At 42.3% G+C, this 513720-nt stretch overlaps 5 protein-coding genes, 2 long non-coding RNA genes, 2 other non-coding genes and 2 pseudogenes across 32 annotated transcripts; 5 read left to right on the top strand and 6 right to left on the bottom strand.

Annotated features, from left to right (window-relative positions):
* The first annotated feature begins 45005 nt into the window (after positions 1-45005).
* LOC118659124 (small ubiquitin-related modifier 2-like) lies at positions 45006-45388 on the top strand. Of its 2 annotated transcripts, XM_036315204.1 has the most exons (2): positions 45006-45159; positions 45217-45388. In XM_036315204.1, exons 1-2 carry the CDS (start codon positions 45006-45008, stop codon positions 45291-45293), a joined length of 231 nt encoding a protein of 76 aa, XP_036171097.1. In that variant the 3' UTR covers positions 45294-45388. The 2 variants fall into 2 exon arrangements, with proteins under 2 accessions (XP_036171097.1, XP_036171096.1); XM_036315203.1 differs by having other exon boundaries at positions 45006-45388.
* A 3771-nt stretch (positions 45389-49159) lies between these two features.
* Positions 49160-144779, top strand: ELF2 (E74 like ETS transcription factor 2). Of its 14 annotated transcripts, XR_004968379.1 has the most exons (12): positions 55310-55362; positions 63569-63628; positions 70744-70828; positions 72938-73176; positions 86586-86751; positions 125316-125429; positions 127368-127541; positions 132234-132320; positions 137195-137387; positions 138215-138562; positions 138963-139901; positions 143293-144779. XR_004968379.1 is itself a non-coding variant. In XM_036314618.1 (11 exons), exons 6-11 carry the CDS (start codon positions 125390-125392, stop codon positions 139588-139590), a joined length of 1470 nt encoding a protein of 489 aa, XP_036170511.1. In that variant the 5' UTR covers positions 55310-55362; positions 63569-63628; positions 70744-70828; positions 72938-73176; positions 95356-95458; positions 125316-125389; the 3' UTR covers positions 139591-141156. The 14 variants fall into 14 exon arrangements, 13 of the variants coding, with proteins under 13 accessions (XP_036170504.1, XP_036170505.1, XP_036170501.1 ...); XM_036314618.1 differs by lacking the exons at positions 86586-86751; positions 143293-144779 and adding an exon at positions 95356-95458 and having other exon boundaries at positions 138963-141156; XM_036314615.1 differs by lacking the exon at positions 143293-144779 and having other exon boundaries at positions 127404-127541; positions 138963-141156.
* LOC118658855 lies at positions 130368-136764 on the bottom strand (annotated as a pseudogene).
* NOCT (nocturnin) lies at positions 144221-164016 on the bottom strand. 9 transcript variants are annotated; one of them, XM_036314622.1, is made up of 4 exons: positions 163657-163777; positions 150417-150518; positions 147108-147377; positions 144221-146187 (listed from the first exon to the last, which is right to left on the bottom strand). In XM_036314622.1, exons 2-4 carry the CDS (start codon positions 150481-150483, stop codon positions 145352-145354), a joined length of 1173 nt encoding a protein of 390 aa, XP_036170515.1. In that variant the 5' UTR covers positions 150484-150518; positions 163657-163777; the 3' UTR covers positions 144221-145351. The 9 variants fall into 9 exon arrangements, with proteins under 9 accessions (XP_036170515.1, XP_036170519.1, XP_036170520.1 ...); XM_036314626.1 differs by lacking the exon at positions 150417-150518 and adding an exon at positions 149936-149973 and having other exon boundaries at positions 163657-163748; XM_036314627.1 differs by lacking the exons at positions 150417-150518; positions 163657-163777 and adding exons at positions 149936-149973; positions 155011-156143.
* LOC118659527 lies at positions 161314-161481 on the bottom strand. The gene has a single exon (XR_004968627.1). It is a non-coding gene; the product is annotated as a U1 spliceosomal RNA (small nuclear RNA).
* On the top strand, positions 163991-393261 carry LOC118658858. The gene is made up of 4 exons (XR_004968381.1): positions 163991-164059; positions 310642-310845; positions 388412-388726; positions 391860-393261. It is a non-coding gene; the product is annotated as an uncharacterized LOC118658858 (long non-coding RNA).
* Positions 190158-190711, bottom strand: LOC118658856 (40S ribosomal protein S24-like). The gene is made up of 2 exons (XM_036314630.1): positions 190277-190711; positions 190158-190236 (listed from the first exon to the last, which is right to left on the bottom strand). The coding sequence occupies exons 1-2, from the start codon at positions 190666-190668 to the stop codon at positions 190230-190232; spliced, it is 399 nt and encodes a 132-aa protein (XP_036170523.1). The 5' UTR covers positions 190669-190711; the 3' UTR covers positions 190158-190229.
* On the bottom strand, positions 261790-261914 carry LOC118659518. The gene has a single exon (XR_004968619.1). It is a non-coding gene; the product is annotated as a U6atac minor spliceosomal RNA (small nuclear RNA).
* LOC118658857 (28S ribosomal protein S33, mitochondrial-like) lies at positions 373885-374580 on the top strand. The gene has a single exon (XM_036314631.1). It carries the CDS (start codon positions 373939-373941, stop codon positions 374257-374259), a length of 321 nt encoding a protein of 106 aa, XP_036170524.1. The 5' UTR covers positions 373885-373938; the 3' UTR covers positions 374260-374580.
* Positions 393262-448721: 55460 nt separating the features above from the next.
* LOC118657813 lies at positions 448722-457268 on the top strand. 2 transcript variants are annotated; one of them, XR_004968130.1, is made up of 3 exons: positions 448722-448843; positions 455116-455295; positions 457142-457268. It is a non-coding gene; the product is annotated as an uncharacterized LOC118657813 (long non-coding RNA). The 2 variants fall into 2 exon arrangements; XR_004968129.1 differs by having other exon boundaries at positions 448751-448796.
* Positions 457269-509482: 52214 nt separating this feature from the next.
* LOC118659213 lies at positions 509483-510178 on the bottom strand (annotated as a pseudogene).
* Between the last annotated feature and the right edge of the window lie 3542 nt (positions 510179-513720).

The raw sequence follows: 513720 nt of genomic DNA, 5'->3' as shown, positions 1-513720 counted from the left end.
TTCTAGAGTACGATCAAACAATAAACAAAATAAGTAAGAAAACTACATAGTACATTAAATACTGCTAAGTGTTTAAAAAGAAAAGTAATGCAAGTGAAGGGGTTATATGTGTTTGTTAGGGGTGGAAGTTGTCATCATTTTAGATAGGGCAGCCAGAGACAGCCTTACTAAGAAGCTGTCTTGTGAGTAAAACCTGAAGAATATATAAGGGACCAAGTCATGAGGACATGAGTGGTGGGCAGGGGAGAATCATTCCAGATGAGAACTGCAAAGGATTTGAAGCAGAGAGAATTGCAAGGTGCCCAGTTGTGGCTAAAGTGGAGTGAAAAAGAGGGACAATAGTTGGAGATGATTCAGAGAGAAAGAGACTGATTCTGCAGGGATGGGCTAGATCACACAGGGTCTGGTAAGATTTGGGCTATACTTGGAGGAGGTTGGCGAGTTGTGGTGGTTGTGGATGCTCTGCCTAGATCCCCTTAACTGGGCCAGCACATTTACTCTCAGCCGCTGGTACACACACCTCTCCTCAGAGGCAGCTCCCAAGGACTAACTGCCAGAGTGGTACAACAGGTGAGGCCAACTCATGCTCCAGAGCCTCCTGGGGCTCAGGCTGGAGCTGGTTTCCAGCCAACATTAGATCCTTGCTTAGCTTTTCTCCAGTCCTATCCAGTTGTCCTCCTCTTATTCTCCTGAGAGTACCCCTTCAGTAAATCTCTTGCAAATAACAAAAGCCAACTCGAAATGGACCAAACAACGGGAAGATAGTTATGACTATGTAACTAGCTATCCAGAGGTCGGGCAGCCCCAGGGTTGGCTTATTCTGTGGTTCACTCTTTAAGAACTAAGCTGTTTCTATTATTCTGTTCTGCTATCAAGAATGTTTGGTCTTGAGAACCAAGATGGGGGCATAGGTAACCTCCTGTATTTGCTGCCTCCCACAACCACATCAAAATTACAACTAAAATACAGAACAACTATCATCCAGAACTGCGGGAAAGCTGGCTGAGTGGAAGTACTACAAGTAGAGAGGTAAAGAAGAGAGCACATTGAGACTGGTAGGAGGTGTGGAGGCGCGGAATGGGCTGGTCCGGCACCCAGTGTGCCACTTTTTTAATTGGAAGGGAGATTGCCTCTGCAGAGGCCACCTGGAGGAGTGAGCGGTCCCAGCCCCACACCAGACCCCCAGCCCAGGGTTCCAGAGCTGGGGGAAAAAGTCCCTATGGGCAGTAAGAACTACGGACTGTGAAGCTCTTTACCTGACCTTCAATTCTAAATGATAGCTTTGCTGGGTAGAGTAATCTTGGTTGTAGGTTCTTGCTATTCATCACTTTGAATATATTTTTTAAAATATATTTTATTGATTTTTTACAGAGAGGAAGGGAGAGAGATAGAGAGTTAGAAACATCGATGAGAGAGAAACATCGATCAGCTGCCTCCTGCACATCTCCCACTGGGGATGTGCCCACAAGCCAGGTACATGCCCTTGACCGGAATCGAACCTGGAACCCTTCAGTCCGCAAGCCGACGCTCTATCCACTGAGCCAAACCGGTTTCGGCAACTTTGAATATTTTTTGACACTCCCTTCTGGCCTGCATAGTTTCTGTTGAGAAATAGCAATGTATGCAGTGCCTGCTTTCTGTCAGAGTGTATTGTCAAGCATTTAGATTTTTGCTCATGTGATAGGTGAGAAATTATATCTTAGTGTAGTTTTAATTTGCATTTCCTTTATTAAGAATGAGGTTGAACATTTTTCCCTTTGGTTAAGATCCATGTACATTTATATTTTTCTGCAAATTACCTGTTCATTTCTCCAGTGAATTTTTTGGTGTTGTCAGTACTTTCCTATTCTTTTTTTTTTTTTTTTTTAGAAACTATTTATGTACTAGAGATGGTAAGCTTTTGTCTATGATATCAATTATAAATATTTTTCCAATGTGTCATTCACCTTCTTAATTATGGTATTTTTTTAGTACAAGAGATTTTTAAATTCTAGGTAATCAAATTGCTGTGTTGCTTCTGAATTTTGAGCTATTGTTAGTGTAGTGAATTTGGATAAAAAATAGCCACAAATTTTTCCCTTGTATACACAATCTTGTGAAGTGTGACTTTCTATATCTTCCCATCAAAAAATGCAGACTGGCCCAGCCAGCGTGGCTCAGTGATTGAGTGTTGACCTATGAACCAGGAGGACACGGTTTGATTCTGGGCCAGGGCACATTTCTGATTGCAGGCTTGATCCCCAGTGTAAAGTGTGAGGCAGCCAATCAATGATTCTCCCTCATCATCGATGTTTCTATCTCTCTCTTCCTCTTTCTTCCCCTCTGAGATCAATTAAGAAATATATATATGTGTATATATGCCTATATATACACATATATACACATATATACATATATACACATATATACATATACATATATATATATATATATATATATATATATTTTTTTTTTTTTTTTAAGAGAAATGCAGACTGTTTTTCCACCCCCTTGAATTTGGTTTGCCTTGTACTCTGATTTGATAGTATGCTGTGAAAGTGACTGTGGAAGCACTCATACGCTTGGAACCCTGAGATCACCATGTGAAGAAACCTGGGCTATCCTCCATGAGAATGAGACCATATGGAGAGAGAGGCCCCACCTACAACTAGCGCTAACCCCAGCTATGAGTGAGGCCATCCTAGACCATCCAGCTCCCGCGTTGATGCCGGAGGACTGCAGTTGTCTGAGTGAGCCCAGGCAAGATCAGATAAGGACCACCCAGCTGAACACAGACCAAACTGCTGAGCCACATAATTGTGAGCAAATAAGATAGCTGTGTATTAAGCCATGAAAATGAGGTAGTTTAAGCAGTGATATGTACTTAAAATAGTTAGGACATGAAACTTAACTTGGAATTTGATACAGACTTGCTTTGTATTACTGCATTTCACATTCCTCACCAGGGACGAAGAAAGAACTAGCTGTGCCCAGCAGATCCCAAATTTGTTTGGCTGAACCGAGTCTAGGCCAATTGTTGCCTTTTCTGAAAACTTTTTTAGAACAACTAAATGCGACTGCATACTGAGGGATTTTTTCCCTTTTAAAAGTCAATATTTATTTAATGCTGTGCAAGTGACTGAGAGTTCTCTTGAAGCGGCAGCTATCAAGTCCAAAAGCAACCTATAGTTTATGAACCTTTTTCAAATTTAACAAGCAATGTAATGCAAGTTTAACAACAGTAGTCCATAGAAAGCCCTTTCATTATCAGACCATTAACTGATTTTGGCTCAGTGGATAGAGCACTGGCCCACAGACTGAAAGGTCCAGGTTTGATTCGGGTCAAGGGCACATACCGTGGTTGCAGCTCGATTCCCAGGCCTGGTCGGGGTGCCTAAGGGAGGCAACCAATCGATCTCTCTGCCTCTCCCTCTCCCTTCCACTCTCTAAAAATCAATGAAAAAATATCCTCGGGTGAAGATTAAAAACAACAACAACCTCCCCCCGCACACACACACACACAAACATGTTAAAAAAAATCAAAGTGGGCCTGGCCAGCATGGCTCAGTGGTTGAGCATTGACCTGTGAACCAGGAGGTCAGGGTTTGATTCCCAGTAGGGTACATGCGTGGGTTGCAAGCTCCATCCCCAGTGGGGGGCATGCAGGAGGCAGCAGATCAATGATTCTCTCTTATCATTGATGTTTCTCTCTCTCTCTCCCTCTCCCTTCCTCTCTGAAATCAATAAAATATATATTTTAAAAAGTCAAAGTGGGATAGAGTGTGGGGCTCAGAATGTGAAGTCTATAGTAAAAGCTAAAAACTGGCAGCAGAATCAGATAACCATGTTACTTCACTTAGATGAAGACAGATATAAAGGAAGACTTAAGTTTAGAAAAATGAAACACCCATTATAATGAGACACTGACATTTAAATATTAATTTAAATTTAAAAGTAAATACAAATATTACTACAAATATCCGTTATTTTAATTCTTGAAAGAAATGTATGACACAGTCATGAACAGTACATCTGAGATAACTACCCAGTCTTTTTTAAAAACAGTCTAAATTTTCTATCACAAAGGACAGTGTATTTCAAGCCAGCTTTTGTGAGTTGCAGCTGGATTCAGGAAAGATAGTTTCTGAACATGTTAGTAGTTTCTGTGCCAAGTATTTGTCCTGTCAGATAGCATCTGTTGACCAGAAGCAGCACTGTCCATTATAATCAAGCATATTATATAATGTTTTTCCTAGTTAAATATTCCTCTAAAGTTTTTCCAGAAAGATATTTTTTTTTCATGATATTTTCTTTTATTTATCATTTTGGCTAAGTTTTTAGTGAATAAGTTGAAGGAATTTGGAAAGGTAAATATTAGTATTTGAATTTTTCACATGGATATATACTTTTAAGTAATCATTGACCAAATTAATGATTAAACTAATATAAAAACTTAACTTTTATTTTTCTGAGATTATTTCTTATGGATTTCTGGGGTAGGGGAATAGAATAAAGAGAAAATTTTTTTCTTTTTTCCTTCATCACATGACATGAAGATGAGAAAATTGTGGGCATTATTCCCCGCCCCCTTCCCTACTCCCCCTTTAAGAATGGGAATCTCTCCTCCCACAGCAGAAATGCTCTCACTCAGACTACGGAAAGAATCCCCTTTGGAGGGGACCATTCTATGTAGACTGTGGTTATACCTATTTTGTCTCAACTAGAATCACCAATTAGACTGATTTTTAAAATTTATCTTTAGATTAGATAGTAATTCATTTATCATGCAGTGATTTTATTCGATTAAGATATTTAAAACAACAGGTTTTACAAAGAAACAAATCAGTTATTTTAGTCATATAGAACTTTCAATAAGGAAAATAGTACATTTTTGAAAAGACCTCAAATAGTAGCAAAACATTCTGGAACCAAGCTCTTTTGAATTTGCTACCATCACATCTCTCCCTCCTTCCAGTCCTCTCCATCTCCAAACTCTCTCCAACTGTTACCTTGGTTCAATAGCTCACACCTGTAGCTGCTTAGCAAGTCTTCCTACTATTTGTCAATTCTTCTAAAACTAGAGGCCGGGTGCGCAAATTCGTGCACTGGTGGGGTCCCTGGCCTGTGGGAATTGGGCCCAAACTGGCAGTTAAACATCCCCCAAGGAGTCCTGGATTGTGAGAGGGCACAGGCCAGGCTGAGGGACCCCACTGGCACATGAATTTGTGCACCGGGCCTCTAGTATGCATATAAGATCTTTGGTTAATCTCTTCCTGCCCTCCCTGCTTCCCTCTGAGATTCATCAGTCTGTTCCATGTTTCCATGCCTGTGTGTTGAGCGTTTGCCCCCTGGTGGTAAGTGCGCATCATAGCTACCAGTCGAACAGTCGAATGGTTGGACACTTAGCATATTAGCCTTTTGTATATATAGATGGCAAGTTGGTCCTGTTATCTCCTAGTGTAAAACTTTTCACTAATCCAGCAATACCCAATTGAGGACATTTAAATTTGTTATTACTTTACAGTCAAAATTCTTTCTTTTTTTTTTATTGCTTAAAATATTACAAAGGGTATTACATATGTGTCCTTTTTTTCCCCCCGCCCTTGACTTATGTCCATTGGTTATGCTTATATGCATGCATACAAGTCCTTCGGTTGATCTCTTACCCCCCTCCCTTACAGTCAAAATTCTTATTCTATAGTATGACAGTCAAAACACACCTGTCCAATCTCATCCCAGTCTTATGTTCTGCCCTTATTCCTACTTTCCTGCAGCCTCCAGCCACCCTCCCTTCCCCATGAACCAGACAGTCTAAATGATTTAACAGCATCATTACTTGAACTTGTCACCCTGTTCATATTATGCCTCAAGGATCTTGTACATGCTGTTCACTCTACCTGAAAAGACACTCCTAATCCCTCAGCTGGCTCAACTTCTAATTACTCAGCTCAAACAACATCTGCTTTGCAACACCTTTCCTCACCTAACTGAGCTAAGTCTATCATACCTTCCTGTGTGTTATTCTCTATTATTGCATTTATCATTCTGTTTTTCATTTATTTGTTTATATTTTAGACTTTCTGAATAGAATAGGAATTGTTTGAGAAGAAACACCACAGTAGGGCCCTCAATAAATGCTTGCTGAATAATATTATAAGGCTCATGGAATTATGCTCTGTTTTCTAGAGTTGACCCCTATGAAACTGCTGTTATGCAGCCATTTTTGACCTACAGAGATAGGAATTCCATAGGATTCAACCTAAATATATCCCAAGAGGTAAATCCTGAGAAGAGTTCAGATTGTTAACTTTACTAAAATAATTATAACTTCTTTTTTAAAAAAAATATATTTTATTGATTTTTTACCAGAGAGGAAGGGAGTGGGATAGAGAGTTAGGAACATCAATGAGAGAGAAACATTGATCAGCTGCCTCCTGCATACCCCCTACTGGGGATGTGCCCGCAACCAAGGTACATGCCCCTGACCGGAATCGAACCTGGGACCCTTCAGTCCACAGACCGATGCTCTATCCACTGAGTCAAACCGGTCAGGGCAAAATAATTATAACTTCTAATGCAAACCCAGAATTTTCTCAGATTGTATGGAAACTCAGCTGAAGAAATTCCCAAATATAAAATTTTTTCCCCATAAAGAAATCAGCCTACCCCTGCCAGCATGGCTCAGTGGTTGAGCATCGGCCTATAAACCAGGAGGTCACAGTTTGATTTCTGGTCAGGGCACATGCCCAGGTTGTGGGCTCGATCCCCAGTATGGAGCGTACAGGAGGCAGCTGATCAATGATTCTCTCTCATCATTGATGTTTCTATCTCTCCCTCTCTCTTCCTCTCTGAAGTCAATAAAAACATATTTTAAAAAAATCAGCCTATAGTTTTCTTCTCTTTGTACAAAGCCCACCTGTTATTCTGAATGGAATTTTTATCTGTCACTTGATTGCCTTACAATTAAAAAGAAAGAGCTTCCAGCTCCATTTTGAGGTTGCCGAGGCTACAGGAAAAAGCTCTCCTATGATTACTTTCTGTACTTTTTTTTTTTTTTAACATACATTTACAGATATCTTCCTTTGTTCTCTATCTGGATGCTTTCCTCTCATATCTTTGTTAATAGGACAGTGGTTCTTAACCTTGGCTGCACATTAGAATCACCTAGGAATCTTTTTAAAATCCTGATTTCTGGGCCTCATCCTCTGGAAATTCTGTTTCTTTGTTACTAATGTTTTGGCCCCGACCCATAACAAAGAAACAATTTCCGGAGGATGAGGCCCAGAAATCAGGATTTTATTTATTTATTTAAAATATATTTTTATTGATTTCAGAGAGGAAGGGAGAGAGAAAGATAGAAACATCACTAATGAGAGAGAATCACTGATCGGCCACCTTCCGCACACCCGCTACTGGGGATCGAGCTCACAACCAGGCATGTGCCCTTGATCGGAACCGAACCTGGGACCCTTTAGTCCACAGGCCAACGCTCTACCCACTGAGCCAAACCAGTTAGGGCAGAAATCAGGATTTTAAAAAGATTCCCAGGTGATTCTAATGTGCTGCCAAGGTTGAGAATCACTGGCCTAGACAGTGGTCAGCAAACTCATTAGTCAACAGAGCCAAATATCAACAGTACAACGATTAAAATTTCTTTTGAGAGCCAAATTTTTTAAACTTAAACTGTATAGGTAGGTACATTGTTATTAACTTAATTAGGGTACTCCTAAGGTTTAGGAAGAGCCACCCTCAATGGGCCAAAGAGCTGCATGTGGCTCGCCGCAGTTAGCCGACCACAGGGAGGATAAGCATAGGGTTTTGGTTCAACAATGCTCTGGGAAGCCTTTTCAGCTTTAGCATCACCACGCTAATCAATTTCCATGAGAAGTGTCGCTGCAGGCAGATTCCAGTGCAATTACACTTGCCACCTCCCATTATTGTAGCTTCACTGTTCCCGAAGAGCTTGTTTCCCAAGTATTTACACATGACTTTTCATAACAGTGACTGGCTTTCTCCCAAGCTGAAAGTTGAACAGAAATGTCTTCATATTATTCCTCAACACTCTTTCAAAACTCAAGTCAATATAATAAAGTTGTTATGAGAGCTTATATAAGTTCTTGCAAAGACATTTCTTGTCTGACAATAACTCAGAAAGATTTACCCGTGAAAGCAACGGTAATAAAGCAGGATTTCATCTTAATTCTGTTGGACCTATTGGCTATTTTGGTTATAGCAATATTTTCTGCTTTTCTTTAAAAGTCAATTTCCTGTTTCCTCATAACTCAGTACTAACTGGAAGCAGAATTCTCACATTCTTGTCAGCATACAGAGTTGGCCATCATTTGGACTATGTGGAATATCTTTGTGTGGCTGAGTTTTGTCTAGTCAAGTTCCCATAGTTTGCAGTCTAATATAAACATCTGGCTTAAAAATATATGCTTAAAAATGAAGGAATGTGTGTGTGTGTGTGTGTGTATGTGTGTGTGTGTATGTGTGTGTGTATGTGTGTGTGTATGTGTATGTGTGTGTATGTGTGTATGTGTGTATGTGTGTGTGTATGTGTGTATGTATGTGTGTATGTGTGAGTATGTGTGTATATGTGTGGGTATGTGTGTGTATGTATGTGTGTGTGTATGTGTGTGTATGTATGTGTGTATATGTGTATGTATGTGTATGTGTGTGTATGTGTGTGTGTATGTGTGTGTATGTGTGTGTGTATGTGTGTGTGTGTATGTGTGTATGTGTGTGTGTGTGTGTGTGTGTGTGTGTGTGTGTAGGGAGGGAACTTACCCTGCTAGATAGAAAGACTTATAAAGCTATAGAGATTAAGCCCAGCCAGTTGAGCATCAACCCAGGAACCAAGAGGTCACCAGTTCAACTCCCCGTCAGGGCACATTCTTAGGTTGCAGGCTTGATCCCCAATAGGTGGCACATAGGAGGCAGCCAATGGATGATTCTCTCTCATCATTGATGTCTCTGTCGCTCTCTCTCCCTCTCCCTTCCTCTCTGAAATCAATAAAAAAAATTTTTAAAAAAAGGTAGTTGGTATAAGTGGATAGATAAATAGCCAATGGAAAAGAATAAGGGGCCCTAACTGGTTTAGCTCAATGGATAGAGCAGTGGCCTGTGTACTGAAGGGTCCCAGGTTCGATTCCTGTCAAGGGCATGTACCTTGGTTGCGGGCACATCCCCACTAGGGGGCGGGCGTGCAGGAGGCAGCTGATCAATGTTTCTCTCTTATCGATATTTCTAACTCTCTATCCCTCTCCTTTCCTCTATGTAAAAAGTCAATAAAATATATTCTAAAAAAAGAAAAGAATAGGAGGCTAAAAAAGTCCCCAAGTATATAGAAAGGAACATTATGATTGATTAGAAATCAATGAAGAAATGATGAACTTAGTAAATGGTATAGGGATTATTGGGTATCCACATGGAAAAATAAATGAAATCAGCCCCTTACCTCACAATGTATACATACAAAATTCCAAATGGATTCACAATTTAAAAGTGAGAAGAAAAATTCTGAAGTTTTGGAAGAAAATACTTCTTTGATTTCAGGAAAAGGCAGGACTCCTCCATCTGCGTAAGAATACAAAATGCTCATTAGCCAGGCTCCACAACATACAGACAGTGCCAGGAGAGGCATGTGCTCCAAGTCAGTTAGTGATGATTGAGGAAGTGTAATTTTACATTTGTTATTTACTTATAATATGTACCTTTCTGAATTTCAAATGGTATTTATAATAACTTACAATAAGTCAGAAGTCATACTCTGTGAAAATTAATATAGGCAAATATGAAAACAGGCAGAAAGAAGAGGCAATAATTATAGATTCATGAGTAACTTATGTATATATAAAAGGCTAATATGCAAAGTGTCCCCTCTGGAGTTCTACCGGGAGACTGGGAATTCGATCACTTGCTATGATGTGGGCTGACCACCAGGGGGTGGCCCGGAATGAAGGAAGGCCCTGGCCAGCAGCTGGAAGGCCCTGATCGGCCCTGATCGCTGGCCAGGCCTAGGGACCCTACCGGTGCACGAATTTTGTGCACCAGGCCTCTAGTTAAATATAAGCTCTTCTAACACCTTAAACCTTCCACTCAAAATTAGCCACTCACTACACTGCCTTCAGCTGTAATTTTAGTTTTAAAGGAGCATGAATATTCTATTTCCTTACCATGCAAAAGAAATACAGTTATGAAAATTCGTTCAATTACAATGAGAATGAACCTTACTACATCTCAAAATCTTAGGACCTAGTGAAAGTCATACAGAGAATCCTTTCTCTGCCTCCTTGCATGAGTCCCAGAGAACCCTGTAGGAGACCCAGAAAACACAAATAACTGGCATTTTGGGGAAGGCATTTCTGGTTCCCTATTGCAGCCTCCAAGCTAAGAAAAGATAAAAACAGCTAGGCATTTCTGCAGTCACTGCAGGCTTGGAGGCAGAGCTACAAGTGATTGCCAAAGTGTTTCTGTGGCCAGAAAACACAGATGAGGAGCTCTGCCTCTCCCCCTCCTTTGGCCTGCTGGGACCTGGGAGGACAGAGAGGGTCCTAGTGTATCCCAGATGTGAATGATAAATAACTCAATGAGAGGGGTGTCTGGTTATGTTAGCACAGGTAGAGGGGTAACAGTTGTTGTTGGGGTCTTTTTCCCTCTTTGGAATTTTAAGAATTGAGACCTTACTTGCTTTTTTCCCCTTTGGCAAGTTTTAATTTAAAAAAAATTATTTTTCTCTGAATGGTTTAAAAATATTTAATTTTCTTCCAGGCATTTTCTTGAAGTAATTTCCTGCTTTAGCTTTAAAAATGTTAAATGTGGGATGGGGATAAAGAAAGATCTACCAGACTTTAGGACAAATAATCCTTATATAAGGCCAAATCAAAAGTATCCCAAGAGAAGTACAGTCTTGCCATCTTTTGTAATTGGTTTAAAAAGATGGGACTAAAAACATACAAATCTGTCACTTGATTGCCTTACAATTAGTATGGAAAAAACTTCCATTTTGAGGTTGCTGAGGCTACAGGATAAAAACTCCCCTGTGATTCCTTTCTGTTATCTGTTTCAGGTTCTGTGATTGTCTGAGTGATCAAAGACCTGTGGTTATGCTGGGCTGCATGTGTATTTTTGTGTCAAATGGCTATTTAAGAACAAGTTTTCTCCTTAGCCACAGGTGTTGCAGATTTGAGATTAGATTCTCATAGTTTTGTGCTCAAGAGGGAGCTGGGAACACTGAACTTGGAAGAGAAAGAGCTCAGATCTCCAGAATAGTACCTGGTTATAATTTCCTGCCAGTCATGTCCTCTGCCACACAGCAAAACCCTTGCGGAAAATGGAAAGAAAAGGTGATTATCCTTATTCTTAGACTTTTCTGAGCATGAAAAGAGAGCCAAAGTGATTTCTTAATGTTCTCTTGGAGAGAAGAAACTGAAAGAAAACTGAACCATGCTTCTCCTTCTTTTTTTTATTTTTATGACCCCTGAAAAACTTTGTAGCATCAAGTCTTGTTAACAGAGTTCTCTAAGTAACTTCTTTTATTTGGTCAAATCAATTCACTACTATTCACAGCTCTGAATCACATTTATTCATGGGTATTTATTGAACTGCCTACTATGGTACTGTCATTGTACTAATGTGGATAGACTGAGAAGCGTACATTCTAGTTGGGGAGAAAGAAAATAAACAAAATCTTATAAAATATGTTGGTACACAGAAATGTGAAAGTAGCTATGGAAGCCTCTAGAATTGAGTCATGGTCACAGAGGGTTTCCTGGTGAAGATAATGTCTCACCTGAGTTTTGAAGGATGAGTAGGGATAGCCAGATGAAGAAGTGGGGACTAGGGTCAGTAGGCATCCCAGGTAAAGGGAGGGGTCAGAGTGGCCATTCAGAGTCTAAGATGGTTGGGGTTCACAGTTGATTCCTGTGTAGACGCTGCTACTGTTTTAACTAGAGTGTGTGTCCCCGTGTATGCCGGATGCATCCCAGTGCTACCTGGAGCTCTAATGTGTTGGAATAGAACCCTAATAATCACAGAGTAGGCACATGTTTGGACAGGACCGTTGCCTTTCTGGTCCTTTCACACAGTCCCTGCTGTCTGCATGCCTAACGTACTTCCATGCTTTCATGTGAACTAATTTTTTAGAAAATGTGGATGTTATATAATCAGAACGCCAATACCTAGAGGCAATTCGTTTTGCCATTAGTCAAGAATTTTATTGACTATCTTTGTCTTGGCTAACCCATCTGGATTCCACCGTACTACTTTTCAATCATGAAAAGGTTCCCTTGTTTTTAAGGCAATAAAACATTGTTTATTGTTTATGACATTGTTTGGCATTTTCTTTGTTTGGAAGACAGAAAGATATAATAAGGCATTTTACTAGGCTTTTTAAATTTAAGCCTTCATTTTTCAGGAAGAATAATGCATACATCTACAGCCTAACCATTAAATTCTAAATATGACCCATTTAAAAGAGAATTTTTAAAAATACCATTATTTTAAAGGCTATTTCCTGACATACTTCCTACTTTCCCATCCTGCAAAAAAAAAAAAAAAAAACACCAAAACTATACGCAAGATTACAGCTGCGTTTCTGGACCAACAAAATGATCATTTCTATTCTGAAATTTGGCATATCTCTGTCTAGAACCCCCTCTGTGCTGTATGCCCAAAGGTCGTGATGCCAGTCACAGCTCCAGGAGGTTCAGCTATATCACTCCTGGTCACCAAGCCTATGACAGCACCCTCACTCTCCACTTTCTAGAGGGAACTAGTGATATGTTTGCCTTTTACGTGTGAATTGAGCTTGACTCCTTGATCCCTGGCTCCCAGCCCTCTCTTGCCCTTCCCTGAGGATTCCAGGCCCACGCCTCCCACCCAGCCAACTGTTGTGCTGCTGAAACCCAGATGCGCTAGAGGCCTTCCTTCCTTCCTTCCATGAGTAGTTATGGGGTGCCTACTACATGTCAGACACTGCTCTAAGCAGACACCAAGACAGACAAAAATCCTGGTCTTCAAGAGGCTTATATTCTGTTTTTGTTTTTGTTTTAGGAAATAATTTTTAATGTTTTCTTTTTCTTTACAAATCACCAGAGCATCATGCAATGCTGCCAGCATCGGTGCAAGCCTGGGCCACAAACCGGCTAGGACTCTCCATATGACTTTCGTTGTGGAATTACCACCGCTGATGTGCCTTCCTTCTGAGCTCTGGTTTGCCTTTTATGACTGTGGCCATCCCCATGTCTTACACACCAGCCACAGGAAGTCTGGTCGCCCCTTGATCCCCTTCACGGAGAAGATATCCAGAGTTTTGGCTCCTGTGCAGTCAGCACAGGTGATCGCTACTCCCACCAAAAGGCATAGGAAAATCCAAAATTTCGCACTGGAGGACCCACCACGTGCTCGCTTCAACACCTTCAACACCGACAAGGGACTTATGTTCTAAGGTGCATTTCTGTTGCCTGGTGCCCTGCTCTCCATTTCCATGGTCTCTGCTGGTGTGGCTGGAGCCCAACGTGCCTTCCAGGCACTTTGCTTCAGTGCCACTCTTAGAATATCATTCTCAGTACAACTCTTCCAGTTCATTACATGCAGATGTGTTTATAAGGCATGCCCTAGTACAGTGATGGCGAACTTATGACACGCATGTCAGAGGTGACACGCGAACTCATTTTCTTGGTGCATTTTTCTTTGTTAAATGGCATTTAAATATATAAAATAAATATCAAAAATATAAGTCTTTGTTTTACTATGGTTGCAAATATCAAAAGATTTCTATACGTGACACAGCACCAGAGTTAAGTTAGGGTTTTTCTTTTTTTTTTTTTTTTTTTTATAAATATATTTTATTGATTTTTTACAGAGAGGAAGGGAGAGAGATAGAAAGTCAGAAATATCGATGAGAGAGAAACATCGATCAGCTGCCTCTTGCACATTCCCCACTGGGGATGTGCCTGCAACCCAGGTACATGCCCTTGACCGGAATCGAACCTGGGACCTTTCAGTCCACAGGCGACGCTCTATCCACTGAGCCAAACCGGTTTCGGCAAGTTAGGGTTTTTCAAAATGCTGACACACCGAGCTCAAAAAGTTTGCCATCACTGCCCTAGTACCTAGGCAGGGAGAAATTCCTGCCTCAACTACACACCGGGCCCCAAGTCAACATCTGCCTCCCAGGATTCAGATCCTGCAGAAAGGTCTGGGGTGGGGGGTTGGGAGGTATCAGTGCAGCTTGTTCCTTCCCTATAGTAAATTCCCTCTAAAGGATGTTTCCCTCCCATTGCTATTTTAACCATCTGATTCCTGCCAGGCTCTCCACAGCCAGCTTTGCCATCAGACATGAACTAATAAACGTGAACCTTTGAAAAAGGGATCTATATCCCAATTTCTAATACACAAAGGTTTTTCCCCCATCCCTATATTAATTTGAGGATGCAAATAAAAGTGGGAATAGAGTACCTTTCAGCTTCACTAGATAGCATCCAAGCTCAAATGCCAATGAATGGCTACCTTTTTTAATCTAAATGTCTGAGTCTCAGGTCGCCATTGAGCTAAAAAATATCCTATTATAAATGAAATACAATCAACATTGTGAAAAAAGGTGAGTTTTTATTTTTTAAATGTATTTTTATTGATTTCAGAGAGGAAGGGAGAAGGAGAGAGAGAAAGAAACATCAATGATGAGAGAGAATCATTGATCGGCTGCCTCCTGCATGCCCCCTACTGGGGATTGAACCTGAAACTTGGGCATGTGCCCTTGACCAGAATCGAACCTGGGATCCTTCAGTTCGCAGGCCGACGCTCTATCCACTGAGCCAAACCAGCTAGAGCATAAATGTTAGTTTTTAAAAAGCTACCTGAATATTTTCTGGATTTTTATTTGAAATTAAGCTCTTTCCAGTTTTTATTGTAAAAAGTAATATATAATCATTTTTAAATTAGACAATGAATATAGAAAAACAAAAATATAAGCCAAATCCCAGCAACAACACAGCACTGGTAACTCTTACGCAGCCAGCTCTGGGCAGTGAACTTCCACTGGACAGAGAGGCCCTGTAGCCTCAGAGGCCAACCCCAGAACACTGCCACCCAGAGGCTGACCCACAAACTGACTCTTTGCTAAACACAAAATAAGGCAGTCTGGGAAACAAATGCGGCTTGCTTTAAAATAAGGACTGTGGTTTACAACACAGAGGAACAGTGTATCGCAGGGAAACTCAACACTCTCCTGAATACCTGGCAGGTCTAAGGCGAGCCACACTGAAGAATAGAAGAACCGAAGGACCTTCACTACTGCAATATTTTTTTTTTCTTTTTTCACCTTTTAACTAAGAAACCAATTTTTTTTCTTTTTTTCTTTTCCTCTTCTTCTTTTTTTTTTATTATTTTTTCCATCACCTGATTTTACCCTTTTAATTACTACCTTCTTATTTTTAACCAGTATTATTACTGCTACCATTTTACCATTTTTTTTTAAAGTGCCATTTTATTTTCTCTTTATTTTATTTTGGGATTAGTGTTCTCCATTCTATTTTCATCATTATATTATTGGTTGTTTCTAGTTTGCATTCATCTCCAGGGAGCTGTTGCTGGAATTTGTTGGGATTAATGGCTGTTCTATAGGAGTATTCTCCTCATATAAAAAAGTCTCTTCCCCTCTTCCAATTCATTCTCTCTTTTCGCTCTTTTTTTTTCTTTTCCTTTCTTTTCTCGCTTTTACTTTCCCCCCTCCTTTTTCCCAATTTCATTTTTGCACTCCTTTTTTTGGTCCCTAATTTTCTTTTCTTTTTTCTCTTTTCTCTTTTTCTCTTCCTTCTTCCTTATCCCCTAATTCTCTTAATTCAGGTGGTCACCTTTATTTGGGGTTATTAATATCGTGAATATATTTGTGTATAGTGCCTGGTACGTGGTGCCTTGTTGTGTTGTATTTTGTGCCTTTAAATCAACACAGCAGATCCAAGCAACAGCAACCTCCTGAGCACCACACCCTCTGCTGAGGAACAGCAGCTGTACGTGAAACCTCGCCCCACCAGCCAGAAGAGCCACCACAGCTGTGAACAGCACCCACCAGAGGAGTTGCTGCCAACTGAAGAGCAGCTGCTACCGCAACCGCCCGAAGAGCAACCGCAGACCAAGGAGTCACTGCCACCAAGGGAGCAGCCACTGAACGACTCAACATCTAGATATGTCAGTGAGATCAAACATGGGTAGACAAAGAAACCCCCAAAGGAAAGAGAAGGAGGACTCTCCAGAAAAGCAACTAAGTAATACAGAGGCATGCAACATGACAGAAAAAGAATTCAGAATAAGGGTCCTAGAGTGCATAAACCAGATGGAGGAAAAAATCGACAACCTCAGCAAGAAGCAAGAAGAAACAGATGAAAAAATCGGTAACATATGGAAGAAGCTAGAAGAAACAGATGAAAAAATCAACAACTTAAGTAAGACCCAAGTATAAATGAAGAGTGATATAGCTGCAATGAAAAACTCCATTGAAAGTATCAACAGTAGACTAGGAGAAGCGGAGGGCCGAATTAGTGATTTAGAAGACAAACACACCCAAAACGTACTGCAATTGGAGAAAAAAATGAAAAGACAGGAGGAGAGCCTAAGGGAGCTTTGGGACAACATGAAACGAAACAACATACGAATAATAGGGGTACCAGAACAACAGAAGGATGAACAAGGATTAGAAAACCTATTAGAAGAAATAATATCAGAAAACTTCCCTGAGGTGGGGAAGAAAAAAGTCACACAAGCCCAGAGAGTCCCAAACAAGGTGAACCCAAAAAGACCCACACCAAGACACATCATAATTACCATGGCAAATGTTCAGGACAAAGAGAGAATCTTACAGGCTGCAAGAGAGAGACGGAAAGTTACATACAAGGGATCTCCCATTAGATTGTCAAATGATTTCTCAACAGAAACACATCAGGCCAGAAAAGAATGGACGGAAATTTACAAAGTGATGCAAAGCAAAGGACTGATTCCAAGAATACTCTATCCAGCAAGGCTATCATTCAAACTTGAAGGGGAAATAAGAAGCTTCACAGACAAAAAAAGGCTAAGGGAGTTTATCACCACCAAGCCAGCAATGCAAGGAATGCTAAAGGGACTGGTATAAAAATAAGAAATAAAAAGCTCAGAAAGAAAACAGCCACACAAAAACAGAAATGCCTACAAACAAGTACCTTTCAATAATAACTTTAAACGTAAACGGACTAAATGCTCCAAACAAAAGACATCGAGTGGCTGAATGGATAAAAAAACATGACCCATACATCTGCTTTCTACAAGAAACCCACCTCATTAGAAGGGACTCACACAGACTGAAAGTGAAAGGATGGAAAAATATCTTTCAGGCAAATGGAAAGGAAAAGAAAGCTGGGGTAGCAATACTTATATCGGACAAAATAGACCTCAAAGTGAAGGCCATAACAAGAGATAAGGAAGGCCACTTCATAATACTAAAGGGTTCAATACAACAAGAAGATATAATCCTGGTAAACATATATGCACCCAATGCAGGAGCACCCAAATTCATAAAAAAAACTCCTGGAAGATATCAAAGGAGACATCGACAACAATACAATCATAGTAGGAGACTTTAATACACCACTGACAGCACTGGATAAGTCCTCTAGACAAATAATCAGCAAAGATACAGCAATCCTAAATGACTCACTAGATCAGATGGACTTAATAGACATCTTCAGAACACTTCACCCGAAAGCCAGGGAATATACATTCTACTCAAATGCTCATAGGACATATTCAAAAATAGACCATATATTGGGTCACAAGCAAAGTATCCCCAAATTCAAGAAAATTGAAATCATAAAAAGCGTCTTCGCAGACCACGATGGCATAATATTAGAAATAAACTACAATAAAAACAACCCAAAATACTCAAACACCTGGAAGCTGAATAGCATGCTATTAAATATTGATAGGGTTACCAATGAAATCAAAGAAGAAATTCGAAACATCCTGGAAACTAATGACAATGAAAACACAACAATCCAAAACCTATGGGACACAATGAAAGCAGTCCTGAGAGGGAAGTTTATAGCTCTACAGGCCTATCTCAACAAACAAGAAAAAATGGTAGTAAATCATCTAATTCTACAACTCAAAGAATTAGAAAGAGAGCAACAAGAAAACCCCAGAGTGAGCAGAAGGAAGGAGATAATAAAGATTAGAGCAGAAATAAATGACATAGAGACCAAAAAAACAATACAGAAAATCAATGAAACCAAGAGCTGGTTCTTTGAAAGGATAAACAAGATTGACAAACCTCTAGCCAGACTCACCAAGAAGCAAAGAGAGAGGACCCAAATAAACAAAATCAGAAACGATAGAGGCGAAATAACAACAGACCCCACAGAAATACAAATGATTGTTAAAAAATACTATGGACAGCTCTACTCCAACAAACTAGACAACCTGGAGGAAATGGACAAATTCCTAGAAAAATACAACATTCCAAAACTCAATCAGGAAGAATCTAAAAATCTCAACAGGCCAATAACTATGGAAGAAATTGAAGCAGTCATCAAAAAGCTTCCAGCAAACAAAAGCCCAGGACCAGACGGCTTCACAGGGGAGTTTTACCAAACATTCAAGGAAGAACTAAAACCTATCCTCCTCAGACTACTACAAAAAATTCAAGAGGAAGGAACACTTCCAAGCTCATTCTATGAAGCCAGCATCACCCTAATACCAAAACCAGGTAAAGACAACACAATGAAAGAGAATTATAGGCCAATATCCCTCATGAACATAGATGCCAAAATCCTCAACAAAATCTTAGCAAATCGGATCCAGCAGTACATCAGAAAGATCATACACCATGACCAAGTAGGATTTATCCCAGGGATGCAAGGATGGTACAATATCCGCAAATCAATAAACGTGATACATCACATAAACAAATTGAAAGAAAAAAACCACATGGTCATATCAATTGATGCAGAAAAAGCATTTGACAAAATTCAACACCCATTTTTGATAAAAGCTCTCAGCAAGGTGGGAGTAGAAGGATCATACCTCAACATAGTAAAAGCCATATATGACAGGCCCACAGCCAACATCATACTCAATGGACAAAAACTAACACCATTTCCCCTAAGAACAGGAGCAAGACAGGGATGCCCCCTCTCACCACTCCTGATCAACATAGTACTGGAGGTTTTAGCCATCGCAATTCAGGAAGAAGAAGAAATAAAAGGCATCCAAATTGGAAAAGAGGAAGTAAAACTGTCCTTATTTGCAGACGACATGATATTATACATACAAAACCCTAGAGACTCCATCAAAAAGCTACTGGACTTAATACATGAATTTGGCAATGTAACAGGATACAAAATTAACCCCAAGAAATCCGAGGCATTTCTATACACCAATAGTGAACTTTCAGAAAGAGAGATTATAAAAACAATCCCGTTTACCATCGCACCAAAAAAATTAAGCTACCTAGGAATAAACTTAACTAAAGAGGTAAAAGACCTCTACAGGACGTTGAAAAAAGATATAGAGGAAGACATAAACAGATGGAAGAACATACCGTGTTCATGGATTGGTAGAATCAACATCATTAAAATGTCCATACTACCCAAAGCAATCTATAAATTCAACGCACTTCCCATTAAAATACCAACGGCATACTTCAGAGATCTAGAACGAACTCTCCAAAAATTCATCTGGAATAAAAAAAGACCTTGAATAGCTGCAGCAATCCTGAAAAAGACCAAAGTAGGTGGGATCTCAATACCAGATATCAAGATGTATTACAAAGCCACTGTTCTCAAAACTGCCTGGTACTGGCACAAGAATAGGCATAAAGATCAATGGAATAGAATAGAGAGCCCAGAAATCGGCTCGAACCAATATGCTCAATTAATATTTGACAAAGGAGGCAAGAACATACAATGGAGCCAAGATAGTCTCTTCAATAAATGGTGCTGGGAAAATTGGACAGATATATGCAAGAAAATGAAACTAGACCACCAACTTACACCATACACAAAAATAAACTCAAAATGGATAAAGGACTTAAATGTACGACAGGAAACCATAAAAATTCTAGAAGAATCCAAAGGCAACAAAATCTCAGACATATGCCGAAGCAATTTCTTCACTGATACAGCTCCTAGGGCACTTGAAACGAAAGAGAAAATGAACAAATGGGACTACATCAAAATAAAAAGCTTCTGCACAGCAAAAGAAACCATGAACAAAACAACGAGAAAACCCACTGTGTGGGAAAACATATTTGCCAATGTCATATCTGATAAGGGCCTAATCTCCAAAATTTATAGGGAACTCATACAACTTAACAAAAGGAAGATAAACAATCCAATCAAAAAATGGGCAAAGGACCTAAATAGACACCTCTCAAAAGAGGACATTCAGAAAGCCAAGAGACATATGAAAACATGCTCAAAGTCACTAATCATCCGAGAGATGCAAATCAAAACAACAATGAGGTACCATCTCACACCTGTCAGACTGGCTATCATCAACAAATCAACAAACGACAAGTGCTGGAGAGGATGTGGAGAAAAAGGAACACTTGTGCACTGCTGGTGGGAATGCAGACTGGTGCAGCCACTATGGAAGACAGTATGGAGTTTCCTTAAAAAACTGAAAATGGAACTCCCATTTGACCCTGTGATCCCACTTCTAGGAATATATGCCAAGAAACCAGAAACACCAATCAGAAAGGATATATGCACCCCTATGTTCATAGCAGCACAATTCACCATAGCTAAGATCTGGAAACAGCCTAAGTGCCCATCAGTAGATGAATGGATTAGAAAACTGTGGTACATCTACACGATGGAATACTATGCTGCTCTAAAAAGGAAGGAACTCTTACCATTTGCAACGTCATGGATGGAACTGGAGAGCATTATGCTAAGTGAAATAAGCCAGTCAATGAAGGAAAAATACCACATGATCTCACTCATTCATGGATAATAGAGACCATTATAAACTTTTGAACAATAATAGATACAGAGGCAGAGCTGCCTCAAACAGATTGTCAAACTGCAGCAGGAAGGCCGGGGAGGGTTGCGGGGCAGGAGGTAGGGGGGTAAGAGATCAACTAAAGGACTTGTATGCATGCATAGAAGCATAACCAGTGGACATAAGACATTGGGGGATAGGGGAGGCTAGGGGACTGTCTAGGGCGGGGGGATAAAATGGACACATATGTAATACCCTTTGTAATACTTTAAGCAATAAAAAAAATATATATATATATAAGCCATAGTCCACTATCCAGTGATAATGATACTTGTAATTCCATTGCTTTTTATACATTTTAACTTCCAATCTCTCAAAAACATTTTAATTAAGAATTTAATTATATTGCCCCCCCCCCCAAAATCATACAGAAAGACAGAGTATAAAAAAGTTCCTAGTTTTCCCCTACAATTGCATTTCTGAGAGTTAATCATTGGTATTAACTGTCCTCCTAGACATTTTTTTGCATATATAAACTTATGTTTTCATTCTTTTTTAATCCATAGGCAGGTTTTGGTTTGATTTATAAAATGTTACTTTTTTTTTCAACAACTTCGTTCAGGCATATTTTATGCATCACATAATTCACTCATTTCAAGTATACAATTTAATGATATAATAAATATGTTGTTATTTATTTTAGAGAGAAAGGTAGGGAGAAACATGGATGAGAGAGAACCATTGATCGGCTGCCTCCTGCACGCCCCCAACTGGGGATCAGGCCCGCAACTTGGGCATGTGCCCTGACTGGGAATTGAACCAGTGACCTCTTGGTGCATGGGACAATGCCCAACCAACTAAGCCACACTGGCCAGAACCAATTCAATGATTTCTAGTACAGTTTGTGTATGTGGATGTGGATGTTTACTGTTTTACATGCACAACTATCATCATATATGAGTTTAGAACATTCTCACCATTAAGCAAGATCCCTCTTGTAGCCCGGCCAGTGTGGCTCAGTGGTTCAGTATCAACCTGTGAGCCCGTGGGGGGGCATGCAGGAGGCAGCTGACCAATGATTCTCTTTCGGTATTGATTTTTTTTATCTCTCTCTCCCTCTCTGAATCAATAAAATATATATATATAAAAGATCATGCACATTTACTGTCAAGCCCCATACCCTGAAGCCCTTACACAGGGCAAATACTATCTACTTTTTGTCATTAGAGCTTTGCCTTTTCTGGACACTTCATATAAATGGTATTATATACTATGTGGTCCCTGTGTCTACTTTCATTTAGCATAATACTGGTACATTTATTCTTAGAAAGTGCAGGAAAATGTCTGTGGATGCTTAATGAGTTTTCTTTGAAAATAAGCCCTCACAACTAAGAACTACAAAGAAGTTTTAAGTATTGCTAACGTTAGGGAAAAAACTCACAGTAATTATTAGCCATTGAGAACTGTAGAAGACGTCTAAGTTTTTGACACTCCACTCTTCCCTCTAGTGGCCAGAACGAAAAAAAGGATGTACGTTTGTTAGTCAGAACGCATGCCAGATTCTTCAAAAGCTCCTAACTGGTAGGCGTATTACATTTGGGAATTTCATAGGAGAGATGTTTTCTTTTTGTTTATTGGAGGCCCTTTATAAAACAAATTTCCTGGGAGGCATAATCATCATTTTCTGCGATTCTTCCCATCATCAAATTTACTAGCCTCCTCATGTGGCAGGATTAACATGGTGTTAAACAGGGGTGGGCAAACTTTTTGACTCAAGGGCCACAATGGGTTCTTAAACTGGACCGGAGGGCCGGAACAAAAGCATGGATGGAGTGTTTGTGTGAACTAATATAAATTCAAAGTAAACATCATTACATAAAAGGGTATGGTCTTTTTTTTTTTTTTTTTTTTTTTTAGTTTTATTCATTTCAAACGGGCTGGATCCCGCTCTCGGGCCGTAGTTTGCCCACGGCTGTGTTAAGAGCTCAAGGCGCGTATCCAACTGCCCAAGTTCAAATCTCAACTCTGCCTCTTGCTAGTGGGATGTAAGGCAAGTTACCCACTCAATGTCTGAGTTTCTTCTTCTGTATGATGAGGATGATACTAAGACCTGTCTCATGGGGCTGCTGGGGGGCCGGGGGGGGGGGGGGGCCTGAGTGAATTAAGGTGAGCGGATCTCCTTAGAACAGTCCTGGCACGTAGTAGGAGTTGAATGAGTTATGTATCCTCTGTGTTGCATTCCCTGCCTTCATTCCTACTACAGTGGGGCCTTGACTTACGAGTTTAATTCGTTCCGTGACAGAGCTCGTAACTCAGATTACTCATATGTCAAATCTTAAAGCGAACGGGTGAGACACGTGATGCTGGGCTGATGTTGTGGCGTTCACTGTGACGTTCGCTGCACCAACTAGCGGTGGGGTATCTGAAGCTGGCTCGTAACCCGAATTTTAGCTCGCAACTCAAAGCAAAAAATCAGCCGAGAGACGGCTCGTATCTCGAAAAACTTGTTAGTCGGGCCACTCGTAAGTCAAGGCCCCACTGTTCAATAAATGCCAAAGCTGGCCCTTCCCTGGCTCTGCTGTTATCCCCTCCCCTACTTCTTCCTAAGGATTTGCATTGTTAATTTTCTCCTCTTTCTCCCTTTGTAATTTCCTCTACTTTACTCTACTAGCTCATCCCACTTACTTCCATCTCCAGTATTGCCTCTCTAGTTCAAGACACCATTGTGCGCTGGTCATAATGGAGACTATTGTTACTGTCTTCTGGTCAGTCACCCTGCTTCAACCCTACAGCACACTGTTACTCAGCAACCCAAGTATTTTAAAAACACGAACCAGAATTTTTTTGTTTCTGCTGAAAAGTAATGTTTTGTAGCCCTGGCTGGGTAGTGCGGTTGACTAGAGCATGGTCCTGTTACACCAAGGTTGCAGGTTTGATCCCTGGTCAGGGCACATACAAGAATCAACCAATGAATGCATAAATAAGTGGACCAACAGATCGATGTTCTTCTCTCTTTTTCTCTCTCAAATCAATAAATTTAAAAAAATAAAAACAATAACAAAAATAGCAACAATATAGACCCCAAATTCTGAACACAATATCATGTGAGACCAGGAAGAGGATGAGGGGGGAAATGCTCACATTTCCAGATCCTATGGGAGGGTAGAGATAACTACTTTCTGCCTTAGGATAATAAATGGTGTTAAACCAACGCAAATATCTCCTGGGGGCTATAAATATTAGATGTACCAAAGAAAAGGTGAGTCCTTTCAGCTAAGACTGCTACCATGAATAAAAGCCTTGATTCTTGTGGTACCTTTTACACAATCTCCTGAAGTTTGAGCAGCTGCATGAGGCACTTGTTACCCCAACTTCCCACACATCCTTTAACACGTCTTATCACTGAAGGTGACCTGTGTGTGTTCCTTTCATCGTCAACAAACTAACTGGTTAACATTCATTTTAGCAACCTTAAAGTTTATATTTTGCCAAAAGTCACAGTTTCATGAGGAAGTAAATTAATCTCAACCATAAGAATCATATCGGGAATTATCATTTTTTTAGACCATGAGATATCACCAAGACACCTGGTTCCACCGGTGGTAACCTGATTTCATTGCGGTCAAGGTCAATGACACTTTACAAACTCAAACCTTTGTAAAGTTATAGCTAACTTACCCTCACTTCTCACAGTGCAGAAGGTCAGTTCTGGGAGCCTGGGCTTTGCCCATTTGGTTTTAGGTCATAGAGCACAGGAGTGAAGTCGGAGGTCATGCTCAGGGGAAGGAACCCTGAGTGGCCATTCACAGGGTGACCTTTATGGTACTCCATTCTCTATTCTCTGAGTGTCTCTGTCTTAAATAGTTTTGAACTGACATTTTTTCTTCTCCCCCACCCCCAGTTATAATCAGATTAGAATGGAGAATGCTGTCCTCTGTCCCCCTCCATCTCAGAAGACAATGGGACTGTCATCATGGACATGGTATACATTTAAACAAACATTCTTTTTTTTTTTCAGAACAACTTTAAAAATGTATAACATTCATGCAATGAGATATGAACATATCCTCTTAAAAGAGAACGCAAGCACACTTGGTTTTGTTGACCTATAAAAGAGTGTTGCCCTAACCGGTTTGGCTCAGTGGATAGAGTGTTGGCCTGCGGACTCAAGGGTCCCGGGTTCGATTCCAGCCAAGGGCATGTACCTTGGTTGCGCACACATACCCAGTAGGGAGTGTGCAGGAGGCAGCTGATCCATGTTTCTCTCTCATTGATGTTCCTAACTCTCTATCCCACTCCCTTCCTCTCTGTAAAAAATCAATAAAATATATTAAAAAAAAAAAAAAGAGTGTTGATGTTCACGAAATCAGAAATGTGGAAAACTTATTTATTTATTTATTTATTTGAGAATTTTTATAGTTCATTTGAGCCAAACTGACAACGCATGCCAGGAAGCAAGATCTCAAATGCTCCCAGAAATTTAAAAGGTATTAGGCATAGTTTTGCAAAAGGAAAGTGAGACAAATCTAACTTTCAGATGTCCTGTTGTGGAGATAATGAAACCACGGCCTTTAGAATTCCTTGTTTCCCCCACATTTCTCAGAAACTTGCATTTATATAATTTTTGTCCTGTGTACAAAAGTACTAGCTTTGCTCCCAACAGTTTGAACTCTTTCAGACTGCTTGAGAACAAGGAAATTTGCCTGGATGTGTATTGAAAGTTTTAAACAGAAGAGGGCAGTATGTCAGAGCGTCAAACCCCACTCCTACCAAAGGAGAGTGGAAGAGAGAGAGAGAGAGAGAGAGAGAGAGAGAGAGAGAGGAGAAGGGGGGAGGGGGGGGAGTGAGAGTTAGTTTCTGGGCAAATTATGCCCAGAGACTGAGATTGCCTTTGCCAATAATTTATTTAACACAAGTTCACTGTTGGAATTATTATTTATAATAAATAATATTTCACAAGTCAAAAGCATACAGGAGCCGAAACCGGTTTGGCTCAGTGGATAGAGCGTCGGCCTGCGGACTGAAGGGTCCCAGGTTCGATTCCGGTCAAGGGCATGTACCTGGGTTGCGGGCACATCCCCAGTAGGAGGTGTGCAGGAGGCAGCTGATCGATGTTTCTCTCTCATCGATGTTTCTGACTCTCTATCTCTTTCCCTTCCTCTCTGTAAAAAAATCAATAAAATATATTAAAAAAAAAAAAAAAAAAAAAAAGCATACAGGATATCTCTTAATAAGCCAACAAAGAAATAAGTACTCAAGCCAGGCTGGTGTGGCTCAGTGGTTGAGCATCGACCTATGAACCAGGAAGTCGAGGTTCAATTCTTAGTTGGGGCACATACCGGTTTGCAGGCTCAATCCCCAGTGTGGGGTGTGCAGGAGGCAGCCGATCAATGATTCCCTCTCATCATTGATGTTTCTCTTTCTCTCTCTCCCTCTCCCTTCCTCTCTGAAATCAATAAAAATATATTTAAAAATAAATTATCCAGCCCTGACTTGTTTGGCTCAGTGGATAGAGCGTCGGCCTGAGGATTCAAGGGTCCCGGGTTTGATTCCAGTCAAGGGCATGTACCTTGGTTGCAGGCACATCCCCAGTGGGGGGGTATGCAGGAGGCAGCTGATCAATGTTTCTTTTTTTTTTTTTCAAATATATTCCATTGATTCTCCACAGAGAGGAAGGGAGAGAGACAGTTAGAAACATCGATGAGAGAGAAACATCGATCAGCCGCCTCCTGCACATCTCCCACTGGGGACGTGCCCGCAACCCAGGTACATGCCCCTGACCGGAATTGAACCCGGGACCCCTCAGTCCGCAGGCCGACGCCCCATCCACCGAGCCAAACCGGTTTCGGCCAATGTTTCTCTCTCATCGATGTTTCTAACTCTCTATCCCTCTCCTTTCCTCTGTAAAAAATCAATAAAATATATTAAAATAAATAAATAAATAAATAAATAAATAAATTATCCAAAGCAATGATAGAGTAATCACAGTGTTATTCCAATTAAAGGAGAGATGAATGAAATCAATAAAGTCAAAATTTGGTTGAGGTGGATCTTCTACAAGTTGATTCGGTAGAGACAGTCCTATAAAATGGCTAACAAGCAAACAGTCTAAGGAAGAGACAGCTTTAGCAGCAGAGATAGAGGATCCAGAGTTGAGAAACCTCTAGAAACAAACCCGTTAATTTTACTAATTTACTGCCCTACACCTCCATTCCATGTCAATTCTTTTCTGCCTACACAACCCCAACCCTATGCTACTTTGTCAGTAAAAGATATATAAATGGACTGTTCCACTTCTCTCACAGAGAATTATTCTTTTAATTCTCTTGTGTATATATAACAAAACTTGGGATTTTCTCCTGTTATTATCATGACTTGTGCCAATTTTATTAGTAGCCACAAGAACTCAAGAAGGGTAGTCCCTCTCCCTGACAGCGGCTCATGCAGCAAGCTGACTTAAGAGACTAAACCCAAACTGCCAAGAGAAGCAAAGAAGAAAGATGGAGAGGGAGCATCCTGAAAATGAATGTTTTTGTCACAGTTGTCCTTGCCTGCCCAAAGGTTAGACTATGTGAGCCAGTAATTGATCACAGTATTTGCTGGCTCAAGTCAGTTTTTGTCATGTGCTTCCAAGAGTCCTGATAATTCAGTGGATGAAGTCCAAAGTTCTTTGTTCTTTTACTCTTTTTTTTTTTTCCTAAAGGGACAATGACAATTCTATAACCCTCACCACTAATCTGCTCTCAGCATACGCTATTCACACCAGGGATGCTACTGAGAATGATTTTTGCATTTCAGGGAGTCTAGAGACAAATCTACTTTATCATTTAAAAGGCGTGGATTTACTCTCTCATATCTTAAAACTTCTCCAAAATGGCCATCTGCTACTTTTTTAGGTAAGAAAAAAAGACCAACCTTATTCTAAAAAAATTGAATCTTAGATAGAAAATGATAAAATTCATCTTTCTGTTTGAGGGCCTTAACATAGGCTGTGGGTAGGGGTTACAATACAGTAAAGCAATCTCTGTTTTAAAGTGCTTTCCCACTTTTTTGCTCAAAATTGTTAACATAGCAAGGAAGTTTCCTTCTTATAATTTCTATTTGGATAGTGAAAGTGGTCTGCCTGGTTTTGAAGGCAAAATGTTCTACTGTTTAAAAATGTTTATTTCTTTTTAATATGATTTTTATAACCAGGAATACCCATGTCTATTTTCATACATATTTTTCTAAAATCTTGAAATGAAGTTGGTAGTTCATTAAAAAAAAAAAGTTTATTTTTTATTTTCCCCCATTAATTTAAATGTTCATAATTCTGACAAGCTACTTTCATCCTAATACTACTACTAGTTAAACCAGACAGAACTGGGACCTCCCCACCCTTCAGAGATTTAGGAAAACTTGGTGCCAGCACCTATTTATTTTGGGGACTATGAGAGCCCAGATTCTGCTTGGAGATTTCTGATGATTCCTCGAAGTTAGTTTCCTCAGGACGCCCTGTGTTTCTGCCTTAGGCCAAGATGGACATTAGCAGCACAAGATGTCTGCACTGCTTTCCACTGGAATGCCATGCCTGCCAAGCACTTTGTGAGATTAATATTTTCGCTAAGGATTCGTGGGGTTGCTGGATGGAAGCACCTCACAGGGCACAGCCAGCTTTCTGTCATCCCAGCGGCTGCACCTCCACCCTCTGTCTCTCCAGTGCATTCAACACATTCCTCTCTTTACTCTGGGCTGGGTAGTTCTTCACACGTAGGTCCCAGCTTCCAAGCAGGCGAATCATGGCATTTTCCCAACAAAGTTGGGTCTCATTCCTAAGAGAAATGATAACACCAGTTGCTAGGAGAATAACGTTTCCCCGGTTTGTTAAGAGAAGTACTTGACGCCGAAACCGGTTTGGCTCAGTGGATAGAGCATTGGCCTGGGGACTGAAAGGTCCCAGGTTCGATTCCGGTCAAGGGCATGTACCTGGGTTGCGGGCACATCCCCAGTGGGAGATGTGCTGGAGGCAGCTGATCGATGTTTCTCTCTCATCGATGTTTCTGACTCTCCTATCTCTCTCCCTTCCTCTCTGTAAAAAAATCAATAAAATATATTTAAAAAAAAAAAAAAAAGAGAAGTACTTGACATCTACCTGGGTTAACTGATCATCCCACTGATCAGAAAGGTTTAAGTGGTGCTGAGAGTCTCCCGTTTTCTATCTCTCCGTGTGGTCCATTCGGACAATGGGAGCTGTGGAACAGGAAAACCTTCCTAAATAAGTATATGCATGGGAAAAAATGTCATCTCTGACAATGGAATCTTTTAACTAATAGGCTGTAGTCATATTAACATCCTAAGAATTGTGTCACTACTTGTCACCAGATATTTGAGTTCAGTTGTTGTTATTTATTTAAAAGCTAGAAAAGATACAAAAAGTTTTGTGGTCAGTCACAAATCTAGGATTATATATTTCTGGGTGCCCTGGCATCCTTTCCAAGGTGCCTTCAAATCACAGGTCATGAATTACTAGTTTTAAAGACCAGTTTCTATAATGAAAATGTCCCTAGTAAAAGTCAGGGAAGCCAACCAAAGTCAACATTAATCCCAAATAACTTACAGTCTAACTCTGGTACTTGAATAACTCTTTGTTCAGGAAGTTATTCAGCACCACCTGGGGGAGTTCTTGCAATGAAGAATTTTGCAGTACATGGTAAAGACAGCTTAAGAAGGTAGGAAAGTTATTCAAGTATTCATGAATTTACATTTCTTTTATCAAACTTTATGAACTTGTAAAAATTAAAATCAATGTAATTCAATATTTTGGGGAGACACATTTAAAGAATTAAAAAATTTTTTCAACTGATTTCAGGGAGGAAGGGAGAAGGAGATAAAAACATCAATGATGAGAGAGAATCATTGATTGGCTGCCTCCTGCACACCCACTTCTGTAGATCAAGCCCACAACCCGAACATGTGCCCTTGACTGGAATCAAACCCAGACCCTCCAGTCCTCAGGCCAATACTTTATCCATTGAGCCAAACCAGCTAGGGCTACCATTATATTTTGAGTGACTCATATGTACCAGCACTATTTGAGTCACTGCAAAGATACAAAGTTGTGTATCCCTGCCCCTGTCCCCAAGTACTAGGGTGGACACAATAGTACTCACTCTATTTTATAGGCACCGTTCTAAGTGTCTCTCATTTAGTCTTTTACAAGCATATGAAGAAAGTGAGACTATAGCTAATATTTACTGAGTACTATTACATGTCAGACCTAGTCTAAGTGCTTTATATATATTGGATCATTTAATTTTCATTGAAAGCCTAGAAGCTATGTAATATTATTTTACAGATTAACTATATTAATCCTTACAACAAGCTTATTAATTAGGTCTTATTAGCATTCATTTTTGCAGATGGAAACTGAGATGTAGAGAAAGTAAGTGATTAAATAACTCGGCCATGGTTACACATTTAATAAGTGATGGAGCCAGGAATCAAACACACCTAGTCTAATGCTAGAGTCTGTATCTTAACCACTCTTTTTTTTTTTTTTTTTTTTTTTAAATATATTTTATTGATTTCTTACAGAGAGGAAGGGAGAGGAATAGAGAGTTAGAAACATCGATGAGAGAGAAACATCGATCAGCTGCCTCCTGCACATCTCCTACTGGGGATGTGCCCGCAACCCAGGTACATGCCCTTGACCGGAATCGAACCTGGGACCTTTCAGTCCGCAGGCCGACACTCTATCCACTGAGCCAAACCGGTTTCGGCTCTTAACCACTCTTAAATGTACTTCCTCTACTATAAAATCCCATTCTAGGTACATTTAATTTACATGAATTCAGCCATATGTACTGAGAAACTGAGAGAACTTAAATGGATAAGGCAGGTCCTCTGCTCATGCTACTCAGTTGGCACATGCTTTGGAGGGAACGCGTTATGGAGGGGGGAACGGTCTTGCTCGGTTCCTGTGACTCTCAGAGTGTGGGCATTTCCTCAAGCCGAGGGGGACTGCAGCTTTGTAGTACTTATCGTGTCTGCCATTCACTTCATCTGGGGTCAGCAGTGAGGTCTTTTAATGCTGGAGGACAGTGCAGTTGATCTAGGGAGAGCAGTAAGTTGCTCTCTAATATGGCACCTTCTTAAGAAATTTCCAGGAATTTTTTGGAGCATAACTTTTTTTTATTTGTTCTCTGACTTTGGGGCCTAACCTCTGTGCAAGGTGTATACAACTAATATAACATAAGGCAAAACATAGCGTCACTTTCAAAGTAAGAACCAAAAGCCACGAGCAGTCAAAGGAGAGCAAAAATCACTTAGTGTGGGGGGTGGGGGGTTCTTTGGGAAGTCAGGAGAAACCTCATGGAGGAGAGGCTATCTGAGATAGATGCTGAAGGGTAGGTAGCCCTGAAAGCCAGAGAGAGGACATTATGCGTAGGAGGAGGTGCCTGAGCCGGGAGGGGCACGGGTGGGAAAGCTCGGGGAGGAGCCAGTTGTAGCTAGTGCCAGGACTCTATTGAGAAAAGTGGTGGAAAGTAAGCCTGGAAAGATAGGCACTGGGCCACTTTACACAGGCCTTCGTAAGGGAGGAAAAAGAGGAAACTAGACCACCAACTTACACCATACACAATAATAAACTCAAAGCGGATTAAAGACTTAAATGTAAGCCATGAAACCATAAAAATCCAAGAAGAAAACATAGGCAATAAAATCTCAGACATCTCACGTAGCAGAATTTTTGCTGATACAAGAGAAACAAAGGAAAAAATAAACACATGAGACTACATCAAAATAAAAAGCTTCTGCACAGCAAAAGAAACCACCATCAAACTGAAAAGGGAAGCCAATGTATGGGAGAACATATTTGCCAATGAAACATCTGATAAGGGGTTAATCTTCAAAATATTATATAAAGTACTTTTACAACTCAACAAAAGGAAGACAAACAATCCAATTAAAAATGAGCAGAAGACCTGAATAGACACTTCTCCAAAGAGGACATACAAATGGCCAAAAGACATGAAAAAATGCTCAGAGTCACTAATCATCAGAGAAATGCAAATTAAAACCACAATGAGATATCACCTCACACCTGTCAGATGGCTATCATCAAAAAATCAAGCCCTAGCTGGTTTGGCTCAGTGGGCCCTAGCTGGTTTGGTTCAGTGGATAGAGCGTCGGCCTACGGATTGAAGGGTCCCAGGTTCGATTCTGGCCAAGGGCAACATGCCTGGGTTGCGGGCTCTATCCCCAGTGTGGGGCGTGCAGGAGGCACCCAATCAATGATTCTCTCTCATCATTGATGTTTCTGTCTCTCTCTCCCTCTCCCTTCCTCTCTAAAATCAATAAAATATATTTAAAAAAAAAATCAACAAACGACAAGTGCTGGTGAGGATGTGGAGAAAAGAGAACACTCGTGCACTGCTGATGGGAATGCAGACTGGTGCAGCCACTATGGAAAACAGTATGGAGTTTCCTCAAAAAGTTAAAAATGGAACTGCCATTTGACCCAGGGATCCCACTTCTGGGAATATATCTGGATTTTATCCTTAAAACCCTGAAACACCAGTTAGAAAGATTATATGCACCCTTATGTTCATAGCAGCGTTTTGTTTTTTTTAATCCTCACCCGAGGATATTTTTCCATTGATTTTTTTAGAGAGAGTGAAGAGAGAGGGAAAGACAGAGAAAAATATCTATGTGAGAGAAACACATCAATTGGCTGCCCCCTGCACGGGGAGGAACCTGCAACCGACGTATGTGCCCTTGACTGGAATCAAACTTGGGACCCTTAGGTTCGCAGGTTGACGCTCTATCCATTGAGCCAAACCAGCTAGGGCAGCAATGTTATTAACAATAGCTAAGATTTGGAAACAGCCCAAGTGCCCATCAGTATATCCTATATAATAAAAGCCTAATATGCAAATTGACTGAACAATGGAACGACCAGTTGCTATGACATGCACTGACCACCAGGGGGCAGATGCTCAATGCAGGAGCTGCCCCCAGTCCACAGGCCTCAGACCAGCCAAGGCAGGTGCCAGTGGCACCCCCGCCCCCCAAATTGCCCCACTGGTTGCCCCACAGATCGGCCCTGATCATCGGCCAGGCCTAGGGACACTACCCATGCATGAATTTCATGCATTGGGCCTCTAGTGAATAGATAAAAAAGCTGTGGGACATTTACACAAAGGAATACTGTAGGTTTAAAAAAGAGGGATCTTTTACCCTTTGGGACAGCATGGATAGACCTAGAAACTACTATGCTAAGTGAAATAAGCCAATCTGAGAAAGACAAATATCACATGTTCTCCCTTATTTATGGAATCTAATGAGCAAAATGAATTGACCAACAAAATAAGACCCAAAGCATGTTGCCATGGAAGAGACTGACATACCTTGATGTGGGGGTGGGGAGATGAGAAATAAACCAAAGAACTTATATACTTATACGCATAGCTCATGGACACGGGCAATAGTGTGGTGAAGGCCTGAGGGGTGCAGGGGGTGGAGTGGAGACGGTCAATAGGGACAAAAAGGTGACATCTGTAATACTTTCAACAATAAAGATAAAAAAAGAAATAATGTGATAATATGTAATCAATGAATGTAGGAAAATTATTTTAGAGGTATGTCAGAGAGTTGATTAACAAAAAAGTATAATTTATTTTTCTGGGTTTTATAATATTTGAAGTAATGATCAGCTTTTAAAAATCTGTAATTTTGTGATTTATTTACCATTCTAAATATGCATATTCATACCTAATTTTGTATAAATAATTATCTATTTTTTAAATGGAGGGCCCTCACGCCGTAACCGGTTTGGCTCAGTGGATAGAGCGTCGGCCTGCGGACTGAAAGGTCTCAGGTTCGATTCCGGTCAAGGGCATGTACCTTGGTTGCAGGCATATCCCCAGTGTGGGGTGTGCAGGAGGTAGCTGGTCGATGTGTCTCTCTCATCGATGTTTCTGACTTTCTATCCCTCTCCCTTCCTCTCTGTAAAAAATCAATAAAATATATTAAAAAAAAAAAAAATGGAGGGCCCTCACATTGTATAAGTGTCAGGTCCTATAAAGGTTTGGAATGGATGGGATCCAGAAGCTACCAGGAACCCAGACACTTTTTTCTTGCTCTATTGTTTGCTCCTCCCTGGGGCTGAGCCACAGCTGAAGGGTTTTCCCTGCTCTCAGTTTGCATATGGCTCCCCCACAACTACCAACACACATATGCTAGGCTATAGGCACTTTAAGAGGCTGTAGATAGCCTATTGGTCCCAATTCCAAATTCCTGAGAGATCAACTATGATAGGCCCATTTATACAAGGTGTACCTTGCTGGTTCAATCAGTCAGTGATAGCCAAAGAGAACAAAGTCACATGGCATGAGCATGGCTGCTGGGGCAGAACCAGACAGTGCCTGGTTGTCAGAGAATAGGGTTGGCTCCTATCAGGGTTGAACTAGAGGGGTGCTGAATAGGAATGAAAGTGTACCAGAATAGAAGGAAAAGCTAGAGAGCTCCACAACTGGTGAAATCAGAGAGGGGAGGAAAACAAGAATGTTAAATGGGAGGCGAACCCTTTATCGCTCAATATGGGAATGAAAGTGATAATCAAAGTGAGGGTCATAAGGGAAGACTAAGTTCTCAGAGCTGTAGCATGTAAATCAGTTGCTCCTCCTAATCGGGAAATTCTTTCTTGTGCTAATCCTTGGAGGCTTTGATATATTTGATTAAGGGAGGCCATTTCCCTGATAATATTTCAAAGCTCATTTGTTATCTGTGAGGATATTTATTATTTATTGTTTTTTGTTTGTTTGTCTGAAGGAAACTGGCAGCATTACTATTTAGTTACACTGCTAATTAACCTTAATTAACCTTCAACTATTTGTATAGCACATAAGAAATAACACTGCTCATATATACTGTAAGGATATTTTAATTATTTTTAAATATGTTTTTATTCATTCCAGAGAGAGAAAGGGAGAGGGAAAGAGAGATAGAAACATCAATGATGAGAGAGAATCATCCATCAGCTGCCTCTTGCATGTCTCCCATGCAAGAGAGGGTTGAGTCTGCAACTCAGGCATGTGCCCTGACCAGGAATAGAACCGTGACCTCCTGGTTCATAGGTCAATGCTCAACCTCTGAGCCACACTGGCCGGGCTATAAGGATATTTTTAAAGAAACATTTTGAAAAAAACCAAGATGGCAGCATAGGTAAACACCGGAAATTGTTGCCTCCCACAACAAATTAAAAAATACAACTAAAAGACAAAACGGACATCATCCAGAACCACAGGAAGGTGGGCTGAGTGGAAATTCTACAACTAGAAGGAAAGAGAAAAGCACACTGAGACTCAGAGGAGGTGCGGAAGTGCAGAGGTACGGAGGTGCATGCAGCAAGGGCTGGCAACTGAGGATGCGCTGTCTTTTTGAATCAGGAGGGAGTCACAAGCCCCCAGCTGCTCTGAACTCCAGTTCTGGGTGAGTCTCTGGGGACCTAGACTCATACGGGGAGAAACTGGACTGTCTGGCAGCGGGCAGAACTCGGAACTTGAGGGTGGCTTTCTCTCAAAGGTGCTTGCAGCGATTACCGGACACTGAGACACGGGGTCCCTTGGGCAGGGCTGAGGATCAGCCATAGCTGCATGCTCCGCGCTATAGATTCCCTGAGACCCCGCCCCACCCAAGTTGTGGCAGAGGCTTTTGCATATGAATGCCCTGGCCCTTCACAATCTGAAAATTACCTAACAAACTGCAGCTGGGCCAGATAGACCCAGAACTTCCAAGAGAAGGCCTAAGGCCCCACAGCAGCTTGCATTGCTTCACAGTTGGGCCTCATTTGGGCACCTCCAAACCCCAAACAAGGAGGGGGAATCTGCAGATCTCCTCCTAGCTCCTGCTGGGTAGCCTCAGGCAGAGGCTAAATTAGCATCTCCTTAGATCCAAGAGCCAGTGTACCCAGTGGTCAGAGTGGGACCATCCAATTACAACTCCTCAGATCCATAAGAGACACACTCAGGGGGCAGACTCAGTGAGCACCAAAGCCCCACTGAAGCAAGTCTTGCCCCAGAAGGGTGTCTTCAGCACAGAAGTTCTCCCACTGCAGACACAGCTGATTCTCACAGCCAATAGGCCTGGAGGTCAATTCCTCCCAGTGATACCTACAACAATCAAGGCTTAACTACAACAAGACTGTGCACAAAGCCCACAAAGGGGTGCACCAAGAGTGTCCACCTCAGGTAATTGGGGAGGCTGAGTCACTGGGCCCTATAGGACACCTAGCACACAAAGCCACTCTACCAACACAAAAAAACATAAAAAATGCAGAGACAGCCGGAACCGGTTTGGCTCAGTGGATAGAGCGTCGGCCTGCAGACTGAGGGGTCCCAGGTTCGATTCCGGTCAGGGGCATGTACCTTGGTTGCGGGCACATCCCCAGTGGGGGGTATGCAGGAGGCAGCTGATCGATCTCTCTCATTGATGTTTCTAACTCTCTGTCCCTCTCCCTTCTTCTCTGTGAAAAATCAATAAAATATTAAAAAAAAATGCAGAGACAAAGAAACAGGTCACAAATGACAGAAATGGAGGAAAGCAAACTACTGGATATAGAGTTCAAAACCACACTTTTAAGGTTTTTCAAGAACTTTCTAGAAACCGCCGATAAATTTAGTAAGACCCTCAAAAAGACTGGTGAGACCACCGATAAATGTAGTGAGACCCTCAAGAAATCTAGTGAGACCCTCGAGGTTATGAAAAAGGACCAACTAGAAATTAAACATACTCTGACTGAAATAAAGGATATTATGCAGAATTCCAACAGCAGACCAGAGGAGTGCAAGAATCAAGTCAAAGATTTGAAATACGAAGAAGCAAAAAACACCCAACCAGAAAAGCAAAATGAAAAAAGAATCCAAAAATACGAAGATAGTGTAAGGAGCCTCTGGGACAGTTTCAAGCGTACCAACATCTGAATTATAGGGGTGCCAGAAGAAGAGAGAGAGCAAGATATTGAAAACCTATTTGAAGAAATAATGACAGAAAACTTCTCCTACCTGGTGAAAGAAATAGACTTACAAGTCCAGGAAGCGCAGAGAACCCCAAACAAAAGGAATCCAAAGAGGACCACACCAAGACACATCATAATTAAAATGCCAAGAGCAAAAGACAAAGAGAGAATCTTAAAAGCAGCAAGAGAAAGACAGTCAGTTACCTACAAGGGAGTACCCATACGACTGTCAGCTGATTTCTCAACAGAAACTTTGCAGGCCAGAAGGGAGTGGCAAGAAATATTCAAAGTGATGAATGCCAAGAACCTACAACCAAGATTACTTTACCCAGCAAAGCTATCATTCAGAATTGAAGGTCAGATAAAGAGCTTCACAGATAAGGAAAAGCTAAAGGAGTTCATTACCACCAAACCAGTATTATATGAAATGCTGAAAGGTATCCTTTAAGAAGAGGAAGAGGAAGAAAAAGGTAAAGATACAAATTATGAACAACAAATACACATCTATCAACAAGTGAATCTAAAAATCAAGTGAATAAATAATCTGATGAACAGAATAAACTGGTGATTATAATAGAATCAGAGGCATAGAAAGGGAGTGGACTGACTATTCTGGGGGGGGTAGGGGTGTGGGGGTGAGGGAAGAGATTGGACAAAAATCGTGCACCTATGAGTGAGGACAGTGGCGGGGGGGTGGTTAGGGCAGAGGAGGGGGTGAGAACCGGGTGGAGGGGAGCTATGGGGGGGGAAAAAAGAGGAACAACTGTAATAATCTGAACAATAAAGATTTAATTTTTAAAAAAAGAAACATTTTACTTCTTTATAGCTCATCAAGAATCCTATATAATAAAAGCCTAATATGCAAATTGACCAAATTGGACTGACCAGGAACAACTGGTTGCTATGACACACACTGAGCACTAGGGGGCAGACACTCAACACAGGAGCTGCCCCCTGGTGGTTAGTGTGCTCCCACAGTGGTAGCACCGCTCAGCCAGAAGCCAGGCTCACAGCTGGCGAGCACAGTGGTGGTAGCCTCTCCTGCCTCTGTGGCAGTTGGAATCCCCTGTGGGCTCGTGGACTGTGCAGGCTGGGCTGAGTGATCCCTGCCCCCTGCTGCCCCAAGTGCACAAATTTTGTGCACTGGGCCTCTAGTATTTAAGAATATTTTTCATATGCTAACTTCTTATTACTAGCATTTTAGACTGATGTTCAATTTGTAAGTTCTAAATTTTTTTTAAAATTTTGTTACCTAGAATACTAAATGGCCTTAGGCCCTGGTAAATGTATGAAAATTTACCAAGATTGTCTTCTTTTTTTTTTTCTTAGATCAGATCTTTGAAATATTTTCCCTCTAGAACAGACATAGCTAGCATACTTCCAGTGCACAGAAGACTTGCTTTCTTATCTTATTTTTTCATTCCTTTAACCCATTCACTTATCTCACTCCAAAAACCTGCTACTGGAAAACAGGATCCCACCTAAGACATTTTTGTGGGAAAAGGGTTCCACAAAGCCAGTCATATACGCTACATGAGTTAGTCATTAATCTCCTTTGAAGATATCTAGACCATTTACAGAAAAATCTACAATTGCCATTTGAAACTTTGCACTCAAAAAGACTCAGTGCTACCCAGTTGGTCTGGTAACCAGAAGAGCATCTTTAATACAAATCTGTCCCTTGCTGGTCTCAGCATGCTGTCATTTGGAAGTTTAGTACTTTAGGGCTTGAGAGGCAGGATATAGTGCCTTTGCTCTAGTATCTATTTCCTGCCTAACTGCACAAGTGTTTTCTTAATGATTGAAGGGCTCTTTGGGCTAATGGCAAATGAAAAATATTAAAGACTGAAAACGTCAATAGAATAACATAAAAATAATTAAGTTTTCCATCATATGTGTTGGAAAAATGCCAAAGTTGACTTATATTAAATGTAAACCACCTTATAAAAATATACAGGACATTCACAGGAAAAACTGAAAACCAAAATAATTTTGAACATATGGGTATGGTTAGCTATAGACCAGTGGTTCTCAACCTTCCTAATGCCGCGACCCTTTAATACAGTTCCTCATGTTGTGGTGACCCCCAATTCCACTGTTACAAATTGAACATAATTAAAGCATAGTGATTAATCACAAAAACAATATGTAATTATATATGTGTTTTCTGATGGTCTTAGGCGACCCCTGTGAAAGGGTCGTTCGACCCCCAAAGGGGTCTCGACCCACAGGTTGAGAACCGCTGTCATAAACAGAATTGTCAAGTCTCCATGTGAGTCCACAGTTTGGCTAACTAATTTTAGCTTTTTCTATGATTTGCCTAAGCTCCCTGATTTCTCTACTTGGCCCTGCTCACTAGACCCAAGCCTGTTTCTGTGATTCTATACCTGGTTTTCTGCCCTCCACCATCTCACTCAGCCCCTCCCTCTCTTGCGGGGCGGGTGAGGGGCGGGGAGCTATCTATTCAATTAAAGGGAGCTTGTTGTCTCTGAGCTCCCTCTACTAGGCTCAAGGGCATCAACATTTCCAAAGACCTTCCTCTTCTACAGCTCTTATCTCAGTGACCTCAAAAAGGGAGCTTATAAAAATAAGAAAAATTTGGACTCAAATTCCAACTGTTTAGTTGTATTAACAAAAGCAAGTTTCTTAATTATTTAGGCCTCAGTGTCCTCAACTGTAGGATGACTAGGTTACAGTAAATATAAATATTCCTGACAGTTCTAAGGTACTAAAAGCTGGAGGGTGGGGACTCCAACCTTGCCTCTTCCATCTGCGGAAGCTTACTTCTCTAGTTTGTACGGATCACAAAAGGACCTACTCTGGACTCAGTCATAATTAATATGTTAAGAATTAATCATTGTTAACATATTAATTTCTTCCTCTACCCAGGTAAGCAAATGAAAATACAGACTTCATAAGTATGTTCTGAAATTCTCTACTAGCGGAACCTAAGCCTCTCTCAGGCTTGTTGAGTTGTGACTGGGCTCCTTCACTTACCCTAAATCTCATGTCAAAGGTATTGACCTATTCCTACGGAGAGTACAGGGCAGGGAGGCCTCACTGCACAAGTCTTATCTTGATTGAAGGACTGACTCTTTGGGCTAATGGCAAATTAAAAATATTAAAGCCTGAAAACGTCAACCCTGGAGGCCACAGTGAGAAGGAGCAGGAGGAAGCTGAGCAGCCTGTGAAGAGCACAGTCTGGGCCCTGACCAGTTTGGCTCAGTGGATAGAGCATCGGCCTGCGGACTCAAGGGTCCCGGGTTCGATTCCGGTCAAGGGCATGTACCTTGGCTGCGAGCACATACCCAGTGGGGAGTGTGCGGGAGGCAGCTGATAGATGTTTCTAGCTCTCTATCCCTCTCCCTTCCTCTCTGTAAAAAATCAATAAAATACATTTAAAAAAAAAAAAGAGCACAGTCTGGAGCCAGCAACGACAATACCTTCCTGACTGGGTTTTTCAATGTTGGAAACATTCAAACCTGTGAAGAGTTTGTGTGAGTTTATTTGAGCCCAAACTGTCGATGTAAGTGGGTTACATGAAACCCATTGGTGATAGATTAGGAAGCAAAGCAGGGGAACCTCTGAGATTGGATAAAAAGTAAAATGATAAACATATACTTCTTTTACATAGGTGGGCATAGGACAGTGAACAGTCAACAATGAACTCAGTGAGAATGAGGGGGTTTGTGGTCTCCGCAGACTGGTGCCTGTGCTTTGAGGAGTGCGGAAAAAGAAAAATTACTTTGACATACCAATGATATGTTATCATTGATGCAAAAAGACAGTAGACAGGCTCAGTTAAGGTAAAGACTGACCTTTGTCAGGGAAGATACCAGCCTAGGACATGAGTACCTACCATACTAGTAAACTGCTTTTAGTTAAAAAGTTTTCATTTCAGACCATCCTTTGTGGTTACTTTAGGTCTCTGAGTTTGCAAGGCCGCCCGCCACGCAGGCCTCCCCTGAGCTAGTTAGGTTAGCATGTGGCCCCTTTTTGTTCACAGGTTATTATGAGGATTAAAAGAAAAGGTAAAAAGAAAGTACACATTCAATCAACACTGTTTAAGATGATGCTAAATTTCAAAAGCATGTTGTTGATACTTAGGCCTCTGACGACATGTAACATAAATGCAGGTATACCTGTACTATATTACTATACCTCTTCATGGACTCTTGAATATTAATTTTTTAAAAAAATATATATTTTATTGATTTTTTTACAAAGAGGAAGGGAGAGGGATAGAGAGTTAGAAACATCGGTGAGAGAGAAACATCTATCAGCTGCCTCCTGCACACCCCCTACTGGGGATGTGCCCTCAATCGAGGTACATGCCCTTGACTGGAATAGAATCTGGGACCCTTGAGTCCACAGGCTGACGCTCTAGCCACTGAGCCAAACCGGTTAGGGCCTGAATATTAATTTTAACCATGGAACTTCCTCCCTCCACCCCCTCCCTGTTCTTTACATTTGGGAAGTTAACAGTCTTTCATGTAGCTAGCAATGTAGATTCACAGTATTTTAATACTCTCAGCTCATCCTTTTCTGCCTGGAATTAACATTTTAATTATGGTCTTCCTGTGGCCTTTTTATCCTCCATATTGATTGGCTTTCTTATCCTGGCCTTAAATTTCTCTCTCTTTTTGCTTAGCAGTCTGTCATCAGCAGATATAGAAAGTATACTCAGATATGGTGCGGCAGACAAGAAGAACAGGATGCAGGAGCCACAGGCTGGGGTAGAGGGAATATGTTGATAACCAGGGAAGAAGAGAGGGTCTGGAAAGAGAGAGATAGGGAACATGGCCAGAGACATCAACCATCTGGGTGGTGCCTGCTATGCTAGGCAGAACAGGGATGCCAAACAGAGGTGACTAGGGTTGCAAAGTGGCAGCAGTGACCTATGAATCTGGGGGACCAGGACCTGAGGCTGGTGTCAAGCCTGTTGCAGGAAGCAATACTTTTCATCCCTGATGTTTGGACAAGAACAGTTAAAACAAGGCTGCATTTAGAAAGTGCTAGTGGTTAAAAGCACAGGCTCTGACAAAGGATTCAATCTTAAACTCCACCGTCTACTGTGTAACTTCAAAAAAGTTCCTTGTCGCCGAAACCGGTTTGGCTCAGTGGATAGAGCGTCGGCCTGCGGACTGAAGGGTGCCGGGTTCGATTCCGGTCAAGGGCATGTACCTGGGTTGCGGGCACATCCCCGGTGGGAGATGTGCAGGAGGCAGCTGATCGATGTTTCTAACTCTCTATCTCTCTCCCTTTCTCTCTGTAAAAAATCAATAAAATATATTAAAAAAAAAAAGTTCCTTGTCTTTTACCATCAACATGAACTTCAATATAAAGATGGAGATAATTATATGGAACTTCATAAGATTAATGAACGGAATTAATTAGTATCTAGTAGTGTACTTATAGTGGCCAGTATTATTGTTTTTATGGCTGTTATTATTTAGTTTAATTGAAACAATGCCACCCACTCTGATTAGCTCGCCAATAAGAAAAACCTCCTGAGAAGAAAGCAGATAAATAATGGGGAAAACAAGTCTTTGGTTTGTTTTTTTCTAATCTTTAAGGCAATCTAGGAAATACAATTTAAAATTCTATTAACTCATTTTAACTTGGTAGCATGGAAGAAACAGAGCTAAATGCCCTTGAAAATTAGTTAGCTCACAAATAAGAAAATTTATTTCAGATCTTTCCCCATGAAAGATATTTATCTTTGTGTTTTAATTAACTACTATAGCATTTATCCTGAATTTTATTAAGGAATCAATTTTATTCGGAAACTTTAAAGATTAATACAGTCTTAAATCACTAATAAAATGTCTTCTTGTACATTTCATTTGGACTTTTAACTTTATAATAAAGGAGGCAAATTCTGCTGACAAAAATTAGTTTTAACATTGAAAAAATTATAAATTCTAATTAGAATAAAGAGTAATCCATCTTAAACACTTCAAATATTTTAATAAAGCAATAAAATGTGCTTTAATTTACTTGTGGATAGAATTAATAAAATGCCTCCAACTAAAGTACTATTTTAAAGGGAAGGTTGCTTTAAAAATATATCAAGAACTAAAATTATGCCGAAACCGGTTTGGCTCAGTGGATAAAGCGTCAGCCTGCGGACTGAAGGGTCCCAGGTTTGATTCCGGTCAAGGGCATGTACCTGGGTTGCAGGCAAATCCCCAGTGGGAGGTGTGCAGGAGGCAGCTGATCGATGTTTCTCTCTCATCGATGTTTCTAACTCTCTATCTCTCTCCCTTCCTCTCTGTAAAAAATCAATAAAACATATTAAAAAAACTAAAATTATGAGATGACTTTAAGCATTTACTTTAATAGAAATATTACACTGTAAAATGACACATGCAACTCATGAGGATTCAATTTCCCTTCTATAGTCAAAACATATTTTTTGCTTATTTGACCTGATTGCATTTGATGGCACAAATGCCATTCTTAAGAATTGTTTCATTGTATTCTGGGAACTTAACATGTCCCCCTAAATTATTTTGGTTTTGATCATTCTTTAAGGCTGGCTTGCTTAATATACAATGCTTAAGAGATTCTGATTCATAAAAGGCAATCTGATACATAAAATCAAAAGTGAGTTTGGGGATTAGCTTCCTTTGCTAACCAGAGTATAGGAGAGTTATGAATAATCATCGTTATAGAAGTCCAGAAAGGGGCAGTGGGAGGGATGGATACCGTGGCTCACAAATGAGGTCAGCTAACACCAGAATATAATTGGGCAGTTGCCTGAAACCACAGGTTCTTTAAGGAGAGGCAAAAGAAGAGATTTTTCTGGTTGCTCTTGCGAAGTTACGAGGTTGAAGTTACGTAGTTGTTGGTAACCTGGGGATTTGCCCACCTGTAGTGAAGGAATCTAACAAATTTAAAGATTGTGTCAGTTATTCAAAATTCACTACTTTGGATGCTCCTGTGGCGGTCAGTTGCCAACACGGGTCCTAGTGGTCTTCATCTTCTACTAGTATTTATGTCCTTGTGCAGCGTCACCTCTCACGGAATTGGGACTGATTTGCATGACCAATAGAATGTGGCACAGTGATGGCTGTGACTCCAGAGGCCAGGTCAGAAAGGGTAGCACAGCTTCCCCTTGTTCTCTTGGACTATTCACTTTGAGAACTTCCAAAGATTAGCCCAAGACAGAGCATTTCCAGTTTGGGAGGGGCACATGATTCCCTGGCTACCACACAGGGAAGTTAGTCTTCTTGTTCCTCACGTTGATTATCACTCCCATCCCTAAACTGGGCCCTAAAGGGTCCTCTTCCCATTTTAACATATTCAAATATGATATAAAAGCAGGAAAACCTCTTCCCTTGGTTAGCCTATCTTACTGAAGACAGACTGAAATTTTAAAAAGCTTGTCTTAGATAATTAGAGAAATCAAAGGGGGAAATAAACAATCAAGAAGTACAAAAGTATTCTGCCTAGCCCAGCTGGTGTGGCTCAGCTATTTGCACATCATTCCATGTACCAAGAAGTCACTGGTTCAATTCCCAGTCAGGGCACATGCCTGGGTTGTGGGCTCAATACCCCAAAAGGGATTGTTTCTCTCACAGATGTTTCTATCTCTCCCTCTCCCTTCCCCTCTCTTTAAAATCAACAAAAACCTTTTAAAGAAAGCATTCTGCCTAATACACGTTATATAATCTCATTTATATTTAGTCCCTATAAATGCATGCATAAGTATATAAATGCACAGGAAAAGAATCTGGAAGCTGAAGTGCTCATCTATCATTTAAGGTTAGCTGTGAAAGAGTAGGGTATGGAGTGGCTGGTATGTATGGAGGGTGAGGAGTAGACAGGAGAGTAGAGAAGGGAAGGAGACTTGGTTTATAAAAAATTCTATTTTGTATTATTTGAAAATTGATAAGGGTACATTAATGAACCACTGTATAATTAAAATAAATTGTACAATATAAAAAAACCCAGCTCCTTCTGCCGCTCCTGGGGCTGCGGGTGTGCTCGTTTGGTGTGGACCTGCGACCCCTTTTGTGAAGCGGCAGCTGAGAAGACTCCGGCCCTCGCCATGGCCAACGAAAAGCCCAAGGAAGGAGTCAAGACTGAGAACAATGATCATATTAATTTGAAGGTGGCGGGGCAGGATGGTTCTGGGGTGCAGTTTAAGATTAAGAGGCACACACCACTTAATAAACTAAGGAAAGCCTATTGTGAACGACAGGGTTTGTCAATGAAGCAGATCAAATTCCGACTTGAGGGGCAGCCAATCAATGAAACAGACACACCTGCACAGTTGGAAATGGAGGATGAAGATACAACGGATGTGTTCCAGCAGCAGACAGGAGGTGTCTACTAAAAAGGGAACCTGCTACTTTACTCCAGAACTCTGTTCCTCCAGACCAAGAAGACATTCTCAATTAGAAAACTACAATTTGGTTTCCACACATCTGACTACTACAGTATAGTTTTTCTCTGTTCTTTCATTTCCCCCTTCCCCATTCCTTTATGGTACATAAAGTAACTAATGTATGTGCACAAGCATTTGCATTTTTTTAAACTAAATGGCCAATGGTATGTTTCCATCTACATCAAATGGAGATGGGATGGGGAAAAAATACTGGTTCGGTGAAAACACCCCCTCACTCCATTAGTGGCATGCTCATTCAGCTCTTATCTTTACATTCCAGTAAGTTATTTTGCTCTTACTGTTTAACAAAAAAAAGAACAACATAAAAATTCTTGCATACCTTGTTTGATTGTAGAATTTTGATGTTTTTCATTTATCATTGTAAAACCAAGGACAATTTTGTAACTTTTTTTTATGTAGCTGTTACATGTAGGGCAATCTGTCTTTAAGTAGGGATAAATTAGTCTAAAAAAATGAATCCTAGTTTTCCCTTCAAGTCCAGTGTCTTGTTGTTTAAATAAACTTCTTGTTTAAAAACACACACACACACACACAACAAAACCCAGGAGTAACAGCAATCTAGTTATGTAGATACCTCCTATTATATGAGCATGTTTCCAGGACTGCTGGCCACGTCAGCCCTTTCCTACGGAACCTGACACTTTAGAATGCTATGCTGCAAACTTTCTGGGTTTCTTCCTTGGCCAGCTTCCATAAGAGATGTGTCTTTCTAAGACCTGCTATCAAAGAGCTGCCTTAGAGATATCAAGCTTGGCAACTTCAAGGCCAATACCAAGAGAGCAGATTCCTCTGTCTCCTATTGTATCAGTCAACGACTGCAACACTAATTCTGGGTAGCAAACCACCTCAAAACATACTGCTTAAAACAGCAATTCTTTTCTGTAGGTCACTGGCTCCAAGCTAGAGGATGGTTCTAAACCTGCTCCATGCCTCTCATTTTTCTTGGGCCAGGCATGTTCTTCACATTGTGAAAGGCAGGTGTGGAGAGAGGCAAGTGGAAACATGCAATACCTATTAAATAATGTCAGTCTCAGAACTGTCACATTGTCACTTCTGTGCATATTCTTTTGGCCAAGAGCAGGTGGAATGACCTAACCACACATCAATGAGGTGGAGAAACATTCTATCTCTAATGAGAGGAACTATAAAGCCACATTTCAAAAGTCACACATGCCTGGAGCAGTGAAGAATTGGGAAGGATAATGTTATCTAGCAAGGTTACCCACCTGGGACCTTTCAGCTTACTTCCAATTGGCAGTGGGGAAAATATATTTCTTCTAATGGTGGCTGACAACAGGAATGATTTTTAAAAAAATATTTATTGTTGAAAGTATGCCATAGGTCCTCCTTTTCCTTTCCCCCATTAACCTCTTCCAGCACGCTCCTCCCCCTTCACCACCCATTGTCTGTGTCCACGGGTTATGCATATACGCATACAAGTTCATTGGTTGATCTCTCCCTACCCACCCTCCCCTGCCTTCCCTCTGAGGTTCAACAGTCTGTTCATGCTTCTATGTCTCTGGGTCTATTTTGACAGCAGGAATGATTTGACCTTGCAGGTGAGATCTGTTCCTAACTCTAAGAATTAGGCTTTGTCCTTGCAAGCTCCTTAATATGCCATGTTTTTGTCATGGAGATGCAGTAGTATTAATTCCTTCAAACACCAAAGTGGACAATGGTTGCCACAAGTGATAGGGTATTTCACAGGAAGTAGGGGAATAGAAATACTTCCCTAGAAAGGATGCTGTGCTTGTGGTATCCTGTTTACTGTGTATTAACAATTTGAATGTTAAAAGGCTTTATAAATTCTTTAGTTTAAAGGGGTGCCAAGACTTATCATGTTTTAGAACTCAGGAATCTCCATAAAACTTCATTAGAGTTAAGAGGATCTTTTTTACTAACCCTCTTTGCTACCTGGGTTTCCCCTTTGTTTAAAAGTAAAAGTCCCTTTATTAAGAAAAAAGTCCACAGCTTTGCTTTTTAAGATAGAAAGGAAGGATCATACCCCTCCCTCCAATAAAGAGAGGTATTACTAGCTTTAAAAAAGAAAGAGGAGATAATTGAATTCCTAGCTTCTTCTGGGACTTAAATCGGCGGGGCCTCCTGTGGTTCTCCGATATTTGAGCCCCATTCTAGGGTTATTTCCATGGTTCCCACGTTACTTCCAAGAAGAGCTACCACTTACATTCCTCAGGGTTTCTTCTTCGCTCAAGACTGGTTGTGGAGCAGCAAAAAGAGTAAAGCTGGTGTCCAGAAATGAACCTGGTGGATACCGCGCCAGGTCCATCCGAGTGCAGCTGCAGGAGCCCGAGGGGGATAGAATCAGTCCCCACGCGCACGGGGCAGGCACAGCTCTTTGTTAAAGAAGCAAATACCGAACCAGAAGATGCTGCGGCTGAGAAATGTGGTGGTGGTGGGAATAGATTGAGGCGTTTGCATGCGTAACTGTGCATACGAAAGGTCTTTAATGAGGCGCTTCGAACGCAGGACAACCCAGGGCACCGTGTCATTGGCTTTGTGCACTTGAAGGCGCCTGAGAGTGCCTTGCTCAGAGGGTTCCCCTTTGTGTGAAAGTGGGGAAACCAAAAGCGTGCAGCTAACTGCTGGCCTTTCGTTTTCGAATTGTAGGCGCTTGGACCCAAATACCCCCGCACCAATACACTCCCGCGTGCTCGCACCAACAATACTCGTACTGGAGTTACTTCTCCGTCGCTGACGGAGCGAGGAGCGACAAAGGCTCGGTGCGGGCGCCTGCAGCTCCGGGAGCCGCGCCAAGGGGCTGTCCGCCTCGCTCCGCAGCTGCGCGCTGAGCCCCCGCCGCCCGCCCGTCAGCAAACGCGGGCACCAACCGCCGCGCCGCCCGGCCGTTGGGCGGGTGGTAATTTCTGGGAACGGGGCGGGGTCCGCGGGTGTACGAAGCCGGACAGGGAGGAGGAGCGGGCGGCGCCGAGGGGCGCGCGGCGGGCTGGGCGGTGCGCCGCGGGCGTCAGCGGCCGGGGCGGGGCCGGGGCGGAGAGGGCGGTGCGCCGCTCCCCGCCCGCGCCCCCACCTTCCACTTAGCCTGGCTGAGAAGTGGAGTCGGGAGGGCGCGGGCTAGACTCCCAACCCCGGCCCCCAGTAACTGTCAGACGGCCCTAGCGCGGGGCCGTCCTGGAGCAGAGGGGCGAGAGTCCAGCGCCGGGGATGGGGTGCCCGCCGGGGCCCGCGAGGGCGCTCGGAGTGGAGCGCGTGTGTGCGTGCGGGCCGGCCGGCGGGGGAAGCGGGCGGGCGCTGCAGGTGCACGCGCGGCCTCGCCGCCTCTGCGCCAGTCCGGGAAGGGGATGGGGGAGCTCCGAGCAGGGCGCGGGACACGTGGGGAGAGTCATTACCTGAGAAGGCGGGTTAGGGAGAAGTTGGGGGATCAGGGGCGGGAGAGACCCGAGAGAGCCACGGAGGCAGGTTTGGCCGGCTGATGGGGGCCGCGGGCGGCGGGCCGCGCGGGGTATAAATAGCCGGCCCCGCTTTGACAGGCGCTGCGGTGACTGGCGGTGCCGCCCCCCCCTCGCCGCTCGGGGAGGGGAGGAGCGCTCGGAGCGGGCGGGGTGGGGGAGGCGGACTCAAGTGTCCTGGTGGCGGCGGCAGGAGGCCGAGGGGGAGGAGCCGAGCGGGGGGTGGAGGGAGGGGAACGGGGCGAGGGCGGGGGCCACCATTGCTCCCCGCGCCGGGCTCTGTGTCGCCGTGGTCGCCTCGGCGGTTGGGGGTCGGTGGGGCGGTGCGGGCGGGGGGCGCTGCGCGGGGAGGCGCGCGCTGTTTTGTCTCCTCCTCTCCCAGCGGAGCGGCTCGGGCTGCCGGGGAGGCCCGGCTCCCTCCGGACGCCCGGCCAACGGCGGCGGCGGCGGCGAGTCCGCGGCCCTGCCGGGAGGGAAAGCGACGCCGCCGTCTTGCCGGGCGACGCGGCGAGCAGGTAAGAGCGCGAGCAGCCGAGGCTGCGGGAGGGAGCGCGGAGGGCGCGGCGACGGAGTATCGCTGTCCCGAGTGCCGCCGCCTCCCTCCGCGCCTCCCGCCCCGCGCCTGTGTTGTTTGCTCCGGGGTTTGCGGAGGGGTTTTCCAGAGGCTGTGGCCGTGACACCCGCGGGGAGCGGGGGAAGGGGGCCGGTGCCCTCGGGCAACGGTCGGGGAGCGGGAGTCGGAGAAAGGGGAAGGCGCGCTGCGCGCAGCCCGCGGGGAGTGCGGGGCGCGGGGCCGGGCGGAGGGAGAGGTTACGGACCCCGGCGGGGGGGATGGGCCGCGCGCAGCTGGGCTCGCAGTGTTTACATCTCCGCGCGAGTCACCTCTGCCGAGAAGCGGGCTGGACTGACCCGCCTTCCCCCGCGGGGAGGCCAGGGCGGGGGTCCGGCTCAGGAGGAAGCGCGTCCTGGGAGGGTCCGGTCGGGCGGGAGGCTGCGGCCGGCGCCTGGGCAGGGCGGCCAGCTCGGGGCGGGACCTGGGAGGCTCGGGCGGCTCGGGGTGGCGTGGCGGGCCGGCGGGCAGTGCCCTCCCCAGCCGAGCCGAGCCGGGGCCGGGCCGCCGCCTCTCACCTATCCTTCCCTGGCGGCTGGCGCGCGCGGCAGGTTGTCCTCGGCCATTCTTTTATCCTCGCGCTCCTCGCCGGCCCCCTGCCGCCACTTCCCCTACTCCCCGGGGCGAGGGAGGCTTGTCTCTGTTTGGAATCTGTTTTTAAACAAAACAGGAACGGGCTCTGTACTACGCGCGCCTTCTGGATCCTCTCTCCGCGAAGCTGGCCCTTGGGGACCGGGCTACGGGCCGTTTTGGGGGGGCCGCGGGAGAAGAAGCGCGGGGAGGCTTCTGCAGGGGGCCCCGAGCCCCCTCTCTTGCTCCAGTTGGGCAATTTTATTGCATGTCAGCAAAGGACGGAGAAAATATTCTAACACACCCAGAGGAATCCAGATTGCTCAGTTTCGGCTTGTTTCTCGTGGGCCAGTATCCCAGGCCCTTTTTTTTTTTTCTAGATTCGCTGCAGACTAGCCTTCAAGTTTTTAGTACTTCATTAAAGTAAATGAGGGGACACTTCATTGTAAAACTAGAATTTTCCTCCTCTCCTGTGATCATGAACATGTACTTCAGCTGTGTGGTTTAAATTTTAATCCGGTGATGAGAGAACAGTGCTCGTGTGTTTGGTAATCAGATTTACTTTCCTTTTTATCTATAAGTGAGCCTCTATGGAGAGGTAAATTAAGCACTTTCTCTGGTGCCAGAATCACCGGATAATGTATGTACCCTTTACTAAGATAAGATTGGATGTTTTTGTTTCAGAGTTTCTTCCTTTCAAGACTATATAAAACTGGAAGCTGTTAAGTTACGCTTAAAGGAATTTAGGAATAATTAAAGTTTATAGACAGTGCAACACAGTTTACACAGTGCATTCATATGAGTGTTACTGAGGTGTCACCTAGCAAACACATGAAGTAGAAAGTTGAAATATCTTGGGCATCTGAAATTTGAATATTTAATGTCAACCTGTTTTTAAACGTAGTGACTTAATTAATTGATCAATCATTGCTTCTCATTTCAGACATATAATAGTATACTAAAAAAAAAATCAGAGTTTCATTGGAAAGAATTTGTAACTTTGAGATTTTTCTATCCTAAGTTAATAGATTGGTAACTGTGTTGATGGCCTTTACCCGCTCACAGATTGCACAAGTGTGTGTGTGTGTGTGTGTGTGTGTGTGTGTGTTTTGGTAACAGCTTTATTGAGATACTAGAGGCCTGGTGCTCGAAATACTTGGGGGGGTTGTACTTTGGGGGGGGTCCCTTAGCCCCACCTGCATTCTCTCACAATCCCCCACCGCTGGCTCCTATCTCGCCTGCCTGATCACCCCTAACCACCTCTGCCTTCCTATCTGATTGCCCCTAACGGCCTCTGCCTCCCCGCCACTGTGACTTTGTCCAGAAGGACATCCGGAAGGTTGTTCGGCTGCCTGGTCTAATTAGCATATTACGCTTTTATTATTATAGGTAATTCATATACCATTTAGTTCACCAATTTAAAATGTACAGTTTAGTGGGGGTTTTTCTTTTAAATTCTTATCTGAGGATATGATTGATTTAGAGAGAGGGGAATGAAAGAGAGATAGAGATATAGAGAGGAGAAATATCAATTAGTTGCTTCTCCTTCATGCCCAGACCAGGGATGGAACTGGAAACCTAGGTATGTGCCCTGACAGGGACTTGAACCCACAACCTTTTGGTGTATGGTACAATGCTCCAACCAATAGCCACCTGGCCAGGACAGTTAAGTGTTTTCTAATATATTTATAAAGTTATGCCAGCTGTCACCATAATCAATTTTAGAATGTTTTCATCATCCTAGAAAGGAACCACATACCCATTTAACAGTCACATTCAGGTTTCCCCCAACATCCCCAGGCCTAGGCACCACTGATCTACTTTCTGTGTATTTGCCTGTTCCTGGGCATTTTATATAAATGAATCATGTAATATGTGATCTTCAGTGATTGGTTTCTTTCACTTAACACCATGTTTTCAAAGTGCATCCATGTTGTAGCATGTGTCATTTCATTTTTTCTATTGCCGAGTAATATTCCATTGTATGGATATACCACGTTATTAATTAGTTGGTGAACTTTTGAGTTTCCATTTTTTAGCTATTGTGAATAATGCTGCTATGGACATTTGTGTACAAATTTTTGTTTGAACGTTTTTTCATTTCTGTTGGGTATGTGCATTTTTAAAAAATCAGCTTTTTTGAGTTATTTAATTCCAAAATTAATTTATTTCGAGTGCACATTCAGTGATTTTTAGTAAATGGAAGTGTCAAACCACAAGCCAGTTTTATTTATTTATTTTAAACATATTTTTTATTGATTTCAGAGAGGAAGGGAGAGGGAGAGAGAGATAGAAACATCAATGATGAGAGAGAATCATTGATCGGCTGCCTCCTGCACCAGGAATTGAGCCCAAAATCCAGGCATGTGCCCTGATTAGGAATTTAGCCATGACCTCCTGGTTAATAAGTCGATGCTCAACCACTGAGCCATACCGACTGGGCACCACAAGCCAGTTTTAGAACATTTCTGTCCTCCAAAATTTCTCTCTAGACTGTCTGTAGTTAACCCTTATTTTCACCCCCAGCCCCAGGGAGCCACTGATTTGTGCTTTGTCTCTGTAGATTTACCTTTTCTGAATATCCTCTATAATAAAAGCCTAATATGTAAATTGTCCCCTTGACTGGGGGTTCAACTGCTCGCTATAACGTGCACTGACCATCAGGGGGCGGTGTGGAACATGGTGGGTGTTGGCAACATGGCGCTGGCAGCGGGCGGCAGTGGAGGTGCTGCTGGCCCCCATGGGCCCCAACTAAAGTGGACTGATGGTATGGTGGAGCAGGTGAGCGGGCGGCGCCAGGCTAAGGCAGGTGTGAGTGGGGCCAATCATAGCCCCACCGATTGCCCAGCGGCAGTGGCAGCGGAGGGTGGGGCCACTGCCTGGCTCCCAGGCGCTAAGGGAGAAAGGGCAAATAGCAATATTAAAATATTTCTTCTAATTATTTTCCTTTCAGTGTGCACGAATCCATGCACCAGACCACTAGTTTTATATAAATGGAATCATAACATATACAGTCTTTTACATATGGCTTCTTTCACTTATACTGTTTTTGGAATTAATCTTTATTGTAGCATGTATATGTATTTTTTTCTTTTTATCGCTGAATATTCTATTGTATGAATAGACAACATTTTGTTTATCTGTTGACCAGTTGATGGGCATTTAAATTGTTTCTAGGTCTTTTTATTTTCTTTTTAAAGATTTAAAAAAATGTTTTTATTGATTTCAGAGAGGAAGGGGGAGAGAGAGATAGAAACATTAATGATGAGAATCATTGATCAGCAGCCTCCTGCATGCCCCCCTACTGGGGATCGAGCCCACAACCCGGGCATGTGCCCTTGAGCGGAATCAAAACGGAATCGAACCCGGGACCTTTCAGTCCACAGGCTGATACTCTATCCACTGAGCCAAACCAGTTAGGACCTTTTTATAGATTTTTAAATTGATTTTTAGAGAGAGTGAGAGTGAGAGGGAGAAACAGCACGCTCCCTACAGGAAATTGAGTCAGAAGCCTGGGCTTGTGCCTCTGCAGGGAATTGAATCAGCAATCCCTTAGTGCAGCGGTCGCCAACTGGTGGTCCCTGAAGTCCAAAAGGTTGGCGACCGCTGATTTAAGGAAACCTTTGGAGCAGTGGTTGCCAAACCGTGGTCCGCGGACCACTGGTCGTCCATGAGGTCCGAAAGGTTGGCGACCGCTGCCTCAATGCATGGGACAAGGCCCAACTAACTGAGCCACACCGGCCAGGGCTGTTTCTAGTTTTATGTTTTTTTTTTTTTTTAAATATATTTTTATTGATTTCAGAGAGGAAGGGAGAGGGAGAGGGGGAATAGAAACATCAATGGGAGAGACACATGGATTGGCTGCGTCCTGCATGCCCCCTACTGGGAATGGAGCCCGAAACCTGGACATGTGCCCTGACCAGGAATTGGAACTGTGACCTCCTGGTTCATATGCGCAATGCTCAACCACTGACCAAACAGCTAGGCAGTTTCCAGTTTTTTGACTGTTGCAAATAATGCTGCTTGAACATTTGAGTACAAGTCTTTATGTGGACATATGGTTTCATTCTCTTGGGTAGATAACCTAGGAATAGAAATGCTGGGTCATCTGTTTAACTTTTTTAAAAAATGCCAACCTGTTTTCTAAAGTGGCCGTACATTTTACATTCCTTACAGCAGTGTTTGAGAGTTCCAGCTTCTTCACATTCTTGGCAACATTTGTTATTGCCATTTTTATTATAGCCATTCTAGTGGGTATGAAGTGGTTAACTCATTGTGGTGGTTTTAACTTGCATTTTCCTAAAGACTCAGGGTATTGAGCATTTTTTCATATGATTATTAGCCATTTCTATATATCCTATTTGGTGAAATACTCAAAACTTTTGTGTAGTTTTTGTTTATCTTTTTATTATTGAGTTATAACAATCTGTATATTCTGGTTGCAAGTTCTTTATTGGATACATGATTTGCAAATATTTTATCTCAGTGAGTGGCTTGTCTTTTCAACTTTTTTTATTGGAATCTTTTGAAGCACAAAAGTTTTAATTTCTTTTGTCAAAAGTTTAAATTTTACCGGTTTGGCTCAGTGGATAGAGCGTTGGCCTGTGGACTAAAGGGTCCCAGGTTCGATTCTGGTCAAGGGCATGTACCTTGGTTGCTGGTACATCCCCGGTAGGGGGTGTGCAGGAGGCAGCTGACCGATGTTTCTCTCTCGTCGGTGTTTCTGATTCTCTATTCCTCTCCCTTCCTCTCTGTAAAAAAAAAAAAAAAAGTTTAAATTTTGATGGAATTTAATTTTCCGATTTTTTATTTTATAGATTAATTTTTTGTTGTTATAAGAACTCTCTGCCTAATTCAAGTCTTGAGGATTTTCTCTTTTGTTTTCTTCTAGATGTTTTATAGTTTTTGCTCTGATATTTAGATTTATGATCTATTTTGAGTTCATTTTAAAAAAATATATTTTTATTGATTTTTAGAGAGAGAGGAAGGGAGAGGAATAGAGAGATAGAAACACTGATGAGAGAGGAAGTCATCAATTGGCTGTCATTGCATGGCCCCCACTGGGGATTGATCCCGCAACCAGGGCATGTGCCCTGACTGGGAATGAAACTGGTGACCTCTTGGTTCCTGGGTCTACCCTCAACCGCTGAGCCACACCAGCCAGGCTTGAGTTCATTTTTATGTATGATGTGAAATAAATGGGTCTAAATTCAGTTGCGTATGGGTTGTCTCAGCACCATTTGTTGAAAAGACTGTCATTTCTCCATTGATTGCAAATGTAAAGGTTTATTTCTGCACTCTCAATTATTTTCCATTATCTATATGTTTGTTCTTAGGCCAGTCCTGTTCGGTCTTGGTTCATGTGCTTTATGGTAACTGATGAGACCAGGTATTGTTAGCCCTCCAGTTTTGTTCTTGTTTTTAAAACGTGTGGCTGTCCTGGGTCCCGTATAAAAAGGATTGGCCTGTCAATGTCTGAAAAAAAAGTCTTGGAATTTTGATGGGGAATGCAGTTCGGGGGAAAATTGTCACCTTACAACATTGGGTTTTCTATTACATGGGCATGGAAATTTCTTTTCATTTATTTATTATTATTTATTTAATATATATATTTTATTGATCTCAGAGAGGAAGGGAGAGGGAGAGAGAGATAGAAACATCCATGATGAGAGAAAATAATTGATCGGCTGCCTCTTGCATGTCCCCTCCTGCATGCGGAATTGAGCCTGCAACTTGGGCACGTGCCCTTGACCAGAATCGAAGCTGTGACCCTTCAGTCCGCAGGCTCTATCCACTGAGCCAAACCGGCTAGGGCTCTTTTCACTTACTGATCTTTAATTTTTCTCTGATGTTTTGTAGTTTTGAGTGTACAAACTTTGTACGTAAAATATATTTTATTGGGGTAAGAACACAACATGAGATCTACCCTCTTTTTAAGTGTACACTATAGTATTGTTAAGTATAGGCACAGCATTTTTTATAGCATATCTCTGTGTTTAGCAGAGGGTTGCTTTTTAATCCTGGTTTGTTCAGAGTTTTTTTTTTTTTTAAATATATTTTATTGATTTTTTACAGAGAGGAAGGGAGAGAGAGAGAGAGTTAGAAACATCGATGAGAGAGAAACATCGATCAGCTGCCTCCTGCACATCTCCTACTGAAGATGTGCCCGCAACCCAGGTACATGCCCTTGACCGGAATCGAACCTGGGACCTTTCAGTCCGCAGGCCGACGCTCTATCCACTGAGCCAAACCGGTTTCGGCTGTTCAGAGTTTTTATCACGCACGGGCACTGGACTTTGTCAGATGCTTTATCTGCGTCTGTGACGGTCACAGATTGCCCAGGACTTTCCTGTTTTAAGCACTGAAAGCTCTGTGTCTTGGGAAAACCCTCAGTTCTAGACAAACCAGTATGGTTGGTCACACTAGTATCTGAGATGATTATGTGGTTTCTGCCTTTTATCACATTAATATGGTGTATTATATTAATTGATTTTGAGATAATAAACCAGCCTTATATTCCCGAGATAAATCTCACTTGGTTGTGGTGTATAATCTTAAATGTTGCTTGATTTAGTTTGCTAATGTTTAGTGAAACATTTTTGTGGCTATATTTATGAGACCTACTGGTCTGAAGTTTTCTTGTGATGTCTTTGGTTTCGTAAGAGTAATACTAACCTCATTGAATGAATTGAGAAGTGTTCACTCTACTTTCTCTGTAAAAGTTCCTGAAGGATTGGTATTATGTCCTTGAATATATTTGGTAAAACTCACCAAATATATTGGTGAAAGCATCTGACCTTTTTTTTTCTCTTTGTGAAAATTTAAAAATACTAATTTCTTTACTTGTTATAGGTCTATTCATATTTTCTGCTACTTTTTTAGTTTCAGTAATTGTGTTTCTATGAATTTGTCCATTTCACCTAAGCTATTTAATTTGACATATAGTTCATAATATGTTCCTATATATGTTTTTAATATTGCCAGTATAGGTAGTGATGTCCTTCTTTCATTTGTAAAATTGATAGCATCTATCTTTTCTAATTTTTACTTGGTCATTTTAACTAAAGGTTTGTCAATATTGTTATTCTTTTCAAAGAAACATGTTTTGGTTTAATTGATTTTTTCCAGTTTTTCTGTTTTCTCTTTCAGTGATTTCCATTTTAATCTTTATAATATTATTCCTTCTGCTTGCTTTGGCTTTAGTTTGCATTTTTTTAGTTTCTTAAGGTAGAAGCTTAGGTTATTGATTTGAGATTGTCTTTTCTTACCTAGGCATTTAAATCTATAAATTTTCCTCCAAACACTGTTAGCTGCACCTCATACATTTTTATATGTTCTGCTTTTTAACATTCTCATTAAGTTCTAAATATATTCCTTTGTGATTATTTCTTTGACTCATAGGTTATTTAGAAATGTATGGTTTAATTTCCAATTATTTAGGGATTCCCCAGATTTCATTGTTGTTGATTTTTTTTTTTTTTTAAATATATTTTATTGACCTTTTACAGAGAGGAAAGGAGAGAGACAGAGAGTCAGAAACATCGACCAGCTGCCTCCTGCACATCCCCCACTGGGGATGTGCCCGCAACCCAAGCACATGCCCCTGACCGGAATCGAACCCGGGACCCCTCAGTCCGCAGGCCGACGCTCTATCCACTGAGCCAAACCGGTTTCGGCTGTTGTTGATTTTTAATTCCCCTGTAGTAGGAAAACATGCTCTGTATGATTTTCTTCATTTTTAATTTATTGAGACATTTTTATGTCTTAGTATGTAATCTGTTTTGAGGAGTGTCCCATCTGTGCTGAAAAAGAATATATATTTTGCTGTTGTTGGTCTGAATGTTCTGTAGGTGTTCGGTCAAGTTGGTTGATAGTTTTCAGGCCGCCTATGTGTGTGCTGATTTTCTGTCTGGCGGTTCTATCAATTACTGAGAGTGGGATATTAAAATATTATTGAGGTATCTATTTTTCCTTTTTGTTCTCTCAATTTTTGCTTCCTGCTTTTGGGGTACTAGTAATTAGTATGGTATACATGTATAATTAATCTTATGGATAAATTGGTCTTTTCATCATTATGAAAGATCCCTATTTGTCTATTTTGTCTGTTATAAGTGTAGCCACTGTAGCTCTCTTATGCTTACTGTTTGCATTGCATATCTTTTTCTTTTCTTTTACTTTCAACCTATTTGTGTTTTTGTTTTTGTTTTTAATTTAAAATGTGTCTTGCCTGGCCGGCGTGGCTCAGTGGTTGAGTCTCAACCTATGAACCAGGAGGTCAGGGTTTGATTCCAGGTCAGGGCACATGCCTGGGTTGCAGGCTCGATCCCCAATGTGGGGCTTGCAGGAGGCAGCCAATCAATGATTGTCTCTCATCATCGATTTTTCTCTCTCTCTCTCTCTCCTTTCCTCTTTGAAATCAATAAAAATATATTTTTTAAAAAAACATACTTATAGGCCACATGTAGATAAAATACTTTCTAAAAAAAGTCTGACCATATCTCCCTTTTGATTGGAGGGTTTAGTCTGTTTATATTTACTGTAATCATGTCTTCAGTTTTGCTAGTTATTTTCCATATGTCTCATTTCTATTTTTATTTCTTTGTTCATTTTCTGCTGCTCCTTCTAGAGTTAATAGATATTTTCCAGGGTTTTGCATTTCTTTGTTTTTTAACTAGATTTTTGGAGTTACTATCTTAGGTTGCTCTAGGAATTACAATATGTATCTTTAAAAATGTTTTTTAAATCCTCACCCCAAGGACATGTTTTATTGATATATATATATATATATATATATTTTTTAGAGAAAAAGGAAGGGAAGGGAGGGAGGGAGAAAGAGAGAGAGGAGAAACATCAATGTGAGAGAGAAACATCGATTGGTTGCCTCCCATATGTTCTGGGGACAGAACCTGGAACTGAGATGTGTGGCTTGACCAAGAATTGAACCCACAGTCTTCTGGTGTATGGGAGGACCCTCCAACCAACTGAGCCATCTGGCCAGGGCGCAATATGGATCTTATTTTATCATAACCTAATTGACTAATTTAACTATGGTAAAATATAGAAACTTTGCTTTATTTTCTCCCCTCTCCTGTCTGTTGTTAGTATTGTCATATATGTTAAATTTGTATATATTAAAAGGCCAACAATACAGTTTTATAATTTTTTATAGGTGTATGTCTTTTAAAGCAGTTAAGAGAAGAAAAAATATTTAAACTATTTTATATTTGCAAATATATTTATATTGCCTAAGAGAGCAATATAATCCATTAGAAAATATCAAAATTTTCATATCAGTCTCCACATATAATAGTATAGTATTCATTCATTTTAGGTTCTTGAAAGACTGCAGTAAACAAGATAATGTAGTACCTGTTAAGGAGATAGACATTAAACTGATTTCCGTCAGGGCGCAAGCCCGAGTTTTGGGCTCCATCCCCAATTGGGGGAAGTGTGGAGGCAGCTGATCGATGTTCACTTTCATATTGATATTGTTCTCTCTCTCTCTCTCTCTTGCTTCCTTTCTCTCTAAAAATTAATAAAAATTATTTTTTAAAAAAACAACATATAAACAAATAAGGTAATTTTAGTCTGAAAATATAATGAAGAAATGAAATAGGGTAATGTGATATCAAGTAGAGAATGATAGGGCAGCTACATGAAAATGGAGTATCAGTTTGGGAAGGGGAGCCAAGAGGGAAATGTCTCCTGCAGGAGTGGTATTTGAAGTGATATCTGCATGATGGGTAAGGAGGGTTCTGTCTGTTGATGATCTGGAAGAGCCTTGTATCTTAGAGAACAGGAGGTTTAGAATAAACTTCGTGTGTTGCAGGAATAGAGCCAGTGTGGCTGGAGCTCAGGGAGCCAGTGAAGGAGCGATGAGGGATGGATGAGGTCAGAGACATTGGGTGGGCTAGCTCTGATTGATCTTTATATAAAAGAATTTAGATTTTTTTTCTAAGTGTGGTGGGAATCCACTGGAAAAACATAGCAGTGACCTTGATTCTTGACTAAAAGTTTATTTACAGCTCAGTATTCATTTTTTTTTCTTTAACAGTTTCTGAGTGTGAGTAAATAGATGTAGGGTTTTAAAAATAAATAATTTTAGCTTCATAAAGAATATCAGGGAAAATAACTTCTTCCTTGAAATTTAACTCTCTGAGAATAAAATAAAATACCAATATGTATAAAACTTTAAATTTGTAATACAATTATAGCAGTGGTAAATGTTCTTGTGTTAACTTCAACCAATTTATATTAGTATTATAAAACTATACTTTAACTATAATTACGCCTAAAATACACAGAAAACTTCATGTAGTTGTATCATGACTGACTTTCTAAATAACTTGGTATATAAACATCTTTTATTATTTCACTAGTACAAACTGTCACGGTTATTTTTATTTGGCTAACTCATTAACATAAAATTATAACTTTAAATTACTTCAGATTAGACAGTGTGGAATAGAGTCTTTTTGGGGGGGGGGGTTGGAGAGAGAGAGAGAAACATTGATGTGAGAGAGGTTGATCAGCTGCCTCCCGCACACCCCACACTTGGGATCGAGCCTGCAACCCGGGCATGTGCCCTGACTGGGAATTGAACCAGGGACCAGTGATACTCAATCCACTGAGCCACACTGGCAAGGCCAGGCATACTTCGTTTTATTGCACTCCAGAGTGCTGTGCTTTTTACAAATCGGTGGCAAGACCCAGCATCAGCAAAAAGATTAGAACTGGCTTTATTGTGTTATCTGACTTGTTGCTGTTGTCTGGAACCAAGCCCACAATATCTCTGAGGTATGCCTATATATATTAGAGATGATAAAATAGAAGAAGAAACCAGGAACAAGAAGAAGTTGAGCTAGGGGTTAACATTGTTGTCTAGTATGTGCCAGACACTGTTTGAGAGGTCTATCTATATACAATGGTGATTAAAATAGCTATGAGGCAGCTCTAGTGGAGCTTATATTCTACTTTGTGTTGGTGGGATGGAAAGATTAGAAAGATTTGCAATGAGCATGTCCAATAATCTCCCCCTTATCTAAGGTTTTGTTTTCTATGGTTTCAGCTACCCAAGGTTCACTGTGGTTCAAAAATATTATATGGGCCTCAGTGTTAGAGCATCAGCACATGGACCCAAGGGTCTCGGGTTTGATTCCCAGCCCAGGGCACGTATCTCGGTTGCAGGTCCAATCCCCATCCCCCATCAGGGTGCTTGGGGGAGGCAACCAGTCAGTGATTCTCTCATCATTGATGTTTCTCTCTCTCCCTCTCCCTTCCTCCCTCTGAAATCAATAAAAACATATTTTTTAAAACATAAAGTAGTGTAAAGCTGCCCTGGCTGGGTTAGCTCAGTTGGTTAGAGTCTTGTCCCGATATGCCAAGGTTGCGGGTTAAATTCCCAGTTGGAACACATAGACCAATGAATGCATATATAAGATGTTTATATCTCTCTCCCACTTCCCCCTCCCTCCCTTTCTTCCCTCCCTCCCTTTCTCTGTCTTAAAAAAAATCATGAAAAAAGATTCCTAACCAAAAGCGAATCTATTTTGGGTTCTAAATTAGCATATGTTAATTTGCTTTATTGGACTATAAATGTGTCCAAAGAACAAAACCAAAAAACTTCTCTAATCTGGTAATTTATAGTTCTATAGGCTTCTTTCTACTCAGCCATAATCGATGAAAATGAGGAAACTTAGAGGAGCATTTCAGTAGGTTGATTGTAGGGCTAAGCTTTATAAATGATTTAAGAAAAAGGTCACATTCATGTATTGGGAGTATAACAAGCAAATAGTATAGTGATTGTAGAATTAGTATTAAAACTCAGAATCTTCTGGGTTCTTACCTATACTTGAAGGCCAAAGTTCTAGTATTTTCATGAGTAAACTGATCATATTTTGAGTAATTATATTTATAACCTTACAGTGATGCAGTTTAGATCCATGAATAAAAAAAGTAGGTTTTTCTGCTCAGCGGGCATGGCTTAGTGGTTGAGTGTCGATCTATGAACCAGGAGGTCATGGGTCAATTCCTGGTCAGGGCATATGCCCGGGTTGCAGGCTCAATCCCCAGTAGAGGGTGTGCAGGAGGCAGCTGATCAATGATTCTCGCTCACCACTGATGTTTTTTATCTCTCCCTCTCCCCCTCTGAAATCAATAAAAAAAAAATATTTTTAAAAGTTTTTCTTATAAAACTCAATTCTAGGGTGAGGGCATGACGGGGGAGAGGGCGGTCAATGGGGAGATAAGGATACATATGTAATACCTTAATAAAGAAAGAAAACAACTCAAATCTATGTTAAACATATAATACTTTAAACGCTAAATTTCGTGATTATTTAAATTTAATTTTAGATTATAATTAGTAAGACCTAGAAAGTGTATTCATTTTAGAACAGATTAGTGAAAAATTTTTTAAAAATATATATTATTGATTTCAGAGAGGAACTGAGAAGGGGAGAGAGATAGAAACATCCATGATGAGAGAGAATCATTTATCGGCTGCTTCCTGCATGCCTCCTACTAGGGATCGAGCTGCAAACCCGGCATGTGCCTTTGACCAAAATCAAACTCGTGACCCTTCAGTCCACAGGCCGATGCTCTATCTACTGAGCCAAACCAGCCAGGGCTGAATGTTTTCATCTTACATTTTTATTCTCTAGTGGTGTGCTTAAGTAAACTTTCAGAGCCAGTTCATTTTTTATATTTTATTTCATAATCTGGATGAGTTGAGAATGTTCCAGGAAGTCTGCCTTTATGAATCTTTACATAATATTTGGATATTGAGATGATGTTCTTACTATGTCATATCTACTAGTAAGCACTTAAACTCAATCATGATATCACTCTATAATGATAAAGCATTTTAAGCCTCCCATATATTATATGTGGGAAAGATGGTGTCCATGTCCTCTTCATTTCAGACCATTATGTTTCTGAGATCTCAAGAAGTTAAATAACTTGCCCTTTAGAAAATAGTTAACATAGCAAGTTTGAAACTGCTGTCCTCAGAAAGGCCTGTTTGCAAGGTTGGCCCTTGGCTGGCATCTGGGAACTTGGCTTTCAGGGTGTTCCCAGTAACTGTGCCTAGACTGTTTGTGCACACAATACGGTTTATGTTGAACACCTGCTTTTCTTCTGGGGGTCTGTAGTATTGGTGCACACAAGGCAGAGGGTGCCCCTGTGACCTGCCTGCAGTGAAGGCTTGGGCGCTGAGTCTCTGATGGGCATGCCTGGGCAGAAACATTGCGTGCACATTGGTGCATTTTTGTTGCTGGGGGAGAGGAGTAAGCTCTGCCTGACCTCTCTGGGGGAGGAGAGAGCATAGGAAGCTTGCAGATTGAGTCCTCCAGACTCCACCTATGTCTTTTTCCTTTATGACCTGCTGTGTATCCTTATTCTAGCCATGAGTACAATGACCTCTGACATACCTCTTCAAGACAAAAGATCCGGCCCTGCTGAGGCTGAAGATTTGTGTTTTTAACGTCTGTGCAAGAACTTTAGTTCCCTTTGCCTGGTGATTAGAGTTCCAGGTACAGGGACTCTAATCCTTCAAATAAAAATAAGCATGCATTTGTTTATTACATGTTCTACAGGCCCATTCATGCCCATGTTCTAGTCCTATGGAAGAAGCTGTAAACCTTGGACTTAATTAGGTAAAAGGAGATGATCTTGTGTAAATAGTTTAATGGGAGTCTAAGTGCACTTTTCCTCCTAGCTGCTTTTACAGGGGGCCTTTTTATTTAGCACTATAAAAAGTTTATATTTTGGTTCTAGGTAGTTCTTTTACATGGGTAAATTTGAATAAGGCCTATGCCTAAGAATAATTTCTTTCTTTTTTTTTTTTTTAATAATTTCTTGCTAATGCAGAATTTCAGGCCAACATTTTTTTCTGAAAAACAATAAAAAGAAAATACTAATGCGTATTACACATAGATGAATATTGAAAACATTAAGTGAAAGAAGCCAGTCAGCAAAGATCACATATTATATAATATATATATATTTTTTTATATGGACATAAGTTGTTTTTCTTTATTGCTTAAAGTATTACAAAGGGTATTACATATGTGTCCTTTTTTTCCCCCCCGCCCTTGACAATCCCACATATTATTCTATTTATATGAAATAGACAAGCAAGTCTCTAGATATAGAAAGTAGTTTAGTGGTTGCCAGGGATTGGGGATTGGGGAATGATAGGGAGTGACTGCTAATGGACATGGGATTGGGGAGGAGTGCTGAAAATGTTCTAAAATTAGAACAAATTGTGGGGATATCATACAACTTTGTGAATATACTAAAGACCATTGAGCCCTGGCCGGTATGGCTCAATTGGTTGGAGCAGGGGTCCTCAAACTTTTTAAACGGGGCCAGTTCACTGTCCCTCAGACCGTTGGAGGGCCGGACTATAGTTTAAAAAAAAAGCTATGAACAAATTCCTATGTACACTGCACATATCTTATTTTGAAGTAAATAAACAAAACGGGAACAAATACAATATTTGTATTTGCATGTGGCCTGCGGGCCGTAGTTTGAGGAACCCTGGGTTGGAGCATTGTCCCGCACACTAAAAGGTGGTGGGTTTGATTCTCAGTCGGACACATACTCAGGTTTCAGGTTTAATACCTTGTAAGGGCACGTGTGGAAGGCAGCCAATCAATGTTTCTGTCTCACATCAATGTTTTGCTCTCTCCCTTCCTCTCTCTCAAATCAATTAAAAAATAAAAAGTAAATAAAAACCATTGATGCCGAAACCGGTTTGGCTCGGTGGATAGAGCATCGGCCTGCGGACTGAAAGGTCCCGGGTTCGATCCTGGTCAGGGGCATGTACCTGGGTTGCGGGCACTTCCCCAGTGGGGGATGTGCAGGAGGCAGCTGATCGATGTTTCTCTCTCATCGATGTTTCTGACTATCTCTCTCTCTTCCTCTCTGTAAAAAATCAATAAAATATATTAAAAAAAACCCCCAAAACCATTGAATTATATACTTTAAGTGGGTAAATATGTTAATTATATCTCAATAAAGCTGTTTTAAAAATGGTAAATGCATATGCAGTTTTGTTAGACATTGCCAAATTTCACTTTCAAAGTGTTGTATTAACTTGTCTTCCCAGCACCAATGTATAAAATTGCACAACTTTGCCAACAGAATATGGTGTCATACATTTTAATTTTCACCAGTCTGATAGATGAGAGAAATGATATATCTTTTTTGAAAATTTGTATTTTCTATGAGTGAATTTGAATTTTTCATATGTTAAGGGCCCGTTTTATATGTTTTTTGTGACCTGTATATTTTCCTTGACGTTTTTGGTTCTTTATTCCTCTCTTCCACGCGTTCTTTATATATTAGTAATATTAGTCCTTTGTGATGTAGCATCCTATTTCTAATATCATAGATTGAGTGTTCCTTGTTTTTGCACTTTATGTACACACAAACTTTTTGATGAGAATGTGGTCTGTACTCTAGGGCAACTAAATTATAGTACAAGCAGAATTTACTTCTGGGTGCTACTTAGATTTGCTATCTTTTCACACAGAGTTTTTCTTCCGTCCTGATTAATTCACTTAGTATTCATTATTCAAAGTTGTTTCTCTTATTATTGCCATGCCAGTCTTCACCCCTTCTTCTAAGTTCTAGACCTAATGGTGGCTCCTTTCTGAAGTCTCTCTAGAACCCTCCAAAGCCAACTTGGGTGTTCCTTTTTTATGTCCCCACTGTACTTTGTAGTTTCCTTTATGGCATTGACACTGTAATTCTGTGTTTCTCCTTATTAGACTCTAAACCAGTGATGGCGAACCTTTTGAGCTCGGCGTGTCAGCATTTTGAAAAACCCTAACTTAACTCTGGTGCCGTGTCACATATAGAAATTTTTTGATATTTGCAACCATAGTAAAACAAAGATGTATATTTTTGATATTTATTTTATATATTTAAATGCCATTTAACAAAAATCAACCAAAAAAATGAGTTCGTATGTCACCTCTGACACACGTGTCATAGGTTCGCCATCACTGCTCTACACTGTTTAAAGGCTGAGTTTTTACTTCATTTTTGTGTTTCTGACATAGTGCTGCTTAGCATATGGTAAGTATTCAATAAATATTATTGGAAGAACTGGTATAGTAAGAGATAGGAAAGAGGTGATGTCATTGTAGGAGAAAAAACTGTCTTTGGAGGACAAGTGGAATTTGAATAAATGAAGAGGACATTCCTGGTGGCAGGAGAGGGATGGAGATGTGAATGAGCATGGTGGTGTGTACAATGAACAGTGGAGGTACTTGTCTGATTGGAGCATGTTTGCCTATTCTTATTTTCATCACATCTTGACTGTGTACCTTCTCTATGAAAGATACTAATTTAGGTAGTAAAACCACAGATCTAACAAACCTGGATACACTGATTTATAAAACTTGGTGCTTTGGGAATTTAGTAGGGAGTAGATTAAGGAGTTAAAAAGGAGCAGGGTTTTAAAGAACACTGAAGGGAAGACATAGATGTTTGGCCTGGTATGGTTGATAGGACTGGGCAAGTGAGTGATCTGCTGGAGGCTATTATTTTCCAGATGTTTTGAGTCAGGGAGGTATATACAGCAGGTCCTCGGTTACGTCAGAGATCTCTTCTTACGGCGCGAAGTAACGTGATTTTCGCCGTAAGTCAGAACCCCCCTACATAAGCACCTACGTCACTCACATGGAGCACATACACAGAAGAAATGAAGTGAACATTAAAAAATTTAAAAGAAAGATAACAATTCCTGACCTTTACTTGTGGTAAATAAATTATAAAAAACATAAAGCACATATGTACATACATCGAAATGACGGAACTTTTTTTTTGGTAAATAAATGGGAGATGGAGATGTAACCACAAAACGACGTATGTTGAGTCCGATGTAACCCGAGGACTGCCTGTAATGTGATGGGGGGAAGAGAATTGTAGAAAATTATAATTGAGCTCTGAGGGGATGAAGTTGCATTAGAACTGAGACCTGTAAGACAGGAATTGGTCCAGTGGTTAGCAGGGGAGGGATGTTCAAGACAGGAGAGAAGAATATAGGAAACTACAAACAACTGTGGTATGAAGTTAGATGAAGTAAAGGAAGGTGAGACTGGACAAGTGAGCGTGGATTGGATGCATGATTTACATACCTGAACATATCAGAATGAACATTTCATAACTTCTGAAAATAGACCTAGACTTCTTGCTTTTCAAGATTTGCGAAGGGTTTGGGACTTCATCGTGCAGGTGTTGAGGAACTACTGAAGACTTGAGAGGGGCCTGACATTATTCTATCTCAGACTATCCTGATATTGCAGTAGATGGGCTGGAAGGGGGCAAGATTAGGGGCTAAGAGACAAATTCTGAGGCTCTTACAGCAATATAGAGAAGTGATAAAGAGGGCCTCAACAAGGGTAGAGGATATGAGATGATAGAGAAGGGGTCAAGAGTAAGAGTATGATGGTATTGATGGAGAAAGGAGTCATGGATCTGTTTTGTAGGCAACTTGTGTGAGTGTTGGGGTAACTTACTGAGCTGAGCACAATAGGAGAGGTAATATTTTTGGGAAGGTAGCCAAGAAAAAAAAAAGAGTTTAGTTTGGGACATATTCTCCTCCCACACTTTTCTCCAATACCATTTAATGGTGCTGTGATGCATCTTTGGATTCATTCTTCACTCTTTCACAACCCACATCCCATTTGCTAGCAAATCTTTCCATTTTACTTTCAAAATATATCTAAAAGTTGACCACTTTTTAGTCTCTCCAAACCCTACCACTTGTCCTAGCCACTCATTTCTTACCCAATTATTACAGTAGCTTTCTAACTGATCTCCCTGCTTCTGCCCTTGCCCCCTGTCTGTTCTTAGCCCGGCATCTGAATGATCCTTTTAATAATCAGGTCATCCTTCTCCTGGAGTCCTTACAGAAGGCCTTTATGGCCCTTACTTTCTGTTGTCATCTTCTGTTCTTTCTCCCTTTTGCTCACTTCACTGTAGCCATATTTGCCTCCTTGCTGATCCTTGAACTAGTCAGGTGTACTCCCTGTTGCAGATCTTGAAGTTCATCTTTCCTTTGAAGAAGGCTCTTTCCCCAGTCATAGCTTACTCCTTTTGGGTCTTTAGTCATACGTCAGTTCTTTAGTGAATCTTTCTCTGACCATTCAATTTGAAATTGCAATCCTCTTCCCTGTCAAATATTTTCTCCCTTTGGTTCATTTGTCTCCTTAGCTTTCATCACGCATCTACATATGTGCTATTCATATTTTGTTTATTTTTATTTTATATATATGTATATTATTGCTTTCAGAGAGGAAGGGGGAGGGAGAGAGAGATAGAAGCATCAATGATGAGAGAGAATCATTGATCTGCTGCCTCCTGCACACCCCCTACTGGGGATTTAGCCTGCAACTGGGACCTGTGCCCTCACTCAGAATTGAACTTCAACCTCCTGGTTCATGGGTCGACACTCAACCACTGAGCTACACTGACTGGGTTATTTTGTTTATTTTCATCTTCCCCCACCGGAATTTAAGATTCATAAGGACAAGGACTTTTGCTTTATTCATTGCTGTATCTCTAGCATCCAACACTGTGCTAGCATATAATAGACTAGAAGCCCGGTGCATGAAATTCGTGCATGATTAGGGTCCCTAGGCCTGGCTGGCAATCAGGGCCTATCGGAGCCATCTTGCCCAGTCCTGATTGGGGCTGGGCTGGCCGGGGCCTGCTGGCTGTTAGCCAGGGCCTGCCAGACGGGGGGAGGGATCACAGGAGGTTTGCCAGCCAGGGGGGTAGGACGGGGGGAGGTTGGCAGTCTGCCCCCTGGTGGTCAGTGTGTGTTATAGCCACTGGTCAACTGGTTGTTCTGGTCGTTCGGTTGAAATGGTTGCTTTGGTCGTAATGGTACACACACACACTCAGTTAATATTTGTTGATTTACTGGATTAATTAACGGTATGCCTCATATCTTGGAATAGATGTGTACAGCTTATTACATACCCTATTTCATTTCATAAAGAAGTGAAGGTAAGAAAGTATCTAGTAGATAACTGGAGCCCATGAAATGGTTTAGACTGGAAGAGAGATTGTCATGAAGCCATGCCAATACATGAGGGAGCTTGGGAGTGTAGAGTCAGAAGAGGACTAGGCATGGGATCCTGGAAATACCTCCATGTTAGTGTTGATCAGAGAGTAGCACTGTCTTTAAACTTAGCAAAGTGGGAGCCCTGCTCTGGGCCTACGCCCCTCCTGATAAGATTAGGATTTGGGGAAGAACTGAACTAGTCCATCTGTACCTTTTTTAGGTCAAGTTCTGAGTATTTGAACCCCTGCCCATGTCGCCCTTCACAGGCCTCTTTTCTGATCCTCTCCTCTCTTGACTGTAGCCTAAGGAATGGCCAAAGGGTAGCAGTTTGCAGGCATGTGGCCAGAGGTTGGGATGCTACATGTATGTATATGTGGCTTCTTGTAGTATGGAGTGGAGCCAAAGTTGGGAAGAGAAAAAGAGACAGGCTGCAGGCCAGGTGTGTGTGTGTGTGTGGGGGGGAGGGTATGGTTCTCCCATGCCCCCATAGAACTTGAGGGAGTCTCAGAAGTTCAAATCAGAACTTAGCCTTTTAGATTCTTATAAAAATATGTATGGGAAGATAGAATAATAATTAATAGCTTGTTAGCTTGATTTATAACTTTTAAAATAGTTACATATACGATATATGGATTTCCATTGTAGCCTTCCTCCAAGTTCCTTGAAAATTAGGGGTGAGTCTGTAAGAGGAAATTGAAAAGGAGGAGCTAGAGAGGGAGAAATAAATTCTGGATAGAGTGTCAAGGAGGGTATGAGCAACAGTGTCAATGCTTCAGAGCCCTTAAGTCCTATGAAGACAGAAATGTGTGCATTGGATTGGACAACCAGAATTTCGTAAAACTTTCAGTTGGTGGTAATTGATGACAAACTTCCATTGAAGGTGGAGTACCTGAGAAATTAGAAGTGGAGACAGAGTATAGAAGACTTTTCTTCTAGAACAATATCCAAGAAAGGGCCCAAAGCAGTAGCTGGAGGAGTGTGCAGGATCAAGCTTCCTCAGGGAATATACAATGACATCAGCTGTGGTTGACAGTGGAGGAGGTTCTGTTTTGGAGCTTTCCAGCAGAGAAGGACTGCTCCATGTTTAAGATGAGAGAGTCTTGTAAATGTTTAGACATTGAGGGAGCGGACCCAGTGTTAAAACAGATAAGGTTAGGGAAGAAGAGGAAATAATTGACGGAGCAAGGGCTGAGCTCCACGGCATGGGTCAGTGGATTAGCCTGTGAAAGGAGGAGGGCTTTTGAGGAGGGTTGGGATGTTTGGATATGTCTGGAATGTAAATTTGGAGGGTGAAAGAGCAGGAGGAAGGTGACTTAATAGGCAATAATATATCATCAACATTGCTTTATAGTAGCTTTTTGGGTTAGTTTTTCAAAACCTCATTTTATATTCCTGGGGATCAGGGGTTATATCCTGTAGCCACTTGAAATATAAGCCTTAATATGGGGCATAGAATCTGTCCATACTTAGTAATTGTTATTGAGTGGTGACTTGCAATTTTAAGTTTGATAAAAACCTGATTTCTCAATACCCTAGAAAGAATTTATTATTATGTGTATTATATAATGTGTATTATTAGACTTTGGAGATGGTTTGTAATAAGTACATACTGTCTGAATTACACTTATTTTGGGTAACTATTTTCAATAAAGTTATATTAATACTGTCTTTTTCCCCCGCTACTAGTTCCAGAGAACTGCTGGTTTATGTTTTAGCTCTTGCCAAGTTGTGAAAATAGTGAAGGATGCTTAGACTACTTAACATTCAAATTGTAAGTAAAATTTATTTATGTTATTATTATCTATACTAGTGGCCAGGTGCACAAAATTCGTGCACGGGGGTGGGGGTTTCCCTCAACCCAGCCTGCACCCTCTCCAATTGGGGACCCCTTGGGGGATGTCCGACTGTGGGATCGGACCTAAACCGGCAGTCAGACATCCCTCTCGCAATCTGGGACTGCTGGCTCCTAACTGCTCACCTGCCTGCCTGCCTGCCTGATTGATTGCCCTTAACCCCTCTGCCTGCCTACCTCATTGCCCCTAACTGCCTCTGCCTGCTTGCCTGATCGCCCCTAACTGCTCTCCCCTGCTGGCCTGATCTTGCCCCCAACTGCCTCTGCCTGTCTGATCACCCCTAGCTGCTTCTGACTGCTGGCCTAATCTTGCCCCAACTGTTTTCTCCTGCCGGCCTGATCTCTCCCCCAACTGCCTCTGCCTGTCTGATCACCCCTAACTGCCCTCCCCTGCCAGCCTGATCTCGCCCAGTCTCTGTCTCTCTTTGTTTTTCTTAGCAGTCCCCCAGGCCTCCCTGCCTCCCTGTCTTCCTCTTCCTCTTTCCCAGCTGGGAGGGGGCTGGGCCAGTGGGGGCCGCTCCACCCTCTGCCCACCCTCCCTTCCATCCAGACCTCTTCAGGCCAGTCTGTTTTGTTTCCTCATTCTGAGAGAGGCTCTGAGCACGAGCTGGGAGGAAGGGAAAGAAAGGGAGAAAAGGCTGTGAGCTGGTGGTCGCTGTGTGTGTCTGTGCGTGAGTGTGAGTGCCGGCCCCGCCTCCCCCGACCCCATCTCTGCTGCCACAAGTCCCCACCCACCAGAGCCTGCTGGGTGCACAGCCTGGGTGTTAGGTTGAGCCTCTGGTCATTGTGGATGTGATGGACCCTGGGTTTTTATATATTAGGATGTTTAGAAAACTGAAACTGAAAATAGTCATTTCCTTATACAATAATGGTGAGCTTCAGTGTGTGGGGCTGTGGATTTTTCTTATTTTTTTATTAAGATACAAATACTTCCTCCATTTCTGTTGATAAGATAAAAAAGGAGACTAATAGTACTGAATGGTCTTAGGTAATGAGGTGAAATTTCTGCCCCCCTCCCCAGATATTTATTTTGCTTGTAGGAGTTTATGGAAATAGTTTATACCACATTTCCATGGTACCAGTAGTTAAACTTAATAGAGGATATAATATTAATGGAATGATTTATTAGAAATGTATTTTTTCTTTATACTTAGTTTTTCTGCATTCTTTAATTTTTATATGAAAAATCCTATTAGAAATAAATCTCTGTAATTTCTCTATGAAAAATTTTACATTTACAAAATCAAATAAAGTGTAACTTTTTAGGGATAATCTAATGCATAAATCTAGATGGTGTACATATTGAAATTCATCCCTACTGAGGAAAACTGAATTATGTTTACTTGAAACCATTTGCTATATTGCATATTGAACCAGTAGCAAAAAAATTATTGAGGAAAGAATAATAAAGTAATGTTCAAGGCATTCCAAGTGATTTCACTACTTTATTTTCAAACTACTCTATTTGAAAGTATAAGCTATTCAAAATAATCTGTTTTATAGCTCTTGTAGAGTATTCAAAATGTGACCACAACATTAGATTGCTGCCATAGCAAAAGACATTTCTAATTATTCAGATAAATAAACTAAGTGAGCCAAAGAAGAACAGTGAAATATTTACAGACCAATAAATCTTTTGATTTGTCATATAGGCAAATAATTTTAGAAGTTGTCTCGGTCCAGCACGTTTCATGTTTTTAATGCGTAAAAGATTTTTTAAATATCTATGAAAATATTTCAGGAATAAAAGAACATCTTCATAAAGATAGAAAGTTATAGCATTTCATCTCTTAGGATATAAATATCATAATGTCATGAACGTGCCGTAGCTTGGTAAGAACTTAATTTCAGTGAACTTGGCAATGCTAAAAAGTAGAATGCTCATTACTGCCCTCTTTTGACACAGGGCTGTATAAGCATATCTCCTTTTAGTTTATACAAATGTTAAAAATTAGATTGCAAAATAGGTTGTGCTTTACATCTTTCCTATACATTTTTAATAACTTTTCAAATTCTTCCTCTTTTTAGGCTCTCTGGTTAATCATCTTTAGAAGATTGGATTGCTGGACATCTACTCCACTCCTCTATTGACTTTTAAGCTATGATAATGCAAACCTATAACACTGGCAATCATCCATGAACCTTTAATTGCACTGATTAATAGCGTTTCAAGCTTCCTCAGGGAATACACAATGACATCAGCTGTGGTTGACAGTGGAGGAGGTTCTGTTTTGGAGCTTTCCAGCAGTGGAGTAGAGAATCAAGAGGTTAGGCACCAATGTATTATGTTACTGTTTTGCTCATAGACTTCAGTGCGTGAACTAGTTTTGAAATTAATGAGAAACAGGTATTTGAGAGTAGAAATGTATGATTGAAATTGTACATGTACATATCATGTGTCTTTATATAATTTAGGTAATAGAAGGTTGAGGGAATGTACTGCTGGACTCACCTGAGTTGTTGGAACATGCATATGTTGGAATGAACTGGGAGGAAAAAATTGAAAGCGAGAATACTGTAGTATTAGTTGACAGAGAGATTTTAAAATTTATTGTTTTGTATTATAGAGTCTATAGGTATATACTGTACCTAAATTAAATTCATCTTAAATTAGAATTTTGTATCTCCTTTAGTTGACATCTTTGTTTTTTGTTTTTTTAATATCTAATTCAGTGTGAGGATCCATCATATTTTAATATATATGTATATATACATAACCTATACATATATACGTGTGTGTATTTAAGACTTTAGATAATTTGTAAATCAGAAAAATATAGGTTTTGAAATTTTAGGCATGTAGAATGTTTTACATTATTAGCATTTTGGGTTATTTTCATGTTATTGATGACATTAAAGAATCAGAGATGGGAATAGGAAAATAATAGTACCAGAAATATATGAACTTCCAGGGCCTGGCTTCTGTTACCACCAATGGGAAGGAGCTAAATTAAAATACAATAATGCTGTCACACTGATGGACAAATATTTGGTCAGACATGAGGTGGGAAAATGGAGAGTTTACTGTATTTAGAAAATCTGTTTTCTCTATAGTCTGTGAAAGATCCTGCTGTTATTGGTACCCGGTACCAGCATAGTGGTATAGTGACATGACTGAGAAACGAGGTAGGGCATCAGGCTGTGTGTTCTGCAATCTGGGTTCTTTTTCTTGCTTGCCTGGTGTCTTGCTTGGTGTTTGTCAGTCTTCCAAGATAGCAATGTGCAAATTCAGTGGGAAGGAGATAAAGCGAAGCTTACTACTTTTCCTTGGTTCTCAATGGACTTGGTAACTCAGATGCTCCTGTCGTATAGGAATCTAAAAGTGGTTCAAAGTCCATTAAGAGAAGCCACAGCTACAGAACATACTTTATTCTTGTGATCAATGTCTACTTCTTCCTTGAAGATTTACTTTCTGTAGGATCACTTTCAGGTGTGATTCACCAGAGATCAGGGACCTGGGGGACTTCTATCCATATCACCCAAACCATTTATTGCTGCTTTTTCAAGAGCTTTCTCTTTGTATTACAGTTTTTCTCTGTTGGTATTGAACCCTATGAAGGGAGATGCCGACAACAATAGGCAGAATATATTTACCTTGTGCTGATTGGGTACCGTCACTATGGAAAAGAATACAATAGTTTATTTCCATATAAATATAAGGAAGACTCATATTTTTCTTCCTTTACATGGAATCCCAGGTGTTCTTGGTTTAGAGAACTAATATGAAAGAGAAAATCTGATAAATGTAGTCATTTTACCAAGGTATTTCTTTAAAAATATATTTTATTGATTTTTTTACAGAGAGGAAGGGAGAGGGATAGAGAGTTAGAAACATCGATGAGAGAGAAACATCGATCAGCTGCCTTCTGCACGCTCCCTACTGGGTATGTGCCCATAACTAAGGTACATGCCCTTGACCGGAATCGAACCTGGGACCCTTGAGTCCGCAGGCCGACACTCTATCCACTGAGCCAAACCGGTTAGTGCCCAAGGTATTTTTGACTAATGATTTATGTGGTAGCCTTACAGGGTGGTCACAAGCATATTAAGTAGTATTACACCAGAGTGGGGTAAACTATTCTTGGGGAACGTTTTCTTCAACAAATATTAACTGACCACTTACCTGTGTCAAGTAATTTTTTAGGCATTAGGGATAAAATACTTCAGAATGGCTGTGGAAATAAATCAGGACTAGAGATGGAGAGGTGGTAGAGGATATTTTAATTAGGGTGGTGAGGGAAGGCTTCTCTGAAGAGGTGGTATTTTAGTTAGACTTAACTAAAGTAAGGGATTGGGCAATAGAAACATCTGGGGAAAGAGAATACCAGGAAGAATGAAAAGCCATTAATACCTGGAAAATATTCTCATTTTACAAAGGGAGTTTTGGAGATAGTGACATTTGAAAGATAAAATTTTTTTAGAAATATATTTTTTATTGATTTCAGACAGGAAGGGAGAGGGAGAGAGAGAGAGAGGGACGGAGCCCATAACCTGGGCATGTGCCCTCAACTGGAATCGAACCCTTGACAGGACCCTTCAGACTGATGCTCTATCCACTGAGCCAAGCTGGCTAGGGCTGAAAGATACATTTTTATCTTACAAGCAATTTTTCAGGAATATATCTATAATATATAGTAGTATATAATATCCATACTGTAAAATATAGGGTGGGTGGAAAAAATGACCTTCAAGATTTTATAATTGTAACTCTAAAATCTGAAGAAAAAATAAATGTATAAAAAGTGGTGGGTACTGTATTGTATACCTGAAACTAATATAATATTGTATGTCAACTATAATTGAAAAATAAAATTTAAAAAATAGTCAGTAGTTGGCCAAACAAAAGTGGTAGGCATTTGGAGAGTTATTAATACATGTTTAGGCTTTATTTTTATAACTTTATTTCTTATTTTAGAAGTAGTACATTTTATAAAGTGAGGATAATTCTGTTCTGACAAAGATACCACAAAAGTAAATTACAATTAAACTTATAAGTGTAGATGTAAAAACCATAAAAAATAGTAATAAATATACAAAATGCAATTATATATTAAAAATCCAGTTACCAAATAGGATTTAGATATACAAGGATAATTCAATATTGAGAAAACCATTACTGTATCTCTCTACTAATATGACATATGATATATTAGTAGGAATAAAATACTTGATGAAATGGGATTTTATGAAATTCTATATCCACTCCTGATAAAAACTCTTAACCCTTTGCGGTCCAATTTTATTTTTGGAATTCAAACAGTCTGGTCCAAATTAATTGACAGGATTGAATATTGAACCGGTTTGTGGTGTCTCAGCCTCGACGTTGGACCTGCTCCTAGCGCCTGGTCTGTCGAGTCAGCCTCCACGTTGGAACGAAAAGGGTTAATACAATAAGTATAGGTGTATACTTTCTTAACATTATAAAAAATAACTGTTACAAATCAACAGCCAGAATCCTGTTTAATGGTGAAGTACTAAATTATTTTCCTTAAAGTTGGTAGTACCATTATTATTATTTAATATTTTTCTGCAAGCAGACAAAAAAGATACAAATATTATAAAGGAGACCAAATTATTATTTGTAGGTAATATGAATAGCTACCTGGGAAAACCAGAGGGAATCCATGGAAACTCATTAGAGCCAATAAAAGTTTGGCAGCTACAAAATTAACACAAAAATATTTAGCTTACTTTTGTAAGGACTATAATTAGTTATAAAAGATCATGGATAATAAGATCCCTTTTAGAAAATTAACCAAAAATATAAAATGTTGAGGAATAAGTATAAAAGATATATGGTACTTGTTTGAGGAAAATCATTGATACTGAAGTACATGAAAGAAGAATAATAAACAAAGAGCTATACTTTATACTGGGATAGGAGAGATGGGAAGGTCACTGTTGTGGAGGACATCAATTTCCTTCAATTAATTTATATATTTAATCCCATCTTCATCAAATGTTAGGGCAACTTTAGGGAAAATTGATTATTTAAATCTAATGATTGCATGGGAGAGTGAGCATGCAGAAATAGGTTTCACAGAAATAGAGGATTAACGCGGGGGGAGAAAAAGATTTAAATATAATTCTAAAACACAGTGAATACAAGGTCTAGTGGGCATCTGGTTCCAAACAAACAGGATTGGACTTTTTTTTTTTTTTTTTTTAATCCTCACTCAAGAGGTGAGGATATTTTTTCCATTGATTTCTAGAGAGAATGAAAGGCGGGAGTGGGGTTAGGGGGTGTCTGGGGAAGAGGGGCGGAGAGAGGGAGAGAGAGACCTCAATGTGAGACACATCAATTAGTTGCCTCCCACATGCGCCTTGACACCCAGGTCAGGGCTGGAACCTTCAGTCCAGGTATGTGCCCTTGACTGGGAATTGAACCTGTGACTCTTGGGTGCGTGGGTTGATGCTTCAACCATTGAACCATACCAGCCAGGGTGGGATTGGGCATTTTTTCACTTCATATTGTGATGGAATAAGAGGCCAGATTGTACTTCTACCAATGAACAAAATGAACAAAACATGTGAAATCACTGTTTTTGAAACATTGGTGCTATGGTCTGAATGTTTATGTCCTTCCGAAATTCCTATGTTGAATCCTAACCCTGAATGGTGATAGTATTAGGAGGTAGGGCCTTTAGGCAGTGATTAGGTCATGAGGGAGGAATCCTTATGAATGGGATTAGTGCTCTTAATAAAAGGCTCCAAAGAGATCTCTGCTGCTTCTGCCATGTGGGGCTATAATAGTAAGTCTGTGACCCAGAAGTGTCGTGCTGGCACCCTGAACTTGGACTTCCAGCCTCCACATCTGTGAGCAATAAAGTTCTGCTGTTTAAAAGACACCCAGTGTATGGTGTTTTGTAATAGCAGTCTGCAAGAACTGAGACACTTAGATCTCAGACAGCGCAGGACTGTGCTTTCTGAGAGAAGAGAAGGTCTGATTGTGCTGCCTTATTGCTTGGAGCACTTTCTGGACCAGTGTGGGAGGAAGGAGCTGAGCAAAGTGTGACAGTCTCACTGAATTGAGAAAACAAAATTTGGAATTTGGAGAGGCTAACACAACTAATTTCAGGGGCAGGGCATCAGAGAAAGAAGATCAGAACTCTGCCCTGGCCTTTAGCTGAGTGAGCTGCCCAGGTGTAGTATGAAGTTCTGTGAAGCCAGGCAAAAAATGATCAGAATATGTGTAAACTCAGTGAAATACTGAAAAATCTATAGAGTTCACTCAATGGTGGGAGAAACTAGAGTTTCAATCAGAGTAGAGTAGACCCAGGACATTGATGAGAGACTCTAGAAGTCATGCCTTATGGTCAGGTTAAAACAGCTCTACAACAAAGGATACTCCAAACTTGCCTTAAAAGTTAAAAACAGGCCTTGAAAGTTTATCCATAAGTATCTGTCCTAGTAAACATTATTAAAATATTAAAATAAGACAACAAAAGTAGAACCCAGCTTTGTAAAATCTACATATTCATCACCCAGCCATGTTAAACGCAAAGGAGCTGGCATAAAATCTATAACTTGGAGAGAAAAAACTGTTAATGACAACAAACAAGATAAGGTTGATGAAATTAACAGGTAAGACTTCAGGACAGCTGTTGTAAATATGCTCAGGAAATTAAAAGAAGTTTTTCAGGTAGATACCTAGAAGAGGGATTGTTGGGTCATATGGTAACTTTATTATAATTTTTTTGAGGAACTGCCATGCAGTTTTCCATTGTGGCCAAATATATGGTGACAGAAGATGATTTAACTTTGGGTGGTGGGCACACAATGCAATATACAGATTATCATAGAAATCTGCAATTGAAACCTATGTAATCTTACTAACCAATATTACCCCAATAAATTTAATAAAAGAATTAAAATAAGAATAACTTTAGTAAGAATTTAAAAGAAGTTAAAACATGAATCTCAGAGGAGAGGTATAAAAGACATAACAGAACCAAATAAAACTTCCAGAAATGAAATATTACCTGAAAAGAAAAATTCACTGAATAGGATTAAAAATAGATTAGGTACTTCAAACAAAAGGACCAGTGAATTTGAAGAGAGCGATAGAAACTACATTATGGTGCTAGCCGGTTTGGCTCAGTGGATACAGTGTCAGCCTGCGCACTGAAGGGTCCCAGGTTCGATTCCGGTCAAGGGCACATGCCCTCTCAATTGGAAGAATACTATTGAAAGCTTGTTATGTTATACATAAAGTAATGTTATTTGTAGATAAACTTGGTAAGTTAAGCATATTATAAAATTCAGAGAATCACTAAACAAACAAACAAAAAACAGACTTGGTTATCTGTAGGACAATATCAAGTTTATGTAATCTGAGTTCCAGAATGAAATGAGAGGACAACAAAAAAATATGAAGAAATAATGGCCATAAAATTTTCCAAATTTGATGAAAAGCATAAACTTAAAGATCTGAGAATATTGCCCTAGCTGGTTTGGCTCAGTGGATAGAGCGTCCACCTGGGGACCAAAGGGCCCCGGGTTCGATTCCAGTCAAGGGCAGATACCTGGGTTGTGGGCTCGATCCCCAGTAGGGGGTGTGCAGGAGGCATCCAATCTGATTCTCTCTCATCATTGATGTTTCTATCTCTCCCTCTCCCTTCCTCTCTGAAATCAATAAATATAAAAAAAAATCTGAGAATTTTAAATCCCAACAGGAGCAAATAGGCACTGAGGCACATTATCATAAACTTGCTGAGAGCCAATTTCAGAAAGAAAATCTTAAAAGTACCCAGAGAAAGATTCCTCACACACAGAAGAACAAAGATGATGACCATAGATATCTTGACTGAAACGATGCAAGTCAGAAGATGGTGATTTCTTTAAAATGCTGAAAGACTAAAACTTGTCAACCTACCATTATATAGTCAGTGAAAATGTCCTTCCGGTGAAGCTTTTTTTCAGACCAACAAGCTGAGAGAATTTATCACCAGGGAGCTTGTGTTACAAGAAAAATAAAAAAAGTTCTTTAGGAGAAGGTAAATAAACCTTAAGTATACCAAATGGAAGCTGAGATACACATAAAGGAATGAAAAGCACTGGAGAAATACCTACCGTATGGGTAAATACAAAATATTTTAAAAATCAGTTTTTAATTTTTAAAACATTGTTTACAACAAAAATATGAACAGTATATGCTAGGGTTTACAATGTGAAGAAAATGTTTGACAATAGCAGAACAAAGGGTGGGAGGAGGGAATTGGAAGAATACTACTGAAAGCTTGTTATACATAAAGTAATATTTGTAGATAAACTTGGTAAGTTAAACATATTATAAAATCTAGAGAATCACTAAAAATCAAATATACACAATAAGCTAATATTTGAATTAAAATGGTTACTAAAATATTCAGTTCAAAAGAAGACAGAATAAAAGGAACAAAGAATAAATCACACACTGAACAAGATCAGGATGGTAGATTTCAATCCTGTTTTATCGATAATTGTAAATATTCTAAACAGTCCAAATTAAATGTAGATATTGTCAGACTGGGTTTAAAAAGAAGTCAAGCCAATTTATGTTTCATACAAGAAATTCATTTTGAGTATTAACACAGCTTAAAAATAAAACTTTAGAAATAGATGTACTATGTAAATTTAATCATAAAAAGGCTAAAGTGGTTTCAGGATAAGATTATTACCAGGGATAAACATAGACACTTCATAAGTGATAAAAGGACCATTTTGTCAAGAAGACTTAGCAACCCTAAATGTATATGCACTCAGTGTTAGAGCTTCAAAATACATCAAGCATAAACTGACAAAACTGAAAGAAGAAATAAAGTAGATAAATCCACAGTATTAATTGGAGATTGCTGCATTTCTCTCTTGGTAATTGATAGGACAATTAGAAAATCAATGAGGTAGAAACATCAATGATGAGAATCATTGATTGGCTGCCTCCTGCACGCCCCACTCTGGGGATTGAGTTGCAATGCGGCCATGTGCCCTGACTGGGAATCATACTGTGACATCCTGCTTCATAGGTCAACGCTCAACCACTGCTAGCTGGGCCAAAGACCTTATTTTCAAATTAGCTCAGATTCACAAGTACTGATGGTTAGGGCTTCACCATCTTTTGGGGTACACGATTCAACCTTTAATAGGTGAATTGAGGGTTATATTTCAAAGAACGTTAAAAACCATTGTTTAGTAGTTAAACTTACCTTTTAAACAAATGGGGAATCATGAAAACTTTTTGCACAAAGAATTCTGATTGTAATGTGAAAAGATGCCCTCCAATGTCAGGGCAAGTATAGTATGTTTGAATGCTATTGTTACAATGTAAAAATAGCTGTCACTAATTTGTGCATATTTAATTTTCACGGGACTTTAAGAATAGTATTATAACCTCTTTTTTAAATATGAAGAAAGGGAGGTTTAGAGGAAAAACACAGGGTGGGGGAATAGGGAGAGATTTGTTCCCAGTTAGACATGTTAAGCTTGAAGTATCGGCTGAATATTCCTGTAGTGATGTTAAGTTGGTAGTTTAAAAGTTGGGTCTGGAGTTTAGGAAATGGGTCAGAGTCTAAAGCAAATATTTAGTAATCATCAGCATAGAGGTGCTATCCGAAACCAGAAGAATGGGTAGGCTTGCCTGGGATGGTAGTGTAGAGTAAAAAGAATGGAGATGCTGAAGACTGAACCTTAGCAAGTTGGCTAGGTCTGAATCACTGGAGATGGAAGAAGAGTCAGAGGAGATGCTTAAAGGTAAAGTGGTTTCTAGAAAGAGAAGTGGTTCCTGAAACCACTTCATTTAAAAAGAAATGAGGTAATGGCCAGTGTGTAGTCGGCAGAATGGCGGAGAAGAGTGAAAACTGAAATAGAATTTGATACCTAGTGACATTTTGAGTGAATAGTTTCAATGAGGTGGTGGAATCCAGATTACAGATATATGTACAAAATGAGTCAGAGAATTAGATTGTCTTTTTTAGAGGTATATACAGGAGGGATAAGGAACAAAGATCTGGAGTTCAGGGATGAAAGGAGGGAGAGAGGGAGAGAGAAACATTGATTGGTTGCCTCCTGTATGTGCCCTGACCAGAAATGGAAATTGATGTACAGAAAAAGGTTCCAACCAACTGAACTACCCTGCCAGGCTGAATTTAAAAAATTTTTGTGTGTGCTTTTTATGCCTAAATGGAAAGAACCATTGAAACATTAAAACAAAACAAAGAGGAGAGCAGAGTCGGTGCAGAATCCTAATTGGTGGGGAAGAAAGTATTGGCCTTCTACAGAATTCTAGTCCTCAAGTATTTCATGGTTCAGAAAATTTGACTTATTTTCTACCGGTAGGGTGGGGATGAGTAGTTTACTTATAAATTAATGTCAAATTAACCTTACTATTAAATATGCTGTTCGATTTCAGAGGAATGAAAGAAGTTATAAATCCCTTGGATTATATTTAAATAAAATATTCACTGCTTGGGTTAATACTAGTTCAGCTGCTACTTATGATGCTGTTTTCTGAGTTTCCAATGAGTGGAGACCTCATGTCATCTTCCTTCCAGTATTACCTATCCCATGCTCCTTATTAACTGCTGTCTTCCAGCTGGGTGGTGCTGCCTGTAGGCTGTGGTTATAAAGCTGAGCAAGAGGCATGGTGATTCAACTGTTACTATATTCAATTTGTGGGAAAGAATATTTTTTAATGGTAAAACATTGGACTCGTATTTTTCACCTTATACAGAGTAGGAAATGTAATGTTACTATTCTGCATGTACTTTCAAAAAAATATGTTTTTATTGATTTCAGGGAGAGGAAGAGAGAGGAAGAGAGGGATAGAAACTTCAGTGATGAGAGATAATCATTGGCCAGCCACCCCCTACACGGCCCCTACTGGGGATCGAGCCCACAACCCAGACATGTGCCTTGACCAGGAATTGAAACATGACCTCTTGGTTCATGGGTCAACACTCAGCCACTTAGCCCCACCAACCGGGCCAGCATGTACTTTCTCTTTTTAATTTGCTGTAACCTTGTTTTGTAATTTACTTAGAAACTAGAGGCCTGCTGCATGAATTCGTGCACAGATTTGTGCACCAGTGGGATCCCTTGGCCTGGCCTGCAGGATTGGGCTGAAACTTGCTCTCCGACATCCCTCAAGGGGTCCTGGATTGTGAGAGGGCGCAGGCCAGGCCGAGCGACCCCACCAGTGTACAATCGGGGCTGGAGAGGGACGCGGGAGGTTGGCCTGCCGGGGAGGGACTGTGGGAGGGCTCCAGGGCATGTCTGGCCTGTCTTGCTCAGCCCCGATCATCCGGACCCCAGCAGCAAGCTAACCTACAAGTTGGAGCATCTGCCCCCTGGTGGTCAGTGCACATCATAGTGACTGGTTGACTGGTCGACTCTCTGCCCCCTGGTGGTTAGTGCATGTCACTGCGAGCTGTTGAGTAGCCTTAACCTATTCCTATATAATAAAGAGGTAATATGCAAATTGACCATCATACCCTCACACAAGATGGCCACCCCCATGTGGTCAAAAGATGGCTGCCACAAGATGGCCTGCAGGGGAGGGCAGTTGGGCGACCAGGCCTGCAGGGGAGGGCAGTTGGGGGCAACTGGGCCGGTAGGAGAGGGCAGTTGGGGCGACCGGGCCAGCAGGGGAGGGCAGTTGGGGGTGACCGGGCCGGCAGGGGAGCATTAGGCATTGATCAGGCAGGCAGGGGAGTGGTTAGGGGGTGATCAGGCTGGCAGGCAGAAGCGGTTAGGGGCAATCAGGCAGGCAGGCAGGCAGGTGAGTGGTTGGAAGCCAGCAGTCCCAGATTGTGAGAGGGTGCAGGCTGGGCTGAGGGACACCCCCCCCGCCCCGTCCCCAGTGCATGAATTTTGTGCACTGGGCCTCTAGTCATTAGCATATTATGCTTTGATTGGTTGAATGGACGACTGGACACTTAGCATGTTAGGCTTTTATTATATAGGATTTTTGTGTGAAATGTTTGATACAAAGTGAAGAGTGTATAAAATATATATGCTTCAGCCTAAGAATAACAGAAAGAATACATATTACCTATCACTCAGGTGAAAAAATAGAAATCACTAGTATTTTAGAATACTAAGAGTGTCCCTTTCTCATATTCTACCCTGTCTGTCCCCAGAGGTGCCATTATCTTGACTTATGTGTTATTTTCTTTATAGTATTATTGTCGGTGTATATGTTCCTAAATTTACTTTGGAAAATGAATAGTGTGTACCCGGCTAACTGCAATAGGAAAGGACAGCATTTCCACAGTTAGATGAAGGCTTCCAGGAAGAGGGCTGACTAGTTGGCATCAGGTTCACTGACTTTCAAGAGCTTCTACTTAGGCAATCAGTAAGTGGTGTCACGAGTTAGTTCTTGGACACATAGGGCCAGCTTGGTCGGGAATCAGTCTGGGCTACAGTAGGGACCCTGTGTTACATGTTTATTCAGCAGGCATATGTTCCCATGGAAAGAGTGCTGCTCTTTAGTTTTTATTTCTACGCTCTTTGTGGTCTTCTTTCAGCACTTAGGAGAGTATCAAAGCAGAACACTGGGAGGTGAAAAGAGTGTTCGCAGCTGATGCAGGTGGCAAGGCAAGGTGGAGTGAGTGGGTCCATCAAGGCAAGCTCGCTATGAATGAAAATCTGGAATAGGCTTATCTGGACGTCCTGTGCTTAGAAACGTCAGTGTTTATCTTGGAGATGGCAGTTTGACGTGCCGTCTCGGGAGTCCTATTGCTGCAGTCCGGACTGGTTGCCCTTTAAGTCCAGTGCACAGCTGCATGCTGGAACGTCTTTTCCCAGGCCTCTTTGAAGATCACTGGCATCCCTCTCCCAGCTTTGATTTCCTGCATGTTCTGTATCCTAAGTCATCTCTTTTTTTGGTTAAATTACAAATTTACTCTTTTTAAAAAAAATATATATATATTTTATTGATTTTTTTTTTTACAGAGAGGAAGGGTAAGGGATAGAGAGTTAGAAACATTGATGAGAGAGAAACATCGATCAGCTGCCTCCTGCACACCCCCTACTAGGGATGTGCCTGCAACCAAGGTACATGCCCTTGACTGGAATCGAACCTGGGACCCTTGAGTCCGCAGGCCGATGCTCTATCCACTGAGCCAAACCAGTTAGGGCCAAATGCACTCTTTTTTAAAATACAGAAAATACTTTCCAATTGCTTCTTGAGAAAGAATGCAGGGAAGGTAAATGTGAGCTCTTTCCTGTCTGAGAAAATGCTTTCATAGACGGTTTGGCTGGGTGAAGAATTTAGGTTGGAAATAATTTTCCTTTATAACTTTGAAGAAATGGTTCCATTGTCATCTTCCTTCCAGTATTAGGGTTGAGAAGACTGAACTGAGTCTCAAGTCTGTGTGTGTGAGACGTGTATTTTCTTTCCAGAAGCTCGTAGAATCTTCTTTTTGCCCCCGGTATTACAATACTTCACAATGGTGTGCCTCAGTATAGGTCTTTCTTAATTTTTTATACTAATTACTTGGTAGGTCCTTTCAAATGGGCAGCTTTAAGTTTTTCAGCTCTAGAAAAATCTCTATTAATTCTTTGATTTCTTTCCAACCACCCCTTCTCCCTCTCCATATTTTTTCTGTAATTCCTGTTATTCATATATCGGCCTCCTGGACTGTCCTCTAATATTGTTCTCTTTTCTGTCCTGTTTTCTAGTGCTTTATCTTTTTTCTCTGGTTCTTGGAAGACTGCCTCAGTTTTATCTCCCAAGCCTCTGCCTTTTCATTTTGGCTATTGTGTTTTTAATTCTAAGAACTCTTTATTTTTAAATGTTATTTATTTATTGTATTCTGTTCTTGTTTTATGGATATAATATCTCTGAAGAATATTAATATATATGTGTGTGCATGTATGTGTATATTCTGTCTTAGACAACTAGTAATACTTGATTAACAGTTGAGGACTAAAATGCTGACTGGAAACGGGTTTTGGTACAGTACTGATACTAGCAAATGTGCCTAATCGACCTCAAAAGTACTCTTGTTTCTCCCTCTCCAATCTTCTGCTCCGGTGGGGAGGGCTGGTTACTAAGCATTGTGGAGACGGGAGTGTGTCTAGGAACCGAAGTGCTTTTTAAACAGGCTTAATGGGATCTTTCTTGTTTGAGGAGCCTCCTCTTTTTCTACCACCTGCTGCTGAAATTAATTATTTCCAGAATTAATTGAGATTTTGCCTTCTGTGGGTCCTCCAGTGTCTCTGCTGTTTCTCAGCTGGCTCTGCTGCGAGCCTGTAATTTGGCTTTCCTGGGTCCACTAAACCACTTAATAATACTCAGCCATCCACTTTCAGTCTTCCAAGGTTTTGTTGCTCTTATCTCTTCTCCTTTGTAGCTTTTATCTCTTCTCCTTACACAGTTGTCTAAAAGTCTTTTACTACTTTCATGAGAGTGAAATTATATGCAAGTTTTTAATTTGCCATCTTAAGTCTAAAGCCCTGATTATTTAAAATGTGTATTAGTCTAAGTTTCACCTCTTAAGACTTGGACAGATTATTAAAGTTAATCCTTTGCATCTCGTGTTTTTTTTTTGTTGTTGTTGTTTTTTTTACATTCATATTTATACTACATTAAACTCATTGTGTGGATTCCTTGAGACTCTAGGAACTCAAGGCTTTATAAGTGAATCCAGCATTTGTGAATAAAAAGGTTGATTGTTTTTTAAATTTGCTCTTGTAGGAAGGTGAGAAGGTTTCTGACTATCCAGCAGTGATTGTGGAGCCAGTTCCCAGTGCCAGATTAGAGCAGGGCTATGCAGCCCAGGTTCTGGTTTATGATGATGAGACTTATATGATGCAAGATGTGGCAGAAGAACAAGAAGTTGAGACCGAGAATGTGGAAACAGGTAGACATCTCATCAAATGTTTATTATTTATAACTTTCTCATTTTGTGTCATCGTTGCTATTGCCAGATGAATAATATCCCCAAAACTCCTCCTTTTAATGCTATTTAGTATAGATTGGAAAGCAGTGAAACATCTCTTGTTTAAGGAAATTTATATGGACATAAGGAGTTCTCTATTATAATTTTTTTGAAGTATAACAGAGTCTTATATCATGGACCCCAATAATTATTTTTATAAAGTTTTTTTGGAAGTGCAAAAGTTGACTAGTTATTTACTTATATTAGAGGTCAGTAGGCTAGTATATGAGGGTAACTTTTTTAAATTTAAAAATAAATAGGGTATTCTCATTCTGTAACAGATTAAGAGTTTCTTTGAATCAGTATTGATGGAGCGGTATGATTCCTTTTTTCATAGGTCAGAGTTTCTTTGCAGTAATCTATCAGATTCCTCTTCCCTTTAAGTCTTAGAAATTGTGGTGTTTTAGTCTGTCTTTGGTGAGATAACTGTAAGTTTAATTGGGGGTTAGTGTGTATAATTCTTGGGGAAACCTTTTAATTTTTGCCATTGACTATAAAGAAAGTAAGAGTATTTTACCAGAAGGATTCCAATGACCCTTTTATAATAATAAACCTTAAAATTTATCTTTAGCTATTAATGGTGAAAAAGAATCCTTATGCCTGGTGTACAATCCTAGTAAGAATTCGTAAGCATGTCGATAAATTCCTATAAATATAGCAAAGTCTCATGACTAAACATGGTGAGAGTTGGACGTCTTTCCACTTACGGAGGCCCAGGAGCACTGGGTAGCATACTAGCTTCTTCCAGCTGAAAGCTGTTCTTCCTCCAGCCTTACTTGTTGTTGAGCTGAGGGATTGGAAGCTCCCTTGCTCTTCAGAGCGATGGCAACAACAATGCCAGTAAACCCCAGGTGACTTGGTGACCAATTCATTTTCAAAACAGGTTGCCAAACATTTTAGATGGGCGTGGTGACTGTAGTCTGTGCTGGTACTTCATTTATGATAGAGAATGCAAGTGGCAGGAAGATACATGTGTTTTCCTGAGAGTTTGGAGAGTTTTCCATTCAGAAGGTAGAAGTCTAGTGGCAGAGATGAATTTTCTTCTTGAGGAAAACAATAAGCAAGAACAGCTAACATTATTATGCATGATGAAGTAGCTGATGAAACTGATTTTGTTATAGGAGCGTAACTAAACAGAAAGCTAATAGTCCAGGAACAAAAAGTCTGATAGGTAAAGGTGAATGAAAAACGTAGAACTTGTGTGAAATTTCTGTAAAACATTCAAAAGTGTAAAGAAGGCTATGATTTTAGTAGCAAATTAGAAATTACAAAAAATGAAAACTACAGTGCCAAGTTTGCATCAGTAGAACATTGTTTTATCACAAAATATTTATCACATTAAAATACCAGAGCACGTCGGCCAAATCTTATTGGTTGTACAGTTGGTGGCCAGGGCTTCATTAATTTAAATTACTTAGATAAAAACAATTCCAAATAGGAAGCAAATATAATCCACCTAAAGGATTTGATTTTCTTAGTCTTGAACTCTGAGGGTGATTATATCATTTACAAGGCAGAGATATGAGTGATTGTGATATTAGAAAGGAGGATATACAAAGTCTGGGTAAAGTAATAGCTATTTTTATGATAGTTTAAAAGTGGTTTTTGAACACTTGATAACATTTTTTAGATTTATTTATTTTAATACTAAAAGGAAATGTTAGTAAATAACTCACATTATTCTAAAATAGTCTAAGTGTACTGAGAAGTTCACCTTAAATTTTTTTTTTTTTTTGGTTAATCCTCACCCGAGGATATTTTTTCCATTGATTTTTAGAGAGAGTGGGAGAGAGGAGAGACAGAGAGAGAGAAAAACATTGATGTGAGAGAGACACATTGTCTGGTTGCCTCCCGCATGCACCCTGAGTTCGGGGCCGGAGATATAGCCTGCAACCAAGGTATGTGCCCTTGATCAGTATCGAACCCAAGACCCTTCAGTCCATAGGCCGACACTCTGTCCAATGAACCAAACTGGCTAGGGTTCATCTTAATTTTTAATTACATACTAGATTGTGGATTTTTAATGAAATCTATGCTTGCTTTATTACTTCTAAAAATAAAGATTAGTATAATATAATCTTGTCTCTCTTTACAGAACAACACTGTAAAACCTAGAATTCAGATATAATTATTTTAAAAAGGCAATGCCAAATTCATACTGAAAACTGCTGGCACATACATCTATAATCACAACAATTTGAAACTTATATTTATTCATCATAAGGCATGCAGACCATGGAATGAGTCTATGATATACTGACTTATTTGACAATACTATATTTCATGGATTTTTAATAACCTTATAAGGATGGTTAATATATATAGATTAGTTTAGAATAGTTTCATCATAGCTTAATTTTGTTTTTATTTAAAGAATCAAATGCATTTTCAAATGAGTTAAAATCTGACTAAATTTTTATTCTTCTGACATCTAACATCTAGAATGTTTACAAAATGAATGAAGGTTGTTATGATTTGTCCTAATTCATGTTTTCTTTTGAGTAGTTGAGTAGGATCAGGCTCATTTCTCATGATACAAAGTTTTCACTTAAATTCCATATACCTGTAAATTTTGGAGAAACTGAGTGGGAAGAAAAGCAAAGGAATATTTATAAAATAGTTATATCAGTTTTTATTTGGGGAATTGGTGGAAATGAGAGTCATACAGACAAGATTTCCTTTTGTACATCTAGGGAACACTTCCTGAAATGTTCCTATAATTACAACTTAGGTTTATATACATTTAAAAATGTTCATAATTAGCCTGGTGTGGCTCAGTGGTTGAGCGTCGACCTATGAACGAGGAGGTCATGGTTTGATTTCCCGGTCAGGGCACATGCCTGGATTGTGGGCTCACCCCCCAGTGGAGGCAGCCAATCAGTGATTCTCTCTCATCATTGATTTTCTCTCTCTCTCTCTCTCCCTCTCTGAAATCAACAAAAATACATAAATTTAAAAATGTTCATAATTATGCTAATTGATCTGTATGTCAGTTCTCTGCATGTTTACAATAAGTTTTTCTTCTTTTATTCCTATATATCCATATGTATGTATCCACACAAGAAACATGTTCATGATGTCATCCATGCAGGAGTACTATAATCATGTAATGATATATATTTAGCCATTTTTATTATTTTGTGAATAAAATGATTTCTAATTTTATTAGGTGTAATTATAGACTAAAAGTCTACATTTTCCTCACAGAGTTTATATGTAATTGTAATAGTCTCTTAAAATGTATAGGGAAAATCAGATATGTTTTGAAACTTTAAAAATAGGCATATTCATGTAAATCTATAAATTGCTTTTTGATGAGAGCTTAGGGTTAGTAATCATGAAGAGCCTTTGAAGACTAGCAGTGCAGTCTGGCTGAAGGCGGTCTTGAATGGCAGGCAGGAAATACCTCTGTCAGGGGCTGTAGGCTCTACCAGTTCTGGAGGCTGTTCCTGAGACTGATGGGGTGAGTTGGGGGTGGAGAGGAATCTCTTGAATTCCATTCTAAGATTGGAAAATGCAGTTTTTATGTTTACTCAAAATATATGTATATTATACGACTGTAAATTTTAACAGGTTGTTACAGATTACTATTTAAAAGTAATAAGTTTATGCCAGTGCAATGAATAATAGATAGCTTTTTTAATTTTTATTTATTGATTTGAGAGAGAGAGAGAGAGAGAGAGAGAGAGAGAGGTGTTGTTCTACTTATTTTTGCATTCACTGACTGATTCTTGTATGTGCCCTGACTGGGGATTGAACCTGTAACCTTGGCGCATCAGGATGAAGCTCCTGGCCAGGGCAATAATAGATAAGTTTTGATAGAAATCTTTTAAGACTTGTCTGAGAAGATTGAGCTGTTTAGGCTCTCTGCCTCTTCATCTTGCACTTAAATTTCACTTAAATTTATGAGAATATATTAATAAATACTTTGTATTTTTTATGTGCAAAGGCACTGTTTTCAGCATGTTTCAGAGAAAAGTTCAATTTACAGGATTAGGGCATGTTGAGAAAGCGAAGAAGGAGGACAGTCGGTAGGATTTGGATGGACAGGTAGGAAGTAGGCGAAAGGCACTTTCGACTAAGGGAAATGTCTTTAATAAATGGGTGGAATATTAAAGTTCAAGGTTTATTTTTTTATTTTTTAATCCTCACCTGAGGTCATTTTCCCATTGATTTTTATTTAGAGAGAGTGGAAGAGAGAGGAAAATACAGAGAGAAACATATTGATTGGTTGCCTCCTGCCTGTGCTTGGACCAGGGCCCCGGCCAGGGAGGAGCCTGCAACTGAGGTACATGCCCTTGACTGGAATCAAACCCAGGACCGATCAGTGCCCAGGCCAACGCTCTATCCACTCACTGAGCCAAACTGGCTAAGGCTCAAGGTTTGTTTAGATGATACTGAGTAAATAAGAAAGACATTGACAGGATGTTCCACTACGAGTTGTGACTAGATTGTGATTTGAACCCAAGAGTTAGTCATTAGGTATATAAAATGCAGAAATATTTGAAAAATTTTGAGTGGTAGGGGAAAAATGAGGCAGAAAGGCTAGCTTTTGAGTCAAGGGATAACTTGAGAAATATTAAAACAAGGTTAGAAGTAATAGGAACAGAAGGGGCATATATAGGCTATACTACTATATGGAGTCTAACGAGACATGACAGATTACAGAGAGAGGCTCAGTTAAGATATTACTCACTAAGTGATAGTGTATGGATCTGAGGAAGGGAAAACTGTCTCAGGAAACAGGTAAGTTTGGTAATAGGCGTGTTGATTTTAAGTTGAAGCGGAGCACCTACGGGGACGTATTCAGGTATTTAAAGCTAGGATCCTGACAAATGGATAGTCAGGGTCCCATCACAAAAGAGATGGCATATTCAAAGTAGGATAATTTAAGGAACATTAATTTTATTCCCCTTCATCCCTCTAATCAATCCCCTTTCAAGAACTCCATTGTTGGCTGGTGTGGCTCAGCGAGTTGGAGCATCCACCCATACACCAAAAGAACTCCATTGCCCAAACCCAGTCTGAACCCAGGGGAGTTCTGTTGATGAAGTCAGCCTCCTGGGACAGACAGCAGAGTGAAGAAAGGTGGAGACTAGATTGGGAGGGGCAAGTAGAAGCTGTCTAGTACAACTGAAGCTTAGTACAAAAGGCCAGGGAGCAACTGATTTGGGAATCATTCTCATTGAAGCCATGAAAATAAATGAAATTTCCAGGGCGAAAGGTATTTAAGAGATTTCCCCAGGGGAGAAGATATTTAAATTCTGTATTTTCTCTCTATGATTGAGAACCAAGGACACAGAATTAAGGAATTAACCTTAGGGAATGTTTACATTTTCAGGAACATGAAGAAGCCAAAGAGTAGTCAGAAAATGCTGGAAGACTATTCCTGAGCTATTTTCTTTTTTTTCTTTTTAGCCTTTAAAGTAGCTCTCATCAGTAGGAAAGGGAAGAATATTCGCTGGCTTGGTTAAGATTTCCACACTTATCCAAATAAGTATTTAATCTCTTCAGAGTCTGTTTCACTGTCCTAACATAGGACATCAGTGCTGTGAGGATTACATAAAATAAACATATAGAACATAGTGCTTATGATGTAGTAAGTGCTCCATAAGTGTTCTCTTAACTTCATTAACACCTATCCATGTGCCTTCAAATATGGAAAAGGTCTTTTATACATTAAAACTGAGCATTTATTTACTTCTCTGTTATCTTTCTCTTTCCTTTCACTTCCACTTGTTAAAAAACACACGAATGCTTTGTACCTCTAGTCTGTACTTTTTGCTTATCATTCCTTTCTTAGCTTAACTGTTTGGCAGCTACATTTATCATTCTCCTGAAGCTCTTTGTTTATCAGATTTCAAAGGCCACTCCTTTGCCAAATTCAGTGACCCACAGAATCGTCCAGAAATAGCTCCTTCTTAATCTGGCCTTCTTATCTACTGAAACACTGTATTCTTGCTGTTTTTCTTACTGCCCCAGGCATGGACTGTATTTATGCTTTTTAGCTTTTGGTCAAATAGTTTTCTCTCAAGAATGTGTTCAGGTATTAACCAGTCTTTAAGTCCCAACAACATGAACTTTCCACAGTGATTGTGGCCTACATTAAATACTTCCTTTCCTGATCTGTTACCAGCGGTTCTCAACCTGTGGGTCGCTACCCCTTTGGGGATCGAACGACCCTTTCACAGGGGTCGTCGCCTAAGACCATCAGAAAACATATATATAATTACATATTATTTTTGTGATTAATCACTATGCTTTAATTATGTTCAATTTGTAACAATGGAAATACATCCTGCATATCAGATATTTACATGATGATTCATAACAGTAGCAAAATTACAGTTATGAAGTAGCAATGAAAATAATTTTATGGTTGGGGGTCACCACAACATGAGGAACTGTAGTAAAGGGTCATGGCATTAGGAAGGTTGAGAACCACTGCAACACCATCGAGGTATATGCCCCTGACCGGAATCATACCTGCTACCCTTTAGTCTGCAGGCCAGCGCTCTATCCACTGAGCCAAATTGGCTAGGGCTGATGACTTACTTTCTTATACTGTTCTTGTGTACATACTCCTTTTGTTTTCAAAGTGAGCATGTAAGTCCCTTGAAGACAGAAATCATATTTTTAAAGTTTTTCAAATATGGAATGTAATGTAGTGTATTATATTATACACTAGAGGCCCGGTGCACCAAAATCGTACACTGGGTGGTGGGGGGATGTCCCTCAGCCCGGCCTGAGCCCTCTCACAGTCTGGGAGCTCTTGAGGTATGTCCGACTGACAGCTACGTGCTGCTGAGGAGGCGGGAGAGGTTCCTGCCACCGCTGCTGCACTCTCCAGCGGTGAGCCCGGTTTCTGGCTGAGTGGCGCTCCCCCTGTGGGAGCGCAGTGACCACCAGGGGGCAGCTCCTGCATTGAGTGTCTGCCCCCAGATGGTCAGTGCGCGTCATAGCAACCGGTCGTTTTGCCATTTGGTCGATTTGCATAGTAGCCTTTTATTATATAGGATAGCTGTTAGGAACTACAGACTGAAACAACTTGAGTTTTGATTTATATCGCAGTCTAAGCATGAACCATCTAGCCCAGCTGGTGTGGCTCAGTGGTTGAGTGTCGACCTATGAAACAGGAGGTCATGGTTTGATTCCATCAGGGCACATGCCTGGGTTTTTGGGCTAGGTCCCAGTAGGGGGTGTGCAGGAGGCAGCTGATCAATGATTCTTTCTCATCGTTGATGTTTCTCTTTTCTCTCTCTTTCTCTCTCAAATCAATTAAAACATATTTTAAAAAAATACCTAAGCCCTAGCTGATTTGGCTCAGCGGATAGAGCGTCAGCCTGCGGACTGATGTTTTTATCTCTCCCTCCTCCTCCTCCTCTGAAATCAATAAAAATATGTTTGGTAAAATACGTAAAAAAGAACCATCATTGTAAAATCTTAAATTTTTTTGTTTACATGCTAAATATTGAATACTTAGAGTTATTTAAAATATAAAAATGTAGTCATCCAGAAAACATAAATGTGGTCATCTAAAATATATCAAAACCATATTGTCATATTGAAGTTATTATCATGTTAAAATCACATTAGGTTTTAATCATTCTTGCTTACACCTAAGTTTTTTTTTTTCTTACAATGAAAGCAAATGCATGCTCATTAGAAAATTTGACAAGTACATATTGCAAAGAATAATCAGTGAAAATGACCCATAATCTTACCAGCGAGAGGACAGTAATTGCTGCTTCTCTACACTTCCTGCTGACCCTTTTTCCCCCACTGTTCTTTTAAGCATAATTAACATTATGTTATGTAATGCAAGTAGAATTACTAATCTTTATGAACAAACATTGACTGAAAGGCATCTAGTAGCTTCCCCCTTTCCCCTTCTCTTGTATTTTTTAAAAAATATATTTTATTGGTTTTTTACAGAGAGGAAGGGAGAGGGATAGAGAGCCAGAAACATCAATCAGAGAGATCGATCAGCTGCCTCCTGCACGCCCCGCAGTGGGGATGTGCCCGCAACCAAGGTACATGCCCTTGACCGGAATCGAACCTGGGACCCTTCAGTCCGCAGGCCAACACTCTATCCACTGAGCCAAACCGGTTAGGGCCCCCTTCCCCCATCTCATCATTGGGAACAGAACTTTGGTTTTTAACCAGGTAAAATAAAGTAATTATCAAGAAAACTTAGAAAACTTCTTTTGTGATCAACAAAGTTGTGTTTAGACATTAGTTGAAAAGGCAGATGAATGATAAAAGAATTTGCATACAATTCAACATGAAAGCAGTACTTTTAAAAAAAATAAGTGAAAGTTTAGGTTTTAAAAATGCAGTTTAAGAAAATAAAAACAGATTTCTCTCTTGAAAAATAAGATAAGGAGTCCAATTTCTTTCTTGAAGAATCTCAAAACTAAGTTGGCTTCATGATGAGCTGTGACAATTTTTGTATTTGTTATATCATCAGAAATCCTCCCTGTGGCACAAAAGGACTCTTTTAATTAGAAAATATTGTTGCCACAGGGAGGTAGAAGATCGACATGAAAAACTGGGCATCTGAAAAGGAGCCCCTATCCTAGGATTACCTGAAGGGGAAACAGATTGAGCCAGAAAGAAGACAATGCTGGTAGGTTGGTTTTTAATTTATTAAGAATATTTACAATTTTACATTTAATTACAATTATTTCAACTACCTACACCATATTTCTGTTTGAAGGGTGAAAATGATTCATTCCTCCTGAAGGAAGGAGAAATAATATTATATAGTATTTTTCCTCTTAAACAGTTTGCAGGTTCCTAATATTTGTTTCTTTTATAGATAAAGCTCTAGGGCTTTTCATATCTTCACTTTCTTAGAAGCCACCACGTAACATCTTCAAGCCTTTTAAAAAATATATATTTTTATTGATCACAGAGAAGAAGGGAGAGGGAGAGGGAGAGAGAGATAGAAACATTGATGAGAGAGAGACATCCATTGGCTGCCTCCTGCATGCCCCCTACTGGGGATCGAAATTGCAACCCAGGCATGTGCTCTGACCAGGAATTGAACCCAGGACCTCTTGGTCCAAGGGATGGCGCTCAGTCCACTGAGACACACCAGCCGGAGTTCAAGCCTTTTTAAAAATTTTCATTTCTAGTATTCCTGCTTCTAATCTAGAAGTTTCCTAATTTTTTTTGAACCATTTTCTTCCAGTTATCTATTTTCTTGAGGTTAGCCTAATCACTAGTTTTCTAAAAACATAAAAATGTGAATCTTAAGTTCATTTAGTTTTGATTCTAGAATTGTTTGAATTATAATTGTACTGTGATTTAGATCAGTTAGAAAGCATTATTAGAGAAAAGTTTTAATATTTTAGGAGACCATCAGTTGTAGGATACATTCTGATTTCAGAGTTGTCAAAATGTGAAAAAATGTATATCTTAGAATTAATGAAATATGATAGTATGCAATTATGAATCATGACATTTTCATTTTTTGGAAATCAGACATTGAAATATCAGGTTTATGAAAAACGGAAATGAGTTGCAGTTGTGGAAGTCTATATGTTTTGATTAAGATCTCTAAATTTTTTTAAAAATTGGATTTATTGGGATACACTGATTAATAACTTAGAAGTTTCAGATACACAATTTTATAATATATTCCATTGTGTGCTCATCACTCAAAGTCTAGTCTCCTTCTGTCACCATATATTTGATCCCCTTTCCTCTCTTCATCCTCCACCGATTTTCTAAGATCTTTCAGTCCTTTACTGTCTTTTAAGAGAGGGTGTTTAATTTAAAAAGTTATTTAACTGTGTTGTGTAAAACTATACAAAATAACCATAGTATTAAATTATGGAGAGTATAGAAGGTGAAAAAATATTTTAATATAACACATTTATTTACTTAAGTGAATAAATAGTTTTATCATAATTGGCACATTTTAATTGGATTTTATGATCTGAAAATAAGGTAAAATAAAGCTTCTGCTTTCTAAACCACTATTTTAAAACAGAGCCCTTCAAAGGCTCTTTAAAATAGCTAGTGATTTTTAGTGTACTTGAATATATGTTTTACAGATTATTAACTATGTGAAGAAGAAAATAGTGGCCAACAGCAAAAAATTAACTACCCTGTTAATTAGTAAAGCAGATTTGAAAAGGAGTGATTTTAAATGGTATTTGTATACTTTCCAAGAAAAACTTCTTTATTTTCCATAAAGGGAATGATAAGTATGTCTAGGAAATAGATTATTAAAGCATGTTTGTTTGGTTTTGGAAACTAGTCGAATCTATTCCTCAGACTTAAAAAAACAAACACACACTAGGTAACAATTTTACTATATAACAATGTGCCTAAGTAATACAACTTTATTAATTCAGACAGAGGGGAAGACCAAATACCAATTATAATTTTAAATGTGTGGCACACAAGGTTACAGGTGTTGCCGAGAAGGGATGCTCAAGGTTCTTAGATGTACAAATAACTTCAAAACCTGTCTGCAGGAAATGCACACATTCCGTCACCCTCGGCCAGCTCTTGCTCAGGACCTGCAGCATGTCGGGTTCAGAGCTGTGTACCTTGTGGTAAACAAGACCCTGGCATTGCCAGGCTTTCAGCTTTGTGGAGAAGGTGAACAGTGGAACACGTTATTACAATAAAATGCGATGAGTGTTAATGATGGGATTAATGACAGACAGGTTTAGAAGAGTATACAGCAGGGAATGCCTCCCTGAGGGACTGACATTAAGCAGATTTGAAGGGTTTGAAGTTATTAGCCAAGCTGAGAGTAGCATGGTTGAAAGTCTCCAGGAAGGAGAACCTGGCCTGTTTGAGTTACAGAAAGGAATTGAGTGTAGCTAGAGTATGGATTATGAGAAGGAAAAGGGATTAAGGTGAGGCTAAAGAGGTTAAAAAATGTCTTACTGCAGAGGGCTTGGTAGATTTTGTACCCATTTGTTGGGCCTTATCTTTAGGGCAGTGGGAAGCCTTTTAAGAGTTTTTCTTTTTTATCTTTTTAGCCTCAATATGTTCGAATTTTTAAAAAATATTTTTATTGATTTCAGAGAGGAAGGGAGAGGGAGAGAGAGATAGAAACATCAGTGATGAGAGAGAATCATTGATTGGCTGCCTCCTGCATGCCCCACACTGGGGATCGAGCCCACAACCCGGGCATGTGCCCTGACTGGGAATCGAACTGTGACCTCCTGGTTCATTCATAGGTTGACACTCAACCACTGAGCCACACTGGCTGGGCTGTTTGAATTTTAAAGTATGTTTTTTATGCAAATTTAGTTGTTTCCAAAATAGAACTGTAAATGAAAAGTCAAATAAGACAAAACATCATCTAGAATAAAGTCTGAACGCCTTAGCTCCTCATTCACTTAACTATTCTTACCTTCTATGTTGACTGCCTCTACAGATTTGAGCTGTCAGCATGCTCATGGCCAATACTAAGCCAGAGGCATAGAGATGAGGTAGTTGCACAGCTAGCCTTTCTTTTTGGAATTAAAAGCTGGGTGCTTTGAAACAGTGCTGTTTCAGGAGGAGGAGGAATCATTGTCCCTTATGCATCCTCCATGGCCTTCTGTAACTGGGAAAGGGGTCTGCAAGCTTTCTTTCCTCCCTTTTTTTAAAAAATAAGTTTTCTTGGATTCGTCACTCAGAGGAGGTCATGAACACTTTTTAACACAGGTATCAACTGTTAATTCAGTATCAGTTTTTGATCATTGTGTGTCACAGGCCTCTTTGACCATATGGTGAGGCCTGTGGACCTTCTCCCAGAACAATGTTTAAAAATATATAAAATACCTAGGATTACCAAGAACCACACGTATTGAAATGCAGCTTTCAGACTGTTTTAATTGTGATATATTAATGCATATGCTTCTTGAATAATGCATTATTAAGACCTAGTGGCAGATCTAAGTTACTGCCCCTTAATTGTTTGCTTTAATTTAACTGATTTTACAACATTCTTATGTTTGAACATATATTTCTTTAAAGGCTTATTTCATAATTTATGACCTCTTTATTCGTCTGAGATCCCCTTTATGTCCATGATTTTTCTGTGACTCGTGGTTCTCAAACTTGAGCATAGATCATAATCATCTGGAATGCTTGTTAAAATACAAATTGTGCCCTAACGGGTTTGGCTCAGTGGATAGAGCGTCGGCCTGCGGACTGAAAGGTCCCAGGTTCGATTCCAGTCAAGGGCATGTACCTTGGTTGCGGGCACATCCCCAGTAGGGGGTGTGCAGGAGGCAGCTGATCCGTGTTTCTCTCTCATCGATGTTTCTAACTCTCTATCCCTCTCCCTTCCTCTCTGTAAAAAACCAATAAAATATATTTTAAAAAAATACAAATTGTGAGGCCCCATCTCCTGAATTTCTGATTTGGTGGGTCCAGCATGGAACTCAAGAGTTGACATTTTCAACAAGTCCCCAGATGATGCTGATGCTGTTGGCCCAGGGTCCATACTTTGAGAAACATTACCTAGACTGCTGGGAATTGTAGCACCAAAAAAGAACTTCTGTTCTTATGAAAACCCAACTAATACTGTAGATTGTTATGTTATGTCATAGGTATCACAAAAGATTGTTATTGGGGGTGAAAAGTTACTAAAGTTCTTTCATGTCTATATGAGGTGATATAGTGAATTACTACTATTAATTCATTGGTAGACATTCATTGAACATCTGTATTCCAGGCACAATATATGGCATGGGACTAGAGCAGTAGATAAGACAGGGGCTATCTCTGTATTCATGGCGCCTAGAACCTAGTAGAGAAACAGATCAAGTTGGCATACTTTAAAATTGCTTTGTCACAAATCAGATTACATAAATTAACAAATCTTGAAATTGTTCTTTGAGTTAATATTTGCAATTAAGCTAAAATAATAAACTCAAGGATCATTTCAAACATTTGTAGCAGCAGATAAATTCTCCTCCATATGACAGTTATTAAGTATGGTTGAGATACTGGTAAACTGAATAGTTATAATGTAAAAACTACCTTTTATACACCAAGTACTGTCCTAGCTCTCAGGGAGTGATTCAGACTTGAATGAGATGTGGTGTCTGGCCTAAAGAAGTTTACCAACCAACTAAGTTGAAAAAACAAACAAGTATTCAAGGAAATAATAGTATGGAGTAGATAGAGTTGGGGAAAGGTGAGGAAAGACAAAAGAATTGCCAAATATGGTAGCTAATCTCAAGGTTTCAGACTGCATTATTGCTACTGTGGTAGGTCATATTTAAATTTCATCCTAAGGGCATAGTTGACAGTTAAGGGCTCTGGGTTTAGGGGCAGAGGAGCAAATTAAATAGAATTAAGCACTTATAAATCTCACCATTTAAAAAATATATATTTTTAATGATTTCAGAGACAAAGAGGGAGAGAAAGATAGAAACATCAATGATGAGAAAGAATCATCGATTGGCTACCTCTTGCATGCCCCACACTGGGGATTGAGCCTGCAACTCAGGCATGTGCCTGTCCAGGAATCAAACTGTGACCTCCTGGTTTATAGGTCAATGCTCAAACACTGAGCCACGCTGGCCGGGCAGCCTGGTTTTGATAAAACTGGATTTTACGAGGAAGTGTACAGATGGGCCTAGGACAGTGGTGGGCAAACTGCGGCTTGGCAAACCGCGGCTCGCAAGCCACATGTGGCTCTTTGGCCCCTTCAGTGTGGCTCTTCCACAAAATACTGGCTCCTGCACATGGGCCACGAAGTTTCAATCGCACTGTATGTGCGCGCCCGCACGTGGTATTTTGTGGTAGAGCCACACTGAAGGGGCCAAAGAGCCGCATGTGGCTCTCGAGCTGCGGTTTGCCGACCATGGGCCTAGGAGAAGGTTCAGGAGCCTGACTTAAGTTTTGTAGGTAAAGAATCTTTGTCAGTTGCAAGGTTTTTTTCTGGTTGAGAAGTCGTCATTTATACCTTCTCTTGCCTTTATTCCTCATCCATTGCTAAATCATGTCAAGTGTGCCTCCACAATGTATCTTGAATCTACCAATTTCTTCCCATCTTCATCACTACTAGCCTAGTCGAAGTTGCAGTTATTTTTCATATGAGTTACTGCGTTGTCCTTTGGCCTTCTGATTGGTTTTCTTGTTTGAACTCTTGTCCCTTCTTCCCACCACCCCAAACTATCCATTCTTCACATAATAGCCAAAGTGACTTAAAATATATATTTATAAATTGAGTCATAATACTCCCGTAAAAACTTTCAGTGGGTCTAATTACACTTAGAATGATATTCAGGATATTTTAAGACACTGAATAATTTGGCTCTTCTCAGCTATCTAGCAACAACAACAACATAACTCCTAACATTTGAAGTTTGTTTACTATACGGCCAGGAATTGTTTTTAGGGCTTTACATATCAACATATGTAATCCTCTCAACAACCCTAGGCCGAATAACTTGTCCAAGGCTAGACGTCTGTTTAAGTGGCGATGCAAGGATTTAAACTTAGTAAGGAGAGCTCCAGAGCCCAAGCTCAGAGGTATTTATGATTAATTATATCATCCCCCCCCCCCCATCCGAACACTGTTATCTTTCACCTTTTCATTAATCCATCCTTTACCTTCACAAGGGTGCTCACATACGCAGGTGTTTTGTGTTTTTCCTGGAATATACGCCTTTTCATTTTCAGCTTCTAACTCCTCGTCATCACTTAGATCTCAGTTTGAATGTCACTTTCTCACATAGAGAGAGTGAGGCTTTAGTTCAGCCGTGGGCAAACTACGGCCCGCGGGCCGGATCCGGCCCGTTTGAAATGAATAAAACTAAAAAAAAAAGAGACCGTACCCTTTTATGTAATGATGTTTACTTTGAATTTATATTAGTTCACACAAACACTCCATCCATGCTTTTGTTCCGGCTCTCCGGTCCAGTTTAAGAACCCACTGTGGCCCTCGAGTCAAAAAGTTTGCCCACCCCTGCTTTAGTTAATACTCTTCTATCTTACTTAGGACTGTTCTGTTATTTTTGTCAAAGCCTCAGCTACAACTTGTGAAACAGTAAACTCCCACTCTAAGGTGATAAATATTTTAATATATTCAAATGTATAAAAAATGGCATTATTGTAAGTTTAATTAAATGACCCGAGTCTGTCTTGTGTGAAGGAAGGGGTGTGTGTGTGTGGGGTTTGGGTGTGTGTGTGTGTGTGTGTGTGTGTGTGTAATGGGCTCCAGGAGCCAGGTATCCAAATGAGTCTAAGGTGCGGCTGTGGTTTGGTGCCACCTGGTGGTCTCTGCACTCCAGGGACTGCAGAGTGGAAGATGGGAGGCAGTTACAGGTCAGGTCACTTACCTGAAATCGTGTGTTCATGAAGTTTTACTCATGAATATATATATTTATGTCTATGTTTAATGTTTCTTCGCAGTATTTCATACAGCTAGAGACCATATTCAGTGTGTTTACTGGTATTGCTCAGAGCCAAGATACCAAGTAGGGTTTCAGTAAAATGTTTGTTGAATGAGGTGGGGAGTGAATGAGAAGACATTGTGAACCAGAACAGAATGCCAGGAATTTTGTATTTTATTTGGAGACTGACGAATAATTTAACTTGAGATTAGACTTTGTGGAGATATATGGCTGAGAGAGAAAAGGCTAGAAAGACAGAGTACAACTAAGTTGTGGTGGCTATTGAATAAAATACGAACTGTGTGAAACATGATCTGGAGAAGACAAGAAGTGAAAAGGACATTTATTTTAAGCAACTAGAGCATACTAAAATAATAGAAATAGAAGACATAGCTTCCAAAATACTTCATTGGGGTGGGGGGAGGTAGGTTAAAGAATACAGTAAACTTGACCAGTCTAACAAGGGGCAACAAAGGATAAAAATTCTGGAAATATAAATAATAAATCAAGCCCTGGATGGTGTGGCTCAGTTGGTTGGAGCATCATCCTGTACACCAAAATGTTGCAGGTTCGATTCCAGGTCAGGGCACATATCCAGATTGCGGGTTTGTCTCAGTCAAGCACATACAGGGAGGCAACCAATCAATGTTTTTGTCACATATCAATGTCTGTCTACCTCTCGCCTCCCCTTCCTCTCTCTAAAAATCAATTAAAAATTTTTTTTTTAAATCCTAAATCCAGATAGTAGAAATAAGTCCCAAACATCAAAAATTATATTAAAATCACCTATTGTGATATTAACAGGTTTTGTGTGCTGTTTTTAACAGGTTCACAAAACAAAATTAAATAGGAAGAATGGAAAAATACATTCATCAGAAAAATACCAAAGGAAGCTGGCATCATAAAATAAAATAAAATAGAATTTAGGGTGAAAGTCTTTTAATTTGGACATTGAGAAACTCTTCAAATTACTAAAAGAATCCAGAAAATAATCATCATAAACTTATGCATCTAACAACATAGCTTTGAACTACTATTTAAAGCAAAAACTTTCAGAATTACAGAGAGAAATGGACATGTCTATAAAACATTAGGACTTTAATACACCTCTATTAAAGCTGAAAAATCAAGCAGACACAAAATTAAAAAATGGCATCAAAGAACTGAACCACAGGACTGACAGCTTTCATAAACTGGAGATATATAAAACATTGTGCCTAACCCAGTAAATTACAGTCTTGTATGTGTGTGTGTGTGTGTGTGTGTGTGTGTGTGTGTGTGTGTGTGTGTGTATATACACACACACACACATATACACAAATCAGTTTTTAACTGTGTACTAGACTAGGTCATAGAAGAATTTCAGCAATGTCCAGAATATCAGTATCATTAAAATAGTATTTCATCATAATGCAATAAAATTAGAAGTCAACAATGAAAAGATAAAAATATGTCATAAAATTGGTAAATAAAAACTCATTAATGGATGAATGAGGAAATGAAAATTATAAAATGCAGCTAAAAACAGAGCATTGCATGTAAAGATCTGAGATGTGACTTAAGCAGAACTCATGGAAATTTAATAGTTCTAAATGTATTTATTGAAAAGTAATAAATATTGATATAATGAACGTGTGTTTATTTTATTTTTTAAAATATATTTTATTGATTTTTTACAGAGAGGAAGGGAGAGGGATAGAGAGTTAGAAACATCGACGAGAGAGGAACATCGATCAGCTGCCTCCTGCACACCCCCCACTTGGGATGTGCCCGCAACCAAGGTACATGCCCTTGACCGGATTTGAACCTGGGACCCTTGAGTTCGCAGGCTGATGCTTTATCCACTGAGCCAAACCAGTCAGGGCATGAACATATGTTTAATGCTAGGTGTTAAAGAATCAACAGGATAAATTCAAATTAAGTAAAAACGAAACAATAAATTAATAAAACAATAAAATAGAAAATAAAATAATACATTATTAATAAAACCATGAAGTTAATAAAAATGGATAAACATCTGTAAAGACAGATCAAGGAACAATGAGTTCTATAAAGAACAAGAATATCACTGACAGAATGGAGAGTTTTAAAGTCATTAGAGAATACTGTGAACAAACTATTGCCAAAGAACTTGAAGACTTATGGCATGGACAATTACAAAAATATATATCCCTGGCTGGTGTAACTCAGTTGGTTGAGTGCACCAGTTCGATTCCCAGTCAGGGCACATACCTGGATTTTGGGCTCGATCTCTGGTAGGAAACGTGCAGGAGGCAGCTGATCATGTTTCTCTCTCACACCAATGTTTCTCTCCTCCCTTCATCTCTCTCCCTCGCTCTTCCTCTCTCTCTAAAGTCAATAAAAACATATTAATATAAATTACATATAACTAAAAAAGAAATAGAAAATCTAAACAGATGAATAACCATTTAAGTTCTGTAATTTCACATATGCATCACCTCATTCAAATAAAATCCAGACTTAGGTCTACTACTAAAATTTCAAGGGATATATAATCCCTATCATATACAAAGTATCTAGAAAATAGTAAAAAAGGGCAAGTTATTCAATGCTAGTATAACCTTAACCTTAAAATTGACATGTAAAAAAAATTTGTTGCAAATTTATGTATGGTCATAGCTAAAAATATTCTAAATAGTAGCAAATCAAATCACCCGCTGATTAAAAAATACATAATGACTAAATGCATAGTAGGAAGGCAAGAAAGGCCAAAGATTAGAAAATCTATTAATGTAATTCACCACATGAATAAATTAAAGGAGAAAAACAATGTAATTATCTCAGTACATCCCAAAAAGCATTTGTTAAAATTCACCATCTTCTGAGGATAAAGACTTAATCAGGATTGGGACTTGATAAAAGGGCATTTTTCAAAATCTAGCCATGGCCAGTGTGGCTCGGTTGAGCATTGAGCATCGTCTCAAAGGTTGCCAGTTTGATTCCTGGTCAGGGCACATGCCCGGGTTTGGGGCTCCATCCCCAGTAGGGGGCCTGCAGGAGGCAGCTGATTGATGTTTCTCCCTTCGTCTTTCTCTAAAATCTTAATAAAATCTTTTAAAAATTGATAGGAAGTATCATAATGAATGGGGTAACAATGCCAGCTTTCATCTTTTCTAAATAGCATTATTACTGGAGCTCCTAGCAAATGCAAATAAGACAAGGAAAAGAAATAAACATCATAAAGATCAGAAGGGAAGAAACAGTATTGTTTTTTGCAAATGGTTTAATTAACACACATTTTAAGAGAATATATAGATTTTAAAACTGGATTGTTCATCAGGGTTGCAGTGTTATAAGAAGAATAATCAGAAAATGAAACAAAAAGATTCCCATTCAAAATAGTAGAAAAAACTTATTTAGGGATAAATCTAACAATAATATGCAATATCTTTATGAAAACAAGAATTTAATTATTGAGGGACATAAATAAATGAAGAGATATGTAAATTCCTTAAGAGGAAATAGAAAACCTAAACAGACCCAAACTATTTTATTTCTTTAACATTTAACACAAACACACATGGACAAGTAAACACGATAAAGCTATTAATTCTTTTCCAGTAAATCTATAAATTCAGTACAATTCCAGTGAAAATCCTAAGGGGACTTGTTTTTGGTAGAATTTCACAAACTCTTAGATAAAGTCCAAAAATTGTCTAGTCAATTCTGGATATGACTGAACTGTGGGTACATGCCCTTCTATCCTTAAAGAATGATTTTGAAACTATAGAAAGTATTTAAATATGTTATTGGCCGATAGATAAATCATTTAGTTAGGATAGAATAAAGAACCCAGAAACAGAGTAAGCATATACCTGGTATATAATATATATTGATTTAAATCAGTGGGTAAGGGTGAGCTGTTCAATTAATTGTATTAGGATACTTGGCTTCTTAAATAGAGAAAAGTAAAAGTAGATTCTTCATACCCTCTTTTTTATTTTTTCAGTTGGTTTATTTATTCTTCTTTATTCTCTTTCTCTACACAATCTCATCTCCCTCCCTATAAGCATCAAATTTAATTTGATTAATGGGTATTTTTTCAGTGTTTTGAGTGTGTATATTCTGTGGTATATATTTAAAATTTATATAATGATATTATGTATCTCACTTTGTTTCATACTTTTTAAAGTAATTACTGTCCTTAATATCCATGTTGCTTTGTATATATCTAATGCTGCTTCTAACTGCTGCACAATGTTCTATGATAGACACCCACCACATTTTATCACTTGCCTAGTAATGGATACCCATCACTCTGTTCTTTTATCAGCTATTGCTGCATAACCAACTACCCCACAGTTTATTGGCTCGAAACAAGAACCAGTTATTGTTTCTCCTGAGCCTGTGGGTTAGCAATATAGTTCTACTGAGATGGCATGGGCATCCTCTCCTACGTGTGGCGATCTGTGGATCAGCTGGGAACTTGCTGGTCTAGGAGAACCTTAGCTGGAACAACTGAGCCCTCCTTCTCTCTTCTTTCCAGACATCATACTACTTTTCCATTTCTTAAATACTGGACAGGAACATCATGTGTAAGAGTAGTGATACTAATTGGCATCCCTGTTTTGTTCCTGATCTTGAAGGAAGTGTATGTGAAGTTTGAACTTGGAGTTTAATGTTTGTTGTGGATTTTAATATATAGTATATATCAAGTTAAGGAATTTTCACCTATTCCTTTGGTTTGTTTATGTGTTAGTTATGTATGTAAGTATGGAGTTCTATCAGATGCTTTTTTGGCCTTCTTTGATGAGTCATGATTTTTCTACTTTATTAATGTCACTTAAGTGACAGATTTTCAGACATTGAACTCTCCTTATGTTTGAGAATACCTGTTGCTCATCATTTTGCTTTGGTTTGCTTTCAGGTAAGGGCCTTTCATAAATGCTACAGAATTATAATTTTCTGTTGTGTTGTCTTTATTTGGTTTTGGAATCAAGATTACACTAGGCTCCTAAATAATCCAGGTTGCTTTCATATATTATTTTCTTCATTTTTTTGCAACAATTTTTATAAGATAAGAATTAATTTTACAGTTTGCAAGGTTTTGCCTAAAGGGACATTAAGGAATTTCATTTTGTGGAGAGAAGGCTTTGGACTACATTTTAATTTCTTTCCTACTTACTATTCTATTCAATTTTTTTTTATACAATTTATATTATTTCCTAATAAAAATACAACTATATTTAATTTTTGTAGGACAGGATACCATAGACCAACCAAATTAAAAGCCAGATAGCAGGCTGCAGAAGATATTTGCAACAGATAGCTGAATTATCTAGAATAGTTTAACATTCTACAGATCAAAAATACAAGCGGTATCACAGAAAAATGACAAATAATATGAATAAGCAATTCATAGGAGAAATGTTAATGGTCAATAAGTAATGAAAAAATGTCTATCCTCAGTACTTAGTAAGTATATGCAAATTAATATAATAGATGGCAAAAATTTAAAGCCTGATCATATTTTTTATTGGTGGGATTTTAGATTTGCACATCTACTTAGGACAGAGTGACATCTAAAAATTAAAAATGCATTTATTTTGTGAACTAAAAAAATCTATAGGTATATACTGTGGAGAGACTCTAGCACACATGCTTAAGAAAACCGAGGTAAGATTTTTTGCAACGCTGTTTATAAAAGTGAAAATTGAAGCAATTTTATTTTCCAACTGGTAGATAATTTGATGAGTAAAATGGGGTAAATTCATGTACTGGAATACTTTATAGCATCTAAAAAGCATAGCTATATTTACTTATACCAGGGGTCCTCAAACTACGGCCCGCGGGCCACATGCGGCCCGCCAAAAACATTTATCCGGCCCGCCGGGTGTTTTTGCCGCCGCTGCCTGTCCTGCTTAGCAGCCGACTCGTCCCGGGCCCGCAGTGTTCATGTGTGGAATGTCTGAGGGACAGTGAACTGGCCCCCTGTTTAAAAAGTTTGAGGCCGAAACCGGTTTGGCTCAGTGGATAGAGCGTCGGCCTGCGGACTGAAAGGTCCCAGGTTCGATTCCGGTCAAGGGCATGTACCTGGGTTGTGGGCATATCCCCAGTAGGAGATGTGCAGGAGGCAGCTGATCGATGTTTCTCTCTCATCGATGTTTCTAACTCTCTATCTCTCTCCCTTCCTCTCTGTAAAAAATCAATAAAATATATTAAAAAAAAAAAAAAAGTTTGAGGACCTCTGACTTATACCAGTAGATATAGAATATAAATCTTGAATGGAAAAAGTAAATTTTAGAATGGCATACATAGTATAATGCCATTGATGTACCCAAAGCATGCAAAAACAGTGCTATAGATTATTCTGGGATATACATGTACACATATATACAAATATATATATATACTGGAAAAATATATACAAAACTCATGTCAGTGGTTCCTTTTGGAGAGATGGAATGGTGAATAAGGACTGGAGGTAGTAGTCAAATATGTTATATTCACCTGTATTAATGTTATTACTTTAAGCCATAAATAACAAAATAGTTGGTCCTGTGTTGTTGGAATATGACTATTTGTTACATTAGTTTTTGTAATTTCATGCATGTTTTAAATCTTTCTCAAAAATTGTATGAGATACGTTCTTAAATTAGAAACACAGGTTACACATTTCTAGCCTGGGATGATGGTGATGTCATTGACAGAGTGTGAAACAAGGGAGATTTATAGATAAAAGACCTTTAGGTGTCAGTGGGTTTTCCAAATAAAGATGCTTACTAGCCCTGGTCATGTGGTTCAGTTGGTTGGAGTGTTGTCCCATACACCAAAAGGTTGTGGGCTTGAACCCTGGTCAGGAGTCAGCCTTTCAATATTTCTCTCTAACATCGATGTTCCTTTCTCTCTCTCTCTCTCTCTCTCTCTCTCTCTCTCTCTCTCTCTCTCTCTCTCTCTCTCTCTCTCTCTCTCTCTCCCTCTCTCTCTCCCTCTCTCCCTTCCTCTCTTTCTAAAATAAGTAAAAAAAAATCCTCAGGTGAGGATTAAGAGTGATGCTTACCATATAATTGGAAATTAGAACTTAGAGCTAAAAAAATAAATAAGTCCAGCCCGAAGATGCTGGTTTTTTAATCAGTAAAGAAATAATACTGAAAGCCTTGGTGCTGAACTGATGCTAGATATCATTCTTGATAGAATAGAGAATGAAGAGAGAAGGTGGCTAAAGATGACACTTTGGGAGAGCAGTCGGAATTAAGGGTGAAATCAACTGAAAAGAAATAGGAATAAAAACAAAGCCAGACAGTTTATAAGTTTACTAAAGGCCTGGTGCACGGAATTTGTGCACTTGGGCTGGTTGGGGGTCCCTCAGCCTGGCCTGTGCCCTCTCGCAGTCCGGGAGCCATCAGTCGGACATCTTTAGTGCTGCTGTGGAGGCAGGAGAGGCTCCTGCCACCACCGCTGCGATTGCCAGCCGTGAGCCCGGCTTCTGGCTGAGTGACGCCCCCCCTGTGGGAGCACACTGACCACCAGGGGACAGCTCCTGCATTGAGCATCTGCCCCCTGGTGGTCAGTGCATGTCATAGTGACCGGTCGTTCTGCTGTTTGGTTGATTTGCATATTAGCCTTTTATTATATAGGATTATAATGAAAATCAAACGAAGGGAAGGATTTCAATAAGGGGTAGTTAGTAATGCCATTTGTTTGGATAAGTAGAGTCAGGTGAAGACTAAGAGGACTTTGCTGCGTTTGGCATTTCCTAAAAGCTCAGTGTTGCCTGGCCAGTGTATCTCAGTGGTTGAGCATCAACCTATTAACCAGGAGGTCACGGTTCGATTCCTGGTCAGGGCACATGCCTGGGTTGTGGGCTCGATCCCCAGTAGGGGACATGCAGGAGGCAGCTGATCAATGATTCTCTTTCATCATTGATGTTTCCCTCTCTCTTTCTCCCTCTCTAAAATCAATAAAAACAGATTAAAAAAACAACAAAGCTCAGTGTTGACCTTTGCAGAACCTTTTAATGGGTAGGGTGCAGAAGCTGTATTTCAGGGGGGTGAGGAGATTAGTTAATCTGAATATTCCTTTTGGAATCAATCAAGATAGAATTTGAGTTTAATTGTAATATGTTTTAGTTAAGAACTCCATTGTAAATTTTTTTCATAAATATGCTAAAAAGAATCATGTATTAGCCCTTGTAAAGTTTCACAGGAATTAAAAAATTTTTTTTCCAGAGACTAAACATTCTCTAATAATAAAAAAGAAACCAAGTCCTTGAAATTAGTTGTCCTAAATGCTATTTAAAACTAGAGGTCCGGGGCACATATTCGTGCACCAGTGGGGTCCCTTGGCCTGGCCTGCACCCTCTCACAATCCGGGACCCCTCAGGGGATGTCAGACTGATGGTTTCGGCCCCGATCCCTGTAGGCCAGGCCAAGGGATCCCATCGGTGCACGAATCCGTGCACCAGGCCTCTAGTATGCATATAAGATCTTTGGTTAATGTCTTCCTGCCCTCCCCACGCCCCCCTTCCCTCTAAGATTCATCAGTCTGTTCCATGTTTCCTGTGTGTTGAATGTCTGCCTCCTGGTGGTCAGTGCGCATCATAGCTACCGGTCAAACGGTCACTTAGGCATATATATATACATATACTAGAGGCCTGATGCATGAAATTCTGTGTGAATCTTTAGACTGTATTCCTAATCTATTGTCTATTTTACAGGGTTGGTGAACCAGGCCTTACTTAATGGTCCTAAATCACTTGATTTCCAGCTTATTATTCTTGATAGATATATTTTTCTTGTAGCTTAGTTTTCTTAACCTTTCCCCCCGCTAAGTATGCTCAACACATCACACCCCAGCTTTGAATTTCATCCTTAGATTGGTTTTATCAGAAAAAAAGCTTAGGCTGTTTGGCCTCCTCTTATTGTTCTCCCACCAATTCACTGCTCAAAATTGTTCCCATTTTTAAAAAATTTCTCAGACTTTTATCTATTGCTTTAGCTTTTATTAAAAAGCCAAACAACCATTTTGCAATTTACAATTCATAAATATAATAGTAAAATGGGTTTAATTTTTTATCCATTTTATAACTTCTAAGTTTTATAGATGAAGATTGTTTTGTAGAATTTTTGTCCTTGAAATCATATATACTGTGTGACTTTGGTCAAAATTTTAACTTTTACACATAGTTTCCTGATGTGTAAAATGAGGTCATTGAACTAAATCAGTGATTCTCAAATAATTTTACCTTTGGTAGTTAAAGAGCTTTTAGTACTAAAATAGGAAATTGGCATCCTTCTCCCAAAATATAGAAAAAATTAATGGATAGAATATCTCCTACCTATAATTTTTTAAAACTTAAAGCCTGTTTTGTCCTTTGTTTGTACTAGTAACTGGTAGAGCTCACAATTCTGAGTTGTCTTTTTAAGTGTTATATATTATCTCATTCATGGTAGGGAAAGAGATCATGATGGTCAAGTTCCTTATTTTTTTAAAACCTCTAGGTGATGTTGTCTCTAGGCTCCTTTCCAACCATAACATTTTTTGATTCTGTGCACTAGATAAAGGGAAAACACAAATGAAATCACCAGGGCAAGCTAAAAATAAAAAACACACTGAAAACCTATATGGCATTTGAAATAATTGTATATTTATATATATCTCCCAAGAATTTTTTCCACCATGGTGACTACAGGATCATAAAATCCATGGAATAGCCAAAGGTATCTAATTATTAGACTTTAATGATAAGGGTTATATTATGAAAGACTTGTTTTCAAAATGGAGAGGTTGGAGGATGGAAGAGTTGATGTCCAGACTATAAAGAATTATGAAATGGAAAGAACTGCTCGGGACTCTGGTTGGAAGTTAAAGGTCATTCACAAACTTTACCCTGTTCTTTCTTTATCTAAGCTGTGAAATGTCACAAGTTGGGAGTTTAAACTGCTCCTTCCTTCTGTATTAATTCTCTTTTGCCGATTAACATATTACCCCAAATTTAGCAGCTTAAACAACAAACATTTATTATATTGTGTAGTTTTCAAGGTAAAGGTGTGGGGAATGGTTTATCCTCATGGTTCTCACTCAGGGTCTTTCCGGAAGCTGCAGTCATCCGAAGGCTTGGTTGGCGCTGCAGGTTTTGTCTCCTAGTAGCTCTGTCACATGACCGTTGGCACGATGGCATTTTCCCTGCCTAATGGGCTTCTCCACAGAGTTACTTGAGTATACGCAAGACATGGCAGTGAGCTTTCTATGAGAGTGACTAAAAAGGAAGAGATCAAGCGGACAATTTCTGAAGTCACACCCCATCACTTCAGCTTTCTTCTGTTTGTTGGAAGAAAGCCATTAAGTCCAGCCCACACCCAAAGGGAGAGGGGGAATTAGGCTCTACCTTTCCAAGGGAGGATTATAAAAGAATTTTCAGACAAGAAAATCCATAGGTACTAAATGCATCATAACAGAAAAACAGGCCTTGTTACTTTGGTGGTTGGGGAGTGTTTGAGGGTAAGGGCTCTAGAGCCAGATGTGCTTGGGTTCAAATCTTGGCCCTGCTTCCCGTTAACTCTGACCTCGGTCGAGGAACCTTAGATTCCTCATCTATAAAATGAGCACAATAGTAATACCCATTTCATAGGAAGGTAGAGAGGAATAAGTGAGAAAAGTGAATGTAAAGCATTTAGCATAGTTAGTGGCTTTTATTTCAATAAGAATTAGCTATTTTTTACCTTAATTTTTCTTGCTAGGACACAGCAATAACTCTGTAATGTTATCAGAATATGAATTTGCTCTCTAGTGTCTAGATATTCTTACTCAGTGTTTTATTCTGCTTATTAATACCCGCTTAATCTTTGAAGACTTGAGAAATGCAGAATGTGTGTGTGATGTGTGCATATACACACATATGCATGTTATATATGTACATATTCACATATGGTTTGAAAAAGTATGTGTGTATTTAAATCCTGTCACATTTATATTTTTTACATCTTGCCATGTTGCTAAATTCTTCAAACACGTTTTTAAAAAAATATATAAATTTTTATTAATTTTAGAGAGGGAGAGAGAGATAGAAACTGCAGCACCCCCTACTGGGAATCGAGCCCGCAACCCAGGCATGTGCCCTTACCCAAAATCGAGCCTGGGACCCTTCAGTCTGCAGGCCGATGCTCTATCAACTAAGCCACACCAGCCAGGTCTTCAAATACGTTTTTAAAGAATGTATTTCTATTTCCAACAGCATCCTATCCTTACTTGCTATTCCCAGTATATTATTGGTTTATAAGAAGTATTGATGGCTTTTGAAAGCCTAGTTAAAATAGCAATGCGGAATTCCATTTACAATAATAGCATGGCAGAATTGCATATATAGTCCAGGAAATTGTTTTTTTTACAGAGCATTAAATATAAAGGAATCAGTTTTTTCTTCATTAATTTTTATCATTAACACACACATACATATATAGTATATATGTGTGTATATAATTGTGAAGTATTATGCAGGAGTAGATACAGCTTCTATTTTCTTATAAGACCTGGATATATATAATTAGGATGTATAGCAATTAAAAAACACACACACTATTCTTAAGGTATAGATCAAGAAGCAAATAGTAAAGTAAAAAGTTAGGTATCAGGCTTTAAACTGACTCCCACGTTGAAGAGAGTCAAGCTTACCTGTCATATCCAGAAAAAAAACAAACAAAAACCTTTGTCTTATATTAGTCTCTTCCCTTCTAAATACATGAAAAACTACTGATTGATAGGAGCGGAAATTCAGATATGTTATACTTTCAATTATCTGCCTAAAGCCAGCAATTCCCTTTATGTTCCTTAGTATCCCAGGCCTGGAAACTATCTCAGTCTAAGATGCTGCCTATCAATGGATGATCCTTATTTTAAACTGACTAGATCTAAAAAATAAAAGCTATCAGTCATATATTTCCTTTTGTCCAAGGAGTAGCAAGTTTACCTACTGCAAGAAAGAGTTCCTTACTTGGTTTAAGGGGAGTTGTATTTTGAAAATGGCATATGATTCTTTTTTGGGGGGTGGTGGGGGGGGTGGAGATTGTGGTGGAAATTAGTATTCAGAAGAAATGAAAAGATAAAAAGTTATAGCTATGTAAATTTATTCCAAAGTTGCACTGACATGTCAGGCAAATATTTTTTAAATGATACTGCATTAATATTACCACTGGAAGAATATTTTTCTCTAGATTATTAGCACAGTTCATTCAATTCCGATAATAAAAATTATGCCTTATTTTCACTTGTAACTACCAAATCCTTTTTGTGTTTACTCAGCAAATACTTATTGAGCACTTACTATGTAGGAGGCACTGTTGTACTTAAATTTTGTGTAGAACAACTTAAAGGAGAAAGTTGTTTCAAACTTCTTTTATATTGTGAAATTCTGAAACTAGGGAAGCATTTTGGTAGTTTTTGTTTTCATGAAGCCACATCTGAATCATTTTATTGGTTTGATTTCCTGTGTTAATAAATTTATAGTCAACAAATGGCAATTTACGTCCCCCTTCTATTGTATTTTAATGGAACTTCATTTGTAATGAGGTTTCTATCAAAAAGATTTTTTGAAGTAGATGTTGCTATAAATGAATGTTTATTTGTTCCCCAGTGAACCCAGTGGAAGTGAAAGGGTGCTTGAATGTCATGACGATCAAATTGGGGAAGGATCATCCACCCCCCAGGGGTAGGAATGTTGTTTCCTAATAAATGCCCGCTGAGTGTGCCTTCAGCCCAGAAAAAGGACGCAGGGGTCTCTCAAGTAGTTGGAAGGGTCTTACTTTCCAAGTACAGCTTTTAGAATATTTTGTGCATATGGCTTTTTTGGGGGGTTGGTATTTCTGTTTTAAAGTGCAGCCTTTTCCAGTGCAGGGGTTCCATGTTGCCTAAGCTTTAAAACGGCCGAAACAAGTTAAAGAGGCACCTTTATTTACGGCTGCGGGACCAGGCGTTAGGTCTGTTCCGGGAAGAAACTGGACTCATGGCTCTCCTCCAGCGCGGGGACAATTGCAGACTTTCCTTCCGCAGAGCGTGAAACGCGCCTCTTCCTGCCGCGGGCCCGCCCCGCCCGCGGCCCCCGGGGCGACCCCAGCCTCAGGTGTCCCTCCCGCCGCGGCCGGGCGGGCGGGCGCTCCGGGGGCGTCGGGACTTCCTGTCTGGGCGCGGGGCGGAAGGATCGCGTTGCCAGCCGAGGCGGCCGCCGCCGCCGCCCCTGCCGTTAGGTGGTGGGGTTTCTCCGCCCGGCGGCGGGAGGCGGGCCGGCCTCGGCTTCCTGTCGGAGGACGCGCAAGGATCTGGGCGTCGGGGTGTGAGCGAGTGCGTGAGTGTGTGTCGGCCGCACGGCGTGGCTCGGGCCGCGGGTTCCGCCTCCCCCCGCCGCCGCCGCGCTCGGTGGAAGTCAATGTGCAGCAGCAGCGCCAGCCCCGGGATAAACATGGCGACGTCTCTGCATGAGGGGCCCACGAACCAGCTGGATCTGCTCATCCGGGCTGGTAAGGACAGGGGAACTTTTCTCCGGTGCAGCGGTGCAGCGGACTAGGGGTGCACCCGAGGCGGGTGCCTCCCCCGCGGCGGTCAGTGCCGGGGTACAGTGTCCGCCTCGGTCCCTGGGGCGGCCGGGGGAGAGGGGGGTAGTGAATGAAGTAATGGAGGCGACGAATCAGGAAGTGATCACCTTGGAGAGTAACCTGCCTCGGCTCCGGCACGGCCGCTGCCGGGGGGCTCGGCGAGCAGCGCGGCAGCGGCGGGCGGAGCGCTGGCAGCGGGAGCCGGGGCGCCGAGCCGCAGGGAAGTTGGGGACTCGGGGCGGACGAGTTGCGCGCTGCGCCCCAGCCGCTGAGGAACCAGGAAGTGAGTGCGGCTGTTGTCTGTCGGCGGCGCCTGCCACGCTGTCTGGCCGGAGAGGCCGCTCTGCCCGCGGCCGGGGACGGCGGGCTCCCCGGTGAACGCTCGCCGCCCCCGCCCCGTTCTTCTCAGACCTGGTCCACGGACCCACGACTTCCGCATGGACGGGGCAGCCCGGGCCATGTCCGGTGGACCGCTACCCGCCAAAAAAAATGCCTGACCCTCCCCACCTTGTGCAGCCTCGGAGTAACGGTTCTGGAAGGGTCACTCGGCGTGGGGCGGCCCGGGGTGCGGCGTCTCCCGGCCGCCCGCCGCCCCTTCCTCACCACCTGGGTGGCAGTGAAGAAGTAGGCTCATGCCCCTTCCCTCGTGGGTGGGTGTTTTTTTTAGGGGGAGAATGGGAAGGACACGGAATTTCTTGTGTACCCCCGACCTGGCGCGTTGGGGTGTCAGAGGAGGAGGCTAATTTTTGTAAACAGTGGGTGAATGCGAAGGAGTGGGGCGGCGGGAGGGAGTCTCGGCCCCAGGGAAGTCTCGGCACGGAATTGCCCCCGTACCCCCTCCCCCCCCAAACCTCCCACCATAGCGGAAGCGCCTCGGAGAGGACAGAACGGCCGGGATTGACAGGCCTCTTGTTCCAATCTGCTCGCTGAGATGTTCCAAATGAGAACGTTGATTTCTGGGGGCGGGACTCAGGGCTCGCGCTGGACCAATGGAGATTGGGCGGGAGTGAAGCTGACAATGTACGCATGGAATTGGAGGGAAGAGGAGTGTAAACACGGAAGTGGCCGCGGGGGTGGGGGATGTGCAGCGCCACTGCTGCAGCGGAAGGGCACGGACTTAAGTTACATAGAAGCGGCAGCTTTACTTAATGGACAGCGCAGCGAGGGCCCGGAATCGGTGCAGCAGTGCTTGCATCCTATTTACTTACTAGAATAATAAACACATGTTCCTTTCCCCGGGTTCTATTTCATATCGCCACTGATGGGGATTGGAAGATGGGAAATACCAAGGAGTAATGCTGTAAAAGATGTTGCCCCTCTGTTTTCCAGCCATTGTTTTTAGGTAGGGCACGTGAAATTGGTTTGGTTGGTGAAACTGATTCTGTTCGACTGGGGGCAGTCATAAACACATGTGTATCTCTGAATTTAACAGAACTTTAAGTTTAAAGAAACTCTGGAATACTGTAACCGTATGTATGGTATAACACATGAGTGACCAATCTTTATTCTGTAAAATGCAATACAAGACGTTTTAAGGGTCTTTAGGGAAAAAATCAGTTTACTGAGTAGTGATTAAAACACATTTGCCAGTTATTTTCTGATCAGAGCAAGAACTTAGTGAATAAGAGGTAGCGTACAAAGAGAACTTGGTTCCTTTGTGTATGCTCAGTTCACTAATAACATAATATGAATTAAGGGATGGAATTATTGGCTTTGTAGGATTGATTGGGTCAGTGATATTTCTGTGAGTGATAAACATGTACATTTCAGAAAATGGTTCCAGTGGTTTTGAACATATGGAGAGAACCTTAGAATAACCTCTGCAGTTAGAACTTTGAAAAATATTGTAAAGGTGAAGGGATTAATTTTGTCTATGGAAGATACATTTTTTTTTTATAAGCTTTTAGAGTTATTAGTGAAACTGAATGTGAACTGTAGATATTTTGCTTGGAGTGGATACATATAGGCAGCCTACAGTTTGAAAATACAAATATTTTATATTCCTTGGTTAAGGTGGTGGTGGTGGTGGTGGTGGTGGTGGTGGTGGTGGTGGTGGTGGTGGTTTTTAAGTTAAAAGCCGACTTGCAGCCCTACTGCATTTACTTAGTACATATAAACCTTACAATTGAAGTTTACTTCATGATTTTAATGTCTTGTAAATATGTTTTATGTATAATTGTTTTCAAATTATTTCCTCAATTATGTTCATGTAATCTGAAGCTCCTTTACAAGTCCTATTTTAGAAGGAAACTTGAGATAGGTTTGCTGATTTACACTAGGTTTATTCAGTGAGTTAAAGTTGGGAGGAAAGGTGGCCCAGGAAATGTAGAACCAGGGATCTAAATTTTTATTGCTGCCAGTTTCCAGTGACAGTGGGAGAGTAGTTTATAATGTTTGTCATTGTAAAATGGATGAGATGATACCTTTTTAATTCCCTTGAGGGAAGTTGTCAGGTGTTACACATCATCCTTCCACAAAGATTTTACAGTCAAATTGAGGAGACAGATACAAATCTACATAGGTATATACAGTGATTGATATAATGGGTTGATGATTAGTGTAGAATGACTGATAGTAAGGAAAAGTTATGGAGGAGATAAGATTTTCAGTTGAATATTGTTTGCTAAACTTTTTTTCTAAGCAAGTATAAAGCACTTAATATTGTTATATGTTAACACTGTTATAAAGGTGCTAGAGCATATATTTTGCTTTTACTTTCCTCCTTTAGAGGCTTAACTATCAACTTTAGTTAGCTATCAACTTCAGCTTTAGTTATAAACATGCTGTCAGAAGAGTTTGAGTAAAGAATGAAATAAGTAAGCTTCGTTATTAAAAATCATTTTAACATAAAAAGAGTTGACATACTTGATAAAACTTTCACTGGCAACATATGAGAAAGAACCTTACTTCTGAAGTCAGGAGAAGAGGACCTACATATCTGGCTGTCACTAAACTATCTCTGGACTCTTTAAGGCTTCATTAGGATTGATTAGGTGGTCTATAATAACTTTCAAAGTTCTGAAATTATAAGTGGCTCAAATATTTAATAGGAAGTGAAGACTTTTCTTTTTCTTGGATTTCTTTACATTATGCCATGTGAATGAATATGTCTAAGGTTATGTAAATGACTATGATATAATTTACTTAATAATTTAGGCTCATTTCTAGTATGTACATATATATAGCTTATTATAGGAAAAATAGATGTCTATAGGAAAAAAAGAATGTCCCTTAATATTTCAGCAAAAGTATTGTGTATGTATAATCTGGATTTTTCTTGAAGATTTTCAATTTAAAATATTCTGCCTTCTTATTCTCAAATATTCTTGACTTCTTTTTTTCTTCTTCTTTTTGAGAATTGAGAAGTAGAGTCACCAGAAGCTTTGTTCTACTTTAAGGCAGTTATTAAATTGAAGGAGGGAATTTTTTCTGGAGATTTAGCCTAAGTATTTTTACTAACAAAACAAATGTGTCTGGTTTGTCAAAATTCATTGTGAAATTTGCACTTGAAAATCTTATTTCTAATTTACTATATATTGGAATGTCCGTATCAATCTGGAAAAAGTTTAACAGGATGTGAAAAGATGAAGCATATGTTGAAATAAAACAAAGAATGGCATTAACTTGTTTTTGTTAATCCTTACCATCCTTACCGGAGGATATTTTATTTTATTTTATTTTATTTTATTTATTTATTTATTTATTTAATGTATGTATGTATGTATGTACTTTTGAGAGAGTGAAAGGGAAGGAGAGAGAGAAAGAAAGAGAAACATCGATGTGAGAGAGACACACCAGTGTCTGCCTCCTGCACTTGTCCCTACTGGGGCTGGGGATCAATCTGCAACCCAGGTACTGTGCCACAGGCCCAAGCTCAAACCACTGAGAAACACAGGCCAGGGCAAGAATGGCGTTAACTTTTTTAAAAATTTACTTGAAACTGTTTAAGAAATTACTTTTATGAATTCATTGCAGCATTAGTACTAAAAGTCATAGAAAAACTGAGTTAAAGAGTAACATCAGTGTAGTCAATCAGGATAATTCAACAAAACAATTTCCTTCAGAAATAAATTTGGTTGGTGCACGGGGCAGGCATGAGAGTGTTCTTGGTTATTATTTAAACTCTGTGTTACATGTAAATTAAATGGCATGAGAGTGTTCTTGGTTATTATTTAAACTCTGTGTTACATGTAAATTAAATGTTCAAAAGGTTGCAAAGAAATATTTATGAGAAACTTAAAAAATCTCTTATGTGGAAGTGGACAAAATATTGTTGTGCTTATGGAAATGAATACTTTGATGTTTATGTTTAGAAGTTAAAACTTACAGAAACATGGGGATAGAATTTGGGTGCTTATTATATAATTACATTTGATTACAAATTACAGCTGCAGTTCTAAAAAACATAAATTTCTGGTCTTGGAATTCTGGGAGTCTGTGAAGTCAAAATTGTTTTCATAATAATACTAAGACATTACATATTTACCTTTTCACTTTCACAAGTGTTCTGAGGAGTTTTCTGGAGGCTACATGACTTGATACTCCAGCATACTGAATGAAGAAGCAAATAAGAGATCAACTGTTTTCCACCATGTATTTAAAAGATTTGTAAAAGTGTAAAACAAAGCTACTCAGTGAATTTTTTTTGCTTTAGAAAGGTTATTTTGGCTCAGTGGTTGAGTGTGGACCTATGAGCCAGGAGGTTGAAGTTCGATTCTTGGTCAGAGCACATGCCCAGGTTGCAGGCTCCATCCCCAGTGTGGGGTGTGCAGGAAGCAGCCAATCAATGATTCTCTCTCATCATTGATGTTTCTATCTCTCCCTCTCCCTTCTTCTCTGAAATCAATAAAACTATATTAAAAAAAAAAGAAATGTTATTTTGCATAAAGTGTTACTTATGTTTACAAGTATTGGATTAATTAAATGAGTTAATAAATATTTTGAAGTTTTGATAGATTTAATTTCAAACAGTATAAATACACATAGAACTATTTATACATACAAAATCTTGGCAGCCCTTAAGTTGGATGTAAAGGGGCCCTTTTACCAAAAAAGTTTGAGAATAGCTGAAATATAGTTTTATTTAGTAAACACTTTTCAGTACTGTGGCCACTAGCCACTTGAGGCTATTGAGTACAGGAAATGTGGGTGAGAAACTGGATTTTTAAAAATTTTAATTAATTTAAATGTAAAAACTTAGCAGTGGAAAACTTTGTCAATTACATGTTGAAATGACATCTTGCATATACTGGATTAAATGAAAGGTATTAATTTGACCTGCTTTTAATATAACGAAATTTAAGAATTATATGTAGCTCATGTTTTATATATGTAATATATTTTTATTGATTTCAGAAAGGAAGGGAAGGGGAGAGAGAAACATCAATGATGAGAATCATTGATCAGCTGCCTCTGGCATGCCCCACATCGGGGATGGAGCCCACAACTGGGGTATGTGTCCTGACTGGAACTCGAACGGTGATCTCCTGGCTCATAGTTCCACACTCAACCACTGAGCCATGCTGGCCTGGCTCATGTTATGTTTTTATCACATAGCTCTACTTTAGAAAATAATTTTATTTTCTTTCCCTTTTAAACCTTATAACAACTATTGATGAGAAAGTTAAAGGGGAACAGGTAAAGATGAGAATGTCCCAGGCCTTTACCTTTTCCCTCTTTTCATAGCATTCATTCATATTCTTCACTCACCCGTTATGTCATACATAGCCTTGGGGCATTAGAGGATAAGGTGTGGTAGATCAGATAGTTGAGTGATGACCTTGTAATGTTTATGGTCTTGCTTGTAGGGGGATACCACTATCACCTAATGAAGTGTTTTCTGATTTTTTTTCCCATTGCTCTTAAGTTAAATTGCTATCAAGTTACATTTTTGACTTTTAAGAACATTGTTATGAACTAGGTCCATTGCCAGCATTCTCTTCTGCAAAGCTGAGAGGTATGTCTCTTGTCAGACTTAATTACCAAGTTTGGTATTTAGTAACAGCTGTTGAGTGAGTCTGGAATAATCTACCATACAAACACCAGTTGATTAGAAAGCTAGAAACAAACAAGAAGACCTCTTACCAATGGTAAAAGAAGGCATAAGCAAATTTAATGGCCCTATGATTAAAATTAAAATAGTTTTGAAATTTATTTGATAGATTTATTTCTTCAAGGAGTATTTACCAGCAACACCAACTAGTAGTGTTAACTAGAAAAAAACTCTTAGATTACTTTTAGCTTCATTGTTTCTATTTTTAAAATGAGTTGCTTATTATTTTCTCCCACATTTTTAAAATATATTTTATTGATTTTTTTACAGAGAGGAAGAGAGAGGGATAGAGAGTTAGGAACATCGATGAGAGAGAAACATCAATCAGCTGCCTCCTGCACACTCCCCACTGGGGATGTGCCCACAACCAAGGTACATGCCCTTGACCAGAATCGAACCCGGGACCCTTGAGTCCGCAGACTGATGCTCTATCCACTGAGCCAAACTGGTTAGGGCTCCCACATTTTTTATACATAGGTTTAGATAGACTCCAGCAAGTCAGGTTTTAAGTGAGAAAAAAGGAATTTTCAGCCATTGCTTATAGTTTGCTTACTTTGATTACACAAAACTGTTAAATTTATGTTTATCCTTAAGAGTTGTGTAAAATTTTTAGTTTAAATTGTGTTTGAATTATTGAGCAGGACATCTAGTATTAAAAAGTTTTTGAAAATTACAGAAACTTGAAGAGGACAAATCTCTCTTAAATTCCTGTTATAAAAAATGACTTGTTGCCCTAGCTGGTTTGGCTCAGTGGATAGAGCGTTGGACTGCGAACTGAAAGGTCCTAGGTTCGATTCAGGTCAAGGGCACGTGCCCAGGTTGTGGGCTTGATCCCCAGTGGGGAGCTTGCAGGAGGCAGCCAATCAATGATTCTCTCTCTCCCTCTTCCTCTTTGAAATCAGTAAAAAATATATTTTAAAAAAAACAACTTGTTGACTTATGTCAATGAAAGAAAAGGGAGAAGATAGTGTCACTTTTTATAAAATGGGTGAAATATTCTTGGAAACTATCATGGGTACATTACTGTAAATTGATCTAAGTGATTTTGATTTCTTAGGTGTTCATTTCTTAAATAGGTGCTTAGGGTTATTTTAGTAAATAAAAATGACAAAAAATAAAATAAGCATAAAAGAAAGAAATCAGCACTCCTTTTAAACAAACTTAGCTTACAGAGTAACTTTAAATTAATTTTGCACTTTCATTTAGTTTTGAAATATTTTACTTCCATTTATGTTTTGTCATTATCTAGCTACACGAGGCCAGTGATCTAGTTACACTTATCGCAGTTTTATGGCATCGTGAGAAATGCTCAACAACCATTTGTCGATTGTATATAATTAGATCTTCTGATTGATACTTCATAGAAAACTTATGTATATTCCCATCCTACATTTAAAGTATGAATAAATAAGTTTTCTCCTTAAATTTGTATGTATTTTATTTGTTTTAATCTATAAATAGAAAATTTCTGGGAAAATATAATATGTTGAGGTCAGAAATAGAGGCAAGAAAATAATTTCCACTGACATAACTAATATGAAATTATGGTCTTGAAAATGTACCTCAAACTACTTAAGGACTCGGCAACATAATGTATAATTGCTAGACATATTTCATTTTTGTTTTATAACTTGAAAATCTGATATAATTCTATTGCTGTATTTTATCAAATACTTGAAGCTCTGATTTTAATACGGTAGTTTTTAGGGTATGTCTTAATACAATTACATAAGGAATTAGTTTACCCTGGATGGTTTATTAATAGCAGCTAAGACAACAGCTAAATTGCAACACAAGCAGACCTTGAAGAGAATGAAGTTCCTGGTATAAATTTTAAAAACTTGAGAATTTGCTTACCAGGATTCTTTATGTATGTGAGTATTATAGGGAGGTACTTTGAAGAATATACTTGAGAACCGCAGCATATTTATACTTACTAATACTGAGTTTCTTAAAGCTGAGCTGGAAGGACTGATTGAATCCTTTGCTTCAGTGAAGCTGCAGATAAGAGTAAGCAGGGTCACCTAAAGATAGATTTACTTAGAGGTTTGGCTGCCTCTCTGGAACCGGTCAGCTTTGAGCAGATTTCCATAAATGGACAGAGCAACTGGAGAGACCCAGTACCTTGGTTGAGAGTGTGGATGATGTGCAACAGGTGGTAAAAACAGTCACTGGATTTTTTTAAATAAATGGTCTCCAAACGACTGGTGTTTAAGGCTGAGCATTTGGGGAATTTTGAGACTAAGTGAATTTTTTTTTTTTCAATTAAAAGTTTCCTGGAAACAGTTTTAAAAGATTCATATCTTAAGTGTGTAGAACTTGTGGGTTTATAATATGGTTTTATGGAATTTGTATAAATACTTTCTTTTAGTTCCTTTAGAGGATTAGAAACTGTTACATATTCATGTTGCAGAACCCTTCACCAAGTAAACATTCAGTGTTTTAAATCAGGATATGAAATTAATATTTCATTAAGATAATAAGTTTGTTCTTGAATTGCCTATTTTCCTGTAGGGTCATTGGGTTGTTCTTAAATTTCAATACATAAAAGACATACTTGCCTGCGTACTATATGAAAGGTCTCTGTTAGGAACTAAAACAGATATGAAGATGAATTAATATAGCCACTCTGATCTCAAAGAGTTTATTGAATTTTTATCTATGTGTATGCTTTTTATGGGAGTCACCTCACTACTGTTTTGTATTAGGAAACCCGCCTTACAAGAAAGTAAATTGCTGGCCTAGGGTAACAGAAAGTACTGGTAGAAGTGGCAGAGGCTAGAACTCAAGCTCTTAGACCTGGAAGTCCAAACCTCTGCCGTACACTTTACTGCTTCACAAATAATTCAATCAGCAAAGCAATAAACTCAGTTCAAGGAGAGAGTTACAAAAGGTGGTAAAATTAAAAAAAGATTCATGGAAAACAAAACCAAACCATAAAAACTCTTTTAAAAAAAATTTCTTGGGTAACACCTGAAGGAGAGAGCAAGGTTATTGTGAAGGAAATTCCCACATGCTTTGGTGCCGCAGCTAATGCGCACACCCAGGAGGGTCTGTAGGAATTTAATTCATTAAAGTAACTTAGAAATATGTGTTTCTGACTAATTTTGATATCATGACCCCTGATTTTAGTAACAGTATATTAAAATATATAATTGACTTTAGGATTGTTAATTCACAACCATCCTTTTTCTCCATAGGTTAGTTTTGGCCTAAAATTGATACAGGTTTAAAATTGTAAGGGTTTTTCTTTGTTTTCCTTTGGATAAGTTTCAGAAATTTCTCAGTAATTGCTAGCCAATCTCAGTTGCTTTATAGTTAGCATTCATTTTACAAAGTGAGAATACTAGATTGTTTGTTGTTTAAAGCATCTCTATAAATAATTTACATAAACTAATGTATATCAGTGACTTAGAGTCATGCACATGAGAATTAATTTGTAGTTATGTCTTCTACAGCAGTGTGTTTTAATTTAGTAATGTGTTCAGTGCATTTTTAATTAAGTAGAACTTATTTTCCCCCCAGTGGAAGCATCAGTTCATAGCAGTAATGCACACTGTACAGATAAGACAATTGAAGCTGCTGAAGCCCTGCTTCATATGGAATCTCCTACCTGCTTGAGGGATTCAAGAAGTCCTGGTATGTGAATTTCCCTATTTATATTAAACCTGTCACATCACTTCATGTATCTAGAATGAAGTTTTTTAAGATACAGGGGCATTGTTGATGTTCTCAAGATGGGTTATACATGAATACCTGTGACAGCAGTACTTGATCTTTATTTGTCAAAGTACCCAAGTCTTAAATACTTAATTTTCATAATAAATGAATGCCCAGTATAGATAGACAAAAGTTTATTAAGTTGCTATTTAGACTATCATGTCTTCCTTAACTCTGGGTAAATTTATAAACCTTTGTACAATAGTCCTTAAGTGAATGGCAGATGGGTGTTTGCCTCCTATGACCACTTTCAATTCTTTAGTCTGTGTTAAAGTGACTCCAGGGAACCATACATTGTGGAGAGGAGAGGATGCTTCCACCATTTCCTTATACTCCCTTCAGGCTGTGAGTTTTTCTTTTCTTTTGGTCCCTTTTTTTCTTTAAGGCTGCCTTTGAGATTTATGTTGTCCTAATTTTCATTTGCCCTAATTTTAATATTCTGATGTTAATTTAACTTGATACAGTAAGTTTGAACCTCCTTCTTCTTTCTTTTTTTCAATATATTTTTATTGATTTTGGGGAGAGAAGGAGGGAGAGATAGAAACATCAATGATGAAAGAAAATCATTGATTGGCTGCCTCCTGCATGCCCTCTATTGGGGATTGAGCCAGCAACCTGGGCATGTGCCCTGACTGGGAATTAAACCGTGACCTCTTGGCTCATAGGTCAGTGCTAAACCTCTGAGCCACACATCTGGGCTGGACCTTCTTCTTACAGGATTTTACAATAAATACTAAGAGTAACCAGACTTTTAAAGTAAAATAGGAATCCTATGTATTCACAAGTATGAAAAGAAAATTAGGACATATTGGTCGGTGTGTTAATCCATGAGAGTAGGTATTAACTGTCTCTTTATTGAAATAGAAATGTCATCCTGATTATTTATGCACATTGGAAGAAAGCCGGGACAACATTATTGTGTGTAATAGAGTGCCAAATAGCAATCTTTATGTACTGTTTTAGTGACCCAAAATTCAGGGCTGTTTCATTAAATAAAGCTTTTTTTTTTTTAATATATTTTATTGATTTTTTACAGAGAGGAAGGGAGAGAGATAGTTAGAAACATCGATCAGCTGCCTCCTGCACATCTCCTACTGGGGATGTGCCCACAACCCAGGTACATGTCCTTGACCGGAATCGAACCCGGGACCTTTCAGTCCGCAGGCCAACGCTCTATCCACTGAGCCAAACCGGTTTCGGCAAATAAAGCTTTAAATATCAAAAATATTCATTGGGCTGTAATGAGCATATTTTCTTTTTCATATTTTAAAATGAATTATAAGTGCTTATCACTGAAATCATTTATTAAATGTTTTAAATTTTATACTATGTGCATGAATTACCTAGTTAGAAAATGATGGGTTCATGGACAGAAAGTATTAAAGAACTCATTATTTTATTTTCAAATATTTTCCCAATTGTCAAAATAATACAGTCATCTACAATGTGCTTAAAAATACAGGGTGGGAAGAAAGTAGGTTTACAGTTGTGAGTACGTGAAATACAGAGTTCCTGTATTATTATTTATTAATTATTGCATTATTTTCCAACTGTAAACTAACTTTTGCCCCACTCTGTATATAAAAGTGTGAAGACCGGAAGGTGACTACTCATCTCCCCTCCTTACCCAGAGGATTAACATTTTCTTTAAGTTGATTTTTTTTTTTAAGTTGATTTTTCTTGCATTTTATTTTCTTACATACTTTCGATCATATTGCATATTCAGCAAGTTAACTTCAAGTTCTTACCCTGGTTTGATGAATTATTAAACCTCACTTCTATTAAGTATTGAATTGTCCACAGTAAGAAGCATTAATGGGGGTGGGAAATTTTAATTTTTCAACTTTTTTTTTATAGTGGAAGTGTTTGTCCCTCCTTGTGTATCAACTCCAGAATTTATCCATGCTGCTATGAGGCCAGATGTCATTACAGAAACTGTAGTGGAGGTGTCAACTGAAGAATCTGAACCAATGGATACCTCTCCTATTCCTACATCACCTGATAGCCATGAACCAATGAAAAAGAAAAAAGGTAGAGTATATAAATTTCTGGAAGGGTGGATGAAATTTTTTATATGAAATATATACTGTAGATTTATGATTGCTGTTATCTTAACTAGATATTCTCAAAGAATCAACAAATTAAGATTTTCATTTTGTATTTTAACATGTTCATACTGTTTAAAAGGAGTTAGTATTTAAGCCCTAAAAGTAGTTGCGTGAAAATGAGATCATAATGAGTGTTGGACACACAGTAGGAAAATCAGAGATTCACTGCACATTTGTCTACTTTGTGGTCCTTTTAGGTACTTGGTTACTTTTTATAAAAGGAATTTAATCTTTCTCTATTTTTCATACTCCTGTCTTCCTGTTCTTTTGTGGACATGAAAATAAAAGCACAACTTTTTTTTCGATACCTCCCCCCCCCCCCCCCCATGCCTTCTTTTAAATACCAAGATTGCCAATAGGGCTCTATAAATGAAATAAACTCACTGGTGAGTAAAGAGAAAGAGTCTTTCCGCTTAGTTGTCTCCTGCTGGGACATCACTCACCTGATCCTGGTAGGTGAGGCACAAGGCTCCAGCACATCTCCAACATCCTGAGGAGATGGGCAGTAATGGATCCTTTTCCTGTTTGAGTCAAAGGTAAAACTTGAAATGACATCTTATACAAATTGGTACTCATCTAATTCTTCTTTCTTCTTTCTTCACATTTTAAAATGGGAGAAAAAACAAAGGCAAAAATAAGGAAAACTTTTATTAAAAATAATGATGTTTTTCTTTTCTTTATTAGAAGTATTTCAGATTGATGTGATGTTCCCAGGTCTGTGCTTATTGCTGTGAGTGATACAATGAAGATTAAGTCAGAGTGCCTTCCCTCATATAATACAAAGCCTAAGTAACTGTTAGACTGTTCGAACAGTAGCTATGACACACACTGACCACCAGGGGTGGACACTCAACACACAGGCATGGAAACATGGAACAGACTGATGAATCTCAGAGGGAAGGGGAGGAGGGAGGGCGGGAAGAGATTAACCAAAGATCTTATATGCATACTAGAGGCCCAGTGCACGGATTCTTTGGCCTAGCCTGTGAGGATTGGGCTGAATATGTGCACTGGGCCTCTGACATCCCCCGAGGGGTCCCAGATTGCGAGAGGGTGCAGGCCAGCCCGAGGGACCCCAGTGGTGCACGAATCCGTGCACTGGGCCTCTAATATCCTATATAATAAGAGGCCAATATGCAAATCGACTGAACAGCAGAAAGACCAGTTGCTATGATGGGTACAGATCACCAGGGGACAGATGCTCAATGCAGGAGCTGCCCCCTGGTGGTCAGTGCGCTCCCACAGGGGGAGCACCACTTAGCCAGAAGCCCTGAGCCAGGCTCACAGCTGGCGAGCACAGCGGCACCACGGCAGCGCTAAGGATGTCCGAGTGATGGCTTACGCCCACTCCCTCGGAGTGCAGGAATTTGGTGCTCCGGGCCTCTAATAGGTTATATATATCTTGAGAGGTATGAATACATGACAAAATTTAAAAGGAAGAATCACTTCCTGCTGTAAATGTTTAAAAGCAAAAGACATACATATTAATACCCTTGTTTGCCCACTGTAGCCTTTGGCTGATTGCATCCAATGGGAGCTATGACAAAGAAATATTTAGGTTTATAAGAGGATAGAAAAGTTCATGAAAATCTGGGAACATTTAGGGTGGGTACCAAGACCTCTAGATAAATCAGTGATATGCAGAATTAACCTATGTGGTTTGATATAAACCAGGAAATAATTTGCGAATTTAATTCTGATTTTATATATTTAAAAAACAGATGGCCTTAATTTAAGAATTACATATAACATCATTATTCACTTATTTATTTGTGTTTAAGTACATTTAGGACATATAGTTAGGTAGGTTATTTTTTAATAGCATGGTCTTTTGTATTTCTAGAGATTGTGTAATATACTCGTGTGTTGTGAATCTCTAAGGGAAGATAGCATGCAGTTTTCCAAAAAGTTTATTTGACTGTAGAACCCTTTTCCTACTGATGAATAACCTGTTTCTCAAGTAATATGGTTTGGGAAATGTTGCTTTATAAGAAAGTAAAGTAAGCCTTTATGGCAGTGGTTCTCAACCTTGGCTGCACATTAGAATCACCTGGGAATCTTTTTAAAATCCTGATTTCGGGCCTCATCCTCCAGAAATTCTGTTTCTTTGTTATGCCACAACATTAGTAACAAAGAAACAGAATTTCCGGAGGATGAGGCCCGAAATCAGGATTTTAAAAAGATTCCCAGGTGATTCTAATGTGCAGCCAAGGTTGAGAACCACTGCTTTATGGACTAACCTTTCCATTAAGGAAGTGGGCTATTTTGTGATGTAGGATACAGTAAAGATGTCTGTATTATTACTGATTGATTTGTACATATAAATATCATTTACATTGAGAAATTAAATTCTATTTTAACAAGGAAACCAGTGAACTTGCTGTTTTTATTTTGGCAAAGCATACTTCTTGTTGATTAGAATTAACATAATGAAATCCTAGATCATAGTATTTATGCATTTGAAGATATAAATTAAGGTAGGGACCTTAATTTAGTTCTTTATTTGGTTGAAAATAGTCCTTGCTAATGAAGAGTAGAGTGACAAAATAAATCCCAGTGTATGACAGTCACAAAATCTGTAATAATATACAGGCATACCTCGGATATTACTGGTTTAGTTTCAGACCATTACAATAAAGTGAGTCACACAATTCAATTTTTTTGGTTTCTAGTGCACATAAAAGTTACGTTTATACTATTAAGTGTGTATTAAATAGCATTATAGCTTAAAAAAAAACAATGTATATACCTTAATTAAAAACACTTTATTGCTAAAAAATGCTATCCATCACTTGAGCCTTCAGCAAGTTGGAATCTTCTTGCTGGTGGAGGACCTTGCCATGATGTTAATGGCTACTAACTGATGGGGGTGGTGGTCACTGAAGGTTGTGGTGGTCACTGAAGGTTGTGGTGGCTGTGGCAATTCCTTACAATTGGAATTGTAAGGAATTGGAGGTCTGAGGAGAGGGGAGAGATGGGGATCAGCTAGTGGAAGAAGTCAGAACACACATAACATTTATCAATTAAGTTCACTGGCTTATGTGGGTGTGATTCATGGCACCCCAAAACAGCAATAGTAACATCAAAGATCTCTGAAAATACAGCAGTCTCCTCATTCCTGGCTTTGCTTTCCATGGTTTTAGTTACCCATGGTCAACCCAGGTCTGAACACATTAAATGAAAAAGTCCACAAATGAATAATTCATCAGATTTGAATTGCAGACAGTTCTGAGTGGTGTGATGAAATTTTGAGCCTTCCAGCCCTGGACGTCAATCCTTTGGTCCAGCATCTCCACACTGTATATATGCTCACTGCCCATTAAATTTAGTAGCTATCTCGGTTATCAGATTGACTGTCGTATCACAATGCTTGTGTCCAGGTCACCCTTATTTTTACTTCATAATGGCCCTAAAGCACTAGAGTAGTGATGTTGGCACTTGAGATATGCCAAAGAGAAGCCCTAAAGTGCTTCCTTTAAGTGAAAAAGTATGTATGTATTTATAGGAAAAAACATAGTGTATATAGGGTTCAGTACTTTCCATAGTTTCAGGCATCCACCTGGAATCTTTGAAGGTATCTCCCACAGATAAGGGAGGACTACTGGATAATATATGTGAATATTCCCAACCTCTTTGTGGAGGCTTCTCTTCACCTGCCAGCATTCATTCATCAGTGCTGAAAATTGAATACAGTGCATTTCAGGCTTATGCCTTCTTTAGGGTAGAGAAGTATAGCTATTGCTTTTCTGTTCATTATGGATGCTAGTCTGAGGGAGCCTTCTGACAGAAGCAAGGAGAAACAAGAATAAGGACATAAACATTTACTAGAGTCTGGTCTGCGTGGTTCAGTGGTTGAGTGTGGACCTATGAACCAGGAGGTCACAGTTCCATTCCTAGTCAGGACAGGCGCTGGGTTGCAGACTCATCCCCAGTGTGGGGTGTGCAGGAGGCAGCCAGTCTGTGATTCTCTCTCATCATTGATGTTTCTCTCTTTCTCCCTCTCCCTTCCTCTCTGAAATCAATAAAAATATATTTTTAAAAAACACAGAAGATAAACATTTACTAGACATATGACATAATTAGTTGGAAGATTTTCTTACCTTTATAGTGTACCAGCATATTTGAGGGAAATTTAAACACATGCTTAAATTCTGGTGAATTGATTGGCTCAGAGCAGTAGAGAGTGTTTAAAATAATAGTTTTTACCTTTTCTCATTTGAACTCAAAGGGATTGTGAGATTATCAGGTCCTCTGCAGTAACTAGGTAAAGCTTTTTGTAACAATCATCTAGAACAGAAAACAAAAAAAGTTTGCAGTAGAATCTGTTTCCATTGCCACATTATTGGAAAAGTTTAGCAAGCTGAGGCTCTGACCATGTAAATAATAGGTTAGTAGTACCTGACTTGCCTTATACATTGAGATTACTACCAACTAACTGCTGTAATCTAAAATTGTAGAAGTGCTTTTAATGTTCTTCTTAAGTGAGACTTCTTATATATACCGAATATATTAATATACAAATTCGTCTTCATGAATAATGTATTATCAAAGAATCTGCTAATCATGCTTCTTATTACTATTTTTAATGTATGGTTTCATTATCTTATTTTTTCAGTTGGCCGTAAACCGAAGACCCAGCAATCACCAATTTCCAATGGTTCTCCTGAGTTGGGTATAAAGAAGAAACCCAGAGAAGGAAAAGGTAATTTGGGGAAGGCTATTTTGGAGGCAAGATGATTTTTTTTTTCAGTCAGCTGAAATATTTCTAGTATGTGCCCATGTGGCAGTACTATCTTTAAAAAAAAAATATATATATATATATATATAATGTATTTTATTGATTTCAGAGAGGAAGGGAAGGGAGGGGGAGAGATTGAAACATCAATGATGAGAATCATTGATTGGCTGCCTTTTGCCCATCCCCTACTGGGGTTTGAGCCCACCACCCCGGCTTGTGCCTTAATGGGGAATCAAACTGTGTCCTCCTGGTTGACACTTAACCACTGAGCTACCCTGACTGGACAGTACTGTCTTCAGTAGTACTTAACAGGGAGCTTTTCAAACTCTATGCCCACTCCTGTCCACCTGAGTTTCTGTAGCCATGGATACAAGAGGGGAGTGCAAAGGGGTAAGCACTTATTTTGGAAAAGGTCTTAAGTGGAATCTGATGTACACCCTTCTTAAGAGCTGTTGTTCTAGAGCAAGCATGTCAAACTCGCGGCCCACGGGTTGCATGCCTCGTTTATTGGCCCGTGTTAGCCTTTGAGTTTGACATGCTTGTTCTAGAGCAGTGGTTCTCAACCTTGGCTGCACATTAGAATCACCTGGGAATCTTTTTAAAATCCTGATTTCTGGGCCTCATCCTCCGGAAATTCTGTTTCTTTGTTACTAATGTGGCCCCACCTAAGAGGTTCTGGGTTGGCAGGAGGTGCTCACTCTTACACCCCTGTCCTTGGTAGCTTGCTTGCCTGCTGCTGCCATTGTGGCCCCACCCCATAACAAAGAAACAGAAGGAAATTACCTTTTTTAAAAATTTTGGCCTGTATTAAAGTTGAGGCAGCGTGGTGTAATGTAAAGATTAAAATTATTAAAGTCATACCTGGATTAAAAATCCAGCCAGTGTTTTTTCTTTCCAGAATTATCATCTGTTGGGGATAGAATAAATTTGAATATATTAATCCAAAATTACCCAACTATTCAATTTGAAAATATTTACTTGTGAAAGTGATAAATGTTTAGTTATCAGATTTCCAGAACATACCTGAATTGTTATCATAATTCTACATACTAGTAGGCTTAAAGAACTACCTGGTCTGTTAGAGAAGGCTTTTTTTTTTTTCTAAGTTCTCTTTTCTTTAAAACCAGAAATAGAATTTGTCAATTTTGCTTGGTAGTGGGAAGTGGGGTGGAACATTTCAAGATAACCTGAGGATTATAGATGAGTCTAATTCAGCAGATCCGGAAGCATTTTCAAATCCCTACTATAAAAATTTCTTCCAGAATAAGTTCTCTGCTCACTTGTACTATATCTGCTCATAGGACCTGATAATCCCCTGGTCATAAACAAAATAACATTGTCCCAGCCATACATATTTTCTTTTTTCTTTTTGTAATCTTTATTAATATAAGATCATCCCCTAAGGCTCATCTGCTAGCTTTTTAAACAATTTTCAAATGCAGTTTTACAGTTCATTTAATACCACACACTCCTACAACATTAGCCCCTTTACAAAACAGATGAAGGAAAATAGCTTTAAAACTGTTGTCTTAGAAATGTGACTACAATTAAGAGTGGTTCAGTATTAACTTCTATAATCAACTAATGTGTCTTAGGTTGCCACATACATCTTAATTGTGACATGCAAAATGGATCTTGCTTTCACATGCAGATTTCAGCAGAGATCCACAGTCCCAAAACAAAAAGGGGAAATAAACATTACAGGGCCAACTCAAACATATACTTGAGGGGGAAAAATAAAAAAAACCTTCACAATTAGTGGATAATGGGGAAAGGAAAGAGGACAAAAGATCAAGGAGTACCCAGAGTGTCAGCCCACCAATATATGAATAATTTAGCCCACCAATATAATAATAATTCAGCACCCACATATGATAAGACACATTTTCGAAGTGGAAAAGAAGTTATTAAAGAGATTAATTTAGACCATCAGTAACCATCAGACTCCTGTATATGACATCAGTGTGATTCAACTTAATCTCCCTTAACAATTTAAAAGTTTTCAGAATGTATTCCAAGGTAATAGTTCATTTCAAACCTATTTTAATAAATTATACCTGCACTAATTTGTATCTATATATTCTCTGTGTTATTTAAAACATCTTTGATACTTAAAACAGAATAGCCATGTTGAAATTAAAAGTTTAGACAAACTATCACCGACTTTAATATATTAATGATAAGTAGCTCAAAGCTTTAGATATGAATGAACCTGACAAAAACATGTCAGGGCATGTTTAAGAAATCTGTCCTTGTTACCTGACCACCTTTCTATTTTGTGCAGAGAACCCATAAGAAAAGAGTATTTTCAACAAAGTAGTATACCTAGTGTTTGAAATGAAAAACAATTACCCAAAACCTCTCACTTTGGTAAAAGCAGAACATCAGTTCAGAATTACACAGATGCCAAAGTGAAAGACAAGTGGAATGGATAAATTAATCCCTATCAGTAATAAAAACATTGGGAGAAAAAGTGTCACCATAAAAAAAATAAATAAAAAACAATGTATATTTGGATAATTACAATCTATAATTCTATAAAAATTGCTAAAATTCAAACATGTTCTTAATATATTTCTGGTGAAACAAAGTCAAAATATAATACTTGGGATTCCTCCTTCTGCAAAGAAAAAATTAAGTAATTCTCTAAAGTACTCTGCAAATTCCAATTCACAAGAAACATACAAAACATGATAAACAATAATAATTTTATAGATGAAGACCTACAATTCCAGTCTTTGCTACCTCAGCAAGGTACTTTCCATATACCATATCAATATCATAGAAATGGCACAGTTTCTGAGAACATGATCCACATTTTAAGACTAATTTTAATCTCAAAAATCACATATCGATTCACCTATTTCCTTTTTGCTGATTTCACTTCAACTTAAGTGCATGGTTTGTCAAAGACTAAACAAATATTTACCATGTCTTTTACATGTAACACAAACAGCTTTTAACAGAAATTCATTGACCTTCCCCATGACATTTTTTTATTATAAATATAGATATCAAAACAATCCTGGACATATTTTTTATACTACTGGTAGTCAGCACCCACACCACTTCAAAAATTAAAACAATTTGAGACAATATTCATTGTACCTGCTACTTTAGACAATTTAAATTGAAGCTTTCACTAAGCAAAATGGATAAAGCATGCCATTTCTTTTTCCTTCTTGAGATTTTTACTTTTTAGTAAAAACCACCATACTTCCATCTTGTAAACCTGAATTCTATTTTGAATACTCCAGGTTTATGTTGAAATGACAGTGCCTTAAAAAAATTGTGCTGCATTTTTTCTCCTGTTACCTGAAAACATAATGTGTATACATATATTAAATATGTTCTTACAGATGTCCAGGTCATATTTACCAGCTGGCATTCTTTTACTTAATATGTGGGTATTTTGCATTGTGATATTTAATCAAGACATTAATATGAGTAGAAGATTGTTGATTTAAGACAAGTTTGAGATGCACTAAAATTAATTGTATGTTTGTCCTGGTGGCTGTGGAAGCTTCATATTTTCTTTGGACATCATTAGACATCTTAGTTCTTGAAGTACAAGTTTAATGCTATATGAATTTTGGCATTTTGCTACTGCTGGTATGCTCCGTGCATCTACCATTCCACTGGAATTATTTATTCCATTCATATTAATTTTGGTTACAAGTCTAACTGACAGAGGAGCTTCTGGGTATTTAGGCCCACATTCTACTTTCAGGCTATGTATTCTGTTTTCATAATTTGTCCTTGGTGGCCCAATAATCATGCCTGTCCACCTTGTGTCATATCTTCATCATCTTCAAGGCTCCAGCTAACCATACCATCGCCTACTCCTTTTTGTCCTTTAAGTTCTTCCAACAAGTGAAAATGACAAGGAACTTTTTAGCTCCTGAGGAGACCGCCATCTTCTTCACCCCAACACAGCTGTTCCCAGCCATACATCTTGATGTATAGTAGTTGAAAGTGATGTAGTTCAAAGTCATGTATATATATATATATTTTTTTTATTTCAGAGAGAGGAATGTGGTGGGAGGAAACATCCCTTTTCAACAAATTAATAAATGCCTTTTGATGAATTTTGATCATAGAATTTGAGCTTATATAAAAAATACAAGTTTAAATAAATTTATTCAGAGTTTAAATCTGTAAATAAATATGATTCTGTTTTAAGTTCACTTCGTACTATGCATTATGCCTTTGCCTTTATTGAACTCAAAATTTAGGCTAGGATAATACATGATAGTATAAAATGTAGGATCTTGATTATATTAGTACCATAACTGGAAACATGCATAGGATGTTATTTTAAAAATCCAGCAAACAAAAGAAAGAAACTAAGAAAACAAAAAAAAAATAAAGAAAGAAAAAAACACACCAGCAAACAGCACGGCTGGTGTAGCTCAGCGGTTGAGCATTGAGTCAGGAATCAAGAGGCCACCAGTTCGATTCCAGGTCAGGGCATATACCCGGGATGCAGGCTCGATCCCCTGTGGGGGGCATGCAGGAGGCAGCTGATCAATGATATCTGTCTCTCATCGATGTTTCTTTCTATCCCTCTCCCTTTTGCTTTCTAAAAAAAAAAAAAAAATCCAGCAAACAAGTATATTTATGAATTTTGTTATGATGAAAGATATTTTATATCACTTACTAGACAACACAATTTGACACCACAAAGATTGCCAATATAGTCAAGTACTTAATGACAGGCTCTTAGTACATTTGCGTTTACAAGTAGTAAATGATTTTATTTTTATCCAGCACAATTAAATATTGCTTTTAATGATGTTAATGAATTTTTAATCAATGTCTATCATTGTTTTTCTAAGGAAACACAACCTACTTGTGGGAGTTTCTTTTAGATCTACTTCAAGATAAAAATACTTGTCCCCGATATATTAAGTGGACTCAGAGAGAAAAGGGCATATTCAAGCTTGTAGATTCAAAGGCTGTCTCTAAGCTTTGGGGAAAGCATAAGAACAAGCCAGACATGAACTATGAAACCATGGGACGAGCTTTGAGGTAAGAGCATGAAGGAACGAGTTTCAAACAAAATTTATACATCTCTTCCTATTGTCTATTAGCTGTGGAAATCCCTTATTTATGATAACTTTTAATTTTGGAGGGTATTCTAGAGAAGCTTCTTAGATTTGGAGATAGATGGGGAGAGAGGAGTTTGGTCTGGATGTCTAAAATTCAACATGATTGGAAAATTCGTTTCTCCAGAAAAATGTGCTTTTGTATTTAGGACTATTCCATAATACAAAGTTAAGTTACAGCCTTTAAGAAAATTAAACCCAAATGAAGGTCTCCAAATTGTTAATTTGCTTCAGTTCTTGTGAATTTGTTATAATGAATTTATCTTGATATGAAAATTTCTCAAGTTTTTTCAGTTTGAGAAACCACAAAACTTGTAGTGTACTTGGATTTTTCTAAGGGTCCTTGTACATTATTTATGTGACGCTGTTCACATATCCCACAGATTAATCTCTCCTAAGCACAGCTTAATTATTTTTCTATGTTACGTCAGATTGTTTTTGTAATCTATGTATTCAATCTGAGTTGAATTTTTATCAGTGTTCGTAAAATAGTCTGTATTTAGGTTAAATTACTTCCTTTAAGAATGAACTTTTTGCTACTTTATATATCTCAAGGTTATAGGGCCTACAGCACCAGGTTCCAACTTCATTCCTACTCATGAGTCTCAGCCATTTGAACAATCCAGGCAGGAAGAGCTCCTTCTTATTTTACAGAAATAAGTGCATGTTTCTGTTATTACCCATTCTTCATGGTGGTTTTTGTTTGTTTGTTTTGGAGAACTTGATTCATTAAGTTCTTTTTCCTTACAGATATTATTACCAAAGGGGTATTCTTGCAAAGGTTGAAGGACAGAGGCTTGTTTATCAGTTCAAGGATATGCCCAAAAACATAGTGGTCATAGACGATGACAAAAGTGAAACCTGCAATGAAGATTTGGCAGCAGCTACTGATGAAAAGTCATTAGAACGAGTGTCGCTATCTGCAGAAAGTCTCCTGAAAGCAACCTCTGTTCGTGGTGGGAAAAACTCTTCTCCTCTAAACTGCTCCAGAGCAGAGAAGGGAGTAGCGAGAGTTGTGAATATCACTTCCCCTGGTCATGATGCTTCGTCCAGGTCTCCTACTACTACCACATCTGTATCAGCGACAGCAGCCCCAAGGTAAGTGAGGGAAACTGTTAGTTGCATTTGCTTTTTTAGAAAACTCCTTGGCAAAACGATATGTTCTTTTTTCAATATTAGCATTCTAGGAACCCACTGTTGGTCAGGAATTGACAAGTACCTGATATTTTAAATGTACTTTGTTGTTATTAAACTAGTTGATGTCTCATTTAACCTGGATTGATTTTTATGGTTTTCTAGATGGAACTTAATATGGGCTTTAGTTTTCTAAATATGTTTATTTCATGGTAGTTCATATTCTAGATGTTAGGGGTTTGTCAGTACATACGGAAAATTTGGGAGCACTAGTTTATGCATTTTGTATTTGCATTCATCATTTTCTCAAGAAACCTATTTCTAATTTAGCATTAAATATAGTCTAATCTTTTTAATTCACTAGGACAGTTCGTGTGGCAATGCAAGTTCCTGTTGTAATGACATCGTTGGGCCAGAAAATTTCAACTGTGGCAGTTCAGTCAGTTAATGCAGGTGCACCATTAATAACCAGCACTAGTCCAACAACAGCAACCTCTCCAAAGGTAGTTATTCAGACAATCCCTACTGTGATGCCAGCCTCTACTGAAAGTGGAGACAAAATCACCATGCAGCCTGCCAAAATTATCACCATCCCAGCTACACAGCTTGCACAGTGTCAACTGCAGACGAAGTCAAATCTGACTGGATCTGGAAGCATTAACATTGTTGGAACCCCACTGGCTGTGAGAGCACTTACTCCTGTTTCCATAGCCCATGGTGCACCTGTAATGAGGCTATCAGTGCCTACTCAACAGGCATCTGGCCAGACTCCTCCCCGAGTGATCAGTGCGGTCATAAAAGGGCCAGAGGTTAAATCGGAGGCAGTGACAATAAAGCAGGAACATGACGTGAAAACTTTGCAGCTGGTACAAGAAGAAAAACCAGCAGACGGAAATAAGACAGTGACCCATGTAGTGGTTGTCAGTGCCCCTTCAGCTATTGCCCTGCCCGTAACTATGAAAACGGAAGGACTAGTGACATGTGAGAAATAAAAGAGCAGCTCTGCCATGGACTTTAGACATGTTAGTAACAGTACTAACATAAATGTTTGCAAGGGATGTCATCAAGAAAAGTCAAAAGGAGACTTTAAAACATTTTTAATGCATATAGGAAAACAATCAAACTTACTGGAAATAAGTTACCTGTCCCATGTTTCAGTGGGAAATGAACTACATGTTGAGATGCTGACAGAAAACTGCCTCTTACCTAGGAAACAACTGAACCCATCAATAAAAGGATTGAAAGGGACCAAGCAACTCACTACAATGTCAAGTTACACTAAGACTTGGAACACTAACATTCTGTAAGAGGTTACAGTTTTCAATGGGGAGGGGTTGGGATGGGTGATCTCATTGTTACATATAGCAATTTTTGTGCATTTTATATGCATACCAGCAATTATTACTGTGTTCACACAGAACTCACTTAACTGGTGCTATGTGAAGACTCTGCTAATGTAGGTATTTTAGAATGTGAATTGAAGAATGGATCCAAAAGCTTCAGAAAGAGGATAGCAAAAAAGATCTAGTGCGATTTTTTAATAAAATATCATATAGCTTAAGCTGATTTAAAACAAAGGCCTTAGACTAATTTTCGGTTTTCTTTATTGAAATAAGCTAATGGCTTGTTTGTGTAAAGCTTTTTTTATTAAAAGAAAAATTTTAAAAATCTTGTACCTAGCACAGTATTGTTATAGAATTTACATGTAACATTTTATATGGTAGTTTAAGTCTGTCAGTTTCTTAATTGTGGACAAATTAACAGTTGGCTCTGGCCTTTTGCTGTAACATGCCTGTGTCACTCAGCCCTGTCATCTGTGCAGACATATCAGTTTCTGTTCTCCTGTCACTTGGAAGTTAAGGCTCAGCATGAATTTTTGTCAGGTAATTCTTAATACCTGGAGTTTTCTTTCTTTTTTTCCTTTTTTTTTTTTTAGTTGAAGTTTAAGAGGGAAAGTACCAGTGTTCAAATTTGAACTATAATAGTTTGTATATTCAACATTTGAAGTATATTCTATTTTGTTGTACTCTTGTTTCAAAGTGTATTCAAGTAGGTTTTCTGAAATATAGAAATTTATCTTGCATTTTGGTCTCTGGTGATATTTTTAACAATATTCAAAAGCTAGTATAGAGACATCATTTTAGTTAAGAATAGAGGTCCTATTTCTCCTTTCCAACTAAAGAAATCCTACTTCTGTTTTTTCTTTATATTAATATTTGGCAAATTACTGCATGTTGCCACTTCCTTTCTAATTATAATCGCGAACTATAATGTTCTAGTTACCATAATGAATTTATTTTAATGTTGGCCACACTTAAAGAATTTATACTTTAAATCAAGACCATTTGCTTCTCAATCATACTTTCTGAAGGTTAGGAAGAACAAGTAATATTCTGGCTCTTTTACACATGAGGAACTGGAGGTCCAGAGGAATTACAGGAGTTTCCGAATTTCACACCGGACTAGGTTGTGTGACTACATCTTAATGCTCTATTACAAAGAAAAGTTGTCTATTTTTACATCTTTTAGAAATTTAAATAAACTGATACTTAATATTTTGTGGCCTTTAATTGTTCATTTCATCTGATAATACTTAAATTGACAAAGATTTTTTTTTAACACCTCCCTTTGTAATCTTTTTATCTTTTCCATAAACATACCTAATGGTACTTTTTAATAAAAGCTCAAAAAAACCCTCACCTGATTCTTATCCCATTTGAAAGTTAATCTCAAATTCTACTTCTTTTTTTTTTAAATATATTTTATTGATTTTTTACAGAGAGGAAGGGAGAAAGATAGAGAGCTAGAAACATCGATGAGCGAGAAACATTGATCAGCTGCCTCCTGCACATCTCCCACTGGGGATGTGCCTGCAACCCAGGTACATGCCCTTGACCGGAATCGAACCTGGGACCCTTCAGTCCGCAGGCCGACGCTCTATCCACTGAGCCAAACCGGTTTCGGCTCAAATTCTACTTCTTTAAACATTCCGTACTCTGCTTTGGCAATTCATTGTATTCTTTAAAAAAAATTTTTATCTTTATTGTTGAAAGTATTATAGATGTCCCCCAACCTGACCCCCTCGACTCCGCTCCCCCGTCCCCCAGGCCTTTTCTGCACTGTTGTCTGTGTCCATTGGTTATGCATATAAATTCTTTGGTTAATCTCCCCCCTCCCCCCAACTATATTTTTTGCACAGCAATTTCATCCATAATGCTGATGTAGGGTAAAGATTACATACTCTACGATACCTACACTCCTCAAGTGCTGAGCATATGGGACACGGACATTTTTGATTTTGGTAACTTGCTACAGATATGTCATGTGCTATGGAGGGTAAAGGAACTTTAAATTTTTAGTAATTCCCCCTATGCTATATTAATTGGTTCTAATTAGGTGAAGCCAGGGCTACCTAGCTTCCTCCACTGCTCTACCCGAATACTTTTGGGTACATCTTTCAGAATAAGTACACTTATGGTCTAAATTGGGAAACACATGTTCACAGCATATATTGATTGGAGTGCTTCTGGTGATTGATATTACCAGGTGTATGCCTTTTAGTCTCAACCCTTTTGAACCGTAGATCATTATATTTGCTCTTTGTGTCCAGCATATTGGAAAACCGTATAATAATAGCTTTATGCGTCTAGTTTCCAGCCTCACCAGGCTTTGGACAATGACTGATCAGCATTCTGTCCACTTAGTCCTCAGGTCATCTTCCAGCAACAATTCCAACCTTCAGCACTCTGCTTACCAAATAACCAGCAAACCTCTTAGGGAACATGGAGGTCATGAGCTGTAAACTCCCCACTCCCTGGAACTCTTGCTATAAGACCATCTTATTCCAGCATGCATCCACCACCTGTCTCCAGAGAGGCAGATGTGCCTTCTTCCTGTACTCGGCATCTCCTTCCCTCTCACACCTACTTCTTTCCCTTGTTCCAACACTTAATAGCCCATCATTCTGTCTTTTTCTTAATTACAGTCTGAATTCTGACTTAGAAACAGTTACCATTGAAGTCTCCAGTAATCCAGTGGTCAAGTCAAACTGCTTTATTTTTTCACATGATCTTGTGCCTCAGCCTTTTTACATTCTCTGGGTTTTCCATAACATCCCTCTTGCAGTTTTCCTCCTGTATGACCAATTCTTAGTTGACTTTGCTTTCCTCCAGTTTTCCCAGTTCATGTCTATGGGGCTCTTAGAGTAGTTGTAAGAATTGAGTTAATATGTTAAGGATTTAGAACCAGTGCCTGGCACATAGCACTCTTATGAAAATGTTTAATAGATCTCAACATGTTAGACAATCTCATTCCTTCTTATGGTTTCTACTACCAAATACATTGTTCTAGTCTATTCTTTAGGCCTTAGATGGGTTTATCTAATTGCCAACTGGCTATTTCCTCCTGAATGTCCAACTTATCCGTCTGAAATCTTTTCCTCTTTGCTCAATAAATGATGTTGCCAGTAACCCATTACTCCTTGCCCTCCATGACAACCTCCCTCTCCCTTGTGCTTTTCCTAGTGTCCTCCCATAACTGACTCCCCATACCGCTAACAGATTGTCTTCAGCAGTAGTCTTTATGGTGCTGGCCCAACCACTTTGGCAAAGTTACTCGAGTGTTTTCCTGGGTCTCCATGTATACAGAAAGCATACATGTTATTAAATTTTTCTCCTGTTAATCTTTTATTACAGGGATGTTTCAAACAAGAACCTAAAAGGATAGCGTGAACATTATTTCCCTCCCCTACAGAGCAATAGGCTCTATCCTTCGGCCTAGGTGTGTAGTGGGCTGTACCACCGCAGTTTGTGTAAGTATGATGTTCACGTGATGCTGACACCTGCTAATGACACATTTCTCAGAACATGTCTCTCTCAATAAGTGGCTGGTGACTGTTGTTGGATACCTGAAATTCACATATTAGTTTGACTTTCATTCTCATTCAGATTTGTTTACTCAAGGCTGTCATGATCTCTCTTCAGGTTGGTGTACTTTGGGGTAGAAAAACAATATTTAATGCCTGTACATATAAGTATTGTAATTAGTGTTGTTTCTCAGCAACATGATTACTATTAGTCATGCTAAGATTTGAACCAAATAGTATGGATGGTCTTTCTGCTTGCCATTCCTTCCAGGTATACAATGTACTGAGAAACTTCATTTGTTTCACAAGTGGTTCCAATGCAGAATACTTGGGTGAACCCTTTTGGGAGCTCCAACCTTGGCACTGAGAGATACCATACAACAAAAGCACAGCAAAGATGCCTTCAATGTGCAGCTATAGATGTGCTTTGTTCACTTTTAAAATAAATATCTGTGTGTAAATGAATAGTGTGAACCCACCATGTTAACAGTATTAAAAGATCAAATCACCCTAGCTGGTTTGGCTCAGTGGATAGAGCGTTGGCCTGTGGACTGAAGGGTCCTGGGTTTGATTCCCAGTCAGCGCATATGCCTGAGTTGTGGGCTCGATTCCCAGTGTGGGGCGTGCAGGAGGCAGCCAGCCGATTAATGAATCTCTCTCATCATTGAGGTTTCTATAGCTCCCTCTCTGAAGTCAGTATAAAAGATCAAGTCTACCCCAGATTCTTTTTGGACTAAAAATACAAGATATTAAAGTACTAGTTTCAAAAGACCATTTATTAATTTTAAATATATACAATTCATGGATTAAAATATTCAATTTATTACCCATAGGTTATTTGCTGGGACTTTGTTTGGAAGGGGCTTCACCTTGACCACTTTTTCCCCCCCAAGGAAAGAGAATTCCAAGTTATCTTTCCTTTTACATTCTTTCTAGACACTCTGAGCCAGTCACCTGGCTGTCTTAGGAAATTACAATGACAGCCTGTGAACAGGCTTTCTGGTTGCCCATCTCTGAAAAGAAGGTCCCCCTGACTTTACCAGCCACTACTCCTAAATAACCCATCGTGAACAGCACATTCCAATACAAATCACTGTGACACTGAGTGGCCACAAATCAAATGTATACCAGTAGCATTCCAACAGAAATCTGTAAATGCATAGCAGTGATTAAATGACAAAGACCAACTGGTCATGGAATCTTCAAGAAATAAAATAATGGGGAACATGGAGGCACAGCAAGAATTGTTATGAAGAACTTATCGAGACCAGCTATTTCCACTTAAAACAAAAAAAAAACAAACCCCTGGGGCCTCCAGGCTAAATAGTTCCTTTGTACACTATTTGTACACTATTTTGTTAGACCCCAAATAAAAACATCTTAAAGCCTTAAGAAAATTACTATAAATTACTCTCTAACTTACATTTTGCATGGTTCTTAAATGTTTGTAATGCTATTATTTTCACATGAAGATATAAAAAATAAATACTGCCATGCATATCTTGTTGATACTTAAAACCACAAATAAATAACTTGAAATACTGTCTAGAGGAAATTGTTCCTGCATACTTGTTAATTATGGAAGACAAAGTATTTTTATATAGCATCATCAAACTGAAAACTTCACAAGACTAATTTAATGCCCTTAATTGATCTAAATTTAATGCTAGGGGAAAGGAGAAAAAAACAAGCCAAAACTGGAGTGCAAACACCTTTTTCGCTGAAGGGTTTAATGGAAAACGTTTGTTAACTAGTGGGATTCCTTCTCCAAGGCATGCTAGAAACATGGAAAGTGAAGTGAGAGAAACTGGGAATCCTTCCTCGGGCAACGTATCCTAACCTCAGTTTTCCTGAAACATCCCTGGTTAAGACTTGTGATTACAAAGTGTTTATGAAAGTCCATCAGGTTCATTATTAAAGCTGAAGTCACACACTAGAGACAGGTGGTCAGAAGGATAATTGAAGGATGGGAGCCGACTGGCTCCAATCTGTTCTTCAGTGAGCAAATCCAGAGCTGCCCTCACACTCAGAGAGTGTTTAGAATACCAGATATAGTCCAGGGTGTGCCGGTACTCCCCCGAGGTCCGGATCTTCCAGGAAGTATACGGAGGTTCTGACTGCCCATCTGGACTCAGCAGCTTATAGGCGCTGCTCAGGTTGAGGCTGGAGGAAGCAAAATTTTTGTAGACGTCCTCTGTTGGCTCTGCATTGAAGTCCCCACAAACAATAAGGGGAATCTTGGCTCCTTGGGTGAGGTTCTGCAGGTTCCGGAGAAGATCACAGCCTTGAGCTGATCGAAACTGCTCCCAGCCGGATCGTGCTTTCAAGTGGGTGACAGCGACGCAGAGCTGTTGACTGGACTCCTTGCACTCTAGGGTCTGTACAATGGCCACCTGGTTGGTTTTCAATGCCATGGCCGTCAGCCTGATATTGGTACTGTGGACTAACTTGAAGCGGTTCTGGAGGAAGAACAAGGCACAGCCATCTGGTCCATTGTTATGTTCTACATCGAGACAAGGTGACCAGGGCTTGGGGAAAAATGTGCCTCGATAGCCCAGTCTGCTGAGGAGTGGCTGGAAGGTGTCAAAATAGTGGTCCACTTCTTGGAGACACAAGATGTCAGGCTGGTAGGCTAGGATTTCTTCTAGGATGAGACACTTCCGCTCTTCCCACTTGAGTGCTTCCACGGGGCACTGTGCGAAGTTGTCTTTTCCTTCCCCGAGAGCTGAAATAAAAAAGCCAGTCGGTTGTCAGCTACTACAGAATCATGATTGTTAAGTTCCTGGGAATCTCCTTGGGTTTTTGATATGACTCAAGACCCTCCCAGGGCTTCCTCCTTCAGGCGCTGTGGGTGATTCTCCGCCTAAACGGCATTAAGTTTTAGCCTTAAACAGTATTCTTTGCAGTTCTAGGGATCTAAACTATGTCAGATGAGATAGATAGGTTGAACTCTATATACTAATTTCAACACTGACTATGAATGGATACAGACACCACTCAGAATGAATGGGATCCTAAATAGGCAGCTTTTCCTACTTATGAATGAACAGCTGGAAAAAAACGAATGAACCAAAGATTGGGAAGTCAGCAAGCATGCCCTTTTCTTGGGGAGGAAGGGGCAAAAAAACAGCCCTTGTTCCTGTTCCTTAAAATTTCAACTGCTACATGAGAGAGAACACTAGGAAAAGTTGATGGAGATGTGAATGGGTGAGAAGATGGCCATAAGAATGACAGGTTCAGCACCACCCACACAGCTCCCATTCCCTGTAGCAAGTTCCATATGTAACCATTCAGGAGACTCAGTTTCTCCCTTGCAAATGCTATCTTAATGCTGTGGACTGAAAGTGGAGACAACAAAAGTTTTGAGGCTGACAAGTGATGGGGTCCTTTAGATTTTGAAGTGCTGGGAAGTAGACTTTCATTGTATCTGGATGGCCTACAAACATGGAAGGTAAGGAATACGTCTCGAGTTGCTTTCCTAACTTGCCCTTCTGGGAGCGGATGCTGCCCTTGTCACCCCATCTTACACCTCCCATTTGCCCACACCTCTTCCCTCCACGTGAGACATCAGTGCTCTGGCAAGTGCAGAGGCAGAAAGGCAGTCACCACAAACTTAATGCTCAGGAACAAAAGCATCGGCCTTACCTTGAGCGAGGATGTTCCATTGCATGACCCTTATAGGGGGGTGGCTACTGGGGCAATCTGTCTTCAGGTCCACAAAGTCCCTCTGGAACCGGGGAGGTCGACTGTGCAGGACTGCCCTGCATTCCTCAAGCAGCTCTTTAGGATCAATGGGCTCCAGATGTTCTGGGTCAGGCGACTCCAAATACTCTCGGTGCTGGGAGGCAGCGCTGCTGTTCAGTGTCTTGGCAAGAGCACTATAGAGTCTGCTCGTGCCGTTTCCCATGGAACAGGCTGTAGGAGAGGAAAGGAAAGCACAATTACACACTCAGCTCCTTTTCCTGCCTTTCTTCAATTTCCACCCAGCTCAACTAGAAGGGGAAACTTTTCCTGTCCTTAGGAGGAGACCTTAATGTAGGGAAATGGTGCTGTTAGCACAGGTAGATTAAAGGCGTTCCCAGGTTCTACCTTTGTACTGGGACAGGTCATTGAAAATACTATTAAAATTGGTCTCTCAGAACTAAGATAATTCTTACAAGGGAAAAATACCTTGATCTTTATGGCTTCCTCTAACCTACTACTTGTCTTTATAACGTATAAACCCAGTCTTAGAAAAGCATGGCTGAAACAAAATCCCCATTCCTTTTTCTACATAATTTCAAAAACGTCAAAACCAATTTTGTAAAGAGGCAGATGTTAGGAAGCTCATGTTAATCCTGGAGAAGAGACTAGGTTAGAGCAGGCCGCTGCTCCAGCATGTCATCTACCCAGATCCCTCTGTTAGGAAAAGAAATGGCTGGATTAAACCCATATCTCATTTCGCTTAGATGTCAGCTTTTTGCAGAGCTCTGTGAACCTCACTGAGCAATACAGTGGATTATCTATTATCAATAGCCGTATTTCTTAAAAAACAACAACAAGAAATCAGAAAAGGGATTGGAGGAGGGAAAGGGGCAAGAGACAGTTGCCCACATTTCCTGGGATCCTGGAGGGAGGAAGGGTGAGGCGGCGCAGGTGGCGCACTGCCTGTTGGGCATTTTCTAGTGCTTCCTTTTTAAATCACTAAGGAGAACAGAGCATGGCCTTCAGCTAATTAGCATGAAGGAAGCTGTACCTGTCGCTTCACTTGTAAGCAGTGATTGCTCTTTTGGAAATCAACCATTCTTTGTGTTCACTATGGTATAAATTAGGGGCATGTTTTACTTGGAACCACCTCCAAATTTCTGTGTATGATGAATATTGGAATGGAGGAATTTGGATTTTCCTACCACATCCATATCTTTGCCTTCTTTTGAAAGACACAAAATTTTCTCTATGAAAATACATTGTTTAGCAGGCTGATGGACTGAATCTGAAACTAGCTGTCAGTCATATTCACGGTGACAGATCACAAAAGCAAATTCAAATACTTAGCACCAAATGTCTTTTAAATATCAAGGTCAATAAAGCATGCTCTCTCATTCCTTTTCATCAACTCAAAAGTAATTTTTCCCCCCAATAAAACTATATTAAAGCAAAGATACACCCTAGTTTTCCCAGCATACATTTAAGTGTACATGCATCAGCAAGCAAGACTTCTTTCTCACACACGTGCACATGCACAGATGGGCACATACACACCTGTTTTCAAACGGATTTGAATATATGTTCTTTTTAATCAAACTGCTTGCCTGAGTACATGGGTCCAAAGGAAGAACTTTTCTTCTTGGCTGGCAGAAAAACTTTGAAAATCTTCTGTACCTCCACGTTTTTTAAAGCAGTTAAGAGTCCTACTAAATGTGGTCAGATCAGCATCACCTCAACTGTAGATCAAAGTGTCACATGGGCCACAGCAAACTCACAGGGCACAGTGGAGTGCTTTCAATGTGAAGCAAACAGCAATACCTGACATCTGTCAGAGGAACTACCAGCTCAATGTAGCTCAGTTACAACAGAATGGTTCTACATCATTTTGATGGCATCATATCTTTGCAAGCTGAGTTTTGGGGTGGTTAACTGATAAAAAGCAAGTATGTGAAAAAGAGGATAAGTGCCCAATAGGAGGAGTTCATGGTTTGCGGCGTTATCTGAAGCCAGAAAAACTGCCCTGAATTACACTTCCTTCTAGAAACTTAGAAAAAACCTCAGATAAAAAGAATATGGTGCAGCATAACATCTGTCCAGACAAGGAAAGCTTGCCAGAAAGATGTACCCAGAAAGCAGATCAAAACGGTATCCTATTTGCAAAATGAGTCGAAGGTCATTAAGAAAATGGTAACTGGCCTAAATCAGAATGGGAAAACCCAGAAATGAGGAGATAAAGCATCGGAGAGATAGTGGCAAATATGTGCTTATTTCAGGCAAAGAAGATCCAAAACACACATGAATAACAGGAGTTGTAGTAGCAAGAAATCCAATGCATGAAATGAAACAAAACAAAACACTAAGAACTACAAATCAGTTTCAAACATGCAGGATGAATTAAGTTGTGGAGTTCTAATATATAATATGGTGACTATAGTTAATAAAACTGTTTCATTTGCTCGAAATCTTAAGTGCTCACCACACACACACAAAACGATGTGAGAGGACAGATGTTAATTGGCATGATTGAGGTATTCATTTCACAATGTATACACATAGCAAAACATCACATGGTACACCTTAAATATATGTAATTTTTATTTATTAATTATACCTCAATGAAACTGGAAAAAATGAATAAGAAAAAGTCAGGTTAAAAATGTATCACGGACTTTTTCAATCATCAATGCATAAAGCTTGGTTTTTGTCACTCTGAGAAAAAAAAAAAGCCAAAAAAAAAAAAAAAAAGCAATACTTGAAACTACATATTGAAATAACATGCCACATACCTGAGAATATTAACCCAGAATAACCAACACCAACTGGACTGTAAAGAAAAAGAGAAAAGTCCCTTGGGCATATAGGCAAAACCAGCAAGTAACTTGTAAGAAAACTAATATATGGCTAATCTATATGTGACTGAAGAATTTCCTATCCAGCAAAACCAATACTGACTCTAGGAGACCTTCTTGAGGGAACTACTAGAGCAGGGGCTGGCAAACTACAGCCAGAGTATTTCTGTGCAGTCCTTGAGCTAAGAAGGGTTTTACAGGTTGTTACACACACACACACACACACACACACTGGACACCAGACACTGGCCCACTGGAGATATATATATCAGTAACCATGCTAAACGTTCTGTCCTCGTGGAGCTTATGTGGCAGTGGGGGAAGACGAGATGACCGTTTGTCATGTGGTCCAAGTGCTATGGGGAAAAACAGAGAAAGGGCAAACGGAATGTGAGTGAGCGGGGAGCTGCTAACTTACACAAGATGCTCAGTGAGGCCTCCCTGAAAGGTGAAATGTGAGCCGAGACCCGAGGTGGTGAGGACATCAGTAAGTCTTACGTAGATCCAGCATAAGAGCACTCTGGGCAGAGGAACAGCAAATGCAAAAGCCCTGAGAAAGGAGCCTGCTTGGCAAGGCAGCTGCAGTGCCATAGAGAGACCAGAAGATGAGGTCAGTGAGGACAGGGGAGCAGGAGAAGGGCCTTACCGGCCATCCTCAGGACTTTCTCTAAGATAGGAAACTAGAGAATTCTAGGCAGGAGAGAGGATCTGATTTACATGAACAGCCTCACTGGTCCATGTGTTGAAAATACACTACAGTGTCAGGAAACAAGGGCAGACAGAGGAAGCCTCTTAGAGGACAGTTATAATCCAGGCAAGAGACACTGGTAGCTTGGACTAGTGGTAATAGTCAAAGTGGTGGGGTTCTGAGTAAATCTCAACTGGCGACAGCGACTTCTGTTGGTGACCTGGACGTGGTCCATGAGGAGTCGTCAAAAGGCCTCCAAAGCTGCTGCCGGACAACTAGAGGGACAGTCGCCAATAGCACCTGTTGGGAGGATGCGGTGAGTTTGCGGAAAACAAGTTTGGCAATTAGCTATGACTGATGTTCCGGAGAGACATGCAAACTGGAAACAAACGCCTGGGAGATGTGAGTGGACAGGACACTAAAGTGAGTTTAGAGAAAAAAAACGGGTCAGAGGATTGAGCTCTGGGGCAGGCTGGGGAAGATGCGGTAGAAGTCTGCAAAAAACGGCCTGGCTAAAGGAGGAGGAGAAGAGCAAGGCAAGTCTGATCTTCCTGGTCACAAAACAGGGTCTCATCCATGAGGTGGTCCTCTCCTGTGTCAGGCGCTACTGGACGGAGCAAAGAAAACAAAGACTGAGAACAGATTGGATTTGGCAACATGGAAATCGCCAGTGACTTAACAGCTAACTCCTGGGATTTGGTGGAGTTGTGGGGAGATGAGGAAATAGCACAGACAGAAGTATTTTACGGAAAATTTGCCCCCAAAGGAGAGAGATGTGGCTGGAGATGGAGGCAAGAGCATTCTGGGATATTATTCTACCCTTGTTCGTTGGCTGACGGGTGATGTGGGAGGAGAACGCCACAAAGCAGGACTCTGGCAGGATGTCCTAAGGATGCTGACAAATCCTCTCCCCCAAAGGCAACCATAAACCTGGACAGAGTTGTCAAAACCAGCTGCTTCCGTGCCCTGGGTGTGGACCACAGGCATGCAACAAACTGGGAAGCTTATTCCTCAAGGCCGGGAGCTTCAGGTCAGAACGGCGCTCCTCTGAGGCACCCCCCCCCCCCCCCCCCCCCCCCCCCCCGTCCCCTCCGCTCTGTGGCACTAGTTCAACTAGGGCAGCAAGGATATGGAAGTAAGTTCAAATCTTCGCACAAAGAAAAGCCCAGGCTGTGGTGGCTTCACCGGCCGGTCTAGCAAACACTTAAATAAATAATACCAATCCTCCACAAACTCCTGTGCGCTGCTTCCCATGCACAGCCACGATGGAAGACAACTTGGCAGTTTTTTACTAATCTAAGCATCGGTTTAATATATGGCCTAGAACTCATGCGCCTAAGTATTTACATAAGTGAACTGAAAAATTAGGTTCACGCAGATGTTTATAAGCAGTTTTGTTCGCAATCGCCAAAATTTGAAGCAACCAAGATGCCCTTCACTGCGCAAATGGATAAACGACTGTGGTACACCCATACAATGCAATAGTATGCAGTGATACAAAGAAACAAGCTGCTAACTTGCAGGATTCATCCATGCAACATGGGTGTCTCAAATGCATTTCTGATGTAAACCAGGAGGTGCAGGGATCTTTAAGAGGGAATGCAGACTTTGACAAATGAATTAATTCCCAAGCTAGAAAACGAATAACTAAAGTGAACACTAAAAAGACTTCAGATACTATTTTTACACTTTTAACACAGCACACCAGGACTTAGGCCCACTTAGGAACCGCAATGTAGTAAGGCCATTTACTTAAACTTGAAAAGAAAGCTGAAGATTATGGGGGACCTTTCTGCCCCTCTCCGATCCTAAGAATGATGCTGGTGACAACTGATTGTCTCTCACCTGTTCTTAAAGATAACATTAACTTTTCTTTTTAGGAGTATCAACCATTAAAAAAAATTGTTTCACACATGTCCAATTGCAATATTTCAAGCCATTCTACTGAAGTTTTTATGCCTTAATAGGGGTTGCTATTCGGGGCTTCAAAAAAGATTCAGAATAGCTCACCATCAAAAGCCTGAGGTGAGATAGCACAAATAATTCATCGAGTGGTAAAATTAAGATATTGAAAAATACAAAATCTTGATAAAACCTCTGCTGAAATCTGGCACTCATACTAGCTTCTAGTTCCAATTTTGTGTGTGTTTGGATGTGGGTATTTTCTATTAGACCTCATAACTTATCTGTTTTTTTAAAAAAATATATTTTATTTTTTACAGAGAAGAAGGGAGAGGGATAGAAAGTTAGAAACATCGATGAGAGAGATCGATCAGCTGCCTCCTGCATGCCCCCCACTGGGGATGTGCCCACAACCAGGGTACATGCCCTTGACTGGAATTGAACCAGGGACCCTTGAGTCTGCAGGCCGATGCTCTATCCACTGAGCCAAACCGGTTCGGCAACTTATCTGTTTTTTTTTGTGGGTTTTTTTTTGCCCCAAATTCCTGGCTCCCCTATGCCCCCCGCCTTGAGCCATTCAGGAGAAAAAGTATCAGCCATCATTCTCTATGATATACATTATATAACTTATACAGGCAACAGGTCAGGATAGCTTTATTGCTTATGCGGAGCTGTTCATGTAGCAACACCACTCCCATCCCTTGCCACTGCCTAATTCCATAAGCACATTTCCCTATACATTGAGACCTGGATGCATTATTAAGTCACTGCTACTTTACTTTATAGGAATAGAAAACGAACTCTCCTTACCCTTATAATAGTCTTTAAAGACTTGCCAGAGATGATTTAGCATACACGTTACTCTCCGTATTGCCAATTACTGTGGCGCAAAAGCAGACCCCAACACCAGGTCCGAGTGCCGGCCACCAGAGTTTGGAAGCGACCAGGGTTTGGCGATTAGCGTGCCGGATGAGAAAGAACCCCGTCCGCTGACACCCAAACTGACTGGGCCCCCTCCAGGGGCCCTGGCCGCACCGGGAACTCGCCGCGGAGGGACATCTGTCCCCACGATGTTCTGCAGTTGCCCAGCCATTGCTATTCTCGAGCCTGCCCAAACCATTCAGTCCGTGAACCATTGCTCACCCTTAAGTTGGAGCTTAGCCTCTCGACCCCCGGGCTTGGCAAAGCCGCGAGTTAAAAACCAAAAATTCAACAAAAGTCAAGGTTATCTGGGTACACACCTGGGAAGCTGCGGAGCTGCCCAACCTCGGCCCCAAGGAAACCTCGGCCAGTCAAGTTCACACAAACTGTAAACGACAGACGTCACAGGAAGGCGCCGCCGAGCAGTCCTGCGCTGCCATCTAGTGGCCGCGTGCTGAACCACCGCAGCAAGGGCATAGAGTGGGTTCCTGAGTAAATGCGGCCACCTTCAACACCAGTGAGTGAGAACACTCGCAAGATACCCACTGACATGAAACAGCCTGGATACTGGATATGTGGTTCCTTTCCTTAAAGCTGACTGCAGAAATCAACAGATTCCTAGTCCCCCGCCTGCACAGCTATAAGGACCAAGCCCACGCCTCCCCTCTTACACCTGGCCTGCTTCTCTTAAATCACTCTTGATATGTGAACTACAATTCCTGTCCTTGGCTCATTAGACTGTAAGCTCCACGAGGGCAGGTTCTGTCCACCTTGCTTACCCAGCCAGGTTTCATTTTACAACTGAGTGCAAGGCTGTAAGACATTAATTCCTGGCTGGCTCCTCGAGACTGGATTCTAAGGGCCAACCTAGGAAGAGACTTTTCTGGGAAGGGTCAGATACAGTACTTTAGTCAGTGCCCAGTCTTCAAATGTCTGCTACTGCACCCTGGTGGGCGATGGGCAGGCCTGCCTGGAGTCCTCAGCAATGGAGCATGCTATGGGCGAAAGCCCGGTGGCTCGAGCGTCAGCTTTTCTCAGTAAGATCAGGCTACAGCAAGCCTGTCAAACTCTTGGCCCATGGGCCGCATGCCTTGTTTATTTGGCCCGTGTTAGCCTTTGAGTTTGACATGCTTGGGCTGCGTTTCAGAGGCAAAACATCCAAACACATGACTCGTTAGGCTGCCTAGCTTCAAATTCCGGCTCCTCCCTTCACTAATAGCATTCCCTGAACAACTGATGTACCTCTCTGTGCCTCAGTTCCTTCACCTGGGGATCAGTGCAGCCTACTTCACTGGGCTGCGGTGAGGATCCAGGTAAATGAGCCATGCCCAGCACATCCCAAATGTCAGCTAAAATGTTAGCCATTCTGTCCTATTTAGTGCAGCTCACGTTCTGGGGCTCAGGAGAAGGCGGCTATCATCAGACAGTGCCATGTACCATTCTACTTCCAGGCATTTTCATTCCTCTCCCCAGCAACCCAGCAGAGCTGGTCCTGACTCACCATTTCACAGGTATGCGCCTAGGGTTCAGAGACTGCACATCTTTCTCCAGGTTGCATAACCAGTGAAGGGCCTGGCGCTGGAGAAGGCTCCCTGCACCTTGGACCGCTCACCTGCATCTCTGCTGGTTCTGAGTTAGGACGACTGGGATGGAGCCTGGCCAGGGGCACACACAGGAGTAAACAGGTCGAATTCCACCGCCTCCTGTGGACGTCACTGCCATCACAGCACACCCACTGGCCCGGCACAAAGTGTACAGAGCAGCATCACACCCCGCGTGGCACTGCTAGAGATATCAAGTGAAGGTCAGGACTCTCGGCCTAACGTGTCTAAAAATACAAGCACCTACCACAGCGACAATCCCAACGACCTTTCTTTGCTGGGCAGCAGTCACAGAACAGACAAGAAGTCCAAAGTGCTTTCCAGAGGGGGCTGAGCTGTACCTCCAGTCCTGCCAGATTCATCTAGAAAGTATTACTCCAGAAGAAGAAATGCCTCCAAAAAATGGCCTCGATTGAACGTTTATAGCTGGTGCTGCCATCAGCTGGCTGGCCAATCATCTGCACAAACTGGGCTTTTCTAACATGATGACACTGCAGGGCAGTGCCAGGGGCAGAAGAAACCACAGGCTGCTGTGGGACAATGGCTGTCCACGTGAGCCTCGGGTCTGTGTTAGGGCATGATGCCCACCACTAACATTCCTGAGACACTCAGGGAAATGGCCCACTTTTACAGGTGTAGATGGAAATATGAAAGCTAAAAGGAATGTCATAATATTTCATGCCATGTGAAAATGGTATGAAACTAAAATCTCAGTGTTCATACTAAAGCCAGTGTTACCTGTGGCTGCTCCCACACTGCAATGGCAGGTCTGAGTGGTGGTAACAGAGAGGCCTGGCCTACAAAGCCTGGAATATTGCCTAGTTACCAAAGATAAATTAAATATGGTTCTTCCAAAGGAAGCTTCTAGAAACTCTATGCTGAGTCAACACAAAGGGTGGGAGAAGCTAGGGGGCAACTGTTAGAACAGCTCATTCAAGAATGACAGCTGGGCCCTAGCTGGTTTGGCTCAGTGGATAGAACGTCCGCCTGCGGACCAAAGGGTCCCGGGTTTGATTCCGGTCAAGGGCATATACCTCGGTTGCAGTTTCCTACCCAGGCTAGGCCCTGGTCAGGGCTTGTGCAGGAGGCAACCAATCAATATCACGTCGATATTTCTGTCTTTCCCTCTTTTCCACTCTCTCTAAAAATCAATGGAAAAATATCCTTGGGTGAGGATTAAAAAAACAGGGAATGACATTTGGTGTGGCTCGGTGGTTGAGCGTGGATCCATGCACCCAGAGGTTGCTGGTTCAATTCCTGGTGAGGCCCTGGTTTGGCTCAGTGGATAGAGCGCTGGCCTGCAGACTGAAGGGCCCCAGATTTGATTCCAGGCAAGGGCACATGCCCAGGTTGAGGGCTCGATCCCCAATAGGGGGTGTGAAGGAGGCAGCGGATCAATGATTTCTCTCTCATCATTGATGTTTCTATCTCTCTCTCCCTCTCTGAAATCAATAAAAATACATTTTTTAAAAAGAAAATCTCACATAATAGACATTGATTCTGATGGAACTTCGGAACAAAATAAGAAAAATCCATTAGCTTATGAAGATAATCAATACATACTCACAAAGACATTTAAAGTTCTGAGTTTTTGGTAATGAGTATATGTTACTTTTGTGACCTAAAAAACTTTTTGTTTAGGCCCTGGCCGGGTAGCTCAGTTGGTTAGAGTGTTATCCCAATACACCAAGGTTGAGGGTTTGATCCCTGGTTAAGGCCCATATAAGAATCAACCAATGAATGCATAAATAAGTGGAACAAACTGATGTTTCTCCCCCCCGCCTCTTCCCCCCTTCTCTCTCTCTCAAATCAATGAATAAAAATTTAAAAAAAATTTAAACCATGATAGAAATTAACTGTAGAGTACATCTCAGCCAAATCTCAAAAATCTGACCTATAATTTGAAAGATGACATCTTCCTTCTCCATGATGGTTAACATCCATGAAAGCAAAACATTGAGAGGAAATAGAAAGCTATTATATTCAAGGTATCACTAGAATCTACAAAGCAATTTACTCTGCACTCCACACAGGATGAGGCATGGTGAGTCACAGCATATCTGCAGGCTGGCAGCCAGCCTGCCCAAGTACTGGAAGTGCAGAGAGTTAGGGGAAAGGAAGACAGTGGGAGAGGGTGTGACAAGCCTAGGGCACTTCCCAGACATCTACCACAATAGTTCGTTTTTTTAAAAAATTTTCATTGATTTTCAGAGAGGAAGGGAGAGGGAGAGAGAGAAACATCAACAATGAGAAAGAACCATTGACTGGCTGCCTCCTGCACGCTCCCTACTGGGGGTCGAGCCCGCAACCCAGGCATGTGCCCTTGACCAGAATCGAACCCAGGACCCTTCATTCCTCAGGCCACTCTCTATCCACTGAGCCAAACCAGCTAGGGCTACTGCAATAATTCTTTATCAATTTCTTTCTTTCTTTTTTTTAAGCCAGTCAAGTTTAGCAGTGGGGGTATCAATTTCTTTATTGTAATTGGCTGCTGGTAACTTCTAGGCACTCACTTCAATGGACTTCTCATGAAACTAAGAAACTTCATTAGTAAGAAACTTCTAGCAGGTGTCTAAGCCAGGGGTCCTCAAACTTTTTAAACAGGGGGCCAGTTCACTGTCCCTCAGACCGTTGGAGGGCTGGACTATAGTTTAAAAAAAAAACTATGAACAAATTCCTATGCACACTGCACATATCTTATTTTGAAGTAAAAAAACAAAACGGGAACAAATACAATATTTGTATTTGCATGTGGCCCGCGGGCCGTAGTTTGAGGACCCCTGGAGCATTTAGTAAAACAAATGTCCTCCCTGGCTGCTCACCTGGGTTGTCAGTAAGTGCTGTCCCCGGGGCTAGTCATCACATGCTCAGGCCCCACTGGCAGACATGAAAACTCAGAAGAACCCAGTGGGGCTCATCCATTTTTTTTGATAGTGGAAGGAGAAAAAAAGGGCTCTACAAAAACAGTCAAAGCTTATGGTAATAATTTTCTTTAGCTTTCTTTCCCCTGGGCACTCCTGCCCATCTCCCTCTCAATGAATTCACAGTGGCTGGTGTGTTCTCAAGTGTTGCTTTGAGACCATTGTAGTAGAGACAAGAGAGCAGACAGCTAAGATTTAAATGGAGGTCTTACTCCTTCCTTGGAAAGTCAGATTTCCCCTATTCTAAAAATAAATCCAAAATATTTTAACTGTTTTTCGTTAAAGTAGATGGTTCTACTATGGAGCCGAAACCTATGGATGTCATCTATCAAATTTCTATGTATTCAAGTGGTTATCAAGGACCTAAACATTCTTTTTTAAAAATATATTTTATTGATTTTTTACAGAGAGGAAGGGAGAGAGATAGTTAGAAACATCGATGAGAGAGAAACATCGATCAGCTGCCTCCTGCACACCTCCCACTGGGGATGTGCCCGCAACCCAGGTACATGCCCTTGACCAGAATCGAACCCGGAACCCCTCAGTCCGCAGGCCAACGCTCTATCCACTGAGCCAAACTGGTTTCGGCAACATTCTGATTCGAGCAGTGACTGCTCACAGCAAAGGCCTCCCTCCTTCCTTTTTCCAAGAAACCAGAATATAATCGCCCCATGCACTTCTCTTTCAGTAGACATCACAGAAACCTACATAATACTACATTTACTTACTTAGTCACTCCAAAAGCTGTACAGCTACACTGATCCACTTCCATTGTTAGGGGCAGAAATAGAATATTGGGGACTAAATATAGTTATAAGAAATATTAACCATGCTCTGTTAACCTTGATTGTTGTTCTAAATTAAAGTACATTCTAACCTGGCTGTGGAGTTGTACCTATAATCAACCTTGGAATGCAGTCCATTCTCATTCAAGAACTACCTATCAGGATTTTCTCCCTCCCCCTGTGGGAGTCTGTGCTTGTTTCTCAATAAATCTCTACCTTTTACTATAAAAACAAAAACAAAACAAAAAACTACCTATTATCATGGAAAGATTAACAACCTTGTTTGTTACCCAAACAATGAGGTCCCAACCCAGCCCGCATTGCCTGCTTCCCCAGGCCAATAAGACCATTTCGCTTGCCCATTCTTATTCCTTTTGCCTACCTCCCCATGTAATCTTAGTTCTTGTATCCCTTACAAGCAGATGGCTTATGGGGGGAAGGGACAAAACAAATGTTTACGAAGGACCTACTCCTCTCCCATACTGCTGGCACTATTGGAATAAATGCTCATACTATATGATTCAACCCTATCTCTGCTTCACTGGCTCCAGTAGTGAGGCAGCCCAGACCCACTGGTTGTCTGGTTTCGCTCCCATAAACACACCAATGCCTTCCTCTGCTAAAAGCCTGCTTTTGTTCAGGTCAATATTCTTCCTCGAGTCTCTTGAATTGTATTAGGCCCAAGCTCGGAGGATCTTAACACTTTCTCAGAATCCTCTCCATTTCCTCAAACTGTCCAGTACGAAGTGCCTTTGGGAAGGAGGAGTGGGGGTTAACAGAACTGCTCACATGCCTGTCACCTTCAGGCACCTTGAGGTCTCCTCTCCTTCCTTTCACCAATTGAAAGCAAAGTCATTTCCCCCAAATCCAGCCACTTTTTAGTCAATTACTCTATTTTGTCAATTGCTGCCACAATTAGTCATGAGATATCAGGTAATATTTTGCCATTTAAGTGTACTGTGTTCAACAGTACTGCATTCAAACTCTTCCCATTGAATGTTACAGGAAAATATACCTTAGTTCTTTCACATGGAAGGAATTCATTTCTGTAGAAGCTTGATAATTACAAGCTTTCCCATTTCTTCCCTCTCCTAAGCAGTCTGCTCACAATTAAGGAACATACTAAATAAAGCTGTCTCCTCAAATGAGCTGGTATTTGCTTTTAAAATTGTACTAAGAAAAAAGTAACACATACCAGTGGTGGAGAAGAGTAATTCCGCCAATGCTTCATTATCTGAGAGGGCACCTCGAGGACAGCATATAGAAACCCCCAGATGACTCCTGACTGCATTTCATCTGGGACAGTAACTGTGGCAACTGGTGCTTCTTTATGGGGGCTGCTGTCCTTTTAAGAGAAAAGGTAGCAAAACAATGTCCCCTTTAAATTCTAATAGCCTAGCATTTGCTGACTCCAAAGGGGCTGTACTCATCTTTCCAGTAACCTCTGATTGCCAAGGGGCATAAGCTAGGAAGGAGCTGATCATGGAATGGGGTCAAGTGTTGGGACTTATTGCCTCTACCCTACCCCCAAGACTCTCTGAAGAGAATAGCTTTTAGCTCCTTGAAGGCTTCTCTTGCCACATGTCTAAACTTCGGGGCACGTACAAATAACCTGGAGTTTTATTACGGTTGTTATTTTGTTAAGTAATATGGAACCTGGGGCCCAGCAATAATGATCCTGTTTAATAGATCCACAGGAGGCTTCATGAACCTGCATGCTTTTGTGGTAGGCAGCAGAGCAAGGACGATGCACTAGTTACAGAAGGTCACCAGGGAGGACGGACACCTAGGGATGAAGAAGAACTGGTAGAGCAGTCATTGGAGATATTCAAGACTTTGCCCTTAAGACTTCGCTCCACCTTAGAATGGCAGGTACTAGAGATAAGTATTGTTATTCAATCCTCACCCTAAGACCTCTCCACCCTATAATGCCTCAGGTCATGCAGGTGAGTCTCCAGATCTCTTCTCCCCAGGCATGTGGTTGCCCGAGGGGGCTGGAGGAAAGCCCCATTAACTTCCAGGCAAGGACACAAGAGACAGGACAGGCCCTGGTAAGTCAATTTGAAGAAGAAAGCAGTTAACTCCCCTAAGTTTTTAAAAGGAGCCCTAGCCCACTCTGCGGGGCAGCTCTTTGAGCCACTGGCTGCAATTTTCTATTTGAGTGTCCTACTTTGTCCTGGTAAATCTTATCTTCTCAGGGTTTGAGTCTTGGCTCTGAATTCTTTTCTGGGCCAGAACTCAAGTACTGAGGTTGCTGAACCCAGGTGTGGTCTGATCCCACTGGTCAGAGACCTGGAACAGCAGTTTTAAGAGCACCTAATGCTGGTCTGAGGCTCTTCAGAAATATGTTGCAAGGCGCCTCTTCTCTCACCCTGCATCCACGCCTCACCCCACCCCCTGCTCCGGGCTCTTCCCCACACAAAATGTTTCAATCTTTCAATCCTAACCATGCTTCAAGGCCCATCTCAAATGCACTCCCTCCTCCCCCTTTTTTTTTCAGGGGAAAGCACAAATGCAGTCCCCCAGGTACTACAAATTATGCAGTTGAGTTTCCCACATATGGGGAAACCACATAGGTCAGCACACCCAGAGTGCAATGAGCGAGCCTCAACCTGGAAAAGCCATCTTCATGGTCAAGCAACACACTTCTTGAGCCCTTAAGGATGACCTTTGCAGAAAGGGACTCCCTTACCTCCCACACCCTTGTGCCATTTGTAAACCCTTATCTTAATGTAAAAGGTGTTTAATCTCATTAGTTATTTCTTTTTACAGATTTCAACTGTCTTACTGGGCAGTGAAACCCTTAAAGGCAGACTAAGACTCACATTCTTTTACCTCTAATAATGCGCCTACAGTGCCTGAGACATTCTAAACTTGTGGAAATGAATGGATGATGGAGCAACCAGTGAACCAATATCCTGACAAGTAGATGAGGGTAAAAGTACATGAAACAGGAAGATTGCCTAGAGTTTGCAGTAACTGTCTACAGTAGTTTTCGGGCCATAATAACTTCTTTCTATGTGAAACCAGGGTGTTTCAGAGGACTTTTTAAAAAGTTCATAAAACACCTTTCTGTGCGAAAAGCCTAACATTCCCAATGTTCTGTGTGACCTGACCATTTTTCCCCCTCAGCTGACAGCACAGCTATGTACATCCGTGTATTGCACAAGCTATCTGCTTCCAGGGTGGACCTACTGACAACTCTACCCTGAGGGGCATGAGCCGGGACACCAACTGGTTTTCTTTTCCTCCTTCCGCCCCAAGCCCCAAACCTAATTACGTTACTCTTGAAAACTTCCAGCAAGGAAAACACTAACTTATATGGTGCTACGTCTTCTAACAGTTACTTCAGTGTGCCTCATTCTTACAGGACTGGGAAAAAATACGGAAGGCTGTCAAGTTCACCCCTTCTAAAGAACAACCTACTTTAGAGTCTCAGTTACCAGTTTACCATCTTGACTGTATAAGTACGCCTCAGCCGGTTAGTGCAGGATTATTCCGCTTCACATTATCCTAAGTATTAGTGTACTCATGGTTAGCTTCGTAATAAATTTGTGTCTTCTTTAGTAATTTTAGTTCAAGAAGGGCTTCAGTAAATAAATAAATGCATAAATAAATGCCTCAGCATAACATTTGCCAATAATCTGAATAGAGTTTCAAGTCTTGGCTTCAGTCACATTTTGGATTATCACTTTCATTAATTAAAGAAAGTCACATTGAACATATTCTTCCTGTTTGTCCTTAAATGATTCCAAAACTTTCCGAGCGAAATGTACGTTATTTATAATGTAGGGTGGGCACATAATGTCTCAAACAGCAACAGCCTAACTTGAGCACAACCAAAATACACCTTTAGAGCAAACTGCCATTCTGAAAGAGAAACTTACTCATTTTAAAAGTATGACTAAATTGTACGTATTTTGTGGCCACAGGGATGTGTCCTCAGATAGAAACTGAGGTGGAAAAAAAAAAGGAAAAGTCCTAGGTATGTGGAGCCTTAAAATTGGCTCTTGGAGAAGGCATCACCTTTACAAGATCGTAACCCAGATATATAGGACACAGAATGACGCACTAGGAGCTGAAGGCTCAAAAGAAAAAAAAGTTACAAAAATCCAAAAAAATGTAAAGCGAGTCATTGTGTGTTACAATGCATTGATACACTTATAAAAACAACAACAAAACCCAAGCCCTAGCTGGTTTGGCTCAGTGGATAGAGCATCAGCCTGCGGACTGAAGGGTCGGGGGTTCGGTTCCAGTCAAGGGGCACATGCCGGGTTGCAGGCTCGATCCCCAGTGGGGGGCATGAAGGAGGCAGCCTATCAATGATTCTCTCTCATCATTGATGTTTCTATCTCTCTCTCCCTCTCACTTCCTCTCTGAAATCAATTTTATATATATATATATATATATATATATATATATATATATATATATATATATATATATATATATATATATATAAAACCAAACAGAACATCGAGGCCCTGCAAGCCACAGGTCAAATAAGTGTAACTTTCAATTATTACCTTTTTTGCATAAAATTTCCATAAGTCGCGGAATAAGAAGTAAAACCAACACAAATCATTTTCGGCTCAGCGAGGGGGGAATGAAAGGGAGGTCCAGGCGAGAAATACTGGAGGCGCGGCACCCAAGGATCAAACACAATGAGCCCGAACACAACGTTCCGGACGCAAACCCCAGGCTCGGAAGGCAAGGGGAGAGGCGAGCGGGAGAGGACGCCTTCCCGGCCCGCCCCGCCGCCCGCCCCGCCGCCCGCGGCTCCCATTCATTCCGCGCGGCCGCCGGGCGCGTCCTCCGCCCGGGACCGCCGGCCACTCACCTGTTCGCGAACACAGCGTCGCGGCGCCCGAGGCAGCCGCCAGGAGCCGGGGGGACGCTGGTCGGGGGGCGGCCGCCCGCGGGGACGACTGCCCGCGCGGGCCGGGGCCGGGCCGGCGGCGCAGGCCGGGCGCGTCCCTGAGCAGCAGGGCGGAGCAGAGCCGCCGCGGGCTCTGATACATGCCGGGCGCCGCTGCCAACCACCGCCGCGGCCCCTCGCACGCCCGAGGAGCGGAGCACGGCCGAGACGGGCGGTGAGCAGACTCTCCGGTCGTCCCTGGGTAGGGACGCTCAGAGCCGGGGAGAGTCCGGGACAGGCGAGCCCGACCGAGAGGCTGGAGCGCGGCTACACCTGCGGCGGCGACGGCGGCGGCACTGCCGACTGTGAACTGCGAGAGCAGGAGGTAAGCGGTGAGCCGGCACGCTGACAAAGCGGGCGCTACCAAGTGGGACCCGGGGGGGATGCATGGGGCGACCCACGCGCGGCCAGGCTGTATTCCAAGAATCGGGGTAATTTTATTTTTAAAGGAAAGATGTTATTAGTTGATGGTGGAGAGGAGGCTGTCTGAGGCCTAAGGAGGACTAAGATATCCGATGGAGCGGTTTTAAAGAAATGAGCCTCCCCTCCAGCTGGCTGGAATGGAAGCGCCCACAGGCTGGGAGTCCCCAGGCAGTTCCAGGGCTGGGCTCCGGGGCACGTGTGTATCGAGTAGAAGACAGCATCCGTGTGTGCGTGTGAGTGTGAGTGTGAATACAGCAAAGGGCGTATGCTTCCGACTCTTTGGGCGGAATATATTAAGTTCAACGAAATTGAGCACGATAAAGCTCCTACTGTGCGTGGGTGATGAATACGGTAGCGTCCCTTTCCCCAAGGTTGCTTTACTCAGGCGAAGGGCAGAAGATCGTAGGAGAAATCAGACCATACCGGTACCACAAGTTGTCATAAATTTGGCGATAGGGGTTATAACGGGCCTGGAGTTCCCAGAAGGCTTATTAGAACAATTGGCATTGGGCCATAACGTGTAAATTTAGAATTTACACGTTTGGGATCTGGGGGGGAGGAGGGGGGAGAGTGGTGGCGATTTATACATGAAGAAAGGAAATAATCACAAAGCCCTGGGTGTGTTGGGGGAAACAACTCTCCCTTTTAGTTATACAGGGTGGAAGCTAAGGAGTAAGAGGACAGATACTTGGGCAGGTTACACTGTGGAAGGCGGAGATTATAATGGACTCCATTTGGTAGGAAATGGTGAGCTGCTGTGTTTTGTGAGTTGGGCAAGGATGTGATTAGGGCCCTGCTTTAATGGAGGTGAGGTATCTCTGGCACATATAAAGAAAGGGTAGACCAGCTGAGATGGAAGATGCTCTAGACTTGCTTCTTGTGCTAGAGGAGAAGGCATGGAAGTAACATCTTAGGTCCCACAGGAAATGATGACTAACCAGGAATGGAAGTGGGGTGAGGGGGAGGGTGCCCAAGACTGGACACCTCTCTGAATTACTTATGAGCTACAAACATTTTCTTGTTGGTTATCCCATAATTTTGCTGATTCTCCTATTTTTTTTTTCAGACCTGACTTATATGGGAAGTGACCTCACAGGGTGACCTGATCATAAATTCCTAACTGGGCAGGTCATCGTGGGTTGTCACACCCCAAGCACATAACTTTACGTAAGAGGGTCACCTTCGCCTTCATCAAGCTCTGTTCATTTTTTCTGTGCATCTAGGTTAACACACCTTTGCAGTAAATTGTAACCACCCCTAAGAGAGCACATCATCTTATTAACTATCCTGTCATCCTATCCTCGCTTTGCTTTTCCCCACCTCCATAATTTCAAATGCATAAAAGAAACTGTTCATCTCTGGAGTATTTACAGTCCTCCTCCCCAGCTTATGTCATCAGTTTGGTTCAAATAAACTCTTATAAAATTCTCTGCAGGTTCAGACCTTCTTATGTCAACATATCTAGTGCCAGAAGGTGTGGATGAGTCAGAGGGCAGGAGATTACAGCTCCTGAAAAGCAAGCTCTTTAGCAAGTCAATAAACCCTTAGTCTCAGTTCCCTTGTTTATAAAACAGGTAGAATCAGACCTTAGTCATTAGAAATAAGAGGCAATAATAAAATAGGCCATAAGAGTGTTTTGCATACCTCATGTTGTATTGGGATTCACAATACAAATTTGAAAGCAAGACCCTCCAAAAGCAAAAGCATTAGGACTTGCTTTATTGCAGTAGTCTGAAACAAACTGCAATATCTCCGAGGTCTGCCTGAATAACAAAAGGTTAAGTTAGAATATAAGTGATGGGTTATATGTTTGAAAATACTCATAACAAAGTGTTGGGGAAAAACTGCTAGAAAAATTAAAGTACTGTTCAAATATAAACGGTCATTATTAAAAGGGACTCAAAGAACATGCCATCCTGAAAGTAGTATTGTGTTTTTATTATATACTAGAGGCATGGGTGGGGTCCGGCTGGCCTGGCCCCAATCAGGGCATATGGGCTGGGCCTGTCCACTGGGGCCGATCAGAGCCAGGCTGAGGGAAGGGGCCACGGGTGATTGGCCGGTGGGCCCCGCCCCCAATTGGGGTGGGGGGTGCCAATCAGGGGCCATTGGCCTGGGGGAGGGGCCATGGGTGGTTGGCTGGCAGGCCCTGCCCCTGATGGAGTGGGGGGCCCGATCTGGAGTGGGGCTGGGAGAGGGGAGTGGCTGCAGGAGGTTGGCTGGCCAGCCCCGCCCCCTATTGGGGTGGGGGGTGTGATCAGGGTTGGGAGGTTAAGGGGGAAGGGCTGCAGGCCTAGGCCTATCATCGTGGGGCAGGCTGATCAGGGGCAGGGCTGGTGGGGGGGGGGGGGAAGGGGGGGGGTGTTTGGCTGGCGGTCTGCTCTTGATCAGGGTGGGAGAGTCTGATTCAGAGTCTGATCAGGGGCAGGCTGGCAAAGGGGAGGGGCCATGAGGTTGGCTGGCTAGCCCCACCCCCTGATCAGGCTGGTTCACCGACCACAATGGGCGTCATAGCGACTGGTCATTATGGTCATTATGGTCACTGGCTTTTTATATATATAGATTAAAGCAATCAGAAAAATATGAGTTAAAACTGAATCACTTCAAAAATTTATTCAGTGGCTATTTGTTTAGTACATATTATATCCCAGGCTCTACATAAGAACATACAAAAATGAATTGAACAAAGTCCTTTCACAGTTTAATGGGTGCGGCGTAAACACAAATTCTTATAATCTATATATATAAAAGGTTAATATGCTAAGTGTCCCTCCAACTGTCCAACTAGTTGCTATGATGCGCACTACCAGGGGGCAGACATGCAATGCAGGAGTTGCCGTGACGCGCACTGGCCACTTACAAAGAAAGGGAACCTTGGACCTGGTGCTGACAAAACAATACTCAGCTTCTCCCAAGTGGGACACGGGCCCTGCCACCACCCTGGAGTGACACCCCACCAAATCGCAGCCACCGCTGCCGAGACCCCATAGTGTAAAATGTGGCCCACAGCCCAGCCCACCCCGGAAATGGTCACTGTAGGTAATGACGTCACGTAGCAACACCTGGCTTCCTCTCCCTAGCAACTAGCCTCCTTGGAGATTCTTCAGCCCAGGAACACAACTTGCTTTATAGCCAGGTGCAAACATTTTACACTTAAACCAAATATCTGTGAAGCGTTTTCCTGTGCCTCATCTGATTTGATCCTCACAGAAGTCCTGAAGCAGGTAGATAGGAGACTCGGTAGAATACTATTTTCTTTTCATTATCTGGAAAGTGGAGATTTAGAAAGTTTAGAAATTTGACCCAACCTAAAAGAAGTAAGAAATGGTGGACCTTTGAAAATGACTTCAGGTTTTCTCACTGTGCAGAATTTGGTCAAACACTGCTGCAGTTAAATATTTTACCCTTTGTTCTCCCTGCGTGATCTACAATAATAATCTGCTTTGTGTTGTTATTTACTGCTGTGTTGCTGACAATTACCTGAAAGAGAAGTTGGGGTGCTTCACTGGGCTGGAAAAAGTTTAGCTAAATCAGAAAGCAGGTCTAATTAAGCAAGTTTATTTAATATATATTAAAGGCTAAGTTGACTCCCGCATGCACGATACATATAAAGCTCTTGCTGGTGCCAATCGCACGCGTGTGTTTCGATCTGTCATTGTCGATCATGAATTTGGTTGACACTTCTATTATAGAGAAAATGTAAATAGTGATATTAAAATATTTCTTCTAATTTCCTTTCCCTGTGCACAAAACTGTGCACTGGGCCACTAGTATCTGATAAATATAGAATCATGATACAAGGAAACAGACCAGGAAATGCCTACTTGCCAGGAGAAGTCAGGTGAAGCTTTTTGAACAAGGTGACTTCCAAGCAGAAAGATATGAGGCAGAGAGAACAGCAAGGCAAAGAAAGGAGGGATGTTCTAGGAACAGTGAGTGCCACCACACTTGATAAGGCTTGAGTGCAGGGCACCCAGAAGGGAGGGGTAGATGAGTCGGGGGCTGTGGGCAAAAAGGAACACATGAATGGTTTTCAGACGAGTTTGGACTTGATTCTGAGGGTTCTGGGGAAACTTTGAAAGACTAAGCAGAGCACAGCTGGAGTGGCTCAGTGATTGAGCATCAACCTATGAACCAGGAAGTCACGGTTCGATTCCTGGTCAGGGCACATGTCTGGGTTGTGGGCTCAATCCTTAGTAGGGGGCATGGAGGAGGCAGCTGATTGATGATTTTCTCTCATCGTTGATGTTTCTATCTTCCTCTCCCTCTTCTTTCCTCTCTGAAATCAATAAACATATATTTAAAAAAGAAAAGAAACCCACCCAGGGGATTCTGGTGCACGTTCCCTTCGTCCCTCAGCACTGCTCCTTAAACAAATGAATTGGGGTCAATGAAAGCGGCCATGAGATGGGCTTAAGGACTATGCAGGAGACAGAAACCACAGGCTTGAGAAACAGATGAAGTCCAAGGGAGTGAGGAGAGGACTGTCTAGGGATGGCTTGGTGACTGGCGGATAATAGTACCAAACAAGGGAAACCGTTGGAGACGCCTCTGTCAGAGGAGGACCCTGAGTTAAGATTGAAACATATGATTGCGATGTGCCCCTGGAACACCCAGGTGGAGTCACTTTGTAGGCAAATGAAACTATGAACCTGGGGTTCACAGCAGGGTCAGGGCCACCTTTAAGAGTTCAGTAGTTGCAGCTGTGGATAACTAGATCACCCACAAAAAGTCCAAGATAAGAAAAGTGTGAAGGTTGAAATTCCTGTGGGAAAGAGACCAGAGACTTGGTCTGAGACGGAAAACAAGGAGAGATTGGTGTCTTAAAAGTAAGGGATGGGTTTTCAGAAGGGTTAACGGTGATGTATGCTCCAAGAGGTCAAGGTGGGGACTGAATCCTTTGGAGTTGATAATAGAAGATGGCTTTCAGGTGAAAACGATGCAGGGATTTAAAAGTTCAAATTGGTAGTTACAGAATAGTCACGGGATGTAAAATACAGCATAGGGAATACAGTCAGTAACTATGTATTGTAATGACTATGTATGCTGCCAGGCGGGTACTAGATTTATCAGGCTGATCACTTCGTAAGTTTTATAAATGTCTAATCACAGGGTTATACATCTGAAACTAATATAATATGGTATGTCAACTGTAATTAAAAATATATTTTAAAAAAGAAGGTGGCTTTATCTCTGTGTGAATAATTGTAGATAGGCAGATGGTGGTGGAAACCAGATTGTGAAAGGACAATGGGCTAAAGAACCAGGTGAGTTGTCTTTTTACTCTTAAGATTTACTCTCAAAATATACGTTGAGGCAAAGGAGCCAATAATCATAGAAGTTGTAGGTTTTTTTTTCCCCTCTGAAGACTTCCTGCTTAGCACTGCTATTTGCCCAGCATTTTCACCAGTTCCTGAGTTGATCAGCGTCTGGCTTCAGCTCTCAGAAGTGAAGCTGTATAAGAAGACATGCAAGCTAGAGGGGAAGGAAATCTCTTCTCTTCCTCTTCCTATAAGGCTACCAATCCTACTGGACTAGGGCCCCACCCTTCATTAACAAACAAAATTCAAGCCCGGCTGGTGTGGCTCAGTGGTTGAGGGTCGACCCCTGCACCAAGAGGTTGCTGGTTCAATTCCCATTCAGATCACATGTCCGGGTTTTAGGCTACATCCCGGGGGGGGGGGGGGGGGGGGGGAGGGGGGGCGGGGGGAGGCGCTTGCAGGAGGCAGCCGATCTATATTTCCCATTCACCGATGTTTCTATCCCTCTCTCTCCCTCTCCCTTCCTCTTTCTGTAAAAAGCAATAAAAATATTTTTTAAAAATTTCAACTAAATACAATTGAAAATCTAATTGGCGTCATGAACCCAGCAGTATTCCATCTAACAACTAGGATGCTCTGAGGGGTTCTACAGAATGGAAGGCTTTTACAGGAGTAAGGGTGGAGCAAGGGAGCGATTAGGAAAGAAAGGGTTATTTGGGGTCTGGCTATCTTTTCTTTAAGGGAAGGGAAGGGGAAGGGCTTTATCAAGCAGATTGCCTCTTCTTTCTGTGGGGGATGGAGAGGGCCCATGTGACAGATTGATTATCTTCCTGTGGCTTGACCAGAAAATTCCAAACTGGTTGGTTAAGATTACATTTCTAGGAGAGGCTGAAACTGCAATTAGATCAGGTAGTAAGTCTAGGTGTGGTGGGCTTTCAGCACAAATGATGCCATTTTGAAGCTCTGGTTTTCTTGAAACTTCCAAACCTGTAGAGAATTTTTGTGAGTTTCATTGAGCCAAACTGACAACATGTGCTGGGGAGCAAGACCTCAAGTGCTCCTGAAAATAACAGTTTTGTAGCTTCTTTTATTTGACATTAAGGAAGAGACATAAGGAAGAGTACAGCAGTGGTTCTCAACCTTGGCTGCACATTAGAATCACCTGGGAATCTTTTTAAAATCCTGATTTCTGGGCCTCATCCTCCGGAAATTCTGTTTCTTTGTTACTAATGTTGTGGCCCCACCCCATAACAAAGAAACAGAATTTCTGGAGGATGAGGCCCAGAAGTCAGGATTTTAAAAAGATTTCCAGGTGATTCTAATGTGCAGCCAAGGTTGAGAACCACTGGATTACAGGAAGGAGGGAGAAAGTAAAACAGGGATTGGATTATGGGTAGTTAAGATTCTGTGCTCTCTTGAGAGTGGCTAGGGCTTATTTCAAAGGTGTGTTAATCTACATGCACAGAAACAATGGACAGGGCTTGCTTAAGGCAAAGATAAACCTTTTACTATAAAGTTTTATGTCTGGGAGTGACTACCCACCATGACCTGCCCAGTTAGAAATTTATGACCTGATCATTCTGTGAAGATACTTTCCATAGAACCTTTTTTTCATTCACACCTCATCCTATCCTATCCTATCCTATATAATAAAGAGATAATATGCAAATTAACCCTCATGCCCTCACAAGCTGGCTGCCTACCACCAGGCCAGCAGGGGGCTTAGTGAGGGACGACCAAACGACTCAACAGACTCAACAAGCAGGCTGCATGGGACAACCAGGCCGGCAGGGGGGGCAGTTGGGGACAACCAGGCCAGCAGGGGGAGGAAGTTAGAGGCAACCAGGCCGGCATGCAGAGGCAGTGAGGGGAGATCAGGCTGGCAGGGAGGGGGGAAGTTAGGGGCGACCATGCAGGCAGGCAGGTGAGCGATTAGGAGCCAGTGGTCTAGAATTGTGAGAGGGATGTCCAACTGCCTGGGGATCGGGCCTAAACCAGCAGTCGGACATCCCCCAAGGGGTCCCGGATTGGAGTGGGTGCAGCTTGGGCTGAGGGGACCCCTCCAGCCTCCTGTGCACAAATTTCGTGCACTGGGCCTCTAGTATATAATAAAAGAGTAATATGCAAATTGACCCTAACTGTGGAACGACCGGAACGACTGCTCGACCAGTCACTATGAGGCGTGCTGACCACCTCTTGGTCTCTTTCCCTGGCTGGCAGGCTTCCACTGCCAGATGGCAAATGGGGAAGCGGGGGTGGGTGCAGGAGATGCAAGAGGTGCCAGGCCAAGGCCCCTGCCCCACTGGTTGCCCCCCACACAGAGGGTTACTGGCGGCGGGGGTGGGTGCAGGAGATGCAAGAGGTGCCAGGCCAAGGCCCCTGCCCCACTGGTTGCCCCACACACAGAGGGTTACTGGCGGCGGGGGTGGGGCCAGCGAGTGGACCAGAACGGCTGACCTCTTGGTCCCTCTCCCCAGCTGGCAGGCTCCAATCACCCAATGGTGAATGGGAAACCAGGGTGGGTGACGGCGGGGGGCAGGGCTGGCTGCGGGCAGTCAGGGAAAATGGCCCTGATCGCAGGCCTGGCCTAGGGACCATACCCATCCATGAATTTTGTTCACCGGGCCTCTAGTTCACCTGGGACCCAGGCTTCCCTCAAAGCCCCGGCTTTAGCATATTATGCTTTTATTACTATAGATGCCTAATCACAGGGTTAATTACCTTCTGAAAGCCCTCATCTCCAAATATAGTCATATCTGAGGTTAGGGCTTCAATATGTAAATTTTGATGTTAAGGGGCAGAGGGGCCAGTTTAGCCCATAGCACTGTCAAAGACTGAAACATATCCATGAGTAATCAAACAAAATCAAGTAATGAAGATTCTGTCCATCTATATTCTTCATTCCAGTACACCAAGGTTGCAGGTTTGATCCCCGGTCAGGGAACATACAAGAAGCAACTAAGGAATGCATAAAATAGATGGAACAACAAATCTCTCTCTCCCTCTCTCCTCCCCCTCCCTCTGTAAAAATCAATCAATAAATGAAAAATTTAAAGGCAGGAAGTTTAGGGGAGGTTTTAGGGAAGGATCTCAATAAAGTAGTCATCACCTTCCCCAGGTGTGTCCTTTCAAGGTTGTGGTCTCCACTGATTGGCCGGTGCCAGGGCAGGGTGTCCTTAGTCATCATCACAGCTGGTCCTGGCCTCACCAGCCTGGTTTTGCTGCTTTTCTGAGCCTGGAGCTGAAACACAACTGAGGCCTAGATGTTATCTCTAGGGAGGAAAGGTCAGGGGTCTGAAACATATGTCAGGGGAGGAAAGGCCACTCTGGCACCAGTTTTGCCTGTTGCTAGGCACTCGGCCTTTGCACCCTGGCCTTCTGTATCTGGCTGTAAATTGCTAGGCCTGTTTGTTCAGCTGCCTGTCTCAGTTTCCCCATTCCAGTTGCCAAGGGATTTTCCTATCTTCTTACTACACTGTCTCAGACGGACAGAAGAGATAAAAGGTCATGTTAAAGAAATGGAGTTTCTGCACCATTACACCATCTATTATGATAGAGTAGATTTGTTTTTTTCTTTCTAAAAATAAATGGAATATGCAATAAGTAAATAAACGAACAAATAAATAATTGGAATATGCAGTGTGTACTCTTCAGAATAATGCTTTTATTTATTTATTTATTTATTTTTTACTTAAAAAGTATTTTTATTGATATCAGAGAGGATGGGAGAGGGGAAGAGTGATAGAAACATCAATAATGAGAGAGAATCATTGATTGGCTGCCTCCTGCACACCCCCTGTTGGGGATCGAGCCTGGAACCCGGGCATGTGTCCTTGACTGGAATCAAACCCGGGACTCCTCAGCCTGCAGGCTGATGCTCTATCCACTGAACCAAACTGGCTAGGGCCGGAATAATGCTTTTAGTTTTATCCATGTTGTGTGTCTAATTAGTTCCCTCTCTGTTATTGCTGGGTAGTGTAGAGTTCAAGGTCAACATTCACCGGACTAAATGTGAAGATCTCTCTTTGATTTTATTAAGCAACTCATGAATCTGTGCAGCCTCCTGTCTAGTAACTAATTTGGAGTTAGATGACTTGTACAAAATGGAAGGGTTTATTCAGCAGAAAGAGGGTGAGGCTAAGAAGTTAAAGGAGTGGGTTATTTCAGGCAAGGGCACCTTTTCTTCGGGGAAGGTAGAGGGGTCTTAATAGGCAGATCGCCATACTAGTGCTGATCAGGAAATTGTCGACTGATTGGTTTAAAGTTGCATTCCTGGAAAAGGCTGAAATTTAGGTTAGTTGCTTGTTATGGTGTGGTGTTGTGGTGTGGTGATGTGGCTTAGCAAAAGTGACTCCATTTTATCCTGGTGGTCCTTTTTTTTTAACAGTAGTTTTCCATATATGCTAAAATTTGTTTATCTGCTCATCTGTTGTTGGACATTTAGATTGTGTCCAGCTTTGGCTTTTAAAAATAAAGTGCTATAGACATTCATGTGCTCATCTGTGTGTGGACATATGTTTTCATTTCTCTTGGATAAATGCCTAGGAGTGGAATTGCTGGATTGTATGGCAAATGTACATTGATAAAAAAAAAACCTGCCAAATGGTTTTTCTTGTGGCTGTTACACAGGAAGACAGAGAGCCTCACTCTGAGAAGGTATGCTAGAGGATTTTTTGTTTGTTTGTTTGTTTTTTAATATATATTTTATTGATTTTTTACAGAGAGGAAGGGAGAGGGATAGAGAGTTAGAAACATGAATGAGAGAGAAACATCAATCAGCTGCCTCCTGCACACTCCCCACTGGGGATATGCCCACAACGAAGGTACATGCCCCTGACCGGAATCGAACCTGGGACCCTTGAGTCCGCAGGCCAATGCTCTATCCACTGAGCCAAACCGGCTAGGGCTAGAGGTTTGTTTTTAAAGTAAAATTATTTTCTCTCTTTATTATAAGTAATGCAATACTACAGTCTCATTTTCAGGCATTACATCATTCAAACCAGACAAGACCAACCTCACTCCAACCACTCCTTCCCCCCAGGTAACTATTACCAACAGTTCCTTTGGAAGGAGACTGCCTCAGGCTCCGGAGAGAAGTCACAGGGCCTCCAACCACTGGTAGGACAGGAGGTAGAGGAAGTGCCTGAGCTGAACCCCACTGGGGCAGCCTCTTTCTCAGTTGCCCCTGGGCTTGCTAACTGTGAATGGAGTGCTTTTCCACTTCTGATGAATAATTATGTTTAAAGAAAGGCTGGTTGTTTAGAAACAAATATTCTTTTCCCCTAGAATATACAGTGGTTGAGAAACATAGGCAGATTCTTTCTTCTGGCGCTCATTTTTCTAGACTCCGTTCAAACCATAGCCCACTGGGTACAACTGGGCGAGTTTGACAATGGAGAGTTAGCAAACATCTGGATTTTTCTACAACACCTGTGGGTAGAAGCCACCATGTGTTCTGTTTCCAAATGGTAAATTCATCCCAATTTTATCAATTCTGGCGGTGGGACAGAGACACCTTAACTGTAATTCTTAGCACTTTGAGCATTTGCCTTTTATAAGAATGAACTTTAGCCTTATAAATTCTTGGAGACTTATTTTTTCCATAAGGTGATGTATGTTAGGTAACTCAGTTTCATGGCTCCTAACTCTGATTTGGGGCAGGGGGTATAAGGATCTCTAAGCATTCATTCATTTATTCATTCCATAAACACTTATATTGAGCACTCACTATATTCCAGGCACAGTACTAGGTGCTGGGCATAAAACTGTGAGTGAGGCAGAAAAATGCCCTAGTTGAGGGAGGAGACACAGATAATAAGCCAGCATAATAAATGGGATGCTTATACAATGTGGTCAGTGCTATGAAGGAATAGAGAGGAGAGAGTGAGCAATATTTAAACTGAGACTGAAGGATAGAATGAGCCTCACGGTGGAAAGAGCTGGGGCAGGGAACTGAGGATAATGGCCTTGAGGTGGGAAAATCATTTGATGACTTTGAGAGATAGAAGGAGCCGATGTGACAGGAGCCAGATCACAGCTGTCATTTAGAGTTCTGATTTTATTCTAAGAGCAATGGAAATCCATTGGAGAGTAAACAACAAAAAAATACATCCTCTGGTTTATGTTTTTAATTTTTGGTCAATTGGCACCAGGTTATTTAAATAAATTATGATACATTTGCACAATGGGATGCCTTGTGGTCCTTATAAATGACAGTTCAGATCTACATTGACATGGAAGGATTTATACCGCATACTGTTGAATGAAAGAGGTGGTTACAGATGGACATACATAGTACAATTCCATTTAAATAAAATGTATATTTAAATATACACGAGTGTGTAGATAGACAATGTATAGACAGACAGATAGATAAGTATATGTCTGAAGGATCTTCACTAGAATGTTAACAGTCTTTGATTGGTTTGATTTACTTTCTTTTTTGGGTGCTATTCTCTATTATTTAGCTTTTTTATTTACTATGAGTATGTTTTATACTTTTTAAAAAAAGTATAAAATCTTTTTCCACTTTGGAACAAAAATAAAAAAGATCAACATATTAAAAAATAAGCAGTATAAAAAGAGTATAATAGGTACAATTCTATACGTAAATTTAATAATTTAGCTGGAAAGGACAATTCCTCAAAAAACCCCCACAAACTATCACAACTTTCCCTGGCTAATGTTGCTCAGTGGTTAGAGTGTCAGCCCATGCACTGAAGGGTCTCAGGTTTGATTCCCAGTCAAGGGCACATACCTCGGGTGAACATTATCAAAAAAACAAAATAAAAACAAAACCAACCAACCAACCAAACAAACAAAACCTATCACAACTCACCCAATACAAGATAATTTGAATACTCCTATAATTATTAAGGAAGTTAAATTTAAGTACTCCCAAGAAAGAAATATAGTTAGTTTAGCTAGTTTCACTGGAGAATTCTACCAAATATAATCATAGTGGGGGTTAGGACTTGAATGTATGAATTTGGGGGGAAGGGTGAGGCATAATTATAGCCCACAGCATCCCTAAGATTGGGAACAAGACAAAAATACTCACTTCATCTCTCTAATTCAATTATAGCGCTGGAAGTTACAGCCAAAACAATAAGACAAGAAAATAAATAAAAGGCATACAGATGCAAAGGAATAAATAAAATTGTCCCTATTTGCAGGTTATATGATTTTCTTGGTAGAAAATCCCAAGGTATCGCCAGAAAAATAAATAAATTAAAAACCTCCCAGAACTAAGTGAATTCAACAAGGTCACAGGATACAAGATAAACATACAAAAATCAACTGAATTTCTCTATGCCAGCAATGAACATATAGACACTGACATTAAAATCACAATACCATTTATAGTTGTGTTCCTTTTAAAGAAATACTTGGGTGTAAATTAGGAATTGCACTGCTGGGCATTTATCCCAGAGAAATGAAGACTTGTGTATAAAAATTTGTATGTGAATGTTTATAGCTTTATTAATAATAGCTAAAACTTGGAAACAACCCAGATATTCTTCAAATGGTTAAACGAACAGTGATACATCCACACTGAATGCTGCTTAGCAATACAAGGAGAGAACTGTTGGTACTCATATGAACTGGGTGAATCTCTAGAGAATGAAACCCCCAAAGATGATATACTGTATGATTTCACTTATCATTCTGTACTGAGAAACATGTAGAAAAGGAGAAGAGATCATGGTTGCCAGGGGTTAAGGAAGGAGGCGGTAGGGGAGGCCACCAAGAGGGAGCCTTGCGGTGAGGGAGCCGTATCTTGACTGTCAGTGCTGATATCCTGGTTGTGACTTGCGGTCTAGTTTTTCAAGAGGTTATCACTGGGGGAAGTTGGGTAAAGAACAAACCGGATCTCTCTGTATTATTTCTTACAACTGCATGCAAATGTGAATGTATCTCAAAATAGGAAGTTCAATTAAAAAAAAAAAAAGGACAAAATTTGCTTGCTCTGTTCTCCAGTTGCCTTTCTTGGCATTTTCCCTGACCTGTTAGGGAGGCCTTGTTCTTATTCTCTTCCTGTGGCCCAGGCACTGTGTGAACATACCAGGAAGTGATTCTGATGACTCTTCTAACTACGTCAAAGGGACCTGCTGTTTGTTAGCCTGTGTGGGATGGAGCACGCACATTTCCTTAGCAGATTTCCCTGATTTGAAGTGATTAAAGTTGACAACAGAGACATTGGTGAATTACAACATGAATTCCCCTGGGGAAAATGAGAGAGTAGGCTCGCTAGCATTTCCTAAAACTTGGGCGGGAGGGACTGGGGAAGAAGCCGGTCAACAGCTCTCGGTGGATTGGCAGCATGTTGCAGCCCATGTGCCCCCTTCATCCTGTCCTGGCCCGCCCCTCCCCCTGCACGCCCCTCCCTGGAGGATACATTTGAATTTAGGTGGTTGCCCTAACATAGCCATCTTTCAGTTCACTCTTGAATTATTTCTTTGTAGTCCTTGCCTCTTTTTTCTTTTCCTATTAGTCTTTGAATTTTTAAAATTGAGGATGATATATGTGTATGCATGCCTGTTTCATAAGCAAAAGGGGAAAAGGAACTCCTGTCTATTGAGTGCCAATATATTGTGCTCAGCATTTACCTTTGTTATTTAATTCTCTCAGGAAGGGAGGCACCATTTCCCCCATTTTCTAGGTGAGGAAATTAAAGCTCAGACAGGTTATGTGACTTCTGCATAAGTCAGACAGCCAGGAAGTGTCCGAGGGAGCACAGCAACACAGGTAGATATCTGCCTTCAATGCCATGTCTGTCTATCATCTATTTACCTGTCCCTCTCTCCACCCCTCCCTCTATCCATCCATCCCAGACAGTAAAAAATCTACATTATATATGCTGAACTTTCACTTTCACATGGGTGGTAAGTTAATTCTAAATTCCTGTGTTAAGTGCATTTTCTAGGGTGGCAAAATATGAGTTTTAAAGCAAGTTTCTAGTTCAGATGAATGTTAGCAACCTGCCTGACAGTCTTTGATGAGGAAGAGCATACATGGCCAAATGAAAATTTCTCTATTGATTTGCTTATGTCATTTATACTGATGTGCTGTACATCCTAGAATTCCCGCACGGGAATAAATCCAAGTTCAAGCTCTCTAGTTTACAGATCAGGAAACGGAGTCCCGGAGTGATGAGTTTGCTCAACAGTGGAGATCGGGATCAGCACTGAGATAGAGTGTCTCCAGTCCAGTGCTCTGTTGAGGCTAGCATGTTGCTAGAGAAGGAACGCCGGAGTTACTGTCCATGCTCATAACCTCCTTACCTGGAGGAAAGCCTAGCCTGGTGTTTAAGATCACACACTCTGAAATCATCTGATAAGTGCCGTGAACTCCTCAAGGCCCATTTCCTCCTTTGTGAACTGAAGTAGTGGTGGTACCAACCTCCCAGCGACTGTGGTGAGGATTAAATGAAATACTACATGTAAGCCCAAATCAGAGCCCAGTGCAGTGATGGCGAACCTTTTGAGTTCGGCGTGTCAGCATTTTGAAAAACCCTACCTTAACTCTGGTGCCGGGTCACATATAGAGATTTTTTGATATTTGCAACCATAGTAAAACAAAGACTTATATTTTTGTTATTTATTTTATATATTTAAATGCCATTTAACAAAGAAAAATCAACCAAAAAAATGAGTTTGCTTGTCACCTCTGACACGCGTGTCATAGGTTTGCCATCACTGGCCTAGTGCACAGCAAGAACTTGATAAGCTTTAGCTACGATGTTTGTTGTTGTTAATCCTCACCCAAGGATATTTTTTCTAATGATTCATTATTTTATTTTTTTAATATTGTTATATTTTTAGAGAGAGTGGAAGGAAGGGAGGAAGGGAGGGGGAGAAAGAGAGAGAGAGAAACATAGATGTAAGAGAGACACATCGATTGGTTGCCTCCTGCCTGCACACCATTCGGGGATGGAACCTGCAGCCCAGGCACATGCCCTTGACTGGGAATCAAACCCGGGATCCTTCGGGCCGATGCTCTAACCACTGACTCATGCTGACCAGGGTGCCTTAGCTATGCTTTAAGTTAGGTGTTTGAGAGGATGTCATAAAGAGCTGCCAGGTATTTATGGAGATGATTTATTTATAAGACAATGCAGCCATGTGTCTACATCTGTGCAGCCTCTGACACGTACTGGCTGTGTGACCTTTGGAAAAGTCACATAATCTGTCTGAGCTTTATTTGTCATATAGATAATGGGGGAAATTGCCCAGCCAGTGTGGCTCAGTGGTTGAGTGTCGACTTATGAACCAATAGATCACGGTTGGATTCCTGGTCAGGGCACATGCCCGGGTTGAGGGCTCCATCCCCAGGGAGGAGGGGAACGTGCAGGAGGCAGCCGATCAGTGATTCTCTCTCATCATTGATGTTTCTATTTCTCTCTCCCTCTCTGAAATCAATAAAAATATATTTAAAAAAGAAAAGAAAATGGGGGAAATAGTTCCTACTTTGCACAGAGAATTAAATAACAAAGGTAAAAATGCTTAGCACAACACATTGGCACTCACTAGACAGAGTTCCTTTCCCCTTTTGCTATTGAAACAATTCTGAAGCTTCTGGTTTGCAGTGTTGTCTTTGGCTGCCAGGTGGCTGCAGGGCTCAGTCACCATGGATGTGGCCATCATTTAACCTGGAACAAAGTGGCTCTGAAACTCATTTGTCTAACCTGGACTCAGCCCTCTGCGCTTTAGGACGTAATTAATGTGTTCTTCATTGTTTGAATACTTCAGGGGAACCAGGTGCCACCTCCGGGAAAGCATGGGGCTGTAGAGGACCGGTCACAGCTCTGGGCTCATAAAACCGTGGGCAGCAACGAGGGTGTTGTGTCCTAGCCGTGGGCTCTGGGGCAGGGTTGCCAGTCACGGTTTCTCACTCAGGGATGAGAGCAAAAAACAGCCCTTGGAGGGCGGATGCGAGGATCAAACTATCCATCACACAGGAAAGTAATGATAGCTACTATTTATTGAGGACTGATGTGCCACACATTGCTTTAAATAATTCATGTAATTGCCACAACAATCCTATGAGGTAGGTACAATCTCCATCATTGTTTGGATTAAAAACATAGGCCCCGAGAATTTACACAGCTAGCTAAGGGGTGGAATCTGGATTTAAACCTCGGCCAGTGATGGCGAACCTATGACACGCGTGTCAGAGGTGACACGCGAACTCATTTTTTTGGTTGATTTTTCTTTGTTAAATGGCATTTAAATATATAAAATAAATATCAAAAATATAAGTCTTTGTTTTACTATGGTTGCAAATATCAAAAACTTTCTATATGTGACACGGCACCAGAGTTAAGTTAAGGTTTTTCAAAATGCTGACACGCCGAGCTCAAAAGGTTCGCCATCACTGACCTAGGCATTGTGGCTCCAAAGCCCAAGCCATTAGCTGCCAAGCTTTACTGCTACCTACACACAGAGTAGGTAATAAAGAAATGTTAGCTTCCCCTCCTTTCATCTAAGATAGGCTTCTTCCATTGGAAGCCATTTTCTAAGTGGGGGAATTTAGTGTCCCTCACATCACAAGGAAGAATCCAGGAAATAGCTAATTGATGGTGAGCAGAGCCCTGGCTGGGTAGCTCAGTTGGTTAGAGCATTGTCCTGACACCCAGAGGTTGTGGATTCGATCTCCTGTCAGGGCACATACAAGAATCAACCAGTGAATGCATAGAGAAGTGGAAAACAAATCCATATTTCTCTCTCTCTCTCTCTCTCTAAAAAAGTAATCCATCAATACAAATAGTGAAGGGGTAAAAAGAAAAAAAAATAGTAAGAATAATTTATTGGATTGAATGTATAAACTCTAGGAGCACAGTAGAATTTTAATCAGTGCTTCATGAAATATACATCTTAAGATTTTTATGGAGAAGGCATGATTGTAAAAATCAGAACAAATCAACAAGTTATAGGAAAGGGAATGAACATCTGTTACATCCCAAGCACTGTGCCAGCTGGTTTACTTTTGTTTAATTTTAATAAACTTTCCTGAGAGACAGAGATTGTACTGGTGTATAGATGAGGAACCTTTGGCTCACGGAGGCTGAGAAGCTTGCCAAAGCTCACACATCTGGCAAGTGTCAGAGCCAAGGTTCAGCTGGCATGTCCTCAGCCTCTGTCCAGAAGTCACATCATGACTCTGTCCATCCCCACCTCTGTCCAGAAGTCACATCATGACTCTGTCCATCCCCGCCTCCGTCCAGAAGTCACATCATGACTCTGCCAGGCGCTGTAAGTCATGAAGTGTCCCTGGCTGTAATTTTCAGGCCTGTGCAAGGGCCGGTCCCGGAAAGCCTTGCCTTTAAGTCCCCTGTAGCTGTGGTAGGATGGATGCAGTAGGATGAGACCCCCCTTGAGCCACGCAGGCATTCCATGTTGGTTCTGGATTTGGCAGGGGCCCAAGATTGAGACTTAGTTGTGTTGCCCTTAAATGCACACAGGCCTGGGTTGACAGGAAGGCCCATTTGGTAGGCCCTACAGGGGTCTATTGACATGAGCCACCAGGGAGGCTTCTGGCAAAGGGTATGGAGGCGCATGAGCTTGATCTAAAGCCTTTGCTTCCAGACACAGGGGAGAGGTTTGCCTTTTCTGCCAACCCTGAAGGACACCAGTGTTGAGTCCTAGGGAGCAGGGTTGGGAGAAAAAAGTAAGAGAATAGTTTGACTGAAGTCTCCATGACTGGGACCCACGGATCAGGTATGACAGCTCCAAGGTGGGCCTGAGGCATGCAGAGGACGTGGCAGCACACTGCGCAGGGAGCCAGCACCCAACAGGGACAAAGTGTGAGATGCCTAAGGAGGGCGGACAGGACTCAAGTGTGAGCACGTGGTGGACACACCCTCAGACCCCTAGAACCCTAGATGAGGAGGTCTTCAATTGACTTTGAATGACCCACACCAGGTACTGAGGTAGATTGGATGAAATAGTTTTGATATGATTACACTGATGCTGTCTGTACTCCCAGGTTGGTATTGTGAAGAAAAGATGGGTTAGGATGTGCTTTTAGCATGCGTCTTATCCCTAGAGCAGGGGTGGGGAACCTTTTTCTCTGCCAAGGGCCATTTGGATATTTATAACATTATTCGAGGGCCTTACAAAATTATCAACTTAAAAATTAGCCTGCTAACAGACTGTCAGTCTCAGAGGGAAGGCAGGAGTGAGTGGGCAGAGATCAAAGAACTTGTATGTATATATGCATCACCCATGGACACAATAGGGTGGTGAAAGCCTGGGAGGGGGGGTAGAAGGGGTGCATGTGGGGGAACAGGAGACATATGTACTTTCAAAAATAAAGATTAAAAATTAGCCTGCTATATTTGGTCAAACATTTAATTAACTCTCCCCTAAGGCCTTGGTAGGGCCAGACCAAATGGAGCTGGAAGTTCCCCACTCCTGTCCTAGGGACATCATTTATGACCCCTTAATCTAATGGAGGAGACCGCTCACAGACGTTAATTGCACAGTCCCACAGATATGTTAGTCACTTTAAATTGTGCTAAGTCTTCAAATTGTGACAAGTATGGGGTGCCCCGCAGGTGTATAATGGGGAACCTGATCGGGCGTGAGGATGAGCGGATAATAAGTAAATGCTTCCCTGAAGAAGTGATGTTTGCATTGGTGTGTGTGTGTGCGCGCGCCTGCCAGATGGGAAGAGGTTAACTAAAGGACAAACTTCATTTGCACAAACCTTTACCTAACCCACAACACTCAGGAGATGTTTCTTCTCTGATTGCAACACAGAGTTCATTTCTGAAAGCAGAAGTTAGTGCTCGGAGGGTATGTCTTGCACGGTTGGTCAGCTTGCCTTTCAGGGCATGTGAACCAGAGGGCATCCGACAACCTTTACTCTTCTTATGACTCAGTCGCCAACAAGCTGCATGATTTTAAGCAGATTTTATAACTTCCATTTTTCTACATGTTGGGGAGGACAGAGAAAGGAGTGGAGTCTCCCAGGTGATCTCTACATTTCCTTCTGGTGCTTAAAAAAATCTAATAGCAGCTCTTAAAGAGCACCCTGATATTTCAGTTTTAGAGAAAGGGCTTTTCCTTTCGATTTCATAATTCCTCAGGTGTGTCCAACCGTTCCCGTTGACTCTCAGTGTAGGCCTTAGGCGAGTAGAGTTTATTTTGCTATCAGGTGAGGTCGCATTATTTTATTGAACACATGTTGCCATTCATTATTGAACACCTGGCCCAGTATTCGGAGGAGAACAGGATGTATTATCGCCCCACCTTGCACCCCAGTCCACTGTCAACGTAGAAGACAACCATGTCACCAGGTAATTGCAACATGTAGTGATAAATGCATTGCGGAGACATGAAGAAGGCATTATACCTAATGAACGTGTAAGAGTAAAATAGGGGGTTTCTCTTGGAGATGGAACAAATAGGTGTGTAAAACCTAGTGGATGCTTAATAAATGGATATGGCTGAACAAATGAATGAACTATATTGCTGTTGTTCCAACTTCAAATGGCGAGATGGCTGATTCTGAGACCCGCCCCCCCCTTATTGTTCTTCCATGTCATAAAAGAAAAAAATGTAATAATGGTTGTGAATGTTATGATTACAAAGAGCAAGCAGGCTGCCGAGCACATTCACCTGGGTAATGTTTACCTGCACTAAATGTTTTTTCCTAACTTTTCATTAGGTGATTGTTTCTACCATTAATCTTTCTACACAGAGACTGGAAAGACTGCCCTTGGCCATTTTCATCTTATTGTGTTAAATCTTAGAAAGGAATGGTTCCTTGTCTAGAACAGAGATAGGTAGGAGCCGAAAACCTGGGGTAGAGAAATTCAATAAAAGTTTCCTCCCCAGGATGGGAGCACCAGAGGGGGTGTTGCGAGTCTGGGAAATGATACCATCATTTCTGAGCTGCAGAGAAGTGAGGTTGAAAGAGTGAAGCTTTCCCCTTTCCCTTTAATTTGTTCTGAACACTCACTATAGTTAAAAAAAAAAAAAATGCGATTGGAAGCTCTAAGTGCAAATCATCAACTTCAGAAGAAAAATGTTACTTTTATGCTGTCCATTAAGACATTTACCTCCTCCATATGCTCCAGCACTTGCCAGAGAAAGAGGAATTTGCCCAATGAAACTTGGAAGCACATTTCTGAGAAATTGTTTTCCATAAATCTTGCAAATTACTGCACTCAAATATTCTAGGTTGTAGCCAGACCGACCTCTGGGGAGTGATTATCAGGGAAATAACCATGAAGAGCAATAAGATCTTGCACAGATCTGACTAGCAACACCAGGATGTGACCTTTTTGTGCAGGAGGCATTCATGTGGGCCGCCTGGGTTGCCAGGAGCTCTGTAATTAATGGGGCACCAGAGAACGGGTTCTTCTCCATGAGCTGCTAATTAGCCCTCCTGGAGACACATATCCCCAACCACATCCAGGCTGTCATCTCCCTACTCCTGCTTCCTGAGCAGGATCAGATGAACAGGCAAGGGTCGTAGCTGTCTAAATCCCAATACCACATCTCCAAGTCCTGTCTTTTCTCCCCAAGTGGTCCCACTTGAGGGTTATGATGGTGCTGGAGTAACACTTACAGTTTCTGCATTCCCTTTTGGGGGGAGATGCATGATTTCATTAGCAATATCATGAGTATCAAATATTTTGAATGGATTTGGACTCACAGATTGTTTTGCTTTTTACCTGTATGTTTGGGGCAGGTAGTGTGATATGGAGAACACTACTGATGCAGGTGCTCAGGGGGTGGGGGTGGGGGGGTGTCCAGCAGCCCGAGCACCTGTGACCCACTGTGGGTTCTTGGCTCCATGCAGGAAAGAATCCAAACCTGAGCCAGCATAGAGTTTAAAGTGAAAGTGAGTTTATTAGTGAAGTCCCGAGACAGAGAGTGGGTACTTCACAGACAGAGCAGCCCCCTCTTAATCAGAGTTTGCTTCCTTTATTGAGGTTTATTTAATGGGGTGGGGGAGAGATAGGCATTCAATGAAGGGGAGGAATATTCAGCATCTTTCTGGGGAAAGGGGTGGAGACTTCTCAGAAGAGCTCCATCTGCCACTCTGTGTCCTTATATGGGCTTTCTGTTTCCGACCAGGGCATCCTGGGGTGGGGTGTGTTGTTTTGCATGCTGATGTATTACCATGAGCATATAATGGGGCTAGGGGTTATCATAAGGTGAAATTAGTGGCCATGTTGGATTGAGCTGGTCTTTGCAGGTGTTAAGCCATAAATCAGCCAGAGGTGGGGTTTGGGGGGAGTGGTCTTACTATCTTCTTGACAGTTCCTGTGGCTTTATCGAGTGCAGCTGTTTGGCCACATACCCTATCTCACTCCCACCTATAGTCAGGGGAGGGAGAAGCCTACCTTCAGGGTGGCCTTGCAGGGTTGTACAGGTTGAGCTCTGCACAAGGATGCCAGCTGAAGGGCAAGCAGAGCCCGAAATCCAGCCCACTGCCCAGCATGTGTCTTTGTGCATGTTAGAGCCCAGCCATTCTGAACTCAGACTGACTTTCTAAACTGATAGTGGCCTGGCCTTTTATATCCTGGAAACCAGCTTTATCACTTACCAGCCAGCAGGCACGGAAGCCTTGGGAAAATGTGAAGCAAACCTTTTAAAACCAAAGATTAAGTTGGATACTAGGTTATGATGTGATTGGTATTTGCTGGAGAAAGAGTCATTCGCCCTAGTACACCATGCCATGTTTCACTTCTCCCGTTCTCTATCAAGGTCTATAAGTAAGTAGATGGGATTATTTGTCCACAGTCTCAGCATTACAGGTAACTTTTGGTTAAAAACTTAACAGGGCCCGAGTACTATTTGGCAAATTATGAACCTTCAGTGCTATAAGCAACAGCATTTGGCAGTCAAGAGATGCTGACATATCTCCCAGGAGACCGCGAAGGTCTGGTTCACCTGGGTAAAGGTTGCGTGGTAACTGATGTTTACCATCGGTGGCTGCAGTTCTGCTGAGTCAGCCTTCTCAGACCGGCACCGTGTCCTTGGCAGTGGTGCGCTGGAAGCACTGTGTGGGCTTTAGAGGCAGAGGCTCAGCTCAGCCCTCTCCAGCGGGGGATCTTCAGTGTATTCCTGACCTTCTGAGCTTCAACTCCCTCATCTGTAAAATGCCTTCTTCCCGTGGTGTTAGAATGAAATAAAATATGCAAAGCATCTAGCATGGAGCCTGGACAGCATCGTAGGTTCTCAATAAACGTTAGTTTTCCCCTCCCCCCTCTCAAACATCTTCCACGATTTCTTTATTAGTTTCCTTGGACTGCCATCACAGAGTTCCAAAAGTTGGGTGGCTTAAAACAACAGATATTTATTCTTACAGTTCTAGAAGCCAGAAGTCCAAACGCAAGGTGTTGGCGGGGCCCTACTCCCTCTGAAGCCCCTGGGGCGGCTCCTCCCTGGCCTCTCCCAGCAGCTGCTAACCTCAGGTGTCACTTCATCTCATCGCCTTCTTCCTCCTGTGTCTCTGCCTTCACATGAGGTTCCCTTTGTGTGTCTGTGTCCAGATTTCTCTCTTATAAGGACACCAGTCATGTTGGATTAGGGCCCATCCTAATGATCTCATCTTAACTTGATAACATCTGGAAAGACCACATTTCCAAATAAGGTCACACTCATAGGTACCAGGGCTTAGGGTGTCAACAAATCTCTTTTTGGAGGGCACAATTCAACCTGTAACAATTTTCCATCGTCTGTAGAAAAATAATAATAATCAGGAATTGTCTAATAACTTTAGAGTTTCTAGAAGGCTTTTATTATCTCTGCTCAGGAAGACAGGACTTTATATGTTTTGTTAAGGGGGAAATTCCCATTAAAACCAGGTGGTGGTTTCGTTACAGAAGATGAGGATACCTATTTAGATTTGGTGCAAAAATTCGCTTGTTTTGCTAAAAACCAGGAGAAGATACCTTTTTTTTTCCACTTAAGATTTCATCACAGTCACTTCTCCAGGTTGCAACATAGTTTTCATAATTTTCACAATTGATATATGATCTAGTTGAAATACACAGTTTATTACCTGTTTGTTGGGCATTTACAAGCCACTAATCGAGAATGTCTTGATTAAATGAAGAATTCACTTGATGTTATATGACTACAACACCACAGACCAGCCTTCCCAAATTCGTGCCATGTTCTTGGCCACTGAGCATTGGAAACAGTGCAGCTGTTTCAGCACACACCCTATCTCACTACCTCGTCTGACCTTGTGGAATCAGACAGACCTGGAGTCACACCTCAGTCCCGGGTCTTTCTAGCTGTGTGAACTTGGCATATTAAAAAAAGTGGTAGAACAATGTTTAAAATAAGCATGTATTTATGTTCATCTGAAAAACTTTATCTGTATCTGGAAAGATCCATACAAAAACTGTAAAGCAGGGAAAGCCCTGAGAGGTGGGAATGAAAATGAATTAGGGGCCGAGGAGGACATTCATATTTTACTACATCTGTATTTTATTACATCTCCTTTAAAATATATTTTTATTGATTTCAGAGAAAAAGGGAGAGAGGAAGGGAGACAGAATCATTGACTGGCTGCCTCCTACACGCCCCATACTGGGGATGGAGCCTGCAACCCGGGCACTTGCCCTGAGCATGGAACTGACCTATGTGACCTCCTGGCTCATAGGTCGATGCTCAACCACTGAGCCATGCTGGCTGGATGTACTTTTCCTAGTTTTTAAAGAATCAGTTCAATCAACTAATTCAAAACCAAGTCAACCAATTAAAAAAAAAGCACCTGTGTTAAAATCAGGTAATTATTTGGAAACTAAGGGAATCTGACATTTTGAAAATTGGTTGACCAATTCTTCTCCATCACTTACCAATTGGAAAAGATAATATGGAAAAAATACAATTTGAGAAGAGTGACAGAAAAGAGAAATCTTAGCTCTGATTACATTTTTTTTTTGTAACCCACTAATGATACATTCAGATATCTGAGTCTCTTTAATTGTCTGTCTTCCTTTTTAGAGAAAGAAAACACCAGAAATTTTTTTTTATTAAAGCAAATACATCCTTGCCCTGGTTGGGTTGCTCAGTTGGTTGGACCATCATCCTGGGACGCCAAGGTTGTGGGTTCCAGCCCTGGTTAGGGCACATACAAGAAACAACCAAGGAATGGATAAATAAGTGGAACCAAAAAAAAAAAAAATGAATGTTTCTCTTGCTCTCTCTCTCAAATCAATTAAAAAATTTTTTAAAAAAGTGCAAATACTTTTATTAGAACTGCCGAAGAAATATTTGCTTTTGTTGTTTCTGATGTTGTTTTTAATAGCCTTAATTTTTCAGCTGAAACTTGATTTTGCATTGTAAGCAAATATTATTCTTACTTTAAAAAAATTGATTTTAGAGAGAGGAAGGGAGAGACAGAGAGAGAAAGAGAGAAACATTGATATGAGAAACATGGATCTGTTACCTCCTGCACATGTCCTAACTGGGGATCAAACCCACAACCTGGGTATGTGCCCTGACCAGGAATCAAACCGGAAACCTTTTGGCGTACAGGATGACACTCCAACCAACTGAGACACACTGGCCAGGGCTAGTCTTACTTTTTTTTTAATATAAAATTATCCTTAGTGTAATAAGTTCTGGAAAGAATATGTAATCAGTAAACATTTCACAATGATTACAAATCTCCTGGATATAATAGCAATGATTTTTTCAGTTACTTTTCCTACAACTCTGGCCAACAAATTCTGTTTTCTCAAAGGATGCACAGTTCAGCAGCATGCATCATATGTTACCTTTAACATCTGCTTTTGAAAAGTAGTGTCTACTGGTTTTGAAAATGAGGATTCTTCCATTTTACGCTTCCCACCATTCTAACAAATACTTAATAAAATACTAGGAAATTAGTGATGTACTTAGGAAATAAAATTACTTAAAAAATATAATTTCCATATTTCATATTCTTCACTATCATTCTGTTATAATTCACTTAATTCCCAATTAACGTATAGAAAAGATCTTTATAAGAGATCATTCCATTTTGATTTATACTTATTGAAAGGTTACCAAAAGTTTCACAAGTAATTGGGTATGAAATTTTTATATTTGGTTAATAAATTATATATTTATACAAATTAGTGAAATATGTTTTCAGTAAATATAAGAAGTTTCATAATCAATTATTGACAGGTTACAACAGTTCAGTTAATGTTATTTGAAAACCTAAAAACACACACACAAAAAAAAACCTGGTGTGATTCTAATAAGTAAAAACAAGAACTAAGTTCAGGCTGAGAGGTCATTGAGGATATTTCGAAACAATTTATACGTCACCAGTAAGAATACAAAGGTGGTTTAGATGACCCTATGTACTAGTACATATGTGGTTATACATTCATTTGTGTAATGCTTCTTGGGGCTGCATGTTCTCATTATTCTTTAACACTGTCATCATTGTCAACTTTGTTTGAAAAGAATTTGTTAGTCACCTCACATACATCATAGCACGCCCCAGTGATGCCCAGAGAGGTACTAGTTCATATACATAAACACAAATTGTGGCTGCTGTTCAAACATTTGACATTATGCCTTTTGTGACTTAGGTGGCATAGACATGGCTTTTCTCAGAGTTCATAGTTTTAAAAGGTGAGACCCTCATGATTTGTGTTACTGCACTGGATTGAGGACTGGCCGGTTCTTAGGCATTTGGAGTCTCTCGTAACAGCAAGTACAGAATCTGGTATATAGAAGCAGCTCAATAAATGCTTTTTTTTTTTTTTTTAAAGTTTATAGTTTATTAAATCTCTCATGAAAAATCTGCACAACCATCACAGATAAAGTCACCGAAGAATCTTTACTCCTTCTGTAGTTCAATCTCCAGCTCACTGCCAGACACTTAATTTCTTTTTGCCAGCACCAACGTTGGCCTTTGCAGTCCCCCTAACTTTCTTCATTCTGTTCTTGCGTTCCTTTCTCTGTTTTCTTGAGGTCTTCTTCTTCTCATATAGGCCATGTCTTGCAAGTCTGTGTTTGGGTTCATTTTTCTTTGCGTAGTCCAAGGAATCATAAATCATGCCAAAGCCAGTGGTCTTGCCACCACCAAAGTGGGTCCTGAATCCAAACACAAAGATGACATCCGGTGTGGTCTTATACATTTTGGCTAGTTTTTCCCGGATTTCTGTCTTGGGTACTGTTGCCTTCCCAGGGTGAAGGACATCAATGACCATTTGCTTCCGCTGAAGTAGTCTGTTGGTCATGAACTTCCTGGTCCGGATGGTTACTGTGTCATTCATGATGAAGGTTGGTCTTCAAGCAGCCAGGGAGGAAAAGAGCAATAAATGCTTTTTGCATTGCAAGATGACCTTCACCTGAATGCAAATGCAAGTGTCAAGGAGACAAAAGTCTCTGGAAAGTAAACTTAATGCTGATGCCACATGCTACAATACCAACCTGAGTTTTATTTTTTAAAGAGAAACAAAATAAAAACATTCTCTTGTGTAATTAACATGTAGCTAATACAGTTAGATTTCATTTTCAAATCTTCTTTATTTTAATATATATTTTTAAAATTGATTTTAGGGAGGAAGGGAGAGGGAGAAAGAGAGCGAGCGAGCAAGCGATAGAAACGTCAATGATGAGAGAGAATCATTGATTGGCTGCCTCCTGCACACCCCACTGGAGGTGGAGCCGCAACCCGGGCAAGTGCCCCTATGGGAACTGAGCCGTGACTTTCTGGTTCATAGGTGACACTCAACCACTGAGCCACACCAGCTGGGCTCAAATCTTCTTAAATGATGTGGGATAATACCATTTCTGTTTTTTTTTTTTAAATCAGAAATTTGAAATATATTGAAAAATCAAGAACTATAACTCAGGAAAATAATGAAATTTCAACATTAGGAAAGCCAATAATGCAAATCAGCTCACATATTAATAAATTAAAGGAGAATAATCCAATGATGATCTCATCAGATGCTGAAAAGACACTTGACAATTCAGTATACATTCCTATTTTAAAGGAAACTTTGAGTGTGTTCTCCCTCCCAGGAGCATGCCTGTGTCTTTCCCTCCCCCCTCCTCATCCCCCACAGGCACCCATCTCCTAACCTCTAAGGGACTCCACGAGACTTTCAACCGCGGGAGCAATGGGCAGCGGCAGCTCCTCCCGGGCTCACCCCCTGAACCTGTCTCCAAGGCCCCCTTTTCGCTGACTTCGCAGTGAGCCACAGCGGCCCACCCAGGCTCTGTCCTGTTGCTTCTTATATCTTCAGCCCTTCCTTGTTTCACTGGACCAGCTTTAATAAGCTCTCAAAAAACAAAGAAACTTTTCATAAGCTTCAATAAAGGCAGAGACCACTGCAAATATAATAATGAGGCATTGGGAGATTCCCATTAAAGGTGGGAACAGGGTAGGAGTTACACCATCGCATTGTTTGGGATTTTTGTTTTTTTACCACTTTCAGAAGCATCTTCAAAATGAATTTTAAAAATTTCATAAAAGTACCAGAAGAAAGTATAGGATTTTTAAAAGCAATTATTATTTTAAAAATAACCTTCCTCTCTTTCTTTGTCCCTCCCCCCTTCCCTTCCTTTCTCTCTTTCAATATTTTTGGTGTTGGCAGGCCAGGAGAGAAGGCGGGCAGAGAAATTGCAGTGATGCAATGAGCTCCACAGGTACAAGGCCAGAGGCAGGTCCCTGGGTACTGCCCATCCTTGGATTTCTAAAAACCTTTGGCGCACTGCAATAACCTCCGTCAACCTCCTGGCAGCCAGCCAGGAGCTAGAGGGAAAGGTCTGGGACTAGGGACAGGGAAAGTGCCTGGCTCAGCAAGGGCCCTGGGGGGCAGGGGGAAATGGCAGCAGTGGGGGGGGGAGGGGCGGTGTTGCGGGGAGGGGGATATACCCATCTAGCTGACTCAGTGTGCTAAGCTTCAGAGTGGAGCTGGCACAATGCAACAGGAAACTGAGGAAAATGCTATCTGGGACCAAGGGATTGCAGAAACCCCGCACTTATATAATTCCCCAGAAAGGTTCTTTTCTGAGAATATTTCAAAAGAGGCATTTTGAATCATTTTTCCAGGAGACATTGTGGTTCATCAGAATTAGAGCGTTCGGAAACAAGAGAGGGAGGATCCCTGTCTCTTCTCACGCAAAGAACGCTTTCCTCATTGTTAGTGAGCCAGAGTGTGCGGCACTTTTGTCCCCCGAGAGTGAAGCCCCGACTTTCTTCAGGCACGTAGTTCGCTGTTTCCATCGGCGAGTTACATGGTGCCTCTGCTGTAGGTTACAAGCTCCCAATAACAGGGCGAGACAGGCCATCGTCTGTGTTCCTGGGACGCTTCGTTCTATAGCTCTGTGACATTAATCTCTCTCCTAACTCAGGCTTTATAGCACCTCTGTCCTGCATGTCTGCTCCCCTGGCATCTTGTTCCCTATACGTACAGGATTGGGGAGTAAGCTTATTACTCTTAGCAGAATCCATTTATAACCCCACAGGGCTGGCAGGGATGTGAAATACTGTTACAGCGATATTGAGGTATAAATCTTGCTGCCTCCATTGTCAAGCCTGCCGTCCAGGTCAATCATTTGCTATTGCTTCACTACACATTGCTGGCTTTTGGTATCGATCACAGGTCAATTAGCAGGTTTTGGCCTACCCAGCGTTTTCAGGACTGTTATGTGACTTTGATTACATTGGCTCTTAGGGGAGGAGGTGTACTGGAATCTGAAGATACAAGCTGTTTATTTAAAACTCTTATCTCACCTGTGGCTGCTTTTTTTTTTTTTTTTCTCTTAAAGTTTGTTTTATTTCAAATAATATCACCTTGGCCTCTCGGGCTCCAAAGTGTTGTTTTTCTTTTTTTCCATTTTGATTGTCAGGTGTTCTTGCTTACACCTTAAAAAACCCTAAACCTCTGGTATTTTTAATTTTACACACTTTTCTAAAGCATTGGGGTCCCCTGTTTGCTCCAACAGGTACCTGTTTTGAGAGCTTAAGACTCCTCCTTAAGGAATCCTTGTCTTGGTCATGCTGAAGGACTCCCCGAGTACATGTGAAGATCTCATTGGCCCATCTAGCAACTAGAAGAGCTCCCAGGAGTTGTACAAAATGGAAGGTTCTTATCAGCAGAAGGAGGGTGGGACTAAAAAGGAAAAGAAGTGGATTATTTCAGGCAAGGACACCTTCCTTTAGGGCAGTGGTTCTCAACCTTGGTTGCACATTAGAATCACCTGGGAATCTTTTCAAAACCCTGATTTCTGGGCTTCCTCCTCCGGAAATTCTGTTTCTTTGTTATGGGGTGAGGCCACAACATTAGTAACAAAGAAACAGAATTTCTGGAGGATGAGGCCCAGAAATCAGGATTTTAAAAAGATTCCCAGGTGATTCTAATGTGCAGCTAAGGTTGAGAACCACTGCCTTAGGGGAACACAGTTGGTCTTATCAGGCAGACTAGAGGCCCAATGCATGAAATTTGTGCATGGGTAGGGTCCCTAGGCCTGGCTGGCAATCAGGGCCATTCTGCGGGGTGACTGGCAGGGCAATTAGGGGGGCCCCTCCTGCTGGCACCCGCCTTTGCCAGCCTGGCACCACCCACTTGCCAGCCCCGCCCCTCGCTGCTGCCGACGCTTGTCACCCCTGCTGGCACCGGCCTGGCTGGCCTGGGGCCTGCGGGCTGGGGACAGCTCCTGTATTGAGCGTCTGCCCCCTGGTGGTCAGTGTATGTCATAGTGACTGGTCATTCTGCCGTTTGGTCGATTGGCATATTAAGCTTTTATTATATAGGTTTATTTCACTAGTGCTGACCAGGAAATTCCAGACTGACCAGGAAATTCCAGACTGATTGGTTTAAAATTCTTCTGGGAGAGTCTGAAACTGTAATTAGGTTGATTATTAAGTTTTGGTTTGGTGACTTGACTTAGCAAACCCTCCATATGCATAGCAGCACTATTTATAATTGCCCCCAAATGGAAATAACCCAAATGTCCATCAACTGATAAATGGATAAGCAAAATGTGGTATATCCATGCAGTAGAATATCATTTGGCAATAAACAGGAATGAAGTTTATTCCTGTTTGGCGCCATGGATAGAGCCTTGGACTGCAGACTGAAGGGTCTTGGGTTTGATTCTGGTCAAGGGCATGGATCTCTTCTACCAATTGATGTGTTTCTCTCTCTCTGCCTTTCCCTCTCCCTTCCACTCTCTCTAAAAATTAATGGAAAAATATCCTTGGGTGAGGATTAAAGAAAAAAAATAAAACCCCTATTTTTTTTTTTTTTTTTTACAAAAAGGAATGAAGTACTACTACACATGGATGAACCTTACAAACTTTATTTTAAGTGAAAAAAGTCCGACACAGAAGGCCACTGTTGTATAATTCCATTTACATGAAATGTCCAGAATAGGCAAATTCATAGAGATAGAAAGTAGACTGGTAGTTGCTTAGGGCCAGCGGGGTAGGGGAAAAACGAGTATGACAGCTAAAGGGTATGAAGTTTCTTTTATGAAAATGATCTAAAATGAAATTATGATGTTTGTACAAACATGCCAATGTATTCCAAATCAATTAATTCTATACTTTTAATGGGTAAATTGTATGGCATGTGGATTATATCTCCACAAAGTTGTTTTGTTGTTGAAGAAAGGAGCAGCGCATTTAGAAGGAGCCAGCGAAAACACGGCGTTGGCAACGGCACTGAGATCTGTGTGCCATCAGGAAGCCTCCTCTGAACCCCGTTTCCTTCCTGGTAGCGTCTGCTGCCACCGCCCCAAACTGATCTCCCCACAGCCCCGAGTTTCTTGCATCAGAACGATCACTCAGCACTGACATTGATGCCCGACTGCCTAAGTGATTCTTGGTCTCAAACCCACCTTTCCAACCTTGTGTCCCGCATGAAGCGCATAGAATTTAGGGGCTTATCGAATTTATACATTGGTTTATTGTCAGTCTTTTGGCTCTAGGGCAGGGACAAGCAGAAATGAAAAACCACGAAGAATTAATTGTCTTTCAGTTTTTCAGTTACTGGCTTTTCTAGATAAAAAGCAGCGCAGTGGCTGTGAGGTAATGAACAGGCTCCCTCTGGAAGCCAGGGACTTGTAATTTACAGAAAACAAATTACAAATAGAAAATGAGGTAGGAAAGCAAGTATATTTATTAAAATGAGAAGGAGAAGGAATTGTGTGAGGGGAAAAAAAATAAAATGGAATCGTCCTTATTTAGGAGAATCTGCTTCTGCTGATCATAAAAGAAAGCTTAGATTTCATCCCGAGGCCTCTGTGTGCCTTGCACGTGTGCCCTCGGTCGCTGTGCCGGGGAAGGTTTTACTGTGTGTCCTCGTACAGTGGGGGCTGTAGGATCAATCACCTCTCTATGCTCATCAGTGGGTAGATATGGATTAGAAGTAAGTCAATACAATCATCAGTTTCCTCTTTATTTTTGTGAGACAAGTAATTGAGCCTTCTGTCCAGTATAGACCCTTTATATCTCTATCTCAGTACCCTGCATAGGACCAATAAATATAGCTGGGCTGTTCTTTGCGTGTGAAGTTCAAGCTTTGAAACATGTGCCTTTGGGTGTTTTTCTAGCAAGGTTGGTGTGTTTAAATTGGTTTATTGTCAGCCTTTTGGCTCTAGGGTAGGGACGAGCACAAATGTAAAATCCATGAAGAATTAATTGTCTTTCAGTTTTTCAGGTACTGTCTTTCCTAGATAAAAAGCAGTGCAGGTGGGCGTGGGGTAAGGAACAGGCTCCCTCTGGAAGCTGGGCCTTGACCCGAGCCCCCCTGGGGCTGCAGACTGCCCGCCATGCTCCCCGGAGCCCCCATGGTGATGGTCACACAGATCAAGACCCGGGAGTCAGCTGTTCCTAAATTGGGTGGATTCATTTTATGTTGCACTGATTCCCTGGAAAACGACAAGGTCAAAAATGCAGAAGGGGAATTCCTCGGGGGCCGTTCTTGGGAAATAAAGCATTCCTTTTCCCTTATAAAGTCTGAACTCCAGGCCACTGACTCACGTTTCATTGTAATAGCAGAGCAGAACTTGATGGCTGTTCTTATAAAAGTTGTTCATGAGCTACATTTATTTTTAGGTTCTGCTTAAACCACAGATATAAGTAATGAGAACTTATTATTTTGAAATAATAAGGAAAGGTTATGATGCAATTTTTATCTTTAACCCAAGAAACATGGCATGAAAGGAAGTAGAGTGGGTCAGGGGTAACGCACTGCTTCAAGAGTCAGATTTCCTGAATTAACTTCTGGTCTCAGCAACTTTGGGTTGTAGATGAAGAAATCCCTTTTGAAAAGACATCACCATTTTATTTAATGATAGAAACAATGCCTATACATTGGGGAACATTTTTATCTACAGAAAATGAGAAAAACCCCACCAGAAAACTGCTCTGTAATTCTGCTACTCAGAAGTCATCTCTGTAAATCTTTAGGTTAATATTTAAGTGTATTTTCGCCGAACCGGTTTGGCTCAGTGGATAGAGCGTCGGCCTGCGGACTGAGGGGTCCCGGGTTCGACTCCGGTCAAGGGCATGTACCTTGGTTTCGGGCACATCCCCGGTTGGGGGCATGCAGGAGGCAGCTGATCGATCTCTCTCATCGATGTTTCTAGCTCTCTATCCCTCTCCCTTCTTCTCTGTAAAAAATCAATAAAAAATATTTAAGTGTATTTTCCTTTAATGTTTGATATAGATTATAATTTTTATGTAAAAACATACAATTTGAAAATTTAGAGACTATGTTAAATAGTAGATTCTTTGCACTCAAAAATTGAACATTCAGAATTGTGTATATTTTTATTTTTTATTTTTTTTAAAACTTTTTTAAAAAAAATATTTTATTGATTTTTTACAGAGGAAGAGAGAGGGATAGAGAGTTAGAAACATCGATGAGAGAGAAACATCAGCCAGCTGCCTCCTGCACACCCCCCACTGGTGATGTGCCCGCAGCCAAGGCACATGCCCTTGACTGGAATCGAACCCGGGACCCTCCAGTCCACAGGCCAATGCTCTATCCACTGAGCCAAACCGATTAGGGCATATTTTTATTTTTTAAAATATGTTTTCATTGATTTTAGAGAGAGAAGGCAGGAAAGGGATAGAGAGATAGAAACATTGATGAGAGAGGAATATTGATTGGCCACCTCCTGCACGCCCCTCACTTGGGATTGAGCCTGCAACCTGGGCATGTGCCCTGACCCTGACTTGGAATTAGCCAGTGACCTCTTGGCTCATGGGTTGATGCTCAACCAGTGAGCCACACCAGCTGGGCTGAGTTGTGTATGTTTTTAGCAATCTGAAGGTCCATGAGATGTAGAAACACAAGATTGCTGACAAGCTGGTTGGTAGCAGTGAGTCAACTGGGAGTGAGTCACACTGTGGCTGCCAAGTGTTTGCATCTAAATTTGGCTTTACTGTTCTATTCAGGGGAAGAGCAACTAATTGAAAATTTGTGGTCAGGACTGCTTAGTGCCTCTCAACACACATTCTTCCCTTCATAGATTAGACATGCTGCTGTCCAGAAAGAGAAAATATTCCTAATTTTCTTTGTAAACAAGTGACTTAGTTTTAACCAATGAGATGTAAACAGAAGTGTACACAGCTACTAGGAAGTATTGTTTTTCCATTTCTCCTGGGTGGAAGATGATTGCTATGGCTAGAGCCCAGCAGCCACCTTGGACCCTGAGGTTATATAAGTTCCACAACATAGAGGAGGCTGACTGGGAGCTGGAAGGATCCTGGTTCCTGAAAATGTTGTGGAGCCACCATATCAGTATTGGGCTGCCTATCCTCCAGATTTATTTTATATAAAAAAGAAATACTTTTCTATCTCCTTTAGGCCAATGTAATTTTTTGTTGTTGTTCCTACATTTAGTTAAACTTGGTCCTAATGAATACAGGCTTGTTCAGTGTTAGCATTGACCTAATGTGGGAGTGGTTGGCTCGCCTGTGGGAAACCGGGAAAGAGTGATCTTATTGTGGAGGAGAGAGCCAGAGTCATCCTGGTCGTGGGTTAATGTCTATTCATGTCTCTTCCTGCCCTGTCCCATGGCCCCAACAGTAGGCACAGCTCTTACTAGTAAAAGCTGAGTCTTGCTCTGTGTGTTTGGGTGGGTTGGGCTTGGGGTGGAGCTAGAAGTCCTTCCACCCTGAGGGAAAGCCAGGACTGGCCAGGGAGGAGTACAATCAAGAACAACCAGAACACGAAGGCATCACAGAGGGTTTTCCTAAGGCTGCTGTTCTTCATGTATGTCCAGGGACTCCTGGCATTCCCTGAGCCCCTTTCAGAGAGTCCAGGAGGTCAAAATTATTTTCATAATAACACTAACATGTTATCTACCTTTCCCCAAAACTTTGAGAACGCCCATTCTAGGTTTTCCGTAAAGAGAGCTTATCTCAACCACAGTGACACCACAGTAGTTAAGAGCAGGAGGGAGACCGTTGTCACATCACTGGGTGGTGAGTGTTTCTACCTAAAGCCTCTCTCTGGGCTCTGTAATCTCCAGGGAAGAATCAGGGTCCCTTGGGCGGAGGAAAGAGTGCCAGGTCCAGGGAGGTGGGTGTTAGGAGCTGAAGTGTGCTGCTCCTGCCAAGTGCATATGTTGAGTTCTACCGCCCCCCCCCCCCTCCCCGCCCAGTTCCTCAAACTGTGACCTTATTTAGGAGATAGATTAAATTAAAAAAAATTCTTTTAGGTTTTGGTTTGACAATAGTTTTCTTTTCTTTTTTTTTTTTTTTAAATTGAGGTATAATTGACATATAGCATTATGTTAGTTTCAGGTATGCAACTTAGTGATTCATGCTCAACACAGTAGGCCCAGTTAACATCTGTCACCATGGTTACATTTTTGTTTCTTGTGATGAGAACTTTTAAGATAGACTCTCAGCAATTTTCAAACACACAACAGTAATTTTAACAGTAGTCATCATGCTGAACTATGCATTTAAAATACTTCTCATTTGAAATATTTGAGTTGTTCATTCCCCAGAGTTTGAAAAAGGTTTCGAAAGGTTAAATGGACAGAAATTTGGGAGCTATTTTTTGTGAGAGTCCATAGGGCCATAAAAGGACATCTTCACCTCCCTGATTTTGTAGATAAGGTAATCGAGCCAGACTTCAGACTTGGCTGCCCAGGGTTGGGGCTGGGGAGCTGCTAGCATATTGCTTCCTAATGAGGAAGCAGGTTAGAAGCTCTGGGCAGCGGGTGCCTCACGCCAATCTGGATGCTCATTCTAGGCCCCGTGATGGGGTTTGGAAAGTGTGGGGGGCAGGAGAGAAAGCAAGAACCCTGGCGCACTTCCTTCTGCCCATCTCTCTGTCCCTTTCCTCCCCACCCAGTTGCCCAGACTGGGAGAAGCGGGCATTTCTTTCCTGCGCCATCCTTTTCAGCAGCACAGTAAGCCTCCTGGCTGAGTCAGGGTCACCCAGGCTCCTAGTTTGCCTGGGCCTAAGAACAGTCAGGCTGCTAAAACGGAACCAGACCCAGGCAGTTTGGAAGGGGGGCGTCACCCTAGTCCTGGCTCTTTGAAGCTGATGGGACTTATTATTCCCCATACGTGAGAGAACTCTGTGATGTGAGCTGAGCCTGACTTGGGTTTGTGTTGGGCTGAAGACACCGAGGAAATCTCTTTAGCTCAGAGGGTAGTTCTCAAAAGGGAAATTCCTGTTTCCCTGAGGGGCATTTGGCAAAAATGGGAGCATTTCTTATTGCGACCCTGGGGTCAGCATGCCACTGGCATTTGGTGAGGTGCAGAAATGATTACGAGGAGTGATCGTCCCACTTCCTATGCCAGTGGCTGCGACTCCCTGAGCCCGAGCAGGATCGCCTAAGCTTGGTTCTCAAGCGCAGTCTTGCTCAAGAGGCACCGTCCTTCTGGCCTCTTGCTCTGGGGCTCCAAGTCCCAGTGGTTCTCCAGGAAGGGGAAGGCTTGGGGAGCGTAGAGTTTAAAGGAGGGAGATTACACGCAGAGGTGAAACATTTGTGAGACCTCACCTCCTCACAAAACGAAGGCCTGGAGCAGAGGGAATCTCCTGGCCGGGGAGCTCCAGGGCATAGCCAGCTCCACTGCGGGAGGACCTGGAGGTTGAGTCCAGAGACTTCCCTGTAACCTTTACAGAACGTTGGGTAACTGTGTACAGTTCTCATTAGAGAGGAGTCCATCTGTCATCTTTATGAAATTCCAACTTAGAGAAAATGTTCAGGTCGTGTAACATAAGTCTGCTCGGACAGGGCAAGTTTAGCATCAAGATTCTGAAGCTCAGAGTAGAAAAATGGCCCTGGCCGGGTAGCTCCGTTGGTTAGAGCGTAGTCCCAATACACCAAGGTTGCAGGTTTGATTCCCGGTCAGGGCGCATACAAGAAGCAACCAATGAATGCATAAGTAAGTGGAACAACAAGTCCATGTTTCTCTCTTTCTCTTCCTCTCCCTCTAAAATCAATAAATAACCTTTTTTATAAAAAGTGGAAAAAAATGGATGCGAATTCCCTGCTGGAATGCTGCCTTCAGGAGGTGTTTCTCCCCTGCTGGGGTTGCTCTATGGTGTAGAAGCAGGAAACCCCTTCCGGAAAGCCATCTCAAAAGGATTTCCAGTTTACACGGAGCCTCTTTCTTTGCTTATAACAAACTCGTTATAATACTTATTTGATAATCTTTTTGGACTAGATTTATCTATGAACTCTTTAATATTTACTCAACACTTTTTCGCAACCTGCTTCTAGCCTGTCTTCCTTTACTAAAGAGTCAGGAGAGCTAAAAATATATCCGAGACTTGCCTGTAACTAGCACACCCAATGTTTGGTGTGCCTGGGCAGTTCGGCTTATATCTGTTGTCATGGCATAATTATTAGAAGTGCCCCTTCACGGTCATGCTCTTCGCTGGGACTTGAAGTTGGTGGTGGTAACTGGCCGTTTGGCTGGTCCGTGAGTGTGGGCATTCGTTCCAGGGCAGCTGTGGCAATTTCCCATGTGTTGTAGGTGTTGAGTGACAGTGGTGGCAATGCTGTTTCTGGGAATGGCTCTGCGGTGTGGTTGGATTTCCCCAGGGTGCTTTGTTTCTGGCTGTGTAGCATCTAAACCTGTTTCCTTGCTCTTACTGGGAAGTCTATAAGCTTCCTAGTATATTTTATCTTATTTCATTAATTCTAAGATGTGCATTTTACCATTTTGAAATTGGGATTCTTCTTACGATCAATGACATATAGTTCAATTAGCAGTGTTATAGCTTTCTTAGTGGTTTATAAAATAACTAGAGGCCTGGTGCATGAAATTCATGCACGGGTGTGGTCCCTAGGCCTGGCTGGCGATTGAATCGCAGGCATCTGGCGTGGAAGGGCAGGTCCCAGCTGACCTCTGGGCCTTGGGCAGCACCTGGACCCCTGAGCCCCCACGTGTCCCCCTCCACTTGAGTCATCAGGCCCCTGCCTGGCTCCCTCAGTGCCTGGGAGACTGGCGGCGGCCCCACCCCCTGCTGCCACCACTGGACGCCATCTGTGGGGCGATGGGTGGGGTGATTGGGCCCCGCTCGCACTGACCTTGACCTGGTGCTGCCCGCTCACCTGCCCCACCATGCCACTGTGGTCCTGTTCTTGTCGGGGCCCATTGGGGCCGGCAGCGCCTTCACTGCCACCTGCTGCCAGCGCTGCATCGCCGATGCCCACCATGTTCCACACCGCTCCCTGGTGGTCAGCGCACATCATAGTGAGCTGTTGAACTCCCGGTCGAGGGGACAATTGGCATATTAGGCTTTTATTATATAGCAGTGGTTCTCAACCTTCCTAATGCTGCGACCCTTTAATACAGTTCCTCATGTTGTGGTGACCCCCACCCATAAAATTATTTTCGTTGCTACTTCATAACTGTAATTTTGCTACTGTTATGAATCATAATGTAAATATCTGATATGCAGGATGTATTTTCATTGTTACAAATTGAACATAATTAAAGCATAGTGATTAATCACAAAAATAATATGTAATTATATATGTGTTTTCCGATGGTCTTAGGTGATTCCTGTGAAAGGGTCATTCGACCCTCAAAGGGGTCGCGACCCACAGGCTGAGAACCACTGCTATATAGGATGGTGTGCCTTATAAATGGTGGCCTGTTAGCTTCAGTGAAAAACAGTAATGAACACCTTCCACTTGTCTTAGTCTGCTTGGGCTGCCATAACAAAATACCACACGTAGACTGGGTGGTTTAAACACTCCAAGTCTATTTTCTCACAGTCTGGAGGCTGGAATTCCAAGATGAAGGTTTCAGCCAACTTAGTTTCTTGTGGAGCTCTTTCTGGCTTGCAGACAGCTGCCGTCTCACTCTGTCCTCACATGGCTTTTCTTTGACGAGTGTGCTCAGGGAGAGAGAGGAAAGGAAGAAAGGAGGGAGGGAGAGAGAAAGAAAGAGAGAGGTTGATTAAGCCTGAGTACTCCCTGATGTCTCTTTTTACAAGGACACTAATCCTGTTGGATCAGGGCTACATCCGTATGACCACATTTAACCTTAATTACTTCCTTAGAGGTTTCAGCTCCAAACACAGACACATTGGGGTTAGGGCTTCAACACACAAATTTTTAGGCGACACAAACATTCAATTAGTAACACTACTTAAATCAAGTAAAGTAGATTATATTGTTTGTAACCAAGCACCCAGAACTATATAGAATGCAGACAAAAGTGGAAAAAAAAGTTCTGTAAATCAGGGCTTTCTAGTAGAAAATATGGGATATTTTGCAGTGTCTGATAGTTTCTTAAAATCCTGCATAACTTGTTCACTTCCAGAGTGGCCTAACTTTTTCTGTCATTTACCTTCCCTTCCTTTACTATATCTGAATTTCTCCCAACTCCTTACTTTTTAAATCATAAGAGAAACATATAAGATACAGTTGTACAGTTGTTCTGTAGCATTGTGTGTTTTTTTAAAACTGTTTTTCCATAATGTGGTCCAGTCATTTTGCAATAGGACTATCATCACCACCATTACCGCCATCAATATTGTCACCAAAAGTATTGAAGTGTGTATGTGATGATTATGGTAAGTGTCTATCGTCAAGTCTTACTGTGCTTATTTCTGGCGTGTCTCTTGAATTTGATTCTTTCCCTTCCCACTGGCACTATCCTGGCTGGGATCTCACAGTCTCCCACCTGGGTAGCGGCAACGTTCTCCCTGCATCTGGCCTTGTCCTTGCCTCCTGTCCTGCTCTCCTTACAGTGACCGGAGGTCTTTTAGGCATCCCAGGAGCCTTGGGTCTTGAGAGTTGTGTCTGAGCAGAGCAGGGACATACATGCTTCAGGTAGGAGGTAGTAGACATTTCCTTTATCCAGCTATTCATTTATGTAATCATTGCTTTGCTTAAGGGCTGGAAAAAATTCTTCCCTACAAAAATCTGAACCCTATCCAGTGTTGTCAGGAGGTTCTGACATAAACCAGATTGAAGGAGGGGTAATGGTGAGCGCATGTATGTGTACACACATGTGCACGCGCGCGCACGCACACACACACACACAATTATGAATTAGAAGTCATGATAGGAAATGTGGCACAATGAGCCAATCAAGGTCTAAGTATTTGATGGGGATGATGGTTCTACTTTCAAGCTTTATCTGGCTACATGTATGAGTCTTGGAGCAAAGAGCTCAGTGTATTATTTAGGGTAAAACTATATCATTGTAATAAAGATATGCACAATAATCAGGTGGCTTAAAGAAGACAAAAGTTTATTTCTTTGTTAGACACAGTTCAAGGTGAGCTCTGCTCAATGCATTCATTCAGGTACTCAGTTTTCACTACTGTCTTCTAAATGCTGGGCTCCAATTACATGGTTGAGGATGAGTCAGTATTCTAGTTTGAGGGCAGATGGAAGTATGTGGAGGAACACATGTGCAATATTCCAAGGCCTGTGCCTAGGATGGCACATACCACTTGTGCCCATGTTCCATTGGTGACAATCATATGGTCCCATCTACCAGCAAGGGGGCTGGGGAGTGTAATTCCTAGCTGGGTGGCTACATGCCCAGCTGTAACTCTACTATTATATGGCAGGTGAGAGGAAGGACGTTGAGGGACAGCTCTCTGATATGTTGAGGAAATGTGAATATATAGGATTATAATGTTTGGGGATTCAGATGATGTGACTTGGGACTCTTTCAATGAGCTTTCTTTCTCTGCAAAAGGGACCTCCTGGTTCTAGCGTCCAGGACAGAGGGGGAGGTGGTTGCAGCAGGCCTCTCATAATAGTGATGGAGGCCTCCTTTGAGGGAGATGCATGGGGTCCTGCACCCCCAGTCATGGTGACAGTAAGTTACACCAGGATTGATTGAAAAAAGTATGTAAACAACCCTGGGGGATTTTTGGAAATATACAGGAAGAAGAACCTTGGGAAAATACTTCCTGTTACAGTGAATACTTAGAGTATTAAGACCTGGGATAATTATTCAAATGTGGCCTCTCAAGATGATTGAGCCTGGGCCTTTCAAGTCTTCATATACTTGCTTATATTATTATTATTATTATTATTATTATTATTATTATTTGTTAACATTTAACATAAGAACATCACTTTTATTGACAAGTTTGGGACACAGTGGACAACTTCACAGAACAACAGCAATAAGACTGTCTATTATTATTAGTAATTATTTATTTATTTATTTATTTTTATTTATATAATTTTTAAAAAAATATATTTTATTGATTTCTTACAGAGAGGAAGGGAGAGAGATAGTTAGAAACATCGATGAGAGAGGAACATTGATCAGCTGCCTCCTGCACATCTCCCACTGGGGATATGCCCGCAACCCAGGTACATGCCCTTGACCGGAATCGAACCTGGGACCCTTCAGTCCGCAAGCCGACGCTCTATCCACTGAGCCAAACCGGTTTCGGCAGTAATTATTTATTTTTACATAAGAAAAACCTTACCGTCTCCCCTTGCTGCCAACATATAGTGCAGACTCTTTTACATGATATCAAGGCTCCTCAGGGGCTGACCCTAACCAACACTTCACGTCTGATCTTTCCTCACCAGCCGCCATGCTCTGGCTACACTGTACTAATTGCTCTCCTCCAGACGTGACCGGCATTTTCATGCCTCTGTGCCTTTGCTCCTACTGTGTCCTACGCCTGGAATGCCCTACCTATCCTGGGGTATTCTTACTCACCCTTCAAATCTCAGAGCAAGTGATCCTAATGATGACAGCTAATAATTAAACACATGTTATAGGTCTGTCCTAAGCAGTTTATATGGTTTATCTCTTTTAATTTTCACAATAGATACGAGACAGGCGCTATCCTCCTCCTCACTTTACCTTTGAAAGACAAGCGCATAAACAAGTCACCTAGGAAGTAAGTGTCAGAGCCAGAATCTGGACCCAGGAGGTTGGCTCCAGAGTGAAGCTCTTGACCAGTCTGTTACGTGAGGTTTCCCTAACTCTGATCCCACCACTGCAGCGGAGCCCAAATTGGGTCAAAGACAGTTGCTGTCTATCTTTGTAGCCTGCTCAGTGCTCTCTCTAACATTCAGTGAATGTCAATAAATGTGTGGTGGTTGGTTTTATGTGTTAACTGATCTGGGCTACAGGACCAGTTAGTTAATCAAACACTAATGTAAGTATTGCTGTATTAATGACATCTACAATCAGTTGACTTGGGGTAAAGGAGATTTGCCTTGGTTTCTATCTCTCTCCCCCTCTCCTCCTCTCTGAAATAATAAAATAATAAAATAAAATAAAATAAAATAAAAAGCCGTGGTTGCAAACCTAGTTCTCAGGCCCTTACCCACATTTTGTAATTCTCTTATTGCACACTAGGTGTCACCCTCCACTCGGTGAATTTATTTCGGAGCTGAGCATTGTGGTGAGTTCCTTAGGAAAGAGAGCTATTTGGCAGAGTGTGTAAGTGAAACACATTTTCAGTTACTTTCAGATAGGACATCCTCTCTCTCCCCCACACACTTTGCAAGAGGCATTCACTATTTCTTTAGTAAAAAGAAATCCTTCAGAATTCATCAAAGGAAGACGGAGGACAATGGCAGTCTTTTCGCTTTCCAGCCCGTGGCACAGGGGTTTAGACAGGTGCAGAGCTGGACTGAAATACGACTTGTCTTTGAAATTATTTCCCGAGCAAAGCACAGAGCTGCAGAGGAATGATCCTAGCGGTACAGAGACTCCCCTCCCCATCCTCTCCCCAGCTTCTCAGAAAGGACCCTTCACGGGTGAAGGAAACATCAGTGACCTCATTTCGTTGTCTTGTTGTAACCGGCATTTTCCATCATGAAATGTACGTGTGAACCTTTTCATTGGATTGCTGAGGTGGCAGAGATCCAAAGAATTAACAATGCATGAAGGAAGTTTTTTATTTTCAGGTTGTTCAGGCTGAAACAAGCAGTGTTTCCTGGATGATGGCCACATCCCCTTTTATTCCAGGAGGTTGGCCCATGAGTGTTTCCCTCAGAACCAGAGACTGCGGGCAGCTAGGGTGATATGGCTTTGTCTCCTTCTCGCATGACTCTCACACACAGACGCCCTCAGTTACAAAGCGTCTTTACGATGTGGAGACTCAGAGGTGACGGGACAGTGTTGGTGGCTGGCAATGGGGCCTGCATGGCGTTGGTAGACCCAGGGCCTGTGACCCGGCCGCGAGTTCCAGAACCATTTTCATTTTAAGTAATTTGAACTCTTCAGATAGTAATGAAAGCAACTCTCATCCCCACCTTCCCAAAACAACAATATCCCCAAAATGACAAAAATAAAACTGACAGTTTAAAGTGTAGGCCTGAGATTTCAGGTGTGAACTGACTTGCTCTCTGGAAATCTGTGGGCCAGCCCTGCTTGTGACCAGAAGTCATCGGACAAAGATGTGCTATCATTTTGCCAGAACCTTGAGGTCTGCTTTTCACGTACATGTTTGTACACACACACACACACACACACACACACACACACACACAATTGCAAAGTTTTACCAAAAAAAATTATGCCTTTTAAATCTTAGATTTTTATGTGCTTTGACTTTATTAGAATAAATCGCAGTGTTTGGTAAGACTGGGTCACTGGTGGCTGTCCCCAAACCATTAGTCCTAAGCCATAAGTTGATCTCATTTGGCTGATATTAAAATGTGACCTGCTCAATTCTCCTGTGTGTATGTGTGTGATGAGACTTTGACACGGTTCTTGGTGTGCTTTTTCAAGGTTCTTAGCAAGGTTCTGGAATAATTACTGCCATCAGGACGGAATTGGGAACTATACCTGCACATTAAATAGTGTTAATATTGGGTCAGGTCAGTGCCTTAAAAGTGACACTGGGTTTGAATTACACATAAAACTTTTCCTCCCCAAATTACAACTTTCCATATACAGACGGTCATCAAGTAGGAGAAATATATAAGACAATAAATAGAATTAATTCATCAACAAGTATGTAGAGAACACTTACTATCTTAATACTTTTCTGATTACAAAAGTAGTACATATACATTGTAGGTGTTTGGGAAAAGCAGATAAGCGTATAGAAGAATATATACCCCACTCCTAATTCCATCATCCAGAGGTTCAACATTCCTGTTTTGGTGACTTATTAATATTGAGTTTATATATTTCCAGTTTGGGGTTCTATGTACCTATCATATATGTATCTAATTTCATCTATATCTATACCCATATCTGTCTATCTATCTATCCATCCATCTAACTTAATCTATATCTATACATCTATCTAATTCAATCTATGCATCTATCTATCTATCTATCTATCTATCTATCTATCTATCTATCATTTACCTATCTATCATCTCTCTCTACATTGTGATCATGTTGTACATATTATTTGGTAAATTAATTCTCTTTCACTTTTTCTTGTAATTAAATATTCTACAACATGATTTTTAATGGCATAGAAGTGTTTTGTTATTCAGACAGTTTTAAAAACCAATCCCCCAATGGTTGGACAGTTTTATAGCTATCATTTCATATATATTTATAATTAGTTCTTTAAGATAAAAACTATAAGTGGAATTTAAAAAAATATCTTTTTATTGATTTCAGAGAGGAAGGGAGAGGAAGAGAGAGATAGAAACATCAAAGATGAGAGAGAATCATTGATTGGCTGTCTCCTGTACACCCCACACTGGGGATGGAGCCTGCAACCCAGGCATGTGCCCTGACCAGGAATCAAACCCTGATCTCCTGATTCATAGTTCAATGCTCAACCACTGAGCCACACCAGCCCTTATGGGACCCACACTAATTCCTGCTGGTGGTTGGGCCTGGCAGCTATAAGTGGAATTTTTAAGGTCAAGGGCATGTATATATATATGTTTCCTCCATGTTGTAAATTGCCTTCTTTGAGTCAATTTACATTTATTCCTACCAGCCATATACAAACATTAATGGGCCTTTGCACTATTGCCTTAGAAATCTCTTTTATAGTGACTGCGAACACTTTTCCCTGGTTTTCTTAGTGAAAAAAAAACCAACAAAACCCAAAACAAAACAGGTTTATTTAACCTCAGCCTTAAGATGGCTGCCTCCGCACATTATAAAGGATATTTTATACTAGATTAAAGCGAGAGCAAATAAACAATAAAAAGTAATAGTACCACATCTCTGACTGTGGGCATTTATTATAACAGGAGCAGTTTAGTTTTAATTACTAGTGATAAACACTTCAGAGGCTACTAATAAACGCCCTGCAGTATATCCTGAAAAAATGCAATAAACTCTGTCAGGTGCGAGTTCACTGTAGCCCTTGACTCTAAATCTCTGTGGAAGGGAGGATAAAACTGCCATTTTTCCTGGTGAGAATTATTGGGAAAACTGAAAAGGAAGTGAGACTTAGCAAGGTTCTGGAATAATTACTGCCTTCAGGATGACATTGGGAACTATACCTGCACATTAAAGTAGCGCTAATATTGGGTCAGGTCAGTGCCCTAAAAATTTTTTTAAACATTAAATGTAGTGCTTCAGAGATAAATGAAAAAGTTAAGAATAGGTTTAGGAAAAATACCAGTTGGTACCTAGTTACCTTTGAAAATGCATTACTGCTTAGTTAGATTAGGGTGAAATTGTACTTGGAAGGCTTTAACATACTGTTCTTTGTAAAGTTGGCAAAACTGGGGCAAAAATATGCAAGTCAGAAAATATTCAGGTTCTAGGTTATCATCTTTATTTGTGCTGACTTAAGGGGTACTTTTGGGAACCAGGAAAAATTCCTTTTTATTCATTTTGTGAAACTTTCTTACTCTTTTTCTCCTAGCTCATGTTAAGATAATTAAAAATGGCCGAAACCGGTTTGGCTCAGTGGATGGAGCGTCGGCCTGCGGACTGAAGGGTCCTGGGTTCGATTCCGGTCAAGGGCATGTGCCTGGGTTGCGGGCATATCCCCAGTGGGGGATGTGCAGGAGGCAGCTGATCGATGTTTCTCTCTCATCGATGTTTCTAGCTCTCTATCTCTCTCCCTTCCTCTCTGTAAAAAATCAATAAAATATATTAAAAATAATAATTAAAAATGGAAATAGCTTTTTTTTTTTCCTGATCTACATAAAAGGAAGTTCTTTTGTGATGTGTTTGTGTCCTAATCCCATTTTCTAATTAGGATGCTTATCTTTTTCTTGTGTTTCATAAGAGCTTCTAAAATCTTGAGCAAATTTGTTATTTTTTCTGTCATGTACATTGTGAATATTTTTCAATCTGTTTGTCAACTGCCTTTACATTCTATGGTGCCCCTAAGGAAACATGCAGAAGTTTAAAAAATAAGATGTAACTGGGAACTCAAATCAGCTTTTCCCGTCCAAGTGAAAATCTGACTGGATATGACACATTCTATCAACACTCTCCCTCTTCTGCTCACTGAATGAAGAGAGAAAGGGGAGAGAATGATGGGTTGGCCTATCTATCCCTTTCCTTCTAAGTCATCGCTTTTCAGTGGGGTTGGCTAATCCAGGTTGTCACCCCGGTGGGGAATGCTATGATAGTTTCCTTGGTGGTTATAACACTGTTAGGTTCTTTCAGGCCAAGCTGATTTGAAGGGAAGGTGTGGCCTCTTCGGGGTCAGGCTGCCGGGGCGATGATACTTCCTCAGTCTTGAATGTGCCCCTGAGTCACTCTGGGCTCCCGCACGTCACGGGCACAGTGGAATCCTATGCGCGGGCATCGCCGGTGGTATATGTGGGCCGGAGATGAGGACTGGTGTGACCCACCTGCACACATGCGCCCTCTGTTCATGCTCCATTGTCCCACTGGGCTCTACTTATAAACACAAGTTCAAAGGTCAGATTATTAGGAATTTGAAGATGGCAATCGTGGAGCACAGTATCAAGTGTGAGGCCCTTTTGAATGGGGGGCCCCGTGTGACTGGCTGGAGCCATGACGCAGGCAGGCCCTTACGGGACCCACACTAATTCCTGCTGGTGGTTTGGCCTGGGCCATGGGTTAGGGATCCAGGCAGGTGGGGAGAAGAAAGGGACTTGGACCTGGCAGCTGGTGGTAAAAAGGACTTGAGTCCTTAATCAGGAACCCATCGCACAGTCTCTCATCTCCCAAAACACATTGCCCCTCCACGACCCAGCCCTCCCCCACACTTGCCTCTGGCTGGGACGTTTCCCAGTGCACTGTGGCACGTTTCAGCCGTGTCCGAAGCGAGCGTGAAGGGTTTCGGCAACACCCAGGAGCCCCTCCAGCTCCCACAGGGTGACGCTGAGCCTGTACCCAGAGCCCAGCTCCACTCCCACACAGAGATGCCCTGAGAGAGAGGAGGAGGAGAAGCGTGGGAAGCACCTCCTTCCTCAGTAGCCTTCCTCCCTGAAAACGCCCTGCCTCCTTGCAGAGCGGCCGTCTCCAGTCTATCCCAGCTGCAACTGCGTTCCAGGGCGTGGTGAGGGACCCTCCATGCGCGTTTGTAAAATGCTTGAAATGTCCAGAAAAAGACCCCAGCAAGCGGAAGGCACGGTTACCCTCTCCTGAAAGTCCGTGTTTTGTTACCAAACACTCTCCCCTGCCGACACAGACCCGCGTGGGGCTTCTCCTGTTCCCATCGCCTGCCTGCAGAGGGTCCTACTCTCACTGAACTTTCCAAAGGAGCGTGAAATTCTCCATAAAAGTGCTAAGAAGCAAACACTGACGCAGGGGAGATTTGGGTATTCTTTCCCCTACCGACCAGCGAAGAATCTAACGCCCTGATCCATCTGCTCTCCCGGACAGAAGCCACAAATCTTGTTTGTTTTGTTCAGCATATTGGCACAGCGACAAGTTCATATTACACTCCGTCTCAAATCTCTCTGGTAACCTCACCAAGTCTCACCAAGTTCACACAAAGGGCGAGGCAAATAACCCTGGGATGCAGGTGATTGTTTATTTATGGACTTACCTTGTTACAGCCCTGTCTCTGCCCAGGGCCTTTCCCGAAGAGCTTCATAAAAAGTAATAGTAACTGACATTCATCACACACTGAGCTTCTCTTTCCATTTCCTGCGCCTTTAATAGATCCCCACAGAGGGTGAGGGAGAGCGCTCGGGCTATTGTCAGACAATTGCATTACTTGCTCTCTCCAAACTCATCAGAAATTCTTTGGCTGCTGCTTGGGGGAAGTGTATTTTTGAAAAGATGACATGGGTGTCGTTTGTAGATCTCGTTACCAACCTTTGGCCGCCGTTTTCCTTGGCTTCCTCTTGCTCCCAACTTCATGGTTCTCCTGAGCGCGCCTTATGGCTCAGGGAAGAGGCCAGGGGACATAACAACCCCTGCTTGCACTCAGCATCATTGCTCAGGCAGCGTCGAAGCACTTACAGTGGACGTGGCCTCCGTTTCTCTGCCAGGAAGACTGAAGAGCGCTTGGGCTTACAATGGTACACTCTGAATTCTGAGCAGGGAGGACAGATACACTCATGGGAAGAGCATTTCTCTGTGTAAAGGAACATTTCCAGCTCCTTCCTGCGGGGACTTGTTCAGTCTCATTCTTCCTCTCCCTCTCTTCCTCCGTTTTTCTCATTTTGCTTTGAAAATTGATTATTTGGTCATTCAGTTGGCTTCAATGTGACAACAGAGTGGTCTTCGAAGTGCCTGGAAGATCTGAATGACAAATTCCCTTCCTTGGCTTTGGGCATATTTAGTATCCAGATTTTTTCATTGACTTCAGGATGGTCATCCATGCAGCTACCAATGGAAAGGAGATGGAATGGGTGGGGTGGAACGGGGGAAGCTGCAAGGCTCATGAGTCTTCCAGGAAGCCTGGCTCTCCTCCCCTCACATTGGTGCTTCCCCAATACCTGGCACATATTAGTAGCTCAGTCAGTACTGTTACCACTGTGTGTGTGTGTGTGTGTGTGTGTGTGTGTGTGTGTGTGTGTAACTGGCTTTATGACCTGGCATTACCAGAGTCATTGTTAATCATTGTTAAACAAAGTTTAATGCAAAGACTAAAAATAAATATTTCAAATGTAGTGATTTTCTAAAATTATAATAATTGATCCAGAGTTATAATAATTTCCAACTTAATAATAAAGCTTCTTTATATACCACATTTTTCATTCTATTAGCTAGAACACAGAGAAATTAATATCGGCGGGAGATCCCCCTGTGGGTAGCAATTTGATAAAAATAACCAGTGAGCACAAATCCGAGAGCCTGCCTTGGTCGTGTAGAGAGAACACACTTGCTCACTGCAGACAGTTAGAAGCAAATGGGCGTAATCTGAGTGAATCATAGGGGCTAGAGAGTAATTGCTGATTTCTCTGGTCTGCACTAGGTTAGGCTCTGTTGCTATTCTAAGCATCTGGATTGTGCACGATAAGGTCAGAGTTGGTCCTGACCTTGTCATTGGAACAGCCTATTCTTCAGACCTTAGGGCTTGATGGTCGAGATGAACTTCAGATCTTAAACTCAGAATAATCAATTTGGGGTTTATTGGAAATTCTATTTGCATTTTCTCCTTGTGGCATGAGTTGGCATGTTCCTCAGGAACCTCCAGATGTATCTGGGTTCCTCCCAGAGGTGTCTCCTTGCACTCACTGGGGTTCAGCTTCCGAGAGGGTGCTGCCCACCTCTGGGTGCTGGGCACCTGGCTCTCTCGCCTCTCCTAGATGGGCCCCCGTGGGGCTCTGAGTGGATTCTGCACAAAAGAGCCTGTCTGTCTTGGTCAGCCCTCATGTTGTTCTCTTTCTGGCAAAATATATTTATTGAGCCCCTATTCTGCGCCAGATTTTGGACTAGGAATTGGGGACACATTAGAGAGAAAGACTTGGAATTTTGGACTCTCAAAATTCTCAAATTTTCATTGCTGATAAGGATCTAAAATTTCTCTTCAAGATGACATTTCTTTTCCTAGTATGATTTCTTATGTGCATGCACATGAGAAAAAAACAGGAAAATTAAAATGGACAATTGCAGCCCGGCTGGTATGGCTCAGTGGTTGAGTGTCAATCCATGAAGTGTTCTGGATTGTGGACAATAAGGACAATAAGAAGGTCACGATTTGTTTCCTGGTCAGGGCACATGCCCAGGTTGCTGGCTCCATCTCCAGTAGGGGGGCGTGCAGGAAGCAGCCAATCAATGATTTTCTCATTATTGATGTTTCTATCTCTCTTCCTCTCCCTTCCTCTCTCTGAGACCCCCAAAGAAATATATTTACAATGGACAATTGCAAAAGAAAATTCGTGAACATTTTTAGCCTTCTTTACCATCTATAAAATTATGGCAATATTCAAAATACATAGATTTATAAATATAAACTTTTAGCATACTGTTTCTCCGAGTGAGGTGGTGTTATATTGCTTTGTATGCAAAGAAAAACAATTGTTGTTCCTTCCTACTTTAAACACCCTCCCCAAAGTGGATTTCATCTAGGCCACCATCTAATAACAAAGATAAATAGACTAACTTTTGTTAAAGCGATGATTAATTTATGTGTTCTCTTCCTAGACAGTGAGGACTCTTTCATACTTAAGTAGCTAGAGCCTAGCGTAGTACCTGGAACATACGAAGGATCCAACACCTGTTTGCTGGATACATAAGTGAAGGCAGGCAGGCTTTAGGGGGCTTAAAAATGGGACAATCATCTTGACTATGGTGTTTGGAGTGGAAATAAGAGAATGAAAATAGAAATCTGAGGGTCCCCTACACATGTTGCGTGCTTATTGCACCCCTAAGTGTGCTAAGTACCTTATGTACATGACATGTACGAACTCGCATTTAATTTCACGAAGTAAGAAGCATAGGTCTCATTTTACAAACAAGGAAACAAGCGTAGTGAGTTTATGAGACATGCTCAAGCCACACAGCAGCTTACCTGGCAGAGCCACCATCGGAACCCAGGTAGGAAGGTCAGGTTCACTTCAAGTTTAGTGCTCTTAACCATTTAGGTGGCCTGTACTCTACCGACTGACTGTTTATGCAGACCTGCTGGTGGGGTCTCTCTCCACCCCCCCGCCCACTACCCTCTGCCATCGCCCCCCGTTTCAGGATGCAGAGCCTGCAAATATTAGTGTTGGGAGGGAAGATAGCAAGGTGTGAGTCTTCTTTGAAAGTCATATTTAGTTGGAGGAAAGGAAAGGTATAATTTGATGAAATTCTAATTTTATTTACTGTTAAGATTTTTTTTTTGTGTGTGTAGGGGTAACATATGGTTGTTGTGTTGAAACATAAATCCCTAATGAGTTGTTTGAAAATAAAACTATTGTCTTATTTCAGGAGGATGGGGGCGGGGCGGGGGGAGGGAGATGTGTGAAAGCTTTCTTGTGCTTGTGTCTCAATCAAATGTTGGGTTTTAGAATAAGATCTCCCGTTAAATTTGGGGAGTTTCTGCTTCTTCTTGGCCTGGAGCCTTATTTATTTATTCATCCATTTATTTAGGGGTTACAGCATGTGTTCCTGAGGTTCTGGTTGGTGGAAATGTTTGCCCTTTAAACACAGAGTGGATGCAGACTGATGCTGCCCTTCAAATCTGGAGCCAGAGAATCCTCTCCTCTGGAAAAGGGCCCCCTCCCACCTGGCCCAGCGCTTTTGACTTTGCTCCGCCTCAAGGTGAAGGGCAGTAATTAGCATACTTGGCGCAGATCTGGCTTTTTACCTTCTGAATGAGGTGGGGGACACTTCCTCCCTGGTTTGGAAGGGCACCCTGGGATGGGTGTCACCTGCTCCTTGATGTAAGGAAGGGAGGCTATGAAAAGGCATTAAGGACAGCCTGCCCCTATTCCACTGGACTCCCGTGTCTGTCACGGACCCTGGCAGACTGACGGGACATTACACAAATAACTCTCCTCCTTAAGCAGCCATGAGGCAGCAGCAGGCGGCTTTCATTTAGAGTCTATCAACTGAGAATTGATAAAGTCATCACAGAACAACTGTAGTTTGACCCTGACCTGACAAAAGAGATCGAAAGTGTCTTGCGTGGAGAGAAGCGAGGGGGCTGGGAGCACCATTGGCTCAGAAAGAAGCTGCCTGCCAGTCGGCTTAGGGCTCTCCGCTCGAGTGTATTTAATAACTGAAAAGTAAATAATGAAAGGGCAGTCAATAAACAATTGTGGTTAAATAAATTATTCATTTTAACAATACTTGCAGTGTTTGCCCAGAGAAGGGTGATCTGCCTGTATGTTTCCTGGCAATCAGCTCCGTCCAGTCTGAAGCTGCCGGAATGCGGTGTTGTTCACGTGCTGGACAGCAGAGGGCGCGCGTGTCACACCGAAGAGCCGGCCCAGCGCCTTCCTGCGTTTATGAAGCAGGAAAAGATAGGGGAGATAGGAAAACATTGCGAAGAGGTGGAGAGCGAGATAGAAACCGAGTGTCTAGGCACGGCAATGAAATAAGGTATTTTTTTCACAGGTAGATCAAATTCAACCCCGCACCGAAGCAAGGCATGAGGAAATAAATAGAAAACAGTTGTTCCATATTCCTTGGTGAAAATAACTTATTTGGAAACTGGAGGATGACAGATTTGGAGCAGTCAGGGCAAGGGCAAGGAGAGATTTGTAAAATCCAACAGAGTTATTTCTGTCTTCAAAACCGACTCTGATTTTCAGCAAATACTCTCAGGACTCTGGTGGCTGGTTCTCTGGGGCTTCACTACCAGGGAGCAATCAAAAATGCCACCTGCTGCTTTTGTTCCAAACAGCCCACCGGGCTCTGAATATGCCCGGCATGGAGATGCATCCCCAGCATCAGCCCAGCTCTGTGTTCATTTTCTGTTCTCACGGCGCTGCGCGGCAGCCTTATTATATCTGTGGAACGGTGTCACACGGGACAGAACTGTTGTGTGAGGAGAAGGGCCACTGTACTCCCTGGGATATTTACTGTATACCTACAGCACCAGGTGTGATGGGCTCTCGGCGGTAATGCAGATGCTAAAGCAATTGGTATTTATTTATAATAACACATGAGGTGGCCCAAGGGAAGAGTCGTCTTATTTGTAATCAATCCCAGCTCCAGGGTGCTGCTGCCACACAATCGGCGTTGCTTTAAGCGACAAATTGGCTTCTCTTCTTATTCCCACAATCATTTTTCTTCACTGGGGATCCATCATCTCCATTACAAGGCCTTGGAGGTCTGTACCACACACAGACACACACGAACACACTCCCCGTGAATGCGCTCAGGAAAGAAGCCTCTGTCTCCCCTATGCCTATGCACAAACCCCGTTTCTGCCCCTGCCCCTGCGAGCGCTAAGACATTGACAGGAGCAGGCGGAGTGGAAGAGGGCGCCGGGCTTGTGGTGAGGCAGACGGCGAGGCAGACAGTGAGGCATCACAGTGAGGCATCTGGTGAGGGTGGGGTCATTATTGACTGACAGTGGTATTCTTAGACTGATTTCAGTTAGAAGCCTGATGGGGAAGTGGATGTCTTGTGGATGTCTCAATCCACAAGACTAAGCAAGCTAGAATATTTAAAAGGAGACTTATTTTTGTTTGTTTGTTGAAATCTTCTCTCAGCTTGTGGCAGACAGACTTTTAAGGTGGTCCCCCATAATCTCTTTCTCCTGGTGTTCACACCCTTATGACTCTTTTCCCTTGAGTGTAGGCAGGACCTGTGACTTGCTTCTAACCAACGGGATATGGCAACAAGGTGATAGGATGGGTGAGAGTACATCTATGTGATTACATGATTCTGCTACAACACACAAGGTTGCAGCTCCCGTGTTGCTGGAGTCTCTCTTTCTCCCTTGCTGGCTTTGAAGAAGCAAGAGGACTTGCAGGGGAACCCCACATGGCAGGGAAATATAGATGACCTGTTGAAGCTGAGGGCTGCCTCCTGCTCCCAGAAAAAAACTAAAGCCACAGTCCTGCAACCACAAGGAGCTGCATTTTGCCAACCACTGAGTGAGAGTGAAAGCAGATCCTTCCCCGGTGAGTCTCAGATGAGACCACAACCCCAGTCAACAACTTGATTGTAGCCTGTGATTGTAACCTTACTCATACTAAGATAAAATTAAAGCCACATAGAGATACCATTTTTCACTTATCAGGTTGTCTGAACTCAAATCTTTGACAGTACCTGCTCTTGTCAAGGCTGACAGGGAAACAGGGTCCTCATATATTGCTGTGTCCACTATTATATCTCCTATGGGGGGGCGGTTAACTTGCCAATACTTCTCTAAATTGCAAACACATACATCTTTTCATTAAAAAAAAACCACTATTGGGAATTTACCATACAGATATATGAGCACATGTATACAATGATATATGTTCAAAGTTATTGACTGTATTTTTCTTATTGCCTAAAGATGGGAAAAAATCCAATTGTTCATCAATATGGAACTGGTTAAGTCAATTACATTGCATCAATACAACAGAATGTTGAGCAATACTGTACTGCAGTATAAACAAAGAGGGAAGTCTCTATGGATTGGTATGGAAAGACTGACAAGTTCTCCCTGTCTGGTTTGGCTCAGTGGCTAGCGTTTCGGCCTGCGGACTGAGGGGTCATGGGTTTGATTCCGGTCAAGGGCAAGTACCTCAGTTGCAAGCTTGTTCCTTGGCTCTGGTCTGGGCATCTCTCTCACAATGATATTTCTCTCTGTTTGTCTCTCCCTCTCCCTTTCATTCTCTCTGAAAAATCAATGGGAACAGTATCCTTGAGTGAGGATTAAAAAAAAAAAAAAAGACTAACAAGTCCTTGGCTAAATGAAATGGTTAAATGGAGTGTGTGGAGGGCGTTACCTCTGCTGAATAACAGGGAGGAAAGAAATGTCTTCATATGTACTTAGATTTGCATAAAGTCACTCTGACGGATATCTTTAAAAATCTGACAAAGTGGTTGCCTTTTTAGAGAGCTGATTGGAGCAGGAGGGAAAATAAAGATGTTTCACGTCACCTCTGAAGATTGTTTGATTTTGAAACCTGTAAATGGTTTATCTATTAAAAAAACATGGAGATTCTGAGCATGTCCATGCTTTTCTGTCTTGTCTGTCTGGGGAGTGTGGACCTACTTATCATTACGTAGCGTGTGTACCGCCTCTTGCCTTAGGCAGGAGGGGACAGCTTACTGTCACGGTAAAGAGCATGCCTGGAATTTGGGGTCAGTCAAACCTGGCTTCCAATTTTGGCTCCATCGTCTACTAGCTGCGGACCTAGGGCAGGCGGCTTCACCTCTCTGAGCTCTGCTCCTTCACTTGGAAAATGAGGGTGCACCTCATTTGGTACGTGTGAAGAATAAATCAGATGCTAGTATCATGCTCAGCACAGTGGGTGGAAGTTACTCCTTAAACCAGGGGTGGGGAACCTTTTTTCTGCCAAGGGCCTTTTGGATATTTATAGCATCATTTGTGGGCCATACAAAATTATCCACTTAAAAACCAGCCTGCTAGATTTGGTCAAACATTTAATTAACTCACCCCCAATGCCTTGGCAGGGGCAGACCAAATGATTTCTCGGCCTTGCAGAGCCCCACCCCTCCCTTAAGAGAGGGCTAATAGAAAGCTATAAGCTCTAGACCCCAAGGGCCTTTTGCTTGGTGTTTCTGCTCCTCTGTTATTTTCTCCCACCAACGCAGTCTGAGAGTGCTTTCTGCAAACTCAGGTGTTGTTCATGAGCGTGACATGATGTGGATGGTGACCCAGTTGTTTCTCGAGTGAGTGAAGGGAGACAGGTATTCTTGTATTTAATTCATAACTAGAAAGGATATGGGCTCACCTAGTGCTGGAACACGAGGGCAGACATGGCTGCCTCTTGTCCCCCTGGAGGCATGGCCTGCCTTGGTTTCCAGCATCGTCAGGAGCAGCAGGACAGGGACCTGTGACTGGGGCTCGCCGGCGGGCTGGGCCTCCCACAGGCCTCAGCAGGTGAGCCTCAGGGGCATTCCCCGTGTCGCAGGCACTTCCCTTCACGCTGAGGCGGGAGCCGGGGATATCGTTAGTTCCACAAAGGATTGTGAGCACCTACCACGTGTTTGACAAACAAATCTGGAGAAACAAAGACAAATTGGACCTGGTGTGTGTGTTTTTAGTCCTCACCTGCGGATATGTTTTTTTGTTGACTTTAGAGAAAGAGAGGAAGGGAGAGAGAGACAGAGAAATATCAATCAGTTGCCCGCTGTATGCACCCTGACCGGGGATGGAACCCACAACTTAAGTATGTGCCCTGACCTCAAATTGAACCTGCCACCTTTTGGTGTACGGGACGTGCTCCAACCACTGAACCACCCAGCCAGGCCAAACTGTTTTTATTTTAAAACATTTTTTAAATTGATTTTTAGAGAGAGGAAAGGAAAGAGAGATGGAAACATCAACGTTGAGACAGAATCACTGATCGGCTGCCTCCTGCACATCAAACACTGGGGCTTGAGCCTACAACCCGGGCATGTGCCCTGACCGGGAATGGAACCGTGGCCTCCTGGTTCATAGGTCAATGCTCAAGCACAGAGCCACACTCGCCAGGCTAGTTTTTGGTCATAGGTAAAACCAATCCCGAGGACAGCCAGCCTTTGTTTACTGCTCAAAATATGTGGATTTCCCCCAACTCCTTCCACCTTCTATCCCTTTTAATTTCAGCATTTTAGATGTAGCCCAGACTGTCCTATTTTCCGGCTCACCTAAATGGAAACATTTAAGACCATAAACCTGAAGGTCAAATGCACAGATATCAGACAAGGATACATGTGGATGCATTTGGCTGAACCCTACACAAGAGAAGTTAACATTATAGCAGCCACAGCAGAGAACAGGGAGGATGCAGGCAGCTGATTTATTCGCACTCACCCCTGTGTGTACGTGTCCTCAGGGAACAAGCTTCGAGACCAGACTGGGGAGCTGAGTGTGTGGCTCGGTGCTGAGCCTGTGACCTCTCACCCCTATGCTGTCATTTATGACCTTTTGCAAAGATGAAGCCTAATGGGCCTTCTGCTTTTTCCTGTTTGTCAGATTGAGACTGTAATGATGTCAGAGAGAGGATGGCGTAAAAATAATTCAGAATCTTTAAATCAGAGGAGCTCCTTGAATACTAAAAGTACTGCCGAGGGCTTTGATGTCAGGATACCAAGGACTCGCTGTCCTCCCTCCGAGCCGGAGATAACTCCGCTTCCTCTTCCGAGGCAGCTGGCTCCGTCTCTGTGCAGTGGGTGAAAACTGAAAGGGAAGCGAATTAGACCCGTTACGTATTGTGTGATTAATTCATAAGCCTGCAAGCTGGCCTTTCCTCCTTCCTTTCTTACCTAGTGGCAAGTACTAGCTGTATGTCCAGCAAATTATGGATCCGAAAAATTAATTGCTCCATCCATGTCCTCCTCAGGGGTGTCCAGTGCAAGGGACAGAGTGTTGGTTCCCCTGCAGCCACTAACACGCAGGTGTTGCGATTCAGTGACCCTCACGTCAGAGACCCCTCTGTGGTCCTCCCTCCGTGGCCGTGTGGGTGGCCGTGTGGGTGGCCGTGTGGGTGGCCATGTGGGTGGTCCTGTGGGTGTCCGACAGCAACACCTCACTCCTGAACCTCACTCTGCCTGCTCATTTTTAACAGCATTTGGAGCGCACTGTATGCTTTTCCAACCCCTGGGAAGTGGAGCAGAGAGGCCCAGAGCTGTAGGCTGGGACCATGGCCATGCTCTGGTGGCCACGGTGCTAGAGATGCTGTTAGTTCCTAGGCATCTCTTGAAAAGCATCCTTTCTCACCTCCACCACCGACCCACAAAGGGCAGAGCCTACCACGAGATCCCCGGCTCGGTACTGAGGTTGTTTGGGTCATTTCCTGCAATGTTTCTCTGGTCCACTCTGTGTACCTTGCCAGCCAGAACAAAGCAGCGCTGCTATGGAAACTGCAAACACCGGGCAATCCTGCCCTGCACTTGGCAGCCAGGCCTGGGGAGAGATAATGGCTTTTGTTGTTATCTATTGGGCACGGATGCTCAGCCCGTTGTACCCTCAGGCCCTAACCGGGGACGTGCTGACTGCACCGTCAGCGCTCTCTGTAAACTTCCCCACTTCGCAGCCAGGCCAGCTCATTATCCCAATGACAGCGCGGGGCTGTGGGCTCCCCTGACAGCTTCTGTGGGCTCCTCGCTCTCTGGCGACCCAGAACTCTCAAAATAGCCTGCTGACCTCTGTAACTCCCCGAGCCCGACTGGTTGGCACATATTACACCCTGTTTTCCTTTCTTTCTTCCAAGACTTCTAATGCATTCTCCTGGAGATGCTTGTGACTCAGGTGCCGTTCGATGGGGCAGGAGCCTCAGTGACGCTCATCTGGTGGGAGCAGCCTACCGCACTCGGGACTCGTGCTGGACGTGTCCCTCCTGAATGAATACAGAGCACAGCCCTCTACACACACTTTTGATACGAAATGGCCAAGATTATGAAAACTTCTCTGTTAGCTGCAACATTTCATAAGAAGTCAGTTTACTATCTCTGACATAAGCCTTGATGATGCTGGGGAAATGGGGTTCAGAGACTGAATAATTGGGTGCAGGAGCCCTTTACCCCTGGGTGGCCAGATGAAGTCAGACATGGCCTGGCAGGAGTCGGCGTGAACAAACACAGCTGTGTTTAGAAAGCGCCGATGTCTTGGTCTATTTTTCCAATATTTGTGCTTTGAAAAGAGCTTTCTGCTTTGAAATGCGGCCTCCCTTGTTCTTGGAGCTCACATGTGCAGCAGAAGAAAGTTATTCCATCTCTATTTCTGAGGGTCTCAGGGACCGGCTTTCTTAGACTCTTAAAGCAAGGAGGCCCTTCCCCCGCACCCCCTCATGCTGGGCAACGCCCATCTTCTCTGCTTTCAAAGGGCTCACTTTTGGAAGAGATAATCGTGGGAAAATCTTCTGACCCATTTGCTTGCAAATGCTCTTCTTTGGTAAGAAATATCTGATGTTCTTAAAGCTCTAGCCCCACAAAGTGAGGTGATTTTCAAATTCTATTTGATCCTCTAAAAGCTAGCTAGCCTTGTTCTCAGAAAAATTGTAGCAAGGCACATACACAAAACAGTTCAAATTCTTTTTTAAAAAACATTTATTGATTTTTTTACAGAGAAGAAGGGAGAGGGATAGAGATTTAGAAACATCGATGAGAGAGAAAGATGGATCAGCTGCCTCCTGCATGCCCCCTACTGGGGATGCACCCGCAACCAAGGTACATTCCCTTGACTGGAATCGAACCTGGGACCCTTGAGTCCGCAGGCCGACGCTCTATCCACTGAGCCAAACTGGTTCGGCTCAAATTCTTTTAAAAAAAATCTATTTTTATTATTGATTTCAGAGAGGAAGGAAGAGAGAGAGAGAGAGAGAGAGAGAGAGAGAGAGAGAGAGATGGAAACATCAATGATGAGAAAGAATCATTGATCTGCTGCCTCCTGCATGCCCCACACTGGGGATTGAACCCGAAACTCAGGCATGTGCCCTGACCAGGAATCAAACTGTGACCTCCTGGTTCATAGGTCGATGTTCAACCACTGAGCTGCGCCAGCCAAGGCAGTTCACATTCTGGACAGTTATTTCACACTGTAGATGGCTGCTCACAGGAATATTTGGAAGGGAGAGGTGGGTCATTGTGAGCCCGTTCTTTTCCAGGAGAGAATGGAGCAGAGCCTTCCTGGCTAAGCATTTCATGGAGGTCTTACATATGGTCATTTTAAAGCTGGAGGCCAGCCTTGGTGCCGGTAAGGGAGCCGTAGCCAACACAGTCCCCTGCAGAGTGTGGGGTGTTCACCCTGTGGATCCCCTGGTCCAGCATCATGAGAGAGTATGTACCGATTACCGCTAGCCTGGGAAAAGGTCTAAATTCAAAATTTGAAGTGCGGTTTCTACTGACTGTGCATTGCTTTCACACCATTATAAAGTCGAGAAATCACAAGTCGAACCATCTTGAGTCAGGGACTGTCTGTATTTATGTGACTTATCAGTGGGTTGCATTCCAGCTGGCCATAGGGACACACTTTGCATTTGGGGGTGAGGACATGGTGATGATGGGAATGTATTGCTCTGCATAATTATGTAAGATATTAGCCTCACTGTGAGAGAGGCAGCCTTGCAACCACAGGGCAGGAGGCCACTACATCCTACGGGTTGGAAGAGGGGATACACAATGGATATGTGAGATGATATATATCACAGGCAACTGGAGCAGGCAACTCAGTTTTGCTTGGCGTGCAAAGGGTTTGTTTTTAATTCAGAGTAGTTGCCAAATGACAAAACTTTGGAGATTTTATATAGAAATCCATATTTCTATCTTCTTTCAAGCAACTGGAGGATCTGGCAACAGTGGCCTGCAGTCTGCAGGGTAACAGCTGGGAGACTGCTGGAGGCCTCCTCCTTTAGACAAGGCGCGCCTTACCCCGTCTGCCGTGGCTTTGTTCCCAGCCCATATCACTCGTTGGCATCACCTGTGTGGCCACCGTGGACATGTGCGCTTGTGACTCCTGGTCTGAGGCTCTCTTTCTGACCTTGAAGTGTCCAGGTCACTAGTCTGCTAAAATTTCACTTCTTTCCTTGGGCATGATTTGAGACGAGTAACTCAGATTTGGCAGAACGAAAGGTAGAAGATAGATTTTGAGGGTAGGGTTTCTTATAGGGTAGATAAAGAGTTTCAGTCTGACGTGTGTTTCTGTGGGTAGAATGCTCAGCTGGGCTAACACATAAGCCCTGGGCTGTCAGGGGCTTCCCACCATAAGGGTTCACTCTGCTTTCAGCACACACTCTGTCTCAGGGAGGGTGGGCAGTCCTCTACCTTGTAGTGAAGCTATCTGAAGCACACAGCCTCCAAAAATGCCACAGCAGGAGAAGAGGTGGGGGGAGACTTTTGTGCAGGGAGTTTATGACCAGACCTGGGACGTTGCTTGCAATCATATTCCATTGTCCAGAACCCAATGCCCTAATATTCACTGCAAGGGAGCCTGTGTGCCCAGGAAGAGAAAAATGAGATAAGTTCCCTGGCCGGTGTGGCTAAGTGGTTGAGCATCAACCCATGAACCAGGATGTTATGGTTAGATTCCCAGTCACGACACATGCCTGGTTTTGGACTCCATCCCCAGTAGGGGGCATGCAGGAGGCAGCTGATCAATGATTCTCTCTTATCATTGATGTTTCTATCTCTCTCTCCCTCTACCCTTCTCTGAAATCAATGAGATAAATTGGTGAACACATAGCATCATCTCTGCAGCAGAGGTTAAAATAAAGGTATGCTTTGAAAAACCCCCACCATTTTATTTATTGATTTGAGAGAGAGAGAGAGAGAGAGAGAGAGAGAGAGAGAGAAACACTGATTTGTTGTTCTACTTATTCATGCATTCATTGGTTAATTCTTGCCTGTGTCCTAATCTGGGATCAAATTTAAAACCTTGGCATATCCGGACAATGCTCCAACCAACAGAACCACATGGCCAGGGCCGAAAGGCATGTTTTTGAGAGAGTTGAAGACCAGAGAGCAGGGTGAGGATTAGGGTGTGCCCCTGGTTGGGGACGAGGTTCCTATCTGGGTCTTTTCCCCTAGAGCAGTGGTTCTCAACCTGTGGGTCACACGACCCCTTTGGGGGTCGAACGACCCTTTCACAGGGGTCGCCTAAGACCATCGGAAAACACATATATAATTACATATTGTTTTTGTGATTAATCACTATGTTTTAATTATGTTCAATTTGTAACAATGAAATTGGGGGTCACCACAACATGAGGAGCTGTATTAAAGGGTCACGGCATTAGGAAGGTTGAGAACCACTGCCCGAGAGGAAGGGAAACAGCACCTTAAGCACAAGAGCGCTGGGCTCTCTTCCAGTGTGTAATTCCCTTTTAATCCCCCAACCTTCTAGGGAAATCTGCTCCGCCTCCCTATGTGGCCTTTGGTCGAGGGATGCAGAGATTAAAGAGACAGTGCAATGAAAGGAAGTGCTGCCTGCCCATCCCTCCCTGCTGGCTCCCTTAGAGAAGCAGCGGCATCCACCTGCAGTCCGTGTCCAGGAGTCCCAGACAGTGACCAGCCACAAAGAGTGGTGACCTGCCCCACAGCGGGGAGCACTTCCCAGTACAGAGCTCAGGAAGGAGGTTGCTGAAGCCTCCTTTTGTGAATTTCTACCAGAGAAAGCTGACCTTGGGAAGGGGATGCTAACTGCTTGGGTTGTGCTTTACCATAAAAATAGCTCACAGCCCAGGTCTTATTAGTATCCTTTACCATCGATCAGCACTATTGATCCAGCACCTACACAGCCAGGCACCAGCTGGCTGAGCACTTTGCAACCTCATCTCATTAATCTTCTGGACAACCTGATGAGTTGCATGGAATTCTCCCCATTGTACAGGCGAGGAAATGGAGGCTAAGAGAAGTCATTGAACTCAGGCCACAGAGCTGGTGAGTGGCAGAGCCAAGAATCAAACCCAGGTCTGTTTGATTCTAAAGCCATTCCATTATTGCTCAACTAGCAGTGGGTCAACTTCATTCTACTCATTTATGAAGGACACCAGCTGTTTTCTTCAGTGGTTAGCCTGCCGCAGGGGATCCTCAGCAAAGGGGCTTCTGTGCAGGACGTGTTGAGATCTCACATTATATTCCAGGATTTAGGGCAGGTCTGGGATTGCTCCTGGGTTGCAGTTAGAGAAAAGTCCTGCTTTGTGAAGTGTTTTAGAGCCAAGTGGCCTAAAAGTCTGGGGGAGCTTATATAGGAACAGATTCCAAGGCTGTTCATGAGTTTACGTCACTCCTGGATAGTACAGATAGTGTCCTGGAGATTCTGGCCTGAAATAGAAGAAAAAAGGAAAGAAGGGAGGAAAGGAAGGAGGGAGGAAAGAAAGAAAGAAAGGTAAAATACAATATATAATACATGCACGTATAAATTACCTAGACAACATGGGTCAGTTAATATTTAAGCTTATTTGCCTACTAGAGGCCCGTGCATGAATTCATGCACCAGTGGGGTCCCTCGGCCTGGCCTGCGGGATCGGGCCAAAACTGGCTCTCTGACATTCCCCGAGGGGTCCCGGATTGCGAGAGGGTGCAGGCCAGGCCGAGGGACCCTACCGGTGCACGATCGGGGCTGGGGAGGGACGCGGGAAGTTGTCCAGCCAGGGAAGGACCATGGGAGGGCTCCAGGGCATGTCCGGCCCATCTCCCTCAGTCCCAATCAGCTGGACCCCAGCAGCAAGCTAACCTACCTGTTGGAGCACCTGCCCCCTGGTGGTCAGTGCACGTCATAGTGACTGGTCAACCGGTCGACTGTCTGCCCCCTGGTGGTCGTCATAGCGAGCCATTGAGCAGCCTTAGCATATCATTAGCATATTACACTTTCATTGGTTGAACGGCCAACCGGATGACTGGACACTTAGCATATCAGGCTTTTATTATATAGGATATGTCTGACTGTGTGTGTGTGTGTATGTGTATACAGGGTGTCCCCCCAAAACGTATACACACTTTAATAGCTGATAGCTTAAATTTTTCTTCAGTTAATCCTCACTAGAGGATACTTTTCTATTGCTTTTCAGAGATTGGAAAGGCGGGGGGGGGGGGGGGGGGGGTGGGCGGGGCGTGGAGAGGAACATCAGTGTGAGAGAGACACATCGACTGGTTGACTCGTGCACAGACCTTGACTGGGGATGGCATCTGCGACCCTTCAGTGCTTGGGCGATGCTATAACTTCTGAGCCACACCTGCCAGGGTTGATAGCTCACTTTTGAAAATGAAATGTGTTTTAATAAGCACTGCCTTTATAATTATTCAAAGTGTATGTATAAATTTTTTGGGGGACCACACACACACACACACACACATACACACACACTCATTTAAATTGTATTTTTTACAAATATGATATTCAACTCTATTTCTGTAGCAGGCTTTTTAGTGCTGTTCCAAGTATGCAGGTGTGAGCTGAGATCAAGGTTGACAATCAGTTAGACCTGACCAGGCTGAGGAGATGGTGAGATGTTAGGAGAGGGGCTCAACTCAGAGGCCAGGAGCAACCTGATGACATCACTGGCCTATTTGTACATGGCATGTAATGGCCTGACCCTTAAAGTCCTGTGGGAAATACGGATCTTTCTTGTTTGGACGTATAGGTTAAACCGTTTAATCTGATGATGCTTTGGAGGTGCTGGTTATTATTGGTGATTCCCTCCCTGAGAATGCTGGTCTATTAGGCTCTGTCTCATTAAAAATCCCCAAGCTGTGCCCGGGCAGGAGTCCTAGAGATGGCAGCAGAGCCGGCAGCGCTCTTGCCAGGCGTGTACATGGGCACCGACGGAGAACAGAGCTGACCCCTGTCCTTCCCTCCTTCCTTCTGCAGCTTCAGATCTTGTGTCTTTGCAGCACCCAGAATCCCTAGTAAAATTCGGCTTCTTTGTTGTATCCGAGGTTGAAGTTCAGTAAAAGCACCAAGTTTTTCATAGTCTACGCCGAGTACAATGTTGAGATGACCTCCTTTTGGGCGTTCAGTGTTTTTGCTTTTTAAATGAAGGCTTCAAGCCATTCCATTAGGTAAGTCTGGCCACGTTACCTAAAATACGCACTGTTTTCTGCCTTGGGGGGAGGGGAACAGAGGGTGTGTTGGAAGTCAGAGAACATCCCTGACAGTTAAATTGGAATCAATACCCATTTCTTCTTGGGACCCAAGAGTATCATTTAATTTCTAGGCGTGGGGAGATCCAGGCATTCCAATTAACACCTGCTCCCCATGCTCCCCCCCGCCCCCTTCCGGAGTGTAATAAAACAAACACTGCACCCTTGAAAAAGAGACAGGGCAAAAAGAAAACCATAAAACGAAATGTAAAAAGGCAGAAATCCTGTTGCCCTAAGGCTAGTTAGGGGCTTTTATTCAAAACGGAGTGTAGCATAACCAGGATACCCAAGTCTAAACTGAGGCGCTTCTAGTGAGTCACCAGGAATCCGGGAGGGAGGGGCGTGCTGAGGAGGGAGGGGGCGGAGGAGTCAGGGACTGGAGTCATGACTTCTCAGAACTCTTCCCATTGGGCTGGAATCCTTTGAGGAAGCTGAGAGGGGACTCATTGGCTCCCTGAGGCCTGCGATGGGAAGACCAATAATTCTAATTTATTGATACTCACGAAATGCCAGTGACTTTAATAACCTCTAATCCTTGCATTTCTGTAAGATGGGTATTATTATCCTCGTAGTTTGTATTTTATAAGGGCAGAAATGGAGGCTCAGAAATGGAACACTTACTATGTACAAGTTCTAGGTATTGTATTTTAATTGATTAATCAATCAATCAATTAATTATTTTTAGCCTCACCAGAGGATATGTCTTTATTGATTTTAGAGAGAGGAAGGGAGAGAGAAACATCGGTTGGTTGCCTCCTGTACGTGCCCCGACCGGGGATTGAACCCTCAATCTGGTTATGTGCCCTGACCAGGAATCGAACCCACAGTCTTTTTTGGTGTACAGGGAGACTCTCCAACCAACTGAGCCACCCGGCCAGGGTATGTTGTAGGTGTTTAATATGTATAACTTATTTACCTCCCTATGTTGTAGGCCACTCTTATGTTCCCCATCTTACAGATGAGGAACTGGGGCACTCATCCAGAGTCACCCAAATAAACAGGAGGGCCAGGATCCAGACCAGGTCTATCTGATTCCCCAACCATCCCCCCTGCCCAATCTTAGCATGTTGCAACTCAAAATGCTGAAACTATCAGAAACATCACAAAATCCAGAAAATAACATACTATTTTTATTACTTTATTTTTTAGAACACCTACTTATGATTTTTCCTCTACTTTTTTTGGGCAGCAGAGTTTGATGGCTTTTTTGCATGACAATGATTTTGTAGTATCAATACCTATAGTGAGAATAGAAAGATAATTCAGTCCTTCCTTTAGCATGATTGATCAAACCTTTTATTTTTATTAATGTTGAGAATACAGAAATCATGTGATACCACACAGAGACAAACTCAGTTGACACAACTATAGGATTTAGCCTATGATAAAGGAGTTATGAAAATTCTATTTTGCACGATTCTCATAAAAATATCTAGTGCATTTATAATTGTATATCATGCATTATTGAGTATATTCCTGGCAGAAAGGAATTTTTGTTTTGACTAGGCTCCAAAGAGAATTGAATCTTCCAGTTATAGTTTTACACAGACTAGCTTCTGGTTCCTTACATTTCAAATCTCATTTCTCTTCGGCTACCCACCTCCAGTGCTGGGTGCTATAGGTAGGGTGACAGTGCATTCTGCTTTATCTGGGCCAGTGCCAGTTTACACCTGTTGTGATGGCATCATTACGAATAGGAGCTTCCCTTTCCCTCTCAAAAGTGGCCTGGTGGGGAGGAAGGAGTTACAAGTAGCTCACCTGTGATCCATGTCTCCTCTGATTCCAGCAAAGAGAGGAGGTGGCCTTGTTTCCCTGTGAACATGCTGAAAACTGGGCCTCCTGGTAGGTAATGATATGAAATAGGAGAGACCTTATATGTGCAATGTTCCCAGTTGGATGTCCCTGGTTTAGGATTACTATGGTCAACAGACCTAGATGCTGTAGACTTATAAGGCATGATTCCCGGGGAAGATCATGCTACCTCTACAGCTATATGGGTATAAAATTGACATGTTTCATAACCTAAAAACTCCCTGTTGTGTGAGGCGATGCATAAACCTCATCTAGAGACCCCACATGTTATTACTGCGGGTCAGAAGGAGAGTGCCTGATGTGGGACAGGATGACCTGGCAGTCACATACTTTATCTCAGGCATCACCCTGCTTTGCCTATGCCTCTTGATTGCGTATATCCTTAAAATTACTGGTACAGCTTGATTCGGGGTAGTGTTTCTGATTTGTAAGTATGATTTGACAACCTGACCTTTTAGGCTACCTCACCTGGCTTGAACAGTAGATTATAGGGCATCCTGGCCTTTGGATACATTCACATCTTCATGTGACCTTTAGCTCTATCTTTGTGTCTTGATGTTGGACCCATTGGCACAGAAGTTTTCCTGAAATCCTATCAACGACTTGACTAGACACAGAAATGACAAAGAACTTCTCAGGTGGTGCTGATGTTGCCTCTCGTTCAGTATTGCGAGAACCACTGGTTTAAGACCATTAATTGAACGATCTGGGTCCCAGTCCCATTTTGGGGTCTTGGTCTGAAAAACAGGAGCCCAGAAGTCTTTGAAACCTTGCTTCCCAAATGCTGCTTATGTTGCCCCTGGCCTGGCCTTTTAGGACTTAGGTATAAGTCTGTTTGGTTTCACAGCGTTACTGTGCTTTCTAGTCCCAACCTCCCTCCATGTCTTTTACCAACATTTAAACCAGATAATTTAATATCCGGGGGACCTCGTAAGAACATGCACTTGACACACCCTGAGCAAGTTTCTGCTGCTTATAGACATTCATTACACCACAAGGCTGTTCAGGACACAGGGGACCCAAGAAATAGCACCCTTTCCCCTCCAGCCCTGTTGTTCAGCAGAGCATATTGGAGAATATGTAAGGAGATCAGTTGATGCCAAGATCTAATAATCAAATGCCAACAATATAGACATACCCCAGAGTTGGATACAGAGTCGTTTCCATTATCAAATCCCCAGGGAGAAATTAAAGTTCAATGACTAAATCTCCCTGAAAGTTCAAGTCCAGATATATTAACGTCCAAAGAATGTAAAGTTAGAAATAAGTTATGTTAAAGCCCCCAAATCATCCCCTGCAATTTCTTATTTTGCCGAGTCTCTGGAACCACTCCCTAACCCCAGCACACACACCAAGTACAACCACGTTCAAGCTTTAGCAGCCTGCACCACTTCTGAGACCTCCCTCGTAGTCCAAGAACCTTACTTGAAGGCCACGTGGCCTAAACCTATCTCTAGGGGCTCATTGGCCTTTGCCAAAATTCTCGGTTCTTTGTGGAAGGCTGGAGTGGAGGGAGTATTTGCTGGAAGCCAGCATGCAGGAGGCTTTCCTTCCCTTGGAAGCAGTCACCGCTCTGAGGGCAAAGCCGCCATAATCTGCAGGAGGAGGCAGAAGCTTTCCCCATGAACACAGACCAGTGGGCTTCCATATGCAGGGTGGCCTCCCCGGCCCACGGGTCTAAGGCTCTGTCCCCAGACTTCTGATTCAGGTTGGGGGCAGGGCCTGCTAACCAGTATTTTCACAAGCACCTTGGGTGATTTTGCTGAAGGTTTGGCCTGCTGAATTCGATTGCAAATTCCTTGAATGTGTTCCCAGTTTCCAGCACAGCATCTGGAACGTATTAGGAGCTCAGTGAATATTTGTATACCGCATAAATCACTTTGGATCTGAAAGGTGAGCGGGGATGGCCAAGAATCTCAGGAAGAATTTCATAGTGTTCTTCACTGTGCTGGGAGTTCTCAGGTTTGCCAAGGATGAGAGATTCTTCTCATCAAAATGTATTTGCTAGTAAGTTCTTGGGTTTTAGGTTCTGATTGAGGTGGGAATGGGAAGGAGGAGAGTAGAGAGCATTATAAAGTCAATTGCTTCTGAAATTACTGGGACTGTGTATACATTTATCAAATCACCACACTGTACACTTTGAATATATTACAATTTTATCTGTCAATTATACTTCAATAAAGTTGAAAAAAATTCCTGGGACTGTGGAACCCAATGTCATGTCAAGCTGTTTGTCAAGGAATGTCACTCTCCGTAGTGACCGGTGCCATTAGTCAGACGGAACCTGCCCTGGATGCAGAGTGCAGTTCATTTTCTCCGTAATGCTCTCTAACTATAATGTTATGCAGCTACTTCTGCTTTTAGCTCCGCTTTGACTTCCAACTGTCTTCTGTTAGCCCTATCTCTTGCATACTGATTTTTTAAAAATTTAGGTATGTTGTGCAAAATTCTTGTCTCCATGGAAGTTTCTGGCACCTTGTTCTGCTTTACTTTCTCTCTGTTCCTCTCCTGCACATCATCTCTAAAACAGAGACTTAGATCTCTGCAGCTAATTTGATTCTCCAACAAATCACTGGGAATCCTTTGATGAAGGACCTTAGCCAACAGCAATCTGTACAGAATGGATTTTCAACTTTTCCGTGCCCGTACTATATATTTTTTTCAGGAAGTTACAGATTTTATGTAACTGGACCTGGCAATGGGTCCTCAAACCTAGGCCGAGGCATGTTTTCCTACTGGTAGGAAAGCTGTCACTAGACCTAATGAAGGTAAGAAATAATTATGCAGCAAAACGTGATCGGAGCTGCTTGGCCCTCGGTGCTGTGGAGGTGAATAAGGTAATCCTACTTCACCTGAGTGTGTGAGAGCCTGCGTGCCACCAGCCGCCATCCCAGGGAGACCAGGTGAGGCCCTGAGCCCCCTCCACCGCCTGCCTGTTGGATGCCGCAGGTGAGGCTGGCTGGCTCCTCTGTTCTGTGAGACCTGGTGTAGCCCATCACTCTGATCCTTCCTTGTATGTCTGAATTCTCATCGTGAAGGAAAACCCACATTCCGAGACATTTTTGCTACTATTAGCCCTCACCCAAGGATATTTTCCCATTGATTTTTAGAGAGAGTAGAAGGTAGGGGAAGAGACACATTGGTTGCCTCCTGTATGCGCCCCGGAGACTGGGGATAGATCCTGCAACTGAGGTATGTGCCCTTGACTGAAATCAAACCCAGGACCCTTCAGTCCGCAGGCCGACGCTCTATCCATTGAGCCAAACTGGCTAGGGCCTGAGACATTTTATACACTGCACTCTTGGAAGCAGATTCTCAGTCTTTCGGACTTTTCTACTTCCACCTGTGAAGCAAAAACCTAGTCCTAAACAATAACTCTGGGTGCTGACAGTGCCATATTAAGACACAATTCCTGTCCCCTTAGTTCCAGAGTAAACAGATGCATGACTTGTATGTTGGCCAATCATAGAAATTTGGGTCTCAGCCACCACACTCATCTGCCGTCTCTGCTGGTCTCCTGAAAATCTCTGTAAACCCACCACCCAGGAATAGTTTGTTTTCATCCACAATTTATTTCTCATCCTCCATCTGCATTACCAGTTTATTTTCCCAGAAATTATTTCTCTCTGCCTCTGCACCAGTGGTCCTCACATACCGGCACCCAGCGGAACCTTCCGAAGTGTGTTAAAACCACCTCCTGAGTTCTGATTCAGCAGGTTTGAGTTGAGGTCTGAGCATCTGCATTTCTAGTAACTGCCCACGTGGTTCTGATGCTGTTCCGGGCCCAGGGACCACACTTTGAGAACCACTGCCCTAAACCAATTGTATTGATTTTGATTAACTTCTGGACTGTGATAAATCTAAAATACCATCAGGTTAATTTAAATAGTGTCAGGTGGAGACGATGTTTAATTAATTCTGATTAAATTAAATAAATTAGATCAATTTAAAATGCCATCTGATAAATTTAAATGCCATCAGTCAGAGATGATAGTTCACCCACAGGTCCTATGAAAAAGGGCAAAAAAATCAAGAGTGAATGAGCTTGGAGAACCTTTTGCTCCTCCACATCCTTCAAATCTATACAGGAAGAGGCCGAGGCAGTGAATTGTGCACACTTGTGTTGGTGCAAGGACAGGAGAACATGGTGATGTTGTAGTACATTATTATATCAGCTCAGCTAAGCTGTGTGTTGGGATATAATCCTTACAGCCCAATATAGGTGAATATGCTGATAAATCAGTCCTGTCTCTTAATCTAGAAAATGATTGTTGAAGCTCTGTTCTGTGCGGGACACCAGGTTAAATATAGCTGTGGAAGTTAGATGACAAGATATGGTTTTAAGAGTTTGCAATCCAGTACATAAGATTAGTCAGAACTATAATCAAGGCATAGTGTAAGTATCACGAGTGACACACACGTTCATTATTTTGCATGCTCAAAGGAAGAAAGGATGATGCGAGGCTAGAGTTGCAGGATGAAGAATGAGGAAAAGTGTATTAGAAGAGGGGATCTTTTGAGGGGACAGTGAACATCCCAGGACAGGGACTATGAGCTGGTTGAGTGTGTGAGGACACGAACACAGCACCTGAGCAGGTAGGTGGTTGCTGAGTGCTTGTGGGTGCATGTCCTGAAGGGTGAGTGTGACTTAGGGTGAGGGTCTTTATCAAAGAATGGGGAATTTTGAGAAGAGTGAGAAAGAGGGAGAGGGGCAATTTCATACATGGAATGCCAGCTTGGGGAATTTATTTTCAAAGGCTTTTGGGGACTCACTGGTGTTGTTTGAACTGGAGAAGCAATCTGGATAAGTTGTGGTTGGGTGAATATAACAGGTTATGCTCAATGAACATTTGCTAATGTGCTAGGCTCTGTGCTAAACACCTCATGCAGAATACCTCATTTAATCCTCCTAACAGCTCTATCAGGTAAGTTCCCTTCAAAATACAGAGCAACTGTACTGAGAATGCCCGTCTCCCATACTTATGCCATATAGATGCCAGTTTTATTTATGTAAGTTCCCCTGTTCCCTTTGATATTTTTATTCTGAATAAGGTATTTTAAGGGAATTAATACGAGAGTCCTGTTGCGTAGGCCTCTACTTTAATTTGCATCAATCACACACATTCTTATTTTCACTTACCAAGGAGGCTTGAAAAGTTAACATAGCGAGCAGGGGGCAAAATTAATTGGTGTCTAGATTTCCTTAGCAGCTGTTTCCCTTTTTCTTAGTGTCATTCCTGAAAAGTGTGGTTTAGATGTGGAGGGTTCACAATGTGTATGGGGAGGGGGAACCAAAAAGAGAGATAGAGAGACAGGAAGAGAAAGAGAGAGAAAGGGAGGGAGAGAGAGAGAGAGAGAGAGAGAGAGAGAGAGAGCGAGCTTTGAGACAGGTAAGCAAAAGATAGCAGAGTGTTTGTAAAATTCTTAAAGAGAATGTTTACAATGATTATTCACTTTCCTTTCAAGTTTCAGGATTTGTGCAAGGTAAGGCGAGGAAGTTTCAGTCTAGTGTATTATTTCCAGGTTTCTGCATGAGTCTGAAAGTGGAGAATTAGAACTTGAAGAAGCGACCCCGCCCTTGTCTGACTTTGCAGAGCATCAGTTTCCAGGGTTCATTTCCTGCCAGTTTCGCACGGGACAGCGGGACAGCGGGACAGCTCAGTAGTCCCCGACAGAAACGGACGGCGATAGTTGACGTGAGAGGAGACTTGGGAATCTTTAGAAGGGTGACTAATTTTCCCCAGGCCCAACCAGGACTCTTTAAATCTATCTTCTCACTTATTTCCCCACCTGGCTAGAATGCACAACGCTCTTCCCACTGATGATTTCTTCAGGTTTAAACGATCTCCCTTGGCGGTGTGAGTAAACGTTTGAATGAAAAACACAGAAGCAAGGAAACCATTACAGAGGAGAAACACCTAGTTTTCCTCTGACTATGGACGAGGGATCAGAATGTGTGGTGGAAACAGGGAGGGATAAGTGTAGCTTATCTACGGGATCCCTGGGTTCTCTTAGTGTCAGATCACATTCCCACTATTTCTAGAGGATGCAGAATAACCCGTGACCTTAGTCAATTCACACATCCATTCAATTTAGTGAACCAAAAACCAATCCATCTGATGGACGGAGTTGGCCTGTCAATTTGACGAGAGCCATGGTTTTCCTACCCCAGCTGGTGTGTTCGGAGGGCGGTAAGGAACTCCACATCGGCACCTGCCAGGAACGTTCCTTTTCCTCCGTCAACATACACTCGCTCAGGCTCCTTCCCTCCGTTTTGGATAGGCCTTTGGGGTTCTGAAAAGGCTCCACGGTCATTCTCACCAGCCTCCCAACCCTCAATGCGAACCTTCGAGTTAAATAGTCCCGTTCAGGTGATTTGCAAGGCCTTAGGTGGTCTCCAGGCCTTAGCAGATTTAATAAAACAGGAGTGAACAGATGGTTGATTTTCTGAAAGAGAAAACATGAACAATACTATGCTCACCCTAAATGACCGGGAGGATAATTTTTTGAGGGTCTGGAGTCTGGTGCCTCAGCACAAACGTGAACCTTCTGTTTAGGGGAACCCTTCACTTCTCTCAACTTCTGCACCGAGCCACCTCCCGCCGGCTCTGACAGCGAGGGGCTTTCTCTTGGGAACGTTTGCTTTATGATCTGAATAAGCCATCCTCAAGGGCAGAGCAGTGAGGCCCCGGCAGGAGGAGGCTGTGTGCCATCCGGGGACCTACCGATGGCTGAGCCGCACGACGAACCGAGATTTATGATCACCTTCCCAGTCAATTAAAATTCCAGATATTACGAAGGCAGAATTCAATTAAGGTTAATTGGGGCTTCTGAAAACTGCCTTTCCAAAGGGAAACCATGATGGGACTGTGACTCCTCGTGGGTTTCGATCAGCTTTAAATAACTTTCCGGGCCTTTCTTTTCTTGGCACAAGACACAGCCGCTCCCTCAGCCTGGCTCCTGCTATTATCATTCGGTTCAGATGTTGATTTTGCTGTCATAAGTTATCACGGTGACTTATTTGCTTTTTTGGCTTTGTCTTTTTCTTAAAAATAAAACCAAACAAAACCCCAAACAAAACAAAACTCTCAGCAGACCAGAACCCTAACAAAATCATAACCCTGAGCTGTGCGGGAGCCACAGTGCTCTGACATGAAAGAAATATAGTCATTACGAAGATTGTGACAACATTTCAGAAGCAATTACCCAAACTGGAAAAATAGCCCATTTCTTTCCCTTTTGTCATTAAGGTGGATGCAAACATTGTCGATGAAGGGAGAGAATGTAGCAAGGGGGTGGGGGTGGGAGAACAGGTGCACACAAGAATTAGGATGCGCGTCAGGCTTTCCATCCCACCCTAAATTTTATTTCCTGGTCGTCCGGGGCTATTGTGACAGTTCTGAGCACAGATGATTGAACTGGGAAAACACCTGGGACGGGCCTCCCTCACCCAGTGCAGAGCGTGTTCTTGGCAGCTCGCAGAGCAGTCTGGAGCAAGGAGCGCATAGCAATTTCAGCAGCCTCTTTCCTCTGCGTTTCCAACCTATTGTTCATTGCTGGAGACTGATAACAAAAAGCTAAAGGAATTTTCATTTTGAAAAGAAGAAGCGATAAGCGTGTGGGCAGGGCAGAGACGTGGCCGAGGCTCAGGTGTTCTGTGGTTCTTCAGAGGAGCAGCTCCACATTTGCCCCGGGCAGGTAGGGGCACCTCCTCCTGGAATCCGCAGCTCCTTCCTTGGTTCTCACAGCCCTGCCTCTCCTTGTAGGACAGCTCGCGTACTGGGGACACGTTCCTTGTAGAGAGGGCTTTAGAAATGGCCGCGGTTCTATGAGAGCCAGGCAAGGGCTTAGGTGAGACAAGGAGAAAGGCTGCTGGTTCCTGTCTGTTCTTTCCATTCCTTCCGTTCCTTCCGTGCCTTCCAGCAGGCGGTACAGCAGGCCGACAGGCCGTGGACAGGCTGGGGCCTGCGAGGTTATCCACAGGCTGCGGATAACCTCAATTAACAGGTCCATGCAGTGTCGCACGATTTAAATGAGCTCCTTTTCAGTGCCTCTTTGTTCAGATTGCTTCTGCCCCTTTGCAAGAAGGGCACACATTGGAATTGTTTTCTAGGGATTGATAACCTAAAAATAAAAGGCCACAGTGAGAGGCAACAAGCATTCATTTGATATTAAAAAAAAAAAAAGAATAGCTACTTGGGAAGCACTGATTGGTGTTCCGATTGGGAGACAAAAAAGAAAAGAAAAGAAAAAAAAAAGGTATTTATGACAAAGGGGAGGGGAACAACTCCATCAACAGAAGGAAGGCATTTCTGTTGGCACAGAATAGCTAACATAGTGATGCTAATTCCAAACAATGTTTTTAATTTTTAGTCTGGTAGTCATCAGTCTGGTAGTCATAATATCTGCTTTCTTATCATTCCAGAAACAGTTCTTTGGGACACAATGATACTTTAGGGTCAGTCCACAGGTTATTTAGACCCAACTAAACATTTCAAAGGTTTGAGCAGTAAGACATGCAAGGTGGTTCCTCTGGGATTTTAGCTCCGGCTCCATTTTAATGTGGCTCCATTTATGTTATTATTATTATTTAAAAATATTTTTATTGATTTCAGAGAGGAAGGGAGAGGGAGAGAGAGATGGAAACATCAGTGATGAGAGAGAATCATTGATTGACTGCCTCCTGCATGCTTCCTACTGGGCATCAAGCCCACAACCTGGGCATGTGCGCTTGACCAAAATCGAAACCGGGACCCTTCAGTCCACAGGCTGATGCTCTATCCACTGAGCCAAACCGACTAGGGCATGTTACTATTATTGTTACTATTATTTTTAACCCTCACCCGAGGATATTTTTCCACTGATTTTTAGAAACAGTGGAAGAGCGTGGGAAAGACAGAGAAATATTGATATGAGAGAAACACATTGATTGGTTGCCTCCTGCTTGCGCCCCAACTAGGGCGTGGGCCAGGGAGGAGTCTGCAGCCTAGGTACGTGCCCTTGACTGAATTGAACCCGGTACCCTTCAGTCCGCAGGTCAACACTCTATCCACTGAGCCACGCCTGCTAGGGCATGTTACTATTATTTTTTAACAAGACAGTGATGGTCTCAGGAGCATAAGCGTCCCACACGTCTCTCTAATCTAGGAAGGAAGGCAGCTACTCACCTACTTCTCAGTTCCCATTCCCCCTCTTTTCTTTCAGGCAGGTTGGAAAAGGAGAGCCCGGAAAACGAGAGGTTCTAATGTTGCATCGAGGTTGTGGGGAAGTGTCTGTAATCAGAAATCTGGGGTGTAATTATATGATAGCCAGAAGAAACAGGCAGGTGAATGAGCCTCCAGAGCCCGATTGCTAATGAATTCTCTCTGTTCCTTATGGAAAAGAGCCCCATTTGTAAAATTAAAAGTCAGTGCCTTTTTGATGAGAAGATTTGCACACTGCCGTCCTTTTCTCCTGTGTTGTGCATGTGGAAGGGAGAGCGGGAAGCCGGCCCTGTAGACAAGGGCTCTGGAACGGAGCAGGCAGCCTGCTTTCCCCTCGTTTCAGGGATGTGTGAGCCGTTTTCCCAGAGAACTTGATCGGTGGTACATGCCTGGCTATGCTGGGGAACAGGGCCTTCTGCACACAACGCCGACATGCCAGTCGATTCAGAGGAGAGAACCATTGAGACCAGCCTTTTGGCATTGCGCAGCCACAGTGAGTGGTTGGCTGAGTTTTTCACTTCTTATCCTGCTGTCAGGGGGCCACGCTGAGTGTGTGGGTATGTGTTCCAGCTGACGAAGTGCAGGGGCAGCGGGCACCAAGCAGCGCAGATATTGCAATGATCTGGTGGTAGAGTTTCTAGTGGAAACACTTAAAATTCGAGGAGACCAAGAAACATCTACTTCATAGACCTGCAGGGTTACCTGAAATCCGACCTTTGTATTTTTGGGGGGGTCACAATGCCACCGATTAGCAGCCGCCTGAGCCGACTGGAAGCAAGGCCCGGGGACAGCTGTTTGCCGCCGCCATCCATGCAGGCTGGAGAGAGCCATGTTTAAGGTTTCCGGAAATTTGTGAGCTGGATGTTAAACGCAGCCTTCATTACTAATGATTTGATTATATAAACTTATAATTCCATAAATTATACTAGAAACAAAGGCAGTAAGTATGCAGAACTTATCATTTCCTAATTATTTTACAATTATGGATACCTGCAGGCTAGTTACACCTATGGTATCTGTGGGGGGGATGCTATATCCTGGTGACTGTGCGTCTCTTCCTGACTCCCTGGTCAGTGACGTCATGTCGGTCACTTGAAAGGAGGCACAGTGACAGTATCCACACCACCGCAATGGAAATCCTGCAGGCCAGGGCTGTTTTCTTTGAGAGAGCGCACTGGTGAGCATTTACCAGCACACCACTGTGTGTGTGTGTGTTGTGAATGTGTGAGTGTGTGTGTGTGTGTGTGCACACAAGTGTTGTGTGGTGGCATAAGGATTTGTATGCTGGAAAAGCAAAGATGCTCATTTTCAAGTTGGGGGAGTGTCTTAGTCAGCTGGGACTGCTACAGCAAGAACACCACAGACAGAGTGGCTTAAACAACAAGCTTTCCTTCAGCTCTGGAGGCTGGGAAGTCTGAGGTCACGGTGCCTGTGTGGTCTGGTTCTGGTGAGGACTGTCTTCCTAGTTTTCTCACATGGCATGTGGTTGGGGGGTGGGATGGAAGGAAGCTCTTGTGTCTCTTATAAGGACACTGGTCCCATTATGTGGGCTCTATCACCATGGCCCAACCACCCCCTGAAGACCCCATCTCCAAATAGCGCCACACTGGGGAATTAGGGTTCAACCTATGAACCCTGGGAGGACACAAACATTCAGTCCATAGCAGGGGGCCGGCGGGGTGGGGTGGGCTCCTGGGGACCCGGGGCTTCCTGGGAGGAGAGGGAATGCTGCCCAAGGACAGGAGGCTTCCAAGAGAGGTGGGAGGATCCAGGGTCAAGTCCCTGCACTTTGTGGTTCTGTCTGGGGCAGCCTGAGGTAAGAGGGGCCTCCCAGCGCCCCTCTCTTCTGCTTTCTTTCTCCCCTTGCCCTTCCCACATCAGCATTGGCCAGTGGTCCATACCAATACCTAGCCTCACCTGTTATGAGGGGAAACTTCTGACAAACCACGGATTCTGTGGCTCGGTTATGTTATTAACTGAATGAATAATGTTGGAGCCCTGACCCCCCACGTTTTAGTGTTTGGCAGTGAAGTCTTTGGGAAGTAATTAGGTTTAAATGAGGTCATGATGGTGGGGCCCTATGATGGGATTAGTGCCCTTCCAAGAAGAGGAAGAGACTCGAGAGCTCTCTCCTCGAGCATGCATGGAGGATAGACCATGTGAACTCACACGGGGAAGCCAACTCTCACCAGACACTGAATCTGCCAGCACTTGATCTTGGACTTGTAAACTCCAGAACTGTGAGTAAAGAATATTGTGTAAGCCCCCTGGTCTGTGGTATTTTGTTGCAGCAACCTGAACTAAGACAGATTATGAGTATCATTTAGTACAGACAGGTTGGGGGTGATTTCAAGGTCTTTCTCTACACACAATGAAAGAAGCAGGTGAGGATTCCAGGGTGCGCTGTATGTCCACTCAGCTTTCAGGAAGGTGATGGAAAAGATACCGAGCTGGGAACCAGGAGGCCTGGCCTCAGAGTCAGGCACCGCACTGGAGCCGTGGATTATTGAACAGGAGACAAATAGCCTGTGTTCGCTCAATAGAAAACGGCATGTTCATCATGATGCGAGGACCAAAAAGGAAGGCTGTTTGAAAATTGTGAAACAACCCTGGCCAGGTGGCTCTGTTGTTTGGAGTGTTGTCCCACATACAATTAAACAGGTGGCAGGTTCGATTCCCGGTCAGGGCACATACCCAGGTTGTGGGTTTGATTCCTGGTTTGGGTGCGTGTGGAAGGCAACTGATCCATGTTTATTTCTCACATTGATGTTTAACTCTCTCTAAAAATCAATTTAAAAAAGAAAGGAAGTTGTAAAACATTGCACAATGTAAGGTGTTAGTAGTCCAGGGGGCATCTTTTTTTTTAAAAATATTTTTATTGATTTTAGAGAGGAAGGGAGAGGGAGAGAGAGATAAAAACATCCATGATGAGAGAGAATCATTAATTGGCTGCCTCCTGCATGCCCCCACTGGGGATGGAGCCTACAACCTGGGCATGTGCTCTTGACCGGTATTGAACCTGGCACCCTTCAATCCGAAGGTCAACATGCTATCCACTGAGCCAAACTTGCTAGGGCCAGGGGGCATCTTTTAATTCACAAGCCCAGTGATAAAGGTATTTTTCTAAATTTTTGGAACTCCATGTACTCCTTTCTCCTTATAGCCTTCCTTCTCCCTCCCTAGTATTTGTGACTCTGTTATTTCCTTTATTTTGGTCTTTCTTCTCTTTATCCTCTCTCTCTATTTTTCTCTCTTTAGCCCTTCCCCCCCCTCCCTTTATTCTCTAAATTCTATTATAAAATTAGAATATTTTGAGTTCATTCTTTTGTTTAAAAATATCAAAAATCACCTTTTGTTATTTGCTCACTAAAAATGTCCCCCCCACCCCCCGCAATAGGAGCATTTTACGACTGGGGGACCCTTGTCATATTCCTGACTCAGTGGCTCTGATGCACCTCGCCCTGAGAGTATGTTGCAGAAATTGCTAGGGGAGCTCCTCTTGCAAAAGCGGTGCCGTGGAGGCTTGGGATCCCGGCTGCCCTGGAGGGAGGGCGGGCAATTAACCTTGGCAGTGGAGCAGAACCCACTTGAATTTGTACTTGTAAATCCGCACCTCTCCTTAAGCAAATGCGATGGGAAGAATCCAGATTTTCATCAAAAATAAATTAAAATTGGAGCCCTCACATTATGAAAGACTTTGCGGGGAGATTTGTTTCATGAGCAACTCTTGTCAGTGTAGTTAAGCCGTGTTTTGATTCGCATAAATTCATTACCGACAGGGCTTTGGCTAGCAGCACGCCGACGGAAGGCGGGAGCACACCTGGGATGAGCTGCAGAGGCAGCTCACGTTTTCAGTAAGTTTATTAGCCAGAATTACTCCCATTTCTCATGGCACTTTATTGCTTTTTAAGTTTCCTTCTTTGAAGGGGGAAGTCGAGCGCAGGAGAGCTGGTTGTGCTACTTCTCCCCACTGGGGTGCAAACACACCCGGTTTATTTGGACTCCTGGCGCTATCCTGTCTTCCGTTTTCACTCTAGGCAGGGATTTTGGTTTGTGTGATGTGTGGTGTGAGAAATCGGGTCACCAGTGAAATGCTTCATGTAACAGACAGATGACCTGCCGTCCGAACAGCACACAAAGGCACCCCCCTGAAGGCACCCCCCTGACGAGAGTGACGGGCAGAGCTGACAGGGAAGGCGTTCCGGGACTTGTCCAGGTGTCTTGGACCCAGAATGTCCGGCCAGGATGGGTCTCAGGACTGCAGGAGCCCTGCTCTGCGGCACATTCGCACTAACCGCCTAAGGGCACTGCAACGGTGGTGGGCGGCACCGCCGTCTTTGGGGCAGTTTGCTAGAGGTTGAACGGGGAACTGGGACCAGCGAAGCTGTTTCCCCGACTCTGTGTCCACGAGGCTTCCCCGTAGTGTCAGTTTACCCAAGGCCGCCTGATGTTCTGGAATGTTGGGCTCCAGGTGGAAGTGAGAGCCATGGAGCCACGGGAGTCCTTCCTATAGAGACCGTGCTTCCCCTGGAAGAGGGTCTTTCTTCCTTCCAGTGACCTTCCTGTCACTGTCTGTACCAGATCACCACACACTCGAAACGCGAGCCCTGGCTGGTGTGGCTCAGTTGGCCGAGTGTTGTCCCCTGGCACCCAAAGGTCGCCCGGTGGGACACATGCATGGGTTGCGGGCTCCATCCCCAGTAGGAGGCGTGCAGGAGGCAGCCGATGGATGTTTCTCTCTAACCCTCTTCCTTCCTTTCTCTCAAAAATCAATAAAAACATAAAAATAAAAGAGAGAGAAAAAAGAGAGAAAAGGAGAAATGTATCCCTCTGTTCTAGAGGCCAGAAGTCTGAAATCAGGTTCGGGCTAGAACACGGTGTCGGTGGGGCCGGCTCCCCCGGGAGGCTTAGGGGCGTGCGTTACCGGCCTCTCCGAGCTCCCCACGGTGCTCAGGGCAGGCACCCTGCCTCCTCCGCTCCCTGTGTCAGGTCTCCCTCTGCCCCTCGCAGGAGGACACCTGTGATGGCAGCAGGGCCCACAGAGCTAATCCTGGATAATCTCCCACGGCAAGATCCTTCATTTCATCACGCCTGCCAAGTCTTTGCCAAGTCAGGTGACGTTGACAGGTCCCAGGAATTAGGACCTGGTGTCTTTGGGGCTATTCTTCGGGCTACGACCCCGCTCTTAACTCTTCAGCAGTGCGGTGTCTCAGCGTCAGCACAGCCGTTATTGAGTGCGTGGCGAAGGTCCGCCATGGGCTTCCTGCCAGTGGAGGGCTCTCTGGCCTCACAGCATATGGGGTGTGTGTGTGTCACAAAATACCCGGCGGAGTGAGCACTGTGGCCCCTACATTGCTTCCAACCCCCTTTGCAGGATGATAATAAAAAGCAGAATGATCAGGTCAGTTTTTTTTTTTTTTAAATTCTCTAACGAAAATGTGCCCTTCATTTTCTGTACCCGGGCTGACCCCTCCCACACCCATCGCCTTGGTTTACTACTGCTCTGGCCAATTTCTTAGAGGAGGAGCCAGCTCCTACTTTACCGATTATGATGGGCCCGAAGAGGCAAGAAGACCGCCCACAGAGCTGGGTGCGGAGCCCACACCTGCGCTCAGGGCTCCTCCCTCACAGCTCAGGGCTGAGCTCTTCTCTGCGGTTCTTCTTCATGACCCGTCACTGGCTTCCCACTCACTGAGCCAGGAAGGCTCAGAGGTTCAGCCTGACCCGAACGATCCTCTTCTGAGCTGTCACCTGCTTCTTCTTGGGGGGCTTTCCCCTTCCCAGTCAGCCTGGTTGTAGAGTACAAGGTTCTCTTGTTTCCCTGCTTCCTCCAGCAGGCAGGGCACCTGGTCCAAGGGCTCCAGGGATGCTCACCCTGGGGAAACAGGACAAGAGAAAGGAAACAGCCCCAGGGAGGTAGCACACCCCAGGCATCTTGTATCGTCCTTACGGCAGCGAGTCATGACTACTGTTCTGTGTTCTCTCTCTTCAGTTGGGTGGGGCATCTCTCTGAGAGGATCTTGGACCTATTTCTTACTTTACCTGGCCCGGGTTAGCTCCCCAGGTCTGATGGAGCTGGGTGTCGCCTCCACCGTGTGGACTGAGGGGCGGTGGGTCCTTCTAGCCCCGAGCCCTACTCTTGCCGGGTGCGGAACTTCTCAGTCGGTCCTCAGGTCCCCAATTCCGCTAGGGAACTGCTGTGCACCGTGCTTTGCACAGGTTGTGTGTTTCTCTCTTGTAACTCACCCCCCCCCCCCCCCGCCCCCGCCATGAGCTCCCTGAGAGCAGACGCAGAGTGCAGAGCCAAGCTGAGGCCACTCTTCCTTGTGACTTGGATGATACCCCAAACCCGTGTAGTCACCCACAAGCTTGGATGAAATACTGACTTGTATTTCCTGGGCCAGAGCTTTTCTTTTTTTATCCTTACCGGAGGATATTTTTATTGCTTTTATATATAGAGAGAGAATCATCGATGTGAGAGAGAAATGGTGATCGGTTGCCTTCCTATGTGCACTGAGCAGAGATTGAACCCCGTAACCTTTCGGTGTATGGGGACGATGCTCCAACCAATGAGACACCCGGCCAGGGCCTCTGTGGCTTTCCACACTACGGAGAGGCCAGGTGGCCTTCATGACCTGTTGCCCTTCCTTCTGTGTCCTCTCCTCCCCCTTCCAGACCATTCTCAGGGGAGGAGCAGCTCTAGCAGGGCACACTTCAACCTGTCTTTCCTCTAAGACTTAGGTGAACCCCCAACAAACCAACCATCGTTACAGCCCAGCTGAAAGCTCCCCGCGGTAGCCCCCAGGGTCCAATTCCTGGTTTAACCTCCCACTCTGCCCGCGGCCACTCCTGTGCGGGAGGGTGGAGGGGAGCCCTCGCTCGCAGGCTGTCTTTCTGTGGGTTTCCAGGTCCTCCTTCCTGCAGGGCCCTCACAGGCGCTAGTTCGGATAATGATTGTTTTCCATTCTCTCTGGAGGAGTTTGACATTCCTAAATTGGCACCTGAAGCTCCTTTACGGTTTCTTCTCTTAGCCTCACCCCTGGGAGTCCTGCTGCTTCTGTGACCTGCTCCCTCGGCTGTTCCGTGGGCGGGGGCTCCGCACAGGCCAGCCCTTAGGCCCATTCTGCGCTGGGCGAACGCCAGGGTCTTTTCTTACCGCGTTAAGTCGCTGGGCCTTTCGTCCCACACAGCCTGGCCCCACCTGGAGACACTGGCTCTGTCCTTCGCATTCTCCCTCCTCGCAGCCCCAGGAGTTCGTCCCCACCCCAAGACCCCGTGGTCTCCAGATGGTCCTCTGGGTCAGGGCTCCCTCTGGAGCAGCAGCGGGATGGGGAGCATCTGCAGCCCAGGTTACTCCCAGGGTGGGGTGGGGGGGAGGGGAGGGGCTTCTGTGTTATCCTTCCTCCCTCATCTTCTCTCCCTGCTCCCCTTCCCCACGCCCTCCACAGAGCAGTCTTTTAAAACCGCATCTTTCGAAAAGGAAAGATTTCAATATACGAGACAATAAAAGACAATACCCACCCAGGGACCAGGAGATAATTTCCTCACATGCATTTTCTGACAGTTTTGGCAAAGCTGCCTCCCAGACATCTGCATTGAATATTCCCCACCACAGGTGTGTGCTCACTGCGGCCGTGGAGTAAATAACAGTCAGAATTGTAATCACGTAGGCGCCCGGGACCGCCGGGCCATCTATCTGGATTTGCTTCGTGGGGACCGAAGGAGGCCTGGGACGGCGCCCGCGCTGCACAGGGCAGACTCTTTCTGCTCTGCAGCTGGAGAAGGCGGCCGGGCTCAGGCCTGCGGAACAGACATCACCGGCTCTTTCACTGCCCGAGTGTCAGCCTGTTAATGTCGTCACTGTGCTGTTGTGTTTCTGCTTCACAGACCAGAAAGCGAGGCGCTGGGTAGCCCAGATTAGATCCTAACTACCTCAGTCCCCTCATCTTCGGGAAGGAAGAGGACAGACCACTGTGTGGCCTCCTCCTAGAATGGTCCGAGGCTGTGAAATCACTCCTTCCGAATTTATACACTGTAGCTGCTGAGCGTGGCTGCCCCTCTCATTCCCAGGGATTGAAAGGTTTCCAGCCATCTGCAGGCTGAGCTCAATGCCTCTTTGTGCTTTCCATCACCGTCGAAAAGAAAATCTTCAGAATCGTAGCAGAGAGAATAGAAACCTTAAAAAAGTCTCAGAAAAAGAAAAGTGCCTTTGCTGTAGCCTGTGTTCCACAAAAGGTAAAATATCTTGACATTTTCCCAGGACTGAGCGAGCAGGCGCAGCGACTACAGGAGTTAATGCAGGCTTTCCCCGGAGCTTTGGGATAAGGACAGGACCATGACCGAACTTCTCAATGAGCTTTTTCGGGCCTGATGTACAGGCCGAGATCTCGGGTGCCTTTATGCTTCTCGAGTGACGAACAAAAGGTTGTTTTAGCGTGCCTCTCATTCTACCCTTCTCAGCAGCCTATAGACCTCTTCCGCACGTATGTGTGTATGCATGCTTCTATGTGTGTGTGTGTGTGTGTGTGTGCATCTGTCAGCCTGTCTGTTGGTCCATCCCTCCATCCACCTGCCTTTCTGTCTCTTTATCTCACTGGCTTGCTCTGTCTGCCCCTTCCCGTTTTTGGCTCATCACTCTCTGAAGTTACTTGTCTTCCCAGTTAGAATGAATAATGAAGCATCCCCCCCCCCCGACCCCCCCCCCCACACCTGTGGTATGCCAATCTTTCTCCTGAGTGGACGGTTCGGACAGGTTCATTGAATTAAAATTCCAAGTGTGCCCCGCAGGTTGAAGCATACATCTCTAAAGCGTCCTCAGGGTTTTCAGAGATTCCAAGCAGGTGATCGCAGCTGCTGACAGCGGGCCCTCTTCTCTGAAGGGTCCTGGAGACCGTTCAGTGTGGTCTTCGAGGAGGCGTCCCCAGGCGCCGCTGGCAGGCAGAGTCCACCTCTTCCTGTTGCAATTCTCTGTCTCCCGAGTGTGGGCGCAATCGGAGGCTGCGAACCCTAGGGACGACCTCTTCGTGCCCCCCCCCCCCCTAAGGAGCTTGTTCCATTTTGGGGCACCTCAGTTGAAACGGAGCTTGAGGTCTAGGGCAGAGACATGCTTTTTCTGAAAACAAACTTAGTCATGCAACCTACAGACCGAAGTTTAAGGAGCAAAGCTCTGTTTTAGCACCCCGACCTTGCCCATGGTGACTTGCTGGAATTTATTAATGGTACCTTGAAAGCACAGTTACCGTCACAGTGTTTTACATGTAGTAACACACTTAATTCTCACAATGACCCAATGGGGTAGATACTATTAATAGCCCTACTTTACAGGAAAGGGGTTAATGAGGTAACTGATACCTTTTGGATGGTAAGGCGCACATTCTGCTTGGGGATTAAGCAGACAAGGGAATCCAAAAAGTGAATTTCTGTCCTCTCCATATTTTACTTTTAAATTCCCTACTGACAGGCAAAAATAATTTTTAAAATAGGGCAATAGAATAAATAGGGCAGGGAAATGGAGCAACGATGACTGGATTCATGATCTGCCAGGGCTGGCGTAAGTGAGGGGCTCAGCATTATTCCCAGGTGACGCTTGGCCCCTGGGCCCCAGGGCTGCTCGTGAGAACATCTGTAAGGCAGACGGGTCACTTACGCCTCCTATCACAGCCCTTCTGAGCCCCACAGTGCTGACGATGGCTTCTCTTTGTCGCTAGCCATCCTCGGCCCTGCAGGCCTACAGACTTGCTGGATGAAATGGGTTTTCATCTACGCCCAACTTCTGTTGGCCTGTACTCTTCAAATAGATTGGCCAGCAGTGGCCCCGGAGGGGTGGCGTGGGCAGAAGGGAGAGGAGCTCTCGGGACCAGTGCCCCACACCTCTGGCCGGGCTGCGTCCGCATCTGTTGGCAGGTGCAGGGCTGAAGGGAGGGAGGGGACTGCACTCTAGTCGCTGCTTCTGTGAGGCTGGCCGGCTCTTTGTCAATAGTGTCAGCTGCTGTTTGACACCCTTCTGGCCAGCACATTAGCCGCCTGTGCTTTCAGATGGGCTCCGCTTGGCTTCTGTTCTTAAGCCTCTGAAGCCGAACATGGAGAAAGCAAGCGCCTCTAGGGGAGGATATTGACAGCTTATCTAAATGTAGAGGCCATGTGGGGTGCGATTTTGCATATGTCCCTTCACGATGCCAGTTGGCACCGCACAGCTCAGCACAAGCCCTGAGCATTTTCATGCTGCTCCCCCTACACACACATACACACACACACACACACACACACACACGTGCGAGCATGCACATGCACACGCACATGCATGCACACATGTACCCCCCCCCCCCCCCCAAGTGCATCCCAGACCGCATGCTTCAAGCAGGTGACTAAGCAGAGGCAGCAAAAGCACACATTACAGATTGGTCTGAAAATGGCTCCTTTAAAAATGCCAGGGGATCTGGTTGCAGCTCTGTCTCTGGGAGTCTATGAGGCAATGTCACGTCCCAGTACAGTGTTGGGAGGCACCGAGCTCCTAGGCTGGCCAAGTCTGCCCTCTGCCAGGCCTCTCTGGAGCTTGAGTTCTGTCTGGAGCTTTTCTGCCAGAGCCTCCCGTTCTCTTCAAACTCCGAGAGGAAAACATTCGCCAGACCTGGCAGGACACAGCCACTAGATGGAGCCAAAGGTCTGCGAAACATCTTTTGGGGCCGCCCACATCGGTAATTCCGCCCTGGGCTGAAGAATCCTTGTATAAGAGAGAGACCGCGATCATAAATCCCACCAGCAACAGCAGGTTCATAATGCATCCGAGTGACTACATGTATTTTTTTTTCTCTCTCTGAGAAATAAAATTTCTCTTTCAGTGGAGAAGGATGTTCCTTAACGTCTAACATGCGCTAATGTTAAATCTCTTTCCTAAGTGGCTGGCCAACTAAGCCTTTAATGTGCACTGACCCAGACATCCGGGCCAAGTCTGCGGCGAAATGCGGATTGATAGCTGGAGGGACTGAGAACACATAAGCCCCAGTCTTGGCAGCCTGGGTTCAGAAGGTTATTTTCCCCCTAAAAAATGAACATTTGACTTGTCAAAACCGTCCTCGCATGGATCCACTGAGACCGAATCTGCAGGTTGGAGAGACCGTTTACAGAAAATCTTTTTCACTTTGGAAGGGAACTTCAGGGAAAAGCAGAGATGAATTTCTTCCATTTAAAACGTATTTACCTATTTGAGATTGAGTGTGAGAATAAAATATTGGTGGGACAGAAATACAGTCCTTTGTTGCTCTGGCTGTTGCCTTTCCACAGCCTTCCATGTTACCTGGGCAGGAGGAATCACAGACATTAAAAAAAAAAAAAAAAGAATCAATAGCAGAATCTATAAAAACACAACACAATACATTCACCTACATCACAATTATTATTCTTAATACCAGTCCCTTTCTCAGCAGTGCCATGCGACCATGGGCTGGAATGTCCTAATTCTGATGCATTTTTGGGTACCTTACTGGTGATCACCTTACATGTTGATTGTTTATCATGTGCAAACATGAGATTAGGTAAAAGCAAAAACCAAAACGAAACCCCCACACACCTAAAATTTAATTTGATGTTGAGTTACAAGTCCTTCGAAAGTTCTCCCAGCCATAGACTCCCAGCTCATTCCCCCACTGACATCTTGGAACTGCACCAGGAGGGCCGGTGACTTGCGTGCCTTCTTCACTCTGGTCTGCCCAGCACCTGGCATCGAGAAGGACACAGAGTGGGGTCTCAGTATATACTTGCTCAATGGAGGACTGGCACGAAGGTCTGGCAGTGGGCCTGGCATGGAGAGAACATGTTAATTTCTACGTTTTTGTAGGTGTCACATACCAGGCATTTCAGATGGACCTTCTACAGGTAGGTATTTGTTTACCTGGAGACTTGCAATCCAATGAATGGAAAAGGCAGATAAAAGTAGTCCCCAATTTCTATAATGGGGACTATCCCTGCTGCCTTCCAAAAATCACACCAGGAGTCTCAAAGTTGAAAGCTGCACAGTTGTTTTTAACAGGTGTGTTGTTTTTGGTATCACAGGTAAGAGGCATTTATTCTGTCAACATTTTTCTTTTCCGGAGTTTGACGGTGTTTTCCTGGTTTCCAAAAGGCTGAGTCGTCCTCCCACATTTAGTTCAGGCCCATTGGCCGTTGGTGAAGGGCTGCCAGTGCACAGGGAGGCCGCATCCCATTTTCACCGTTAGACCCTGAGAAAACGAAGCGGAAGCTCCTCCCAGGGAGGTGAGGCAAGCGTTTCTTCTCCCATTGACACCCGTTTGCATGCTTTTGTGTCAAACTTTATTTCCAGAAATAGAATCATATAGGAAGCAGGTGGATGTCTTTCAGGCTTTGAGTTTCTCTTTGATACTTCAAAAGACTTCTTACTTGCAGCTGCTCCCCTCCCCTGCCTTCCCTTCTCCTCCCCTTCCTACCCCTGCCCTCCCCTCCCTACTCCTGCCCTCCATTTCCCTTTCCTCCCCTCTCCTCCAAGCAAGGAGATAGGTCTGTTCCTTTCCTTTCAAGATGAGGTAAATCATAGTCTCCAGTTTTTATTGTTATTATTATTTTTAATTTTCTTTATTGATTAAAGTATTACATATGTGTCCTTATCCCCCTATTACCTTCCCCCCCCACCCCCCCGCTCATGCCCTCAGCCCCCTGTTGTCTGTGTTCGTTGGTTAGGCTTATATGCATGCATACAAGTCCTTTGGTTGTTCTCTCCCCCTTACTCCCGCCCTCCCCTATCTTCCCTCTGAGATTTGAGCACCTGATTGATGCTTCTCTGTTTCTAGATCTGTTTTTGTTCATCAGTTTATGTTGTTCATTATAATCCACAAATGAGTGAGATCATGTGGTATTTATCTTTCTCTGACTGACTTATTTCACTTAGCATAATGGTCTCCAGGTCCATCCATGCTGTTGCAAATGGTAGGAGTTCCTTCCTTTTTACAGCAGCATAGTATTCCATTGTGTAGATGTAGCACAGTTTTTTAATCCACTCATCTGCTGATGGGCACTTAGGCTGTTTCCAGATCTTAGCTATGGTGAATTGTGCTGCTATGAACATAGGGGTGCATATATCCTTTCTGATTGGTGTTTCTAGTTTCTCGGGATATATTCCTAGAAGTGGGATCACAGGGTCAAATGGGAGTTCTATTTTAGTTTTCTGAGGAAACTCCATACTGTTTTCCACAGTGGCTGCACCAGTCTTCATTCCCACCAGCAGTGCACGAGGGTTCCTTTTCCTCGCCAGCACTTGTTGTTTGTTGATTTGTTGATGATAGCCATTCTGACAGGTGTGAGGTGGTACCTCATTGTCGTTTTGATTTGCATCTTTCGGATGATTAGTGACTTTGAGCATGTTTTCATATGTCTTTTGGCTTTCCTTATGTTCTCTTTCAAAAAGTATCTATTTAGGTCCGTTGCCCATTTTTGGTTGGATTGTTTATCTTCCTTTTGTTAAGTTGTATGAGTTCCCTATAAATGTTGGAGATTAAACCCTTATCGGAGATAACATTGGCAAATATGTTCTCCCATGCAGTGGGCTTTCTTATTGTTTTGTTGATGGTTTCTTTTGCTGCGCAGAAGCTTTTTATTTTGATGTAGTCCCATTTGTTTGTTTTCTAAAGAGAACAAGTTTCCATTGCCCTAGGAGCTGTATCGGTGAAGATATTGCTTCGGCATATGTCTGAGATTTTGCTGCCTGTGGATTCCTCTAGTATTTTTATGGTTTCCTGTCTTACGTTTAAGACCTTTATCCATTTTGAGTTTATTTTTGTGTATGGCGTAAGTTGGTGGTCTAGTTTCATTTTTTCGCATGTATCTGTCCAATTTTCTCAATACCACTTATTGAAGAGACTGTCTTGCACAGTCTCCAGTTTTAGTGGTTCTGTCTCCTTGGGCTGCATCCCCACTTGGTGATGTGGAACCACAAGCCAAGGCTGGGGGATGTATCAGCAATCCAACACCTGGGCCACAGAAACTGGAATACACCACAGCAGGGCAGAAACTCCTACCTCCTCCCCAGCTGCTGAGGCCGCTGACCCAGTTGGGAGAAGGCCAGAACAGGCCTCCAGCTCTGTCTCCAGCCAAGTTTCTTCCCATGCACGTGTGGCCCTTCTGTTGGCTGTCAGACTCAAGAGGCAAACTGAATGCCGTGCAGATCCGGGCTTTCTCATTTGGCCACTCTTTCTTCTGAGACTTATTCTCCTCAGAATCTAAGGATACAGCTGCAGGAAATGCTTCTCCTTGTGGTCCCCAGATGTCCCCACAATACTCTGGGGCAGCACCCCATCTCCGCATTCCAGAAAAGCTCATAGCAGAAAAGCTCTCTCTTAAGATAGCTCTTTGTAGATATTCTCATCAAAACACCTCCCAACAGTTGGTTGGAGCGTTGTTCCATATACCAAAGGTTGCAGGCTCGATCCCCAGTCAGGCACTTCTGGGAGGCAACTGATTTATGTTTTTTCCTCTCTCTCCCTTCTTCTCTTTCTAATTCTGATAATCGGTTCCTTGAGGACTGAATGAGATGTTGTAAGTAAAAACCAAATATAAAGAGATTTCTCTAAACAACAAAATTCTGTGCAAATGTCACTTATTAGCATCACCGTTCTCTGCTAATCTGATAACAGAGTCGTATGACAACCACTACCAGGAAATATTGAAAGAACCTTTCCAGATTAAAAAGATACTGTTGGGAAACAATGTTTAGATTCTAGGATTACTGGTGAATGATGATCTTTGATAGGGGAGCAGTTAACTCCAATCCTGTATCAGAGGCGGTGGACAAGTCGTGGGTAAACTGTGTGCTACAGTTGTGTAGTGAAAACCATCATTACTGAGGATACATCCCCAATTCAGGTTGTGCAGCACAAACAAAGGCAGGCCAAGGAAACAAGGCCCTTTCCAAACCTAAAGAGAAATTCCGTCAGCACTTAATAAAAAAGGAATGAGAGGGATGGAGGGAAGGGGGCATTCCAGCAGAGAGCCTGGTGAGCAAAAGGAAAGGAGAAGGGACTCCACGAGGTGTGTGTGTGTGTGTGTGTGTGTGTGTGTGTGTGTGCGCGCGCGCGCACGCACAGACATGTGGCTTTGCATGTGCATGGTGGAGCACATGTGTGCCTGTGTACCTCTAGATGGGGGAAAGGTGTCTTCAGAGCATTCATTGGACCCTGAGCTGGCTTGACAAAAGGTTGATGGAGGGAAGGTCTTAAGAGCCAATGTTGAGTTTAGATTTGATAAATAGTGAATGTTGAGTCATATTGGGTTCTTCTAAAACATGTGTTTTCATCACAAAAGTAGTACATGCGTGTAGCAAAACCCAAAAACATTATAAAACATGCATAAAACCATGGTGCTGTGTTTCCATTGCTGTCCGGTGTGGTGAGTTCACACTGTTCTATCTTGGTCCAGAGCAAGGCTTTCTCTCCACCTGTAACCACTCTCCAGCGCTCACATCTCACCTGATTTAGGTCAAGACTGCAGCTCATGAACATCTAGTGTTGTTGGTCTAGAATAGATACTGGGGTTTTTCCACTGGCGGTGGTACCAAGGCAGGCGTGGGCTGTGCTGAGCGGACATCCGGGTGACACACCACCCTGGGCCCTGGCTGGTCCTCACTGTGGAGCAAAGAGAAGAGAACTCAGCTGCTCGTAGCTTCTTGCAGCTCCCTGGAGTTGGCCGGACTTTCTCCTGTGGGGCTTACGGCGTCTCCTGTCCCCTCTCCTGTTCCTGGCAGTGTCCCCTCCATGTCTCCTCTCATCTCCATGAGGTCTTTTCGCCCAGCCTTGCTCAGTCTTAGACCCTCACTTTCTTTGTTTGTTGCAGAATCTTCCTGCCCTAGATTTGGGGTGGAAAACAGAAACATTTTATTTTATTTTTTTCTTAAAAGTCAAGTATTGACTTGTTCCTTTTCCTTGTTCTGTTGTGTTAGACTCATGTCAGGGTACCCGTAAAGGGTTTTGGTGAGTCCAGTTAGGGGGAGAGTCATACTGATTAATATTCCCATAGGTACAGTGTAAGAATGAAAGCTTTCCACGGCACCATCCCATAGGGAAAATCATTGCTTACGCCTGCTGCATGTCTTTCCATATTATTCTAGGCATTTAATGACGTGGAAATATGACATATCATTATGGCTGTGTCACTCACAGAAATGGGATCTTACTCTTCTGCACCTTGCCTTTCCCATTTAACACATTTAGGACATCCTTCCGAATTGTTAGTGTAGATCAACCTCAGAGTCTCTAGTGGGAGGAGGAAAATGGTGTTTTGGGAAAGCTGCTCAGGCAGTTCTGAGAGCTAACCCTCCTCCACCTCCGAGTGCTGCCCAGTGACCCCTCCACAATTAATTCCCTCCCCCTCCGTGCAGTGCTCACGGGCGGGCGCTGTGCTCGATGCCATGTCAGCGTGCTCCTTGCCACTTTGTTTTATTTTAAAAGTGCCCTCTAACACTTCTCCCTCCCTCCCTCCTTTCTCTTTACCTTTTTAAAAGCAAAAAACCAAAAAAAACCCCCACTACTGAATGTAAAGAATACCATTAATGAGGAAGAGAACCACAGAAAGGTTTTTCTGTACTTTCCCCTTCCTGTAGTTAGAACCATAACTGAACTTTGGTCACCCTGGTAGGGGGTTGGGGGGTGGGGAGAGCCGTTAAAAATGTCCATGAGTCCACAAGCGAGGCCCTGCCCCTGTGCTGGGGTGGAGCAGGGACCCTCAGGACTGAGCTGAGGCTACTCTGATTCCTTGGAAGAGCGTATCCCTCTTCTGCCTCTGTGCTAAGTTCCTCATGAGATGTGGTTGTGCTTCTGCCTGAGAGCGCAGGGGAGAATGCGGCTGAGCCATAGCTTGGCTCTCTGGGACTTCACTAATCAGTAGGTAGGGAGAGGCACCGAGCCCTCACCCAGCTTTCCCGTCATCGCCCAACCGGGTTCTTGATCCCTGGTGCTCTTGCCTTTAATAGTCAGGCATAGATTCCCAGGTTGGAGGGAGCTGGTGCCTCAGCACAGCCTCCATCCTCACACAACCTCGGTTATAATCTTCATGGTCAGGGGCGCCATTAGAAGTTCAGCTCTTCCCCAAAACTAGGGAGATCGTTCAGTAAACATCTCTCCAACTTCAGTGTTCTGTCTCTGTCAATAAGGAAACATTTGGCAAGTTTGATATCCAGTTCTTAGGAGCCAAGTAACCTTTTTGAGCCGGGAGAGGAAGGACCTATGCGCCAGGACAGGAAGACCTTGCTCTTCACCCCAAGTTTTGCAAGGAGATTTCAGGGTAACGGATGCTGGACTTCCTTCGCCTCTGTGATGGCTTCTTTCTACAAGGGCCTTTTTCTTGAGCTCACATACCAAGGCCGGTAGCAAACACTATAAACCATGACACCAGCAACCACGATGAAGAAAAAAGAAGATTCCTGAAGAATAGACACCATCCTTTGATTTTCTTGGGGAGAAGGGGCACCTATATTACAGTGCGTCAGAGGTTCTTCTGACCCGGGGTGGGGTTTTCCCTCAGGAGAAGGTGAACTCCCCTGCTCTACCTTCCCCTGGTAGTGTCTTATTTATGACTCATTGTTTCCCTCTTCCATCTTACAGACGAGGAACTTAAGGTGCCAGGAGGCTTGGTAAGTCCCAAGGAAAAAGTGGAATTTGAAACCTCTGTTCAACTGCTTATTAAGATAGCGTCTCTGTTAATCTCCATTTTTATATTCCGCCTGGATTTGAGATCAGAAGATACTGCAGATGCCCTGGAGACTTTCAGCACAGAGGCAGGAAGCCCACTGAGATTTCTGAGTGCCAGCTCACGGGCGCAGTCTGGCTTGGCCCTCCCCTCACCTGGTGGTCCCTGGTACAAAGAATTTAGATGTGATGGCCTAGGTCCGTGGTCGGCAAACTGCGGCTCGCGAGCCACATGTGGCTCTTTGGCCCCTTGAGTGTGGCTCTTCCTAAGCCTTAGGAGTACCCTAATTAAGTTAATAACAATGTACCTACCTATATCGTTTAAGTTTAAAAAATTTGGCTCGCAAAAGAAATTTCAATCGTTGTACTGTTGGTATTTGGCTCTGTTGACTAGTGAGTTTGTCGACCACTGGCCTAGGTGGACCTGCTTCCTGCTCTCAAGGAGCTCGGGATGCAGGACAATGAACATCACCAGGTAGGCTCTTAGCGGTGGGCTCCCAATTAGTGGGATGTATACAAAGCATCTTTTTTTATCCCTGGAAGAAACAGAAGGGAGGTTAGAGGAGTCAGTGAGCTTCTCATAAGTCCATCCACCCAAGATGTTTGGAGGAAGAGCCATCTCTCTGGGGACAGACCTACACCAGCTCTGGCACAGGTACTGTTCACAGTCTGAGAAAGAAAAGCCAGGACTTAACAGCTAAGAAACGTAACTGAATCTTGTTAGAAATCAACACAGTGAGCGGAATTGAGCTGGTAGATGAAGCCCCAGCCAACTGGGCCTGGGATGTGGGAATTTTTGTCCATCGGCTCCCAGTCTAGTTTTGTTCAGTGATAATGCAACAACAGTTCTGCATGCTGATTGGCTCGGGGAGGTTCTCTTCTCCGACAATGAGGAGATAATCAATCATGTTACTGGCTTTTGTCTTGGCGAAGGTATTTAGGTTTCAGCCAGCTGGTTAGCTGCCTCAAGGCCACCTGCTTGACTGAAAAATAAAGAATCAGTTTCTTTCGCTTTGCAAGAAGGGGGAAGTATTGACTTGTGTGATAATTTTAGGTGGATGATTAAATCTGGCCTCTGAGGCTCCAGCTGAAAATTCAATTCAGATGACTGGTTTTTCTTTTCATACACCGTTGAGCAATCCCATGTGCTGCCATGGCTAATGTCCCTGATGCTGATTGTCCCTTCACTTTAACAAAGCACAGAATCCCCAGCCCACTCTCTATTTCCTGTGCCTCCCAGCTATAGGGACATAATGAGGAAACACACTCTTTCTGCTTACGTTAAGAATACTACTCTATGCAGCTATGCTCAGAGGCTCTCCCAAGTAACCGAATTGCTCTGTAGGATGATTCCTCTGACGGTAGTTGATGAAATATGCCAGTTTCCCCTGGTGCATTTTGCATGTACAGTGCAGTCAGTCATGCTTCTGCTGCCACTTGGCTGATACATCACAATCTTAGATGCCAAAGTAGTGAACAGGTTCAATGTGTATGATCTAGCCCAAAGTAGGAGAGTCATTTTTGACTGCCTCACTCTCCACATCCAACCCATCAGCAAATTCTGCCATTCTGTCTCCAAAACATTTCTCCAAACTTCCCACTTCTCTCCATGTTTACTAATCACCCCCCACTCAGGAAAAACATCCATCCTCTCCCACCTGGGCCACTGCAGTCACCTCCCAAGTGGCCTCTCTGCTTCCATTTTTGCCCCCAGAAAAGAATTCCCTGCACACCAGTAAGAGTACTCGTTTAAAAAAACAATGAGGTCACAAAGCTCCTTTTATTAGAAACCTCTAATACTTTTATTAGAAACCTCTAATAGCTGCCCATGATCATCAGGTCCAAATGAAGCTCTCCGACCGCGTCTTCAGTACCTGGTGAGGTCTGGCCTCTGCCTGCCTTTCTCTTCCTCTCCCTCACCCTGTTCTTGCCATGGCTTGACAGCTTCCAGTTCCCTTCCATCTTAGGGCCTTTGAAGTAAGTATTACCTGAAACGGGAATGTTCTTCTCCCAGCCAAGCAAGGTCTTCACAAGGTGTCATCATTTTTATTCTGTTTTCAACTTCAATGTCAACTTCTCAGAGAATCTTTCTTGACTATTCAAATTCAAGTAGTCTAGACCTTCTGGATTATGTTATCCTGTTTTGTTTTTGAAATAGCACTAACCACTACCATGCATTTTCTCTAATTTGTTTATTGTCTGTCTCCTTTATTAGAAGGTAAGATTGATTGCAAGATGGACTGTTGTCTGTTGTGTTCAGAGTATGCCCAGTGCCTAGAATAGGGTCTTGTAAGTAGCAGATGCCGAGTAAATGGTTATCTAGTAAATAAATAAGCAAAGCCTGGCAAGGACATCTTCCTAAGTGATACAGGAGCAGGATGCTTTAGGTGTGGCCCTATCAAAAGTTAGGTGGTGAGAGCCTGGCTGGGTAGCGTGGTTGGTTAGAGCATCATCCAGATACACCAAGGTTTCAGCTTTGACCCCCGGCCAGGGCACATATAAAAATCAACCAATGAATGCAAAAAGAAATGGAACAACAAATTGATGTTCCTCTCTTTTCCTTTCTCTCTAAAAATCAATTTTTTAAAGGAGGATGAGGCTGAATGACTTATCACAGGTTTATTTTTGATTCAGATTCTGAGCTTCTGCTGGTAAGTTATCAGATATTTTCTGGGGCCTAATGTGTGTGGTGCTGTTAGGTGGACTCAGACAATGACAACCTCTCATCTTGAGGAGGCAGGAGACTGACCTCATTCTTAGCTGATCTGATCAACTGAAAAGCAAAATGTGCCATTAATTTTAGGATCCATTATATGTGACATTTTGTCTTGTTAAAGGTTAGGGTCCAATAGGAGAACTGGAGAGCTCACTAAGCATTGTATCTTTATTCACATTTGGAATTAGTTGGTCCTGGGGACAGTCCGGGCACTCACTCTGATTTGGGGTCTAGGTCTTATTTTCCCAGGAAGGGCTGGCGCCTGTGCCATGTCTCCGTGTCTGAAACCTCTTATTCATGCATGCGCAAAGGGCAGGCATGACTCACACAGGATGAAACCCTGAGCCTCACAGACAGGAGAAGAGTGTAGAGTCGTGATACTGAAACCATTTCTCAGCCTTAGTTGTCAGTGCTGGGACCTACTTCAGCACATTTCTGAAATGAACTCTGCTAAGGCGAGGTCGGTGACACCATAAAAAAGAATTTTGTAATTAAAAAGGCTTAAAGGGATCACTGGCAAGATGGCCTTTTTTTTTCTTTTTCCCCAAGTCACTTAAAGAAGTAAACTTGATAGAAGTACTTCCTTATATCAGTTTTGCCCATCAGTCAAAGTGACGGGAGCCAGACTGAGCAGAGACGCCCCTTAAGGAGCTCTAAGGGGTGGGTTTAGAGCTTGCCTTCGCCTGGGAAGCCATTTATCACCTGATGAAGACATCTATTTGGTGACTTCAGTGGTCCTTAAAGTTTAGTCAGTAGGATTAGAAATAAGATACAGATAAGACAGCTCATTGGGAAAGTCCTACCTTTTATGAACAGCGACGAGCCTCACTATTTTAATTTACCAGATGGATACTAGCGATTTAAAATATTATGATAAAAGGGACATATATAATACTTTCAACAACAAAAATGAAAATAAATATTATGATAAAATAAAACAATCACCTCCACCAGATCACATAACATTTAATGTACATTTTACTGCAGTTGACCCATCTGGGCCTCAGAAGTTACATCTGACTGGCTGATTAATAAATTAGCCCAAATACCCCAAATCAGCCCTGGCCAGTGTTTCTCAGTGGTTAGAGCATTGGCCCTTGCACTGAAGGGTGGCAGTCTTGATTCCCGGTCAAGGGCATGTACTTGGGTTGCAGGTTCGATCCCCAGCCCCAGTCAGAGCACAGCAGAGGCAACCAATCGATGTGTCTCTATCACATCACACATTGATATTTCTTTCTCATGCTCCCTCTCTTTCTCCCTTCCACTCTCTCTAAAAAACAATCAATGGAAAAAGTATCCTTGGGTGAGGATTAACAACTACAACAGAAATACCCCAAATCAGAGACAACAAAATGAATGAAGAAGGAGTAAGAGTCAGAGCATCTTCCCTCTGGGTGTTCTGAGGGGAAGCACTGATATTCATGGGCCATCTGTAACGTTAAGTGGCTGGAGGAGTTGGCTTGAATTCAGCCTCTCTCTGGAGTGGAAGGCAGTTAGGGTCCCTAATGAGAAGTATCCCATGGGAGGAGTTTTAAATCAGAAACTTGGCTGTTTTTTTTCTGATAGTTGTTTGGAATGACCAGGACCACACATATACTCACAGAGCAAAAATGGCCACATAACTCAGGGGCAGAGGAGAAGGTTTAGAGAGCATATGAGCTAGCGGATCTCAGAGGGCTTCCCACCTGAACTCCTCCCTCCTTCTGCCAACAAAGAAAATGAAATCTGAAGGGATTCAATGACATACTAAGTGACACAGAAAGTTCAGGACTAAGTGAGGGCTAGGACCCCAGTGTGGTGACTCATAGTCTTTCTAGACAGAATGGAAAATTAGAAAACAATATTTTAAATTATTTTTTCCAGTTTCATTGAGAAATAATTGGCATATATGACTGTGTAAGTTTAAGGCATATAAGTATGATGGTTTAATTTACATATGTTGTGAAATAATTATCGCAGTAGGTTCAGCTAACGTTCATCTCGTCTAGATACAATATAAAGAAAAGAAAACAAGAAAAATAATTTTCTCCTGGTGATGAGAACTCTTAGGATTTACAAATGATGGTTCGATACCTTGAAGTAGCTGGCACTGCCTTAATTGTCTAAATGTTGTTGGGCCCAAGAGCCTCTTCCATCCTTGTCTAGGGGTGTGCTAACCGTCTCTCCTTTCGTACAACACAAAATTATTATTTCTGATGCTTATTATATTGTCTCTTAAGTGTTGTCTTTCTAAAGTGAGGTGACATATAATGAAAGAGCTGCAGTGTCTGAGTTTGAACACAAGATACCAGCCTGAGGATATTCCGCAGAAGAGGCACATGAACATATTTGATGATAGAGAAAATGAATTCAGAGAGAGGCTGAATTCAGTGGAGGCTAGGGTGAGGCTGCAGATGCAGTTGGTCTTTGAGATTGAGACCTTTCTTCTTTTAAGGCTGTGAGGGAAGACCAGAAGGCAGATAAAGAGATGAGGGAGGCAAGGACTCTCCTCTGGAAAGTCCATGTTTTCTTTTCGATATATATTTATATTGATGTCAGAGAGGAAGGGAGAGGGAGAGAGAGATAGAAACATCGATGATGAGAGAGAATCATTGTTTGGCTGCCTCCTGCACGCCCCATACTGGGGATCGTGCCCGCAACCTGGGCATGTGCCCTGACTGGGAATTGAACTGTGACCTCCTGGTTTATAGGTTGACGCTCAACCACTGAGCCACGCCGGCCAGGCTGGAGAGTCCATGTTAATGATAAATGGAAAACCTCTCTCTACAAGTGTTCTCTCTCTCTCTCTCTCTCTCTCTCTCTCTCTCTCTCTCTCTCACACACACACACACACACACACATAGTGAATGATAGACAGAAATTTAATAATTCTTGCTTGGGCTGATTCTTTTCAAGAAGTTAATCTGAAAATGATTGCTATGACTGACTATTGTGGATTTAGGTAGGGAGAGAAAATCGTTTCCATTTTCTTGTTTAAGTTCCAGAGTTTTTAGGACTATTTTAATGCAATTCTTTGCCTACACAATATAGATTGTGGGGGACTAGCTATATTTCATGGAGACATGAGATCACTATCCCCCCTCCCTTTCTTTCTCTTACAAACCGATTTCTAAATGTTGAGTACATCCCAAGACTAGGATCTATAAAGTGGTCTTACAATTTTACCAGAACTGCCTACTAACCATATATCTTTAAGTAGCACTATACAAATAATAAAAAAATCTGCCAACTCTATGTTCAGTCATGTTTGGGGGCTCAGTGGACAATGTGTACATTTTATAAATTTTCTTCCAATATTATTTTGGTTTAGCCTGTTAGTAAATGCCAGGGGAAGAATAATGGGTGCTTTACAATCACCATAAAAAATACCCAGAATCCTTTAGTTTCACATTGATTGGGATGACAAGCCTTCATTCCTGCTCCGAATGCTGTTCCCACCTGGAGTTCAGGACTGAGAGCCAAAGCTAAAATGATGCTCTTTTCAGGCTTGTAATCTCAGGAAACACCAGAGATCCCAGAAACAGTCAGTTCAGGTTTATCTGAGGTTTGAACAGCCAGAGAGCCCCATCAGCAGAATGAATTTCAAAAAGTGCCGTCCTGTGATGAACAACTTTTATAATTGTCACCCACAGCTTGGAATAGTTCTGGAGGCTGGGCTGGTTGTCAAAGAGCGATCGGCCTTTGAATTCAATTTATTTCATTTGATTTTCTAGTTTTCTAAAAACATATCGAGTCCGGATTATTGAACCTTAGCCAGAATATTTGATGGGCAGAGACACTGACGTTCTAGCCATGTATGGATGCGGACAAAGGGAAAGTCCCGCCCTATTCTGTATCCTGCAGTGGCGACAGGGATGGTGAAAGTCCCTTCTTTAAAGTGAAGCTACTTGTTGTGAAAGGGGAAGGGAAGTATCTTGCCTACCTGCCTAACCACCCGAGTTCAATCACACAAAAATAATACCTGCCCAAGGGCTACCAAGGGTTAAATCCCAGCCCCTGAAGTGGCTGCAGTAACTGCTCCCTGGTCCAATTACCCGTGGAGAGCCCTGGAAGCCCAGTCTGGGTGGGAGGCCCTGCCCTACTTGCCTGAAGGGTGAGGTGGGAACAGGGCTTATTTAAAATCCCAGACACAGCCCTCTCTTCTGCCAGTTGTTATTTCCCATCCTCACCTCTGGACACTTCAGCACATTCACTGGAAACATCATCACAGGAGAACGCGGCTTTGACAGCAACCTTGCTGAAATTATTTATTTTCCCTGTTCTGGCTTGCACTTGAATACTTCTCCATCAACAGCACGTCTGATTGAGTTGGCATCACAAACCCTTTTGTATGCTATTCTTTTTTCCTTCAAGAAATATTAAAGTCTGAATCAAATTGGAATAGTGGCCTGGTAATGATCTCATTATATATAAATACAGAAGCGCGGGCAGGGGAGATAATGACTCCAAGACGCAGGTATGCAGCGCAGACCTATTATCTTCCCAGGAGCGCCCCCCACTCCACCCTCCTCCAGCTCCCCCACGACATCCCTTTAGTGTAGGGTTCAAGCTGCAGAAAACGGATGGCTGATTGAGGCTGGGAGGCGGGCTTTCTCTCCCCTTTCATGACATATGTGAGGAGATGAAAGGAACCTGGGCTGTGTGTTTACTCTTCCTTCGGGAGTTTCACATGTTCGGATTCCTCGGAAAGACTGAAAGGCAGAAGGAGAGACATTTGGTGCTGGCTGAAAACCATAGCCATTCTCAGTGTGAAGGTTCCTCGTTTGGTGAGGATAATCGTGATGAGGCAGTTCTGGGGATAGATGCTACTAAAAGATTTTAAAAAATAACAGGCCAGCCACCCAGTTTGAGTTCTTATAGAGCAAAAGAACACACCCAGATGGGGGCAGTAGGGTGGGGCCTGGGGTGGGAAAGGCCCTCCGAACGTGGCCTAGTTATGAGCCCCAGGCATCTCCTCTGGCCGCCAACGCATTTGCAACGAGTTTAGCAGCTCACAGAAGGCCACATATTGGCTTAGATTTCCAATATGGGCAGATCAACCCTGGCAAAATATTACTTCCTGTGATTAGCAGAAAAAAAGAAATTGGGTAAGAGAGAGGATAAACCATATTGCTCTCAATGTCCCTGTTAGATTCTAAAGGGGCATTTATTGAAGAGGGGTTGCCATCTGCCACCTTAGACCACAGGGAGGTGGCGTGGAGGGGAAATACTGGGCTGTTTCTTTTGGCATGAGGTTATAAGGTTTATTTTCCCCTTCTGATGCCCATTGTAAACACTATCAAATACAGAAAAACATTGTAGGCATCGTTATTGGACAAAAGGATGGAATGAGTGAGCAACAATATTTTGCCCCTAGTTAAAAGACTTTCAGGTGATGTATATGGTATGCTGTTGAGCAATGATAATAAATTCCTATTGACTGAGAGAGTATGGCCATAAAAATCTAAAGAAGCAAGGGTTAGTCAGACTAGACCAGGGGTGGGCAAACTTTTTGACTCGAGGGCCACAATGGGTTCTTAAACTGGACCGGAGGGCCGGAACAAAAGCATGGATGGAGTGTTTGTGTGAACTAATATAAATTCAAAGTAAACATCATTACATAAAAGGGTACGGTCTTTTTTTTTTTAGTTTTATTCATTTCAAACGGGCCACATCTGGCCCGCGGGCTGTAGTTTGCCCAAGGCTGGACTAGACGGGGGACCTGTGTGGCCTGAGGGGAGCCCCTGCTATCAGGTGGGATCATTCCAATTATGGGGACAAGCAGGACAACTGTCCTTGGCCATAATGGGATCCACACTCTGCACGTGCTGTTCGACACTGTTTTTCCTTAGTTTATTATGTGTTGACATTTGTAATGCTTTCGCCCCAGTGAAAGAATCTTCCTCCTCTCCCTCCAGTGCTGCAGGAACTGCTGGGATTTGGAAGGTTGTTTCCCCTACTTCTGCTCTGACTTCTTTGGGCCATGGCAACTGAGTATGAATTTAATTGTTTGCAGAAATTGACCCTCACAAGTCAGGGAGGTGGATAATATATCACAGATCATGGCTTGATGTCCAGTGGGAGAAGGATTGGTTTGTGGCTACAGGTATTTGGAGGCTGTGGAGGCAGGAGATTTACCTGGTAGACCAGAAGTCTCTGAAGGAATCCCTTATTTCCGCAGCCCTTTTGTATTTATTTAACTAGTTTTAATGGTGACTTCAGGATTCAGCCTGCCTTGTTTGGGAAACCACAGAATTATGAGTCACAATACAAACCACCTCTAATTTAGTAGGTGGATAAGAATAGGACATAAAAACACCACCACATGGAACAAATTTGGGGTTGGCGTCGTGTCTACTATTAGCTAGCCTTTCTGGGCCCAAGCTTCTTTTAAAAAACAAACTAATTGGACTGGATCAGAAGTTTGCAAACATTTTTTATAAAGGGCCAGATGTAAACATTTGAGGCTTTTTGAGCCATAGGGTCTCTGTTGTGACTACTCAATGCTGCTATTGTAACATGAAAGCAGCTGTAGACAACCTGTAACAAATGGGCATGGCTGTGTTCAAATCAACTTTTATTTACAAGAACACTTGTAACTAAAAATCAGGTGGGCCAGATTTAGGCTATTGCTGGAACCCTGGCCTAGCTGATGGCTATAGGCCCTTTCGGGCTAGGAAGTGTTATAGATTCTTTACATTCCACATTGATTTCAGCCTTGGAGTGTGGAGACATTTCTTTGGCTGTTCTCTTCTTGAGGAGGAGTATATAAAGAATGGCAATAGAAGTGTCCTGGAGAGGCACCAGGAGGGATTCCCTGCAATGTTCTGATTGAAATCGCAATGGGAGGAAGCCATTAAGTCAGGTGGGGAGAAAGGTTCCATTAATCAGAGATGGGTACTGCTGTTTTAGCTGGAGATCTGGCTATTAGCTCAGCAGGAAGCCGAGGAAGACGAGATGGGGTAGGCTGCAAACACAGCTTTCCCAAAGGCAGAATGCTGAAAACTTCTCTTTAGAACAAAATTTTTATGTCATTCCTTAGAATCCAAGGCATAGTCAAGAATGACATTTTGCTTGTTTTGGGAAACACAATCTAACATAGCACTCTAACAATCTAACACAGTCTAAGAAGCATAATAGTCAAACACAATTTAAACACAGATTGACTTTTGTCGAAGAAATACATATATATGTACACACACACACACACACACACACACACACACACACACCTTCATTTGAAAACTTTCCCATTTATTATTTTAATATCTTTGAATAACTGCATTTTCCCAGACATTAAAACAAACATACCGTCGCAGGACTCTTCCTGTTGCAAGTGACAGAGATGCCTTGCTCAAATTGACTTAAAGGGACCATGTGGGCTTAGAACAGTGCAGTTCAGGGGAATGCTGGCTTCATCTGAGATAGTGTATCAAATGAGGTGATTAGTTTCTTGTCGCTTTCATTTATGCCTTCCTCTGTGTATCAGTTTCATCTCCTGGCTGACTCCTTCCTGGGTAGTAGGGTGTTATCCTAAGCCTCACCTTCAAATGCAGCAAAGGAGTGAGCTGCTCTTCCCCCACCCCCTCAAAAGCCATAGCATAGTCTTTGCATATCTCCTAGGCCCTGATTGGGTTAGGTGCCCATTCCTAAGCCCATTTCTGCAGCCTTAACCAGTTAAGTCCCACTACACAGCTAAGAATGGTGGACGGAGGTTCTCCAAAGGAGAGTTGGATTGCATTTAGCAGGAAGAGGTGGATGGTTGTTGGGTAACAAACAACAGATGCCCTGCGCAATGATACTCTATAAATTTAAAAACACTTTAAGGCAATGATCCCATTTGATTTTACAACAATTTTATGGGAATATGTTTGTCAGTTCTTATTGTTTCCATTTTCAGATGAGAACACTAGAGCTCAAATCACATGACTGGTTCACATTTACCTAGTTTGCAAAAGAGATTGAATTAACTTTTCTGTCCCAGTGATGTGCCTTCTGACCACCGAACAAAACTCTCACCTCTCCTGTTTTGGACTAGATGTCTGTGGATTGAATTAGCATTTCGGCAGTCATGTCATAGTGATTTTATGACAAAGTTAGAGCCTCACTGATTTGTTACACAATTGCTGGTAAAATGTAATGCACCTTAAAGGGTTTTTTTGAACTTAAGTGCTTGGCTACATTTATTGCCATGATGTCTTGTATTAGGTTTCTGCCATTTGCTCTGACCTGGCCAAAACTTTGATTCATGTGAAATGTAAAATATTAATCATTTCTCCTGGCTTTATGCCATCTTCACGTCTAAGAAACGTACCCTATTTCATCTTTTAAAAAATTATTTATTTATTAAAAAATCTTTATTGTTGAAAGTGTTACATATATCTCCCTTCCTCCCCCGCCATTGACCCTTTCTAGCCTACCCCCACTCCAGGCCCTATTGCATCTTTTAAGTAATTGCTAAAAAAAAAGTTGAACAGTAAGATATATGTAATATTGAATAATTCCTGATTTTAATCTGGAATGATATCTCTACCTTTGGCTTGGCTCAATATTTTTGTAACTGATATGGATGGAGGCTAAACTGATGTATTAGAAATGTGAATCACTTCACAGATGGAATATGTCTTCTCATTTGACCTCCTGTCTCATATGAGCCAAATGATTGTCCTGGCATCAACACGGTAACTATGATTTTATGACCCCTCCCCCACCCATATCATTTATTTTGGATAGAGTTGGGGAAATTGTGGCTATCCAGTTAAATGTTAAATTCCTGCAATGAAAATAATAAGATAATCACAATGGTGACTGAGCGTTGGAATCTCTCAACATTTGGTAATAAATACAGCAGACAGTACACATTCCCCCAGTGACTTTCATCTTCTTTTGAAGATTAGCAATGAAAATTCTGCCACTCAAATGTAAGGGAAACAAAGATTTGGCCAGAAACATCATGTAGGACTTACGTGTCTTGGGCAGGAGGTGGTGGGTGGGACTGAGTTGTCTGCTGGTGGGATGGCAGTGAGGCTTTCTACACAAACATGCTCCCATCATCCAGCTTTGCTTTGGATTTATTAAAAAAACGTTACAGGAGGATGACTTTGTACTAGAATTAATTGTCATATCTTAAACAAGATGGAGAAACATTACTCCATTCAATTTCTCTAAAAAGACTCTTTGTGGGGTTGGTTTTAGTCCTGAGCAGGGAGGTGTGTCCTTTAGCCCCGTTTTGGGAAGGTGTGTGGAGGGGCCTGCAGAAGTCTCTGTGTCCCAGGTGATCATCTTGTCTCCAACAATGGCCAGAGCTCAGCTGTTTCTGGCTCTACCTACTTCTCCAGTCTCCGCTCCCTCTCCCCTAGCCCCACCTTAGATCCTGTAGAAATGCTGCCATTACTTAGTATTTCATACAATAAATTTTGCCTTCAAATTAATGAATGGGTTTCAAAGAAAATGAATGAAAGCTATTCTTTTCTTCCTTTTCCCATGAAGTGATTAGCTATTACGATCTGGGACACACTCTTTCTATGTAAAAGGAGAAGTACACCACCAGCAAACTCTGTCACCTTTCCCCAATCACACTCAGACAGGAGAAAACAGCAGCTGTTCTCTGCTCCGTGCTCTGAGCTGCCCCTCCGCTCCCAGGGCTTCTCATCCCCCCCCCCCCCCCCCTTCGCTACAGAACAGGTTATCCAGGTGATAATCAGCTAGAAAACGTTCCAGCCTCGTTTTAAGCCTCAGCCACACTGCACTGCTTAAAAGAGGTTAAATGCTCGAGTGAAGCTGTGCTTTCCACCCCGGGGCCACACAGCCCTAAGCTAGGCGATCCCGCCTCCCTCGCCCCCTCTCCACAAGGGACTGGACTCGGATGATTGAGGAAGCCTCAGCTCCCCAGCAGCTGCTGCCTTGTGCTTGGGAATTCAGTCCTCTCAAGGTAATTCCTCAGCTTAGGAAATACTTCTACAAGCTGAACAACAATAACAAAAAATAAAAAAGCTTCTAGCAGTGAATCTGGGTTTGATGCCGCCCACGCCAAGCAGGGTGATGGCAGGCTCGCTGCTCTCCACAGACACCAGCCTGGGGGTGGCGGGGAGCACTGTATCGTGTGAAGTAATTTTGTGGGCTCACTAGAAGATTCCCAGCTACTTCTAGAACACCACTCTCAATCTTCTTTCTCTTCTGAGGTCTGTCTAGATCCGCAATGACTTGGGGGCTGTCTGGGCCACACCTACGCTGCAAGTGGCCTGGCTTTGTGTGTACATCAGAGAGCAAAACGGCTTCTGTCTTCTCTTGGCCGGAGCTGCTCTCATTGCTTAGAGAGGCACGTTGGCCCTAAGGTTGGAGACCAAACTAGTAGTGAAAGGAGATGTGGAGTTCCGATGGATGTGGTAGCTCTCTCACCTCCGACAGGCTGGTGGAGATGGCCATCATCGTGGGCCAGAGCAGATGCGGAGACATTTCTTTTGATGCAGGAAAGTTGCTCAGAGATTTGCCTTAAGACCCTTAGATCATTATTCTCAAGCTGTAAACATTTCCCCTTCCTTCCCTTGCTTGCCCCCAAAGCTGCTCCTGTCCCCAGGGGCAGGAAGTCCCCAGTGGTGGCTGCAGGTGCTGCTGGGACAGTCCTCTGCCTCCTCACCACCGGCTTTGTTGTGGGAGGATTTGAGTGTCCTTGTAAAGCTTCAGCTCTGAGTTTCAGGATGTGTGTTGGGTAAGTGCACAATCCAGTAGTCACTGAACCCTTGATAATCTCTTATGCCCTGTAGAAGTACGTTTTTATTCATTCGTGTCTTCAGGAGGTAAGAAATAAAGCTATTCCGTTCTAGGCATACATTAGCATTTTTAACAATGCAGCGCAAAAAATGTAATTTAAATAAAACTGATTAGAATTTTGATAGGGCACCTAGGAACCTCTAAACAAATGCTGATCAGATAATGAGTGGAACGAGTCATTTATTTCAGTGGTTCAGCTATCTGTTCGATGATTGGGTCACAGTTTCACAAACATAAACGGTGACTGTTCATTAATTATTCACTTCTGGCTAGGTAATTGTCCAATTTAACTACAAACTGTGCGCTTATAGGCAAAGCCACAGAAGACAGCAGGGGGAAAAAGTAACAACCTAGATAAATATTTTCTTTTTGTAATAACATTCACTAATTCAAGGACTCAGAGAACGGGGAGCTATTGTTAGACTTTGGCCGTGGTCTTGTCTTTGTGCAATGGACTAAATTGCTCGCCATTTGTTAAGTAGGGATGAGGAAGCCCCAGAGTGCTGAGCTTTGCAAATTGGCGTTCAGCTGTGCAAGTTGGCATTCCGCCTGGCTCCGTAGGTGTCGCTTCTACCTTTGGGTCAGTGCGCAACGTGTTGTAAGTGGGACAGATAAGCTCCGGAACGCTATCCATTGAATCACTCATTTTTCTTCAGGTGCATCATCCTGGAAAATGTTCTGAATCCATCTGAAAGGCTTATTTGCAGGATCTTTCTCCTTTGATATTTTGGAGTCTTTTTTTAAAAATTTTATTAAGAAGATGAAAATGTTTTCCTCTTATTTCATGAGGTCGTCCAACTCACACCCAGGAAATTCTTGATGTGGCTGCTCCCCCATATATCATTAAATTCAGTGTTCTGGTTTGCTTATGGATGAACTTTCCTGGTAGTGGAAATTGGTAGTGGAAATTAGTTTATCAGCCCTGTTGTCTTGATGTCATCTTGATAGTAGGATGTCACTTTCTAGAATGCAGATTAGAAATTAAATTCCAAGAAAGGCAATAAGTTAAAACTTTTCCCTTAGGATAAAGCATTGCTTTAAAGGGAGAACCATGGGTTTATTACAGTTTTAACGTTGCCCTCCTTGCTGTGTGTGTTTTGTCTGGGCTGAATTTCCAGGGATGTGGCTCTACAAATGGTAATGCTGCTTTGAATGAGCACCTAATAACTGAGCAGGTGAGAGGCAAGGGCCACCACGCACCCGCGGCCTGATGGGCTAAGCTTGGCTTAGCAGTTTGTGTGAATGGCACTCGTCTTTATTTATGCCGCTGCCAGGAAAGAGGACATCATCCACCTTTGGGTAATGGCCAGGTGCAAAGCAAGCATCCGAGGCGGTACCCAGCGGAGGCATGTGCCTGGCTCATTACTGAATTAATAAAGCTGGGGACTAGGGAGGGCCCACGTGCAGGCAGTGGAGTGGGAAGCGTGTGCAGAGAATTACCCTCGTGCTGGAAAACAAGAGCAACTATCTCCGGGGAGAGTCTTTGTTGCCCAAACTCACTGTAGCGACGGGGAGGAAAAGGTGGAAGTTTGGCATTGCCGGAGGAATTGATAGCGGTCTGGCTCTATGTTTGCAAAATCCAACCATCATTGGAAATCCTATTCCTTCTAACAGGCCTCAGGCCATTTTACAGCTGAATAAACGAAGGCACAGAGAGGTGAAAAGAATCACTATACTCACAAAATAATTCCAAGGCCCAGGAGAAATAAGAACCAGTTGTTCACCTTAAAGCAATTTTAAACCGCCTAGGTTTATGCATATCCCTACACCTCATTTTTTTTTTTTTTTTTTTGGCTAGAGTAGGCTTTTAAAATTTTATTAAATTAAGGTGACATTGGTTAGTAAAATTATTTAGGTTTCAAGTGTACAATCCTATACTACTTTATCTGTGTGTTCACCACCCAAAGTCAAGTCTCCTCCTGTCTCCATATATATGCCCTTTACTACCCCCTCCTCCACCCCTTTCTCCCTCTGGTAAACACCATACTCTTGCCCACCTACACCTCTTTTTTAAAAAAAAGTAAAAAGGAATTAGATAACACTATTAGAGATGTCTTATATTCTAGAAATGATTTTGGTTCTAATGAATTTAGAAATATGCTAAGATAATTCACTACCTTGAAACAAACAAATGGCAAATGGATAAAGTACGGTGTTTGGGGTAATTTATTTTCTCTGGCTATGTTAACTCTTGAGCAATTAACTCGGTTATTTCCCTAATGTGAACACTGACTCTATTCTTACTAAAACAATTGATTGGACAATTGTTCTAGGGTGAGCATTTTACTTCATTTTTCCCTTCTCCTCCCCTTCTGCACATGCCTGGCTCTCTCCGTGAGAGCAATTTCAATGGCAGGAGGTCTATGTAGAGATTGTAAGCTCTCAGCAATCATAGCGAGGAGCTCTGGCTGTGCATTCATTCTCAGCAGATCTCCACCCATCTTTGGATTTTTATGCTGTGCTTGCTTCACTGAGAGCCACCTTGTAATGTCACCATTATTTTGGTGGGCACATTAGCGTCGATTGTTTCCCGAAGCAGCCTTCAGCGCCCCGGTAACCTCCACAGCTACCTTATCATAATATTGGAAAGCAATTTCTCCTGACTGCTGTGAGCCAACATCAGAAATCCAAAACGCTGCCATAGTCATTAAGTGATTTCCAATTAGTTAATTGGTTTCATGGGCTGCTTCTCTCTAAGCTGCACCTTCAGTGAAAGGCAGAGCCATCCATTTTTGAAAGAGGAAACTTCCTGGGGCCTTTGGGTTTTAAGATCCTAGAGCAGAGCACCCTTTGGAAGGAACTTCCCTCACCTCACTGGTCCCACAGAACAGAAGATGTTGTTATTGTTACAGAAAAGGATGGCATTTTGCTCCTGGCATTCCCCATTGTCTAGGGTTTATTTGCCCACTTGAACTTGGAGTCAAAGGGAGCGAGGCAGATGACCACAGAGCAGCCGGAACACGGAGACTTTCTAGGGAAGATTCCTGGGCCCCTGTGTTCTGCGCCCCATACCTGTGGGGCTGCTCAGGAATGCTGTATCAAACCCCACTGAGCAGGAGGGCAAAGTCCTTAGCCTGGTTCTGTGAGAAGCTGCTTTTTAGAAAGGGAATTGTATGCGGCCGTGAGTTTGACATGCTTGGCCTAGAGCAGTGATGGTGAACCTTTTGAGCTCGGCGTGTCAGCATTTTGAAAAACCCTAACTTAACTCTGGTGCTGTGTCACATATAGAAAAATTTTGATATTTGCTACCATAGTAAAACAAAGATGTATATTTTTGATATTTATTTTATATATTTAAATGCCATTTAACAAAGAAAAATCAACCAAAAAAAATGAGTTCGCGTGTCACCTCTGACACGCGTGTCATAGGTTCGCCATCACTGGGCTAGATCGTGGTTGAGTTAAACCTAGGTGAGCTGTTTTTAATTTGCAAGTCTCTAAATGGTTCAGGCTCAGCTTACTGGAATTTCTCTTAGTTCATGTCATAGGTTCGCCATCACTAGTCAACATGTGTGTTGTTAATGAGGGAAGGGGGAACATAATTTTTGAGCAATAATAGGATAAATAGTTACACATTAGGATAAATATTTACCCAATAGGGTAAATAGGGTAATAGTTACCTAATAGCATAACTCGGTCATCTATTTCCACGGTAGGGAATACTTGGCTTTAATAGAAAGCATACATAAAAAATGAATGCAAATGTTCTTCTCTATTAGACAAAGATGCAGTCAATCAAATATGAAGCATCAGAGTACAGTGTTTGAAAGCATGGAGTCTGGAGAGAAGCTACCTGGGTGGAAATCCTGACTGGCACCTTTCAGTTTCGTGACTTTGGATAAGTACTTGACCTCTCTGTGCCTTGGTCTCCTGGGAAACGGAGAGAACAGTAATACCATCCTCACAGGGTTATTTTAAAGAGTAAACAGGTGGTTACATTTCCCAAGTCCTTTAGAACCAGGTCTGATACATAGTTTGTTAAATAAACCAAATTTTATACTGTGCCGTGCTTTGAAAGATTCATCTTTTCTTCTCTCTGTTGAGAAAAACCGTCTCACCTTAGGGTTAGTTAATTACCTATGAGAATCAATACTTAGTAGATGAGATCCTGGCAGTCCACCCAGTCCGTCAGTCCATCTGTCAGTCCACGAAGTTCCCTGCCATCAGCTCTGTAGGACCATTTCTTTTCCCCAGACTCACTCAACCTGATCTTCTTTGTTAAAGGCCAGTGTTTATGTTCGAGAAGGAGAGAAGTAGATTCAGTTGGAAGGGTAGAGGAGGCAGTGATTGGAATACTGGGTCAGAAAGACAAAGAACTTCAGTGTGTGTGTGTGCGCGCGCATGCAAGTGAGAGAGAGAAATAGTGAGTGACAGAGACAAAGAGAGAGAGGACAGTCAGGTAGCAATAGAAAATCGTCGGTGTGAGTGGGAGAACACGCAGGGGAACATCGGCATGTTGCTGAGAAGAAAATCAGAGAAAAGAGGAATAAGGGAGGCGAAAAAGGGATCTGAGGGTCAGAGCCGACTGGCTCTGTGCCATCCTGTCTGCTGTAGAAGCAGTTGGTTCATCATTTCAGCAGCCTGGAGTCTTTTAGTAATGACGTTATGGATTAATATTTAAAACCAAATTAGATGTGTTTACAAAACAGCATCCACGCTGAATTGATAACAAGCTGACAAAGTGGGCCTCACAGTTGTCCCACTCTGTGCTGTGCTGTGTGTAGATGGAGCTCTGGGCTGTGCTGTGTGTAGATGGAGCTCTGGGCTGTGCTGTGTGTAGATGGAGCTCTGGGCTGTGCTGTGTGTAGATGGAGCTCTGGGCTGTGCTGTGTGTAGATGGAGCTCTGGGCTGTGCTGGGTGTAGATGGAGCTCTGGGCTGTGCTGTGTGTAGATGGAGCTCTGTGCTGTGCTGTGTGTAGATGGAGCTCTGGGCTGTGCTGGGTGTAGATGGAGCTCTGGGCTGTGCTGTGTGTAGATGGAGCTCTGGGCTGTGCTGGGTGTAGATGGAGCTCTGGGCTGTGCTGTGTGTAGATGGAGCTCTGGGCTGTGCTGTGTGTAGATGGAGCTCTGGGCTGTGCTGTGTGTAGATGGAGCTCTGGGCTGTGCTGTGTGTAGATGAAGCTCTGGGCTGTGCTGTGTGTAGATGGAGCTCTGGGCTGTGCTGTGTGTAGATGAAGCTCTGGGCTGTGCTGTTGTAGATGGAGCTCTGGGCTGTGCTGTGTGTAGATGGAGCTCTGGGCTGTGCTGTGTGTAGATGGAGCTCTGTGCTGTGCTGTGTGTAGATGGAGCTCTGGGCTGTGCTGCTGTAGATGGAGCTCTGGGCTGTGCTGTGTGTAGATGGAGCTCTGGGCTGTGCTGCTGTAGATGGAGCTCTGGGCTGTGCTGCTGTAGATGGAGCTCTGGGCTGTGCTGTGTGTAGATGGAGCTCTGGGCTGTGCTGTGTGTAGATGGAGCTCTGGGCTGTGCTGCTGTAGATGGAGCTCTGGGCTGTGCTGTTGTAGATGGAGCTCTGGGCTGTGCTGTGTGTAGATGGAGCTCTGTGCTGTGCTGTGTGTAGATGGAGCTCTGGGCTGTGCTGTGTGTAGATGGAGCTCTGGGCTGTGCTGTGTGTAGATGGAGCTCTGGGCTGTGCTGTGTGTAGATGGAGCTCTGGGCTGTGCTGCTGTAGATGGAGCTCTGGGCTGTGATGTTGTAGATGGAGCTCTGGGCTGTGCTGCTGTAGATGGAGCTCTGGTGTGTGCTGCTGTAGATGGAGCTCTGGGCTGTGCTGTGTGTAGATGGAGCTCTGTGCTGTGCTGTGTGTAGATGGAGCTCTGGGCTGTGCTGTGTGTAGATGGAGCTCTGGGCTGTGCTGTGTGTAGATGAAGCTCTGGGCTGTGCTGTGTGTAGATGGAGATCTGGGCTGTGCTGCTGTAGATGGAGCTCTGGGCTGTGATGTTGTAGATGGAGCTCTGGGCTGTGCTGTGTGTAGATGGAGCTCTGGGCTGTGCTGCTGTAGATGGAGCTCTGGGCTGTGATGTTGTAGATGGAGCTCTGGGCTGTGCTGCTGTAGATGGAGCTCTGGGCTGTGCTGCTGTAGATGGAGCTCTGGGCTGTGCTGCTGTAGATGGAGCTCTGGGCTGTGCTGCTGTAGATGGAGCTCTGGGCTGTGCTGGGTGTAGATGAAGCTCTGGGCTGTGCTGTGTGTAGATGGAGCTCTGGGCTGTGCTGCTGTAGATGGAGCTCTGGGCTGTGCTGTGTGTAGATGGAGCTCTGGGCTGTGCTGCTGTAGATGGAGCTCTGGGCTGTGCTGGGTGTAGATGGAGCTCTGTGCTGTGCTGTGTGTAGATGGAGCTCTGGGCTGTGCTGTGTGTAGATGGAGCTCTGGGCTGTGCTGTGTGTAGATGGAGCTCTGGGCTGTGCTGCTGTAGATGGAGCTCTGGGCTGTGCTGTTGTAGATGGAGCTCTGGGCTGTGCTGTGTGTAGATGGAGCTCTGTGCTGTGCTGTGTGTAGATGGAGCTCTGGGCTGTGCTGCTGTAGATGGAGCTCTGGGCTGTGATGTTGTAGATGGAGCTCTGGGCTGTGCTGCTGTAGATGGAGCTCTGGGCTGTGCTGCTGTAGATGGAGCTCTGGGCTGTGCTGCTGTAGATGGAGCTCTGGGCTGTGCTGGGTGTAGATGAAGCTCTGGGCTGTGCTGTGTGTAGATGGAGCTCTGGGCTGTGCTGCTGTAGATGGAGCTCTGGGCTGTGCTGTGTGTAGATGGAGCTCTGGGCTGTGCTGCTGTAGATGGAGCTCTGGGCTGTGCTGGGTGTAGATGGAGCTCTGTGCTGTGCTGTGTGTAGATGAAGCTCTGGGCTGTGCTGTGTTTAGATGGAGCTCTGGGCTGTGCTGTGTGTAGATGGAGCTCTGGGCTGTGCTGCTGTAGATGGAGCTCTGGGCTGTGATGTTGTAGATGGAGCTCTGGGCTGTGCTGCTGTAGATGGAGCTCTGGGTTGTGCTGTGTGTAGATGGAGCTCTGGGCTGTGCTGTGTGTAGATGGAGCTCTGGGCTGTGCTGTGTGTAGATGGAGCTCTGGGCTGTGCTGCTGTAGATGGAGCTCTGGGCTGTGCTGTGTGTAGATGGAGCTCTGTGCTGTGCTGTGTGTAGATGGAGCTCTGGGCTGTGCTGGGTGTAGATGGAGCTCTGGGCTGTGCTGTGTGTAGATGAAGCTCTGGGCTGTGCTGTGTGTAGATGGAGCTCTGGGCTGTGCTGCTGTAGATGGAGCTCTGGGCTGTGATGTTGTAGATGGAGCTCTGGGCTGTGCTGCTTTAGATGGAGCTCTGGGCTGTGCTGCTGTAGATGGAGCTCTGGGCTGTGCTGCTGTAGATGGAGCTCTGTGCTGTGCTGTGTGTAGATGGAGCTCTGGGCTGTGCTGTGTGTAGATGGAGCTCTGGGCTGTGCTGCTGTAGATGAAGCTCTGGGCTGTGCTGTGTGTAGATGGAGCTCTGGGCTGTGCTGCTGTAGATGGAGCTCTGGGCTGTGCTGTGTGTAGATGGAGCTCTGGGCTGTGCTGCTGTAGATGGAGCTCTGGGCTGTGCTGGGTATAGATGGAGCTCTGTGCTGTGCTGTGTGTAGATGAAGCTCTGGGCTGTGCTGTGTGTAGATGGAGCTCTGGGCTGTGCTGTGTGTAGATGGAGCTCTGTGCTGTGCTGTGTGTAGATGGAGCTCTGGGCTGTGCTGTGTGTAGATGGAGCTCTGGGCTGTGCTGGGTGTAGATGGAGCTCTGGGCTGTGCTGGGTGTAGATGGAGCTCTGGGCTGTGCTGGGTGTAGATGGGCCTGGTGTTTGTTGATGTGGGTAAAGCTGCAGCTGCCCCTTCTTTGGTGTTTTTCCCTAAGGGTCATGCCTTTAGGTACTATGCTGATGGGCACAAGGAATGCATTCACAAGCACACATATACTGGCCTTGATAGGAATTCTGTCAGGAATTTTTCTGCTTTTGGGGTGTGTTTAAAAAACTTTATTTAAAAGTTTCCTTGTGTAGCACATCCATTCCAGTTGAAACCATAGTAAATTATGAAATCCCATAATTAATAGGATTTGGGACTGTGTGCTTTGAATGTGAATCAGTTTCAGGGATGATGAGTTCTCCTGCCTCCTCCCCCAGTACCCCCTTCACAGCCTGGTTGTTCAGAGAGGGAGACACTTTTATCCCCGTTTTATGGAGTAGAACACAGTATTTTCTATGCGCATATATATATTTTTTAGAACAGGAGCTGCTCTTTTGAGTTGTTAATTAGTATAAAGGACAGAGGCATCAAAGGGAATGCCGCCTGGTCCTATCTAAAGAGAGCTGTGCGTCTTTCCTGTAATGAAGTTTATTGATACTTATTTCTATGGTCCATGAAGATAGTTAGGACTCGATAAATATTAAATCAATCAGCCAGATAACCTCTCTCTGCCCTCGAGGAACATAGAATCTACTGAAACAAGATGAATATCACATACTTTTATTTTCTTAACATTCTTTTGCCTTCTATTTATGGGAAACTAAACCTCAAGCATTCCCACCAGGGAGCCTGGAGAGGTTTGGGATATTAGACACTTACATTCATTTACACTTACATTCATTTACAAGCCAACGAGAAGATTTGGTTGGAGCTATTATTTCAGTAATAAAAATGTGCTTGTGAAATGGCTCCTTTATAAAAAAGAGTTAAGTGCTAAAATGACACGGAGCTGAAGACAGCCTGGCTGCTGGTGGTGAGCCAGGAGTGTGCACTGTGTCTCCTGAGGGGCAGGAGCAGGGAGTGAGGACACGGGGACAGGACTTTGCCATCTGTTAACCACAGGATTTAAAGCCACAATTCAATTACATGGGATTCCATGCTAATATTCCCCTTGTTAAGTGGCTTTTCCATTGCAGAAGGTGGCAGGATTCCGCCGTAGCGTCAACGTGTGTTGCTACGTGTGTTGGGGCATATGTGGGATATTTTAATCTCTGGGTATTATTTATATTGAGAGAGGAGCACCTTGGGGGACTGGAGATGCATTAACCACACACACTGAACGGGTGATCTTTTACCTCCAGGGAGGCTGCATGTGGCTGTTTGGGCTCCCGTGGCCCTGGGCGAGCTCTTGACTTCCTCCTGACCTGCAGTAAGCCTGCTCTCCAGCTCAGGACGTGTTAGAAATAGACAAAATGCACTTGTTTGAATCGATTCTGATATAGGCAGCCCCTGGGCTTTATGTCAGGTCTCTGATAGGAGTGGTCATCCTCACTTGCTGGGACTTGGGCAACAGGACATGTACAACTAAGTGGGCTGGAAGTGTAACCCCTGGATGCACTTAGTCTGTGAATGCTGCCTGGCTTTTGAGCACTAGGGAAGCTCCTAGCCAGTAGGGGGTAGGTGATGCCCTCTGTTAGGGTTTTATCCCTTCTCACTGAGCTGTCTCTTACCTTGTCTCTTCCACCTGCAATGCCATTCTTTCTATCTCTAGATGCCCAAACCCAACACACTCTGCAAGAGCCAGCTACAACGCCAGGTTGGTTTTCCACGGTGCATTCCTTCAGTAATTTTACCTCCCCCACCCAATGAAACACCAAGGAAGCATAGTATCCTAGAGAAAGTGTGGATTTTGGACTAGATAAGTTTGAGTTACGTTCCTGCTGTTATAGTTGGTAGGTGTGTTTACCTGGTAAGGCTTCTCCTTTAACCTTAGTTTTCCTTAATGTAAAATGAAATAATGCTCCTTACTTTAGGGTTTTTAGGAGGATTAAATGATGTCACCGAGTACAGGGCCTGCCAGAGAATATGCCATAGATGTAAGTTCCTTCATCCTTCATAGTTCATTCAGCTAACCGTAACTCTTCACCTCTTGGGGGTCATGGATTTGTTTGAGAATCTGCTGAAAGCTAAGGTCTGTCCTACCAGGGGAAAAAATACATGTAAACATTTTCATACACTGCCAGGAACTTCAGTGATCCCTAAACTCCCAGCAAGAACTTCTTTAGGGGTAGTTGATACCTAGGTTAGACACCCCCCACCCCCCACCTTATCAGTTTTTGCAAGCTACATGCAAAGCCCCTGAAAGGGGAAAGGGAAGGACCTGGCACTCAGGAGGGGGCTGGCCAAATACTGATTAGTCTCCCCTCTTCCTCCATTACACTCAGAACATAGCCCAGCACTGGAGGAAATCTAGCTAAAACTCTTCCTTATGTTTAGTTTTGAGAAGCTGTCATGTACAAGTGACAGAAATACCTCTGAGCAGAGAGTCTAGTCCTTGACTGACATGTCTTCCAGGTGGCCTTCCATACCTGCTTTGAACAAATTTGGCCTTTTCAAACTCTCCCCTTTCTTGTCGGACTCTATCCTGTGTGTGCTGCTACCCAACCAGACAGTGTGTTTTGCTGACATCTCTGTCTTCGCTCTCTGGATGGAATTTATAGCAATTATCCTTTGGTTGGTCCCCGTGTCGGTATTCTGGCAGGCTGCCCTGCCCTCCATGTGATAACTGCTTTGCAGATAGTGCAGCCAGAGCCCCGCCAGAGCCTAATGTCACCCTTCGTCAGATGCCGGCTGGGTCCAGGGGCTACTGACACCCTCCTCTCCCCTTCTCAGGTCTGCTGGGGCACGTTCCCCTTGCACTGTGTTTGAAAGCACAAAAGGATGTGAAGTCTGGCTGTGATCCAGTTCATCTGAACGGCGGGAACAGTGAACCTGGTAATTCAGGCACCTCTGTTTTTTATAGCCTGTGCTACCTGGATTGGTTTGCCTGGCTGTGAAAAGCAAGGAAATGAGCTGGATTATTGCCATATTTCGATTGCACTCTGTGCTGTGGAGCCTGGGCCTCTTGACACAAAAGTTTTCTTTACAACAGTCACCTCTCAGGAACAATTGTGCCCTTTGGGGCTAAATATCTTTGCCCCTATATGCCAAAGTATGACTAATCAATTTGGCTAGACAGTACCTTTTTCTCATTTGACTTTCCCTTGGTATTTTCCCTCAAGGGGGACAAGGACAAAACCTCTAAAAACAAACAGACCAAACCCAAACCAAAATCTCTTCTCCCTCCCCAAATCGCCTCCCATTGATGTGCCCATCGCGACGGTGCGGCTGCAGTTTGAACATCTGCATCTGGCAGCTTAAGGATGCTGTGCATCACCATCTCTCAAACCTATTGGGCATTCAGATCACCTGAACACCTTGTTAAATGCAGTTTCTGAAGGGGTGGGCCTGTCTACCCAGCTCCAGGCTGGCCCCCAGGCTGCTGGTCCACAGGTGCATGGTGGAGAAGTGAGACTGCAGGCTCCTCCTCTAAGGTTCTCCCAACGCATGCCAGCCTACGTGGCCCATCGGCCCTCTACCTGGCCTGCTCTTTATCACAACCAGATTCTATTGTCTCAAAGCAGATGCAAGCCAAAAGGCTCAGTCTTGACAGAGAGCAAACAACTCCTCATGAAATCAAGACAGAATCCTAAATATATCACCCGTAAGAACCCTCCCTGCCTGCAAGTCCTCACGGGCTTCTCACTAGTTATTTAAAGTTCTAAGTAGAAAATTGTTCATCACTCAAAATTCAGAACAGCCAAGAAAAGTGCAATGAATGTAAATTTTCAGAGTCTTGAGTACTTGAGGCAGCTAAGAACAAATTTTTGGAGCTTGACTTCAAGACAAGGAAAATTCTTTTCAGATCTACTCATTCTTCCTTCGCTCCTATTACATCCCATTCTTTGTTGTTGTTTTCTGACTCTGACAAAACTGGAATGAACTGGGTACATGTTAATAAATTAATTATGTAAACATTTGTTCTTTGAACACTGTCTCCCATGTATAAAAACATTTTGGAAGCGACTTTGCTCCCTAGTTAAAAAAGCCAGCCATTAACCTCTGTGAATTTCCATTTTCATATCTGAATAACGCGGGGCTGGACCGGATGCTCCCGTGTTCTCTGGTGCTGTGTCATTCTAAGCATCGGGAGACGCTGAAGCAGTAAACATTCTGCCTATTTGTGGCTCTTACTGTCCAACACAAAGGATTTTCTTAGCTTTTTTTCTTTCATGGCAGGGTGGGAAAGGCATGCATTGTTCTGTGTGTATTTCATGTCATAGGGCGATCAGTGAGGAAAGAAATGTTTCCAGTAGTCATGTTGCTTTTTTTCCTTCTTTCAAATGGAAGTGTATTCCTATTACAGAAAAACCCTACATAGAATTCCTACATGGGACAGCAGGAAGTGTGAGGGGGTCTGAAGGGCATTCCTGGGCTTTCCCTTTGCCCGCGAGGAGGTGCAGAGATGCCCTGGGTCTCTGTGGAAGATGGTGGAAAACCACTGTTCCAAAGGAAGTTCTCCACATCCAAATTCCAAATCCCTCTTCCCTGTTTTCATGTAAATAAAGCTGCTGGTGAGAAATCTAATTTAGGAAACATGTTTAAGGTGTGCAAGTCTGAGTAGGTCTGGGTAAAGAGATATGAGGATATGGAGTGGCTTTTTCCTTCTGAGGATGGTGAGGGAGACAGGGAGGGCCTGGGAGAGGATGGTGAGGGAGACAGGTAGGGCCTGGGAGAGGATGGTGAGGGAGACAGGTAGGGCCTGGGAGAAGATGGTGAGGGAGACAGGTAGGGCCTGGGAGAGGATGGTGAGGGAGACAGGTAGGGCCTGGGAGAGGATGGTGAGGGAGACAGGTAGGGCCTGGGAGAGGATGGCCAAGGAGACAGGTAGGGCCTGGGAGAGGATGGTGAGGGATTCAGGCAGGGCCTGCCAATATTGCAAAAGCTTACCAGATGAGGTGGTGACACCTCATGGTTCTTTCTGTTTCAGGGATGGTTGTGAGTTTTGTAACGGAGAGAATCATACGAACAAGATTGAACAATATTGAGGGGTGGGGGGAGAGAGAGAGAGAGAGAGAGAGAGAGAGAGAGAGAGAGAGAGGCAGTCAGCCTTACTCTCTGGGTCTGGTGGGCAGGAAATGAAGCCGAGCCAAGCTGCTGGGAGCCTATGATGGATGGTGTGGAGGGCCTTTCCTGTCCTTGTAGCTCACCCATTCACACTGAGTTGGTTTAGAAGTCCCAATCTGCAAACCACAGGGGCTGAGTTTAGACTCTAAATCAAGTATTTCGACTTCACTGCCTTTGGTGTCTGTGAAATGCTTGGGCACTGAGCGAAAAGAGGAATCCTCGTCTTTACTTAGGTCAGTGAAGCATAAGCTCTGCTATGGCCTTTGGGCAAATGGCTTTTGACTTCATATATATAAAGTTTGCAAAAAGCATATATATTTTTTCTTCTCTTGTAGGATGACTAAAAGTGAAGAGTTCCTTCCCGTTGTTGTGAAGGCTGCTGTCTAGTTGAGTTGCTTCTCCAGGAAGAACAGTCAGTGTCATTAATTTTTCTCTGTACCGTGTGGGCTGTGGAACATGAAACTGACTTGATTGATCACATTGCCACTTCGAAGGGAGCCTGGGAGGCAGGTGGGTGCGTGGGTAGGTGAACGTTTTGGAGAGCTAATGCATTTGTGTAGGTATCAGCAGCATCACCCTTCAGTAGATGGATGACATTTTGGATCAGCTTGAGTATGAGGGGCTGGGGTAAAAATCAGGCTGGAAAGAGAGCTAAGGTGAAACTAAAGGGAGAAAATGACTCTGCCTCAGCCACAGTGCAGCCTTGATTATGAGATGGGTTGTGGGTGCTCACTTTTAAGGGGGTGGGGCAGATGGCTGTGTGCCTGGGGGAGAAAGTGGGATGGAAAAGGGATTGCAAACCATGTAACATAAGGAAGAGATCCAAGACCAAGCGTACTTAATGGCCAAGGAGAAGTTCTACTTTTGTGTGTGCACTGTTTATTGTCTTCGATTCTTGAGCTGCTGTTGAAGGGAGAGGTGGAGGGTTATTCTGTGTGACTTCTAAGGAGCTCATCGGGCTCCACTGGAGGGTGAAATGTTTAAACAAAATGGGTAGCTTCTTGTGGGAAGTGAATTTCTCTTCATGTCACCACTCAAGCGAATGCTTTGAGGGAAATTTATGGTCTGGGGCAGACATAGCTGGGATGACCTCCAGAGACCCTTAAAAGGCTGTCAGACAAAGATTCCATGTTTCATAAATTTCCTTCCCATCTCCAGTAACAACTCACAAACAATTTTTGGCCTTGCTGAAACTAGGTATCATGCCTTGCACAGACTCATGCCTGTGGAAGTAGAGTCATATAGAGTTGGTTTTTTACCCCTTTGAGAAATAAGAAGATTAAAAAATGTAGTTTCTGTGTAGTTGTGGTACAGGGGAGAGAACACAGAACAGAACTAGAGGGGGAATCCTAGCTTAAACATCTTCTTGCTGTGACATTAGGCAAAGCCTCAGCTCTTTAATGAATAAAATGGAGCTACCTCTGCAGTGTCTGAGACAGGGCCTGGTACACAGTAGTCACTCAATAAATGGAAAGTATTTCCTTGAGTCTCCCAGATAGTTTAAATTGACTATAAAAAGAGACAATTACAGGTCAATATCCTTGATGGGTGTAGGTACAAAAATTCTCAACAAAATACTTGCAAAGTGAACACAACAGTAACATTAAAAGGCTCATATACAATGATCAAATGGGTTTTGCCCCTTGGATGCAAGGGTGGTTTAACGTATGAAAATCAATAAATATGATTCATCACACCAATGAAATAAATGAAAAATAAAAATCATATAATCATCTTTCTAAGATAACAGGCTGTAAGGCTGACCTTCACTAAGGGTGAATGCAGGTCACAGGCCCTGGACCCGCGAGAGGGATGGATGAATGGGTGGGGTGGAGGGACGAAGTGGCAGAATACTGATGCAAGGGTGTGGGTAGTTCAGACTAGAATAGGGGTCTTCTCTGGTGGTCCTGTTTGCCTCAGAGCAGTGTGTTTGTGTCTGTGTTTTCCTTCTGCTTCTCCTAGGCTCAAACTGTCTGGTGCACCATTTTCTCTAGTTCAGTGTTTCTCAAACCCCAGGGTGTGTATGAGTCTCTTGGGGATCTTGCCAACATGCAGATTCTGATTCAACAAGCCCATGGAGGGGCCTGAAATTCTGTATTCCTAACAAGCTCCCAGGTGGCGCGGAAGCTGCTTGTCTACCCTTTAGTAGCCAGGTTTGAGTCCACACAAATGCTGCCTGTAGAAAACCTCAGCCATTTTTAATTTGTCAGTGACTTTGGACTTCTGCCTGCCTCTCTGTTTCTGCCCGGATTCAGGGAGACTGTTTTCTTTTTATTTATTTATTTATTTATTTATTTATTTGGGGAGACTGTTTTCTTATCCTCTTTGATGAAGACCCATTATTTGCAAGTACCAGGTATCTCTTTTTCTCCAAAGGTGAGGTCACCCTAAAAAGCCCATATTTGGACTTCTTATGGCAATGCATCCCTTTCTTGGAGTGGTGCTAACAGTGCTGGTGGTGAAGCCCAAAGGACAAAGCTGTTTCAGGAATGAAATTCCTGTTAGAGGGAACCGAGCTACTTACAGGGCAGATAACATTCTGCAACTTGCTGAATTGATGGAGAGCAGCACGAGGATTCAGACTCCCCTATTTTTCATCCTTTGAATGAAGTCTGTCTTCTGAATTACATGAGCCATGTGAAGCAGGGGAAAGGAGCAATGGCTCTGGAAACAAAACCAGAGTTCTCATCTTTTCATACAGGAGAGAACGCCCCACGACATTATTATTTGTGATTTATGGGGTGCCTGGCAGCATGACCAGTGTCTCACCATCGCACACAGAGAGTGCTGGCTCTCTGCCTCCGATGAACTCTAGGAGCTTCCCAGGGGCAAGTTTCCACTATAGAATAGCTGCTGCATCACAGGATTCTGGCTTTCAAAATCACATGGAATGAGCTGCTAGGAAACTTGGTTTTTATTTCCAGTTTTACCCCTGACTTATTCTGACATTGTCCAAATTCCTTAAATCTTCTGACCTGTTAGTAAGTCAGGTTAATCACACTTGCTATCCATATTTGCTTGTGAGATATCTTGAGATGTTTAATAGCTAAATTAGCTTCAAATATTTGTGAACACACTTTTCCTTCTGAAGACAGATCAACTTTCACTGACAAGATCAAACGCTGTAAGTGAATAAAACCAAATAAACAAAACAGGAAAGACGGCTAGAGCATACTTTGTAAGAAAGGAACAGAATAGAAGGCAGGTTTCCTTTCTACCTTCCTTTCCTTCCTTTTTCCCTGAATTTTAAAAAAAACTATTTGGAAATAATTTCAGATTTATAGAAAAGTTGCAAGAACAGTATAAATAATTCCTGTATAAATTTCACACAGATTGCCCAAATGTTAACATTTTACTACATTTGCTTCCCCCGCTTTCTTTCTCCATCTGCTGTTTTCTGACCCAAATGAGAGTGAGTAGAGGACATTAGATGCCCCTCTGTGCTTAAATACTTCATTGCGTATTTAAGGACATTTTCTTATATGTCTACAGTACAGTTATCAAAATCAAGAAATTAAATTGATAATAATGGTTAAACCTGTGGACTTTATTCAAATTTTGTCTGTTGTCTTAACATACCCTCCAAAGCAAGATAAAAAAATGCTTTTGGTCCAGATCCAGAGCAGACTCATGTATTGTATATAGTTGTCCTGTTTCTTGTTTCCTTTCCATAGAACATCAACTCAGTCTTTCTGTCTTTCATAGAGAAGGTAAATTCTTGACCTTCAGATTTCACAGGAGTTGGATGGACAAATATTACTTTACTTTACAAACAACCATAGGAGGTAACAAGGAGGTCCCAAGTCTGAATTCTGAGATTAAAGTTGTTTCTTAAAGTTGTAATAATAAGACACAATTATAAGGATTAAAACAATACAAAAATCAATCAAATAAAAATAAGAGTCAGCCCTCCAATCTTTCACTCAAAAGTAAACACCATTCAAAATTTGTGTATATTGTTTCAGGTCTTTTTCTATGCTCATGACATATATACATTTATGACTTGTGTGTGTGTATTTTAACAAAAATGACATTGTAGTACATGTATTGTTTTGTAACTTAAAAAGTTAATATGGCCCTAACTGGTTTGGCTCAGTGGATAGAGTGTCGGCCTGCAGACTCAAGGGTCCCAGGTTCGATTCCGGTCAAGGGCATGTACCTTAGTTGCGGGCACATACCCAGTAGGGAGTGTGCAGGAGGCAGCTGATTGATGTTTCTCTCTCATCGATGTTTCTAACTCTCTATCCCTCTTCCTTCCACTCTGTAAAAAAGCAATAAAATATATTTTAAAAAAAGTTAATATGTCTTTGGCACCTTTTCCTATCTGTCATTCAGATCTGTGAGGGTGGACTTTTTTAAAAAAAATATTTTTTTTTATTGATTTCAGAGAGGAAAGGAGAGGAAGAGAGAGAGAGAGAGAGAGAGAGAGAGAGAGAGAGAGAGAGAGAGAGAGAGAAACATCAGCAATGAGAGAGATTCATTGACTGGCTGCCTCTTGCAAGCCTCCCACTGGGGATGGAACCTGCACATGCCCTGACCTGAAATCGAACCGTGACCTCCTGGTTCATAAATTGACGCTCAGCCACTGAGAAACACTGGTTGGGCACGAGGGTGGACTTTTGACATCCCTGCTGGGAAACCGAACCTGAGCTCGAAGGCTTCCATCTCGATTTTTGTGTGGCTTTGACTTACTGATATGCTCAGAGGTGGCCTTGTGGACTGGGAGGGAACGTTTCTTGTTCACGGACAGTTGCTCAAGTACACAAAGGCAGTTTGGGGAGCACACTCCTTTTTTGGGTTCGTGACCTTTCTGCCTTTCTCTTTCTTGGTGCTCTCAGATACTTCTCGTAATTTATGAGCCCTTCATGGAGAACCTCATTAGGGGACTGCAGCATGGGAAGGCTTGATTACAACTTTAATAACATAGCTTTATATTATATATTATGCATATTATGTTGACATTTCAAAGGTCAAAATGTAATATGAAAAAAATGTTTAAAATTACACTTTCACGCCATTAAAATCTGTCTCCTTTGCACTGCAACTAGGACATGCCACGGTAGGTTTATATACAGTGGGGCCTTGACTTACGAGTGTCCCGACTAACGAGTTTTTTGAGATACCAGCTGTCTCTCCCCCGATTTTTTGCATTGAGTTGACAGAGTAATTTGAGTTAATGAGCTCCTTAACGAGCTCCTTAACGAGCTCGATCTCGGAACGAATTAAACCCGTAAGTCAAGGCCCCACTGTTATCTCCATACCCATGTGTGGGGCGCGGCTATGGTGTTTTGGCCAGGTTTAAGCCTCGGACTAATGAAAGGACAGGGTCCTCTCATTGCCACGTGCAAGTCCCAGCTGGAGGGCAGGGCCCTCCCAGCACAATCATAGCAAACGGCTCTGGTTGTAAGCTTGAACCTATGGTCCAAACACGTAGCCCCATGTGCCTTGTGATAGAGTTCGGGTGCATGTAGTTGAGTAGGGTTGAAACTCATGAGAATGATGTAAACAACGTGATCATGCCCCTGCTTTGCCTCGTGGCATCTGCTATAAAATAAAGACATGGCTTGTGGGTGCTGGTGCTGTCTCATCAGGGAGCAGCGTCCCACCGAGACCCAGCTTTCATTCTCTTGTCTGTCTTTTCTCAATCCTTTCACCCCCCGACTCAGAATCACCCTTGGCTGTGCTGGCGTGGCACACCCATGCACACATGCACACGTTTGTAAAAGATTTTGTGATCACATACCTGGGCACCATCCCCATGGGTGTCAATTTCTAACTGCTTAGATACTCTTTTATCTGGATCTCAGATTAGCAGCGCAGCTGTTCTCTGGTCTTAGACACACTTGCCTGCTTTTGGAGTGACATTATGGGGCTTCTTGCAACTGTCTTGCTGAGATCTTTAAGAAAATCGGTCTTGGAGATTGGTTTAGGCTGGTTTCCCTTTGGTTCTTGAGTGGATTTTCTCTGGACCTTTCCGACCTTTAACTTCATTCATTCTTTGCTCATCCTGACCTTGTGGTGCCTTGAAGCCCAAGAGAGCAACTAGATAGTGATGATCTGAAGTTATTTATGAGCTTGATGGCTGTATTAGTGGGCTTCCCATTTTGCCTCTCTCCCTGCAGCCTTTAGCCTGAAAGCAGTCTGGAGCAGGGTCTCTTTTCCTGTAGCTGCCTTCTTGCACTTGTTGGGCAGAATCAGAGCAGTGATTGAGTCCTCAGCACCCTTATGGCACTGCGGAGTAATAACATTTATCACACTTCTTGTTTAAGCCCTTTAGAGAATGACATTTCACAGTGTAATTTTGCTTCACAGATTTTCCCCTTGTGAGTTTTAACTTTCAGGGTAGAATTCTCTCTGATGGCTTCACCTTTTCCCTATTTGTGTATCTGTGAGAAGTTGCACAAATAAGGCTCCTCTGCGCATAGCAAATGGATCGGGTCATGCTCCTGCGCGCCCTTCACCTCCAGGTTCCTGATTGTTTCTTCCTTATGTGCCGTGAGCAGGCCCAAATTGCCTCACCTCTCGCTGCCCTTTCCACTTTATGAAACAAGCAACTAATAGCACACAGCTCTTGAAATTCCCGGACGACCTGCATTTTGATCTTTTTTATGATCCCTTAAGAAATGTCTCAGTAATTGAAATCTAGAGTCACAGAGTTTTGCGATCTTGTCATTTAGCATTTTACTTCTGTTTGGTTTATTTGGGCTCCCTTTAGCCCCCAGAGTGGTCAAAGTCTGCCTAAGGGACCCGAAGGACCGAAACCAAGAATATCGTCATTCAGTCAAAGGTGAGAAGTTAAACAGAGGGCCCACCGTTGTTTGGGAGTCAGAAGGGGGAGAAAGATGTGGGAACATTTTACTAGGTAGCAGCCGGGAGAGGCGAGGCATCTCTGCTAAGATTTATACTGCCAGCTACACTTTATTTATTTATGGGGACATGGCTAGCTGCCTTTGTTCCCTCTACAGTGATTTGTCAGTGAGTTCATCCTGATTCAGCAATGCCCTGGGACATCCACTGCTAATTCCTCTTCATTTCATAGATTTCATTAACCCCAACTCATGAAGCTTCAGTGTTGCTACTTCCCTTATTACCCAACTGTATTTCAGTGCAGCTCCCACTCGTTTTGATCTATAGCACAAGCCCTTCTTTCCTCACCTCTCTTCACAGATTGCATTCCTCAGTATTGACATTGCAGCCATTTGATTTATCCCAACAGGTTCCCTGATGCCAACCAGATCATAATTCCCTCTCTCCTAGCATCACTTCAAGACCTTCCTGGTTATTTCCCTTGGCTCCTGGCATTTGTGGAGCAGCACCTAAGAGAGTTGCTGATGGTTGGTCTCCTCTTTTAGGTTTCTGTTTGCTTAGATCCAAACCACAGGTGGTAACTTAGGAGGCCCCAGGATATCTGGAATTGTGTGAAGTGTGAGCTTTGTTCTGCTGGGTAGGGAGTGCTGGGATATTCACAAGTATCATCACAGAAGGGTCATTCCAGGAATTGCTTTAAACAGGAGGACCTGCTCATAAGAATTCTGCTGGCTTTTGTACATCAAATACCATCCACCTAATTTTCCAGAGAGCTTCTAGATGGGGAGAATTGGGTTATCAGTGTTCAAAGTGGATTATCTTCTAAGAAGAGGAACACAGCTATAAGACTCATACTAATTTTGGTTGGAAAGGAGTAGAATATTCCTTTACTTGGGCCATTTATTTTTCATCAGTACTATATTTGCATGGTCTTAGCCACACACATATACATGAACAGATATATGAATAACAGAGAGATATGGGGGAGAGAAAGAAAACATTTTCCCTTTTGTGAATTCTCTCAATGTTGGCATTAGAATACTGAACACTGCCTTCTCCCAAGACCTTCAGTTGTCCTAATTTGCATTAGTGACATCTATTTCTCATGTCAGACAAGAGAAAGCTGCCCAGAATTTTTCTTTTTTTAGCTTTCTTTAGACAGTTTCTGTGATTCCACGCGGAGGGAGGTTTTTGGCTTGTGTGTGATATATTAGAAATTAGGAAAAATAGCCTTGTCCTTAAGTTGAGTATAATCTAGGAATTTACCCATTATTTAAAGTTCTATTGCCATGAAGCATACTCATAATCCCCCACTGTGTTGCTTTACTCTATAAAGCACCTGGGGCTGTGGTCTTTCAGAGCTGATCTAGTTGGTCTATGAAGTAGAACCAGACTTATCTCATGGTGGTGAATAAAAGACTTTCTGACTGTGGGTCAGGAATGCCTATCAGAAATCCATCCTCCCCACACCTGTGCATGGCTGAGGATGCACTGACCATAGGCACTGTGGGGTCTGCTTTCCCACTGTCCCCTCATCTGTAAATTAAGGAGGTCAGTGAGTCCCCTAGTTAGTCCTAGCATCGAATTGAAAATGGGCTTCTGTTGGATCTGGAAGGACTTGCATAGCTCTGAGGAAGAATTTCCTGACTCTGAGGATGTCAAATTACTTCAATCGTTGTATAATCACATTCTCAACAAACCTTAAAAATATTTTCATGTCTTTCAATACCTGAAGGCAGAGGGAGAACACTTTGGCTTCAGGTCCACGGCTTAGTTCAATTGTAGGGAAGACCACAATAGAGAATGCCAGTTGTTAATTTCTGATCATTATACATGAATTTTAGCTTTACATCAATGTTCTATTGGTTTAAAAATATTCCTGGAACCCTAAGAAATGAGTCCAAGCTTCTAGATAAGATGACTTAGTAAATAATCATGAAGCAGTGATAAAAAATGCCAAGAGGAAAAAAAATGAGGAAAAGAAATCCTAACAAAGAATAGATGTTTAAGATAAGAGGAATTTAATATTAAAAAATCAAATTAATTTACTTAAAAAATTCATTTTTGAAAAGGAACAAAAATTACAAAAAAGAATAAGCAGAATTAAATCCTCATCTTTGGTATTTTTAAAATTGATTTAGTTATATTTTATTTTTTTAGAGAGAGGGAAGGGGAGAGAGAAATACTGATTTGTTGTCCCACTTATTTAGGCATTCATTGGTTGATTCTTATATGTGCCCTGATCAGGGATCAAACCCTCAACCTTGGTGTATCGGGATGACCCTTAACCAACTGAGCTACCTGGCTAGGCTCAAAACCTTATTTTTGAACAAGAGACACCATGGGGTTAGATTTGAGGGCACAAAGGGAAAAAAATAGTATTAATGCTATTTTTTCTAAGACATCAGAGGATGAAGTCACTAGGGAAAGTGATTTGAATGGCACAAGGGTTAAAAATAATACATATGTGCCTGTTGGAATGGCCAGCAAGTAGAGAGCAGTAGAAGAAACCACATTTCTCACAATCTCCAACATTTAGAGTTATTTTTGTAGATCCCACAAACACTTACCAATTGGATTTCTGGAGTATTGTAAAGAAGTTAATTACCCTATCATAATAGTCTGTACCCTCTGAAATTATTACTGTGCTGCAGGCGACGACTGTGAATGCATATAGGCCGATGGCTTTTATCAAGAATGAAGACAAGATTTAAAAACATAAGAGACTCCTAAATGTTGAGCGATGGATTCTCCTCAAAATGGCTTCTGCCAGATATATTTTTTAAAGCCGAGAGAGAAGTTGACTGAGTCACCATTGTATAAGGAGCATAATTCATCTGCACTGATTAAAATGATCAAGTACGTGGTGACAGCTCTTTACATTCCAGGTAAATGCTTCCTTTGTGCTTTTCAGCTGAGAATTTCTGGCACCATGTGGGAAAAGCTGAAGAAGTCAGTCTTTGGGACGTGTTTTTATCAAGGAGGCAGCTTGAGATGGATTAATGGCAAATCACAATAAATTATTTATGGGATAATAAGTGTGATAATTGTTCTTATTTATCATCAGTATAACTTGCCTTGTTCTCCTGTCATGCTTTCAATCAATCCCTCCCCAAAGATTTTCTGGTTAAAATATATAGCCAAAAGGTCATTCCAACAATTTTTACTCATAATGGCATGCTGATTATCTCCTAATTGAAAAATGTAAACTAGGGGCTCTGTAAGTGATGAGTGACCCTTGCATTTCTAACACAATGGAGAGAGTCACTGTACCTCATTCATTCTACCATGGGGAACAGTGCAATTTTCAGTAATTCCGATGGTCTCCTGAATTAATTGAAAATAACTTTTTTCCCATAGAGAAGGAAAAAAACCCCCATGCCCAAATTCGCTGAAAAGGTAGCGATGTAAAATACTGCTCACTATCTACTGTCCCGCTGGCAGCTAATCCATTGAAGCTTAATTGTAATTATCTACCAGATCTGAGGCCAGAAAGGAATACTGATTACCGCTACGTGCCTTTCTGTGAGCAAGGCTGTGTATTGAGCCTGTTGCAAAGTGTCAAGTGAATTTATTTCTACCGGCGGCTATAATGGATCATTGGTCATGGACTATTTCTGGAGTTGGTGCAATGGGAGAAAATAATTCAACTTATTTGTGCCGAATTCCTTACAAGGTTGCCAGTGTTTGCAAGGAGACTGGTAACACACTCAAGCACCCCACTCCTGTGTCAGAGGCACCTGTGGTCCACATGGCCCTGGGTGGTTTTTCCTGAGGTTCTTTACCCCGACACCCGCACTCAGCTAGACAGCCTGGTAAGTTTTCCCAAACTTCCTTATCAGGAACAGTGGCGACCGTGACAAAGAAGTCCACATATTTCTCTATGTCTTTCCCCTCCCTTCCTCTCTCCCCTCTCTATCTTTATTGCTCCTTTCACTTGTTTTTGGGTATGACCCCCAAGGTCATAGCTCAGATAGACCCCATCCTAATGCTCTATTTCCCACTGACATGCTACCTGTCACAGCTCACAGCCTCTTTTGAGCATGCTGCTCCTGGGTAGCTCTGTGAACCTTGGTCAGCCTGTGTATCTATTCCTTCCAGTTCAGTCCTCTCCTGTCCAATCTGGGAAGTTTTCACACATCTGAGTTGGGTCACCCTCTTTCCAAAGTTGCTCAGCATCCTTCACAGCTCCCTTCTACAGGGCTCCTACTGACACTCTAGGGCAGCCATGGGCAAACTACGGCCTGCGGGCCGGATTCGGCCTATTTGAAATGAATAAAACTATTGAAATAAAAGACCGTACCCTTTTATGTAATGATGTTTACTTTGAATTTATATTAGTTCACACAAACACTCCATCCATGCTTTTGTTCCGGCCCTCCGGTCCAGTTTAAGAACCCATTGTGGCCCTCAAGTCAAAAAGTTTGCCCACCCCTGCTCTAGGGCATGACCTTCTGGACCCATAGCGCTCAGTTTTTGTCACCTTAGTTCCAGGCCCCTTTGCCCAGGTTTTCACACCCTCACACAGCTCAGTACTGTGTCTCTTGTTACCAATCTGGCCCTCATCCTTGGACACTATTTAATTCCTTCTTTTCTAATGTTGCACAGGGGAGAGCTGGATTCCCCTCCACCCTCTCAACGCAGTTAGTGTAAGAGACTGATGGTTCTGCTTTACCCCATAGTGGAGTTTAAACAACATCGTTGTCAGCCTCCATGGTAGAGGCCATTTTCTGACTCTCAGTTAACCTGGTCAGTGGGCCTCGTTTCCAAAAGGGACTTGCTTATCATGTGTGATTTTATCAGTTTATTGTGAAGTTAGCCTCCCCCATCTAGGAAATAGGTGTTTTCAATGGACTGGGTGGTGTCATATTCTCATAGAGCACCATACACATGGATGGACAGCAGGACAGAATATTTGAAATTTTGAAAAATCTAGAATGTTGTATTAGTTATCGATTGCTATGTAACAAATTACCCCCAAACTTAGGTCGATTAAAACAACAAACATCTATTATCTCACATAGTTTTGTGGGTCAGGAATTTGGGAGCAGTTTAGCTGGGTGGTACTGGTTCAGGGTTTCTCATGAGGTTGTACTCAAGATATTGGCTGAGATTTGGGTTACCTGAAGGCCTGACATGGTGTTTCTGAGAGGACTCACTGATGTGGCTGTAGCAGAAGGACTCCATTCTTCGTCTCATAGGCTCCAAAGGGCTGTTTGGGTGTTCTTACAATATGGCAGCTGGCTTTCCCCAGAGTAAGAGATCCAAAACAGTGTCTTTTATGATCTAGCCTTGAAGGTAACACTCTCTTATTTCCACAAGATCCTATTGGTTACACAAGTCAGCCCTGCTTACTGTGGGAGGACACTGCCCAAGGGCAGGAACACCAGGAGGCGGAGATCATTTGGGAATCACCTTGGAGGCTGTCTACCACATATGTGTAGATTCATCCTGCCCTCATTATCCTTCTAACCATGCTGGAAAGGTGGTGAGGAGGATTGTGCCTTGCTTGGCTCAGCTGGAAGAGACACTGGGGCACATTATGCTTTTTGAGCACTGGAATCAGAAAACAAAGGACTCTGACCACCACAAAGTTAAAACATACTGGAAGTTGAATTCCTTCTCCCCTTTGTTCTGTCTTCCAGCAACCTTGGAGTTTTCCCATGTGTATTTCCTGGAGTACTAGACCTTTGAGGTGCTCTGTGTAGCTCTGTGAACCTTGCCCAGCCTATGTATCTATTCCTTCCAATTCAGTTTTCACACATCTGGAAAGTTTACCAAACACTATTTTGCAATAAAACTCAGAAATTCACAATTTTCATGGCTTGGCTGATGACTGAGGATTCTTGCAATAGAGATACTTATTTGTCTTTGTTTAACAGCATTTCTCAAGTTTATTTGTCTACAGATTTTAAAAAAATTCTGTCAGACCTAAAAACAACCTCAAAGTCTTGTACTCTTTAAAATATACATATTGAAATAATGGTCTACATAGTTAGATGTCCATAACCAATAGTATTCCAGAAGATTAAAAATAGTTATAGTATAAAAGTAGGACGTTGAACCCACCTGGAATATGGTAGTTGAGTATGCCCACTAGACCAAAGCCCTTGAAGGGCAATCTTATATCTGTAATACCTAACTCAGTATCTAAAACTGTTTGTTTGCTGGGGAACACTCAATTGAACATCCCCTCTACTATGCTCAAGAGCGTGCACCTCGATGTTTCTTTGCCCCTGTATGAAATCTCTGTTGAAAAGTGGCCCTCAAAGCCTTTCAAGGAGCATTAACCTTCTTCTCCCAGGAGGAGGGAATTTTCTCCACCTCCACATAAACCCCAAGAAGCATTGCACTGCTGAGATTAAGCATCTCTTAGCTGGTGTATTTTATGGCTGAATTGTTTGTCTTGGTATGTAAGCCTCTGGGGCATAACCATTTCTTCTTATGAGTCTGGTACAGCACTCAGCACACTGTCAGCACTCAACCCAAAATAAATCATCATAATAATAGTCATAAACATAAATCAAGGGAGCACCATTCAACTTATTTATAGCCTTACAGGAGAAGCACAATAGAAAAAGTGCAGTTATTTTCCATCATATTATCCTATATCATTTCCAAGCAAAATGTCATATTGTTCACTAGTGTGTAACCAGGTAATGAAAGATTCTGGTGTAACCTGCAAATTCCATGGGGCCAGAGTTAAATGATGTGAGGCTAGAAGCTCACGTTTCCTAAGTTTCTATAATTAAAACCTGAATTTCTAGGGCTTATTAAGGTAATATTTAACATATAATTATCTTGACATTTTAAAAAGGAAAAGTGTTTAGGACAAATTATGTAGTAATATTTAATCACAAAATTCTACTCATTTATTCAAAGGTCTGCTCTCTGATTTCCAAGGTGAAGGCTTAAAGCTTAATAAAAAATTTAATCTAATGAATAGGACTGAATTAGTTAACGGGTTATCCCTCCCATGTAATATACAGGGTGCCTTGACCTCATTGAAATCTGGCCACTCTTACAAGCCGGTTGGGCTTGTCATTCGTATGACTGAATATTAAAGTATAGTGGTCACATTTCTTTTTTAAAAAATATATTTTTATTGATTTCAGAGAGGAAAGGAGAGGGAGAGTGAGATAGAAACATCAATGATGATGAGTGAACCATTGGTCGGCTGTTGCCTGCATGTCCCTCCCTGGGGATCCAGCCCACAACCTGGGCATGTGTCCTGACTGACCAGGAATCAAACCATGAAGTTCTGGTTCATAGGTCAATACTCAAATACTGAGTCACGCTGGCCAGGCCTACAGTGACCACATTTCCACTACTTTTTTTAACTTGAGGAATTTGGAAAACACACCTTCAAATGTGCCCACAACTGCCCATACTCACTGCCCCCCATGTTTATGAAAATACCAATCCCTAATATATCCACCATCAAGCAAGTCACCTGAACATTTGATAGATTTCTTTTTAGGCTTTTCTCTAAGTATATACTTAAAAAAATACACAAGCAACATATGATCATATTTTCTTTTCTTTTTTATTAAAACATTTCAGATAGAGCTGAGATTCTTTTCAACTACTGTCTAAATCTTGCCCTCGTTCTTGTTATTGACACTCCCTTTTGTGACTTTGTTTTATATTCGTCCAGATGTTTGTTCTTTTGCACTAAATACATATTATGTATGTGTAGATATATGCAATGTATAGCATTGTTTTGTAACATAAAAAGCATATTATATTTTATACAAATTACTTTGAAACAAAACTATCTATAGTTAGTGGGTTATCCTTCCCATGTAATATACAGATTGCCTTGACCTCACACTCATACTCCAATTTATTCATTTTAACTACTAAATAATATTCTACCTCTTGAATTTACAACTTTTAAAAAGAAAGCCCAAGGTTTTTATTGCAATGAACATCTTTGCATATACTAGAGTGTTATTATTATTTTTAATGATGAGCTATCTAGACATATAAAAGCTGTTTCATGGATATAAACATTTTTTATTTTAACAGGTGATGCAAAGTGAATGTTCTAATTTACACAGCCGCTGTGGGTGAATAGATCTGTCTCTCTAGAAAACCTTGCCAACGCATGGTATTTTCAAATGTTCATGTTAACATTCTTCCTCTCTGATTGGTCAAAATATAGTTAGTGATTTAATTTGCATTTCCCTGGTTATTCTTGAGGGTGAACTTGTTGTATATGTTTCTCAGCCATTTGTAGCTCCTCTTTAATGAATTGCCTATTCTTTGTCTACTTTCCAATTGGACTGCCTTTTTCTTATTAATTTTAGAAGTTATTCCTGTATTCTGGAAACAAACATTTTGTCTTCCATATTTGTTTCAGATATTTTCTGCAATCTATTTTTTTTGTCTTTGAATGTTGTATAGGTGTCTTTTGTTTATAAGTAGTTTAAAATTTTCAGGTAATCAAATTTATTTGTTTTCTTTTAGTGTTTTTACTTGCTCTAATTTTAGAAAGACAGATTTACTTCCCTTTTTTTCTCTAGTCACAGTGAGTTCACAGTGATTCTGGATCTTAGCTTGATCAGATGTGAAATCAATGCAAAGCTGACACTCAGTTAGTCTATAACTTGTCCTAATGGACTTCATGACCAGAGAGTGGAAGAAAATACCTAATACCTGTGCCTCATTTTAACAAAGCGAAATGCCATTTCCTGTTTTCCTCAATGACTTTATGCCTGAGCTTATTATATTTAGCACTCGGATTTCCCTCCTTTGATTTTCAACATCATCTAATTAGACATTTGGCAATCTTCATTGACTGGCTTTCTCATCTGTCACTAAAATTTTAACAGAACTTGTTAAGTAAAACAAGAGAAAGCTGTGCTTACCAAGATGCATCTAAATACAAAGTGGGTTTCAGAACTGGAATCAACATGTCATGTAGAAAACTCTCCTCTGACTTTCCTGCCTTACGTACCCCTGGTCCCCCCTGTGTTTGAGGTAGATTTTCTAGGCCCAGAACACCTTCCAGCACATTCATCCTTATCTGCTTTATTGGCATATGTTTGGAGTAAGATATCAAGTAGTGAGACACTTGGAAGTTTGACAAGGCCGAAAGTGACTGCTGCCTGTTTTCAGCGATGGCATACAGTCTTCATGAGACAGACCGACTCCTGGCTCTCCACTCTGTCCGCCTCCAGATTTGCCACACATGCTAATTTAAACACATGTGGTGGATAGTGACTATTTTTGATAGTTTTAAGTTTATTTTAGATATAATTAGATTGACAGAGTGGCATCAAAAACATCTTTATCAAAGAAAATTTAAAGGTTATTTAAATGGCTAATATATAGAATGTTCTGAATTAATGAAGTGCTTTCCTATGTCTTATATTGTTTAAACTTCACAACAAACATGATAGATACTATTTTTTTTTATAAAAAATATATTTTATTGATTTCTTAAAGAGAGGAAGGGAGAGGGATAGAGTTAGAAACATCGATGAGAGAGAAACATCGATCAGCTGCCTCTGGCACACCCCGCACTGGGGATGTGCCCGCAACCAAGGTAAATGCCCTTGACCAGAACCGAACCTGGGACCTTTCAGTCTGCAGGCCAACGCTCTATCCACCAAGCCAAAGTGGTCAGGGCTGATAGATACTATTTTTAATAACTGCTTTATTGAGATATAATTCAAATATCATCCAGTTCACCTGTTTGAAGTGTTCAGTTCAATGGTATTTAGTATATTCTTGGAGTTGTGAAATAGTCATCACAATCAATTTTAGAATATTTTCTTTATCCTTCCAAAAATCCCATATCCATTAGCAGTCACTTTGCCATCCCTCCACCCACCAGCCTCAGGCAGGCATTAATCTATTTTCTGCCTCTATAGAGTTGCCTTTTTTGGACATTTCATATAAATGGAACTATTCAATATGTGGTCTTTTGTGACTGGCTTCTGTCACTTAGTATATTGTTTTCAAGATTCATTCATATTGTAGCATGGATTAGTAATTTATAATTTATTAATGCTAAGTAATCTTCCCTTGTATGGATATACCACACTTTATTTATCCATTCATCAGTTGATGGGAATTTGGATCATCCCTAACAGGAATTATTGCCTTCATTTGATAAGTGAGGGAACAGTCTCAAGGAGCTGAAGAGATCTATTCATAGCCAAACTACAGATGTTAAATCCAGAATACATTTCATGTCTTTTTTTCTTTTTAATCTTCATTGGAGGATATTTTTCCCATTGATTTTTTTTTTTTTTTTTTAGAGGGAGTAGAGGGGAGGGTGGAGGAGGAGAGAGAGAGAGAGAGAGAAACATCAATGTGAGAGAGACACATTGGTTAGTTGCCTCCTGCATGTGCACCATCTGGGGCTGGAGATCGAGCCTGCAACTGAGGTATGTGCCCTTGACTGAGAATTAAACCCACAACCCTTCGGTCTGAGGCCCAACACTATAACACTGAGCCAAACCGACCAGGGCACATTTCATATATTTTAGAAAGAATTTTTATAAAAATTTATTTGAGCCAAATTGATGACAATGCTGGGAAGCAAGATCTTAAATGCTCGTTCATTTCATATTTAAGAATGTCTCTTTTTATATTCTTTTGCTTCCTAGTTGCTTCCTCTTGAAATTAAAGACACCCCAATATTTGTGCTTAGAAATATTGCTATTAACTTGATTCCTTTGGTGCTAAGTCATTTTCTTTAATGCTCCTGGGTGGAGACTAAGTTCTTGGGCTCCATAAGTGTAATGAGATTTATCACATCCAAAGCCCCAACACAGACATTCTTCAAGTACATATACTTTGGTATCCCACTTGTTATCAAGTTAACCTTTTAACTTTCAATAGTTTGGTAGTTGATGATAGTGAACAAATTCCTGGCTGACAAGTTAGTTGTGATTTGAAAGCACGAAGGATTAAAAGGTTTTGAATTTTTCTAGTTCCAAATTTAACAGACTTAGAGTTCTGTTTCTTTGCTTAATGTGTTAAATGTGAAAGAATGACTCAAGTGTAAAAACAAATTTGATGCTAATAATGAACAATGAATCTTGTAATTCCACATCTTATTTTAAGATTACATCATATCTGGTATTGAGCATAGTTATAATGGAATTACTGAAATTGAATCTGGACAGTGCAATAAAAATCTCTCATATATGGACGAAAACATCAATTAATTTAAATGGCTCTCCTTGGGACTTACTGATCATTGTGCTGTGCCAAATACATTATTAATGTTCAAATGAAATGGCCAAACATTCCATCTCCAGCAATATAATTTGAAACTAATGGTTTCTGCTACCTGGTCGTAGAGTGAATAGGAAAATCTGGATACACAGTTTTACATTTGGGAGGGACCTTACATATTGGCTAATTTTCAAGCCTCTTATTTATAATTGGGGAAACTGAGGCCAAAGGAGGTAAGATCTTACTTAAAGTCACAAAGTAAAGGTCAGTCTTATGCTTCATCTTCCTGGCAACTATCCTTAAGCCCCAGCAGATGCCTCTTGGAGGATACATCCCTGAAATGTCCTCAGTGCTCCTCGATTTCTCAAAATTTCCAAGGATATTGTAATCATTTGTTATGTGAACTTGGTTAAATGTGAACTTGAGTATGTTCTGTTTGTCTATGTATTTCCAGTGCCCAGCACAAACCTGGGCATGCAGTGGGTGCTCTATAAATATTCAGTGAACGAGTGAAGCTTGTTTTTCCATGATACTCAATCCATTGTGCTTTCATGCTTTTCTGTCTTACAGTCTAGGCGAGAGCCTTTCTAATAATGTTTTTAGCAATGGGATAGTTTTCTCTCGGTAACAATTTACAGGAAACCCCAATGCGTAAGATAGATCATAGAAGAGCTGGCATGGTTAAGGAAGGAGTCAGGGAACCAGAAGCCTGATTTTTGGTCTTCCCTCTCACGGTTCTGTGGCAGGGGTTGGGGTGGTGGGAGAAGAAGAAGCCATTCTCACAGCAGTGCCAAAGCTCCAGGGATCACAGTTGAAAACTCCCTATTCCAGACCCTTAAGGAGAACTAGAGTTAAGATCCTAGTAACTAGGAATAGCTATTGCATATTCATCAGTCCATGTTCTGTTTGAGAAAAGTATCTGTTTGCTTAAATAAGACCCTAAATTTTGTGGGAAGCTGTATTCAATTCTCTCACCAATCATATAATGCAGTGGTTCTCAACCTTCCTAATGCTGCGACCCTTTAATACAGTTCCTCATGTTGTGGTGACCCCCAATTTCATTGTTACAAATTGAACATAATTAAAGCATAGTGATTAATCACAAAAACAATATGTAATTATATATGTGTTTTCCAATGGTCTTAGGCGACCCCTGTGAAAGGGTCGTTCGACCCCCAAAGGGGTCGCGACCCACAGGTTGAGAACCACTGAATGAATACCTACTGTGTTCTAGACTTTGTTTTAATAACTAAGGATACAAAACAGCAGAACAGAACAAAATATATTTTCCCTCATGGAGCTTACATTCTGATAGGGAAAGATAGATGATTTAAAAAAAGAAGTATCTTATATAGTATGTTTTATGGTGATTACTATAGAGAAAAAGTGTGAAAGGGGTACAGGGTGTGTGTGTGTGTGTGTGTGTGTGTGTGTTGTTGCAGTTTAAATGCAGTAGTAATGGAAGGTCTCAGTGAGAAAGGGTCATTTGCATATAGACCTGAAGGAGGTGAAGGAATGAATAAGCCATAAGCTCTCTGGGAACAGTAAGTAAAAAGCCTGAAGCAAAAGCATGCCTGGCATGTGAACAGAGGGTCTCTCTCTTCAATCTCCTTTACGTGAGATTCATCCGATTACAGAAAGCCATAGAGAAATTTGATCAAGGAAATGATTTGGTTGGATTTCCCTAGTTCAGATCCTATAAATAGTGAACAGATAGAAAAGTACATTCATTATAAATGATCTACCTGGTACCACGAAATTCAATTTTGTTTGGCCAATTATGTTGATTCACATATATGCTGATTTGAATTGCCTTCCCATTTCTCTCGGTATTTCTGTACAGAAGGGAAGAGTTAAGAACCTCCCTTCTTAAAAGGTCTTTAAAATAGACTAGAGTCTCATCTGGGGTAGTTTAGGAAAGGCTTTTCCTGAAGGCAGATCAATCTCTCAGGTCTCATTACCGCCCGAAGAGTCTTTGCAATAGACGGAGCCTCTTTAGTGATCTCGAATTCTCCCTGTTAACCAGGAGAACATTATTTGCCATTGTCATCCTTCCCGTTTCCCTGCATCAGATGCAGAGAAAATACTGGGGCATCTCAGGCCTCAGGGTGTGTGGGAGAAGTGTCCTTCATCATTTGGACCATAAGCAGCGTCATTAGGGCATGCTGAAGGAAACGAGTCCTGAGAGGTTGCTGTGTGATTCCTCTGACCACATTTGCTGCAGACTCTATTTTCGAAATGCCTCACTAGGTTCTTTCAGGGGAGGTTGTTATCTGCTACTCTAACAACTTGCTTTCTAGCCAAGTCCCTGTGGAGAGGACAAGTTATGGGGCTTCTGAACCATGCTGGTGATGAGAGTGACGGAACGGCAACCAAGGGCCTTTAAGAGCTGTTTGCACATTAGGTTTGTTTGGAGCCCAATCCTGGCCCCATGGAGTATAGTGTTTATGTTGTATTTAATAAGTGCCTCACACTGATGGATGGGTGCTGTATAGCTTTCCAATGGGAGGTTGGGGAAGGTGAGTCAGGACAGCAGTGCAGAGGGAAGGTTGGAGTGGAGGAGAGCTAGCCTGTCTATCATTATCAAGTTCATACTCATCAGTTGTTGTCACCTGATTTAATGCTCTGTTCTGTGGTTCCCCTGAGGCCAGCCCTAGGTGAATGCTTGTTACTATTGAAGGCCATGGGTAGTGGTGTCCGTAGGGGACAGGATGAGTAGACAAGGCAGGAAAGTTGTGATGCAACATAACAATGTGACCCTGTGCCTATGCAAACACACCATACTTTATGCCAGAGATGAATTCTTCTCATTTTTTAAGATATTCCAGGTGAGCTCCTTATTAAAGGAACTCAATGGCAAATTATTTTTAAAATAGAGCTTCTTTCTAGTTCTTGTCATGCTAGCCTGTTAACTTTATTTTGTAAAATTGGATTTTCATAGTCTAGATTGCATGACATAGAAAACAACAGCAAGACACCTTGTTAGGTGTCACTTGAGCTCAGCTTGGGGATGTAAAGAGTTCCTGGCTTCAGATACCAGAGAAAACTGGTCTGAATCTCATATCCACCATCTGCAAGCTCTGTGACTGTCGGTGAATCATGGCGCTGCTGAGTCATGGATTGGTGCCTGTGCAGAACTGGTGTTAATGGTTCCTCTCACACTGGGTCGTTGTGATGTGAAGTCTCCAGCACAATACAGTAGCTCCACAAATGTTACTTCATCCTGTTCCTTTGATGTGCTAATGCTGAACTGAAGGCATCACCCGGCTTATCAGAGAAATTGGCCAGTTATGGTAGAGATACAAACCTTCTTCAAATTATTATTACTATTATTTTTAAGGGAGATGAGAAGAAGGATCCAAAGCTCTTTAAAAAAATATTTTTATTACTTTTCAGCAAGAGAGGAAAGAAGAGGGAAATAGAAAGAAAAACATTGATGTAAGAATATTGATTGGTTGTGCTCCCCGCTGGGGATCCCCACTAGGGATCGAGCCCGAAACCCAGGCATGTGCCCAGACCCGGAATCGAACCAGTAACCTTTTGGTGCATGGGATGATGCCCAACCAACTGAGCCACACTGGCCAGGGCTCAAATTATTTCTGAATGCTTTCCTTGGACTTTGATGACTCATCCTCAAGTCTAAAGTCACCTGTGCCAATTTTCTGACTCTGGCCCTTGTAAGTGCCTCAAGGGCTTCCCTTACTGAATGGACCTTGAGAGTACTGTGCTAAGACAAATACCATATGATTTCACTTATATGTGGAATCTAGAAAGCAAAAGAAACAAACTAACAAAACAAAATAATACTCATAGATAAAAAGAACAGAGGGGGAGGGGATTAGAGGTGGGTAAAGTGCGTGAAAGGGGTCAGTTGTATGGTGACAGATGGTTACTAGACTTATTGTGATCACTTGGTAGTGCATAGAAATGTCGAATTATATTGCACACGTGAAACTAATATGTTATATGCCAATTTTACCTAAAAGAAGAGTTTTAGGCAATCAGAAAAAAAGTCAGCCTCATTACTTTATGGCGACAGCAGAGAAGGTTAGGAAAGAATAATTTTAATAACACCCTAAGCACAGCTTTCGTGGACGGGTTGTTGGAAAGGACAATCCTGAGTTTCAGCTTTTCCTTGGTCATTAGCAGTGTGTCCTTTTCTAGTCATTATGTCGCCCATTGGCACTTGTTTCTTTTCCTCCTTGATTTTTTAAAAAAGATCATTTTCTCTGAAGGATCTTTCTTCCATGATCTCTGAACTGGTAGTTTCACATGTTTAAGGGAAGCTTTTGTGACACCAGTTCTAGGCATATTCTTTGATGGTTTGAACCCCTCTGTTTTTTTTTCTCTCCTTTCTAGCTTAAGACTATCGTTACTTCTCACACCTGAAGCCCTATTTATCCAGCCATGATTCACTGCCGACCACTTGGTCTCCCCGTAGTGTTATATTTAAAATCCAAACTCATAGTAAGAACAGATGTGCATAATGGTGAAGCTTTTTTACATGTTATATTGGGATGTGTTTGTGTGTGTGTGTTCTCTTGGCGGGGTTCTTGTCTTTTTACCATATGCCCCACCAGTCAAGTTTCTAGTACTTTCCAAGGCCAAAGAAAAGCCTTTTCTTCAGAAGGAGACTGTTTTTGAAGAGCAGCATTGAGGCGTTTGGTAGCACGCAGAATTTGCAAGAAAAAGGAAACTCAAAGTCAGGAAGACTGATAAGTGACCCAGTCAGCCCTGAGTCCCTGGGCACCAGGCTTACTTTCTGCTTCAATAAAGCCTCCTTCAAAGCAATCTCCATCCTTCATCAAAGAGGTTTCCAGAGCACTCCCAATGGGTTAACATAAATCCTACTGTTCTTACTCTTTTTTTATTTCCAAGTTGTCTTTCAAAAAGAAAAAAAAAAATCAGTCCTTGTGTCTCCATTTCTTCAAATCTTTATCCTCGGGCTGTGTGGATTACAGATCAGCAGTTAAGAATATTCCACAAAGTCCTGGCTCCTTCACCCTGCAGTGCGCACAGTCACCGATGACCATGAAAGGAATTTGAAAGGCACAGCCAGGCCATCCCGAACGGGCTCAGCACATTCCCTCTCTGTGGCTTATCACACTGTGGATGTTCTTTAGACCAGCCGTCAATCATGTTTGAAAGTTCCCAGTGATTCCTGAGGTAGGAGCCCCTTTGATAGGCGTTAACAATACATCCCATGCAGCACAGGCTAAGGAACGTACTTTTGACTTCGAGTGAAAGAAATGCTTTTTTTCCAGATCAGATTTGTACACTTTCTTCAAGGCTCCTTTCTCTTGGGCAGCAGCAGGCTCTGTGGCTCCCTGCCAGGCAAACCAAGTTTGATTACCCAGGATGCTTAAGTGGCTGCCATAACCCGAGAAGAAAGATGCCTGGAGGGAGATGGAGAGGGATAAAGAGGACAAAGAAAGAGATGGAGCAGCGAGAAGAGAAAGGACAAGAAAGCAAGAAGAGCATATCAAGTCAATGACAGATGTGATTGGGAAGGAGCTGAATCCCAGGGGAGAGAGAGCCAGTGTGTTCCAGAGATGGGCAGAAGGAGGACGTCCTGAGTGCCAGCTGTGTGCTTTAAATGAACAAATGGTAAAGGAGCCACTTTGGGCAATGTTTGGGGAGCTGAAGTTTCCTCCTTGCTGCACCCCACCACGTGTGAATTCTTTGCTGTTTTAAATATATATATGTACACACACAAACATAAAAAATTGCAGATCACTTCCATATAAATGTATATGTATATATATATTGATTTTAGAGAGGAAGGGAGAGGGAGAGAGAGATAGAAACATAATGATGAGAGATAATAATTAATTGGCTCCCTCCTGCACACCCCACAATAGGGTTCAAGCCTACAACCCAGGCATGTGCCCCGACCGGGAATTGAACCATGACCTTCTGGTTCATAGGTCAACGCTCAACCACTGAGCCATAAATTCTTCAGCCGGGCAATTCTTCGCTGTTTTTAAAAGTTAGGCTCTGTTTGAAAAAATTTGAATTCTTTTGCCTAGTTCAGGGTAATAGGCCAGATAACTCTGCTTTGCTGAGGGAGTTTAGCTCTGAGCTCCTGGTGCTAATATTTAAACATCGAAGAAACTCAGGGAGGCCTCCCAGCAATCAGGCAGACTTCATTTTCTGTTATTTCCAACTGAAAGAGAAGGAGTCATCGGCAAAATTATGAGACCCGGGACCCCCCAATCCTCATGCATTATTTTGAGTGGACAGGGGCATTGATTGCTCCAAGCTATAGGAAATCTTCCATCAACCGAACAACATAACAAACAAGTGCTACCTACATCCCTGTGCTGAGGGGTGGAGATTGGAATTAAATGTCCTCCTTTCTTTTATTTTCAGCTGTCGTGTAGAGGTACTGCCCTGGAGGGTTGATTTGCCCCTTTTCCCCTGGGTTGGAATACTCCCATTAAAAGCCCTTTCCTTAATCAAGTAAAACGCTCTACCAAGTGACTGGCATTTGGCGAACTCGCTCTCTTTTCTTGATTATTCTGGTCTATTGATCTGTGCCTCTGGAGAAATTCTGGAAACTTCCAAGAAGTCTTTCAGAGTTTAAAATATTACCTTCCTTCTGATTAACTTGAATCAAAGACTAATAAGATGAATTCCTTCCTTGCCTTGCCGATCCCAGTTCTTCCTTCACGCCCATCAATCCTCCAGCGCTCAGAGAACTTACAGACGAAGGAGTATATTTGTCACCAGTGGGTAGCAAGGCAATGGAACAATTCAGATTGGCCAGACAGAAATAAATGCCTTTGCAGGAGAGGTGGAAGGCACACAGTTGGTTGTAGGAAATTGGAAAGAGAGAATTTAACATGAAAACGGTGGAAGGGTAAACCGCAGAATGCCATTCATCCTGTCTCTGGTAAATTCCATGATGTCTGGATCCAAATAATCTGGGAACAAGGGAAAAAAATGCAGATCTCTTCCTTTATACTTTATTTAGGAAACATTATGATTGGCTTTTGAATTCCTGGAGCACATGAGGAAAGAATGCAGCAAGCTTTTTCTGAGAGTCTACTTTCTCCTGGAGAGAAGGTGGCCGAAAAATGAATGATGGGCTGCCTCTAATTCATAATGATGGTTTCATCTCTCCCAGATATTACTTTAGTTCTTGGATGATCGGTTCTCCCCACCTGAATTCTGATTGCTTTTTAAAGATGAAAAAGATCACAGAGGCTATATAGTCCATTTCTAGCCATTACATGTTTGCAACTTACACACTGCTTTAGATACTAGTGTAAAACTCTTTGAATAATGACAATTCAAGTTTGTTTTATATATATATATATATATTTAAAAAATATATTTTATTGATTTTTTACAGAGAGAAAGGGAGAAGGACAGAGAGCTAGAAACATTGATGAGAGAGAAACATCAATCAGCTGCCTCCTGCATACCTCTTACTGGGGATGTGCTCGCAACCAAGGTACATGCCCTTGACCGGAATCGAACCTGGGACCCTTGAGTCCACACACTGATGCTCTATCCACTGAGCCAAACTGGTTAGGGCAAATATATATATATATTTGTTCCTTGGCTTAACAAGCACTCATAAACAAAGCTGGCTAGTTCATTTCTCTTTTAAAATTTTGTTTGTGCTTGAAGCCCAGACTTCAGAATGCCTCAGCTATTTTAAATATAGTTAGTGACTTTATTTCATCAGGACAAAACCTAATAGCCAGCACAGGAAATGCTGCTAATGTGTATTTGTCTTACATAACAAGAAACAGGTAAGATGTCTTGTAATATTGAAGCAGATTGTTCTTTTGTGCTTGTTCTCAGATTTGGCTCTTGTTTTTTTGTGTTTTAACTTATACTGTAGTTTTAAGGTGTTCTAAAGTCTGACCACTTTCATTCATACTTATATAAAAAATGCTTTCAAAATCAATGGTAAGGTCTTTATGCTACTTTTTAAAGAAAAAAAAATATTTAAAAAGCAAGGATAAAAATCCATGCATAATTATGCCATCATTTTTTGTCTCAAATTTAAGATCATTGCCTTTCTGCTTCAGCATCTTTATTAACTCACTAGAAGCCCAATGCATGAAATTCATTCAAGGGCCTTGGCCCCAGCCTCTCCCCGCCGTTGCTGTTCCCGGGGCCCTCTGCTGCCTCTGCCTTGGCCTCCACTGGCTGTGGCTTTGTCTGGAAGGAAGGATTGGGTTTGGAAGGACATCTGGTTTAATTAGCATATTATGCCCCTCACAGTCTGAGGGGTCCCAGACTGTGAGAGGGTGCAGGCCTGTCTGAGGGACTGTCCTCTCCCCCCCCCCCCCCCACTCCCCGCCCCTGTGCACGAATGTCATGCACCAGGCCCCTAGTAGATTATATTTGCTTCAGGGAAGTAAAAATGCACATTAGTATTATAAAGACTGAAAAAGTCCTGTAGGAAAAGAAATCTGTAGGAAAGGAATAAACCCAGGGTTTCTCAAGTCTATTTAACCATGGCCCTTCCCACTACCTTCCCATTTTTTTAAATCTTCACCCAAGGATATTCTTCCATTGATCTTTAGAGATAGAATGAAAGGGAGGGAGAGAGGAGGGAGGGAAGAAAGAGAGAGAGACATGGATGTGAGAGAGACACATCTACTGGTTGCCTCCTGCATGTGCCCCTACAGGGGCCAGGGATTGAATCTGCAACCAAGGTACATGCCCTTGCCTGGGAATTGAACCTGAGACCGTTTGGCCCAGGCCCACACTCTAATCACTGAGCAAAACAGGCCAGGGCTTGCCTTCCTTTTTATTTTTTATTTTTTAAGACTTCCTTCCTCTTAATGTCCCACAGAACCAGTGCTCTGATTAATACCCTGGATTAAGCTGGAAAATTGTGTCTTCCCTGGGCATTAAATTCGAGAGGTATTTATTGATTGGGCACAGTGTCTTCAGGTATCACAGGAAGTCCTATTAATATGAAAAGGCAACTATGAAGCAGAAGCTTTTATTTCCCATGAGGTCAGAAAAAAACTAGTTGAAACAAAAATCTTGGTGAAATATTGCTTAGGGAGGAACCAGATACCACTTAAAGATATAAATGTCCATTATGGGAAGCAATGGCCAGGTCTGCCTAAAATGTTTGCTATTGCAGAGTTACAGGCTTAATATAATCTTACAGAGAGAAACTGTGTACTCTTCTGGAATGAATAACAATTTAGCATAGGCAAGCAGTATAGACTGATGACTTTATGTGCCTTTGTTTTTTTTTTCTAGAGCAAGAGTGGACTGAAAAAAAAAATCAGATCCTGGAAATATTTTTTCTTGTATTTGTAAGTCTCAAGAAGAGCTTCACCACGAGGAGGCCCGTGTACAGCTTCCTCGTGACTCCTTCCGACTATCATTAGAGCTCTTGTTTGAGACAAATGGGCGCCATCATTTCTTCACCGCTCAGACCTGTAGGAGGAAGACGGCACTGACGTGAGTGAAGCTTCCTACCCGGCAGTCACCTTCCTTTATTTCTGCTCCCCCTCCTTTTTGGTAATGAATTGGGGTGTCGTTAGCTGCCTGCCTTGTGTTCATCACTGTCAGCACTGGCAGGGTAACAGATAACAGCAGAGATTCAAGGCCACCCAGGGAATGAAGCCTGACAGGACCTCATTTATCACTCCCCTTTTAGGGGGTCTCTGTAGTGGAGCTAGCATCAAAGCTGTAATCGAAGCTCACCAGGTCGCACAGGGGCCGGGCAGGATCGCTCCGCCAAAAAGCCACGTGAGCTGTCAAATCTGCTTTGTAAATGAAGTGCTTTTCTAGAGACAGTGTGTTTATAATTGTCATCCTTTACGCAGTCCTCCATATCCAAGAGCTGCTCTCCATGCACTCCCTCGCATTTCTTTTAGACAGATGAAACTTACATTAGGCAGAGAAAAGCTGGGCCAGAAGACGGGTTTCTTTGACCTTGGGCATACCTGAGCATCCTCTACTTCTGAGCTTTATTTTTTTGTTCTTAAAGGATTTGAGCGCTGCCTGCTTGAGCGGCTCAATTATTGGGGCGAGGTAGGGATGGCCTGACTTGAGTGCTGCCTCTTCTGTTCTTGTCCCTCCTGGGAGTCTGTTCTCTTGGTTAACCTGCATCCATGCAGGCCAGCAATGCCCAGGGTTACATCAGCAGCCTCCTCAGTCTGCCACTATCTATTCCAGAACGATATGTCTACATCTCTACTTGGATGTTGTACAGGCTTCTCAAATTCATTATGTCCCAGACAAGAGATTACATCTTTACTCTAAACCTGCTTCCCAACTGTTTTGTCAATCTCAAGAAATGCGTCACCTTCCAGCAAGAATGGGAGAGGCATCCTTGTTTCTTTTCTCATCTTTACCCTCCTCTGAAATCCAATCAAAACCAAATTCTGTTGGAAGCAACTCCTAAATATCTTCAATAATAATTTCATCTTCTCTTTTCATCTTTTATTAAAAATATATGTTTTTATATGTTTTTATTGGTTTCAGAGAGGGAGAGGGAGAGAGAGAGATAGAAACATCAATGATGAGAAAGAATCATTGATCAGCTGCCTTCTGCACGCCCCACACTGGGGATGGAGCTCTCGCAACCCGGGTATGTGCCCTGACCAGGAATTGAACCGTGACCTCCATGTTCATAGGTCAATGCTCAACCACTGAGCCATGCTGGCTGGGGTATTTCATCTTCTTCATCTCTTTGTTTCACCTGGACTTGTTCAATCGCCTCCTGAATGCTCTTCCTGTCCCTCCCCCTTTATGCTATACAGAGCTGATCATGTCACTTTACTACTCAACAGTTAACAGTGACTCCCATTGCCTATTGGATAGGATCTACCTCTTCCTGTGACATTCCAGAGGCTTCAGAATTTGGCTCTTGACTATCTGACCACTTGCATCTCCTGGACTCTCTGCCTTGGACTTAAGCTCTAGCAATACAGAATTACCGGCATGTCCTAGAAGGTGCCAGTCTCTTTAATGTTCCTGTACCTTTTCACATGCTCTTTCCTCTTCCAGGAATGTTCTCTCAATACATGCTCACTCGGCCAATCCTACTCATTATTTAAATTTCAGTGCAGGGACTTTGTCACCTGTGAAAACTTCTCCCTCCTTCAGTTATTTGCTTCTTATTATCAGATTATTTTTCATGCCTGCTTTCCCACTATAAAACAAATACCATTTATTGAATGCCTGCAATTGCCAGGCATTATATTACCTTTTTAAAAAATCATATTTATATTTCATTCTAAAATCAGCCTATGAGGTAAATAATATTAGACCAGTTATGTGGATGATGAAACTGAGGCTTAGACTGAGTAAATAGCATCCCTATGTTCATGCACCTAGTAAATGGTGGGAATGAGCTTCAACTCCAAGTTTATGTGACCCTAAGCTGCTGTTCTTTCCATTGGTTTAAACTGCATCTATTCATGTCTTGAGAATAAGCACTGCGTGATCTTGTTTTTACTTCCTTAGTGCTGAACACAGTGTTTGGTACACTGTAGACATTCAACATATAGTCACTGAAGGAATGAAACTCATAAAGGATTCCGTCTGTTTGTCCTCACAAGGTACATTATACACATCATCTCCCTTTTCACAACAACCCTAAATTATGGGCATTGACCTCCCCATTTTTGCAGTTGTGGAAACTGAAGTTCGAGCAATTAAATGACTTTGCTAAGATCACGTATGAGGCAGAATCAGAGCTTTCTCACTCTATAGCCCGGGTTCTTCTCAACATGTCATGCTGGCTGCCGATGAATGACTTGTCTGATGACAGTGAAAGAATCAACATCAAGGAAGCCATAGAGAGAGATTAAGAGCATACGGTTCAAGTCCAAAATTGTTACTGTGCCCTTCAAGGCTTTCTGGGGTTTCATTATATTCTTTCCATCTGTTTTTTTTTTTTTAAACACAGCTCTGCGACCTCCATTCCCCTTCTCTGCAGTCAGGCTGGCCTCTTCACATTTCCTCTTACACATCATGCCTGCTGTTCCTCTCTCTGATTTTACTCACACTCTTTCCACTGCCTGAAGTGTCCTCTGCTGCTGCACCCAGCCGAATCCATGCATCTCTCAAGGACACGCTGAAGTTTCATATCCTCTATGAACTATTCCCCATAGCTCCATCCTGCCTGCCCTGACCAAACATAATGTTGTCTGCACCTTATATTTTGGTCTTGGTTACATAATTTTATCGCTTTGCTCTATACTATCTTGCCTCCTGTAATTACTTCAGCATTCAAGTTTTATTCCCAGGAATATTGCAAACTTTCTGACAGGAGGGACTGTGCTATATATTTCTTTTTTATTCCATGTGGTGCATAGCACAATTCCAGGCAGGCACTCAATAAATATTTATTGAATTAAATAGAATATGGCACAGACTACATTTAAACTTTCACAAAGTTCCTTTTCATAAATTATATGGAATGATGGGAGGGAACCACTTGTACATATTCAGTCTGGGCAGGTACACAGGAGATTGCAGGACTTCCGTGCAGGTTCTTGGACAAAGAGAAGTGGGAAAACCGGGATTTGGAGCCAACGGTGGAAAAGGAAGACTGCAGATCAGAGAGGAGTGGGAGCAGTGGCTGCAGGAAGAGCTCAGAAACAAGAGATAAGCCTCATAGCAAAGAGCCAGCCAAGAGCCTCTCTTTTCTGACACTATTAACAAGTTAAATAATTTCACAGTGTGTTCTTATGTAGTCATATTTGCTAACCAGATATCTTTCTGGGTCAGCCAATTACCACTACTCTCAATAATTTCTGCAGTGTTTTTTAGTTTTACTTTAAAAAAGCACTTCTGTTTCTTTGTATTACTCCCTTCTCCCAATTCTCTCCCTTGACCACCTGTTCTCTCTCTCTCTCTCTCTCTCTCTCTCTCTCTCTCTCTCTCTCTCTCTCTCTCTCTTTCTCTCTCTCTCTCTCTCACATACACAATCTTACACTCACACATCTACATTTTTCCTTTCAATTACATAATCTTCCCTGAATATTTGGCAGGATAATATTCTCTCTTAAGTGGCTAGATTCTTGAAAGATTTTGTGATTAAAAAAACACTTCCATCTTGTATTTACCTGTTCTTTGGAGGAAACCCATGTTTAGAATTTGACTGATTACAGGTAATATTGACTCTAAGCTTATCGCTGGAACACAAAATGACATTATATTAAGCCACTCATAATTCTGATGTTCCCCTAATAATATTTCATATCTTTATTTTTAAATACCTGGCATTTTTTAAATTCTTGGTCTCATTTCTATAATTAGATACTCTAGGTTATTGCCAGGGATACTTTCCTAGGTTGTTCTAAGGAGATAGAAACCCAATATTCCAGAAGCACAGATTTGGATTAAGTGGCATCTTGGGAGACTTTCTTGTCCCTTTCCTTGCTTTCTAGTAGAAGAGAAGTTATAAAACATTTTCAACCACTTGATTGTAATTGAAAATCTGTAAATGTCTCCACGGAAGAACATGCCACTACCTCACCAGGAAATAGTCTCTGATAAATGCTATGAAATATCAAGATACTTGCTTTCCAGGAGGAAATGCTTACCCCCTCCTTCTCTCTTTTCTCTCCCTTCTTTTCCACATCCTTGGTGCTTGATTGTGAACCAATGACATTTCTCCATTAAAAAACTTCCTGCTCTGGCCTGGTGGCTGAGTTGATTGGAGCACTGTCCCATGCACCAAAAGGTTGTGGATTTGGTTCCCAGTTGGGGCACATACCTAGGTTGTGGGTTCGATCCCAGTCGGGGCATTTCCCTGCTAAGTGTGACCACATGACAATGTTCTGGCCAATGAGCAAAGATAGGATACTGTTTATGTACTTCCAGATCTGTAAGGTAATAAGTCTATGTTATTCAAGCCACTAGGTTTGTGATAATTTATTATAGTAGTCATAAGAAATGAATCCAGCTTAGCTAGTATGGTTCAGTGGTTTAGTATTGACCTATGAACCAGGAGATCACAGTTCAATTCCTGGCCAGGGCACATGCCTGGGTTATGGGCTCGATCCTCTGTGTGGGGTGTGCAGGAGGCAGCCAATCAATGATTCTCTCCTATCATTGATGTTTCTATCTCTCTCCCCCTCGTTCTTCCTCTCTGAAATAAATAAAAAATATATTAAAAAAATGAGTTCACTAGGTTTGCTTGTTTCTCTACTTAACCTCTTTATTCCACATAGCTCCCCACTATCTCCCTCTTCTCTCCACTCACCCTTGTGCTATGAGGTCTATTAGTCTTGTCAATCCATTGGAATTTTAAACAATAAAACAGAAGCAGGCACTTAAATTCCTCTTCCTTTGTATAATTGCTCTCAGGCACCTAGTAAATATAGCCATTTTCACACATGAAGATGGTACTACCAAGCCCATTTAGTCACATCCCTCATCGTTTTGAACTTGGGTTACTGTAGCAACCTTCTCTCTGTTCTCTCTACTATATTTTATCCTTCCAACTAGATAAAACTGATCTTTCTAGCACCATTCTTCTTATTATCATCAAGAATTTACACCGGCCCTCCATTTCCTGACAAACTGAGACACGGTCTTCCTTTTAGCTCATAATCCGATCCTCCTCTGGAGTCCCAGACTGAGCTTGATTCTCCTTCACTGGATCACTGAACTGCAGTTGGCACCGGCTTTGTGGTTTTATTTGTGAACTAGAGGTTTATTCCTTTGTCCGTTTGCCTGTTCTCAAGGCCAAGCACATGGTAGTAATGCAAATGGTTTCATCCTTAGGCAGTACCATTCTCTACTGCCTTCTGCACTCCTCCCTCATGACCATGTAATTAGTGCCACGATCCTGCAGAGAGGTAGCTGTGGATAGGAAGAGGGGGCTCAGAAGCTACTAATGGGACCAGATCTGAAAACTGGATGCCATCAGGATTGTGTGAACTGTGCCTAGAAGTGTTTGGCAAATATTGGCATTTCATTTGGCTACTTGATTGACTATTTTGAACACTCCCATAGTCTTCACCATATCCACCTTTATGTAAACTGCATTGTCATCGTCATCATCACCATTACCATCCAGTATTTTCTTAAAAGCATAACTCGGATATTAGGTCTAAAACTTCCAGCTTGCTGGGGGTCATCTGTCTTTGATATTTAAATAACATTTGGTTTATATACCCATTCAAGTGGGAAATTCAATGTTTCTTCCATTATCTCTAGGATTCCTAGGAAATGGCTTATTTTAGAATCACTGCTGGTTGTGAGTTCTTACTTTGGATCCATATCTGATTTCCAGCCTGCATTTTGCTCTCTTGGATACTGTCCCCCGACCCCACCCCCCTCCCATGATGTTGTCCTGCTGCATATTGCCCTTATCCAATGTCTTTCTCCCCCCAATCCCACCAATTTAAGGTGCTATGTATTGCAGACTTTATTGAAGATATGAGGGTTGCTGGTGGTTGACCCAGAGAGTCAGAGGGTCTGTATTTATTGTTTTTGTTAAAAACATGTTAGACATTCCTAGTCTACTCTTCAGATAGACCTGCCTTAAAAATTACTGGTTATTTCTTCTACCATGCCTTTAATTCCTCCTTTCAGAGCAATTAAAGGTTATGATTCATATCCATTTTGGGACAGAATATTGTTAGATATTCTTTGTCTTATCTTAGAAGATTCAAGCTAAGCCTTATGAACTTTAAGATTATAATCAAACATGTCTATTTAAATATGTTCCTAAACAAAAATGATTTTTTTCCTTGAGAAAAATTCTGTAATACACTATTTTTTTTTTATCTTTTATGCTGAATTGAAAACATAAACCAGAATTAATTGTGGAAACTGTAAAATATTACCACTCCGTATCTTTGGGTATTAGGATTATGAATGATTATTGCTTTCCTTTTTTTAGGACTTTATATTTTTCAAAAATTTCTATAATGAACATGTATTTGCTACTAGAAAAAATTAATAAAGCACTTTAATCTAAAATAAATATAAATACAAATAAAATTATTGCATTGATTAATACGTAGGTACTTATATATATTTCAAAATATTTATATCTTTCAGTTTTAGAATCTAAGCTTCTAAAAGAGGTGATTTTTTAAGTAGCTTCCTTAGAAGGAACTAATGTACTGTGAGTCTCTGATAACTGAAATGATATCTACCTCATTCACTCCCCTAGCTGACAAACTGCCACTGCTTCAAGACATTAAACCATTTTATGGGGAAACTTGATGGGTACAAGTTATTGTCCCATTACCACTGTAAGACACAGAATAAAATACCCTTGAATTGGACCCATGGGAATAAGGACTGTAAAGCAAGAATAACTTTGAAGAGAAGAAACTAAAGTGATCAAAATGGACACCCAAAGTTTTGAAGGCACACAAATATTAGAGAAGGATGTGATGAGACACAGCAAGATAATGACTAGGGAACATGGGCCTTTTGGGCCAATTTTTATTTTTTTATTTAATTCCTGCTGCTAGCAGCGCCAAATCAACAATTCCGTTTGGGGCAGCTACTCTAGCGATGAAGCTTTAAGTAAGGATATTGAAATAATGGAGACAAATGCTGGAGTCACCCTTTACCATAATATATTTTCATAATGCCTAACAGCCCCCCATTTAATCAAGAAATTGGAAAGACAGGAACAAGTTGGTAATTTACAGTTGAGATGTAATAAAAATGTTATAATTCATGGATGAGACACCAGACTCCATTATGTATTATGAATTTAACTTGACTTGCAACTCTTTCTGGAATTTAAACTGTCATATCCGACCATATGCCTTGACTTTTATAGTGATTTAATGAGTTATCTGGTGAAAATTAATGTTGACAAAGTTACAAAATTTTCTAATTCCATTCTGTGGGTTTTTTTGTTTGTTTGTCTGTTTAAGATTGTTGCTCTCTCTTTGGATCCTAGAGCTGTCTGCCTTACGATAACTCAGGAGTTTCTGTTTCCCCCTAATGCAGGGATAGATTCTTGATCTCAGATGGGTTTTGCTCATTTTGTGTGCTTGATCTTGGTGGATGGATCCCTGCGAAAGAGCCTCACAGAACACAGTGATGAATCCCTGGTGGCTGCAAGACAGTAGTGTAGGTTTGGAAATACGGGACCCACAGCCCTTCTATCTGAGTGTCAGCTGATTCCCCAAGGAAGTGCCTCATCTTCAGGGTGTGGTTTGGCTTCCACTTAGTTTTGCTGAGGGGCCATGTTGCAGCAGTCAGACTGCTGGTCCTGCTGCTGGACTTGAAGGGTGAATGATTATCTTGCGAGGATAGGCTCAATTCCTATGGACTCTCAAAGGAGAATTTCTGCTACTAGATGGATGCCGTTGATACCGAAAGAAATGAAATAATGCCAGAGTGTAGTGGTAGCATAGTGAAGAATCTCATCAAGTGAGCTGTAATTTGAGCAGGCACATCTTATGCACTCATTAGAAAAAGTAGGGAACAAGTAATTGGCTTATTATGTACTCCTTAATTGGTTCAACTAACTCAGGGCGTAAGGGAATAAATGGTGAATCCTGTTTGGGGGTTTGGCTAGGCCAGAGAGACCTCATAAAATTTCCCTACCTGATACAAATGATTAGACACTTCACCATTTAGCAAACACAATAAGGAAATAACCCATAATCTATTGAGAGCTGCCTAAACATCCTGACCATGTGGTCAATGAGCCGGCATGAACGTAAAACTCCGTGGGAATAGTCATCTAATGTGTGGGAGGCAGTGACCTCCTTTAGGGCACCTAGAACCCTGAAGAGCGACTTACTTCCTCATCCTACAAGAAGCCATTTACCTCACAGGGGCAACACTTTTCTTACCCATGAGTCTCATCCAGCTGCCACTGTTATCTGCATATGTAAAGGGAAGTGGAAATTTCAGGTAATTTCTTAGATCACATGGACCCCTAAAACATTTTTCTTCTATTGCCTAGATTTTTCAGTCAAATTTTTTTGGCCTAAGTGATGATAGCCTTAATTTTGCATTTTACGTTGGATATGTGGACTAGACTGTGTCACAAGAGGGAAAAATATTAAGTTGTGGAAGGAAAAGCTTCCCAAGGTGCTTGAGATAACACATAATGCTATGTTAAAAGAAAATTTGCTCGTGATAATTGATGCATTTTTATCCTTCAACATTTATTATTTAAGCCCAGGTTTTAATATTTAGATAAATAAATATGACATTATCTGAATGTTAAAAAAAAAAAGGTGTTAGAGTCTGGCTGGAGTGGCTCAGTTGGTTGAATGGTTGTCCCAGGAACTGAAAGGTTACTGGCTCCATTCCTGGTTAGGGCACGTGCCTGGGTTATGAGTTTGATCCCACCACGGGGTGTGCAGGAGGCAGCTGATCGGTGTTTCTCACATCAATGTTTCTCTATCCCTTCTTTTCTCTCTCTGTAAAATCAATAAAAACACACACATATATATGTACATACATATATATATTTAAAAAGGTGTTAGATATTTTTAGCATCAGAACCTGCCTACCTCTCACCACCTTCACTGCTAATACCTTGTCCAAGATACCATCACCTCACACCTGGATGACTGCAAGTCTCAACTGCTCTCCCACTGTCACCCTAGATCTGGCTGCTGTGTTTCTATTTGTTACGCAGTAGCCAGAGTTATCCTATTAAAATGCAAGTCAGTTTTTGCCATTTTCCTACTAAAAACCATTCATGGCTTCTCATTTCACTCCAAGTAAAGTCCATGGGCATCGCCATGGCCAAAGGCCCTGTGAGATTGGTCCCCAGCAACCTCTCTGCCCTCTTTTTGAGTCTTTGCCACTGCTCCAAGCACATTGGTTCTCTTGTCATTCCCAGAGAGTACTCTCTCTCCTTGTGATCTTTGTACTTGTTTCTTCCACTGGGATGTTCTGGCGCCACTATCTGCATGGATCCATTGCTCTGTTGCTCCAGAATCTCTACTTAAATGGCCCCTCATCAGAGAAGCCTTTGTGATCATTCTGCAAAAAAGATAATACCCTCAATACCCCTTCCTTTCCCTTATTCTTTCTCATAGACGTTATCATCACCTGATATTTCCTATATTTGTATCTTGGTCTGTTTGTTTCCAGGCTCTCCTGCCCCTCAACATGTGCATGAAAGCAGAGACTTTGTATTTTTGTTCACTTCTCATGGCAGATTGAATTTTCCAAGATGTCCCCTTGAATGTGACATTGACACTTCCATGTTGAGAGATGGGGGCGGAGGGCCTGTGCTTCCTCTCTTTGAATCTTGGCAGGTCTGGGGTTGTTGGCAGAGTGATGCAGTGTGATTTCCAAGGATAAGTCATAAAGTCTATATAGCTTCCTCTTGGTCCTCTTGGGATCCCAGTCTTGTAACCAGCTGTTATACTCTCAGGGACCCCAGGCTACAAGAAGAGGCTGCGTTTAATTGTTATAGTGACGGCCCAGCTGAACTTCAGCACTGATTGCAGCCATGTGATTAAGCAAGGCTTTGTGATGACTCTAGGTCCCAGTCACCATCTGATGTCAATTGTATCAGAGACCCCAAGAAACAACTGCCTAGATTACCCTAGTCAACCTTCAGAACTATGTGACATAATAATAAAATAGTTGTTATTTTTTAAGTCACTAAATTTTGGGATACTACATTTAACTCAGTAGACATCAAGAACACTGCTATGTCCCCCAGAGCCTAGCACAGTGCCTGAAACATACTTCCTCAATCAATATTTTCTGATTAGACAAATGATACAGAACTCAAGCAGTTTCTTGCTAGAAATTTCTTTTTGTCTTCTGTAACCTAATGGCAACTCTTGATTAATTAATTTATGTATTATACATCTCCTTGTATATTTAGAAATTTTAGGTTAGCAATGCCCTTTTAATTTTTAAATACATTTATAAAAGAGTAGATAGCTCACAGGATCTGAATAAAGGAAGGTAAACCAAAGATGAGGCTTAAACAAATGGTCTTCTTATAATTTTTTTCTTTTTGTCATTTCATTATATATAATCATCTTTGACAGAAAGAATGTTAGTAAGTCTATGAAAAGGTCTTGATATTACCTGTCTCCTTGTTGTCTTCTTCCCAGTTATAACTGCTAATCATGACTTATATAGGGAATAGAGAAGCTCTGGCCTCATTTCCATCCTATACTGTTACTATAGCAGAACTGCAGACAAAAGCAAAAAGCAAAGCAGAGTGAAAAGAAAATAACCCTAGTTTTTGAAATCATAATTCACAGGAAGTAAAATTGTTTTGAAATGAGCTCTTTTCTCAGTAAGAAAGCGCCATTCCCCCTGGAGCGCTACTGTTTTCCTCTTCACTACCCAGCGTCAAAGCCATGGGGTGCTCTCACACACAGCCCTTAAAAATGGCACCTATGTCCAATCCTAAAAGTTGTCCAACCTGATTCAGTCACTTGACTTTAGACACGAAGGAGCCAAGCTTCTGTCTCGGGACAGTATCACGGATTTAGATTTAGATTGAACCTGAGTCCCTTTGGCAGGCCTCTGTACCATCACGACAGACACTCCACTGTCCCCCATCTGGCTGTTCAAGCATGTGACTTAGGTCTTGCAGAGACGAGTAGACCAGGTGACTGTGGTTCTTCTTTCTTTTTGAAGACACGCAGGAGAAATCCAGGAAATGGCTGCCTCATTTACAGTATCATCTGAAGTGTGTAAATTTCCCATCTCTGCTGACTCCAAAAGGAAACCCGAACACCTCAGGGTCGGGAACCATCTCATAACTAATGCTTTTCCAGTCTCCTGCGGCGTCTAGGCATCAGCTCCAGGCAGCGTGGAGCCCTTCAGGCGGGCTCCAGATGTGTTCCGTGGCCCTTGGCCTCTCTTTAATCTTGATGATTTTCTCTCTTATTTCTGGGGGCTGACAGCAAGTTTGCAAAACAGCATGAAGGAATAAAGTCACATTAGAATTTTAATGTGAGCTTGAGGCAGAGCAAAAAGAGTGGGAATTTAAGACCTGGCACTCAGACACTGCATAGCTGTGACACAAGGTCTGGGATGAGCATTGCTTACACCCCAGTGAGCTATCCCAGCTGCCTCTGCATGGACCAGAGACAAACCTTCCCTACCAAGCCCTGCATTGTTTTAAGTCCTGGTTCCTTTTGTTTTAAGCTACTAAGCTTTGGGGTAGTTTGTAACGCAGCAATAAGTATCAGAACACCATTCCCAGTCCTGACTCCCAGGGGAAAAACATTTGACATTTCTATTTTGGATATCTAAAGACATTTTTTATTTTATTAATTTTACACATAGTCTGTTGTTTGTTCTTAAGATGAAGAGAATAATAAGGCTATGGTAGGGCACTCTAGGCTATCGTAGTGCACTCTGTGGCCCCATTCATCCCCATCCTCAATTTCTGTTCTCCAGTGTCAACCCCTTTCAATTCTTTTAGCTCTTATTCTGGTATTAACATTTGAATTTCTCAACACACATATACTCCAGCTTTTGATCTTTACATTTTACACATTGATTCCTATTGTAGAAGCAAAGTTTCAGCTTTCTTAATGTGCACTTCCTGCCACACCCTCTCCCTGCTATACACCCTTTGATTTCTTCAAACTCTCAGAATTATTATAATTTTGGGGTAAAATCAGTGCCCAATGTCTACATTATTATGGTTTTATAAATACCTGTAATGTTTATACTTGGGCTACATATGTGCTTTAGTTACATTTTCTTTCTTGAACAATTTTTTTCTACAGTTAATAATTATTCCATTCTTAATTCTGCATAGCTTTCTGTGTGCCTGTTAACACAGAAATGGAAATGAAAATGGAAGTGTTTGTGAATGCAGCCACATGTATATTCTCATTGAAGTAAGTGAATGCAACTTTTCTCTACATATTTTCCATAAAATATGTAAAATAACCTACCAGTTCCACTGCTTTGGGGAGATGTCCTTCCTAGGGCCCTCTGTCTTCCTGCTCACATCTGGACTGCATGTTCTCCAAGATTGCCTCATGCTTACTGCCCTGGGGCTTCCTAATCTGGGGAATGTCTTTCACTTCTCTCGTATTTGGATCTCTTCTGTGTTAGTTGCCCATTGCCGTGTAACAACACATCAACCCAAACTTAGCAGCTTAAAATGATGCATATTTATTTTCCCACGTTCCCCCCAGTTTTTGTGAGTCATGAATCCAGGAACAGCTTATTAGATGGGTGGTCTGGTTCAGAGTTTCTCTCAAGACTGCAATCTTCTGAGGCCTGACTGGGGCTGGTGGGTCTGCTAGTAAGCTTACCATAGCCATGAGCCTCTTGGCCAGAGGATCTAGTCCCTCACCAAATGGACCTCTTTATAGGGCTGCTCACTTCATGGCAGCTGGCTCTCCCCAAAGTGAGTGACTCAAGAAAGTGCACAAGACAGCGACCAAGGTGGAAGGCTCAGTGTCTCTTATCACCTGATCTCAGGAGTGACAGATTGTTACTTCTGCTGTCTCTATGGGTCACACAGACCAGTCCTTGTCCAGTGTTGGAAGGAGCTGTACAGGGTATGAATTCCAGGGGGAGGGGCTCATTTGGGTGCATCTCGAAGACTGGCTAGTGTATCTTCTCATTCCATGTTTATTTTTCTTTTTGGTTGACTACTTCTTTTTGGTGGATTACATTTTCTTGCAGCATCCTGAAATAGGTTGACTTTGCATTTGTGAACATGTCTTTAATCTGTCCTCATCCCTGAATGATGGTTTGGACTTTGAATTCTAGGTGGATCTTATTATTCTTCAGCACTTTGAAGGCATTGCTCCATTCTCAGGTAGTTTTCAAAGTTCTCATTGTCAAGTCTGATGCCATCCTGAATCTCCATTACCATGTGTTCCCTGTTCTTGTGAAAAAGTTCTTGAAACCTTTAGGCTCTTTTCTTTATCCCTTGCATTCTGTGGTTTCATATCACCGTGTGTGTTTCTTCTTCTTCATATAACTCATGTCTTTCCCTGGGTATGTGTTGGTTTCTTTCAATCTGGAAACTCAGAATCTTGCATTCTGTGACTTTTTATTTTTATTTATTTGATAATTTTCTTAGTTATCTCTTTCTGGGGTTATATATGTTATGTAATTAACCTGTATTGGTTCTCCGGTTTTCTTAGTGTTATGTTTTCTATTTTCTATCAATTTTTCTTTGATCTACTTTCTGAGAGATTTCCTCAACTTTATCTTCCAAACTTCTATCGATTTTAATTTTCTGCTCTTACATTTTTAACTTCCAAGAAGTCCTTTGTTGTTTGATGATAATTCTCTTTTTAAAAAACATTTGTCCTATCATTCTACTTTTATCATTTTGTCTCATTTCCCCCACTGGCTGCTTTCTGAGAAGTCTGGCTTAGTAACCTTGGACTGCCTGTTCACACTGAAGAGTGATGCATCAAAAGTTGATTGGAACTGTGTGTGCAGAGGCAGGACGTGGGCTTTAATTTAGGGTAATTGGTTGGTGCTGTTTCACTGATGGATATCCCAACTCGCAGTATTTATAGGTCTTTTTCTTGGGTTGTTCAGTTTCCTCACAGAAAAATTACCCAATCTCTTGCTTAGGGTGTATGTGTTGGGGGAAGGATAATAAACTAGGCTGCCAGGATCCTAAGAGCGGAGTGGGGCAGGGGGGTGGGGGAATTCCACCTCACCTTATGCATGATTTCACTGTTCCTTGTTTTAGAAGGGCGTTCCTCAGCCCTGGCCTGTGTCCCTGAGTCTGGAGCGTGTCTGGGTTTACCTCAGTAAATTGCTGGCATGGACGGAGATGGTCACCTGATTGTACAAGCTAAGAAGGGGGCTTAGGGGAATGGGTTAGATTGCTTCCTAGACAGACTTTCAGCTGCTCCTGCTCTGGTTGAGATGCAGCCTTCCTCCAGCCTTCACAGGTGCCAGTGTCTCCTGTTTGGGGGACACTTACCTTGTTGTTACTGCAGGTGGAGGGGCACTGATTAGAACAGTGGTTCTCCGAGCAGCTCTGTGAAAGATCAAATGAATTTTTATAATACTACTAAGATATTATCTGCCCTTTTCACTCACATTGTCCTAGGAGCTTACAGAGGAATTTTCCAGAGACAACATGATGTGATATTACAATAGATTAAATGAAGCAGCAGATCTGAGAATCTGGCTGTCTTTGTTAAGCCAGACATGACAAAGCTTTGTAAAAATGTACAACACAGCTACTCTTCTCACTGTATGTTTTTGTTTTGGAATATATAATTATCTTCCGTAAACTATGTTACATATTCATGTTAACATATACTGAGTTTATTAATATTATTTAAATAAATTACTAAATCTAAAATGTACCAGCTTGTGGTAAATATTGATATACAACATAGGCAAAAGTAGGTTTACAGTTATGAGTACATGAAACAGGGTTTATTTTTTGTATTATTATTATTACTTATTGTATTATATTCCATACGAACAACTGTAAACCTACTTTTCCCACCCTTGTGTATAACCAACATGAGCAACAGCTCCTTTGGGTTCTCAATAATTTTTAATAGTATGAAAGGATCTTGACCAAAAAGGTCTGGGTTGTCTGCATTAGAATAACACTCCTGGGTTCTTTCTTCTCCTTCCTTCACTTCTCCCTCTGTGACAAGGAGTGACTTAGTTGGACAGTAAGGAAGGGCAGGCACAGCTCAGCCCTTTCTTTTCACCTTTCTTTAAGGCAGCGGTTCTCAACCTGTGGGTCGCGACCCCTTTGGGGTCGAACGACCCTTTCACAGGGGTCGCCTAAGACCATCAGAAAACACATATATAATTACATATTGTTTTTGTGATTAATCACTATGCTTTAATTATGTTCAATTTGTAACAATGAAATTGGGGCTCACCACAACATGAGGAACTGTATTAAAGGGTCGCGGCATTAGGAAGGTTGAGAACCACTGCTTTAAGGTGATCCTAAGGCCTTAAACTTGAGATTTACCTGTCTGTAGAGATCATGTGTTCTCATTGGGTTTTGGCCATGGGTCCACTTAGGGCCTCCTGGGTCTGCCCTGGTGAGACCTGAGTGGCCCTTCAGTGCTTGTGTAAATCTGTCTCATTCAGGAGTAGAGTGGGCAAATGTATCTAATTTAGGCAGAATAAGCTATGTTTTCTAATAAGAACTTCATCTGTATTAAAGGAGACATTTAACTTTAAAAAAATGTTTACATTTTGAAATGGTTTTAGACTTATGGGTAGTTCCTCTGTGCCCTTCCCCCAGCTTCCCCTAATGCCAATGTCTCAGTAACTGCAGTACAGAGATTAAGCAGGAGATTCACAATCTATAATAATCTATAATAATAAAAGTGTAATATGTTAATTAGACTGGACGTCCTTCCAGATGGATGACCTTTGGAACGAAGCCAGGGCTGTGAGGCAAGCCAAGGTCCCAGGTGCCAGGGGGAAGCCAGTGCCGGCAGCCGGGGGAAGGAAGGCCTACTCTTGCACAGGCCTCTAGTATATTCTAATAAACCATATCATGGACCTTCATTGAATTTCATCAGTTCTTTCACAGATTTTCTTCTGGTCCAGGATCCCATCCAGGATTCCACATTCCAGGTGACATTTTGATCTCCTCCTGTCTGGCTCCTGCAGTTACATCTTAATTGGTCATGTACTCAGTTGAGAGAAAAGGGGATATCATTTATCAGTCAGCCGTGTCTCTCAGCACTTCCAAATATTGAATCTTTCTAGAATTCGATGGTGTGAAAGGTTAGTTCTTGTCTTTATCTCCACAACCTTCACTAGAGTACTTTGCGGCCTTCTCTGATTAACTCAGTTATCACAAGCTCACCTCTTTTCTAGCTTCCAGAACTTTGTTGACGCCTCTCTTCTGCTCTTGTCTGTCCTCTTGTGGTCCCTGGTTTGCTTCCTGGGAGACTTGCACTCTCTTCCCACCCATGCTCTGAGAACTTGGGAGTTAATATATTTTCATTCTTTAATGTTAATATTGGTTGAGTTTTAGGAAGGAGCAGAGACAAATAATAGGTTTAATATCCTTGTTTAATTAGAAATCTAACCCTCATATATACCCAATTTGTACATTATTTTTGTTTTTTCAATTGAAAATCTTATTTAAATTTCTTTTAATGAAACTTTTATAGTTACTCTTAAAGCAGAGTTGGTAGACTATGGAAAGATTATGGAAAGACTGGGTAGCCTTTAAATCAATTTTATAGGTTTACTATTTATTGTAAGCAAACATATGTAGGCCCTAATTAGAGTGCTTTTTTTCTCCTACCTTGAATTTCTTAGCTTGGAACCAAAAGCTACTTCCAAGGATTTGCTTGGTAATTTAGGCTTGGCTGGTGTCATGGCACCTCCAGCTACCCACTGCTCAGAGTTGCCTGTGAGTCTCTCCTAGCCTCCTCTTCTTTCAGTTTCTGAAAAGGAAGAATTGTTGGAAGGAAGAAACACGATCTTATCTCTGGTTCCCAGTTCCCAACTTTCTTCTATTATTTTCTCGAATTCAACGGAAAAGGAAGAGTGACATTGTGGCTATGATATACTTTTCTACAAAGTATTTCACCGTCCTTGATTACTTTTCCTTGAATTCAAAAGGAATCCAGCTCTTTACAGTTGACAGTATTTATAAGAAGAGTAAAGCATTCATTCCCCTTCCATCTCTTATTTTAAAACCCTACCTCCATATGTTATCTATACCTTATCTTTATTTTTTTGCTTTGTATTTGTGTATCCATGAATAATGTGTTACATTATTTGTTGTGTATTTACAAATTGCTTCGATGATTGCCTCTTGTGGGTGGGGGGGAGGGTGAGGTATGGGAAAGGTAGTGGAGGAGAGAATGTAGGGGACAGTATACTTGACTGTGATGCTTTATTTCTTAAACATAAGGATTTGAAGCACTTATGACACAATATTAATGTTCATTTTGAGTGGTGGAAATAAGTGTTTACGATATCATTTAAAAAGTATATATATTTTTAAATGTAAAAATAACCATTTTAACGCTAGCTGTAGCTTGATTTTAATAGGAACAATAGTGATTAGTTGGCTTTCTGTCATTGAAGAATGAAGTATTTTCCATAAGAGAAATGACTCTATCCAACTAAAACTTAACTTTAGGTGTGTGAGCCACATTTCTGGGCCATAGTTACATTGGTATGGGACAATATACACAACAGTCACAAAGTATTATTTCTGTATATCTGTTCTCATTTGGTCTGCAGAGAGTTTAGCCCCCTCAAATTTGGTAAATAGTATAAAAATCTCTAAGAAATATCTGTGTTATGTAAATTTTAGAAACATCTTCTCCTGGCTTGCTATAATAATGACTGCAGTTACTGAAGACAGCCAGCTCAGCTATGTCACCAGTGTCCACTCAAGGTGGACAATGTTCAAGTCACCTGATACAATGAGGGCACTGACCCGTGTGCTTGATACCATGTAGAGCATTCCAGCAGTCAGCACCCTGAGTGACAGTGTGCATGAAGCTGCTGATGCCACCACCTAGCTACCACTGGCACCGGTGTTGCTGATGTTGTATAGTCAGAGAGTCCCATGCAGGCTTCAGAGAAAGAAGTATTTTGGCCCCTATCGGCACACTCTGCCATGGGAGGGGCTGGAGGAAGAGTCTGAGTGACAGGCTCTTTCACTATGCGCTCATTGAATTCTCCCTTCCTAGCTGGGGTCATTGTCTCTGATTAGGATGAATTCTTTTCTAGAAAGAATCTTGATCACCATTAAAACAGATCCCTTGTGAACCTGTTCCACCAGTGCTTTTGCAATGTCCAGATATGCTAAATTTTTTAAAAAATATATTTTTATTGATTTCAGAGAGGAAGGGAGAGGGAGAGAGAGATAGAAACGTCAATGATGAGAAAGAATGATCGGCTGGCCGCCTCCTGCACCCCTCCTACTGGAGACTGAGCCTGTGCTCTGACCAGGAATCAAACTGTGACCTCCTGGTTCATGGGTCAGTGCTCAAACACTGAGCCACACCAGCCAGGCTACACTAAATTTTTAAGAGAACATAGCTTAGATTCATGCTGGGACCCTGTTACAAGTTCCGAAGTGCTTATATTTTTAAAAGCATGATTTAAAAAGGAACTTTTCCTAACATGGATTACTTACTTTCCTGACTTTAGAAATTATTTTTGTAATTCAAATGTAGATACTAGTGAAAAGAAGGACCTCCTGCATCTCTGGGAATTATCTATAAAATCAAAGCATAAAAAGCATAAAAATGACTGTAGTTAAATGCAAAACATGACAAATATAAATATTGCTTAGGTCCAGAAGCAAGAAGTAAAATACAAAACTGGTTACATTAGCATTTAATAAAGCTACTATGAGTTAAGTAAATGAGTCATAAGAAACAACACATCAATCAGAAAAGGAAGTAGGTGGGCAGTGATGGAAGTTTAGCAAAGTCGCAAGGCAGGCCTGCCATTATGTTGCAGTTCTGACCAGGAGAGTTCTGGTCAGCAAACTTCATCTGTCTTGGGACATGAACAGCTTTTGTGACATGAACAGCCATACAACTACCAAGCCCACATATAGAACAATCAATTCCATTAAATAGTAGACTTTCAAAGCCAAATACTATTGATCCGATTCAATGATCACTAAGTCAACAGGTTAAAATTGAAGTCCCTTGGCTGTTAAATTTCCTGTTTTAAAGATACAATTTGTATTTGGGTTTATATATTAGTCTTTTGTAGGCAAGAAGTGAGTGCATCCATAGAAAAATGATCTGCTCTCAGGTCGTGAGGTCCCTGGAGTCCTCATGCTAAAAGGAGACAGAATGTCAATTAGAAGCATTCTGTCTAATAATGATTGCTTCTAATTTTTCATTGATATATAAAAAAAAACCCTGAAGTAATTCCACCTCTAGGGACATTCTCAAAAGAACTGAAAGTGGGGATTTGAACAGATATTTCTACACCAGCATTCATGGTAGCATTATTCACAACAGCCTAAAGATGGAAACAACCAAAATGCCCACTGATGAAGAAATGAATAAACAAAATGTGATATAGCAACACAGCACAATGTTATTGAACCTTAAAAAGGAATGAAATTCTGATACATGCCACAGTATAGATGAACCTTGAAACATTATAAGTGAAGTAAGTCAGATAGGAAAGGATGAATATTGTATGATTCCACTTATATGAAGTACCTAGAATAGTCAAATTTATGGGGACAGAAAATAGAATAGTGGTTGCCAGGGATTTGGGGAGGGAGGAATGGGGAGTTATTGTTTAATGGGTATGGAGTTTATGTTGAGAATAATGAAAAAGTTCTAGAGATGGATGATGGGTGGTGGTGATGGCTGCATAACAATGTGAATATAGTTAATGCCACTGAACAGTAACTTAAAAATGGTTAAAATGGTACATTGAATATATGTATATTTTGCCTAGTTTTTTTTTTTTTTTAAAGATAAGCACGGATGACATTCTAATGTACATAGGAAATGCATATGTGTTCATGTGGATTTCCCAGAATTTGGCTTACTTCCTTATTCTTGAGCCTATAAGAGGCTTTACTGGATCAAAGTTTATGGGATTTAATAAACATCACCAGGTTATTTTATGAAAATAATCGTGCAAATGTACATTTCTCCCAAGTACATATAGAAGTACTATTCCCATTGTTCGTACCTGACCCCTGTCCTCAACTAAAGGAAAGAAAATTATTGTAATAATTCACAGTACTAGCTAAGGATTAAGCGCTAAGCTTTATAAGTAAAAAATGGTGCCTTGTTTTAATATGCACCTTGTTTATTAGTGAGGTTTATACTCTCTGTTCACTGTTCAGATTGCATCCCTGGGGTCTTTTATGCTCAGCCCCACCTGCAGAAGGCAGATGCTCTAGCTGCCTACCCTCGGGGGCACCCCTGGCAGCCAGTATGCTTTGACAGATTCACCACCAAGAGTTCTCAAACTCATACCTCAGGGCCACCCTCCCAACTTACAGTCCCATCAGGTCTCAGGCCCCATTTCATCTTGTCTTGAGAGTGTTTATCTGAATTCGCCGTCAGTTGAGAGATAAAAACTGGAAAAGACATTGGATTGGGTTTCTATCATGGTTCCTATTAACACTTAATTGTGTTGATTTAGGTCTGTTTCCTCTACTTATAATAGCATTTTGATGGAAAGAATGATATGTTATTGTATAATATGTGGTGGAGGTTGTGTCTGTCTGTCCTAGATTTGTGTTCTAGGTTCTTGACATGACCTCTCCCTTTTGTGGATTCAGGATCTATTGGTGTGAAGTTTAACCTCTGTGGCTGAGGCATTGTCATGCCCAGCTTTCTATCAGTCTGGTGAACACTTATTCGGGAGTTCCTTTGTTCGTGGGTGTTTGCTGTGTGCTAGACATTGCATTGGCTTAGGTGTCGGAAGACCTTAATTCATGCTTCAGCCCTTTGGATGGTTCATTTCAGTTTTCTGAGTTTCTGTTTTCTAACTTGTAAGAGTCTGGCAATAGTATCTCTCAGAAGCATCTGGGGATTTAGTGCAGTGATTCTGGTCAGGCTTGTTGCTAGTCCTTAGGAGGCTTTGTGAGAATTAGAAAAAGGTGTCGTTACCTCCAGGAAGACACAACCCTGCGCCAGGACCTGCTCTTCATGGGCGGAGTGTGGGCTGTATTCTCCCACCCATCCTCTCAGCTGGAGGGATGCCCTGGCACAGGCCACAAGTTGCACAGCTGGACACAGAGACTCTGTGACTTTTGATATTTAGGTAGTAATGACAAATGTTACGCATATACTGGGGATTATTATTAATAAGTTCTGTCTATCTCTGTCTTTGCCTCTATCTATCTATCTATCTATCTATCTATCTATCTATCTATCTATCAATCATCTAGCTATCACCTCCATTCAATTAATCATTCCACCCTTTTCTCCAAAGGATTTGAGATGGCCTTGATTAAATGATAGAATCACACCTAATATTTGCATGGTGCTCTCTCCTTTATTTAATTCTCATAATGACCCTCTGAGGGGACTGTCCTGTCTCATTTTACAGGGGAGGGAGCGGACTATGTCTCAGACACATGTAATAAATGATGGGGCCAGGATGGAAACTCAGATTTTATGACTTAAACCCATGTTTCTTTTTGTTTTTTGTTTTGTTTGTTTTTTTTTACCAATATCACGCCATCCAATCAGCTTGTCACTATGATAAAATACAGTATGATACAACTATTTATATTTTCTGCATTATATCTCAAAAATTGGAACTGCTCTGCAGTTACTGAAATGGAACAAAAATCAACATTTATTATTATAAGCACAATGGAGACATGCAGAGTTGGTATTCTCTTGGTTTGTGTACTGTCTTTAGCTTTTAGGGAATATAACTTAATTTATATGCGAGAGAAGCAGCACATTCAAAGGATGTAGATTACATAGAAATGAGCTATGTTCAAAAGGGACTCAAATAGCCAGAGGAAAGGGATATGGGGACAACATTAATACCCACAGCTTAAGTAATCGCTCACATCATTTGTTGTGGCTACTGTGCATTGCCGTGTGAACATATCACACATGATCTTATACAGGGGATTTCTCTAAGCAGTATTGTTGCTAAACAAAATTGGATTTTAGATAAATCTCATACATCCATTTCATATTGCCCTTTGTTACAGGATTTCAAAATGCTTGTGAAACACTAAGGAAATGAAACAGTATCTAGCTCTTATCAAAAGGGTGAGGGCATTTCGTTGATGATTAAGGAAAATATGATTGAAGAGATATTTTGAAATTGCATGTATGCCCCTCAGAACCACAACCCTGGGCTTCAAAAATCCCCCATTGTTAAATATTTTCCTAGAAAAGATGCATCTCTGTGATTCCTTTTATGGTAATTACTCATGCATTTCCAATCTCATCTTTATTATTGAGAGTAAGCATTGTATTGTTTTATTTCAGTGGTACAAGATTTGGGAAAATGTCACAAAGTAAATTGGATATAATTTTATAATTCCAGGCCTTGGGGCATTTTTCCAGAGATAGAAGGTAATGGTTGCCACCTCCTCCCTGGGGAAGAGCTAAAGTCAGGTGGCTTTTAGAACAAAGAGAGCCAGTGCTTCTTGGGGTTGATGTTGAAGTATAAGAAAAGGGAGGTTGACCCCTTCTTGTAGTTCTTTCCTGGGAACAGGACAAACACCCACATTCTAGCCTAAATTTGTCGGCTGTGTCTCAGGAGACAATTTGATTTGTGGCAACACTGAATTTAGATTATCGAGAACAAGAGAGCCCATGTGTGCTTGGCATTTCGGTAAGAAATGTGAGTTAGATAGGAACTTACTGATGTTAATCGCATGGAATTGTTTTAAGGATAGAAGGGAGCTTCAGGATGAGTTAGTCTAATATTTTTGTCTTTTCTGACAAAACTAGCTTTAGATTTACCCAGTGATGATGCCAAGGCCTTTCAGGTGCCAGGCACACCATTCATCCATGTCCTTTTGTCTTTAAGATGAGGGCAAATATATATATATTTTTAAAAAGTATAGATAGGATTTACTTAGAACTTTATTGGTACATTGGGCACTGTGCTTTCTTCAATATTTTATTTAATTACTAGAGGCCCGGTGCACGAAATTCGTGCGGGGCGGGGGGCGGGGGTGCGTGTCCCTCAGCCTGGCCTGCACCCTCTCCAATCTGGGACCCCTCAGGGGATGTCCCTGTGGGATCGGACCTAAACCGGCAGTTGGACATCCCTCTCACAATCCAGGAACGCTGGCTTCTAACTGCTTGCCTGCCTGATTGGCCATAACCGCTTCTGCCTGCCAGCCTAATAGCCCCCTAACTGCTCTCCTGCCAGCCTGATTGATGCCTAACTGCTTCCCCACCAGCCAAATCACCCCCAACTGCCCTCCCCTTCTGGCCTGATTTCCCAGAACTGCCCTCCCCTGCCAGCCTGATTGTCCACAACTGCCCTCTCCTGCTGGTCCAGTGGCCCCCAACTGCCCTCCCCTGCTGGCACGATTGCCCACAACTGCCTTCCCCTGCTGTGACTCACCTCCTCCACCGGGACCTGCCTCTTCCGCACCATGCGGAGCCATGGGACCCCCAGGCCTCACTGCGCAGAGCGGCCGCCGGGACCTGCCTCTGCTGTGTGCGCAGCCATCTTGTGGTGGCCATCTTATGGTGGCTATCTTGTGGTGATGTCACGAGCGAGGAGCACCTAGGCCTTTATTAGTATAGATGCTATTGTTACCCGATCTAACAGATAAAGAAACCGCCATCCAAATCACACACCTGGGAGAGCCAGGATCCTAACCCACTCTTATCTCAGAGACCATCCCCTGCAACTAATCCCCTCGGCCACAGTCTCTATGCTTAGTGTCACCTTGCGAAGGAGTTTCTGCTTGACATCAGCCCGTGATGGTGCCCTGGGGAGTGACAGCACTCCACTTTCCACCTGGTCACTGTCTCCTTTCTCGTTTTTTTTTTTCCTCTCTTCTGTGTTTGAAGCCAGAGGCAGCCCACATACCGATGGAAGCATCCCACCTCTGACCCTGGTTTCCAGCTCAGGGCTCCATTTGCAGCTTTCCTTCTTGGTTTATTTATATGTTTGATTGTAAAGGTCCTCAGAGCAGACGCTGCTGTGTGTTTGGGACAATCGTATTTATTGTATTGGGCTGAGTATACTTTGGGCACACACATAAATATTAAAGTAACACTATTACTCATTTTGATTGAAGGAGATTTATATGTAGTTATTCTCTACAAAGAGCAGGTAGTTTGCTCAATTGCCATTGTGAGAGAGGTTATAAGTGGGTCCCTCAGCCTTTCTCAAACTGATGCACATTCTGTGTATTGAGGGCAAAAGAAGTGTATTTCCTCCCGCCTTTATTGGAGTTTGGCGGCATAGAGACTATTTGCTGCATCCAGAGCATTTCCCTATTTAGTTGAATGGTTTGCTGCCTTTGGCCTTATAGTTAAGAAAATACACCATTGGTGGGCGAGGAACATAACAATGAGGTACTTTGTACCTGGAAGCATTTCTACCAGGTGCTAGAGCTTGATTTATGGTGTGAATGTTGTTTGGGGGATGATAAATATGCAGTGTGGATTCATTTTTGACCTTAGTAATTCAAATTGCACAATTTCTTTGCATCCAGGGTCCCTCGTAAGCGGTATGTGTGCCCGTCGCTGGGGTGCTGGTTTGCGTCTCTACATTGTTCAGGCAGGTCCAACATAGGTAATGAACTAGGAGCTGGACAAATGGAAGTTTTCTATTTATTTTCTCTGGTGCTGTGTAGGTGCCCAGGAAAGAACACAAGTGGTGCCCCTGCTGGTGTGTAGATGTGTCTGTGGATCTCTGCTCACCTGGTGGGGATGCCCAGCCAAGCCAATTAGCAGCGGTACCGAGGAGACTTTGGGAGAGCACCCAACTTGGGCGGGGGGCGGGGGTGGGGGGGGCGGGGGAAGCATGAAGAGATGGACTCAGGGCAGGCGGAGGTGTTTGAGTACTGAGTACTGCATGTGTCTGGCATTTGTCTCCTTAGCGCAGCCCCTCTGCCTTGTGGCTGTAAGTGAAAGTCTGGTGTGTTTACTCAACACTACCTAAAGGCAGGATACCGATCATGCTGCTTAGGGACTACTAAGGGACTGTCCACGAGGGCGGGGAGGTGTCCATCCTCCCTCCCTTATCACTGTAGACCACTGTCCAGCATGGTTCTCTCAGGCCCCTTACTGGTTTCATTCTAGAGCAGTGGCCGGCAAACTCATCAGTCAACAGAGCCAAATATCAATAGTACGATTGAAATTTCTTTTGAGAGCCAAATCTTTTAAACTTAAACTATATAGGTAGGTACAGTGTTATTAACTTAATTAGGGTACTCCTAAGGCTTAGGAAGAGCCACACTCAAGGTGCCAAAGAGCCGCACGTGGCTCGCGAGCCGCAGTTTGCCGACCATGGTTCTAGAGCATTCAGTTTGTTGACCATCACATAGGTCTGCAGAAAGCTCCGTGAGAGCAGGGACGGCCATCTGGTCCCCACATTATCACCAGCACCTCTCATCGTGCTTGCCTCATAGAGGAGCTCGATCGACTTGTGGGATGAATGAAGTTTGGGTGAAGAATAGTGAAGTAGGGCTCAGGCTGCCCTGGGTGCCTGGCGTTGCTGGGGTGAGCTGCGTGGAAGCGAGAAGTTCGGGGACATAGAGCTACTCTGGGCGGTTGGCCAACCCTTCCAAGTCAGGAGAAGGTGAACTGATCCTTGCGTGTTTTTTAATATATATTTCACACTGGGATTCTGTCTTAGTTTCTGTCACGTGACTTCAGATTTGTGGCACCCTCTGCGTTTACAGGAGCAGAGCCTTCGGTTGACTTCACAAAGTGAAGCCAGGGCTGAGTCACAAGCCCCGGTGCCTTAAGCATTTGCCATTTGCTTCTCCTCCGTGTCACAGGTTTCAGGAATGCCCCTGGTTGTCAGGGCTGCTCATCTTCTGGCTCCAGGATCAGAGGACTTTAACACCTGTTCACCAGCTGTGCTATGTACCAGGTGTCATTTGTGTGCCACCTGCTGAGCCCCGTCATCTCTTGTTTATTTTCTTCTATCTCCACTCCTTTTATCCATGGAGTGTGTGTTTCACTGCTCCTTAAACAGTCACAGGCAAGCATGCAATAAGAGCCGGCCACGGGTACAGAGTATTCCTGTGACACCTGCTGATGAAACTGGACATGGGCAAGATGGCTTATATTCATAATGAGGCCATTACGTCTCATTTCTATCAGAAACTTGAAAATCTCAGAGGGATCCGAAATTCTATGTGATGTTTCTGAGAGAAGAGAATTGTTCTGGCATTAAGGAAAATGTTCTGGAGATCCCCAGACAATGGAAAACCTAGTGTGTGCCTGCACAGGAACACGTAGCGATGGCATTCACGGGTGTTGCTAGGACCATTAGATTGGAATAGATTTAAAGAAGTACCCAGTGTCTTATTATTTTCCCAGAATCTTTTGCTGTACCATGATTTTGGGTATTTGTATATCCATGTCTCATTTTCCATCTGGCAGATTCCCACCCATTTAAAAAAAAGACTTTTTATTGGTTTTTAGAGAGGGGAAGGGAGAGGGAGGGAGGGAGAGGGGGAGAGGGGAGGAGGGAAGAGAGGGAGAAGGAGAGGGAGAGGGAGAGGAAGAGGGAGAAGGAGAGAGACCAGAGTGTTACATCAATTGGCTGCCTCCTGCAACCTGGACATGTGCCCTGACTGGGAATCCAGCCAACAACTTTTTGGTGCATAGGATGACGCTCAACCAACTGAGCCATACCAGCCAGGGCTCCCACTCAACTTTTAAAGGCTCAGCTCCTTAAGGAAACAGTGATAGGTGCCCCCCATTCCCAACTACTACTTCTATAACATCCTTCAGTGCTTGTATGTATTGTAATATTGCTCAAGATAGGGCAAGGGATCGCAAGTTTTTCTCTAAAGAGGAAGAGAGTAAACAACTTTAGTTTTGCCAGACATGTGCTCTCTGCTGCAACTATTGGATTTGGCTGTGATAGGGTATAAGCAGTTATAGACAATATCTAATGAGTGAGTGGCTGTGATAGGGTATAAGCAGTTACAGACAATATCTAATGAGTGAGTGGCTGTGATAGGGTATAAGCAGTTACAGACAATATCTAATGAGTGAGTGGCTGTGATAGGGTATAAGCAGTTACAGACAATATCTAATGAGTGAGTGGCTGTGGGCCAGTAACATTTAATTATGGACACCAAGATTTGGGATTCATACACTCTTCATATGTCATGAAATATTCTTTTTCATTTGATTCCCCCCCTCCCCAAACATTTAAAAATCTAAAAACCATTCTTAGCTCCTGGACTATACAAACTCAGGCAGGGACTGGGCCCGTGGGCTTGGTTTGTTCACCCCAACTTAGAGCATTTATTTGACCACATGTCTGTTTCTTCCATGTGACTGTCAGCAAATTGAACTCCGAGTGAGGTCCCCAGGACATATGCTTGTGTGGGAGTATGAAGTAGTAATGCTTCCCAATATTTGTTGATTACTTATTATGGTGTCAGGCATCGTGCTGAGCATTTTATATGCATTTTCTCATTTAATCCTCATTTAATTTTGCTATCTAGAGACATTAAAAGCAACAATTATCATTAGACATTATGCTAAACACTGTCTATGTAGACTCATTTAATCCTCTCAACAGCCCTATGGTGAGTAGAACTGATAATATCTACTTTACAGCTGAGGGAAATTAAGTTTAGAGAGATTATTTGTCCAAGGTTACCCAACCAGGCAGTAGACTGGGTTAGGAAGGAGCCTGGGTCACCAGACTTGAGGGTCCTAACTCCTAACCCTCATGCTCTAGAGTCCTGGGGCTTGGCTGCCCTCTTCATGAACTTGAGTGTGAGGCAGGTTTGGGACCAGGCATGGTGATGTTGAGACAGGGACGGGGGCCTTTCTCTTGTCCTCCCAGCCATTTGGTTATGTGTAAGAACTACCTCAGCTCTGTTCCGAACTAACTGTGTAAAGTTGGGAATGTTGCTTAACATCTCCAGGTCAAAGTCTCCGGCCAGTATGGCCAAGAGCTTGATTTGTCCACGGTCAAAGGTCTGCTCTTACGAGGTTTCTGTAATTTCATTCTCTACCATTTTCTGCTTATGTATTGCTATTGCCTGTCTGTTCTTTTCCCAACCTTGACTATAGAAATCTCAGGTCCCACGGGGTTGCTTGCACCTGGAGGGGAGGAAGGGAGAAGGAAAATGTCCATCTAGTTACAAATACATTTTTAAGCCCATGAAATGTCTGCTTTAGGTATATTTGCTTTTTAGCTTTTTTTTTTTAAGTGGACAGGTTGTTTTTCCAAGGAAAACAAGTAACATTATCTCTAACAAATGACCATAGTGATAGCACCCTGTATTTCCTTCGCACCGTTTAAAAGTACCGTTTGAAGGCATTATCTAATTCATCCTTCCCATATTCCTTTGAGACAGGTAAGAAGCTTTTTTATTAGAAGATCCTTTTATGTAGCTGCAGAACGAGGCTTTCTTTGTTGTAAACGAAAGGCGCTGAGTGCCCCAGGGAGATTTCAATAGCAGGCCACCAGGTGAGGGGTCATTTCCCAGACTAATGGTCACAACTCTTAAAAAAAAAAGTCAGACTTCTGCCAGAGTTTCTAGATATTAAAAAATATATTTTCCTCTTAATATAAATGTGGCCTTTGCTATTTATAGATTTGACATCCTTGCATCCTTCTTTGGCTGGTGAATATGAGTCAGTTGAATTGGGTGAGGTGGAGAGATCTAACTCATTCCAAATAAATATTTGTTAAAGGAGTGAAGGGATGGTGGAGACAATCTTCAAAATAGTACGAATGTTATTTATGGGGAATTTCCTTGTAACATGGACTTGTGTCGGCAAGACCTTTGGTTTCTATTAGATTTGACTGTGCCTGAGCAACATCTCTCTATTTCTCTACAGACATTAAAATGTCCTCAGAGGGATAGATCTATAAAAGTCAAATAAAACACAATTTTTTCCAGGTGTCTCTATAAATAAACACATCCAATGACCTTTTGAGTACAACTTTTCGATTTGTGTAAAAGGTAACACCTCCAAGATGACTTTGCAGGGGAAGCTTTGGCTTTTAGCTCTGCGAGGCAGTGATTACCACAAATATATCCTGACAGCCAGGGAAAGTCTCTGGTCACATGACAGAAGAGATAGGATTTGTTTGGGGAGGGCTTCCTTCTTCCTGTTTGGCCCCCAGGCCCCAGATCCCTCACACTGCCCTCTGCCTCTCAAAACCCCCACGAGAGTGCTCCTCCTGTACCAACCCTTCCTCAAGGTTCTAAGGCTTCCAGATATTTCTTCTCTTTGTCCTTTTCTCTATCCCCTTTACCCTTTCTTTCTTAGCGCATCCACTCCCTCTAAGCAGGAAATCAAGTGAATTCACATTATGGTATAAATCAACGCTAGGCTTTTATGAATAAGGGAAATTTAGAAAAGTTTGAATTACCATTATTTCTATTCAACTTCTATCACCATAGTTTTATAAAACAAAGGACAGCTTAATGCCTTCAAATTAGGATAGATATAATCTTACAATAAAAGATAGTTCAACCTAAAAGAGATGGTTGACAACTTCATATTGACACACCAATATCCTTTTTTTTTTTGAAAAAAGGATATACTTTTAGAAGAATTCAACAAAATTACAACATTAATTTTTTTATTTTAATTTTACATGAAAAACTGTCAACAGAGCAATCTACATCAAGAGATCAAGATTGTCTAAGGTGATCTGGAACTTTTTTTTTTAGTATAATCATGTCAAATATCAAATTCACATGTAGGAATCTGACAAAACTGTAGCTAGATTTTGTAGCTCGTTCAGTCATCTTGAAATGTTCTTGGTGAACTAAGAGAGCTCGGGAATCATAGCCCTCAAGTTGCCTGTGGCTTTTCCACAGAAACTGTTCCAAAGGCTCATTCTGCAGGGCTGGTGAGAAACCTGGGAAATTAAGTCAGAGCAGGGTTAGGGTTAGAACATTTTCTGAAAAAAGACTATAGAGCAAGCACCAGGTAGCATCTGCTGACACACAGGTCTGTGCACCCTGGGGCCCCATTGACACCCCTGGAGTCATCTGAAATGTACCTCAGAGGGAGGCTTCAAGCTGGTAAAGTTTTCTGCATGCAGGGGTCAAATGCCACCAGCCTCTAGGAACTGTTTGTGTGAAAGGCATCGCTAACCTTCCAAGGGTAATTTGCATTTGAAAAGCTTTATACCCAGGGCTATAGTGTTCGCAAAGATCCTTTGGGGAATCTGATCAGAGCCCTAGGCACTTTCCAGAGGCATTTTCCAGCCTGTACAAAAATTGCACATTTCTGTGTACAATTTCAGGCGATTTATTAAGCCCTGCTCTCATAAATGGATTTTGAGGAGCATCAGGATGAAGTTAAGGCTTAATGGGAGAACTATTAAGGGCATGGAACCTTCCCTGTGATTTAAAATAATCTCCAGGGCGGGTACAAGTAGCCCTGTTTTTAATGTCTCAGAGTCTTAGGTCTTTTTAATTATGCACCTTCTTTCTCATGCAACTAGGCATACATAGGATGAATATAATTATAGTCTGATCCAAACAGAAAGATACCTATTTTTGTCCTTCTAGCAAATTAAAGGATTGCTGAATGATAGTAAAATAGTCCCAGTTTATGCTTTGCACAGAAAAATATAGAAGCCATGATTGCCTTTTGATCTTGGAAACCCTCTTGGTGTTCAACCCCATAAACCAAGGCATCCTACCCAGACGGTCATAAAGAATTCATGTTCCAATGTGATGCAGTGACACTGCAGGCATTAGAGTTGTCCTTACGCTGAACTCCTCTGTCTTGTAACTGCGATGCTGAGAAGGTACAAGCATAGTTAATACTTTCTTGTACCCTTGGATGCAAATTCCTCTGTGTGTAACAAAATATGTGCTTATTAAGCCCTCGAGTTTTGTCTCTGATATTTCTATTGGTGAAAGTGATACTAACAATTAGAGAGATTGCATTGCCCAATATACTGCATACATTTTTCATGACACAGAAGCACGATTCGCTTTCCATTCCCTTCCCCTTGCTTGTGCTAATGCAGACCATCCATAAGGTAGAGTGGTTATCTCTAGGCCCTTCTTTTATACTAATCTGTTCAGTATCATCAGACAGGGTTCCTCCTGTGGGGACACACACACACACACACACACACACACACACACACACACAGCATAGATTTTGCTTTGACTATTTCTTTTGTAAGCATATAAAGAGAAAATAGCATGATACTTTCGCACTTCCTCTCCACCACTCACATGAGAGTTCTAAATTAAAAAAAAATCTTTTATTTTTATTGTTGACATTATTACAGATGTCCCTCATTCCCACCTCCCCCTTTGCCCACTCCCACCCATACCCTGCCCTCCTCTCCCCCTGGCCCTCACCACACTGTCGTCTGTGTCCATGGGCTATGCATATATGTTCTTGGGCTAATCTCTTCACCTTCTTTCATCCTGGCCTCAAAATCACCTGGACCGAATGACAACCCATCAGCTAAGAGACCAGTATAAGCTTGGATGGGGCTTCTAATTCTTCTTTATCTCACTGCCTTTCACACTCACACCCCAATCTCCCCATTACTCTCCACTCTACCCTGCTCCTTGGTCTCCTGGAGTCTCTGGTACAAATAAGAGAAAGTTTGGACCCAGAATGCACATAATGGTTACTTTTTTTTTTTTATAAATAGAGATTGAATTCTATTTTGACTTTACTAAATATTTTTAGCCAATGTACGCATAAAAGCTTTGCTTCAAAGCTAGGCTCTTAATGGAACTCCATCATCTCATCTGGCCTGTGTGAAGAAATGTTGAATGGGACTGACTTCAGTCTCCTAAAATGGCAACATCTCTGATTTTATCTAAAAACAGTGATGCTGTTTAGGACTAATTGTAACTAGCTGAATGTAGTGCATTGGGAACTTGATGCAACTTAAGCTACCAGCTTGATCCTTAAGAAAATGAGGACTTGGAAATCATTGTCAAAGTACTGATCTGAGAGCTGGTATACCTGAATTTTAGTTACTGTCAGGAACTTGGTAGTGTGATCTTTATTTAAAGAAGGCCTAGTTCTTCCTCCACATGGACAATAGCTGGAGTGACAGCACTCTCCTGCCAGAGATTGGCTAGATACTCACCAGTCGGCTTCCTCTCCTGGGGCACACAGAAAGACCACCTTTTCCAGTCTTGCTTACCATCGGGTTGGGCCTATTGCAGTGGTCCCTGGTCTGTGGGCTATGAGGAGAAGTGATGGATGGCATTTTCAGTTCTGCTCATAAAATTCCCTTTACCATGACCCACCTGGCTTCTTCTCCTGGGTTGTGTTGGAGATGACAGTGTCACACTGTGTGCGTAAGAGTTGTTTAGGAAAGCTGCCCTGCACTATGACGAGAGTGAGAAATAGGCCTTTACCATATGATGCCATTGACTTGTTGGGCTTGTTAGTTACAGTAGCTGGCATTACTTATTAAAATTACACATTCACAGCACCTTTGAGATACTATTGTTAGCTTACGAGGGGGCTGTGTCAATCAGTTTTATAAAATCCTCCCTCAAGTTGACATGTTTATTTTAAAAAATGTCAACACCTACAGAAAAGTTGAAAGATTTAGACAATGACCATCTAGGTATTCTTCATCCAGATTAACCAGCTATTCATATTTTGCTGCATTTTCAGTATCTTTTCCATTTAGCTACCTATTTTCCTTCTTCTTCTGAACTTTGGCACATAAGTCATAGACACCAAGATCTGTAAAGTTTTGCCCCAAAATTTTATGGTTGAGATGATTTTGGTAGAACAGGCAAGATTCCCTCCCCTCCCCCCCAACCCAAATTAATTATTTGAATACAAGTACTTATTTTGAAAATGTTTTTCTGAACATAGGCTTGATATAATTTTTATTATTACATAACCTGAAAGTTTATGGAGTAGATGATATAGCTGAAGCTATTTGAAGAAAATGTCACATTTCTTTTCTACTTTTATAAATAGATCCTTATTGAATGTTCACTATGTGAGGCGTTTATGGGAGGCAGCTTCTGACACAGCTTTCAGTGCTCCCAACTGCTGGTATTCATGTTCTTGTGTAACAACACCATCCCCTCAAGTGTGGGCTGGACTCAGTGACTCACTTTGAACAAACAGAATATGGCATAAGTGACAGGATGTCACTACCATGACAAAAGACTGCAATCTGTCTCGACAGCACTCTCTCTTGCCTTCTCACTTGCTTGCTCTGATGGAACCTGATGCCTCTCCATGATAGAGAGGCCCAGGTGGCCAAGAATGAGGAAGGTCTCCAGTCCACAGCTGACATGGCACCGAGCCCTGCCAACACCAGTGGAGTGAGCTTGGAAAGCAGGTCCATTCCTAGGTGAGACCTCAGATGAGACCATGGCCCCTGGCCAGCACCTTGATTACAGCCAATGACAGATCCAGAGCTGGAAAGCCCAGCTAAGCCTTGCCCAGATTCTTGCTCATAGTAACTGTGAAATAATAAATGATGCCTTAAGCCACTAAGTTTTAAGGCAATCTGTTTTTTCAGCAATAGGTAACTAATACAGCACTGTATTAGATGATCAGGGTATGCTGTTGGCTAAAGAATGATTTCTGTCTTTGAGGAGCAATGGTTCTGTGGTGATCACTGGAGGGGCTACATGGACAAGGTCCTCAGGGATGGGGCGACAAGCGCTCTTCATGCTGCCAGGTGCTGTCAGAGGAAATTGTGTTGAGTAGCTGGTACTAGGTCTAGTTAGGATTGGACTATACCAAGGAGTGGGAAGAAGGCATTTCTCACATGGAGAGCAGTGCAGGGAGGTGTGAAAGAGGCTGGCGTGTTTGGGAAGTGTCAGGTGGTCTAGTGAGGTTGGATCGTGGGTGAATGAGGAGGGACCTGGAAAGGGGCATGTGAGGTGTGAGGCTGCAGGGCCTGGGTTAGGGAATAGGAGTTGTTCCTTACCAGTGACAAAGTGGTGAGCCCTGGGTTGAAAGTTTGCCTGTTGAAATTGGTATCAACCAAGATGTGAAGAGCACAGAGTTCAAATTTGGGGTCAAAAGAATTTTTGATACTTCATTATCCACATAGTCTATGCCTAGATAATACCAAGCAAAGTAATAAAAAGGTCATCACATTGTTTGGTTTGCTATTAAAAATAGTTTTTGCCTGATTTTTCATTGAGTTCTTCCTGTCAGAATCAATATAGTTATCTTTTTCAAGGTGATGAATGTATTAATGCACTTTATTATGATCATCATTTCACAACACATACATGTATTGAATCATTATAAACCTTAAGCTTACACAATGTTAGATGTCAATTACATCCTAATAAAGCTGGAAGGAAAATAATCTGCATAAACACAAAAACAAACAGAGACCTGTTTAATGGCACTTATCCCTATATTATGGGCTTCGGGGGTCTTTCGACAGAAAACTGTACTCGTCCCCTAGGACTAATGATGGGGAAGTCCCCTTTCTCACTGGCCCTACAAATTCCCCGGGCCTGCTATTACTATATTCTGGAACCTGGAGGGGGTGGCACATATCGGGCTGTGTATGTATATTTAAACTCCCCTATGGAAAGAATCAGGTGGCAGAAAGTCATTACAGCATTGTTTTAAAGGCTGTGGAGAATAACAGAATCGGGTATTTCACAAATCGATACCTACATAGCCTCAACAAGCCCCACATCTCTCAACTACAGACGTTATTAAAGAGAGGACAGTGTGTGCCTGAAGCAAACCCTGTTGAAAAAAAAAAGATATTTTCTAATCTGTGTTAAATGGAAAAGTTAGGATTCTGTGACGATGCCCATTTTGTTGGGGGGGAAAACGTACCTTGGAATCGCAAATCCACCACTTTTCAAATTTCGCTCAACTTGCATTCATCTCTTTCCCAGTTAAATGATCAAATAGTTTAGCATGCCTGACCCATTCTGCTCCTATTTCTTTCCAGGTGTTACATTTTTCCTCCCTTGGATTTATTTACTTTATTATTGGCTTTTTCCCCTACTTGTAGCCAATACTAACTGCCTTCTTGGATAGCTGATATTTGCTTTATTAGCCGCACAGTGGGCATTAACATTGGGATGCCCATTTCCTTGAGCATCTGCAGGGCTTGGGGGGGGGGAGGGGGGAGAGGGATTTCCCATTTTTTGCTGCATGAAGTGGGACTGATGAAGTCCTGGGCTCCCGTGGCCAGCCTGGCTTGGTTCAGTGAGTGCAGCTTGGGGATGTTGATTCTGGTGATGAGCCTGGCTTGTTAGATCATTTTTTGCACTTCTTTCTCAACTGGGGACATTTGTACCAGAATCACTGCTATGGCGGGCTGAGTGAGTGGGATCACCTTAGTGTATATGGAACAGCAGTGCACATCTATCAATCACAGATCTGGGCACGTTTACGCCACTGTTTGAGAAGGGATAGCCTCATTCCCTCGGTTGAGATTTATCTGTTGCTCGATATCAATTGCACTAAAATCTCACTTCCCCATCTGCAGTTCTTGCGGATTCCTCAGTCCTCGTTTGCACACTTCAACTATGGCGGTTGCAGTCCCAGAAGGAAGAAAGGTTGAGTGGAGGTCAGGTCTATAAAAATATCAGAGGAAAGCTTGGGGAGGTCCAAAATCACTGTAAATTTTTACCAGCTCCTCTACCAGTATGTCCTACAGTTTTTCAGAAATCACATTTCTCAAGACTAGTTCAAACTCCAAATAATAATAAAAAAGCATCTCTTCTATTCTGAGTCACATTCTACATCATTCCCTAACTAAGTATGGGTACCAGTTGTATACATTGATAAGAATCATGACAGAATTACTCCTTTTTTTGAAGTTATGTTTTCTTCAGTGTTGTCATTTATAACAAAAGAACTGCCAAGATCAGGCCATAAGAATAATAAAAGGGGAGAAAAATCCCGAACAAACCCTGTTCTTCATGTTCACTGGGCTTCTCTGTTTGTAGCCCTGAACTCCACAAGCTGCCTAATGCTTTCACTCAAGAAAGTCAGGTTGTTTTGAAGATTTGGCCATTGTTTTCGCTTCCCAGTATCCCAGAGCCAAATGCCTTATGTCCCAGTTCAATATTTCCCACGTTCACTTTGCTGGGAACATTCCGCTGTTGGCCACAGTAGAGCAGTGACTTGGTGTGTTTCCCCTTGCAGCACTTCAGTATTTTATTGTTAAGAATGGCTCATAGGTGTATTAGGACATGCTGTGTAACAGTCAACCGCAAACATGTTAGTGCCTTAAAAATGTGAGGTCTGTGTCTCGTGCATTCTAGGTGCCCATTGTAGGGTGACTGTGGGGCTGGGCTCAGTCATCTTCACTCTACCTTAGAGCTACATATTCATTTGTACATTTGTGTACATTTGTGTACATTCTGTGTTTTGACAGGTGAACATTTTACTAAATATTGTATCACTGTGCAATAAGGATTGTCATCCTTGTAGACTCTGATTGCAGTTTCTTTTCTGTCCAGTCCCTGACCTGACATTTTAGTTTTCTTCTAGGAGAGCTGAATCCCACTTGTTGGTACTCATTTCTGAATCAGTCAGGGTTAGCTAGGTTCTGCTGTAGTAACCCCCAAATTGCAGTGGCTTCAGTGACAAAGGATTATCTTTTATTACTATTACACATTGATGGACTCTGCTCTACCCTCCTCCCCAGAGATCCAAGCTGAAGGAAGCTCCCTATCTGCTTCTACAGGGGCTCAGGGTGATGTCTTAGTTATGTATTTCTGTGTAACAAACAACTCTAAAACTAAGTGGCTTGAAACAACAACTCTTTACTTGCTCACTATTTTGCAACTTGGGTGGGCTTAGCCGGGCAGGTCTGTTCTTGCCTGGGGTGGCTGATGCAGCCACAATTAGCTGGTGGGTTGGCTGGGGACTGGTTGCATCTGGCTGCCTCACGCGCATGTCTGGGGCTCAGCTGAGATGGCTGAATCTCTCTATAACCACCTGGTCTCTCACCTTCAAGGAGTCTAACTTGGTCTTTCTTGTTCTAAGAAAGAACGAGAGGCAAACTTTCAAGGCTTCTTGAGGATAGTGCTCATGTTGCCACTTTCTCCACGTTCTATTGGTCAAAACAAATCATAGGGTCCGCTCAGATTCAAAAGGAGAGGAAAGACCCCACCTCCTGATGGAAGAAGCCATGGAGAATTAGCACCTCTTTTAATCCCCCACAGCAGGAAAATGGGATTGTGGCAAATGAGGTACTTGTTCTTTTTTAAAAAATACAACTTTATTGTTGACAGTATTACATATGTCCCCCTTTTATCTCCAGTGATCCCCTCTGACCCGCCCCCACCCCAGGCTTTCACCACTCTATTGTCTGTGTCCATGGGTTATGATATATGAATACTCGGTCTTTGGTTGATTACCTTCCATCTATTCACCCTTCCCTGCCTTCTCTCTGAGATTCTGCACTCGGTTCCATGTTTCCTTGTCTCTGGATGTACTTGTTCTTAAATCTTTTGCCGGGACATGGACATGACAATTGTCACTTCTACTCACATTTCATAAACCGAAGTAAATCACATGGTCATACCTAACTCTAAAGAGGGTGGGGACATGGACTCCTACCCTTTGTTAAAAAGATAGAAGGCTGAAACTATTCAGAAAAAGGAAATAATGATGTTAAACTTTTTCCAAATGTTGAACATAAAGGCTCCTATTGTTAGGGGTTGATAGGTTTTTTGGAATTGATTTTCAATAGTGAGCTGCTCAAGTAGCAGAATTTACCGATCAGATTCAAGGATCTTAAATTATATTTCAGCTGTTTGTAAGATTCTGTGATGCTGTTTTGTATATGGCTCAAGCCTTCTCTAACGATTAATCATTTTATAGCCCTGCATTTACTATAATAATCTTCGCTGTGTCTGCCATGGATTTGTTCTCTTGGGTATAGCATCAACACATCAGATCATGATATTTATCACTTTTTGATAAGATGGGTCATCAATGTGTCTTTTTATTTCCTTAGTTCAAGGACAAGAATTCAATGAATATATGCATGAAAATGATTAATGATTAATTGGAGTACCATGTATCACAAATTTAAATTTAGTAGTAGCAATATTTTGATATGACTTTGAAAAGGTAGCAGTAATTTTAAATTCCTTTGTAGGTTGTACTGTTTCAATTAGAGATGGTTCCTGTTTAAGGAATTGAAGACTGGTGAGAGATTGAGGTAGGTTAATAAAAGTCATATAGTGTTCTTAACTATCTTTATGATGAGACTACATAAACCATGTCAAACATATAGTTATATAAATATATATGTACATATATATATATATCTATAGCTATATATATAACTTAAAACATTTCCCCAGCATGATTTTAAGATTGAGTTAGCCTTATAATCTGTAGGGAAGTCAGCTGGCAGCGTGAGGCAGGGGATCTAAGAGGCTAGTGCAGGTATGAATGGTGGGTGGGTAAGAGCAAGGGCTCTGGAGCCCAGTGGATCTGGTTCAGGATCTGGACCTGCTTTTTCCAGGCAGCTTGTCTCAGGGAGTGCGAGGATGAGCACATGGGTCAGCCACATTTCCAAGCCTCCCTTGCAGTTCAGGTCATGTGACTGAGTCCTGGCTACTAGAATGAGAGGGTGCCACTTTCAGGCATGGGCTAGAAACATGCCCTTCCATCTTTCCCCTCAGCTGTTGGCATTGAGAAGATTTGTGGGGACAGAGGACCTGGAAGAGGATCAAGAAGTTGGAAGTTGCCTTGGTCTTTGAATGATTGGTTATAGTGCAGCCTACTTAGCCGTCCACACCTATATCCGCTGCTGCATTAGGCTGAGACATGAGCAAGATAGTTGCACTTTGTCAAGCCTCTGAGATCGGGGATTTGTTATGGCAGCTAGTGTTACTCTATTACATGTGTGCTGTTAGGTGAGATCCACAGTCCTGATCAGCTTCCCTTTCCTTATCTATAAACTGGGGCAACTAATTCCCACTTCAAGGGATTTTTTTTGGGGTACAGATTAAAAAAGTGCTGAGGTTTATAAAGTGCTTGTATAACACCTAGCATTTAGTAAATAATCAATAAATGGTAGGTACTATTAATAATAATAAATTGGAATGTTAGGGTGTTTCCTTTGTAAAGTTGGAACAAACTACTGTTTTTCATTTAGTCCTAATGGACTATAGATTAATTATGGAAAATAGCTTTGGAAAGACTGAGGCAGCAGAATTAACAGTTTATAAACACTTAGTTGGATACCTTAGGATAAGTAAAAAATAGAAGAATGCTATACTTTGTACATCAAATACAGTAGACTACATAAGGCATATGAACCTGGGAGTTCCTTATTCACCATATTATCAGATGCCAGCATGGATTTGGTAAGACATTAGAATTGAGGTACTTTGCATGTGTTAACTCCTTAATCTTCACAGGATCCATATAAAGTGGGCTCTACTATAACCCCCATTTTACAGATGAGGAGATTAAGGCCTGAATGGTTACATATTAACTTGTCCAAGGCCACTCCAGCCAGCAAATGGCAGAGCTAGAAATTCAACTGGGCATCCTGGCTCTTGGGTCCACACTTTTGACCACTACATTACACGCTCACATACACAACTGCAGAGAAGGTGCTCCATAAATATGGTTTCAATAAATGAATGAGCCACTTGACATTTTTCCAGAGGCCTCTATTACCCATGTGAGAATTACAACCTCCTAAATAGCAATCGTACCCCTGATCCTTTAATATATAAACATATGGTGAAAGGCGGTGGGAGGAAGTGTCAGAGAGCCACGTTAGATCTGCCAGATGCTAAAATGAACCCAGATTTCCAGCTGAGTGTGTGAGAGCAGCGCAGCCTCTGCTGGCGTGGTGTTGGGATCATACAGTTTTGGTCTCCACTCAGGCAAGCCTAAGATTTGAATTGGCAAATAAGCATAAATGCCCACCTCCTGCCCTTTGAGAAGCTTCTGAATTGGGCTACCTGTGCTCTTCACAGAGTGTCAACCAACGGCATGCCTTCCCCAGTGCTGTTCTGCAGTATTGAGGAAAAAGAAATGTCACTTGAAAACGGAAGCGCAATTTACACTTAATAGTCCCCAAATCACTCTTCGAAGCTTAACTGCTTTCCCAGCAATTTTGTGATAGATAGCATTGCTTATTTTGTGTTACAAGCTACCCACAATTGGTGATATTTTTTACAAGAGGTCAGAAGGCGAGTAACAGTGTAGCTGGCACGCTCCGTCTCAAAAGTATTCGCACACATATATCTCTATATAGATCTATACCAGCAGAGGAAATAAACCCAGTTGACCTATGATTGCTTTCTTCTTAAAATTTCCCTGTGTCTGTGTCGTAGCTCTGATCTTAAATCTTAGTGGGCAAGTCACAGAATGTGCTAGTTTATCCAAGAGATTTAAAAAATGGCCTATTTTGTGCCTTCTGAATTTCAATGAAAGGAGAATTATTTGTCTTCACTATTGATCTGTTGCGTTGAGTAGTTCTTGCGATGATTAGCACTTTTCTATACTTATAGAGAATCAACACTTCATAAATGTCAAAAGGCACTTTGCTTTACACAAGTGTCAGTGTTCTAACATTCCACAAAGTTAGCAATTATCACGAGAACCACATGTGGAAACTGGGAAGTAAGTAATTACAAAGGCAAGTAATTTTTTTTTCTTTCCTTGATAGAATTGGAAGATGAGGAAAAGTCCTTCATTGTCTGTGTTATTTTGATGGCCTGTCCTTGGCCGTGGAGCCAGCTTTTTCATCTCCCTTTTCACTTGGTTCTTTGCATTACAGTCCCCTCTCAGGGCTTGTATATCCATCAGGTGGGCAATAAATGCCTGTGATGTGGGATGCTTGTACCGGGACAGAGAAAATTGCATTTGGTTGTAGGAATCAGAAAGGGCAACTTTTTGGGATTCTGTGTAATGATTATATTAAGGTTCATAAAGAAACTTCTATGTACATTCATGACAATGTAAACGAAGATTTCAGACAGTTTTTAAAATTGGAGGGTGGGGGCTTCTACATAATGTTTAAGTGCTGTCTGACCATTTACCCTGCACTGGGCTGCCAGCTTCTTCCTGTCCGATAGACATAATCCATGCTTGGAGGTATTTTTTTGTTTTGTGTGTGTGTGTTTTTTTGGTCTCCAATAAGGCCACTTTGAAAAGTTGTCATAGCAACACTGGCCACTGGTCACAGATAATATAACAGGGCAAGGAGGTAGCCTCCCCTGGACTCCAGCTCTGTTAGTTCATGTTCTGTGTGCTGGAATGGCTTTTTTGGAGCTAACATTTTATTGCAGCAAAACTATATGCCAGAGACCCCTGGAAAAGCCATGTCTTGTTCTCAAAGTGGATAGGTCACTTAACCCTCCCCCACTGAGCTCTGTACCCCACCACCTTCACTATTTAATGGAGCCCATGTCCCATCTCTTGACTTGGGAATTGCCATTCTCTCCTGAATCTTTCCCAATCACCTGCTTATGGAAGGATGCTCAGCCAGGGCTTGGAGTCTCTTCTCAACAGCTTTAGATGGAACAGGCGGCTTTTCAGAACTGGGTGGGAGCCCCGTACAACTCTTCTGGTTCAGTCTTCCAGCAAAGTTTGAGCTGTCCTGGGTGTTTTTCAGCAGACTTATGCTGCTTATGTATAGTTATACATGTTCCAGCTCTTGCGTTTAATGACCACGTTAAGTGATATTGCTCTCATAGTTCACAGGGACAGCTGGCAAAACCCTGTGTATTTCAGGAAACTGTAAAGGAATGATGAATTCCATCTGTCTTCCTGGCACAGATTTTTTTGCTTCAAGTTTTCTGTGTTAAAGGTCCTAGGCTGTCACGTTTACGTTGACTAACTTGTCATGTCTTTTCAATGGATGAAGACATTTCTGCTTTCATATTTTTGCTGCTGTTTGATTTCCGTGGTCTAATTTCTGGTACTTTGAAAAATCTTGCAGTGGTTCTCCACCTGCGGGTCGCGACCCCTGAAAATACATCCTGTATATCAGATATTTACATTATGATTCATAACAGTAGCAAAATTACAATTATGAAGTAGCAATGAAAATAATTTTATGGTTGGGGGTCACCACGACATGAGGAACTGTATAAAGGGTCGTGGAATTAGGAAGTTTGAGAACCACTGCTGGGTGTCTTTCAGAGTCGCATTTTTCCTTGTCCATTTGCCTCTGTCTCTTCCATTCTTATTTTTCTGGCTTCTCACTTTGGCCCTATAAGAACATGATAGGCACCGAATAGATGTTGAGTGTGTTGAATTTTAGAATGGACAGAGAGAAAGCACAAGTTGGATGAATGCTATTTGAGTATTGCATCTTTATGCTGAAGTCTTTCAAGGGGCTATGGCCTTATGTCAGGAAGTAGAATAGACTTGCACGTCTCCTGCTGAGAACTGGCCGTTCCCTGTTTGAAATCAAGTGCAGATGCATTGGGCTACGGGCGGAGTGTGGGGACTGGCACCATTTTACAGGCTGATCTGATAATGGAGAATATTCATATGTTGGAAAGATGTCTGTAACTGCCGCCGGAAGCTAGCAAAGAAAAGAAGACAGTAATTCCTTCTCTGGAATAAGCCATTTCTATGTTTGGGTATTTCCATCAGATTTATTGCCACGATTATTTTAAATACTCTTATGTAGATGGAACAAAGAGTGTATTTTTGCCTTTCATCCCACCGACGCCGGTGATATGTGGTCCCTGATTTTGATCAGCTGCGGTAGTGCCATGCGAGAGAGCAAGGCGATAATAAATGAGAAGGCAGCAGAGATAAACTGCCCCGTCCTGCCCACTCACCTCCATCCTTTAAACACAGATTGACTCCGGGACATGAAAGGACTGCCAAGCAGTTAACCTGCGCAAACAGCAGCAGAGCTGTGGCAGATGAACTGTCCTTTGATGAAAGCATCTCAGTGCCTCCTTAATTACATCCCCAAGGATTCACATATCTTAACAACCAGAGCAGCCACGTCACAATGGCCACCTGGAGAAGAAGGGAGAAGGATCAGAAACCAGCTGATTAAATTTCTCAGGGACTGTGTGGTTCACAGAACTCTAACAAAAGGTGGAAAGGAAATCTGAGCATCATAGGGAATAAATCACACAGCATCTTGATATTGTTTCAGATTCTTCACTTTCCTCCAAGCCTGCCGTGCCCCACGCAGCTCAAGAAATGAATTTTGGTAATTGGAAAGATTCTAGGATAAAATGTTCACATTTCCATGTTCCCAATGGTGGAAAGAATCTCATAGAAAACCCCCTAGGGGCTTGTCTACAGTGCTCTTGTAGCTCTAAATGGTAAAACTTTAAGAAAGCAAATGCCATTATATCTCCAGTTGTAGGGGTCCATAATGACATCGCAAACAGTGAGGTTTCATTTACTATTTGAGATGTAGAAAAACTAAATGCCAAGGATGTTACTAAGAAATACAATGTCATCTGGTACACAGTTGGTGTGTTCAATAATTATTTGAATCAAAGATCTGTGCTGCTGCCTTATCCTATAATTCAGGACAATCCCTTTCAGTTCAGTATACTTCAGTTCAATTCATCAACCATTTACTATCAGTTTGCAAGGCACCGTGTCAGGGACTGTAGAGAAAAATAAGATACAATCTGATGTTGTTGTTAGTGGATGAGATTGCCAACGTAAATACCAACAAATATAACATGTATACAACAGGAAATACTTGCTTCGTGAGAGAGCTACCAAAAAAGCAAATAGCATGACGCAGGGGTGTGAACATGACTTCCTGAGTGCAGGTTATGGGAGAGAAGCCAGGTGGTGGTCACTGGCAGCCCCCTTCAGTTAGGTACAGTGAAGGTCACAGCGATTGAATTGGTGGCCCAGAATGAGTATGCGGTGGTTTTATTGAAACGCCCACTTTAAAAAAAAAATTCTTTATTGTTGAAAGTATTATATATGTCCCCGTTTCCAAAACTTCCTCTTGCAGAGGACGCTGTGTGGTCAGTCCAGTGGGTGAGCAAAGACTTTTATTTTTCCCAACTGACCAGTGCTCAGATCCTTCTTCCACTAATGGCTAGTTAGCACTGTGGAAACTGGCAAACCTCTCTGGTTCCCAATTCTTTTATCTCTAAAACTAGAGGCCCAGTGCACAAAAATTTGTGCACTCGGGGGGGAAGGGGGGGTCCCTCAGCCTGGCCTGAGCCCTCTCGCAGTCTGGGACCCCTCGGGAGATAACGCCCTGCTGGCTTAGGTCTGCTCCCAGGTGGCAGAGGGCAGGCTCAATCCCTAGGTGCAGCCCCTGGTCGGGCTCAGAGCAGGGCCGATTGGGGAGTTGGGGCGCCTTCCCCTGTCATGCACAGAGCAGGGCAGATTGGGAGGTTGCGATGCCACCCTCAGTCACGCTCAGGGTAGGGCCGATTGGGGGGTTGGGGCACCGCCCCCTGTCACACTCAAGGCAGGGTCGATGGGGAGGTTGCAGTGCCACCCCCTGTCACGAACAGAGCAGGGCCCATCAGGGGGTTGGGGCGCCGCCACTGTCACACTCAGGGCAGGGCCGATAGGGAGGTTATGGCTCTACCCTGTCACACACAGAGCAGGGCCGATCAGGGGGTTGAGGCGCTGCACCCTGTCACATGCAGAGCTGCAGGGCGATCAGGGGGTTGGGGAGCTCCCCCCTATCAGGCACAGAGCAGAGCTGATCAGGGGGTTGGGGCGCCTTCCCCTATCATAGACAGAGCAGGGCGGATAGGGAGGTTGTGGCCCCGCCCCCTGTCACACACAGAGCTGCAGGGTGATCAGGGGGTTTGGGTGCTGCCCCCTGTCATGCTGATCCTGGTGCCGGGAAGCCTCTCGGCTCCGCTGATCTCGGTGCTGGGAGGCATATTACCCTTTTACTATATAGGACAGAGGCCTGATGCATGGGTGGGGCTGGCTGGTTTGCCCTGAAGGATATCCTGGATGGGGGTCCCCACTGGGGTGCCTGGCCAGCCTGGGTGAGGGGATGATGGCTGTTTGCAGCTAGTCACACACCCTTCAGGGTGGGGGTCCCCACTGGGGTGCCTGGCCAGTCTGGGTGAGGGGCTGAGGGGTGTTTTCAGGCTGGGACTGAAGCTCCCAACTGCTCCTTTTTTTATTTTTATTTTTTATTCTGGGCCAGGTTTAGCTCTGGCTCCAGCTCTGAGGCCTCTGCTGCTGAAAGAAGGTATCTGATTTGTTTCAGTTCTATAATCGAAACAATGTATAACTCCAGCTCTGAGATCCCGGGCTCGCTGAAAGCAGGTTTCTGGGGTTTTGTTTAGCTTCTATATTTGTTACAATGTTTCTTAAACTGCAGGCTCAGAGGCCAGCAAGGCAGGCGGGGAACGTTGGAGTCCTCCGTCACTGAAGCAAGCAAGCCTCATGTTAGTTTCAAGCTGCCTGGCTGCCGGCCGCCATCTTGGCTGGCAGTTAATTTGCATATCGCCCTGATTAGCCAATGGGAAGGGTAGCGGTCGTATGCCAATTACCATGTTTCTCTTTTATTAGATAGGATAGCAATAGGATTCCTACTAATTCTGATTTGCAGGGTTGTCGTAAGGATTAAAAGGGATAGTACATGTAATGTGCTTAATACAGCAGCTGGCCTATGGTAGGCCCTCAGCAAAGATCCTCCTCTATCTTTCTCCCTTCCAGCTCAGAGGAAATGTACATAAGCCAATGTATTTTTCGGAGGCTTTTACCATTAGTATTCCATGGAAAAGAGTAGTGATGCTTCTCTGGGCTGTTTCTTTTTAGTAGCACTAAGAAAACTTAAGAAAATGAAGTACCTGTAAATAATTTGAGGGACATTTTTCAGGATGAAGGGGACCAATCTACTGCAGAGGACCAATCTACTGTCTGCGTTTACAGAAACCTAGTGTCAGAGAATTCTTTTAAGCCTCTTTCACACACATACATACTCTAAAAATTCACCTCGTTTACTGTTGAATTATGTTAGAAAAGTAGCCAGTGTATCTATGATCGAAAGTGGTGGTGGGTTACATTTATGAGCAATTCCCTGGAGTTTGAGGCTCTTTCAGTGTTAAACGCATTATGTTGTGTAGTTTCCTCTCATATTTCATCCTGGAAGCTTCTAGTTTCTCCTTCTTTTCTGAAGGTCTTCTTGAAATACAGATTCCCCCTTTTTTCTTTTCTCTTTTTCTTCCTAAGAGTATTACTAAAGAAACCCAGATTGGCCCGGCCTGTGTGGCTCAGGGGTTGAGCATTGACCTAGAACCAGGAGGTCACAGTTCAATTCCAGGTCAGGGCACTTGCCTGGGTTGTGGGCTTGATCCCCGATAGGAGGCAGCTGATTGATGCCTGGTCTCCTATTGATGTTTCTCTCTCCCTCTTTCTTTCTCTCTCTCTAAAAATCAATAAAAACATCTCTCTTATTCAGATAAGCTTTTCCTATGTGTTAGAAAAACTGACCTTGCTGACTGCCAGGTACTGAACCCCACCAGGAGAGGTGCATTAAGAACCACACCAGACTCTGCAGAGTCCCCTTGAGAAGTTGATGGTAATAGTTCTGTTACAGGCATTCTTAATAAATGGTAAAAATAACCTTTTAGATACTTAAATCATTTTGCTGCCAAGGGCATTTAATCAGGCCTGTTGCCAAATGCTAATTAATAATACAAGTGGAGGATTTTATTTAAATTTGTTCTACTAATATGTTGAAATATAAAAACTGCCAATTGAGAAAATCTTGTCCAAGGGTGGAATGTATAAGGTGAAAGAACAGACACGAAACTTTAAAATAATAGACCTGCTGTGTTAGAGAAGGTCATTGAAATAGAAACCTTGCAAAGAAGATAATTTATTTGTAAAGTGCTTTTTGTGATTTCAAATACTCAAACTGCTGAAAGATATAAAATAATGAGGATTATTATAGGCTAACACTTATTAAAACAGGATGAATTCAACTCAGTTGTGAGAGTGGTTAAGGCTGGGCGTGTGCTACAACGGCTGTCTCTTTCTATGAACATAGTTGCTCACCCTGACGTTTATGTTTCCAGTTGGTGTTAGTCCTGAGTTTATTTCCCAGCATCTGGTGCTGTGGAGGTTAGGATTTAAGTCTTTATGATTTGCAAAGAAAGTTCATGGTAGGAACATGGTATGGCTAATGGCTAACAAGATTTCTTACATGCTCAGTGATACGTAAGTATGATAAACCAAACATGGCTGCAATATTTATCAACACGTTTTACACGGGGAATTCCCATGGTTCAGCTTTTTGCCACTACACTCCTGACATGTCCTGATGGCTTTACTGTGAATGAACACTATTGTATTAGCTGAAGGTAGAAGATCTTCCTAAAGTTAAGAGGTTAGTGGGGTCTACACACTTCTATCCTTACTAGTTGTGAACAAAAATGGGAAGGTCTATCTTTTCTTCTTGTGTTAGTGAAAAGATTGGATCTATAGACATCTAAACTATAGTTTGTTATTAATGAAATGAGTAACTCTGATTAAAGAAACAAGCCATTTGCTTCAAGGGGCTGTTTATAATGGTAGGCTTGATGGGATCCACTTTGTGAGGTATAGAAATAGTGAGTAGGAAGCTATAGGTGGTTGCCACATTGAGGAGTAGTGCAAGATATAACCTCTTCTGTTCTGGTTGCTTTGATTTTTCCAGTTTAGTGCCTTTGTTGATGCCCATTTTCCTGCCTAGAGTGAGCCTCCTCCAGTTTGCTCCTCCCTTTACATTCATGCATTACATTCCAGCTCAAATTCCACACTCACTGGTGAAACCTTGAAGTACTCTGTCTAGAATTAATGTTTCAATCAGCTGAAGAAAGAAATTGAACAAATTAAAAATCCAGTGGCACTTATTGCCTGGAATATGTGACACTTGTGATATACTATCTTGTTTTATTATTCAGTATTAATTATTATTATTTATTATGCTTGGATACCCATCTCCTGCAAATTAGATTTCACATTCAGGGAACGCAGGGGTGGTATCTGCATTTTCCACTCCTTTGCACAGTGTCTCACTTAGGAAAGTTAAGTGAGTCAATATTTGTTGATGAACCAAAGCATGAACACTGAGCGTTGAACTCAAATGGCTGGTGTGGACACTAAGCTGCTGACGACAGGGTGTCATTCTCTCTATGAGACAAGCTGTCCTATTCTTTCCCTCTTCACTGTGGCCTTAATGCCAGAAGGGGGCCTGGATGCATCTCATTAAGTGAAACATTAACTTTTTAACCACACACCCAAGTGCTACAAACATCTGGGGATGCTGACAATAGACACATTCTAATCTGCACCGCCCAATGACTACAAATGCCTGACAAGGCTTCTCGGGGTTTCTTTTTGCTTACAGAAGAGCTCAGTCAACATTTGGATTCTGGTGAGTGCGGGGTGATGCAACTCCCTTGGCCTCACGAGGAGATTGTATTTCTAGTCGCTCTTCTCACAACTTGACATCTTCTACCTGGAACTCTGGGGACAAACAGACCTCACAGACCTCTTCTCTTTACAGAGGAGGAAAGGGAGGCTTACCGAGTTTAAAGGACTTGCTCAAGGTCACTCAGCTCGTTATTGGCAGAGCAAACCCACAGAGAGTGTCTGTGCTCTTCCTGCCACCTGTCTGAATACGATAGAATTCACAGACGGCTGCATTATTAGACCATCAGCTGTAGACTAAACCCTGAATTTTTTGGCTCTATTATATGCTCTCTATCACCTTGAGCTATTTTGATCTTCATCTATCAAGCCTTGGGAGCCGCTGTCCAGTACAGCTCTCTCCTCATGAATGAGAAGACTGTATCATAGAGAAGTTAAAATCATTTATTTGAGGTCAGTGACAACTAAGCCCACGTGGAGTGGTAGTTACCAACACCTGAGCTTTTATTTTGGCATTTACTTCTGGTGAAGAAAGGATAGTTATTTCCCTGTGCTGTTGCTTGGCCGGTCCTTCCTGGAACCACGAACAGGCATTTCTAATGAAGACCGTTACTGTGACCGCTCACCCTCCTGTGGGTGCAGAGCAGTGCGCTGTGCGGCCGGGAGGGAGCCCAGAGTTCCTGCCCCGGGGCCTCAGCTCTCCGCAGGGCATGGAGCTCCCCTGCGAATGCCTCTCCAGGTGTGTGTGGGGTTCCCCCGTGAAGTCTGGTGTGCTGACTCCTGAATTTCCAGCTTTAGAAATAAGCAGCGCTGGGCAGCTTTTCTTGCTTTCCGTGGTCACCTCCACATCCCCACCCCTCAAAGCTGTCCGAGGGGGCCTTTCTGTTGCTGTTTCTGATGGTGGCGGCTGGGAGGGCCCCTGGCACTTATGCCAAGTGCTTCTTCTCATCTCCTCATGATGCCCACTCAGGTTCAGAGTGGCACGGGTCCCACCCAGAAGTGGGGAATGGATCTCTCCCCATTTCTTTGCCTCCCTTTATCACTTGGGCCTAAAACCTCATGACGTGGGTTTACAGTCACAAGAAGACTCATCAGAAAACAGCTTTCTCAGACCATAGCCCCGGTTCCTCCTGAAGTCAGATGGCAGGACAGGAACAAGTCCCATCAATACCTTCTCTGCGCCCTTCATTTCTCCCTCCTTTCTCCCTAACCCCGCCCAGACTCTCCTAAAACAAAAAGTAACACCCTAGCTTTTCTTCAGCAAGATGCCACGTGTGCAAACAATTTGGGAAGGTCCCAGGCTTCTTCCTCAGACGGGGGTGGTGGGGGGGAGGGGTGCGGCGAACACAAACCAGAAACCCCTTGCGCGCACTGTTCTCACATTACTACTCTGTGCCTATACCTTGACATACATTATCATAGTTAATTCTCACAACTACTTGGAAGGTAACACTGTTATTTCAGATTGAGCGCCGAGAGAACTAAAGCTCAGAGAGACTAAGTTGAGGTTAAGGAACTTGCTCATGTCAGGCAGTTGTAAGTAAAACATCTTGGATTCCGACCTGGGGTGGTGGGCTCCTCGGCTGATGCTCTCCCCCTGGGCTTGCCTGTTTGGTGTTATGTAGCAGCCATCAAACTTCAGGGTGCACAAGGCTCACCTAGGGTGCTTGTTAGAAAAGCAAGGCCCGGGACTCCATCCCGGGTATCAGGGACTATCACCATCCCCAGGCGATTCAAACCCCAGGAGACTGTGGGAAACTCTGGTTGAAGGATGTCTGCAGGGCCGGGGGCAGGGCAGAGTCTGCTAATGCCAATGGAATGAAGACTTTATACCATGTTAGCCCCACGGCACCGTTCCTGCTTGAGCTCTGTCATCTGGGGTAAAGGTGATGCACTCGTGCTGAGGAGTGCACTAGGATGATGGCCTGTCCTGAGGTGCCTGGACCATCTGCCTCAGAATAAGGCATTTATTTAAAGAGAGCATATACCCTGCTACTTTCATAGGTCCACCGATCTGTGGGCTCTGAAGCCCGGGAACCTGCATTTTTACCATGCCCATAGCTGGGTGTTGTGCAAATCAACACTAAATATAAAAACAAGCAAGCAAGCAAGCAAATAAGAAAGACTCCCCCGACCAGGAACAGACCTGGAAATAGCTCTATGCTGCTTCCAAAATTAGTCTGTGTTTGAATTACCAATAAGTGAAAAAAAAACATATGACAAAGGTGTCTCTAGGCATTGTTTCAATTAAATTTGTCATCTGGGCTGTGACTACCTTTTCCGATCAATCCCTCAGAGGGGATGGCGATGAGAACGCTATGAGAAATAGAATCAGAGCATATTAGATTGATCCTTTTCTTCCCCTGGGTCAGTGAGATGTACATTTCCTGTTGTTTTTCCCCATAGGCCTCCAGAAGAGATCCTGGGACCCAAGTCCCGTGAGAATGCAATTGATTGAAACTGCAAGAATATTGGAACATAAGGGGTAGAATTAATTAGCATCCTTAAAACAGCAGTGCGAGGCCCTTGCATTTTTGGAACATATGAATGGTAACTGTTGATTTCTCAGCCCAAGCAGAACATCTGTTCTTTTGCAGAGAGTCTAGCAGGGATTGCTGTGCAGAGTCAGGTGCGGGTGGCATTGGGAGGAAAGGCAACTTGTATCTGAGCTGTCCCTTTGGATTTATTATTAGACAGCACTCAGTATAATTGCTTTCTCAAGAATTTTTAGATGTCTGACACATACAGTCTACATCTTGTGGGGGTTCATTGGAACTTAGTCCTCTGTAAAGCTATTCCGATCAGAAATGCACATGAGAAGCACCCATCAAATGTAACAATCTGTATTCAGAATTAATTTTACATTAAACACGATTCATTAATTCCCATCAAGTCAGTCTCTCTGTCAACTTGCCTGCCCGGATCTTTGGGAGACCTCAGCAAGTCAGTGGAGAAAGGAAAAGGATGCTGAAACCAGGAAAGGAAGGGATGCAGATTAAGCTATTTCTCAAGAAGTGAAGGATTGTGAGAGCTAGAGAACAATAAGGTGACAGCAAAGAAAAGTTAAACAAAAAGAAACAGAATTCTTTTTTTTTTTTTTAAATATTTTTTATTGATTTCAGAGAGGAAGGAAGAGGAAGAAAGAGATAGAAATGTCCTGCACACCCCACACTAGGGTTGAAGCCTGCAACCCAGGCATATGCCCTGACCGGGAATCAAACTGTGATCTCCTGGTTCATAGGTTGATGCTCAACTACTGAGCCACACCAGCTGGGCTGGAACAGAATTCTTAACAGGATCAAGTATAGACCCTCATCTAATGGATACAGTTCCAGCATTGCCACACACTTGTTTTGTGAGCTTTTGTGAAGTTAATGAAATTTTCTTCATAAGGAGAGTTTATATAAAACTAGTGGCCTGGTGCACAAAATTTGTGCACATTAAAAAGGAATTAGAGAAAATATTTTAATATTGCTATTTGCCCTTTCTCTATAATAGAAGTGTCATAGATGAAAGAAAATTAATAAAATGTATATGAAAATCTCCCTCCTGTCAGAGTCTGGGGCGCACCACGGGACCCAGAGTCAAGTCCCTGCCCACCCATGTGTGCCTCAAAATCACACCAGACTGAAACCCGGTCAGCCCCACCCCTGTCAAGCCCTACCAGGTGGGGAGCACAGCCTCAGGTTCCCCATCAAGCCCCGCCAGATGGGGGGGGGGGCGCAGCCTCAGATCCCTCGTCAAGCCCTGCAGGGGTGGGGGCATGGCCTCAGGACCCCCATCCCAGTGCCCGGGTGGCCTGGCACCATGCAGCCTCAGGTCCCTGCTGATCGGTTGTTACAGCATCACAGTGTGACAACCATTTGCATATTAGCCTTTTGTTATTATGATAATACATTTTTCTCAGGGTTTTTGTAAGGATGAAAATGAATGTGTGCAAGGGCCTAGCAAAGTGTCCAACATAAAAGGTATTTAAAATGCCAGTTACTTCTCTACCTCCTCTTATTTCTACTAAGTGCTATGCAGCTGATATTTTTATGTTCAGACTTAATAGAATTGGATTATTTAGTTGCTGCTTCACTAAATTAATTGGAAAGTGAATGGCTGACTACATTAATTTTCTGTCTGTTGCTCTGCAAATAAGTACGGTTTCTTGTTATGAGCTGAAGAGGGTGGGGACAGGTTCAGATGGGAGTGGGGAGAAAGGGGATGCTTGAATAGCAGATTCCTTTTCATTTTTATCAAATAGGTTAGTTTTGAGGTTTTTTTTATTCCATTGCAATCAAAATGAAAAATCAAAACACTGTGGCATTCGCCTTTGTTGCATTTTCTGCCATCCGTGTGGACCCTTCAAGGCCGCATGGGAGGACAGGGTGCAGACGGGGGTGTGAGCTGGGGGAGTGTTACCCAGTCTCAGGACTCTCCTCCTTTCGCCTCCAGATGCCTCTGTTTTCCTTTTGAGGGCTATGTTGGTAGGCTTTAAAAACATGAAAAATGTTTCCCACTGGTATTTTCAAATGTTATAAACTATAGAGTTTACTAGGAGATGGAGAGGGTCTATTGAGTGGGAAGTGAAAGGTCGGGATCCACACTTAGATTTAGATCATTAGGGTTATAGGAATGTGGCTCTTTCCAATGTATATGTTAATGTTCGATTCTTAGAGTTACATTTAGTTGGCTTGATGGTGAGTGATGAGCGCTGTTGTGGGTATAGCCAGAATCTCTGACTTCTTCAGTGGGCTTTGAAATTATACCATGTGTTATGTTAATTCAACCTGATAATTTTATTTCTATGGCCTCCTTTAGTGGAGAGTACCATCTCTGTGACAGGGATCTGGGTTTTTGTGCAGTGGTATCTATCTATCTATCTATCTATCTATCTATCTATCTATCTATCTATCATCTATCTATCATCTATCTATCTATTGCTAAAATTTGGGATATAGGCCCATACTGGTTGCTAGTGAAATGGTAATAAATATAGTGCTAATATTGGACTTAGGTGATATTGAAAAAACACACACCTAAATTAAAAAAAAAATAGAGAGTGGCTGTACTGGCCCAGATAACCTGACAATAAAAGCAAATCCATTCTCTTGATACCTGTTCCTATGCTTCCTTGCACAGGTGTATCTTTCTCTCTTGGCAGGTTTTATTTTTTTTTTCAGTGCCAGAAGGAAGACACTCAGGTGTCACAAGTGTATATTTTCTGGAGCCTCAAAAGGAAATTTCAAGCAGATTTCGTTAGGAAACAGTATTCATTGCTGAACTGCAAATTAGATTGCAAGTGCTTTGGGCATTCTTAGTAAATTATATAGCGAAAACCTGGAGCTATACTAAACCCTTTGAATTTAATTTGACTGCTGGCAGCCATCAATAGTTAAAAGATTTTAGAAAACCTGAACACTAATGCTCGAAGGTGCTGGTAGGGGATGTTGTAGAAAAGACAGGTGGCTCAGGAAGCCAAATAAAACACTGGCCTTTTACAGACTGTGCAAAAACTAATACAATAGAAATGAATATACTGAATAATACTGTAAGTATCGCTAATGCAATCAAGGCACACACACAGCCTCCCGAGGTACAAGTGCATTTTCCAACTTTGGAGTTATTACTAGTACAGTGTACCTCTCTGCTCTGCAGTCCTCGTTCTGGGAAGGCCTGCAGTTCCCTGGATTGCTGGCCTGTGTCCTTTTGCATGCTAATGCAATATTCTCTTCTAACCTGACAATAACAGATTAGCGAGTTTCTTGCCTAATGCAATTCCCGCCGAGCAGGGGAACAGGGAACCTGACGTTTGCCTTAAACAGTCCTAAGCATTTTTCATATGAAATTCAATTAAACTATTTCCTAGTCTAAGTGTCTGTTCAGATTTTTACCTTTCAGCAGAATGAAGTTTTCCTTCCTGTGAAAATACTTAAAAGCAAGCCATTGAAGGAAGCGGGGTAGAGAGAGGAAGAGGGAGAGGGAGAGGGAGAGGGAGGGGGAGAGGGAGAGGGAGGATGAGAGCTGAAGGGGGAGAGGGAGAGGGAGAGGATGAGAGCTGAAGGGGGAGAGGCATGCTCTTTGGCACAGTCAGCTAATTGGCCCAGCCTTTGTTTTTTTTCTGTTCCCCTGGAAGATGCGCAGTATTTTAATTACCGCATGAAAGATTTGTCTTGATTAGATGGTGAGGAGGTGTCAGTGCCTCTGAAAGAGATGAAAATGCACAGGGAAGGGGAAGGAGGCAGGAAAGGTGGATTCATCTTGGAGAATTTCTAGGCTGTCCTCCCTGTGCCCTTGCCACCTTCGCTTCTGTTGCGGCTCCATTTCAGGAACAGAAGGAGCCTGGAGGTGTTTGTTGACACCGAGGTAGGGATGAGGAATGAATGGGTGAGAACTTTGCTGGAGTGATGAGAAGTGATGCATCAAATAGAATAGACCAAATAAAGCATATGAACCTGGGGTAGAACTCCCATGCAGCATGGCCAGGGCTTTCGGCTGTACTTCCTGAGATTGAAAAGTAGCATACTTTGTCAGCCAGATCTAGACACAGGGTAGGTGATGTGGTATACATATAAAGATAAATAAGGCTGGAACCCCTGCACTGGCATTGCTCATAGTCAGTGGGGGAGACAAACCAATGGGTGCCTTGCTGCATGGAGATCCTCTGAGAACATGCACAGCTGCTCCAGGATGGGATGCCCAAGGTCGCCACTGGGGCGTGGCTGGGTAAGGCTTTATGGAGAAGGTCGCACTGGTGCGCTCTTGAGGAATGAATGATGGGGACAGGGTCAGCCTATGTGACAAAGATATGGACTGAAATATACTAAAAAAAAGTAGTCATTAGGTGGTCACTGGTAACATCAGTGAGAGCAGCTGGAGGGAACAGAGGGGACAGCAGCAGGTTGTCCAGCCCGTAGGATAGAAAGGGCAGCAAAGGAGATCTTTCAGATTTTTCTCTTAAGAAGTTGACTTTTGGGGGAAAGAGCAAGATCGATGTCTCATTAGAGCAGTGATGGCGAACCTTTTGAGCTCGGCGTGTCAGCATTTTGAAAAACCCTAGCTGAACTCTGGTGCCGTGTCACATATAGAAATTTTTTGATATTGGCAACCATAGTAAAACAAAGATTTATATTTTTGATATTTATTTTATATATTTAAATGCCATTTAACAAAGAAAAATCAACCAAAAAAAAAAAATGAATTCGCATGTCATAGGTTCGCCATTACTGCATTAGAGTGTTTTCAGTCTGGCTTTCATGTAAAGCAAAGCAAAAAGGTTGATATCTAAGTATCTCAGGCCCCAAAGTATTCTCATGAAAGAATAACCAAAGTCCATTTAGTGTACGTTTTTCAAATTGCTAACACGATTAATGAAATCAGAAGACCATTGCTCAATTCCAAATTTCTCTTTGTCTCTTTGACACAGCCTTTCAAGGGGAATATTCTTCACAGGGAATCTATACAATTATCTCCTCTTTACTCTGGACATTTTTTGAATTTTAAAAGAAATAGCAGAGATAAAGGACCTAGTTTAGTTTAATGCGTTGCTTTAAAATAACCATGTGATATGAATGAGTTTAGCTTCATATAATAGCCAGAGAAGCAGTAGACATTTAACCTAAGGTAACATTTACTTGTATAAAGAGCTTTTTTGAACACAGAATATACATTTTATTCATTCATTTTTAAAATCCTATGTGGCTTTTTGTTTGTTTTATTTGTTTGTTTGTTTTTTAGATATAGAGAGAAGCATGGATTGGTTGCCTCCCATACATGCCCAGACCAGGGATTGAACCTGCAACTTTTGGTGTACGGGATGACATTCAAGCCAACTGAGCCACCTGGCCAGGCTCATTCATTTTTTTAAAATTATAATTTTTAAGTTCTTTACAAAAGTCAGTATGAGATCCACAAATACCATATTTTCAGTTCTTTTTATTATTAAATTGAATAACATTTTCATTGCTCTCAATGAACGGCTTTGAAACACTGGTTGTATTAGGGGCATAAACACAGCTCTCCTCTGCCACCCCCCACAATTGAGAAAAAACAATCAGAAGTTCATTTGTAGAACAAGATACGGGAGGAACGAAGGACCAGTTGGGGATTTGGGCATCTGTGTGTGTGAGAGAGAACCAGCCTTTGGCCCGGCACTGAGTTCAGGTTGGTTCTGGGGTAGGTATATGTTCCATTTGGAGTTTGAGCTTTTGGTGTCCAGGACTGCTGCACCAAGTTGAAATGGGGTAAAAGAGTAAGGAAAGTGTTTAAAAAATAAAAAAAGAACATTGCCTATTCTGGAAAAATTTGCGTCATCAAATGGCATCATATTTTTATCATAGAAAACATAATTTTCCCTTTCAATTACCAGTAGAATTTGTTTTTCTTAAAGTAAGCGATTATTGAATGCCGGATGCATATGTGGTCTATATATGGCACCTTCATTCATATTTAGGTGGATGCTATATATTTTTTTCTACTTCTACTTTTTGAAAGTTTTATTTTTGGAAAATAATGGACATTTTGAGGTCCTGAAAGGTCAATAAATGTCTAAGCTGGATTTTATAGGATGTGAATATACTGTGATAAGTCCGATTGAATTATTTCTAGTCCGAAAGTATGCATTTATCTTTGTAAAAATTTAATAAAAATTGGGAGAATTCATCAGGAGGTGAATGTCAGAAATCAGAGTGCAGTGTTTTAGTGTATTGGTTGGTCTTTGTTGTGCCTCCTGTGGGAGACACTGAGGAAGTGACCACGAGGCTTGATTTGAAGTAGTCACATACGCAGAAGAAAGCCACCAGACCTCCAGACTCCAGGGGGAGAGAGAGGCCCATTCCTTAAAGAAAGTCTGAGCCAGAAAGCAAATATATGGACTAAAGAAGATTCATTTACATTGGTCATTTTTTTTCCTGAAATTTTTATGAGGTTGGTAAGTTTCTTGAACTTAAAACAAAGAGGGGTCACTGAGGATGATTGCTCAGCTTTGCCCTTATTGATGCCTATTGTTTTTTACTTATGTATTTCATAATAGTTCATAGTCATGCAATATTATATTATGCCTCTCACTGTCATTATTTCATTGTGTTTATATAGCTCAATATTGCATATTCATGAAATACATATGAATATTCATACATATTCATGTATTTATTTCATTGGTAACAAAGATTCACAATATTCTCAATAAAGGGAGTTGAAAATCAGTAAATCATAAATCAGTGTCTCTTCAAAATGCCTACTATTTTCTTAGGTTGTGGTGAAAATGGAACATTTTCCTGGGGGCAACACATTATGTATAAACTTGGTAAAGAAAGTCTTATCACTTTGCAAAAAGAAAGACAAAAAATTCTCCTAGAAAGGGACGGATTTCATCCCGTTCTCCAGTGCAATAGAAGACATTTAAAGCAACACCACACATGGAATATTGGAATCTGCTCTCTGAGCCGGCCTTATTTCTGGCTTTTATTGGACAAAGCATCAAAGAGTTTTAGTTCAATTTATCTTACTCATATTTGTCATGGGGGAAAAAAACCATATGAACCACTAATCTAAATTTATAGTTATTTCGCAAAAAGATAAAGGCTTGAAAGAATCTTAAAAAGTTAATGCAGTTAACATCCCTGTCAATCAATTTATGATACTCCCTCAAAACAAAGCAGTTTTAGAGAAATGATTTTTCTCATAAGGTCTGTCTTAGCTTTCTTAATTTCAAATTTCAAATGAGATATATGGACAGATGGAGTGTCAGAGGCATCCGTTAAATCACATCATGGCCAGTGCTGGGGTTTATGTGTGTGTGTAAATATGTGGGAGTGTAGCATTCTGTAGATAATACCGACTAAAATTATACACATTTTTCTTCCTTAGAATCCTAATACTTTTAGGCTATTGTATTGGAGGTTAATTGCATATTGCTTACATAGATTGATCTGGTGTGTGGAATTGTAATTACTATAAATAACACATATTTAGACTTTAGTTTGATTGTCTAGTAGGAATGTGTGACAAAGAAATGAGTTCATAGTTTATTCTGCATATGGAGGTTCCCGGTAGGGCAGAGATGTGATATCATATGAACTGAGTCTGATAAGCGAAATGAACTCCAGTAAACATGTTGTCAGGCAAAATGAAATTTTTTAGAGGATGAATATTTAAAGGATCCTTAGGATACTTATTGGGAGACAGTTGTATGTCTGTGCTCTAATTCAGCCAAATCTTGATGGATCAGAAACCAGTTCTGGTGCCTGGGAATGATCCAGGGCGGCCTCCGCTGCTGGTCATTTCATTTCTTATTAGCATAATCCTCAAGCACACGGAAGGGAGTCAGGAGATAAAACTGAAATCAGCTTTGTTCCTTGCTAACAACCCTGGCAAACTGTTGACACCTCTGGCTAAAATGAAGTTTGGGTATTCTCTGTGGATTTCTATTATTTGGACTGTCCTTGTCTCCACAGATAATCAACAGTTCACTGCATAATATCTAGCAGATGCAAACCTGGCTCATTCTTTTGAGGTAATGCAAATCAACACCTTCACCTGGGGAAAAAGTAACTTTAGAATTCACCCAGTTCAGTAAATGGAAGCATTTTTTAAAATATGATTTTATTGATTTTCACAGGGTTTCAATAATAAAGGATTTGGAGAAAAAGCCAGGGGCTTTTAAAATTAATATACACTCTAATTATCCTCGATATCTACCAAAAGGGGACAATTCAAGTGGGGATGACCCTACATTTAAGTGAAATTGAGTAAGAAAGCACATGTAAAAACAACATATATTCATCCTCTCCTCCCTGCTTTTCCAACAGCTGTGCTGATCATTAATATTTAATCGTTTGAAATGTAAAAGCAGGAATTAAAAACTTTGTTCCATTTTTTATTTTAAATAGCCCCTACTCATTGTATACACAATGTCCCAAAATATTAAGTCAATGAGGAGTTTGATTTTGGTAATTTTGCTTACTTATGCTTTTTATGATGCCTTCCCCAATGGAAGCATATTGTTCATATTATTTTATAATTTTTTTTGTTCAGTTAACATGTTATGTCCTTAAATAGTCTTCTACAATGCTACTCCTAAATGGTACGTAGCATATTATATCAATATACTAGAATTTATTTAGTCCCCTAATACTGGTCATTTGGTTGTTTTCATTACTGTAAACAAATACAGTTTGAATATGCTTATAGCTAAATCTTTGCATAAATCCATGGTTTTTCTTTTTCAGAAAAAATACCTAAATGGGAGGCTTTTGCCACATTGTCTTCCAGAAAGGTTACACCTATTGATGTTTTTGTTTGTGATAATTTAAATATGGACCAAAGTCACAGGGCAGGGTTTCTGGAATATCCTATGTGGGTTGTCATATGAACTCAACCAGTAAAACAAACCTGTGTGTAGACACAACTCTGATGGCTGTGGTTCTGAGTGACACTAGCTTCTTTTAGATCTTGCTTTGTATTTTGACACCTTGAGAATAGGCCTGGTTTTCTTTTTTTTAAAATATATTTTTATTGATTTCAGAGAGGAAGGGAGAGGGAGAGAGAGATAGAAACATCAATGATGAGAGAGAATCATTGATCAGCTGCCTCTTGCATGCCCCCCACTGGGGTCGAGCCCGCAACCCGGGCATGTGCCCTTGGCTGGAATTGAACCTGGAACCCTTTAGTCCACAGGCCAACCCTCTATCCACTGAGCCAAACCTGCTAGGCAGTCCTGGTTTTCTTCTGGGGCTCAGGGGAATCTGTCTGATCATTAGGAGGTGTGGGAGTTCTCCTTTGGAAATGGGCTATGCTGAGTCTGAAATCTGTTCTCTTACCTCCTCACTCTCCCAAGGTGGGAGTGTCTTTTCATTTTCTTGAAATCCTAAGATCATTGTGTGTGGTAGGCAAGACCGTGCTCTAACGCTAACCATGGAGTTCCAGAGGCCTCTTAGGGCTGTGGAGGTGGGAGCCCTGGTTCCTGGCTGACCTTCCTCTAGGGTAGCGGTTTTCAACCTGTGGATCACGACTCCTTTGGGGGGGGTGTCGAATGACCCTTTCACAGGGGTCGCCTAAGACCATCAGAAAACACATATATAATTACATATTGTTTTTGTGATTAATCACTATGCTTTAATTATGTTCAATTTGTAACAATGAAATTGGGGGTCACCACAACATGAGGAACTGTATTAAGGGGGTCACGGCATTAGGAAGGTTGAGAACCACTGCTCTAGGGAAGCTTGTCACCACAGAGAGGCCACCTGGAGAGAGACATGTGCTAGAGGTCAAGCAGGTACGGGTTTGACTGCCACAAAAACCCTCTTCTAGGGGTTCAGGAATCCCCCCTTTGGCGCCCAGCAGTGGAAGCCTTTCCTATAGCATAGTTACCCTTTGAACAGAGAAAAATTCTTCTACACATGTGGGACCCAGAAGGTACAGAAAGTTTTTATTTAAAAGAGAAATTTTAAACATAAGCCACATTCTGGATATAAATAAGCATTGAGGTTTAATCAATAGCATTAATAGATACCAGAAGCTTCAGAAAAGTCCTGTTTAAAGATCTGTTTATAATGGCTCCGAGGCACGCGATCTAAGGGTGAAGCTGACCACTATCAAGGCCACGAGACCATAAAACTGCTAATTTAGGGTGTTTTGTTCTTAGGGTCTCTCTACACTTATCCACTATATTCCTCCCTGTCACAAGGTAGGAAAACATACATTTCTCTATCCTCTTCCCACAGCTCCCAACAGGGGTTGTATCCAGTTTTAGTCTGTAGTTTAAAAGGATATTAGAGAGCTATGTTATGGACCAAAACATTTCTCCTCTAGACTGCATGCCATAGTTACAAAAACAGACAGTTGTGATTTGCTAATGTAATTAGTAAGATAAATATTCTGATGCCCACCTCCATCCCTTTATTCCTTCCGAATTTAAACACTGAGGATTTAAAAAATATCTTATCATCCAAGGTTAAAAAAAAGAATCTATTTTCGATATGACTCTAGCTATAGTGACCAATGTCTTGAATTTTTCCATTTTAATTTCGAAAATACTTTTCTCTTGGCCTCCATTGTATTGAATAGAAAAATGTTTTTGATCATAAATCACATCCCCCTCTCCACCCCCCAAAATGTAATCATTGTATTTATGGTGAAAACACTGCACCTGTGCCTTTTCCACAGTGCTTCTGTCTTCACCTTGAGACTGTCCTCACTACTCCCCACCCCTCTGGGCAAGCACCCAAAACAACAATACTTGGATTCATGGGGACGAGCACTTTAATACCGACCTTATTCTCAGGTTTCAAGTGTTGTTGTTCAGTGGTCAATTATAAATGCTGGTGAACAATGAGAAGAGAAGACAACATATTTTTGTGTCCTAAATGGAGATGCCAGCAGCCACGATGGGGCACGTGGGTTTTCTACTTGTTCCCTCGGCCTCTGGACTCAGTGGGAAGTCTTGTGTGAAGGATGCTCTCCAGCCCCTTCACTGCCCATGGGAATCGCCATAAAGCCGTCTGCCAGCAGGCATGTGTGAGCAAATGACAAACGGTACCTGACTCCAGGGGAAAATAGACTCTGCGAAGCTTTTAATGCCAAGCTTTATAATGTTTGGGATGAAATACTGCACCAGATTTCTCATGAGGATGGGAACGACCTCAGATCAGTTTAACAAAGCATTTTCTAGCAGAAGAGAACATGCTTGAATAGAAAAAGAAAATAACCTAGCACTTAAAGCTTAGAGAGGGCCTCCTTTTCTACCTATTGCTGACTTTCCCCACTCTTTCATCCTAACTCCCATTCTGTAACTCCCAGCCATGCTCTCTTCTTAAAAACTCCCCTCTATGGATTTTCAGAGTTGGTCCTGAGAGCAAATATTCTGCCCCATTGAACTCAAAGGTATCTTCATGATTGTCAGGTCATGTGCACCATTTAAAAAAATTTTTTTTTCAGAAAACATGAGTCCTTTATTTATATCTAATCAGTCATTAGTGCCTTCCTGTACTTTCTTTTAAAGTTTATCTCACCTCTACCCCATCCTCTTTGTCACCACCTTAGCCTAGATCTTCATTTTCTGCCTGAATTAATGCCATTCTTTTCTTACTATTTTTATCTAGTTTGACGAGACTGGAAAGGGCAGGACAGATGCAAGAGAGATTTTCAAAGTAAAATTTGTATGACCTGGAATTTGGGATGGGGATAAAGGTATCAATGATCATTCTTAAACAATTCCAACCTCATCTAGGTGACCATCTGTCAGGGATGTAGAGAAAAATCCTACTTTTGATGGCTAATGGTACTGCCTCACCACTTTAACTGCTTAGTTTAATTTCTTAATTTAATCTAAGACCAATTCTAAGGAAATCCCCACCATTGTGCCTGCTTAGTCTACAGTGGCTTCCTATGGCATTTTTCATTTTAAGAAGTAGGACTACTATTTAATTTACATTCCAGCCAAGCTGGTGTTGCTCAGTGGTTGAATGCCAACCTATGAACCAGGAGGTCATGGTTCAATTTCCAGTCAGGGCACATGCTTGGGTTGCAGGCTGCATCCCCAGAGGGGGTGCAACCGAAGGAGGCAGCTGATCCAATAATTCTCTTTCATTACTAATGTTTCTCTCTCTCTCTCTCTCTCTCTTCCCCCCCTCCCTTCCTCTCTCTGAAATCAATAAAAACATATTTAAAAAATAAAATACAGCTTCTGGTGGAAGGGCGCGTGGGAGAGGAAGGTCACCACTCACGACTCTTCCTCCTTGCTGCCCCAGAAATGTCTTCACTTTCAGAATATGCCTTGTGCATGACTCGCCTGAGTGCCCGGCCATTTGGTGAAGTTGCCAGGCCTACTGATTCCAAATCCATGAAAGTGGTGAAACTGTTTAGCGAGCTGCCTTTGGCCAAGAGGAAGGGGACATATGACTGGTATCCAAATCACAACTCCTATTTTGCGCTCATGGGGATACTGCGTTTTTATGGCCTCTACAGAGACGAGCATCAGGACTTCAAGGATAAGCAGAGACGTCTGAAGAAACTTCATGGAAAGGGGAAACCAAGGAAAGGAGAAGGAAAAAGAGCAGCAAAAAAGAAATAGTGTTTGTCAGTGCGGAGAGAAACTTCCTCCTCCACAACAGAGCAGAAGCAAGAGTATTTATTCTCTTTCCCCATGTTGGATGAGGAGCACAAATGCTCCGTGTTGAAGTCTGATCCAGTTAAAGTGTGACTGACTTCTTGACCACATTCTAATTCTGCAAAGTTATTTTGGCCTTGGTTTTGTAATCTGAGGTTTACCACATTCCCTACAGAAATGAATGCAGCCCAGCCGGTGTGGCTCAGAGGCTGAGCACTGACCCAGGAACCAAGAGGTCATCGGTTGGATTCCTGGTTGTAGGCTCAATCCCCAGTGGAGGGCATGGAGGAGGCTATGGATTGATGATGTTGCTCTCTCACTCATCAGTGTTTCTCTCCTTCTCCCTTCCTCTCTCTAAAAATCAATAAAAACATTTTTAAATGTAAAAAAACACATTCCAGTTCCTAAATTCTATGTATTTCTGACTTATATTGTTTGAAAATAAATGATTATCTATCATTTATCTGTCTATAGTTTCTCTACTTCCTAATTATATCACTATCTATTTCAGAATGGACATCTTTTCATGCCTTTTGCTTTTTTTCTTATGTATCATGAATCTGATATGGTAAAGGGAACAGAGTAATAATAAATATTATTGATCAGGCTTCAATAATGAGGAAGGGATACTGAGTATTCATGGCTTTATTTATTTATATATATTTTTTAGTTATCTTGGTGAATGAGTTCACTTGATGTTACCTTCCCCTGTGGAATTTTCTCTTGATGTGTGGAGAAGATCCTGTTGGGTGTATTCACTGAAAATATGTGGGTAGGGAAGGGACAAAAATCAGGTCTTAAGGCTTCCAGACCCTTCTGGCTCTGGCTGTTTATGTGGTTGAGGTTGATGACCCTCAAATTAGAGCAGATTAGTTCTCTGTGGCTGCAATCAACTTTCATATGATGAGAATGTTTTCAAAATAGTTCAGTCTGGAGAAACCATGACTGAGAAGCCAGTTTATTTTCATGTGTAAACTATATTGAGCTGCACTTTGAGAAAAGTTAATCATTTTTATGGAGTTTACTTTTTCCATTATAGAAGTAATACATGCTCATTACAAACAATTCAGAAGCCAAATAGATGGAGTGAAAAATGTCACCAGTATTCCAGCTTCCCAAAGGTAAACAGGGTCGGCCCTCCAGTTAGTTTCCATCCAGCCCCCGTGAGGAAATATATATAGTTGTAATCATGCTTTCAGTATTTTTGTACCTGTTTTTTCTTAGGCAACTTTTTAATTGTTTCATAATACTATATTTATGAAACAATTAAGGTAACCTCTGCAATGTACTTACCTGTTGGGCATTTAGGTGATGTGCAGTTTATCATTATCCTAGATAATGCTTATAATGAGCATCTTTGAGCTTTTCCAGTAATTAGGATTAATTTCTTAGGATAGATTATGCAAAGTGAATGTTTGTGAAGTTCATTATAAATTTTTCCAAATTAGTTTCAAAAAGTTCTATCAGTATGTGAGTGTCTTTTTCATCTTGCCTGATCAGTGAAGAATCTTCTTAGTTAAAAAGATACTAATTTTACAGGCAAAAATTGGGTTTAATTGAGTTTTCCTCGATTTCTGGTGATGCTTAAAATTTCCAGCGCTTATTATTATTTGCTTGTTGAGGGTCCTCTTTTGTGAATTATTTGCATGTGTCTTTTGGCTGGTTATCTATCACAATTTCAGTGATTTTCATTTTTTACAGAATTGATTTAGTCGATTCTTCATGTGTTGAACATTCATTTTTGTTACATGCATTTTGGATGTTAGCTTGTTTCCCTTTTATTTTGGGTTATTTTTTTTTAGCATGCAATATATTAAACTTTTATAGGGTAAAATCATCATCATCCAACTTTCTTGATAATTAAGAAAAATTCTAGGTTCAGCTTAAATATTTCCCTTCTCCTCAAATGCTGCTCTCCACCATTCAATGGAAGATTTAAAAGAGTGTAATTAACTTTTTTTTTTTTTTAAATATAGGAAACAAAAATCTTGGGAAATTTTTTTAAAAAATGTTTACCCATTTTTGTTATCTAATTACAGTAAAATAATAGTGAAAAAAGATTTGTGACTTAACTTCTTATTTCCTCCACTGAGGCCACATTTCATGTTTTACATATAAGAATTGGGCCTTAGAGCAGTGGTTCCTAACCTGGGGCAGTTTTGTCCTCAAGGGACATTTGGCAATGTCTGGAGATATTTTTGACTATTATAACTTGGAGGGCCATGCCATTGGCATGTAGTAGGTAGAGCCAGGGATGTTGCTGAAGATCCCAGAGTGCGCACAACCAGTCATTATGCAGCTACAGTGTCCGTGAGGCTGTTGTGGAGAAATCCTGCCCAAGAGTGAGTGGGAGAGAAACTTAATTTAAAATTCACCGCTTCTTTTTCTCTTTGCCTCCTTTTTCTCTGAGTGGGGAGTCCACTTTTTTCCAGTTAGTTTTCCTCCAGCATGTGAATGACTTCCTTTGGCTCCCCTTTAGGAAATCGCCGGCCTGGGGAAGTGATGGGTGTGGGGATTGTGGTTGATGCTCCTTCTGGTGTTAATTTTCCTGCACTGGGGACCCTCTCATGGACCCTCCAGGGCGTGAGTGATCTCTCCTTTCCCATTTTTCATCCCTTGTTCGGAGTGGATACCTGGAAAGTCATGATATTAGAAATTATGGCTAGGATATGTTTGCGTGAAACTTAGAAACGGGGCATTGCACTTGGGCAGGGCTAGCTCTTCGGGCTGCCGCCCAGTCAGGCTGAATGAAGGGGAAGGGGAAGGAAGGGTTTTCTCAGCTAAATTCCTTGAGGGAGAACCTACAATCAAGTTTGGGAGAGTCAATGCCAATATAAAAATTCAGAGGTAGTAATGAAATAGTAAATAATAGAGAGTAACTAGAAATAGAAATGAGGAGTTAAGTGGAAGTAGAATTGCAGTACAGGAGTTGCCATGAATTTCATTGGAAGAGCTAGGCTATTTCTTTACTCAGAAAAGAGGGAAGCAGCTTTTATTTAAGTCCGTTCCTATTGTACAGGATGCTCATTCATATTCTGTAAAAAACATCTAGCCACCAAACAAGCAAATAAAACAAGTTCTTTTTGCAGTTTAAGTAAATTTAAGCAGATTTAAATGAAATTAAATTGGATTCTTTGTTGTAGGACTTCCAGAGGCTTCGATATGACAGTTGGCACTGGGAATCCAGGAGAGGGACATGTGGATGACTGCCCTGTACATTTGTCCCAGCTGAGAACCCTTGCTTCACAGAGCGGGTCTGGCAGAGCGGGTGTTGCACAGCGGTTTCCATCATGGCTGCAGATCTGAATGAAAATGCCTGTGTGGGTGGGACTTAAAACCCCCAATCTGGACACCCACCAGCTTCTGACTGGATTGGTCTGGGCAGGGGCATTGGTTGAGGGAGACGCTCACAAGAGACTCCACTGTGCAGCTGGGGCTGAGCATCCCTACATTAATGCAACACACTTTGGAAAGAGCCAACTGAGAGATAATGTAGAACAGTGTTTCCAAACTTGTCAGTTCATAAGGATTATCGGAGGGCTCATTAAAACTGTGTTCTCAGGCATCACTCTCGGAGATTCGGATTCAGTAAGTGGGTGGGTTCCAGGAAAACGGGTGTTCAGCAAGTCCTGTGGTGAGGCTTCCACTCTGGCAAGTCTGTAGAACAGTCTACTCTTCTGGGTCTTCAATGGTGACGCTTTAAAGACAAAGGGAGTGTGGCTGGTGTCCAGCACTGGAGCACTGTAGACTCTCACCTGTAGTGCCTCAAAGTGTTATCGTGATTAGCTAGTTTACTAATATTAATAATAAGAGAGCAAAGGGCAGGCCAGTCATTATAGGCATGGTCATCTCAGTACTTCACCAAGGAACTACAGCTTCACACTCGCCAGGAAATAACTGGCCCCTTCCCTGCAGATCACTGGGGAAAGGTGTCCAACAGTGAAGTAGGGGCAACGCTGGAAAGGTGCTTGCTTGTCAATCTAGCCTGGGATAAAGGATCATTGGCTGGAAGCTACTGCGAGCATGCGAAATCTTGGAATGGTAAAATCCCCAGACAAAGAGTTCTCTCTCCCTTTCCTTCTGGTTCCCCCTTACTCTCTCTTGCTCCATGACCCACACTCGCCTGCAGTGTAGCCTTAAGCAGGCACATGGCCCATGGCTATGTGCACCCCAAATGCAATGGACTACAGGTGGAAACACAAGCTAAGCTAGCCAGATGCTGGACTGGACTGGACTTTAATATGGAGTAGAAACTCTACCAGTGGTCGGCAAACTGCGGCTCGCGAGCTACATGCGGCTCTTTGGCCCCTTGTGTGTGGCTCTTCCACAAAATACCGACTTCTGCGCATGGGCCACGAAGTTTCAATCGCACTTTACATCCATGCCCGCACGTGGTATTTTGTGGAAGAGCCACACTCAAGGGGCCAAAGAGCCGCATGTGGCTCACGAGCCGCAGTTTGCCGACCACTGCTCTGGGCTGTGGCCTTAATTCTAGCCCTGCTGAAGACAACATTGGACAGACAGAGATAGGACCTTGGAGGGGAACTCCCTTAGTTTTACATCATCAATGAAACCTTCCATGAAACCCCATCCTCCTGTGGCAGCCTCAGGAAATTCTTTTCCCCTCAGCACCCCAAGAACTCCACTTCCACTGAGAATAAAAGGTCTATTTTTGGTCACTTGCAGGCCCACAGACCTCTAAGCATGATTTTTTTTTTTTTTATGCTAAGCGAAGTAAGCCAGTCAGAGAAAGATAAATACCATATGGTCTCTCTTACATGTGGAATCTAATGAACAAAATAAACTGACGAACAAAATAAACGGATGAACAAAATAGAACCAGAGACATGGATACATGGTACAGACTGACAGATGTCAGAGGAGAGAGATGTGTAGGGGACTGGGTGAAAAAAGGTGAAGCGAACAGTCAAAAAACATATATGCATGTCCTGGCTGGTGTGGCTCAGGTGGAGGGTCGTCCTGTTCACCAAAACGCTGCCAGTTTAATTCCTGGTCAGGGCACATGCCCAGGTTGCAAGTTTGATCCCTGGTTGGGGTACATACAGGAAGCAACGGATTGATCTTTCTTTCTTTCTCTCAAATCAATAAAAACATATTAAAAACAACAACAAAAAGAACATATATGCATAGCCCATGGACACAGAGAACAAGGTGGTGAGGGCCAGAGGGAGGAGTGGAGGGGGCAAAGGGGGAGAAAATAGGGCACACCTGTAATAATGTCAACAATAAAAATAAAATGATTTTATAAAGTAAATAAAATAACATAATATTTATTTAATTAAAAACAGACGAATGAATGTATTCATCCATAAAGGCTTCTTGAGTGCTCAGCATCAGAAAGTCCTCCATTCTTTCCTTTCAGTCCCTCAGGATGTCCCTGGTTTGTAAGAAATGTTGGAAATAAAACAGGTGGCTGGTCTTGAGTATTAAAAGGCAAATGGGTGAGTGGGTGGGGAGGGATGGAGGGAGGGAGGGAGAGAGAGAAAGAGAGAGACTGAGATAGAGAGACAGATATCTCAAAGTGTAATAAGGAGGGAAAACCTTGATTGTACAAAAAAGACCTGACTTCAGATAGAGCCTTTCATGTCTCCTGGAAGTCAGAAGCCACACCCAGTCTGGTGGCTTTTAAATAGGCAGAGTGTAGAGGTGAACTTCAAATTGGGTCGATCTTGAGGCAATTATTATTATACCAGTGCTAAAATATTGCATTAATCCTGTTTATACTCCTTTATCTGATTTCCTTCTAGAGTTCTAAAGCCCAAGGCAATTATTTTAAGAAGAGGTCAAACAAGCAGGCTGAAGTTACAAAAGATTATTGCCGTTTTGGTTAAAGCTACTAGGAGCTGTTATCAGCTAAGTGGTAGATTTGACTCTAAGTGAAGTTAAGAGTCAGAAAACATTTATTATCTGGAAAACTCCTGTAAGGAACAAAAACTATCTTCTTGTTATGTGGGAATCGAGAACTTGCTTACTCTGCCTGGTCTGACTACAAAAAGGGTCTCCAAATGGATCTTCTAGCTGCGGAGTTCTGATAAATTAGGCCATTACTCAGCAAGCTCCCCTGTGCCCGACTCTCTGCAGGGCAATGAGTATGGAATAGTGAAAGTTTGGTTAGCTCCTAGGAGACAGTGTAAGAGGGGTGTCCTATATATTATCTAAGACTGTATCCCCAGGTGAGTGCGGCCGTGTTCTGTACCACGACACTCTACCTTCTTATGAAAAGCCGATCAGATGGCAATCAAGGGCACTCAGCCACCAAGATCCACCAAGGACCACAAGACCAGAGAACCATCAGGAACTTGGAATTGGGAAGTAAGAGATGACCCCTGCCAGCACCAGAGGCAGAAGGTGAAGGGTGAGGTTGAGCTCAGGTGGGGTAGGCTTGCGTGCTGAGTTGAAGGGGAAGAAGCTGACTGGGAGAGAGGAATGTGGTGGAGTGACATGCAGAGAAGCCATGATGTGACCTTCCAGTCTCTGAGGGGAGATGGAAAAGAAAGGCTCCGGTGTCTGATGTCTTTTATGTTCCGGTTCCTGTGAAGCTCATGTTCTCGGGTGTCTGTGAGGCCCTCTGCATCCTTACCATACGTCCCATTCAGCTGGCTTTGGCTGGAGGGCATCTCTGCTCTTTGCAGAGCAAGTGGAATAGAGAGCAGAACACAGGCAGTTACCAAGTTGTGTTAGGAGTCATGATGGGGAGGTACTGGTGCTGCAGGAGGGCCTGGGGGTTGGCAGGGAAGGGTTCCTGCAGGTGACATGTTTGGACAAAAAGGGGCCACATACTACACCTGACAAGCTCATGTGAGGTCTGCATGGTGGCCTTAGGATGGTCTGAAATGAAAAGTTTCTAACTAAAAGGAGTTCATGGTGGGTAGTTATGTCTTAGGGCGTATGTCTCCCTAACAAAGGTCAGTCTTCACCTTAACTGAACCTGTCTGTTGTCTTTTTGCATCTAAGGTAACATATCTTTGGAATATCAAAGTAATTTCTTCCCCCTCCCCCTTGCCCCCAGACCCCTCAAAGCACACCAGAGCAGAGACCACACAACTCCTCACAATTACTGTTACAGTGTTCATTGTTAACTATCCTATACCTGCCTATGTAAAAGATGTGTCTATTCCTTTTACTTTTTATCCAATCCCAGAGATTTCCCCGCTACGGCTCTCTCCCACCTCCCTAATCTATCACCAATGGATTTCATGTAATCCTTTATATCTTCCCCTTTGATCCCGATGTATGAAATAAGTGGTAAAGTTGTCATTTTCCAGAGAAAAATCTTTTGCTTCCCGGAAATTGTTGTCAGTTTGGCTAAAATAAACTCATAAAAATTCTTACAGGTTTAGACATTTCTTACGTTGACACATGTAAGGTGAGAACTGAATGACAAGGAAAACCTAGCAGGGCAAAGGGGCTTGGAAGAGATTGGGAAGCAGCATAGGCAATGGCTGAGTGATGAGAGGAAGCATGACACTCTCAAGGAACCTTGAGAAATTTAGAATGACGGCGGGGATAATGAGAGCTGAAATTGATGAAATTGTAGAGAGACAATGAAAGTCCTACTAAATCATGTTAAGGAGTTGGGACTTTATCCTGAGGCAAAGGGGGAAATATACAAGGAGGTTAAGTAGAGGACTTCAGTAATATGACCTGCCTTTAAGAAGGGTTACTCTGGCTACAGTAGGGGGAGACTAGGGTGGAACCAGGAGGACCAGTTGGGAGGGAGTCACAGCTGGTGAGGAGCGCAGTAGCAGAAGGGGCGAAGGGAAGTGGGACACGTTCAAGGCTACGGGGAAATAGAGCTGCTAGAGCCTGGTCATTACTTAGAGTTGGGATAAGAGTGACAACAGGGTTAGAATGAGCTCCAGGTTTCCAACTTGGGGTATTTTCACTGAGATAAGTCTATCGTGTGCCTGGGACTTAGCAAGGTGATATTAAAGAGAGGAGTTTTACTGGAGTGATGGGCCCAAGAAGCCAAAGTATAGAGGGGAGAGCTATGAAGGGAGGTGAGGAAATGACCTAAGTTTTGGCTATGAATTAAAGAAAGGGACTGGGGTAGGTCAAGGGGATGGCACAGTTTGAGAAAGGAGCAGCCTTGGATCTGTGAAGCTGGGGACAAAGATGTAAGTTCCAGGGAAGTATGTAGGAAGAGTTAGGGGAACTCAGCTTCCTGGAGGAGGTGACATTGAGTTGGGGCTAAGAATTAGGCAGACTTTGCTGGATGGGAAAGTGGCAGAAAAGGGGAAGATGTATCATAGAGACACAAAATGGAATATGGAAAAATTTTGAAGAGGGAATAGTGTGGGCTTTGGAATGGGGACTTCTAAGTGGGATTGCAAGAAACCCAGGGCACACAAGTGGTTCAGAACATCTGTATTCCCCATGTCCATCTGCAAGTATTTGGCAAGTGTAAAAACAGCCGACCTACTGTTTGACAATAGGGGACTTGCAATGATGCCGGCTTTTATGAATACGAGAGTGGTGTTCCTTAATATTTGATCTGTCTGGGTTGTGAGAAAAGTTTTGTGTGTGTGCAACGGATTGTTTTCTTCTTTCACTCACCTCTACCCCCTTCCCCAGCTTGCAGCCTGTGTTTGGGAACTCTGTGCCCCAGCTGCTATATATCTTCTCAGGCTTGATGCTACATTGATGTATTGTTTAGGTTTGGTACCTAATGCTTTGCAGAGAACCTTGCCCTCTCACCGTTGTCATTGAGTGGATTTTTTTGGAAGACTGCAGCCAATTTGCAGTAATTAATGTGTTAAGGACAGCAGCTGTAGCAGTCATTAATTCCTTAATCTTGGAGTAGAGAGGAATGGATTAGTGAGAGATAAATTTAGCTTATGGCATTTTCTCCTGAGAACAGACCCTTTAAAAACTGCATTTCTGCTGCAGTGTGGGGGTGGGGCAGGAGGATGAGAGTCCTTTCCCCTTTCCTTGGGAATTATTCTTGTAAGAAGGAAGGAGCAGGCATGAGGTGAAATGGGTTCATTTAAAATGAGACAGAAAGGCTGACCTTGGATACCATAGAAGCTTTTGTCTTCACTCCCAGGACCCCGAGACCTCTGGGTGAAGATTTTCCATTTGAACTGATACAAGTGTTTCGTGCACACATCAAATCTCTGTTTAGAGAGCCAAGCTGTGGCGGAGAGAGAGAGAAAGAAGAAAATCTGGGATGTTTATGAAGAAGAGATGAGAGGTTAGATAAAACTTAGATGAGATGAGAAAGTGCTCAAAGATGTTAATAGAAATCTTTGCAAACAAAAGCTTAAAGTTTGTTCAATCCAAAGAGTCACTCAGCCATAAATATGTGTGGGTTATTTAGATGCTTCCAAAGGTTACTTGAAAATTGTCAATTTTTCTGCAAAGAAGTGAGCTGTTTATTGCTTCAAAAATGTGCCTCAGAGTGAATGCATTTTCGTGTGAGAAGGAAAAAATACTGAAATACATGTATTGCTGGGAAAAGGTTGATTGGAGAGCAGAGAGGTGTCTAGGGCTAGGTGTTTAGGATGGCTGCAGGAAGTGTGCTTTACCCAAACTTTCAAATTGAGGAAAAAGCAGGCCACATTGTCCTCATGTGGCATTGGCTAGTGTCGGTCTTTTAGTGGGTCCAATGAAAGGTGAGATGGGCTGTGGGGCAGAGAAGGGGCCTTTGTAGAGGAGTCGGCTTTCTGCAACAGTGACCCTTAGGGACTGAAAAATAATGCGTCTGCGTGTATTTCATGACAGCTACCTGAGAGCGAAAAAGAGCTTTGCCTGACTCTTGATGGGATCTCGTTACTCCATAGCTGGCCCTACTGCATGGTAACAAAGTAATGGGGTCCACTTTTTATTGTTTGGGAGACTCTATAATAGAGAATATCTTCTGCCACTTAGGTAGATTTATACTGGATCCCAATAAAGGATGTTTTGTAGTTCGGATTCATCACTTTGTGGACTGTGGGATGGCCTTAACTGGATTGAATTTATGTCAAAATCAGGGTTGAGACCAGGCCCTAACAAGTGTGATTGTAATGTCAATACTCTGTAGTAAAGGGAGTGGAGGACCCCCTTTCCATAAGACCCTTTTCAGGGAAAAGAAGGTTGAGAGATGACATTTGCTGAGGGTCTACTGTGTGCAGTGCTGCGCTAGGCATTTTTCATGTAGTATTTTAATTCAACCTTAAAATAATCCTTGAAAGGTATTTCCTCATTTTCCCATATGAGTAAAGTAATATACCCAAGGTTGAAAGACACACACACACACTCAAAAGTGTTGAATTCCACACTGTTGGGGTTTACCTGCGAGTAAACGTGACTGAGAATCCTGGTTCCCTTGACTTGTGGAAAATCAATGGGAGTCAACTGGCTAAATGCCATCTGTTGCTTTGATGATGCATCTAAAGACTCACAACTGTGCACCTCGCCCTTCCTCTACCCACTTCCGGGACTTCGCAGCAGGCTGCGGAAGGCATGGCCCACCCTGTTGATCAACAAGCTGGGGCTTTCCCTCGGCTCGCCCAAAGCCCTGAGAACTGAGACCAAGTGGAATCATATAGTGTTAGTATTTGTACACTGAAGAACTTATGACCCATTGTTAGAATATAGATGAATATGTTGGCTGCTGAGAACTGAAGATAAGAAATAAACCAAGTTATTGGCAACATATCCCATGGGTTCCACTTGAACAAGAATGAATTATTCATTGGATGTTCGTGGTCACAACCACCACCACCCTGGCTGCTTTTAGACACTGAAAAAACAAAACAAAACACCAAGTCAGTTGTTGGTTGTACTGCAGCAGCAGGAAAGAATAAAGCAAATTAATTTCAAACTCACAGTGCCCAAGTCCCCCTTTGGTATGGCTTAGACTGTGGAGTCTGTTTGAGGACAGGCAGTGCTAACTTGAACCTCTTGGAGCTATTCCTGATTAGGCAGGCTGGTTTCAGGTCCCGGATTTTGCCCCCAAAGCATGACTCAGCTTGTAGGGCTTTATGAAAAGTAGTTTGTTTACAACCCTATTAATGAAGCTTGCTGTAAATCTGGCCCATTTTCACCTTGTCAACAGGCAGAACATAATAGTACAATACTAACAGTAGAAGGGTTTCATTGGTATTCAATTTTGATCGTTAAAATGGATAGAAGATAAACTGCTGAGCAGCTCCTCACAACCACATAAATTGGATGTACAACAGTGCAAAACTCCAAAATGCATCTTTTAAACCTGTGAAAAGAAGCATTAGAGGCAGAACTTAGAATTTGTTTCAACTGAGTTGACAGTAATCCCAGACACAAGGGAGTGTGCTGGATACTCCTCATTTCTTTGAAAATTGATATGTTATGGCTAAAACCAGCCAATAGCTCTGGAAGAATAGCTAACACATTCCTGAATTATCCTTGAGTTTTTGCGCTTTAATTTAAAATTGTTCAAGTCATGGTTGACTCTACCATGAGTGTCTTGACTGACTGCCTACCTGGTAAAAATTCCAAGTTAAATGTAAGTTACAAATAGTTTTACACATCAATTAATGATATTGATGTATGTGGTTAAAGAAAGAAACAATTGGTTTTTTCCTTAGTGTATAAATATATTTTATAAATTTGTTATTGATGCTTCTTCATTAGAGGTATACTTTTCCTTTGTGGTAAGAGAAAACTTCCAAGCTAATTCCTGCTTGAAAATCCACAGTAGCTAAATGTACTCAAACTACAGGAAAATATCCAAATTCCTGAACTGGCATCAAGGACCCACCTTGCTAACTTTATCAGTAGGAACTGGGACAATACTTTCTGCTACTTGTGTGGACCCAAATTCTCCCAGTCTAGAATGTTATTGCCTTCCATCCTTAGTTTTATACCCATCCTTCACATTTCAAAGCTTAATTTTATCTCTTCCACAATTTTATTTTTTCTACCTAATCAAGATAGAGTGAAAAGATAGTGATTCAGTTCAATACGAGAGGAAGATGCAAAGGGGAGCTGGAGTGGATGGCAGAATAGAGTGGGTAGGTGAAATTAACAGTGAGCCTGGTTGTATTGATGTTGAACTTGGAACATTGATAGAAGAGGCAAGCCCTGGAACTTGGGGACACATGGGATGGTAATAGATGAAAAGATAATAATTAGGTTAATAGAATGAATAATAGATGAGGAGTGGAGGTTGAAGATGTGCCTCCGGGAGATGAAGATTGAGATGGGAGCTGAAGCAATGCACACAAAAAAGATTTCTCTGAGATAGTCTAAAGATAACAGGAAAGAGGGAAGGTGCATTAGCATCCACTGAGCACCTGCTTTGACCAGGCATCAGAATACATTTTATTTTTTAAAATATATGTTAACTAATTTAATTCTTATAACAACCCACTCCAATTTTGTCCCTCTGTTAAGACATAGTGTTGGAACCATTTCTATAGTTGTTAAATGCAGAATCAGAGAAGTAATTTGCCCATAATCAAATAGCACCATGTGCATAGCCAGGGAAAGGATAGCTGCTCCTGAAGGCAAAGAAAGAGCAGACAGGAAGGAAGAGTTTGCCTGGTGTGGTGTCACTGAAGCCAAGAAGCAGGAGGGATCTACAGTGTCAAAAATTACTCGTTAAAGGTTAGCCAATCAGAATTCAGAATCCTGAATGCCACTTCGTTAGAACCCACCCTCTGGATCATTGGATACTAGGTGGCATTCTCTTGAGGAATGTTTTATTGTCTGTTGTATTTTTAGTTATATAATGGCTTCTGTGATGATAATGCATGTGAGAGAGACAGAGAGAGACATAGTAGGAGAAATCATAGATCACTATTTTCATATGCACAATTAATCTTCCCAACTAGAAAGTCAGGTTATAGAAGCTATTTTTGATTTTTTAAGATGCCAGTCCTTCCCAGAAGTATTGTTATAATTTTAGTGACAACCATTGTGGGAACTATTTGACTTTTGGCTCGGAAGTTTTATGTTCCAGGTGAATCAATAATATATGACACATCTTTTACCCCCCCACCCAACCCCATCCCCCAATCACATCGATAAAAGGCACTCTTTAAAATGACCCACCCACATTCAGGCAGAATCAGATGGTCTATTAATTCAGATCTGAATGAAAGACTCTCACCTCTCTGGCTTTAGCTATTCAGGATGCAGTCTGCGTCCAGTTATGAAAATGAAAACTTACAGTGACCACAGCCCTCAATCTCACACCCCATATGGCACCAGAGTGGAGACCTCGGCTTGTGCACTTGTGTCTTTGTTCATTTCAGACTGAAAATACAATTAGACTTGGCTGTTAGACAGATGAGATCTGTCATATTTCCCCTATAGGACCTGCACTCAGTCCAGATCAATAAATACAAAACCACTTGCACATAAATTGCACACTAAGCTTGCGCCTTCAATACGTGTGGGCTTAAATTCACTCATATCTGGCGTACACTGCTTCCTGGCCAAACAGTCTGTTTCTGTGATTAGTGCAATTTCATAGCTGGACCAGAAAAACAAGGCTGAAAACCACCGCCATAAAGCAGCAGATGGCTTCGCCACACCTTCCTGTAAGGGCAGTTCCCCCAGAAAATGGGGTTTTTAGCTGCTTGCTGTATAGAATGGAACTTTAAAATTGGGATGAGTTCAAGTCATTTCCTGAGTATAGTTCCATAAAGCTGTTGTTATTTTTTCCTATTCCTTCTTGAGATTTCAAACTGAATTTGTAATAAGCTTTGCCTGGACACAACTTGTCACGCAGAAGAGATGTGATTTATATAGAGATACAAGATTCTCTGTTTGTGCTTCATGGAGCCAGCTTTTACTTGATGAGATATACATGTTGGATTGGCTTCAGGAAGAATAAGATGAACTTGCTTTTTCCTTTAGAGACCGTTAACGAAGATAACATTTATTTGGGAGGAAGGTAAGCTTTAACACTTATCCCCCCTCTCCCCACAACCTCACTCCCCACACAGAGTTTAGCTTAGAGGCCCAATTTCGCACAAAGGGAATATTTTTTTTCCTAGTGTCACACTGAATTAGGCTGTAAAATTTGCTGCTGTGGGATATTAAGTGAGGCAATTAACCTAGACTGTTTAGAGGCAAGAATTAGACATTTGCTGTATCTGAATAAGAACATCTCTATTTTCAGGAGCTCCTGTGGAATAGAAACCTCCTGACTTCCAAATATGGTGCCTGCGAAGCAAAGTGATTATGAAATCAGGTCAAGAAAAAAAAAAGAAACACAATATAATAAAAAGACATGTCAAGCGAGGTGGCGTCACTTCCTCGAAGGCCACTGCCGTTGGAGGTGGACTGCATCCTGAGGATGGCTAAATCCGCCTGGCTGAGTGCCCGTCCCTTCTCCTTCTGGCAGTTTTCCTCTTGGGAATTCATGGAAGTCCGTCCAGCGGCATTGTCTGATGCTGCCCATTTTGAGGTGCTGACATCATAACAGAAGCTTCTCGTGAGCAGTAAATAGGAGCCTGCCCTTTGAGGGCTATTTAAAATCAGTAATTCAAAGTAGGTGGAGCAACAATACAAAAATAGCAGGACAGGTATTTTGGGAGAAATCACATGATGTGTGTAAATTATTCCTGGAGTTGTGATAGACTTTAGATGTGTTTTTAATTACGGTGAGTAAAATCTTACTTGCTTACCAGGTTTGGATTGGTATGGGCCAAGGATCGCCATCTTTCAGAGGTTGGAGGAGGGTGGAGGCATAGGGTTGGTCCATGAATAGGCCAGAGAGTAAACCTTAAAAAACCCCACAACACAACCTTAGGTGTCATTTTATCAACTACAGATTAATTCACATGAATAAGCTGATTTTAAAACATTCCCCATGCCTGGGTCCCCCAATGCCAGCTATCTATCTATCTATCTATCTATCTATCTATCTATCTATCTATCTATCTATCTATCATCTATCTATCATCTATCTATCATCTATATATCTATCTATCTATCTATCTATTTATCTATCTATCTATCATCTATCTATCTATCTCTCTATCTATCTATCTATCTATCATCTATCTATCATCTATCTATCTATCTATCTATCTATCTATCTATCTATCTATCTATCTATCTATCTATCTATCTATCTATCATCTATCTATCTATCATCTATCTATCTATCTATCTATCTATCTATCTATCTATCTATTTATCTATCTATCTATCTATTAGAGTTCTAACAGGAAGTAAACAAAACACTCAAATTAGGATAATTCAAGGAGAATCTGAGGACATTTATTTAGAAAGGGGTGAGTTCATGGAAACCAGAAGGGATAGTTCAGGAAACTGGATTTGCAACAATTGAGCTGTTAACACCCCCGGGACTGAAAGGTGTGAGGGAGGAGAGGTAGGTCAATCAGAACCAGTTACTAAACCCATGAGACAGTAATTCTCAACCTTCCTAATGCCGTGACCCTTTAATACAGTTCCTCATGTTGTGGTGACCCCCAACCATAAGATTATTTTCGTTGCTACTTCATAACTGTAATTTTGCTACTGTTATGAATCATAATGTAAATATCTGATATGCAGGATGTATTTTCATTGTTACAAATTGAACATAATTAAAGCATAGTGATTAATCACAAAAACAATATGTAATTATATATGTGTTTTCCGATGGTCTTAGGCAACCCCTGTGAAATGGTCGTTCGACCCCCAAAGGGGTCGGGACCCACAGGTTGAGAACCGCTGCCATGAGAGGAGAGAGTTTACTAGAGTGTGCCCTCAAGAGAGAGGAGCAGTGACCTTCAATTTAAGGTCTCAGTCATCTCCAGGAAACCCCCAGACGCAGCCTGGGAGGTCCATACCCTGGCCATATCCCCATTTCTTCATTCCTCCCATTCCCTATTGGGGTTCCCCTTTGGATGGAGGGCACAGGAGTCTAGAGATGTGCTGCGTAAAGGAAAGAGCAGAGGGTGGCGAGTGCGTCTCCACCAAAGGAAGATGTACTGCACACTAACCTCGCTTACTGAGTGAGAATACAGTCAAACAAGTAGACTTGCTCTCTTTATAGCACCCAGCCCAGAGCAGCTGCATCACAAGAATGGTAGTTTGGAGCAAGTGGGTATTTCTCAAAGGACAGGTTTATGTGTGAGAATTAGACCTGGCCAGAGGACAGAATCAGGAGTCCAGAGAGACTGGGTCGCCAGGGAAAAATCTTTGCGTGGACGGGTACAGGCTAAGGCTTGAGGTGGGAGAGCAGAAAGGAGGCTGGCTGGATATGACGTTTTGCGGTTGGAAAAAGCACCACCGAGTTCACTCCCCTAAGTTTACTATGTTAGAGACTGAGTCAGAGAGGCTAAGCGTTAGCTTTGGGTCACGTGGGAGTCACTGCAGAGCCAGAGTCAAATCTTGGTCTCTAAACTTGCTGTCCACTCAACTTTTCTCTGTTCTGCAGTCTCCTAAACAAAACAAATATTACCCACCTAACATTTTGCCACAGCGCCTAGTGACAGTGGCCACGTTAGGTATGAGCCACATTTTGAATGCCATTTTCTGTGCTTCAGTCAGAAAAACCTATAAATGTGTAATGGGAAACAACTTAATAATGCTCATTACATATAGTATGTATGTATGTGTGTGTGTGTATGTATGTATGTGGAACTGTGCTATGTGTTAGGCTAGTTAGAAGGGAAAGAATGCTCATGGTGTCTGCCCTGATGTGGTTTACCAAGTAAACCATCTCGTGCATGGCCTTGGTCAGCATCCTCCCTGTTTTCTGTGCTGTTTCCCTTGGATGAGGTGAGAGCCACACCTTACTCTTCCCCCAATTCTCACACATGCCTTCCTCATGGCACCCAGTCCTCCTTTGGCTTCTGTGACACCATTTGCTGTTTCTCCTGTTTTGCTTTTATTCTTGCTCTTTGCTCCTTCTCATTCTCTTCAAAGGTTTGAATGTTGGTGTTTCCTGAGTTCTGTTCTCAGACCTTTTCTCTACGGGCTCATTGCCTGAGATGAGGTGATTTTCCAGAAAGAAATAGGGCATGAAACCTACAGGTTGCTGAACTTACCATCAACCAATCTGGAAGAATCACAAATGTGGAAGAGTGAGACATCTATAAGCGATGTGCGTGTCTCTGAGATAAAAACAGAAACCACAATGACATCAGGACAAAAGGCTATGTTGGCACTTCCTCTAACTACCTGATAATTACTGCTGGAATACACTTCTCCCGTTGGAGCTGAAATGTCCTCTAACAAAATCATTATGGCCATAAAACCTTGGAACTCATGAAAATTTATGAACAGAAAGTAGAGATGTTGAAGAAATGACCCGAGGTAGAGAAAACAGAGCCTTAGACAAAACTATAAATGATGCATTAAACTAAGTTAAATGTGAAATTGAAGTCCCACCACCTTCTACACTGAGGTGTGGGCGTGTCTCAGAGAGCCCTGTCATAAATGAGGCTGTGTTCCTGGCACATGGTTGCTGGCATGGAGGTGCATAGGCACTCCTTGTAAGTTAGTTACTGAATCAGACAGAAATTAGGTCATGGTTAGTGGATTTGTTCTACCATTTAGCTTTTTATTTCCATTGACAATGTTTATCTGTTTTCTCCTTTTTGATATTTCAGAGGACATGCAGTGATTTGATTTCCAAGATATCTGATACTAGAAAGTTTGTGGTGAGATTCACACAAAGAATCGAGCTTTGTGAACCGAAGCCTCACAATAAACCCATATCCTCATTGTAACGTAACCAGATCTTTCATACGTGTTCCCCATGACACATGGAATTGTATGTACAGGATGGGACAGCACAGCAGACAATACCCCTGGAGCCAGCTCCTTTTGCTTGTCTAGCTGGACCCTCACTCATGTACCAGCCTCTTCTAGACCACAATTTCCCTGGATTTTACTCCTAAGAAAGGAGGCTGTCTTTGCCAAGCCATGAGACATTAAAGAAGATTACTCAGCTTAGCTGCACTTAGGATTCAGACATTCATTCCATGCTCTATTACCTAGAGAGAGGGGGGAAGATGAGGCAGACTTTCCATGACAATAAAGTACAGCAGGCATGAAAGCTGATGGGCAGAGAAGAGATTTGGGCTGTGGACTCACCTCGTGTGGGACAGATGCCACACCTTCCGGTTGTGCCTTTGCTAACTGAGGAGGCATCGACTAGCTAACTGCTCCTTCGGGAGGGCAGGATTACCACCCACTGGCCTCATCTGGGGGTCACGATATGTAAGTGGGTGCTTAGAAGAGTCAGCAGGTCTGATTAATATCCTCTAGGCAGTACTTATGAGCCATTTTGGACCCATCAAATGGCTAATAATAAAATACAGTGGTGCAATTTGTATTTTTACTGCCGGCCAATTAAGAAGGGGGAGAGAGAGAGTGTGGTAAGTAAAATGACATGTCCTTGCAAAGCAGAAACAACTGTCAAAGCAGCAGGAGGGGGGAAAAAGACACAGGGAAGGGAAGCAACCAGCCACTCAAGGCAGTTAAAAGGGTCAGGCATCTCATGTCCTGATGCCCACCCCCTGCCAGAAAAGTCCCGTTTCCTGCTGGTTTGCAGGGCAGTGGATATTTTCAAAGGGAAATAATTATGTGGTAACATATGTTCATCCTGACAGGAATTGGTGAGTTTCAAATCAAATAGTATTAAAAAAAAAGTCATTTGAAGAGGAAATGGTATATCTCAGCATTCTTATGAGTTCCGTAAGTCTTGTGTTCTTGGGTTTGTGATTTAGCCTGCCTTCCTCTGTCTATTTTAAAGGCACAGTGGGCAGGGGGAAGCTTTTACAAAACTTTTATCATTTGATTATTATCCTGTACCCCCCAACACCCCCTTGTTCATTGAGGGTGAGTATTTGAGTGTGGGTCTGTGAAAACTTGCCCTCTTTGTAATGTAGTAATCACTCCAGGAAGTTCTCTGGGCATCTCCTCACCAGGCTGCTGCTTAATGTGCTGGTATTTGCTTTGGGCGCCTGGTGTTGTTGGAGACCAGGAGAAAGAGAGAAATGGAAGAAGGGAGGAGGAAGTAAGAGGGAGGGAAGGATAAAAGTGGGAGGAGGGACATAATTCGGGGTTACTTTATGAAGTGAACGGGGAAGAGGGAGGCAGGAGGAAAGGAGAAGCAGGATTCAATGGAAAATGTTCTTGCTGCTAAAGACAAATGAGTGGAAATAAATACTGCCTACTGCCTGTGGGAGAACTGGGTGCGGTAAATTTGTCAAGATTCACGCATATCCAAATGTATTTCGTCACTTAGAACATGATGATTGATACTGAGAGAGTGAACAAAAAGAAAGAGAGAAAGAAAATTTCTAGCTAATGTAGACACTAAATATTACTACTGAAACTCGACTGGAGGCGGGAATAGGGTGAAGTATCAATTCCAAGTTGGCTGTTTTAAGTTGAAGGAAATCTGGATATTTTCTCACCCTTTTCTTTTTCTTTGCACACTCTATTTTGACCACTTTTTAAAAGATGATTTTGAGCTTTATCTTTTTTTTCCGGGTTATAAAAACAAAACCCAAGTATGAGCCCTTCATTTCTCCACCTCAAGGATTCCACCCTGTAGTTTTTAGAAAAGATGGTGTTTGTCTTCCATTCTTTCTGAGTTGTCCCCTGGCCGCTGTTTGCCCGAGTCATGCACAATGCTTGGTTCTCCTGGGTGAGCAAGAGTAGCCACGTGGACAGGAAGAGGGGTGAGTGCTAGCTTCTCCCCATGGCCTTCCTCTTAGGTTATCTAGAACAGTGAAACTCCGAGCTCATTCTACCACATGTGCAGACATTCAGCAAATAAACAATCCCAAGCAAGCAGGCACCCAACAACACAGCATGTCTAACCTGTTCTATAAATTCACTGAAGTCCTCTCATTTCTCCTTTCAGGGGCTCTGACCATAACCTGAGTGAAAGGTTCCCTTGAGGCAAACGCTACTGAATTCTCGAGACAATATTCCTTTACTTTGGTGTCTGCACTAGGCAAGTGGAAGTCTCTAAACTGGGGTGGGACACAGGACTGTTTAGGGATCAAGACTCAGAGAACATCCCTGAAAACACAGGCCCAGGCTTGTCTAGGTAAATTTTTACTCTGCTCATGCAAGGGAGGGAGGGGTTGCTAAAACATTTTAGCCAATTCACATCTCTCGAATTCCACAAATTTCACCAGTGATTGCCCATTTCTAATATCCGTTATGCTCATTTACAACCCATTAATTTGCCCTATGAAACCCATTTCTGAAATTCAGTATGCTAATTAGCAAAATGTTTCTTGTTGATTAGAGATGTGGATTACAGAAGGCTTTTAGTAATCACCTCTGGAGTTAGGCCTTTCTGCTAAAATGCTAGTTGGCTGCCTAGGGTGTGGACTGCTGATTACAATTGTCTCCTTCTAGAATGTAGCCTAAGCTATAAAGAAAACCAAACCCTAAGTGAATCTATGTTATACTACATTTGCTAACTACTTAGTAAATTACTGGTACAATAGCACATGTGAATACAAATCATTGTGCTGTAAGTTTAAATGGCCATCTATATATATAAAAGCCATATGACTGGAACGCTGGAACGACTGGAACGACTGGTTGCTTTGACACGCACTGTGGCCCCCAATTGGCCCCTCCCATCCTGATCATGGGTGGGGCTGGCTGGCCTCCCATGCCCCACCTCCCCAGGCTGGCCCAGCCCTGATCGGCTGGCTGTAACCCACCTATACACAAATTCATGCACCAGGCCTCTAGTATATAATTATATTAATTGTGTGTGTGTGCCATAATCACTAACTCGCCTTTGTTGGACATTTAGATTGTTTCTAGCTTTTGCTACAGTAATTATTGACATGAACATTTTTATTGTTATTTACTTGTTCTCTTCCTTCTTTAAAATGAATTCCTAGAAATGGAATTTCTGGGTCAAAGGTTTGCATGTTTAAATGTTGATACATGTTGCCAATGTTCTGCTTTCCAGAGAGCTTATGCTGGTGTAGATGGAGGGCATGAGAGGATGTGCATTTTCTTATGCACCTGTCAGTATTTGGTATTGCCAGCCTTCTCCATCTTTGACAGTATCTTGGTAATCCCACTCAGTCTCCTGACCTTACATTCCACTATGTGGATGACTCCCAAATGCACACCTCCAGTTTAGAGGTGGAGGAGAGCTTTGGAATTCACCTTGAGGATTCAGCTATTTGACATCTCCACTTAGATTCCTAGTAGATATCTTCAAGTTGGCATGTTCGAAACTAAAGCCCTCAGTCTGCCCTCCGGCCCCCACATCTGCTTCATGTTCACTTTCCCCTCTCTGTTAATGGCTACTCCACCCTTCCTGTTGCTCAGGACAAAAACCTCAATGCCATCTTTGACTCATCTTTCAGATGCCACATCCAGTCCTCTGCTACCCCATGGCCCAAGTCACCTTCATCTCTCACCTGGATTACTGGGAGAGCCCCCTAACAGGTTGTCCTATTTCTAGGAGAGTCTAGTCTCAACATGGAAGCCAGAGTGATTCTGATAATTTGTGAGATAGTATCACTCCCTAGCCAGTACCCTCCAATGCCATCCCCTCTCATTCATAGCAAATGCCTGGATCTTTGCAATGGCTCACAAGACCCAGGCGATATTGTCCCCCTCCCATAACTGATTTCTTCTCTTACCTTTGTTTTCTCCTGCTCTGGCCACATTAGCCTTCTTGCTGTTCTTGGAGCACATCAAACAGCTCCTGTTTTAGGGCTCACGCTGGCTCTAAGCTCTGCCTGGGACACCAGCATGGCTCACTGGAGGGACCCTCCCCCACGATCCTATTTAAAATGTCTCCTGTCCCCCCTTCAGCATCTTCTATCCCTCTTCCCAGCTTTGTTTTATTTCATAGCACTTATTCTCTAGTATATTATACTGTTTACTTATTTATCTTGTTTATTGCTTTTCTGGACCCACTAGAATGTAACTATCACCAGGATTAAAATTTTTTATTTTTATTTTTAAATAATTAACTTTATTGTTTGTAGCCACTAAGTTTGGGGGCTGATTTATTATTCAACAGTAGTTAACTGACAAAAAACAACGCATAATTAAAAAAATATATATGTATTTGTATTGATTTTGGAGAGGAAGGGAGAGTGAGAGAGAAACATCAATGATGAGAATCATTGATTGGCTGTCTCCTGCACGCCCCCTACTGGGGATTGAGCCCACAACCCAGGCATGAACCCTGACCTGGAATGGAACGATGACCTCCTGGTTCATAGGTAGGGGCTCAACCACTAGCCACCGTGACAGGGCAACAACACATAATATTAAAAGAAAAAAAAAAAAAAACCCTTAGCTTAGAATAGGGAGCAGGGAAATGCAGCTTAGATAAAAATTATAAATATTTTACATAGAATAACAGATACATGAATCAGTACAAACCAGTATCTAAATGAGGTTAAATATCTTATTACAATTAAGGATATAACTTTTTCCTTCTGTTTTCTTTATTCCTAAATCCCTGGCTCTTTAGTATAATGCTGCTCACATAGTGGACACTTGACAAATGTTTGTTGAGTAAATGAATTAATTAATCTGATAGGTAAAAAAGTTAAACCTCATTTTTATTTGCATTTTTTAAATGCTACTGGGTGAAATTTTAATCATCTTGGTGTACAGAAGGCCTCCCTGAGCTTAATAAGAAATTCACAAAGCATGAAGAAAAAAATTGATAGATTTGACTGATTACAAATTAAAAACTCCAGCATAGAAGAAAACCACTATGACAAATGAGATTGACAAATAGGAAATTTACTTGCAAAACCTATTTCAGAAAAACAAGGTTAATGGCCCTAATACACAAAGAGTGCTTACAAATCAATAAAAAAGATGAACACTGTAATAGGAAAATGAATAAAGAAGAAAAGCTGGCCATTCACAGAACAAGAAATACATAGATGGATCTGACAAATGTTTGCCATCACTTTACTTTTTCTCAAATGTGCCTTCTTTAAGTCAGAGGGATGTTTTATTTCCCCTTGCTTTCAATTTCATCTTCTCTGAATTTAATTTCCAAGAAACATTCTTATTTTCTCTAACAACCACCGTGTATTTCCAGCTGCTTTTCCCTTAGCAAATAGAGCCCCATATCCCGTCTCTCAGATTTACAAATGCTTCTCCCCCTTCCTCCCTCCTGACCCTCCAAAATGTGCTGTTATCAAGGGCAAAACTCCCCAGAGCTATGCTGCTGGGTGTGATGCTCTCCTTCACCAATGAGGAAGAATCACAGTGTGAGGACCAACACCATGCTTATCCACTTAGCAGCAGTTCTATTACAAATATGTTGAAGCACAGAAAATGTGCAGATTTGCTATTTCAACAATGATACAGACCTTTTTGACTTGTGTAGCGTTTCATGAGCAAACGTGCCAGGAATGCTGATTGACAATATTTGGCTGTAGAGTATTCTAAGCTTATTTTGCACAAAATTTGTAAACCACGCTCTGAAATTATTATTATTATTACTATTATTATTATTATTGCATGCCAGATGCAGTGCCCTTGTCTCACTTTGGAATGAGCATTTTTTCTCATTCAGAACTATGTGTCTCAAGAGACAAGGAGAGAATCATTAACCAGGAAACGTGAGTGGAAATAAGCAGCGAGTAGAAAGAGCATAGACTCCTAAGGCCAAATATTGTTGTGAGACTTCGATAATGAGAGCATTCCTGGCAGACACCTACTCTCCATTTTAATTGGACCACACCGATATTCCCAGAGGAAGAGTACGGTAAACAGAATACTCCCCCGGTGCCCTTGTCTGTGTATAAGCCCCAGAACTGGTGAGTATGTTATCTTACATGGCAAGGGGGCCTTTGAAGATAGGATTAAATGAAGGGTCTTCGGAGATTATCCTGGACAATCCTGGTGGACCCAACGTAATTACAAGTGAGAGAGGGTGTCAGGAATCAGAAGCAGAAAAGCAGACATTGGGGTGAGGCCATTGCCGGCTAGGTGCCAAGGCCAAGGCCTCCGAGCTGGAAAAGGCAAGGAAACAGATTTCCCCTTGAGCTCCTAGCAGGAACACAGCCCTGCCAACACCTGGGCTTTAGCCGCTTAAGACCCGTTTGGACTTCTGACCTGAACCGCAGGCATACCTCGTTGTGGACTCAGTATCTGGAAGGTGCGGTGGGAAGCGGGGCCTTGCCCAGGTGTGCCTTCCATGCGCGATCACTGAGACTCGCGGGGCTCGAGTCTGGCCGCACAGCAGATGCACCTGTGCAACTTGGTAAACCTACGGAAGCCCACCTCTGTCCACACCTATTGGATTTTGTTCTCCAGCTTCGGGGGCCTGGTCTTGCTGCGTTATTCTCAGGTCCCAGAGGTGACAGGAAGGTCAGGAAACAGGGTGTCTGAGCTTTCGTTGTAGCTGCAGCTGTTGGTGCCCATACAGACTTCAAAAGGAGCATCCTCCAGTTGGCCAGGAGGTCCCCTGTCCTGGCCCCATCACTCCTGCAGAACAGCCCCGTGAGCCAGCTGAAGCACCTGACCGTGTCCCTGTGGCCCACTCAGGGGAAGTGCCTGGTGAGAGCTGCTGGCCACTGTTGCCCCAGGAGGACTCATGGAGGAACATCACAGGCCTATCTCATTACATGGTTAGTGTTGCTCTTTTCTTTCTTTCCTTCTTTCCTTCCTTCCTTCCTCCCTCCCTCCCGACCACATCCCTCCCTCCCTCCCGCCCTCCATCCGTCATTCCTTACTTACTTCCTTTCCTTCCTTCCTTCCTTCCTCCCTTCCTTCTTCCTTCCTTCCCCTCCTCTTTCTTTCTTTCTTTCTTTCTTTCTTTCTTCTTTTCTTTCTTTTTTCTTTCTTTCTTTCTTTCTTTCCTTCCTTCCTCCCTCTCTCCCTCCCTCCTTCCCTCCCTCCATTCCTTCCTTCCTTCCTTCCTTCCTCCCTTCCTTCCTTCCTTCCTTCCTTCCTTCCTTCCTTCCTTCCTTCCTTCCTTCCTTCCTTCCTTCCTTCCTTCCTTCCATTCTTTCTTTTTCTTTTTAAATTGTTTTCAGAGAGGAAGGAAGAGGGAAAGAGAGAAACACATCAATGATGAGAAAGAATCATTGATTGGCTGCCTCCTGCATGCCCCCTACTGGGGATCAAGCCTGCAACCTGGGCATGTGCCCTTGACCTGAATCGAATCAGGATCCTTCAGTCCGCAGGCTGAAGCTCCATCCACTGAGCCAAACTGGCTAGGGCTGTTGTTTTAATTAGAAAGAACAGAAGAAAAGAGAGAGTGTAAGTATTCTAAAAAGTTACTTTGCAGGGAAAATCAGACAGTACTGTTATTCTGAAAGGAATAGAGCTCAGGCCAGGACCCAGTACATGGAAAGGATGGTCACAGATGCTGCCTCATACTCTCGTATGGAGTCGTTGCACTAAAAGGATTAGCGGTAGGGAAGAAAAATAGAGAGTTGAGCAGATCATGAAATTCAGTCCTAATTGATCCCTCACTGTTTCAAAAATGCTGAGGTCAGATCTTGGAGCGGGCACTCCTTGTCCCCTCTGTGAGTGCCCGGGGCTGGGGATGCACAGCGGGGGGTGTTGCTGCTCTGGGGCTGCCATGGCCCTGGAGAGATGAGGAGCCTCATTTCCAGGAACCCAAGCAGGTGAGTGGAGGCGGCACTCAGTGCCTGCTAGGAGTGGGGCGGGCGGGGCGGGGGGGGGGGGGGTGAAGTGCATACTTTACTCAGCCTGCTTTGTGTTGTAATTAGCTCTGCTCTGCCTTTCTTGTGGGGGTGATGTGATGGAAATTCGGATGGTGATAAGATGTGCAAAAGTGTAATTAAGAGGACGCCAGGATGCATAAGGTCCTGGGGTTATTCAGTGTCTGGCCAGGGGCCAACAGGGCTTATTAGGTTTCCAAAATGGACCTATCAGTAGATATATTTAAGGATGGCTTACAAACAAGGTACTGGGAAATTTAAGGTGAGAAAAAAATAATCTTAGGATTTTCTAGACTTTTATTATCCCTAGATTCAAAGCTCTCATTCTTTTTTTTTTTTTTAATATATTTTATTGATTTTTCACAGAGAGGAAGGGAGAGAGATAGAGAGTTAGAAACATCGATGAGAGAGAAACATCGATCAGCTGCCTCCTGCACATCTCCCACTGGGGATGTGCCCGCAACCCAGGTACATGCCCTTCACCGGAATCGAACCCGGGACCTCTCAGTCCACAGGCCGACGCTCTATCCACTGAGCCAAACTGGTTTCGGCTCAAAGCTCTCATTCTTGAACGAGTTTTTGGCTCAGTTGGTTGTCCCATGCACCGAAAGGTCAACAGATTGATCCAGTTCCATTCCCAGTCACGCATGTGCCCAGGTTGCGGACTTGATTGCCAGGAGGGAGGGTGCAGAAGGCAGCCAATTGCTATTTCTCTCTCTCCCCCTTCCTCTCTCTCTAAAATCAACACACACACACACACACACACACACACACACACATAAAGTATGGATTTTATTGGATGCTCCCAAGATATGTTACTTATCAAAGTGGATAAGTGTGCTGTTATTTTCTTCCTTGAGGAAAACATTATTTATTCAAAAAAAGGACACATTTGTTGGTTGGTACCTCTGTTACCATGGAAACATACACTTAAAAAATAAGAAAAATCGTTTACTACATTAATTTTTAGCTCTCCTGCATAACCTACCCTTTTCCTTTGGGGTGTGGCATAGCAGAATGGTTCTGACCCAGGTCAAGGTTTGAGTGCTCTCCCAGGAGGCAAGCCCAGCATCCTCTTCTCTCTTCTGCCTCACAGATTGGCGAATATGCATTTTAAATGCACGCTTTCAGTGGGACTACTTTGCCTTAGGCTCCACATAAGCTCTGTGAAGCAAAGCACTCTGCCTATAGGATGTGGCTGACTAGCCCTGGGAGGAGAAGTCATTTGGGATGGAGTTGGTGGCAGACCACAGCCAGGATTTCCACGTGGATGCTTCCCTCGGTTCTCTGGATGCTCTAATTAGCTCTGCTCTGCCTTTCCTGTGGGTGTGATACGGTGGAAATTGGGATGATGGTAAGATATTAAAAAGTTTAATTAATAATCCTGGTCCTGTTTGTGTGCTCATCCTTAAACCTCCCACGTAATTCACTTCTTTGGAGGGAGCGGACCATGGAGAAGAGGGAGCTTGCTGTGGTGCTCGAGGTGAGCATAGGCTTTGGAGACAGGCACCCCTTGCTGTACCCATGACACGTTTGGTAACCTGGGGCAGGTGACAATCTCCTCAAGCCTTGATTTCATCATCTGAGAAATAGGGACCATAGTTCCTGCATCACAGTGCTTTAATGGACATTTAAGGAGACAATACTGTCTACAGAACATGCTTAGCATCTTGCTGGGCTGTCAGTGTGGCGACGATTATAAACATCCCTGACAGATACCAGATGTGTTCGTCACTTCCCAACACTCCCAGGGGAAGAAAGGACACTTCTGTTGCAGCAGCAGGGTCACAGGGCTCCCACATTCCTCCAAGAAGACCCCCGAGATGCCTACTCTTTTGTTTGCAGCTCTGTTGGACTCTAAACACCACCAATTTCACTCTAATGCCAGCATAAACTTGAAAATATGATTTCATTGAAACTCTACTAAACACATACACTTCTCTCTTTTTTATTTATTCAAGAAATATATTTTGGGGTACCTTTTCTATGCCAGGCCCTGTGCTAGGTGCTGGGGAAGAGACGATGAATAAGCTAGCAATGGCTTCTGCTGTCATGAGTGTTACAGTGTTGGTGGGGACAAAAAAGATAAATGACTGGGCAGTTATAAGGCAATGTGTTTAGTGCTGTGGCAGGAATATGGTGCCACCAGAGCCTTTTTCTGGGGCACCTTACCCTGGTTTGGGAGGGGCGTCTCTGGAAGTGAGGTGATTTTCAGAGCCATCTCAGAACTGGAGGCCTATTTGGGGGCCCTTCTCACTCTGCCAGAGCTGCCCTGAATTGCTAGAATCCACTCATTTTTGCATTCACTCACTCACTCATTTGTTCACTCACTTGCTCACTCACTATTTTTATTGAGTGCCTATTAGTTTCCAGGCTCTGTGCCAAGCTCTGTGATAACTACGGTGGGAAAAACAGACATGGCCCCTTCCCTTATAGAGCTTACAGTTAGTGGGAAGTGGGGTGGTATAAAACTAAATATATAGAGGTAATAGAAGAATTTCTCTGATGGCAGAGGGAAAGGCACTGTGAGATCATCCAGCTGGGGAGGGGTTTGCATTCTGAGCTGAGACCTGAGGGAGAACAGGAACCAGGTGAGGGAAGAGGTCGGCAGGGCCATCCAGCCTAGGAGGAGCAGCTCAGTGTGGGAAGGTCCTGAGGGGAGGGAGAGCCTGGCCCTGAAGGGTAGAGAGAAGGTCATAGTGGCTGGAGGGCATGTGGGGGAGCAGTGGGGATTGGCTAGAAGCATCTGGGCAGCCCTGGCAGGAGGGAAGCATTCCTATTCCAGAGGTCTTGGAATCTGATTAGCTCTTCCCGCCCCTATCCCCTCTTCAGTTCTTCTCTGGTGTTCAGTATGATAGGGGTTAAGGGAGGCGTTTTCTGGGAGTTTAGGATTATCCTCTGTGGGGGATGCTACAGTGTGTTGCCCAAGTCCCCTTTAAGGAATAAAGAACTTATTTCCTCAACTGCCCTGAGTGCAGCTGACTGAGAGCTCTCAGCTCTCAGCTCTCCTGGGTCACCTCAGCTGAAGGGAGCTGCCTTGCCTACTGCCTAGGGTGGTCCACAGCCAGTGACCGACTGACAGTTATAGGAGTGCAAAGGCCCGACCACCTCACCCCAATTTGGGACACCTCTGAAGGGTCACCCCAGCTCCAGAGTTCCCTGAGGGGTTGGCTGAGGTCTCCCTCTGTCCCTCCTTGGGCAGGTGGTAATCCCAGGAACACCCCTGAATGTACGTCCTGTCTCAGTGTTGACTTTCTGAGAGCCCTAACCTGGAACAGCCTTAAAATTCAACCCCTATTGGAACAGAGTGGATATATGAACATCCCTCAACAAAGATGGACTGGTTTCTGGAAAAGCAAGGATCTGATTATATCTGGACAGGATTTGCCAGTGAGGAAGTCTGTTCAGTTGTAGATAGAGAGAATAAAAAGGTGCAGAGAATGAACCCCCCCTTACCACCCAACCCCCCCATCCCCCCAAAAACTTGTCTAAGGAAGCGGAAGTCCAGCCGCTTGAATTCAGGGTCTATGATGGGATTAGTGTTTTGTATTGTTTTTTTCTGGATGAAGAATAGTTTTTATTAACTCAGTCACAAACCTTTTCATCACATTGTTTGTGAACCTTTTCCATTTGAAAAGCACCTCTTAGTCAAGGGAAACTGGCTGGAGCTGTTGCTTTGATTTCCTTCTCCATTGTTTGGTTCTTGTTTCTGCAATGCCTGTCGTTGGTTGTTGGCCTGTAATGTTCTTATCTTGCCACTCGGATCTTCCAATCCTTTCTTTCTGTTCTGTTGTCCAGGGAAGTTTCTAGTGAAATCTCTCAGACCCTCTGTTGAAATGTTTGTATCTGTGAAGTGTAGTTTTAATTTCCAAGAGCGTTTCATTCCCTGAACGTTCGTTTTTACAGCCACTTCCTGTTGTTCTTACAGTTGCAATGTCTTTCCTTATTTCTCCGAGAAGAGCAGTAACTTGTTTTTTAAGTTTTCTTCTCCAAGTGTGGTTTTTGTTTCCTCCAAGTCATCTGCTTATGTGTAAGATGGGGGACGACCACCAATCTGGCAGCTCTGAGCAGGTGGGTGAGGGGCTGGGAAGGATAGGGGGATCACTCCCCAAGGAAACCACATCTTGGGGGACGTGAGTGGGAGGGGGTGCCAGTGGCTGCTAGTGAAGGATCTGTAGGGCACTCTGGCTGGCTGTTGGGGTCCCCTTGCTGTGAGACTCTTCAGGTCTTTTCGGAGTCCTCTAAGAAGGCACTGCCAGCCTCTTGCATCTGGGAGAGAGGCTGTAGATTTATTGATATGCCATCATCATGACTTTCCATTAAACCTGCAAACAAAGACATTTCTTCTGATTTTGGGTCGACCAGCTCCCCTCCTGATTGTGGGCAGACTTGCCCTATAAGTCTGCCCAGCAGAAGGGTGAGGTGGAGAGTGTTCCGCTGTGGCTTACCTGGCAGGTCTAATTTGTGTTGGCCATTAATGCTTTGGGATTCTGGTGTTATATGATTGCTATTCCTTGTCTATCACTGAGGTCTATCACTGAGGTCGATTAGGCCTCTGGCTGGACAGACCTGGACTGTTTGGAGACAGCCAGTTGGCTTTCCCTGGAGGCAATGTGCTAAATCCTTATGCTCTGAACAGGCATTTTTCTTTTTAAAGTCCACATCCATATTTCTTGAATCTGTTTGGACCAATCCATCCTCTGCATCATAGGCTTGAAATTCACCTGGCTGGCTTTTATTAAACTCATAAACCAAAAGTATTTTAAGTATTGTCTATGTGCAGGGGATTTGGCTATCATCATCGAATGAATCTTTTCTAACACACACACACACACACATATATATATATATATATATATATATATATATATATATTTGCTTAAGAAGCAGTTTAGAGCAAGCAGCATATCAGAGTGATGTGTGAAGGGTCTTGGGCCAGCTGAGCTGGGATTGAATTTTGGATCTGCCATTGCGTTGCTGTGGGGCTTGGGTAGGATCCTTTCCTGCTCTTTGCTTCAGTCTCCTTATCAGGTTGTCAGGCGTCGGTGTAAGGAAAGTGCTTAGCATGGTGCCTGGCACATGGGAAAGCTCAGTAAGTGAAAGCAACTGTTATAGGGAAAAGGCACCATGACAATCACTCATGCTGCAGCCTCTCACTGTGTCCACAAGGTTTGCAACAGGGGTCTCATATTATTTTTAAGTGCTAAAATAAAGAAAACCTTGATGTTCCCATCCCAAATATACTTTCAATTTATTTTATAACAAAAAGCAGTAAAATAGATTTCTTCACAGGTGCCCAGGTTGGAGAGTCAGGTCTGACTGAGACGCTGGAGTGGGAGCGTCCATGATCGGCAGTCACCAGCGCTGGGAGGATTCTCCGCCAAGTGTGCAAACGTGGTGGTGAGTTTGTGGCCTGCAACATTGTTTTCCCTCTCCATCTCTTCCCACTTGCATTTTTAAAAGGAATGCAGTTAATTTTCATGAGCATTTTAAGCCCCAAATTAGATCTCATGTTGTAGATACTGCAGACGCTGAGAAAGATCTGCTAAACTCCCACAAATCTGAATCAGACTCACAGAATTCGAACTTAGATGCAATACACGCCCCAGAATTCATCCCGGTTCATTTCTGCAGGATTAAAGCAAATGCAGGCGCTCTGAGCTGCCAGCAGGCCTGTGACCATGGCATCTAATTGCAGCCGCCTTTCAACGTTGAGCAGGTCAATGGAGGCGCGATGAGCTCAGGGATAATTTGCCTTTTATGTATTTCTGTGGTGTGATGTATACCTCCTCGCTGAAAAGGGTCCTTGTGGGTGTCAGCTTCTGTTCCTACCCGTAATAGAATAAAGAACTGGTAAATAGGTGATTCTTTATATCTATCTCTTTTGTCCTGTGTGTTGTGAGCCGAGGGATGGGCCCACCTCTGTGAAGGCAGCAATGGGGGCATTCAACCCATAAATGATTCTGGACTTGCTTTATGTCGTGACTGGACTCAAGAATGTGTGTGGATGCTAATGAAATCTCGCCACAGTATAATGACAGTGTCAAACAGCCAGGGAGCTGTTGCATCTTAAGTCTGACTTTCTCTGCTCACCCTCGAGACAGCTAAGCACCTCAGATGGGGTGGAGTAAAGAGATCTGAAGAAGTAACGGCGCTGTCTTGAGGTGCAGAAGCCACGGAGGGTGAAGAACTCACTTTGTCTGTGTCTGAACTTATTCAAAGTCATCTCTTGAAGTGAGGACGGTCAGGCAGTCCTCGAGGTTTGTAGGATAACCCACAGCATAGCAGATGGAGAGTGAAACTCTGCTGTATTCATTGCAAGTGTGCATTAAGAATGGACAAGGTTTGGCCCTGGCTGGTGTTGCTCAGTGGTCAGAATGTCAGCCTGTACAGCAAAGGGTCGAGGGTTTGATTCCTGGTCAAGGGCATGTACTTGGATTGCAGGTTCAATCCCCAGCCCTAGTCAGGGTGTGTGCGAGAGGCAACTGATCGATGAGTCTCTCCCACATCAATGTTTCTCTCTCTCCCTCTCTCTCTCTCTCTCTCTCTCTCTCTCTCTCTCTCTCTCTCTCTCTCCATCCTTCCCTTCCACTCTCTCTAAAAATCAATGGAAAAATTATCCTTGGTTGAGGATTAACAACAACAAAAATGGACAAGATTTCTGTCCTCTTGACTTTCCACGCTGTTGCCTTCCCCACCCCCTCACCCCTCAGTCTCTGCCCCAGGCTCAATAGCAAAAGTGTGGGGAGCTCAGTCAGGTGCTGTGGTTGGGTGTAGCGTAGGAAAAAAGCTCTCCCCAAGCCAGAAATTTCTCCACACCCTCCTGCTCAGTATCCAGGGTCGCATCCCTGTAGGTCCCCTCGTGGCAGCTCCACCCCCGATGCAGCAGAACCAGACAGAACGGCCCCGGGTGCAGACATGTGTCCATCTCACACGTACGGCTCCCTCTCCCCGACGGACAGGATACTCTCTCCTCTCCTCAGTGCGCTTTCTCTCTCTCAAGGCTGCACTGCAAAAAGACCTCCTCCTGTTCTGAAATCCAGTTACCTCCACTTTCTCTCCTTGACCCCACTCCCCCCAGTTTGCTTTCTTTCTTCCCCAATCATTCTACAAGCCACGTGGATAAATAGCCCACCTGCAAGCTATTGTGCCAGTAAATATGAGAGTCTGTGGAAGAGGTCAGCAGCTGGGGAGAAAGGGAACAGGCATAACTTCAAGGGGGAGGTGGTCCTTGAGCTCCTTTTAATCAAGGGGGAGGGATGTGGCTGGCTGACGGGAGGAGGGAGGATGTACTGTGTCCAGGGCCAGAGTGATGATCCAGGGGTGGTGTCCCAGCCTTCACAGTTATTTAGCCCGTGACCCTGGGAAAATCACACTGCTCTCTGAGACTCAGGCTTCTCACCTGTAAGATGGGGATAATCAGACCCGGCTTCCACTGTTGTTATAAGGGTCAGAGTTTTTTAGTTCAATAGATACTGATTGTTATGTGCTGAGCACTGGGCTAGGGAAGAAACAGGCCTCGTCCCCTACCTCTAGGAGCCTCTAGGAGCGAGACAGATACGTGAACAACCATTATATTGAAACTATCGTGAGCCATGAGGGTGCAGAGAGAAGAGCGGTGTGGGCGGTTTTCACAGCGCGGCCAGGGAAGGTTCCTGAGAATGTGATGATGTCTGTGTGGTGTTCGTCATAGCTCCTCTCAGGGACACTTGCATGAGGACAGGAGATTAGGAAAGGGCTGTGTGACAAAAGCAAGTGTGGTGACAACAGAGACCGTCCTATCTGCAGACTTGCCTATCACACCCTTTTTTTCTAAAGTAGCCAGCTCACCTACAGGCTGCAGGAGGAGGAGTTTGCTGGTTAACTGTGTGTTCTTGGCCAGACACCCTCTTTATTCCCCCTTAGCTGGCTGCCCACCACCACTGTGATGGTGTGTGTGTGTGTGTGCGCGTGCTAGTCTCAAGCCTTGGAGAGAATGCAGCCACTGTGGTGGAAATATTAATAACATGGTTACTGGGCTCTGAATTCATGCAGTGTTTTCTCTCAAGTGCTCAGAGGAGGGGCGGTAGTAGGGCTGGGTGTTACTTTCCCTCAGGGGAGAGAGGAGCGTGAAGGCATTGAGGGCGTTAGCTGGAAGTTCCACCGACAGTGTCGGTCAGGCCTTTCCCGTGGGCCCCTGAGCCCAGTTCAGTTCGGCGCCAGGCCCTTAGCACGGGGGGACGTGTGGATGCCGCCCTTTCTCCCCGGCTGCTTCCTCCTGGTTCCTTGCAGGTGTAGCCAGGCTGCGGCCGTGGAGGTCCTGTCTGGGCCGTGGTCCAGTCCCCACCAGGTTAGACAGGGCTGCACTCTCCTCTTATGATAGTTAGGGCACTGGACCTAAGTTGGAGATATTTCCTTGGCAGGCACCGCTTCTTCATCATGAAATTAACTTCATAATCGGAAGTTAGAGGTCAAATATTTTAAAACGTCAATCTCTGATTTAGCCCAGGCTATCACCAAGGGCAATGCATGGTTTCAAAGGTAGGGAAAATGTGTTTATTGTTTTTTTTTATTTATTTTTTATTGGTTGGTGTAGGGGGACCAGGAGAGGAAAGGGTGAATGGCCAGGCGTTTGCACTGGATTTTCCTGAGAGACCTTGTATGAGGTGGATTAAGTCCTTGGCTAAAAGTGGGTGTGGAAAATGCCAAAGGCCACTGGAGGGTGCACAGAGCCTCAGGTGAAAGGTCGTAGGGCAGATCACAGGCTCACTCAGGGGATGATTATTATTTTTGCATTTGGTTAAAAGTCGACAAACTAATTGCTGAGCCCATTGTTAAAGACCAGGCAACCCATTAGAGATGATTGTAAGCAATTTCTCTCTATTATTCCTAATGAGACAGACTGAGGGACTGATGTAGCCTCATCTTCTGTATTCACTGCTCAGAGACAAACGAGGGTTTTATCTATTCTGCTTTTGTCACCGGAGCAGAGTCTGGGGCACCAGCCCTGCACCCTCCCATCTTCCCGCCCTCCCGGCTGCTGTGCACGGCAGGGCTTCGGCTCCCTGCTCCCCCCCACCCCCCTCTCCCAGTAGAAGACAGATGGTCCTTTGATTCCCCAGCGAGTCCCTTGCTGCCTCTTCCTTTTCCACCTTCTCTCCTTTCCAAACACCCTGCTTACTGCTGGCCAGCTCTCAAGATACCGTTAATCTAAACACCAAGAATACACACCTTGAATACAAAGACAAACCGAGACCCTTTGGGAAGTGGAGCTTCAAGGACTGAAAGCTAAAGCTTCTAGGGGTTGGTATGTCCGTGGGGTTTGGAAAAGACCCAAATATCCTTTAACAAACGTTTGGAGCACTTCCCACTGTCAAGGATTGTGGGAGTGAGACTGTGCCTTGGTGGGGTGTCCAGGTCTTGATCACAAAAGAGAAAGGTGTCCCCGATTCCATCTACTGGGGAATTACATCTCGGCCTGTTCTTCCTGAGCGAACCCCCAAAGAGACGATGTTTATGAGTCCAGTTTAACAGCCGGGTTTCCTGTGGAAGGTCAGACACCCCCGTTTCACACCCGGTGAGGGCCCCACGTGGTGCTGCCTGTGGGAGGCGGGTCGTGCTCTGTGCCGGCTCCCCTCAGGCTCAGCCCTTCCCCATCTCTGTGACCGGGAGACACGCATCTCTTCCATTTTTAGCAACAAAACGAGTTCTGGTTCCTCTGGTAGGTATGCAGCTGAGGATGTCCATTTTAGGGATGCTTCCTCTCTTGTTTTAAAATCCGTTTCTGTGCCAATTGCCCATCATTTGTTAAATTGTGATGATCAGCGGGAAGGATGAAAACAGTTGGAATGGCTGCCCGGTCAGTGTGCCCGAGCATATTTCATCATTCCAGCACACGAGGTGATGGACCCTTAATCATTTTTACTTTAAAAAAGAAAATGTGCAATGTGTTCTTTTTCGCTGGCAGTCGGCACCCGAAGCTATGAAGTATGTGTCAGAGGCTAGTTACACCCAGAGGGATCACCGGCGTTGAGTGTCCGGCCATTGCTAGATTGTCAGACTTGGAAACATGGGAGATGTAGTCACGATTCCTTTCAGAAGGGACCTGGAGGCCGCACTGGCTTCCCATCGCTGCTGGAACGAAGGACCACACACACGGTGGCTTAAAACACACATGCATGTGTTACCTTATCATTGTGGAGGTCTGAAGTCCCGCGTGGGTGCCACAGGGCTCACATCAAGGTTTCAGCCGGGCTGCGTTCTTTCTGGAGGTCCTAGAGGAGAATCCCTTTCCTGGCCTTTCTGGCTCCTGGAAACGCCCCGACTCCTTGGGTGAAGGCCCCCTTCCCTGGTCAGAGCCAGCAATGGCATCACTCCTGCCTCTGCACCCACCACAACGGCCTCTCTGAATGCCTCCCTGCCTCCCTCGTGGAGGGGCCTGTGAGTACATGGAGTCCCCCAGCTAATCCAGGGTAATCCCCCCGAATTCAAGGTCCGGGCCTCAATCATATCGGCAAAGTGCCCAGTGCCACGGGAGGCGACATAGGAATACCTAGGCTCTAGGGGTGAGGAGGTAGACGTTTTGTGGGGGGGCCTTATTCGGCCACTAAGGAACAATAGGCAAAAGCAGACTAGAACATCGGTTTTGATAACAACCAATACTAATACATCTTGACTTCCCCTGTTCTTAAAACTTGTCTTGAAATGGTTGTGCTTAGTCCCACACAGGCTGCAAATGGCACAGACACTCACTGAGTTCTGTCTGCTGTCCTCTTTGAGGCTTTTCTCCTGTGTATGGGTGTTTGGTAGCTTTGTAGGATGAGAAATTTACTTTCTAATCTTCTTTTAAAGGTCAAGGGGCAAAGAGACATAGTTTTAAATGCACGTTACCCACGTGGAGCAATTGAGGAGAGAAAGTGTTGTGGATTTTAAGATGTGACACAGTCCAGAGGCAAAGGGAGGAGAATTGACGAAGATATTAGCTGATTTAGGAAAATTCAACTCCTACCTTTGGGAGCATACTTGGGTTTCATATACATTTATTATAATTCATTAAATAAAATCCCTCTCTCAAAACTGTTTTATCATTAAAGTCCCCACTGGCTTCTCTCTGCAGACAGACAAACACCAAGAGCCAAGCTCTGAGGTGAAGTCTCATCCTAGGCTTCTCTTGGTTGTCAGTGGGCGGTAGTGACTTCGAACCCACTTTCACGGAAGTATTGAAATGCGGTATGAAGTTAAAGGATACTCTATAAACTTCGATCTCTCTCCCAGAACAGACCTGGCCTCCACCCCTTCCCGTCCCCCACCTCCTCCCACCTGCCCCGGCCTCAGAACAAACCGAAAGGCTCTGTTCTTGATGTCATTGGTGCACTTAGGTGTCCCCTGCAGCCCTTGCTCTGGGTCCTCAGCTTGACCGTCGGGCATTTCTGGGTTTCCAGGTGGGCCTGCTCCCCTGTGGTGCAGGCCTGAAGGAGGCTTCTCTCCATGACTGGTTTCTCCGGAGAGCCCAGCCTGGTGAGGCCGAGGGGCTGCCTTCCTCACACACCAGCATCTGCTGCTTTGGCTCCTGCTGGCGACTGAGTGATGACTGAGTGATGGTCAGCAGAGCTGGGAGACCTGCTTCCCGCCTCATGCTGATTCCTTTAGGCAGAGGCACAACCCCTTCCCCTCTCCTCTGTGGGTGAGTCAGGCAATCAAGGGGAAGAATGAAATACAACTTGTTGGTACTGGCACCTGGTCAATTGCTGCAGCCGTGTGGAGACGGTCTGACTGTGCTGGCACCTCGGCCCAGCTTGGCAAGACCAGTGCACATGCCATTCTGGCCATGGCCTGGAACAGGAGCCAGTGACAAGTGGCCACGAGATGATGACAGAGAGCAGCAGAGGACAATGGCTCCCTGGGGGACGGGGCAAGCAGGAGTCAGGACCAGGAACAGCATGCAGGTCAGAAAGGGTGAAAAATAGGGAAGTGCTAGTTGCTTGGACTTTTTTAAGGTTCTTACTGAGTTTTTAGAGAGAGAGGAAGGGAGAGGGATAGAAAGATAGAAACATCGATGAGAGAGAAATAACATTGATAGGCCGCCTCCTGCATGCCCCCCACAGGGAATCAAGCCTGCAATCCTGGCATATGCCCTGACTAGGAATTGAACTGGTGACCTCTTAGTTCCCGCATCGACCCTCAACCACTGAGCTACACCAGCCGGGCTAAATTTTTTTTTTTTTTGTGTGTGTGTTTTTCTTATTTTTTGTTTTTGCTCTTATCTATGAGGGCAAAGAGCTGTGTGGTACTCTCCAGGCTGTCGTATCTTCTGATTTAGTGACTGTGTTGGCTTAATGAATCATTTCATACTACTGATGGGGCTTTTTGGAAGAATGGCTTTGGGGTAAGAAATACAGTGAGAAGTGATCACCAGCAGTGACCTAGTGGGACTTATGATTTTGGTTGGCTGTGACCATTGTTTGCTGGTTGAAGAGTACCATGTACTGCTGAATGATAGATATCCTTTGACTTTGTAGAAAATCAAGGAAATGTTTGAACTGATAAGTATAAAATTATTTTGTTGTTCTGTAGCTTTATAATGTCTGAGGAATTGATGAATAGGAAAATCTTATAAATAGAAATAGAAATTTTTATTCCATTTTACTCAGTGGTCTCAAAGTTTGGTGCACAAGCTACCCCAAGAACTTGGTAAATGCAGACTTCTGAGCACTATACCCAGAATTTCAGATTTAATGGGCCCGAATTAGCATTTTTTACTACCTCCAAGGTTATTCTGATGCAAGTGGTTACGGTCACTGTTAGGAAAATGGGATCCTATACTTGGATTTAGCTAATCACGAGCTGTCCACGCAACCCCTCCTCCCGTGGTTCCACACGATATGATTTCTCTAAAACAGCAGTTGTGTTTCTTGCAAGAAGGAGGCTTCTGGTAGTGCAGTGTATCACCTGCATCGTTATTTTCAGAGCTTTCAGTCTCAGGTTTATTCCTGGAACAAAGATTGAAAGATAATGTGAAATCAAATACATTTGTCTGGGAGTTGAATGTCTGTCAGACCCAGGCATTGATTTCCTGGAGCTTGAGTTCTCAGTAAATGTCTTTCCAGTGAGGATTCCAATCAGGATTCTAAAGGTTATGTGAAATAGGCCTGATTTCTGAGCTTTCTCTGGGGAGATTGCTTAATTCATAAGCCAAGGGGGGAGGAAACCACTCACCCACATTGTTTGTAATCAGTGCACAGTTCATATTTTAGGATAAAACACTGTGTTGATTAGTGATGTGAACTAGGCTGAGCCAGAAAATATTTCTGTGCAGAGAATCCTTAAGGATGAAATATTTGGAGGATGTAAAGACAGCAACATGAAATCTAGGCTGAACTGTAGGGAAGGAAGTTTGCCTGGGAGCAATACCGGATTTCTACATGTGCTCTTACTTATTCTATCACCAGGGGGCAGCATTGCACTTTGGTTGGAAAACGGTGTCTGTGGCAAGCAGCCCTTTAAATGAAAGGCGAATGTCTCCAAATGAGCAAAACTAAAAACCAGAACATTATTAGCGAGAACCAGAAAACCAACAACACACAGAACCCAAACTCTTTGTTATAATGTGCCATCTTTGCTTTCCTCGGTGCGCGGAGTTTAATATTGTAGTATTAAGACTCTCCAGGGCATACTTTATCAGTCCATTAATACACACTTAGGAGTGGTAGATAATGCAGTGAGATTATTTTTCATTTCCCCCACATTTTGTTTGGCTCTCCCATTTCATCTCCCTGCTCTTGCCAAGCAGCTGCTCTCTTACCTGCTCCCCTCCTGGAGGAGGCAGACCTGGTGACTGGCTGCCCCCTGGTAATGTTGGTCATTTTGTGGAGCCCGTGATGTCTGCAGAGCTGGCTGGAAAGCTCCCTCCCGTCTCCTTGGTGGGAAAACAGGTTCACAATCTGCATGATTCTGGGAAATTCCTGGGGACTGTAGTTACCTTATATACCGATATGAACACACTTTTATAGGAATCAAGCCATCATGTTACAGGGAGTGATACAAAATGCATCGCTGCTAAAATTTTGCATCTTTAAATTTATCCATTTATTAATGGACTAGAGGCCTGGTACATGAAATTCGTGCATGGGGGGGGAGGTGTCCTTCAGCGGGGCCTGCACCCTCTCCAATCTGGGACCCCTCGGTGGATGACCGACTGCTAGTTTAGGCCCGATCCTTGTGGGCCTTAGATGTCCGGTCTAATTAGCATATTACCCTTTTATTAGTATAGATAAAGTGTGGGTGGATTAAAAACAAAGTGTTAGGAATGTAAGTCCCACCAGGACAGGGATTATGTCTGTGTGTTCAGGGATGTACCCCAAGTTCCTGGGACAGTGTCTGGCATAGAAGGCATGCGAATTTGTTGAACAAATCAATGAATTTAATCACATGTTTCATGGTGGCCCCTGCCCCAAGTGGGCTTTATTTTATTTTATTTTAGTATGTTTTTATTGATTTTTTAGCGAGAAAGGAAGGGAGAGGGATAGAGAGAGAGAAACATCATCGACTGGCTGCCTCCTGCACACCCCCCATTGGAGATCAAGCCTGCAACCCAGGCATGTGCCCTGACTGGGAATTGGTTCCTGGGTTGACGCTCAACCACTGAGACATACTGGCCAGGCTGGGCTTTGCTTTTGAGCAGTAATTCTCTTAGGAAGCCAAGCAAGACTTGGTCCCTGATTGGCTTTCTTCCTTATCTCAGTCTTTGTCTGTCTTGTTCCGGGGCTTTTGGAAGTACAGCAGCTGAGAGTTTCTTGAAGGAAAACCCTAAAATTCAACCTGCAAGCCTGACTCTAAATCCCAAATATTATTATTTCTCTGAGATTTGCATGTGAAGTGGCATACTATTCCTGTTAATTTCACCATATTTTTTTTTTTTGCGGGGGGGGGGGGGGAGGAGGTCATAAAGACTGTAGATTTGAAGGTAACTTCTTATTAATGCCCTTCTACAAGGAAGGCTTTCTGTTTTGCCTCCTCCTCCCTTTTCTTCTTTTGCAAGAAACAGGCAGGATGGGAGACTTCACTTTGAACAGGAGCAGAAGTATGCACAGGGCAGGGAATAACAAGCACCAAGAAGATTAATTACTCTCATTGGAATCCAGCTTGACTGGGCAAGGTGAGACGGTTCAATTATTTAATCACGTTGGTGCTACTGGCTTCCGAGGACCCGAGGGCTCGGATAGCCCCCCTTCCCACTCAATTTATATGAAAAGTCGCTCCTCAGCCCGCTGCTCCCGGTTGAAGCCTTGGGCAGAGGGAGAGAGAGGAGCCATGGATTTGGGAAGGTGTTCCCACCCCTGCCTCCTCCAGGGCTGCATCCATGGGGCGTTCTCAGTGCCCACCTGCCTGTGTCTCTCTCTTCTGCTTCGGGCAGGCTGCTCCCCTCCGTGCAGAGTGGATGCTTTCCCCCTCGCACACAGCTTCTCAGGCCTTTCTTTTTGGCTGGAGGATGGCTACCCATCAAGCTACATGCAGTGCACACCATCAGAGCAGAATGTGTGAGAGCAGCGTGGTCGCTTAGAACTTGCTGTGATGATGGGCGTGCTCTCTGTCCGCCCTGTCCCAGTGGCCCCGTGTGGCTGTTAGCACTTCCAATGCGGCTGGTGAGATGAAAGAACTAAAATTTTAATTTAAACTTACGCCTGGAACTGATACAAAATAATACTGAATATAAACTGTAATTGGAAAAAGAACCCCAAATATAGTTAAATAGTTACCTGTGGCCAGTGGATATTGTATTGGACAGGGCAAGACTAGACGTTACCCACAATACCCAAGAATTAATAACAAATTTAAAAAAACACTATGTTAAATAAATGTAAATAGGTTATTTTGATGTTGGTTTCCCCTGCACATAATCTGTCCATGTGATCTGTTACATTCAGAGGTGGAAAATAGATGCTACGTTTTCCAAATGGATTTCACTATGCAATCCTATGGTGATAAGAAAATGATCGCACTTATATGTGGAATCTAGTGAACAAAATAAACTGACAAGCAAAATAGATCCAGAGACATGGAAACATGGAACAGACTGATGGATCTCAGAGGGAAGAAGGGAGGAATTAACCAAAGAACTTGTATGTGTATATGCATAACCCATGGACAGACAACAGTGCAGTGAAGGTGAGGCGTGATGTGGGGTGGAGGAGGTCAATGGGGGGGTGGGGGCGGGGGGAAGGGATGTCTACAATACTTTCAACAATAAAGATAAATTTTAAAAACACACATAAAAACAGACAAAAAATGCTCTGGAACAATTTTTTTTTGCTAATGATTTTTTTTATGGAGCTTGACCCCTACACTATTATGCAGAGGGCTGGTTTGCACCATAGTCCCTCTATTATTAATGTTTGTTTGTTTGTTTGTTTTAATCATACCTCACCATGCCCTTTTGTTTTCCACTATGACCCTCTGCTATTTTTGCCTTGGCATGTCACTCCTCATTAGCATCTGAGGAGGGACAGGGAAACGGAAGTTTACATATTGTGCTGGGGTTCCTTGTTTCCTCTGGTGGCAGAGAAAGAGCTTAGTCACAATGAACACTGCATCCCCTCAAAACAAAATGGGTTCAGTGGCCATGTCTCCTCCGGACCCCGAGTTTTGTATCGCCATGGTCCTCGCCTCACCCAGTCTGGCCATCAAACACTCTGCTTAGCACAGATTTTCACAAATGTTCTGAGACCTGTTGACAGTTTGTCTATCAAAACGAGCCCTCTAAAAGTGGCCTTAAGAACCAAATGTCTTTGGTCCAACTAGACACAATAAGAAAAGGATAGGCCATGAAATATCACAGTATGTAAGATGGAAAGTCAGTGCCATCCAGGCTGAGTGATGGAGCCATAGTTGATGACTTCCAATCATCCCCATCCTCCAGCATCCAACCTGCCCAATAAACTCATCATTCTCCTGCTGCCTCCACAATACTGATACTCGGGTCCCTGTACCTCATGCCCTAGTTGCTAAAATTCTACAAAAAGAAGGAAAAAAAAGGAGTCTGTGAAATCATTCTCGTGGTTCCTGTGGTTTACACCTGCTAGTTAATTCCAGCCTTAATGCTGGTGTCTCAGAGTGACAGAAACAGCAGCCAGTCTGTTGTTGTACAAGCGAATGCATATAGCCTAGTTGCTAACACCCTTGAAAAATGTCCGCAGAAATGCACTCACATAGCGAGTTCTTTAAATTAGGCTAGATTTGTAAAGAGCCCATTTACTGCCTGACTTAGAGCTAAATCCTGTGGCAGAATGGAATTTGAGGCTAGCTGCCAGTGACTAGAAAACAGCTTGGTACCAAACCGTGAGCCTGTGAGTGTCAGGGAAAGGAGAGATGTCAGCACAGAAGGCATCCTGAAGTCTGAAAGGAGAGGAAGAACCAAAACAGAAGAAAGTGTCCAGAGATCAGGACAGGGGGTTGTCTAAGAAAGGGTTGGGGTGCAGAGGATGAAGAATGAGAGAGGAGACAAAATGGATAAGAAGGAGTTCACAGGGAGAAAGAAGGAGGGAGAGGAAGGGAGGCATTATCTACATTGTTTTCTTGCTTTATATCATTAAAGGGATGGGGCTGAAAATCAAGTCATTTCAACAGGCAGCCGGACAGCATAGAGTCACGAGGCAAAGCTGCTTCTGCACCCAGGTGTTAAGCCATGAAATTCCTGTGTGCAAATAAACAAGCAATCAAACAATCAGACCAATCCTATCCTATACTCACCCTTTCTAGGTTAAGTTGCTTTTAATGGGAGGACGTTTCACTAACATTTCAATTTACTTGACATCAAATCTCTAGAGGGAGTTTCCTCAGATATTCCAATGTCCTTGATGCCAAATCTCTTGGAGAATTTGAAGTGATGAGAAGTTGGGGTTCCCCAAGGCAGCCCACTTCTCGTAACCTTCTGTGCGAATGCTGCCCCTCCCCATTTTCTCCACAAATGGAGGCACCATGGCTGATCAGTGTCTAACTGCAGAACGTTTAGTTGCTTTGTGTGTTGGGGACTCTCACTTTGATGGGCTCTAGAGTCTTCTGGGGAAGCTTATTAAGAAGACAGTTGCCTGGACTAAAGCCCCAGAGATTCAGATGCTCAAGGGAAGATGGCGTGGCTAAGAGAAACCCAGGCTGGGGAATGTTGCGAAATGGGGTCGAGCTGTAAGATATGAACATTTTAGGGCAGCAGTTCTCAACCTGTGGGTCGCGACCCCTTCGGGGGTCGAACGACCCTTTCACAGGGGTCGCCTAAGACCATCCTGCATCTCAGATATTTACATTACGATTCATAACAGTAGCAACATTACTGTTATGAAGTAGCAATGAACATAATTTTATGGTTGGGTCACAACATGAGGAACTGTATTTAAAGGGCCAGAAGGTTGAGAACCACTGTTTTAAGGTGTAGAGGAGGAAGCAATCTAATGTGGTGCTAGTTAAAAATTACTGGAAAAAAAAGACAGTTTGTGGAATGAATTGATTGGAAATTAGGGTAAAAGGAAATAGGGGATGGCTTATTTTTCCTCACATCGTAGTTCTTAACCGGTAAAGTCCTCTTTTTCTTCCCAGTTGATTACTGAAGAAAGACCAAACTCTAAACTGTGAACCGTTTTATGGATGATTCAGATGGGAGTACAGTTGGGCTCATGGATCTTTATTTGAATCTGGCTGTGGTCCCATCCCTTCTCTTGGGTGGGGCCCTTTCTGAGTCCCTAAAGCCCCCAGGTTCTGTCACAGTCCATGTTCCTGGAGAGTGGGACAGACGTCCTCTTTCTCAGTCCTGTCCAGCCACTTACTTAACTATGAGACTGTGGGAAAATGACTCTCTGAATTTCAGTCTCCTCCATTGATAAGATGGGTGTAATTGTCATTCCCCACTGAGCTGTAATTCTTATATGAGTTAAGGTATAAAAAGTGCTTGGCAGCATAAGTGTTTAAAAAATGTGACCACCCTGTGGGGGCTTCTCTCCTTTTAGCTAGCAGAATCCTCAGCCTTCTACAATGTCCAAGGTTTTGCCAAACCTTCTACTGCATTCTTAGAAAAAAGCTGTACCTCAAACCCTACTCCAGGTGAACTGGCCATCCATGATCGTAAGCCTTGGTTGCCTTCAGGTACTCTAGTTTGATGTCATGTTTTCCACAAAGACTTGAGAAGACAGTAGGTGCTACCTTGACAAGCTGAAGTTGAGGGGCAAGCCAACCTGGTTATGTCAGGACCTGCTGAGCGTGTCTGCCAGACAGCAGAACCCCAAAAGTTTTCTGGGTGGCCTTGTTGTGAAGTTCAATTACTTACTGGCTGAGAGGTACTTACACCGTAATTTCAAGGACTGACATATAAAATTTTCCACCGTGCCTTGTTCTCACTCCCTCCTGGGCAATATATAAGATGGAGAGTGTAACACCCTTGTGGGAATTCAAACATGTCATACTCGCTGACAGGCAATCATGATCCTAATGAGGGCAGAAGAATTTAATTCAATAAAAAACCTATTAGAACCGACAGTACAAATGTAAACAGGCCCCTGATGAATAATTTTGCTTGGCCTTCTCCGCTGCTGTATTTGTTGACGTCGACCATAACCAAATGTGGAAGGCAGATGCTGAGTCTGTTCTGACAGGACGGCATTGACACATGCCTCTTAATTTACCTGGTGGTGTGATGAGTGAGAGTCCCCAAGAATAAAGCAAGTTAAACGTTTTTGCAGGTGGATACCAATCAGCCATGGTGTCTCCATTTGTGGAGAAAATGGGGAAAGGCAGCATTTACACAGAAGGCCACGAGAAGTGGGCTGGCTGAAGGGAAACCCACCTTCTTATTGCTGTTCAAATTCTTTTCGTAAGAGATTTGACATCAAGTATATTGGAATAGCTGAGAAAATTCCATTCGCATTGAAACCATGGACCCGGTTGCTCGGAATAGTCTCATAAAAATGATATTTTGGTCTCTTTTTTATGGGAAGAAGGAATCCTACAATGACTGGAAGTAAATATTATTGGGAATGTTTTTTGTCATTTTCAAGAGATGCAGGCAGTAAAAAAGAACCCATTAATCAACTGCTTTGGTTTTTCCCCTGAGACTTCTTAGCATATTATGCCAAAAAATTGTATGAATGACTGGAATTCTTTCCTTGTTTTAGCAACTAGATTTTAAAGACTTTTCATTGGGCTAGTTTATGAATTGTTGCCTATTATGATAAATTTAAATTTCATCTGACAATACAGAGCTCCATTTTTAACAGATATAATTATTAATATGAATTAATCAGCATTATTTATTAAAAGACTCAGACATAGCTAATTGTGTACCAATAATCCCTTGTAAAAATGGCATTTTTCCTTCATTGTTGTTTTCTTCTACTGCTTCAGAGGTGAGGTATTACAATTTTTTTTTTTTTTAATATATTTTATTGATTTTTTACAGAGAGGAAGGGAGAGAGATAGAGAGTTAGAAACATCGATGAGAGAGAATCATCGATCAGCTGCCTCCTGCACATCTCCCACTGGGGATGTGCCCGCAACCCAGGTACATGCCCCTGACCGGAATCGAACCTGGGACCTCTCAGTCCGCAGGCCGACGCTCTATCCACTGAGCCAAACCGGTTTCGGCGAGGTATTACAATTTTTATTTATTCTTTGAAAAAAGACAGAGTGGCCTGGCTGGTGTGGCTCAGTGGTTGAGTGTTGACCTATGAACCAGGAGGTCATGGTCCAATTCCCATTCTGGGCACATGCCCAGGTCACTGACTTGATCCCCAGTAGGGGGTGTGCAGGAGGCAGCTGATCAAAGATTCTTATCATTGATGTTTCCCTCTCTCTCCTTCTCTCTTCCTCTCTGAAATCAATAAAAAATATTTTTAAAAAAGAGAGAAAGAATAAGTAAATAATAAGGCCTGATGGAGAGATCTTCTCCCTTTATCCAGATGAGGATGTGGAGAAGGCACCAGGCATCACCCAGGAAGAGAGCTCGCTTTAGCCATGACCAGGCCAACACTTGACCTTCTCAGGCCCCAGAACTGTGAGATAGAAATTTCTGTTGTTTATAAGCTAAAAAACAAAAGCTCTCTCTGCCCTGAACCCCTGCCCAAACCCAGAGAATAATCCTCAACATGTGTCTCGCAAAAAGTCTTTGTTTCATTATACAATTAGTAGTAAATACAATGTACTATCAGTATTTGAATGTTCTCTCCATTTTTCTATTTTTAAACCTTTGCTTCAAAATTGACCAAATGATTACTCATCCTCAGATTTTTGCTGGAGACTCCTATCAAAGAAGCAAGAGGCCCAGTGGCCCAGCCCTTGGTCATCATTTCTGGGCTTTGCACCTCCAGGAGGAGGGAGCTGGCCTGCAACACTGTGGCCACGTACTCCACAAGCTGCATTTGCACCGTGTCCTCCATTGGGGGATACATGATATTTTACACACAAATATCATTATTTTTCCATATATGTAGGTGCTATGGGGGTTAAATACAATGCAAGTTTAGAGTAGCTTTTTGAGATTATAATAAGGCATCTCGTATCATGTGGGGAGCTCCGTGGCACTCACAACACTGCAGAAGAGACTCATGTCATATCTGTAAATATTGGGAACCCTGCCCTAACTAAAGCTGGAAGACCAGGTAAATAGTCTGAGTCTAAAACTTTACTGTGTCACGAACTTGCTGCTTATTGTTGCGACGTTGTCTCTGCTTCAGTTTCTAAGCGGGAAGGAGATGGCTGGCTGGCCAGCTGCTCCGAGAAGAGGTGAGCCGCGATGCCTCCTGTCACCATTGAGTGGCGTTGCCAGGGCCTCCTTAGGAAGCTCTCAGTGCATTCGCTCTGCCCACTGTGAGAGAACAGAAGTAAATACTACGGTTTTGTTGTGACCGAGAACAATTTTCCATTCTTTCGGATTGCTTTCCTGTGGCCTCACTTTGACTTGTTCATTTACTTCTCTTTCCTTGCTCAGGACTGTTCTGCCTCCACACACTGAAGTCCAGGAGCTTAGGAAAAGAATTCAGCGAATCACCCAAAGCCATTCTGAAGGAAGAAGGGAGGAAACCTATTTCTGAGTGCCCACTACATGCTGGGTTTAAATCTGTGCCCCCTGAGGTACATAAGGTCCATGGTCACAGAGGAATTTGGGTGGGTTCTTTGTTATTTTGCTTGCTGTGAGTGGGGGCCGGGGGCAGGAGAGGCAGCAGGAATCAGTTCCGGGTCTGGAGCTTCTAAAACTCTTCCTTCCCACTGCCCCTTCCGTTCTTCCATCCTTCCATCCTTCCTGTAATACTCGATTACTTATTAACCATTTTGGATCTTTAGATGACTTTATATTTTCTGTGAATGTGTGGTTTCACTTACATTCTTAAATGTGTGCCAGTCTCTTGTCTTTGACATTTTTTATTCATAGCTAGGAAAATCCAAACTGAGGATCTATGTTTTTAGATTATATTTTGGAAATCCACTGATAAACACTTCTCGGTATATTAGAAAGCAAAGTTGTTTGTTTTTGTTCCTAGAAGAGAGAATGCTCCTATGAACAATAGAAGCAAATTCCAAATATGGACTCCTTTTTAATTTTTACTTTAAAAATATTTTTATTGATTTCAGAGGAATGGAGAGGGAGAGAGAAATAGAAACATCAATGATGAGAGAGAATCATCGATCAGCTTCCTCCCTCACCCTCCCTCCCCCCGGCCCTGCACTGGGGCTGAGCCTGTAACTAGGCATGTGCTCTGACTGGGAATTGAACCGTGACCTCCAGGTTCATGGGTCGACACTCAACCACTGAGCCCCACCAGCTGGGCCAAATATGGACTTTTTTACTCAAATCCCAGCCTTTGGCTGATAACACTTTTGATGGTATTGTCCCAGGTGACTAAAGTGTTTGGATGTGTTCCCCGAAGTGCCCGTCCTGTGACCCAATGCTCTCGCACTCTTCACACCACTCCGAACGAAGAGCGAGGAGCAGCGTGTGGAAACACACTGTCAGCCCGGGCGGGTTTGGCATTTCCCTTGTTACACCTCCTGTTTCATCATTAACTCTGTCATTTTATCCCCATTTCTGGCCAAGCCTTTGAGCCGTGTGCAGCAATGGACAGCTCACAATTCTGACCTTTCCTGCCTCTCACATTCTTTTGCAGAAGCGCTCAAAACATCAAACAGCCAGTTGAGAATGCCCGCTGGTGGGCAAGCTCTGTGGATGGTGTCCTTTCCTGGGCCTGCAGGCCTGTTCCCTGGTGACTCAGGCCTGTGGAGGCGCCTATGCTCTGGCTAAGGCCCCTGGGACCAGGCAGCCAACTATGGGGCAGTCTTTTATTTTTTTTAAATTTATTTATTTGTTAGTTTATTTTCAATTGCAGTTTACATTCACTATTAGTTGTATTTGTTTCTGGTGTGCAGCATAGTGGTTAGATAATCATATATTTTACAAAGTGTTTCCCCTGATATTTCCAGCACCCACCTTGCACCATACAGAGCCATTACAACATTATTGACTATCTTCCCTATGTTGTACTTTATATCCCCATGACTATTCTGTAACTGTCAATGTGTACTTATCAAGCCCTTCCCCTTTTTCACCCAGTTCCCCAACCCTGCTTCACTCTGGCAACCATCAGTCTGTTCTCTGTGTCTCTGAGTCTATTTCTGTTTTATTTGTTCATTTATATTGTTCTTTGGATCCCACATATAAATGAGATCATCTGGTACTTGCCTTTCTCTGACTGACTTATTTCGTTGAGGCTGGTGCCCTCTAGGTCCCTCCATGGGTGGCCATCTCTCTGAGCATGAGAGCACCTGGCTTTCTGTGTGTGGTCATCTCCTGCCCCCTGGCCCTCTCAGACACCTTGGAGATGGTGCAACTTTTGTGCTTCATAGGAAAAAATCTAATGACTTCCAAAGAAGAGAAGTGCAGCTAGGAGGAAGGCAATGTGAAGGTGAAAGCTGGGAACGTGAATGTCTTAGATCTTTGTGAGAGTCTTCGGAGCCTCTGGTCAGCTGAGGGTTCTGCTCCGAATAAACACCCAGAGCATCTAGTTACTGATCTCAGGCCCTGGGACTCTCTGGCCTGGAAGTTTCTACGGTTCAGCTTCCCTTCTACAGAGCCTCCCAGGCAACCAGCATTTCCCCGCCTTGTGAGGGTCCCGCTGACCCTCTCTGCAGTGTGGCTTTCGGTTTCTCTGTCCCAGTGGCCTGAAGAAATTAGACCTTTGGCCTCCCAACATCATGCTAGTGGTCCAGGAAAGTGAAAACCGGGAGCAAGTTGGACGCTGCCCTCATGAAATCAGAACCTCCTCCATCTGCTGCAGCCTCCGCAACGAGGCCGGCTGGCGGCTCCAGGCCAGAGTGACAGGCATGTTGGAATCTGGGCAAGCTCTTGGGTGTCTAGTATTTAATAGCTGGTCATTTCCCCAGTTTTTACCCAGTTTCTTGCCCTGAACTTGTCACTGTGGGGTCCTGTTCTTTTTGCTTTTGGCCTCTTCTCCAGCTCCTTTAGACCTTACGGAAACAAAGTAACAAGAGGAAAGCAAAGCTCAGTGGAGCTGTCAGGAAGAACAAATGTGTACCTGAGACTGCGGTGAAGCAAACTTTCATTCCTTTACTTAGCATCCAGCCATCCATCCACCCACCCATCCATCGTCCGTCCACCCATCCATTTATCACATTATTTTTTTAGCATGTTCAGTGTGCCCAGAACAATGCTAATTTTTCAAATGATAAATGTAAGCCAAGTATATAAAAACCTTTCAGCCTTTGATGATAGCGCTTTATTTTGTTAGCCCAATAAAGGGACCCAGGCCTCTATTTTGTGGCCTGTAGGAGATCCAGTCACCCTTTCTAAGGACTGGGTGTGGGTGCGCCTATGCCTCTAGTGTCATCTCTTTCTCTGGGCGCTGCTTTCGCTTGGAGTGCCTCTTATTCCTCCTCCTTTCTCCACCTACTCCTGCTGCTCGCTGCCTGGGCTGTGGTTTGCATCAAAGTACAGATACATTTTCCCCTTTCTTTGCCCAAGGCTGCTGGTGGGGGGGAGAGATGAACAGATCACAGTGATATCGTGAGAGCATCGCATCCTCGGGAAGGAGAGCATAGGCTAGATGTTGGCTCTCACTGCCCCAGAAGCATCGTGCTCAGCCCCGGCCAGCAGCCATCTTGCTGGTGGGGTCCACTCCCACCCATCTGTGCTGTCCTTCCTCTTGCTTTGAGCTCCTCACTAAGGAAGATCAGGGGAGCCTTTAAAAAATGTTTTTATTGATTTTTCAGAAGGAGGAAGGGAGAGGGAGATTGAGAGAGAAACATTAATAAGAGAGAAACATCAACATTGCACCCCCTGCTGGGGATCGGGCATGAGCCCTGACCAGGAATTGAACCGGTGTTCTCTTGGTTCATGGGTCAATGCTCAACCACTGAGCCATACTGGCCGGGGAGGGGAGCCTTTCTTAGCAGCCAGATAATGTCTCCTCAGCGGCACTCAGCTCCCCAGGTGCTTGATCCTAGCACTGTTTGATTTCTCATAGTCTCACTCTCTGTTTTCATATCGGGCTTTGGGCAGTTTCTTTGCAAATTAAAAAACAGTCACTGTTTTCTTCAAGAAAAAAACACAAATTTTCCCCAAAGAGAAATCTGTTGCACGACCTAGAAGCAGAATAGCTATAGGCGGCTTCCAGAGATGCATCTTGCTTCCTAATTAAGATGGCAGGGCCCTTGCCAACAGCCTGGGCATAGTAGGAGAGAGAGTGAGTGAAGCAGCCTTGCAGCCCACTAGTGACCTGACAGGCGTGTGTGGGCTGCTGTAGGAGGGAGCATTTAAGTCCGCCCCTGGTCCCTGGAAGGCTTTGTAGACACTCGCATTAGGAATTTTCCAGGAAGATAACAGGAGACACCATTCTGAGCGGCTGGGACAGTATGTGGAAGTCCCAGAGGCATGCAAATGCCTGGCAGGTTGGAGGCAAACAAGTGTTTGCCTGAAGCACAGGGTGGGAAGGTTGGGGGAGGACCCCGGGGTGTGCTCGGGGGTCGATAAGTAACCTTATACTGGCTGTGTCACGATCAGATCTGTGCTTTAAAGACTGTGCCGTGGCAGCACAAGGGACGGACTGGGAGAAGTGAGGTGGTCAACTCCAGAGATGGAGTCCTGAACTCCAGCAGGCCCTGGAGAAGAGAGCATGGAGATCAGAGAATGATAAGCCAAGTGACCTCACCAGTGTGCCAGGGACAGTGTTTGCAATGAACACATGAAAGTCAACCAGTAAATATGGGTTGAAAGAAAGAATGCTGGAGTTGGACATTGGTGTCCAAGGATGTCCAGAGCTAGCATCATTTTGCCCATAGAAATGTGGCCGAGTAGCCTTCATTGTGCTGACATGCAGGATAGGAGTTTTTGAATCAATGTAGCACCTCTTTCCTGCCGTTTTAAAAGGATACTTTGAGGATGGCTTAATAAAGAGGCACATTACAAAGTGGGGGCAGCATGTGGGGAAATGTTAATAGAGAAGTGCCTGGGTGCAGTTCTCATCCCTGAGCCCCAGGGACCAGGGAGGAGGTATCCCTGGACCTGAAGGAGAAGGTTATGTAGGGTGGGCGGCCTTGACAGGGCCTGAACCTGCAGGAGGTTTGCAGTCGGCTGGAAGAAGCAGAGGGAATGAATACCTTACCATTACTCTTCTCTCTCCCCAGTCTTCTAGCAGGCCTTCCAATGGGCCGAATTCCACCTGAGGCTGAGGGTTAAGGAGGCCTGTGGCCTTCCCCGCCCCCTCCCCCAGCCAGAAGACAGGGTGCCTGCCATCTCTGTAGCTTCGCCTTTTTAACTCAAGTTCAGATGTCTGTGGAGGCAAACAGAACTTTCTAAACTCTAGTTCGCCTTAATCCCCTGCTTCAGCTGCTGCCCCAAAGTTACCAGGGATTCAAACTAGACCTGGGCAATGTGTGTGTCCCTTCTCTCCGTAATGTGCAGCCACTTCCCACCTCTACCTACTGACTGGCGACCACCGGGCTGACTAGCCCAGCTCAGTGGCCCAGAGAGTGAATTCCATTGGGTGCTTAATTCATACAGTAGCAAAGCAGAAGGAGCTCCTTTTGGACTTGAAATTTGGTCAGGAAACATGAAGTCTCAGACATAATTAAGGGCTTTATTCAAAACCCGTGCCATGTTTGAACAGAAGCCCACCATAGTGGCTGGGTTCAGGTTCTAGGTCAGGTGCTTTATAAGAATGAACATGGGAGGATCCACATCGGTCATAGTCGTGTGAAAGACAGCCTTGATAAAACGTCCCATCTCTGTGTATTACTTCTGTTAAACTAAAGAATTTCGCAAAGCTCTGAAAAATTAAACTAATGTGACACCTCTGCGGGGTTTGTTGCCACAGCTGCGTAGGATGCATCAACTATTAAATCCCAACACTTCGCGAGGCAGCCAAGCACAGAGCATGGTGTCCCACGGAAGCCACGGAGAAATTTAAATAGACAGGCTGCGGGAGCACAGCAGGAATTGGACTAGGCTAATAGTATTGTATGGGTATACAGACCTGTCATTGAGCCTCAGGGTTTCTGCCCTTGGTTACCCTTTGCTGCTTGGTTTTCTCCTGTACTTTCTGACCAGGGATATAAGGTTGTCATAAACCTTCTACCTTGGATGGTGGAGCCATTGCAAGCAACACAGGCTTTTATTACAAACCACAGTTAGGAGATCACCGGGCTCCTTGATACTCCAGGGCAGTGATGGCGAACCTTTTGAGCTCGGCGTGTCAGCATTTTGAAAAACCCTAACTTAACTCTGGTGCTGTGTCACATATAGAAGTTTTTTGATATTTGCAACCATAGTAAAACAAAGACATATTTTTGATATTTATTTTATATATTTAAATGCCATTTAACAAAGAAAAATCAACCAAAAAAAAATGAGTTTGCGTGTCACCTCTGACACGCGTGTCATAGGTTCGCCCTCACTGCTCTAGGGTTTGACACAGTTGAACTTGGCAGCCATTGGTTTGTAGGAAGTCTCTTGATGCTCACGTGGCCCCTCTTCTGGGAATTTTGGTTTTCCAAATGAAGCCAACCAAAGAGCTTCTAACTTTGATCCTTCTTCTCAGTGAAGCTACAATAACGAAGGTGGATGAAATAAGGTATCTCTTTACTAGACTTTACTAATATGCAATTCCATTGCCCAAATGAAGGCGATAACCCACCATGTTCAAAGAGACAGAAGTACGCATCTCTTTAACAGAGTGTTATTGGAAGGAATGTACTGAACAGATGCTAACATTAAATTATTACCTTCTTACTTAGCTAAAGCCAAATCAACATTACATTGCAATCAAGCAGGGGCTTCTCTTTTTAAAATCTCAGTTTCCTAGAAATCCCTTCTTTAACTGTGACTTAGGTAGCCCTCGGTATCCAATCAGGCATAAAAAAAAGTCAGAATTTTTTTAAAAGACAGCTTGCATTTTGTTAACTCTTGCTTTCACCTGCTATGATACATACTCTAGAGCTCCTTGCAAAATCACCCTCAGGTCCCCCAATAATTTCTGAAAGTTTTCATGATGTGATTCATGTGTGCTCATGAACCAGGCTGGTCACTACCTCTGGGCATCTGCTAGGCACAGGCCTGTCCTACCTGCTCCTGCTTCTGCTGGGCCTTCCTGTATCCACCAGGTGCTGCCAGTTCTTTTTTGGGGTCATTTTACGCCAACAGGTCATGCAGTCTTGCAGGGAAATAGACCCTTGGCAATCCTGCCTCATCAGACTGCAAGACACACTAACATCTGAGGCCTAGCAGGGGGCTCTGTTTAGCTTTGAGCTTGGATTGCCTCATCATAGTGAGATTGAGTTGAAAAATCATGGTTTTTAGATTCAGATCTAAGTAGACAGTGGGATGAACCAAACTGGAGGGCGGTGTCTGTTATGGCTGAATCGGGACCCCTCACCCTCATTCATACATCGAGGTCCTAACCTTCAGCACTTCGTGATGTGACCATATTTGGAGATAGTCTTTTTTTTAATTTAAAAAACCATTTATTTAATGATTCAGTAAAGACGGTGCTGAATATGTTGCATGACAATGCAAATACCATATTTTTATGAAAACTAACACTATGGAGACAGAGTCTTTACAGAGGTAATTAAAGTGAGGTCACTGATGTGGGCCCTGATCCAATACAACTGGTGTTCTTACAGAAAAGGAAACCCAGGCACTGAGATGGACACAGAGGGAAGGTGCTGTGAAGACACGGGGACAACACAGCTGTCCACAAGCCAAGGAGAGGGGCCTGGAACAGATCCTTCCCTCGTGGCCTTCAGAAGGAACCAACCCTGCAGACACCTTCATATCTGGCTGTTAGCCCCCCGCACTGGGAGCCAATGCGTTCTGTTGTTTAAACCACATGGTCTGTGGTGCTTGGTGTCAATAACCCTCACACAACAGCCCAGGAACACTTCAGATCTTGTGGTGGGACAGGCTGCAGAGGCTGACTTGCCTGCAGACGTAGGAGCAGCCCCCCTGCATGTTACACGTGGTATCTGATGAGTGCGGTGGCAGATTGGAGAAGTGCCAGCATCGAGGTGGGCCCGCAAGGGGTGACAGGTGGCGTCCTTGCAGGATGGTGGAGCCCAGTGGTGAGGCGTCTGGAAGAGGCAAGATGCTCAGACTCAGGAAGGCATACATCATTGTCAGAGAGGCTGTCAGAGCTAAATGACGAAAAAAAAATGGACAGGGCTCTGGTTTTGAGGAAACTGAGGATGAGGTAGGGAGCCAGGCTAGGACTCAGTGGCTAGAAAGTGGGGGAGAATGTGGGCACCTGGTTGTGTGAGGAGCATTGTGACCAGCTACTAGCATCTCATCATAAAGTCAGCCTGGGACTATCGAGGTCATTTTCCATCCCAAGCACTTATATTTCTGATCTGTATGTCCTAAGTCATCCCTGCCTGGGGACACGGGGGGTCCTCGTGTCTAAAGCAAGCCCAAACCTCTGAGAGGGAATGCCACATGGCTTCAGCGGTGAGCTGTGGGGACCCAGGGAGGCCGGGGGGTCATCACACTGACAATACGATTCTGCTGAATGAACAAGTGGGGACATCTTCCACAGGAGCCGTTCGCTCGGTTCGCTTATTAATTTCCAACGTGCCATTCTGGGATCTTTCCCAGAAATGTCATCCACGACTCCTGGGAGGAATTGCTCCAAGCAGGTGTCACCGCTCTGCTGCTTAGAGAGGGAGCGCCTAAAATCAACAGGAGGTGCCTCTGATGTACCAGGGATCCCGGGCAGAAGCAAAAATGCCCAGCGCAGGAGAGATGGTGGGAAAGGTAACTAGGGTTTCAGTTTTAGTTTTGCCTGTAAATGGAAAACAGTTTAAGCGGTTGCTCCACTGGTTCGTGAAAGTAATCAGAGCTGGTAGCAGAGAACTCGGCCTCACATTTGCCGGGCCTAATGCTCTAGAACAGCACTTTTCAAACATTTTGCAGCTTTGGAATCCTTTGTTCGAATGGATGCTTAAGGGGACTCATGATGTGACAACAGAAGGCAGAGGCGCAGCTTTCGTTGAAGCGGGTGTGAGGCCCCCCGTCCTGGCTCTCACCCCACCCAGAGAGTGTGCGGAGGAGGGCAGTCTGAACGCCATGTGTAGCTTGTAGTTCACTATTCATTAATTGGTCAGCTGGTACGTTATGATTATTGATAAGTCTAAGAAATTTTTAGAGATTTTAAAGTATGAGACTTACAATCTTAAAAGACAAAGAGAAAGGTAGCCACATAGTTGTCCCAATTGTTTACTGCCCTTTAGCAAGCCATCCCTATTCTTTTTTTTTTTTTTTAATATATTTTATTGATTTTTTACAGAGAAGAAGGGAGAGGGACAGAAAGTCAGAAACATCGATGAGAGAGATCGATCAGCTGCCTCCTGCACGCCCCCCAGTGGAGACGTGCCCGCAACCAAGGCACATGCCCCCGACCGGAATCGAACCCGGGACCCTTGAGTCCGCAGGCCGACGCTCTATCCACTGAGCCAAACCGGTTCGGCCATCCCTATTCTTAATGGCTCAAATAACAGCACTCCAATTTGCTAAGGAACTGCAGTTTGGGTGGGCTTGCTGGGGACAGTTCTGCTCTGTGGCCCTGGCTGGGGCGGCTCCACAGGGGCTGGAACACTCACTGCCAAGCTGCTTTTCTCAGATGGTTGGCTAGTTGGTGCTGCTGTCGGGGCCGGGGGCGAGCGGGGGCGGGCACGTATGCAGGTGGGACTTCTGGTTTGGAGCCTAGACTCGCTATCACGTAGCCTCTCCTTGGTCTGTGTACAGCGTGGCAACTGGGTTCTGAGGCAGGCAGTGGAAGCTGCTGGTCTTGTAAGAACGTGGCTTGGAAACTGATATGGTGTCACCTCCACTTTATGTCATTGGTCAAAGCGCTTACAGGGCCCGTCCATATCCATAGGGAGATCCCACGGCAAGTTAGAGAATGCCAAAGAATTTGTAGCCATCTTTAAACCACCCCGGTGGTCCTTTGTCTCTTTATCCCGTTTTTCTTTTTCACCATCCTCTTCCTCCTCCTCAGCATGCATGGAATTATTTCTCTATACTAGACACTCGGCTCAGTGTTTCAACAACACACGAGGGAGGAGGGACCATCACCTATTCATGAGAGAAGCTTTCGTTCCTTTACAATCTACCAGTGAAAAGGAGTCACTGTGCGTGATCACTTGCATTTAACAAATCTATATGTATAAAATCCTAATATGCAAATAGACCGAACAGTGGAATAACCGAAAAACTGAAGAACTGAGCAACTGGTCGCTGTGACATACACTGACCACCAGGGGGCCATCGGCAGCAGGCAGAAGAGCACAGAACATGATGGGTATTGGCTGTGGCGGGATGGTGGAGCAGGTGAGCAGGGATGCCAGACCAAGTCGGGGTGCTGGTTACTCTCATTGGGGCAAGCCTCTGGTGGTTACTGGAAATTCTTTGCTCCCATGCTCTGTGGTCCTGCCTGGCACTCACACCTGCTGCCGGTGCCTGGCGCCGGCCCCGATCTCTTGGTGCCATCAGCGGGTGTGAGCAGTGGCTGCTGGCCCTAATCACTATTCAGGACTTCTCCACCTCCCCCTGCTCTGAGGGGCGATCGGGTCAGCAGCTGCTGCTTACATTCACTGATGGCGCCAGCCCAGCTTGCACCCGCTGCTGGCACTGGCCCTAATAGCTCCATGCCATCAGTGGGTGCAAGCAGGGCTGATGCTGGTGCCACAGTGCATGGGAGCAGTGGTGGCGGGAACGGGGCTGCCAGCAGACAGGGGCTGGGGGTGTGTGTGTGGCGGGAGGGGCCGGGCGGGGTCTTGGAGGATGGGCCGAGACCTGCCCCATGCCCACTGCAGCCTTGTGGTCCACAGTTCCTTTCAAGGTGCACAAATTCGTGCACTGGGCCCCTAGTGTTGACATATTGCTTACTACCTGTGTTGACCAGGATCATTATGGCCCTGGACTTACTCTCAGTGAGTTTATAGTCAACAGACTATTATACAAGATGGAATGTGGCCTGTTTTCCTGTGGATTTATCAGCAGCGTGTCAGGAGAACACAGGGAGCAAGCTAGGTTTTGGCTGGGATGGGGAAGGATTCAGTGGGGAGATAGTAGTTGCAGGAGCTCCCAACCGAGAGCTTTGAATGAAAAACATTCCAGGACAGAGGGATCTGTGAGCAATGCCCTGAGGCTGGGAAGTGCTGGGTTTAGGGAGCGATGCTCCGGGTGTTTGGACAGGAGTTTGATGTGCGCGAAGGTGAGCTCAGGAAGATAACATTGAAAACGTGGTTTGGGGCCTTGTCAGGAAAGTTTCAGAATTGTACTTTGAAAACCCTGGTTTAGAATATTTAACATTTCTCATGTTTTATTTGAGAGCAAAGATTTGTTCCGAGAGCACAAAGATGAGAGTTCCGAAATGCCATCCGCAGCTGCTGTGAATGGAGATGTGGCCTCCTGGTGGTGGCGAGATGGAGATGCCGGCGGTTCTTCCTGCCATCTCTGCCCAGAGCCAGCGTGGCCATTGCTGTTGGAGATCGTCCACCTCCTGCTGAAAACTGTGAGTGAGGATTGTCGTCTTTCCCTATGCTTTCCTTTTAGTCTCAAAGGCCTGCCTGCTGGTGTGGAAAAGCTTTTCAGAATAGCTATTGCTCACTTTGGGTGAGATGCCTACGGTTGGCTGGAGAAAAGCGAGCAGGATGTGGAACGGGGACGCTATCGAAGCGGCTGCTGTGCCCGGGTCTGCAGCCAGCTGACAGCAGGGTCCCAGAGAAGAACAAAGCAGCAGATATAATGTGTGATGGGCACGACCCAGGAAAATATATTTCAAATTAGAGGTCAGGATAGCTGGGGGTCCTTTGTGGTTGACGGGCTTGGTATAGAGAAAGTGTCGGTGATTATTTCAAGTCAGAAGATAATGCCATCACTAGAGGAATCGAGACAAAGGATACAGGGAATCTGAGCTTCAAAGGGAAACAAGGGAGTCAGAATTGGATTGTTTGTGAGTTGGAAAGGCCTGCAAACATTTTGAAGGAAAGGATAAAGTGCTAGAGGTGTTTAGTCACTGCAAGGTGATCAGGCAATTTATTACGCGTGCGTTGCTGTCAGCCCCTCCCCAGAGTTGTGACCAAGTTGGGGCTCATGTTCAGAACTCTGTATTTAGGCCCATCATAATATGTAGTGATCTGATTTCTTTTTATTTCCTTTTCTACTCCTTATTTCTCCCCTGTCCTCCCCTCAAATCAGGATGTAAGTTGCACAAGAGCTGGAATCTCACCTGTGTTGTCCATGTTTGAATCTCAAGGGCACAGCAGTGACCAGCTTACAGGACCCACTCTATGGAGAGTGGCTTCATGAATGAAAGAATGGAACTGCCTTCATTCAGAGCTAATCTTCCCCTAACTTCTGGGGAAAACACTTTCCCCATGGTTAGTCATGCAATGTAACTTTCCAGGAATTATGTCACAATTCAGAAATGTACCCAAGACAGAGAATAAAGAGGAAGAGGTGGGGAGTTGTGGGTGGCAACGGAACCTCAAACACCCAGGAGGAAGTGGTAGTTGGACACTAGGGTGAACGGTACCATCTTGTAAGGATTGGAAACACCACACATTTGCACAACACTGCACACCTTTCAGAGTCCCCAGAAGGAAAGCAGGAGGACAGGGTAGGTATCAGTCCCGGTTTACATAGGAGAATGTGGTTGCTGAGAGCTGAAGAGGTTCTGGGTGGAGCTGGAGTCAGGGCCACGCCCACCAATTGCGGGGTTGGCAGGAGGCTGACCTCATTCCCTTGTACATGACAACCTTGTGTCTACAAGTTGAACACTAAGAATTTGAAAGAATAGCTTCGTGGAGGATGGGAGGATATTCCCCGCTGTCCGTAGGAAGGGACAGTTACTGGTTGCCAAGGTAGAGCCAGAGAGGTGAATAATGAAAGGTTTAAAGGCAATTAATTCCTAGCTTTCAGGCTGTCTGAGTTCAATTCAGGTAGGTGAGTAGACGTCCTAAAAATATAAACCAGTTTCTTTTTTTCTTTTAACTAAAAAAAAAAAAAAAAAAAAAAAAAAAAAAAAAAAAAAATGTGTGCAAGGAGCTGAGCCCCTAGTTTGGTTGTTGTCATTTGGTTTGCAGCCAGTGGTTTGTTGTCATTTAAGGCTATTTTCTTCACAAACGTGAAAACACCCAGGAAAGTCGCAGGTCCATCATATCTCTCTCCCGAAATCTCCCAGCATTTCTCTTGGACGGGAACCCCAGGCTTCCTCGGCATCATTCGTGCCTGGTGAAAGAGCCCTTCCCCAGGCCCTGCAGTATGACTGTGTCAGGTTCCAGAAGCAGAGTGAGGCTCTGTGTCCTTGCTGGCCAGGCAAAGACACAGCTCACTCACAGAAGGCACTGAGAATATAAATAGATGCACAGCGAAGCCCCCATGATTCTATTAACTCAAGGTCACGGTGTCTGGGAGAAGTGTTTCCCTTGGGTCAGCCAAATACACACCCAGAAAATGTACGTGAGGATGGTTTCTCTCCTCTACCACTAACATACTAGATGGATCCTTAGCAGGCACTTCGGGATATCTAATGCATATGAGTAAATTTCATCCAGTGATAGCACACTGGCAAGATGGACTTTTATTTTAAAAGTTGTGTGCTATTCTAACTTGGTAACAAAATGATTTCACTTCAAATGAGGTCTTTTGAATTACTGTTGATTTGTGCCGTTCCTTTTTGCCATGTCCTCATATGAAATGTGGAAGGGCATTCTCTGCTCCACATTTTAATTAATCGTTCGACTCTATTTATCTGTTAGAGAACCGAGATTCTCAATTGCCTTAAATAGAAGGCAACATTAAAACCCAGACAGGTCAGAAAAGTCAGGCTAAGCGACTCTTTCACTTTAAATGGGGTTGTTTAAGATTTTTAAAGTCTTCTAACTTCTCATCTTCAAATGTCTTTTGAAGATGAAATGTGTGCATGCCAGTGTAATGGGGTCAGTCCTCCACTGTCTGTGGGTAATTGAGGTCCGCGGACAGTAATACCATCACCTCTCCATCCAGCCATTGTAATCCCTCCACCCACACAACCCTCACCTAATATTTGTTGGAACTCTTAACAGGAAGCAAAAGGACATTGTTCAAGTCTCCTGGTTTGATTGTCATAGTCCCTTCAGGCTTCTATAACAGAGTACCATAGACTGGATGACTTATAAAGGACATACGCTTATCTCTCATAGTTCTGAAGGCTGAGAAGTTCAAGATCAAGGTGCCAGCAGATTTGGGGTTTGGTGAGGGTCTGCTTCCCGCTTTATAGACCACCTTCTCTCTGTGTCCTCGCATGGTGGAAGGTACCAGGGAGCCCTCTGGAATCTCCTTTATAAGGCTGTTGACCCCCTTTATGAGGGCTCCATCATCATGACCTAACCACCTCCCAAAGACTCCACCTCTCAAATACCCTCACCTTGGGGTTAGGTTTCAACATAGGAATTTTGAGGACACACATTCAGTCTATAGCAAGGTTTGTTCTCTAATGTGCAGTGAAATGGAAGAGAAGAAAAATGCTATGAGGGTTGGGGCAGGGGGGAGGGGGAAGATGCGGCATAAAATAGATGGCTGAACAGTCTCCTCTGCCCAGTCACTGCAATATTCGATCTTGATTGGGGGTGCCCAGACCCCGGCTTTTCCTGCCTGGCCCACATCTCTCATCAGCCGAGGGCGCCTGCTCCTTTTGCAGGAGCAATGTTCCCGCACCCCAACTTGGCTGCTCCTCCATTAAATGCACTCAAGGCAAACAATGTTTGCGCAGGTAGAGGCCGAGGTTTGCGCCTTTGTGAAATCTGATGAAACAATGTACCTTCTTGGTGCCTCCTGAGCCAGCCTCACCACAGCTCCTTTCTCTGGTAGGAAAGATCAGCGAAAATCCCGTTATTCAGCCCGTGAGGTTGCGATGGCAGTTTCCTTTGAGCCTCTTGGTGAAACCCTGCTCACTTTAGAACTGTACATCATACTGGATCCATTGAGAGCCATTATTTATCTGACAGGATATTTATAAAAGTCTGCATTCGCTGCAGCTCCAAGTCAATATGTTTCTCTCTTGCTGACACACATCACACCAACAGGCTTGAAATATTTAAATACAATAGTCCCTTCAAGAAATCATTAATTTTTCTATCACTGTTAGAAGTGATAATTTGATGGAAATGGATTTAGTTGAAATAGCTGAGCAGACTGGAGTGGATACTTTCAAGTGTCTGGACTTCAGAGACGCCTGTGTAGGACCCAGCGAGGGTTCAGCAAGGACCAGAACCCCAAGAGCCAGCCCACCCCCCAGCGCCTTCCCACCCACTTCAGTCAGGAAGGCGGCAGGCTCCCTGGGAAGATGGTTAAATATCAAGGAGAGGAAAGAAACTGGCCAAACCACCTCATTACTGCCCTGTCTCTTTCTGTCCCTGCCTGTCTCCCTCCTGCGTCTCCCTAGCTCTCTCCTGCCCTCCTCTCTCTTTTATCCCCATCTCCGTTTTTCTCTGCCTCTTGCCTAGTTTCATCTTTTGCTCTTTGATCTTCCCTTTCCCTTATTCACATTTCCTGATGTGTGTGGCTGCACTGAAATTGAGGACAGTCTTAGTGTCTCCCCCAGGGTCACTGATCTGGAGAGGGGAGGGTGGGAGAACAGCATGTGTGTGTGTGCCTGTGTGCACATGTGTGTATATATGTGTGTGCATATATACACACAAGTGTCTGAAGTCCAGACACTTGAAAGTACCCACTCCAGTCGGCTCAGCTATTTTAACTAAATCCATTTCTATCAAATTATCACTTCTAAAGGTGCATGTGTATGTCTGGCTGTTGCCTCAGTCCCTCCCCAGGTTTCCTCATACATAATGAATGCAGAACGTTTCCCTGGCCCTTCACAGGCCAGGACAGGGAGTCAAACTGTTCGACTTTCTGGACAGCTGAAGGGCCTGGCCCTTGTCTGAATGGACAGGACCTTGTATTCCTGGGTATGTTTGCTGACCAGAGGAAAGAGGTCTGTGCACCTGTGAATCGCCAAGCTAGTATGTCTTTACAGAAGCAGCTTTTTACCAGACAAGGCCCCTCTGCTTTGAAGATGAGGCAAGCAGTGAGGGAGGAGACTTATTTTCCTGTGAAATTCTTGATGCAAATTTTGATTGAACCAGGAATAAACAACAATACACAGTTCAGTGTAGGGTTAACTTGTCATGTTGGGTTAGCCTTGGCATTTTTGTCTCAGCCAAATTTGCAGTGAAGAAAGGAACCAGAAGCCCAGAGGAGCTGTGGGCAGGAGGGTGAGGAGTGTCCCCATGGCTCCTGTACCGCTGGCCACCCTGGTAGCAATGTCACCAGGTCTACTCAGTGCTGTCCTCCTCTCTTGCTCCATTATAAAAAAGTTGTCTCTTGTATTCCATTCCCTCTCTCTCTCTTTGGACTTAAGGTTAACTGTAGTTGTGATTAACTCATAGCTCTAGGCCATTCAAAAAAAAGACTAATGACTTAACTTCTGAGTTCAAAGATCTTACATCTTTGGGTTGTATCTGGAGAGAGAGAAAAAAGGTAACAATTGCAAGCAATATATGATTAAAAGTGTAAGGAAGAAGCAAAGAGGAAAGCTCACTTTAAGCTGCAGTAAAAAAGGTGCCAGTCGAGTAGAACCACGGAGGATGCTCTGGGTTATAACAGGTGGAGAGGAGAGAGCAGGAGATTTGAGGGGAGATGTGGAGAAACCGCAAAGTACCAACAAGGGCTTGATGATAGGAAATAGCTAACATTTTGTGAAAGTGTAACTTCTCCCAAGAGTATCTGCTCATAAGCAAGGATTAGAGATGAAAGAATCAAATTATTAAAGGTGTGAATTTCAGGCTCCAGGACAGGTAGGTGGGCAGCTGGTCCTCACTTCAATGTGTGGGGTGGTGATTCCCCACCAATGTCAACAGTGAATTCTGCAGAGAAGTCTACCTGGCTAGCCACGTACCCTAAACCCTTATGAATGATGTCTTATAAGCATGATGTTCCTCCCTCTCTTCACCTTAGAAACAAAATCGTCAAGACTCCACAGGGCTTATTTACAGCCAATCGTGAGATGTATCTCCTCTTGCCGAGAAAGCCACTTAATTTCTGGATTCAACCTCAGGCTTCATGAAGAAAGAAGTGATTTAAGAGCATCCACAGTGGCATTCAGGCATCAAAACCATCTTCTGGGTTGTCTCATTCAGAGGCATTAGCTGTCTGAGCTGTCAAGGACCCTGGAGATCATCCAACTCACAGTTTCTCAAACTGGTCACACAATCTCAGGGATTTCTGAGTTTTCACTTGGATAATAACCTAAAAATGAGTGTCACCATGTTCTGAAGGACCACCTTATTATCACGTCCGGCTCTTTCAGTGCCTGGTGGCATTGATGACCATGTTGACACTATTAGGGATTTACTTACGTTGACAGCTGAATAAAGAAGAGAGGTAGCCTTCATATGGAAGGCCAGATGGTAATAGGAAGCCACCTGTGAACAAAGACAATGACATTTCAATATAATTGCCCTCCCCCCTCCAGTATCCTTAGGTGAACCTTGGAGATACTGTGTGGTACCCTGCCTTCCATTACCGAGAGTGGGTTTATAGCTGAGTGAAGTGGAGGAAGACTCAGAGAGAAGGTTTTATGTTGGTGAGGGCTCAGGCTGGTCTCAGTAGGAAAGAAAATGGGAGTGGCAGGAAGGAGCAGGGAGAAAATAAGGAATCTTTGGTAAGTTTGGGTAGAAAATTGAAGATGAGGAAGAAAGAGAGGTCTTAGGCTAGTTTTGGTATAAAAAGTCTGGAAAAGACAAGGAATACAGGAAATGGGATTTTTAAGAGGGCTGTTCACAGTTATAAATGGGACTTCTTGTATGTTCTGGGGCCCAAGAAGAGAGGAAACTCTCAGCCAGAAGCTTCTCTCCACCAAGAATTAAATATGTTGGTTAATATCTTTTTCAAGAGGTTGGTTCACATCTTTCACTCATATGATTCGTATGAAATTTTAATGAAGGCTGAGGGTTCAAAGCTTCTATGGGACTTTGGGGAGTTCCCTTTCAGGGCAGAAGAATGGCAGGTGGGCTGAGGAAGGGTGAGTCGGCTGCACGCCAGCGAAGTGCACGCTGGAGCACAACTGATGGACATTTATCCAAGAAGATTACATTATAACTCAAATAGAAAAAAGGTCTGATTGGCTTGGGGAGATTTTGAACATGGGTCAGGGCTCATTAAATAGATGACCCTTAGATTAAAAAAAGATATGCCATTTCAAGTTCATTTTGAAGTGTGGTAGTTGTCATGTTCCTGCTGCTGGTGGCTAGCTCTTTATATAATGGCATTTTGGGGGGATTTAAATAGGAGAGCCCAGTGTTCAAACCCACTGAAAGTGCTCCAGGTGGCTAGAGAGCTTTCAAATAATGGCTTTCTCCAAAGGGAGGAAAGGAAAGGAAGCTTTCTGTTGCCGGATTTTAAAAATTGGAGTCACCATGCTTTGTACATTTGGAGACTCTGTCACTGTCCGTTGTTATAGGATTGTTTGGTAATCCAGGCAGGTTGAAAGGGTTGGTTTGACTCTACAAGCTGTCTTGGTCAGAGTGCTGAAATGCTTGGCACTGATGCTTGTATCAGTTCTGTTTACCATGGAATGGGAAGATGATGTGAAACTGGGCAAGGATTCAGGAACAACACAAGGCCATACTTCTGGGACACAAGATGGAAGCTCATCAAATTTCTCAACCAGTTCTGAAGTTGGTGATTTAAAAACAGAACAAAGCTATGATTGATAGTTCCAGCAACTGCTTTTTTTCTGAATAGCAACCAAAGACTATATTAAAAAGCTACAGAAGAAAGTGGTTTTTGCTAGTTACAATAATATGCATATGCTCAGTTGTTCTTTCCTTTCCTTATTAAAGCTTTTGGGTTGTTATGTTTTTGGAACAGTAGCACCTACATTTATTAATGAAATGCTGAAACTAGACGGCTGGTGCCGCCTTAAATGCATGGCTCTGCTGACTACTAGATTCTAAACGCTGGAAGCAATAAAGAAATTGTTCCAAATACCTCATTGTCATTGCCCAGAAGTGCACATTTTCAAGAAATTGGCCAAAGGCAAGTCTTGTCTAATGAGCATGCAGACTATTTTATCTACTGTTTCTAACAGTACAGCATGCCATGATGTCATTTGATCTTTACTTTGTCTGAACACCATTTCTGGATTGTCTGCCTCTTGTTGTTTTGTGTGTGTTTTTTTAACTTTTCTCATTAGACCATGACAATTAATGGTATTTGGCATCAATTACATCATAAATATAGCATTTCTGCCTCCAAAAATTTCTAGCTCAATATTTAAAATATATTAATAAGTTATAACAAAATAAAACAAAAAATTAAGTTTTTGTAGAGAACTTGCAAACCTCTGAGAATATATCTCTAAAGCCCAGTGCTAGTTGCCTAGTCAATATCCATTCTACCCTTCTTCCTTGAGGACCTTGATTTTTTTTTTATTCACCTTCCCATATTACTTTACTTAAAGGATACCTCTTGGCATGGTTTTGGCTAGTGAGATATAAGCAGAAAACTGTTAGAGATTTCAGGGAAAGTTTTGCATTTCTTTCCTCCCTTGGTCCTTCTTCTTGTCTGGAACTTGGATGTGATCCCTGGAGGTGCAACCACGAGGCACTAAGCATGAGAACAAAGGCCTATATCCTAGGATGTTAGAGTGGAAAGATGACGAGCTTGGTCCCTGATGACACTTGATCCACATTTTCAGCTCTGGACTGTCTACTGGACTCTAGTTTTGGAGACCTCTATCTGTTTAAGTTACTACATCAGGGTTTTCTGTTAGTTGCTGAAGAATACAGTCCTAAGTGATATTGTCAAAATTTTCAAATCTGTTTGCAGTTATTCCTTCTTTAGTAAAGCAAGAAAATAATTGATGGGCAGCTTCTGTATTTGACCTTTCTGTAAAATTATATACAATTATTAGCTACCCTTAGTGCCATTTCTCTGAGTGAACTGAGTGCAGTATCCCTCTGATTGCCTGCTTTTCTGCCCAGGACCATCTAAAGTCTCCAAATACACAGAACAAGAATCAGGGTTCAGGTTAGGAATTATCTAAAGCTAAGAATAATGGATGGTTGTAGTTTCAACATGCTAACAATCTAATTGGACACCTGGAGTCATTGTTATTTCATTAAGAGAAGCATTCTGTGGCTGATTGTATGTAGTCAGCTAAATTATTTTATGGCATATCCATATGTCATGTTCCATTTGATTTGCATTTCATATATTTTCTCCCTCAGTATAGTCATTATTTAAATGCTTAATATTTTATTAATATGTCCTCAAAATATCCTGAATGGGCATAAATACTGATAGGAGTTAAATAATTGAGATTTAATCATAGTGATTTAAGATTATAGTAGTTCCATTTCAAATGAACTGTTATCATGTTCCTTTTGTTAGATTTATTATTAGGTGTATTAAGCACGCTTGTGGCTATTACATGATAGTTCTCTTAGCTTTTGTTTTGAAATTTTAAAAACAAGTTGAGATAAACTTATTGGAAGTGCATGCCTTGAAAGTACAACAGGCACTTCCTTTTAATTTGAAAATTTTTTTATTGAGATAAAGAAACCACAAAACTTAGAAGTCAAATCTGACAATTGTCATTTCCTCTTTTTCTTTATTTTTTTAAAAATATATTTTATTGTTTTTTTACAGAGAGGAAGGGAGAAGGATAGAGAGTTAGAAACATCAGTGAGAGAGAAACAGCAATCAGCTGCCTCCTGTACACCTCCTACTGGGGATGTGCCCACAACCAAGGTACATGCCCTTGACTAGAATTGAACCTGGGACCCCTCACTCTGCAGGCCAATGCTCTTTCCACTGAGCCAAACCAGTTAGGACTCATTTCCTCTTTTTGAAAGGGGGGCATATCAGTGACTTTCCAGCAGAATGTTCCTTTTGTTCTCAGAGTACTTTTGAGGAAGAGAACTGAGGACTGAGACAGGGGCAGGAATGGGAGAAAGTGGATTTGCTCTCTGTAATAAAGCAAGGGTAATTTTTCTGTTGCTGTGGGGAAAGAAAAGAGGGAAAGAATGAGAACCAAACAAATTTGTGCATGTCTGGAGCCTAGTTTGTGGAAACATCTGAAGACATTTTTTAATTTATCAGCTTTATTGAGATCATTCACATACTATAAAATTTACTTTTCTAAAACATGTAATTCAGTGTTTTGGGTATATTTATGGTATGATGCAACCATCACCACCATGTAATTTTAGAACTTTTTATTACCTTCAAAGGAAACCCTGTACCCATTACTAGTCACTCCCCACTCCCCATCCCCTTGCCCCTGACAACCTCTAATTTAGTCCAATTTTTTATGGATTTGCCCATACAATATATGGCCTTTTGTGACTGGCTTCTTTCACTTAACATAATGACTCAAGGCTTACCCATGTTGTAGCATGTATTAATAATACTTCATTCTTTTTCACATGCAATAATATTCTATTGTATGCATAAATTATATTCCAGTCATCATTGATGGACATTTGAGTTGTTTCTACTTTTTGCCTATTAGGAATAATGCTGCTATGAACATTTGTGTACAAGTTTTTGTGTAGACTGACAAAGACTTTCTCCTTGACCAAACTTTATTCAGATTCCTCTAAACCTTCTTCTGGACTAGGCCTTGACCTCGGCCCTGTCCTTGCAGGACTGCATGGCTTAGGTTTAGCAAATATCCTACTATGTCAGTTTATCAAAAATCCTCCACCCTTGATATAGGATCACTCCTGATAGCTGATCAAATTCCCAAATCCCACTTCTGATTTATAAGTCGATCTGTCTTTAGCAAGAATCCAGTTAAGTTAGTTTAGCAAGAATCTCTCTAACCTGGATGTCTTAACACATTGTATGCGGGAAACGTATTTATACGTTTTACGTATTTATACATTCTACCAGTGTAGTAGAGCACGGGACACGTATTAATATGTTTTTTATAGACTAGCGGTAGAATGCGGGTAACGTACAAATACGTAAACTAAAGTTATCGTAATTTTACTGAACGTTGCCATTTGCGCAAAAAATTAGCAAAAATGGCCCGCGCCACCTGTTAGCGCGCGATAAAAACTACCCGCAAACAATGTGTTAATAATTTCCCACCCACTGACTCCCTCACTCTGCTTGTTTGTTATAAATATTCATCTGTCTTTGTTGTGTTTGTGGTTGGGCCAGATCTCTCTCCCCTATAACAATAGTCTTGACACCTATCACAGTAATCCTGAATAAACTCTACCTTACCATTTTAACAAGTGTTTTTCTAGTTTTTTTTTTTTATTTTCAAAATGTTTTCATTTCTCTTGGGAATATAATTAGGAGTGGGGTTGCTGAGTAATATAGTAACTCTATATTTAACATTTTAAGGAGCTGCCAAACTGTTTTTCAAAGTGACTAAACCATTTTACATTTCCACCAGCAATATATGAAAGGTCCAGCTTCTCCACATCTCTGCCAACACTTGTTATTGTCTACTGAGAAAGGTTTTAAGAACAGAAAAGCCAACTATCAATTTTTGAGTTTTGTTGCTGCTCTGTGATATAACTTCCTTTGATCTTTCCGACCTTCAGAAGATCTTCCATATCATAATTGGTATGGGAATGGGCTTAGAGAAAGGGGTGGGTGTAAGACCCCTCTTCTGCAGGGGCCTGGTTCTGGGAGAAGAACATGGGCCCACAAGTGAGACTTGGGTCAGGAGCAGGCCCTCGGGGAACAGGACTGCAGGGAAGAATGCTCAGAAGGCGATGGAGAACTGGGACGCTGTTTCAGTTGCTGTCTGAGTGGCAGCTTTAAGACGTGGGAAATACACTTGGAAGAGTGGCTGGCACACCCTAGCTGCCCAGTAATTGATTTTTTCCCCTTGGTTTTCTTTTACAAATTTTTATAATAATACTCTACTTGTAAAAAATAATCACACTTGCAATTACCCTCAAAACAAAGACTGATTTCCTGGCAAAGTTAAATGACATACACCTTTTTAAAAAATAAAATAGCTTTAAATTAATTTTGCTGTGATACACTTTTGTAAATTTTGTGATATTGTTGGCATAATTGTTTATTCCAGAAGGTAGCAAAACCAAGATTAAGAGTAGCTGTTTTGTCCCGGCCATGGTGGCTCAGTGATTGAGCGTCATCAACCTCTGAATCAGGAGTCATGGTTCGATTCCTGGTCAGGGCACATTCCTGGGGTTGCAGGCTTGATCCCCAGTAGAGGGCATGCAGGAGGCAGCCAATAAATGATTCTCTCTAATCATAGATGTTTCTATGTTTCTCTGCCTCTCCCTTCCTTTCTGAAATCAATAAAAATATTTTTAAAGTAGCTATTTTGTGCAATATTCAGGCATAATCGCCTTCAATCCTGTTCACCTCATACTCTCTGGTTACCTGTTTTGTTCTCAAAAGATAAGGAAGGAAATAAGAGAAAGAATAAAGCCCTGTAAGAGTAGGAGTTAGTGTTTTCCACACACCATAATGCTTCACCAAACATGTGTATCTGTGCCTGTACAAATGTGCATTCTCTAAGCACCGTGTGGACACCATTACTGAAACTCCTGATAACCCCCACAGCGTTCCCCGCCCCTGTGGGACTGGACACACAACAAACACGCTTGATTGACTCTCCCAGCTTCTGCTCACTCTGTTGTTAGATCCCTCAGTCACTGTTCAGCTTCTTTCCTAAAATATGTATTTTTTCATAAGTCAGACATGGAACATTTATTTTCTTTAGAAATGGGCTCTTTTACAGACAGAATATTGTAGATCAATTACTTCATTTAAAAAGATTTGTCTTTCCAGAAGTTGAAGAACAACAGAAACAAAAAAAGAACTTATAATCTTATTGATTAAAAATTTTAACTGAGGTAAATTTTTTATAGCAATGAAACTCAATGCCTTTGAAGTAGGAACTAGATGGTTTTCCACGAAGACACAAAGCTTTTAATTAATATTCATAGCAATTGGTAGGTATAATTTTGGCCACTGGAGGACTACTACAGTTTCCTATTGATGCAATAGGAATATATTGAGGACAACGAAAGAAAAAGTAATTAACAACTGAATGTGGGGGCCATAAAGTTCAACTATTCCCTAGTTTATAGTAAGCACTGCATGCATACAGAATGGTCTCTGAAACTAAGACAATGCTGGATTTTATATTTCTTCTTCTCTAAGTTGTGTATTTAATGCTTTTCTTGAACACAGGTGACTTTGGGTATAATAAGGATAATTAAATGCTGAACACATCAAGCTCGAGTGCTGAGAGGAATTTAGGAATGATGGCAGCACATATAATAACAGATAAAAGAAAAAGTTGTTCTATATAAATTTTCTACATCTGAAATGTGTTATTTAAAAGCAGAAATTTGGAGCATTTTAGTGTTTGAAATAGTCACATGGAAATCTGTGTTCTGATCCTCCTTCTATCATTGACTAACCTGGTGAAAATCAATAAGCCATTTATGTGTTTATAGACCAGCAAATTAATACTCATTCAATTCAATTTCGTTCAGTTCAATGTAGCTATAGGGCATCTAGTTTAAGGTTCTTTGTTTCTGCTGGTACCAAAAGATAATCCTTTTCCTCAAGAAGCTCAAGAAGAAACCTGTGTATGCGGTTGTGGAAAGCCTTGGTCTACAGTGCCAACAGCGTCTTTTCTTCCTCTGTTTCTCATCATTTTAATATGCTTTTCAGAATATTGTTTTGGACAACAACAAGGCTGATAGATAAAATAGAACTCGTGGCATATGTAGTCCTAACTTTTCTGTCCCTACGATTTGCTAATTGCATTATAAAACAAGTGATAAGGCATGATTTTGCTAGGCACTAGATGCCACAGCAGAGGCTGGCTGTACAGAGATGTTGATACACAGATTCCAACGTGCTTAGGATCAAACTGCTGCATTTGAAGCATAATGTCTAAGAGAACTTACAAGCATGGGATCTTGTGTTCTGCGATGTGATTTTTAAAAATGATCCTAATCTTTCTGTCTAAAATATGACCTTTCATATTTTACTGAACTCCATCTCCACTCCTGGGGTGAGCAGTGATACAGGCTTTGAGTGGGAAAGGGAAGGAAGAGGAGATGTGATTTTGCAAGAAGTCTGTGTATTTTAATCCTGAAAACTTTGTATGTTTGTTGAGGATGGGGTGACGTAGAAGAAGCAAAAAGCATCCCAAAGACTGACATCTCCCCTCTGCATCAGCAGTATGTTCTACTAATCCTATATAATAAAGATGTAATATGCAAATGGTCGTTACATAATGACCGACCACGTAATGACCGGATCACAGATCAGCAGGAGGGCGGGGCAGCGGGCGGAGAGCTACAGGAGGGCCGCAGAGAGCTACTGGTGCACAGATTCATGCACAGGGCTACTAGTTATAGTATATTTAAGTTATGTAACTTCTCTAAAATGCTGTTCATTCTGAAAGAGCTAAAGCCAGTTATTCAAATAATGATGAGAGAGAATTATCCATTGGCTGCCTCCTGCACACCCCCTACTGGGGCTTGACCCCACAACCCAGGTTTGTGCCCTGACCAGGAATTAAAATGTGACCTCCTGGTTCATGGGTCATGCTCAACCACTGAGCCACACTGGCCAGGAAGTCCAAGGTATTTTATTATGGCAGCCCGAGTAAACTAACAGGGTAGGGAACCAAGCAAGTTGGAGGAGGGTAGAGTTGGCCTTCTTTGCAGTTTGTCTAAGGTCCATATAGCAGGTGGCAGGTGGCATGTGACCCCTGGGGGATGGTGGAGGTCTGAACACCGAGGCTGCCAGACTAATTTAGAAGGCTGCGGATCTCACTGTGGCCCCCTCAGGCCAGGCGAGTCTGGCTGTGCTCCGGGAAAGCCTTGTTTCTCCCTGCCCTGTACCTGCTTTTCGCCTCTTAGAAGGAAGTGAGGAGACACCACAATACAGTGGAGGAAGGAGGAAGCGGCTATTTTCTAGAGTTTTCCCAGGGGGAAGGCAATAGAGGGATGCATTGCCTTTAGAGAATTTAAAATCAATAATAAAACTGACTATGAGTTGGTGTGCTTCTAATTGTCACCACGGTCCAGCCACTTTAAGCTATGCCAGTGGTAAAATATTCCCCTCTGAAATAACATATTTTGTTGGTCTAAAGTGCTAAACAATTGCTGTGGGTATTGTTGAGTTTTATGAATATATATATCTAAGCTTCCAATTGAACATGTTTTTATTACCTCTCCTTTAATAAAAATTGCATTCTCCTTGGAAGTTAATTAGAAGAAGTACCAGTTATATAGAAGGCCCCAACTCTGGCCGAGTCAGCTGCAGGCGCGGGTTTAGCGAGTAAGTTCATCAGGGTTCGGAATCGCTCGGGCTCCCTTGGAGCCTAGTTTCTGTCTCCACGCTCAGTGGTGCTTCGTGTTCCTGCTTTAAACAGCAGGTTAGAAATGAACAAAGGAAGGGAACTTGAGGAACTTCCATTCCATCATTCTGTGTGAACACTTGGAGTTTTTGTTTGTATTTAGTAGTTTAAAAAATGAAACTGAGTATGAACGGTGAGGTGTAATCTTTTTGTTTTGTAAGCACACCTTTTTATTCATGCATGAAATATTTTACTGGATTTGAATACTGTCATGAAAAGTAAAATTAAGGTTTTTTTTCTTCATCTTAAATTGATAATCTTTTAGAACTACAGCAAGGAAATAACATTTATTCCTCAAGGAAATGATGGTTATTCCAGAAAATAAAGTTGTATGAAAGAGAGGATCATTAAAAAATGACCTGCTCCAATGTTAAGTGCCCCAGCTTCACCACTGGGTGCCCCCTTGTGTCTATTCCTCTCTGTTATCTCTGAGGGGAATAGCGCCTTGATATGGTTCCTGTGTTTGAGGTGTAATTTAGACCTCATGCCCTGGAAGCTTAAGGTTGGCCAACTAGGAACATAAATCATACGCTCTCACATTCGCATTATATAGACATTCAAGCTTAAGGTGTGCCAAGGCCCAAATTAATGTGAGATCAATTCACATTCACTTCTTCCTGATTCATTCAACCAACTGTCCTTGAGGGCTGACTGTGTGTCTGGCACTTTGCTTGATGCTGAGGAGACAGAGATGATTAAGTCTAATCCCTGCTCTTGGGAACTCCTAGTAGAGGGTAGGGGAGACAGATGATCAAGCCTATAATTGCAACACAGGGTATAAACATAGGGAGGACAGAGTAATGAGCAAATGATTAGCCCTGTTGGGTTGAGACTGGATGAAAGTTTTTAAGCTGTTTTGTTTTTTGTTTTTCCTTTTTTTTAGGAGTGGGTCTTTGCCAGCAAAGACAACGCAGAAGGTTGCAGAGAAGGGAAGGTGTGTGAGATAGGGAGGCACAGAATGCCTGGAGAGTTTGGGAGAGGGTGAGTGGGTCCCTGTTGGGTGGGCACAGTGGGTGGGGGGTGGGGAGGTTCAGGAGAAGAGGCTGGAGGGGTTGTAGGGACTGGGTTTTATTCTGAAGTCTGTGTGGGGACATCAAAGGACTTGTTGAAAAAGGATGACTTGGTCAGACCCACATTTTGGGAATAGTGCTCAGGTAGCAATGAATCAGAGAAGGGGAGGCCAGAGGAGAGGGGGAAAGTTAGTAGGCAAGTTCTCTGCCTGCAAACAAGGCAGGGCAGGCTGCTGGCACCCGGGCCACCTGAAGGAGTCTCAGTGGCTGGGCCCTGGAATGCATCCAGGCCTGCCCCTCAGACACCCTTCCCATAGCGATAACTGTCAAGTGAGCGCTTCCCGCACATGTGCTTCTGCCCTGACTGGGCCGACTCAGCCCAAAAAATTTTAAGCTGCATGTGCCATTTCATGTAAATTTTATTATATTCTCCATCTAAGTTTAATCTGGTTTAGTTAATAAAATCAAAAGTGGGGAATATATCTTCTTCTATTAGTCTATATCTGCTCTGGTTTCTTTTTTGTTTAAAAAGTTATTTAACTTTTCAAAGTAATTCAGGTAAGTGGTTTATTAATATTTCAAGGGTTTTCCTGTGACTATAGGCATTTCCAGCCCTGTTGGGCAACCACTTTCAATATTTTGAGCTATTTTCCTGGTATTTACTGCCATATTTTCCAAATCATCAATGAGTGCAGAGGCAGGGCTTGTCTTCCTGGTACAAGTCAGGGGGTCAGGAATTTTTGTAGTGTAGCAGAAGGAGGGATAGCTCACAGTTCAATATTTAGACCTATGCTGAACTCTCTTGATTTCTGTCCACGTGTCCTCCTTATACGATGCCTGTTCCCAGGAAACAGGAGCTTCTCTGTACTTATAGGAAAGGACTGCAGGTGGTCTAATAGCTCCTGCTCTTCAGACTTCTAACCAACACCATTAGTCAAGTCCCCGCCCCACTCACCCCTCCGGAGATAAGCTGATGCCTGCAGTTCTTGAGCCTTCCCTCCTTTGGGTAGAATTGATTGTGTCTCTAGGCACTTGGCACTCAGTGTTCTCACTCTGGTTCCTTGATGAGCTTTACATCTTCTAAACATTTGTTGCTAGTTCTCGTCCCCTGCTGTTTCTTTGTCTTTGTATTTTGCGGATTTGTATCTGTTAAACATTTATTATTCTTAGTTTAGTGTGACTTTAGGGAGTAACAGGAAATGCATGTGATATTTCATCAGGATAAACTGGAAATCACCAAAAAGCAAACCTCATATCAATAACAACCACCATGACAATCAATTATTGTTTTAAGCCTTTCAGGTAGCTCATTTCTTTTGATACTTAGAAATTTTGATGAGGATAGAACAGGAAGGGGTATTTCATGGACTCCCACAACTGGTCCAGTTTCATGGAATGAGTTGGTAGAAGAATTAGGACTGAAAGCAAGGCTCTTCCCATTAGCCTGGGAGGTTTTCTGGAGGTTAATATTTAGAATAAAACACATTTCTTTTAGACATAAAACTACCGATAATTTTAACAAGAAATAGGTCAGTTTTTCCCTCTATGACTATTATAACTTCGCATCATTGCATATTTCTAAAGCTAAGCATCTTTTTAGCATTTGTAATGTACTACTTGCTGAATAGATCCTAAAAGCACAAAATCTCCCCCTGGGCTTATGATCTAATGAGACATATAAGACCATAAAGGCAGAAAATGAATAAGGGGGAGTTGGTAAGTCTCCTCCGGTAGATGCACTTGGCATCTGGCTTCATGTTCAGAGCATTTTTCTTTGTTGAATCTTCTGGTCCTCCCCACAGCCACTTATGGGAGAGACATTTAAGGGGAAGAGGAAGACTTCTGAGTAGAAATTCAAAGGAGGGAAAAAAAGAAATCACTGTACAGTTGGATATAGAGCAGGAGTTTAGGCTTAGACTGTATAAAAACAAACATAAACCCTCCTTGGTTTGCACATGGCTAAATATCCCACCTGAAAATGAAAGCTCAGTTAACACAGAACAAGTATTCCCCAATGTTTTATGAATGTTTGCTCCCCAGCGTTTCCTCTCTATTTACCTCAAGAGGGTTATTCTGAAAACATCTCTTATAGAGCATAGAAACATTTTCACACAAAGGTAGTAAAACAGTAGGAAGCTGGTTGCCACTTTGAGAGACTCACGAGATAGTCACACTCATTTTGCACCTGTGTTTCTCAGTCCCTAATTAGATGTGCACTTGAATATAAGGGCAAAAAATGACCAAAATGAATGTAGGTTTCAAAGCCATTTCAGACAGTTTTTGAGTTTTATCAAGGTGTAAGGGATGGGGGTGGGGATTGGGGTTTAAACAAAGGAACAATGGGTAGAAGGGATAGATTTCATCACACTAAGTATTCCAAACCATGAATGTGCAAATTGTAATGGTTTTCTTGTACCATCAAGTGCCTGGTTATATAACGGCTGTTCCAAAAACTCCCCCCTGCCTTTACTTCACAGCTCTAATCACTATGCTATATTTTTCTTGGGACACTGCCTATAATGTCAGCTCATTCTAGTCTAGTTCCTTTTTTGGGGTCCCTGCCTAGTCATCATAATTCTCCCTCTAAAGCAGTTAATGAGGACACAGTGGGACAGAGTTGAGAGAGTATGAGTTCTGGATTCAGACAATTTGACTTTGCTGCCTGGCAGTTCCACGCAGCTCTATGATCTCAGGCTATTTACTTTCCCAAAACTCAGTTTCTTTATATGCAAAATGGATATACAATATATTTCTGCCCTGCACAGGTTTCATTAGAAGAGTACATAAATGATATAATGAATGCATAATGCTAAACCAATGCCTGGCACATAGTAGATACCCAATAAAAGGGAACTAGCATTGTTAATATTAAACATTTAGTTTCAAAGAGCCAACTTTATGAACAAAATTCTATTTTGCTCCACTTTACCTCAAGTTAAAAATAAAACTGAAAAACATGCTTAAACATTTTAATTGAAATATTTTTATGTAAAGCATGAAAATTAAAGCCAATAAAATAGAAAATAATACTAATAATCAGCTATTAACCTAATGCTGATATGAATTATCAATTAAACTCATCACAATAAACACTTAGCTAACAACTAGTATATACCAAATATTTTTTATGCAGAAAATGCAAACATGATAATTTAGTCTCTGGTTTCAAAAATGTACAATCTTGAGGGCTGTAAAGCTTTATACATAACTATGCTACACAGCATGGTAAGTTGAATATTGGAAACAGGATACCATTGGAACACAATGCAGCAGAGTGGCTAATTCTAACTCATGGCATGAGTGAAGCTGCATACGGTGGTGGTTTGGATGAGTAGGGTTTGGATTTAATCAGACATGGAGGGGAAGGAAGTTCCAGATCTAGGAAGAAACGCAGCAAAGGATGGGTGGTGGACACACATGTTCAAAGTAGAGGTCTGGTCTGGTTACAATGAAGGTTCATGGAGCGAGATGAATAGGGATGAGTGGGTTGGAAAAAGATGTTGGGAGTCAAATTCTTAAGGCTTTACAGACCTTGTAAGAAGTTCCTACTTTAGTTAGAATGTAATGGGAAGCCTGACAATGACATGATCCAGTTAAGAGTTTAGAAGAGACAGCCTTGAGGAAGACTGGCAGAGTGATGAAACAGCCGAGACGCTCGATCAATCCCCAAGCTCCCAGGGCTGACCTGTTAACATCTGAGAAGTCCCAAGAGTGGGCAGGTGTGAGGACAGCAGTAGGGAACAGTGAGGCCTGAACATCATTTCAGGAGTTGGATGACTAATTGGGTCTAGGGCAAAGGGTTGCTGGTATTCAAAAAATCCTTATTGTTTTCTTTTTTAAAAAAAGTAGTGCACCCTTGATGTAAAAATTCAAATACCGTAAAGTATAATAGGAAGATTAAAGTCCCTCAGAGACACCCTCTGTGTTTTGGGGAATGTTTCGAAGGAGAATTCTGGAGAAGGTAATCTGGATTATGCACCTGTACATTGTGTGAGGATTGCTGTAAGATACATCTCTAGGAATAGAACTGTTTGACTAAAGGTCACTTCCATTTTGTAAAGAAACTGGGCGAGAACAAAGGGGAGGAGAGGCTGCCACAGAGGTAGAGGCTGGGAGAAGTGGATTGAGTGGTGGCACTTTATCCTTGTGAACCAGGAAGGCCTAGGTCTGTGATATGGAGGACAGGGTTAGTGAGGAAAGGAAGAGGGTCACTCTGTCCTTTTAAAGCCAATGAGAAGGAGGGACTGATGGATGAAGGAAGGAAGTGTTTGAAGAGGATGGTTTGCAAGGTGAGTGGTTTTGATATTATCAATTATTTCAGTGAAATAATGGTCAAATACCTGGCTAAGGATTGGCAGAGTGATAAATGTGAGGAAAAAAAGGAAAAAGGCTGGAAAAACACATTTTGAAGGATAGAAAAGAGAGTCATTTGGGAGGGAAGTATATTTTTATTTTTGAAAAATATTTATTATTGAAAATATTACATATGTCGCCCTTTCCCCCATTGACCCATTCTAGCCCACTTCCTCCCCACCCCCTAGGCCTTCACTACACTATTGTCTGTATCCAGGGTTATGTGTATATGCATACAAATTCTTTGGTGATTTCTTCCCACCCACCCACCCCCGCCTTCCCTCTGGGATTCCACAGTCTGTTCCATGCTTCTATGTCTTGGATCTATTTTGTTCAGTTTATTTTATTCACTAGATTCCACATATGAGTGAGATCATGTGATACTTGTCCTTCTCTGATTGGCTTATTTCACTCAGCATAATACTCTCCAGATCGGGAGGGAAGTATTTTTTAAGCAACAGCTAGTTGGGGCCCAATTGAGGTTGTAAGGCATGAATTTGTAGATCATCCAATATGCATGTAAAATTGAATGGAAACGGGCTATCATTCTCAATCTTATTCCATAAAAACCTTGAAAAGTAATCCAGGCTTAAGCTTAAGTTCTTTTGAGAAGGCAGAAAAGAAGAAATTATGTCATACCACATACAGCAAAACTTATTAAAGTAATTTGTTGTTTTTCCTGCTTGATATCACGTATTATGGCAGCTGCTACTCCACGTCTCTCTCTTATAAAACACCATCCAGCTTAGCTTTGCCCTTGTCCTCACCTGCTGTCTCTCTTCCCCACTGCTCCCTTGAGCCTCTTAGATTTTTTTATTTTACTTTTGAGGATAATTCCATGCCTATTTTATTTATATAATTCAGTTTTATCTTTCTGGACTTTATCCAGTTCCCTTCTCTACTCATTACCGTGATCATTTCAACAAATGCCAGGGCTTGAGCGTCACAAGGAGAGACTACTCTTGAGAAGACAGGATGGAGAGAAAGATTGCAGACACTTGATCTTTAATATTCTGCCTGTCACACAACTATTCTCAGCAATGTGGAGTGGCAGCAGAGAAAACTGGTGTTTGAGTTGACCCAATGGGACATGCTTAAGCAACTCAAGCATTAAACATGTCATTACTGAAGATAGATTACAACTTAGAGAGTCATGTGTGGGCAATATATTTGTTAATATGTGAGTTATAGTTGCTGTATATGAACAGGCCAAAGGTATAGCATATATATATAAATTACTTTGATGTGACATTATTCTGAAATATATTACCTTCTTTGGCACTTTTCTAGGCATATTGCAGGTATTTCTAATATTTTTTATTCTTGAAATTTTACTTTGTTCTCTCTCTCTCTCTCTCTCTCTCTCTCTCTCTCTCTCTCTCTCTCTCGTTAATCTTCATCCGAGGATATTTTCCTATTGGTTTTTTTCGAGAGTGTGGAAAGGAGAGGGAGAGACACAGAGAGAAACATCGATATGAGAGAGACACATTGATTGGTTGCCTCTTGCACGCATCCTGACCAGGGCTGAGGATCAAGCCTGCAACCGAGGTATGTGCCCTTGACTGGAATTGAACCCAAGACTCTTCAGTCTGCGGGCCTATGCTCTAACCACTGACCTAAACCAGCTAGGGATATTTGTTCTCTTGCTTTGACTGATGCTCCTTGTTCCCTTTGATCTTTGGGATATTGCCCTTGACCATCCCTGTCCCTGAATTGATCTTTCTCCAGATCTTTGCCTAACTGGATAATTCTCATCCTTTAGATTCTAATTCAAAATATCACTCTCTCAGGGGGCCTTCTCTGACCAGCTTATTTAAAAGAGTGCCATTCTTATCCCCAATCTGTTTTGGTTGGTGATTCTTTACTTACTATTGCATATCTTTTCTTTAGAATATCATCTCCATGAAGAAAGAGGTCCTTTCTGTCTCACCACTGTAAACCCTATACAGTCTAGCCCTGTGTGATGAACAAATATATTACTGTTTCACTTTGGACATGATTTCTATTTGATGGATTCTTTATGGATGCTGAGGTTGTTTGTGTGACAATTACTAGTATGATTTTCTTAAGGTGAGTTTTGCTACTTTCTACATTAATATGTACACATACTCATGCTCCTTTCATTCTCCTTCTTAATTAAAAGCCAGTGGATAGATTTATAGTTAATGATAACTTACAATAATATTTGAGATTACTTTTATATTACTGCTATTAAATTTTTTTTTCTAAATTTTATGATCGTGTGACAGCATTCTCTAATACGGCAGAAAGCCCAGACATGATATCAACCAGGTAATTGTTCTGCAAGAGAAAGGTGACTCCAAAAGGAAGACGGTTCATGCAGGAGGGAGCTCTAGAGATGAAATTAGGAATGTGCATTATGGAAGGCATGGGTGCACAGCAGTTCTGCAAGAGCAGACAGGTGGAGAAGAGAAAAACATAAGAACAAATCACAGAAAAAACCCCAAGGTTTATTATTTTTAATTATAGTTGACATAGAATATTATATTAGTTTCAGATGTGCAACAGTGATTCCACATTTATATACATTGCAAAGTGATCACCACAGTAAGTCTAGTACCCACCTGACATCATGCAGTTATTAAGATGCTATTGACTGCACTCCCTATGCTGTACTTCACGTCCCCAGGACTATTTTTTAACTTTTAGAGTTATGATAATAATAATATAAATAATCAAGAATTCTGCTTGTTATAGATGGTGTGATGCAAACAGATGGAAGGGGGAAGGCAGAGACCACTCAACTTCTATTCTGATTTTGCTTTCTCTCTCAGGAGAATGGTGCTGAGACTGAGCAAACTAGAGCAAAAATACTTAATAGGTAGTTGAAATGAAGTAGATAAAAAATAATTTAGTAGTCTCTGACTATTAAAATATAAAACCTACAGTTTTTGATGAATGATTTTTATCCCAGGCCATTAAGAGACCAAGCACATGCAATAAGGGATTTGGGGGGTTGGCAATTACTTTAAAATTATGGAGAAATAAAGAGGTTCCAAAAGATCAATCATGGGAAAATAGTGTCTATATGACCAAAATGGGAAAACCTGTTGGACATGTGGATGGTCAACATAGTTCTAGAAATATGCCATAAATATAGATAGGGAAAATCAAGGCTAGTTGATATCCATTCCCAAAGAATTTTGTCTAATGAGACTCATTCACCTGGAAAATAGTATTTAGAAACTTTCTAACAGAGCTTTGTTTTCAGTATGTCTTATACATTTTTTAAAAAAATCCATGACTTGTATGAAGACACAGAAGCTTATCAAATTTGTGGATGACAGAGCTCGGGAGAGAGATAAAATATAATGGAAGAGAGTCATCATTCAAAATAATTTCATCAGGTTGTAAAGATAGGTAGAACTCATCAAGATTATTTTTCAGGTAGATAAAAGTAACCCACTACTTTACGGGTTAAAAAAAAGTTATGCAAGTATTTTTGTGCAAACACACAATAAAAATGCCTGCTATTCAGTCCACCCTAACAAAATGCAACAGAAGTTTGCATTTTATGGGAGATTGTAATGCAGATCAGCGTTGGCAGGAATGGCTATTGAAATCAGATCATTTCTGGAATATTGTGTTCACTTTAAGTCAGGTGAATTATGTCCCGGGTGGAATAGTTGGAAGAACTCTGGACATTTAGCCAAGAAAACAGAAGCCTTGGGAGAACTTGAAGGCTCTTTCAAATGCATGAAAGGCTGTCACATGAAAGACAGAGTAGTAGGTATGACTCCACTGGATAATGGCTTATGCCTACTAAAATAGCATTTCAGTTTCCCAGGAAAGACTCATAATGACTTATGACTCTCTGGGTACATTTTTACTCCACTTTTGCCTCTTATGCAGTTTGTAGTATATCATCATTATAACACTGCCTTACATTGCATAGGGTTTTACAGATGTGGATCACAATTACATGGATTTGATCCTCACACCAAATGTGGGAGATGGTGAGGGTGTTATCATCATTATACAGAGGAGGAAACTGCGCCTAAAGAAGATGGCGATGGCTTTTCCCCAAGGTGAGATGGTTTCTGAGAGATGGAACTCTAGCCAGAACTTTGGATTTCTGAGGCTTAGGTCTAGTGCAATTTCTACTATCATATGCGTCTAGAAAGAAAACCTTTCCAATTAATTAGAACTCAACACAGTATTGGTTTTGTTTTGACAAGAAAAATGATCAGTCCATGCTCTTTCCAACAAGTCTTTCAGTTCATTACCTTGGGCATGTGGCATGGCACACACCTTTAATAGTTATTCACTGAGGTGACAGAATGCCCTGGGTGAAATGTGCAAGAAAAAAACAATGAGATAGCACAGTTTTTAAAGGGATGGGAAAGGTTCCCCTAAAAAAAAAAAATAGGGCCAGTTTTGAGGGCAGAAAGAGCTTGAGGATGATTAGTTAGCATGTTTTTCCTATTACACATTTTTTGTTGTTTTTTTTTCAGCACCTTTTCCCTTCTTTCAGCAAATTGTCATCTTAAAGTAGATTAATCTGCAAATGACCGCTTCTTAGAGCATGTAAATGCACTAGCAAAATGGAGATAAATGTTTAATTTGTTTCCAGTTGCCTGTTTATTAATTGTAACACATGCTATTGCCCCAAAATGTTCACTTTCACTTATAATACAGTAGGTAGGAGTGTGACTGGTCTCTGGTATTTTGTTGCTCAGTTACCCCATTTTCTACCCATGTGGCCCTAAGCAAGCTGCTTAAACCCTCCAAGTCCCAGTTTTCTTGTCTGTAAAGGGGGAATGACACTACTGACAGAATAATGACGTTTTGAGAATGAAACGAGATAGTCTTTATGTAATGCCTGGAACAGAGTAAGTGGCCTATACATTTAGCTATTTTTATCACTCACCAATTCTTAATAGAGATTGGGATGGCAGGAAGGAAAAATAACAAAGAAAGAGTCTGCTCATTGCTTCTGTGTGTATGAGATCGAAAGAGTTAGTGAGACTAGAGGTGCTTCCCGGATCTGCGGGTTGGTGTTTATTGATTTCTTAGGCATACACTGAGAAAGTGCACTCTGCACATCCCGGGGTTGTGCAGTCAGTGGTAACGGCAGACCTCCTAGACTAGTGCACATTCCCCATCCATTCTGAGGCACAGAGGAGTGGGTTCCCCACTATGGGTTCCATAGCAACGTCTCTTCCCAGAGGGCACTGATATTATGGACGACGTCAGGCAGGCTGGTACAATGACTTAGATTTACGTAAAGGGAAAGAGCTGAAGACAGTGCTTCACTCAGGAACTTTTCCAGTAAAGTTCAGCATTCTAATACTATCTAATAAAGAGGGAATATGCAAATTGACCATCACACCTTCACAAAGATGGCGGTGCCCATAGCCACAAGATGGCGGCGCCCAGTTCCCTCAGCCCCGCTGGAGTCCCCAAGTCCTTTCAGCCCTGCCAGGGGGCGGGGGGTGGGGGATGGTGGCAGGCATGTGGTGCAGCCGGCCCGGCCCTCAGCCCCTCAGCCGTCCAGGGCCGGCTCAAGGCGCAGGCAAGCTGCGGATGTCAACTGTCCAACTGATGCCCAAGGCGCAGGCAAGCCTTGGACGTCGGCTGCCCAGCTGCCCAGGGCCACCCAAGGCTCAGGTAATCAGGGCTGGCCGAGGCTTCCACTGCCAGCAGTGGCAGCAGCAGAGGTGTGATGGGGGTGTCGCCTTCCCCTGATCACCAGGTTGCCTCCCACCCCTGAGGGCTCCTGGACTGTGAGAGGGGGCAGGCCGGGCTGAGGGCCCACCCCAGTGCATAAATTTTCATGCGCCGGGCCTCTAGTCATAAATGAAAAATGGAGCTACCCAGAGTGGGATTAGTAAAAACAGAGACAGAACCCTCCTAAAATGCCAGGCATTAATGATGAATTTAAATAGTTAAAAAAAAAATAAAGTTATATTTCGACATGACATTTGCAAATGAGCTCCCAGCATGGGTGATTGCTTAAATCTTTTTCTCTGAAGAGTAATTTCTCTAAGTCCAATAGCAGGCATTGATATTCTAGATCTTTGCTGCTTAGCTTGTGATGCAGTGACATATTTAGTATGTTTTAGTGCTGGAATGAGCACTAAACCCCTAGCCTTCTTGTCTTGTTTGCAGGGAACCACTGCCCATGCTCCTTAGCTGTCTGTGACCCATGGGTACTCGTACAAGGAAAAGTAAAAAATTTTCCTCTGGAAAGCACTAACATTTAAAGGATTTAGAAAATTTCTGATGAAGCTTCTGTAAAAGGGGTCCTATCCTTCCTGGCTTTCCTAAACAGAATTTGCAGAACACGCCGTGACTGTTTGCGAGGAGATTCAGAATTTTTAGACATGCAGATGCTGGTGTATATGACTGATGTGCTCTTAGGGTTTACTGATGGCACCAGCTGAAAGCCTTTGAGATAACTGGCACCACTTCACTAAAATTTGCTCTTGCCTTTCTGTCCCTTCCTTTGCTGCCATGCTGTCTTACTGCTTGTTTTGTTTTTGGTATGTCTGTCTTTCTTTAGTAGTCCTTCTCTCTTCTAACATGCTGTTTCTAATCTCCTATGGGCCAAGACAAAAGGTTGTTGAACATTTTAGAATGGTGCATAAAATATGGGAAAGTGGACACTGTATGAAAGTGTCTGAGGCTCTCCTGTATGCAAAATATTTGAGTGTTCAGAGTTTGTTATATATCTTTTGACCATGAAACTTTATTTTCTTTTGCTGTCTTTCTTTCTAGTTCTTGACTGTGCTTTGACTATCGGGTAGCTGGGGTTGTGAGAAGTGGTATGTTCTTGTATTGCTGTTGGTCAGTGAACTCATCTTCTCACCACCACTTTTGTTTGTCTCTATTAGAGAACTCATGTTTCTGTCTTGCATTAGTTAAGTGTGTGTTTGATGAAGACTAGGGGTTCAGTAAGTATTTGTAGAATGAGTGACTGCTTCTCCTATTCTATGCCATATTACATTGTAAATTTCATGAGGAGGGTGACTGCTTTATTCATCCCTGCATCCACTCAGCAACAAGTGTGCACTCAAGGCTTACTGAGTAACTGACTGAATAAAATTGTTAGACTACACAGTACTGTTGGTAATAAGTAACCTCCAAAGATCCAAAAGATATTTTTATTATAGAACTTAATTACTAGGTATAGAAAAAAGTTGGAGACAGGAATATTTGGGGCAACATCATAAACGAGCTTATAGAAAAAAGTGTTAAATGCCTATTATGTTTTGTTGAATGTTCTAGAAATGTGTTTCTCTTTTACTTGGGTCACAAGGGTGAGTGGTGGGGCTGGAGGTACAGGAGGAGAGATGGAACCTGGACTCAAGTAAAAGGGCATGTGAAGAGGAAGTGGATGTGCCAGGTGGAACCATCCTAGGTCAGGGTAGACACCTGGTCCTGGAAAAGTTGCTGCCGATGTGATTCCAGCTCATCCTTTCTTAACATCTGTAGCTGTCAGGGAATCAGAGAGTTCTCACAAGCCAGTTTTCACAAGCCATTCTTCTTCTGAGGTGTATGTAACTAATCACCCTTTTTGGGAATAACATCACTGTATTAGGTTCCTGTGGCTGTTGTAACAAATTACCCCAGACTTAGTGGATGAAGACAACATAAATTCATTATCTTACAGTCCTTTGGGTTAGAAGAACACAAGTCTCACTGGTCTAAGATCAAGGTGTTGATTCCTTTCTGGAGGGCTTCATTCCTTTCTGGAGGCTCCAGGGTAAAGCTATTTCCTTGCCTTTCCAGTTTCTAAAGACTTCCTTGACTGAATGTTCCCTGACTTTGGCCTTCATGACCACATAATGACTGATCAATCTGTTCTCACATTGTATCATTTAGCCACTAACTCTTCTGACTTCCTCGCCTACATTTAAAGGACTCTTGAGATTACACTGGTCTTGCCCAAGATAATGCCCTTATTTTAAGGTTAGCTGACTAGCAAACTTCCATTTATCGTGTCACATATCATAGGTTGTGAGGATTGGGACATGGACATATTTGGGGACTCATTGTTCTGGCTACCACAATCACCAAACAAAATATAAAGAGCTGAGGTTCAGGAGGATACAAATAATTATAGATTTGCATGGTGGCGAAAGCTAGGGAACAAGGAGATTTGAGCTTCTGAGGTTTGAACAGGGCTCAGGGGTAGTGTAGCATTCCTTTGGAAGTGAGAGGAGAGTAGCAGGCGTGCCAGATACTTGTTCTTTTTCTCTCAGACCCCATACAACTACCTGCCGGCCAGCCAACTTTCCTGAGGATTTGGGTGGTAAGAGTTCCAACTGAGATGCAGCAGGAGCCTCAGAGAAGAAGATGACCAGGCTTTGAACAGGAATTTGCAATGAAAAAATCATGAGCTTCTTATCCAACGATGATACCGGTTACTTTTTTAATATTATGGAGAAACTGAGAGTTTGAGAAATGTAATAATCAAAGAAAATTAGTGATGAATGGAGACACAGGACCTAAGAATCTTGTTTTCCAGCCTGACTATCCAGGTCTTTTTTTCCTTGGTCAGTGGGACAGAATGAGCCACTTATCCACAGGCCTGATTCACACAGAGAGAAGAATTCTGGTACAGATAATAGCTAATATAATGCCAGACCTCTCTCAGGAACTGCAGAGATTTCAGATCAATGTGTAGTCAAAGAGTACATGGTGATGACTTTCTGAAAACTTGATCAATAAGTACACATCACCAAGATCAGAATTTATTTAAAATTATGAACAGCCTGGAAGTCTGCCAATGCCTGAGTAATAACTCCAGGCAGTCCAAATCCATGCCAGCTTCCTCCGTTTATATAAATTGCTGAAATCTCTCATGCTTGACCCCTCTGATGTATCAGCTTTGTTATGTCAGTTTAGATATAGGTAGATTTCCTATGGGCATTTATTAGCTTTATTAAAAAAGAGGCAATTGTCCAAAGGCCTCTGGGCATATGCACCCAAAATATGAAATAAAAGAATGAAATTAAATATTCAGGCTGCCAAACACCTCATAAAAAAAATCCAGGCCAGTTCAAACTACTGAGGCATGCCAGATTGGCAGGCTCGAGCTTGCCTTTCCCCCCTGAAGCTAACAAACCCTTCTAACTGTCGGGTTGGATGGAAACATGAATTGCAAAGGCAAAGACCATCAGCAACCTTGATTTGGGGCTTCAGATCTGGAATACTTTATTAGAAGTAGATGGCTGATCTTAATGTGTTTGAATGAACCTGTGGGTGAGAGAAACCCTCAAAAGGAATCTCTGTCTTTATTAAAATATACCCACCTAACATTCTCTAACTTGACATACCACTTTGATTGATGGTTTTCACTCTTGGAATTCCTCACATTGTCACTATCTGCCTTCTGACTAAAACAATTACCCAGAGGCCATATTGCTCTAAATCAGTGATTTTCGACCCAGAGGTGATCCTACATCCCAAGCGACATATGGAAATGTGTGGAGACAGTTTTGATTGTCACAACAAGATGGGGAGGAAAACAATTGGCTGTGGTGGATAGAGGCCAGGGGGCATTGTGGTGTTTACCAAACTTCAGTCATTTATCTACCACTTTCATTATTTTTGCCTAATCCACATACCACCTGAATTATTTTTCACTTGGCAGTTTGTTCCCCAAACGAAACTCACTTCCAAAAAAAGTGATACATATTTGTTTTAAGGAGAAACTTCATATTGCTATCATAAAAGAACAATAATCACAGCTTTCATAAAAGTAAAGTCGTTGTGAAAGTGCACACAATGAAGGCACAACAGTAATATCAAATTACAGGTTGATACCTGGTGGCTGCCTTCTTTTGGATAAAATGAAAGATTAGCAAGTTTTAAAAAGTGTTAAAAAAAGAGAAGCACCAAACGGAGACTCTGTCCTTCGTTAAATAAAACGGGTGTTTGGAATGACGAGAAGAGCTTTCTCCTCCTGTGATGCATTGGTGTTTAGGTCCGTGTCCTATGCCACCCTCTGCGTTGGCTAAGGTTAGCACCAGCACACGCCCCAGTTAGGAAACACTGGATTGTTGCATTCCTCATACGGACACTCTTCTACCTGGATTCTTGCTTTTCTGTTAGGTGTCCAAAGATTTGAATGACTACTTCATAGCCATTTTCAGGGTGTGGATTTCACACTGGTGCACCCAGATAATGGTTACCTATATCCAGGGATGTTTCTCCGAACCCAAGAAAATCAGAGACATCTCAGATGGCAAAATGAAAACCTGGTGTCTGTTATTGCCAACCAGTGACAAATGCCCTCATGGAGTTTTATTGTCCACTCCCGCCTCATTACTAGTAAAAGGTCATCGAAACTGTAATCCTTTCTGTAGAATTAAAGTGACTGCTTCAGAATGCTTAGCAGAGTAATTATTCTGGGTCAAGCTATTCTGAAAGGAAGGACTGCCTCCTTTGATCTGAACGGATTGCACAGTACACATTCAGTGCATGACGATGAGTCAGTATCGTTATTCACAATATCGATATTGTTATATCGCGAATCGGTTTACAGGCAGCACCATCTTTGTAACAGCTGCAGGGGGCTGGTATTTGTGTGTCTACTTGCTCCTGGAGAACCTGCCACACGGGAGGTTATGCTGATCCTGGCTGCCTGGGCAACAAAAGGATGGGAAATTGCAACAGGCACCTGAGGCTTCTGAGTTCCCACTCGCTGCCTGCCTGGGGCGCTAAGCCAGAGTCCCTTAGTTCAGGAGACTGACACTGTGTGAATTCCTCCCCTCAGGGAAAGCCTGTTAAAAGGGAGCGAGCCATCCTGCCTTAGGAAAAGTGTCTGGGCTCAGCTGAATTTTCTCTCTCTGGAATTGGTTGCTATACCTATAATTATCTTCAAGCACCATCATAAAAAACCCTCCAATCTTTACCTCCTGTTGCTCTTCCTTTGGGGCACTGGTTCTGGACCCATCCGACCTTTCCACCGAGCCATCATTAGTGGAATTATATTTCGTGATCCCCCTCGTTCTGACGGGAGCAGAGGTGGCATCGAGTGAGCACAGCAGCCGATAACGAGGGCTACAGAGGTTCCTGGAATTGTGTCATCACAGTCCAGCGAGCAATGTGCTGCCCCTGTCAGCCTGCGGCAGCCTCAGAACCCCGCAGCCCTGCCTCAGTGACAGCTGGAAACAAGGGAGAGACACGCACATGGCCCACATTTTTTCTCCTCCCTTTGGCTAAACCCCCTCCCCCCCCCCCCACACACACACCAAATCCTGAAAAGAACATGAGCAGTGTTGCCCTGTTCTGCAGCTGTGAGATTTTTTTCGCCGTGGAACAAGGTATTTCCAAATTTCCTTCAACACAGGTCAGGTGCTGCATTATTGATTTATTTTTCCGGTGGGATTCAGGCCCAATAAAACATACAAGGTTTTAGAGTGAGATGACCTGAACAAGAGCTCACCCACTTGAGAGTTTGTCATTTCACTCAATATTAACCATCGTGTGGCACTCTCAACGCTTAGTAGAATCTATTTTTGTAGGAAATCAACAGTATGAGATAATTTCCCCAACAGTAAAAAATTATATATTTCAGGGCACACATACTCCATTTCTCTGTTCTTATGGCAAACAAAAACTTACATTCCAGCTAGTTTTTTTTTTTTTTCCTGTTTGTTCTATAAAGGACCCTAAATAAAATGGTTTTGTTTTTAGATTTAGAGGAAGTCCCACTTGACATAGTTCAGATAAAAGAAAAGCATTATGTGTACTCCCTGGCAGATAGTGAAACTGGTGCTTATATAGAGTCATAAATTTTACTGCTGGAAAGGACCTTAAAGAACATTTAGTTTACCCCCTTGTGGGTGGTAAATGGAGGTAACTGCATGATACCTTCAAAATTGAAGTTCAAGCTACTTTCTGAGAAAAAAAGTTGGGAAAAACAAAACAAATTACCAAAACATGGAATGAATGTAATCAGTCATTTCTAGAAGCAGTTGACCAAAAGAATTGATACAATGGGCAGCTGAAGACCAGTCCCAAATTCTAATCCTGGAGACTGGGTGTTACATGAAGTGTGTATGGCTTGGAATGTTAAAGTCTAACACATTGGTTTGGGCCTGTGTTACAAACGAGGGAAACATGGGGTGTGGGTAGCTTGCAAGGGAGATAAAAGGGGGGTTGAAAAGTGTATCCCATTTCAGTTATAGCCAGTCCATCGGCCTATATAGCAAGAAGATGTCATACTCACCTAGCTAGGGGTCCAGAGGCAGGGTAGGCCTCATATACAGAACCTCAGACCCCAGACCATTCCCCTCATTTTCCCCTCCCCTCTTCTCCCCTCCCCTCTCTTCTCCAGCTTCATCCTGGAGGAGGAATCAAGAAGGTTGAAATTGTCTTATACAAACATCTTATGGGACTATTTTCTGTTTTCAGTGAAAATCCAGAAAACCATGGTATGAACTAGTGAGGTCATCCATAAATTGGATGCAGTGGAGGTAAAAACTTGGAGCTGGGAGTTACTATAACATGTTCACTCCTGAGACTTTGAAGCTGTCAATGAGAGGGTACTGGGGCTTTCTCTGGAGGAGTGATGCAGGCTCAAGCCTAGTTTAATCCTGTTTTATCCTTGTGTATAGAGCCCAGTGCTCCAAATGACATGTAGGATACAAGGGAAAATCATGTATTAGTTTTCTTTGGGGGCTTAAGAAAACTCCTTTTGCTATACTGTAAGCATTAGTCTTGTACATTCTTGTCTCGAGATCAGATGTACATAATGTTTTGCAGCAGTTAAGATTCAGAGGGCTTATAGGATATGGGGTACAGTTTGGGGTCAAGGAGGAGCTCTAAGTTTAGATGAAAGATAATAAAGGATAGAACAAGTTGATTCATACATATTTTCTCCAGATTCCCAGGTCAGCGACCGGCCTGAGCAGGGTGAGCAATTCTGCAGAGCTTGTGTAAGAGCAGATTTTCAGAATGTGCTAATAGCTGTGGGAAGTGATGTTTGTAGCAGTTGGAAAGATGGGTGGAGGAAGGTGCCTGATGCGTGTTTGATAAATGACCGTTTTGGCTTGGCCAGAAGTGTGAATGAAACATGCTGGATTCATAGAAAGAGACGGGCAGAACCGGAAGGGAGCACAGGATGGATCTTTGCTTTAAAAGGACAGGACAGAAGATGGAAGGAGGGATAATAAACCAATGCCTGAAAGAAACTGTAAGTGTCGTGCTAGGAAATCTGAACTTGAGAAAAACACAGAACAGTTCTAAATGAAGCTTATAGAATAGGCCAAAAGGAGAAAGAGGCTCCACTGTAGTTGGATTCAAAGTGCTTAGTTAACCCCGACACACACCCTAAGGGGCTGATGGGCTTTGCCTGGAGCAAGGACAGTGTGGGAGTGGGTGGGTGGAGAACAAGCAAAAGGCCTGAGGCAAATGGTCCAATGCTGATCTGATGACCAAAGTGAATGCACAGCTATCCAATTCTGAAAAATTCCTTCATTCTCTGAAGGTAGTTGGTTTTGAAACTGAGAAGAGTAGGAAAATGTTGGGAAAAAGGTGTGAGGAGATAGTGAGAGGGTCTATATTTGTGTTAAATGAATAAGGGCCTAGAGTAGCCATATCCCACAATGCTGAAGAAGTGATCATGAAATGCACTAATGGTAACCTTGTTGGAGGGGATGCCAGAAGATGGAAAATAGGCCAACTTTTAGAAAGTGGAACAATGTGGGTCCTGCAAGAACCAACTAGTAACTTCATTTTAATTGCCAGACAATTTTAGAGATGAACATGGGAAACAGTGCATGAGTCCACCAAAAATAGGTCATGGTAAACCTAAGTCTGAATGTCTTTTAATAGAATTAATAGACTTAAGTAAGGTAAATACAAGGATAGAGACTTGCCATGGTCTTTGACAACCTGGAGATTATGGGTAGGTGGGTGGTGCTCATTGAGAACAGATTGGTTGTGAGGTGGGGAGGAAGTCTCCTCAGAGGTTGAGAAGTGAATAGAGCCGAAGAAATGGCGGCACTGGAGGCTAACTGCTTGGAAGCTAAACATGAGCCCAGGGAAGGGATGACAGGATTCCTTCAAAGTTTGTTCTCGCTGTTTCTTTCACCAGGAACTCCTGCTCCTCTGCTGGCCATTTCTGCCCACTCAGCTCCTGTGAAATCTTCAAGGCGCAGAGGACAGAGAAAAGTAGTTAGGCTGGTGTGGCATTTGCTTTCATGTCTCGCATTCTGAGAGGGCGACAGACAAACTCACAGTGTGGAAAGTGCTCCTGAACTTGGCTCCTTGCTCTGAGCTCCCTCGGGGCTCTGTGCTGTTCTGGTGATAGCCCACCCTCAAGGGGTCATCAGTTTCTTTGCCGATCTTTCTGCCTGAGGCCACTCATTGAATGTCTTGGGTGTAAAAAAAATAAAAATAAAAATCATGCTCTTAAAATTACTATAATTACTTGGCCAGTGTGGCTCAGTGGTTGAGTATCGATCTATGAACAGCAGGTCATGGTTTGATCCCGATCAGGGCACATGCCCGGGTTGCAGGCTCGATCCCCAGTGTGGGGCGTGCAGGAGGCAGCTGATCAATGATTCTGTCATCATTGATGTTTCTATCTCTCTCTCCTGAGAGGAGCAGCTCAGATGGCCCAGGGCCTGGCTCCACACCAACATACTGTTCACCTTTGTGAAGATGTAATTAGGTTGACTTTTCCTCTTCCTCCTCCCTCTCTCCCTTCTCCTCTCTTCTTTCACCTCTATTGTTGGCTTATAGAGAAAAGCATTTCTATCAATAGGGAGCCCAATACATCTGAGTTGCCCAATTCTTTGGCTTGGACCTCTTAACTGAATTTTGAATATGCACTGAAGGAATCGGAAAGATTTGGACCTATTGTAGGGGAGGTACCCAGCTCTGTAGTTAACATACAGGCTTTGGTGTAGCGCAGAGCTGTAGTATTGTTAACAATATAACTTGGAGCCTCAGTTTGCTTATCTGTAAAAGCATTAACTCTATCTGTTTCCAACCATGAAGATGAACTGAGATGTTACATTGACTGGGTTTATCACTGAGATAACAGCATAGCGAACACTTAACGAATAACACCTATTTCTGTCATTGTGAGGGGATATCAGTTTGCGGGTGGATGTGAGGCTGACAGAGGATCTGACATACCTCAGGTGCAAGCTGGCAAAGCCAGATCTGCAAAGACCATTTCTGACAAATGAGTTTTGAAGTTTTGTTCCCTCTGTCCCTGCAGGCCTCACAGGCCTCCTGCCCTCATGACCTCTCAAGCCCTTATCACCCTTGCGCTGGGAGAGAGCCATAACTGCATCCCTTCAGCCACTGCTTGCTGTCAGAAGAATCTCCCAAAGTTAGATCCTGACTGCCTCCTGTTAGCACTCCTTTGTGTAACACCTCCACTGGCTTTCCCGTGATCTATTTAATCTCCATGAACTGTCCCTGGAGGCCTGCAGGGCTCCTGGCTGTGGCTTACTGCAACAAATTTGGGCTTTGGTATCAGATTAGCTCTTGTTTAAACATGACTCTGGCACAAGTTTGACCCCGGTTTTTATTTAAATCACTTGAGCCTGTTTCTTCATTGGTAAGATGGGGATTATGATATTTGCCTTGCGGGTTGCTGTAAGGCTTAAAGATGATGGAAGGGAAGTTGTTAGTGCGTGCTCAAAAGTGATAGTGGTCACCCTGCTAAACCGCCTGTGCCCTTCCCTGTCCTTTCTCACCTGGCATCTCTTCGGAGAGCCCACAACTAGATCAGACCATTTTACCTTGATCCCACACCTTCCCCATCTCTGCTTGTTCAGTATTGTTAATTTTAAGAATTAAACATCACTAACTTAGAAGATTTCTACCCAGATTAATATCAAATATTAAACATGCCATAATAATAAGGTCATATTTTAGGTTTCAATGTAACCAACAACGCAATTTAACAGTTTTTTTTTCATTTGCCTTGATTTTAATGGGTTGACTTCCTTATGTCAGACACCTATAATAGATATGAAAATAGGGTGTGTAAAATAGCAAATTTTGAAATAAAGTGTTCCTAGCTGTAGTGATTGCCATGAAAACAAAAGAGGGAGGATCAATTATTCTGTGTCTCTTTGGCTTATCTTTTCAGCCTACTAGGTGTTCCTTCAACTTAGTAAGTATTAATATTTAGCGATTCCACATTTGATTGCCCTCAGAATCATGTCCAGAATATACCAAAGTGAATACATTATTGGCAAGATGGATGGATTTTACAGAATACCTGAGCTGTAACAAGTATATCTTAATTTTAAAAGTTTCAAATGGTTTGTTTTGATAACTAGAGAAGGCAAGAATTCAGTTGGAATCGGATGTCTGAAACCTTTTTATATATTATTTTTTGAAAAGTATGTTTTTCTGACTTTAAAGAGAGAGGAAGGGAGAAGGAGAGAGAGATAGAAACATCAATGATGAGAGAGAAACATTGGTTGGCTGCCTCCTGCATGCCCCCCACTGGGGATCAAACCTGCAACCCAGGCATGTGCCTTGACCAGGAATCCAACCAGCATCCTCCTGGTGCAGGGTCAGCACTCAACACAGCCGCCCCAGCTGGACTTATATATTCTTTTTATTCTTGAGGACTGAACTGTGTTTATTAAAGAAGGAAGGGGAGTGTGTAGGGTTAAGCTGCTTCTTTCTGAGATGTCCTGCCAGGAATCTGATGCAACCATTCCAAGTTTGCCTCGAACCTGGACCACATCCAGCTGCGGCCGCTGGTCCCTATCCTCTCCTTGCCTTCACTCACCATTTACCCAATTTTAGAAGGAGTTATAAAGCTTGGATCACAAAATAGGAAGAAATAAACTATATGAACCACAGGTACTTCTTTTGAATATTTGTGCATTTAGTTTTTCTTATGGGACTTCACCTATGCACAGAATCGAATTTCCTCAGAAGATAACTTGGCAAAATCTGTGAATAAACCAAGCGATATTCAATAATCTAGCATGATAAAACAACGTAATTTGTTTAGATGAGAGTTCTTTATGAGGGCAACGGAGTGGGAAGGAAAATAGAATGGGCTTTAAAATATTATTTTCTCTTAAATTTATCTTTGTAGAAATCTATCTTCATACATACAGCCTTTTATTTGGAATGCAGCTTGGAGTCACTGAAGCAAACATTGCTTTATATACACTATGATAGCAGATCAATAATGTGTTGGTGCACTGAGCAAAAGGAGCCCGAGATTAGCTTGCTGTTTTCCTTTACTGTTCAGTCAACAGAAAAAAGAACCAAAAGAAAAGAAATAAAACACAAAGAGACAATTTCATCTCCCGTTTTCAGAGCTTCCATCCTCCTGAACACCCAGGAAACCAGTGTGCAAAATTGTAGAATTACCACTTTTAAAGTCAGTTACAGAATGTGAAAAAAAGCACTAAGGATGTTATGCTTCCACATATACAAATAACAAGAACTCCCTTTAATGAAGTTTCAGTTAGGCTGTTAATAATAGTTGATGAACATTTGCATGATGTATCTATTTTCCCCTTTAAGTTATATGTGTTCTTATTTTTAAAGGGGGTTTCTTATAGCAAAATAGTTATCTTCCTTTTGAATTAGTGCGTTTAAACCATTTCTAGTTAATGTGGTTATTGATACAGTTGGCTTAAAATCAACTATCTTGCTATTTGTTTTTCATTTGTCCCATTTCTTCTTCTTCTTCTTTTTTCCTACCTTCTTTTGGGTTTCTTCTTTTTAATGATTCCATTTTATCTTCTTTGTTGGCTTACTAGATCTAACTCTTTGTGTTAATAGTAGTCGCTGTAAAGTTTATAGTATACATACTTAACTTGTCTTAGTTAACCTTCAAGTGATACTCTACCTTACGTGTGTGTAAGACCTTACGACAATGTAATTCCATTTCCCACATCCCGGCCTTTGTGTTATTATTACACATTTTACTTCTACATATATTATAAACCCCACAAAGCATTATTATTTCTGCATTAAGTAATCAATCTTGTGAAGTATTTAAAAACTAAGAAGAGCCCTAGCCAGTTTGGCTCAGAGGATAGAGTGTCGGCCTGAGGACCAAAGGGTCCCCGGTTCGATTCTGAGCAAGGGCATGTACCTTGGTTGCAGGCTCCTCCCTAGTCCAGGCCCTGGCCAGGAGGCAACCAATCAATGTTTCTCGCACATTGATGTTTCTCTGTCTTCCCCTCTCTCTTCCCCTCTCTCTAAAATCAGTGGAAAAATATCCTCAGATGAGAATAAAAAAACAAACAAAACTAAGAACAAAGAGTCTTTATGTTTACCCAGATATTCCCCATTTCTGTCACTCTTCATTTCATGTGTACATCCAGATTTCATCTGGTTTTCCTTCTGCCTGAATGACTGTCTTAAATATTTCATATAGAGCCGGTCTGCTAGTGATGAATTCTTTCAGATTTTGTATGTCTGAAATGCCTTTATTTTGGGTTATGGAATTTAAGATCTTTGAGTTCTTTTTCTTTCAGGACTTTGAATATGTTCTTCTATTATCTTCTGGCTTGCATTGTTTCCAAGACAAGTCCACTCTAATTCTTATTTTGTTCCTCTGTCCATAATGTTTCTTTTTACTTTGGCTGCTTTTAAGATTTTTTATCACTGTTTTTAAGCAATTCCATTATGATGTACCTTAGTTTTATTTTCTCCATGTTTTTAGGTTTGGGGTTCTGGGAGCTTTTTGGATCTATGGGTTTATAATTGTCCTCAAATTTGGAAAAAAATCAATCAGCTATTACTTTTTCAAATGTTTTTCTTTTACCCCCTTTTCTAGCCTCTGGAGATTCCCATTGAATATAGTATTTTCACAGATCATCGGTACTTTGTTCAAAAAAATATTTTTTAAATTCTCACCCAAGGAGTGAGGATATTTTTTCCCATTGATTTTTAGAGAGAGTGAAAGGGCAATGGAGAAGAGAGAGAGAGAAACATCTATGTGAGAGAGACACATTGATTGGTTGCCTCCTGCACACACCCTGACCAGGGTCTGGATCAAACCTGCAACCCAGGTATGTGCTTTTGTCCAGGAATAGAACCAGTGGCCCTCTGGTGTGCAGGCCAGAGCACTAACTACTGAGAGACTCTGGCCAAGGCTGTTTAATTTTTTAAAAGCCTCTTTTCATTCTTTTTTTGTTTGTTTGTTTAAATTTTTTATTGATTTCAGAGATGAAAGGAGGAGAGAGGAAGATAGAAATATCAGAGATGAGAAAGAACCATTGATCAGGGCCTCCTGCATGCCCCCTACTGGGGATCAAGCCCACAACCTGGGCATGTGCCCTGACTGGGACTTGAACCATGACTTCCTGGTTCATGGGTCGCTCTAATACTGACCCACACTGGCTGAGCTCACTCTTGATTTTATTTCTGATAGTCTCTATTGCTCTGTCTCAAAATCCACTCATATATTTCTTCTGCAATGTCTAATCTGCTGGCAATTCCTTCCAAAATAGTTTTCATTTCATTCACATTTTTTTTTTAATCTCTAGAACTTTGATTCCCCTTCATGTGCTGCAAGCTGGAAACTTTCTCTAATCAGTTAGCTGGGGTATTACAGGCTTATCCGATTTGTTTTTCCCTCTCTCCAGAATCACTGTCCTGAGTTGCCTGATGTTCAGTGTCTTATAATGATTTTTTTTTTTTCATATATTTTGCCTGCTTTTTTGGTTGTTTTAGGTGGGACAGTAAATCAGTTCTCTAATTCCGATTGGGATTGACAGCAGAAATCTGTTAATCATTTCTGATTTAAAGTTTGTTAACCAACCTACCAAAGTTCATTTCTAGAACTGGAAAAGTTTCACCTGTCTTTGGTGAATACTTTTGAAGCATTTTGAATCTGATTAAATATTTTTAATATATGGGTTCCCATCTGTTAACCTGTCTTCTGTTAACAAAAATATAGCAATAAATCCTCCATCATCAATTTATTACTTAGTTTTTCTATATGCAAAATTAGTACAATAAAATCAGCTTTCAACTTTCATAGAGGTCTACTACATAAATAATCAACACTAGGCAATGGTTTAAAATATCTTTGGAAATAGAACTTTATGAATGCAAGCTATAACAATATACATTTTGTGGCAAAAAACCCAATGTACTAGTAGTACTAGACCCTTCTTTTTAGAATTTTATAATTTTGTTTTTATGATATTCTCAGAGGGGAGCAAACAAATTTAGAATTATTGTCTTTTTAATATTTGCTAAGAACTCTTCTAAAGGGAGTCTACTATGCTAAGCCATAAATGAAAAATAGCAAAGGCTTTTGCTAAAATAAAATGAGAGATTTTGAGAGATGAATATTTCTTGAATAATTAGCTTTGGGAGAAAAAGACCAAGAGAATACCAACAAATGAATTTTTTAATCATGCTTTTCTCCAAGGCACTATTGGTTTTTGTGGTTTCTTTCTCTTTCTTCATTTGCATGAATATTTGCATATATATATATATCTATTTGTGTATGCATGTAATAATAATAATCACAATTGGAAGAACTGTCTAGATCAGTGGTCAGCAAACTCATTAGTCAACAGAGCCAAATATCAACAGTACAACGACTGAAATTTCTTTTGAGAGCCAAATTTTCAAACTTAAACTATATAGGTAGGTACATTGTTATTAATTTAATTAGGGTACACCTAAGGCTTAGGAAGAGCCACACTCAAGGGGCCAAAAAGCTGCATGTGGCTCGCGAGCCGCAGTTTGCTGACCACGGGGACAGATCATCTATCACCACTGAGCACTTAGAGCAGTGGTTCTCAACCTGTGGGTCGCGACCCCTTTGGGGGTCGGATGACCCTTTCACAGGGGTCGCCTAAGACCATCAGAAAACACATATTAATTACATATTGTTTTTGTGATTAATCACTATGCTTTAATTATGTTCAATTTGTAACAATGAAATTGGGGGTCACCACAACATGAGGAACTGTATTAAAGGGTCGCGGCGTTAGGAAGTTGAGAATCACTGACTTAGAGACACCTCTTCCTAATATAATGTCATGCATCAGGTTCCTAGAATAGCAGAACTAGAGTACACATCTCCTAACTCCAAGTCTGAGAGCTCCCTCCCTGCTTACTTTTTTTGCATTTCTCCTTCCTCTTACAATGGAGAGGTGGAGGAAAAAGTATCTGGAAAGATTTTAAAAATTTTCCCATTTCACATTAAAATGAAAATTTCCATTGAAATTATTTTTTCTACCCATTTTTAAAATTTATGTGAGTAACAAGTTATTGGACAATTGGTATGGTTAAGTAGGCTATGGGTTCATTGTATCATGCATTCACTGTTAAATTATAAAACCATTTTATCTTGGATGTTAGTATTGGCATCATATTTATTAACCTATCAACATACAATAATCATTAAAAATAGAGGTAAATGTTTCTTATAGTTTTTGGTACATCTTACCAATATAAGTTACCCAATGGACATATCTTTATCAAGGATCCCATCTGTCTTTCTGCACCTCCCACCTTTAAGAAAATACAATAGTTCAACAATTACAAACTACATTTATCTACTAATCACTCTTCAGCATTCAGGTCAATAATCTTATTGAAGAGTAGTTTCTTCTCTATGAAAAGGAAGTCTTGTGCTGTAGGAAGAAATACACTTTTACAGACTAGTCCCTTTGGTATATAAAAACAGCCACAAATATTTTGCAACTTCTCACATCAAGAGGTGGAGTCTAGTCTGGGCTGTCTTGTGACTCGCTTTGATAAATGCAGTATGGTGGAAGTGACATTATGTGAGACCTGAGCTGAGGCCTTATAAGGCTTTGAAGCTTTGGTCATAGTCCTCTTGGAACTCTCTCTCCTGGAGGATGAGAGGTTATGTGGAGAGAAACCCAAATACCCTATCATGTCAACCATTCCAGTTGCCCCAGCTGAGACCTGAGACATGTGAGTGAGCTCAGAGAACACCACATGGAACAGAGACGAAATTATTCCCGCTGAATCCATTTCAAATTGCTGACCCACAGAATCACAAGCAAACTGTTACTTGAAGCCACTAAGTTTTATGGTAGTTCCTCACACAGCAAGAGGCAACCAGACATCATAACAGATGAATTGTCCCTCCACCTCTCAATTGTCCTTCCTCCTTTCTTTTAATCAACCCTCTAACAACTTTGCAGTGTTTTCTCTGGGCCCTTTATAAAAAAACAGGTCTTTAATTTGTTATAACACTGTATGCAATCATACTCTATGTAATCCCTTTGCTATTGACTATTTATATAATATGTTACATGATATGGACAAAGTCTTTTTTAAAGTCTCATTTTATTTAATTCTCCTTGAACTTTTAAGGAATAAATAGATGGCAATGATATTCCTTTTTAAGATGATGAGGCAATGCTTTGCATTAATATAAAACCTTTTTTTAAAAAAGAGGCTCACTTAACTTTATAGACATGATCTCACCATTCCTTTAATTGTGCAATCAGACAGGTAAAATGTGATGAGCAAAACTTAATATCTTCATGGAATTTCTGGCACTACTTAGACCTTGCTGGTGTTCCTCTCTCCTGATGGATTATTGTGTATGGCATAATAGATGCTTCACATAGGAAATAGTCACAAAGACACATAAAATGTTTACTTTGTTTATATAGAACAAAAGAATAGGCAAAAGTAGAGATTTTCAGCTTTATTTGAGGAAGATTTAAAAAATTAACCCCTTGTATTCTACTCTTAACATTTTTCTTCTTAAATTCTTGTTCTTTAGAGTGTAAAAAAAAATTATCTGCCTTGGCTATTTTTATCGATTGTGTGAAGTGATGGGATGCTAAACTTTATTCTACCTTAGAAAGTTTGGAAATGTCTTCATTGGCGGTGGCAGGAATGGCAACAGGTGTTTGACCAGTGGCTTTAGACCGGACCTGAGTTCAGCAACCTTGGTACTAGAGTTATGTACCTATGGCTAGGAAAGAATTCAGAGCCAACATTCAAACTATAAAGGAATATTTATTTGGAAAATCACAGAGGTAGAAGAAGAAGTGGGCTTAGGAAACAAGTTCTAGAGGCAAAGGAAAGACCCCTGGAGATTAGAAATGGGGAAGGTTAAGGTGACAAGCCCAGGGGGAGAGAGAGGGAAAGAAGACATGTCCGGGCATGCTTCCAGGAGGAGAGCGCTCTGGGTCCTCTGTCCTAAGGGCTTTATGGGTGTCGATTTTAGGGCAGGCCCCAAGGTCCCAGGGGAAGATCTCAAAAGAATATTCAGCAGCTTCCCAGGTGTGTCCTTTCAGGGTCTAGGTCTCCACTGATTGGTCAGCACCAGGGCAGGGGGACATTATTTAATGCAGCTGGTCCTGAGGTCAGCCTTGGGTCACTTGTCTGGTTTTGCTGCTTTTGTGGGCCTAGAGCTGAAATACAGCTGAGGCCTAGAAGTTATCTCTAGGAAGGAAAGGTCAGAGTTTCCAAAGCCAAGACCAACAATATGCTAGGGGAGGAAAGGTCACCCTGGGGGCAAGGCCCCACGCTAAAATTGTCCTTTGCCCCTGGTGCTTTTCACCCTGGTGACAATTTCTGGCACTGCTTAGACCTTCTGTACCTGGCTCTTTTAAAAATTAAATTATTTATTATTATTATTATTTTATTTCAAAGAGGAAGGGAGAGGGAGAGGTAGAAACATCAATGATGAGAATCATTAATCAACTTGCCTTCTGCATGCCCCCTACAGTTGCAGGAATGGAGCCTGCAGCTAGAGCATGTGCCTTGACCGGGAATAGAAACGTGACCTCCTGGTTCATGGGTTGATGCTCAACCACACTGGGGGGCGGGGAGGGGGGGGTTGTACCTGGCTCTTTGTATTTGCTCTGCTCATGTCTGCCTACTTCCTACCACAGATTATTTGTTAATAATTGTCTTTTGTTTCTTGGAATTAGAAGATGTGCCTCACACCCTAACCCTAACCCTAACCCTAACCCTAACCCTAACCCTAACCCTAACCCTAACACTAACATTAATCCTAACCTTAACCTTAACCGTTTCAACAACATATTTAGTTGACGTCATCAACCCATCACAGAACATACTGTCTTTGCATTTCTAAGCTCAAATAAAGATATTCCCTTAAATTTGTGACCTAGAAACACATTCGTTTAGAATGGACATCTCTATCCTGAGGTCTGTGAAACCACCAAAATTTCTGTGGATTTGCCTTTTTCTCAGAAAAGGGTGTGTCTATCTTTCATCAGCTTTTCAAAAAACCTGTTGCCACCCAATTTTTAAATTAATATCCTAGAAGCTTAAATTTTATGACATTTCTCTATTTCTGCTTCAGTTGTACCAAGAATTATGGCGGTATAGCATCATTCAGATAATTTAAATATGTAATTTCTTTCAGAAGAACAGTCCATTCAAGGGCACATAAAGATCAGCAGTCAGTCTTAGGAAATGACCAATGAAATTGAAACCGGACAACCAAGAGGTCTGAGTCATTACTTGAGCCATAAGCAGAGACAGGGTTGAATCATGTATTCCAACAATGCTGGCAGTATGGGAGAACAGCAGTTTCCCACGTCCCCCTTAAGCCAGCTGCTTATATTGGGTAGAAGGACAATGATTACATGGGGAAGTGGGCAAAGGAATTACAGGCATAGGGAGGTAGGCAAAAGGAATAAGAATGGGTATAATGGTTACAGGATACAGGCAATGGGTATAAGGGTGGGCACTTCAGACTCTATGGTTTAGGTAACAAGGTCGTTAATCTTTCCATGATAGTAGGCAGGACCGCGTTCCAGGTTAAAACCCTGTCCCAGGGTGTACAACTCTGTCAGGTTATAATATGCTTTCTCTAACCAGAACAGAACAATCACTGTTAATAGAGCATGGTTAATATTTCTGCCACTAACCAAATCACATTCTTGTATGTGGTATTATCTTGGTCGCTTGGGCTAATGTAACAGACTACCATAGACTGGGTGACTAAAACAAGCATTTATTTCTCACAGTTTTGGAGTCTGGAAGTCTAGGATTGGGGTGCAGCATGGTTGGGTTCTTGGTGAAGGCCCTCTTCCTAGTTTGTATCTTAGCATGGAAGAAAGAGAACCAGCTCTCTCTCATCATAGGGGCTCTACATGACCTAATTGCCTCCCAGAGGCCCCACCTCCAAAAACCATCACCTGTAGGCTTCAGTATGTGAATTTTAGGGGACACAAACATTCAGTCTATAGCAGATATTAAGCACATTATATTTCATTAGGATTATAGTGTAGCATTTCTCAAGCTTGGTATAGGAAAATCAGAAATACCTGGATCTTACACCAAAGTGAATAGGAACTTTGAGGGCAATGATGCTTAGGAATCTGTATTTAGTGGAGTTTCTTTAGTGATTCTAACATATACTGAAATTTGAAAACCACTGATAGACAATATATTGAAAAACTATAATCTGTTTTTTTCTTTTAATGACAAATGAAATCAAATACACAATGGGTATAGAACTTGCCCTGGCCAGTTGGTTGGAGTGTCAACCCGTGAACCTACAAGTTGTAGGTTTGATTCCCACTCAGGGCATATACCTAGGTTTCTGATATATATCCTTGGGTGATGATTAAATAAAAAAAGAATATAGAACTTTTTCAAAAACAGCAGGAGTCATAACCAGATAGTCATGTGATCAATCAAATGTAATTGATTTCATGCTGGATATGGTTATGGTCCATTTTCTTTTTTTGAAAAGTTATGTTGTGCAAGCTCAGTAAAGGGAAAACTGACATCGCTTTGTTGAGACTGTTTATGAGATGCGCTCTTTCGAGAGAGCATTTAGATGGCACTGTGTCTGTCTGTGGGGAAAAGGTTTTCAGCTCTTGTCTGTTGATCTTGAGGCTTTGTTGCACTAGGGAATGGAACAGTCAGCGCACTATATCCACAGAAGCAGAAAGTGCTTTCTTTCCCCCAGCCCCTTCTCCCCAAGATGTCATATCTTGAAGAAAAACAAAACAGAAAAGGAACAAATTTATTCTCAGGGAGCTCTCAGGGAGCTTGGAGGAGCATGAATTATTTATCCTCAGAAATCCTCTACTATTTTTGCATGAAAGAGAGTCATATTATTAAAAGTGAATGCTTCTTTTTTCTGCATGTCAATAGCTGGGAGATCAGACTGGACTGGCTGTTAGATAGCTTTCTCCTCAGAGACTGAGCTCCCCAAGGCAGCTGCTGCAGCAGCTAAGTTTTTTGTGTTTTTTTTTTAAGACAATACAATCATTAGAACTGATATATTAACACCCAAAATTGATGTGACAGGGGTCTGCCACTGAGGCAGACTAAAAGGAAGAAAAGGCCATTAAAATGATCCCAATTACCTTTTAATTATGAATTAACACATTTGCATATAGCACAGCACAGAGAATTTCCGGGTGCATGTGCACGCGTGTGTTTAAATGGCCTGGGTTTATGAGCCTCCTTATTTTTGTTTCAACTAGGTAGAGCAGTAAATTCTCCACTACCTTTCTCCTAGAGCTCAGGAAGTCAATTCTTCTTGCCTGGGGAAAAATTTAAATTTCCCCCTGATGCCAGTAATCTCATTTTCTTGCCAAGCAGTTGTGCAAATGAGAACAATTGTTTTGTCTTTCCTAGTTTATACTGGGCTTCTCTAGAGCTGGAAGAATATGGTGCTTACTCGATAAAGTAAATTTTAGTTAGGAAGAGGCAGCTTGGCATTACAATCCTGGAGGGATGGAAAATATAGGAGAATTACAAATGGAGTTTGTCATGCTGCTGGGCAGTGGCCTTGGGAGTCACAGCCTCTGGTGGCTCAGCTAGCAACCTGGTTCTCTTTGCTCTGGGGTACTAGTAAGTGTAAAACTGGAGACTGTCAACATTTTACTCCTGGAAATAAAATACTAGTTGTTTGGAATCAGCTCTTGGTGTCTTTTTTCAGAGTTGAGGGAGACCCCTGTATTTGAATCATTGTTATACTAGAGGCCCGGTGCACGAATTCATGCACCAGTGGGGTCCCTTGGCCTGGCCTGCGGGATTGGGCCAAAACTGGCTCTCCAACATCCCCTGAGGGGTTCCAGATTGTGAGAGGGCACAGGCCAGGCCGAGGGACCCCACTGGTGCAGGGGCTGGGGAGGGACGCAGGAGGGCTCCAGGGCATGTCTGGCCGATCTCTCTCAGTCCCAATCGGCTGGACCCCAACAGCAAGCTAATCTTCTGCCCTCCCCCACCGGTGGTCAGTGCACGTCATAGCGACTGGTTGGCCGGTGACTGTCTGCCCCCTGGTGGTCAGTGCACATTATAGCGAGCGGTTGAGCAACCTTAGCATATCATTAGCATAATACGCTTTGATTGGTTGAACGGATGACTGGATGACCGGACACTTAGCATATTAGTCTTTTATTATATAGGATAGACCCCTGTATGTCCAATATGTGTGTATTATCTGGCTTCACTGGGGGAAAAGCAGTGTTTGTTGATGTCCCTTTGTTAAAACAGATAACCTTTTAAAGAAAAATGTCAAGGCTGGTGGTAGAGAAATTCTAAAGGGAAATAGTTTTTCTGTGGTGTTATAGCCAACCACCTCCATCTTACACATTCCCACCCAACAAGTGCTCAGGGTCTTTGTAGTGCTGACAACCCTTTCCCACTTTGATTTCCATGCCTCTTCCTTTCTCCCTTACTGTCTTATTATCTAGGAGTTTGATATATTTCTATGAAGCACAAGATTAGAAACAACCCAAATGCCCATCAATAGAGAGGACTGGCTAAATAAAACATGGCACGTCCATTTAATGAAGTACAATGGAGCTGCAATAAAGAATGGAGGAGCTCTGTGTACGGATAAGAAGAGATTGCCAAGATTCATTGTAAAGTAAACAATAAGAGGCCCAGGACAGTGTGTATATAGTGTATCTTTTGTATAATCTCTTGTTGTGCAAAATGTGGTCAGGGAATAAGAATCTGTGTCTTTATTTACTTGTATATAGTTAAGAACACCATCTGGAATGATACACACACACACACACACGAACCTGCCTAATAACAGCGGCTAATGCTGAGGCAGGAAGTGGTTTTAGCTGGGGAGAGATAGTTCATTGTATACCTTTTGGTTAATTAATTAATTATATATATTTTTAAATAAGAACTTTTTATTTAAGTATAACAGATATTCAGAAAATTGCAAAGAGTCTAGTCCACAGCTCAAAGTGCTCATTATCATTGAAATCTAGAAATAGAGCTTTGCCCCCCACCCCCACCCCCCATCAGCAACCCTGTGCTGCCAGGAATCTTATCTGTCTCAGGTGCCCCCCAGTCACTACTTGCCCTCCATGGTACCCACTATCATGACTTCTCCTAAAAATTTTTTCAAAAAGAGCTAAAACCATGAATCATACAAAAATACAATGCATATGAGTCAAAGATTTAGCTTTAATCATTAATTAATGAGGACACTGGTAAAATCTAAGCAAATAAATAAACAAATAAAAAAGAAATTTAAAACAGCTCAAGGAGAATCCAAAGAACAGACCCACTTACAGGCAATTAAGAATGCTGAAGTGAATTAGCTAATTGATGCAAAATTAGCCACTATCCACAGGGCAATAATCAATAACATCTTCACTTGACAAAACTCATTTGTGTGTCCATAGACAAGAATAATTTGCATTACTATACATTGTCTACAACTTATAGAGTTATAAAGTAGGTCAAAGACCATGAAAGTCACAGGCTTCTACAGAATCAGCTCAGAATGGTTATCTTTGAAAAGAAGTCCAGTGATATTTTTTACTTATTTCAAAGTCTTTCACTGTTGTGTTTTTTTCCTGATGCATTATGCATTAATTTTGTTTGTTTTTGAACTTGTATAGATTGAACATAATAATAAAAGGCCAAGAGGCGTCATGACCAAAACGACCAAACGACTGGTCGCCATGAGGTGGCATTGACCACCTCAGCCCGGGTCCTGGGTGCCTGGTAGTGGCAGGAGCAAAGCAGCCCAGGTCCCGGGTGCCAGAGGGAAGCCGGTGCCAGCAGCCAGGAGAAGGAAGGCCTATTCTTGCATGAATCTTCGTGCATCGGGCCTCTAGTTTATATATAAAAATTCTGACTTCTTTCCTTCAATATTGTTTATTAGATTTACTTGTGAGTGATTTTTGTAAGTTCATTTTCATTGTAAGAATATATCAGAATTTGTTTATTAATTTTATTGTTCATGGACAATTAGATTGTTTTCTGTTTTGAGTTGCTAAACTAACAGGAGTTAGCAACATTTTTCTATAAAGGGACAGATAATATGTTCAGCTTTGCAGGCCTTTCAGTTTGGTTGCAACTAAGAAATGAATTTTTTGGTGGGGTCAAAGTTGAGGATCAAGAAGAACATAAGCATATATTTTAATAATGCAAATGGGTATAGGGAATAGAGTTTTGAGTTTAGGCACCAAGCAGTTTGGAGTAAATACCAGCTATGCAAGGAGTTGTTTGGGAATGCCAACTGCTACCTGGCAAAGTCACAAGAAGTTGGATTTACCCTCCTGAGAGAAAGAACACCTGGTCCCATAGCAAGTTGGGCTCACCAGGTGCTGGTCAACTCATTGCTTAGAATTTGAGCTCTATTGTCCTTCATTGTATATCCTGCCTGTTTCTCTCCTCTGCAACTGATTCACAGATTTTATGGTAGAACACTAAGTTCATGTCAAGCAAACAAAACAAAACATGTCTTTGGGCTACCAGTTTGAGAACTCTTGAGCAGATATTGGAAATCAAAATGCCTACTTAGGGATTAACTATAAAGGGAAGACCTGCCTGATGGCTCCTTTCAACCCTCACACTGAAAAGGTATCTTCCTGTCCCCTGAGGTCACGGAAAACCCAAACATTAGGAAGAAAAATTAAATGACTGACTAGTTCCCTGGGAAGGGGAGGGATTCGTTTTATTGAGTTCTGTTGAGTCTGCAGCAGATAAAAGCAAAAAAGGTAAATTTTCAGTGCCTTCATATAGTAAATTCTTAATGAATGATGTTTCTACCCTAGTAGAAAAATTAGAATCTTTAAAATTGATGGGAGGAAATGACTGAACTATAGGCATCTCTTCTTTTTTTCCGTGACCTCATCTTTGCTTGGGAGCACTTGCTCATGACAGGTGCTGTGCCGCCTACACTCCCTGGCTCAGGGCTGGGGTGTGGGTGGCTGATATCACTGCCCCTATTGCTCTTGAGCAAACCTGGATGTTAATCCCTTTCCATTTCCCCCATAGCACAGCCAGACAAGGCTGTCCTGCTTAATAAGACCTTTGTGATGCCATGAGAAAATATTCATCCACTCATCATTTGACCAGGATTTATTGGTGCTTCTTACATGCCAGGCATTATGCTAGGGTTAGAGATTTATTGGTGAGAAAAATAGACACAGTCCCTGCCTTCCTGGTACTACTTCAGGGCTCATCAAGATGGCGATATAAATTAGCTAATCTTAATTACAATACATGACTTGCTCATTGCCTGTGTTCTTTATACAGATCTATCTTAGCTTCTGGACTTTTTCCAGCTGCTGGAAGCTGACTTAGTTATCCCTGACTACATGGATATCTACTCTCCTCAAAATCCAGATGGAAGAGAGAAGGTACCAGGTTTGTTCTTCCTCTGGCGTCCATGAGTCAGTCTCATCGGGTTCAGTTACCTCTTTGAAGACTATTTTTCTTCCCCAGGCAGACCAGACTCTTCCTACCCATAGGTGTTTGGCATTGTCCTAGCCTATTTCCAAAGGATAAGCATATTGGAACACAATCTAACAACCCCGGCCCCGTAACACAGAAAATGGAGTTGTTGTGGGTGTCACTTCACAATTTTACACTTGAAATGCCCTGTTTTTAAAGAAAAGAATAAGAATTGACATGATAGGGCAGAGAAACAATACGGTTGATTAGGTCTAGAATCTATCAGCTCTGACTATTACTTTTAATAAGCATGTTCTATTTAGCTCTATATTTGGAACTTGAACTTGAGTCCTTTGATGTTGGTGTAATTTTCAAGAATTATTAAGCATTGACTTCCATTGGGTAGAAGACTATTTCTAAGTGATCTAAAAATTAGCTTGCCATTCATTTTGCATTCGACAAATACACAGCACATATTTTGTATCAGATACTGTGCTAGGTGTTGAGGATATAGCAAATGATTCAGTAACTTATATATAAGACACTTAATGAATAATTATATAATATACTACAGGCCCAATGTGCGAAGTTCATGCAAGGGGCTCAGCCCCCACCGCAGCCTCAGCCCCTTCTAATTAGCATATTATCATCATCTAATTAGCATATTATGCTTTTATTATTATAGACTAGCGGCCTGGTGCATGGGATTCATGCACTGGTGGGGGTGTGTGGCCTGCGGGGATGGGCCTACTGTGAGAGCGCCGCACATCCTGCTCTGCTGAGCGGCTGTGGACCCGCCCTCTGAGCGAACGCTCCCTGGTTTGGCATATTCTGTGGGGCCAGAGCACTCTGCTCTCCAGGGGACCCGGTCGGGACGGGCCCAGGGACAGTAGCACTGAGAGGCGGTGGAGTAGGCCTCAGTCCCCCGGCAGCCATGAACCCGCCTCCCAGCCTCCGGGTTCAACTCTGTGATCCCGGCAGCAGTGCTGTGCGGCCTGTGGGTGTCTGGAGGAGGCAGCAGGGAATGAGGAGGAGGAGAAGCCTGGGGCGAGGAGGCGACACTTGTAGCTCGGGTTCCTGCCCTTCGGCCCGGGGTTCACAGCAGGAGCAGATGCTCATCCTTTTCAGCCAACCGGCGCTCCCACTGTGGTAGTGCACTGACACCATGGGACAGCTCCTGCGTTGAGTGTCTGCCCCCTGGTGGTCAGTGCACATCATAGTGACTGGTCGACTGGTCACTCTGGTCCTTCCGCCATTTGGTCGCTGCGCTTTTATTATATAGGATGTGTGTGTGTGTGTGTTTGTACATAGTATGTGTGACTGCATCAATCAGAATTCATTTGTGTATTTTGGAGTAAAGAATAAATCCTGTACAGTTGTGAGGAGAGGTGGGAGGTGAAGGTCTGGAAGTGGGAGTCAGATGGGGGAGAGTCTTCCTGAAGCCCTGGGATGGGCGGATAAACCAGAGCTTCCACATTAGGCTCTTACGGTGCGGAGCTCGTGGAGAGGCCTTTTGGAAGCTACTGCCTCTCGGGCTCCACGGCTTGGGTCTGGTTGTGGGCCTGGGGCCACTGTTGGGCGCAGAGCCAGCAGTCAGGAAGAACAACTGGACACAGAGCAGAGCAGAGTGAGTGCAGGTAGGACCCGGGGCCACCTTGCCCCTGACCTTGAGCAGGTTTACTGTTTCACTTCTACATTCCAAAGTTTTGTACAATAAAGTTTCTTTATTTCGGCCACCTCTAACCTGGAAGCATAGTTTGCATCTTTAATTAATTTGTCTGCACCATCCAGCAAAATAATTATATAAATGAAGGGTAGCAGAATATGCCCCCCTGAACCCTTTGGCGTAGGATTATTTTGAATTGAAGGAACCTGAAAAACAGCACAGGCAGGGAGAGGCTTCCTCTGAACTCCCCTTCTCTGCCTACAGACAGATCCTCCCAAAGGAACTTAATTGCCATACATCTCCTCCCCTGGAGTTTCATCAACTGGGGAAGATTAACTCCCATCACAGGAGAGGAGACGGGAAGTTGACACCATTTTGACTTCTTAGTCACCAACAATCATACCTCCATCTGTTCTTCTAAGACCTATTCATCTTTTTGTAAAAATCACTTACTCTTCCCTATTAAGACAAAATATAAACTCTCAACTCTCACCAGTTTTTTAGGTATTCACTCCCCCACTGTGATACTCCCATGCACGTAATATTAACGATTAATGAATTTGTATACCTTTTCTCCTCTTAACCTGCTTGTTGTCGGTTTACTTTATAGACTCAACTATTGAACATTAGAGGGTAGGGAGAAAAGTTGCATGTATGGCAATTAAGTTCCTTTGGGAGGATCTGTCTGTAGGCAGAGAAGGGGAGTTCAGAGGAAGCCTCTCCCTGCCTTTAAAAAAAAAGTTGCATGTAAAATAACATTGTAATCACAAATCATGCATGTAAGCAGGCCAAATGTATTAAATATATCTGTTTAAACTTTTACTGGGACCAGAATTATTTGGAAGTTCCCTAAATGAGATACAATCTGTATTAAAATGATTGGAACTGTGGTTTGACTAAAGACATTTGGACAAGAAGCCAGAAGACTTGGGCATGCCGTTTCACCTCCCCCAGCCACAGTAGCCTGGTCTGTAAAATGAGGGGGCTCCTTCCGATGACCTGCAAGGTCCTATTATGGTGGTATTATGGTGATAGAAAATCACTTTAGGCCAAGCACTGCAAGACATCCTTGCTGATTAGGTTTTCTCAAATTAGAAATGCAAACCTTGCCCTTCATATCATATAATTGATTTTATGATGCAAAATCCATTCAAAATCTTTTGTCTAGGCTCTTTTTCCTCCACTTAATAATGGCTCACTTGTTAGCCCTTGTGATAGGTACTAGGGCAAAAATTAAAAATCACAAAATAAATGGAGTTGGAAGGGAGCGTGACAGATCGTCTGGCCCAGCCATCTGCAGTTGCAGCGTGTTTGATGTTGGCTTGTTCAATCAATATCCAGTATTATCCAGCCAAGTTTGCATCACTTGAACATGGCTCAGAGTGCTGGTCAGACTTGGGAATTTTTTCTTTTATTTATCCTTGGAACTTGGCTGAGGTTTCTGGACATCCATCTGGTCTCAGAGCGGAGTGTGGAAAACTGAGTTCTATAGGCAAGGCAGAATCCAGATAAGTTTGCATAAGCCTTCTCCAGTCCCACCTCTGTCTCTCTGTAGAGGGCAGTTTCAGCTCTGCCTCCAACCTCTTATTTATCCCCACTTCATTGGAGCTCAAAGCGATAAACCACAAAGAGCTTCGTATGGTGCTAAGCATGGAGTAGGAGCCCAGGACTGTCTTTGCAGCCTGCCTATGTGAGAAGGTGGTGTGAAGGCAGATGCAGAGATCGGAGCCATGGGGCCAGAGGAAAGCTAGTGGCCCATCCCCGAAGCTAAAGGAGGGGCGGAGCAGTTTCTCCAGAGAGCCTCCAGAGGAAGCAATGAATCCCCATTTCAGATTCCCAGCCTTCAGAACTGCTGGTGAATACATTTCTGTTACTTTGCACCACCAAACGGGGGGTAATTTGTTGCAGCAGCCATGAGAAACGAAGGACACCCCCCCACTTCTTTTTTTTTACTACTCTAGCACTTTCTTAATCCTGATATCTCAGTTTAGGTGTTGCCTCTTCCAGGAAGTTCTCCAGTATCTCCCTTGGGTCTGAGTTAGATAGACCCCTTATATGTCCGCACAGCAGCTTGTACTCACTTTTATTAGAAAAACCATCACCTTTTACTGTAAATGTTTCTTAACTTGTTAATGTTAGCCCTAAGTCAGTGGTTCTCAACCTTGGCTGCACATTAGAATCACCTGGGAATCTTTTTAAAATCCTGATTTCTGGGCCTCATCCTCCGGAAATTCTGTTTCTTTGTTATGGGGCGGGGCCACAACATTAGTAACAAAGAAACAGAATTTCCCGAGGATGAGCCCAGAAATCAGGATTTTAAAAAGATTCCCAGGTGATTCTAATGTGCAGCCAAGGTTGAGAACCACTGCCCTGAGTGTTGACAATCTGAGGGCAAGGACTGTGGCATTCAATTCTCCCTCCTCACTGCTCCGAACTCCAGACAGCCCTTTCCTCCTGGATCAGCGGTTCTCAACCTGTGGGTTGTGACCCCTTTGGGGGTCGAACGACCCTTTCACAGGGGTCGCCTAATACCATCGGAAAACACATACATAATTACATATTGTTTTTGTGATTAATCACTATGCTTTAATTATGTTCAATTTGTAACAATGAAAATACATCCTGCATGTCAGATATTTACATTACGATTCATAACAGTAGCAAAATTACAGTTATGAAGTAGCAACGAAAATAATTTTATGGTTGGGGGTCACCACAACATGAGGAACTGTATTAAAGGGTCGCGGCATTAGGAAGGTTGAGAACCACTGTCCTAGATGGTGATTGAAGACGCGATTACAAGTGAATTCCATCACTCTATTAGCCACGCAGAGTTCCAATTGGAATGCAGTACAGACGCACCTTGTTTACTGCGCTGCACAGGTGTTATGTTTTTTACAAATTGAAGGCAAGACCCTCCACCAGCAAACAGATGGCGACTCTCTTTTTTGCGATACACTCTCCATTACCGTGGACTGGAACGGAACCTGCAGTACCGCGGAGGTATGCCCGTATTGTTCTACCATACTTCATTTTCAGCTTCTGACCGGGGAGAGTGATCACATGCTCTGTTTTCAGAATGGCTAGGCAAGTTTCTGCTGCATCCTACTGAGGGGCGTAGGGCGCTGTGGCCTCCAGTTCTAAGCTAACCCGCGGGCTTGCCTGGTGGCTCCAGCAACAGCCTCTACCAGCGCCCAGTCCTCACTGATGAGAACTATTGTTCTCTGCTCCCTGTCTTGCCGGTGCCACTGGATTGAGATGTGTGACATCTATTCCTGGTCTCTCCCCTCAAGTGAGGGTCTCAGCCTAGGTTTTCGGTTAATCCCTTCATGTTCCGTAAAGTCAGTGTTTCCCTGTCTCTTGTCCCTGGCATGGCTATTGCTGATCCAGATGTGAGTTGTGTGCTGTTGTGTGTGACTTGTGTAGGTGGACCGGACCTGTGATGAAGGCAATGGTTTGTGAGGATTAACCTCACCATGGTGTTCAGGCTGTGACCAGGCGGTGACTGAATTCTAATCGCAGGAACCTGGCCACCAGGGCCTGGACCAGAGTGATTCTGGAGCTGGGGAGTAGAGTGGGAAGGCGCAGCTCATAGCATCTGAATTTCCTATTGAGGCATAAATGGCCATTGAAGCTGCATTCACAGTTATTTGGGTTTTTAGGATGCTAGGCCCTCTCACTTCCTTCCTTGCTTTCTTCTGGGCAGCCTGTCTTATGCCTGCTCAGTGCTGCCTCTCCCTAGCTCTCCTACTACAGGCTCCTGTCAAACAGCCAGGCCAGAACCTCCGTCTGTTACCTCCTAAAGCCCCAGTGACTCCTGCAGCCTGGAACAAAGGCTTCCCTGTTCGGCCCTGCTTGGTTCATCTCATCGTTCCTCATTAGGTCAGGACCTTTATTTAATCCCCTAACAGAGTTGACACCAAGCCATTCATCTAGTAAGACTTTACAGACAGTTCAGGGATAATGGGGGCAACTACCGTGGGATGCATTTACAACCGGCTAGGAGACTTGCCTGTTCTTCCACATCTCGGTCCCAATTTGGCCTCTGGCATGAACCTACCCCCTAGCCCATGCCACCCCCCCACCCCAACCACACACACACACTCTTCCTTTCCCCTTCCAGGCTTCTGAGCAATCTGCTTTGGAGCCTAAATCCAATTCCCAGGCAGGAGAGAGAGAGAGAGAGAGAAAGAGAGAGAGAGAGAGAGAGAGAGAGAGAGAGAGAGAGAGAGAGAACCACTGTCTAATTCAACATGATTGGATATGTGAATGTCCGCTCCATCCCTTCAGGGGAAACCTTGCCAGGTCCTGGAGGACAGTGCCCAGAAGGCCAGCATCTGTGCATTCTGGCTTCATTGCTTTTTGGAAAACCCCACCTCGAGAGCCAGAAACCATCCAGCACAGCTTTTTTTCCCCACAGTCTCTCCTCCAATGTAAATCGAAGACAAAGTCTGCAAGTTTTTCTGGCATTTTTTTTTTCAATATTGAATCTCTACTTACTGTAAAAGGCAGTGAAACCACAAAACAAACAAACAAAAACCCCTCCACGATAACATGGAATAATTTGCAGTTCTGTGCACTGCAGTTATCCGGAACCTAGCAGATTTTCTCTCTGGCCCCACCCCTTCCTCTCCTCTCTCCTACCTACCTAAGGCAGCTCATTTCTAAAGAGCACCCTCAACTGGTCTAAAACGTCTTTTCTAAGCATAAACCAGGTTGATGGCAACTCCCAGGTTTCCGTCATGTTCAATGGATCAACCTTTTATATTTGTGTAATTAAAGGACCCATCTGACTTGCCCTAAAGAAACTGTTTCCCAGGTACATTGCTGCTGCCACCAGTCACAAGGCTTAAAAACACCTTGAGGCTTTGAAATGACAGTTTTCCAGTTTCTCCTTAAAGCTTCAAAACCCTGGTATACAGGCCTAGGTAATAAAATAAGCCTTTTCCGTATGTGAGTTCTGGCAGAACACATGGCTGCCTGATGTAGAATAAAGTAGAAGAAAGATCAAGGTTTTCAAATATGAGCAAGTGACAGAATGATCTGGGCTGTTGATAGATGTGTAGTACTATGAAGGGAGGATGTTTTTGGACAATTAGATAAACATTTGGGTAAATATATCAATTGATACTTTTTTTTTTTTTTTTACCTACCTTGATTCCCACATGTGGGGTTTTGATGGAACTTTAGCTTTGTTTCCAAATCAGCAGCAGAATAGAGTCATGCAGTGTTTTCCTGTCATTAGAGTGGGACAGAGTAGCCTTTTTATTTTAGGAGGTAAGAAATTAGTTCCATTTTTGCAGACCATGAGTTCCCCTAAACATGGGAGTCATTCTGTAATACCATTTTTTAAAGTAGAATTCTCAATCTGAAGTGGACATTTCTCAGATTTTATAGGTTTCAGAATAGTCCAGTTCAGGCAAGTTAGCTAGCAGATGGTTTTAATACAATTTTAAAAACGATACTAATATTCTCATTGATACAAGGTGGAGGCATTTGTTAAAGATCATTATCTTTATTGCACAGTGATTCTCTAGAATTTGGTAATATGAAGCAAGGTCTCACCAATAACACTCTATTACTTTTTCATCATATGCTTAATTATATTACTACTTTATCTGCATATATACAGAATCTAATGAATTAATTGTAATTATAATTTTCTTTTAATTACTGAAGTGTTTTATATTTTGAAACTACCCCAGAGGGTATGTTGTTGTTTCAGGTAGTAAGCAAATATTCATTTCTCACCTCTATTAAGATGACTTGCTTTTTCTTATTAGTTTTATTAAAATTTAATAATAGTGATAATTGTTCCTGATATTTAGCTAGTATATTTTGTGCTTAATTTTCTGTTTGTTAATAAAATGCTTTCCCCCCTAGTTTTTCTTTTACATAGAGGCAAATGCTTAGCTCATTAATAGTCCCCTTTAATCTTTCTGAAACGTATTTCTTGATGTCTTTTTAAATCTTTGAATAAGTTTCTCTCCCAATTTCAATACACTGGAAATAAGTTTCTTTAGCTTATTAATGACTTATTTATTGACACCTACTTTCTTGTTGAATTAAAAAAATAATTATATTGGCATATGCTTGATAAACTTCTCAGTAAAGCACTTCAATGTTCTTATCCTTCTGTCTTCAATTTAAGGCAATGAAAACTAATCAATCTGCTGAAAGTACACTAAAATGTAGCTTTCCCCCACTGGCTCTCAACAACCTTCACACATCCGCTACCTAAAGTTCAATAATAACTTCTCTCTGTTTCAGAAAAAGTTGGGAAATGACTATTATTAATTATCTTTTAAAGTATTCTCAATTTTTCAACTCTTCATTTAACCTCATTTGAATTTTTGAGAACTTAGCTGTTCTTTAAACACTTTTTTTTAAGAGATTAATATAAGAGTACTGGGAGAAAATATTTACAAACCATATGTCTGACAAAGAACTTGTATTTAGAATATATAAAGAACTCTCAAAATCCAACAGCAAAAAAACAAACAATCCAATTAGAAAATAGGCAAAAGATACCAACAGACATTTCACCAAGGAAAATATGTGGAAAGCAAGTAAATACATATATGAAAAGTTGTTCAACATCATTAGTGATTTAGGGAAGTGCAAATTAAAACCGCAGTGAGAGCTCACCATACACCCGTTAGCACAGCTAAAATTCAAGATAGTGACAATACCAAATGCTGGCTAGGACACAGAGAAACTGGGTCACTCAGACATTACTGGGAATCTAAATGGATACAAACACTCTGGAAAATAGTCTTGTGACTTCTTATAAAACTAAACAGGCACTTAGCATAAACCCCAGGAATTGAATTGAACTCTTGGCTTTTATTCCAGAGAAATAAAAACCTATATTCATGCAAAAACTTGAACATTTTCAGCAGTGTTATTTTTAGTAGGCCTAAACTGAAAACACCCAAATGTCTGTCAGTGGGTGAATAATTAGACAGACACTGGTACATCCATACAATGGAACACGACTCAGCAATTAAAGGGAACAAACTATTGATATATATATATATATATATATATATATATATATATATATATATATACACACACACAACTATATCTGAAGGGCAATATGCTTAGTGAAAAAGAGTTTATATATGATACTAGAGGCCCAGTGCACGAATTTATGTATAGGCACCAGTGGGGTCCCTCGGCCTGGCCTGTGGGATCAGGCCAAAACTGGCTCTCCGACATATCCTGAAGGGTCCCAGATTGCTAGAGGGTGCAGGCCATGCTGAGGGACCCCACCGGTGCACGATTGGGGCCAGGTAAGTATGTGGGAGGTTGGCCAGCCTGGGAGGGCTCCAGGGCGTGTCCGGTCCATCTCGCTCAGTCCCAATTGGCCTGACCCCAGTAGCAAGCTAACCTACCAGTCGGAGCTCTGCCCCCTGGTGATCAGTGCATGTCATAGTGACTGGTCAACCAGTCGACTGTCTGCCTCCTAGTGGTCATTGCACATCATAGCGAGTGTTTGAGGGGTCTTAGCATATCATTAGCAAATGATGCTTTGATTGGTTGAACGACGACCATTCAACCAGATACTTAGCTTATTAGGCTGTTATTTTATATGATGATTGTATTTATATAACATTCTTGAAATAATAAAACTATATAGAGAGAACAGTGGTTGCCAGAGGAGATGGGGTTGTGGAGAGTGGTTGCAAATATAAAGGAGTGGGGTGTGGTGATGAAATAAGTTTATCCTGATGGTGGTTGTGGTTACATGAATTTTATGCAGTATCACCTTGCATAGAAACACACATACATACACACAAAAGCACATAAACACCAATGAAAATGGAATAAGTTCTATAGTCTAGTTAATAGTACTGTTACAATGTAAATTTCCTGATTTAATAATGTAGTGCTGCTGTGTAAGATGTCACCATGAAGGAGGTTGGGGAAAGGCTTTCACTTCCTACAGGCCTTTGCTCTACTTTCATAATGAATATTTCCTTGACTGTCTATATAAAACTGAAATCTACCCCTTACCCTGAATTTCTTAATGCACTTCCCTACTTCCTCTAGTTCATTTATCACCTGACACACTGTGTGTTTCACTTATCTCTTTCAACTCTCCACGAGGGCAGGGGCCTTTTTCTGTCTCTGTGTATGTGCATTCCTGCCATCTCCTTTTCTTATAAGGACACTTAGTTCTATTGGATGAGAGTCCCATCCTTGTGGTCTTATTTAAACTTAATTACTTCCTTAAAGGCCTTATCTCCAAATACAATCACATTAGGGGTTAGAACATTAATCTATAAATTTGGGGGAATAAAATTCAACTCAACACTCTCATACTTTATTTTTTAAAATATATTTTTATTGATTTCAGAAAGGAAAGGAGAGAGATTGAAACATCCATGATGAGAAAGAATTATTGATTGGCTGCCTCCTGCATGACCCCCATAGTGGGTTCAAGTCCATAACCCAGGCATGTGACCTGACCAGGAATAGAACCATGATCTCCTGGTTCATAGATCAATGCTCAACCACTGAGCCACTCCAGCTGGGCCACTCTCACACTTTAAGTCTACCTATGGAATAGCCACTTTTTTATTTTCATGGAATATTTATAAATTATGTACTTGACTGCGAAGAAAACTCAGACAAATTCAAAGGCAAAAAAAAAGGAGAGCCAATATTTTAGTGATAATTAAAAAAATAAATGACCAAAAAAGTATCAACATAATCCCATAATTAACATGAGTCAAAAAACTCAAACTGAACATGATATAAAAATATCAATTCATATAAAACTCTGTTTGCAGTTAAAGTTATATTAAGAAGAAAATATGTAACCTCAATGCCTCATTATTAAAGAAGAAGGTAAAAATAAAGGAACTTGATACATAGCTCTAGAAATTAGAAAAAGGAGCAGTAAAGTTGACCAAAAGACTCTGGGAAAAAGCATAATATAGAAGCTGATGTAGGAACATTGATGTAGAAATTGATGTAGGAACAACAACAGAAAGAGTGGAAAGTAGAGTAAATCCAAGGGCTCGTCCTTTGGAAAGACTAACAAAAGAGAGAAAATCCTCTGCAAGCCTGATGAGGAGAAAGAGAATTGACAGAGTGGATAAAGCACAGATGTGCAAGGGCTGTGCAGATGATAAAATAATACTTAGCGATGCTCTTTGGTAATACATTTGAAAATCTAGACAAAAATGAATGTTTTCAATCAAAATGTGTGTTATGCCAAGGAATAAAGAGTTTGACTAGACACATTGCCATAGAAGGGATTGGGAGGGCAATTACAGATCCGCCATAAAACAGGCACGCAGGTCCAGATGGTTTCTATCACAGCTGAGTTTCTATCCAGCCTTTAAAAAACAGATGATTCCAATGTTATTTAAACTATTCCAGACCTCAGAATTAGACTGGAAGTCCCCCAAGTACTTTATGTAGACAGATGAACATTAATAGCAAAACCTGATCAATATAATACAAACATAGCCCCCAACTAAAGACTATTTTCACTGATATAGATGCCAACACTCTAAAAAAAATAAGCAAATTCAGTGCCTTATATCAAAATAACATGCACCGTGATCAATTACAGTTTATTCTATAAAGGACATATATTGAATATCAGGTAATTATTAACATAATCACATCATAAAATGTAAACTCTACTACATGTAGGCTGCATGAGGGAAGGAATTTTGCATGCTTTCTTCGCTGCTGTGTCCCCAGTATCTAGAACATCTGTCATAGGTGTCTGCTCAATAAGCATTTTTGAATGAATGGATTATGTTAATTAAGTCAAAGGAGATAGACTATATGGTTCTATCCAGTGATATGTGGTAAATGTTTAACAAACAACTTTAAAAAAAGGCCCTGATTTGTCGTGTTTGCTGATTTCCATGGTGCAAATACTTCAACCATGACCATTTTAAATCAGTTCAACTATCAGCCAACATGATACCACTGAGCTGGCTCAGGCACCCCACTGACATATGGATAGATGCAGAAAAGGCATTTGGAAAGTCAGCAGCCATTCCTGAACAAGTAATGGAAGGCTATTACCTATATACGATTAAGTTGTATTTGCTGAAACCCCAAATAAACACAATTTTAAATATGGAACCACTGAAATGATTTCAGTTGAATGAAGAGGTCACAGAGGTTGCTGCTGTCATCATCATTATTTAACAGTACTTTGAAGAGGTTTGCAAATGTAGAAAGATAACCGTGTTAAAAATTAGTGTAAATTGGAAAAGAAATCTCTTTGGGCAAGTAAGTAGTATATCTAGAGAGATCAAGTTACTCTTTTAAAATTCAAATGAACAAAAACCAAAACAAAGTATAAACACAGTGCAATATACAGATCTGGTAACATAGAAATCTATATCCGAAACCTATGTGATCCTATTAACCAATTTCACCCAATAAGTTTAATAAAAATAATAATAAAACACAAATAAACAAAAACCAAAGTATAAGCAGTACAAGAATAACAAAACGAAATAAAGCAAAACCAAACCAAAGCAAAAACTGCTAGAATTAATAAGAAAATTTGGTGAAGTGATTAAATACAAAATGAAATATTAATATTTTTTCTATATTAGCAGTAAACAGCTAGAAATGGAAACGGTAAAATGGTTTATTCACGAATACCTTATTTTCTATTATTGACCATACCCACAGTCAGACAAGTTGCCTATTTTACAAGATGGCATTGTGATTTGGGCTAATAAAAAAAATAATGAAGCGGTGGTCAAGGATATGTGATGAGGGTGAGGGGGGAAACGTATGGAATGAAGGTGTTCGTAATTACTTGGCAATATAAAAATGTTCAAAAACTTTTGTCTTTCCTGCTATTGTTAAATATTATGATGATGCCTATTTTTCATGCTTGACCATCTTATAGTGGTGATTATGGACCTTTAAGGTTCTGAGCAGCATAGAGCTGATAGGCTCGTCTGGCTCATGGACCCTTAAGCCCTCGTGGTAGCTGGTGCACCAAGAGTACATAATATATCACGTGTCTCAAAGAAGGAAACATTCACCAAAATGTCATGCATCCTAATATTCCAACATCTTCTCTGACATTCTCCTATTCTACTTCCTCTCATCATCATAACCTGCCATGTGCTGAAATGTTTGGGGGATGGAAGACACTTCATATTTATATTGCTGAACCTTCACATTCTTTCTGATGATCCTGGTCTATATAATAACTTCAATGAACAAGCCATACATTTCCAGTGATTCTTCGATTTGTATATGAAAAGTCCTATATTTTGTAGATTTCATGCAACAAATATTGGAAAACAAAATCTTGATCCGGGAGCCATGGAAATAGAGGTCAGGGGTGGGGTGGGGGTGGGGTTGGGGGATGAGGGTGGGGTAGGGGGGCACTGGAGGGAAGGTATTCTGCAGCACTGGTTTCTGTGCTTGGATGGGCTTTTGACTCATGTGGAAGTGTGGTTAGAACTAACACGAAATTTGGACACTTAAAGAAGAGATTTGGAAGATTCCCTTCTGCTGTATGGCTTAAGGATAGTGTATTTACATACTGAGATAAATTGTGATGGTTCTCAGAGCTAGTGTTCTAACACACTGTCATGAACCCTAAATAATCTTGGTAGTCCCAAATAGGAATGCCATTGAGTGTATCTTTGTGGAAGAAAAGTTTTGGACATGCTGATGTATAAGATTTTACCAATACGCCTCTGTGCAGATAAATGCACATGGGGCCCTCAGAATGTGTTTGGCTCCTGGCTGTGTCGTACACTGCTCCCATTTCTTATGACTTTAACATTGTTTAGGTATCTGGCTTAGTTTTGCTTGACATTGTTTTAAAATAACATTTTATAAATTTATAAACTTCTTAACATATAATCAGGGAAATGTGATGATGAAAATAGTATCAAAATGGAAACTGTGTCTGGGCTGATGGGAATAGACTAGTCCTCTATTCCAGTGAGTGATCTGGAAGTGGTTTGATTAAGATATCTGAATGCTGCTTCTTGGTATAGATCCCAAAGGATCCCAGATAGGTCCTTGAGTAGGATGATGACACAACCTGGTTTTCCTGGACAGTTCCTGTAATAATACCCCCATTCACCCTCAGAAGTGACCTTGCTTGGACAATGTGGTCATCTAACCCATGGGTGTCCATGTCTGAGGATGTGCATTGCCGTGGCAGGGAGGGTGCTTCATGGGGAAAGGGAGCAGGGAAAACATGGTGGAAATACAGACTAAGTTCAAAGCAGCAGTCAGAATCTGAGAATTAGATGTTCTTAATATAGACGAATCTTCAAAACATGCTGCTTAGTTAAAAGGGAACTAGCTAGACTGAAATAGATACTATTTTATAAAATAAAATACATGCAAAAAGAAAAAAAAAAGAACATTGTGCCTGTTGCAAGAGCACATCGCCAACCAAAAGGTAGACAATGAACACAATTGCTGGCTAAGGAAAGAGAGAGGAATGGGAGGGGATATTAGAATTACAAGGGAGTGAAATAAAACAAGGTAGTGTCGTGTGCAGACCAGTGCTAACAATGTGCTATGACCTGAACAGTATGATTAAGGCAACGCTCTGTACCTGATGTCCCCCAAAGAGTACCCTGCCGTCTATAATTATACATGATACAAGTTTAAAGAATGTATCTTTTAAAATATTTTTACAAGCCAGCATTAAAACATTATGTATCACTAATCAGGTATGAGCAATTGGACATAAAATGAATATTAATGGATCTTTGCCAAAATAGAAGCTTCTGTTTTAAGACTCTAATTTGAGAATTTATAGAGCCGGGGATGGGGGAGGGTGGCTGAAGGAATTAAATCACCTCTGGATAGAAAACCTCATCTCAGCCTTTCACCCAGGCTCACGGCCAGCCTCTGAACGGCAGTCATTTTCCATAGGGTGTGTCATTATAAACGCAGCCCTTCGTGCTCAGTCCTCACGCCTCTCACCCCCAAACTCTAAGAAAATAAATACCTTAAGTTTGAATCTCTCCTCTGGTGTCTCAATGATACGCTTGGAGGATTTCACAGAGAAACGGTATTGATCTTCCCTATGGACTTTTGGGAGTCCCTGGCAGGAGGCCGTGGCTGACGATTCCAGCTAGATTTGGGGATGAGCCAGGCCTGTTAGTTGTCACCCACAGTGGTTGATGAGGCTCTATAGGAGGGCGCTCCTCTGGTTGTGAATGCTCCGTAGCTTTCCTGAGAAAGAAGAACCAATCTTCACCACAGAGAATATGTCCCCAAACAGTCATACTAGGAAGGATAATAACAGCACAGTAATAACAGAATGGCAATGCTAGGCACTTGTGTTAAGCTTTGTCCTATAAATGACTTTAATTAATCCTCTCCATAGTTCGGAGAGAAATACTGTGGGATCGCTGGTAACAGACGAGGAAACTGAGACACAGTGACATTACACAGTTCTCATGTGGCCACACCACACAGCTAGCATGTGGCGAGGGAGGATGGGAACCTGGGTACTTGGCGGGCAGGGGAGCGCTTGGGGCCGCTGAGCTCTGTCACCTTACTGAAACAACCCAGGGGCCATGGCAGGGTGTGCCATTTATCTGATTTCTGGAAGTTTCCAGGGAGGATGAAAAGAGCTTGTACTTTGGAATCAGACTGATTTAGGATTTTATGAAGATTTTGCTACTTTCTGTTTGTGTGATTCTGGGGCAAGTGACTTGACTTCTGAATTTCTGTATCCTCGTATACAAAATATGAATAATTGTGTTGGTTCTAATCTTGCAAATGATAAAGTTTTATTTTTTTTAAACCTATGCTAAACCTCAACGTACTAATAATTATTGGCCCTCAATTGTTACTTTTAAAGATTGCAATGTGGCAAATTTTACTTGATTTTTATTATTTTTTTGTTAATCCTCACTGAGGATATATTTTTTTCCCATTGATGTTTAGAGAGAGTGGAAAGGAGGGGAGAGACACAGAGAGAGAAACATCTATATGAGAGAGACACACTGATTGGTTGCCTCCTGCACACACTCTGACCAGGGCTGGGGATCAAGCCTTGCAATCCAGGTATATGCCCTTGACCAGAATTGAACCCTCAGTCCACGGGCCAACTCTCTGAACACTGAGCCAAACATCTCACATTGATGTTTTTTGCTCTCTCTGTCTCTCCCTCTCCCTTCCATTCTCTCTAAAAATTAATGGAAAAATATCCTAGGGTGAGGATTAACAACAACAAAAAATAATAATGTTAATAGTAGCCAGATATCTTTTATATTAAACAAAAATTCAGACAGAGTAATACACATATACACAGGAGACGATTATATTGCTGCCATTTTGAAGTGAGGGGAAATCTATCTGGCTTTAGACTTTTCATCAAATAGTGAGATAAAGGTTAATATATTGGAGGATTGATTTAATTAAATGTTAATAATTATATGATGGGGGAATGGCATTATTTACTGAGCATTATGTGTCAGTAATAAAGTGATTTATATTGTGTTGTCTCATTTCTTATAAGAACCCTCACATAGAGTGATTAAATATCATAACGCTCATTTTACAAGGAGGAACTGAGGCACAGAGAAGTCAGTAACTAGTCCAAGGTCACACAGCTGAATCGGGATTTGAACTCATATCTCTCCAACGCCAACCCTTGTGCTCTTAATTCCTGTACCTGCCTCTAAACTGAACCTCAGTATAAATATGATTCTTAGGTTACAAACTGGCTAGCAGAAAAACCAAAACAACTTAAAAATATATTTCTTTTAATTAAAGAAGTATTTTTGTTAATTAAGATAATTTATTGAGTATGTATCATGTGGCATCTAACTTGTGGATTTAACATGTCAGCCCATTTAGAACTAGTTATGATTGTGTGTAGACCATTTTTTGAAAAACGTGTTTAGAGCTAAAAAGGTATTGGCAATTCATACCAAAGAGACCAAAAGAACTGTGAGCCAAACCAAAAAGCTTATACTTTTCAATAGCATGAAGAAGTCGAAACAATGCAATGAATGTTTATTTTTAACTTAAAATTATCTGTAAATTATGAGGGATTCTGAAATAAAATTTATATCCTAATTAATGGTGAATCAACTCTTCCCCTCCAGGATTCCCCTAAATTTTGTTTGATTTTTTTATTGTGACTGTAGTGAAATCAATTACATTTCCAGTATTCTAAACTGTATTACAAATAACTGGCTATTGACTACGGTTTAAATATTTAATTTAGCAAATACCTTAGTTTGTAAATGAGTTCAATTATATTCTGGGTTCTCTCTATGCATTGATGTGACTTGCATTCTAATATGCTTTTCTGAGTGGAAGAGACATGGGTGGAGTTATAAATAGCCAGCTGGAAGTGAGCATAACCATAGACTACCCCTTTAAGTGTTATGCTTAGGTGTGAAGGGGCAAAAATGCTGACTAATTATTCTTCTGAAAGACTAGTGTTTATCAGATTGGTGTGTGTGTGTGTGTGTGTGTGTATTCTTCGGGATCTGAGTTATGTAGAGGTGTTTTAAAAAATAGTGTAATCATTCTCAATGAAATACATTGCACATGTTTTTTGTGCTTCTGTATAGGTTTGTGATTGTTTCATACCATGTACAGGCTAAATAGTGTCCCAGCACACTTATGTAAATGGTTTTTCACAGTCATACAATTACAGAAAAACAGTGAACAAATAGTTCTATACTGTGGTATGTTTTGGTATAGGTATGCAAAATTCAAAACTATCTGTGCCATAGGAATTTAGTGATATGATTTCGGGTGAATGTACTGTGTGGTTCCCATCTTTGTTCACACCGTCCTGCAATAATTTATTAGAAGTTAAATATAAATACATTTGAAACTTTATTTTCTTGGTTCCTGTTCTAATTGGACCAGATACCAATTTCAATTCAGATTTTATTAATGCCAAATGTCTAATATATGTTCAGGGAAACAAGATTGCTTTATAGAATTACTATGAGAAACCCCTTTTCTTATTTGCGGATTTTTGTAAAATGAGCAACCTGTTTCTCCTAAAATAGGACACAAAGATTTGCGGTTATTAATAACAATTTGGGAAAACATACATATGTAAAAGTCATTCTCCACATTATTGTCATGGAAGTTAAATTATAGGTACAATAAATGGGAACTAGACCTAAACTGTATCATTCTGGTTAAAACTACTATTTGGTTTCAACAAAGCAATATCATTTTTTAAATTTGAAATTAATGTCATTTTTTATTGTATAAGAACAGTAAGTATATATTTATATACATTTTGTTTATGATTAACTTTCATGTGTATATATTAAATTGACATTGGAATAAGATAAATTTAAGTCCATATTGTGAAGCTATGAGAATATTTTCCTTTGAAAGAAGTATAAATATTACTCATTGAAACATTTACTAACCAAAATATATGTCCATTAAAATATTTTATTATTCATCGGATAAATATGTAAGCACTTTTAGTTGAAGATTTTAGTCATCCACTCATATAAGTCATTCAGACTCAGTTGTATAAAATATTCCTCTGGCAGAATATATACAGAAATCTATTTTTAGTCCTCTTACAAACATCTGTGTCCTATATTCATGCTTGTATTAGTGCTTATGTGTGTGTGTGTGGAGAAGTAAGAAATTTGCACGTTTTTGAAAGATTATCTAGCAAAAATATGAAAAGCAATCATATTTTAAAATCAGTAGATAATACCTTTGAGTCTTCACAGCCTTTTAGTTGGTTTTTACCCCATTTTTTTTTTTTTTTTTTTTTTTTTTTTTACCCACGGAGGGCTGCTGTTTCATGAAAAGGAGTTCCTGGAGCCTGTCCCCAATCAAGTTGTGATTGTTTTCATTTTAAATCTATCCTACCTTCTGATTTTCTCACACAAAGGCATTAGAAGAGGAAGATGGACATGGGAATTCTGTGGTGATTATACATAAGTCTTTGCTTAATCTGCTTTGCAACTTTAACTTAGTCCGTAGCTCAAGGGATTGTCTCCTCTTCTATAGGTATATATCTAATCTGGGGATAAAAATTGACAAATAAATGAGGCAAACATAAAGCATTGTTCAAAGTAGCCTTTTTACTGCCTTGGAGTTTGGGAATGATTGCTCTCTACATTGGCATTTGAGAGAAAAATTTGGCTATTATGGCTATTCTTGTTATTTTTATTAAGTGAATGAAAGAGGTTGGTTGTAGCTCAGCCACTGGGGTGTTGGAACAGAAAATTGAGGGCCCCCAAGGACCTTGAAACCCGTTTTTGAAGTTCAATTCCAGTCACTAAGATTAGAGCAGCCCTTGCAAAATGAGGGTCACAAATGCATTTGTGATTTGGACTATTTGTCGGGATGCTGTCAGGGAAACAATGGGCTATTATTGAACAGAACTGCTGATTTTCGCTTTGTACCATTTCTCCTTTTGTTTTGGTCATCTTGGAATGGTAAAGTCTGACAGCCAGGGGGGGAAATCTAGTTATGTGGTTAAAAAGAGGAACATGGCGATAGAAAGAGAAGGAGCAGAGATGAGGGAGAAAAACAGCAGCTTGTCAGTTTCATACTGATGTTGATTTTAGTCTTGAGTAATTTAGTTTAATTGAAAATGTGTTTATTGAGCATGTACTACATAATAGACATTGGTAATTGATGTGGGGATACCATTTAGATGCAATGAAAACCTGTCTCATCAAGGAGCTCATTGTCTAGTGAGGGAGATGAGGTTAGTAGAGGGAATGTAATCAACAATTTTCTTAGCACTTGCCCTCTCTGCCACCTCTGCAAGGGTTTGCCCTCACTCTGCCCCCGGTACCTGTCCTTGATCACAGATGGTTGCTTGGGAACAGACTCAGAGCCAAAGGAAGCTGATCCCTTGATTAAGCAGCAATTCAAGATGCATAATGCCTAATCTGAATGGCTGAGCCTATCAGAATCTCTCCAATATAGCATCAATGTTCTTCATTTCTCTCTCTCTCTCTCTCTCTCTCTCTCTCTCTCTCTCTCTCTCTCTCTCTCTCTCTCTCTCCCTCTCAAAAAAAAAAAAAAAATAAATCTCAAATCTGCTCTCTGCCTCTGCTCCCGTCCTGTCACCACCAACATTGCCTCCTACTTGCAGTGTCTCATCTAAATGTGTTCCCAAGTTAGACTTAGAATCATATTTTCAAAACACTATTAGATCATGTAATTCTTCTACTTAAAAGTAATTTCCATAGTTTCCTACTGCACTTGTAAACAACTCCACAATATGGTGATCCCCTACCATGATCAGCTCCCAGACTTCTCCCTCCTCATCACTCCTGTCCCCACTTGCTCTCTGTCCTCCAGGCGCTGTGGCCTCATGTCAGTCCCTCCAATATGCTGAGGTCAGTTCTGCACGGTGCCCTTCCTCACGCACTGCTCTTCTGTTCACTCCTCACGTGTCGGCTCCTTTGATGCCTTTAGTCTCAGCTCAGATTTTTATCTGCTAGCAGATGTCTTTCCACAACACCCCGGGTAACATGAGTTCCACTCTGCACCCTGCGATTTTCTTCACAACACTTTTATCATTGCAATTACACACCCCCATTGTTACTTGGATACTGTCTCCTGGTATCCCTAGATTGCAAGTAGCATGATTTCCTCATGTAGATCCTGTGCCTGGGCAATGATTAGACCCAGATGAGAAGCACAATAAATATGTTCAGTAAATAATTGAATTTGCATTGAGACACACAGAAATTGTCCCTCAGTGGCGAATCCTGGAGTAAGCAGATAATTCGTACTCTTAGTTGAGGGTGACCGTTTTGGGGTCCTGAGGAAGCTTAGCAGTATCGTGTAGAGATTGATCGTGCAGGGTTTGGAGCCAAAGACATCTGGGTTCATTACCATAGCTCTACCACTTGCTAGCAGTGTTGCCGTAGGCAAATTATTGAACCTCTGTGAACTCCCTTTCCTAATATGTGACATGGAGGTAATAACATCTTTTTACAAGATTGTTGCAAGGATAGGTAATAAGGTGTGATAGTAGTTAGCATGCATAGCAATGAATAATGTTTAGTTACTACTTCCCTGTGCCAGGCCCTAGGCTGAGGGCTCCATAGTGCTGTCTCACTGCATGTTTTCATCAATCCTGTGCGATACAAACTATCATCCTCATTTTTAAACGAGGAACTTGAAAAATGGGATAAGTTTAAGGCCATGTAGCCAGTAAATGGCAGGATCAGGATGAACTCAGGACTTTGTATTACAGAATTTAATCTTATAGGCTATACTGGCTTTCATATTGTACATGGAAGAATACTTCCAAATGGGAAATAAGGAATTAATACTTAGGATGTCAGTCTAATATTTAGTATGTAAGTGGATAAAGGTAATCTGAAAAGAACAGAGAATTAAAGGTACATCAAGGTAGCATGTGGCTCCTAAGAGAGACAATTTTGCAAAGAGCAGTCACCTTTTTTTTTTGGTAGCTTTGGTTTCCAAGTCTAGACCCAGGAGGCCTGATTGAACCCTATATCCTCTCCTTCCAATGTTTATCAGGTTGTTCTCTAGCTCTAGTTTTTGGTAAACTACCCTCTTGTTTGTTTTCTCTAGGTCATGGTGGATTGTGTTTTCATGGGTTTGTAACTTTTTATTGTAAAATCATCTTCTGGGTGTTGTTTTGTTCTGGAACTATCTGTGGGCATTGAACCGTGGAAGTGTCCTCACAGACTAGATTTCCATTTGCTTCTGCCTGGGCTCTATGAACTCAACAATGTAGACCAGTTTTTATCTGTGGTTTCTTTACAGCATAGGTAGCACAAATTTGGATCCAACTTTATTCTGGCATGAGCCTCAGGTTTAGACTTCTGATTAGAATACCCCTACCCCTAACAGGCCCAGTCAAATGGCAAGCTTACTTGCAGCTTTCTCTGGGCTAATGGTACTGTCATTTTCATAGAGGGGCCAGGTCTCGGAAACAGTTGGATTTATTCAGGATTTTAAGCCTGTTTCATTTTAAAGGCCAAAGGATACATATTTTTTTCTTGTGCAGATGTTAAACCTCAGCCCCACTGTGTTGATCTATTTTCTGGCTGAAGCCCTCATGGACGCCATCCTCTGCCTATGGTATTGGCTTTATCATCACTCAGTTTTTCTATAACCTGGATAGTGCTCTCTTTTTTTTTGTATTTGAATTTGTGTGTGTGTCTTATTTTATTCAGACTTTCTGTGTTCATCATGAGAAGTGAGCCCATTTACATGATCTCAGTCTGCCATGTTGCCAGAAACACCAAAGCATAGAAGCAGAGAGTGAGTGACTTCTTGTGTGTGGGGGGGCACCTGTTATGTAAAGAGGTTGAGAGGATTATGTGGCTAGAAAGGTAGGGCGGTGCTAGAGATGCAAAGAGATGGGCTGTATTCTGTAGGCTGTGGGGAGGCACAGAAGACTAAGTGTATAGCATATGAATTTTACATTTTTAAGAAACTGACTTGGTAGCACTGTGAAGAATGGACGGAACACTGAGAGATTAATGACATGGCCACAAATTAAAATGCTATTGGGCCCTGGCTGGTGTTTCTCAGTGGTTAGAGTGTCAGACTAAGCACCAAAGGGTTTGATTCCCAGTCAAGGGCACATACCTGGGTTGTGGGTTTGCTCCTTGTCTCCGGTTTGGGTATGTGTGGGAGGCAACCAGTCGATGTCTCTCTCACCTCGATGTCTTTCTCTCTCTCTCTCCCCCTCTCTTCCTCCTTCCTACTCTCTCTTGCTGGGGTCCAACCCCAGCAGGTCCAGGGGTTCCCAAAGGCGTAGACGGAGTCGGAGAAGAAGGAAGGACACGGAGACAGTGTTCAGTTGATCAGCCGCCTAGCCAGGATCTCCAGCCAGGTTCTGGTCTGGATCTCCAGAGAGGTTCTGCCTAGGATCTCCAGCCAGGTTCTGTAACCATGTTCCCTCGCTAGGTTCTCCAGGCAGGTTCAGTAGCCATGCTCCCTTGCTAGGTTCTCCAGCCAGGTTCTGTCCAGGTTCTCCAGCCAGGTTCTAGTCAGGTTCTCTTGCCAATTTCTGTAGTCAGGTTCAGTCCAGGATCTTTTGCCATGTTCTCTCGCTAGGTTCTGTCTCTAGGTCTGAGGCCAGTTTCTGTCCAGGATCTTTTGCCATGTTCTCTCCAGCGAAGTTCTTCTGTCTCTAGAGAACGTTCTGTGTAGGTTCTGTGCCTCCTGGTTCTGTCTTCTTCGTTCTGTGTTCTAAGTTCTGAGTTCTAAGTTCTGTGTCTTGCTGTCTTGTTACATCTGTATTTATACTAGTTGATTCAATCCTATCAATCTCTATTACAAAGGTTAGGGCGTTTCTTATCTCCATTCCAGGGAGTAAAGATTATGTAGCTTAAGCATGATTGTTCGTAGTTAAAGTGATTAATTACCCGCCTGGCACTTAGTTGAGGGGTTTTATTCCCTCCCTAACTTCAGGGGAAAATCCCTACCTGGGGAAACAATCTTTCTCAGAGAGGAGTCCTTGGTTAAAACACATGGTGCCAAGAAGGTGAGCAAACATTTTAAGAACAGTATGCCATATATGCCAGGTCCTTTGAAACAGCAAAGATGGACCGGCTCCCGGCACTCTCTGAAAAACAATGGGAAAATATCCTCAGGTGAGAATTAATAAAAAAAATGCTATTGAAAATGTCTAAGACAAAGATAGCTGAGAGATGGACCCCAGCATTGGAAACAGGAGAGAAAAGGTAGACTCCAGAGAAAAGGAAAAGCTAGACTTCACAGCATTTGGAGACTGACTGCATAGGAGAGATGAAGGAGAGGGAGTCAAAGATAACTCCCAGGCTCATTAAAAGGACATTTGGTTTGACTTATACTTTCTTGGAAATAGAGGTTATCACTGGCTAGAGGTATGGCATTGCCCATTCCCGTGCCATAAATACCCTAATATGTGGTGGTATCTAGGAGAACCCAGGATTGTGGTAGGGCTGGGTCAATAGGCAGTGGGTGGGCTGATGGGCTTGCTTCTGGCTCAAAGGTCACATTTAACAATCCTATGTAGTGGATCACAGTAAGTACCTCCAACCTAGGTAGAAATGTCGTGAATTCCATACTTCTTCCTACACTGTCAGGAAGTGGGGTCTGATTGCTTTAGCTACACTTATGTTAACTGCATTCTCTGGTCTCCCAATTTTTTTATGTGTTGGAAAGATAATGAGTTTTCAAGGTGAGTAGCTTTTTCTTTGTCTGGAAATGAAATATTTGGTCTGCAGTTGGAGAAAAGTGAAATTAAATGAAACCATACAAATTGACTAAAAAAAACCCCACTGTATGTTAGCAGTTTATAAACATTTTATGCTGACAAAGCTCAGCAAACCTGGACAGAAATACTTTCACAAATTTGATTATAAGGCTGCCCTCACTGCAGCAGGAACTGGCTCAGCAAAGGAACTCAAAGAACAACCTCATATAATTTATCCTTTCCTTTTTTCTTTTAAGGAGAAATGCTATGGCAAGAAACACATAGCAGTCTCACCATGTTGAACCAGTGCAAACCCATATGAATTCTTTCTATATAGAACTGCTCCTGCATTTTAGAAATAGGAGGGAGAAGGGCATGCTTTGGTCAGGCTGGTTGAAGCGTCATCAGAAATTATCCCCATCAACAAAGGCTCTTTACCTGCTTCCCCCAATTCTTTCCTCCAACTGCTTTTATTTGCTTAAGGATTGAAACCCATAAACTCCAGCAAACATGAGAAGACCTGAGTTTTTTGACTTGAAAAGAATGATTACAAGCCTGTGTCTGTGTTTTCAAAGACTAGGTCTCCAATTTAGCCCCGAGCTCTGAGGACGGTCACAGCTGCATTGCAGGGCTCCACAGGAAGCGCTGGGGTCCAACACAACGGCATTTTTAAGTTGAGAAACCTTTGAAGATCAAAATTTAAAAAGAAAAATCAACCCTACTGAGAGTCAACCATTTATGAATTCCGATCAAAGAGCACTGAACCAGGAGTCAGAAGAGCTGGATTCTGGTCTTCTCTTTGCCACTACCTGTCAATTGTGACCTTAACAAGTCTCTTAACCTCTTGAGGCCTCCCTTTCTTCATTTGTAAAATGAGGGAGACAGAACAGATGACTGGGTCCCTGATGATGGTCAGTGGATGAGATGCAGTCAACCCTCTGAGAAACATTGAAAGCTCAGCAATTTTGATTTGTAAGATTGGAATGTATGTCAGGAATCTTTAGCTTATATGGCTTCCCTGGGGATTCACATATGCAGCTAAGGTTGGAAACCATGGTCCGTGTGATTTTTTTATTTTGTTTTCTGTTTTATTTTAGAAATTCTTTTGAAAACATTTCAAACCTAAATAATTTCCAAAATAACATAATGGATATATGTGCATTATTATTATTAATACTTTTTCTAAATTATTTGAGAGTAAATTACAGATGTCATACTACTTTAACTCAAAATACTTCAGTGTGTATCTCCTTAGCAAGTACATCCTCTTTTATAATCATGGTACAAAGACAACATTTGGGAAACTTAACATCGATTCAATATTATTGTCTAATATACCATCTGTTTTCAAAATTTGCCAATTTTCTCTATTCTGTCCATTATATCTAGTTGATTTTTAAAGACATTTTTACATTTCTGAAACACAAACTTATAGAAACATTGGAAGTACCATACAAAGAATTTTATTCTTGCACCATTTGGGAGTAAGTTGCCAATCTGATGCCCTATGCCATGGCCCCCAATACTCTGATGTGTATTTTCTACAGAAAATTTCTTTATATAATCACAGAGCAATAATCAAAGGGAGGAGATTAATATTGATACATTACTCTTTTGTAGTCCTTAGTTATGCCAATTGTCTCAATAATATTTGTGATAGAAGAATACCCAGTTCAGAATCATGTGTTATATATAGTTGTCATATCTCCTTTGTCTCTCTCAGTCTGAAATAGTTTCTCAGGCTTTCCTTAACTTTCATGACCTTGATATATTTGAAGATTTCAAACCATTTCCTTTTTTTTAAAACAGTGTAAATTTTTTATATTTAGGATGAGGCAGCTGGACTCAGTTTAGATGATCCCAATTTTGTTGGCAACATCCAAAGCATCATAGTCAGGAGCCAGTAGAACATAAGCCCTCTTCCTCCCATCAGGCCTGATCGGGATGTTGACCTTGGCCACATCAATGTCCTAGAGCAGAGGTTCTCAACCTGTGGGTCGCGGCCCCTTTGGCGATGGAACGGCCCTTTCACAGGGGTCGCCTAAGACCATCCTGCATATCAGATGTTTACATTATGATTCATAACAGTAGCAACATTACAGTTATGAAGTAGCAACGAAAATAATTTTATGGTTGGGTCACAACATGAGGAACTGTATTTAAAGGGCCAGAAGGTTGAGACCCACTGTCATAGAGCTTCTTCACAGCCTGTTTGATCTGGTGCTTGTTGGCCTTGACATCCACAGTGAACACTGTCTTCTTCATGGCCGACTCGGTGGTCAGGGGGAATTTGATGATGGCATAGTGGTCAAGCTTGTTTCTCCTGGGCGCGCTCTTCCGAGGATATTTAGGCTGCCTCGGAGCCTTAGCATCTTTGGCTGTCAGAAGGTGGGTGACGTGTGAATCTTCTTTTTGTGTGTGTGTGTGTGGCTGTGGACGCCTTTCAGCATTGCTTTCTTTGCCTTTACAGCCTTTGCTTTGGCTTCAGCTTTGGGAGGGGCAGGGGCTTCCTTCTTTGCTTTCGGCTCCATCTTTGTAAAAAGGGTCAGGCCATTTCTTTAGAATGCCCTTCAGCATGGGTTTGTTTGATGTTATTTCACGTTTGTTAAGAGTGCTGTGGATGTGATGCAGTGCTCTTCTCATTATACTTTATTAGGCGGCACTCAGTGTTGATATATCTTCTTGCTGACAGTCTTCACTTGGATCACTTGATGGAGGTGGTGCTTTTCAGGCTTCTCCTCTGAAAAATTACTCTTTCTCCCTTCATAATGAATGAGTATTTTGAGGGGACCTACTTTGAAACTATGTAAATGTCTCATTCATCACTGTACATTCAATTTGTTCATTCATGGACTTATGGTTTCCTATTTTATTCGATGGGTTATAATCCATCACTACCATTGAGTATTCATTCTAATACTCAAATTTTCCTGATTTGGCAGTGGAAGCTGCTTCAAACTCTGACATCTGTCCCTGTCACTCTTTGAGTACTTCCTTATTTTCTGGTATAAAAAGATGTTCTAGGATCATCTTGTACTTTCTCTCCTCAGATCTGGATTCAGACAGCTCTTCATGCAGCCCTAGTTCTATTGAAGAATGATATGCAGGAGCAGGTACGGGCAATAGAGTTGCTCATTGCTATTGGCATATTGTTACTACCCGTCCTAGGGAGTGCAGTGTAATACACACACATGGATTTGAAACATATAGACAAATCCAAGCTTACTAACACCCCCACCACACACACACAGAAAGTGCCTTTAGTGGTAAAACGAATTTTGTTATAGAACAGGAAGAAATTGTGACCTGAAGAAATGTGACTTATTGAAATGCGTAACCACAGAAGGTAGATCTTCTAGGGAGATTTTTGAAAACAGATAAGACTCAGAAGGATCCGTGGGAGGCCTAAAACCCATATTTTATACCTCTTAAGCTGACACCAGGTTGGTGTTTATTAACAAAACAACTGATTTATATTAAATACTGGAAGCCTATATATATTATCCGTTAGATTACTTGTTGTGTAGAAAAGTCATAGATTTTGATAAAGACAATAATATAAAATATAGTTACAGGAGTTCCAAGTTATTTGTTTTTAAGGTATGATATTAGTTGTGACATTATCAAATAATCACAATGAATGTTTTGATTATAAAGAATGTATGAGACCTGGCCTTGGTTCCCATTACAGGGACCAGGGTTGCCATGTGCGGCCTCACAGGTTGTGCCTGGCATCATTCCAGGGGACACCTTTCACACAGACTCTGATGTCAGAAGCACCCCCGATGTTATGCAATGAAGCAGCTCTGAAAGGAACTCAATTCTGCCATCACTTGTCTGCCTCCCACACACTCCAGCAACAGCGGACAAGGGCTTGGACCCAGGGAAGGGAGAGCAATGTTGCCATTGGCTGTAGATTGCACATATTAATAAGCAACTTCTCCCGTCTAAAAAGCCCAAGACCAGAGCCTTTGTATGGCTGTGGACACAGCACTGAGGAATGTATGTGTAAATACCCTGGCATTTAGGCTATTTAAATTGCAAGAACTTTGCATATCCATAAGAGGAATTAAAAAGGAACCAGCTTTCTGCAGTGTAATTATGTTTTACTGAATTAGCAAAGTAGCACGACCTTCCAGCGAGTCTTTAGGATACCAGGAGAATTGCGTCTTCGCCAGCCGGCCCATCGCCCTGCTGAGGCAGCATCTGCAGAACGCCGGGGAGTCCATTCTGAGCGTGCTAAGAGGGAACTCTATGAGATTAAATCCCTTTTTCCATTAACAAAAACAGGGAACTCGTTCTGTAAAGCCAGTCTTCACCAGCAGAGGGATATGAAACATTTGGCCAGATCTTGTTTAAGAATAGACTGAGTCTTCAGTCATGAGTCCTGCTCTACTAGGCCAGAACCGGCCACTGGCCATGGCTACCCTCGCAATGCGAAAGGGCGATGTCCGAGGCGGGCTCTTCCTTATGGCTTTCTCTCTTAGATGCCTGCATTTGGGACATGGATTAAGAGAATTAAGTAATGAACACATTGATCTGTTTAGTGACAAGTAGGTATTGACAGTAAGACAGAAAGAATGGCAGTTGTTGAGTGCTCACTAGGTGCTATAAAGTGCTCTGGGCTCTTGCCATCGTCATCTTCCACCTGCTCTCTGAGATAGTTTGTCACATCTAAGATGTCTTCAGTTGTAAAATCACAAGATAGGAGACCTTTGTATAAAACTGGGACCTCCACCCTCAGGATAAGGGTAAATGAAAAGAAATCCGTCACCCAGAAGGGTAAAGAAGGAAACCCTTTCTCAGTCTTGGCACTGGGTGCAGGAGCGGGGAGATGCTCCTGTCAGGAGCACGTGAAAAACTTCTCTGGCAGAACTTGAATTCCTTTTAGCCCCACAGCAATTGTTAAGACACCGCTTCACGTCCTGATTCCAGAAATGTGCAAATGTGAAAGCTTTTGTCTCCCAATGAATGAAATAGAGTATTTTTATCAGTTCCTTATTACAGATGAGGAAAATGAGAGGGAGAGGTGAAGTCACTTGTATAAATTTATTAAGGAGGAGGGCAGGGATACCGAGCCCGTAGGTATCTCAAACCCTGAACTTGACCCCTTCCAGGAGACTAATGTAACCTGGTGTATAAATAATGTGCGTGAAGGAATAATTATTGTATTAGTTATGTCAGGAAGGAAATTTTGTATGGAAGGTTTTCTTAGGTAGAAAAAATTGAGAGTGTTCAGAAACTCAGTATCTATTTTTTGGCCCCTGTCTTCATGCTTTTGCCAGAAACATTTTCAAATATATTAGAAACATATTTTCTTTTTCCTGAAAAAGGGCTTTTTCTTTAATCTCTTATGGCTGTTTAATTAGAAGTTAAAGCACATAAAGGAGTAACATTTCCCTCCACCTTTCTTTCTTTCTTTCTTTCTTTCTTTCTTTCTTTCTTTCTTTCTTTCTTTCTTTCTTTTTAAAAAATATATTTGTATTGATTTCAGAGAGGAAGGAAAAGGAAGAGATAGAAACATCAATGATCAGAATCATTGATTGGCTGCCTCTTGCACGCCCCAGCTAGGGTTTGAGCCCCCAACCTGGGCATGTGCCCTGATTGGGAATTGAACCATGACCTCCATGTTCATAGGTTGATGCTCAACCACTGAGCCATGCCGGCTGGGCCCCTCCATCCTTCTTTATCCCTGTTTAGCTAAGGACACACTGCATTTTTGTAGCCTGAAAATGTGTCCTCTAATATGCACTATGACTGTTTGAAGAACATCCTTTGTACTGAAAACTCATGGCTAAATAACACAGCACAGGTTTTTCTCATTGAAAATATTCAAAACTAAAATAACTAATAGAATTCTAATTTTTAAAGATAAACTTTTATCTCCTCAAAGTGTTTTTGTAAACCCTGATTTGATTTCTTCTATTATTTCTTCTTTTTACTGTATTGTAACATTGAAAGATGATAAAAGTATATCACTTTTGGCTTGCTTCTGGTTGCTCTCACATTAGAATGAATGAATGAATGAATGAATTTTGTGATAATGGAGAGGAGGAGGGCACTAGTCATTTAG

The sequence above is a fragment of the Myotis myotis genome, unplaced genomic scaffold (assembly GCF_014108235.1).
Source record: "Myotis myotis isolate mMyoMyo1 unplaced genomic scaffold, mMyoMyo1.p scaffold_m19_p_6, whole genome shotgun sequence".
Classification (NCBI taxonomy): Eukaryota; Metazoa; Chordata; class Mammalia; order Chiroptera; family Vespertilionidae; genus Myotis; species Myotis myotis.
Note: the sequence above shows the minus strand (reverse complement) of the source record. Positions and strands in the feature narration are given on the sequence as shown.

Coding starts and splice junctions, on each gene's coding strand:
- LOC118659124 (XM_036315203.1), top strand. CDS start 45,006: ATGGCCAACGAAAAGCCCAAGGAAGGAGTCAAGACTGAGAACAATGAT.
- ELF2 (XM_036314611.1), top strand. CDS start 73,102: ATGACATCAGCTGTGGTTGACAGTGGAGGAGGTTCTGTTTTGGAGCTT. Junction 86,752..125,315: donor GACCGAGAATGTGGAAACAG/GTAGACATCTCA, acceptor TTTTCCCCCCAG/TGGAAGCATCAGTTCATAGC. Junction 138,563..138,962: donor TCAGCGACAGCAGCCCCAAG/GTAAGTGAGGGA, acceptor TTAATTCACTAG/GACAGTTCGTGTGGCAATGC.
- NOCT (XM_036314621.1), bottom strand. CDS start 163,837: ATGTATCAGAGCCCGCGGCGGCTCTGCTCCGCCCTGCTGCTCAGGGAC. Junction 147,378..163,656: donor GACGCTGTGTTCGCGAACAG/GTGAGTGGCCGG, acceptor CCTCTCCTACAG/CCTGTTCCATGGGAAACGGC. Junction 146,188..147,107: donor ATGGAACATCCTCGCTCAAG/GTAAGGCCGATG, acceptor TTTTTATTTCAG/CTCTCGGGGAAGGAAAAGAC.
- LOC118658856 (XM_036314630.1), bottom strand. CDS start 190,668: ATGAATGACACAGTAACCATCCGGACCAGGAAGTTCATGACCAACAGA.
- LOC118658857 (XM_036314631.1), top strand. CDS start 373,939: ATGTCTTCACTTTCAGAATATGCCTTGTGCATGACTCGCCTGAGTGCC.